Genomic DNA, 576716 nt, shown 5'->3' with positions numbered 1-576716 from the left:
GGCAAAGAGTGCCTTAACAGTACACTCATTCACCATCAATCCAAAATCCCACAGACTAATTGTGATAATGTTAAATGTATATTTTTTTATAATTATATATATATATATATATATATATAAAATGTTTTTAATATTTTATTTCTCAATTACTTAAATATATATATGAAAAAATAATATATATATATATATGTTATTTTTTGAATTAAACATTTAATTGTTATATGGTTGTGATTACAATTTGTTTTATAACTTTATGAAAATTATTAATGTTGGCCCTTTTTCTAAATTTGTACTTCAAACTACATAGTTAGGTGACAATTTTTTTTAAATCTTGTATTCGATTTTCCTTTTTTCTAAATTTGTACTTCAAACTACATAGTTAGGTTACAATTTTTTTTTTAATCTTGTATTCGATTTTGTGTTTATAATGTTTATAAAATTATATATTTCTATATTATAATTGTTTTGTATTTCTACATTACAAATTTGTTAAAAGAATTACTTTTAGTTGATGTTAAGGTAATGCTATATAAGGTTTTGGTTTAGGATTTAGATTTAAGATTTAATTTATTTTCTCAGAACTAAAATGTTTTTAAAAAATAAAAAATTTATTTTATAGACGTCTATATTTAAAAAAAAAATGAATTTTTTTATTTGATTAATAAAAGAAAACATATTCGTCAAGATATGATTTCAATAATTAATTTGCCATTTAAAGATTCAATTTATATATATATATATATAAAATTTAATTAAATGTTTTTGTAATTATTTAGTACCAATAATTAGTCATATCTTTTTGCATATTTATATCGCAGTAACTAAGCTGCCAGCACTTGTTATGAAAAAGTGATAACATAACCTGAAATGATGTGTTGTTTCTTTGGAAAAGGCTTAATCTACCAGTTAGATTATTTTGGAGATGACGTGATATCCCTATCTATATTATACATATCCATTTAAATTACTATTGAGATTTTTTATTTTTTACTACGAGATTTTTCTTTCTTTTCTAGTTTCTGTTGAGCTGAAAGTTCCTTGGCGTGGACCTCACATTTTTAGGTTAAGATATCTGTGGGCTCTTTTTAAAAATGTTTTAGATAAATTTGCATATGGTATATAGGTTTTTGAAGTAGAAATCTAAAATTATTTATAGTTTTTTTAATTAAATTATATTTATATGAAATTTGGTTATCGGGGTAAAGGTAATAAATTAAATGGAAAATAATTAAAATATATAAAATATAATATTATTAATAATTTTAAATTTGTGTTGTTTATGGGGTGTTGATAGATAATGATAAGGTGGGTTGTTAAGGTATTTGGTGTTATTTTTAGACATGCTTATGATGTAGTCTCGAAATTTACAAAAAAAACTTAATTTGTTTTTTCTTTAAATTTTTTAGAATTGACAATTTTAGGAATAGAGTGATCTAATTATTGATGCAATTGTAACTTTTCATTACTTTAAAATAAAAATGAGCAGTCTCATATTTATAATTCCAATTTTATTTTTTTAAATTTTAAATGAAAATGATAATAATCATAAACTATTAAAACATAACAAAATAAATTATGTAAATTAAATAATTTTTAAAAAGTGAAATTTATTAAATAATAAAAAAAATATTAAATAATAGTAATTATAAGCATGTCTATTTTCGAATTGAAGTTTCAAATTTTTAATTTAATTATCAATGATTATTATTAGATGGATGATAAATATTTAACCTCCATAGAATACTCTAAAATATTTTAGTAATATACATAAATCAAAAGTTGAGAATTATTCCCAAAGTAGTCATGTTTTTCCCCTTTTAATTAAATTTATTAATTAAAAATGTTATATGAACAAGTTACTGGCATGGTGTTTGTCACGATCCCATCCTAACTCATACCATAAAAAAAAATTTTAATGTTACCTAACACCTAGAGGTCATCATGGTATATGTTATAATATATATATATATGCGCAGATAACTTGTTTTAACATTGTAATATATGGTTTATGGTTTACCCCTTGCACGTTGATTTTCATGCGTTGTAATTACATTTCACCAACCCGCACTAACACTATGCAACAGTCTTAATGAATTGAGTACTGGCTTATTAAATCACGGTGCCACATGGTGAGCGGGTGTTAATCCAACTCACCCGTTCCGTGGCCAGGTGGCTAAGAGCCATGTGAAGCCATGTGAATAAGCAGAGGGTTGTACATTGTGGTTTGCGTGCCCACACTCCCGCTCAAACGAACGATGGTGATCACTCCTTCAGATCGGATGGCGCAGATTGGTTTGAGGGTTTGGTTGACATTATATGATCCACCGGGTTCTTCGGTCTCGGTTCATTTGCGTCCAGGGCATCCGCAGCTCATCCGACATCTCCCTCCACCACACCAGTTCTGCCATTCGCACAGGTATGAAACCACATCGTCCATGGCAATTTTAAAAGGTTTACAGTCTTGCTCTTGACAGTTTATTATCAGTTCTTGGTTTGCTCGTTTTACCACTGATGCAGTTGATAACGATGGCGATTCTGTGCAGGAGGGTTTGGACTCAACGTCTTCTGCTATCCGAAGGAGGTTTTGCAGATCCGCGTTCTATCCAGGTGAGTCTTCGATGCTGTTATGCATTGCCATGTAGGGTTAACTATTATGAAAGAATGGTGGTCTTCGATGGGCCAGAACGAGACTCATGTATGGTTATTCATGTGTCTCAGGTCTGGTTACCCCTTATTCAATCCCTGGTGTGATTTACAGGCGGCCTTCTCATACCGAACCTGTATTCCATGAAACCCTGAGGGTTAGATAATTTCTTGTTTACGGCTACAGGCCATTTGAGGGTTTAATGTTTGACTATGTTATTACACCGTCGGCTATGTATAATATGTTCTGTTATTGATGTTACAGTTCAATGTTCTGTTCTCATTCGCATGCAGTTAATATTCTACGGGGTTTACCCAACAGTAATCACCCCGCTCTGACTGTTACTACAGTTTAACATTGTTAATCTTATGGATTTTACCCTACGGGGCTTACTACAGTAATGAATACATTTTGTTCTGTTCTTGACATATTTGTCGACTCCCTTTGATTGAAGTTATTATATGTATTGCGTGCTTCCTCCAGTCTTATGGAACCATAATCAACTTGATTCAATATTCATAGATACTACACAAATTATGTTGCTTTGTTGCGGTCTCAGGGTTACGGCTTGCTTTTGGAATAATGAAGGCAAGTCAAACCCTCCTCGCATACACGGATATTGGTTTGCATGATAGTTTTTAACCGAGTCTGATAAATGGTAAATGCATCTTATTCAGTTTCTCAAGTTCTAACAATGTTAGTCTCTGGTTATTGGCCTGCGAGTAGCGTTAACGCTCCATTCGCTCGGGCATATGATGTTCTTTACAGTTTAAATGATAGAGTGAGGTTTATCTGTGAATAAATCCCTCACTGCTACTCCTAATGTGATCTCTGTTACTCCAGCTTACACGGCATCATTGTTTATTAAAGGCCTCGGCTCTTCAATAATGTTTTCTTTATAAATCTTTTCGTTTTACTCATTAACGTCTCGGTTCTGAGCACGATACCACGACTGTATGTTAATAAGATTTGTAACTTATTGAAACTGGTTATTTTCTTTGGATATGTTTCGTAACCTATGGTTCTGTGTACGCACTACTGCATATCTATTTCTTGTTGTATTCTACGGTTTATTAATCACTTCAGATTTAACTCTGTTTTGGCATTTCCTTACTAAGCACCTGAGTCTGTACTTAGTAAATTTAATCACCGAGAACTGCCCTGCAGACGGGGTTGTGTGCTTAACCTTGATAACAGCTACGGTTGTCTTTCGTTTTCTGCCTAAGGAATGTTTTCATATATAACTGTATCTTTTATTATCTCAATAAAAGAATCACAGTCAATATATATAACTGTAGCTTTCATTCTCTCATTAAAGGAAAACACAGACAACTGCTTATATAACTGTATTTCATTAACTCACTAAAAGAAACACAAACCACTGCATATATGTATAAATGTATTTCCTTAATTTAATACAAGAAACACAGACCACTGCATCATTCTATATGCTACCATTACCTGTTCCTCAATTTAAACTATTTAAGGATGCATACCTGGCAGTCTGCTACTGTCGTTCCTATTCCAAGAGTTCACCTGCAACGATTTTGCTCTTAACCTCCCAACCTTGAGATCCACTTCGTTGGATTCTCCCCCCGAGCCGTCTTGCAGGCCTACAGCCTTCGACAAGACTCTTGCACCTCTGTGCTAGGTTATCTGGTCCTTACCAGACTTAACCTTTTCTTTTACTATCCAGGTTATCTGGTCATTACCAGACTTAACCTCTTTTCTTTCTCTGCTCTCTCAGGAATTTCTCTCTCTCTGCTTGTTCCTCAACAACCCAGAGACTTTTCCTTCCCAGGACTTTTCCTTGGGTGAGAAGCAGTTGCATCAGTTTTAAAACTGATTCACTAAAAATAGAAATCCTCCTTCAGGAAGTTGCCAGCATTTTCAAGAACATACACATGTAACATAATTCAATAATCAACTTTTCATTAATAATGTCATTCAAACAATGAGTAACCACTTCACAGTTTTTACTACAGTAATATCCAGATTTACGAATTACCAGGGTCATTACATCTTCCCCCCCTGAGATTGGACATCGTCCCGATGTCTTCTCTCATTAAATAAATGTGGGTAAGTTTTTCTAATGAGTTCCTCGTCTTCCCATGTGGCTTCCTCAGGCCCATAGTGCTGCCACAGCACTCTAACTTGGGTAATAACCCGTTTCCGCAGCCGCACTTCTCTCCGGTCGAGAATGCTCTGCGGTTCGACCAGGACCTCGCCTTCCGGTTCGACCTGCAAACCACCAATACCATTAATCAGTTTCTTACAAAATATAGCTGTTTAATCAAACACCCTGATTAATTCTTACCCGCACATCTTGCCATCGAATAACATGTTTAGAGTCATATACATATTTCTTTAGGACAGACACATGGAATACATTGTGAATCTTAATGTGACTTGGCATGGCAAGTTGGTAGGCCACTGGCCCCACTCTAGCCAAGATCTGGAAAGGTCCAAAGTATCGTGGAGCCAGCTTGGCGCATCCGCTCCACTGCAGGGCGCTCCTTCTGGTTTGTATCCTCACAAACACATGGTCACCAACATTGTATTCCGTGAATCTTCTTTTCCTGTCCACAAAGCTTTTCTGTCTATCTTGTGCAGCTTTTAAGTTTGCACGCACCCTTCTTACCATGTCTTCCATGTCTTTAAGCATTTCCGGACCCAAGTTCAGCTTGTCTTCCGGTCCACCCCAACTTGAGGGTGTACGACACTTTCGTCCATATAGGACCTCAAAGGGACTTAACTGAGTCGAAGTGTGATATCCATTATTATACGCAAATTCGACCAGATGTAAATATTCTTCCCATTGACCTGGTTTCAGCATTACATATGCTCTCAACATATCTTCCAGCACCTGATTCACTCGCTCGGTCTGACCATCAGTCTGCGGGTGATAAGCTGTGCTGAAGTTCAGCTGAGTACCCAACTCGGCAAACAATGTCCTCCAAAAGGTAGAGGTGAATTTCACGTCGCGATCTGATATAATTACTTTTGGTAACCCATGCAACCGGAACACATGTTTCATGAAAAGATGAGCAATCTGCACCGCCTTGTAGGTGGACTGCACAGGAATAAAGTGCGCTGCTTTACTTAACTTATCAACCACTACCATAATAGAGTCGTTGCCTTTCTTTGTTCGGGGCAACCCTGTTATGAAATCCATGGAAATGGTTTCCCATTTCCACTCCGGAATGGGCAACGGCTGTAGCAGTCCAGCGGGATGCTGATGTTCTGCCTTTATTTGCTGGCATTCCAAACATCGTGCCAAGTACTCCACCACTTGTTTCTTCATTCCTGGCCAATAGTAGTCCTTCTTAAGTGCAGTGATCATCTTTTGGTACCCCGGGTGACCAGAGTAATGGCTGATATGGAACTCATCCAGGACCAGCCTTCTAAGATCTTTTACATCAGGTACATATATTTTCTTATTAAAACACAACAATCCAGCACTATTTAACGTATATCCTAGCTGTAATTTTTCCTTATCAGATTGCTGTACTTGTTGTTTCAAATGCTGATATTCAGCGTCAAGACCAGCTGCTGTTTTTATTTGCTCAATTAGTGAATTCTGCCATTTGCTGGCTGAAAGTTCACACAAACAGTGAGCCTTCCGACTTAATGCATCAGCCACTCTGTTTTCTTTGCCCTTTAAATGTTTTATTTCGAAATCAAACCCACTTAGGAAATCTGCCCACCGGCCTTGCCTTGCATTCAGGGTAGGTTGGCTGAAATAATGTGTCAAGCTGTGGTGATCTGTTAACAGCAGAAATTTCCTCCCTAGGAGGTAATGCCTCCACATTTTCAGCGCATGAATAACAGCTGTTAATTCCAAATCATAAGCAGAATATTTCTGTTCATGTTCCTTTAGTTTCCTTGACTCATACGCTATTACCTTTCCTTCCTGCGTTAGAACCCCTCCCACACCCTCCTTGCTTGCATCGGTGCATACCACATAATCCTTGTTAGGATCAGCTATACTCAAAATGGGTGCCGTGGTAAGTAGATGCTTCAGGCGGTCAAAACTCTGCTGACATTCTGATGTCCACCTAAATACCTTCCCCTTTTTCTGTAAGGAGGTAATAGGATAGGCTATCCTAGAGAAACCTTCCACAAACCTCCGGTAATATCCAGCTAATCCCATAAAGGATCTGATATCAGCAACATCCTTGGGTATGGGCCATTCCATAATGGTTTTTATCTTCTCCGGGTCTACAGCAATTCCTTCCTTAGTAATCACGTGTCCCAAATACTGAATTTCCTCCTTGAAGAAATCACATTTGCTGAATTTAGCGTACAGCTGATGTTCTCGAAGGGTCTGCAACACCAACCTAAGGTGTTCTTCATGTTCCTGCTGGGAGCGAGAGTATATCAGAATATCGTCAATAAATATCAGCACAAATTTATCTAAAAACCGATGAAACACGCTGTTCATCATACACATGAAGGTGGCAGGTGCATTGGTCAAACCAAAAGGTAGCACTACAAATTCGTAGTGCCCATAGCGTGTCCGGAAAGCAGTTTTGGCAATGTCCTCATCTTTGATTCTGATCTGATGATAACCAGATCGCAGATCAATCTTAGAAAACACTTTTGCCCCTTTCACTTGATCAAAGAGTTCATCTATCCTGGGTAAGGGGTACTTGTTTTTGACCGTGAGCTTATTCAGCTGCCGGTAATCTATGCACATGCGAAGGGTCCCATCCTTCTTCTTCACAAATAATACCGGAGCTCCCCAGGGTGATACACTGGGACGTATGTATTGTTTATCCAACAATTCTTGAAGTTGCATTTTCAACTCTGTTAACTCTGGTACGCTCATTCGGTAGGGTGCCCGCGAGACGGGTGCTGCCCCCGGTATCAGCTCTATAGTGAAGTCTATGTCCCTCCTTGGAGGCAGCCCCGGTACCTCTTCGGGAAAAACATCTGTAAATTCCTGTACCACTGGAATATCGTCTAATGCAGACATCTTATCTTTCTGGTTTGCATAGCCAACTTGTATGGCATAGATCTGACATTTCTTTCTAATACATTTAGCTAACTGAGTTGCAGTGATAGGTCGAATCTGAACAGGATGTTTAATTCCCTGCAATTCCTGCTGCTGCCCCAAATCATCTTTGTAATATATGGTCTTGGTTTTGCAATTCACCAACGACCAGTGCTTTTCCAGCCAATCCATACCAATAAGAATGTCATAAGAGCCTAACGGAAGTACATTCAGGTCTGCCGTTACGGGCTGTCCAGCTATACTGAAAGAACAGTTATTAACTTTAGCTAAAACCCGCCTTTTGGCTCCCGTAGCTAACTGGACCAACCATGGGTTTTTGAACTTTTCTGGTGGTAGCTTACAGTGTTCCACTACTTTTGGACTAACATAACTTAAAGTAGCTCCTGGATCAATAAGTACAGCTACAGAAAGGTTTGAAATCTTACCTTCGAATTCCACCATGGAAGGTTGGTATTCCGCTTGCCGGTCCTCTAAGGCTGCATTGATCCTTGGTACGCTGCGCGCCACATCCCCAACAGTTGAGGCTTCATGGACTTGAGATATTTGATCAGCTCTTTTACGCTGTGGACAATTTCTAGCGTAGTGCGGTCCTTCACACACCCAGCACTGAACTGGAGGTCTGGTTCCCTCAACCTCTGATCTAGCAGGTGGTTCGCTGATCCTGCTCTCGCTTGGCTTAGCCCGGAAGGTGCCCTTGGTTGTGCTTCTGTTAAACTGCCCCTTTCCAGCTCCTTTACTACCATTTCCACGGCTGCCTTTATTGTTTCCAGCAATTCTGCTACCTTTTCTTTCATTCCATTTCTTGTTTGGAATTTCTCCTTTTTGTTTGTTCTGCTGGTAACAAATTCTAGCCTTCCGAATTGCCTCATCCATAGTTCGGGGATTGTCAAACTCAATCCATTCCCTTATATAAGCTGGTAGGCTACTCACGAACCTCTGCACCTTGGCCTTCTCCTCTTTTATGTATGGTACATAACGAAGCAGAGAAGTGAAGCGATTTATGAATTCGTCCATGGACTGCTGTCCTAGCCATAAGTCATGGAATTCTCGCGCCTTCTCATCATAAAAGCGCTCAGTTAAATACCTCTCCTTAAAATATTTCTGAAATTTTTCCCAGGTTATGCTTTGCTCACTTACTCCCTTCACAATTTTAATCTCTTCCCACCACAAGGTGGCTTTGCCCTGCAACTGGAAAATAGCCAGCCGTGCCTTCAGATTTTGGTCATATTCATAAAGTTGAAAATATTTATTAATATTAATCAACCAGGCTTCTGCTGCTTCTTCCTGCTCTCCATCGAAAAGTGGAGGTTTGATTTTTCGGAATTCTCCCTGTAATTCCACTTTCTGTCGCTTGGAGGTTTGCTGCTCTTGCACATTATCAGAATGGTCTTCCTGTTCTTCTGAAAGCTCAGGTGCGTAATCCCGTTCCTCAGTGCCCCTTTGCTGTTCTGCACTAGGGCTGGCTAAGGGTGGATTTTGTTTATCTGACAAGCTTTTCAGTATTCTTTCTTGTTCCATTGTTAATCGCGCATTGTCCTCTCGTAGACGCGCCATCTCACCTTTCAGCTCCTGAACAGTTTGCAGTATCGCCAGATTGGTACTGCGTGTCTCAGCACCAAGCTGTACCCACAGCTCAGCATTTTCTTGAGGGATGCCGCCAGCTCCCGGCATTTCCTCCATCTTACTATTAACTGCTAGCAGGTAGCTGTCTCTGTATGGTTCTCCTGGTGGTACACAAGAAAGGCAATTAGTTGCATTGTTTCTATATATACATTATAAGATGATCTTTGCTGTTCCAGAGGCCACAGTTTTGAAACCTCTGCTCTGATACCACATTGTCACGATCCCATCCTAACTTATACCATAAATTTTTTTTTTAATGTTACCTAACACCTAGAGGTCATCATGGTATATGTTATAATATATATATATGCGCAGATAACTTGTTTTAACATTGTGATATATGGTTTATGGTTTACCCCTTGCACGTTTCTTTTATGCGATGAAATTACATTTCACCAACCCGCACAACACTATGTGACAGTCTTAATAATTGATTAATGGCTTATTAACTCATGGTGCCACATGGTGAGCGGGTGTTAATCCAACTCACCGTTCCGTGGCCAGGTGGCTACGAGCCATGTGAAGCCATGTGAATAAACAGAGGGTTGTACATTGTGGTTTGCGTGCCCACACTCCCGCTCAAACGAACGATGGTGATCACTCCTTCAGATCGGATGGCGCAGATTGGTTTGAGGGTTTGGTTGACATTATATGACCCACCGGGTTCTTCGGTCTCGGTTCATTTGCGTCCAATGCATCCGCAGCTCATCCGACATCTTCCTCCACCACACCAGTTCTGCCATTCGCACAGGTATGAAACCACATCGTCCATGGCAATTTTAAAAGGTTTACAGTCTTGCTCTTGACAGCTTATTATCAGTTCTTGTTTTGCTCGTTTTACCACTGATACAGTTGATAACGATGGCGATTCTGTGCAGGAGGGTTTGGACTCAACGTCTTCTGCTATCCGAAGGAGGTTTTGTAGATCCGTGTTCTATCCGGGTAAGTCTTCGATGCTGTATGCATTGTCATGTAGGGTTAACTATTATGAAAGAATGGCGGTCTTCAATGGGCCAGAACGAGACTCATGTATGGTTATTCATGTGTCTCAGGTCTGGTTGCCCCTTATTCAATCCCTGGTGTGGTTTACAGGCGGCATTCTCATACCGAATCTGTATTCCATGAAACCCTGAGGGTTAGATAATTTCTTGTTTACGGCTACAGGCCATTTGAGGGTTTAATGTTTGACTATGATATTACACCGTCGGCTATGTATAATAAGTTCTGTTATGGATGTTACAGTTCAATGTTCTGTTCTCATTCGCATGCAGTTAATATTCTACGGGGTTTACCCAACAGTAATAACCCCGCTCTGACTGTTACTACAGTTTAATATTGTTATTCTTATGGAATTTTACCCTACGGGGCTTACTACAGTAATGAATACGTTTTGTTCAGTTCTTGACATGTTTGTCGACTCCTTTAGATTGAAGTTATTATATCTATTGCGTGATTCTCCAGTCTTTTATGGAGCTATAGTTAACTTGTTTCAATATTCGTAGATACTACACAATTTATGTTATTTTGTTGCGGTCTCAGGGTTTACGGCTTGCTTTCGAAATAATGAAGGCAAGTCAAACCCTCCTCGCATACACGGATATTGGTTTGCATGTTAGTATTGTCTGAGCCTGATAAATGGTAAATGCATCTTATTCAGTTTTCTCAAGTTCTAATAATGTTAGTCTCTGGTTATTGACCTGCGAGTAGCGTTAACGCTCCATTCGCACGGCCATATGATGTTCTTTACGGTTTAAATGATAGAGTGAGGTTTAACTGTGAACAAATCCCTCACTGCTACTCCTAATATGATCTCTTTTACTCCAGCTTACACGGCATCATTGTTTATTAAAGGCCTCGGCTCTTCAATAATGTTTTCTTTATAAATCTTTTCGTGTTACTTGTTAACGTCTCGGTGCTGAGCACGATATCATGACTGCATGTTAATAAGAGTTGTAACTTATTGAAACTGGTTAATTTTCTTTGGATATGTTTCGTAACCTATGGTTCTGTGTACGCACTACTGCATATCTATTTCTTGTTGTATTCTGCGGTTTATTAATCGCTTCAGATTTAACTCTGTTTTGGCATTTCCTTACTAAGCACCTGAGTCTGTACATAGTGAATTTAATCACCGAGAACTACCCTGCAGACGAGGTTGTGTGCTTAATCTTGGTAACAGCTACGGTTATCTTCCGTTTTCTGCCTAATGAATGATTTCATATATAACTGTATCTTTTATTAACTCAATAAAAGAATCACAGTCAAATATATATATAACTGTAGCTTTCATTCACTCATTAAAGGAAAACACAGACAACTGCATATATAACTGTATTTCATTAACTCATTAAAAGAAACACAGACAACTGCATATATATAACTGTATTTCCTTAATTCATTAAAAGAAACACAGACCACTGCATCTGTCTGTATGCTACCATTACCTGTTCCTCAATTTAAACTATTTAAGGATGCATACCTGGCAGTCTGCTACTGTCGTTCCTATTCCAAGAGTTCACCTGCAACGATTTTGCTCTTAACCTCCCAACCTTGAGATCCACTTCGTTGGATTCTCCCCCCGAGCCGTCTTGCAGGCCTACAGCCTTCGACAAGACTCTTGCACCTCTGTGCTAGGTTATCTGGTCCTTACCAGACTTAACCTTTGCTTTTCCTCTCCAGGTTATTTGGTCATTACCAGACTTAACCTCTTTTCTTTCTCTGCTCTCTCAGGAATTTCTCTCTCTCTGCTTGTTCCTCAACAACCCAGAGACTTTTTCCTTCCCAGGACTTTTCCTTGGGTGAGAAGCAGTTGCATCAGTTTTAAAACTGATTCACTAAAAATAGAAATCCTCCTTCAGGAGGTTGCCAGCATTTTCAATAACATACACATGTAACATAATTCAATAATCAATTTTTCATTAATAATGTCATTCAAACAATGAGTAACCACTTCACAGTTTTACTACAGTAATATCCAGATTTACGAATTACCAGGGTCATTACAGTGTTGAATAATAAAGCAAAGATTTGAAAGCAAACATACTTGCAATAACAATGAATTAGTCCATAGAAAAATCACCCACATGCAAGCACACATACACATATAATGGAAACACCTGATAGCCATCATAACCACCATGGAAGTGCATGGGAATCAATGCTGAAAGAAGAAAAAATCTTATTAATATTGTTGCAAATACAAGTACATGTCTTGCACTTCATCAAAGCCCAACAATGGAACATGGGTTGCTCATACCATTTCCCAAAGCAAAACTCTAGCCTCACCACAACTCACCCTACTAGCTACCAATAGCCAAGTGCCTCTAGCTTTTCAAGCATAGATCAACTATGTAGTGCTAGTCCTAGCTCAAGTGCTAAAATTCCCTTTCAAATGAGGCACGAGGGTATATTTATAGAGGTGAAGTGATAGTTCACCTACCATGAATTTTTTCCTACCCCCATGACTCTTGAGCTTCGTCACTACTTTATCAGGCCAAATGACTATTACATGCCCAATTGATATTTGTGTAGCTATCGGCAACATGATAATAAATATTTTCATATCCATAGATGAGAGATTATGAGGAGAATAGATACGGTTCTTTTGAAACCCTAGAATGCGTATTTTCATTGCTGCAATGATATGGAGATTTGCACAGGCTCATGAACTACTACACCTGCCATTATGGTTGACATAATGCCTCATGCAACCACATGGAGCTAGTTCGCTTTTTTATTGAAACCCTAGTTGTGTAACCTCTATACGGAACCCCAACTTCCTTCATCTAGGTCAACACTCTCATTCCCTCTCTTCTGTCTGCAAGCAAATTACAATAATTACCCACATTTGCATAATATTAGAAACAAGACAAATTGACTGAAAGAAAAATATCAATTTGGACCCCTATAGAGTCCTTTTCTGCACCACAATATTGTCAGAGCATGCATGGGCTATACAAGATCATTCAAAGCTTCCCCAATCATATTTTGAAAGATTTTCATAGCCAATATTATAGCATATGGAAGTAAGGGAAAGTTCCAAAAGAACTACCAATATTCCTCCTTGCTTGAAAATTAATAGTGTTCCCGAGGTAGCTGTAGGATCTAGGATTTCACTTGTTATTGCACCTGCACTTTGCTGACATGGTATTAACCTAACTTTGCACACATAATGTGCAACCATGTGTAATTTTCTTACAATACCCCGTTTTAGGAAAAACCTTGCTATTTGTTTCTTATGCATTGCCAAAAGAATCCCATTGCCAAAAGAAGAAGCAATCTGTTATTGAGCATGTGTTGTTGCGATCTAAGTAAACTTGCCTTTACATGATTATATTAAGTAATAAATTTATCTTCCAGACTCGATAATGATGCAATTAGATATGTTATTTCAACCTCTACTTCTTTATCACCTTTTGTATTAACTCCATTCAAACTTGAATCCTCCCAAATAAGTTGGTATTTTGTAGAAGCCAATATTACTGAGGACCATGAGTAGATTTTTTTGTTGACTTGTAATTTCTAGAACTGGATAGAGATCATTGAATTTACTTCTTAATACTTGTGAGTGCCTCTTTTCTTAGTCGGTATCATTATTCCTGCCTCTGATTCATGAGATAATGCAACTACAAATTACTTTAGAGATCATGCAAACTCTAGAAAAAAATTAAATAGGGAAATCACATGGAATCTGATTTTACTAAACTCCCACATTCATATCATGGGCCTTATGCGAATCAGGACTCAAATGGAATGATCACGTAGGTACCTTTGGGCTTGATTGCAAGTTTGGCTTGTAAGGAAATCACAATTGAAATTTCTAGTGCAAATCACATTTTCATATCGCAGTATCGATGGGGTTCAAAATCCATATCATCTCCAGAATAACATTATATATATATATATATATATATATATATATATATATATATATATATATATATATATATATATATATATATTTTACATATTGATTTTTAAATTCTGGTTTCATTCACCTTTTTCCATGAGAAAAACAAAAAGGAATGACTGAAAATGTGCATTCTCCACAATGTCCTTGAAAATAAATACTTTGGATCCAGAACTAGTGGGCTGAGTAACTTGTGTTCTTAGTTAGACTTGTATAGATTCAACATCTTTATCATCATCGTCATCAATTTCATTTGGGATATCATAGGAGACATTTTTTTCTTCCTTCAGAGCTCCGCACTTGTTGTAGCGGCTACAACCACCCTCCAAAATTTCCTTCGCTTTGTTTTGGGGAATCCCTCCTCGAAATCTTAGCATCCATCTTATACTGCTCAGGTACTTGTATTTCATTTGATTTTATCTTTCGCTTAACAGATTGTGTTCACTTACTTTTTCTTTCGACTAACCACAAGTTGACTCGACACTTGGCTCACATCTGGTCTTTGTGTTGTCTGGGGTAATTACACAATCCTAGAGGGTAGTCTGTCTTGCACTCGGGAATTGCATAGAACAACCCAACAGCTGCCTTGCACTCAGAAATTGCGCAGAGTAGGAAACTAGCCTTGCTCTGGAAAATTTCGTAGAGGAGATTAGCAGCCTTGCTCCCAAAAATTGCACAAAGCAAGCAGCCAAGCATTGCTTTGGAAAACAATGCAAATCATTCCTATAGTGAGCTAAGACTAAAAAATGTGCTGACCTAGAAGGTAGTCAACCTTGCTCTGGGAAATTGCGCAGAACTTATGAGACAGTCGGGGCCACTCAACGCAGAAGCTTCCCTTCAGTGACTGTCTGTTTCATGTGCTAGTATGTTGCCTGGTTCCCTCCAAAACAACACAATTCTTCCTTGTATGCATGGAAACTTTTCCCAATATGAGCTTCATTGTTTTTTCTTTTTACTGGTTTCTTCACTTGCTTAGATTGCATGCATGTGTATTCACTTAGAAATGCACCATATTTACACACTCATTTAGTCCTTCTCCTTTTCAAGTTTCCCTTCGGCAGATCTGGGCTACCTTGGCCCAGATCTTGCTTCTCCTGGCATGCACTACGCATTACCGAAATTCAAGGCTCTGCCTTGCCTCTAGGAATTTTGCAGAGGCTACCTGAAACTAGCTATCAGCTATGCTCTACACAATTCTAGGAGGCAATGCCCAATCCTGCCCACTAGGATTGCACAATACGTAGTTCCAGCCAACAACCCAGCTAGTATGAAATGCTTATTGCACAGTTCTAGTCCACAGTCAGCCTCTTTGTATTGCACTTTGCACAGTTCTAGTCAGCAGTAAGCCTCACTGGCAGCTAGGATTGTGCAATGCGCAGTTCCAGCTGACAGTCTCCCAGCCTCTCACAATCAAGCTTGTGCAATATTGCCCAACAATCACCCATTTTACCGCATGATTGATTCTCGAGTTGCCTTATGTTTTCCAGCTGGCATTGGCTTGGCATGAGTGTCTTCTCTATCTCCAGGTACAACACGTGTTGAGCAGCTTCTCAGTAATACATGTAACATGGCCTCCAAGAGAGCTGGATCAAAGGACACAGTTGAAAGTAGTAATGGAGATGTGGTTTAATAGGCATAGTATTGTAGATGTGGTTTAATAGGTATCTATGAGCTTACTCGTTTATGCAGATACACATATGTTCATTGAGAAAGACATCAAGATCACATGGCAAGACATCAACACTATATTTGCAGGCAATTTTGAGGAGAATCTGGAGGACCATCATGTCTATGTCAACATTCATAAGTTAGGATTGTACAAGGTTGCATGCAGGTATCCCACCTTCCCATGCGCATACATGATCCACTGGATTGTCTCACACACTGATCCTGAGACGATGATACTTAGCAATTTCCGTGGAGTAGAGCTTGCTACCTTTAGGGCATAGGATTATCAACAGATGTATCATTTTTCCACAGTTGGTGAATAGGATGGATGCACTGTTCTACACTCCCAACAGCAGCATGAACACAAGATACATCTTGAAGCATTAGGTAAGGGAGTGTGAAGTAGGTAATGTTCCCTCTGCAGACAGAGGCAAACCCTCTAGCCCTAGAGTGGGTCTAGTCACAGCAAGTGATCCAGGTGGATCTTCAGATACAATTGCATGGAAAACCTCAGAAATAAAAGTGCTCAAAATGAAGTCAACTTAGAACCAGAGCGTATATCTCATCACCCTGATTCCAACGGCGTAAATGGTACTTCAATCCGAGTCCGGATGATGAAGTTATCGCGAAAAGAAGGTTTCTTTGTTCCTTAAGAAAATGAGGATTTTTCCTCTAAAAATGGGTTTAAGCCTTAAAAGGAAAAAATCGCAATTGGAGGATTCATGGAGGCAGACTTAAGAAAGGCGCAAAGAAAACCTTGATCGTCGATCTCTGATTAAATCGGATCGGCGGATCGGAGGGCAATCGGGTCGAAGGAATATATATATGTTGGCGATGGCAGGGGCCGACTTGCGATGTGATTGACGATAAAGCATCGAGCCGATATGTGAGCGGGATGCCGATGCAATCAACCGACGTCAATATTGGCGATCAGCGATCGGCGGTTGGCCATCCCTGATTAACAGGACTATTGCACCTCGATATGTCGATTGCGATGTTGGGCCTAGACCCCATAAGGAATATACGCCCAATTGGATAAATTTGAGGTCCGAGTAAATGAGTTTTTGCCGTATTTTAGTGTCTTTTAAGGATTTCTGGGTATTTATCTCTTCAACGATGAAGAGGCTATCTTAAGGGTCGGTTGTGCCTACCGATCCTTCTACTCTACCAGCCTCTATTTTGAACCAGGACAGCCCCGATTTAAGTGGGATTTGTCCGAAAAAACCCATGATAAAAGCACTATGGTTGGAAAAGCACAGGGAGGGGAATTTGTAGCACGTTGTTTCAGTTGATAGGAGGTTGATAGTGCACTTCATCTGTTTTGGACAAGTTGTAGATGTTTTTAGCCCCTTTCAGCGCCACGGGCACTTTGATGTTGCCCACTTCTCCATCTAAGGTCTCCATTTCACAGCCATCTTTCATAATGGAGGTATAAGCCTCTTGTATGTAGTTTATGATTGTAATTCTCTTATTTTCATGCCAATTAATATAAAGGCCTCCCCATTGTTTGAGGTGGGCCCAAAGATGTAGTTCGAATTGGACGAATTCCGTTATCAAGCTTTGGTGTCTTCCTATTGTGCCTTTTATGTGCTATCTTCTTCTTTTCTTGTGTGTGCATTAAATTTCTGTGTCAAGCTGCAAATTTTAAATGTGATTCTTTTCATACATCTATAAGCGAAAGTATCCTGGATCAAGTGGTATCATAGCAGGGCTTTTTAGATGTGAATTGCATGTTTGTATGCTAACAAGAAACAGGCTTCAAAGAGGCGAAGGGGAACTAGAACCTTTCGATCCTGAAGCAGGCGTGCACCTCGAAGGAGAAACATGGCAGAAGATGAAGCTCATCTTGAAGAGGAGCATAATTTCAGAAAGACCTTCTATTCAATGGTAGAGAATATTAGTCAGCTGGTTTTAAGGTTGGAGAAAGCAGAAGAGAGGAACCGAGAAGGACAAGGTTCAGCACATGGGAATGGTGGAGAAGAACCCCCTCCTTCTCCTTCTGGGAGTGAAGGTTCTCCTTCCTCTCACCACCATAATCGTAGAAATTCAAAGGATGCATCTAAGAAACCCTTCCTTAAATTAGATGTTAAATTTGATCTTCCTATGTTTAGTGGTGAAAGTAACGTAGAGAAACTTAATAATTGGATTAGGCAGATTGAGGTCTACTGCAGGATTCAACAAATCATGGAGGACGAGGCAAAGATCCAGCTAGCCTCTCTACGACTGATCAGCACTGCTCTCGTTTGGTGGGAGAGAAAATTGTAGAGCAGTGAGAATGTGGGTAAGCTCTTTTCCTCATGGCCTAATTTTGTTTATGCGTTAAAGGAACAATTTTATACCTTAGGATACAAGAAAAAATCTTTGATGAATTGGCAGTATTTAAGGCAAGCTAAAGGGCAGGATGTTTAGAGTTTTATAGAAGAATTTAGGAAGAAAGCACTAAATTTGGGTATTGTACTTGATACACCTGAAGTTGTAACTAAGTATATTGGCTCATTGCATAGTTATATTAGACATTCATTGTTGTTGTTTGGACCAACCACTATTGATTCGGCCAACATAAATGCAATTCATATTGAGAACATGGGCAAAAATGAAAGAGATGGTCAGTCCAGAAATCCACCGTCCCAACCTTCCAATAGAAAATCCAAAGTGAAATGGAAAGGGAAGGAGAAGAAAACAACAACAGCTAAAGAAGGAGAGCAACCTTATTGCAATCACTGCAAGAAGGAAGGCCACAATGACGATCATTGTTGGAAGAAGCACCCAGAAAAGCATCCAAAGAAGTATGGAGGAAAACGGAAGCAGAAGACAGTGGCAACGACGTAGCAAGACCTTGGATCAGATTTGGTAGATGAAGTGTTGATCACAACAGCAGGAACAAAAGGTACTCTTACACCTCATGTTAATTCTGAATCGCATGAAATCACTAGTTTTGTAAATGAGTCCCTTTGGAATGACCGAAAAAGAATTGAATTATTTCATATCAGAGTTGTTGTAAATCATGCCAAAGTTGAATCTCTATTTGATACTGGATCCTAAGAAAACTTAATTGTAGAATCCCTAGTAAAGAAACTCGGCTTAGAGACAAAACCACACCCGAAGCCTTACCCTCTGGGATGGATACATGATAAAGCAAAATTTAATGTAACCCAGCAATGTAAAGTCAAATTTGTGATCGCTTCTAAGCTCGTAGATGAAGTAGAGTTGGATGTAATACCATTGGATATCTATGGCATGGTGTTAGGGAACCCATACCTGTATGATAGAAAGGCAGTATTTTTCCATCAAGAAAACAAATATCAAATCACCAAGGATGGGGTAGAAGATATAGTGAGGGCTCATCAAAATGAAATTAATGTCAGCCTTGTAAGCGCTGGACAAATGAAAAGACTGGTGAATTCTAGTAAAGGATGCATGCTTATGGTTGTAAGGGAAAAGGAGGCAGAATTCGCTGATGCTTTCCAGGGTTGCGATCGGGAGCATAAACAGGAATTATCGGAATTGATTTCTAATTATGATGAGCTATTTCAGGAACCAAAGGGATTACCTCCGAAGAGGGAAATCCAACATGAAATCCATCTACATCATGATGCCCCCTGCGAAATATTGGCATGTACAAGATGTCGGCTATTGAGATGGAGGAAATCAAGAGACAAGTGCAGGAATTGCTGGACCAAGGCGTCATCAGGCCGAGCACCTCTCCGTGTGGTTCGCCGATTATTTTAGTGCCAAAGAAAGATGACACCTGGAGGATGTGCGTGGATTACCGCGCGCTCAACAAGATCATGGTGAAAAATCGCTATCCCCTTCCACACATAGATGATTTATTAGACCAATTAAAGAGTGTTGTTTATTTCACAAAGTTGGATTTGCGCAGTGGCTATCACCAGGTTAGAATTACGGAGTAGTACATGTGGAAAACCGCCTTCAAGACCAAGCAGGGCCTGTTCGAATGGATGGTGATGCCATTCAGACTTTGCAACACTCCAACCACTTTTATGTGGGTTATGAATGATATATTTCAGCCTTTCATTGATGATTTTGTTCTTGTATATTTAGATGATATACTTGTCTTTAGTAAGAGTTGGTTTGAACATGTGTGTCATGTAAAGAAAGTGCTTGATGTACTAAAAAAAGAAAACTCTTTGTAAAATTGTCAAAGTGTGAGTTTGGGAAAACCTCTTTGGGTTATCTAGGTCATATTGTTGGTCATGGTCAGTTAAAGATTGATCCCTCAAAAGTTGAAGCAATTGTAAATTGGCCTAAGCCTACTAGTGTAACGGAGGTCCGTAGCTTTTTAGGTGCAATCCAATATTGGAGAAGATTTATTGCTAATTTCTTTGTTATTGCAGCACCTTTGCACACATTGAAAAGTGTGAAACAGGTCTTCCAATGGGGAGGAAGATAGTAGAATTCCTTCGAAACATTGAAGGAAAAGATCAGCACCGAGCCAGTCTTAGCCTTACTCAATCTCCAACAACCATTCGAGATTGAAACCGGTGCCAACGGTTATGCCATGGGAGCTACACTCATTCAACAAAAGAAGCTGATTTGTTACCATTCTGAGAATTTTTCTCAAGCTGTGATAAACTATCCCAATTATGACAAGGAGCTTTATGCCTTGGTGCAGAGTGTGAAAAAGTGGAAACACTACCTGAAGTTGTAACTAAGTATATTGGCTCACTGCATAGTTATATTAGACATTCATTGTTGTTGTTTGGACCAACCACTATTGATTCGGCCAACATAAATGCAATTCATATTGAGAACATGGGCAAAAATGAAAGAGATGGTCAGTCCAGAAATCCACCATCCCAACCTTCCAATAGCAAATCCAAAGTGAAATGGAAAGGGAAGGAGAAGAAAACAACAACAGCTAAAGAAGGAGAGCGACCTTATTGCAATCACTGCAAGAAGGAAGGCCACAATGACGATCATTGTTGGAAGAAGCACCCAGAAAAGCGTCCAAAGAAGTATGGAGGAAAATGGAAGCAGAAGACAGTGGCAACGACGTAGCAAGACCTTGGATCAGATTCGGTAGATGAAGTGTTGATCACAACAGCAGGAACAAAAGGTACTCTTACACCTCATGTTAATTCTGAATCGCATGAAAGCACTAGTTCTGTAAATGAGTCCCTTTGGAATGACCGAAAAAGAATTGAATTATTTCATATCAGAGTTGTTGTAAATCATGCCAAAGTTGAAACTCTATTTGATACTGGGTCCGAAGCAAACTTAATTGTAGAATCCCTAGTAAAGAAACTCGGCTTAGAGACAAAACCACACCCGAAGCCTTACCCTCTGGGATGGATACATGATAAAGCAAAATTTAATGTAACCCAGCAATGTAAAGTCAAATTTGTGATCGCTTCTAAGCTCGTAGATGAAGTAGAGTTGGATGTAATACCATTGGATATCTATGGCATGGTGTTAGGGAACCCATACCTGTATGATAGAAAGGCAGTATTTTTCCATCAAGAAAACAAATATCAAATCACCAAGGATGGGGTAGAAGATATAGTGAGGGCTCATCAAAATGAAATTAATGTCAGCCTTGTAAGCGCTGGACAAATGAAAAGACTGGTGAATTCTAGTAAAGGATGCATGCTTATGGTTGTAAGGGAAAAAGAGGCAGAATTCGCTGATGCTTTCCAGGGTTGCGATCGGGAGCATAAACAGGAATTATCTGAATTGATTTCTAATTATGATGAGCTATTTCAGGAACCAAAGGGATTACCTCCGAAGAGGGAAATCCAACATGAAATCCATCTACATCATGATGCCCCCTGCGAAATATTGGCATGTACAAGATGTCGGCTATTGAGATGGAGGAAATCAAGAGACAAGTGCAGGAATTGCTGGACCAAGGCGTCATCAGGCCGAGCACCTCTCCGTGTGGTTCGCCGATTGTTTTAGTGCCAAAGAAAGATGACACCTGGAGGATGTGCGTGGATTACCGCGCGCTCAACAAGATCATGGTGAAAAATCGCTATCCCCTTCCACACATAGATGATTTATTAGACCAATTAAAGAGTGTTGTTTATTTCACAAAGTTGGATTTGCGCAGTGGCTATCACCAGGTTAGAATTACGGAGTAGTACATGTGGAAAACCGCCTTCAAGACCAAGCAGGGGCTGTTCGAATGGATGGTGATGCCATTCAGACTTTGCAACGCTCCAGCCACTTTTATGTGGGTTATGAATGATATATTTCAGCCTTTCATTGATGATTTTGTTCTTGTATATTTAGATGATATACTTGTCTTTAGTAAGAGTTGGTTTGAACATGTGTGTCATGTAAAGAAAGTGCTTGATGTACTAAAAAAAGAAAACTCTTTGTAAAATTGTCAAAGTGTGAGTTTGGGAAAACCTCTTTGGGTTATCTAGGTCATATTGTTGGTCATGGTCAGTTAAAGATTGATCCCTCAAAAGTTGAAGCAATTGTAAATTGGCCTAAGCCTACTAGTGTAACCGAGGTCCGTAGCTTTTTAGGTGCAATCCAATATTGGAGAAGATTTATTGCTAATTTCTCTGTTATTGCAGCACCTTTGCACACATTGAAAAGTGTGAAACAGGTCTTCCAATGGGGAGGAAGATAGTAGAATTCCTTCGAAACATTGAAGGAAAAGATCAGCGCCGAGCCAGTCTTAGCCTTACTCAATCTCCAACAACCATTCGAGATCGAAACCGGTGCCAACGGTTATGCCATGGGAGCTATACTCATTCAACAAAAGAAGCTGATTTGTTACCATTCTGAGAATTTTTCTCAAGCTGTGATAAACTATCCCAATTATGACAAGGAGCTTTATGCCTTGGTGCAGAGTGTGAAAAAGTGGAAACACTACCTGATCGGCAAGGAGACCATCATCCATACAAATCATCAGCCCTTGAAGCACCTTCAGTCACAAACCAAGTTGCAGCAATCTTGTCATTTCAAGTGGATGGTCTTTCTTCAATAGTTTCATCTGGTAATAAAGTATAATAAGGGCACTAGCAATAAAGTGTTCGATATGCTATCTCGGCCTCCTATTTCTACTTCTGGTATTTTGCATAATTCTTCGTTATCTTTTGACAGTTATGTTGAACAATATGCTAACGATGATGACTTTAAGGAGATTTATGCAAAACTAACCCATGGATCACAGTTGGACAACTATCACTTGCAGGGGAAATTGTTATATCACCTTGGTAAATTGTGTATTCCCACAGGGGAAAGAGTACATCTAATTCGAGAGGCCCACACCTCTCTTGTGTCTGGACACTTTGGTGTCGAAAAGACTTTATGTCATGTACAAAGATTTTGTTTTTTGCCTCATGAAAAACATTGTGACTCACTATGCAAAGGGTTGTGTGATATGTTTTGTTTCAAAGCCCTCTAATAGAAAACCTAGGCTCTACACACCACTCCCTATTCCGAGTGGCCCATGGGAAAGTGTGTCAATGGACTTTGTAGGAGGTTTACCTTTGTCTAGGAAGAGTCACAACTATTTGTATGTCATCGTTAACCGTTTTAGCAAGATGTGTATTCTTATGCCTTGTAAAAAGTAGATTACTGCAAAGTAGCCTACTTCTCTTTTCTTTCAGCATGTTTGGGTCCACTTTGGATTACCCACATCAATTGTGTCAGATCGGGACTCTCGCTTTCTTGGAGAGTTTTGGACCAACTTGTGGAGGATGATGGACACCAAATTGAAAAGAAGCACGACATTTCACCCACAGACTGAAGAACAGACAAAGATTGTAAACCATACCGTGGTACACTTATTACTGGGCTATTGTGGGAAACATACCAAGTTGTGGGATGAACATCTCCCATATGTAAAGCATTCCTAAAACTGAGCAGTGCATTCATCTACGCAGCGTTCACCATTTGAGACATGTTTTGGTTACCTACCAAAGGACCCATTTGATATGGTCTTTGGAAGGGAAGATGGCTCCAATGGACGTAATGATAGGGATAAAGCTCAGCAGTTCATTCAGTGAACCCAATTGATTCACCAAGTAGTGCAAAAGCAATTGGAGAAAAGTCAAGCCCGTTACAAGGCTCAACATGATAAACACCAAGTCGACCATCAATTCCAAGTAGGTGACAAAGTGTGATTCCACAACAGCAAAGACAAGATGAAGGGGGAAGGAAAGAAGCTGCGACCAACCCGATATGGACCATTCACCATTTTGGAGAAGATTGGGAACAATGCCTTTCATCTTGACTTGCCGGTATAGATGCAGATGTACTCAGTAGTGAATGTGGAGAACCTAAAGTTGTATGAACCACCTTTGATCATGAACACTGATGAGGTGGGCACAATTCCTATAGTGGATGATTTTGCACCAGAATATCTCGATGAGTTTCCCAAAGACATCATCCTCGACAGAAGAAATAGGAATTCATGACGAGGAGATGTAGAATACCTTCGAGTTGGTTTCAAAGGAATGCACCCCAGCAAGGCTAGATGTCTGGAGACAGAGAAAGTGAGGGAATAATTCCCTCACTTTCCAATTGACTAATGAAAAGATTTTGGTGGTCCAAAAGCTCCTCAATGGGGAGGATTGATCCAAGTGGATCTTCAAGTACAATAGCATGGAAAAGCTTAGAAATAAAAGTGCTCAGAATGAAGTCAACTCAAGACCAGAATGTAGATCTCGTCATCCTAATTCCAACGGTGGAAATGGTACTTGAATCCAAGTCCGGACGATGAAGTTATCGCGAAAAGAAGCTTGCTTTGTTCCTTAAGAAAATAAGGATTTTTCCTTTAAAAATGGGTTTACACCTTAAAAGGCAAAAATCGCAATCGAAGGATTCATGGAGGTGGACTTAAGAAGGGCGCAGAGAAAACCCTGATCGGTGATCTCTGATTAAATTGGATTGGCGGATAGGAGGGCAGTCGGGTCAGAGGAAGGCCATATATATATATATATATATATATATATATATATATATATATATATATATATCATTTATGGCAAGGGCCGACTTGCGATGCGATCAGCTATAAAGCACCGGGCCGATATGTGAGCGGGATGCTAATGCGGTTGGCGATCGAACATCCCCGATTAACAGGACTGTTGCACCCCAATATGCCGATTGCGATGTCGGGCCCGAAACTGATAAGGAATATACACCCAATTGGATAAATTTGAAGTCTGAGTAAATGGGTTTTTGCCGGATTTTAGTGTTTTTTCGGGATTTCTTGGTATTTATCTCTTCAACAATAAAGAGGCTATCTTAAGGGTCAGTTGGGCTTGTCAATCCGTCTACTCCACCGGCCTCTATTTTGAACCAAGACAGCCCCGATTTAAGCGGGATTTATCCGAAAAAACCCATGATAAAAGCACGGGGAGGGGAATTTGCAGCACGTTGTTTCGTTTGGCAGGAGGCCGATAGTGCACTTCATCTATTTTAGACAAGTTGTAGATGTTTTTATCCCCTTTCAGTGCCACGGATGCTTTGATGTTTCCCACTTCTCCATTTGAGGTCTCCATTTCATAGCCATATTTCAGAATGGAGATATAAACCTTTTGTATGCAGTTGATAATTGTAATTATCTTCTTTTCATGCCATTTAATATAAAGGCCTCCCCATTGCTTGAGCTGAACCCGGAGACATAGTCTGAATTGGACAAATTCCGTTATCAGGTTGTGGTGTCTTTTTTTTGTGCCTTTTATGTGCTATCTTCTTCTGTTCATGTGCGCACATTAAATTTCTGTGTTAAGCTACAAATTTTACATGTGATTCTTTTCATACATCTATAAGCGAAAGTATCCGGGATCAGCAAGAAAAATACAATAGCTAATTCCTTAAATAGTCATTGTTGAAAGAGCCTACCTTATTCCGGTGTTCGATGTAGTCTTCCTTACGTTGCTGCAACTATTGTTTTCTTCTCCTTGATGAGTGATTCACCTGAAACAACACAAGGACAATGAAACACATAATAGAGCACAACAATGAAATATTCACTTACAGAGTCAAGGAACCATAAGCTATCAAATATATTTCATACACGATATAGGAAATAACCATTGATTGTATTAGATATGAGCAAAAGTAAAGCTTACAACCATGCCTTGACGTCGCAAGCTTCCTTGAAGGGTCCAGTCAGTATGTCTCCACAAGCATTCACTCTTAAAAGGTCTCCTAGAAAGGCTAATGACTCTCTCTCTCACCCAAAAGCACTAATACAAGGCTAAGGCAATCCACAACCAATTGCTAGACTATCAGCAATTCACACTACAAACTATCAATCTCACACCAAAACTAGCTAATTTGCTCAGTACCAAAAACTAGCTAATCATAGTCATAGATGATGCTTTTATAAGAGGAGGAGCCTCCAAAAAAGAAGGATAGGAAGCTTATCTTCATGGGAGGTTACTCCAAAGGCAGAACCACCATCTCAAATGAGGAAAGGAAAACTTCCTTGACCCAACAACCAGTTCCAGAACCACCCAGAAGCATTCTATTTGAACTAATTCGCCATATATGGGTCGTCACGAATCAAACAGTAAGACTCAGAGGCGACATCACGAGGCAACAGTGTATTCAAATCTATCGTCGCAAGCAGGATAATGATGACTTGCGACAATCCCTAAAATCTGACCATCGCAAAGAACAGATGTACTGTTGCGACGATGTCATGAGGTTCTAGTTCACTTTGATCCATCATCATAGATAGGATATTGATGTCCTGCGACGATCTTGAAACATAGGTCAAAAGGGTCAACTTCAGGATTAATGAGCATGGTTGATCTTATTGAGTGATATGGAAGATGTGGACACATATTTTGATGTATGACACAGAACAGATGCCATTCAGGGATCGACTCTACCCAGGATCAGGGGATGCGAGGTCGGTGAGAAAATATTGTGTAATAGATGCCCCCTAAAGCATGAAGGCCGAGATAGTGGGAGGGGTGAAATTCTTTACGAAACCATAACTGAAATGGAACACCATCGTAGAGAACCTGCAGACACAAGTACAATTGATATCTTTGATAATGAAAGAAATACTTGTAGTTGAGGTATGGGTGCAACCATCCAAAAGAAAAATAGAACTGGTTGTGGTATGGATGCAGCCATCCAATCGAAAAGACCATATGAAAACACAGGTATGGTCACAGCCATCCAATCAAAGAGTCATGTATGCAATCACGAACCAATCCACGCAACCCAAAATTATGTAATCTAAGTCCGGGGTCTTGAAACCAACCCGATCATAGTACAATTTATAATATGCGAATAAATGTGTCAAAGTCGAACATACTAGAAAATCACTTGATTACCGGCCAATGACGTGAACTGTTAATAAGCGCGAGAGAGACCACTAGTAATGTCAATGGTTCTCAAGGTACTGATAGTACAATCCATAAAGTGTGAAGAATGATCTAGAGTCGAACACTTATAGGATCACCCTATCGAAAACTAATTATGTAAGTCTGTCGTCGAATGCGAAGAACTTGCCATTAGGGCATGCAAGCTCTAAGGTACCCGAAAGGATTCTTTAGATAAACTTCCTAGATAATGAGTTGATGTCGACAAGAAGCGATTCGTCGTAGGAGGGCCATAATGTTTTCCACATCAACTACGCGAGACAAAGGAACAAGATGTAGATGTATGAAACAAAGAATATGAGGAGGATGTAAGGGTGTAAACTACAAAAGGATTAAACTCTTGAACATATCGGTGACACGACTCCAGAATGTCGCAGCACTTTGGTACCAAGGGATTGACGGTCATGCGAGGACAACAGGGATCGAATGGAATGAGGAAAAGTGAAGAACTTGAATTCTGGAAGGCTAATGATGAAGTGAGGATGTCCCAAACCCAGCGAGAGGCAAAAGTGTCGATGTTCAAGAGCGACAAGTTTCCATAGGTAACCAACAGAATATCTCCAAAATTTCCCCCACCATTGTTGGTGAGTACCCCAATTATTTTTGAAAAACAAGCTTGAAGGGGATAGCATATACCTACAATATAAGTTCGTCCTTCGGACAAATCCAACCCATTGAAATTTTAACGAGCCCTAGGGAGGAGAATCTCGAGTCTCATCATGGCGACGAGTCCAATGTCATCAGGTTTTAATGAGTTCGACATAGGTAAAACTCAGAGTCTTTTTCATGTTTAGAGAGTTTGAAAAAGACACGAAAAGAAAAATCCAGATGGGCCCTTTTCGTAAGTTGGTGTCTCTCGATCCCGAAAAGGTAGAAAACGATACTTGAGAGAACCGCTTGACCATTTCAGTCAAGGAGTACTTTATGTAAATAGTACCCCTAATCCGAAAAAGTAAAAAACTTATTGGGGACACGATGTTTGGTAACCATTAATGAACTCGATCATCACCGACGCTTAAAACACATGTCACTGCACAAGGAAATTCAAGCATAAGACCTGTTTCACAAAAATACACAAGTAACGCTCAAAACCCTAATTGAAAACCCTAGAAAACCCTGAATTTTGAACAAAAAGGCTATAAAAGAGACATTAGGGAAAAAAAACAATTCACTTTGTGTTTTTCACTATGGTAAAAAAAAATCAAACCTCCCGTACCTGTGAAACTAAACGATCAATTCCGGGAAACTCAACGGTCCATTGCTTCTCGTGCTTCCTCTAGGTAAATACCCCATCCCTATCTTTGTTTTTCCACCAAATTTAGATGAAATTTCATGTTTTAGGCCGACATTTGAAGAGGTTTTTTGGTAAAAAAAAATTTCCTCGGTCGTCACAGGTTTCCCCACGAGGTTGCAATGACCAAGAAATTTGCAAAGGGAAAAAACAAGATCGTCGCAGGAAAGTGATGTACACCTGTGACGACCTGAGAATTTGTGAATTGTGCAAATCAACCCGTAACAGCTGCGACGAGCGTCGGAACAAAAAAAAACTTCATTTTTATACAGTTTTAAAAGATGAAAAATGGTTGAATGGATTTAATAAAAGGATGTTGGTGCATGTAGGGGCACAAAATGGCTTTCTCTTGGCAAGAACGCACTCACGTTGATGATGATGAGATGGGGGTAGCCGATCCTCATTGCCAAAATATCCTACGGAATTGTGGGCTATTAAAATTCTTCTTAACACCACCGTTGAGAACTCAACTGGATCTCTTGGAGTACCTTATCCGAGTGTGGAATCCAACGGAGGGAAAATTTACCATCCGTGGACAAGAAATCGAATTTTATGCCACAGACATCTATGTTTTGACCGGATTGTCACGGCGAGAGGAGAGACCTCGCACGATGGGTACTCGAGTTACTGGATACTCGCTAGACACTCTTATTGCAAGAGTGTACCCAGGGGCACGAAAATCATCTATCAGTGGGAAATTGCAGATTACCTCGGTGAATGATTTGTCATTACGAGTTTTTCTATTCACTATCACTAGGGCAGCTAGCTCCCAAGCCCAGAACGAGGCAACTAAAACTCAAGTGCGGTTAGCCTTATACTGTCTAAATCCCACTATGTTTGACTGGGCAGAGGTTGTGACTCTTAACATGAAGAGACAATTTCCCAAATGCCATAATGGTGAGACAAAACAGTTTGGTTATGGCTCGATCTTGGTACCGCTCATGCTGGAGCGAGTACTGATCCTTCAACCACAAGACATGAGGGTGGGGTGGCCAAGACCATGAGAGACTCGAATTACTCGGTGGGCTCTTGTGATGCTGCGAGGAGGCGGTGGCTGGCCAGTGTCATAGGGTCTTGAATTTATCGAGTGGATAAAGTGTCAGCAGGTCGTAGTCGAGGATTGGCCATATGCTGGGATGGACTTCAAAGGCGACCCAGACATGCTGTTTCCTCCTGGAGAATAGTGGGATGAGAGAGGTAAAATACTCAGTTTGACCGACAAACTTTTTGTAATTTTTTTTTGTTGTTTTTGGATTTTAAATATACATGCCCTGATTATTATGTTCAATTCTTTGCAGATGTTGGACCTGAGAGACCTGTAGGTCTCGCTCCTACTACCTGGGGGGCTGCCAAAGAGGTTGATTTACCACCTCCATGTGGAGATGCTGAGGAGGAGATAGCCAAGAACCTAGAGGGCTTGACTGAGGCGATCCCAGATCACAGAGGATTCGAGGAGATCCCCAAACAGTACCAATGACACACCGCGGGTATGTCGAATAGGATACATCGACTGCTTAGATGAGTGGTCCGAGCAGTAGTCTGTTATAGGGAGCATCATCCATAGTATTCTTCTAAGTTTTGTTTTCTGCAAATTTTGAGAGACATGTGTCTCACGATGTAACTTGAACACACATATTTTTTGGACATATACATATATTTTTTGAGTGCCATGGTGCACAACACACGATATACACCTATCTATGTTTTACTGCATCTACTTATTGTGTTTGAATACTTGTTTATGATTTTTATAAATTGCGTAAATGTCTATCTAATACATGGTTTGCTAATGCATCAGTTAACGTATTTAGCCTTTTAGAAATGTGTTGATATGTGATATAATCAAAATTTCTTTCCAGTAAGCGAACACGTAAATACAACCTTAAAATTTGATGGTTTCTGACGAAATAATGCCCGTTAAATTGAAGAACAACAAGCTGAGAGTCCAGATTCACAATCAATGCACGAATATTGAGGTCAATAGCCTCAGCCAGTAATTCAATGACGGCGCTATATTCAGCGACATTGTTTGTGGTACACCTTAGACAAACACCTTGAAGGTCTACTAACTCAGCGTGAGGATCGTAGATCACCCATGCCGCAGAGGAGATATTTTGAGTATTGTGACAAGCACCATCAGCGAAACCGGTATAAAGTGCAACAGACATCCGCATAAGAAGTAAAAAGACACAATAAGCGGCAAATGCTTACACACCAAGCCAAACATGTACAAAATGAAAAGCACACTTATGTACACAGCAGATGCACAAAAGACTCATGCATAGTATTTTTTAAGATAAATCCCATTCATGGGCTTATCCAAAGGATTTCCTTCATAGTCGATTAGCTCATAGGTCCCTTTTTGAAAAACGTGTTTCACAATATAGGGCACCCGCCACATAAGTTCGAATGTGCCTACCCCCAGCTTATCATTTGCTTGATCTTATAATAGGACTAAATCCCCCTTCGTAAAAGAACGAGGGTTATTAGTTTGATCAAAGTGAGTTTTCACTCTCTCTTCTGTGCTTCAATGACTAAAGAAGCAAGTCAATGGGTCTCGTCTAGCCGCTCTAGATAAAGAAGTTGTTCTTCCACGGGAGTAGTGTTCGGGAGTAATTCGACAACTAACTTGAGAGAAGGTATTTCGCATTCAATCAGAAGGGTAGCTTCCAGACCATAAACCAGTTGAAATGGTGTGAATCTGGTTGCATCCTTCACTGAGGTACGGTAGGCCCATAAGGTGGAAAACAACATCAAGTGCCAGTTGGACTTGTGCATTCCAATGGTACGTTGAAGCATTGTAACCAACACTTTGTTGACGGCTTTGACTTGGCCATTGGCCTGAGGGTAATAAGGCATCGAACTATCGTGACGCAAGCCTAACTGGGTTGTTAACTCAGTCATCATATAACCACGGAAATGAGAACCATGATCAGTGACAATAGCCTGAGGGACTCCGAATCGAGTGATCACATGATTGAATAGGAATTGCATAGATGTCTTACCATCATTAGACAATGTAGGCATCCCTTCGGCCCATTTTGTAAAATAATCGACAGAAGCGATGATATACCCATGCCCCTCGGTCGAGTGAGGGTTACAGGTCATAAAATCAATGCCCCATTTAGAAAAAGGGCCCACGGTAATGACAGGATGTAAAAGGGAAGGCGGTGCACGCATCTTCCACTGGTAAATATGACACGCGTGACAGGAACGGACAATGAGAACGCAATCCTTAAAAATGGAGGGCCAGAAATAACTAGCAAGAAGGATTTTTTGGGCAGTAGCATAACCAGACATATGACCACCACATGCGCCAGAGTGGCAGTCATTCAAGACCCTTTCAGCTTCCTCTAAAATCAAACAATGACGGAGAACTGAATCAACACAGAGACGGTATATAGTGTCTCCAACAATACAATAAGGCTGAGAATGGTGACGAATACATCGCCGAGCATCCTTAGACAAATCAGGACGGAAGGAAGACGTCTGGAGGTAGACAATAATGTCACCGTAACAGGGATCAAGGGTACTGATAAAAAAAAGAGTATCTTTCGGAATGCGATCCTTTATCCGAGAGGGAGTGGTAGCAGATGGTAACGAGCAAAGTGACTCAGCAAAGATGAGTGACTTCTTAGACTTGGTAGTAGTAAACTCCAAATCGAACTCTTGAAGGATGACAATCCATTTGAAGTACTTGCCCCCCAGCAATTGACGTGAAAAAATGTATGTCATTGAGTTGCAATCTGAAATCACAGTCGTCGTACACAACAAAATATAATGACGAAAATGTTGCACAACTTGGACAGCTGCCAAGGCGAGCTTCTCGACATAATCATATCGAGTCTCGATGTCAAGAGCGTTGTGGCTAAGATAATAGATAATGTGCTTGGAACCATCGTCGTCGTCTTGAACCAAAACCATACCAATAGTACTATCGGCAGCAACGAGGTAAAGTGAATAGTCACGATGATAGTCGAGCAGACGCAAAAAAGGAGCAGAAACAAGAAGTGTCTTGAGATGCTCGAATGACCATTGGTCGATCTCATCCCAAACAAAGGGAGTGTCACGTTTAAGGAGACGCTGTAACCTTTAGCAATCTCGACATAGTTAGGGATAAAAAGATGTAGGAAATTGGCTTTTCCCTACAAACTCTGCAACTAATGCAAAGAAGCAAGAGGTGGGAGATTTAGTATAGCTTCAACCTTGAGGGGATCGAGACAAATGCCCTCTTTAGAAATGAAAAACCGAAGGAGCCTACCGGATTCGACGCAAAAGACACACTTATGCGGATTGAGATGAATACGGTAAAGCCTACAGCGAAGAAAAATCTTGCAGAGGTGGTTTGGATGGTCAAAGCGTTTAGTTGAATGAGCCGAAAGGTCATCCAGATACGATTGAACAATGTGATGGATGTCATGAAACGCGTAGGAAATTGCTCGCTGGAAAGTGGCACCAACATTCTTTAGGCCGAAAGGAAGATTTTTGTAAGAAAAGGTACCCCACGAGCAGATGAAGGTGGGTTTGTGTTGATCGGTGGGTGAAATATTAATCTGGTTGTAACCAGAGAAGCCGTCCATAAACACGAAAATCTCACTCCCAGCACAATAATCAATGAGCTTGTCAATAAAGGGAGTAGGATAGTTATCTTTCGAACACGCACGATTGATGTCGCGATAATCAACACAAACCCTAATAGTGCCCTACTTTTTTGTCACAGGGACAATATTAGAGACCTCGTCAGTCATTGGGATAGGGTAAATAAACCTTGCTTTGAGAAGTTTCTCAACTTCTCCTTCGATTTCTGCGGCTTTTCTCGGGTGCATGGGGCATAAACGTTGTCGAACTGGCTTTGCACCAAGGTACATAGGTATCTCGTGGACCACGATACTTGGATCAATACTGGGCATCTCTTCATATGACCAAGCGAACACGTTGCAAAATTCTCTGAAAAGTTCGATGTAAAGCAGAATCTCCTTAGGATAACATGTGAATATTTTCAACAATCCCTGGTTTGACAGAGATGTTGATGGGCGTGGTTTGCGTGATATTCCCCATATTTCCTTAAAAAAAAACTTCATGAATTAGGATAGGCATTTGAAGTGGCTGAGAGGGAATACAGGAAGCAAACTTCTCTAGACATGTAGTCATGGCCACATGGCTTGGGAGAAACGAGGAACGATGGTGATGATTGAACCAAGGGGAATCCTCAAAATACATAGTCTCAAGAATTGCTTCATCAAATGGAAATGTCTCTTGTAACGAATACAAGGAAACAATGTCACCAAGCCAAGGGGATTGCACATACATGTCGAGAGATCTGCTCAAAGGAGCATATTCAGAAGATGAAACCGAAGTTGAAACAATTTCAACATAGTTGATCTCGGTAAGGCTCAACGACATAACCTTGCCCCATGAACCTACCTGATCGATGGGGGGAATCACCAAAGGATTAGAACAAATAGAAATCATGTTAATAGAAGCGACATTGGGAGGTGGGAGTGAAAAAAAACTCATAAGGGTAGGATACTTAAAAAGTCCAGCACCTAGACTCTCATATGGAATACTGGTATGCTCCACAAATGGAAAATTTCCATTCGAAGAACAAGAAGCGAAGAAGGACAACTAATCTACTGTGACAATTTTCCCTTGATGAGGAAACTGGAGTACACGGAATAAAGATGAAGCCACCGCACGCATGTCATAAGTCTAACTTCGGCCTAACAAGAGGTTATAAGTCAAATTCGTGTCAACAACTTCGACTTCGACCTCAACTGTCTTCCCTTCTAGGGTGATAGGCAAGTGCCAAAGGATACCAAATGGACGAGAATCTCTTCCATCAAAGGCTTCCAAAGTATTAGGAGATTGACTCAAAGACGGGGAGCCGATGACCTTCCAACAAGCAATAGACATGATGCAAGTGGAGACGCCCTCAACAATAATAGTGCGATGAATATTCTTCAAGTTAATGATGACTTGAATGAGGAAACCAATTTTATGAGGCAATCGCGGCACATGGTTCTCAATATCGAATGTAATTAATTCTAAATCGGCCGGGTCAATGCCACCAATGGCAAATAGTAGAGACTTCCGTTGGGGGGGGGACAACTCTAGTGAACTTCTAAAGCGGACATAGCCGAAGGAGCTTGGCCTAAGTCCTCAACAATATTATATTGCTGCGAAGCACGAGCATTGGGGTTATAAGAAGATTTCAGGAGGACTCCCTTAGTAGGAGGTCGAATGACAGACTTAGTGCCAGGTTGTTCAATATGAAGAGGGCTAGAACTGGACGAAGGAATGCTTGAAGGGACTTCAGGTTCGTTACTGGAAGACGAAGGATATTCTTTCGCTCGAGTACTCACATGGATAGGGATAGTCCCAGCCATAAAAACTTAGGAGCCAAAAGTGGAAGAGGATTGAGGTTGATTGACCACCATTTGAGTTTGTTGAGAGGGAAAAGGCTCTTTAAGTACAGTAGGAGTTCCTGGAGTCCCCTTAAACAAACGACTAACTTCAGACCATCTGGATAGTCTTTGGTGTAGTGATCCTCGTCACAGATAAGGATACTTAGGTTTGTGTTTAGCGCCATCATCAGTCGGAGGCTTAGGAGGGTCCTGCTTTAGTGGATCGGCCTTATTTTTTCCTTTCCCATTTTTCTTCCCTTTTGAAGCTTTGTCTGCCATGGTGTACTGGACAGAATTGACTTCAAAGGTTTTACCAGTATTAGATGTGGTCTGAGAAGCATTTTCACTAGGAGTAGTAGATTTTTGCTTCGCAGGATTCGTGGAAGACTTTCGAGAAGATTGAGCAACAGAACCAATAACACCATCGACGAAGGGCATCGACGGGGCTTTAGAAGTTCCAAGATGCGGAGCATCAGGCAAGAGATCATAAAGTGTGCCAGACTGGGAGTTAACCAAATCGAGATACTAAGCACGTGTGATAGCTTGCTCTTCAGTAATACATGCCCCCATAGCAATATCACGGGCTATAAGACCGATAAAAGAGGTGGTGAACCAGTCAGTCAGAAGTTGATCAGGGATCCAAAAATTAATCAAACGATGTCGCCTTCTCCATTCATGAATATGATCGGAGATGTGTGTTGTCGTGTCCTGTTTCAGAGAAGTAAGGAGGTGTGTGCCTGTTTCATAACGAATCGGTAACTAAAAATGAGTAAGAAATGCCATTGCAAGCGAATTGAAGTCTTGGAAAGTTCCACGAGCGAGTTCAATATACCATTTCGCGGTGGAACCAGTGAGAGTCTGTTGAAAAAGACATAGGCGGATAGAATCATCAAGCCATGAGTTAGATGAGCACTAGAGGTGATAAGTCATGACATGCGCTTGGGGGTCCTCTCTAGATTTACCATCAAATTTAGGACAATCACCAGGAATTTTGGTCGGAACTGGTGGCCAATATGGATTATGAAGGATTGGACCATTCATCGGCTTGGACACATCAGGCAGTTCCAAGGTTGCCAGAAAAGGTAATTGACGGTTGAAGGACATCATAGGCCTCTGATAAAGGCCAGCGTTATGGTTCCATCAAGATCCTTGTTGCCCCCATGGATTTTGTCTATAAGGATTTTTCCCATAAGGGTTATAATTAGGCGAGTTAATGCCATAACTTGGTTTTTGTCCCAGATTTTTAACACCAGCAACCCATTGGTTACCAGCTTGACCAACAGGGGTAGCATAGGGCTGCTGAAAATTTTGATAAGGATTGACTTGTGGTTGCTGATAATTTTTATATGGAGCACCCTGAGGTTGCTGAAGTACTTGGAGACCGTATTGCGGCTGAGCTCCAAACTGCGCCTGAGGCCCAAACTGCATTTGATAAATAGGTTGGGTTGAAATCCAACTTGAGTTTGGAGACCGGGTTGAGTCTGGAGTCTAGCCTGAGTCTAGAAATTGGGTGGGGCTTGAGAAACAGCTATCACTTGAACGCCCAGTTGACCAAGAGATGGATTGATTTGATCGGACTGATGTCCTTTTTGAAACTTGGGTTGTCCCAACTAGCCAGAAGGTTGGCCTTATTGGTACTGAGGTTGATCTATTTACCCAGAAGGTTGAACTTGCTGGGTAATATGTTGACCTTGTTGAAATTAAGGTTGGCCCATTTGATAAGAGGGTTGACCTAGCTGGACAGTAGGTTGGCCTTGCTGGATCTGAGGTTGGCCCACTTGACCAGAAGGTTGACCTTGCTAGACAGTGGGCTAACCTTGCGGGATCTGAGGTTCTCCTACTTGACCAGAGGGTTGACTTGGTTGGATAACAGGTTGCCCTGGCTGGAAGGAAGGTTGACCTAGCTGCCCAAAGGGTTGATCTTGTTGAGCAACAGGTTGGCCTGGCTAGAATTGAGGCTAACCTGGTTGACCAAAAGGTTGCTCTAGATAAACAAAAGAGGAACTGGTAAGGGTTGAAGGTTGTCCCTATAAGGTTTGTCCTTATAGGCCGGAAGGTTTCCCTTGATACGGTTTCCCTTGATATGGCTTCCCTTGAAAATCGAAAGGCTGCCCTTGTAAAGGTTGGCCTTGCGAACCATGGTAGGTAGTATGAGACCAAGCAACTGATAGTGGAATGGAAATTTCAACCGTAGGTTTGGGAGGTAGGGATCTAGTATGATAAATATGAGCCCCTTGAGAATCATAATAGTGCAACAAGTTATGCGGATAAGATGACGGTTGGGAGCCCAGAGGCATATAATTCGGGTTTTGGAGAGTAAACATGTATTGCTCATATGACCATCTCGCCGAAATGTAACCGGAAGAAAGCGGCAAGTTACCCATAGGGTTAACGACTCTGGACGCTGAGGATGAAGGACCACCGCTAGCATGTTCAAAAGAGGGCTCGATAATAGTGGTAACCACTGAGGATGCAATAACGACACTAACAGCAGGAGCAGTAGAGGCCACACAAACAGTGGTCATCGACGGAACAGGCGTGACTGAGATATCGTGAATCTGAGGTATGAAAGGCCCTAAAGTCGAAGCTATTGTACGAGACCACACGGAACTCCGATGTAGAGACGTGGAACTCATGATGTTAGACAAGGCACAATAACACAATGGTAATGACATGCCAAGAGGAGTGCTAAAAGGCAGACCTTCTGATGGAAGAGGAATTTCTCCGCTTGACAAAAGCTTCTCTTCACTGCTAACGGGACTCGTCTCATCCATGTCGAAAGAAGACATTGCAAATGAAACACTGGGAGGAGTAGACAGGAAGTCTTCTTCTGAAGGCTCCCAAAGAGGATTTCAATTGATATAAAAAGGATCCTCTCCTGTAGCTCGAGAGTCAAGAAGCTGAACACTCAAGACAATGGGAAGGGTACCACCAACAGTCAATACCTCAGAAGAGACAGGGGATGCAGGATCTCCATCACTTGGTAAAGAGGACGGGATTGGTGAGTCCGCCAGGATGACCTAAACTCAAAATCTGAGAAAAAGAGATAATCGAGTAGGGTTGAAACTTTGCGTAAACCAAGAACAAGGCCAAGATTAACAGGTAAAATGTAGGCGTGGACAAATAATTTTTATGACATAGGAACAAAACTTGACCTTTTCATATTTAAAGAGTCAAGAAAGAGGAAAAAAGATGACTCTAGTCGCCTTCGAATGTTTAATGAGCCTGAAAGGACAAGTTTTCAGATGATCGTTTTACTTTTAAAGAGCCGAAAAGGAACGAAAGTGACTGCTCTGGAGTACTAGACAAGAGGTTTACCAGACAAATTGCAAAACTGCATATACACCTTAGTGATCAAATGAAAGAGAAATGACCAAGGACCTTCCGTACGACAGTCAATCTTCCTGAATGTTGTGTTCAGTGCGTTACGATTCGTAAGGAGGCAGACTCGACTTCCTATGGATAATAAGATGATAACCTAGTGGGGTCTCCCAATATATACTCGACAGTACGGGGAGCACAAATCCATACTAGTACCTATTGAATCACAAAAGGAGGAATCACCCAACCTTAGTGAAAACAATAGCAATTAGTTTTAACGATGCCAGAACAAGTCTCTAGCCTAGACCTCTAGATATGTGTGCATTAAGTTCCAATGCATTTTTAAGTTCATTCAATAAATTTTAACAGTTAATCTTGAATTAAGTCTTGATTTCGAGGCCCTACCGAATCAAAAATTTCTAGGATGCAACTACAATGAGTAAAATACCATTCTTTTCGATGAACGACTACCTAAATGAGGGTAAGGAGTTCATTTCAAAGCGAACGAAAACAAAAAAAAAAAATGCAATAACATCAGTGCATGCAATCAATCCAATCACTAGGAAACACAATGCATCAATTTCGCTTATCTTGCAAATACTATGACAAAAAAATGAAAGATGCAAATTTCGCTTTTCAATTCGTAATCATGAAGAATATACTAATGCAAAATGCTTTCACTTTCGCATACTAAATGAGTGCAATGTTTTTGATTTTTGGGATTTAATAACAAACAAGCAAATGAAAACCTGACTGATTGAAACAAATGTAATCTATGTTTCAATAGTGAACGGAAATCAAATCAACACATCAAACTGGTTCGATGACCAATCAATATAGACCAATCAGAAAGAATCGACAAGCAGTAAGGGAAAAGCTTCAAGCAAGTCAATAAGATGGTGGTGGACGTAATTTAGAATCTTAGAAGGACAAGCAACCCAAAACAAGTGACTTCTTGACGAAACCTCAAAAGACTTAGGTCACAGAGCCCAAAAACCCAAAACTCAAACAAACAGAACCAAGAAGGATATACCTTATCAAACACAATCAAAACAAACTTGATAAGATGTAAGAGATAGCAGAGGACAAGAAAAACTGGCCTATTCAAGAGGCAGGGCTGTGAAAAGAAACCATACAGGAATCGTCACAGCTATTAGACTAGCACCTTGAGACGAAAGCCAAATCGTCGCAGGAACGATGTTGGCAATTGTGCGATGTCGTCGCAAGAGTACACCCGTCTTCAGTGACCGTTCGATTTCAGGAATCTTTGCAGCTGTATGACAGGATATCGCGACGTACAACTTGGTCAAAGAGGACAGGGGTGATTCGTCATAGTTGTTAAGAGCTAAACAACAATGATCTTAATTAAGAGGCAAAACAAGGCAAAGGCAGCTGAAAGACACCAGGCTTATCACTTAGACAGTGAGGTGGACTACCAGATCTACTCAAGTGATCCAGAACACTGATAACTCAGTCCCAAAACCAAGAGACACTATGTAATTCAATCAAAAACAAATCAAGAGAAAAACAAAGAGACAACACACAAAGGACTCCCCAGCGGAGTCGCCAACTTGTGAAGTAGGTAAAGTTCCCTCTGCGGACAGAGGCAACCCCTCTAGCCCTAGAGTGGGTCTAGTCACAACAAGATAAATACAAAAACTAATTCCTCAAATAGTCACTATTAAAAGAGCCTACCTTATTCCGGTGTTCGGTGCAGTCTTTGTTACACTGCTCTAGCTATCGTTTTCTTCTCCTTGATGAGTGATTCACCTTAAACAACACAAGAGGACAATGAAACACATAATAGAGAACAACAATGAACTATTCTCTTACAGAGTCAAGGAACCATAAGCTATCAAATATATTTCATACACGATATAGGAAATAACCATTGATTGTATTATATATGAGCAAAAGTAAAGCTTACAACCATGCCTTGACGTCGCAAGCTTCCTCGAAGGGTCTAGTCAGTATGTCTCCACAAGCATTCACTCTCAAAAGGTCTCCCAGAAAGGTTGATGACTCTATCTCTCACCCAAAAGAAATAATACATGGCTAAGGCAATCCATAACCAATTTCTAGACTATCAGCAATTCGCACTGCAAACTATCAATCTCACACCAAAACTAGTTAATTTGCTCACTACTAAAAACTAGTTGATCATAGTCATAGAGGATGCTTTTATAAGAGGAGGAGCCTCCCAAAAGGGAGAGGAAACTTATCTTCATGGGAGGTTACTCCAAAGGCAGAACCACCATCTCAAATGAGGAAAGGCGAACTTCCTTGACCCAACAACCAATTCCAGGACCACCCAAAAGCATTATGTTTGAACTAATTCGCCATATTTGGGTCGTCGCGAGTCAAACACTAAGACTCAGAGGAGACATCACGAAGAAACAATGTATTCAAAGCTATCATCGAAAGTAGGATACTAATGAATTGTGATGATCCCTAAAATTCGACCATCGCAGAGAACAGACGTACTCTTGCGACGATGTCACGAGGTTCTAGTTCACTTTGGTCCATAGTCGTAGACAGGATATTGATGTCCTGCAGCGATCTTGAAACATAGGTAAAAAGGGTCAACTTCAGGATTAATGATCATGGTTTATCTTCTTGAGTGATATGGAGGATGTGGACACATATTTTGATGTATGACACAGAATAGAGGCCATTCAGGGACTGACTCTACCCGGGATCAGGGGATGCGGGGTTGGTGAGAAAATATTGTGTAACAAGGAGCCATCAAAGTTCAGGATGACACCCAACCAAATCTACAAGACAAAGACACTCCGAAGGCTTACCAACTCTTGGTCATCTGTGCATGTCACTTGTATGGCCAAGAGAGTACGGAGAACTTCCCACAGATTTGGGTTGTTATGTTGGATCAACTGGCAAGTGAAGGAAAGCCATTCAAAGGATCTAACGTGTTGGCTCTTTAGCTGAAATTGCATGTATCAAATTCCCCGAGTCCTCCCAACAATCAACAAGCAATATTTTTCATGTCCTCCTACCTGCTCGACGTAATCTATGCTCTTCAACGACTTCCTGGCATGGGTTGGGCATGGACACCTTCAAGGAATGTTGTGAACATATATTCAAAGTTGCTCTCAGAGGGCAACTACCGAGGATTCATATCTAGACTATCTAACCACTTTGTTGCCCTTTGTACACGATGATATTTGTAAGAGATCCTCCTTGCATGTCCCAGTCAGCAATGGAGGCGTTGATGAACATTGCAGATTGGTACGCCTCACCCGATGGAACCTTCATCAAGATGTACAATGCGGAGAATGCTCCACATTTGTTGCCGAAAAAAAGAAGATATAAGAAAATATTGGAAGAGATGGAGAGGAAGTTGCAAGAAGTAGAGAAAAATCTCAAAGAAGAACAAGAGTTGTGTAGAAAAGAGTAGGAAGCCCAGCAGGGACAAGAACAAGAATAGGAACAAGAGGAAGTGCAAAGCACTCAGATGACACAAACTACGCTGATACAAGTTGAAGACTCAGATCCACCAGCAGCAGATGATGAACAGGGTGAGCGGACACAGGAATGTGAACTTACTCAGCCAGATGAACGGATAGTAGAACCAATGGACACATAGATGGTATAGCCAGAACAGGACCAGGACAGTTACCTCATGCCAAAAGCAACCGAGATCACCCACAGGCTTCACTAGCTCTAGCAACAGAGCAAGTCCCAAGTGAACAAGGGGATACCGTACTCCTTGAGGATGATCCAGGAACAAATGTCTACGACATAGCCTTTCATGAATCACAACACAGAGTTGTAAAGGCACACAGAGTGCACATCCTGGATGAGCATGCATCACGTGCGAACTTTGAAGAACGAGTGATTGTGTCAGATGTGTGAAGACATCCAACTTCCTTGGTCGATGCTACGAAGGCTTATGCCAAAGCCATGGGCTCAAGTGTGAATTTCTTGATAGAATAAAATGAGTGCATGGCTAAGGAATTGCAAGCAACCAGGTAGAGAGAGGAACAATCAATAGGATCTATCAGAGAAGAGATGGAGAAAGTGATGCTTGTTGAAGTGTTGGATCTTGAGATAGCCATGTGGAGACTGTATGAAAGGTTCGTCACCGTGCACAAGGCAGTTGTCCATGTACATGGTCATAAAAAGCTCTGCATCAAGATAGCGCACACACTCACACACATAAATGACGTTGTTGATCATGTACAGACATGGAAAATGAGGTACAAGGGAGCCCCACTTCACTTGTGTTAGCACTCAAAAATTTTCTGAGGTTGTAGACTAAAATCACCAAGGTAACCACAAACCAACTTTGGAATATGGGATCTAGTCGTGCTAGCTTCAGAGAGCGATCTCTCTGTAAGATTTAACTTTGTTTGATTGAATATTAGGCTAGCTATGAAGTTAGGGGTTTGATTTGTATTTAAATGGTTGGTTGATAACTAGTTATCATTCGGCTATGGAGTCTATTACATGAAATACAGATTGACTGCAGTGTCTACAAATAGATCTCACAGGGCAGGGTAGCCAAACTGAATGGATTCTTTAAGGTCTGTGAAATGGAGAAGAAGAACATATTTAAGGATCGCTTTAAATATAGAGAATTGTTCCCTGAATTCTATATTTAAAGATCATAATAAAAAATTAAAATTATTCGTAGTCGGGTGCAGAGTGTAGATTTAAACAAATTATGCCCTTTACTTATCTATTGAACAATTCATATTTGGAAACAAATATGTGCTATAAACAGAGAAATATAAACACATAAGACAAATAGATGCACTTCACCAACAACTTGACACAAGAATCCTGTGAAAGAGCTTATGTATTACTGGTAATCTGTTGATGCTTCAGAAAATATACAATAATGTTCTTTCTACAAAAACCAACCCTTGATACTTTTGAAGATGAAGTATTTATAACTAATTTACAAAAAATATCGTGTCAAAATGACTAGGATGTATCTACAAAATAATAAAATTGAATCAAGCTAACTTATTACAATGATATCAAGGAAATTCGAACCATCTGAAGTGGTGGCAATGAAATGGTAAAATAGCTGGTTTTCTAGCGCTCAAATTCCGCATGTGTTGTAATGATGACTTGTGCCTCCGAAACTACCTTTTCCTCCAATAACTCACTAATTTTATCCCAGTGTTGTTCATTCGGGATATTCATCTTCATCAACTTTATGTACACTTCGTCGACTTCAGTATATTTGGAAAATGTAGGTCGGGTGATGAATAGATTTGGAATTTCATATTGAATGTTGAGATCGTATGATAAAGCTTCCAGAAAAGCCTTTCCTGTCATACTGAGTCCTTCGGATGTAATCTTTGAACTATCTCTTGCCTTGGTCATAATTTGCTCAATGTAATATGACCACGTGCTCAGATTATCGTTAATCACTAACAAGTTTGGAAGTCCTTTCTTGTAGAGAGACTCCAGCTTAGCGAAGAATTTTTGTATACTTGTGTTCATAATTCGACCCTTCTCTTCAAGTTGTCTCATAAGATTTATTTTAGTCAACACTTTCCTAACTTCCAAAATCATTTCAGTCCTCTCTTCAATTTCCAACTCTTCCAATTCCTAACTGTTCTTGGAGTTTATAAATTTGATAAGCTCAGTGGCTTCATTGGGTTTATCTCCTAGTTGCTTTCTGACTTGCTCGACGGCTTCATTGGATCATTTAATCAGCTCTTGTTGCTCAAAATAATTTGGATTGAAGGCCAAATGTCTTCCATGTCTTCATTAATCCTTTTCCAAATATTCTCTTTTACATGTGCTAATGTATTGCCTATGGCACAGTCTTTCTCCATCTTCTACAATCTATGGGACAATGTTTGGGACTTCTGTGTTTCAGTCATGTAAGCATTTTCAAACCTTGTACTCTGTTCTTGTAGAATCCTTACCTCCAGCTTCATCTTCTTTAGCTATTCTCCTTGTATAAACATGTTTTCCATAGATTGAGCTAACTTAACTGAGTCATCAACAACTGATGTGGGAAGCATGGTAGAAGATGATGCTGCTACTGTCATGGTTGTTGTAGGGACACCTATTTGAAGTAGAGATGCAATGGGAACTGCATCAAGAGGAACCACTGCAAGTTGTGAACTATGTTCCTTTTAATTTATCAGCTTGTCCATTTATGCTTCCATTGCTTTGATCTGTGCACCTTGATCCACTAGAAGCTTCAGCATCTCTTCCTTTTTTAGCTTCGTCTCTCTAATTTCCTTAGCTTGGGGACCTCTATTGCTGGAATCTTCAATTGCTTCTTTAAGGCTGCTATGTCGGCATTTTTATTTCTGATTATCTCCTCCGTGGATTTCGAATTGTCTGGATCAAAGCCTACTTTGACCACCATTTCCTCCAAGTATTTGATTATGGTATCTTTGGAAAGTGAGGAGACTTTCTCCAATTTCAGTTGAGACTGCACATTATTCAAAGTAAGTTGTAGTTTAGAGGTAGTGATAGCAGTTTGTGTGAAAGTAGAATATACCATCTCTTTTACATGCTTATGCATATATATTTGATCTAAAGGATGGACATCCTTTGCCTCAAATTCAAAAGTAGTTATTTTGAAAGCTGACTTTGGTTAAGGGACCCGGGCTTGCAAGAATTCCATATGCATCCTTCCCCTCTTTGTATCATATGTTGAGATGAGTTGTGTTATATGGAGGAAGATTGCTTCCTGAATGGAGAAGATATATTATCATGAATGGCTTCATTCCTCTACTTAATATCCTTATATCTCTGAAAAATGTCCAACTGCGTATGCTTTGTGGATGATTTTGGTGTCTGAGTTACAGTAGCTAGAATCTCCTTACTAGTCGAGGATGATGGAGACTTTGTGGCACCATTGTCTAACTTAAAATTCTACAAACCTGAGAGTACAATAGTGCCTTGTGTGTCCTCCAGTGATGGGAAGTCTATTTTAGAGCCTATTTTAATCTTCTTTGTGTATCTGTTGAACTCTTTGGCTGAGACTTCTGTCATTGATGGAGAGTCATCCTCTCTTGGTCTCTTATCTGTCTTTTCTCTAGGTATGAGAGTCTCTGAAGTTGTCCTGGAAAGTATCTACTCCTCGGCCTCCTGCAATGTATTTTCTACCCAAGTGTGTTGGTTCATATATTTCTCTATTTTTGGCCTCTGAGTATGCACATACGGTGTATCTTTTTGTTCCACTCTTAACTTTGAAATTACCCCAAAGGGGTCATAAGACCAAGTGAAACTAAGAGGGAAGTTCATTTGCTTCAGCAAGAGGTATGCTTCCTCTCTTGTTGCTCTATTGTTGCAGATGAAAGGCCCTATCTGTGTTTTGATCCAGAACTGAGATTTATTCATGGCTACCACGAAATGGATGTTATCAGAATGAATTAGTTTCCTGATGTATTCCAAGGAAAATATTCCCATTCATAAATACTTAGGTAGTTTGTATGGTGTAACTTTGAACCATACACTCTAATTTCTGTGAATGACTGGTAAAGGTACCAATCCCCTGTTTTTACTTGTTCATTGAACTATAAAATTTTCTAAATGTCTTCACTAATACTTTGAACCTGCTGGCCACTCAACAAACAAGTTGTTGGATACACAAACTAGTCTATGAACTCTAAGAAGTTGAATTCATGTGATTTTCTTCTGACTAAGGAAGTCCTGAAGGCAACAGACTGAGGCTCTCCTTTTTTATCAAGCTTCTGCACTACGAATGGAAACTTATCTGTTTGAAAGAAAATAAACATGTATATGAGAATTGAAGAATAATTGAACATTCATTCAGTTAAAAACTGAAGGAATTGTTCATGAATTACATTTTCTAAGAAGTGGCCATAGTCAAAGGTGACTAATAGTCCTTCTGAAGAATGGGTGGATAGAAAGCCTAGAATAGGATCATCTACCAATTCATCTTAATAATAACCAAGAATGGATGAAAAGACAAAGATAATATGTCATGTCCTTTGAGGGAACGTAGAAGAGGGATATGGGGGATTTTTTTTAGGGAGCTGAGAGTCTTCGGGGAGGAAAATTTCAAAAATGGCAGCTCTTTGGGGGAAGGTTAATTTATGATAAATTTCTTTGGGAGCTTCAAGGGAGAAAGGGGAGAGGGAATCACTGTGGGGAACTTGCAGCATTTGATTTATGCTTTTAGCTGTGATGGTGAAGAGAATTTCACCATTTAGGGAAATAATTACCCTCTTGCTTGAAAGATAAGAGGCTTGGCATCTTAGAAAGAATTCGGGAAAATAATAGGATTGGGGGACAACAAACAGAGGAATTTTGGATTTCCATAGGTGTATCTCATCAGATTGATCAAGGAAATTATCCTGAATCCAACAGCATAATTCGAAGAGGTCGAATTCACACTATGTTTCGAAAATCTTGTAGTCTTTGTCTGCGAGTGGAATATGGTCTAAGTTGACAGGGGGAGTGAGCATAGGATTTACTACAGGGACAACTTTGGGTGCCATTGTAGTTGCAAAATGAATACAAGAAGAATGTAACAGCAAGAAATCGCAGTGTGTTCAATAAGTGAGAGGAACTCGGTGTGACATACCTCTGTACTTTTATCAATTACAAGTAAAGGAAATGTTGCTAAGAGATAATGGAGCAACAGAGGCAGGAATGATGTTCATGAAGCGAGGAAGGAAAGGTGTAATCACAGGGGAAAATTCAATTTTTATTAGTCGCAAACCGGGCTTCACACAGGATTAACAGTCTTATTATGGCATTAACTTATGTAATTGGCGTGGGTAAATGAAACAAAAAAAAAAAAAAATTAATGGCAGGTGCAACGGTCGCAAACGTGGCAGTTGAGGATTGGTGGGTGAGTGGCGCAGGATTGTTGACGGGAGGAGGGGCATGTGGTGAGATGGGAGTGGGAGCTGAGACAGGACATGGAGGCGACAGTTTGTGTAAAATTGGGTTGCGGCGGGATGGCGAAACAACTTTCGGAGGGGGTGCAGGTGGTATCCAGTAAATGGAAGGGGGTTGGTCTAAAATCCCATGGTACCAACACATAGGGGGCAATAAACGGCTTTTCAACCCCCCCCCCCGGTCGTTAAACATTATCACTGTGGGGGGGTCCGAAAACTTTCATGGGCTGTCGGATCAATGCAATGGATGATCGGGAATTTTGAAATGGGGGAGGTTTAAAACCGGTGGGCCTACACCATTCCACACACATGTATTATAACCAAAAGTCCAAAACTTTGGGCAACAAATCACTTTAGACTGTTACGTCAAAAACCTTATTTTCTTATCCTAATGTACTTTTAAAGAAAATGAGGGTGCATTTAAACGTGAAAACCATTTCAATCCTTTCATTCTAAGAGATAAAGAATATTTATTTCAAACACTAAACTAATCTACTCAACTACAGTAATCGAGATTAAAATGTTGCACTAACTTTACTCACCTATTCTACCTATCTAATCTTAGCCAAGATTACACTGTTTGGCTAAGTTATTCACTCTAATCTAATTAACATAAATTGAAAGCAGCTTGAACATGATTAAACTATATGTTTCAAGAAAAAAGGGATTGTGGCATTTTAAACAACTTGCACACAATTTCATGAATTTATTCTTGCAAAGCCAGAAGGCTAGTAGTGGCACTTAAGCTAGCATCACTTTCACATTTATTCATTTTTTGTGGGGTTCATTTATCATTTCTTTTCTTTTTCCTTCTTTTTTATTTTTTGTATTTATACTCTCTTTTCATTTTTTATTTTCAATTTTCTGTCTTTTCTTCTTTTGGAAATCATTTGCAGAAAGCAATATCATTTACAATCTGGAATACAGAAAGAAATTATTCAATGATTGATTAATCCTATAAATTATAGGACCCTAACAACTTGCACAATATTATGAAGCCACAAATAGAGTTGGATAAAGAACGCATCTTGATTCTGATCCAGAGCTATGAGGAACTCTCGCCACTCATCACCAATGTTGAGGCTTCGTATGCACGATTGTTCAGGAGTTTGGATGTTGTAGTGATAAATTATGATACCCCATCAATTGGAACACTCATCAAAGCCAAAGAGAAGAACCAAGTCCAATTGGAGCTCGACTTTGATCAGTTTATCAGTTGATGCACATGGCCACTAGCGCAGATTTGTAGATCAGTGAAGAGAACATGCAAAGATATGTCATCGGTCTAGCCGTGCTCAAGACTATGCTATGGATGTTAAAGGACGAATTTGACAAAGGTTCCAGATTAGTATACCCGGAAGCGATGGAGGCACAAGTTCATTTCCAAAAAGACATCATCAAACAGTACTTAGATACCATTGCGCAATACCAAGCCTGGGATCAGTTCGTCAACGAAGATCACGGAGCGGATGTTGACGAGTTAGTCTTTCCACAACCATCCAAGTCTTAGAACAGCCTTATCTAGATGACTCAAGCCTATTTTGTCCCACATGGGTATATGTGGAAAATTTATTATTATTTTAAACATGATGTAAAGTGAAATTCCAAGTGTCATTAGTGGAATGCAAACAATCATATGTAATGTAAAGAGTTATATGTAATGAAGTTGAAGAGTCACGAGGGTAGTCCAAGAGTCACAAAGGGGAATGTCAAAGGTCGCCCCATCCTTTGTTATAAATATAACCTAATAATTCATAGAAAAAGCTTTTGGGGGCCAAGATTTTGGCTAGGCATAGCTTAGAGAAGGCTTGGAGAGTATTGTGACGAGCCTTGACTTCTCCACAATGTAGACTGAGTACATCTCTTTAAACGAGCAAGCAGTGTAGACTGTAATGTTCCACTATTGGGGCTAGTGGCTGTCAATGGTGTGTGTATGGATGGAACTTTCACTTTATATAATATAACAACGCCAACACGTCTTCATGCATATGTTGTTATTGTAGTTCGACTATTTTGATTACTTTAGCAATGTATGTTGTTTAACTTACGCATATGTGTATGATCTATTTTGCATATGATTGTATGAATCTTGTTGAAGTTGTGTTGTTGGTTTAACTGGTCAGTTTGGATTGTGGACTATTCTTTTTTCCAGCTTGTGATGTCATTCAGATCGTGTGTTCCTTTTAGGTTGCATACTATTACAGGCTTCTAAGGGACACATTTCCTTTCCCCCCTTCATGTGTTAGAACACCCATGCATGTCACTTGACTCACTGCAAGGTCACACAATTACTTTCGAAAAATATATCACACTTACCTCTGCGCGTTATCGCAGTCAAGGGATTGCTTTACTACCAACTGCTAAGACTCCTACTCCAAACGGTCTAAGGTCTAGTTGGGAATTCTCACCGGGGAGATCCCCTGACATGTTGGCCGGTCCAGACTGTCAACACTTATGGCGCTAGAAGGAGGGCCATTTGACAAGATGAGTCATCGAAGTCTATTTTGAATCTCTACACATCTGTCATGACTTACGCTACAGTCAATCCTCGGAGATGTTTGTGTTATGGAAATGATTTTGAAGTATCGGAGGAGCTTTTGAATGACTTGTCATGTAACACATATGATGGTGAAGGAAGAGCGGCTTCGCTTAGACACAAAGTTTCCTTCACTAGCTTCTATAAGAGGAATGAAATCCATGACGAGTGCATTGCCTGCTTGTTGTTCATGTATGCACTTCGTGGGCACGCACTGATGTGGTGTGTCACACTGCCTGATGCCTCTATTCACTCTTTCGACCAATTGGTTGGAGAGTTGACATGTGCTTTCTATTAGTATGATCGTAAAACACTCAATAAGGAAATTCTAGAATTACGGAAAGCACCTGATGAATCCCTTGTGCAATTTTGGGAAGGCTTTCGTAACCTCGCATATCAAATCCCTTGAGATGAAATTGATTATAAATTTCTTCGTGAATGATTTCAGTATCTTCTTCACATATTTAAAAATCCGCATATCTTAGAATAATTCAAACCCCTCCTAGCATACCTCGGTGTTAGACCTGCAAAATCTAAGATGGAAAAGGTTTTTGTCACAAGTGACCCTCCGTCTGCTTCTCATCAAACAACTCTAGCTCTGCAGTGCGAAGTGAGAGAAGGTGCACGCACATCCATTGAACTAACACGTCCTCGCACCCCACCTGCTCTAGATATCTGTGCAGATTTGGCTTGCAAGCCTGTTGGTTGTCACGATGTCTCGTTTTTCAACCTTTTTCCTCTTGTTCTGATGATCCTCCTGATTTTACTATGCTATGTTCTTATGTTCTGGACTCCACAATTATTGTTCACGAGGATCAAGTTTTCGATGGATTTGGTGTTGAGAATCCAACCTGCACTGTCATTTATGATGAATATCTGTGGGAATCTAAAGAAGAACCTGCGTTGATCTTTCTAAGCCACCCGCCTTTGATGATCTACCTACTGATGAAGTGGAAACCCCGCAAGTTGTCAACGCACTTCAGCTAGAGTTGATGGTTATGTTAGGTCCTCGCTGTCTTGAGGTTGATTCCACTTCAGATTAGAAATTTGTTGAAATACCCAAGGATCCTCATCACACTCCAATTTACATTGAAGATCAATCTAGTTCACAGATTTCACATCCTCCACCTAAATCACATGATCCTATCACTCATGCATTAGAGGAATCATACACAATGAGCACTCTTGTGAAATGTAAGTTGTCTTTCTTTTTCATGTTTTCTCATTTGTCACGTCAAAAGAGTGTGCATGCTTATCACCATGATATGTATGCAAAATGCTTATATTGTGCTTTTACTCATTTCTTTTATGTGGATTCTTTTGAACTCGGAGCCTATTGGTATTCACTGTTTTATCTTTCTTGTTTGCTGGTTTGCATGCTTATCTTTCTTATTAACTAGGCCTTCACTAACAAGGGTCAACCAATGCATCAGTGGCTATAATGGAAATATCACTTTACGTGAGTGGGCCCATGCATTTTTTAGTTTAGGAGTAGGAGTAGTGTTTGATTTTGTTTTTCTTTGTTTGAATGTTTGCTTTGCTTTCTTGTTTGCATTGTTTGCTTGCTTGTTTACTTGGTTTTCTTTCTTTTACCTCTACTCATTGCTTGTTTTCTTACTTCTTATGCACCCATAGGTTTAGTTTCTCATGAAACCATGTGTGGCTCTCGAGACAAGCAAGGTGAAGTACAAGAGGACTTGTATAGCTATCAACACTTGGTTATTTGTTGTCCCCTCTCTTTACGGAGAGCTTGTTTTCTTCAATTGATGATACCTTGATGGAAAATATGTTATGTTCAGAGTGAGTCTTAGTCAAAACAAAACGCTTGCACTTTTAACTAGTACCACCTACTCTAATTGGTTTTTTTGGGTTGACCCTTCTCAGCTCAGTCAAGTAGAGTAAGGTGAGGGGGGAAACATTAAAATGTATGTTAGAGGTATATATAACATACTTCTCTGAAGGAAAAACCTCTTCTACTCTCAATAAGTCGGGATCCCTCTTCCTCCTCTGAAATAAATAAGTGCATATGCACAGTGCTTTGAAAATTAAAAATGAAAAAGAAAAAACAAATAAGGTGAAAGAAGAAAAAGGCTTCCTGCACAAAGAGGTGATGCAAGTAACTTCGTCGGGGTACTAACCAGGCTCGCTGGCAGCGGAGTGATGCTTGTGTTCCTGTGTGACTTTTCCAGGGTACTATTCAGGCATGCTAGTAGGGGAGCAACACCAGAGATGAAACTAAGACTAACGTTTATATTACTTGTGCACCAATACACCGCAAATCCCCAATTGAAACAACTCAGTTGACTTAGCTTGGTATGTGTGTTCACAGATCAAGAGAATGACAAGAACTATATCTTTAACTCAAGCTTAATGTTGAAGCCATGACGATCAAAGAATCGAACAATACTTCCATAGAAGTTAGACTCGCTTTACATGAAACAAGGTCCATACATACAGTTGGAGTTCTACCAGTGTGTCAAAAATTTTTCCTCTGCTTTATTTTGGAGCCTCCCTCCTCTAAATCTTTGCACCCATCTTATACTTCTTAGGTACTTGTATTTTATTTGATTTTATCTTTCACTTAACATCTTTTGTTCACTTACTTGTTCTGTCAACTAACCAAAAGTTGACCCAGCACTTGGTTCACATCCGGTATTTGTGTTTTCTGGGGAAACTGCGCAATCCTGGAGGGTAGTCTATCTTGCACTCAAGAATTTCACAGAACAACCCAACATCTACATTGCACTCAAAAATTGGACAAAGCAAGCAACCAACCTTGCTATGGAAAATTATGCAAAGCAGGCCAACAACCTTGCTCCCAGAAATTGCGCAAAGCAGGCAGCCCAGCCTTGCTTAGGAGAATAGCGCAGACCATCCTAGGAGTGAGTTGAGACTCAAAATTGCGCTAACCCAACAGGAATCCAACCTTGCTCTGGGAAATTACACAGAAATTGTGAGACGGTCAGGGCCACTTAGCCCAGAAACAACACATAATCTTCCCTTTAGTGTTTCTCTGTTGCATGTGCCGGTAGGTTGCCCGATTCCCTCCAAAACAACGTAATTCTTCCTTGCATGCATGGCAACTTTTCCTTGAAAAGGAAAAAATCAAAAAGAGAGAAGGAATCCCTAGATTTTAGGGATCTATTTTTAGCACTAGGAGTTACATGCAAAATTGATTTTAGAGACTTCCCATTGATGGGGTGTTCCAATTGGTGAGTGTACAACATATCCTTTGATGAGTCACAACACAGAGTTATACAGGAACACAAAGCGCACAACCCGGATGAGCATGCATCACCTGTGCACTTTGAAGAACAAGTGATTGTGTTAGATGTGTGAAGACATCCAACTGCCTTAGCCAATGCTACGAAGGCTTATGATGAATTCATGAGCTCAAGTGTGAAGTTATTTATAGAAGAAAATGAGTGCATGGCTAAGGAATTGCAAGCAACCAAGAAAAGAGAGCAACAATCAACAAGATCCGCCAAAGCAGAGATGAAGAAAGAGATAATTGTTGAAGTGTCAGCTCTCGAGATAGTCATGCAAAGACTGTATGACAGGTTCGTCACTATGAAAAATGTAGTTTCATCTACATGGTAATTAGTAGAGCTACATCAAGATAGCACAAACACTCACAGACATACATGCCGCTTTTTATCATGTACATACATGGAAAATGAGGTACAATGAAGCCCCTCTTCACTTGCACAAGATGATGAAGCCACAGGTAGAGTTGGAAAAAGCATACATCCAGAGTCTGATCTGGAACTATGAGGAACTCTCGCTGCTCATCACGAATGTTGAGGCTTCGTACACACAGTTGTTCAGGAGTTTGTATGTCGTAGTGAGAAAGTACAACACCCCATCAATTGGAACACTCACTGAAGCCAAAGAGAACAACCAACTCCGACTAGAGCTCAAGACGTACTTTGATCAGTTGATGCACATGGCCACCAGCGCAAATTTGTAGATCAACGCAGATAATATCCAGAAAAATGTCGTCGGTCTAGTTGTGCTCAAGACTAAGTTGTGCATGTTACATTACGAGTTGGAAAGAGGTTCCAGATCAATATGCCCGGAAGCAATGGAGGTAAGAGTTCATTTCTGGAAAGACATCATCAAACCATACTCGGACACCATTTCGCAATACCAAGATTGGTATCAATTCGTCACCGAAGATCACGAAGAGGATGTTGACGATTTGGTCTTTGCATAGCCATCTAAGTCTTAGTGTTGTCTTATTTGGTCGACTCAAGCCTATTTTGTCCCACATCGGTATATGTGGAAAATGTATTGTTATTGTAAACATGATGTAACTTGAAGTTCCAAGTGTCATTAGTGGAATGAAAACAATCATATGTAATGAAAAGAGTTATATGTAATGAAGTTGAAGAGTCATGAGGGTAGTCCAAGAGTCACAAAGGCGAATGTCAAGGATCACCCCACCCTTTGTTATAAATAAAACCTAATAACTCATAGAACATGATTTTGGGAGCCAAACTTTTGTCTAGGCATAGCTTAGAGAATTCTTGGAGAGTATTGTGACAAGCCTTGGCTTCTCCACAATGTCAAGCGAGTACGTCTCTTTGGAGGAGTGAGCAGTGTTGACTATAGTGTTCCACTATTGGGGCTAGTGGCAGTCAATGGTGTATGTATGGATGGAACTTTCAATTTATATAATATAACAAAGCCAACATGTCTTCATGCATATGTTATTATTGTAGTTTAACTATTCTGGTTACTTTAGCAATGTATGTTGTTTAACTTACACATTTGTGTATGAACTATTTTGTATATGATTGTATGAATCTTGTTGAATATGTGTTGTTGGTTTAACCCGTCACTTTGGATTGTGGACTATTCTACTTTCCGAATTGTGATGTAATTCATCATCGTGTGTTCCTTTCAGGTTGTGTACTATTACAAGCTTCTAAGGGACACACTTCATTTTTCCCCTTTGTGTGTTAGAACCCCCATGCATCTCACTTGAATCATTGCAAGGTCATGCACTTACTTTCGAAAAAGATATTACACTTACCTCCGCGTGCTATGGCAGTCAAGGAATTGATTTATTACCCACTGCTGGTACTCCTACTCCAAACGATCTAAGGTCTAGTTGGGACTTCTTTGTTATGCTCTTAACCTGCAAAAAGATACCCAAATACAGAATATGCGAAGAAAGATACCTAGAACATAGAATAGTGAGAGACAACAACAAATATTTTATTATTCAGAGAGCAATGTTCACTGGCCTCTTCGAGGGGGCAACCTCCAATAGAGCAGAGCTCGATACAAAACTAAGACACAATGCTCCTCGCAGGGAGTCTCTATCCTTTATATATGACTCATACATGCAATACCAAGGATCAATACCATGGGTTTTATTAATACCATCTATCTAATACTACGGCCCATTTGCAACTAACTGTGGTCCCGTCATTAATTGCGGGTTAACCACTTACAATTATTAATATGGGCTTTATTGACTCTTGATTATGACTTGATCCCATTACATAAATAAGGGGGTTAGGGTGGGACCCTAACATGCCCTCCCCCTTAAGACTAGCCTTGTCCTCAAGGTTGAAGCTGCGGGAATTGCTGAAGAATAGTGGTTGGTTCCCAAGTTTCATCTTCCGGAGAGGTGTCTTTCCACTTGACGAGGACTTCCCTAATCATGCGGCCCCGCAGGTGCCTGTCTCTTGTGTCTAGGACCTGTTCAGGTTGGAGCCAGATTAACCCTTCTTCGTCCAATTCAGGTAGACTGGTTTGAATTCTGAAATTGTTCCCAATCACTTTCTTGAGGCATGAGACATGGAAAACTGGATGGATTTTTGCAGTAGGTGGCAAAGCCAACTTGTAAGCCACTTCTCCAATGTGCTGAAGTACTTGATATGGTCCGTAGAATTTTGGAGATAGTTTAAACAACCCTTGTCTTTGAGTGTTGTTTTCTTATATGGTTGCAGCCTCAAAAAGACCTGATCCCCTTCTTGAAATTGGCGCTCTGAGCGATGCTAGTCTACTTGTTGCTTCATGTGGTTTTGAGCTTGATGAAGATTCTCTCTAAGATGGGCGAGCATGGTTGCGTGGTGTTGTAGGAGTTGATCCACTGCTTGTACCTTTGAGCACCCCTTGATATAAGAATTAGGGGAAGGAGGGAGTTGACCATATACTGCTTCATAGGGAGTCATTTTGGTGGTGGCATGATAGTTGGTGTTATACCACCATTCAGCCAGAGGTAACCACTGTACCCAAATATGTTGCTTCTCTGAAGTGAAACACCTACGGTAGGTTTCTAGACATTTGTCGACGGCTTCAGTTTGACCATCCGTTTGTGGATGATAGGAAGTACTGAGTTTTAGTTGAGTGCCTTGTAGCCTGAAGAGTTCCTGCCAAAAATTACTGGTGAAGATTGGGTCGCGATCGATCACAATAGAAGTGGGCATGCCATGCAATTTGAAGATCTGATCCATGAAAGATTGAGCGACCAAATTCGGTGTAAATGGGTGGGGTAGGGCGTAGAAATGAGCATACTTCAAAAGTCTGTCCACAACCACCATGATGACTGACTTGTTTCTTGACTTTGGAAGACCTATAATGAAATCCATAGAAACCTCCGTCCATATTGATGTCGGGATGGGTAACGGTTGTAATGTGCCTGGTGTGTTAACGGTCTCCCCTTTGTGGCGTTGACAGACATCGCATTCTGCTACGAAAGTAAGGATGTCCTTTTTCATGCCTGTCCAAAAAAATGATCTTCTGGTGCGAGAATATGTCTTCTGAAAGCCTGAATGTCCTGCAATGGGGGATGAGTGCAATTCTGCCAAAATGCAACTTTTGAGGGTGGATTTTGGTGAGATTACGACTCTGTCCCTCTAGTGAAGAATCTCATCCTGCCACAAGTAGCCCTTGGTGGAATTTGGATCCACCTGCAATTGAGAAATGAGTTGGGAGAGCCTGGGATGTGAAAACCATTCCCTGCGAGCCTCTTCAATCCATTCTGGAATGGGGAGGGAAATTGCTAGCAGAGTACTTTCCTCCTCAAATTGGCAAGATAATGCATCTGCTACACTATTGTCTTGCCCTTTCTTGTAAATGATCTCATAATCATATCCCATCATTTTGGCGAGCCATTTATTTTGTTGTGGGGAGGATAGGCATTTCTCCAAAAAATATTTAAGACTGTGATGGTCTGTGCGGATTTGGAAACGTCGCCCCAATAAGTAAGGTCGCCAGGTCTCTACTGCATGTAAGATGGCCATCATTTCCTTCTCGTAGGTAGATTGGCCCAGATTCTTCCCACTTAGTTGTTGGCTTGTGAAGGTCAAAGGTCGCCCTTCTTGCATTAAGACCGCCCCAATACCCGTACCCAAAGCATCACATTCAATGACAAAAGATTTGGTGAAGTCAAGTAATGCTAAGACTGGAGTGGAACACATGGCATTTTTGAGAGTTGTAAAATCCTGTTGTGCGTCCTCATTCCAGAAGAATGAATTTTTCTTCAGGAGTTGAGTGAGGGGCTTCGTTATGCGACCATAGTTGCAGAAAAATTTACGATAATAGCCTGTGAGACCCAAAAATCCTCTCAAGCTCTTCAAGGTCTTAGGTTGAGGCTAATCCTGCATTGCCTGGATCTTTTTGGGGTCCACCTTGACACCTTCACGCCCCACAATGTGGCCCAAATACTCAACTTCTTCCATGCCAAATGAACATTTGGACATCTTGAAAAATAATTTATGCTTGTGGAGCAGTTGCAAGAGTAGATCTACATGTTAAAGATCTGCTGCCCAAGTGCAACTATAGATGAGGATGTCATCGAAGAAGACAAGGACAAATTTCCTAAGATATGGTTTGAGAAGGTGGTTCATAAGGCTCTGAAAAGTAGAGGGGGCATTACAAAGACCGAATGGCATGACCAGGAACTCATAATGGCCTTCATGAGTTCTGAAAGCAGTCTTTGGAATGTCGACTTCCTTCATGCGAATTTGGTGGTAGCCCAAGCGAAGATCCAGCTTAGTGAAGAATTGAGCCCCATTGAGTTCATCCAGCAAATCGTCAACCACCGGGATGGGAAATTTATCTTTGACTGTCAACTTATTGAGGTCCCTAAAGTCTGGACACATCCGCCACTCCCCATATTTCTTGAGCACAGGACTAATGTTGGGATGAATGACACCTGCTTCCAAAAGTTCCTTGATTATTTTTTCTATTTCATTCTTTTGGGTGAACGGATATCTGTATGGTTGCACATTTGGGGGTTGGGCCCCTGAAACCAAGGTGATGCTATGATCATGTTCCCCTCTCGAGGGAGGAAGCTCATGAGGCTTGTCAAATACCGACAAATGGTTATTTAAAATCTGTTGCATCTTAGGATGAATCGGCAGAGACTTGATTTCAACTGCTGGATGGCATTAAATTGAGCTATAACTCCATGATGGCCCTCTTTTAGCAATTTTTCCATCCTATGCGAGCTGATGATAGAGGGAGCTCCTGCCTGGAGTCCACGGAGGGTATGTGTGGAGTTGTTCTACTTAAAACTCATATATAACTCCTGGAAATCCATTGTGATTGGCCCAAGAGTGCGAAGCCATTCAGCACCGAGGATAATGTCGCACCCTCCCATGTGTATGGAAAACATGTGGGTCTTGAACTGATAATCCCCCATTTGAAGTTTGACATTTTCACAGCGGCCTTCACATTTCATTTTGCACCCATCCGCAATTTGGACTTGGAAGTTAGAAACTTCTCGTACAAAACAATGCACTACTTCCGCGACTTTTTGATGGATGAAATTATGTGTACTTCCACTATCAATCAAGACTACTACTGGGCGATGTTTAATAAAACCTCTGATTTTGAGAGTTTGAGGTGAAGAAATACCTGCCAAAGCATGCAGCGAAATAAATGGTTCGTCAGGGACATTATCCTTTTGGTTTTCCTCTTCTACCGCCTCATGTTCCTCTAGTGGTGGATCTTCCTCCGATGAGCTGTAATCAGTGGCATCAATTTGAAAAAAATTGGGCTCCTGGCATTTATTACCTGGGGAGTATTTTTCATCACAGTAGTAACATAATCCTTGCTTTCTTCTTTCAGCCATTTCTGCAGGTGATACCTTTTGAACCTTAAGTGTTTGAGTCGTGTTGTGAGCCTGTGGGGGGCAACCTTTAGCGGTGAAATTGGGTGACTGGATTGGGCTGCTAACGCACGCTCCACGTTACGAGCTACCTTACAAGACTCCGTCCATGTGGGAGGGTGGTGTAGTAAGACGTGGGCTTTTATGGCTTCTTTAAGACCGTTGATAAAACATTCTATGTAGAACACATCTGAGAGACCCCTAGTGCGGAAGGCTAAGGCTTCAAAGGCTGTAATATATTCATCCACTGTGCCAGTTTGTCGGAGCTTAGTAAAACGACCCAAAAAGGAAGATTCCTGGTCAAAGCGTTCTATAAGAGCTTTTTTGAAGGAGTTCCAAGTCCTAAAAGGTCCATTGCAACGTTGATGCCATTCCCACCATTGCCACCTTTCATTGTCCAAGTACATGCTCCCCACCATAAGCTCAGTCTCATTATCTAAGATGTTATTCAAATTGAAATACTGCTCCATTTGTGCTATCCATGCTGCCGGGTGAGAACCATCAAATTTATGCATATCCAACTTGGGAGGTCGCGGACGGGATTGTTGGTGGGGGCCCCCGAGGTGAAGAGAGTGGCTAGACTCACCCTCACTGTGTCCATTGCCAATATACGCCTCCTCATGGGCTTCCTCCTTTCCCATCGGGATTATGCTCGGGATCATGCTATTTAGTCGGTTAAGCTGAATTTGGAGGGATTGCAAGGATTGTTCAAGTTTGTCCATCCTTTCATTGGCCATAGCTTGAGCTCTAGTTTCTACCATGCACCAACCTGATGTTCTTGAAAATTGGGACCGCCTATTTTTTTTTTCACTAAGAATTGAATGGTACCACCGTGCTCAGCTCGTCGTCCTGATTCTGATGGGATAGATCACCAATAAGTGCCCCGGGAGATCTCAGATGGAGTTTTACTCCCTTGTGAATACTACAATCACCAAATCCTCAAAATGTCAATGCTGCCAAAAGTCCTGCGAAAATTATACCCTGGTATAGGAACCCCACACAACTACTCAGATCTGGTGGATCTGAGAGATCTGAATGGCGGATCGGATAACTCTGGGCGGCAGAACAGACTGCTGCTGCGGATCTGATGGATCTAATAGATCGGAATGACTCGGAACTGCTGCTGCTACACCTCTTTGCTCGCTGATCTGGCAGAGATGATGTGTGATCCCCAGATAGAAAAGGGAACTATGGTCTTGAGGAGTGCCAGGTGCTACAAATCGCAATATACATAAGGGTCTGACAGTAGTACTTGGCCCAATGTTTCAGGGCTCTAACTAAGGAGGATCAATCATACCCTTAGCCGTACAACCCGACTACCTTATCGTACGAGCGAGTAATCTCTCCAAGTGCTGTTCTCGATGTACTATAGCAGCAAGACGGCCGATGGTTTATCTATGGCGAGGTTGCAGAGGAGCTAAGGGGCTTCCGATATACCCAGAAGGTACTTGGAAGATAGTCCGTACGCGGTTCTGTCTAATGCGCTAATACTCGAAGGGGTACCCACAGGGGTGACAAGGGAGTCCAACAAGCGTGACCACCTCTTGTATTTCCTGCGTGCATGCCTCCCCAAATCCACAGGTTTATGCGCTCAACGACAGATCCCGTGGTTTAAAGACGCCGGAACACATCTCTAGCCAAAAAAACAAATTGCTAAGAAATGGAGATCCCACTGGCCATGGAAAGTGCTCTGATACCACTTGTTATGCTCTTAACCTGCAAAAAGATACCCAAATACATAATATGCGAAGAAAGATGCCCAGAACATATAATAGTGAGAGAAAACAACAAATATTTTATTATTCAAAGAGCAATGTTCACTAGCCTCTTCGAGGGGGCAACCTCCAATAGAGCAGAGCTCGATACAAAAATAAGACACGATGCTCCTCGCAGGGAGTCTCTATCCTTTATATATGACTCATACATGCAATACCAAGGATCAATACCATGGGTTTTATTAATACCATCTATCTAATACTACGGCCCATTTGCAACTAACTGTGGTCCCGTCATTAATTGCGGGTTAACCACTTAAAATTATTAATATGGGCTTTATTGACTCTTGACTATGACTCGGTCCCATTACATAAATAAGGGGGTTAGGGTGGGACCCTAACATTCTTACCAGGGAGATCCCATGACATGTTGGCAGGTCCAGCACCGTTAATAGTACTCTGGTTGTAAACACCATTTACATAGAATTTAAATTTTTATTTGCATGGAACTTATTCCCTTGCTAAACCCATTTGAGAACTTGAATGGGTTGTTAGTCCTCACAAGAACATCCTTTTCTATTAAATCCTTCAACTCTTTGCACAATTTTCATTGAAATCAAAAGGAAGATTTTTCATATACTTATCTTTGATGGTATTTCTTATTGTGTGCTACATTATTGAGTTAATTGCTTATATTATTATCTCATTATAAGGTATAAGATTGTTCATAAAATTTGAATGTATTTTCTTTGCCTCACTCCTATTTTTTCTCTTCCTTACAAACACGCATCCACCAATTAAAGCAGTTTCTTATGACTATGATATTTTAATATTCACAAGACTAGTCGCACTTTTCATGTATAGTGCCATTTCCAATCACATATTGTGGTACGTTGTGAATTTGAAAGAGTAGTGGAAATCACACTCTAGAATCAAAATGCTAGTTTCATATCAATAGGGCAGTTGTTAATTGGGGTGGCTTGCGAATGCAACTTGTCGCACTCTACCTCTTTGTCGTAGGTTACATTCATAGTGGAAAGCGTTATCGATTGAGAGTACGATTTGTGACCTCCACCAAGTCACACTCCACATTGTGGCTTCAGTTGTGATTTGCGGCCTACATCCTTGTTAAATCCAATAGATGATCTCCTTCCCAGAACAAGCTCATCCAAATTTTCATGCCAAGGTAACGTATTTTAATATGGCAAGTAAATTTCTGCAGATGCAAATTGATGATTTGGAGAGTAAATATATGAATGTAAAGATGGTTGAGAACGTTCCTTGGGAGGATTTTATCTCTCCACAACAATAGTATTCTCAATATCAGCGTGGTCTGCAATCAATTTTCTTAGATACAAGAGTGCCTTTTGTACCACATCATCCCCGAGGCATTCCTCCAAATCATAAATAAATTCTATCTTTACCATATGTTGTTGCAGCGATAATGACTCTCCAAATTTTTTTCCTTATTCAATTTTTGAGCCTACATGATCTGTCATTTCAATCTAAATTGTGTCATCTTGTTATTTGTTCACGTTTTCCTAAGTGTTGACTATCCTTTCATATTCCTATGTGTCAATTTTCCTCCTAGGTCAAATTTTCCTAAATGTCGTCTTCTTATCTTTGAAATTTCTTGTGTCTTCTTTCTAAAGATAAGAAAGATCTAGATTTTCTTTGACTTAGTGTTAGTTTTCTTCACTTGACATGAAAATCACACAAAAGAAAGAAAGCCCAATCTTTTCTCCTAGAGAAAGCGCACTTGCCCAACTTAACAATCACAAAAGAATTGATAGAGGAAACTTCACCCTCCCAAGCATGAGTGCACTTCAAACTCTCAGTGGCGAACACTTCATTCCCTCAGTCAAGCACACTTCTTGTCCACAAGGAGAGCACACTCCTTGTTATCAGTGACTGCCCCTCCTTATCTTCAACAAGTGGTGAGCATGAATGAACTTGATTTGCATGTGAATTATTTATAAGTTGTGCAACTCATCATTCATTCTCATAATCACTATTTAATCTTGGTTGAGTGCATTTTCTCATCATAAGGATTTTTACTTCAATATTGATTTCAAGTGCATGGATTCTCGGTAATTTTTTCAAAGTATAATTGTTGATTTCTTTTATCATTTTTAGTGGTGCTTTTGTTTTCCTTAGTGGCGTTTTAATATGATTTCACTTATTGAGTGTCGTTTTCATCCATTCTTCTTCTTACAAGTGTTTTCTTACAATCACAAGTGGCGTTTCTAGATATTCTTCACATTCCATGACCCATTTACCTTCCAGTCGTGATTGAGACAAAACTTATATACACTTGTAGATCTTTTCCTTGATTCTTAATGTGTCCTGAACATGTTGTTCGCCTTTACTTAGCTATTTTGATACCATCTAAGAGCAGAGCGTACTTCTAGAAAACAGGCACCCTTTGTCCACCAAAATTGTGCCCAACAAGAAAGTAGCTCCTCTTGATAGTGCATAGTGCACTGTTAAGCCACAATGAGCCATCCTTGTCCACTATTACTATGCCATGCACCTTCACTAGATTTTCCAGAGCATACAACGTACTCTCAAGGATCAATGTTCCCCCTCCTAGTCTCTTGTGACTGCACCCTGTAGCCAAGCACTCTCTCTCTCTCTCTCTCTCTCTCTCTCTCTCTCTGTTTGAGTTCATAATGCATTCTCAAGCCCCAGTCAGGCCTTATCTGTCCATTGTTGTCCCATCATGTTCCCTATTCTTTGTAATGGCAGAGTGCACACTTCCAGTGGCTAGTCTAGTCACCCTGTCCCACCCATAATAAACTTTTTCTCCCGTCTTGCCCATATCTTCCTTTGTCACTATATTTTGAGTAGTTTGAATGTGATAATTAGGGAATTTATTGACACTAATTGTTGTTCTCCATCAGTGAATTCCACTTGTAGGTGACACACATACAACATATATCACTCTCTCATCATTTTCTTAGACGATGCCTCCTAGCACTCGTCAAGCTACATTAAAAGAAGTTTTAGAATCTAGTACTGAGGAGGAAATGGAAATCACTAAGCCAATTATCCCTATTCTTTCAAACACACAGTGCTTCATAGATAAATCCTTGAAAGTCTCATGGAAGGACATCAAAGATGTTTTCATGGAAAAGAAATTCCCATAAGACTTGGAAGACATGGAAGTTTACATAAACATCAAGAGGTCTAGGATACACATAGTTTCGTGCAAATTCCTAGTGATGCATTGTGCAGAAGACATTAAATGGACCTTATTACACATGAATAGTAATAATTTGGTCCTTAGAAGTGAAAACATGAATGCAATTTACACTTACCATATGCATGACATACATTCTTATTACAAGATGGTAAGACCAAGGGAGTATGCGAACATGAAATTTTAGGCAACTTGGGAAAATATCAATACCAAGGAAGTTAACAAATCCTGGTGCCAAGATCCCACAAGATTCTGCCAGACACCAAGTTCAATTTACCAGACCAAATCCTTGAGAAAGGTTTATCAGTATTTCATGGAAAAGTGTTGTAGCCTACATAGATGGAAGAATGTATAATTTTTTGAGATTTGGATTTACTTAATCAACATGGTTGTCTCCAAAGGTAAGGTTTTCAATTGGGAAGAAACCCTCTCTCGTGAACTTAAACTTCATATACAGTAGGCCAAGACAATATTACAAGTCAAACATGCACCATAGTTTTACATGTTTGCTTATCTGTTGGATGGCATATGCACCCGTTGTGATTTCATCGAGATAAAGTGGAACTGGACCCCTCAGGAGAAGTTACATGTCTACTTTCATTGCAAACTATTATCAGAAGTTACTTTTCAAGGAGTTTATGACAAACTAGTTGAACACTTCTTTGCAGTGTTGTACATGATGATATTTGGGAAAAAACCTCCTTGAATTATAGATCGAGTGAAGGACACACTCTATGAGATTTTTTATTGGTTTTCTTCATCGTAGAGCACATACATCAAATGTTTTGAGTTTCAGACAACCCCTCACCTTATGTTGCAGTATGTGACCGATAAGGTGGCATTGTAGGAGGTGGTCTGTCAGTTTAATAATGGATTGTCTATAAAACTCCATAGGAGGAAAAAGGTTCCTTGCCCACTCTTCCTTTACGAATTGGACTTTATGAGCTAAAGAGTCGTAACGTGACTGATGCTGAAATTGAAGAACTCAACCTCCTTCACTTCAAAACAATGAGCTTTCACAAATACAATCCTAGGAAAATTTGCAGGAAACATTATGAAAAAATACAATACAACTGGTCATATGGACCTATAACATACTTGAAGATGAGAAAATCAAAAATTGGTGTGATGTGCTAAGGAAGGATCGACCAAGAGATGAGGTAGGGTCCTCCTAGGTTTCACAGGTACTATATGTGCAGATGGATGAGATTCGAATTGAAGCAACTTCCCAAGTAGACACTGTAGCACCCATGAAGAGGCTAAATCATGATGCAATGACTAAAAGAAACAGAAAATTCAAAGCTAATCCAATGCGCATAGGTGCAATTGAGGCAGAGAAGCATAGGAAACAAAGGGAGGAGGGGGGAAGAAGGTTAGAAGTAGAGAAGAAGCAAGAAGAAGAGCACAAATGAGACAATGAGCACTTACAAAAATAATAAGAAGAAAAGAGGAAGGAAGATAACTTGCTAAAGCAGAAAGAAGAGGAGGAAAGGAGAATGAAAAAAAAAAGAGAACCAACATTTGTGGTTTCAAAAATATTAAATGAATAACTTACAAATCCACACAAATAATGCAGGAAGAGCAAACGGTATGTGAATTAGAAGTAGAGTTGGAGTAGGAAGATGTCACTGAAACAATTCCAGATGAACCAGACATGCAGCCCGAGCCTCCTCTCACCGGCATCCATCTCCCATTTAGTGAATTGATAATTGTTCCTCCACCCCATGATAGGGTTATGGATGTATCTAGTTTTACCTTTGACTAACCAAAGAAGAGGATTGTGCAAGACAAGGAAAGATACTTTCCCAATGATCTTGCTAATCTAGTCTCCATATCCATAGAGAAGGTGATAACATCTAATACCAAGGGAAATCTCAAAGTAGTCATGGCGAGGAATGTAATTTTGCGACAACAACCCAAGATAATACAAAGTATCTTATGAGTGAAAATGCACTGCTAAGAAAAGAGCCAGCTACCACAAAATAACAATTTGATCACCTTGTCACAAAGAATCAACGGTTTTCTTCTACTAGTATCAATGTTAGGTCCCTATAATACTAATGTAGCCCCTTTATTTTTATCTTTAGTGCAACCCCCTACTGTTATTTTTGTGCCCATGTCTCCCCCATACTATTGTTGTTATGCCCCATAGAATCCCACTATTGTTATTGTTGTGTGCTTACATTATTATTGTTATGTAGGCTCTAATTATATTGTGACCCCTTAGAGTCCTATATATAGAAAGGAGGTCTAATAGTTTGTATCATTCAAGAATTTTTCATTTATTTGAAGTAAAGGAGGCTTCCCCCTCGAAGATCCTAATTTTGAAGATGTTGATCTATCTCTTTTGTGATCTGGTTGTTGGACATTGGATAAACCAACGCTCCTCATGTGTTTCATGACATGTTCTTAATCGCCTCTCATGGATCCATTAACTCTGGCGATGCGTCCGTTTACTAACACCTGTGGGTTTTGGTGTAACGAAAATCGTGATTCCAACAAGTGGTATCAGATCTAAAGCTCTCGAGTTCGAATCACACCAGACTCGCACTAAGTGTTGAGCCTCCAAAATGTCTTCAGCATGACATCCACTTTCACCTTTATCACCACCATTTCACTCACATGTCGCAACTCCATAACCATATAACCTTTCATTAGCCACCATTTTCATAAATATATGGTTTAGGATCCTTATTTACCAAAGTTATTTATTTTATGTGTTTAAAGTGAATTTATGATTAAAAACTAGGAAATTAACATGGTTTCATGTATCTATATATGTGGCTTGAGTTTCATGACATGTGTAGGTCATTTGGAAGCTTTCAAGGCACTCTTATGTGGCCTCCAATGCTCAAATTCGAATTCCCTTCAAAGGAGATTTGGATAAAGGTCAAAGAAGGATATGTGTCCTATTTGTATTGTAACTCTATGAGGTGTCTCATCATTTCTTATTTGGATTAGAACTCTATGAGACACGTAGGGGATATGTGTCTCATTATGAGCTATTTGGTTGTAACTATATGATATTTTAGTGGATCTTCATTAAATAGGGTAGTTAATTATGTACTTGTATATATAGGGGAGCCTCTCCTCTAAAAACTAGTGTTTAAAGTTGGAGAAATGCTCATGCTTTAAATAGAGAATTTGCAGCTTATACTTGGAGATTTGAATATTTAGTTTTGCTTGCATATGGAGCTTCTTCACTTTCCATCCTCATACACCATTGGAATGGCCATCTAATGATTGTGAGATTGTATTTATTTCATAGATTAATATTTATTGCTTTCATAGCTTAGATTTATGAATGCTTTCTGGGTTTGATTTTGGTTTAATGAATATCTAATAGACCTGACTACTTGCTCATATGAAAGGTTCACCTTTTCCACGATTGATTAACATTGGGATGTTAGAGAACGACATTAAACTTTAGTTGCTTTTAATTTGCTTTAATAGATTTGATTTTGGTTTAATGAATATATAATATACCTCACTACTTGCTCATATGAAAGGTTCACCTTTTCCACGATTGAGTAACATTGGGATGTTAGAGAAAGGTATTAAAATTTAGTTGCTTTTACTTTTCTTTGATAGAATTGATTTTGGTTTAATGAATATCTAATAGACCTGACTACTTGCTCATATGAAATGTTTCACCTTTTCTACGATTGAATAACATTGGGATATTAGGGAATGGCATTAGACCTTAGTCATTGTATTTGTTTTCTACCCCATTTACGCTTTCCTAGATTAGATTTATCTTTCGAAATTAAAATTAATCTCTAGCACATATACTGCAAGTATGCCTCGCAAGTCCACGGACCCCCAGCTTGATAATTTATGTTAGTAATCTAATGGAAATTATTTTGCTCAACATTAGGGGGAGATTATTTAACATTGGATAAACCAGCACTCCCTGTGTGTTTCGTGACATGTGCTTAACCAACTCTCCTGGATCTGTTAACTTTGGCGATGCGTACGTTTACTAACACCCACGAGTTTTGGTGTAAAGAAAATCGTGATTCGAACACTAGTTACGTAAAATTTAGTATCAGAGCGTTGAGGACAACACGTTTTTTAAGGAGGGGCATGTTAGGTCCCTATAATACTAGTGTATCCCCTTTATTGTTATTGTTAGTGTAGCCCCCTATTGTTATTGTTGTGCCCATGTAGCCCCCATATTGTTATTTTTATGCGCCATAGAAGACAACTATTGTTATTGTTGTATCCTTACATTATTATTTTTATGTAGGCTTTAATTATATTGTGACCCCTGAGACTCCTATATATAGCAAGGAGGTCTAGTCATTTGTATAATTCAACAATTGTTCATTTATGTAATGTAAATTAGGTTCCCCCTAGAAGAGGCTAATTTTGAATTCATTGATCTATCTTTTTTGGGATATAGTTATAAAACAATCAACATGGCGGAGTTACGGTCAACTATATATGAAGAATTGAACCCAATGGAAGACACCATGATGAAACTATATAATGAGATGATTCTCTTGCACGAGGTGGTGGCACCCCTAGTCCAAATTCAGAAGAAATCTCAAGATATCCAAAAGCTTCTAAAGGTTACAAGAAGAGCTATAGATTTGATACATGATTGGGGTGTCAAGTATTTGGATATTCCTTGGTGAGACTTGGTATTGCAACAAGAATGTTGCAACTCCCAAGGGCTCCACAACTTAAACTATCAACCCGAGGTTTGTAAAAACTTCGATGTGACAGAGCTATATTCACAGCAGATAAGGTTCTACTCATGCCACCCTTAGTTATGATATTAGATCAAAAAGGGCTCAAACACCCTTCCTTATATTGAATTAGAATGAAGGCTTGATAAAGGAAAAATTGGAAATTGCTTCTAAGCATGGGAATAGAAATGCCATTGACTCAACTTGTAAAACCCTAATTACTCAATTCATGAAAAGATAAAGGCTAATCTACTTACAGAAATGAAGCTATGTTATCTTGCAGAATTCATCACACGACCTCATCTACTTCCCAAAAATAAACTAATCTATCTTTCATAATTCATCAAACTACCAATCAAAATCATAGGTACAATATACCTAGTTCATACTTACTCATAAATCAAAAACCTAATTGCATGACAAAGAAACTAACTCTACTTTGTATTTACAGTGAAGACAAGAAAGGTTTGGAGTGGCCTAGGAGATTTTCCTGATCATATCATCACAATTGGAGGTCATTATGCATCTATTCTAGGTCAAAGTTGCAATGTGGGTCGAAACTGGTGAAGAAAAAGGCTGCTACAGTTTTGCTACAGGTGATTTCTACAAGTAGGCCTATAATGCTATAGGAAGTCCTGTAATGTTACAAGAGGGCATCCAATAAGGTTTAAGAGGTGAAAATGATGGTTTAAGGGTATGGGAAGGTGGATGGAGGTTGAGGTAAATAAGTGAAGGGTGGCCAAATCCCCTAGCCAAGCTCAGAGCCTTTTGAAGGCCTATTTTGCACTAGGAGGGATGCTCTCGGTGACCCTAGGAAATTAATCTCATGAAACTGAATTTTTGGGAAAAAATATGGGGTTCACAAGAGAAGGTGAGGGATTCCAAGATGGAGGTGGTGAAGCTTCCCTTTTTTGCAGATTCAAATAGTCATGCAATCATTACATCCATTTGTTATTGACAAGATGAAACAACTAGTAGTGGAAAAGATAAGTTGAATTTAAAGGCTATCTAATCTATGAGAGAACTCTGATATAATCAATAAACCAACTCCTAAGCTAAAACAAGCACATTAAAATTAAGATTAATAACAAAAATATTCTTCCAATAAATCATAAACATAATTCTTTTGGGCTGTGGTTGTAAATCCTTCTATTCATGCTCCCATGAGAGAGATGGCGTAGAGGCTGCAATCAAAGATTTTGATAGATTATTCTCTATTGAAATGAAAGAAACTAAGCAATACTCTGAAACTTAAAAGAGATGAAAGTACAAAAGATGGACCTAAGCTACTGGGTTGGGCCCAAACCCAAAAGCCTCAGCCCTTTGGAACTAACTCAGTGATGAATCGACAAGAAACTTCTCATTATAATTGAATCAATTTCTAATACATCAAATAATAGTGCAAAGTTCCTGAGCTTAATAGCTACCTAGCTGAAAACAAAACTTGAATCCTAATGAGCTCTTCTACATGATTATTTATACAAGAGGGTAGATACTATGATCTCCCTAGAAATATGAATATTTGTCTCCTACAACTCGAGAATGGTGGATCTTGTTCCTCATTAATTTCACTTGCTTGGATGCCAATGACCTCATGCTGATGAGAGAGAGTGTAGTGATCTTGGGCTAATTGAGGGAGTTAAGGAGGTGGACAACCCCATAGATTCTCTCCTTGGGCTAATTGAGGGATTTAAGGAGGTGGACAACCCCATAGATTCTCTCCTTGCTGCCTAATTTGAGCCCCTACATAGAAATCGTCTCAAAAATTTCTCCATATCCTGCAATTAAGACATATTAGCCTACATGACATGAAAAACATCTTTTATCCTTCTCACTAGCATAATATAACAAAAAATGTAAATAAATGTGAGAAATAGATAGTTCTAACGCTGGAGGATGGCATGATGACCCTTTATAATGTACTTATTGATGATCCTCATCATTCCTGAGAAGTTGTTTAAGAAGGACATGATAGATGTGGAGGTGGATATAGTATAGTTGGGGTTACATACTCAAAACTACACCCACCTTAGTGAAAAAGCGACCAACACTATCGCTGCTTATGTTCTGCTACATAGTGGTTTAGAGTCCCTTGCACAGAAACATAAAATTCCTTCTATTGGTTACTTGGAGAGATAAGAGGTGAGGATGTCATCATGCAAGAGACAAAAGAATTTATTGAACAAATCAAACAAGAAACAAATCAAGAAGGCTTGGATTTCACCAAGAGTATTATTCTATAGTATGTAATTGTGCCAACTAAAGTTCACATGAAATTATCCTGGCCATCGAATAGCATACAATCAAGATCCAAATCCATATTATCAAATTCTTTGGAGGTGATGATGCAATATGTTCGATATCTTCCAATCAAAGTTAAAGTTATCACGACAGATTTCAGAGCATGGCAATCCTATATCACAAATGAACTCCATGTTCAAGATAGTGATTTTCCTTTTTCTCCTTCATGATGAAATTTTTGTCTTATTATATTTTTGTCCTATATAGCGACCATTTTGATGTAATTTTGCCTTTTTGGAATAAATGTAATGTAAAATAAGTCCAAGAGACATATGTGGAATATGAAGAGACATATGTAGAATATGAAGAGTTACGTAGAAGACCATAAGTTATGGAAGTCAAAGAGTCATGAGGAAACTCAAGAGTCATTGTAATTTGTTATAATTAAGCCCTCATAACTCAAGAAAAGGGCTTGGACCTTTAGATATTTGGGCTTGGCTTCTTTACTTTTTCATAAGGGAGAAGATCATTCTTTTTGAGAAGAAAATTGTAGCTTCACGTTCAACTATTGGAGGTAGTGTTTCATCAATGTAATAGTGTATTTGAGTCTTTAATTAATTATCCGAAGCTCTTGGAGCCAATGCTATTTCATGCATATATCGTAAATGTTGTAAGACTATTATTTGAATGTTTGTGATATATGTATTGTTATGCATACTAAAGATAATGAACTATTTCGTTTCTTATCTCTCTCGTGTGGAAGCTCCTTTTACACCTTACACTTGAAGCCTCACAAAGATTACATACTTGCTACCCAAATGTTACGTGTATGATCTCTTGTGTATGTTTTGGAACCAAGGAATTATTTTATGATCACTTACAATGTTGGCCAGACCTCATATCCGGATGGGGCTCCTACACCAAAAGGTGTGAGGTATAATCAGGTCTTCACATCAGGGAGACCCCATGTATATTGGCGGCATCCAACACCGTCAACATCCTGGAACTAGAAGGAGGGATGGAAGACAAGGTGCTAATGTAAAGTTTGTTTGAACCTTTTATCTTCAATGGCTAAATCCAAAATCATAATCCCAAGGTTCTTTTCAAAAACTTTGGATCTTTCAATCCTTGTGGACTTCTAACATAATTTGTCACATTTTAAGTATGATGGAAAGGGTTCAAAAATTGTTCTTGATTATGTGATTGAATTTGCTCAATTATGTTTTTCAATCAGGGTTTATTCTAAAGATATTATTTCTCAGTTGTTCACCCTTACATTAAATGGTCGTGCCAAGCAATGGTGTTATTCCTTACTGGTGCTTCTATCCATTCTTTCAAACAACTGGATAATGCACTTTGTCAAGTATAATTATTAGGATGTTTGCAATATAATTGATCAACTTAGGATGAAATCAAATGAATCTTTAAAAAAATTCACCAATAAATTTCTTCACCTTTGCTATGAATTTCCTAATGAAGATGTCGATTGGGAATCTTTGGATGAAAAATTTCTGTTCTTGGTAAGGATTTCAAGGAAATTTTTTCAGTCAGATCCACTAGATGGTCCTTTCCAAGAAGAACCCCAATCTTCTGAGGTGGAATATACAACTCTTTTTGTTCCTTATCCTCTCCCTTTTCATGTACCTTGCATTCTTCCTATTCAAATTCGAAAATCAAAAAATAAAATCCATGCATCTGATTTGAAAACCAATCCTAATATTGAGGATTCCATTGATGAGGAGCCACCTTTCCTTTATACTCTTTCTCAAGATGATAATTCCTCTTGTTCCATTGATCATTCATCTCATAGTCTTTATAATCAACCCATCGACCTTGAATCTTTTAATCAAGTTGAATCCTTGGACAAACATTGTCCTGATCTTCTTGTTTCTATGCATCTGAATGGTTGTCTAAGTTTTATGGATGAATCTTTATTTTCACAGGAAGAATTAGGTTTACATAAATTTCAAGTGGAGTCAGATCTGATCATTAAGGAATTTCTTTCACAAATATCTATCCCCACTCAAGAAAATGAATTTTCAATGATCGAATATTTTTGTTAATGTCTTGATTAACTATTCCATGAATCTTTTGATTCAGACAACTCTGATGTAGTCCCTTTGGTTAATTCAAATGATGGAAGTTATTTAGATACAGAACTAACTGTGTGTTGAAAGTTTGAATTATCATATTTTGAAAGTTCTAAGTCTTGTTAGGAAGTCGAGGCACTTTGGTTTACAGTGATGGTTATGCTAGGCCCTCATTATCCTGATGAGGCTTTCAAATTTGGTGAGATTAAAGTTTTCTCATGAAACTCCATTCTTATCTTTTTTTACATGAGAGGGGATTCAATCTCAAGGGATTTTTGGTATATTCATGTTGAATTCTTTAACCCTCAAGGTAGAATCTATTATCATACAAATGAACTCCAACTGATATATCCTCCTTTATGCAAATCTTTGATCTTGAACTTGGAAACAAAGAGTGTGCTTCCCAGATTGTCAAATTTTTCGATCAAACACCCATCCTACTTAATCCATCATAAATATTGACCCACACACCAACATTGTTTGTTTCCAATTTTCATATGATTCAAATTATGATCTCAATCTTGCATTTGAAGCCGATATGTTTATTCTCAACTTGCCTTTACAAGGCTTTCAAGATGGTTGTTTTTACGACCCAATCGTAGATTGGTTAGAGAAGTCACATTTGATGAGTTCAATGGCTCATAGTAAATAACTTCATGCACTCAATCAAGTTTTGTATGGATATGAGTCAAAGAAGTGTTGTTGTGGTGTCTTTTTTCAGATAAAGCAGTCATGTACATTAAACTTATTTGCTTGCACTTCGCACCTTTGTGCTTGTGTGTAGATGTTTTGGTTGTCTACCTCGGTTACTGCAAATTATGTTTTATTTCTTTTAGTTGATGATATATTTTGACTTAAGGGTCAAGAGCAACTTTTATGGCTCCATTCGAAATTCCATTTCACTTAGTCTCGATCCTTCAACCATTAGTTTAGGTTAGGTTAGGTTGAATTTAGTTAGCTTGCATTCCATTGTTTGCTTTTCATTTTCATCTGCCATGTTTTCTTATCTTGTGTTCCTAGTTCTTGTCTTGTTTTCAATAAGAATATGCATGGAAGTTATTTAATGAGCTTCAAGATGATGTGGCTAAACTTTGGGAAAGGAAAATTGTAGTGACATGAAACCCTTGGCTAGTTTGTTACTTTTCTTCTTTGTGTGGGCATGTACATATTTCATACTTAATGATGTCTCAATGAAAAATACAATCCATTTCAACCATAAAACCATAAGTAGAACCATGATGCCAAAATCCATTTAGGATCTTCATTCTTAAACTCCATTTATTAATTGATTTTTTTTCTCTTGTCAATTCAATCAAGTAGTAAAAGGGAAAGGGGAAAACTAATAGCAAGAAAATCAATATCAGAGGTATATATAAACTTCTCTCAAGGAACAACCTCTCTTGCTCTAAATAATTTAGGATCCCACTTCCACCCCTGCAAAATAAATGTGTGCTTAAGCATATGTGAAATTATAAAAGGAAATAAAGGGTGAGAAGAGAAAGACTTCCTGTGCAAAGAGGTAAAGCAAGCAACTTCGTCAGGGTACTGAATAGGCTCATTGGTAGCGAAGTGATACCTATGTTCTTGTAGTGACTCTACCGGGGTACTTTAAAGGATTTTTGGTAGCGAAGAAACACTAGAGAAGAACATATGCCCCATCTGAGGCACAAGGAAAACTCCCTCATCAATCAAGAACTCTTGTCCCAACATTAAGTCATAATCAATTAAATCAAGTTGCGTTATCACAAGGTCCACCTCACCCTACCAATCTCCCATGCAGATACGTACATCGTCAATTGAAACATTCACTCGCACATCTCTAGAGTTGATAGCATTAAAGGAGGCCTTCTCAGGCTTGGATCTTTTCTTGAGAATTATTCGGTCAAAAAGTTGTGGGTAGCTCCATTATCAAGCATCGTTGTCACCTAGATGATTCCAAGTTCTACCTTAACAGAGTCTAATTAGGTTCTTTCCTTAACCTTGTCTTCTAACTTCTTCCTATAAGAATATATTATTCCTAGTACCCACAACATCCCAATTTTAACTTGCTCTTTCTACTCCAAATCAATCACTTTGTGATCAATTGGGAAATTTATTTCCAAGTGATCCTCTCCACATTTCAAACAATATATACGCTTTTTTTCTTTGCCTCAACCTGTTGGCTTTCCTTCTTTGGAAGTCTTCTCCTTGTACTGTTATTTCTTATTCTTCTTTCACTTATCATTTTTCTCTTCCTCCTTATTCTTCCGATCTACCTAGTAATCAAGGAGTTTCTCTCTTGTGTCGATGGCTACTACAAGAGTCTAGACTCCTTGCTTCATGACTTCTATTTTATCCCATGGTTGGAGATTGTTGGAAAAAGCATACATTCTTCCATTATCATGCACATCCCTAAGCTCCAACATAAGACCTGATAACTCCTTAATATAGGTCTATATCTTTCTTGCGTGCTTCATCTCCCTCAAACGATCCCTTGCTACCCATTCTTGATTCCCCATTCTAAAATTTGGATACAAATCCTTTTTTAGATCTATCTAAGTCTTAATATTGTTTGTGATGTCAAACCATTTGTTAAATCCTCAACTTGAATTCTCCACCAATTTTTTTCTATTCCTATGAGATACATGGATGTTTCATTGAATTTCATCTCTTTATAAAAAACCTTCATATGTTCTAACATTTTTTCATGTCCCAACAAAAAATTCCAAGCACCTTAACACTTCTAGTCCCATCATACATCTCTAGTTCTTTCAGCTTCACCTTCATATATGAACTACCTAAAATTTTCTCTATGTTTTGCTTCAATAATTCTATGGTATCAAAGTTGTCCCTTATGAATGCCACAGGTGACTTCACCTAAAATTCCAAGTCTTTCATGTGATCCTCTTGATTTTGGGCTTGTCTCATTGCATAATCAAGGGAATAGGAACTTGCATCAAGGGCTCTCTTAATTTCTTGAATTCTTGCTTGGAGTTCCTCAAGCTCCTTTCCATGAAATTTTATATAATAAAACATCTATGTCAAGGTTAATTCAATATATCGAACCTTCTAGAATACTGCCACCTCATCCTAGTCCACCGAGTTATACCTAGTGTTCACCACCATGACCTACTTCTTCTGGATGTGACATTGTCAGGCTCACTTCAACTTCCCCCACTACAACCTATACCAAGAACCAGTAGAAAAACCCCTTTTCCCACCTAGTAATCGATTACTGAATCCCATCCCCCAAATAACCTACAAACATAAAGGAAATTGTCTCCAAAACATTCCTTCAAATCTTGCTTCTTCCAGTACCACCTACTTTAGAACCAACAATATATGTATCAACTCTAATACAACCTTCATGTGGTACAACTCTTCACCACCTACACTGGTATCTCCTCTGCCTATATATAGAGTGGTATTCTCTGATATCACCCATCATGATTCCAGGGTCTCCTACATTTATGAGGCACATTTTGTGCACACCACGATCCCTCAAGCATGCAACACTGATGTGATTCATCTTTTCCTCATGGAGAACAAAGTTATTCCACTTAAACTATGCCTCATAATAAGTTCACTTATATAGTCTTTATATTATCAGTTACATAGAAAAATATCATAACTCTTCAATATAATGCAAGAAATATTACTTTATCTTCTTCTTTAATTCGATTTCGATTCATAAAGATATGAGCATTATATTTAAAATATCAATTTACCATTAACATCGTCATACAAATGCACAATATTTCATAAAGGAATGGCCCTCTGAACTTCTTATTTTAATAATACAACACAATTGCAAGATATCCCCAAGACAATGGTTCGCTAAACAAGAATACATATCCAAAATTACAAAGGAATTACTATAGAACCTTACTTCACCCATTGTCACACTACCAGGTCAAATTGGCGCCATATTGGGCCCTTCCACACCCTAGTGTCCCTCCTTGACACCATGTGAGATCCCTACCACCCTTCACATCCTACTACGGTTCAAATTCATGGTTCACTTTGTTCTGCATGATTGTAGGCAACGAGTCCCTTCCTCGGATCCATATTTTTTCATTTCCTTTTGCATCATTCCAAGTCTTTTCATTTTTTCATTTTATATGAAGAATCCCCCTCTACTCCTATTGTTTCACTCCTCCATATGAGAGTTCAGTTCTCATTCATTCTTTGAGTGCTTTAGGTCGAGAAATCCTTGCCCTTCTACATGCCCACAATTCCACCTAGTTGACACCATTACGTCGTGCCACCCTGTTCGAATGACATACCTTTAGTTGCTCAGACCAACATTTGGCCATTTCTTGGCCCATTTTAACATGATCTCATCTACTCGTTTGGGCACTTATCCCATCACTCTTTTCACCTCGATGCCCTCCTCTCTGTGCAATATGCCTCAATCCAATTTTCCTTATTCGATCAAAATCTATTTTTAGGGTGTCTTGGCTTATGCCTAGGGGCACTCATGTTTCCTTCCATGGATTCATGTTGGTTCTTTTGCTAATTTGTTGACCAAGTCAAGCACTTATGACTTATTCCCATCGTTCTACCAAGCTACCCACATGCGAAAGCCTAAGTGTTGATTTTTGATACCTCATATTGGCACACCCTTGCCCAAAATCCACTTTCATCACGTTTAATGTGATATATTCATCACAAATCATGTGATGGAGATGTCTCCCATGGTGTGTGCCTTGGTTAAAGGTGCGCCCAATGCTAGGGCTTGAAAATGTGTTACCTCTTAAGAGGTCATATGTCATAAGGGGGTGGGGGTTTGTTAGTGTATGTACACCTCTAAATTTTAGTCAATATTTTACAAAAAAGGGTTCCTTATCCCACAAACATAGGGGTCTCATACATCAATTTGGAGTTTGGCTAAACCTAGACTTTAAAATTCGATTATTTTTATAATTATTAGCCATACATACCTATGTATTAGTTTGATTTTCTTTTTTTATAGGTTTATAGAGCATACAATGAGATATAGATTTATGTTTTTCTGGATAATTATAAAGACAAAGAGACCTTCCCTTGGGCCTCATGGAAGAAAATTGTAATTCTTGTAGCCTTAGGTTGTTGGTGTATCAAAATCATCAATGTTTTTTCAAAATATTTTGTAGCTAATACTATTGTTGGCCTGAGGGGTCCTGACCCAGGTTTAGAGTTAGTTGTGCCAACCAACAAAGCCCTAAACTACTGGCCCTTTCGGCAACAAACGGCGTAGCGCAAGCTGCAGTCACACCCGAAGCAGTAGTGGGGGATGATAAAATTAGGCTTCTGCATCCAGAGGTCTGTGTCATGTGTTTTTGTTGCTTCTAGGGCTTTATCTAGACCTTCGCAAACCCTAACCCTTAAAATGCAGAAATCACAGTAATTTATAGAAAACATAATCTAACCCTTCGCAGAATGCTTTAAACATTCATAATAGCAATTAAACAAGTAGATCTACCACTTTTGTGCATCACTTAAGTATTTCTTCAGATAAATTCAGAAAATAGAGCGAATACACATAAATTGCATAAGTAAATATAAAGGCACAATTACACAATTATTTCTCCAAAATAGTCTTTATTAGATATAATATTTCTGTTACAGACTCTTCCTCCTTGCAAACACAGCTATACGGGCCCATGCACTCAGCTTGCGGACTTACCAAGGTCTTCGTGCACACAGCTACAAGAGCCTTCCCCTTCGCCCAAGTACAAAAAACTGACTTTTCTGCCTCAGACTACTTGTGCATACAATGATCTTCTATTCTTAACTGACCTCCTATGACTCACTATGACTTATTTCTATAGCTTCTTTCATTACAATTCCATGGTTCGCGAACCATGGGCGGGTCAAAAAACATCCTATATTCTAACAAACTAAGGGACTAAAGTCCCTTTGACTCCTATGACCTTCGCGCTCTACTCCTCAAAATGTAGATACTTTACATAATTAACAAAAATGATTACAAAATTTACCCCAAGGCACCCTATCCCAACGGGCCCCCAACATAATTTCATGACTCATCCTCGAGTCACTTTATTGGTGGCACCTCGATCATCGCCTGTAGTTCACTGAACTCAATCCTTAACACTTGCAGGTCCGTTGTTCCCTGTGTAGCATCCTGGCGCACTTACTCAACTAGTTTTTCAGTGCTTGGGCCTTCAACTACAAGGCCCATTTTCCTTTGTGTCTATTGCATCCCTTTGAGCTTGCATCCTATAAACTAGTGAACCTTTTCACTGGTGCTAAGGTTTGCACGGTCGACCTGATTTCATCAAATTGTCTCTGCTTTTATATGATGTCCACACCAATCTTTTGTAGCGTTGGATCCTCCTGCAGAGAGGTCCTAACTTCATGACTTGCTCAAATAGCTCAGTGCAGCCCTTGACTTCATCTTCCAAGGTGGCCATTCCTTCTTTAATAGAAGCTCTGTGTTGCTCTCTGACTTCTAGAGGAGTAGTGGGCTGCAACTTTAGTTGTAACTCTGAGATTTGCAGTTGTAGCTCAAACCTGACTTAGTCGATTTTGTCCTTAGATTCTTTAACTGCAGCGGCAAACTTTTGAATTTTCTCTGCGGAGGCTACTTCTACTCGGATCTTGAGCTCTGGAAACTTATTGCAGGCCTGTGCAATAGCGGCTTCCAACTGCTGGTTTCGCGTTGTTACCTCCTCTTTTTCTTTGAGGGCCTGCACCTTCTCCTCAAAGATCTAATGGTTATTAGTCTTTACCTCATTGATGACCAGCAGTGTGTTTCTCCCTTATCCGAAGTTCGTCTAACACCCCTTGGTGCAACTCGTGCAGAGTCTGAATCGGAACCGCTGCGAGATTTAGACTCAATTTCTTCATATGTAGTAGGTGTGCCTTCTCTTCGGCTGAGTCATTGTGCAGGGGCCCTTTTGGAAACTGTACTGTGCAGAGAGCCATGGTCATTTCTACATCCAAAACTGACCCGATCGCTTGATTCAGGCCCACTTTCTTCATGCTTCCCTGTCCCATGCTCGCTTGAATGAGACCTGTTTGGACCTAAAAATCTCGCATACCCTATTGTACCTTCCCTAATGTTTGTTGGTACTTCGCTTCGAAGTGGCTCATCATATCCGTCGTTGCATCGTAGTAAACATCCCCAATTTCATCTAGGTCCCCTTCTGTGAGGACTAAAGGCATCGCGCCCACTGACTTATTGCACTTTTTCTTCTTGCGCGGCCCAATGGAAGTCCTATTCTTCCGCTTCTTGACAATGAAGGGGGACCCCAACTCTGCGCCCCCTTCTTCTTCCACCTCTGTTTCTTCCTTCCCATGTGTTTTCTCAGTGTCTGACTCGTCGACATCAATGGTAGCCTGTGACATATTATTTTCCCGCTACTTATTTTTCCTTGGTCACCGCTTCTTTCTCCCTTGCATCAAATTCTTTCTTCTACAAAACCCTTTCCGAGTGGAAGCCCGCTATGCTTCCTTCTTTTTTTTCTGTTGTCATGGTTTGGACTGCTGAGCCTTCAGCAGCCTAACTGGCACCTACGCCGACATCAGAAGTGGTGAGCCAGTCACTTGGCCACTTGCTGACAACCCCTAGTATATCCTCTTTGGCCACCAAGTGAGGAAAATTGTGCCATATGCCCATGGCATCCTTTTTTGCACAAATGTGTAGATTATAGAAATATGCCTTAAATTCAGCAACATTTTCGTATTGTGCATACAAAGTGGGTGACAACCTTGGCTGATAGTTTATCAACATCCTTAGTTCGATCTCGAACAAAACACAAAATATCTTTGTCTCCATTATGTGTATGAGCTCTTTAGTATCCCATAGAAAAGCGAACATTGTAGCCTCCAGTAGATCCAAGTCCTATTAAGGAAATTGGTTCTCTTCAGGCGTCCTCCAGGCCACTAAAGTGATCAACAACAACAACCAGGCGTAGTGGAATGCCTTTCCCTCATCCTGGGCCTCCCTGCAATCCTCCAGAAAATCTTTACATAAATATTGAGCTCAATTATACTGGACTCCTTTCACGCACTCCGCAGCCAAAGAAACAATGGATGTTGGTACTTCATCTACGTGACACTTTCTCATGATCTTACCAGCTAAGATCTGTGCAACAAGATGCACCGCACCATCTGATATGGCCTGAATGGAGTACCCACGTGACTTCTTCACTAGACCAAATTGACCCCTCATTTGGTCCGCCAACTTCTCCTTCAATTTACCTACAAATGCCTCTGTCGAGTCCACTCCTTGGTATGGCAGCAATTTTATTCTATGGATCAACATATTTGTGATCAGGATGGGTTCTCCCAGCCAGAGACACCCATCGTGTACCAGCGTCAACAGTTGGCGCACACATATGGTGTTAATATTGGTGTGACTGAAGTGCAGCACCCACAACATATTGAGGAGTCCCGCGACCACAACACTAGTCACCTATTTTATTGGTTCCAGTCGTGTAACGTTCGATTCTTTATAGAATAACTTTGACAGGTACTTTTTCGGTGTCAATTGGGGAAATTTCTCATGGTCCTCTAGGTCCCAATCCTCCATTTTCAGAGTCGGTATACAACCCAACAAATTTCCCTCAAACAACACACTCTCTGGCAATAATGGTGTGGAAACCATAAACTTCACATTAACTAGATCTTTTAGCACTTTAGTGGTGGCTTTACAGGGTGGGATATACTTCAACAATCGAGTTATCGGCTCAACCTCCTCTACATCAATCTCCTCTATGCCCTCATGCAGTTCTTCCTCATCTAGATCCAAGGGTTCTGTTAGTTTTTTGGAATGATACATCTTCCCTTTCTGGTGGATTTCAGTCGGGTTTTTCTAAGGTGATTGTCGCACCGAGACTTGTTGAGGCTTTTTCTACTTCTTATCTCCCATCGTGGAAGCACATGGCTTAGGCCTTGGTGACCTAGGCGCAGTCGGTATAGGTTGGGATTGCTCCATCTCAGAGTGAGTTGTAGTCATCCTCTCAAGGAAGATCTTACGGCTCCAATCAGGCAAGTTTGCGAATTGCAGCCATGAAAGAAGCTCCTCCCAATCCTTCTCAGACATATATCACTTTACTTGGTGCAAAGCAAGGCGAAAATCTTAAGGAAAACTCTCAGAAAGAAAAGTGTTTGAATGCGAAGCGAGATTCCATATTTACATATCAATTTGAATCCAAATCCAACCGTTCCCTCCAATTCCTGGTCATTAATGCACATTTCGCCGCTGCAAATTTACAAAGATATGCTCCATAAATGCTTTTTCCTCACTCCTTCCAATAGAAAAAATCACCATCAAATCAGCGATAGTGAATCCAACGATCATTTTTCAGCCATGCTACACAGGACCCATCCACCTAGCATAGCTCCTTCGATGAAGCTCCCCTCAGCGCCATCCTTCGACTTGTCGCGCAGCCCCTTTGCTATGCCTTTTTAACTTTTGGGCAATGTAATTCATAGTCTCGTACTTCTTTGCAGCTACTTGGAGTACTGAGACTATCCCGCAATCATCTAGTCATTGTGCAAGGGCGGGATCACCCCTATACAACTTCAATCGACTCCCATCGACTTTTCTTGGAAATAATTCTCCATTCATCTTCGTAAGTTGAAATACGCCTCCATGTGTAATTTCTGTCACAAGATATGGCCCCAACCAATGCATCTGAAATTTTCCGAGGAACTTTGTGAACTTACTGTCATTTAGCAACACTAAAGCTTCAATATTAAAGGTGCATTGTTTGATATGGTGATCATGCCACGCCTTTTCATGATCCTTTTTCACCTGCTGATGAAATCCAGCCAAGAAGCGATCCTCCTCCAACTCAACGAGTTGCATGAGTCGTTATTCCATGGTATCGCGGTCAGCCATGCCCGTAACTGTTGCAATACGTAAGCTTGGCACTATGTATTCTATGGGAATTACAGCCTCCTGCCCATATACTAGTCTGAATGGTGTTTGTCCTGTCAACTTTTTGCCGGTAGTCTTGTACACCCACAAGATCGTTGGTATGTGTACAACCCAGTCATTTCGCTTCGCATTGCAAATATTTGTCAAAGTGCTTTCCAGAATTTTGTTGAAGGCTTCTATTGTGTCATTCAATTGAGGGTGATAAGGTGTACTCTTCTGATGATATATCTGGAATTCCTCAAGAAATGTAACAATTGTCTCATTCAAGAAGTGTGTGCCCCTATCACTCATCAAAATCTTAGGGCAGCCAAACCGAGACAAGATATATTCAAAAATAAGCTTCACAGTGGTAGCAACGCTACAATATTTTACGAGTTGTGCCTCTAACCACTTAGTTAAGTATTCAATCGCAATAATGATATATCTGGCCCATGCCTTCTTCCCTAGTGGTTGTACTGGTCCCATAAAGCCTATTGACCACTTATCAAACACCTGCAACATCTCTTGCAGATTCAGTGGAAATTTATCTCTTTGCGATGGTCTCCCTATCCTTTGATAGACATCACATGTCCTGCAATATATCTTGGAGTCTGTATGCACAGTTGCCCATCAAATTCCTACACATAGGATCTTCTACGCAGTTTCTCTTCCTGCATAATGTCCTCCCACTATTCCTCCATGCGCTTCTGCAAGGATACTTTGCCTCTCATACTCTAGAACATACATACGCAATATTTCATCAGAGCCCATTTTGTATAAGTGTCTGGCGATAACAGATAAATCTGTAGCTCGAACCACTAGTTCTTTCTTTTGTTGTGTTAAATACCCTTCAGAAGCGGTGCTTGTAGATAGGAATTGAATTATATTTGTGAAATGATCATTTGCGATGCGAACAATGAAGAGTTGAGCATTAGGCAACCCTTCCTCCTGATTCGTATGCTCATCACCATTCTCAATTCGTGATAGGTGATCTAGACCAGCGTTCAAGCACCATGGCTTCACAATTACCTAGAAATCATATTCGTGGAAGAGCAGCAACCATCTCCAAATCTTCCCCACAAACACACGCTTGTTGAGCAAGTATTTCAGAGCAGAATGATATGTATACCTCTGGAACTGCACACCCAACAGATAGTGCCTGAATTTCTATAGCGCATACACCATTGCTAAACCTTCACACTTTGTGGTTGAATAGTTCTTTTTCACCTTTCACAACTTTCTACTTGCAAATGTTATTGGATGGTCGATATCTCGTTCCCTTGGTTGGGTCAACATAGCTCCTAGCGCGATGCAAGAAGCATCTACATGAACATAGAACTCCTTCTTCCAGTCGGGGAACAATAAAATGGGCATGGTGACCATTTTCTCATTTAAGACATCCAAACATTTCTGGAAATCCTCGTCCCAACAAAATGTCGCATCCTTCTTCAATAATTTTTTTATAGGCGCATTAATTTACGCATACGCTTTGATGAACTTCCTATAATATCCTGTATGGCCCAACGTTGTGTGTAGTTGTTTAACATTCTTCGGGGCTTCCAAATTGATGATTACTGCAATTTTGGCAGGGTCTACCATCAATCCCTGCTTGCAAACAACATGGCCCAAGAGTATCCCATAGGGTACACAGAATATGCATTTCTTAAAATTAAGGGCTATCTGATGCTTTCGACAAGTATCCAACATGAGGCATAGACTAGAAACATGTTGCTTTACTAACTCGAACATTGTCCAGTCATCGAAGTAGACCTCCATAAACTTATGGATAAATTCCTTGAAATTTGCAACTACTACTCTAGAGAAAATTGCAAGGGCTTTCTTGAGCCTGAAAGGAATCACTGTATACTGAAAATAACCCCATTCAGTCGCGAAGGGGGTTTTACTCTGGTCCTCCAATACGATCTTGATATGATGGTACCCTGAGAATTCATCCATGAATGAATAAAATTCTTGTCCACTAACATTCTCCATTACCTCATCCGTGAATGGTGTAGGGAATGGATCGTGGACACATGCATCATTCAACTTCCTTAATTCTATGCATATCTGAATTTCGCCCTGTGTTTTATTTTCTTGAACCACCATGTGACAAACCCAGTCTGATTCCTTGACAGGTTCAATGATTCCGGCTTCAAGCATTTTATCTAATTCCTTGCACACATTTTCCTTATACTTAGCATTTAATTGGTAGGGGCATTGTTTCACTAGCTTTTCATCTAGCTTCAAAGTGATCTTCATGACTCCCAGATCCCCTACTATCCCTTTTATATCAAATAACTTGGTGGGAAACAAATCCTGATACTCTCATAATAGCTTTGTGACCTTATCTACTATATCTTCGTCCCAATAGTTACGTATGTTTGCAAACTTCGGTTGCGCTTCCGATCTAGTATTCACCTGCCTGGTCTTTAAGGGCTCTGATATATCAAGGATTTATGTCTTAGGTCCCTCGACTTCACCCTGTCCTTTAGACTCAAGAACGTGGACGTTCCTGGGATCTTCCTCGCCATCCTTCATGGTCACATTGTAGCATTCAAGTGCATGGCGCAACTGCGTACCCCAATCTAGTTGTACCCATTCAGCCAGTTCTTTAGGGATTTTGAATATTTCATCTTTAATCTCCTGTAATGCTTCATCAACACATTCAAATCCATCTTCAAAGCTAAAAGTTAGAAGAAATATTTCTTTCAAAACATCCCATTCTACAGTCTCGTGTCGCAGCTTCGTTTCCAGATACCAGTTCATCGGGATTGTATCCAAAGTGTGGCAGAAGATATGAACCCACTCCAGTTGTGCTTCTTCTCCCCATTCTTTTTTCCAATGCGCTAAGTGCTCACATGGATTGTCCTTCCCTATGTATTTCTCCATAATGTAGGTATTAGCGTACCCAAACCTCAACTTCATCATTCTTCGATACTCCTTCCAATCTGCAAAATTGTTCTTATGTGTGCCCCACCAACGAGTAGGCGTAGCTTGCAACACAATGTCTAACGCTTGGAACCGATGTTCCTCCAGTACATCCCTTTCAAATTTATCCAGAAATAAATTGACATCCTCTAAACCATCATAATACGGTAAATTGCGTACCTCGGTGGATATACATCGTAACGATTTGGTAATCCTGTTGCAGCGCAACGATGATACTTCATGCAATTGGTTTTGTTAGTGTTCAAGCTCCTCATCTGAATCTGAATTACAGGATTTTTCCTTATCCCACATGATTCGCCCATCCACCATAGGGTTGATCCAATCTTCATCCCACACAGTCAGCTTATAGATCTGCTCAATGTCATCATCTTAATCATAATCGTGGATTGGTTCAGTATAATGCGTAGCTTTGGCTGGATCCAACGGCATAATCTCCCTTAGTTATTTCTTTACAAATGCCATGATGCGCTTCTTCAGGTTGATGATCGCGTTTATATCAAATGCCCAATCAAATTAGGGTAATGTTTGATATGGGTTACTGTCATCCACTATTTCGATCACGTCAAAGTCGTTTATAGCACACACCCCTTCAATATCCACAGTCACTCCATGTAGGCACCCCATAGGAATAATCTTCTACTGATTGACCATTCTCCACTGGATCAAGGACCACTGTAGCGCTAGTCTTCCCATTCCTTCCAAGGTTTGTTTCAGCAAAACATTTGCATGAGACCCTAAATCAAGAATTACCTGGTCCATTTCGTATTCTCCAAGCTAGGCAGTTAATCTCATTTCGCGACGAGTTATATTCTTACTTTTTCCCACCTTATGTACTATGCGTTGTTCTGGTATAGGTTTATTCTTATCAGTGCAATTATTTATCAATTCTTGCAGTCCTTCTAATGCCTTCTTATCCCTTAGGATTTTCATATAGGCCTTTAAAAATGATGTTAATAATGACGGTTCTCTCTCCTGCACATAACTGGTCTCTTCAGACTTTCGCATATTTTGAGTGCCTAATGTAGAATCTCCTTCATCCGCGAAGCTCCTCTTTGCTTCCATAAATGTTTCCCTCACCTTATTTACCTCAAATCTCGTATCCTTATCAGCATCCTTGTGAACCCACACATTGGCTTCTGTTTGTTCCCCCTTATCTTCTCCAGTAGATACACCGCTTCGCGTAACAATATTGACACTGGGCCCATCTTTGCGAGTCTCTGACCTCATCATATGGATGTTCTGCGTAGGTTGTTGGGTCTGAGTCTTCTTTTCTTGCATATTTGCGATAAACATTGGGAAATATTCTATAACATGGTCAAGTTGTCGACAATATTAACAGAAGGGTGTGCTGGATTCTGGAAATCACGTGCAAAATGACTTGCTTCCCCACAGTTGTAACAGATGATCTGACCACGACCCCTTCCAACTCCTCCTCCTCTCCCTCTTCCTCAGCCTTGGAATCCTCTACGCCCTGAAATTGCACCCTGATCTTGTTGAGGGCGAGTCCTTGTCTGCATTCTATATGTAGGTTTTCTATCCATCATCAATTCATAGCTTCGACAATGGTGCTCATCATGACCTACAGATTTGCAGAAATTGCAAAACAACTGCTAGGCGGTCTATACAAACTTTTGTAGTAAATGAAAAATATCTGTCGCATGTTAGCCTGTAACCTAACAAATAGAGCACCATGGTTCTACTCCCATGCTCAGCCCAACGGTATTTTTTGGCCAGGGGGAAAGGGCCTCCCCCAATAAGAAAATTCTGATAGACCGAGAAATGGTCTTTATCATGACCACGACCTTTGCATTTCAAGCACCAAACTTCTGCGCAAACCTCAGTCTGGACTTCCTTCCCCTTTTTGAGGCTCTGTAACTCCATATGTAAGCTAGCCAACTGCGACTGAATCTTTTGCACCCCCAAATTTGTATCCTGAATGGGTGAAGCTTCCAATCTCGTAGCAATCTCTAATCCTTCATCCTGCATGCCAATTTTCTGTTGTGAAAACAACAACCTTAGATGGGGTAACAACGAAGAAATGTACCAATCCCTATGTTGATCATCCATGATCTGCATATTAGCCTACTTGAATAGACACTTCAGTCTCTAATCAAAGTCCCATGAAGACTCATTTGCCTTCTACTAGATCTCTTTGACCTCTGCCACTGACTGGGGTTGCGACTTAGGCTTATAGAATTCATTAGAGTGCCTTCTTTGTTTCGTATAGTGTTACATTTGGATGATTCGAACAATACTTAATATACCAGCTTAGCGCTCTATCCTGCAGTGTTGTAACCACCTATGCTTTCTTCAAATCATCATCTATAACCTGTTGTGACTTCCACACAACATCAGTGACAAACCAAAATTTTTCAGGGTCTTCTATCCCCACCCCTCTGAATATGAGCATCTTAATAGCGTTGCCCATATTGAATAGTGGAGGTGGAGGTGAAGGTGGAGGTGTTGGTGTATGTGTGTGAGATGGAGGTGATGGTGGAGGCGAATTGGATGTATTTGGTATCCCCACAATAGCATGCTTTACCATCTGTAGCGCACCTAGAGGTGTCCTGAGAACACTAATTTCTTCGTCACTATCAGATTCTCCCAACATAGGACAATACTAACACCTGAATCTATAATTCCTTTGAATGTTTTTCCACTTCGCGTAGCTCTCATCAAATCTCTTCTAAACATTAATTTAATGGCATAACCATTTTCTCACACAATAGCATTTTAATCCATGTCTTCAGGGATTTTCGATACTTACCTCTAGATCCTTTAAAGAATCATCGTTCAGCATCGCTATAACTTACAGTTGTATCGATCGTGAACTCAGTGATGAACCAGCACAAAATGTTATCGATCCAGTAGTCGACAACCCTCGCAATATTGTTTTTTGAAGCTTCTAGAAGCCTTACCAACTCTGGAGTCCACACAATAGGGTTGTCCAACTTCCACGTACCTTGATCATCTGCCAATTTAGAAAACCGCAGGTGTAATTGGCACGAAAAATAGTAGAGGAAAATTGCATGCTCGTTTGTATATAGCTATCTATTCAACCATTCCTCCTTTGACAGATGTGGATTCCTATTTTCCTAGGCTGCAAATTCGTGCAGCTTCTGATCTATCCACTTCTCGATTTCTTTCTTAGTTGGGAAACATTTATTCGACATCACGCATTCCTCAGACAGATCTCGGTCCAGACAACGAAACCATTTGTTGGCATGAGGGGTCCTAACACAGGTTCAGAGTTAGTTGTGCCAACCAACAAATCCCTAAACTACTGGTCCTTTTGGCAACAACCCACGTAGCATAGGTTGCATTCTAACCCGAAGCAGCAGTGGGGGATGACAAAACCAGGTTTTTGCATCTAGAGGTTTGTATGATGGGTTTCTATTGCTTCTAGGCTTTATCCCGACCTTAGAGAACCTTAACCCTTAAAATGAAAAAATCACAGTAATTTACAGAAAACAGAATCTAACCCTTTGAGGAATACTTTAAACATTCAAAATAGCAAGTAAACACGTATATATACCACTTTCGTGCATCACTTAAATGTTTCTTCAGATAAATGCAGAAAACAAAGTGAATACACATAAATTGCATAAGTAAATATCAAGGCACATATACACAGTTATTGCTCCAAAATAGTTTTTATTAGATATAATCTTTCTATTACAGACTCTTCCTCCCTACGCACATAGTTGTAGGGGCCCACACACTCAGCTTGCAGACTTACCAAGGTCTCCACGTACACGGCTGTAGGAGCCTTCCCCTTGGACTAAGTACAGAAAATAGAATTTTTTGCCTCAGACTACTTGCCCATACAATAATCTTCTATTCTTAATTGACGTCCTATGACCCGCTATGACTTCTTTATATAGCTTCTTTCATTAAAATTCCATGGCTTGTGAACCATGGGCGAGTCAAAAAACATCCTATCTTCTAACAAACTAAGGCACTAAAGTCCCTTTGACTCCAACGACCTTCACGCTTCGCTCCTCAAAATGCAGAGACTTTACATAATTAACAAAAATGATTACAAAATTTACCCCAGTGGACCCTGTCCCAACAACTATTTGGAGGATTATTGAAAGGAATACCTTATGGTATAATATGGTATTCAAAAATATATTGAGTGTTTAAGTGTGGAAGAATGGATCATATCTTTTTTCAAACCTATCCACAATGTTTTCGTTATATGGAATTTTATTGTCTTGGCATTTTCTTTCATAGGGACTTGGTTAGTTTGGAAGGTTAGGGATGTGGATAAAATTAGGATAGGCGTGGTACAAAATTCTATCATCTTTGAAAAATGTTGATTTCCCCTAGATATAGAGGGCCATTCTTATCTCAAGTTGTTGATCCTGTTTCTACTATTATATGTAGCCATGAATGGATTTTGACTCATAAGCTTAGTTTTATTAGTATAGAAGGTCAAATTTGGGAAGAATTTGGAACTGTTGTAAGGAACAATCATGTTCATATAAAATATCAAGCAAATGACTTAGTTGTTGGAAGAAATTTCCATTGATGTCAAAGGTAGAAAGGGCCATTGATACGATTTACTTGTTTGATGACATGTGTAAAAAATTTAGTGATTTGGGTGAAAGACCACTTTAGGTTGATAGCCCTCATCGTGGCATTTCACTTGATAGGTTGCATGCCTTGTGGGTATTTTTGGATGGAGAGATACTCAAGTTTCAAACTTTTTTAAAATCTGCCCCAAGTGGAATGATTTTGACCCCACATAAAATGCATGACACAAATAAGTTCAATACAGTCAAAACCCCAATCATGGTGGTCCATGAAAATTAAGAAGTCATCCTCCATTGCAGAAAAGAAAGATTTCATGTTTAAATTCAAAATAATTAATTTATGCCAAATCAACTTTAAGTCAGATCCAAAAATAGATGTGTCCTTCAAAAAGGAAATTTTTCATATTTTAGGATCAACTTGGACCTTAAATAGGCCTCCCTCCAAATGTAGAAATAACAATAATCGTAGGAATTTTAAGGAAGCAATTTAGAGCATCTATCTAGGCATATAACATCTTTGAACTCACTAGAGTAGACTGAGGCAAAAAGAAGAAGAAATTGTGTGACATGAAGAGCAATGATCAAGGCTAAAAAGACACAGTGTTTTCTAATCTTTAGTAGACTGAGATCTCTATTGAGTTAGTTTTATCAGGCTATAAGTGTTGGGCATACTTTTCTTTTGATTTATGAGGATGAGTTTAAGGAGGAAAGGCTCACTGACAAGGATTGTTAAAATCCAAAAAATTTCCATAGACAAAGTCGTGTTTAGGCTCAATCCAACTATAGAGGAAGGATCTAAAGTTGGGGTTCTTTTTGAGATTTAGTTCATGGGTATTGCTTTGTTAAATCATCTACTCTAGGAAATTCTCTGAGGTTATTCATGGTTTTGATTATGTATTTCTTGTTGGAGAAAATACCTCAGATCCAAGCCTTAGACTTGATACTAGACCAGGCTCTCTATTGTGCACATCTTTATAAGAATACATTTTCATTACAGGTTGAATTTATCCCCCTTATTGTAGGCCAAAGTCATTGTTATTGCAAACCACAAAGGCCGAATTAAAGGACATAATTTGAGATTGAAAGGAGTTGAGTTAAAGAGTTGTGACCTTGCTGAGGAAGGCCACTGATAGAAAAGTGAGAAATGGAGTACTTGGTTGAGCATGGAAAATGGAATTTCAAGATGACTTGTTCAACGTTTGAAGCATACCAAACAAAAGTTGGAGCTTGATCCAAAGAGGGTTGTAATCTCCTTACTCTTGGTGCAAGAGAACTAAAGAGAGTTTGTGATCCCTGTCAGTTGTTGTTGACAAAATCCTAGGGGGTTGTAGCCTCCATTCATTTAGAGCTCATAAATATTGGATATTTTTATCTCATCATGAATATATGAATTTATGAACTTATCCTCATTATTGAGTTTTATGTATGATTGTTACAATTTTGTTAATGATCTCTCGTACACTAGTTTATTGACTTATAATAATGTAAAAGTTTTTGAAAGGGCTCAATAATGATTTATCCCCCTCTCGACATTGTTGATATTTCCAAAAATTGGTATCAAAGAAGGCCGACCCTCAAAACAATCTAATCACTAGAGGGAAGAAGGTGAAAAACATGAATAAAGTGGAAAACGTCTCTTCAAGAACAATTCAAGTATTTGATGGAAATGACTATGGCTTATGGAGCAGTAACATCAAAACCTACTTGAAGGCTTTAGGAGTGGATGTTTGTCTCTCCATTGTTAATGCATACAAAAATCCAAAAAATCCTCCAACTGATCATGATGAAAGGAAATTATTTAGCTTTAATTCAAAGGCTCATCATGCCATCATAAGTGGATCATCAAGAACTGTTAAGACCAACATGATAATGCACATCATAGCTAATAGGTCTCAGATACACATAAAAGTATTTATAAAGGTGATGATAAATCCAAACAAGTCAAACTTCAATGGCATAGAGCACAATTTGAAAATCTAAAAATGGATGAAATATAAAATATTGCATCATATTTACTCAGAGTAGGTGAAGTTGTCAACACCATCAGAGAATTAGGAGAAGAAGTCAAAGAATCCTTGATCGTATGAAAGTTGTTAAGATCGCTTCCCTTGAGATATGATATTGAGGTATCTTCCATAGACGAAACTAGGAATTTGAACAAAATGACAATGGATGAATTACATGGCACCCTCGCAACATACAAAATGAGAAAAAATACATAAGCTAGAGAGTCAAACAGAGAAGCAAATTTTAAAGCTACATAGAATATAAGAAACAAATAACTAAAGGTAAAGGAACACAACACAATGAATCATATGAAGAAGAAGCAAATTTCGTCAAAAAGATCAAGAGGGGAATCCTAAACATAAAGGTAATTTACCCTTTAAATGTTTCAATTATGGAAGAATAGGTCATTATGCTAAGAGATGTCCTTTTGGGGAAAAGAAAAGTGTCCACAAGAAAATTATTTATTCTAAAGAAGAAAATAACTCTTTAGATGAAAGTGATACTAAAGAAGGAGATGCAAGAGAAGTTCTCTTCATAACCCAAGAAACCCAAAATAATGATCATGATGAAAAAGTCGTTGATTCAAATGAAGAAACAAGATAATCAAACATGAATATAGATTATTTTTGGGGACTCATAAATGATTAAGAAACTAAACAAGAAGATGAAGATCTTAAAGAAAAATTGAAGAACAATGAAAAAAAAGATGGCAAGCTTAGAAACAAAAATAGAGAATTGATTACTTGAAAAATGTGGTGAATAAAACATCTCTTTAAAGGTCCACCTTGAAGAAGAAAAAAGATTTGAGGAAGTAATGAATATCCAAATGAAGAAGAAAGAAGAATATTGTAAGAAGCTTGAAGCGAATTAGAGAAATTTTGAGGTCTAAAATGGGCCTCCTAAGAATATTATAAAAGAATAGTGGAAATAATAAAATAAGATTATATTAAGTCATCAAGTTCTGGAGGAAAAAAAAAAACTACTTTTTCAACTTGTATGTTCAACTTATCTCCCTACAATTTTACTCAAATTTCTAGTGGAACCACTCATTGGATGCATAGTTTAATTTTTCATCCAAGGAGTACCCATGTTGCACACTTTTGGTGGGCCTTACTATGCAAAAAATGTGAAATGCATGGAAAAACGTAATTGCAATCACGTTTTTTCATGTATTTCACATTTTTCATGTAGTAGGGCCCATCGAAAGTATGCATCATGGATATTACTTGAATGCAAAATTAAATTTTGCATCCAACGAGTGATCCCACTCAAAGTTTGAGTAAAATCATATGGAGATAAGTTGAAAATACGAGTTGAAAAAATAATTTTTTTGTTTTTACCTTTTTACTTCAAAAATGGTGAATCATCCCCCATGGTTGACATCATCATATTAAATCCTATTGGTTCTCATAAATTTGATTTGTTGTACATTTTTGTTTTGAGGCTCATTGTTGACCTCAAAGTTTCTCTAATGGGAAGTTGTTTCATTGAGGGTTGAAGTTGATAAGCTCAATAAGAACTTGAACAAATCACTAGTGTTGGATAACTTTCTCAACTGCAAAATATCACTAAGTGATAAATAGGTCTTGTCTATGCAAGTGCATCTCTAAGCAAAGAGGACACAAGCTCCAAGCCTCCAATGGAAGAAACTAAAAAGGGGTTAAGAAATTATGTTGATATTTCCAACATCCATCACAGAGAAGACAACATTGAAATCAAGGACAAGTATCAACAATGGATTGGACCACCTCCAAGGTACAATAACTTCAGAAGATATTTTTCTTGGTCATTTTTACCCTTGCAGAAATTTCAGGCGTGGATAAATTCATTATAAAATCAATACAAGATGCAATTATGTAAGAAGTAAGAATGATTATGTATTTGCAAGAAATGACCATGGATCACGAAATGTTCATGTATCTACTAACAAAAACTCCATTCGATTTGAACCACTAATGAATCAAAACATTGTATGATACAAGTGCAATAATCTTGGTCACAAGGCAAAAAATTGCAGGTTTGTAAAGAAAATGCTCCATTCATAAAGATAGAGAATCCAACTATGATATGGGGAAAGAAAAAGAAGAAGATTGTAATCTAGCATAGATTGTTGAAGATAGGAAAGATGAATGGTCCATAGAAAATGAATGCTCGACACGTAGGATGGTATATCAAAGCAAATTTGTCAACCTAAAAGGAAAAGTAGTAGTGTTGAGTTTGGTGATAACTCCTCTGTCAAAATACTTGGAAAAAGTGTAGTAAATCTTGCAAGTGAACATTTAAAAGAAGAAAAAAAAATTATGATTGAGGATTTCAAGCACAATCTTCTCAATGTCAAAACAATGTGTGATCAACGGTATAATATCTTTTTTGATTCCTGGAATGCAAAATCATAGAAGAATACTAGGAAGAATGGTTGCAACAACTACAAGAATACCAAACAACATATACGTTCTAGACCAAGCAAAGAAAAACAATATTATATCCAAGTACAAGAGCATTAGGGACAACAAATAAAGAGCATTAGGGACAACAAATAAGGGAAGGGTAGGAAGAAAAAGGTTTTGTTGAGTGCCATATGTTCAATAGGAGCAAACCCAAAGAAACAAGTCACCCTTCACCATTGATGTCAAAGGGGGAGAGAAAGGAAGTGAAGCATGAATACAAGGGGAGCATGAGTATTGACATCAATGAAAAAGGAGGAGATCGTTGGAAGCAAATTTCATTGATGTCAAACGCTGAATGGATCGTTGATATGATGTACTTGTTTAATATTATGCGTACAAAATTTAGTGATTTGGGTGCAAGACCACTCTATATTGGTATCCCTCATCACACTATTTCACTTGATAGGTTTCATGCCTTGTGGGTCTTTTTGGTTGGAGAGATACTCAAGTTTTAAACTTGTTCATAACCTGCCCCAATTTGTGTTCAGAAATCTAGGGAAACATGTTAGGCCTTCTCATTAATTTTATTTCTCTTTTACTTGAAAATTTCTTGTGATTAGTTATTTATTCTTCTTCTTTGTTATGGAATTATTATCATCAAGGAAATTGCCAAAAATTCAAAGACAACAAGGAAACACAAGATATAGGTGCTTAGCTAGGGAAAAACCCCTATGAAGGGGAAAGCCTAGTCAAACTCTTCCATTAGCATATTCAAATTATATTGATACATTCCTGACTTTTGATCAAAAACAAAAAATCACCAAGTCATCCCTTAACACAAGTAGTACCCTAGATCCTTGTCTTCTTCTTCCTGCAACTTCTGCAATTCAATCTCTTAATCTCGACCACTATAACCAACTTCAATATCACATGTATGACCTCAAAATTTAGTTCTCCATAGCTTGAAAAATTCCCTTCTTGTATTCTTTACTTGACTCTTCCTTTTCTAGGTCTCCACATTACCTTTCTTTAGCTGAAAATGCAAATCGAATATCCGAGTGTGAGTGTCTATCAATAGGTTGAGTTGCTTCAATATATATAGTAGAATGAGGCTCCATTGAGGATAACTTGTAGGAGAGTTAGACCAACATGTAGGATAGGGGTTGACATTGTGTTGGAGTCCATTTTGACATAGAAATATTTTTCTTCCTCGACTAAAGGTGCCCATGAAGGGTCTTTTACATCATGAATATGACCTTAACTCGGGATATAAACCCTAGAGCACACAATTGGTGCTTTGACTTATTGGCCATTGACCTAAGCATGAAACCCATGCTTTAATAAGTTAATATTTCTTTAATTAAAAATATTTTTCTTTACTTTTGATTAATACAACTATGAAGACTAACACTAGTTACATTCTTCAACACTCCCTCTTAACTAGGGAGGTATTCATAATTTACATATATACAGAGGTACATGGAAGATCTCAAAAGCATAAGTTCTACGAATAGTCACAACACACATAGTGCTATAGATTAGATACATGCCCAAGGTATTCTAATCAAGTAGGACTAAGGTGTGTTCCAAGATTTAGCCACTCTAGGTACCATCATTCTTTATCTCTAACGCCAACTCAAGTATCTAAGTGTGTATCCAAGGTCAAAGCTCCAAAACCACAGGATCTAGACATCATCACAGATCGGCCAAATATCCTCCCAAGCATCTTGTCACCTAAATATGCATCATCTCTCCTTATCAACTAATCCAAATATATCCACCAATCCAAGCATGCTTCAAATGTTCAACATTCTTATGGAGAGATCATGCACAATCACAACCCTAGTCAATAATAAACTTTATCTATATGTATATATAGAGAGAGAGAGAGAGACAAAAAGAACAAACCTTTGAGGCATTGAGTAATTCTAATGTTTCTTAAATCATCATCATATTATCCAAATACACCTCGCGGAAACCTTCCTTCCTTAATAACAATGTAAACTTTGAAACGGGAACTGACAATGTTACTCGTTTCGTAGAGATAGCAAAAGAGTGACCCGATTTTGAAAAGGGGGGATGCAAAACACACATTTTTTTAGAGCATAGTTTTTTGCACTTTATATTTTTTTATGTACATTACGTTTTAGAATGTTAGTAATATGTATGCTGATTTAAAAAAAGTGGTGATTCTACATCAGACCTTTTTTTGAAAAGACTTATTTTTTGACTTTAAATTAAAAAAAAATAAAAACAAAAAAAAAAACCAAATATAAAAATATATATATCAAAAAAAAAAAAGACAAAAAAAACATAAAATATATATGTGTGTGTGTGTGTAAACCATAAAAAAAGTTGGCAAAAAGAAAAAATAAAATTAAAACTATAAAATTAAGTAACTAAAAATAGAAAAATCTAAAAAACTATTAAAATCAAGATTAAAAACATTAACAACCAAAAAACAATTAAAATTTAATATATATATATATATATATATATATATATATATTATATATATATATATATATATATATATATATATATATATGATTTTAAAAAAACCATTCAAAAAAAAACATATATTTTCAGTTTTTAAAAAATAAAAAACATTTAAAACTTTAAAAAACATATCTTTATGATTAAAACTTTAAGAAATATATCTGCACACAGCTCTGCCACCTAGAGCCACGCCCCCACAAGCGGTGGCCATTCGATTCCGAGAATTGGATAGTCACCCCCATGGGCGGTCAGGCAGTGGCTATCTGATTCTCGGAATTGGATAACCACCGCCCAACTGCCCGTGGGGGTGGCTATCTGATTATCGAAATCGGATAGCCACTACCCAGCCACCCGTTGGGTGGCCAAGCGATGGCCATCTGATTCTAAGAATCAGATAGCCATCGTCTGGCCACCCCAATGGGTGGCTGGGCAATGGCTATCCGATTCCGAGAATTGGATAGCCACCTCCATGCAAAACTGGGCGATGGCTATTCGATTCCGAGAATTGGATAGCCACCCCCACAGGCATCCGAGCGATGGCTATTCAATTCCGAGAATCGGATAGCCACCCCCATGGGCGGTCGGGCGATGGCTATTTGATTCCAAGAATCGGATAACCACCCCCACCGGTAGTCAGGCGGTGGCTATCTGATTCTCGGAATCAGATAACCACCCCCTGACCGCCCTTGAGGTGGATATCCGATTCTCAAAATCGGATAGCCACTGCTCAGCCGCCTGTGGGGTGGCCGAGCGGTGGCTATCCGATTCTGAGAATCAGATAACCACCACCCGGCCACCCCCACAAGCCGCTGAGTGGTGGCTATCCGATTCCGAGAATCGGATAGCCACTGCCCAACCACCCATGGGGGTGGCCAGGAAGTGGCTATTCGATTCTCGGAATCAAATAGCCACCGTCCAGCCGCTTGTGGGGGCAGAATCGGATAGCCACTACCCAACCACCCATGGGGGTGGCCAGGAAGTGGCTATTCGATTCTCGGAATCAAATAGCCACCGTCCAGCCGCTTGTGGGGGCGGTGGCTAATAAAATTGTTTATTTTAATAAAAAATAAATTTTTTTGTTTTTAATACAATAAACATATTTAATAAAATTTATTTTTTATTTAAAAAAACAATTTTATCGGCCACCGCCTCCACGAGCAGCCTGACAGTGTCTATTTGATTCTGAGAATCGAATAGCCACTTCCTGACCACCCCCACGAGCGGTTGGGCGGTGGCTATCCGATTCTCGGAATCGGATAGCCACCACTCAGCTGCCTGTGGGGGTGGTCGGGTGGTAGTTATCTGATTCTCAGAATCCGATAGCCACCAAGGGCGGCCGAGCGGTGGCTATCCGATTCTAAGAATCAGATAACCACCACGGGCAGCCGAGTGGTGGCTATCCAATTCTGAGAATCAAATAACCACCACCCGGCCACCCCCCACAGGCAGTTGAGTGGTGGCTATTCGATTCCGAGAATCGGATAGCCACCGCCCAACCACTCGTGAGGGTGGCCGGGAAGTGACTAATCGATTCTCGGAATCAAATAGCCACCTCCCGGTCACTCGTGAGGGCGGTGGCCAATAAAATTGTTTTTTTTTAAATAAAAAATAAATTTTGTTAAATATGTTTATTGTATTTAAAAAAAAACAAAATTTATTTTTTATTTAAAAAAAACAATTTTATCGGCCACTGCCACCAGCAACAGCTAGGCGGTGGCTATTTGATTCCGAGAATCGAATAGCCACCCCCACGGGTGGTTGGGCGGTGGTTATCCGATTCCGAGAATCGGATAACCACCGTCCAACCGCCCGTGGGGGTGGCTGGGAAGTGGCTATTCGATTCTCGGAATCAAATAGCCACCGCCCAACCGCCCGTGGGGGTGGCCGGGAAGTGGCTATTCGATTCTCGGAATCAAATAGCCACCGTCAGGCCACCCATGGGGTGGTGGCCGATAAAATTGTTTCTTTTAAATAAAAAATAAATTTTGTTAAATATGTTTATTGTATTTAAAAAAAAAAACAAAATTTATTTTTTATTTAAAAGAAACAATTTTATCGGCCACTGCCCCCATGAGCGGTCGGGCGGTGGCTATTTGATTCCGAGAATCGAATAACTACTTCCTGGCCACCCCCACGGGCGGTTGGGCGGTGGCTATCCGATTCCGAGAATTGGATAGCCACCACTCAGCCGCGTGTGGGGGTGGCCGGGTGGTGGTTATCAGATTCTCAAAATCGAATAGCCACCGCTCGGCCACACCCATGGGGCGGCTGAGCGATGGCTATCCGATTCTTAGAATCTGATAACCACGAGCGGTGGTTATCCGATTCTGAGAATCAGAGGACCACCACTAGGGGCAGCCAAACAGTGGCTATCCGATTCTGAGAATCAGATAACCACCAGTAGGGGCAGCCGAACGATGGCTATCCACTTCTGAGAATCAGATAACCACCACCCGGCCACCCGTGGGGATTGCCGAGAAGTTGTTATTCGATTCTAGGAATCAAATAGCGACCGTCCGACCGCTCGTGAGAGCAATGGCCGATAAAATTGTTTTTTTAAATAAAAACTAACTTTCATATATATATATATATATATATATATATATATATATATATATCTTAAATGTTTTTTTTAATTTTATATATATTTGTAAAATATATATATATATATATATATATATATATATATATATATTAAATATTTTAAATGTTATTTTAAAAAATATCAAAAACATATTTAGCTTTTTTTAATTTTAATGTGTTTTTTTTAAATCCAAATTTTAAATTATTGTCATATTCAAATTTTAAATTTTTTAATACAAAATTTGAAATGTTTTTTTTTTAATCAAAATATATTGTTTTTTTTTAATAATTTTAAATGTTTTTATTTTATTTTTTAATTTGAAAATATGTATTTTTTAATTTTAATTGTTTTTCGGGTTTTTATTTTATTTTATTTTTAATTTCAGCATATTTTTGTTTTTTAGGGTTTTTTGAAAATGTTTTTAATCTTATTTTTTGTAGTTTTTAAATTTCTTTTTTTTTTTCGATTTTTTTATTATTTCTCTATTCTTTTTAATCTAGTTTGTTTTTATTTTTATTTTTTTTTAGTTTTTCTTAATGCTTTTTCAAAATTTCCTATTTTTACTTAATTTTATAGTATTTTTATTTTTATTTTTCTCTCCGAATTTTTTTATGGTTTACCACATTAAAAAAAAATGTTATTTTTTTGAAAATATGTTTTTCTTATTATTTATTTCTTTAAATTTTTTTAGTTTTTTAATTCTTACATTTTATAGGTTAATTTTGTTTTTTTTTTACATTTTTATGATTGATTCTTTTTTTTTTTAATTTTATGTTTTGTTTTTTATATATATTTTTATTTACATTTTGGTATTTCTTTTAACTTTTTTTTTTGTGTTTTTTCGTTGTTTTTATTTTTAATTTTATATTTTCATTATTTTTTTGAAATTTTAATGTTTTTCGAAGTCATAACAAAATCTTTTACACCATTATTTCAAAATGTTGAAAATTTACCCAAAAAAAAAAAAAGTGTTATTCCAACATCAACACTTTTCGTATTGTGCATACAAAGTGGCTGATAACCTTGGCTGATAGTTGATCAACATCCTTAGTTCGGTCTCGAACAAAACCCAAAATATCTTTGTCTCCATTATGTGTACGGGCTCTTTAGTAGCCCATAGAAAAACGAACATTGTAGCCTCCAGTAAATCCAAGTCCTATTAAGGAAATTGGTTCTCTTCAGGCGTCCTCCAGGCCACTAAAGTGATCAACAACAACAACTAGACGTAGTGGAATGCCTTTCCCTCATCTTGGGCCTCCCTGCAGTCCTCCAGAAACTCTTTACATAAATATTGAGCTCAGTTATACTGGACTCCTTTCACGCACTCCGCAGCCAAAGAAACAATGGATGCTAGTACTTCATCTACGTGACATTTTCTCATGATCTTACCAGCTAAGATCTGTGCAACAAGCTGCACCACACCATCTGATATGGCCTGAATGGAGTACCCACATGACTTGATCACTAGACCAAATTGACCCCTCATTTGGTCTGCCAACTTCTCCTACAATTTACCTACAAATGCCTCTGTCGGGTCCACTCCTTGGTATGGCAGCAATGTTATTCTATGGATCAACATATTCGTGATCAAGATGGGTTCTCCCAACTAGAGACACCCATCGTGTACCAGCGTCAACAGTTGGCGCATACATATGGTGTTAATATTGGTGTGACTGAAGTGTAGCACCCACAACATATTGAGGAGCCCCGCGACCCCAACACTAGTCACCTATTTTATTGGTTCCAGCCGTGTAACGTTCGATTCTTTATAGAATACCTTTGACAGGTACTTTTTCGATGACAATTGAGGAAATTTCTCATGGTCCTCTAGGTCCCAATCCTCCATTTTCAGAGTTGGTATACAACCCAACAAATTTCCCTGAAACAACACACTCTCTGGCAATAATGGTGTGGAAACCATAAACTTCACATTATCTAGATCTTTTGGCGCTTTAGTGGTGGCTTTACAGGGTGGGATATACTTCGGCAACCGAGTTATCGGCTCAACCTCCTCTGCATCAATCTCCTCTATGCCCTCATGCAGTTTTTCCTCATCTAGATCCAAGGGCTCTGTCATTTTTTGGACTGATACATCTTCCCTTTCTGGCGGATTTCAGTCGGGTTTTTCTGAGGTGATTGTCGCACCGATACCTGTTGAGGCTTTTTCTACTTCTTATCTCTCATCGTGGAAGCAGATGGCTTAGGCCTTGGTGACCTAGGCGCAGTCAGTATAGGTTGGGCTTGCTCCATCTCGGAGTGAGTTGTAGTCATCCTCTCAAGGAAGATCTTACGGTTCCAATCAGGCAAGTTTGCGAATTGCAGCCATGAAAGAAGTTCCTCCCAATCCTTCTCAGACATATATCACTTTACTTGGTGCAAAGCAAGGCGAAAATCTTAAGGAAAACTCTCAGAAAGAAAAGTGTTTGAATGCGGAGTGAGATGCCATATTTACATATCAATTTGAATTCAAATCCAACTGTTCCCTCCAATTCCTGGTCATTAATGCACATTTGTCTGCAAATTTCGAAATATATGCTCCATAAATGCTTTTTCCTCACTCCTTCCAACAGAAAAAATCACCATCAAATCAGCGACAGTGAATCCAACGATCATTTTTTGGCCATGCTACACGGGACCCATCCACCTAGCATAGCTCCTTCGATGCAACTCCCCTCGGCGCCATCCTTCGACTTGTCGCGCAGCCCCTTTATTGTGCCTTTTTAACTTTTGGGCAATGTAGTTCATAGTCTCGTACTTCTTTGCAGCTACTTGGAGTACTGAGACTATCCCGCAATCATCTAGTCATTGTGCAAGGGCGGGATCACCCCTATACAAATTCAATCGACTCCCGTTGACTTTTCTTGGAAATAATTCTCCATTCATCTTCGTAAGTTGAAATACGCCTCCATGTGTAATTTATGTCACAAGATATGGCCCCAACCAATGCATCTGAAATTTTCCCAGGAACTTTGTGAACTTACTGTCATTTAGCAACACTAAAGCTTCAATATTAAAGGTGCATTGTTTGATATGGTGATCATGCCACGCCTTTTCATGATCCTTTTGCACCTACTGATGAAATCCAACCGAGAAGCGATCCTCCTCCAACTCAACGAGTTGCATGAGTCGTTCTTCCATGGTATCGCGGTCAGCCATGTCCGTAACTGTTGCAATCCGTAAACTTGGCACTATGTATTTTATGGGAATTACAGCCTCCTGCCCATATACTAGTCTGAATAGTGTTTCTCCTGTCAACTTTTTGCAGGCAGTCATGTACACCCACAAGATCGCTGGTATGTGTACAGCCCGATCATTTCGCTTCGCATTCCAAATATTTGTCAAAGTGTTTTCTAGAATTTTGTTGAAGGCTTCTATTGTGTCATTCAATTGAGGGTGATAAGGTGTACTCTTCTGATGATATAGCTGGAATTCCTCAAGCAATGTAGCAATTGTCTCATTCAAGAAGTGTGTGCCCTTATCACTCATCAAAATCTTAGGGCAGCCGAACCGAGACAAGATATATTCAAAAATAAGCTTCGCAGTGGTAGCAATGCTACAATATTTTACAAGTTGTGCCTCTAACCACTTAGTTAAGTATTCAATCGCAATAATGATATATCTGGCCCATGCCTTCTTCCCTAGTGGTTGTACTGGTCCCATAAAGCCTATTGACCACTTATCAAACACCTGCAACATCTCTTGCAGATTCAGTGGAAATTTATCTCTTCGCAATGGTCTCCCTATCCTCTGATAGACATCACATGACCTGCAATATATCTTGGAGTCTGTATGCACAGTCGGCCATCAAATTCCTACACATAGGATCTCCTACGCAGTTTCTCTTCCTGCATAATTTCCTCCCACTATTCCTCCAGCGCTTCTGCAAGGATACTTTGCCTTTCATACTCTGGAACATACATACGTAATATTTCATCAGAGCCCATTTTGTATAAGTGTTTGGTGAATAGAGAAATTTGTAGCCTGAACCACTAGTTATTTCTTTTGTTGCGTTAAATACCCTTCAGAAGCGGTGCTTGTAGATAGGAATTGAATTATATTTGTGAAATGATCATTTGCGATGCGAACAATGAAGAGTTGAGCATTAGGCAACCCTTCCTCCTGATTCGTATGCTCATCCCCATTCTAAATTCGCGATAGGTGATCTAGACCAGCATTCAAGCACCATGGCTTCACAATTACCTAGAAATCATATTCGTGGAAGAGCAGCAACCGTCTCCAAATCTTCCCCACCAACACACGCTTGCTGAGCAAGTATTTCAGAGCAAAATGATTTGTATACATCTGGAATTTCACACCCAACAGATAGTGCCTAAATTTCTATAGCGCATACACCATTGCTAAACCTTCACGCTTTGTGGTTGAATAGTTCTTTTTCTCCTTTCACAACTTTCTACTTGCAAATGTTATTGGATGGTCGATATCTCCTTCACTTGGTTGGGTCAACATAGCTCCTAGCGCGATGCAAGAAGCATCTACATGAACATAGAACTCCTTCTTCCAGTGTGGGAACAATAAAATGGGCACGGTGACCATTTTCTCATTTAAGACATCCAAACATTTCTGGAAATCCTCGTCCCAACAAAATGTCGCATCCTTCTTCACTAATTTTTCTATAGGTGCATTGATTTACGCATACGCTTTGACGAACTTCGTATAATATCCTGTATGGCCCAACATTGTGCGCAGTTGTTTAACATCCTTCGGGGCTTCCAAATTGACGATTAATGCAATTTTGGCAGGGTCTACCATCAATCCCTGCTAGTAAACAACATGGCCCAAGAGTATCCCATAGGGTACACAGAATATGCATTTCTTAAAATTAAGGGCTATCTGATGTTTTCGACAAGTATCCAACATGACGCACAGACAAGAAACATGTTGCTTTACTAACTCGAACATTGTCCAGTCATCAAAGTAGACCTCCAAAAACTTATGGATAAATTCCTTGAAATTCGCAATTACTACCCTAGTGAAAATTGCAAGGGCTTTCTTAAGCCTGAAAGGAATCAATGTATACTGAAAATAACCCCATTCAGTCGCGAAGGGGGTTTTACTCTGGTCCTCCAATATGATCTTGATCTGATGGTACCCTGAGAATTCATCCATGAATGAATAGGATTCTTGTCCACTAACATTCTTCATTACCTCAGCCGTGAATGGCGTAGGGAATGGATCGTGGACACATGCGTCATTCAACTTCCTTAAGTCTACACATATCCGAATTTCGCCCTGTGTTTTATTTTCTTGAACCACCATGTGACAAACCCAGTCTGATTCCTTGACAGGTTCAATGATCCCGGCTTCAAGCATTTTATCTAATTCCTTGCGCACATTTTCCTTATACTTAGCATTTAATCGGTAGGGGTGTTGTTTCACTAGCTTTTCATCTAGCTTCAAAGTGATCTTCATGACTCCCAGATCCCCTACTATCCCTTTTATATCGGATAACTTGGTGGAAATGAATCCTGATACTCTCATAATAGCTTTGCGGCCTTATCTACTATATCTTCGTCCCAATAGTTACCTATGTTTGCAAACTTCCGTTGCGCTTCCAATCAAGTATTCACCTGCTTGGTCTTTAAGGGCTCTGATATATCAAGGATTTATGTCTCAGGTCCCTCGACTTCACCCACAGTTGTAACAGATGATCTGACCACAACCCCTTCCAACTCCTCCTCCTCTCCCTCTTCCTCAGCCTTGGAATCCTCTACGCCTTGCAATTGCACCCTGATCTTGTTGAGGGTGAGTCCTTTTCTGCATTCTATACGTAGGGTTTCTATCCATCATCAATTCATAGCTAAAACAATGGCGCTCATCATGACCTACAGATTTGCAGAAATTACAAAACAACTGCTAGGGGGTCTGTACAAACTTCTGTAGTAAATGACAATTATCTGTCGCATGTTAGCCTGTAACCTAACAAAAAGAGCACCATGGTTCTAGTCCCGTGCTCAGCCCAACGGTATTTTTTGGCTTCAGGGGGACAGGGCCTCCCCCAATAAGAAAATTCTGATAGACCGAGATATGGTCCTTATCATGACCACGACCTTTGCATTTCAAGCACCAAACTTCTACGCAAACCTCAGTCTAGACTTCCTTCCCCTTTTTGAGGCTCTGTAACTCCATATGTAAGCTAGCCAACTACGACTAAATCTGTTGCACCCCCAAATTTGTATCCTGAATGGGTGAAGCTTCCAATCTCGTAGCAATCTCTAATGCTTCATCCTGCATGCCAATTTTCTATTGTGAAAACAACAACCTTAGATGGGGTAACAACGAAGAAATGTACCAATCCCTATGTTGATCATCCATGATCTGCATATTAGCCTACTTGAGTAGACACTTCAGTCTCTAATCAAAGTCCCATGAAGACTCATTTGCCTTCTGCTAGATCTCTTTGACCTCTGCCACTGACTGGGGTTGCGACTTAGGCTTATAGAATTCATTAGAGTGCTTTCTTTGTTTCGTCTAGTGTTACATTTGGATGAGTCAAACAATACTTAATATACTAGCTTAGCGCTCTATCCTGCAGTGTTGTAAATAACTATGCTTTCTTCAAATCATCATCTGTAACCTGTTGTTACTTCCACACAACATCAGTGACAAACCAAAATTGTTCAGGGTCTTTTGTCCGCACCCCTCTGAATATGGGCATCTTAATAGCGTTTTCCATATTGAATAGTGGAGGTGGAGGTGAAGGTGGAGGTGTTGGCGTATGTGTGTGAGATGGAGGTGATGGTGGAGGCGGATCATATGTATTTGGTATCCCCACAATAGCATGCTTTACCATCTGTAGCGCACCTAGAGGTGTTCTGAGAACACTAATTTCTTCGTCACTATTAGATTCTCCCAACATAGGACAATACTAACACCTGAATCTATATTTCCTTTGAATGTTTTTCCACTTCGCGTAGCTCTCATCAAATCTCTTCTAAACATTAATTTAATGGCATAACCATTTTCTCACACAATAGCATTTTAATCCAAGTCTTCAGGGATTTTCGATACTTACCTCTAGATCCTTTAAAGAATCATCGTTCAGCATTGCTATAACTTACAGATGTATCGATCGTGAACTTAGTGATGAACCAGCACAAAATGTTATCGATCCAGTAGTCGACAACCCTCGCAATATTGTTTTTTGAAGCTTCCAGATGCCTTACCAACTCTAGACTCCACACAATAGGGTTGTCCAACTTCCACGTACCTTGATCGTCTGCGAATTTAGAAAATCACTGGTGTAATTGGCACGAAAAATAGTAGAGGAAAATTGTGTGCTCGTTTGTATATAGCTATCTATTCAACAATTCCTCCTTCGACAGGCGCGGATTCCTGTTTTCCTAGGCTGAAAATTCGTGCAGCTTCTGATCTATCCACTTCTCGATTTATTTCTTAGTTGGGAAACATTTATTCGACATCACGCATTCCTTAGACAGATCTCGGTCTAGACAATGAAACCATTTGTTGGCATGAGGGGTCCTAACACAGGTTCAGAGTTAGTTGTGCCAACCAACAAATCCCTAAACTACTGGCCCTTTTGGCAATAACCCAAGTAGCATAGGTTGCAGTCTAACCCGAAGCAGCAGTGGGGGATGACAAAACCAGGTTTTTGCATCTAGAGGTTTGTATGATGGGTTTCTATTGCTTCTAGGGCTTTATCCCGACCTTAGCGAACCTTAACCCTTAAAATTCAAAAATCACAGTAATTTACAGAAAACAGAATCTAACCCTTCGAGGAATACTTTAAACATTCATAATAGCAAGTAAACACGTATATCTACCATTCTCATGCATCACTTAAATGTTTCTTCAGATAAATGCAGAAAACAAAGTGAATACACATAAATTGCATAAGTAAATATCACGGCACATATACACAATTATTGCTCCAAAATAGTTTTTATTAGATATAATCTTTCTATTACAGACTCTTCCTCCTTGCGCACATAGTTGTAGGGTCCCACGCACTCAGCTTGCAGACTTACCAAGGTCTCCGCGTACACGGCTGTAGGAGCCTTCCCCTTGGACTAAGTACAGAAAATAGAATTTTCTGCGTCAGACTACTTGCCCATACAATAATCTTCTATTCTTAACTGACGTCCTATGACTCACTATGACTTCTTTATATAGCTTCTTTCATTAAAATTCCATGGCTTGTGAACCATGGGCGAGTCACAAAACATCCTATCTTCTAACAAAGTAAGGCACTAAAGTCCCTTTGACTCCAACGACCTTCACGCTTCGCTCCTCAAAATTCAGAGACTTTACATAATTAACAAAAATGATTACAAAATTTACCCCAGTGGACCCTGTCCCAACAACTATTTGGAGGATTATTGAAAGGAATACCTTATGGTATAATATGGTATTCAAAAATATATTGAGTGTTTAAGTGTGGAAGAATGGATCATATCTTTTTTCAAACCTATCCAAAATGTTTTCGTTATTTGGAATTTTATTGTCTTGGCATTTTCTTTCATAGGGACTTGGTTAGTTTGGAAGGTTAGGGATGTGGATAAAATTAGGATAGGCGTGGTACAAAACTCTGTCATCTTAGAAAAATGGTGATTTCCCTTAGATATAGAGGGCCATTCTTATCTCAAGTTGTTGATCTTGTTTCTACTATTATATGTAGCCATGAATGGATTTTGACTCATAAGCTTAGTTTTATTAGTATATAAGGTCAAATTTGGGAAGAATTTGGAACTGTTGTAAAGAACAATCATGTTCATATAAAATATCAAGCAAATGACTTAGTTGTTGGAAGAAATTTCCATTGATGTCAAAGGTAGAATGGGCCATTGATACGATTTACTTGTTTGATGACATGTGTACAAAATTTAGTGATTTGGGTGAAAGACCACTTTAGATTGATAGCCCTCATCATGGCATTTCACTTGATAGGTTGCATGCCTTGTGGGTATCTTTGGATGGAGAGATACTCAAGTTTAAAACTTTTTTAAAATCTGCCCCAAGTTGAATGATTTTGACCCCACATAAAATGCATGACACAAATAAGTTCAATACGGTCAAAACCCCAATCATGGTGGTCCATGAAAATTAAGAAGTCGTCCTCCATTGCAGAAAAGAAAGCTTTCATGTTTAAATTCAAAATATAATTTATGCCAAATCAACTTTAAGTCAGATCCAAAATAGATGTGTCCTTCAAAAAGGAAATTTTTCATATTTTAGGATCAACTTGGCCCTTAAATAGGCCTCCCTCCAAAATGTAGAAATAACAATAATCGTAGGAATTTTAAGGAAGCAATTTAGAGCATCTATCTAGGCATATAACATCTTTGAACTCACTAGAGTAGATTTAGGCCAAAAGAAGAAGAAATTGTGTGAGATTGTTTTAAGATTAGACCCTTAAAACAATCTAATCACTAGAGGGAAGAATGTGAAAAACATGGATAAAGTGGAAAACATCTCTTCAAGAACAATTCAAGTATTTGATGGAAATGACTATGGATTATGGAGCAGTAGCATCGAAACCTACTTGAAGGCTTTAGGAGTGGATGTTTGTCTCTCCACTGTTAATGCATACAAAAATCCAAAAAATCCTCCAACTGATCATGATGAAAGGAAATTATTTAGCTTTAATTCAAAGGCTCATCATGCCATCATAAGTGGATCATCAAGAATTGTTAAGACCAACATGATAATGCACATCATAGCTAAATAGGTCTCAGATACACATAAAAGTATTTATAAAGGTGATGATAAATCCAAACAAGTCAAACTTCAATGGCATAGAGCACAATTTGAAAATCTAGAAATGGATGAAATATAAAATATCGCATTCTATTTACTCAAAGTAGGTGAAGTTGTCAACACCATCAGAGAATTAGGAGTAGTCAAAGAATCCTTGATCGTACGAAATCTGTTAAGATCGCTTCCCTTGAGATATGATATTGAGGTATCTTCCATAGAAGAAACTAGGAATTTGAACAAAATGACAATGGATGAATTACATGGCACCCTCGCAACATACAAAATGAGAAAAAATACATAAGCTAGAGAGTCAAACAGAGAAGCGAATTTCAAAGCTACATAGAAGATAAGAAACAAATAACTAAAGGTAAAAGGAACGCAAGACAATGAATCATATGAAGAAGAAGCAAATTTCGTCAAAAAGATCAAGAGGGGAATCCTAAACATAAAGGTAATTTACCCTTTAAATGTTTCAATTATGGATGAATAGGTCAGTATGCTAAGAGATGTCCTTTTGGGAAAATAAAAGTGTCCACAAGAAAATTATTTATTCTAAAGAAAAAAATAACTCTTTAGATGAAAGTGATACCAAAGAAGGAGATGCAAGAGAAGTTCTCTTCATAACCCAAGAAACCCAAAATAATGATCATGATGAAAAAGTCGTTGATTCAAATGAAGAAACAAGATAATCAAACATGAATATAGATTATTTTTGGGGACTCATAAATGATTAAGAAACTAAACAAGAAGATGAAGATCTTAAAGAAAAATTGAAGAATAATGAAAAAAAAGATGGCAAGCTTAGAAACAAAAATAGAGAATTGATTACTTGAAAAATGTGGTGAATAAAACATCTCTTTAAAGGTCCACCTTGAAGAAGAAAAAATATTTGAGGAAGTAATGAATATCCAAATGAAGAAGAAAGAACACTGTAAGAAGCTTGAAGCGAATTAGAGAAATTTTGAGGTCTAAAATGGGCCTCCTAAGAATATTATAAAAGAATAGTGGAAATAATAAAATAAGATTATATTAAGTCATCAAGTTTTGGAGGAAAAAAAAGAAAAAACTACTTTTTCAACTTGTATTTTCAACTTATCTCCCTACAATTTTACTCAAATTTCTAGTGGAACCACTCATTGGATGCATAGTTTAATTTTTCATCCAAGGAGTACCCATGTTGCACACTTTCGGTGGGCCTTACTACGCAAAAAATGTGAAATGCATGGAAAAACGTAATTGCAATCACGTTTTTTCATGTATTTCACATTTTTCATGTAGGGCCCATTCAAAGTATGCATCATGGATATTACTTGAATGCAAAATTAAATTTTGCATCCAACGAGTGATCCCACTCAAAGTTTGAGTAAAATCATATGGAGATAAGTTGAAAATACGAGTTGAAAAAATAATTTTTTTGTTTTTACTTTTTTACTTCAAAAATGGTGAATCATCCCCCATGTTTGACATCATCATATTAAATCCTATTGGTTCTCATAAATTTGATTTGTTGTACATTTTTGTTTTGAGGCTCATTGTTTACCTCAAAGTTTCTCTAATGGAAAGTTGTTTCATTGAGGGTTGAAGTTGATAATCTCAATAAGAACTTGAACAAATCGCTAGTGTTGGATAACTTTCTCAACTGCCAAATATCATTAAGTGATAAATAGGTCTTGTCTATGCAAGTGCATATCTAAGCAAAAAGGACACAAGCTCCAAGCCTCCAATGGAAGAAACTAAAAGGGGGTTAAGAAATTATGTTGATATTTCCAACATCAATCACAGAGAAGACAACATTGAAATCAAGGACAAGTATCAACAATGGATTGGACCACCTCCAAGGTAGAATAACTTTAGAAGATATTTTTCTTGGTCATTTTTACCCTTGCGGAAATTTCAGGCGTAGATAAATTCATTATAAAAACAATACAAGATGCAATTATGTAAGAAGTAAGAATGATTATGTATTTGCAAGAAATGACCATGGATCACAAAATGTTCATGTATCTACTAACAAAAACTCCATTCGATTTGAACCACTAATGAATCAAAACATTGTATGCTACAAGTGCAATAATATTGGTCACACGGAAAAAAATTGCAGGCTTGTAAAGAAAATGCTCCATTCATAAAGAGAGAGAATCTAACTATGATATGGGGAAAGAAAAAGAAGAAGATTGTAATCTAGCATATATTTTTGAAGATAGGAAAGATGAATGGTCCATAGACAATGAGTGCTCAACACGTATGATGGTATATCAAAGCAAATTTGTCAACCTAAAAGGAAAGGTAGTAGTGTTGAGTTTGGTGATAACTCCTCTGTCAAAATACTTGGAAAAAGTGTAGTAAATCTTGAAAGTGAACATTTAAAAGAAGAAAAAAAAATTATGATTGAGGATTTCAAGCACAATCTTCTCAATGTCAAAACAATGTGTGATCAACGGTATAATATCTTTTTTGATTCCTGGAATGCAAAATCATAGAAGAAGACTAGGAAGATCGGTTGCAACAAATACAAAAATACCAAACAACATAGACGTTCTAGACCAAGCAAAGAAAAACAATATTATATCCAAGTACAAGAGCATTAGGGACAACAAATAAGGGAAGGGTAGGAAGACAAAGGTTTTGTTGAGTGCCATATGTTCAATAGGAGCAAACCCAAAGAAACAAGTCACCCTTCACCATTGATGTCAAAGGGGGAGAGAAAGGAAGTGAAGCATGAATACAGGGGGAGCATGAGTATTGACATCAATGAAAAAGGAGGAGATCACTGGAAGCAAATTTCATTGATGTCAAAGGCTGAATGGATCATTGATATGATGTACTTGTTTAATATTATGCATACAAAATTTAGTGATTTGGGTGCAAGACCACTCTATATTGGTATCCCTCATCACACCATTTCACTTGATAGGTTTCATGTCTTGTGGGTCTTTTTGGTTGGAGAGATACTCAAGTTTTAAACTTGTTCATAACCTGCCCCAAGTTGTGTTCAGAAATCTAGGCAAACATGCTAGGCCTTCTCATTAATTTTATTTCTCTTTTACTTGAAAATTTCTTGTGATTAGTTATTTATTCTTCTTCTTTGTTATGGAATTATTATCATCAAGGCAATTGCCAAAAATTCAAAGACAACAAGGGAACACAAGATATAGGTGCTTAGCTAGGGAAAAACCCCTATGAAGGGGAAAGCCTAGTCAAACTCTTCCATTAGCATATTCAAATTATATTGATACATTCTTGACCTTTGATCAAAGACAAAAAATCACTCCATCCACCAAGTCATCCCTTAACACAAGTAGTACTCTAGATCCTTGTCTTCTTCTTCCCTGCAACTTCTGCAATTCAATCTCTTAATCTCGACCACTATAACCAACTTCAATATCACATGTACGACATCAAAATTTAGTTCTCCATAGCTTGAAAAATTCCCTTCTTGTATTCTTTACTTGACTCTTCCTTTTCTAGGTCTCCACATTACCTTTCTTTAGCTGAAATGCAAATCGAATATACGAGTGTGAGTGTCTATCAATAGGTCGAGTTGCTTCAATATATATAGTAGAATGAGGCTCCATTGAGGATAACTTGTAGGAGAGTTAGACCAACATGTAGGATAGGGGTTGACATTGTGGAGGAGTCCCTTTTGACATAGAAATATTTTTCTTCCTCGACTAAAGGTGCCCATGAAGGGTCTTTTACATCATGAATATGACCTTAACTCGAGATATAAACCATAGAGCGCACAATTGGTGCTTTGACTTATTAGCCATTGACCTAAGCATGAAACCCATGCTTTAATAGGTTAATATTTCTTTAATTAAAGATATTTTTCTTTACTTTTGATTAATACAATTATGAAGACTAACACTAGTTACATTCTTCAACACTCCCTCTTAACTAGGGAGGTATTCATAATTTACATATATACAGAGGTGCATGGAAGATCTCAAAAGCTAAGTTCTACGAATAGTCACAACACACATAGTGCTATAGATTAGATACATGCCCAAGGTATTCTAATCAAGTAGGACTAAGGTGTGTTCCAAGATTTAGCCACTCTAGGTACCATCATTCTTTATCTCTAACGCCAACCCAAGTATCTAAGTGTGTATCCAAGGTCAGAGCTCCAAGACCACAGGATCTAGACATCATCACAGATCGGCCAAATATCCTCCCAAGCATCTTGTCGCCTAAAGATGCATCATCTCTCCTTATCAACTAATCCAAATATATCCACCAATCCAAGAATGCTTCAAATGTTCAACATTCTTATGGAGAGATCATGCACAATCACAACCCTAGTCAATAATAAACTTTATCTATATGTATATATATAGAGAGAGAGAGAGACAAAAAGAACAAACCTTTGAGGCATTGAGTAATTCTAATGTTTCTTAAATCATCATCATATTATCCAAATACACCTCGCAGAAACCTTCCTTCTTTAATAACAATGTAAACTTTGAAAGGGGAGTGATACTGTTACCCGTTTCGTAGAGATAGCAAAAGAGTGACACGATTTTGAAAAGGGGGATGCAGAACACACATTTTTTTAGAGCATAGTTTTTTGCACTTTATATTTTTTTATGTACATTACGTTTTAGAATGTTAGTAATATGTATGCTGATTTAAAAAAGTGGTGATTCTACATCAGGCCTTTTTTTGAAAAGACCTATTTTTTGACTTTAAATTTTTTATGTCAAATTTTATATTAAAAAAAAAAAAAAAAAACAAATATAAAAATATACATAAAAAAAAAAAGACAAAAAAACATAATATATATATGTGTGTGTGTGTGTGTGTGTGTTTGTAAACCATAAAAAAAGTTGGCAAAAAAATAAATAAATAAACTATAAAATTAAGTAATTAAAAATAGAAAAATCTAAAAACTATTAAAATCAAGAATATATATATAGATATATATATATATATATATATATATATATATAAAAACATTTTATAAAAATATATATATATATATATATATATATATATATATATATATATATATATGATTTTAAAAAAACTATTTAAAAAAAAAAACATATATTTTCAATTTTTAAAAAATAAAAAACATTTAAAACTTTAAAAAACATATATTTACGATTAAAACTTTAAAAAATATATCTGCACACAGCTCCGCCACCTAGGGCCACGCCCCCACGAGCGGCCGAGCGGTAGCCATCCGATTATGAGAATCGGATAGTTACCCCCATGGGCGGTCAGTCAGTGGCTATCCGATTCTCGGAATCGGATAACCACCGCCTGATTGCCCGTGGGGGTGGCTATCCGATTATCGAAATCGGATAGCCACCGCCCATCCACCCGTTGGGCGGCCGAGTGGTGGCCAGCTGATTCTGAGAATCTAATAGCCATCGCCTGGCCACCCTAATGGGTGGCTAGGCGGTGGCTATCTGATTTCGAGAATTGGATAGCCACCCCCATGGGAAACCGGGCGATCGCTATTCCATTCTGAGAATTGGATAGCCACCCCCACAGGCATCCGGTCGATGGCTATTCAATTCCGAGAATCGCATAGCCACCCCCATGGGCGGTCGGGCGATGGCTATTTGATTCCAAGAATCGGATAACCACCCCCACCGGCAATCAGGCAGTGGCTATCTGATTCTCGGAATCAGATAACCACCCCTTTACTGCCCTTGAGGTGGATATCCGATTCTCAGAATCAAATAGCCACTGCTCAACCACCTATGGGGTGGCCGAGCGGTGGCTATCTGATTCTGAGAATCAGATAACCACCACACGGCCACCCCCACAAGCCGCTGAGTGGGGGCTATCCGATTCCGAGAATCGGATAGCCACTGCCCAACAACCCATGGGGGTGGTCGGGAAGTGGCTATTTGATTCTTGGAATCAAATAGCCACCGTCCGGCCGCTTGTGGGGGCGGTGGCTAATAAAATTGTTTTTTTTTTAATAAAAAATAAATTTTGTTTTTTAAATACAATAAACATATTTAATAAAATTTATTTTTTATTTAAAAAAAAAACAATTTTATCAGCCACCGCCCCCACGAGCGGCTTGGCGGTGTCTATTTGATTCTGAGAATCGAATAGTTACTTCCCGACCACCCCCACGGGCGGTTGGGCGGTGGCTATCCGATTCACGGAATCGGATAGCCACCACTCAGCTGCCTGTGGGGGTGGTCGGGTGGTGGTTATATGATTCTCAGAATCCGATAGCCACCAAGGGCAGCCGAGCGGTGGCTATCCGATTCTAAGAATCAAATAACCACCACAGGCAGTCGAGCGATGACTATCCAATTCTGAGAATCAAATAACCACCACCCAGCCACCCCCCACAGGCAGCTGAGTGGTGGCTATCTGATTCTGAGGATTGGATAGCCACCGCCCAACCGCTCGTGGGGGTGGTCGGGAAGTGGCTATTCGATTCTCTGTATCAAATAGCCACCTCCCGGTCGCTCGTGAGGGTAGTGGCCGATAAAATTGTTTCTTTTAAATAAAAAATAAATTTTGAAAAACAAAATTTATTTTTTATTTAAAAGAAACAATTTTATCGGCCACCGCCCCCATGAGCGGTCGGGCGGTGGCTATTTGGTTCCGAGAATCGAATAGCCACTTCCCGGCCATCCCCACAGGTGGTTGGGCATTAGTTATCCGATTCCGTGAATTGGATAGCCACCACTCAGCCGCACGTGCGGGTGGCCGGGTGGTGGTTATCTGATTCTCAGAATCAGATAGCCACCGAGCGGTGGCTATCGAATTCTGAGAATCAGATAACCACCGAATGATGGCTATCCGATTCTGAGAATCATAGAACCACCACTAGGGGCAGCCGAACGGTGGCTATCCGTTTCTGAGAATCAGATAACCACCAGTAGGGGCAGTCGAACGGTGGCTATCCGATTCTGAGAATTATATAACCACCACCCGGCCACCCATGGGGGTGGCCGAGAAGTGGCTATTCAATTCTTGGAATCAAATAGCGACCGTCCGGCCGCTCGTGGGGGCGATGGCCGATAAAATTGTTTTTTTAAATAAAAACTAACTTTTGTTTTATATCTATATCTATATCTATATCTATATCTATATCTATATATATATATATATATATATATATATATATATATATATATATATATATATATATATATATATTTCCACTGGAAAAATCGTAATCTTTCATTAACTTTGAAAAATTACATATTGTAGATGCATTTTGCATATGCTGTAAGTTCTTCTGCCACATGAGGGTATAGCTATATGTCTATTCTATATGTTCAAAAGCAAAAATCATCACGCAGGATGTTCCTTGTTGATCTGTTATATATATACATATTGCCACGCAGGGCTTCTAGTGAGTAATATTATCAGCTATGTACAAAAAGTTCAAAAAGTATCATTTTTCATATCTGTATCTCTTTGGTTGGTTGCCCTGTGATAGTGTGCATCTATGTACGGACGATGGTAGTAGTGGTATGCATTTGTTCCTCGTTGCTTCGGAATCATCCACTCTCCTCTGGGAAGTGTCATGGCCTCCTTGGATAGTTGGTCGGCACTGCTGTTGCGTTCCCTGTAGATATGATGACAAGTGATGTCAATAAATTGTGCCTTCAGTAAATTAATATCATCCAAAATGTTGCTGAGTGTGTGTGTGGAAAACTTTAATATTGTTAAACCAATCAATGACAATCTTCAAATCTCCATATATATGAATATGCATGCAGTTTTTCCCCAATACAAAATGCAAGAGGTGACACAGGGTGATAATCTCAGCAAAATTATTTGTGTCAGTTCCCAACCCCAGTTTTACTTTGAAGAAATGTTGTTCATTGATGAATAATTGGAAGCCTCCCCCATAGCCTTGTTGTTGAGCTGCGCCATCGAAGAATGCCCATGGAGTGCTATGTTCTATTTGCGGAGGGTCACGTGGTCTTCTAGATCTAGGCTGCGGCGGCTCAGGCAGCTCATTATAGGCCGATATGATGAGGGCAGTAAGATGCGGCCAGTTCACAGGTTTATCTTCGAAGATCGTTCGATTTCGTGCAAGCCATAGGTACCAGCAAATAATGATAGGCAGGCTTTGTAGCTTGGAGTTTTTGTGATTGTAAAACCAAGTTTCCCAGGTTCGAATTATATCATCTCCCTCCCATTTGCCTGTGTGTTGAATAGAGGATGATACAGATTGCCATAAAGACGTTAATGAAGAGCAGTTTATGAACAAATGAACGCTCGATTCGGAGGTAAGTTTGCACAGGGTGCACCAGGTCGGTCCATAGACTGCACGACGCATGAGATATTCCCCAGTGGGGACAACTCCTTTTAAGATACACCAGAAGAATAGTTTCTGCCTGGGGGGAGCGGTGAGTTTCCAAACTGAGTTCCACCAAAATGAGATTGTATCCGGAACCTTGTGCGATATCAGAGTGAGATAGCCAGACTTAGGAGTGTATACTCCGTTCTCCGAGTGATACCAGATGAGCTCGTCCTGTCCTTGTTTGATCCTGATATGCGATTCTGATAATGCATTGATATATGCAGACCAATCCTGGTGCCAGAGGGGTGGGATATTGATCTGTATTGCAGATTTCCAACGCTGGTCAAATATGGAAGAGTTTTGTGGATCAGCAATGTCAGCCAGAACTTTAATCTCTTGTGAGTGAAGATGCCAGATGAGTGCTTCAGGTAGAATATGCCTACCGCCACTTCCATTCCATGGGTCCAGACCAATACGAGCCAGTGTTTCGTCATTGATTTTCCATACCAGATTATCCCTGATAAGTGGCATAGAGTTAAGAAGTGCTTTCCATACAGGTGATATGCCAGATTTAGGCCAGGTAGGAAGGCGAATCCAATCCAAGATGTGGAGAGGCCAGATATATTTGTGATATGTAATGTTGGTCCAGAGATTGTTGCCAGTGAGTAAGGTCCACCCCATTTTTGCCGCGAGGGCTTGAGCGAATGTAGGGAGATCTTTTAGACCCCACCCTCCCCATTTTTTTGGAGTTGCGATCTTCTTCCATCCGACCCAAGCATATATGCGCTTATCCTGATTCCCATTCCACAGGTACCTATTGCAAGTTTGTTGTAGCCTAGCCAGGATGCTATGCGGGATCCAGGCTAGTGCCATCCAAAAGACCGGGGTAGCTTCCAGGACAGATTTAACCAGTACGAGTCTACCTTCTCTAGAGAGATATCGATGGCTCCAGATATTGAGGCGTTTCTCCAATTTTGCCACTAGCCAGACCCAGTCCGTGATCTTTGAGCTGATAGGCTTGATCCGGAAACCCAAATATTTGAGGCCATGGTCTAAGGGATGGATGCTATAAGGAAACAGATGTTGGGCCAGGTGGGATTCTTGGATAGAAGTTCTGGAGAGAATAATGGAGGATTTAGTATGGTTGGCAAGCATCCCTGTGGCGGATGAGAAAAGAGTGATAATGTTCGAGAAAGAGCGGGAATCTCGGATGCTGCCATCAAGGAAGATCATAACGTCATCCACAAAAAGAAGGTGGGTGAGGAAGCAATCATCTGTTATCTTGAGACCACTAAAATCCCCATTTCTCTTTGCAGAGTCAATAAGGCGGCTCAGGCCATCCATGACGATCAGGAATAGAAGGGGAGACAGAGGATAGCCCTGTCTAAGACCACGTTCAAACTGAAAAAACTGGGATGCAGATCCATTTATCAGTACACTGAAGGTGGGAGTGGTGATACAAGCCATAATCCAAGTGATGAAGTTATTAGGGAACCCCAGATGGATGAGAAGCATCTTGAGGTAGAGCCAACTGACTCGGTCAAAAGCCTTGGCTAAATCAATCTTTAAGATAATGGCTTTGTGATGCTTGGTCCAGATAGTGTGAAGGGCTTCTTGGGCTGCTCCAATGGCTTCATGAATCTGACAGTGTTCCAGGAAAGCAAATTGTTGTGGAGCGATATGACGAGACAGTATAGGACGGATGCGATTTGCTATGATTTTGGAGATGATCTTGTAGAGCACGTTGCAGAGGGAGATGGGGCGATAATCGTCAAAGGAGGAAGGGGAATCAGATTTGGGGATCAGAGCTATGAAAGTTGAGTTGATGGCATTGTACAGAGACCCGGATACCCTGCATTCCTCTACAACCCTCAGTAATCATTGTTAATAAGCTCATAGAAAGTAATGTAAAACTCAATGGTCCATCCGTCCGGCCCTAAGCTTCGATCCTTTTTGAACCACTTTATGGTGTTTTCAAGTTCCTCAGGTGTCACTAGATCTAGAAGATTCTCCGCTTCTTCCTCATTTACAAACCTGGGGAAGTGACCAGCGATGTTGATGATATCTGCTATAGTTGAACCCGGGGGTTGCTTGTAGAGGTTCTTGAAGTGGGTTGATCCCAGCTGTGAGAGCTTGGAGGCAGTACCTTCCTGCCTTTTGCATAATTGTGAAAGAAGCGGGTATTGTCATCTACGGCTTTTAGCCATGTTGCTCTACTGCGCAGTCGAATTGATTCTTCTCGCTCCCTTAAGATTTTTTGCTTCTGATTTTCAAGTTCTACTAGGTGGGCTTTGTCTTCAGCTGTAGTAAAGCCCAGGCCTCTTTCATCTGAAAGTGAGGATAGTTCAGATTCTATGAGCATAAGAGTTGAGTTCTCCTTTTGGTATTTTTCTCTGGCCCATTTGATAGTATGGTGTTGAGCTGCGATAGGTACGAGGGCGCAGGTTATAGTTGTGTCTAGATCCCCGGGATGATGAGGGAGAGGAAGATGGCGAGGGGTGCATATGAGATGGGGGTGTGGAAGGAGCAAAAATTGGGGAGAAGGGTAATGAGCAGAATGCAGCAGACAATGAGGGAGAGTGCAAAGAGGGAACAGTAGAGTAAATAGACAAAGGAGGGAAGAGTGATGTACCCGGAGCGGATGTAGTATATATATATATATGTGTGTGTGTGTGTGTGTGTGTGTGTTAAATGTTTTTTTTTTTTTTTTTATATATATTTGTAAAATATATTATATTTTATATTTTAAATGTTATTTTAAAAAATATCAAAAATATATTTAGCTTCTCTTAATTTTAATGTTTTTTATTTTTTAAATCCAAATTTTAAATTATTGTCAAATCCAAATTTTAAATTTTAAATTTTTTAATATAAAATTTGAAATGTTTTTTTTTTTAATCAATATATATATATATATATATATATATATATATATATATATATATATATATAATTTTAATTTTATTTTATTTTATTTTTTAAATTTGAAAATATGTATTTTTTTTAATTTTAATGGTTTTTCGGGTTTTTATTTTATTTTATTTTTAATTTCAGCATATTTTTGTTTTTTAGGATTTTTTGAAAATGTTTTTAATCTTAATTTTTGTAGTTTTTAAATTTTTATTTTTTTTTTCTGTTTTTTTGTTATTCCTCTATTCTTTTTAATCTAGTTTGTTTTTATTTTTATTTTTATTTAGTTTTTCCTAATGTTTTTTTTAAATGTCCTATTTTTACTTAATTTTATAGTATTTTTATTTTTATTTTTTTTTCCGAATTTTTTTATGGTTTACCACATTAAAAAAAAATGTTATTTTTTTGAAAATATGTTTTTCTTATTATTTATTTCTTTAAATTTTTTTAATTTTTTAATTCTTATATTTTATAGGTTAATTTTGTTTTTTTTTCACATTTTTATGATTGATTCTTTTTTATTTTATTTTATGTTTTGTTTTTTATATATATTTTTATTTACGTTTTGGTATTTCTTTTAACTTTTTTTTTGTGTTTTTCATTGTTTTTATTTTTAATTTTTAATTTTCATTATTTTTTTGAAATTTTAATGTTTTTCGAAGTCATAACAAAATCTTTTACACCATTATTTCAAAATGTTGAAAATTTACCCAAAAAAAAAAGTGTTATTCCAACATCAACACTTTTCGTTTTGAGGGTGTTTTTTGCACAATTTTTGCACATAAAAATTCGATTTTACTAGCATTTTTTTAAAATGTTGTAAATTGACATTAAAAGAAAATACATCGTTCCATTATTAGCACTTTTCATTTTCAGGTTGTTTTTTGCACAATTTTTACACAAAAAATTCGTTCTCACTGCGATTTTTAAAACATGTTCAAAATTGACCCTAAAAAAAAACCATCATTCTAGTATACACGCTTTTCGTTTTTAGCACTGTTTTTCATGTTTTTTCGGGGTTTTTTGGGCAGAGTTCTCGTTTTGAGTTTATAGTTCCCGTTTCAAAGTTTACATTGTTTAATTTTCTAGCAGCACCAAACTCAACGTCAACACTTTTCAATGTAACTAAGTTTTTGTTTGCAAATTCATCAATTTTGAACAACCTATTTGTAGTGCTTTAGCTATTCTCAAATAGAAATCATCATTTTGATCTCCATATCAGGTTATCAGATGAAAGAGATTAAATTTTTAACCAAGTTCCCTCTCAACTAGGGAAATATAATTTTTATTTTATCCAAGTTTCTTCTTAACTAGGTAATAATTCCATCAACAATTTTTATTCTTTTAGCCACATAAAATATTTCTTTTGCATCATCATTGCATCAGACAACTTCAATCTTTCAAAGCTTCATTCCTTTAGGAACATCGTCCTTTCAAGATCATATATTTCATTTGTAATGTCGTAATATTTCTTACAACTCCCTCTTTCCATCATGCTCTTCATTGTTATCAAGTCATCTTCAATTATGAGATAAATGAAAGTTTCAACATTATGTACCGTCATATCTTCAACAAGTAAAAATAGATACAAATGAAGTTAACTACATCAAGATATGGTTGGAAAATTATCATCATGAGAACATTTAACCTTTTAGACATGTAAAACTTAAACCTAGTTAGGTGCATAATCAACAAAAGTTACTTTCATATCCTAGAATTCAAAAACTTTACTAGGGTTTTGTCACAAACCCTAGATTTCATGATCAAGACTTGGAGTCTTAAAAAAATAAAGTTATTAATCTAATCATAGCATTGTACATCTAGGGTTTCAACAATATTCTCTTAGAATTTTATGTCAAACTCTACTAGGGTTTTTGTTAGGAACCCTAGATTTCGTCAATAAGACTAAATCATGATTATAAATAATCAAGTTAGCATTCTAATTACAATGAAATCATTTTATATTATCATGCTCCAAAAATCTCACATTTATATCTACTAGGGTTTTTTATGTAAACCCTAGATACAAACATCAAGACATCAAAGTTAGATATACAATAATTTTGATCAAGATAGGGATTCGATCATACAAAAGAACATACACCTAGGGTTTCATCCTTAGGATCTTACTTTAATTAATGCAAGGGTTTTTTTCATAAACCATATTCCACCAAACCCAAAAAAATCTAGGGTTTCATTATACATGTTTTGAAGATTAATAACAAACCATGACGAATAGGCTTTTACTTATAACACAATCAAGATTTTAAACATCAAGATAGTAAGATTTCATAATGAGTTATATTATCAAACCCTAAGTAGGCTAGGATTGTAATGTCAACATACCCTAGGCAACAAGAGGACAAGGTTTTACCGTGAACCCTAAAGGTTAGAGTTTCAACAAATTAGAAAAAAAATAGAGAGTATGACAAGGGTAGATTGAATCTAAAGATCAATCACCCTAAAAAAGAATCTTGATGATTCATATACCTAGAAATGAGAGAGTTAGTATTATAGAGCAAATTCAAAATTGAACATACCTTTTTAAATGAAGAAGACTAGTTACGAATCATGTGGATTTGAACATTCCTTGAGATGGTTCTAATAGAAACCTTGTAGGAGTTCCTAAGTATTCCATTTGAAGACTCCCTCTGAATTATGATAACATCTTCATGGTCATATGATTGAACTTTTATTCAAGGATCCAACTTGATTTACCAAGTCATCATTCTTGATATATACCTTAAATATTCATTTGAAAAGCACAACCAAAATATACAAGAACAATAGAATAATGATTATCTAGGGGTTCTAAGAGGGAATAAGTGAATGGGTTGTACATATATCTAGGGTTTAAAATTCCTATATATAAAGAGAGCTTACAAACACTAGGATCATACAAACAATAAAAACCTAAGATATACCTCAAAAATTACATACCTTTGTCTTCTATTGAATTACTCCTTGAAATTTGAAGAAATATTGTTAGATTTGAGATAAAACAATACTTACTTGATGACTTCAAGTTCATCTTCTTTCTCTTGAATATCAATATAGCTTTTCTTTTGTAACTAGGATCATTCCAAAAAACCTCAATGATTGGTATCTAAATTTGATCCTCCAAATTGGGTTATTGATCATGCACTTCTTGGATAGTCCCTTTTATTTTATTGATGTGCTCAACATTTCTCAATGTGTGATGCAAGAGAACTGCTATAGGTGCATACCCTTTCCTTAGAATGATAACCTTCGTAGGAGAAGAGCTTGTTATAGAAATCAACAACAATTGTTGTATCCATTTGTTTATCAAATACTGAGAAGACCTTTAAAGTCTACTTCCTATTCCATTGTTCAAGCTCAGACTATATGTGTGTGTGTGTGTGTGTGTATGTGTACCATAGGAGTGTTTCCTTCACTTCAAGTATCTCATCTTTTATGTAGTGACTTTCTAGAAAGAGATTTACAAAGTTCAGTCTTAGTATTTTCTATGTATAGGTCTGCAATAGGAGTCTTGGTTCCTTCTCTATGTGATAGAGACTTCAACTAGTTCAATCTTGTGTTATTAAGAGACATTTTTGCTGGCTTGAAATGAATTTTTACAATTATACATTTTACATGGTGTGGACACCCACAAGTATGTGTATACTTTTGGAAATTTAGTTTCCTGAAATGAAACAAGGGTAAAATTATTTTAGTTTTCTAGAATGACACAAGGCACAAAACTTCACTTTTCTTATTAAGAGTCTCGACTTGGTTTAGGCTAGTGGATTAGACTCGCAATCTTTTGGAACAGAGCCTCTAGTTTCCTCAAAATGATTTGATCTCCTATTTCAAACCTAGGACCTTGTCACTTATAAATGTGCCTAGAATTCATTCTTCTTTCCTATAGGATTTCGGTCTTCTATAACTCACTTATCTCCCTTGTCTTGAAGCCTTCTATTTCTTGTTGTGACTTCTTATCTACCCTTATGGCAATGGACCAAGCTCTGATACCATGTTGAGAAATCTAGGGCAACATTTTAGGGCTTCTAATTAATTTTATTTCTCTTTTATGTAACAATTTCTTGTGATTAGTTATTTCTTCTTCTTCTTTGTTATTACATTATTATCATCAAGACAGTTTCCAAAAATTCAAAGGCAACAAGAGAATTCAAGATATAGGCGCTCAGCCAGGGAAAAATCCCTATAAAGGGGAAAACCCAGTCAAACTCTACCACTAATAGATTCAAATTTGAAACATTCCTAACCTTTCCCTTAAGACACAGACTCGCCCCATTCACCAAGTCAGCCCTTAACACAAGTAGTTGTCTAGATTCTTGTCTTCTTCATCCCTGCAACTTCTGCAACTCAATCTCTTAATCTCGACCCTTGTAACCAACTTCAAGATCACATGTATGACATCAAAATTTTGGTTCTCCATAGCTTGATAGACTTCCATTCTTCTTTTCTTGAATTGACTCTTCCTTTCCTAGGTCTTCACATTACCTTGCTTGAGACGAAACTGCAGATCGAATATATGAGTGTGAGTGTCTCTCAATAGTTCGAGTTGCTTGAGTATATGAATGTATATCCTTTGAGGCCGACTTGTAGGAGAGGTAGGCCAACATGTATGAGAGGGATTGACTTGGTGGAGGAGTCCCTTTTGACATAGAAATATTTGATCGTCTTTGATTAATGGTGCCCATTAAGGGTCTTTTACAACATGACTATGAACTTAACTCAAGATATAAACCCTAGAGAACACAATGGGTTCTTTGGCTTATTGACCATCGACCCAAGAATGAAACCCATGTTGTAATAAGTTAATCTTTCTTTAATAAAAATATTATTTTTCTTTTCTTTTGACAAATACAATTATGAAGACAGACACTAATTATATTCTTCAACAAGTTGAATGGGTTTCAACCCACACAAAACGCATGACACACACAAGTTCAATATGCTCAAAATCCTAATCATGGTGGTCCATTAAAGTAAAAATAATTAATTTATACCCAATCAACTTTAAGTGAGCTCCAGCAATAGACATGTACTTTAAAAATAAATTTTTTCATATTTTAGGATTAGTCCAACCCTAAAATATGGCTCCTCCAAAATGAATAAATAACAATAGTTGTGAATATTTTAAGGAAGCAATTTCGAGCATCTAAATAAGCATATAACATCTTTGAACTCATTAGAGCAGACTGAGGCCAAAAGGAGAAATTTTGGGACATGAAGAGCAGTGATCAAGGCTAAAAAGACTGAGTGTTTTATGATCTTTAGTAGTAGGCCGAGATCTCCGTAGAAGTAGTTCTTTGAGGCTATAAGTGTTGGGCATACTTTTATTTTTCTTTCTAAGGATGATTTTAAGGAGGAAAGGGTCACTGACTAGGACTGTTAAACGGCCAAAATTTGCGACAAATAGAGGCCATTTTTTGGCCTGATCTAGCAGCAAGGGAAGGATTTCTTGAGGATCAAGCTGGGACACTTTTTTAGATTGAGTTTGTTGGTATTTATTGGTTAAATCAACATGACATTCTCTAAGGTTATTTTTCGGTTCCGATGTTGTGTTTCTTGTTGGAGAAGAGACAATCTATGTCCTGAGACTAGACTGAGCTTTCTATTGTGCACATGTTTCTAAGAAGAAGCTTTGATTTCAAGCTGACATCATCTCCCTTGTTGCAGGCCAACGTCACTGTTATTGCAGACCATGGAGGTCTAATTAAAGGAGACAATATGAGGTTGAAAGGAGCCAAGTTAAAGTGTTGTGACCTTGCTAAGGAAGACGCTGAGAGACAAGTGAGAAAAGGAGTACTTAGTTTAGCATGGACAATGGAATTTGAAGACGACTTGCTGAATGTTTGAATCATACCAAACACAAGTTGGAGCTTGAGCCAAAGGGGGTTGTAGCATCCTTTCTATTCGTGTAGGAAAACTAAAGGGAGTTGGTGCTCCCTGCAAGTTGCCGCTGACAAAATCCTAGGGGGTTGTAGCCCCCATTGATTTGGAGCTCATAATTCTTGGAGATTTTTATTTCCTCATGAATATATGAATTTATATTTTATTCTCATTATTGAGTTTTATGTATGATTGATGCAATCTCATTAATGATCTCTTGTACACTAGTTTATTGACGTCTAATAATGTAAAAAAATTTAAATGGCTCAATACTAATTCACCGCACCTTCTCACTATTGTTGATATTTCCAATATTAGTTTGGTTTCAAAATCCTATTGGAGGAAAGTATACCCTAAAACCGGGGTATAATTTTTTGAGAGGGGATGTTGACTAGAATATGGAATGGTATTCTAAAAAGGTATAGAAATTTAATTGCCTCTTCAAATCCAAAGTATTTATGTGGCTAATTTTCAGAGACAATTCCTACACAGGCCTTCATACAAAAAAAATGGTATGACCTTAACAGGTGCACTCTTAATAATGTTTGTGATGATTCTCACTTTCATTTATTTATTTATTTCATAGATTAACTCAATTTACATGGAAATTAAAAATAATCTAAATATGAGGCATATATATATTATAAAGGTTAGTGAAAGACTCCAAATATATTTATGTTTTAAAGTACATTTAAACATTAAATAATAATAATAATCAAATTAATATTTTCAATTTATAAAAATAATAAATAAATAAAGTATTTCAATATTTTAATTTTAATTTTTTAAATATGCTTCAATATTTTCCTAGTATAAAAAACTATAATATAAAAGGGTACTCTACTCCAAAGATCAAAATGCAAGTTTCCTAAACACGACCCTGCGACATTCCCTGAATACATAGTTATGAGGGAAAATGTTCATCATATTGTTGCTAATAAAATAAAATAAGGGATAATTGTGAAGTAGCCAGTCCCTATCTCAATAAACACAATTTGATATGTCAATTGATATTTTTTATCTATTTCATAATTCCAAATTTATTAATTCATTGGATAGATAAAATCGGATAATGCATTTCATCCATATTTAAACAGGAATGCAACAAATTACACATATAACCATAAATACGGAGATGCAGCAAAAATAACACTTCATTTCATTAATATCAAATACATAAATATGCTTGCAAACATAATGGAAATAAGGCTATCTCGGGCGATGGCAGCTCATCTCTGAGAAGAGATGTGGTGGCTACATGCCTCTAAACTTTGTTAGAATGAGGCTCAGAGGATTATTTATTATTGAGAAACAATGGAAAACCCTAAACATCCAAAAACCTAACCCTAGGAGATGAAGAGCCAAACTATGGGCCCCGTTTGGGTAAACTGGTACATCAACTTCCCAAGGTCATAACTTTGGCATATGATCTCTGTTTCACACGCACAATAGCTCGTTAGAAAGATATTTTTGAGGACTACAACTTTTAAACGATCAACATAAATATAAAACCCATTTTGGCCCCATTTTTCCCAAAAAAACATCGTTTAAGGCCTCAAAACGGCTCTGAAAGTTCAAGACTTGAAAAACGGTTAAAAATAGTAAATTGTGCTACAAATAAAGAAACTGGAAAATTGAAAGAAACAATGGTGGGGGTATAAGTGGAATAGGACGGTGGACACCAATATCCACCAAGATCATTCCTACCCCCTTAGGAAGCAATGGTCTCCATTGCATTGAGTTCCTCCATAAGATGAGGAAACTTCTGTTGAACTTGGTCCCTAGTGAGCCGCTTGCCCTGGTGAAGTAGTTGGCCTGCTTTGACAACTCAATATAGTTGGATCCTTTGTTTTCAGGTGTTCTTGATCTGCGTGTCCATGATCCGATCAATTGTGTCTTATTCCATGCAGTCTGGATTTAACTATGTAGGTGTGAGTTGTTCTACAATGTCTGATGTGTCCAACAATGGTGGGAAGTATGGTCGAAGGCAATACACATTGAATACTGGGTGCAGGCCAAGAAATGGGGGAATGTTGAGCTCAAATGCATTGTCTCCCACAACCTGGTACTGGTGTAAGGACCATATCAGAATGGTCTGAGTTTCCGATAGGCTCCAGTAAGGCGTTCCTTCTGCACATGCAACTAGAGTTTGTCGTCCACATGAAACTTGTTTGGCACCCGATGTTGATCATGTAGTTGCTTGTACTTGGAATTTGATTTCTCTAGAATGTCGTGGACCTGCTAGCGGATGTGTTGGATGTGCTCAATGAAGTTGTTTTCCTTATCGGCTTTAGACAGGGCATGAGATGAATCTGCTTGAGTAGCTGCAAATGGTACGGCCAAATCAATGGGACATAGTGGCTGGAATCCCAAGCCCACCTGAAAGGGGTTGTGGCCACTCGAGCTATGGAGAGCCTAGTTATAGTTGTGTTGGACATAGGGGAGGCTCCCATCCGATGTGCATGGATGCATTGAGTTGGACATGCACAAAATGTGTACGATCATCCTATTGACGACCTTTGTCTGGCCATCAGTTTGGGGATGGAAAGTTGTGGAATTAGTGAGCTTGGTGTACAGCATCGACCAAAGACTCAACCAAAATGTATTGAGGAACCTGTTGTCCCAATCTGACATGATAGACTGTGGGATCCCAAAGTGTACCCACACTCGTTCAAAGAAGAGTTTAGTAGTGGCTTCTGTTGTGATATTATTCTTACAGGATGCCATAACGGCCATCTTCGAGAATCTATAGACGACCACAAAAACACAATCATTTCCATGCTCAGTAGAAGTTAGGCTCGACAGGTAATCCATGGAGATGGATTCCCAAGGTTGACTAAGGGTAGGCAGAGGAGTATAGAGACCTTGCTTCTTGATCGTTGGTTTGGCAATGGCACAGGTAGTGTAGGATCTGGTTTACTTCCTGACATCCAGTCGAAGATTCGGCCAATAAAAACACTTATGCAGTACTACCACCATTTTATCGACCCCGAAATGCCCAACGGCTTGGCTATAGTGCGCTTCCCAAATCATCTTGGCATGCTCGCTTGAAGGAACACAAAAGTGTCTCAGGGGACATAACAAGGCACCCTGAAGGTGAAAATCTGGAACTTGCTGACCCTCCAAGAGTGTCTGGTATGTGTGGCCAAATTCTGGGTCGCTTTTGTAGAGAAGTGGACAATCAGAAGTCTTGTTCCCACAAGAGTTGAGCATGGTGGCTAATTCCATGATAAGTGGTCGGCTGAGGCAGTATGCAACATTATTTGTGATTCCCTTCTTGTACTTGATGTTCAAATGGAATTGTTGCAGGTATGTGGACCAGTTCTGATGGCGATCATTCTACAACTTACCTTGTGTCCGTATGAACTGCAGGGGTCGGTGGTCTGTGTGGATGACTATTTCCTTCCCCAAACTGTAATGCTTCCATTATCGGTAGGCCTGTACAATGGAATACATTTCTTTGTCATAAGTGGGATACTTCCAGACTGTGTCTGAAAGTGTCTCACTGTGATATGTCATTGGATGCCCCTGTTGAGTAAGCATTGCCCCAATAGCATAGTCATAGGCATCTGTCTCGATCTCATATGGTTGTTGTAAGTTTGGTAATGTGAGCATTGGTGCAAAGCGGAGACAATATTTCAATTCTGTGAATGCCTTCTGTTGAGATTCAGACCAAAATAATTTTTCTTTCGCTCCTCCCTTAGTCACTTGACTCAAGGGCCAAGTGCTATGAGACAAACCCAACACGAACTTGCGGTAGATATTGGAAAGACCCAAAAAATTGCGGAGCTCTGTTAGAGTGGTTGGGGCTCGCCAATCCCGAATGACTTAGATCTTGGTTGGATCCACATGCATCCCCCGTTCATCAATAATGTATCCCAGATACTAAACCTAGGTCATGCCAAAAGTGAATTTCTCCAAATTGGCACACAGCTTGTGTTGTCGTAGTGTTTGGAGAACCTGTCGGATGTGGTGCAGGTGCTCTTCCAAACTCTAGATGAAGATCAGGATGTCATCCAAGTACACCACTACAAATGAGTTGGTGAATGGTCGCAAGTTGTCATCCATCAGCCTCATGAAGGTTGCAGGAGCATTCGTTAACCTGAAAAACATAACCAACCATTCGAAAAGGCCCTCCTTGGCTTTGAAGGTACCTAGTGATATTCGGACTTCAAGTCAATCTTGCTTAAATATTTCCCCCCCTTGAGTTGGTCTAGAAGGTCATCAATCTGTGGGATCGAGTACCTATTCCGGACAGTGATCTTGTTCAATGCCCGATAGTCAATACAGAGTCCCCAAGTCCCATCCTTCTTCTGTACCAACGCGATCGGGCTCCCACAGGGTGATGAACTCGGTCAGATGTGACCTTTCTACAACAGCTCCTAAATCTACCGCTTGATTTGGTCGTTCTCCAAAATTGAGTGTCGATAGGTTGGTCCATTTGGCAACGACACACCTGGGGTCAGGTCGATGGAGTGCTTGACCTGACAGTGTAGAGGCACCCTTGTGGGGGAGGTGAAGATGTCCCCGTACTCCTCCACGACCTTTTCCATCTGTTGTTGTCGTGCAGAGGGGCTCTCTCTGGAGGTCATGGCCATCGTCTTCTTCTTTCCCTAAGGGTGTATCATCAACAACACAAATTCCCAGTTTTGGAGATGAGCCTACTGTATTGCTTTGCAGTAACCAAAGAGATGGCTTTGGGTAAATTGGTACATCAACGTCATAGGGTCATAAGTTTCGCATACGATCTCTGTTTGACGTGCACAATACCTCATTAGAAATATATATCCGAGGAATACAACTTTTGAAAGGCTAATATTGGGCTATGACCCATGTTAGCACTAATTTTCCCAAAAAACGTCGTTTAGGGCCTCAAAATGGCTCCAGAAGTTCAGGACCCAAAAAACTGCCAGAAATAGTAAATTGTGGTACAAATAAGGAAACTGGAAAACTGAAAGAAACAATGGTGGGGGTCCAAGAGGAATAGGGGGTTGGACACCAGTATCCACCCAGATCAGCATTACCTAACTTCATATTGTGACATCTCTTAGTTGCGGGGATAATTCATAGTATTATTTTTTTTACTGTAGTAAAAGACTCATTGGAAATTATGAATGTTATGTATATAAATAAATAAATATATTTTTGAGAAATGTTTTAGGAAGGGTTTTCCTACAATATTACGGAATGGATGGATGTGAGACAAGATTTCATGCTCAAACAGTTAAGACAGTTAAGGGTTGGAAGTTAGTTGCCTGATTCCTCTCTCTAGGGAAAGGTAATCCAGAGAGGCCAAGAGGGTATTAGGGAGCCTGAGGTAGGGAGAGGAAAAGAAGAGGGAATTGTTATTTTCGTTTTGTAAATTCTGACAAGACATGAAGAAGCAATCCAAATTTTATTTCCCGAGCTGGGTAGCCAGTGGATCTCAGTAATTGTCCGAGACCGAAGTTGGTTGGGACCAGGTGGTCAAGAGATAAGTTAGTCTGATTGTTTTGAGCACGAAATTGGCTCAGGGGGAGTACCAAGTGTGAATCTAGTTCTCGTAGATTGGGAGGATAATTCTCAGTTCCGTAATATTCTGGTGGACCGTTTCGAGAACAGATAAGTGTTTATAATTCGGTACTTCTGCTAATAAATTTAAGAACAATGGAATTTATATAAAAAAAGAAAAGAAATTGTGTTAATTTCCTATAGGAATTGACATGATTGTGTTATTTTTTGTAAGAATTAATAGCAGGATATTATTTATGAAAAGAAAGTGCATGACTATGTCAAACTTGGTAAAGCAATCATGCATGATGTGTCACAGAATTTAGAATGCTAAGTTGTGTAACACAATATATATATTAAACAAGTTAACAACAGAAGAGATAGTACACTCTATTAGGGTTTGGGTTAGTTCTAGGCTAGTTGTTAAATGACATCCATGGAACAATCCCTATTCCCAGAGGCATATAATAAGGAATACTAATCTTTACAGCAACATCTATAAACCAAAAATTTGTGTTTAGGTGCAGAAGTTGAAGAACCAAGGGGTTTGTGAACCTTCTATAAGAACGGATATTGTATGTGTACAACCATAACTAAGTTATCATAAAGAAAATGTAATTAAGCAAATAACATAAACAGAGTCACAAAGCTACTTTACGAATAACCATATTTCTGAGTACATGTAACGAACAAAATATATATAAATAATGTAAAATAATTGTAAACAATAATAATCATAAATAATGATTAGTTAAACTAGTAATTAGGTTGAAGAGGCATGCCTAAATGAGACATGACTCTTCGTGAAGAGACACTTGCCTGATATAAAAGCAATTCTCTTGTTCTCGTTGTAAATTATCATTCTTATTCACACATTTAATATATAATATTTGTATCCTCAAGGATATCTTTATATTCCAAGTCTTTTGGAGTAATTAATTTGTAGAAGGAACTTTGTTTTTTTCATTTGGTATCAGAGCCACGTTTGGCTGATCACCAGGCCTTTGGCCATCAACCTATCGTTAACTGTGTTGTCGTCGTTATTCCAGAATTCGCTACTAGTTTTGGAGTTTCTCCAATTCACCAAATTTGTCGCTAGGCCTTTGGCCATTTAAAAGATTTAAAAAAAAAAGAGTCAAAAAAGAAAAAACAAAACAAAACAACAAGATACCACAACCTAACCACTCACCTAGGCCTTACATCAAGCATCCCGACGCAATCTCTACTATACGCATTCTCTTGCTCCCTTCTTCTGTCAATTATTGCACACCATTCCACGCCTTGCGCTCCACGGACACGTTGCCTCCGCAGTTGTACGCGTAGATACTTGCAGTGGGCTTCCACTGTCCGCTGCCTTCCACGCGATTGCCTGTGTCTACATGTTGTCTGTACACCCAAACCACATCGATCAATCACTACGCCCCCGTGTTGTCTGTTCTACCTTCCTAATTCCGCCTGTCCGTTTCTATGCCGCTGTGTCTGTCACCACTGCCACTCCTTATCCCGTCCTAACAGCCACCACCAGCCACTCCTTATCCCGTCCTAACAGCCACCATCAACTTGCTCCACTATTATTCTCAATTATCTTATCGCCTATCACACGGTCCTACCTCTGTTAACCTCACTTGTCCACCCTACACGAACTCCACTATTATATGAAAGTCAACCACAAACAGACGCTTCATCTCTTTCGCAATGGTCGCAACTCTTCACGTTTAATCCATCACCATATTTTCGGTTAAATGCCACACTTAATGTAGACACATCCATACGGTTAGTTTATGGTAATTTGTAAGTTGGAAAAAAAAAATTATTAGTACAAATAAAAGCATATTAAGATCTCAAGGAACATAACAAGTGTGAATATAAAGAATATATGAAAAAAATATAAATATAAAATAAAAGTCACTACCGAAAAGAAAATATATATATATATATGAGTGTTAATTGACACTATATAAATATAAGAGTATAAAAGGTTATTAAAAGGAAAAGGAATTGAAATTGTATTTTATATTTTAAAGAGAAACTTATTAAGAAAGGGAAAGAGAATAAGAAAAAGTGAATATTAAAAGGTATATAGTTTAAAAGTGGCACCCTATATACGTATATTTACAAAGAAAATATTGATTGAAGGTGAAAAGTTCATAAATCTATTGTCGTGACTTTAGTTTAAATAAAATAAAAGTAAAATCGAAAGTCATAAATATTATCACTTGAATATTTTACGAAAGGAGTATATTAAAAGGATAATTATAAAAAAAAGTCATATATATGAGAAAAGAATTATCAAATGTTTAAATAAATAAATATATATATATATATATATATAGATATTTTGAGAAAAAGAAAATCTATATATATATATATTTATATATTTAAAAAAAAAAAATTATTTGAAATATATATAAAAAAAGGGAGATAAAAGAAGTGAAAAAAAAATATGGAATCTCTAAGTAATAAACAAAAACAACTCTAAAAAAAATGATTCCAAAGAGATGTGAAACAAGTAATCACAATATTTGAACGACAATACGCTAAGAAGAAAAAGAGAAGGGAATCCCTATTCCATTCCCTACATCCATCATCACTCCCACAGAATGATGTAATCCAGTGTACCGAGAAAGTGCAAAATCAAGAGAATGGCAAAATAGTCAAAATCCAACAAAATAAGAAAGCGTTAAAACACGAACATAAAGATCTTGTAGATATGCATTACAAAGAAATAATGGAAAAGGACGAAGAAATTTCTCATCTCAAGGACCACGTCGAAAAATTACTGGCATAAGTGAAGAAGACTAAGGTCACAAAAAAAGAACTCAAGAAGCACTTATCAAAACAAGAAGAGGAAACTTTGTGTTTAAATAACCTTAATAAAAATTTATTAGAACAAATCAGAGATCTAAAAGATGAAAAGCTTAAATTTTAAAACACTCAAAATAAAATCGATAAATCGGAAACCAAAGAACTTTTACGTCTGAAAAACCATAATCAAAGTTTACTCACTCAAATTAAGAAACTTAAGGATGATAAGAAAGCATCAAAATATAAGTTGGAACAATTCACTCAAGAAGAAGTATCGAAATCTCCAGTCACAAGAATTCAAATTGAAAATAAGGGAACGAATATCGATCCAATGAATATAACAACTCAAGAAGACCAGTCAGTTGAAGAAACAACACACTTAGATGTTGCAGTTCAGACAATGAACATCCCCAGTGAGTGTTTCATAACCAACTCTACAACATCTTCACCAGAAGAAAAAATAAAAATTGTTGCATGCCCAATAAGGGAAAATCAAATCAGAAAAGTTCTCTATCGGCATTCGAATCATGAGAATAGACAAATCAACCACGCTACGTATCTGGACCATTCAAAACCAAATCAACAAACTGATGTTCCAAATAATAGTGATGTAATTTCAATCCAGTCGTATGCTAACAAGTCGTTACAAAATTCCAGTGATTGGAATATTCCACATAAGATTAATTTAGGATGGTCTGATCCCTTCTCAGTGCGACAATTTTGTTTGTCACTTAGAAGATCATATCAGCTTGTATCAACAAAGATGACTATTCCGAGACAAAAAAACATTCAAAGCCGAAAAAGAGATCAAGCCTTTTTCATTAACAAACTTTGAGGACAAAGCTTTTTGAGGAAGAAGGCAATGTAATGAATAAAATATATATAAATAATGTAAAATAATTGTAAACAATAATAATCATAAATAATGATTAGTTAAACTAATAACTAGGTTGAAGAGGCATGTCTAAATGAGACATGACTCTTCGTGAAGAGACACTTGCTTGATATAAAAGCAAGTCTCTCGTTCTCGTTGTAAATTATCCTTTTTATTCACACATTTAATATATAATATTTGTATCCTCATGGATATCTTTATATTCCAAGTTTTTTGGAGCAATTAATTTGTAGAAGGAACTTTGTTCGCTTCAGTACAAATAATATAATAAAAAAAAGAAACACAATAGTGAAATTTGCAATTAAACAATTTGAAAAAGAGACTATGGTGAGGGCCGACACTACTTCCCACAATAGACGAAAATCCAGACCAAAGGAATCGTAATGGTTCCTCTAAAGAGTCTAATAAATAAGAATAAATTTACATAATTCCAGTAGACGAAAGCATGCCTTAAAAGACTATTTTGTGACTCAGAAACCTGGAACAAGACTGTCGAAGTTCCATTCATAAAGAAATATGTTTAAACTCGGAAACTTGGAAAAAGACTGACAGACTTTCATTAACAACGAAATACCATTTTTACATATGTCAATCGCTTTTATTAAGTCCAAATAACTTTACAGGAGTTTTATAAAACACAATATAAACCCCAATTCGAAAACCCTCATCAAGTAGTCGCGAGAATAACCACACCTGGGAATCTATGAAGAGAAGGGTGGAGTGTTGGGGTAGCAACCATTTCATACTCGTCTCGGCCCACTGTTATCGATGAGAAAACTCCACCTGCACAGAGATGCATCAAGCTGGTTAAATAAAAGAACCTTGATTGTAAAAAAAGAAAATGGCAATGTTGTTATGGCAAAGACCCCACCTGTACAAACCGTTGTGAGTGAAAGATGGCAAATGAAAATGGCAAGAAGCTCACTGTCAGCAAAACACTAGTCTTTTTATCTGCTCCGTCACATAAAATCCAAGGTGTTACACCTCAAAGAGAACAAATGTTCCAACCTATGCAGGAATGCGATAAGGAACATAGAGAAATGGAGTTTACCGATGGATAAGGGTTTGAAATTAGTTGCTATGGACGCCAACGCATTTCTCTCCAAAGATACGAGCTGTAGAGGTAAGATGGAGTGACATGGGATTGAAATCATGAGGGGAAACTTCCAAAACTTTCAGAACTTGCAAAGCAGCGTTCGGCGATGGTAGAGGTTGAGAATGAGGGTTTCAGTGATCTGTGAGGGGAGGGTGGTTACCCTCTAACACCCTACCCCACATCTCCACCGTCCAAACATTCACCATGTATCATGACGATCGATTCGACAACAATCCCAAAGTCTTGCTCTGTTGTGGATCTTTCCAGTATCCCAAGACGTGCAAATGTCGTGTGGTGTGAGGAGAAGTGAGTTCTGGAGGGTTCGTAAGAACTGGGTTAACAACCCACCATCCACCATAGTTCATTGCCTAGATAATGAGATTAGAGATTGATTGATATGCAAATCAAAATCCTTATTTTAACTTTATGAACAAAGACATGATGTATGCTAACATAAATCCTTACTTTATATAAAACCATACAAGGTTGTCCAAACTAAATACCTTGATATATACGATGTTATATAATGTATACGTGGAAAGGGGCCACAACTAATAATTCATCAGTAAGTAAGGATTAATTAGATAGATGAGTAAATAACTATTAATTAGATGAATGGAAAAATTTTATGTGGGGACGTTACATGTAGTATTAGAGCTTAAGGTTCTACACTAAGGACCAGATTGGATGCAACAAAATTGTGTTGTGTGTGTTCACAGAGACAAAGAAAGGAAGATCACTATGAGGAGAAGAGGTGGATCTGCTTCCACACCATCAACAAGACCCAATGTTGAGCATGATTCAATATAGGTAGAAGGAGCTAATCCTAAGCTATGGATTCAGTTGGAGAATGAATCTCGTAACAAGACTGCCGCAATGATGGAAATAATTCAGCAACTCTAGTCGGAAATGGCGTCCCTTCGGATTGAAAATGAACATTTGGCACGTGAACAAGAATGCGTTACAAAAAGCTTTACAAATAGACAAAACCATCGGAATTCGAAACCAAGTTCTGATAATGGTAACCAAGCATAATCTCACAAAACGAGAGAGGACACTATACCAGAAGGAAGTCAGATGTAAGGAAAAGAGTCTGGAGACACATCAAATAGTGACGGACACAAAAAGACAAAGAAAAGGAAAGTGGAATTGCAAGGTGAATTCAAGACGATCCAACCGCCAATTTATGATGGTGAGACTAGAGAATCAGTGGAGTCTTGGTTAATGAATATCACCAAGTACTTTCAAATCTATGATTATGATGAAAATTTAATGGCCTAGCTAGATGTTTATCAGTTAGGAGGAAAGGCTACCCTATGGTGGGAGGAAATAAAATCGGTTCACGTTGTTGATGAGAAATCGATTACTTGGGAGCGATTCCAAAAATATTTCAGGAATAAATCCCTAACAAAACGGTTTTATGATGATAAAGCTAAAGAATTTCATGAGTTAAGGTTTGGGCAGATGACTATGAATGAATATGTGGCCAAATCTACCTTTTTACTACAATATGTACTATCTTTATGATAGGAACAACCTAAAGTGCAAAGGTTTGTTAGCAGTTTGTCAATGCATATGAAGGAACAACTTGAGTTTGATTATCCTAAAACTATGCATGATGTTGTAAGCAAAGCAAAAATCTTTTATCAATAGATGCAGAAAAAGGATAATAGTAAAGGTTGGACCAGTAAGAAGGGACAAAGAACTGCACAAAACAGTAGCAATAACAGATAAAGTAATCCTAGAAACACTTCTAGGGGACATCAAGGCAAAAATATGGAGAAAAATCAACAGAAATTTCGATTTACAAATAAGACCAGACCTGTGGAACCATCTACGAATTTTGAGGGTAATCAAGAATAAAAACCAACATGCAATGATGGGGTTGTGGACAACCGCACTACATTTAGAATTGTCCTCATCATGGGAAATTGGAACCAATAGAAAACCTACAGGAGGTGTTGGTATCATCCCAAGACCCTTTTTCCTTCCCAAAAACATGTCATTTATCCATACATTTTCATCATATATCCCTCAAAATCCTTGAATATTGATTATTAATCGTTTTATAGTTATTAAATTGCATAGAAATTAATTTAGGGGTTTTATGTTCAAGAATTGGAAGTTTTTGATGACTTGGTTACAGGAAGTACCTACATCCTGTAATGAGCTTATCGTTTGACATGTGGCGCAGCAAATGAGCTAGAACGAAAGGCATGGGCGAAAAGCAGAATGTCCAAGCATGGACAAACACCTCTCTCCCAGCCAAATCGAGCCTCCTATGTATGCGGTCAACTCAAGTCAAAGCAGGGCACTCTGACAGACAAAAGCAGAAACAACATCGTTCCATTTTCATTTTAGTCTTTTTGTTCTTTTTGAAACACTTGGCATGGAAACATTTTGAAAAGGCTTATGTGATAAAATCGGCAACAGCCGAATGTACATTCATTGTATCGATGACATGGCTCTGCGTACGCATATGTAAATACAGTCAGGGTTATGTTTAGAGTTTAGTTGTTGAATTGTTGAATCGTATTTCTCAGAACAGAGTTTTTAAGTTAATACACAGACCTATTCACAGTCCCGACGTGTGCATACTTCTTGCGTTGATTTGATAGCTGATTAGTTATAACCAGTATACCCTTAGGCGCAGACGGGCCCTGCGTTCTTCGATTGGTATACTGTTCACTTGTTTTGTTACATTTCAGTGATCACATGTTCGCACAGTATTTACATAGCTTTTGATTTATATCGCATATGGTTTGCATCACAGTACGATTACATAGCTTTCGATTTATACAGTTCACGGGTTGCATAGCAGTTACATAGTTTTTTATTTCAATAGCCTTTGATTTTCATTGCATGTCCAAGGTGTGCGCTTATGAATGGTTTATGGTTATGTTGAATGGTCAACGCTAGGATCTGGAAGGGAGTCTTGTAAGGGATTCGATCCCTGTGTGACTCATAGAGACATTATATCATAAACTTTGTTTTGCTTCACAGTTCATTTATGCTTTCTTTATATAGTTTGATAGTGTAAATATCTTTGCATGCTGTGTGTGTTTACCAAACAAGGGTTTTCTGAGTGATATCTCTGTAAGGAGGTTAAAATCATTGTTATAGTCATACACAGTACTTAGGTTCATGGTTTGATTTGATAGATGCATCTCATAACAAGCACTGTAATCAAGCATATCAGTAGGGTAATCTAGGTGTGTGAATGATAGGATACATATTCTGGTCTTCCGTAAAGAAGCCTTGTATCCTACATCCTACTCACTTGGCCAGAGATTCTTTATGTCTATATATTTTAGACCACGCCTCTAAGCTTACACACCTCGGTCGATATTAAATATAGAGTCTAGTCTAGTACCCTAGCTAGAAACACTACATTTTGGCGTCGTTGCCGGGGAGGCGTACGTAAAGGATTCAAACAAAAAGAAAAAAAAAAATTCAATATACAAAAACACAGTTAGAAATCATGTTCATTTATGCCTAGACTTAGGGACAATCAAGGGAGATTTGTAAGAACCCCCCACCATCTTAAAACTAACCCATCATCATCAGGAGCAGACTCTCCAGGGAATACAACACCATCTGAGGAGGATATTCAAACATTGGCAGAAAGATTCTATTCAGGACAGCACATTACTCTTGCTGAGAGGGAAACTCTATTTGCATATACATCACAGCAGCAACACTTTCCTAAATCTTCAACACAAGGGAAAAGTAGTACCATTATCAAGCAATCTTTCTTTCTCTCTTTTCCACCAAGAGACACCAAGAGACCAATTAGAATGGCTGAGGAGGGATCTGGATCAGTTCCCCATCAAGAGGAGGAGGAATCAACTTTTAAATTCCCTATACAAGAACCACAGGAGGATGAGGAGATTAAAATGAAAAATATACCCCCATCCGTGCTACCCAATTTCTATGGTATGGCTTCAGAGGATCCGGACTCGTTCTTATTCGAGTTTGACATTGTATGTCGAACTTACGGCTATACGGATGATGCTCATAGACTCAGATTGTTTCCAGCCACATTAAAGGCAGCAGCCTTGAAATGGTTTATGGGGCTAGGTGAACATGCCATAGTAGATTGGGATGGCATGAGGAGGATATTTCTGAGGAAATATCAGCCTTATTGCAGATCCAAAGACTCTAAAGATGACATCTTTAGAATGAGTCAGCAGGAGGATGAAACCTTAGCAGAATACCTAGAACGGTTTGTCTATAACTTGCAAAAATCTAAACACCGAACAATGCCTCCTGATCTAGTCCGCACAATATTCTTGAAAGGTATTCGGGAAGAATACATGGATGATCTCAACTTAATGGGCAAAGGTGACATCTCTGCCTTACCCTTTGAAGAAATAGCTGAACTGCGTGAAAAATATTCAAGAAGTAAAGCTAAAATGGGAAAGAGAACCTTGTCATCTAGGGTCACAAAAACTGCCTCTGCTAGTGTCCCCCGGGCTGAAATTGGTAATCTTTTAGAAGAGTTCAAAACAAATTTGTTGAGCACTCTAGGAAACCAAATTGATACCTTAAAAGCCAAAAAGAAACAGGAGGAAGAAGACAATATCATGGCTATTTTCTGCCCCAAGTGTCGCAAGAAACATGCATTAAAAGACTGCCCTCTAGAGAATATCCAAGTATGTGCTTTCTGTACTGAGCATCATGACATGTTTAACTGTCCTAAAGTTAAAATTTTACAGAACTGTAACATGGCAGCCAGCACAGAGATGGAGAACGTGTACTACATGGGTGCAAAGCGACCATGGCAGCCAAGGCAAACACCCCAAGGTATGTTTCCTAATCAAAATATGCAATTTCCTATGAATGATCAGATGTATGCACAAAACTCATGGAATATACCTATGCCATGGCAGCATGGAAACCAACAACAAAATCAATGGAGACCGTCTCAATAGTATTCCCAATCCTACCATCCATATCCTCAATCATACCCACCTTACCCACAGTCATATCAGCAGTACCAACAGCCATATCCATCACACTCACAGCCATATCAGCAGCACCCTCAGCAAGTTGTTTATCAGCCCCAACCCTCTCAACAGACCTTGCATGCTCCTCCACAAATAAATGTACCACAACTTCAATTTCCAACTAACCCACAACCTCCCAGACCCACAGAAATACCTGCTCAAACTGTCCCGAATCCGAACAATAGAGCAGACAGGCCAGCTTATAATGTAGAGGAAGGAACCTCCTACTCCACACTGCCTTTGCAAAACATTAATCTGAGGTCTGGTAGGGTGCTTCAGAAAGATTCTCTAATAACAGATCAGCAAGAAGAAAACTTAGAAAAGAAAATGAAATGACCACTCAAACAAAACCAAGCAGTGAAACCAAGGACAAACAGATGCAATCACTGCAACCACCTTTTCCGGACCGTTTGGTTCAAGTAAAACCACCACTGCCTTCACCACAATTTGATGTCTTGGACGAACTTAAAAATGTCTACATAAAAATCCCTTTGCTGCAAGCTATAAAGGACATTCCTATCTACACCAAAGCCATCAAAGACATGTGTCTCAAGAAACCTGCTAGGAAGAGGATTGATCCTCAGACCATTCATGTTTTAGGAAATTTAGCAGGCCTTATGACCAATACCATCTCCATGGAGAAGTATGTTGATCCGGGCATTCCAAAAGTGACCACCATCATTAACAACATACGGATTCCAAACACTTTGATAGATCTAGGAGCCGCAATCAATGTCATGACCCTTGAAACCATGAGAACACTCTAGCTTATGAATTTGGAACATACCACGATTGTTCTTGAACTAGCTGACAGGTCCAAAGTCATTCCTGAGGGGATTTTGGAAGATATCATTGTCTCACTGGACTCTTGGGAGTATCCAGTGGATTTCCTAGTCCTTCAACCCAAATCCAATCTAGGAGGACATCCTATCATTCTAGGTAGACCATGGTTAGCGACTGTTGATGCATTTATTGGATGCTGATCAGGTAACATGATTATCTCTAGAGGGACCGAAAGGAAACAACTCACCCTCTATCCATCGGCACAATCACCTGCAGTAACACATAACTTGTGGCTTGATGATAAATTTAATGAAAAAGAGGAAGTACAATCTGTTTTTAGCATTGACTAGATCTATGATTTCCACGAAGACAATAATGATTTGGTAGAACTATTTCTTTCTCAACCTGATGTATCTAAAAATTTGAGAAATGAACAATATAATGCTGCAGATGTACTTCTGGCTCAAAACTTTCAAGAAACATGCACTATCCACTCCTTGCAATCTACATTTCATGACATCTTTCCAGTTCAATCCATCACCAATACACAGAGTCAAGTCATAGAGATCAGTCCAGGGAAAACTTTGAACATAGGCAACCACCTAGACTCATCTCAACAAGACAAATTGATTAGACTCTTGACGAAGTACCAAAAAGCCTTCGCTTGGGATTACACTGATATGCATGGGATTCACCCCGACACATGCACTCACCACATCTACACAGATAGCACCATTAAACCGGTGAGGCAACCGCAAAGAAGAATGAACCCCATGCTCCAAGACATTGTTAGAGAAGAGTTGCAAAAACTTTTGAGAGTCAACTTTATATATCCTATTTCTGACAGTCAATGGGTATCCCCATTGGTTATTGTGCCCAAGAAAAATGGCAAGTGGCGTATCTGTGTTGATTACAGACAGCTGAATAAAGCAACGCTCAAAGACTACTTCCCACTGCCATTCATTGATCAAGTGTTAGACACCCTAGCCGGCAAATCATCATTTTCCTTTCTTGACGGTTTCAGTGGCTACAACCAGATCCGGATTGCCTCTGAAGACCAGGACAAAACCACCTTCACCTGTCCTTGGGGTACCTATGCCTACAATGTTTTGCCATTTGGACTTTGTAACGCTCCAGCTACATTTCAGCGAGTTGTGTTAGCTATTTTTGCTGATTTGATTCATGACTGTGTTGAAGTGTATATGGATGATTTTTCAGTATATGGCAATTCTTTTGAACATGCATTAGAAAATCTAGAGAGAGTTTTGAAAAGGTGTATTGAAGCTAACCTGTCCCTCAGCAACGAAAAGTGCTTCATGATGTTAAATGAAGGGATAGTGTTGGGCCATTATATCTCTTTTCAAGGCATCCAGGTTGACCCAGCCAAGATCCAGATTATTGCCGATTTGCCTATTCCACAGAATCAGAGAGAGGTAAGAAGTTTTCTTGGCTATGCTAGTTATTACCGCAGATTCATTGAGCATTTTAGCAAGATAGCCTTACCTTTGTTTAAACTTTTAGCCAAAGATGTACTTTTCAATTGGACTGAGAGCTGCCAACATGCATTTGAACAACTCAAAAAGAAACTATCCACCGCACCAGTCCTGAGGGGGCCTAATTGGAGTTTACCATTTCATATTTTTACCGATGCATCTGACACTGCCATAGGTGCATCCTTAGGCCAAAAAGAAGAATCTTGTACATATGCAATTTATTTCATTAGTAAAAATCTCACACCTGCCGAGCTAAACTATACAGTTACAGAAAAGGAAACACTTGCCATCATTTATGCTGTGAATAAATTCCGCCATTACATAACTGGTTATGAAGTCTTTGTACATACTAATCATTATGCCATTCAACATCTTATGAATAAACCAATAACTAGTGGCAGAGTTACTAGATGGTTACTATTGTTACAGGAATTTAACATCACAGTGTTAGATAGACCAGGCAAAGAAAACCAGGTGGCAGATTTCCTGTCTAGACTGCAAAATCCAGGTGAGATTGTTCTTGTTGAGGATTCTTTTCCGGATGAGCACTTATTTGCAATTTCCATAGTAACTCCTTGGTTTGCTGATTTAGCTAATTACTTGTCTACAGGTAGAACACCTCCACATTTCACTGCAAAGGAGAGGAAAAGACTAATCAAACAAAGTGCTAGATATTCATGGCTTAATGGCGATCTCTTTTACACTGGTTTTGATATGATCATTAGGAGATGTGTACGAAATGATGAGGTAATTGACATTTTAAAATCTTGCCATGATGAACCTTGTGGTGGGAATTTTGCAGCGAAGCGGACAGCCTTCAAAGTTCTTACTCTTGGATACTATTGGCCATCCATTTTCAAGGATGCCAAGAAGTATGTAAAGAGTTGTGACAGCTGCCAAAGAATGGGCAGACCAACAGCTACCTATCAGATGCCCCTTCAGCCCCAAGTCCACTTGGAACCATTTGATAAGTGGGCTCTGGACTTCATAGGACCTATCAACCCAGCCTCTAATGGTAAGTAGTACATCCTAGTATGTACTGATTACGTCACCAAGTGGGCAGAAGCAAAAGCACTGGTAAGAGCAACCGAACACACAGTAGTCAATTTCCTTTTTGAAGAGATCTTTGTGAGGTATGGAGTGCCAAGAGAAATTGTCACTGATCAAGGTACTCAATTCACCTCCAAGCTCATGAAAGACATCATAGACAAGTACTAAATAAATCATAGGAAAAGTACCCCCTACCATCCACAGGCCAATGGGCAGGTGGAATCAACCAACAAGACTTTGGAGGGGGTCATTACCAAAACTGTTGCAACAAACCGGAAAAACTGGGAGGAAAAGCTCAAAGAGGCACTCTGGGCTTACCGGATTACTTGGAAAGATACCACCAGATTTACACCATACCAATTGGTGTATGGTAAGGATGTCATGCTTCCTATTGAATTCCAAATTCACACTTTTAAATTAGCTATAGATTTACTAATTGATTTGGATCAAGCACAAAAAGAGAGAATCCAGCAGTTTAACCAGCTGGATGAGATGAGGCAGCAAGCAGAACAAACCACCATCCTCATGCAACAGCACAGGAAGCAATGGCATGATTCACACATTAAGAAGAAGCACTTCAAGGAAGGTGACTGGGCTCTGCTTTTTGATTCAAAATTCAAGGATCATAAAGCTAAGTTCACCACCCATTGGATGGGCCCCTATGAAATTGTTCAGGCTTATGACAATGGTTCAGTAAAACTCCAAACTATTGATGGCAAAGGTCATTCCTTCACAGTCAACGGTCATCGCCTGAAGCTGTACAACAAGCCCATCAGCAAGCAAGATTTTCTCCATACACTATCTCAGCAAGAAGAGGTTGAGATACTGCAGCCCTCAACTGCAGTATCACTGCGTTAATTTCATTTCCTTTCAATTTCAAAATCAAAAAGAAAAATAAAAAAAAAAAAAAAAAAAAAAAAAAAAAAAACTAAAAAAATAATAATGGGTTAGATGTGAAAACCAGTATCTGGCACAATCTAACCCCGAATTCCTACCTGAAAACCAATTTATTGGCGGGTATGAATTTTGTTTCTCTTGTTCATTGTTTCATTTCTCAGTTGCATCATGACTTGAGGACAAGTCAACCTTTAAGTCGGGGAGAGAGGTATCTGTTCTGTTACTTTTATCTCTCCCTTGTACATTCTTCAGATTTCTTATTCTATATTTCACTGTAAATTTCCAACAGCAGCTTGTTACCAGCAGTAATTCCAAACTTTAACAAATAAGTTGTTCTGTCATGATTTTATTTCAGAGGGACCTGGTTATAAATATTTTGCAGGGGGACCTGTTCTGTTCAGACATCTATGCTACCAACACCAGTAGTCCAACACCAGCAGTCATGGGACCTGTTTCAGCAATTGACACCTGTTAAGACATTCCAACCAGCAGTAATGGGACCTGTTTAAAACATTCAGTTGGGACCTGTTAAAACAAAGTTTTTGACATCAAAGGCTACTTCAACAGACTTCCACCAAGCTTCTACAAGGATTTGGGCACCAACACTTCAGCAAATGGCAAGCTCAGTGAACCTGTAACAATACAAAGAGCTGCATGAACATCTTCAGTTTTCTCAAAGGACCTGTTACATTCAGTTTTCTTAAGGGACTGTTGATGCCCCGAAAATCGTTGCAACAACATTGGGGAAACCACCCGGTCCGGACCTTAGTGCAGCTCCTTTTCCGTTTGGAATAGTGGTTCCGACTGGGGATAATGGGACCAATTTCCCAAGAATTATAAGTAAACGGGATGGATGAGTGACTTATGACATAAGACGGTAATAAGCGAACAGCTAAACTATAAGCGAAATGTAATAACTATAATCTAATCCCGGGACTTATCACTTGGTAAAGCGTAGCGTTTGATGATCTATGCTTTAAGGCAGGCATATAGATGACTCTAACACTTTAAGCATAGATGTTTAAACCATTTAAACATTGCTCTGCATAATTAGTTATGCAGAACGATTATAGCGAATTACTACACTTAATCATTTATATCATTGATACATGCATGGGTGAAAGAGATAACAAATCACCAAAACATTCAATAGTGAAACGAAATGAAGATTCGTTGTTATATCGCATACATGCATTCAACAATAGCAAAGATAATAACACAGTAATTGATATAATAAGAAAGAACACAGATACAGATAATAGTACCATGTAAGCTGCTCGATCAATCCAGTATATTAATCACTATGTCGCAGTCCTTCCTTCAAATCAGAAAGCATTCCAAACAACAGACAGTTGTGCGCAACTGTGTAAAACAGCGTTCTAATCAAAATTAAGAACCGTTGGTCGAGTTTCACAAAAGAATATAGACTGAAGCACAATAGTGCAAACTTCAGCCTTTAAGTCTATTACAAAATTTTACGACCCTTTCCAAAACAATGAAAGGGTCTATAAATACTATACTAATCTAAATATCTAAACAACTGAAAAGCTATTAAATTGGCATCAATAAATGTTTTTCCATCTTTCTTGGCGATCTGGCAGTTGGCGGCAATGCTTCATTCGGTGGGTTCTTTGCCTTTACTCCTTAGCTGACATATCGCCAGCATTGGCTCTACTTCTGGTGGAGTGTTGAGACGCGAAGTTAGCTGGGCATCATATGTAGCATCCCGAATGTCGGGGATCAGGCATCCGAGGGCATCTGTTAAGCACTTGAGAGCAGACCTTTGAGTATGTGGCTTGACTAGAAAGAGCCAATATGCTTCAGAGGTTAAAGTATTTACTCCGGTAATTAACTTCCTCTGTTCCTCCAAGCCATGATAACTTGTTTGTTCAAGCATATCTGTTGTTGTTATGCTTCCAGGTGTGCACTTGGAGATCATGTTTGCCAAATAAAGTGTATCATTGACTAGGTCGATCATATTGCTGGCAATTATTTTACACCTGGAAGCCGCCCTTTCTGCTTTCATTACCTGAGTGTTCCATTCCGTGAAGAGTATGTCCTTGTACGCTTCATGGATTCGGGGCAAATTCTCCGCTTTCCCTTCTTCAGTGTCTTGCCACTCAAGATAATCGGATATGGCATCTTCGGCCTGATCTAGCTCATTTCTGGCCTTCTCTATTTGCTCACACACTGTTGTAGATATTTCGCATAATGGCTCAGCCTTAGCAAGTTGTTGACATAGAAGTCTGATCTGAGACAGTAATGCGCTATTTATTTGAGTTGCCTCTGCTCTGAAATTTTTCACATTCTGTGTGCTCTTGATACCTTCGAGCTGTGCTGATAGTTGAGCTATTCGCTCATCTTTCGATTTCATCATCAGCTCATTTGATGCTTTCAACTGTGATAATGCCTCCGACAATTCTTTTGCCTTTTGCGTTTCACTTTGGTTTATCCTTTGTCTTTCAATTTGCAGTTGCTGGGTTAACAAATTGTTTTCCTGCTGTTGAGCCAGCAACTGCTCTTCCACCTGTGCTGCTTTGTTTTTCGCTTCAATTACCTCTGCCTGTAATGCATATATTTCATGGTCCTTAGTCTTCAACAGAAGACTTACCTCTGATGCTTTGTCGATAGTTGCTGCAGAATAAGCTCGCGCGAATTGAGACAGTTTTGTTAGATCATCGGAAGGATCCAAATCCTCCTTCCAGACCATATTGCCCGTGACTGTTTGCTCAGGAAAGATAGAAGGTTGATCAAGCCTTCGTCTTTTCTTAGAGCGCTTAATAACGGCTCTATGCTTTGGGCTGTAGAAAATATCCAGGGGAGGAATTTCTTCCACCTGGAGAACAATTTGATCGGAAGGGTCCTTATTGATTACCTCGACATCCTGTGAAATGGGCGGGCCGCTGGTTCCTCCTAGAACCTGAGAAGAAGTGGTATTGGGCACATCGCTTGTTTTAGAGGCGTCTATGTCTTTGGAGCCTTCCTTACCACTGATAATGGAATCGAATTGGTTCCATTGTTTAATCAATTCAAGATCGGTGGAGGTTTGCTTATGTTGCTCTGTATGGGCTTTGCTCCGTTCTTTTTCTTGTTCTAACTTCTGCTGTTCTTCAAGTGCTTTTCGTTGTTGCTCCTCTTGTGTTTTCCGCTGCTGCTCCTCCAATTCCTTTTTCTGCCTATCTGCTAGTTCTTTCTTTAGTTTTTCTTCTTCCTTCTTCTTCCTCTGCTCTTCTTCCTTCTGTGCCTTTTGCTGCCTTTCTATCTGCTCCTTTTTCTGCCTCTCTGCTTGCTCTTTTCTTTGCTTCTCAGCCTGCAGCTTCTTCTGCCTTTCCTCCTGTTGTTTATCCTGTTCTTTAGTTGTAACAGGAGGTGGATGTATCTGTTGCCGACCAGGCTCGCTTGAGGAAGACGCTGGGGTTGTGGATAATAAATCTAGAGGCAGAGTTTGCAACCTCTGCTCCCTAAGTTTATTAAACTCAGTCAACGCCTCATCATTGTATTTCATTCTGGCAAGCTATTTGGTTTGGCTTATTGTATCGGCACCTGCGAACAGGTCATCAAACATATCCTCTTGATGATCAACTTTTGTTAATTTTGCTTTTTCTAGGGCAGTGTAGGCAGTTTGCTTTGGATCATAGAGTCTGTTTGGGATAGTGGCCAGGGATAAAGTTTGGAGTTTTGTCGCTTCTTTTTCTGCATGCTTGTAATTAAGCAGAGTAAAAACCCCAATTCTTAAAGGAAAAGAGGGCCAACCTTTCTTCTTCTCCTCTTTGAGAGTTTGTGTGACACTCTCGGCCATAATCTGGTAGCAGATTTCCCGGGCTAACAGCTTGTCTGGGATATATAAAGGGAGGACATGTGGCCTAGCCTTACTCCCAAAAACTCTGATATAGGTGAAATGCTCTTCCCCGAACCAACTCGCTACGGCTGGTAAGTCAAAAGAAGCTTCATAGGAAATTCTGGAAATGGGTTTGTCATAAATAGAATAGTAAATGGGCACCATGAAACCATTACAAATTTGGTACAAATGGTCCTTGTAAGAGGACTTCCACAATTTCTGATGGTATAAATGAATGGGTGTTGGATCTTGGGTGGTCCATCTCCAACCGAGGACAGGAAACTCAGAATTAAAACACAGAGTATCCATAATGTAAGCAGTATAATAAAATGGCGGGATTTTCCTTTCGGTGACTATAGTTTTGGCTCTAAATTCACGAACAGCTACGACCAACTTATCAGAAAGAATAGTGGCCCAATCCATAATTATACTATTGACAGTCGCTTCCATTAGGGGAACCATGTCAATATTGATATTAACGGAGTCATGTAATCCCCACAATCTACACACCATAATCCCCGCATAGCAATAGGGAGAAGCCAAAGAAACGTTGGAGTACTTACCCGAACTTTCATGCTTGTGTTTGGCTGGGTTTTGCCTCCAATCTCGGAGGGGTTCGAATGGTGATTCATTTTCTTTTGCGAATTTCTCCACGAAGGCTTTGTTATAGACTAGCTCCGGTTCAGGTAGATGATACATTCGCCTCAGGTCATCAGGCTTGAATGAACCAAAAATCCTTCCATCCCTTGTATGAAAAGTTCTATCAGTGATGGGGATTTCTTCAATTGCCCAGCGCACCACATCTGTGTAAGGGAGAACCTGCTCTCTGGCCGCTATTCTGTGTAAAAAGGAGTCGGCCAAGTCTTTGAGAGTTGCATCAGACTTCCTTAGTACATCTACACTAGCCTTTCTCACTGTCACTTTTGGTTGCTCGGCCTCCAACAGATTATATGTGCCCTGCCATGTGGTCCTAGCAAGACCAGTGCACGTAGTGTCCGAGATTAGGCCTTTCTTCGAAATTGTAGCAGCTTGACCTGCAACAGGTGTTGCAGTGGAACCAGAAGTCCTCTTATTTTTCTTCCCCATCATGTTCAGGCTTTTCTCAACAAACGAACTCTACACAAATGCAAGAGAAATCGTAACACGAGAAATAATGAAGACAAAGCATCATGGGAAAGATATATATCCCTTGAAGCGTGGCGATATTAATTCTCAAAAAGTGGCTGCAGATCCAATCACTGGTAAGAAATCGCATATGCATTAATGGTGTTTTTAAGGCCTGCTACCCATTAAATGACCTTTACACTGTTATTCAGTTGAATGACCTCCTAACGCGTGCAACAGATATGATAATGCTTTAGACGCAAGTATTCGTTAATCGAAGGGGCAAAGTTATTAAATACGCATGCATTACCTTATCCCTGCATTTAACGGCATTTTGAAATCTGCGCTTTATCAACCGGATTTAAATATAACTTTAAGGCTTAAAGCAATCACTTTTTGAAAATGCCGATTACCGATGAACAATATCGCATCGCATCGGGGGAAAGAGTTACACTATCGTTTGAAAGTAGTCCTGGCGAACGCCGATTGCGATATCGCATCGGACTAGCGTGTGAACACATTACCAGATGCATATTAAGTGATTTGCCGACTTCCGATAGCGATATCGCATCGCATCGGGGAAAGACCTGAGCGCCTTATGAGAGTGCATGGGATACCGCCGACGGCCGATAGCGATATCGCATCGGGTCGGGGTTTATAACTTAAAGCGTTTTCCCACAAGAGGCAGTGCCGATAGCCGATCGCCGATATAGCGTCGCATCGGGGTATAAGATATGTGCTCTTTTTGTGTATGCATTGAATACCGCCGATCGCCGATAGCGATATCGCATCAGTAAAGACCGAAGTGCCGTTTAAATGCGTCTCTGTTGTTATTGCGATATGCGATCTTGCGATTGCTTTATCACAATAACAAAAGATTGTTTTGTTTTGGGAACATTGTTATTCGAAAAAGGCTTCAATTCACAAAGACATTTGATTATCATACCTTTTCGAACAAATTCATTAATACCAATTAATTTTTTTAAAAGGGACCCATTTCATATGTTGATTGTTTATAAATACAGATGATATGAAATGGGGGGTTGTTGTAGGGCACAACAGGGACCTATTACATCTTCAGTTCTCTAAGGGACCTGTACATTCAAATCTTTCAAAGGGACCTGTTATATCTTCAAAAATTTTCTCAAAAGACCTGTGACCTGTGCATTCAACCTTCCTCAGAGGACCTGCCAAAAAGAACAGTCAAAAAGAATTAGCAACTCAGCATGTCAAATGATCAACAAAGGAGTAATGTATTTCTGTTCTTAAGCATTTAATTTCCTAGATTGGTTTTTAATGTAACTTTAGTGACTATAAGCTGTTGTAATTGATTTCAAGGACACCCATATACATCAATCCATCACCCTTATCCCACCAATTCTTATCATTCCCCTACATTAACCTATCCATACCCCAAAAACCCATTACCATTACCAACACATCTACCTTGTCATATACCCTACAGGCATACCAACATTCTCTATGTGACCGAATGCTAATTGAAGAGGGCACGTGGTGAGCTGTGTATTTTTTTAATACAAATGATGAGATAGATGTGGAAGCGGCCTATATACAGTCAAATCATAATAAGCGGCTTATATATATTTTACTCCACACACACAGCCGAATCATAATTTCGCCACCCAGCATTATAGCCCAGCACTATGGGTACGCTCTCACCGTTCTTGTGATAACATGCATGCAAGCGTACAACACTCTGTTTTTAAATGAATGATTATATGGTGAAGTGAGTACAGGGTTATTTCATCACCCTTTCCACCCTCGATTCCCATAACTTCCAAGGTGAGAATCAAAAGTAAGGAGCGCGAGGAGATTATTATCATTTGGGTGGAGTTGGTGAGAATCAAAAGCAAGGAGCGCGAGGAGATTATTATCATTTGGTGGAGTTACAAAGTGAAAATCTGAAGTAAGGAGCGCCGAGGAGAGTATCACCGTTTGGGGTCGGTTTACACAGTGAAACCAGTGAGCGCCGAAAAGGGACAGCATCACCATTCTATTTCTAACTCCCATCACAATCATATCGACCGGCCAAGCACCATATTGAAGGCTGAAAGAAGCGATATATATACCAGGTAACCAACTTGGCATTTCTGTGTTTAAATTTTAAAGAGTATAGACAGAGAAGGGTTAGAGGCACAACCCTCTGCCATCACCATGACTAATAGGGTCGAACCCAGTACATTTGACAGCTCACAATACCATAAGGATTGCATTGAGATTCTTAGAGAAGCACAGTGGTTACCTTTTCTGGAAAAATTCCATGGGAGTAATGAGGAAATCACCAAACAATTTGCCTTCACCTTTAATGGAGAAAAGGCCCTAATAGGCACCTTCTCCTTCAGAATCTCAGAGGATACTATAGCTCAGGCAATTGGACTCAGTCCTGAGGGAGAGAAGTACTTTAAAACCAAACAATTTAAGGAGAAATCATGGACACAGTTCATGTCCAGATCTAGAGTTTCCTCAGTAAACTGGAAGAAGGGTGTTCCAAGAAGCTGGTTAGTTCATCCTTGGGATGAAATGGTTTACATTATTCAAAAGTTCATAACCTGTGAAGGTAGGTATAGTATTGTTTATCTATACCACATCAAGCTACTCCTCCATTTAAAGAAACAATGTGTAATCAGAGTGCCATATTTTCTGCTGCAAAGTTTAACAAAGATGGCCAAAACTATCCAGAAGCAAAAAGGGAATGAAGATAAAAGCCTGTACCATTTTGGCCTAATTAAAATCCTCATTGAACATGAGTTGCAGAAGCGAGGGAAGCCATGGAAAGAATTCTTAGCTGTCAATCAAATCAGAGATGAGGAGGAAAAAGAGGAAGTGCAAGAAGATTCAGGGTTTATGAAGGACATTGATGAGGAACTTCCAGTGTCCAAAACCAGCAGAGCACCTCTACCTGTGGGCAGCATAAGGACCAAGAACATGCAAAAAGAGGATGCCAAGAGAGCTGAGAAAGACAAAATTTTTACCACCTACTCACGAAGAACAAGGAGGACACCAAAAACTCAGCTGCAAGAAGACCAGTTTGAATCTCATGCACCTGCACAAATGGATGCTGAGAGTGGTGACCATTCACTACCAGCACCAGAAGTTGACATGGAGGTAGAAAGCCATAACAAACAGGAGAAATGTTCACCACCTCCCACCAGAAGACAAAAGAAATTAGAAAAACAAAATGAAGAGTTGAAGGAAGAGCTCATGGAAGCTAACATGTTGGAAAAAGTTATTAAAAGGGAAAATGAAATGCTCAGGGCGCAAAGCAAAGAAACACAGAAAACAAATGAAAAGCTAAAGGAAAGAATCAGTGAGTTGGAGACTGAGCAAGCTGAGATTTCCAACTGGGCCACTAAGTGGTACAATCAGAAGAAGGCTCTTAAAGAAAAATATAAAAGTTAAAGTAGGAGCTCAAGGGACAGAAAGATCACCAGGTGCAGAAGAATGTAGATACCTTGCTCAAGGCAGCAGAGATCCATGCACGGACAGAGTTCAAGGGGAGTACTTCTGGGGTAGCATGAGGACATGCTAAGTCTTTAAGTCGGGGAGAGATGTTGGTATCATCCCAAGACCCTTTTTCCTTCCCAAAAACATGTCATTTATCCATACATTTTCATCATATATCCCTCAAAATCCTTGAATATTGATTATTAATCGTTTTATAGTTATTAAATTGCATAGAAATTAATTTAGGGGTTTTATGTTCAAGAATTGGAAGTTTTTGATGACTTGGTTACAGGAAGTACCTACATCCTGTAATGAGCTTATCGTTTGACATGTGGCGCAGCAAATGAGCTAGAACGAAAGGCATGGGCAAAAAGCAGAATGTCCAAGCATGGACAAACACCTCTCTCCCAGCCAAATCGAGCCTCCTATGTATGCGGTCAACTCAAGTCAAAGCAGGGCACTCTGACAGACAAAAGCAGAAACAGCATCGTTCCATTTTCATTTTAGTCTTTTTCTTCTTTTTGAAACACTTGGCATGGAAACATTTTGAAAAGGCTTATGTGATAAAAGCGGCAACAGCCGAATGTACATTCATTGTATCGATGACATGGCTCTGCGTACGCATATGTAAATACAGTCAGGGTTATGTTTAGAGTTTAGTTGTTGAATTGTTGAATCGTATTTCTCATAACAGAGTTTTTAAGTTAATACACAGACCTATTCACAATTCCGACGTGTGCATACTTCTTGCGTTGATTTGATAGCTGATTAGTTATAACCAGTATACCCTTAGGCGCGGACGGGCCCTGCGTTCTTCGATTGGTATACTGTTCACTTGTTTTGTTACATTTCAGTTATCACATGTTCGCATAGTATTTACATAGCTTTTGATTTATATCGCATATGGTTTTCATCACAGTACGATTACATAGGTTTCGATTTATACAGTTCACGGGTTGCATAGCAGTTACATAGTTTTTTATTTCAATAGCCTTTGATTTTCATTGCTTATCCAAGGTGTGCGCTTATGAATGGTTTATGGTTATGTTGAATGGTCAGCGCTAGGATCTGGAAGGGAGTCTTGTAAGGGATTCGATCCCTGTGTGACTCATAGAGACATTATATCATAAACTTTGTTTTGCTTCACAGTTCATTTATGCTTTCTTTATATAGTTTGATAGTGTAAATATCTTTGCATGCTGTGTGTGTTTACCAAACAAGGGTTTTCTGAGTGATATCTCTGTAAGGAGGTTAAAATCATTGTTACAGTCATACACAGTACTTAGGTTCATGGTTTGATTTGATAGATGCATCTCATAACAAGCACTGTAATCAAGCATATCAGTAGGGTAATCTAGGTGTGTGAATGATAGGATACATATTCCGGTCTTCCGTAAAGAAGCCTTGTATCCTACATCCTACTCACTTGGCCAGAGATTCTTTATGTTTGTATATTTTAGACCACGCCTCTAAGCTTACGCACTTCGGTCGATATTAAATATAGAGTCTAGTCTAGTACCCTAGCTAGAAACACTACAGGAGGCTTCAACAATGGGTGATGTAGCAAGAGGGAAGATTTCTCTATTGAATTTGCAGACCAAACCATTAAGGTGAACCTAAATGTCTTGCCTTTGGGATCTTACGATATCCTAATAGGGATGGATTGGCTATAGGTTCAATGGTCTTTGGTAAATTGAAAAGAAAAGACTGTTCATTATTTGAATGAGGGAGGTATTAGAAGTGAGGTTCAAGGAATTAAAAGACCTATACAATTGAGTCCAATTACTTTCTCTCAATTAGGAAAATGTTTGTGGAAAGGTTTTCGTATCTATGCAGTGAAAGTGGGTGATGATAACGCTGATAGGGCAACTGCTGAACCAAAGGACCTATCGATAATCCAAGAACTTGCAGATGTGTTCCCTGAGAAAATATTGGGGTTACCACCAAAATGGGATATATACTTCATTGAGTTAGTTCCAGGGGTTGCTCCATTTCAAAAGAACCTTATAGAATGAGTATACCTAAGCTCACATAACTAAAAATATAGCTTCAAGAATTGTTAGACAAAAACTACATACGCCCCAGTGTATCTCGATGGGGAGCTCTAGTGCTATTTGTTAAAAAGAAAGATGGCACCCCAAGACTGTGAATTGACTATCGATAGTTAATAAACTAACTGTTAAAAATAAAAATCCACTCCCCATAATTGATAATATGTTCGATCAAGTCAAGGGCGCCAACGTATTCTCGAAAATTCATTTAAGATCAGGGTACCATCAAATCAGAATAAAGGAGGATATAGGCAAGACTACATTCATACCTGCTATGGGCATCATGAGTTTGTAGTTTTTCCCATCGGGCTGACTAATGCCCCAACTACATTCACAAGTCTCATGAATGGGATATTACATCCATATCTTGATAAATTTGTATTTTATCGATGATATTTTAATTTACTCTAAAATCTTATAAGAGCATCATCAACACTTACAAATTGTGTTGCAAACCTTGAGAGAATAGCAGTTGTATGTGAAATACAGTAAATGTGAATTCTATAAGGAAGAGATACAATATCTAGGGCATATAATCACACAAGAAGGCATAGCAATCGACCCAGAGAAAATTAAAATGATCATGGAGTGGCTTGTTCCCAAGAATGTAGCAGATATCCGTCTTTCTTAGGATTGGTTGGGTATTACCACCACTTTATAGAGGGATTTTCTAAGGTGGCCTACCCCCTAACATCTTTGCAGAAAAAGGGGAAAGTTTTTAAGTGGACTCAGCACTGCCAACAAAGCTTTGAACAACTAAGGCATCTATTAACTACAATGTCGATTCTCAAGATAGAAGATCCGAGCAAGGAGTTCCTTTTTTGTACCAATGTGTGCCAAAATGGAATCAGAGGTGTATTAATATAGGATGGTCGTGTGGTGGCATATGAGTCACGGAAATTGGAGCATGAACAACACTACTCAGCCTATGATTTAGGGCTCACCTTAACAGTTCATGTGTTGAAATTTTGGCAGCGTTATTTTTTGGGAAAGAAGTTAATCTTAAGACAAATCATAACAGCCTGAAAAACTTCTTCCATCAACCAAAATTAAATGCCCGTCAAGCGTGATGGACCGCATTTCTAACCAAAATTGATTTCGACATTAAGCATCTGAAGGGCAAAGAAAATTGAGTAGTTGAAGCCTTGAGTCAAAGGCTGAATTGTATCTATGAAATTTATTTTAGTAGAATGAAATTTGACTTTTCAGACCAGATAAAAGAGGCTTCTCTAAAAGATCTAAAGTACCAATTTTTATGGCAGCAGGCAAAGCAAGGGGACAATGTTGAAAAGAAGTTAGGCTATGATGTTGATACTGAAGGGATGATGATATACATAAATCATATTTACATACCGAATCAGCAGCCTATAAGGTGATTTGTTTTGGACAAATATCACAGAAATCCATATATTGCGCACCCAAGATATCAAAAAGTAATCACAACATTAAGGAATGACTACTTCTGGCCAAGTATGAAGGTAGAAACAACCCGGTATCTGGCATAGTGCCTAGAATGCCAACAATTGAAATTGGAACATGAACATCCAGCTAGCATGCTTCATCCTCTACCCATTCCTGAATGGAAATGGGAGATTGTGACCTTAGACTTTATTACTGGACTGCCGAAATAAAAAAATAAGAATGACTCGATAATTGTGGTAGTAGACAAGTTGAGAAAAGTTTCTCATTTTATTTTGGTCCAATCAAGTTATAAGGTTGCCCAAATCACTGACATATTCAAGAGGGAAATTTTCAGAATTCACAGGATTCCCAAGATGGTTATCTCAGACATAAATGTGAATTTTAGCTTTGCTTTTTGGAAGGCCCTATTCACTGGCTTGGGCATGTAGGTACAATTTAGTATTTCCTACCATCCAAAAATGAATGGACAAACTGAGCGGGTAAACCAGGTGTTAGAGGATATGCTTAGAATGTATGTAATGCAAAAACCCACGAAATGGGACGAATACATACACTTGGTGGAATTTGTGTTCAATAATGCTTACCACGCATCATTGAAAATGAGTCCATTCGAAGTGTTGTATGGGAGGAAGTGTCGAGTACCAATCAATTGGAATAGTCTGGAGGATAAACTATTGTTAGGGCCTCGCATGCTTAAGCACATAGAAGCTACAATGAAGAAAGTACGATCCAATTTACAATATGCCCAGGATCGCCGAACAAATTATGTTGATCAACAAAGATCATATCGAGAGTTTCAAGTGGGGGTTCACATATATTTAAGAGTGAAGCCCAGTTGAAGTACCTTAAGGTGGAATGGTTGTTCTAAACTAGCCCCATGATTCTGTGGTCCCTTTTAGGTTGTTGCACAAGTTGGTCCAATAGCTTATCAATTAGCTCTACCTGGCCATATTCGTGTTCATAGCGTATTCCATGTGTCTTTACTCAAAAAATACATACATGATCCTAGACACATAATTCAGTGGCAAGATGTTTAGGTCAAACTTGATGGGGAGTTCATGGTTGAACCCCTACGTATTCTTGATCGGATAGAAACAGTATTGTGGAAACAAGTTATCCCCCAAGTTAAGGTGCAATCGCAACACTTTAGCCCAGAAGAGGCCACTTGGGAGGATGAACAAGTTATGCAGGAAGCTTATCCAAGCCTGTTACGAAGGAAATTAACACTAAGGACGGTGTTCTGCTTGAGGGGGAGAAGATGTGACATCCCTCAGTTGCAGGGATAATACATAGTATTATTTTTTTTACTGCAACGAAAGACTCATTGGAAATTATCAATGCTATGTCATTAAATAAATAGATATATTTTTGAGAAATGTTTTAGGAAGCGTTTGTACAAAATGACCCCATGGCTCTGTTGAAGAAAGTGTAACTAGGTTTGGTCTTCATAAATGTAATTTTGATATTTGTATTTATAAAAGAAAAGAAATATTATTTTTTTATTTATATCAATGAGTTTCTTGCTCATTGAACAGGTCTATCACGCATTAAAGTGTTACAGCGAAGTCAAAGAGTTAAAAGAAATGATGAAGACCCTTAAGGGCATGTTACACCATGTATATACTTGTATTAGAGTCAAAACAATACCTCCAAGAAAAGTCACAAGTTTCCTCCATGCAACAACATCACTAAAAGAAGCTATCCAAATTATATATGACAAGTCGACCTCAGGTCAGCCTAAAGAAGGGAAAAACCTCTATATATAAGAGGTTGTCCACTCCTCCAATGAAAATGAATCTACCTCTGAAATCAGCAAAGTAAAGGGACAAGGAAAGGGTGAAAAAGAGATGAAGAATGGAGCCTCTAGTGCAACGAAGAAGGAAGGAAGAACATTAAGCTTTAGAGGATTGTTCTAAGGTCAACTGCAGTCACACATGCAAAGGAAAAGAGTGTCTCTCTGTTGTCGTAGCTTCTCTCCACCACAGTCATACTTATCTCATTGTTTGGGCTAGAAAATTAGGCTTATAAGGCCTCTCACTCAAGCGAAGAAGGAAAGAGGACTTACACATAAGGTTTTTGAAGGAATCCCCTCATATGTGCGAAGAAACAGTGATACATTGTTGTCATATCAGACCTGCAACTATATCTCAAGAAATAGCTCGGTTGGAGGAAGGATAAAGTATTCTTCATATGTGATGGAATCTACCAAGGATCAAAGAGGAATATCTCTTATAAAAGAATCATAACAAAGACTACTATCAGCTGCCAGAAGAAGGACGAAGTGCCAAAGGAAGGAGGATGAAGTGTCGAAAGAAGAAGGACAAAGACTTGACTTGTTGTTGGAGGATATTATTGTCAAGGGTCTAGGGTTTGGCATTTATCAATAGAGGCTTCAATAAGAAAAATTTTAAGAAGGGTTTTCTTCTCTAAAAGAGAGAGACTTTTCCCTAGCAGAGAGCCAACATCTTGAGTTCTTGTCTTTTGTATTTTGATAGCAGTTTGATGAAATAAAAGAACATGCACTAATAATAAGTAGAAGATCAAGCTAATAGGAGAAGATAAAAGTGCTTCACAAATTGTTATCAAGTCTAGAAGAATCTTATCTTAACGATGATGCCATAGATTATTCAACATGGTATCAGAGTTAAGGCGACACATCAAGGAAAGGCCATCTCAAGAACACTCATAAGGTGACACATCAAGGAAGGACATCTCAAGAACATCTACAAGGTTGAAGCATCAAGCCAAGAAGTCTCAAATACATCATGTACAAGAAGCTCTACCATCTACTATCCATCAAGGAAGACTACAAAGCAAGAAGAGAAGCCTTTCATATAAAGGCACCTACAAGAAGTTCCAATCAAAGAAGGACCTACATCAAGCTACACCATCTTCAAGGGAAAAATCACTACAAGTCAAGTCCTTCTCTCCAAGCAAATCTCATCATCAAGCAAGTCTATTTGAAGGAAAAAATTTGAAGATCATCAAGATCCATGAAGGCAATCCATCTAGTCTTCAAGAAGAATGAAAGACTACTACATCACAAACTCTATCAAGTAAGTGTATATATGTCCCCTCTTGAACATACCTCAATGTCCTTTTGCAAGGAAAGCAACAAATTGTTTGGGACCACTAACTTCCTTGCATGGAAGAAGAGGATTGATTTACTTCTCAAGGAGAATGAACTTCTAGACCTCATCAAAGGGAATATCACTATCTCTGCTAAGCAACAAAATCAAGCCTTAGAAAATTACAATAAGGATGAGATGAGCTCAAAGGATTCTAATATAATCTATCAAGGACTCTCTAATTCCTCATGTCTCCAAATTTGAAACATCAAAAGAAATCTATCATAAACTAATAGAGTTATTCTCGGTAACCACAACTAGAGAAGTGATATCTCTACGTAATGATTTGCACAAGATGAAGATATCAAAGGAAGGAATATCTCCCTATTTCATGAAGATCTCTGAGATAAGATATGAACTTCAAGAACTAGGACAAGTCGTGTCTGACAAAGAAATGACAATTGTAGTACTCAATGTTCTACCTAAGGATTGGGGCAACTTCACATCAAGCATATCTGCCAAGAAGGAAGCTACCTCACTAAGTGAACTTTGGTCTCTATGAAAATTGAGGAGACTAGACTCAAAGCCAAGGATGATGTGGGATCAAGAGAGCAATCATTTTCTACCACGGCCAAGGGAAAAGGAAAATTTGCCAAATTTGGTCAACGAAGAACAAGCAACAGAGATATGTCCAAAGTCCAATGCTTTGACAGCCAAGAATATGGACACTACAAAAGGGACTATCCCAAGCTTAAGAATGACAACAACAGAGAAAGAGAAGAAACTCACATAACTCGAGAAGTGAAAGAAGAAGAAAAGACACAGAAGAAGGAAGATCCTCCAGATCTCTACTATGACTAAGTCAACTTCTTTACGTAAGTCTTCTTTCAATGTTTTGAGTATGATAGGAGCATATAGAAATAGGATAGAATGCATGGTTTAAATATATCCTCTAGAATATAGGAGAATGATGTAGATATAGCTGAAGATATTCATGTAGAAAGAAGATACCTATTAAAGGACCTCATCCATGATTAAAGAAAATTGATCATGATTAAATCTTAGAAAGACTCCATCATCAAAAACAAGGAAGCATTTGCACGATGAAGGTCTTCAAGATCCTCTGACAGAATCTTCAAAAGAAGGTTCATAAATAAGTGCATATGTCTCAATATGATGACATGCAGGTGAGAAAAGATGAAGCAAAAAATTTGAGGCAATCTCAATCAAGAAGGACCAACAAAAGAAGTTGAGATGATCAAAAGAAGAATCAAGATGATGTATGTATGCATCAATATTTAGACATGTCGTCATATGTATTATTGAATCATGGGAATAGTTCTAAACATGATAAAGTATAAAAGGATCCCTTTCACCAATAACATGCTCGAAAGCATGGATTACAAACCAATGAAGGTCAACATGAAGAAGTACCCTCATAAGGAGTATGAGATGGTTAACTAAAAAATCGATGAAGAAGCATATGAAGAAAGAGATCAAAGATATAATGAGACCATGGTCACAAAGAATCATTATCTGACAAGATCCATCAAAGACACATCTCTCGAAAGAATCATTATCTGACAAAGAAAAAGATGAAAGGATCCTTGACACTCATGAAGGCCTTGGAGATATTAAGATGCGGATAATTGATTCAAGTCTACGAAGATGTGATGATGGAAGGCCATCCAACAAATGACTATTTGATGAAGTAATATCAAGATTAAGTCAAGAAGGGATACTAAATCGAAGTATTTGAAAAGACATGGATAACTAAGCATCCATGTGATACACATTCTAAAATATAGTCCAATAACAAAGGAGTAGCCAGATGACGAAAAATGTTGACATATCTCAAGAAGACCACTTTCCACAAAGGAAGAAATTACACAAACAAGGAAGGAAAGTGATCGATCGTTGATGCCCTACAAAGAAGAAGCTCAACAAAACTTCATGACATCAACGGAAGAAGGAGATCCAGCAGTTGAAAGACCCATGGAGAAGAATTTGTTGATGAATGGACAAGTCCCTAGCTAAGAGGGAGTTCCAAAAAGTTCCTAATTACAAAGGAACTTGAGCAAGTTCCTTGTCAGAGGAAACATGGGCATACCTTCACCAATTAAGAGAAAGAGATAGACACAACATTCTTGTCTTCACTTTGGAAGAAAGAATGGAGGATTGGGTAATCATCTGGAATCTTATGCTCTTTGAGTATGTGTAGGGCATCCAAGATAAGAGTAGTAAAGAGGGTCAATATTCTTTGAGGGTTAGGAACCCAAGACAAGAATAGTCCTAGAAGGTCATACCCAGTGAACACCCGGGTGGGTATGTACCTTGAGAGACAATGATAAAGGTGTCTATAAATCATTGGTCTCACCAGCATTGTGATATGATCTTATGAGGTAGAGCTATTAGTAAAGGACTTGCTATAAAAAAATAATCAATGAATGTATGAATTGATTTACAATGAGCAATGAAGCTCAATAAATAATACAGATGTATTTACATAAATAGAAACAGCAAGTTTCTACCAGAAAATAGAAACAGCAAGTTTCTTCTAAGAAACTGCTAATAAGATCACAGAAGATCTTATCCAGATGAGCATTAAACACTAAAATAGCATCATTATAATACCCTCCCTTAATGCTCAATCTATTCACAACACCTATAGACCCTCTGAATTTTACAAGCTTATCAAGACCAAGGGGCTTGGTGAAGATGTCTATTGGCTGCTCCGTTGTGGGAACATACGGCGATAGAACGGATCCGTCTTCAACAAGCTGTCGAATGTAGTGACAATGAGTTTCCACATGCTTTGTTCGTTCATGGAAGACTGGATTCTTGGCAAGTTTGATCACTCCCTAATTATCACAGAACAAGGGAGTAGGCCCTGCCTAGGAAACATGCATATCCATAAGCATACGTCGAAGCCAAACTGCCTCACAAGATGCCTTAACTGCTCCCCGATATTCTATTTATGTCGAGGAGAGAGCTACTACCTGCTGCTTCTTACTCGTCCAGGTGACAGCACCAGATCCCAGACTAAACACATACCCAGCTGTAGATTTACGGTCATCAACCGAACCGACCCAGTCAGAATTTGTGTAACCACTGAGCGTGAGATCAGAACTCCAAGTGTACAGAAGTCCATAATCAGGAGTGCTACGCACATAACGTAGCACACGCTTCGCAGCTATCCAATGATCAGCTTTAGGAGCTAACATGAAGCGTGAAATGTAGCTCAGTGCAAAACTGATGTCAAGTCTAGTGGCAGTAAGGTAGATGAGGTTGCCCACTAATTGTCCGAATAAAGTTTCATCCACAAGTGGTGAGGATGATTGTGTTGAAAGTTTCAGTCCTGGTTCCATAGGAGGCATGGCAGGTTTGCAATCCTGTATTCTGAACCTATCCACAAGATCTCTGGCATACTTCGACTAAGAGAGAAAAATGTTGTTCTCAGTCTGCCAGACTTCAACCCCCAAACAGTAATGAAGAAGTCCCAAATCTGTCATATCAAAAGTATTGCACAAATCCTGTTTGATCCTATGGATCAAATGTGCTGAGCTACCAGTAATGATAAGGTCATCCACATAGACAACCACAAACAGAATATCATCACCAATATGCTTGATATACAGGTTTGCATTAGATGGACTCTGCTGAAAACCATGGTCTGTTAGGCACTGATCAATTTTCATCTACCAAGCCCTAGGAGCTTGTTTCAGACCATAGATTGCTTTGACTAATCTACAGACTTTCTGTTCTTGACCGGCAACATTGAATCCTGGAGGCTGCGTCATGTAGACTTCTCCCTGTAAGTCACCATTTAGAAAAGCACTCTTTACATCCATCTGATGGACTTTCCAGTTGAATTGAGTTGTTAGGACAAGGACAAGCCGTATGGTACTCATCTTGGCTATAGGAGCAAAGGTCTCCTCATAGTCGATGCCTTCCTTCTGCGAGAGCCCTCAAGCAACAAGGCGAGCTTTATACTTTTCTATGGTTATGTCAGCGTTCTATTTCACTTTATACACCCATTTGCAACTAATGGGCTTTTTCCCTGTAGGAAGATCAGAAAGGGTCCAAGTGTGATTCTTCTGAAGACTCTGGAATTCAGCGTCCATAACCTGTTCCCACTCAGGTGTACCCTTAGCCTCTGAATAGGTTTGATGCTCAAAAATACTGTGTAGGTTAGCCATAAGAGCAAAAATTATTGTACACTGTTGTTTGTTCTTATGTCTAGAAGTTCTACCTTCAAGGAGCTCATTATCTCGGAGATCACCAAAGATTTTATCCCACCATTTAGGTCAGAGAGTAGAGGAACCAATATCAGGAGGAGGTGAAGAAGGCTCGGGAACAATAGGAGCAGCAAGAGGAGGGTTATTTTCTAGAGGAAGCTCAGATAGGGCATCATCAAATACTGATGTTGCATCATCCCTCCCATCAGGTGGACCTACCGAAAGAAGAACACTGTGAGGCTAATCCTCAAAACACTGCTCAGAAGGAGGAGACTGAAAGAATCCTCTGTCTTCATCAAATACTACATCCCGACTGAAGCTAAGACGACCAGTGGCTATATCTATCAACCTCTAGGCCTTGTGATGATCACTGTACCCTGTCATCATGAGTTTCTCGCTTTTGGAATCCAACTTAGAGTGCTTAGCAGCTGGAATCCAAACATATGCAACCGAGCCAAATACTTTGAGGTGACTGATCTTAGGCTTACGGCCAAACCAAACCTCTTCGGGAGTCTTCCCCTAACAGCCTGAGTAGGTGATCGGTTAAGAACATAGACAGCAGTAAATACTACTTCAACCCAGAATTTGTTCGGAACACTCGTGTTGTAACATGGAACGAGCCATTTCAACAACCGTACGGTTGCGACGTTCGACAACACTGTTATGCTGAGCAGTGTAGGCTGTAGTTAACTGGCGTTTGATGCCATGAGTATCACAAAAGTTGGAGAAAGCAGAAGAAAAAAATTCCCCCCTGTTATCTATCCTAAGAGTTATGATATTACAGCTAGACTCTGTTTCAACTAAGGATTTAAACTTCTAAAAGATATTAAATACATCAGATTTATATTTTAGAAAATACACCCACATCTTTCTACTAAAATCATCTACAATAAGCAAACAATATTTGCAACCAGTAATAGGTGTATTCATAGGACCACAAATATCACCATGAATTAACTAGAGTACCTTAGATGCGCGCCAAGATTCTCCATCCTTGAATAAATACCAATGTTGCTTGCTAGCTTGACAGGCGCCGCATACTCCCAACTGCTCACTCTGAATATCAGGTAACCCTGACACAAGTCCCTCCCAAGAGAGCTAAGAGAGATACTGCATGTTTAGATGCCCATATCACTAATGCCACAGAGTGCTGATGGGAGCAACACGGGCTGCTAGAGCCACTTATGGAGAATCACCAGTGTCAAGAAGCCTGTATATACCATGATCCTCTAGGCCAACAATAACCGTAAAACTAGTCTCCCTATCGATAATGGAGCACTTGTGCGCACTGAACACTACATCAAGCTAAGGAGAGTTCCTCATAATATGACTAATAGACAGCATATTAATTTCCATACCAAGAACATAGTACACATTCAGGAAGATGAGTGTGCGCCAACCAGACTGGATCTGAATTGTACCTTTTCCAACCACTGTGTACTCTTCACCTCCGCCGAATACCATGGAATCACTGAAAGGTGAGAAGTCAATAAACTAGTCACGCATGTGAGAGAAATGGCGTGATGCACCAGAGTCAATGTACCAGGCAGAAGATGGCACATGATCTGAAGACCTTTTAGCCATAAAGGCGTAAAAGGCAAATTCTATCTGCTCAGAATGTTCTGCAACATTCGCTATCTGATGAGACCCTCCTTGTTTCTTCTGTTCAGAAGCAATCCTCTATCGGCAATCTTTCTTCATGTGCCCAAACTTGTGATAGTAATTACACTGCACATTTTTCTTTTTAGCGAGATCAAAAGGCTGAGAAGAACCTTTCTGTTGAAAAGACTGAGAGGATTGATATTTGGCAGTAAAAGCATTTTCTGAGGAGGCTGATGAAGCACCACTACCAAACTGTTGTTTCCATCGATCCTGCTACATGAGTTTGCTCCATAACTCCGGAAACCTCAGATCAACATTAGTGGAGGTAATGTTGAGTGTTTCTATGAAGTGCTCATAAGATTTTTGTAGACTTTTTAGAATGATGACTACCATATCTTCTTCCTCCATGGTCCGACCAATGGCTTTGAGCTAATCTCGAATGTCTTTAATCTTGTTAACATGTTCCTGTAAAGACATATGTTCGTCCATCATGATGGAGAACAACTGATTCTTGAGAAAGAAAGCTCTTCTCTTGTTGGATGTCTCGTGCAATTCCTTTAAATGTTGCCAAATCTCGGCAGCTATCTTGCCAGAAGGAATCTGTGGTAACTGATCATCAGTCACAGAGAGCTTGAGAAGCATAACGGCCTCTTGATTTCGATCATCAAACTTATCCTGATCGGTGCCAGTTGTACCAGGACAGAGATCTTTGTTCAAAACGAGTTGGTCAAGACGCCTATATTCAAAAATGGTCAACATTCTTTGTTTCCAGATGTTATAATTTGTGCCATTAAAGCGTTGGCAGCCTTCCAACATTATATTAGTTAGTGAGGCCATCTGCAGGTTTCCCAAGAAAGCAATAAAGGAGATTTCGCTGATCTAGACAGAATCTAACAAATGCAAATTCGAAATGAAGCACAAAATTTTTCACACAAATGAAGAATTATTTCGAAAAAATACGTGCTCTGATACCATAATCAATGAATGTATTGTATTGATTTACAATGTGCAATGAAGCTCAATAAATAATATAGATGTATTTACATAAATAGAAATAGCAAGTTTCTACTAGAAAATAGAAACAACAAGTTTCTTCTATGAAACTGCTAATAAGATCACAGACAATCTTATCCGGATGAGCATTAAACACTAAAATAGCATTATTCTAATAAAAAATGTTGGTTACTATGATGCTATAACAGATGGATTTCCAATCCAGTTTCTCTTATGTGAATTCTTCAAAATTGAAAAAATAACAAAACACCTTATAATGATTTATGAGTACCTCCCTAGTTAAGGGGAAGTGTTGAAGAAAGTGTAACTAGGTCCGGTCTTCATAAATGTAATTTTGATATTTGTATTTGTAAAAGAAAACAAATATTCTTTTTGTTATTTATATCAACGATTTTCTTGCTCATTGAATAGGTCTAGCACATGTTTAAGTCATATAGGGAAGCCAAAGAGTCAAAAGAAATGATGAAGACCCTTAAGGGCATGTTACACCATGTATATACTTGTATTAGAGTCAAAACAATACCTCCACGAAAATTCACAAGTCTCCTCCACGCAATGACATCACTAAAAGAAGTTATCCGAATTATATATGACAAGTCGGCCTCATCTCTACAAGTTGGCCTCAAGTCAGCCTAAAGAAGGGAGATACATCTATATACAAGAGGATGTCCACTCCTCCAATGACAATGAATCTACGTCAGAAATCAGCAAAGTAAAGGGCCTAGGAAAGGGTGAAAACGAGATGAAGAAGGGACCCTCTAGTGCATCGAAGAAGGAAGGAAGAACATTGAGCCTTGGAGGGTAGTTCTAAGGTCAACTGCAGCCACATGTGCTGTCATAGAAGCCCTCCACCACAGTCATACTTATCTCATCGTTTGGGCTAGAAAGGTAGGCCTATAAGGCCTCTCATTCAAGAGAAGAAGAAGCTCACTCAAGCGAAGAAGGAAAGAGGACTTACACATAAGGTTTTTGAAGGAATCCCCTCACATGCGAAGAAACAATGATACACTGTTGTCATATCAGAACTGCACCTATATCTCAAGAAAGACCTCGGTTGGACGAGGAATAAAGTTCTCTTCATATGTGAAGGAATCTACCAAGGATCAAAGAGGAATATCTCTTATAGAAGAAGTATAACAAGGAATACTATCAGTTGCCGAAAGAAGGACGAAGTGTCGGAGGAAGAAGGACAAAGTGTCGAAAGAAGAAGGACAAAGACTTGACTTGTGCTTGGAGGATATTATTGTTAAGGGTCTAGGATTTGGAATTTATCAATAGAAGCCTCAATAAGAGAAATTTGAAGAAGGGTTTTCCTCTCTAAGAAAGAGAGGTTTTTCCTTGGCAGAGAGTCAACATCTTGTGTTCTTGTCTTTTGTATTTTGATAGCAGTTTGATGAAGTAAAAGGACATACACTAATAATAAAAAGAAGATCAAGCTAACAAGAAAAGGTAAAAGTGCTTCACAAATTGGCATCAAGTCTAGAAGAATCTTATCTTATTCAACAGGCTATCCATGTGAATCGAAAAGACCTGTAGATCCTTTGTAATGATCCAAGTGGTAGAACGAATGATGCTATGGCTTTGTAGAAGTCCTGGGACACTTGCTAAGATGTGGGGCTCATGTGCGGGCCCATTGGATATAATGTACCAAGCATATCACCATCATCCCAAAAGTGGATCGCTAGTAGTCTCTGAGCATCGATGAAGGCCCATGGAGTGATGTATGTTGTTGTGGGGGCCAATGGCTCTCTATGCACACCCTATATTGGCCAATGAAGACTTTTGCGAGTTACGATCTCATATAGGAAGACCAAACCCAAATGGAAACCACCTGTAATCCTACATAAGATCCAATGTGTCCCATAGGCTTCCAGTACAACCAATCATTAAAATAATTAGGTAAAAGAGCTTACAAATCATGGATAACAACGTGGGCACTTCATAATGGCATGCCCTTCCGTAGTGGGCTTTGGCATGTGCTAATGTCTCCAAGCTCTGAAGGCGGTTAGCCAACTACCCTATTAGGTGGTTTCAGCCCTTAAAGGGGATATTATGGGCAAGGCACGTCCCTCTAATGGGGGTAACAAGTGACAAATAAGTGGAATGGAATAGGGAATATCCTAATTTAGCGGGCTACAGATCACAACAAAAATAGAACAATTTTTTTTAGTATAAATGCCATCATATAACCAAACATACAATTGCCATTAGCATGATAGTTTGGGGCTCTTTGACCAAATTCCATGGCTTCAACATTGAACAACCACATCTCCTCAACTGTGAGTTATGTGGTGTGCCCCTACCATTGGAATCAGCACGGCAAGCTCTATCAATTGATGATGGTCTTGCTTGAAATGCCACTGATATTTTTAACCAAAATATTTATCAAAAGTGGGGTAACATGACCATGCCATATGAGCTTCTCATCCTTCCAAGTCTTCTTGTTCATTGGAGCTTCCAATCATAGCTTCCTTGTATGAATATTAAGAGCATTCATGGCTTGATTTTGGCATAAATTACAACACCATTCAACATAAGTCTCATAATCTCAAAATGAAAATTAGCCCATAAAATTGATTCCCTAATATGTAACAATTAATCCAACAAACCTAGAACACACGAAAGATTAAAAAATTCCTTATTGTTGTTAGTCTAGCGATAGGAACAAAGGTTTCTTCAAAGTCGAGGATGAAATCCTACCATAATTAGTTATTTTGTTTCTCTTAAAATCCTAGAGCCCGCTAATATGGAAAAGGGAAGTCTTCACTGTTGATTTGTAGTAGCATCGGATGTGCTCTAGCCATGCAAATTGGTGGAGAGGCTAAAGCACATGAAATCTCCAAGACCAAGAAATGGTTTGGGGAAATTCCACCTGGTTAAAGAGATATTAAAATAATTAATAATTTTTTATGGGGTCCTAAGTCTAAACTTAGGAAAAATTAAATATTAATGGGTATTATTATAAAACTAGGAGAGAAGGTTCTAAATGACATGGATCAAGTTAAATCTAATATTAGTCATTGATTAAAGACTTAATCTCGATCGTTGAAGACTCAATAGAAAAAGCATAAGAGGAGGCTTGAGGGCCAATGGCAGACACACCAAGATTGATCGGTTAGTTCGATTTTCTAGAGCGAGGTTTGGTGAGAAAATTAGAACAAGTGATCTAAGTTGCAGTGAGGGGCATTGAGTACATAGCAGAGAGGCAGAGATAGCGCCAGAGGGCTAGCATAATGATTGAGGAGGCTACGCAAAGGCAGCAGGACACTGCACAAAGGCTGAGGGGCCTACCTAGGTGACGCAGAAGGTCAGAGCGCTGATGTAGAGAGGCAGAAGGCTGACACAAGGGGTTCCAAAGCTACGCAAAGGCTAGCAGGGCTGACGTAGAGCCTTACTCAGCTACGCAAAGGCTAGCAGGGCTGACGTAGTTGTACTCAAGAAATCTGCATAATAATAAAACACTCAAAACTGTTGCACCGATTTTCTTGCATTGGGTTTTCTGACGTGTCAGACTTAGAAATTTCAACATGGTATCAAAATATTTCAGATCACATGAGAACTGAAGGCACCAGCATAATCAGAATTATTTGCCACAGTAATAGTTTTCCCGAGAGACAAAGCTGCTCCTAAGCAGAAAGCAGCAGAGAAGGAGTGATGCAGAGGGCCTATGTCATCATTTCGAGCCAAAGAGAGGGTCAGCATAGAGGCAAAGAGAGGCAAAAGAGGCTCACGAAGAGCCACATCATCCTACTCAGTCAGGGAGGCTTGACGCAGTTGGCCAGAGGAGTGATTCACCATTTGTCGGGATTGCGCAGAGATGGAAGGCTCAGTTTCTTCAGTTGCTAGGGCATAGGGAGCTGTGGGCAGGTTGTGGATTAGGAATTTGGTGGGGTGTTGTTGTTGTCAAAGAAGAACAATACCTAATGGGACAGAACCAAGGTAAAGGTAGTCGTTGCCTTGACGGATTTCTAGACAAGAAATCCAAATCTGAGTTGTAATTGCAAAGAGGATTAGAGAGAAGCGGATCGACAGTTGGCGAGAAGATTTCCAGTAGGGAAATTAGGACTTACAGGGAGATTTCTAGGAGGGAAGTCGAATCTCAAAGGGAGTCCAAAAGGAGCGGAGATGGCAGTGAACGGACTAAGGGATCAGGACAGGTTGGATGGGGCTTCCAACGTTGTCATCTGGAAGGCCAAGATCCTGTCAGTGGTGGATAGACATCGCATCAAGGGCTTCGCCTTGAGAACCGTGGCAATCCCAGTCGACCCAACTGATAATGAGAACTATGAGGATGCAATGGCGAAGGCAAAGAGCATAATCCTTATGGGGTAAAGGATCATGTCGTACCTCATATTGTCGAGAAGGACACGACAAAGGAGATGTGGGATACTTTAACGACATTGTATCAAGGCACTTCTGTGCAGCGGAAGATCTTATTAGGGAATCAGTTGTGGTAATATCAAATGCAGAAGGGGGAGCAGTTAGATCTATACCTCCTCAAATCACAAGAGATTCAGGACCAACTTACTTCCGTAGTGGCCACGCTAAATCAAGAGTTCATGGTGAGGACCACCCTGAATGCAGTCTCCGACGAATGGGAGACATTTGTCCAAAGCATTTTGGGCAGAGCTAATCTTCCAAGATGGGAAGAGATGTGGGCATCGTTTCGCCAAAAAGAGATCAGATGGTCGACCAAGGTGGCGAGTAGCAGCAAAGGGGGTCGAATCAACAAAGAGGAGGAAGAGGATGCGGCTTTGGTATCTGCGGGACAACAGGGGAAGACGAAGAAAAAACATCTCCAAGGTGAAGTGCTTCCATTGTGGGGAGTTGGATCATTATGCAACCCAGTGTCCCAGGAAGAAGAATAAGGGAGAGCCTTCTGACTCCAAGGCGGCTCCGACTAAGGTGGAGAAAGAAGTCGAGACCGATGACGACTGTGCCATGAGTGCTTATGCACCTCTAGAGAAGAGTTGGGGTGACATCGAGCTATATCCAGGAGGACTACAGAAGATGTAGGGGCGGGATCCTTGAGGTACCCAAACTCTTGGATCATATCCAGCTACAGGAGCCCCGAATGACAGTAGCAAGATAACAAATGTCAGTAGAAGCAAGATGTGGTGAAGCGACAAGGCATTCCTAGAGTGTCGAGGTCTGTAGCAGCGCAGTGGGGTTTGCAGCAGTGCCCCTTATGTGTTTGTCTAGTCTTTCAGTCACTGATCTATATGAGTTAAGGTTGCATTTGTGTTTATTATCAGTGTTTATGTGAATAAATAACTTGTTAAGGAATAAACAAGTAGGTGAAATAAACTAGATAATGCAGTAGGAATTTCTGACGTGTCAGACTTAGAAATTTCAACATCAACCTACAGAAAAAGGGAGAACCTCAACCTGAAAAGGGAGGTCTCAACCTCTGACGGTTTAAGGAAGGCCACTAACCAAAAGCAAGCTTAGGCGCTTTTGTGTCTCTGGCTACAACTCTAAATCTGGGTATGGTTGTCATTGGTTGTAGGCTCAGGCAACAAGTTCAGATTGTGGCTCAAGCTCGCTCAATTTATCATTGAAGCTTTTAGATGATCATCAATTCCCCCCTTGTTAGATACAAGGTGAGAAGATGAAGTAATCTCAACTACAAGACCTTTCAAAACTTGAGAACAAATTATGTGAAATGAGTGAAATATCTTCTTGGTTTTTGAAGCCCATTGCCAAGAAGCAATCCATCCAAGGTGAATATTTATTCTTGTAGGAGGCTTGTTTCTAAAGCATCTGTTTGACTGATCAGTTTGTTGACCACAATGCTCACATGGATGAAGATCAAAACAATGATCATTCATAAGGCCAACTTTGTCACAATGTTGGGATCTAAAAGCCAGTTGTGGAAGAGAAGCAAGATCTAGAACATGTGAATATGAACCATCTTGAAAAAACCCAGCACTCTGAAACTTGATAGACTTGGAATAGTTTGAAATATAAAAGGCATGTCCTTGTCATATCTACGACTAGCTTTGTGCTTGTAGCTGACAAGCTCTTCCCAAGGTCTAATGATGGACTTGGGAAGTGCACGCTGAATTTCTACATCTGCATACAAATCTGCTCTTGCATTGGGCAATGAATGTGAAACAACCTTAACTTTACTAATTTGATTAGTTTCTGGCAGCTGAAGGGAGTTTGTCTTAAGCCCAAACATTGTTTTGAACAAAAACAAGTTAAGAATGATGTCTTCTCTATTGTAACTCATCTTGTCGTAGTTGTGATTCGAGCTACAGAAAATCAAATTTTCCATATGCATTCTTTTGACATATTCTAATGTTAGCAAGAGAGGCTTCACTGACTTTTACCATACCTTCAACAATGGAGAGTATCAAAGTATTTACTAACTCTAATACTTCATCAAATTTGGCCATTGTGTTAGCAAAAAATAAATGCCTCTCCTTGAGCAAAAGCTTCCCACAACAAACTTAATATAGAAGCAAAGAAATGTGGTTCTTAAAATCGTTTGGTAGAGAAAGAGGTGTAGCAATGGAACTAAGACTTTTAAACAAGTATACAAAGGACCCACTGATTTTTCCAAAATCAAAACAGGATAATTGAGGAATTTTATACCATTAGTCCCCTCTCCATGGTCTCAAATTTAAGTCCTATGAACTTTGGCATACTTTGCACAAAATTAAATCTCTGACTTGACTTGTAACAACCTCCAATCTACAACATATTCAAATGAACAACAAGAATATGGAAGACCTTGTAGTTGAATAAGAAATTGAAAAGTTATAAAGGAAATAGCACCAAAGGGGAAGCCTAATCAAAATATCGCTTCTCAATTGGAAAATAATGACCTCAATTCCCTGAAGATGGAGATTGCAGTCGTTGTCAAATGGTCTGATTTGTTGCAGCACCCTTTTGATTCGATTGTTGAGGACAAAGTTGTTGTAAAGCATGGTGAAGCGAACAAAGTTCCTTCTATAAATTAATTACTCCAGAATACTTGGAATATGAAATTATCCACTGAGGATATAAATATTATATTAAAATGAATAAGAATGAGAATGAATGATTTACAAATGAGAACGAGAGACTTGCTTATATACCAAGCAAGTGTCTCTTCATGAAGAGTCATGTCCTATTAGACATGCCTCTTCAACCTCATTACTAGCTTAACTAACTATTATTTATAATTATTATCTTTTACATTATATTTATATTATTTATATATTTTATTCGTTACATTGCCTTCTTCCTCAAAAAGCTTTGTCCTCAAAGCTTGTCGATAAAAAATGCTTGATCTCTTTTTCTGCTTCGAAAGTCTTTATGTCTCTGAACAGTCATCTTCATCGATACAAGCTGATATGATCTTCTTAGTGAAAAACAAAATTGTCGCACTGAGAAGGGATCAGACCATCCTAGATTAATCTTCTGTATAGTATTCTGATCACTGGAATTTTGTAACGACTTGTTAGCATAACATTGGATTAAGGTTACATAACAATTATTTGGAACATCAATTTTTTGTTTTCGGTTTAAATGGTCTTGATACGTAGCTTGGTTGATTTGTCTACTCTCACGATTCGGATGCCGATACAAAGTTCTTAGATTTTCTTCTGGCGAAGATGTTGTTGAATTGGTTATGGAACATTCACTTTGGATGTCTATTGTCTGAACTGCAACATCTACGTGTGTCGTTTCTTCAACTGACTTGTCTTCTAGAGTTGTCATATTCACTGGATCAGTATTCGTTCCCTTATTTTCAACTTGAACTGTTGTCGTTGGAGATTTCGATACTTCTTCTTGAGTGACTTGTTCCAACTTATCTTTTAATGCTTTCTTATCCTCCTTAAGTTTCTTAGTTTGATTGAACAGACTTTGATTATGGTTTCTCGGACGTAAAAGTTCTTTGGTTTTTGATTCATCAACCTTATTTTCAGTGTTTTGAATTTTATTTTTTTCATCTTTTAGATCTCTGATTTGTTCTAATAAATTTTTATTAAGGTTCTTTAAACGTAAATTTTCCTCTTCTTGTTCTAATAAATGTTGCTTGAGCTCTTTCTTTCAGACTTTAGTCTTCTTCACTTGTGCCAGTAATTTTTCGACGTGGTCCTTGAGACGGAAATTTCTTCGTCATTTTCCATTATTTCTTTGTAATGTATATCCACAAGATTTTTATGTTCGCATTCTAACACTTCCTTGCTTTGTTGAATTTTGGCTATTTTGTCATTCTCTTGATCTTTTAATTGCATTTCCTCGGTACATTGGATAACATCATTCTATGGAAGTGATAATGATGTAGAGAATCGCAGAAGGAATCCATTCTCTTTCTCTTCTCAACCTGTCGCTCAATTATTGTAATTAATTGTTCTATATCTCTTGCGATTGATTGTCTTTGTTCCTTACTCAGGAGTTCCATATTTTTTCTTTTTCTTCACTTCTTTTAACTTTGTATGGAATTTTTTTTTTTTTTTAATATATGTATTTCCAATATTCTCCCTTAATGTGGACTGTTAAAAACTTGAATACCCTTTTATTAAAAAAAAATACTCCTTTATATTGTTGCCCTCTATATATGTATGTATTTCTTTATATTAAGAAGCAGTGGTAAAGAACCTTCAAACTCGCCAGAAAATATACAACAAATTATTTTGTTGAGAGGGTAGTCAACTGCCAAATTTCCAGAACAAAGGAGCGGGCAGGCAGGCGGGACCCTATATCTCTGACCAAATTGGACAGTATACAGAGGAGGGGACGACTGTGAGGAACAATGTAATATGCCTTTTTATTTTTTAATGAACAACAATGGTGTATGCCCGCATACCGACCGATCTGATAGCTTGCAAGTAGAAGGCTTATAGGTCGTAAACAATTTCTCTCAGCCCTTTACATTCTGGTCAATCCCCTTGACAAGTATGAGCAAATTAAAAAATGGCTCCTTAGGTACAAATTTCCCTATAGAGTCTGCCATGTCAAGAGTCTGGCTGACAACATGATACATCATCTAGCTTAATGAACACGTAAGAGAACACAATACCACACAATGTTTAACAATACATCATAGTAAAAATTACCATTCCAACACAAGTTCCAACTTCAACACACAATCTTGGGTATAATTGAATGTACTCAGTGCAACAAAACTAGACCAAGCTCAATGCACAGTACAGGAGACTACATTCCAACGAATGCACAAAAAAGAATACACCAACACATACCAGGGGTTCATACCATTAAGCACAAACTCAATGGTTCACAGTTCATTGCAAACACGCCAATGAATGGCCAAGAGTCAACGCTCTATCCTTTAGGGCAGCAAGGAGCACAGCATTAAACGGACATATAAGTGGCTCAATTCAGTGCATCATATCAGCCCATCAAGCTCTTAGCGCACAGAGATCGACAAGCTGCCAGTGGTATGTTATTTGGAAAGTATTCAACGCAAATATAGCAAAGGTTGAACACACATCAATTTAGTACAACACCTCAAAATGCAAAAAAATGAACACTTGTATTCCAGGATTGGCATTCATAACAGAGTTTGAATGATATGACTCACAGCACAGAGAATAGTAGTGATGCTCCCGACCAATGTATTGGTTACAATGCACTGAGAATAGACTTTAGATGCATAGAATCCAACAGAGCAGATGGCCAGAGAGACAATCATAGATAGAGGAGTCACAAGGGACAAAAAAATTCTAAATTAAGACCTGCAGACCTGGGTATGAGGAAAAACGTCAGTTTCTAACAAAGGGCAGAGGTGCAAGACTGACAAAGGCCACAAAAAAACAGTGGCTCAAATTGGAGCAGGGCCAGAATTCATCTGCTCTGATACTATGTTAAACACACATAATACAAAAGATATGAAGGATATTTTGTTAGTTGCATTTCTATTCACAACAATATACATTTATAATACATTCTTATGACCATTGGTTTCATATTCCAAGGTCTCTTGGACTCCCTTTGGCTGTTCACATTCCACACCCAAAACCCTTAGCGGATTAGGTGTCCAACATATCTTTATCACATTCCCCTCTCGCACACATACACGAATAAGAATATAGGGAAGTCTGGGAAAATGTGATTTTATTTCAGGGTGACCATTATATATGTGTGTAAATTATTTGATCTTTATTCCTAGACGCTAAAACAAATCTCACTTAATGATTATGACTTGCTACTAATGAGACATGGTACATGTCACAGACTTTTACCTCCATCCAAATCAAAATTATAACACATCTTATCCTCAAAACATGAAAAGAATACAACTAAATGATAATGCTAAATGCCATAATCATGAAGGTTTATCAGACAACTTTGTCCCAATTCCACTCCATTCAACATACCAACTTGAAAATGCAATTCAAAAGGTGTGAAGTTACTTTAAACTCATCGAAAAAACCTACGATCCATGCCCAAATTCTTAAGAATATTCTAGTTCCCTGTGATCACATTTTTTACATGCCCATGTCTGTAGCCCAATAAAGCCGTTAGTAAATGCACCATGCAGCAAGCATAGAACTGACATAAACACCTTAAATACAGACATTCTAAATAGAAACATGTGTCAGTAACTGCAAAACCAGATTGTGATAACTTTTCTGTAAGGTAGATGTCTTCCACCCTGCCTGTCAGATTTCATAAAGTAGGGCACATTTCCAGCCTCTAGCACACGTGCTACAGGTATAGCGCACTTTCGTCCTTTTCCTCAAGAACAGAAGTTTGAACGTGATTTCAGGTTCATCCACAACATAATATGAGACAGCTTTTTTTGCCTATCATGCTTTACTGCAATGATATGAGTTTTCATAGAATCAACAGGATTTTGAATTCTCCACTTGAAGAAATTCCTAGAATGATAAATTCAAGTTACAATACAAAATTTTGAAAACGCAACCCCAAACAGTATTTTCAGCAAAAAATGGTCCTACCATCTCCATCAAACCTGGCCTTTATGGTATTGCCTTAAGAAGCAGACAACATGAAAGTAATGCCAATGGATTGCTGCTTACAAATTATTTTGTGAGACCAGGATCTAATCCAGTTAATGGGTTTACTACTTAACAGCCAATCGTACATTACAATTTAATAATTTACAACCACAGTTGCAATGGATGTTAGTACATTACAGGGAGAACTACGGAGAAATGATATACGCAATAACAAACATGTGCAAACTAGAGTCCTCGCTTCTAAATCTATGCAAAGATGGACTCCAGTTTGGATATTCAACCAATATGAAAAATCATCTCCCATGGATTAGTCCACTAAAAACTTGACTATTACCAGCAAGAGCTGCTTCCCATTCTACTGAAGACAACAGGATCTGTGAGAGAGTGAGTACAACTTGTTTCATGTCTGGACGCAAGACGGGATCTTCTTCCACACATTGCTTTGCCAAGGTGGCCATCTTAATATATAAAGAAAAAGTGGGAGAAGCAATTAAAGGTTACGAATAAAAGTATGTTAAAATACAAAAGCTGAAAACTACCACACTACATTTTAGATATAATTCAACTAGCAACAAATAGAGATAAAAATATACAAACCTTGTATACACAATCAGGTGGATAAAGATCCATCATATTTCGGTCTATGCGCTGCTTCAAACTGTTCATATTTATTGAACTGGAGGAATCTCGAAGTGCAGCTAACATCTGGGCCATCAGATAGTAGTCAAAACTTGGATGCTTCTCTTATATCTCTCTCCTATCCATTCACTCACCAAAAGAGATGAGAAAAAGTAAAGGAAAACAAAACAGAAATAAAAGAGACTTTGAAAGTCATAAAGCTGCATAAATCTTTACCTATTTCTCTAAGTTTCTGTTTCTGAAGAGAATAGGATCTAGACACAAAAACCAGGTTGGCACAACCTCAGACAGAATGTTGTGGGCAGTTGAAGGGCATCCATAAAGGTTGCAATTCATGACATGGAAAGCTATGATAGCTTTCTCTCTCAATGCATTACGGTCTTGCAGCCCCAACATTACATGGAGGTCTGTATGTCTGGTTCTGAACAAAGAAAATAAATGAAGACAAAGCACAAAATCTCTTGACTCTGAACTTGTGAAATCTACAGGATATACTTTTAACTTTAAAACGAGCAAATAAATTTTTAAAGTGAATACAGGTCATGAACAGGAAAATCCAGTTCAATCAGAAAGACTAATAGCAGAAGTAAGAAAATCCTCATGTCTTCACGTCGCTACATTTGGCATCATTAGCGAAGTTGTGATGTAGATTGCATTACTAAATTGTTTGGACATATGCCACTGCTAACAAGGAAAGTAACCACTAAGAAATGTTCAATAAAAATGCTGCAAATGAATCATGAAAATATGTGCGCCTATAAACCGGAAGTTCTGGGAACAGATCATAAAAGATGTATCAAGATGCTTTGGAAACAGAAAATAAAGGAAAACCAATTAATGCAGAACTGATAAAACTTATCTCAAAAGAAACAAAAAATAGACAATTGAGATATGGAAGCCAATCACCTTGCTTAATTTCTCCTAGAAGGCACTAGCCATAATCTTATTTAACATTATCAAAAGCACATTTGCAAGAATTGCTCAGCCTCTAAACAAATGGGATTTCCGAATTGATGCTTCTGTGATTTAAATTGAGTTGAGTTTCTTCTTCCAGATCCATCGCATTGAAATTTTGTGCGCCAATGTTTTAAACCTACAAGTGTGCTTCATCTTTAGGATGAACGAATAATGAAATCTGATCATATTGGGGAATAAATAGGGGAAGAACCCTAAACTTTATGGGTCACATAACCGTTAGTTAAAAGTGAACAACAGTAGAAAGTGAACGTTAGTCAAGGAAGGGATAAAGTAAGATAATCCCAATGTTCCACCAAGACTCCGGTGCGGGGAGACGCGGGTGCGGGGAGACGCACAAGGGGGACGTGTGGGAGTACCCTCAAATTTTAGGGAAATTTCGGGGGTGCGGGGAGTCGTCGAGGTATATATATATATATAATTCAAGTTCATATTCATTGTTCACTGTTCAATAATGAAAGCATAAAAATACTAAATAGACAATTGAAATTTGAATCATTGATCCATCCTCATCATTCATTTTGATACATACATCATTCATATGACATACTCAAGTGACAAGTCTCATTATTGAATTAATTATTATTCATACATACCATGAGATTTGAAAAGCAAAAATAAAAATCAATAATAAAATATTCAAATACATTGATCGATATCATTCATCATTCAATGGTTCATCATTCTACAATCTACATTGATTTAAAAACTAAATTCATCATTCATCATTCTAGAATCTAAATTGAAAGCAAAACATACTAGTATATTTTCAAAGTTTGAACACTAAATCTATATAACTCAAAGTTTCAAAGTTCAAACTCAAAAATAGTTAAGAGTGAAATGGAAATGACTTTGGGTTGAAATGGAATGAGCTTTTAACTTTAAGGTTTAGGCTTTTAAGTTTTAGTTATTTAGTTTTAATTTTAAATTTTTTTTAGACTTTTAAGTTTTAGTTATTTAGTTTTAATTTTAGTTAAAAAAAAAAATTAATGGTTTTGATTTTTGAATTTTTGATTTTGAATTTTTAATTTTTAAGTCTTATTAGACAAATTTAAAGGGGGACGCCCAGGCGCACCCTTTTTGGGGAGTCTAGACTCCCACACTCAAGGGGGACGCCCAGAAGCACCCTTTTTGGGGAGTCTTGGGGAGCCTAGACTCCCACACTGGGGAAACGCACCCCCTTGCGTCTCCCCAAGACTCCCCAAAAAGGGTGCGTGGGGAAACGCACCCCCAAGAGACTCCCCGTCCCGGGTGCGTGGGGTGCGAGGGGTGCGCGCACCCTACCCTGGGGGACGCGTCCCCGTGGAACACTGGATAATCCTTCATATAATAATATTACTAGTGCTAATAAGGAAACATAGACGAGAATTGATATTAATAGTATTGAAAAATTAGGAATCTAAAAGATTAAAATACCAAAACTACAATGAATTTCTTTTTATATTAAAATATATTAAAGTTAATATTCTTAATATATAATATTAAGGAATAGTAAAATTAATATTAATAATGAATCAATAAAAATAAAAATTAATATTAAAATTAAATATTAATATCAATGATAAGGGTGTAAAAATAATAAGGTAGAACGTGTTAATACCAATTATTCGCATTGATATTAATAATATTGATAATAATATTTATTATTAGTACTAATATAGTAACATAGGGTAGAGAACTAATGTAGATTAATACTAATAAAGTAATCCAATTCTTTAGTCATTAAATAATTCTTACTAATTAATAAGAAGAACTATAAAAATATCATAGTATAAAATAAACATCTGTTAATTTTAGATAACAATGGTCTGTTCTATGCTTTAGAGCAATTTACTTCATTTCTTCTTATTAGCCCAATATCAATTTCCAGATTAGCAATCACATTAACATTGATAGTAAATGCAGATAGAACATACACAATAAGCAGAAGACAAGCCCAAACAAGAGGACACAATATTTGGCGGATACTAGGGAAAAACCCCAATGTGGGAAAACGCTTTGGTCAAATCTTCTTATTATTCTTCAAAAGTTCAGCAGCGAGAGAATACATCATACAGAATATACTTGCCCAATCACAGTCAAAACCATCCAGTCAAACAGCAGTCAACAAGATGCCCTAACCAGAAAGTCAATGCTGGTCACACTAGCAGAAATGTCCTCCAAATGAGCTCAGTCAACCCCAATCAACTAGACCTCCAAAGGCAAACAGAAGCAGCCCAAAATAGTCCTGAAATATTCGGTCAAACTTAGTCAACGTTGCAGTCAATGCAGGTCAAAGTACTGCAATTTCCTCAATTTCTTTGCCAGGAGATGTGGCCTCGAGAGATCAGATTTTCTGCCTAAAAACGTAGTCAAAGGAGAACGTTTGACCTTTGCTCAACGCTGGTCAACATCCCTGCAATTGGCACAAAACAGATCTGCGATTTTCTCCCAGTAATTCCAGTCAACCCAAGTCAAAGCATGAAGAAGAGCGATGCTCCTCTTTGATGTACGAACCAATGAGAAAAAGAGACAGATGTGTTGATGGTGTGTCCAAATGAGGAAAAGGCCTCTTCTAATGATACACAACGTTGAGGGTGAAGAGACGCAATTGTTGGGCTTCATGAGCCTACATTAGACTTCTGGCCAACCTTGACAATTTGTCCATAGAAGAAATAAATTCATAATTCCATTTCTGCTTGTCAAAATGAGATGATCTTTAGATCAATCTTGCACCTCTCGGAAAGAGGAATCCAATAAAAATATCATCTCCATTATATGAGTTGTCCAAGGTGAAGTTTGGCCCTAGTTGCCAATTTTAACACTCCCTCTCAACTAGGCAGAAATCCACCTGCCAAATCATCTGTCAATCTGTACCATCTTTGTCTCCTCTGCGCTGTTGAACCATGCATCCATCGGTAGTACTAAGGTCTCTATCCTCATTTCCCAACTCATTGGCCAAACGAGACGTACTTCCCATGAGTCCCAAACTGCATGGATAGGATGTATCAGCAAGAGAAGGTGAACCACTCATCTTGCTCATATGATATAGGAGAAGGTTAACCACTCATCTTATGCATATATCAACCATCATGGGGTATCACAGGAGAAGGTGAACCACTCACCCTGTACACAGCGCACCACTAGGCAAGGTGAACCACTCACCCTATGGTCACTCATAGCTCCAAGTACTCCAAGCCCCCAGGAACTCCTAGAGCTCAATATCCAACTCAAACGGGACCCTCATAAGAGAGTCTTTCCACGACTCCAACTCGTTCACAAAAGGTTAAGAATTTGACCTTCCCTGTGGGCTTTGTCAGAATATCAACGACCTGTTCACCAATCCCAATGTGATGGAGCCTTATTGCTCCCCGTTGTACCATATCACAGATAAAGTGGTACCTGCTATCAATATGCTTGGAGCAGTCATGAAACATGGGATTCTCTAAAAGACAAAGCCATGAGGGTCTCCTTTTTAAGGAGGGGGGCTCATGGGGAGGTGGATCAATTGGATCCATTGGTCCTTTAGCATTAGGCATCGGCTCATCCTTCGATTAATCCTGCTTTCCTGTATCTTCTTCTTTGTCCTTCCCAAGGGCAGTATCTTCATCAAAGGTGACATCATGACTTATTTCCACTTCTCTTTCACCAAGCACATATATTCTATATGCCTTTGAAGTTTCATTGTAGCCCACAAATGTTCCTTTCTTCCCAGATGCATCTAATTTACTTTTCTTTTCTTTTAGTACATGAAAATATACAAGGCTATCAAAAATTCTAAAATGAGAAACATTAAGTTTCTTACCAGTGAAAACTTCTTCGGAAATTTTGAAGTCCAATGCTTGATGAGGGCATCTATTTTGAACATACATGGCAGTGTTGGCAGCTTCTCCCCATAGGAACTTCGGAAGGCCTCGATCATGAAGCATGGCACGAGTGACTTCTATAAACGATTCCTTCTTTTAGCAACTCCATTTTGCTCTGGAGTATGTGTAATAGTAGTCTCCCTCTTAATGCCAGCTTCTCTACAATAGTCATTGAACTCATTTGATTCATATTCGATTCCATTACTGGTCCTCAATATTTTGATCTTCTTCCCAGTTTGATTTTCAAACAAGGCTTTGAAAGAGACGAAACATTGGAACGTTTCATCCTTCTTCAAGAAATAAATCCAAGTTTTGCGAGAGAAGTCATCCACAAAGGTAGCATAATACATATATCCTCCCAAAGATGTCACGGGCAACATACCAGATAGATCATAATGAACCAATTGCAAAATGTCGGTAGTCTTGCTATCACTTGAGGGGAATGGTCCCCTTATATGTTTTCCTTCTGCACATCCCTGACAAACACCTTCATGTTCTACTTTAAATCCAAGCATACCTGTCAACATCTTTCTTGCATCGAGTAAAGCCTTATAATGAAGATGAGCAAACCATCGGTGCCATAATTCGGATTCAAGAGACGTGTCGCAAGACATAGCTCCTAGTGGACTTCCTCCAACTTGATATAGGTTATCAACCCTCAATCCAAGAGTGAATGCTTCTTTGAAATTTCTTTTCCAAACAAGTACCTTCACACAAATGAATGCCTCCTTGAATCCTTTGTCCTCCATCACTGAGATAAATACCAAGTTCTTCTTTAGATCGGGTAGATATAGTACATCTTGTAGATGAATGATGTTACCATGATTCAATTGAAGAGTAACATTCCCAATCCCTTTCACCGGGATAAGTGGCATTGTCTCTAAGACTGATTTCCAGATTTGTATCATTTTCTATCAAATTTGAAAGAGCTTCTTTATACCCAGTGAAGTGCCTTGAGGCACCACTATCAATTAAGCAATTACCCAAGGTATCTGGCAGAGAGGCAATGGACAGGGCAGATATAAGATAAAATTATTTTTTATTGCTATCTACAACATTAGATTCATCATATCCGGAGTTTCTAGATCTTTTGGGAGGTCAACCATTTCCATATTTAACGGGAGCATTCCTTTTTCCTCTGTTGTTGAACCTACCATTCCTTTGATTGTTGTTGCCCCTAAAATTGTTGTGGTTGTTGTTGTTGTTATCATCATCCTAAGGTGTATCCCTTTTATTAGAACACTCCCTAGCATGGTGGCCAAACATGTTACAAATGAAGCATCTTCCCTTTCTTCCACCTTTGAATCTTTGTCTTCCTTGACCTTCTTTCCTTGAACCAGCATTGTTCTTCTTTTTAGCATGACCGGAGAATGCAGTAGGATCATTCCGAGTTCAAGCCTTCAAAAGGCTGTCACAAAGTCAAAGACTGCAGCAAGTCTAAGTTTATAACTTTTGCCAGTTATGTCTCAAAGTCGAGCTACTGTAGGTGACCAATCCAAATTTTAATAAGTCTGAACCTCCTGCAAGGCTGTCAAAAGAGTGATCCGAGGTATAGAGGGGTAAGAGTAATCCACAGAAACTACAGCAATTCGTGTTTACTGGTCCAAGATGTTAGTCATCACAGGTTGTTGCCTTTGAACTTCTCCAATAGGTGGTTGTCACAAGAATTATTTCAGGAAACTTACCACAGTTGAGTTTTTAAGCCTCCTGCCCCTATCCGCAATTTTTGAGGCGTAACCGAGCTGCAATATATTACTCCACAGGTAGCCAAGCAAAAAAGACCCAAACTGAAATATTCCTTGTTCTCCACAACCTCCTTGCTGTCTTGTGTTTTTATCTCTGAAATGACCACTGAATTCTGTGCTTTTCACCAAAATTTGATGGTTAAAATGACGTCTGAAATCCTTATATATAGTGTTTTTCGCACAGCAAAACGAAAAGATGCGTCCCTGTTTGGAGGCCGACCTGTGTTGACTGCAAAGGTCGGCTCCATGTCCAAATTTAATAATTAACTTCAAAAATTCATAACTTTCAAACCACTTGGAGTTTTGGGCTGTGTAATAGCTCATTGGAAAGGCAAAATTATTTTCTAAAAGATGGTCTAGGAATCACATTGAGAGGCTGCCTCTAAGGTAGTGAAAATTAATTTTCTTTCCGACTGTCCTTAAATTTCTGTGCATGGGATATTTGGAACAGTTTTGGGACAGCATGGCGTCTCCATTATTTTGCACCAATAATATCATCATGATAGTATCCAGCATCATGTATTCAATGATAGTGCAGTAATACGTCATAGTGTAGCCTTCATTAATTTGTCAAAGACACCAAAGTAGTCTTCCAATTATGTCAAAGTGTGGTCATTCTTTAAAGGGTATCACATCATCAAGTGTATGACTCCATATGTCATCAAGGGTTAAGGTCTAGATCATCAAGCCACATGCACATCATAGTTAGTTCAAGGGCTCCTTAAGACTTCTTCATTAATGGTTTGACATCTTCGTGGCTTGACATCTTCATTAATGGTATCCTTATCAAACAAGAGTCCTAACATCATCATCTGGGACCAGGCATCTCAAGAATATTGACATCTCGGTCAATGCCATATTGACATCAATGACAACCTTGATTAACAAAAGGCAGTGGACAGCACGGTGGTCAAGGAGACTACCAAGTAAGAGGTCGAGGTGTTGGAGTTGGTCGAGTACGTGGACAGGTTACTTGCTATAACTGTGGCCAGGCAAGTCATTTTGTGAGACACTGTCAGAACCCTACTACGACATGTAAGTATTGTAAATCTTTTGACCATGTAATTGAAGAATGTCTTGTACTTATGGTAAAGATGCAAGAAATAATAAATCATCAGCCGATACAAAATATTCAAATGATTGTTGTTGAAACGAGCACCGATGAACCTCGAATTAGTATTGTTACTAGAAGTGGAGCTACTACCGGAAGTGATAAATCAGATGAGAAGAAAGAATCTGAAAGTACATGGGTTAGAAAATTTGTTGAGAAGGCACTTGTTTTTTATATTCAAAAGGAAAAAGAAGTATTTATGGAAGCAAAGCGAAGCTTTATGGATGATGGAGCTTCGACCTCCAGTGCGCAGCCAAAGCAGAAAACTAGTTGCAACGTGTCAACAGCTTCGACGTAGAACCAAGCTTCGACACAGAATCAAGCTTCGACGTAGAACTAAGCTTTGACACAGAATCAAGCTTCGACGCAAAACCGAGTGTCGACACAGAATCAAGCTTTGACGCAGAACCGAGCTTCAACACAAAACCAAGCTTCGACGCTTAATCGAGCTTTGAAACAAAATCAAGTTTCAACACAGAATCGAGATCCCACACAGGATCAAACTACAACATAAGACCAAGGATCAACAAATCAAGGAGGTACTTTAAAGTCTTTTTTGTCAACTTGTATGAAATTATTAAGAGATCAAAAAGCTATAGAAGGGTTTCAGCAACTGATAGATTCCTGTGCATCCAAAGTTAACTGCGAACTGAGATGTGTGCAGTCAATAATTTGAATCGGCAGAAGAGAAATGAGGCTTAGCGCGCAGATAGGAGAATACCAGATGGATCAAGTTATTCTAGATCTAGGATTTGATGCTAATGTTCTAACAAAGCAGACATGGGAATTAATGGGTAAGCCGAAGCTACAGTGGTCGCCTATTCAGTTAAGGATGGCAAATCAGAAAAAGATACCCCCCTTAGGAAGACTACTAGGTGTAACAATGAATATTCAAGGAGTTCGCACTACTGTTGACTTTGAAGTAACAGAGATCGTTGATGACAATAACCCTTATCTTGCATTGCTTGGACTTCACTGGGTATTTGATAATACGGTCATAATTAATCTGAATAAGAGACAGATGATATTTGAAGCAAGAAATATGAGAGTAATTGTTCCCTTGGATTCAGCAAGAAATACAGAACCAGTCAAAGAAGAGTATTGTGCAGCTGATATAGATAATATCTATCAAATGACAGCAAAGGAACAGGATTTTGTAGCGCTACTACAGAGGGCAAGCTAACTTGGGAGCATGATTGTTCTTAAGCATCAGACTCAGAAGAAGAATTGGAGAATTGGAAGAGCAGGCTACATGAAGTATTTACAAGATGTTGTGCAAGAATTTCTAGATTAGTTCGTTGCATGACATCGAGGTATGTAACTTGCTTTCTTATGACCGCTTAGGTAATATAAATACTTTTCTTGATGAATATGAGGAACAGGTTCCAGAAAGTCAAAGATTGTCAGCCTCGGATATAGCCTTGAAAGCTACCCCTGCTAGATAGTGGGGTACACACAAGAAGAATATCTAAGGTTGGCAAGAATGTCGAAGATTGATGTGGATAAAGTTTGGATAGATAGATACAGAAATAGAGACAAAATATGATCGTGAAACTAATCCTAGGTAGCATATCCAGTTATGTACTACAGCATGGAAGGAGATTCCACAGCAAGAATGGGTACATGGATTCATTCATACAATAGAGACAATGCCTAAGCACTGGTACGTAGAAACAGAGCTTCGACGTGGTACAATAAAATGGGTAGACATGGTTGATGGCTTCATATTAGCATTCAACTTTGAGGATGATTGCCCATACATAGATTTGGCTCTTCAGACAGTTAAGAATAAGATCTTTAAAAATGCAACCCCACTGACATGGCAGCAACCTGATTGCGTTGCGCATATAGAAAATGCACTAGAATATTATAACCTTGCTGCATTAGAGGAGGAAGATGCTCGCAACATCAACATAGCAAAATCATAAGGATTCCATGAAGTAAATGGACCTGAGCTAGAGAAAGCAGATATAACGAAGCCACTGAAGACTAAGAAGGTGAACATCGGATTAGAGAAGGAGCCCAAGTTTGCAACAATAGGACATTATTGGGATGAAGAGACAGTTAGCAAAGTTACAAAATTGCTTCATGAATATCAGGAAATGTTTCCCATTAAGTTTTCAAAAATGAAGGGTATAATAGGAGATCTAGGAGTCATGAAAATTCCCCTTAAGCCTTATGCGAAGCCTGTCAAGCAAAGACCTTATAGATTGAACCCAAAGTATAAGAAGAAAGTGAAGATAGAGTTTGATAAGATGACAGCAGCAGGAATTATTGAACTAGTGGAAGAATCATAATGGGTGGGTCCTATGGTGGTGCAAGAAAAGAAGACTTGAGGAGCAATCAGGATTTGTGTTGATTTGAGAAAGTAAATGATGCATGTTTACATGATCCCTTCCATACCCCTTTCATAGATGAAGTGCTACATAATGTAGAATGTCAAGAAGCTTACTCATTTACAAATGGATTTTCAAGATATCATTAGATTAGGTTTGCGTCAGAAGATCGACATAAGACCACATTTGCTACAGAATGGGGCTTGTATCAATACACAGTGATGCCTTTTGGACTAAAAAAGGCCCCTGATATATTTTTTAAGGTGGTGGTTGTTGAAAAAAGTGTAACTAGGTCCGTTTTTCATAAATGTAATTTTGATCTTTTTATCTATAAAAGAAAAGCAATATTATTTTACTTATCTATATCAATGAGTTTCTTGCTCATTACATAGGTCTAGCACATGTCAAAGTGCTATAGGGAAGTCAAAGAGTCAAAAGAAATGTTGAAGACCGTTAAGGGCATGTTACACCATGTATATTTATGTATGAGAGTCCAAGAAATACCTCCAAGCCTAGTCACAAGCCTCCTCCATGCAACGACATCACAAAAGGAAGCAATCTAAAGCCTAGAAGTCAAGTCAGCCTCAAGTCATCAAGTCAGACTCAAGTCGGCCTAAAGAAGGAGCAGACCTCTAAATATAAGGGTCATTCCACCCCTCCAAAGCAACGCAATTCACCACTGAAATCACCAAAGGAACAGGACAAGTATAGGGTACGAAAAATGACAAAGGAGTATCTTGTGTAACGAAGAAGGAAGGAAGAAAACCAAAGTTAACAGGGTTGTATTAGGGCCTACTACAGTCACACGTGCAAAGAAAAGAAGGCTCTCTCTGTTGTCATAACAACCCTCCTATTATAGTCATAAAAGTTTGTTTGTTGGGCGAAGAAAGGAGTGCCTATTAGGCCTCTCACTCAAACAAAGAAGAAGACCACACAAGCGAAGCAAGGAGAGCAATCTAGCATCAGTTTCTTGAAGGAATCAACTCACACGTGCAAAGAAATAAGGCCACTGTTGTTACATCATACCTACATGTTGATTTTTGGGTAGCATCGGATGTACTCTACCACCGAAACTTTATGGAGGGGTTAGAACACATCAGATCGCCAAGACCCAGAAATCGTTTGGTGCAATTCCACCTGGATTGTAGTTTATTAAAATAATTAATATTTTTTATGGGGTTCCTAAGTCTAAACTTAGGAAAATTAAAATATTAATGGGTATTAATGAAAATATGGGTGAGAAGCTTCTAAGAGATGAGGATCAAATCTAATTTAATCTCAATCGTTGATTAGAGACTTAATCGCGACTGTTGATTTCTCAACAGGAAAAGTATAAATGGACGCTTGGGGCTAGTTGAAGGAGACACACACAGAGATTGAGGATATTGATTTTCTAAGGTGAGAAGTTCTCTGGAGGGAAATCCAGTGGGGAGATCTTGCATCTGAGGGGCAGTGATAGTTTGGGAATACTGACAGAGAGGTGGAGAGAATCTTGTGGAGGCAACGCAGTAGCCAGGAAAGCTGATGTTGGGCCTATCTGGGCCCACGCAACCTTGACGTAAAGCCAAAAGGGCCAGCGCAGAGGACGAAACTTGCCTTCCACGCAGAGTGTTGGAACTGCTGGAACAGCCGGGACAGCTGACGAAGTGGGCAAAAGAGTTGACGTAGAGCCTCAAAGAGCTTCACGCAAGGCCACGCAGTTACTATGAAGGGGCAACGCAGTTGTAGCCGAGTCCAGCCAATTTTGTCCCCGATCAGCCGGAATCTGCTGCGTGAAGTGATCTAAAACTCACTCAGGTTTTCCGCCATTGTATTTCTTTGTCACTGGTTTCCTAGTAGGGCAACCAGCAGTTGTATTCAAAACTTCTACTTAATACTAGAAAACCCTCGGAGCTGTTGCACTAGTTTTACCGCATTGGGTTTTTCTGGGGACGTTTAGTCCAAAAAAAAGTGTCCTTTGTGTGATTGTCTCATTTATTTTTCAGTACTTGATCTGTATACGACTGTAGGTTGCAGTCTCTTTACATTAATATTTTCCAAATATTTCTGAAAATAACTTGTTAAATGAAGAACACAAGTAGGTAATGCAAATTAGTGTATGCAGTAGGATTTCTAAGTTGTTCCATTCAGAAATTTTCACATGGTATCAGAGTGATTGCAGATCAAGGTGGACTGAAGCCATCAGCGAAAGGACGGAGAGAAAATTTGTGTGTGAAGATAGTTGTCCCAAAAGACAACACAGTTTCTAGCCGAGAGAGCAAAAGAGGGGTGACACAATGACCAAAGGAGGCTCATGCAGAGCCTGTGTGAGCTTGATTGGGTGACGATCTTGCTGCAGAGGGCAGTGCAGTGATTGTTGGGCTAGCACAGAGACAGTTGAGTCTCGATTTTTCTGGTTGTCGTGGCTAGAGGTGTAGCATAGACTTCATCTGGAGTGGTTGGTGCTAATTCTGTTGGTGCAGCACAGTACCTAGTGGGGCAGAAGCAAATTAGAGGGAATCAGTTCCTCAGAAGATTTCTTGCCAATAAATCTAGATCCAGTGTTGAGCAGCAACAAAGAGAGATCAGAGAGGAGTCGTTCGACAGAGGTTGGCAAAAGGATTTCCATGAAGGAAATCGAAATTCAGAGGGAGCTTGTTCCTTAGAGGATTTCTAGCGCCAAAGAAATCCAGATCCGAGTTTCGTTGGGGCGGCAACAAAAGAGGGAGAAGAGAACCAGTTCGACATTCATTTGAGCAGAGATGGCAATTAACGAACTGAGGGATTAGGACAGGTTGGATGGAGCATCCAACTTTGTGATCTGGAAGGCCAAGATCCTGGCAATTTTTGGACAAAAATCGCATCAAGGATTATGCCTTGAAGACAGTTGTAGTTCCAGTTGATGTTGATCCTCTCAAGAAGTACGAGGAAGTACATGATCTTGGATGGGGTCAAGGATCATGTGATCCCACATATTGTTGAGAAAGACACAACAAGGGAAATGTGGGGGGCCTTGACCACTTTGTACGAGGGAACTTTCGTTCAACAGAAGATGTTGCTTGAGAGTCAGCGAAGACAATTTTAGACGCAGAAGATAGAAGAAATCAATCCCTTCTTTCTCAAGTTGCAAGGGATCCGTGACCAGCTAACTTTCGTAGGGGCTACACCAGATCCTGACGGTCAGGACTGCCTTGAATGCAGTCACTGAAGACAGGGAAACCTTTGTTCAAGGCATCTTGAGCAGGGCTTTTCTTCCCAGTTGGGAGGAGATGTGGCTAGCTCCGCGACAGGAAGCGATCAGACAATTAACCAAGGCAGGAAGCAGCAGCAAAGGGATCAGGGTCAAGAATGAGGAAGACAAGGATGCAGCTCTCTCATCAACGAGGCAGCAAGGGCAACAGAAGACAAAGAAGAACATATCCAAAATTAGATGCTTCAGATGTGGAGAAATGGGTCATTTCACCACACAATGCCTTCGAAAGATGGGCAAAGAAGAGAGGCTTGGCTCAAAGGCTTGCTCCAGCGCAAGCTGATAGAGACGACAATGATGATGATTGCGCCATGGGTGCTCATGCACCTCTAGAGAAGAGGCGGGGCGATATTGAGGTGTAGTCGAGAGGACTACAGAAAAGGAGACAGGATCTTTGAGGTGCCCAACCTCTTGGATCACATACGACTACGAGAGCCCTTAATGACAGTAACAAAATGACGAGAACCAGTTGGTGCGAGGGATGATAAAGCAACAGTGGCAGAGCTAGAGTGCCAAAGTCTAAAGCAGCACAGTGGAGTCTTGCAGCAGTGCTGGAGGCACAAAGCAAATACAACAATTGCGTAGTAGCATCACAAGGTCAGCACAGATTAGCAGCAGAGGTAGCTTGAGCATCACGGGATATCCAGACTGACCAGCATACCAGCTTTTGGGTGGCTTTTCAGTTGCTTACTTCTCCGCAACTGAGTTGTAGTCCAGCAGTTAGCAGTGGCAGTCTTACGGGCAGCATGATGTGGCATATTGAGAGGGAGTTGCAGTACAAATGTAGCAGTGACATTGGTAGTGTCATGGGCAGCAATACAGATTGCAGAAACGCATAGGACGAAGGACAGCAAGCCGAGCATCAGCAGCGTAGAGGACCGATGTCGTGGATCAATGTGATACTTCTGTTGGGTAGTATTGTTAGACCACATTACTCGCTAAGAGGGAGTGTTTACTTTTGGGTAGCATCAAATGTGCTCTAGCTCCAAAATTTTGTGGAGGGGCTAGAACACATGACATCTCGAAGACCCAGAAATCGTTTGGTGAAATTCCACTCGAATTGTATTTTATTAAAATAATTAATATTTTTAATGGGGTTCCTAAGTCTAAACTTAGGAAAATTAAAATATTAATGGGTATTAATGAAAATATGGATGAGAAGCTTCTAAGAGACGAGGAACAAGTCTAATTTAATCTTACCTGTTGATTAGAGAGTTAATCTCAGCCATTGATTTCTCAATAGGAAAACTATAAATGGAGGCTTGGGGTTAGTTGGAAGAGACACACAGAGAGATTAAGGAAATCCATTTTCTGAGGTGAGAAGTTCTCAGGAGGGAAATCGATTAGGGAGATCTTGTAGCTAAGGAGTAGTTATAGTTCGGGAATACAGACATAGAGGCGGAGAGAAGCTTGTGGAGGCAGCGCAGTAGCTAGAAGAGATGATGTTGGGCAAGTCTAGGACCACGCAGCCTTGACGCAAAGCCAAAAGGTCTAGCGCAGAGGGAGAAAGCAACCTTCCACACAGAGAGTCGGAACTATCGGGCACTGCCTGAACAGCCTGGAAAGCTGACGCAATGGGCAGAAGAGCTAACGCAGAGCCTCAAAGAGCTCCACGCAGTTACTGCAAAGGGGAAACGCAATTGTAGCTGGGGCCAGCAAGTTTTGTTGTCGGATCAGCTGGAATCTCCTGGGTCAAGTGAGGTAAAATTCACTCGGTTTTTTCGGAATTGTATTTCTTTGTCACTGGTTTGTTGGGAGGGAAACCAGCAGTTCTATTCATAATTTCTGCTTAATAACAGAAAACCCTCAGAGTTGTTGAACCGGTTTTCCCGCATTGAGTTTTTCAAAGGACGTTTAGTCCAAAAATAAGTGTGTCCTTTTTGTTATTGTATCATTTACTTTTCAGTACTTGATCTGCATATTAGTGTAGGCCACAGTGTATTTACATTAATATTTTCCAAATATTTATGGAAATAACTTTTTAAATTAAGAACACAAGTAGGTAATGCAAATCATTGTACGGCAATAGGATTTATGACTTGTTCAATTCAGAAATTTTCTCACTGCAACTATATCTCAAGGAAGAGCTCGATTGTAAGAGGCATAAGGTACTCTTCATAAGGGAAGGAGTGTACTAAGTAACAAAAAAAGATATCTCTTCTAGTGCAAGCATAACTAGGGCTGCTATCAATTGCCAGGAGAAGAACGATGTGCCAGGAGGAGGATGAAGTGCCGGAAAAAGGACAAAGGCTTGACTTGTGCTTGGAGGATCTTCCTGTCAAGGGTCTAGGGTTTGGCATTTATCAATAAGGGCTTCAATAAAACAAATTTCAAGAAGGGTTTTCCTCTCTAAGAGAGAGGTTTTGCCCTGGCTGAGAGCCAACATCTTGTGTTCTTGTCTCTTGTATTTCGGTAACTATTTGATGAAGTAAGAGAACATACACTAATAATAAGAAGAAGAAGATTGTGTTAGCAAGAAAAGTTAAAGCACTTCACAAATTGTTATCATTGCTAGAAGAATCTCATTATAACTCAGGTGCCCTAGATTCTTCAACAGTGGTCGCAGCTTTTAAGGAATATATCCACAAATTTTTAGTGATATATTTTAATGATTGGACAGCATTTGGGTTGTTAAGCAAGCATGTTGGAAGTTTAAGACTTATGCTTGACAAATGGAGACAATATCAAATCACTTTGAACCTAAAGAAGTGCATATTTGTGTACCTTTTGGCATATTGTTGGGACATATTGTTTGTTAGCAAGGACTAATGGTGAACAATGCTAAGATTGCTATCATTGTGAATTTACCTCCACCTAAGACAGTAAGACAACTTCGCACTACATTGGGCCATACTAGATATTACAGGAAGTCAGAAAAGCCTCGATATATTGAAAGAAAGAATGGTAGTTGTGCCTATATTAGTGTTCCCTAATTGGAATAAGGAATTCCATGTCCATGTGGATGTTTCTTGTATAGCTTTGGGAGTGGTACTAACACAACCTGCTGAAGGAGAAATTGATCATCCTATAGCTTTTGCAAGTAGAAAGTTGTCCAACACAGAAAAGAATTACACAACTATAGAAAGGGAAAGATTGGCTATAGTGTATGCTTTGCAGAAGTTTAGACATTATATCTTGGGGTCACACTTTAAAATGTTTACAGATCACTCTGCCCTAAAGTATTTGGTTAATAACCCTGTTTTAGGAGAAAAGATTTGCAGATGGTTACTATTTGCTCAAGAATATGACTTTGAGATCATTGTTAAACCAAGAAGACTGAATGCAGGACTTGACCATCTATCAAGATTGGAAACAGGGGAAGAACCAACCAGTATAGAGCATAATCTCCCTGACGCGCAGTTATTTACAATCAGAGTTGCAGATGACCATTTTGCAAATCTTATTCAGTTGTTGAACATAGGAATGGCTCTTCCAGAATATACTACGCAACAGAAGAAAGAATTAGTGGTCAAGGTAGTCGATTTCTCATTGATATCAAGATAGTTATATAAGATGGGACCAAATGAGATGTTGCGCAAGTATGTCTCTGAACATGAAAGACTGATGATTCTAGCAAAGCCTCATGAAGGTGCAGTTGGTGGACACTATGCAGGGAAAGCTACTGTGCAAAAGATTTTGAGAGCAGGATTGTGGTGGCCTACAATACATAAAGATGCAAAGGAATATTGCAGAGCATGTGATATGTGTCAAAGAACAAGAAAGTCTTCATGAAGAGATGAAATGCCTTTGGTACCACAAGTTACATTAAAGGATTTTTATAAGTGGGCTACTGATTTTGTTCGACCCATCAACCCACCTAGGAAGAGGACTGGTGCGAGGTACATAATCACAGCGACTAACTATTTGACAAGATCGCCTGAAGCACAACGAGTAAGGGACTACAGCACGGAGACTACCATGAAATTTATTTTTGAATATATATTGTCTAGATTTGGATGTCCAAAGATTTTGATGAGTGACCTAGGTTCACACTTCCTAAATAAAACAATTGAAGCATTGACTGAGGAATTCCAAGTCTATCATCAAAAGAGTACCCCTTATCATCCTCAGGCCAATGGGACAGTGACAGCATTTAACAAGATTCTAGAGAATGCACTTACTAAGGTATGCAATGTGAATAGAGATGACTGGGATCTCAGAATTCCAGCAGTTTTATGGGTTTACAGGACCACATGTAAGAAGTTGAGAGGTCAAACACCATTCAGGTTAGTTTATGGGCAAAAAGTTGTGACTCCCATGGAATATATCGTCCCTAGCTTGAGGATTGCATCTTTTACAGATACGGCAGACCCTGATATAATCAACGAAAGCATGGTGCAGTTGATTGCTTTGCAAGAAGAAAGATTTATAGCAAGATTACATCAGCAGGTACCGAAAGCAAGAGAAAGGGCTTGGAAGGACTGGCATATTAAGCAAAAGAAGTTTCCAGTAGGAGACCTGGTTCTCCTCTATGACAATGAGTTTGTAAAATTTCCAGGAAAATTCAAGATGCATTTGTTGGGACCCTACATTATCAAGCATATTACTAATGGAGGCACAGTTCAATTAGTTAAGTTGAATGGAGAAGTGATTCAGGGGAGAGTAAATGGCAACAGGTTGAAGTTGTACAAAGACAACCTTGTCCCTACAACCTCGCTCTAAAGAAAGGAGAAAAGTCTTAGTGCCACCTGCAGTTGAAAGTGGGCACTGGACTATAAACTACGTTGCAAAGAGCTTTGACGTAAGGAGGTACCTCGCTACAGTCTAGATTATGTCGAAATACATAGAAGTTGTGACGTAACATGGATGTTCACTACACTATGGGATGCGTCGAAGTTCTCCTGAAAAATATGACCATTAGAAGACCAAATTAACATTAAAATACGTGGAAAATTGCATTTACGAGGACAGGTTAGCGAGATCTAAGGATAGATATGCAATTAATGAACACAATCTGAACGCAATCTGGACAAAATCCAATCTAATGATGGGGTTTGAATTTCACACTTGTTTCAAATTTGGAACTTTGCTAAATTGAGAACTCGAGTATTGATAGTGCCAAGAAATTGCAAAGAATTTTCGCATGAACATCCTGTCAACTGAAGAATTTGTGTGTATATTCAACAAGAGAGGCTTAAAAGGAGTCATGGAAGCAGTGGCCACAGCAACCGTTTATATGCCCGCAGCATCAGCTCAGATGCCTGCAGTAGCTGAGCAGCATCAGCACAGAAACAAAGGAGATCGTCGGGGAAGAAACAGACCAAGGAAGAGATAACCAAGAAGAAACAAGATAAGAACCCTGCCAAGCCTCAACAACAACCTAAGCAAGTCATAGATAATGAAGGAGAAATGGAGGAGGTGCATATGGAAATAGACAACGCAGCATTTTCACCTCTACCTCCATTCATTCCACCGAGGAAACCAAATGCTAAACCAGTCAAAGACACGAAGGATGCAAAGTTCGGCACCTTCACACCCGTACTGCCAAAGAAAGTACCATTTTCTTGGATGATTGCCGCAAAGTCTAAGAGAAAGGTACCCCATTCCATTATGCATGGTTAATTTTGAGTATTGCAATGTTTGCATGGAGAGAGTTGGAGTATTCACAGTTTCCCCCCGTAGCATCAGATGTTTGTGAGGTCGCGCAGTATGCCTCACTATGGTTTACCACCCAACTGTCGCGAGCAATGCAAAACAAGATGTTCTTCGTATTGTATCATATGGATTGGCATATGTTAGTGAAACAGCACCCTCGCCTGTCACCAAGCCTATACGAACAATATAGCATTGTTGTGACGTTCAAGGCAGATTTTCATAAAGTGTACATAAAGGCGCGCAGGGATACAAAGAAGGATCAAGATACAGAAATGGCTCGCAGAATGGATGATTGCGTTGGAGGCAGAAGAAGGACACAGTGTGACAGAAGAAGAGGAGGGCACTATGTAGCACGACGAAGCAAGTGGAAATGACAAGGAAAATGACAATGATGAGCATGAATCAGTGGAAGAGGAGCAACATGATGAGGGTCTCCAAGTTCCTCCTAAGGGAGATACGTAGAATAAGGAGGCTAAAAAGGCAGAAACAGAACAAGTTGTCCTAGAAAATAGAAAACCACGAGGCAAAGCTGCCACAAAGATCAAGAAAAAGCAAAAGGCAGATAAAACGAAGGATATCACGCCAACAGTCCTTACTGAATGGGACTTAGATCAAATTGGGGACAAGATACAGGAAGCAACAACAAAATCTTGGATCAGGTTAGAAGATCGTTGCAGCACACTTCAGACCGATGTCGAAGAGTCGATCGCAAAATTGAAGATATTGGCGCAGACACTCAAACAACCAGCACAGATAGAGGAAAGGGTTGGAGTAGAAAGGCAAATAGAGCCTACGCTTGCAGCGAGGTTAGTGTGAAAATTCCTTAAACCTAGGAATTCCTACTACAGCACTAATGATATTTCTTCTACTTGTTAGATTTACATGAACAAGTTATTTGTAGTTTCCTACGGCAAACATTGAAATACATACAATGCAGCCTACACCATTTAAATAATATGTCGAAACAAGAAACTAAACGATAGAGAAAGATGCACACAAATGACAGTTGTTTTTGGACAAACATCCCCAGAAAAACCCAATGTGAGAAAACCAGTGCAACAGATTTTAGGGTTTTTATTACTACGCTGAAGTGTTTCTGAATACAACTACTGGAAACATTCCCGGCAATCCAGTTATAGAGAATATCACTTAGCAGAAGAAATTAGTGAGATTACCTCACTCTACATTGCAATTCTCAGTTGATCCAACAGCTAAACCAACGACTTCCCCGGCTACTTCTGTGTTGCCCCTGCATCAGCCTCTAAGGCCCTACATCACCTTTATTGGAGATCGCTTTGCTTCTAAGGAGTTGATTCAGGTCATCCCGACTCAAAAAGTCAGCCTGCCAGCAAATCTTGGACTTCTACGCGAAGGAGCTTCTGCGTTGCTCTGTGTGGGGCCTACGTGAGCCCTTCCTGGCTCTGCGTCCCCCACTCTAGCATCTGTGTTGCCTCCTCAGTGTGTCTCTCTGCCTCTTCGTTGAGTACTCTTGGCTCCAGAGAAAATCCTCCAGCCAAAACTCTGTCTACCCCTCTGCGTGATCACTACAAATCATTGCACTGCCTCTAGCTTCAGCAATTCGATTTGACTGAACAACTCTCTGTGTATTTTTCAAATGGCCCTCAAGCCTCCTTAAATTATCTTCTCGTTGACATTCAACAGCCCAAATTAGAAGCTAATCAATGGCTAAGATCATTTTTGCTTGATCCTCGTCTTCTTCTAGAAGTTTCACCCACAGCTTAGATTAATACCCATTAATAATTTTAATTTCCTAACTTTAGATTTAGGGACCCATTAAAAGTTTGAACGACACGGACACGTCGAACAGGCGCTATACCTTTTGTGAAAAAATGGGGTGTACTGCTACGGGTCATTCACACGTAGTGGTCAACACTACTATACTACACAAAATTTTGAAAGACGACTTTAAGTAAAGAGCTTGACATAGTCATAGTTGAGATCTAGAGGATCTCCCTTCTTCTGCTTCTTGTCTTCTTCTTTCACTTCTTGAGTTACATGAGCTTCTTCCCTTTTTCTCTTCTTGTTGTTGTCCTTCTTAAGTTTAGGACAATCCCTTTTGTAGTGTCCATATTCTTGGCATCCAAAGCATTGGACTTTGGACATATATCTACTGCTTGTTCTTCGTAGACCAAATTTGCCAAATTTTTCTTTTGTCTTGGCCATGATAGCAAATGCTTGCTCCTTTGATCCCACATCATATTTTGCTTTGAATTTAGTTTCCTCTATCTTGCATAGATACCAGAATTCACTTACAGGGATAGCGTCCGTCTTGGCATATATCCTTGATGTGAAGTTGCCCCAATCCTCAAGTAGAACATTGAGTACCACAGTTGTCATTTATCTATCAAAGATGACTTCTCCTAGCTCTTGAAGTTGATCCCTCATCTCAGAGATCTTCATGAAGTAGGGAGCAATTCCTCCTTTGATATCTTCATCTTGTTCAAATCATTTCATAGAGATATCACTTTTCCAGTTGTGCTTACCGAGAATAGCTCTATTAGTTTATCATAGATTTCTTTTGAAGTTTCAAATTTGGAGACAAATATAAAGAGAGAGTATTTGATATGTTCTAAGAGAATCCTTTGAGCTCTTGTCTCATCCTTATTGTACTTGGCTAAGGCTTGACTTTGTTCCTCAGCGGGGACAATGACATTCCCTTTGATGAGTTCTAGGAGTTAATTCTCCTTAGGAAGTAAGTCAGTGCTCTTATTCCATGCAAGGAAGTTAGTGGTCCCAACCAATTTGTTGCTTTCCTTGCAAAAAGACATTGAGGTATATTCAAGAGGGGATATATACTTACTTGATAGTGTTTTAGATGTAGTGGACTTGCTTTCTTCTTGAAGACTTGATCGCTTGCCTTCTTAGATGCTCTTCAAGTTGCCTTCTTCAAATAGACTTGTTTGGTGATGAGATTTGCTTGATAACTTGACTTGTAGTGCTTCTCTCCTTGAAGATGGTGTAGCTGGATGTATGTGCCTTTTGTCTTGCTCTTCTTGTAGGTTCCTTTATACAACAGGCTTCGCCTCTTGCTTTGTAGATGGTCGACTTTCCCTGTCCTTGATGTGTTTGAGATTTCTTGGCTTGATGCTTCAACCTTGTAGTTGCTCTTGAGATGTTCTTCCTTGATGAGTTACCTTATGAGTGTTCTTGAGATGCCCTTTCCTTAATGTGTCACCTTACGTCTGATAGCATGTTGAAGAATCTAGGGCAATGGGGTATAGTAGGATTCGTCTAGACTTGATAACAATTTGGGAATCACTTTTACAATTTATCTTGTTAGCTTAATCTTCTTCTCTTCTTATTAGCGTACGTGTGTTTATTTCATAAAACCGCTATCAAAACACAAGAAACAAGAACACAAGATATTGGCTCTCTGCCGGGGCAAAGCCTCACTCTCTTAGACAAGAAAACCATTTCGTAAATTTCTCTTATTGAAGCTTTATTCATCAATGCTAAACCCTAGACCCTTGACAAGAATATCCTCCAAGCACAAGTCAAGTCCTTCCTCCTTCCTACACTTCGTTCCCCGACACTTCGTCCTCCTTTCGGCACTTGGTTCTTCTTACAACTGTTGATAGTCCTTGTTGCACTTGCTCTAGAAAAGACACTTATCCTTGATCTTTAGTGAGAACCTTTACTTGTGATGGTCCCTTCCTTATTCTTTACCAACCAAGCTCCTTCTTCCAAGTGTAGTTGCAGACTTGATATGACTGTCCTGCACCCCTAAATTCACGCACATTTGGGAGGTTTCCTTGAGTATTTGGTTCCTTTCTTCTTCGATTGACAGAGTCTCTTCTTTGCTCTAGTGGGAGACTTTATAGGCCTAAGTTTCAAGCCCAAACAATGAGAAGTACAAGACAGTTACGTCGTTGTTGTTGTTGTTGATGTTATGACCGTAGAGATGCCTCCTTTTCTCGCACGTGTGACTGTGTTTTACCCTAGAAATAGTCCTCCAACCTTCGGTGATGACTTCTCCTTCTTCACTGCACTAGAGGCTCCTTATACTCATCCTTTTTCACCCTTTTCTTGGTCTTCCTTGCTCGCTAATTTCAGAGGTGGATTGCTTGTCGTTTGAGGGAGTGGACATCCTCTATATATAGAGGATTGTCCCTCCTTTAGGCCGACTTGAGGCCTACATGATGACTATAGGTTGAATTGAGTTTCCTTCATCATTTTTTCTCCTTTGATGATGTCGTTGCATGGAGAGGACTTGTCTTTGCTTGGAGGGATATTCATTGACTCTTATACAAATATTATGTACATGGTGTAACATGCCCTTAAGCGTCTTCAAACTTTCTTTTGACTCTTTGACTTACCTATAGCACTTTAACATGTACTATACTTATTTCAATAAGCAAGAAACTCATTGATAAATATAAGAAAAATAATATTTCTTTTCTTGAATAAATACAAATATCAAAAGAACACTTATGAAGACTGAACCTAGTTACACTTTCTTCAACAACTTTACGTGAGACTGCGATATGCTTGCAGGTCATTGCCGAAAGGGCCACTGATTCAGGGTTTTGTTGGTTCACAGTATAGATTGATCCTGGGTCAGCCCAATCTAAGCCAGCAGCAAGAGAGGTACTTCTAAGACTAGGAAGTAACTCATCATCATCATCACTACTCGCAACACTCACCCAACTCTTGGCGCTCACCACTGCAACAATCCTTCAAGCATGAACTAGTCCTCTCTCAGAAGTGTCAATGTCACTAAAAGCATCCTGCTTCTTCTCCTGAAATGTCTTCCATTCCTTACATGATTCCTTCTTGGCAATTGTAGAAGCACCCTTGCTTCCCACTGACCGAGCGTTCTTCTTGTGCTGCAAAGATTCCCTCTGAATTTGCAAGCTCCCGCAACACTCGACTCCCTCTGAGCCTCTAGAACCTGGACCTTCGTCTCAAGAACCTATAACTGTACCTGCTTCTTCCCATGATCCATAGGCTTGCTCATCAGCCTGTATAGACCATGCACTCTAATTCCAAGCACAATCCCATCAGAGCTAGAGCCTCTAGGCCTGAGTCCTGCCTTCCTATCAAGGAACAAGACATGAAACCCCATCTTCTCGATCATCGACACAGATATCACGCTATATCTAAGTCTTGGTACAAACAGTACATCCTGGACCCGCATCACTCGTCCTATCTCCATTCTAAATGGCACAACTCCCGATCCTCGGATCTCCTTCTAACTTTTTTCGCCCAACACCATGTGCAACTTCAATTCCCATTCAGCTAGAGTTTCAAAAACCTCTTGTGACTCTGTCATATGTTTCGTCGCACCACTGTCCATGTACCATCCATCCTCATCGATAGTACCTTGCGAGAAATGAGAGATTATGGCAAAGTCTTACTCCTCCAATCTCCTGGTGAGAGCATCTATCTAAGAAGAAGTGGTAACAACGGCAACCTGCTTTCCTTTCTTCTTCTCATTATCTCCCTTCTACTTCATCAGACATCTCGAAGAAAAATGACCCATCTCGCCACTGTTGGAACACTTGAATTTACTCAAGTCCTTCTTTTGCTTACCCTTCATTCGTGATGCAAGTGCCATGTCATCCTCTGAAACCCTCTTCCTCAAATGAAGATCCTCGTCTCGCAACTCCTCTTCAATGAAGTTGTCCCACAACCTATTTCAGTCTGGCAACCTCTCTCTAGCAATGATCCCTTTGATGAAGGGCTTCCATTCCTCGGTGAACCCTTTCAAGGTGATCCTCACCATATCATTCTCTAAAATAGTCACACAGACGACAGTTAGCTCATCTTTGACCTAAGACAATCTCGTCAAATACGAAGTGACTCCTCCACCCTGTATCATCTTGGTGGACTTCAACTTATCCTCCAATACCAGTACCTGATTCTCATTCTTATTCTGCAATAAATTTTGAAGAGCCATCCACATCTCATGTGCAATGTTTTTCCTGCACAAATGGGGTATTAGGGGACCTTTCACACCATCAGCGATGATCAATCTCACCCTCGTATCCAAATCCTCACACACTTCTAGCTCCTTTGGGTCAATTGGTTTCTTTATGGCTTTCTCGGTGAACTCCCAGCCCCTGTTGACCTGCAAGACCAACTTGATCCTTTCCTTCCATGGACAGTAGTTGGGCAACCCCTCCAACATGTCCTCATACCAGATGCCAGCTTGCAACTTCGACATTGTCACCTACAATGTGACCAACTCCCTCTTAAGTTGAACTTCGTCGTGCACAACTCTGATTCACTAACCTCCAAAGTAGCTCAGACACACTTTGATACCATGTTGAATTTCCACGATCTTGAGTCTAGGATAGAATCTTAAAATATCTTACACTACCAAACCAAGAATCTCAACAAGAACTACCTTGCACAGCAGAAAATATAAAGCAGTAAATCACATATGCATAGGTATACACAATTTTTAACAATACTGTACAACAATGTACAACCCAATATTTGTTATATTAAACCAATATGAATAATACAACAGTGTATGGAATACAAGATACAATGATAACCATGTTGCAGACTCTATGTCGTATCTTGTCTTATCGTCCTTCGCTCCTATCCTGCTATCTAGTTACCCCTTAGTCCATCAAAGGATAGCACATAGAATCTCCAAAGAGGGTTGCCTCCTATCACTGTTGCAAGTCACGTCTACTACAATGAACACAAGTTGATCCAGTCTCCTCTCTAGGTTAGCCAACACCTGAGCTCCAATCCGTCAATCTAGCAATCACTTGTGTCCATCAAAGTGTTGCACATTAGGCTCCAAACTTCACCCTCACTTCAGTTGTCACACCTCCTTTACGTCTACTAGTCACAACCTACTTTGGGTAGCCAACATGCTGCCCTCCACCAATCTAATGGCTCCCAACACTCCACTATAGGATTTGCTCCTAAAAAGACTTCTGATCACCAAATCAAGCCTTCAAATTGGCTCCGACGGGCTTCAATAACTCAGATCCAAAACTGATCCAAAATCACAGATCCAGCACAAGTCACTAACGGAGAAAGCACATACCTTTGTACTTTTGTTCATGAGCAGAGTTCTGGTCACTCGTTCGGGCTTCTCTTGTAGCCTACAGCAACCCACCAAACATACCAAAACTAACCTTAACTTATGCGGTCATCTTCCCTTCACAAGGTTAGTGACCTCGTTGTTTGAGGAGCCACCTATAGCTCCCTGTTTAGGGCTACTTAACCCTCAAATCAACACCTACAGGCCTGCTGCCTAATCATCTCAGCAAGGTCCCTTTCTTAGCCTATTTCACAGAGGATTCTCCTTGATTTTCTTGCCCAAAACAGTCTTCTTTTGGTGCAGCCTTCAAACAGACCTTGTTACCCCTTCAAATAGTCACCAAGGAGCTAACCCAAGCTCCTTTCCTTTGTGGCCTTGCAACAAGGTACCTCGCACTCCAAAATACCCACAAGGGTGACCCTAACATCACCTCTCCTTTGCTGAAGTAGCCTCTGTTCTACGCCCTACACAGAATTGTTATTCTCCTCCTCTACGAGCTGCATGTCCTTGTGTTGCTCACTTGGATGTGTTGAAATGATCCTCACACACCTCATATTTATACACAAACATGAGGTCTATATGTGGTGTCAACAAGTATAATTTGGAGACAAGCCGACCTGCTCTTTTCTCCCAAATTAATCCACAACCACATTTATTAACTTTAAAAATTGATAACTCCATTTCTACAACTAGGAATCGGACGATTTTTTATGCGTCGGATTCGTCTCGACAAGTACTATCATCCTCATCCATCACATCTCGAATTGTGTCCATGGTTTTGGCCCAAATCACTATGGGTGCAAAACCCCAACCTTGGGTTCTAAGCCCACAAGTGACTCATGTGGCGCTTTGCCCTCCAAACCCTGAACCCTAGGGCTTGAAGTACCTCCCAAGCTACTCAAAAAATCAACACATGGCATCCCCGATATAAAAGAAGATCATGAAGGAGTTTGCAAGGGATGCCCTTTGGGAAAACATACAAGAAAACCATTTTCAAATAGTGAAACAAGGTCTTAAGAAATATTAGACATCATACATTCTATTGTGTGCGGGCCCATGTCTAACAAATCACGTGGAGGTCATCCATACTATGTAACATTTATTGATGATCACTTTAGAAAGACATGGCTCTACCATCTCAAGAAAAAGGATGAAGAATTTGAGAAATTCAAAGAGTTTACATTTCAAGTGGAAACCCTAACCGAAAGAAAAATAAAGACTTTGAGATCTGACAATGGTGGGGAATACACTTTTAAAGAATTGATTGCATATTGTAAATAAGCAGGAATTAAGAGGGAGCTTATTGTTCCCTAATATCCTGAAGAAAATGGAGTGGCTGAAAGAAAGAATAGGACAATTGAAGAAGGTGTACGAACAATGCTCCTTGATCAAGACTTACCAAAATTTGTATGGGGAGAAGTAGCAATGAAAACCGCATATATTCAAAATAGAAGCCCTCATAGAATTCTTGAGAATATGACAACCGAGGAAGCATTCACAGGGAAGAAGCCAAGTGTGGACCATCTCCTTATCTTTGGGAGTCCTACCTACATCCACATTCCAAAGGACAAATAGAAGAAGCTAGATTCTATAAGCATTAAAGGGATCTTCATTCGCTATAGTCTCTCCTCAAAGGCATATAGAATTTACATCAAGGAAAGTAGACACATTGAAGTAGGCAGTGACGTTATATTTTATGAGAATCAAGCCGACAAAAGATCGAAGGATATTCCTATTGATTCCGATGAGAAAGATCTATCTATATTTGAAGAAGAAGCAAGACCAAGTGAGCCTATTCAACCTGTGATCATACCAAACACAAGGAAGAGGCCAAATTGGTTAAAAGCTACTCTTGAAAATGCTGAAGCGCATGGAGCTGCGAAAGGCACCTTTAGACAAACCAAAACGCCAAAGAGATATTTTGGATATGCTACATATATGACAAGACTAATTGAAGCAGAACCATCTACATTTGAAGAAGCTACTCATCAAGAAGTATGGAAGAAAGTTATGCAGGAAGATTATCAATCAATCATGAAGAATGGAGTTTGGGAAATCGTTCCTAGACCTAGTCACAAATCAATTGTAACCTCAAAAAGGATCTACAAGATCAAACACGATGTTAATGGAAGTATAGATAAATAAAAATCCAGGTTTGTTGCAAGGGGTTTCTCTCAAAAAGAAGTTGAGGAGCTCTGGCTCAAGTCTCGTGGATCCTACCTCCTATCGTCAGTTGGTGGGTTCTCTACATCGCTGCCTAAAGTACAATAGCAAGGAAGTCAAGTTGATTGGCTTCACAAACTCTGATTGGGGTGGCAATGAGACCGATAGAAGAAGCTACGAAAAACTCCGAAGGTGAAGAAGGAGGCTAAAAGGAGTGTGAGTTTGGTCAAGAAGGAAGAGAAGGACAAAATCGAAGTTTTGGTCTCTCTCTCTCTCTCTCTCTCTCTCTCTCTCTCTCTCTCTCGTGTGGGCTAGTTTTGGAGATCGAAGTCTCCTTGTCAAAGTCGAAGTTGGTGTTGATGCCGGAAGCTACCAAGTCAAAGTTAATATGGTCAAAGTGTTGATGCTATTAGGTCGAAGGTTTGATCAAAGAAGGAAAGACTAGCTTGGTGTGGAGGAGGTCAGTGTCTAGGTTGAAGAGTCTCAAGAAAAATTATTGAAGGAAGAGATTTCGACTTAGGCTTTCAAATACAGAGGGGTTTTTCCCTCGCAGAGTGCCTACATCTTGTGTCTTGTGTTTTTGTGATCTTCATATTCATGCACACAAAATTTGGTAATTGCTTGATGAAAGATAATATAACAAATAACTAAAAGAAGTCAACAAAATTCACAAGTAATTATCAAGAAAGAGAAATCTAACCCTAATAATACTAGTATTGATTTCTCCCCATGTAAGAGTATTATATAGCTAAATTGTTATGTTGAAGTACATAGAAGATCTCCATTATATAGCAATGGAGGAAGCCCAGTGTCGGATAAGGATAACTACGATAATTGGGTAAATACAAGTTCCTATGTGAGTTTACAACTCACCATACTTAGCTCATAGGGAAATGAAGTGTTGGAAAAAATGAACTCCAACACTACTCTCACATTCACCATCTACTTTGGTCTTATGAAGCTCTCTAATGCTATAGTTCATCTCACCTTCTAAACCACCTCCACTTCTTTGTCCAACATGTTGATCTTAATTATTATCAAATTTCCCCTCTATGGTATCTTACACCTATTGATAACATACTAATTAGAGATTTCTACTATCATTATATCCAAAATTTTAAAACGTACTAGCGCCAAAACCAGCGTTGGAGTAGAATTCTACTTGTCCATATCTATGTTCAGTATTTTCAGTATCTGTGAAGGGGTATAAACCATTTCATCATAAGACATGTCATTAGATGGCAAATGATTTTTTATTTAAACTTATCGTATTAATAGCCACTGCCCTAACCATGGCCAAGCTACCAAAACTAAATGTCATCACTTAAGAACCAAAATACATGATCATTATTGTCTGTGTGGGGCACATGGTGTGTTAATTCCATTTTGTTATCCCTCAATCAAAGGCTATGAATTGTGAAAAGGAAGGCCAGCAAACCTTATGTTTAGCTCTCCATTCACTTTCTATCTCGCCTTAGTCCTCAAAACCAACTAAATTCAAACTTTATTTATATGGATGATGATGGTCATGATAATTCTGATGAAAAGAATGGAAGCTAGGACAGATTCTTCGATGTCGTAGGAAAGAAGTTGAACTCCCTAGGTTAAGAGGGAGCTTGGGTATATTCCTTGTATAAAAATGATTAGATCCTCCCTAGTTAAGAGGGAGTGATGGATATGGTTCTCTACTTCATGTGTCATGCACTAAACCAGGACTAACAGTCGTAATTCTTAGTGAGGGCCATGAGTGAGAGAAGGACACATCACTCTTGTCTTCACGGAATCAAGTCCCTAGTTAAGAGGGAGGCATAATATACTCAGGATGGACACCTTGAAAGAAAAAAATTGGAGAATGCATTTTATAAGTAAAGCGAGATCTATTTGTAGAATATGTTGTTGCATGTGAAGTAGGAAAGGAAGATGTAAGATTAAGGAATCCTCTGTCAAGATTCGTTTGGAAGTCCTACTATGATAAATTAAGAAGCAACATCAAGTTTTCTGGAAAACCCCGGAGGTTTGTGTCTATTTATGTACATTTGAAACTTTGCTACTGATTGGAGTTGTGTTTGTACAGGGAAATCTCTCAGAGATTTGATGGCATATTGGTTACACGAGAGAGATTTGTAACCGCTCTATTTGATCGGAGAGGATTTGTTACCAATTGAAATAATCGAGAGAGTTGGGGCTTTGTGTGTGAGACACATTGCCTGGGAGGACATCTAGCCGACACTTTGTGTTTACATCTCCCCATCACAAAAAAAAAAACAAAAGAAGTGTCTTTCATTTTTTTCATATGTTAGAAAATCCAGTGATGCGGGGGAGCGCCCCCCCCCCCCCCCCTTCGAACCCGCTCCCGAAGCGCGCTCCGGGCGGGAGCGGCTCGGGAGCGCGCTCCCCAAATCGCTCCCGGACGGGAGCGATTTTCGGGAGCGCGCTCCCGTAAAAAAAATTGCGCTCCCTGGTCTGTGAGGGAGCGAGGGAGCGATCGCTCCCGCGCTCCCGGAGCGCTTTTTAATGCCCGGGAGCGATCGGGGAGCGATCGCTCCCCGATCGCTCCCGGGCATTAAAAAACGCTCCGGGAGCGAATTTTAAAATTCCGAGAGCGATTCGGCGGAAAAAAATTCCGCGGACCCGAAAAAAACAAAAAATTAAACTAATTTTTTTGGGTTTATAAGCCCAATGGGCCAAAACAAAATCATTTCAATGAGATTGAGCTTGAGTTTGAGAGCAAAGGAGCAAGGAGCAAGAGCTGAGGAGCAAGGAGCCAGAGCTGAGGAGCGAGGAGCAAGTGCCAAGGAGCGAGGAGCAAGCTTGCAGATGTAAGTAACTTAATCATTTAGTTAGTTTAGCTGGTTAGGTAGTTAATTTGGTTAGTTTCATTTACCTGTTTGAGTTTAAAGATCATTAATTTAAATTAAATTAATAAATTAAATGAATTAATCCCAATAAACTAAATTAATTTGCAGATTCAAGACTCAAACCCTACAAACATCAAACACGATGGACCTGAGCATTTTTATTGGCATTTTCCTCTTCCTGGTCCCCTTTCTGGTTATTATGGTGGTGGAGAGTAGGAAACGGAGGGGGCCTGAAACTGAAGAGGTGGATGAAGAAGCCGGAGGAAGTCAAATAGGTGAAAACCCCAGTGAGGAGGATGTGGAGGGTGAACATGAGGGTCAAAAAACTAAACAAGACCAAACTCCATTGTGGAAATATGTTCAGAGGCCTGAAACAGGGAGAGGGGGTGGAACCACTAAATTTCATTGCCCCCATTGCAACACTGATTTCACAGGCTCATACACCCGTTTGAGAAGACACCTTTGCGGGAAAAGGGCATGGGATGGAGAGAAACAAATAGGAATCAGAACTTGCGACGCAGTGTCAACAGCAGATAAAGCCAAATACATAAAGGAAGAGGAGGACGCCCAATACAAAGCAAAAAGATCAAGGGGTTTCTTTGAAAGCTCACAAAGAACTCCTTCAGCATCCTCCCAAGGCAGTGGATATGGACATGGAGGCTCAGGGTCATCATCTTTACGCCGTAGAACCATATTAGATTTCCTTGATGAGGGGTGTAGGAATGATGTGGATTCAAAAATTTACAGGTTCCTCTATGCAAATGGGATACCATTCAATGTTCTACGCTCACCTTATTGGCACGAAATGGTTTCTGCCATAAATGATGCCCCTAAAGGATACAAGAGCCCTGGGTATGACAAGGCAAGAACAGTTGGCCTTGATCATGAAAAAGCAAAAATATCACATTCTTTGAATAAAATGACAAGTTCTTGGACTGACAATGGGGTGTCCATTGTATCTGATGGATGAACAAATGTAAAAGGCAAGCCATTGATAAGTGTTCTTGCTGTGTCCCGAAGTGGTCCCATTTTTCTAGCTGCACATGATTACTCAGACAAGTTCAAGACCGCTATCAACATTGCAGAAGCATTGCTTGAAACAATTGAGCGTATTGGCCCATACAATGTCATCCAAGTCATCACTGATAATGCTCCTAATTGTAAGGCAGCGGGAGCAATTATTGAGGATAGATACCCGAACATATTTTGGTCTGGATGTTTGGTTCACACATTGAACCTTCTGTTGCATGATATTGTCAAAAACAAAAATGAACAATACCAATGGATTGGGGATTTGTACAAGAGAGGAAAAAAAATGATAAAATTTATTACAAATCATAGCAATACCCATGGCCTTTTCCGCAGTCACTCGAGATTGGAGTTGCTGAAGATTGCGAGGACTAGATTTGGTAGCTATTACCTCACCTTCAGGCGCCTTTTGAAGGTAAGAGAGGGTTTAGCTAGCATGGTATCAAGTCCAAATTGGCAGGTGTTAAAGGAAAGGGCTACAAATGTAGCTGACATTGCAGGTTTTGAAACGGTGGAGGAGGCCGCTCTTGATGGGCAGTTTTGGACAGCTGTGAGACAGGTATTGGATTTCACCAAGCCAATTTATAACATGATTCGGTTTGCAGATACAGACAAACCAGTGATTGGCGAGGTGTATGAGCAAATGGATACCATGTTGGGGGAAATAAAAGACATTGTTAATAACAGAGATCCCGACTTGTACAATCTGATTCACGATTGTGTGTGTGAACGGTGGAAAAGGCTTAACCTTCCACTACATTGCTTGGCGTATATCCTTACGCCAAAATACTACTCAGATTCTTGGTTGGGCAAACCTGCAGCAGGGGGTGGTGTTAGGACCAAACCCCATTTAGATCGAGAGGTAACTAAAGGATATCTGGATGCATTAGAAAAGTTGGTGCCTGACAGGGAGGAATGTGCAGCTGTGCGCCTTGAAATAGGCAGATACTTCACTGGCAGTGGTTTGTATGGTAACTTCCATGCAATGGACAACAAAGATAAATTTGATTCTCTCACATGGTGGGAAACATATGGCGGCGACGGACTTTTGCGAAAATTGGCATTGAAAGTTCTTGCACAGGTTGTAAATTCTTCTTCTGCAGAGAGGTGTTGGAGCACCTACAGTTATATACATAATGTGAAAAGAAACAGGCTCAACGAAAACCGAGCAGAAAGCTTGGTTTATGTGCACTACAATTTGAGGTTGTTGAGCCATTACTGTGATCGGGCTAATGAAGATCCCACATATAAAATTTGGGACAATCACCCTGAGGACGACAATTTAGAGGATGGCATTGTACATATGGAAGAACTAGAAGATGAGCTTGTACGGGATGAAGCTGAAGCAGCTGCAGCAGCCATGCCACCTCCACCTCCACCATCCAGTAGCAATTCTCGGGGCCCGAGTCTTGTTCCATTGCTGTCGCCACCTCCATCGACACCCTCGCGTGGAGGCTCTAGTTCTGGTCGTCGGTCTGGGCGGGAGACTCCTAGAAGACCGCCAAGACCTACTTATACTCCTGGAGACTCTCGTGGCAAGGGCCACTTGTAGATTTACAGTTTACTTGTCTTTTTTAGTTTCTATTAGACTTGTCACTTTAGTTTTCATAACTGTTCAGTGTTGAGTTTTGAGTCCTTGACTCTTGACTCTTGACTCTTTCATATCATTATGACATTATGATATTTTTTGTAAACATTATATCACTGTGACAATGAAAATTTGAAGTTTGAAGTTGGGCCTTGGCAATTATAACTCATTGGTAATGATTGTGAATTATGAATATGATGCTTTGTGAAAGACTAAAGTTGTTTCATTTCATCTCATTATTCATGTTTCATTTTATAAATTTTTAACATTTCATATCATGTTAACAGTTAGAAGTTAGGACTTAGAAATATCTTCGATATTACTTCTTGTAATGGTTAAACTTGGCTTACAAGTACAACTTGTTACTTTGGTGATCAATGATGATAAATGTTATTGAATTGAATGTTATTTTAATTTATTATTTTACTAAGGTTGATGACGATTATAATTTCTAGATGATTGATGTGATATGGTTCAATGATCAATTTATGTTTTTTTATGTTTTTTATGTCTATTTCATCATTCTACATGTTTTTGTTGACATATATGTATCAAAAATTAAAAAATATAAAAAATATATATATTTTTAAAAAATCGCTCCGGGATTCGCTCCCAAACCGGGAGCTTCTGAAAATGGTCGCTCCCGCTCCCGCTTCCGCTCCCGCTCCCCGCTCCCGCTCCCGCTCCCAAGTAACACTGAGAAAATCAAAAAGGCAGAAAGATTTTCTTATATAGATAATTAAAATATTTCTCATCAAAATGTCTTTTCCGTATGTTAGAAAAACAGAAACGTAGAAAGATTCTCTTATATAGATAATTACTTGTGATTCTTTTATCTTTATGTTCTTTTAACTTTTAGTTCATGAAGCAATTACCAAAACAATAAAACAAGGACAATAGATGTTGGCGTACAGACAGGGCAAAACCCCTATCTAAGGGAAAACCTAGTCAACAATTCTTCCTTCAATAGTTTCTCGAGATAATCCAAGACTCATGACCTAGACAAAGACTTCCTCCACACCAAGTCAGCCCTCATTCCTTCTTGCAGATGATAATGCTTCAAAAGCAACTTCAACCTAGCAGAATCAGCAACAGCTTCGACCCAGTAGTAGCAGCAACAGCAGTGTTAATTTTAGATAACAATGGTATGCTCTATTATTTAGCACAATTTACTTCAATGTCCCTTATTAACACAATGACAATTTCCAGTTACATCCAGTAGTAATCACATTAACTTAAACACATTGACAATAAATGCAGATAGAACAAAAATACATGTGTAGAAGACAAGCCAAGACAACAAGACACATGATGTGGTAGATCCCATAATCAAACCCCAATCTGGGGAAAACCTTTGATCATATCTTCTTATTATTCTTCAATAGTTCAGCAAAGAGAGAGACAGTACAAATATCAAATTAACATGCCAAAATAGTCTTGTCAAATCAGTAGTGAACTGCGGCCCCGACACGAAAGCCAACAGTGGTCAAAGCAACGCCAAAATGTCCTCCAAGCAGCTCGGTCAAGAACAGAAGAATTCGCCCTTCCAACAGGGTCCAAGTTAACCAAAAAACAATTCGATCACCCCAATGAAATGTTGTAATTTTTGCAGTCAACGTTGAAGTCACACTATCCCATTCACCTCGAAAACAGTGCCAATCAATGTAGTCTTCAGAAAATGAAACCTTGCCCACAAGAATGAAGTCAACTCAAGTCAAAGTCACCCAAGTCAACATTGGTCAACATTGTCCTGTTTTCTGAAATTCTCGACCTCCAAAACACTTCTAAAATTTCGTGCTCTTCCAGATGTGCGAAGTAGAGAAGCCTCCAAGCAGTTTGAACCAATCAAGAGAGGAGAGAGAAGATCATGCGATGACTTGATGATGTCCAAATGAGAGAAGGGTCACTTGTATTTATACACTTCGTTGAGAGTGAGGAGACACATCCATTGGGCTTCATGAGCCTACATTTGATTGAGGCCGACCTTGACAATTTGTCCATGAGAAAGAATAAATTCAAAATTCAATTTTTGTTTGTCAGAATGAAATGATCTTTATATCAAAATTGGACCTCTCGAAAAGAGGAATCCAATTTAATAATCATCTCCATCATATGAGTTGTCCTAAGGTGGAAGTTGGCCCGAGTTGCCAATTTTAACAATCCCTCTCAACTAGGGAGAATTCCACCTACGAATCCATCTGTCATCATGGCATCTTGTAATCCTGTATCATCCCTGTCATCACTGCCCTGCTCTGCTCTGCTATGTTGAACCATGAAGTAATAATGAAGACGAGTGACCGCGTGCGAGTCATAAGATCATACCACTCTCCATCGACTAAAGTCAGTCTTTGATCCCAGATCAAGTTGTTCAACACCATGCATCCTAGTCATGAGGAGTACGATAATACACGATGCGTCCATCAATAGTGCTATGGTCCCTAACCATCTTCTCCCAACTCATTGGCCAGATGAGAGGTACTTACCATGAGTACTGAACTCTATGGGTAGGATGTGTGTCGGGGCATCAGCAGGAAAAGGTGAACCATTCATCTTGCTCATATGCCATAGGAGTGTTGATTTGTGTAGCTTGGGAGGTACTCCAAGCCCTAGGGAGGGTTTGGAGGACAAAGCGCCATAAGGGCAGATTGTGGACTCAGAACACAAGTATGGGGTTTTCACACCAATCGTGTTCTAGGGCAAAACCATGATAGATTCGTTGCATGTGATGGATGAGGATGATAGTGCTCGGAAAGACGATTCCAACGCATCGAAAATCATCCGAATCCGAGTTGTCGTTAGAGAGATATTAAGTTTTGAAGTTGACTAGTAATTATTGGTTGTCAAGTAGGCCAACTTGAGAGCCAATGGATGTGTCACTTCAAATGTGGCATTGAGCCCTTCTTTATGTTATATATACAAGGAAATATGAGGGTGATAAAAACATCCAATCTTGTGCAACACATACCTTAGAAAGAGAACTCGTTGGAGAGAAGAATTATGTGCCCTCGCTGCAGCAAAAGATGATCTGGCACAGTGTGGGTCAAGGTTTGTTCAAGGGTATGATTTTCAGGACATAACTATTGGTGGGAGGGTCGAAGCCCTATTCTTGTACGTTGCAGCCAAGGCACGAGTAGCGAGTTAGTTTGGAGGCTGTGTGATGGGTGGACAGTCCTCATAAGAGGTTGCCACAGGTCTATCCATACTTATGTAATATGGCACTGACTTTTAGGAGGATAACTCTGTGTTCAAGGGTTTGAATCTGCCCTAAAAGAGCAGCCTGGAGGGGCAGCCACCCATTGAAGGACAAAAGCATTTCATAAGGGCAATTTTGGGCCAGATTTGTGCACGGTAAGGGACTATGTTGTGTGCCCTAAACTGTCCAAAAAATTGAGCGGTGCAGGAGTCACAAACAATAGTGTTTTGGTATGTGTTGGGTCAAAGGAGTTGACCAGTTTTGGGTTGGTTTATCTAGCAACCTGTTGGAGAAAACTGGAGGACATTTTGAGGTGGCGTAATGTCTTCCTAGGAGAAAATTTACAGTGAAGTATTCGATGTCATAGAGCTGGTTAGAGGGGAGCAAGTTGGCTACCCAAAGTAGCCCTAAACGAGTTATCTTGAAGGACGAAGAGCAGGTGAAGGTTGGGTGAAGGACGGTGCCGAAGTGCAACATTTTGATAGAATAAAGTTGTTGCTAGCCTAGTAGATTAGAGCTCGAGATTTGGTCCTACCCAGAGAGCAGTGGATGAGCCCATGTTCATTGCAGCAGATGTGACTTGCAGCAGTGATAGGTGGCAGCCCTCCTGGAGTCTCGATGTATAGTGGCCTTGATGGACTAAGGCACTACTAGTGAGCAGTACAGGTGCAACGAACTGGCAGGACAAGATACAACATAGAAGTGTTGCAACCAATTTTGTCATTGTATCTTGTAACCATAGACTATTGTATTTATCAGATTTGGATTCATATAACGACGATTGGTGATTGTACATTATTATACAATCTTGTTTAAAACTATGTATATCACGCATATGTGATTTACTGCTTTATATTTCCGTTGTTCAAACTAGTTTATGGTTGAGATTCTTGGTTTGTTAGCGTCAGTGATTTTAAGACTCTAACCTAGACCCAAGGTCGTGGAAATTCAACATGGTATTAGAGGGTGTCTGAGCTACTTTGGAAGTAAGTAAATCAGAGTTGTGCACAACGAAGTACAACGTAAGAGGGAGTTGGTCACATTGTGAATGAAGGGTTCACTACAATGTCGAAGTTGCAGGCAGGTATCCGATATGAGGAGAGATTGGACGAGTTTTCCAACTATAGTCCATGGAAGGAAAGGATCAAGTTGATCTTGCAAGTCAACAGTATCTGGAATTTCACCGAGAAAGAGATCAAGAATCCAACCGACCCTAAGAAGCTGGAAATATGGGAATTTTGGATGCGGGGTGAGATTGATCATCCTTGATGGTGTGAGGGATGCCCTAATACCTCATTTGTCCGGGGAGAGCTTCGCACATGAGATGTGGGTGTCTCTTCAAATTTGTCCGAGAATAAGAACGAGAACTGGGTATTGGTATTGGAGGATAAGTTGAAATCCACCAAGACATTAAAAGGTGAAAGCGTGACCTCGTATCTGACGAGATTGTCTCAGGTCAAAGATGAGCTTGTTTCCATTGATGTGATTGTCTCAGATGGAGATATGGTAAGGATTGCCTTGAAACGGTTCACCGAGGAATGGAAGCCCTTCATCAAAGGAATCGTTGCAAGGGAGGAGTTGCCAAACTGGGATAGGCTGTGGGATGACTTCATTCAGGAAGAGTTGCGAGACGAGGATCTTTAACCGCAGTAGAAAGCTTCAGATGATGACGTGACACTTGAATCACGAATGAAGGTCAAAGATGAGCTTGTTGCCATTGATGTGACTGTCTCAGATGGAGATATGGTAAGGATTGCCTTGAAACGGTTCACCGAGGAATGGAAGCCCTTCATCAAAGGAATCGTTGCAAGGGAGGAGTTGCCAAACTGGGATAGGCTGTGGGATGACTTCATTCAAGAAGAGTTGCGAGACGAGGATCTTTAACCGCAGTAGAAAGCTTCAGATGATGACGTGACACTTGAATCACGAATGAAGGGTAAGCACAAGGACTTGAGTAAAGTCAAGTGTTTCAACTGTGGCAAGATGGGTCATTTTTTGTAGAAATGTCCGAAGAAAAAGGGAGATGATGAGAAAAGAAAGGGGAAGCACGTTGCCCTTATTGCCAATAACGCAAAGAAGGATGAGCTCGCTAGAAGATTGGAAGACGAAGAGGAGGATTTTGCTATGATTTCTCATTTCTCACAGAGTACTATCAAAGAGGATGGATGGTACATGGAAACTAGTGTGACGAAGCATATGACAAGGTCACAGGATATTTTTGAGACTCTACTTGGATGGGACTCGAAGTTGCAAATGGTGTTGCGCGACAAAAGTTAGTTGGAGATTCGAGGATCGAGTGGATCGGGTGTTGTGCCATTCAGAATAGATACAAGACGTATCATACAAGTCCGGGAAGTACTGTTTGTACCAGGACTCAGATGTAGCATGATTTCCGTCTCAATGATCGAGACAAAAGGGTTTGAGGTCTTGTTCTAGGATGGGAAGGCAAGACTCAGGCTCAGAGGCTCTAAGTCCGATGGGATTGTACTCAAAATTAGAGAGTATAGTCTCTACAGGTTGACGGGCAAGCCTGTGGATCATGTAAAGAAGTAGGCAGAGCAGGTGCAAGTTCCAAAGAAGTAGGTATAGGTGTAGGCTTTAGAGGCCGGAGGCATAGGTTCCCGAGGAGAAGGTATACTTTCCCGAGAAGGTCCAGATTCGAGAGAATCAGAACGAGTCTAGCTCGAGAGGGAGCTTGCAGATTCATTGGGAGACTCTACAACCCACGACGAGCGCGTGGTCAATGGTAAGAAAGGGTGCTCCTACAACTGCCAAGAAGGAATCATGGAAAGAGTGGAAGAGGTTACAGGATAAGAAGAAGAAGCAAGTTGCTTCCAATAGTGACAGCGACAATAATGAGAAGGGTGTAGTTCATCGTATAGGGATTGTTGCGATTGTGAGCACCAAGAGTTGGGCAAGCGCTGCGAGCAGTGATGATGACGACGAGATACTTCTAGTCTTGGAAGTACCTCCCTCGTTAAGAGGGAGTGTTGATTTGTGTAGCTTGGGAGGTACTCCAAGCCTTGGGGTTCAAGGCTTGGAGGACAAAGCGCCACAAGGGTAGCTTGTGGGCTTGGAACCCAAGTATGGGGTTTTGACACCCATCAGGTTTTGGGGTAAAACTATGATGGATTCACAGCATGTGATGGATGAGGATAATAGTGCTCGAAAAGACGATTCCAACGCATCGAAAATCGTTCCAATCTGAGTTATCATTAGACAGATATGAATTTTTGAAGTTGCCTGGTAATTATTTGTTGTCAAGTAGGCCGACTTGAGAGCCAATGGACGTGACGTGTCACTTCAAATGTGACATTGAGCCCTTCTTTATGGTATATATAGAAGGCGATATGAGGGTGATAAAGGCATCCAATCTTGTCCAACACATACCCTAGAAAGAGAACTCGTTGGAGAGAATAATTTTGTGCCCTAGCTACAGCAAAAGAGGATCTGAAACAACATGGTTTAAGGTTTGTTCAGGGGACTGTTTTTAGGACAGAACTATTGGTGGGAGGGCCAAAGCCCTATTCTTGTAGGCCACAAACAAGGCAGGGATAGCGAGTTAGTTTGGAGGTTGCTTGGTGGGTGGAGAGTCCTCATAAGAGGTTGCCACAAGTCTGTTTATACACATGTAGGATGTCGCTATCTTTTGGGAGGATAAGTCTGTGTTTAAGGGCTTGAATCTTCCCTAAAAGAGCAGCGTGGAGGGGTAGCCTCCCATTCTGGGCCAGATTTGAGGACAGTTAGGGACTATGTTGTGTGCCCTAAGCAGCCCAAATATTGCAGCAGTGCAGCAATCAAAAACAACAATGTTTTGGTATGTGTTGGGTCAAAGGATTTGACCAATTTTGGGTCAATTTATCTAGCAACCTGTTGGAGCCAATTAGAGTACATTCTAAGGTGGTGTAATGTCTTCCTAGGAGCAGATTCAGCAGTGAAGTATTGGGTGTCATAACATTGGTTGGAGGGCAGCAAGTTGGCCACTCAAAGTAGCCATAGACGAGTTATCTTGAAGGACGAAGAGAAGTTGAAGGTTGGGTGAAGGGCGGTGCTAAAGTGAAACATTTTGGTGCACTAAAGTTCTTGCTAGCCTGACAGATTGGAGTTCGGGAATTAGGCCTACCCAGAGAGCAATTGATGAGCCAGTGTTCATTGTAGCAGACGTGACTTGCAGCAGTGATAAGAGGCAGCCCTCCCGGAATAGCGATGTGTAGTAGCCTTCATGGACTAAGGCACTACTAGTGAGCAATACGGGTGCGACAGACCGGCAGGACAAGATACGACACAAAAGTTTTGCAAGTAAGTTTGTCATTGTATCTTGTAGCCATAGATTGTTGTATTTATCATATTAGAATTAATATAACAAAGATTGGTGATTGTACATTATTGTACAATTTTGTTTAAAACTGTGTATATTGTGCATATGTGATTTACTGCTTTATATTTCCGTTGTGCAAAGTAGTTTATGGTTGACATTCTTGGTTTGCTAGCGTCAGTGATTTAAGACTCTAACCTAGACCCAAGGTCGTGGAAATTCAACAAGGAGAAGATGAACCACTCATCCTATGCATATGTCAATCGTAGGGGAAATTGAACTGCTCAACCTACATGCATGTTTCTGGGTAGGGGAAGGTGAACCACTCACCCTACACACATGTCAACCATAAAGGGGTTTCAAAAGGGAAAGTGAACCCCTCACCCTGTATCCAGCACACCACTAGCAGAAGGTGAACTACTCACACCATAGTCACTCATAGCTCCAAGAAGTACCCCAAGCCCCTAGGAGCTCCCAGATCTCTGTGTCCAATTCATATGGGACCCTTACAGGGGGCTTGTTCCACAACTCCAAGTCTCTCTCAGAAGGTTAAGAATTTGACCTTCCCCAAAGGCTTCCTGAGAATGTTTACAACCTGCTCATTTGTCATGATGTGTTGGAGCCTTACTGCTCCCTGTTGTACAATATCCCGAATAAAGTGCTACTCGATATCAATGTGCATGGAGTGGTCATGGAACACGGGATTCTCTAATAGAGGAATCCAACTCTGGTTGTCACAGAAGATCACGGTGGTATCTAGCATGTGCTCAAATAGTTCACTGAAGAGCTTCTTCAACCAAACTGCTTCACAACAGGCCATACTCGCAGCAATGTATTCAGCCTCGGTGGTACTTAGTGCAACTAATTTATGCTTCCTGCTCAGCTAAGCTATTGAATCAAACCCTAAAGAGAAGCAGCACCCAGACGTTCTCTTACGATCCCCCATACTACCAACCCAATTAGCATTTTTATATCCATGTAGCTACAAATTCCCCGTAGTGTATCTCAGACCATAGTGGATTGTGCCCGGGAGATATCTCAAGAGATTCTTAGCAGCAATCCAATGAATGTGAAGAGGCTCAACCATATATTGACTCAACATATTCACAGCGAAGCATATGTCAAGACAAGAGTTGACCAAAAACATCAGGGCCCCCACAAGTTCACGATAATCGTTAGGGTTTACTAATTTGGGCCAAGCAGCACTTCCACATACCTTCTCAAAGTTGAGTTGCATCGAAGAAGTCACGGACTTGCAATCCACCATCCCACATCTCTCAAGTAGCTTCACAAAGTATTTTCCTTGAGAAAGGAAAAGCTCAACTGGATTTTGCTACACCTGTAGCCCTAGGAAATAATGCATCAAACCTAGGTCCTTCATCTCGAACTCGGAAGCCAACTCCCTATTGCATTGATGAATGAGAGGGTCATCACCTATCAAAAAGATATCATACACATAAACGACCGAAATGAGAGGTCTGTCCTTTTCAAGCTTGAAGTATAAGCTTGGGTCAGCATCACTCCTTGTAAATAACAGCTTCATAAGATAGCTATGGATCCTCTCATAGCAAGCCCTAGAGGGCTTTCTTCAACCTTCATCCATGTGTCTCACGATCTTTAACCTTGAACCCCTCGGATTGTTCCACATAGACTTCCTCCTTAAGCGAACCATGCAAGAAGGCATTTTTGACATCCATCTCGTGTAGGCTCCATCCTTGCGAGGCAGCAAGGGCTATAATCGAACGGATGGTGGTATATCAGGAAACCGATGCAAATATCTCATCATAGTCTGCTTCTTCCTTTTGAGAGAAGCCTCAAGCAACAAATTTGCCCTTGAACTTTTCAGCACTCCCATCAGCTCCATGTTTGATCTTGTAGAGCCATTTTGAAGTGACCACAGACTTGTCCTTGGGTCTAGGAAACACGTCCCAGACATCATTCTTCATGATCGAGTCATACTCCTCATTCATCGCATCCTTCCAAACTTGTTGCTTCACGACTTCTACGAATGTGCAAGGCTTAGATTCTACAATGGTGCTGATGGTAGTGAACTACCCTTGGTACCTATTCAGCTTCTTAGGTTCACGAAATGTCCCCCTCGATATAATATGTTTCTCAACATCTTCAAGAGTATCTTTGAGCCACAAAGGACTTTTTCTTGAATTAAAGTGCTCAGTAGGAGGTGGATCAATGGGATCCATCGAACCTTTAACATAGGGCATCGGTTCATCAAACGGAAGTTCATCATGCTTTTCTGCATCAGCATCACCATTGTCCTTCCTAGGCATAGCAAGGTCTCGGATTTTTCTAAGAGCAAAATCTTAATCGAAAGTGACATCATGACTTAATTCCACTGCCCTTTGACCAAGCACATTCATTTTATATACCTTCGAAGTTTCATTGTAGCCCACAAACGTTCATTTCTTCCCAGATGCATCTAATTTGTTTCTTTTCTCTTTCGGCACATGAAAATATATGGGACAACCAAAAATTCTAAAATGAGAAACATCAGGTTTCTTACCGATGACTACTTCTTCGAGTGTCTTCAAGTCCAAAGCTTGATGCGCGCATCGGTTTTGGACATACACAATGCTGTTGGCAACTTCTCCCCATAAGAACTTTGGTAGACCTTGATCATGAAGCATAGGATGAGTAGATTCTATGATAGTATGATTCTTCCTTTCCGCAACACCATTTTGTTCAGGAGTATATACAATAGTGGTCTCCCTCTTAATGCCAGCTTCTATACAATAGTCTTTCTTTCATTTTATTCATTTGGTGCCATTATCCGTCCTTAATATTTTGATCTTCTTCCCTATTAAATAATCGACCAAGTCTTTGAAAGGGCAGAGCCATTTAAATAACTCATCCTTCTCCTTTAAGAAATAGATCCATGTTTTACGAGAGAACTCATCCACAAAAATAGCATAGTACAAATATCCACCCAAAGATGTCACAAAAAACATACTTGATAGATCAGAATGGACCAATCAAAGAACATCAATGGCTTGAGTCTCACTTGAGGGGAATGGTCCCCTTGTATGTTTTCCAGCTTCACATCCCTAACAAATACCTTCCTGATTTAAATTGAATTCAGGCATACTTGTGACCATCTTCCCTACATCCGGTAAGGATTTCAAATGAAGGTGAGCAAATCTCCGATGTCGTAATTCGGATTGAAGAGAAGTATCACAATTCCTTGCTCCCAACAGACTTCCTCCAACCTGATAGAGACCTTCAACCCTAAATCCAAGAGTGAATGCATCTCTTGAGTTCCTTTTCCAAACACAAACCTTCCCATCAATAAATGTCACCTCAAAACCATAGTCTTCCATCACAGAAATACAAACCAAGTTCTTTTTCAGATCAAGTACATATAGCACTTCTTGTAAGTGGAGGTGTTGTCGCACAGATTGTCACAACAATGCTCAGACCGGGGGCCGTCACCCTGATCCTCGATCTCTCCGTTTAAGCCATCTCCCAAGGCTAAGGGGGTAGACCCTATGGGATAAAGGAAGACCAACTGTGAACCAGTTGGGTTGGGAGACACAGCACCTAATTGATTTAATGTACCAGTGCCTTACGGAGTTAATGATTAAATGATTATTTATTCAATGTTGCAGAAATATGAACCTTGTAAAACAACCATTTATCATCAAATAACCCAAGCAAATATTAATCAATAAATGCACAATGCTTTAATAATGATCCAGCGATTAAATTTTCTAAAGATTAAATGCTTTAAACAACCATACAATTTAAATGCTAACCAATTACCACTTTCATATAGCTAACTTTAAATAAACATCTAAGTGCATTTAACTATAGAAAAGTGGAACATAGATACCATGAAAGACACCAACAATGAATTTTCAATTTTTTAGTTAACCCTGTTCAAAATTTTTAATTTTTATATATTTTTATATATTTTTTTATAAAATTTTAAGTCTAAAAATAAAACAAAACTAAAATCCTAATAAAAATAAAGTAAATGAAACTTAAAACTATTCAAAACTAAACTAAACTAAACTAAATGAAACTTAAAATTATTAAAATTAAATCCTAAAATCAAATAAATCTAAAATAAATCAAAACAAAATATGAACCCATTAAAATTTAAAACTTTTTTATGATTTAAAATTTTTAATTTAAAATGAAACAAAACTTAAAATCTAAATAAAATCTAATTTAAAACAAATGAAAATCGATTTTTATATTTTTTATAAAGATCAAAATTTAAAATAAAAATAAAACTAAAATCTAAAACTAACAATAATCTAATTCTAGAAATTAAAATCTAAATTAAAAGAAAGCCTAACCTAAAACTAACCAACACATATATAAAAAAGAGAACAAAGAAGAACTTACGCATATCGAATTTTTTTTTTGTTTTCGCTGGTGTAATATGCAAGTTTGCGTGAGAGCTGGACGTATTTGAATAATCCTATTTATTATTTAAGTATTTAATGCTCATTCTTTTTGTTGTTGCTAATTTCTATTCTTTTAGCAGTTTCTTAGATGAAACTGTTTGTTTCCATTATCTAAATAGAAACTTGATGTTTCTATTTTCTGTAAATATCTCTGTATTATTATTGAGCTTGTGCTTGCTCATTGATTAATGAATTTCATTGAAATCTACATGCGTGTTTCGCACTGTTTTATGGTATCAGAACAGGTATTCTTCGAAATAATTTTTCATAGCTTGAAAAATTTCATGGCTCATTTCGAAATTGCTCTTGGAATCTGAAGGTTGCTTTGGCTATTCCCATGCTACAAAATCAATCCTATTTAGGAGACTGATAGTGAATTCGCTAATAATCTTCGACGTCGAGCAGTTCAAAAGTTTTTCATACGCCTGTGGATCTTAGAATCCATCTGCATTTAGCCTTCTTTGAAGCTCTCACCTCGATACTCGCACGGCTAAAACTCGAGCTCGAACCCGGATTTGAAGCCGAGCTCTGTCGCACCAGCCAGGCCTTCAGAACAGTGCAGGATCCAACGCGATCGGGCATTGCGCATATAAAAACGGGATTGCAGCTTCAAATCCCACAGATCTCCCAGCACATCCATCTCCGAGGCGGCAGCAGATCCAATTAAAGCCACGGACAGCAGAGCGGAGAACAACGGAAAATAAACCTCGGGAGATTCGAATCCGCGACGTCTGAATTCACCGTCGACAGTGGGCACAATCGGATGTGTGGCAGCGTGAAGGGCCCGACAGGAGGTTGTGCGGATTCACGCCTAAGAGATGATATAGTTTTCGCGGTGTGAACAAGTTCCTCGGCATACGATCCGGCCCTGATCAGACTGCCCAGTCAATTGAGGAATGCCCAATTTCACACCGGTCTTGAGAACAGAGGCTGCCATTGCTGCTACCGAAACTTTCAAACAGAAAATCTCCGAGATTTTAAATCAATTGACACCCGGATTCAGAGACGCGGGAAAACAGAGGTAATTTTTCTTTTCGGGTTTCGTTTTTTTTTCTTTCGCGGGCTTTGCTACTATACTTCAACGGTCTGCCAAGGTATCTATTGGTTGAAATCGGGGAGGTGTGCTGGACTAGCAGAGCGGCCAACCTGGGCAGCATATGGGACAGCGTGTTATAACTGCGGTTCAAAACAGCGTATGTATTGAACAGCGTATTTAATTCTGGGAATTTTTTTTATCAAAGGCTGAAACGAATTGCTGAAGGTCTTTTTTTTTCACTCTTTCAGGTGGATACTAAGACAGTGAAGTTGATTTCAGTTTTTCTGTCTTCGGCAGTCAGTTTAGTATTTCTTGGATAACGAATCTGCCAGATTTTGTCCAGATCAGTGAACATCTGCATTGAAATCTGTGCCCTTCTTTATTATTTTTTGTGTCTTGGGAAACGTGCAAATGGCTTCGCTAACCAATCTGATGTTGGAAGGCAATCAATGCTTTAATGGCAGCAATTATAACATCTGGAAACAAAGAATGTTGACCATTTTTTAATACAGACGTCTTGATCAGCTTGTTTTGGGCAAAGAGCTTCGTCCAGGTACAGCGGGTACCGATCAAGATAAGCTTGATGATTGAAATCGAGAGGCTGTTATGCTTCTCAAGCTCTCTGTAGCTAATGATCAGTTACCGCAGATTCCTTCTGGCAAGACAGCTGCCGAGATTTGGCAACAGTTGAAAGAACTACACGAGACATCTGACAAGAGCAGAGCTTTCTTTCTCAAAAATCAGTTGTTCTCCATCATGATGGACGAACATATGTCTTTACAGGAACATCTCAACAAGATTAAAGACATTCGAGACCAGCTCGAAGCCATTGGCCGCACCATGGAGGAAGAAGATATGGTAGTCATCACTCTAAAAAGTCTACCAAAATCTTATGAGCACTTCATAGAAACACTCAACATTACCGCCACTAATGTTGCTCTGAAGTTTCCAGAGTTATGCACCAAACTCACGCAGCAGTATCGTTGGAAACAACAATTTGGGAGTGGTACAGCATCAGCCTCCACAGAAAATGCTTTCGCTGCCAAATATCAATCCTCTCAGTCCTTTCAGCAAAAAGTTTCTTCTCAGCCTTTTGATCCTACTAGGAAGAAAAATGTGCAGTGTAATTACTGTCACAAGTTTGGCCACATAAAGAAAGATTGTCGACAGAGGATTGCCTCTGAACAGAAGAAACAGGGAGGGCTTCATCAGACAGCAAATGTTGCAGAACATTCCGAACATACAGATTCTGCCTTTTACGCCTTTATGGCTAAAAGGTCTTCAGATCATGTTTCGTCCTCTGCCTGGTATATTGATTCTGGTGCATCACGCCATTTTTCTCACAGGCGTGACTGGTTTATTGACTTCTCACTTTTCAGTGATTCCGTGGTATTTGGCGGAGGTGAAAAGTACACAGTAGTTGGCAGAGGTACAGTTCAAATCCAGTCTGGTGGGCGCACACTCATCTTTCTGAATGTATACTATGTTCCTAGTATGGAAATTAATCTGTTGTCTGTCAGCCAGATTATGAGAAATTCTCCTCAGCTTGGTGTAGTGTTCAGTGCGCACAAGTGCTCCATTGTTGACAGGGAGACTAGTCTTACAGTTGTTGTTGGCCTAGAGGACCATGGTCTATACAGGCTACTTGACACCGGTGACTCTTCAGAAGTGGCTCTAGCAGCGCGTGTCTCTTCCATCAGCACTCTATGGCATCAGCGATATGGGCATCTAAATATGCAGTATCTCTCTCAGCTCTCTCGGGAGGGACTTGTGTCAGGATTACCTGATATTCAGACTCAGCAGTTGGGGGTATGCGGCGCCTGTCAAGCGGGAAAGCAACATCGGTCTTCATTCAAGGATGGAGAATCTTGGCGCGCATCTAAGGTACTCCAGTTACTTCATGCTGATATTTGTGGTCCTATGAATATAGCTTCTATCACTGCTTGCAAATATTTTTTACTTCTTGTAGATGATTTCAGTAGAAAGATGTGGGTGTATTTTCTAAAAAATAAATCGATGCTCTTAGTACTTTTCAGAAGTTTAAAACCTTAGTTGAAAAAGAGTCTGGCTGTAACATCATGACTCTTAGGACCGACAACGGGGGGAAATTTTGTTCTTTAGCTTTTGCCAACTTCTGTGATATTCATGGCATCAAACGTCAGTTAACCACCCCCTACACTCCTCAGCAGAACAGTGTCGTCGAGTGTCGCAACCGCACGGTTGTTGAAATGGCTCGTTCCATGTTACGACACAGGAGTGTTCCAAACAAATTCTGGGCTGAAGCAGTATTTATTGTTGTTTATCTTCTTAACCGATCACCCACTCAGGCTGTTAAATGGAAGACTCCCGAAGAGGTTTAGTCTGGCCGTAAGCCTAAGATCAGTCACCTCAAAGTATTTGGCTCAGTTGCATATGTTTGGATTCCAGCTGCTAAGCGCTCTAAGTTGGATTCCAAAAGCCAGAAACTCATGATGACAGGGTATAGTGATCATCACAAAGCTTATAGGCTGATAGATATAGCCACTGGTCGTCTTAGCTTCAGTCGGGATGTAGTATTTGATGAAGGCAGAGGATTCTTTCAGTCCTCTTCTTCTGAGCAGTGTTCTGAGGATCAGCCTCACAGTGTTCTTCTTCCGATCGGTCCACCTGATGGGAGGGATGATGTAGCATCAGTATTTGATAATACTCTCTCTGAGCTTCCTCCAGAAAATAACCCTCCTCTTGCTGCCCCTATTGCTCTTGAGTCTTCTCCACCTCCTCCTGATATTGGTTCCTCTACTCTTCGGCCTAAATGGTGGGCTAAAACCATTGGTGATCTCCGGGATGATGAGCTCCTTGAAGGTAGAACTTCTAGACATAAGAAAAAACAACAGTCAACAGTCAATTTTGCTCTTATGGCTAACCTACACAGTATTTTTGAGCCTCAAACCTATTCAGAGGCTAAGGGTACATCTGAGTGGGAACAGGCTATGGAAGCCGAATTCCAGAGTCTTCAGAAGAATCACACATGGACCCTTTCTGATCTTCCTACAGAAAAAAAAAACCCATAGGCTGCAAATGGGTGTATAAAGTGAAATACAAAGCTGATGGAACCATAGACAAGTATAAAGCTCGTCTTGTGGCTCGAGGGTTCTCACAGAAGGAAGGCATCGACTATGAAGAGACTTTTGCTCCTACAGCCAAGATGAGTACCATAAGGCTTGTCCTTGCCCTAGCAGCTCAGTTCAATTGGAAAGTTCATCAGATGGATGTAAAGAGTGCTTTCCTAAATGGGGATCTCCAAGAAGAAGTCTACATGACACAGCCTCCAGGATTCAAGGTTGTTGGTCAAGAACAAAAAGTGTCTCGATTAGCTAAAGCACTCCATGGATATAAACAAGCTCCTCGGGCTTGGTACATGAAAATTGATCAATACCTGATAGATCAGGGTTTTCAGCGAAGCCCATCTGATGCAAACCTGTATATCAAGCATACTGGTGATGATATCTTGTTTGTGGTTGTCTATGTGGATGACCTTATCATTACTGGCAGCTCTGCACATCTGATCCATGGGATCAAACAAGATTTATGCAGAACCTTTGAGATGACAGACTTGGGACTTCTTCATTACTGTCTGGGGGTTGAAGTTTGGCAGACTGAAAATCATATCTTTCTCTCTCAAACCAAGTATGCCAAAAATCTTGTGGACAGGTTCAGAATGCAGGATTGCAAACCAGCCACGACTCCTATGGAACCAGGGCTCAAACCTTTAGCACAGTCATCCTCTCCCCTTGTGGATGAAACTTTATTCAGGCAATTAGTGGGCAGTCTCATCTATCTTACTGCCACCAGACCTGACATCAGTTTTGCAGTAAGCTACATTTCCCGCTTCATGTCAGTTCCTAAAGCTAATCATTGGATAGCCGCAAAGCGTGTGCTACGATATGTGCGTGGCACCTCTGATTATGGACTCCTCTACACTCGCAGTTCTGATCCTATACTCAGTGGTTACACAGATTCTGACTGGGCTGGTTCGGTCGATGACCGTAAATCTACAGCTGGGTATGTGTTTAGTCTAGGATCCGGTGTTGTTACTTGGACTAGTAAGAAGCAACAGGCAGTGGCTCTCTCCTCAAAAGAAGCTGAGTATCGGGGAGCAGTTAAGGCATCCTGTGAGGCAGTTTGGCTTCGACGTATGCTTGCAGATATGCATGTTTCCCAGACAGGGCCTACTTCTTTGTTTTGTGATAATCAGGGAGTGCTCAAACTTGCCAAGAATCCAGTCTTTCATGAACGAACAAAGCATGTGGAAACTCATTGCCACTACATTCGCCAGCTTGTTGAAGACGGATCAGTTCAGTTGCAATATGTTCCCACAACAGAGCAGCCCGCAGACATCTTCACCAAACCTCATGGTCCTGATAAATTTGTAAAATTCAGAGGGTCTATTGGTGTTGTAAATAGATTGAGCATTAAGGGAGGGTATTAGAATAATCCTATTTAGTATTTAAGTATTTAATGCTCATTCTTTTTGTTGTTGCTAATTTCTATTCTTTTAGCAGTTTCTTAGATGAAACTGTTTGTTTCCATTATCTAAATAGAAACTTGATGTTTCTATCTTCTGTAAATATCTCTGTAGGACGGCGGGCAAGGAGGGTTTGTAGCTGAAGACTGAGGCAGCAAGGGAAGAGAAAACGCAGGTAGAACTACATGGAAGAGGGAATGGAAGAGTTGCTTACAGGTTTCAATTTAGCTGCAAGTGGATAATAATGAAAGATGACATGCGGAGGAAGAGCAGGACGGCAGCTGAGAGACGTCGACAGGGTTGTGAATGGCAGTCCGGGAGGAGAAACTGCGATGGAGTATGACAAGGTAGCAATAAATTGGTTTTGACGATAGCGCTGACAGAGCTGCAGCGTAGGATGGAGGAATCGCATATCAATGGCAACAAAGGATGAATGTGGGTTAGTATATTTATATCTGCGATTTTGATGCAAGACGTGTGGAGGGAGGGATGTAAACTCAAGCAGCGTGAAGCCAGTGAGGCAGCGATAGAGGGGAAGAAGCGCAGAAATGGAGCTGCGTGATGGGCTTAATAAGCCACAGAGAGATGGGAGAGCAGCTATGAGGGTTTGGACAGCTGTGGGAGAAGGGGATTTGATTTGCAGCAGGGTGAGAGGAGCTGAAAATTCTAGAAAACCCTAGGACAGCATACACAAATCAGAATTTTCTGCTAGAAAAATGACCTCAGGCAACAGAAAGACTGAAAACCCAAGAAGCAGACAAGAGAACTTCCACCAGAACCTCTAAATATTTTCCAGAAATCTTAATAAAATTTTTAACTCGCTCTCTTTCAGATTTCTTGAAACCCTCATTAAAAAATTTTAGATCTGAAAATGAATGATTTTAAAACCCTTGGACTGCAAGATTGCTGGTTGATATTCCTGGAAAGCAATTTTAAATGAAACCCCAGCAGACAGATAGCTTGGAGAGTCTCGAATTTCTTCATGGAAAAAACCTGCAAGAACTGATCCTGAGGCCATATCTTACCCTCCAGGGCCTAGATCTGGCTTCAAAAAAAACTTCTCCTCAGACCTATAACCTGCAACCTGTTCCTGAAAACAAACATTTTGAACTTGAAAATGCAAAAAAATAAATGAAACCCTAAAAACCTAAGAACCAGCTAAATAATTACAGTACTTACAAACTGAAGGCTCTAGGTAGCCAGATTTATCAATATGCCACAGAAATATTTTCAAAATTTTAAATTTAATGTGAGGTGCTTCATAAAACCCTTCATGCATCTGCAACAAAAATTCTAATGATAAGCCCGGGATTAAATCTGGCTGGGCTCTTTCAAAAAACGCAATCTGAGAGTTGGATGGTTCAGCCGAGAACTTTCCCTAACGCCAGATAAACTCAAAATTAAAGATATCCTGCACAGCTTAAATCAACCATTAACATAGAAGGAGAAAACAACAGCGAAATTCAGATCAAATGGAGATACTTGCCATTATATTTAGAAATTGAACTATCATTCAAACCCCAAAGATCAAACAAGATACCTGTGCCTAAATCAATCTTCATATTAATGGCTGAAAATAAAATTATGCAGAAAAATAAAACATCTTACAGCATTTCCAGAAGAGTAACACCAGCATGATTTTCAACCCCAAAGTCTTTCTTTATTGCACAAAAAATGACTACAAGAGAGATTTCTTTAGCATGCGACTCTAAGATCGAATGATCTCAAATGACCCCTGACACCCCATTTAAAGGAAAAACTCCCAACGGCTACTTCGAGTGATCCATGTCAAAATGATCTCAACCGTCGATGAGGATCAAAATCCCTTTCAATCTCATCCGTCGAAATTTTAAATGCATTTTAATATATTAAAAATTAAAATTTTCCATTTATTTTCTGACTTATTATTATTTTATTATTTTATTTTATTTTATTTTTTAATTTAATAATTTTCATTTTATTATTTTTTATTATTTTTACCTTTTATTATTTTTATATTTTTAAATTTTTATTTTTTTATTATTTTTTATTATTTATATCTTTTATTTTTGGATCCTCGAACTTAGCGTTTGGAAAAATCACCTAGGACCTAGGACTTAGGACTTATGAGGGGATTAAATCATTTTATAACCCTCCAGACACTTTACATCATGACTTTTACAATTTTACATCTCAAGGGGGAAAACCTATTTGACATAGACCCTCATAAACTACCCAGTTCTGCGACACAAACATAATCTAGCAGATCAAGCAATTTGTAATAACCTAACCAAATAGTTAGAATTATCTCCAAATTACTTTTACATAAACTCCACCTAACACACTAGGATTCCCCTAAGATTCGAATGACAAAATCCATTTTGGCTTTGGGGTTAGGCTGAAGGAAAACTCTGCCGATCATGGATCGGTGAGACAAAAATCCTTTCGGAACGTAGATTATCACTAGGAAATTAGGTTTGCCTAGGCAGTTTACATACATGACTCAGATCTGCTAAGATTATTCACAATTTACACATGCAGGCTAGGTTTACAAAACAATATGATCGGGCTGATGACGGCAGTCGAATGGCACGGACATATCGATCAAGCACTATCCCTTTTGCGAAAAAAGCGGGTGTACAGCTATGGGTAGTTGACACGTAGTGGTCAACAAGAGGTTTTGACCTTGATTTAAGTGAAGAGTAACAGTATGAATTCCTTTCACGAGATAAGCAGAGTATCCCAAATAATAATCTCCATATTCGTCTTCTTTTCAACCATGTTTGAGAGGGCTTCCTTGTACCCATTGAAGTGCCTTGAGGCACCACTATCAATCAACCAATGGCCCAATGTATCCGGAGGAGAGGCGATGGAGAGGGCAGAGACAAGATAAAATTATTTTTTCTTTACAAAATTAATTTCTTCATACCTAGATTTTCTCAACTTCTTGGGAGGAAGACCATTTCCATTTTCAGTAGTGGGAGGATTCCTCTTTCCTTTGTTATCGATCCTATTGTTCCTTTGATTTCAATTCCCCTTCAAGTTGTTGTTATTGTTGTCATCATCTCTTGGAGTATCCTTCTTGTGAAGACACTCTCTAGCGAAGTGGCCAAACCTGTTACAATTGAAGCATCTTCCTTTTCTTCCTTCTTTGAATCCTGGCTTGAACCGTTGTCCTTGATTCCTAGGACCAGCATTGTTCCTTTTCCTACAATGAGCAGAGAAGGTAGTAGGATTGTTTCCATTCGAGGGCTTGTCTCTTTCATCATTCTTATTTCTTCTTGAGTGCATCTAGCCAATAATTCATCAAATCCCGAAATCCTAACATTGTTGAGGATGGTAGTGTTGAACACATCTCAACCTCTTGTAAGGCCTCCAAGTACAATAAGAGTAAGCTCCTTATCACCAATGACTTCTCCAATAGATAGGAGATCATTCTTGATCTTGGTATTCCTCATGAAGTAGGATTGGATGGATTCTCCTCTATCCATCTTGATGTCTTTCAACTTGTTCTTGAGAAAGAGAACTTGATTTGCATTATTTACATTGGGCATCCCAACCAGCTTGTCATACATCTTCTTAGATGTTTCCAAATAAGATATATAGGCAACCAAAGGCTTGTGAAAAGAATCAACAATAATTTTCTTAGTTTTAACCTCACCTTTCTTGTACTTTGTTTGTGCAGCAGCAGATGCATTTGAAGTAGGCTCCGCTACTCTTCCTTTGACATAGTTCATCACATCATTTTCTTCCATGTCAAATCTAGAGTCATCTTCCACGCATGATAGTCAGATTTGTAGTTAAGCTTGTCCTCAGATTTGAAGAAAGATGTAGTCGTCATTGGGATTAGTTCCAAGTCCTTGTCCAACAGCTTCCCTTAGTAATTGCTTTCCTCCACTTTTTCTTCGGCTTTGTCTTCACCTAAGCTCCAATACAATGTTAATTTTAGATAACAATGGAATGTTCTATGCTTTAGCACAATTTACACATTGGCAGTAAATGCAGATAGAGCATAAATGAATGTGCAGAAGACAAGCCAAGACAAGAGGACACCAGATGTGGCGAAAGCCAGGGACCAGTGTTACTTGGGAGCGGGAGCGGGAGCGACCATTTTCAGAAGCTCCTGGTTTGGGAGCAAATCTGGGAGCGTTTTTAAAATATATATATATATATATATATATATATATATATATATATATATATTTTTATATTTTTAATTTTTGATACATATGTCAACAAAAACATGTAGAATGATGAATTAGATATAAAAAACATAGATTGATCATTGAACCATATCACATCAATCATCTAGATTCTAGAAATTATAATTTTCATCAACCATGTCCACAAGCTAGTAAAATACATATTACAACTGCAACATAATGAGTCTCGTGAATCATGATTCATCAAATTCAATCTTAAAGTTTCAACTTCAAGCTTTCAAAATTGAAAATTCAATATATAACATTTATCATCATTGATCACCAAAGTTGTACTTGTAAGCTAAGTTTAACGATTCACCATTACAAGAAGTAATATCTTAGATATTTCTAAGTCCTAACTTCTAACTGTTAACATGAAATGAAATGTTATAAAATGAAACATGAATAATGAAATGAAATGAAACAACTTTAGTCTTTCACAAAGCATCATATTCATAATTCACAATCATTACCAATGAGTTATAATTGCCAACTTCAAACTTCAAATTTTCATTGTCACAGTCATATATTGTTTACAAAAAATACCATTATGATATGAAAGAGTCAAGAGTCAAGAGTCAAGGACCCAAAACTCAACAGTTATGAAAACTAAAGTCTAATAGAAACTAGAAAAGACAAGTAAACTGTAAATCTACATGTGGCCCTTGCCAGGAGAATCTCCAGGAGTAGAAGCAGGTCGTGGTGGTCTTCTAGGAGTCTCCCGCACAGACCGACGACCAGAACTAGAACCTCCACATGAGGGTGTAGATGGAGGTGGCGACAGCAAAGGAACAAGACTCGAACCTCGAGAACTGCTACTGGATGGTGGAGGTGGAGGTGGCATGGCAGCTGCAGCCGCTTCATCTTCATCCCTTATAAGTTCCTCTTCCAGTTCTTCAAGACGCACTATACCATCCTCCAAATTGTCATCCTCTGGGTGATTGTCCCAAATTCTATATGTGGGATCCTCATAAGCCCGATCACAGTAATGACTCAACAACCTCAAGTTGTAGTGCACATAAACCAAGCTTTCTTCTCGGTTTTCATTGAGTCTTTTTCTTTTCACATTGTGTATGAAGTCGTAGGTGCTCCAACACCTCTCTGTAGAAGAAGTATTCACAACCTGTGATAGAACTTTTTTTGCCAATTTTGGCAAAATTCCATGGCCGCCACATGTTTCCCACCATGTGAGAGCACCAAATCTGTCTCTGTCTTCCATTGCATGGACGGTACCAAACAAACCAGTGCCACTGAAGTATCTGCCTATTTCAAAGAGCACAACTGCACATTCCTCCCTGTCAGGTATCAGCTTTTCCAATGCTTGCAAATATCCACTAGTTATCTCTGCATCTAAATGGGGTTTGGTACTAATCCCACCCCCTGGTGCAGGGTGGCCCAACCAAGATGTAGAGTAGTATTTTGGCATAAGGATATACGCCAAGCAATGTAGTGGAAGATTAAGTTTATTCCACCGTACACACACAAAATCATGAATCATTTTGTACAAGTCGGGATCTCTGGCATGAACAATATCTTTTATTTGCCCCAACATGGTATCCATCTTCTAATACACCTCGCCAATCACTGGTTTGTCTGTATTTGCAAACCGAATCATGTGATAAATGGGCTTGGTGAAATCCAACACTTGCCTCACACTTGTCCAAAACTGACCATCAAGAGTGGCCTCCTCCACCAGTTCAAAACCTTCCCTGTCAGCTGCATTTGTAGCCCTTTCCTTTAATACCTGCCAATGTGGACTTGATACCATGCTAGCCAATGACTCTCTTACCTTCAAAAGGCGCCTGAAGGTGAGGTAATAGCTACCAAATCTGGTCTTTCCAATCTTCAACAACTCCAATCTCGAGTGACTGCGGAAAAGGCCATGTGTATTGCTATGATTTGTAATAAATTTTATCATTTGTTTGCCTTTCTTGTACAAATCACCAATCCATTGGTATTGTGCATTTTGGTTCTTAATAACATCATGCATCAGAAGGTTCAATGTGTGAACCAAACATCCAGACCAAAATATGTTGGGGTATTTATCCTCAATAATTGCTCCCGCTACCTTACAATTAGGAGCATTATCAGAGATGACTTAGATGACATTGTATGGCCCAATACGGTCAATTGTTTCAAGTAGTGCTTCTGCAATGTTGATGTCGGTCCTGAACTTGTCTGAGTAATCATGTGCAGTTAGAAAGATGGCACCACTAACAAACACAGCAAGAACACTTATCAATGGCTTGCCTTTTACATTTGTCCATCCATCAGATACAATGGACACCCCATGGTCAGTCCAAGAACTTGTCATTCTATTCAAAGAATGTGATATTTTTGCTTTTTCATGATCAAGTCCAACGGTTCTTGCCTTGTCATACCCAGGGCTCTTGTATCCTTTAGGGGCGTCATTTATGGCAGAAACCATTTCGTGCCAATAAGGTGAGCGAAGAACATTGAATGGTATCCCACATGCATAGAGAAACCTGTAAACCTTAGAATCCACATCATTCCTACACCTCTCATCAAGGAAATATGATATGGTTCTACGCCTTAAACCTGATGACCCTGTGCCTCCATATCCACTGCCTTGGGAGGATGCTGAAGGAGTTCTTTGTGCTTGTGATTGTGAGCTTGGTTCAAAGAAACCCCTTGATTTTTTTTATTTGTATTGGGCTTCCTCCTCTTCCCTTATGTATTTGGCTCTATCCACTTCTGACACCGTTGAACAAGTTTTGATTCCTATTTGTTTGTCTCCATCCCATGGCCTTTTCCCGCAGAGGTGTTTTCTGGCACGGGTGTATGAACCTGTGTAATCATTGTTGCAATGGGGGCAATGAAATTTAGTGGTTCCACCCCCTTTCCCTGCTTCAGGCCTGTTAACATATTTCCACAATGGGGTTTGGTCTTGTTTAGTTTTATGAGAGTCATGTTCACCCTCCTCCAGCTCCTCCTCACTGGGGTTTTCATCAAATCCACTTTCTCCAGCTTCTTCATCCCCCCCTTCATTTTGGCCCCTTTGTTTCCTACTCTCTAGCACCATAATAACCATAAAAGGGACCAAGAAAAGGAAAATCCCAAGAAATATAGCCAACTCCATGATGTTTGATATTTGTAGGGTTTTGAATCTGCAAATTAATTTAGTTTATTTAGATTAATTAATTTAATAATTTTAATCTATTAATTTATTATAGATTCATAAGTTCTTTACTAAATATAGTTAATAAACTAAATTAGACTACCTAAATTACTACCTAACTAAATTAAACTAAGTAAACTAACTAAATTACTAAGTTACTTACCTCTCTGCAGGTTTGCTCCTCGCTTCTCCTCCCTCCTTTGCTCTTGCTCTCCTTGCTCTGGCTCTCATACAAGTGACAATGAACTCTTTGTTTGCCCCATTGGACTTTTAAAACAATTTCTTTTTAAAAAATTGGAAAAAAAATTCGTGTCCGCGGATTTTCTTTCGCCCGGATTGCTCCCGGCGTCGGGCGATTCGCTCCCGGAGCGATTTTTTAACGTTCGGGAGCGATCGCGATCGTTCGCTCCTCAATCGCTCTCGAGCGTTAAAATTTGCTCCAGGAGCGACGGGAGCGAACACTCCCGATGTCGCTCCCTAAATTGGCAGGGAGCGCAAATTTTTTATCGGGAGCGCGCTCCCGCCCGAAGCACTGATTGGGAGCGAGAGCGAGGGGGGGTGGGGAGCGCTCCCCCGCAACACTGCCAAGGACAAACCCCAATGTGGGGAAACCCTTTGACCAAATCTTCTTATTATTCTTCAATAGTTCAGCAAAGAGAGAGAGTACGAATATCAAATTAACTTGCCCAAAACAATCTTGTCAAATCAGCGGTCAACCGCGGGCCTAAACAAAAAGTCAGCAATGGTCAAAGCAACTCCAAAATGTCCTCCAAGCAGTTCTGTCAACAACAAAAGAATCTGACCTTCCAAGAGGGTCAAAGTCAGCCAAAAAAAAAGTTTGATCAACCCAATCAAATGCTACTGTAATTTCTGCTATCAAAGGTTGAAGTCAATGTTGAAGTCAAACCAATCAAACTATCCCAATCACCTCGAAAACAGTGTCAATCAATGTGACCTTCAGACAACAAAATTTTGCCTACAAGAACGAAGTCAGAACAAGTCAAAGTTACCCAAATCAATGTTGGTCGGCCTCCAAAACACTCTTGAAATTTCGTCCTCTCCCACATGTGCGAAGTAAAGAAGCGTCCAAGCAGTACGAACCAATCAAGAGAGGAGAGAGAAGAAGATGTGATGAGTTGATGATGTCTAAATGAGAGAAGGGTCACTTCTATTTATACACTTTGTTGAGGGTGAGGAGATGCATCCATTGGGCTTCATGAGCCTACATTTGACTAAGGCCAACCTTGACAATTTGTCTATACGAAAGAATAATTTTGAAAGAATAATTCAAAATTCCATTTCTGCTTGTCAGAATGAGATCATCTTTATATCAAAATTGGACCTCTCGAAAAGAGGAATTCAATTCAATAATCATCTCCATCATATGAGTTCTCCTAAGGTGGAAGTTCTCACTAGTTGCCAATTTTAACATGCATCCTCGACTATACTAGAAAAACCTTGATCTCCCTTGATACACCTCATAAGTGAGTGAGTGTTGTCCCAAAATTTCGATCTTGGGGTCTTCTATCTTCCTCCATAAACTCACACTTCTTTCTAACTCCTTTTCTACCCCTTTACCAACTTCGCACTTCCAACTTCCAGGTTGAGATATCAAACTATGAGTGAGAGAGTGAGATGCCCCAAATGAATTCGAACTTCCTTGTATCTATAGCCTTCAAGGGAGGTCGAATTACTCTACTTGAAGCCGATTTGATCTTCTTGACCCCGACTTGGTGTGGAGAAGACTAAATTCATTTTTGACTCAAAAATAATTATTTTTACATGATTCGAAAGCCCAAGAAGCGTCTCTTTTAATGTACAATGACTCTAATGACTCAGACTAAACCCTAGATGTCCTCAATGGGGACTTTGACCTAAACCATGATGACCCAAGCATAAAACCCATGCTTTAATAAGTCATAATAATAATAATATTTTTCTTCCTTTTAATTGTATGTCTTAGTCCTAAAACCCAACAAAACCTAGCCCACTCTTTCCACTGAATCCCCCCATTAATCCATGCCCAAAAGTGTCCATTATAAGCAAACTACAATACTCAATTACCAAATGATAAGGCATTCCTTTAGGTTTAGGAGGCTCACCTTCAAACATACGATCATGACAAATGGGTGAAGATCCACATGGCTGGCTCAGGTGGTGGAGAAATAGCACAACGAGCCAGTTGGTGTCTGCAAGGGACTGCTAGCTGTCGACTGAGAACTATTTTGGAGAAAATTTTCTCCTAGGGATATCACCCACAAAATGGTGGGTAACAAGGCCCTCGTAGCAAGGTGCACTCCTCAAGGACCCTACCCAAATTTGTACCTCTCTAGGGCTACAACTGCAAGTCACCGCACCTCACCCTTGGAGGTAAGGTTGCCAATATCACAAAGTCCTCCAGCCTAGTGGACAGTTTATCAATCTCAACTGACACTACTTGTTGGTCATTCTTCTCCTATTTATCCTTCTTCCTGAGAGGACATTGTGTGTTGTAGTGACCGCACTCACCACATCTAAAGCACTTGACTTTTGACAGGTACCTCTTCTTCTGTCTTTGTTCCCCCTAACTGGGAACCTTTGATGCGTGGGCCACATTTTCCTTCGCGTTCACCACCTTTGATCTGCTGCCATTGATTGAGCTCTTTAACAGAGCTCGCCTCACCTCCTCTTGTTGCAAGTGTAACCACATCCTATCCCATTCTGGTAGCTTGTCTCTCCCCAATATACTTTGGACAAAATCTTGCCACTCCCCGTAGACATTATTCAATGCCAATCTCACTCGCTTTGTTAGTTGAGGCGTTGCCCCAACAACTGCAAGTTGGTCTCGAACCTCCTGAATCCTAGTGAGGAAGGGATCTATGCCTTCCCCCCTTCTGCATCCTGATGCATCCCAGCTTTTCTTCCAGGAACATCTTTCACTGATCTGAAGTGCCTTCATATAGCGTAGAAAGAGCATCCCACATCTCTTTGGCAATATCCTTGCCAGCAATGTGTGAGACTATATGGTCCCGGACTCCATCCAGGATCAACCTCTTCGCCTTCACCATTTCCTTCATGTATTCTTTTCGTTGATCCGCATCCTAGGGCACTGCCACAACACTGTCTATGTAGAGCTTCAGGCCATATTCATCCAACAAGAAGGACATTCTAGCCTTCCAAATGACACAGTTGGAGGAACCCTTCAACCTATCCTGATCTCAAACCCCTGTTGTGGCCATCTCAAAAATTGTCGAAAACCCCCTCTTTCCTTCATTCTGGCTGCTGCTCCGCTACTCGCAATCCCTTCTGGACTGCGTAGATCTGCTAACTACTACCAATCTGCTTAGAAAAATCGAACTTCTGAGACTCGAAGTTCCTCTGGAGAAATTTCCCTCTGTTGTGTGTGCTTTTCGCTTCCACGTAACGTTGCTTCTAAGGCTATAAAACCTTCTGCGTCCAACCAAAAATCTGCGCAGCGAAAATTTGAGCTATATCTACTCCCTTTGGCAGTTGGAATCACAATCTCGGGCAATTCGACTTTTTAGCAACCCTGCAACTGGAAATCGAATTCTTGCCCCAGGAACTCAGCTTACCTATCAAGGAACTACACTACCTCAAGAATTTTGGCCCTCTTCTAAGCTTCCCAATTGATCAATCACGCTCTGATACCATGTGAAATTTCCAAATCTAGAATCTTATTGCACAATTGTAATTTAATTCTCTAATTGTTAATTATTTTAACAATTTATCTACTACGACATATATCAAATAAATCACACTGCATTCTTCACATATAAAATACTATGGAAATAATATTGCTGGAAACTGAGAAAATTAGAGCACACACACAATAAAAATGACGCCATTATTTTTTGACAAATGTCCCCGTAAAAACCCAACTTGGGAAAACCGATGCAACAGTTAAGGGTTTCATTATTATGCAGCAATGAGAAAATTTGAGTACAATAATCTGGATGTCAAATATGGCAATCCTATAGAGAAAACTACAAAGTATCTGCCATGCTTAGCCTGAATTAGTTGCTCCTGTAGCTGTATTGTCAGCCACTGGCTGAAAAATGTTTCCTTGGAGAGTTCGATTTTCCAAAAAGCTAGTAGTGTTGGAAGAGTTCGAGCTTTAGTAGGGAAGCAAAGACAAAGAAGGACAAAGACAGTGAGGCCGGAGGAAGTTTTCCAAATTCGGTGAAGTACATTGCAGAGAGGCAGAAGAACCACACTGAGGCTGACACAGGGGCTGTGCAAAACCATCAAGAGGGCAATTTGATTATGCTGGGAGAAGTCGAGTTTCAGTTCCAAAGGCCAGTAGTGTTGGAAGAGTTTAAGCTTTAGTAGGGAAGCAAAGACAGAGAAGGGCAGAGACAATGAGGCTGAAGGAAGTTTTCCAAATCCGATGAAGTACATTGCAGAGAGGCAAAGAAACCACAGTGAGGTTGATGCAGGGACTCTGCAAAAGCCTCAAGAGGGCAATTTGATTATTCTAGGGAAAGCCGAGTTTCAGTTCCAGAGGTCGGAAAGAAGTTCCAAAGGCCAGGAGAGATGTTCTCATAGTCAACAGCAGACTAGATGGCTTGAGGGGCAGTTGATTTAGGCCATGAGTGGAAGGGGTTGCGCTAGGGTGATGCAAGTATGCGCAGAGACAGTTTGGACGGCTCACCCAAACTGTCTCACTTGGAGCTGGCAGTTAGAGCTCGGATTGCTTGTGGGGTGAGGAAAATTCCTCAGTAGACTTTTGCCAGTATTTTTCTCTATAGGATTGCCAAAATTCGGCATCCAAATTGTACTTAGAATTTGTCACTGTTGCATAATAATACAAACCCTCAGTTGTTGCACTGGTTTTCTAGCATTGGGTTCTTCCAGGGACATTTGCCCATTGTCAATATTTTGGGTGTTAGAATTTTCTCAGTTTCCAGCACCATTTTCTTCCACAATTTATTTGTGAAGGTTGCAGTGAGATTAATTTGGTATTTGTCATAGAAAATAAATTGATAAATTAATTAACAATTAGAAGAATTAATTCCAGTTGCTGCAATAGGATTTTAGTGGTGAAATTTTCACAGATCTCACATCATTGATTCCCCTACACTTCCTTTGTGCTGCTATTATCACTGCAATAGTGAGTCTCGATCTCTCATTGATCTCTCTGCTACTTTAATACTTGGGCTCTCGTAGAAAAGGTAATGGTCCAACTAATGAATCATATATAGCAATTGGATCAGAACTACTAATCAAGCCCTCCATGGCTATGATCGAAATCTACTTGTTGCTCCTTCCTCCGGCCCTACAAGATTTGGAATACTAGCATGTCATACTTCTCTTAAGGATATTGTTGCTACAAGTGTGAATTCATCCTCCAACCTGGAAGACAAATCATCAATATTTGTTGAAGTAGTTGTATTTTCCTCTTCTTGTCCTTCTTCCAATAAGGACATTGGCTGACATAGTGACCAAGTTCACCACAGCGAAAACACTTGGCCTTCGACAGGTCCTTTTCTCCTTTCGAGTCTTTTCCCTTGCGGAGACCCTTCTTTGCTTTACCTTGTCCTGCAAGAGCAACATTTTTTTCTTCTTCCTTCACCTTGGGTCCTTTGCCACTGCTACTGGTAGTGCCTTCGACCATGCCGAGCCTCAGCTCGTCTTGAGTGAAATCACTCCATAGGCCATCCCAATCTGGAACCTTGTCACACTCAGAGACCACCTGGACGAATGTACGCCATACTTTAGTAAACCCATTGAGTGTTATACGCACTAGCTTGTCATCAGTTGGCTTTCCTCCTACTACAACGAGTTCATCTCTGAAAAACTGAATCCTGGTGAGATAGGAGGTTACATCTTTGCCCTTGTTCACTTGATGGTTCTGAGCCTTTCCTTGAGGATCATTTTATGATTTTTCAGACAGAACCTGGTACAATTTGACAATGGCATCCCACACCTTCTTCGTTGTTCACTTCTCTGCAATGTGTGGAACAATATGATCTCTCATTCAATCGAGGATCATCCTCCTAGCCTTGGCTTTGTCCCTCCTGTATTCGTGGAACTATGGGATATGTTGGTACAATAATAACTTCTTTAGCACATTCCTTTAGACCATGCTCGTCCAATAGAAACAACATCCTGGCCTTCCAGATGCCAATGTTGGAGGCTCCATCCAACCTGTCTCATTTCTCAATCCTACTACGGTCATCTCTAGAAAATCTACTAACTCAAATACATTGGAGAAATTAATAAATTGGGTTATAAAATCCCATGTGCTTTCTCTTCCAAGCTCTACATTGACCTACTCCTGCAAAACCCTCTGCGCTAAATCAGCTCTAATACCATGTGAAATTTTCACGAATGCCGTAACTGGATATTTATCTCCTAACTTGTGCAATTTAATTGTCTTCTGAAATTACGGTAAATAACAAAAATTCACTACTACAATTCTTCACAAAATTAAATACTAGAACTAAGAAAATAATGCACACATAAAAGTGGGCACCAACATTTTTTGGACAATCATCCTTGGAATTTTTATTAATCTTCAGCGATTTGAAAGTACAATGATATCCTTGCTTGAAGGTGGCAAAGCTCTAGCAGATAATAATCTCCACTGGCAAATTAGTCTAGAGACACAAAGTCTCCTTTGTATATAAAACTGGCCTCTCCAGCAAACTCGCACTCTTCCCGAGTACTTGCACTGCTGCCTAGAAATGTGCACTGCCTACTCTAGAAAATTTGCATAGCCTCTAGGAATGACTCCCTAAAAGTAAAATTGCCTCCTGAAGCTATTTGCACCTCCTCCGGCAATTCTTCCAACAACTAGAAGTGGAAATACTACCCTTTCTACACACACTAGGTAAACTGGCCACTCGCACTAGCTGAATATGGCCTCCCTTTCCCGTCACTTGAACACTGCAAAAACTATGGAATCCTCCTCCCAAATCTCTAATGAAACCTCACTACTCGATGTCTCCCTCTAATTCAACTGCACCCTTGCTGAATCACTGCAATTGGGTAAGTCGAACTGGTTGAACTTCTTGCGTATCTTCTCCAAACCCCAACGACTTGCTCTTATAATCTTTTGTTGGGCAACCAACGACCATGATCTAATCACAATCGATGGCTAAAATCAACTTGACTCCATCAATTCACTTTTCCAGTAGTCTCTAGAGAAAAATCAATTTCCCTCAACTAATCTGATTTAATTAACCAATTTTCCTAAGTTCGACTTATGGAAATTTTTAATTATGGTCAATTAATCTAATTGAGGTGTTTCAGGCGTTTCTTGCAAAACCTTTTCTGGGTTTTGGATATCTTGTGTTCCTTAGCCTCTTAGACACCATAGAGACTAGAACACTTGTCTGCTGCTACCAAAAACTAACAAACTATATTTTTATCAGTGGTCTATTAAATCAACAAATACTTCATCAGTCTCAAAAGTAAATTGCATTGTTATGTTTGTAACTTTGTAGCGGTGTTGCACTTATCACCAATATGATGGAATTATCACAATAATGTCAAGAAAACCAAAAGTTGGCAATATTATCACCATTAATTATCACAATAATTTGCCCGTTCGAAATTATTACAATGTGAACTAATTATCAGCCTGCTGTTTTAAGACATGGTTTAGAGCACTGGTTCAGGGTTTTCAAGTTCATTTGGTGAATTTTGTTAAGGGGGATTAAGCTCTGAAGCTACTGTGACCATTTTTCATCAAGCAAACAAGGGGAAACCTATAATTTTCAATACCATCAACTAAGCATTTGTGTTGCAGGGATCTACTCCAATCTACCATGTCCATATTCCCAACTAGATTTTCCTTCATTTTCTTTGGTTTTGGAGATTTACTATAGGTTGTGCAATGTCCATTAGATATACTTCTTCTTGCCCTTTTTGAATGGGGAATTTAACACTTCTGTAACTAGGGTATGTTAATTGTATTATTCTTGAAATTTTTATGGATTTGGATTCTAAATTTCTCCCTTCTTTGTCCCAAAGATTTAAATTTAATCAGATGTCTCTAGTATACTATTCCCATGTGTAGAAAATTAGCACTCAAATTTAACATATATGTGATTTAATTTGTAGCATGAGTCCCACATTACTTTAGGAAAAGGTTGGCACTTGTAAAAATCAATAACAGAAGACTCGAAACTTGATAAGCAGCTAAAGAGAGACGAAGAAAACAAAAATGCACAAGATGGGGAACAGAAATATAAATATCCCATATGTAGGTTTGTCACACGTAAGAATTCAGTAATATTTCCAATTAGGCACATTTCCCTTGGGCCTTGAAAGAGAATTGGTTTTCACCGAGAGAATTATTATTTGTAATGAACTGTCAAGGCAAAGAATTAAAACCTTGCAATAGATACTTACAATAGAAACTAGTGTACGGCTTTCTGGTGTATTGGGCACTACACCTTTACTTCTCGTTACAGCCTCTCTTGCTGATATAAGTTCAAACAGCACCACACCAAAGGCATATACATCACTTTTGGTTGTTGCCTGACCATCATGTAAATATCTGCCAACCAATAGGCCAGCATTACATGTGAGCTGTCTCAGATTCTAACTCCTATCAACACATTAGTGATAGCTTAAACTATATGTGTGAATCACATAGAAAGGCAGTCAGTCAGTTTAGATTACGCTTACTCTGGAGCCAAATAACCAAATGTTCCAACAACTCGAGCAACTGATGATTCCCCTTCACCGGATTTTCCAACAAGTTTTGCTAATCCAAAATCTGAGATCTAAAGAGCGAATGAGAGGAATGCTTGAGATTAAATTTAATCAACAATTCCATTTTCTATTGAATATAAAAATTTAGCCACATAAATTGAAAACCTCAAAAGCATATTAAAATTTAGGAATATAAAAATCAAGCAGGTGGTCGCTAACTTATAATTTAAAAATTTCCAAGTACCTACAAATCGCAGAAGTGCCAAAAATTTAGAAATATATTGTTACATGATGTAATTGTTTAACTCACAAGGACTTACTCCACCCATACCTTTAAATCATCGGAGACCATTACCATAGGAACACAAGTTAATATGGGGCTTATCAAACTGATTCTCAAAAGTTCAAATAAGATTAATTTGTAGGGTGGAGCCCAATGTCTTTCAAAAAATGATCAAGAAAAGGGGCAAGACCTTCAAATAAATACCAAAGATCTACAGTTTTCAATAGAGTTTTATGACTAAACACATGAATAAACAGCAAATGAAGGATGCTGTCAACCTTAAATTGGAGTGTTCAACATGCATTTATATGATTTCCTACTTTATGAGCTTTGAAACACCAAATATAATTTACTTTTTAGCAATTTTCCACATAAAACACCGAATATATAGGAAACAGAAAGCAACAGGAGAAATTTAAAAATAAGGAGGTTCATCATCATATTAATGATTAATGCCTTGTCCTAAATGGGCTTGATGGGGTCTTCTACAGCTAAATTCAATGAGAATAGCCTTGTTGGAGTAAGGGGGATCACTAGGGTATCAATTTTAAAACCCTAGTGATTTTCATTGTGAGGAGAGAATTTAATTTTAAGGCAGGCACACTCAGAGTTTCCTTGAAGGTTTTGTTGGCCACCAAGTGTCAACTACCGTATAGCAGAGTACATCTATTTCAAGGCATTCCATCATGATCAAGCAAACAGACATTCAGAAATCATCATCATACTTCAGCAGTTTTGTCAAAGTCATCTAATCCAAATTCTACATCTCTATGTGTCATTATAAAAGTGGTTCTAGTATGTGTACGAAGTCATGTAACACATCTGGCTAAGCTTAAGATTTTTGCTAAAGAGTTCCACTCTAGGGAGTTGTTTTTCCTCAGCTAATTATCTGTGCTTTTTAACTACAATCTAGAAATAATTGCTTGTGTTTTTCTTGTTAGGATATTCCGAAACATAGCAAATAATTAAGCATAACTTGCTCGAGTCTATAGTTAAGTAAAGTGTGTTTCTTTAGTATGTACTTTTTGTAACTTACAATCCGACGGTGACGATATGTTCTAGACATGAAGTGATCCGGCGGTTCATTCTCTCCTTGGTATTACTGATACTTCATCCGTGGCTTAACACCCGATTGGTCCATGATCTCTATTTGAAGAGCATGGAGGGTCATTTGTCTGATACCGTTTATGAAAGAAGCTTATGTAAATTTTCTTTCTTTTTATTAATAATATTCCCTGAAGTGGCCGCGTTGGCTCAGGTCATGGACTGTTTCCCACTTTGAGGGTTTTAACTACGTCAAGAATACTGGTGTACTAATCTGTGATCTGTTGTGAGCGGTGTCTTTTGGTGCTCAATATAAGGAACATACCCTATAAATTCCTACATGGTATCAGAGCCAATGAGTTTACAGCACCAAGTTTGGACCATATGGAAAAGTTGATAAACAGAAATCTCGTCTTGTTGCTAAGGGTTTTTCACAAGTTGTCCCTAAGTCTAAACTTAAGGAAAACAAAATATTAATGTGAATTAATATAAAACTATGTTAAAAAGGTCCAAAAGTCATGGATCAAGCAAGGTCTAATCTTAGTCGCTGATTAGGGACTTAATCTCGGTCGTTGATTTGTCAATGCGAAAAGTATAAGAGGAGGCTTGAGGGTCACTTGGAGAACAAACCAAGATATCAATATTTCAACTTTCTGGGGCTAGGTTTGCTAAGAAAGTTGAGAGAGTGATCAAAGTTGCAGCTGAGGGGTAGTGAATACAGAAGCAGAGAGGCAAAGATAGCAACGGGAGGATCAACGCAGTCGTTGGAGAGAGGGAGGCAGAAGCAGCCAAGGGTTCACGCAGAGCCAACCAGGAGCTGCGCAGTGCCTCAGAGGGCCAGCGTGGGTGACACAAAGGGCCAGAGGACTGACGCAGTGCCTCCAGAGGCTGACACGGGCCAACACAAAGTGACTATGGGCTAACGTTGAGCCAGAGAGAGGCTGACGCAACTCCTAGAGGCTTACGCTAGGGTTTCATGGGGCAGGTTGGATCTATACAGCTGCATGAGGGTTTATCAAGGGTTTTGGTCGGAATATCTACTTCCGAGCAGAGAGGTACTACTGTCGAGATTTTTCTCTGTTGGGTGAGCCATATTTGATACCCAGATCGTATTTTGAAACTACTTAATAAATCAAACATTCAGATAGTTGCACCAGCTTTCCCGCATTGGGTTTTTCTAGGGACATTAGTCCAAAAACAATGGTGTCACTTGTGTGCTTGTTTCTACTTCTTTCAGTTGATAATTTGTAATGTGTTAAGCATGTACTTGTATTTCTTTCCAGTATTCACATAGTAAATAACTTGTTAATTAACAGAACAAGTAGGTAGGAAAAATCAGTAAAGTACATGAAGGGTTTCTAACGTGTCAGACCTAGAAATTCCAACAAATGATCTCTATTTAAAGAGAATGGAGGGTCATTTGTCTGAGACCATTTATGAGAGAAGCTTATGTAAATTTTCTTTCTTTTACTAATAATATTGCCTAAAGTGGTCGCGTTGGCTAAGGTCGTGGACTGTTTCCCTCTTTGAGGGATTTAACCACGTCAAGAATACTGGTGTACTGATGTTTATGAGCGGTGTCGTTTGGTGTTCAATCTAAGGAACTTACCCTATAAAATCCTACATTTCTCCCAAATATACCCCAAAGCTAGAGTGGGGCTTGATGGTGAGGTCTTAAGTCCTAAGTGTATAGAGCCAATGTCAATTATCATACTAGATCATATCTAAAGTTTCACAAAATTTGGTTGAGTCTAGAGGTCAATTTTTAATTGTCAAAATTCCTATTTCTAAACAAGATTTTCATATAATATTTGATGTCAAGATGTAACGAGTATTGTCTATAGGAGTTATAGGTGGTATGAGTAATGAAAATTAGACCTCATAACCTAGAATTCCATTTAGACACACTTGGAAGGGGGGGAATGTGTTTAAACCCCTCTAGAGTCATATTTTTTTATTTTCCAGCCAAAAAAGAAAAATAATTAGTTGTAATTGGTCAAAAAATCAAATTGAGAGAAAAATAAAATTCTCTCCAAGTGAAAAGTATTAAAAAAGGTTGCGCACTTTCCTGAGGAACGAATCAAGGAAAAAAGTTGGATAATCTCCCTGATTTAAGCAAGGAAAAATCCCACATAAAATTCAATTGGTCCAAAGGGAATTTATTCCCAAGAAAAATCAAGTTTTTGAGGAAAATTGAATTCGTGGACCAAAGTTATTAAGCGAATGGGGGTTTTTCGAGCAGAAAATTTCTGAAAAAAAATATCTTTTGGACCAAAATCTAAGCCATTTTCAGAGGAATTCGAATTTCCTCCTACGGGTCAAGGGACGAGATTATTTTAGCATGGATCAAGCATTCAACTAGACGGGATCAAGTCAAATTTGTGCAACTAGCCGTTTTCACTTGGAGAGGGATCTAGAACTTTCATTTTTCTATATAAGGAAGCTTTTAGCTCCTCATTTGTAACTTTGATCTTTGGATCAAAAGGAAAGATCTTGGCTAACGAAGCTCTATGTATTTTTTTATTTTTGAGCAATAAAGTAAAAGTCTTTCGAGGTGAAAGCTATGGTGTCATTCTTCAATATTTTATGGTAATATTTTTCCAAATACTATTCCTAATGCTCTACTGATTAAATTTAAACAGTTGTTATTTCATAATCCAGTTGTGGATTAACTATTTGCATAGGCATCTCGCATTAGTCATTGGGTTTAGAACGGAATTTTAAATTCGATTGATCTAGAAATTATATCTAGATCATTAGATTTATTGTGTTATCTAAGCTCTATTAATCTAACAACTTGATCTTAAATGTTTACAGATCTCTCTAATATTCTGATCTTGGGTGTAAGGGGAAGTGTTTGGTTGGACCAGCCAACTCCCAAGATATAGAAGTTGAAGAACCCATAGTGTGTGGGTAAAAGATTGATCTAATGATATTTGTTTTGCAAGGGCTTCTTAGTCATTGCTTGGAAAAAAATCATTAATATTCATCAATTCTCTTCCTAGTGCCTTAATTTAATAGATCTGCTAATATAGAGCATGTTATTGGCTTATCAATGAATGTAGTTGTACTCATATTCCTTGATCTAGATATTGTAAATTATTTGTAAATATTTTATAAATTATCTAACCCGTTTTTATCTAACTTCTTTTCTTGCATATATTTTTCGACTTTAATTCTTACGAAACTAAATTGTTTTTGTTGCAGGTGGATTGGCTTGAAGAAAGTTGAAATTTTCCTTAGCCTTATCCATCCTTTGTCTATGATTTAAAACCCCCATCTTTGTACCTCTCTGGACTAGGGTTTGGAGGTTAATAAATTCAATTATTGTCTGATTTGTCAGCTTGTGGCATAAAGAATTAAATTTTCAAACCCATTTGGAGAGTCGTGAGCCTATTCAAGCCCTACCTACTAGGTTTTTGTGGCTGCCTAATGTGGGTTTTGCAAGGATCTGATAATTGTGGCTTGCAAATTAACATTCAATTTTTTTTGTTTTTTGCTGGAGAGTGGCAAGCCTATTGAGCCTATTTTCTTGAGATTGAGAGCCTAGGAGGGCCATTTCTTCACCTTATACAAAATCTTCTTCCATATCTTAACTTATTGAATCAAAAAGTCACTTTTTTTGTAATATTCTACTTAGAGAAATACAGTGAATACCAAGAAAATGAACTAAGCCATAGCAAATAAACGGAATATGCAACTGAAAATTTCATACATGCAACGACAGATTATAACACCATTGAGCACGAACAACAATTCTGCACCATTTTATTGCAAATTGTAAGTCAATCTGTGTACAATAGGAGACGGAATGAGTGCACCTAGGCTTGTTACAGCAAGCATGCAAAACCCAGGTGAATATGAGGAAATATCCACGCTGAAATCGGCACTTTGGTTGTTCGCTCCGCTCAGAGATTGATTGTTGTTGTCGCTTGAGGCAAACAGTTATTCGAGGTCTCACATATGCTCCAAAAATTCCACAAAATTAAGACTGGGCTCCTCAAACCCCAACCAACCAAACCTAGAAACGTTTTGGGCTAGTTCTGACTACCCGAAATTGCCCAATTTTGTGTGAATTTCCTAGATGCCTGGCTCTACATCCCACCCAGCAACACTACTATACTTCAACTCTAAGTACACCATCAAATGCTTTGAAAATTCTTAGCAAATTATCTATGTGGATGTATGTAAATTTCCTGCCCCACTCTGGCACAAATCACACTCCAATTCTACTCTGTAATTTCACCTAGAAAACCCTTGTGCAAGACCTAGAAGCAAAAAATTTAGCCTATTGACCACTCCATGTCAACTACCCCATAGTTGTACATTTTTTCACGCATGGATTACCATCATGTTCGAACAAAGATGATCCACAGATTCATCATTATCAACTATATGTACACTGGAGTTTTGCAAACCCATTCCGCATTTTTTAATTTAAATGGTCCTGGTAAGACAAATGTATGTAACAACCTAGGAAAAGAACAAAATCTGATGATGATTTCTATCCTAGGAGGTTTCTAGTCTCACTAATTCATGTGTGTTTCTAAACACATACGATCAACAGATGTTTTCACTCCAACCTCACCCCAAAGCTAGGCTGGATTTTGTCACCGGGATTTTCAATGAATCCTAATGTTATCTATCAAGTCTCTGTAAAAGTCAATTGGGAATAATTCTAACTATTTCGTTAAATTATTTTATTACAAATCACTTGATCTACTATATCATATTTTGTGGCACAGAAATGGGTAATTATTGAGGGTCTATAACAAACGATTGCTCCCCCTGCATGGGTTAGAAATGTAATATTTCATGTAAATAATATTTTAGCTTTAATGCTAACATATTAGAGGGTCATAAAAATTAATAATCCCTCGTCAGTCAATTAAATAAATTTTCTGGCTAAAATAATTTAAAATGTTAAAGCCAGAAATTTAATTAATTTAGGTCCTAGGAAAAATTAAATTCTCCAACATCTAAAATTCGTGGATTTTAAAGTTTTTAATTTTTGCAGGTCCCCGACCAAGAGAATATTGTAAATTTCAAGATATTTTGAACCCTTGGGCCATAGTAGTTAAGTCAAAGTCAATTTTTTGTCGCAATTAACTCAAAATAATCATTTTTGAATTAATTAAAAGGGAATTAAAAGTGAAATCCAAATTTCCTCAAAATGTAACTTTATTTCAATAGTGATGATTAAAAGATCATTTGATCTTCATCAACAGTTGAGATTGCTTTGACAAGGATCAAGCCAATTAGCCGTTGGAGAATTTTTCTATAAATCAGATGCCTCTCTTCATTATTTGAATCCGATTTCTGAATCATGTACTTGCTCTGAGAAAGCTCTTGTAACTTTCTTCCTAGTTAATAAAATGCAAACACTTTAGGGTTTGAGACAATGGTGTTCCTCTTTCGGACTTATGTGGTAATATTGCTCTTAAAACTCTGTCTTTTTTATTTGTATTTGCTAGATAATAGCCTTTCAGGATTGATCTGTGTACAGGTATCTTGCATAGATTTATGGGTTTCTAAAATATCATTTTTATTTGATAGAAGTAGCAAGTATCTCTATTTCTTGATCAATTTTCAATCTCTATTAATCTAACAACCAGATCTAAGTGTGCAGAAGTTATCATTCAGGATTTGGGCATTTGAGGAAGTCCTCAGCTGGACCACTGACTCTCAGTTTATATAATTTAAAGATCCCAATGTCTTTTTTAATTTCTGAAGTTATCTTATAAAATATTGTATTTGCAGGGTTGTACTTCAGCTTGTGCCTCTTTAAAATTTCAAATTATTTCTAGATTTGTGCAAAATTTGTTTAAATCTAGCTAGCAGATCTACTAGATTTGTAAAATATTATTGTAGATTTGTAAAAATCAAATTTCTAATTCATTGGGGTTTTGGGTATTTCATATTTTTGTATATACATGCTTTGGGGATTTCTATTTTTCGCTTGTGCGGGAACATATCTAAAGATTCTAGGTGATTTTCGTGGATTCTGGAGAGAAATCTAACCCTTGGATGGCATCTCGATTTTGTTTGCAGGTTGAAGAGAAATTGCAAAAAGATCATGGGAAAATATTTTAGGGCCTTGGGGCCCTACATTGGCCCTCTCCAGCCTCCTTCTCGGCCTCCCTTCTTCATTCTCAGCCTCCTCTTTTTCGACCCCTCCTTCTTCCTCGACCTGCGTTCTCTTCTTACAACCTCCCTCCTTGCTCTTGGCCTTCCCCTCCTTTTCTGGGCATCCTGACCTCCTCAGATTGAGAATGACCAAGTATCATTATGAATACCTCCCTAGTTAAATGGAAGTGTTGAAAAGTGTAACTAGGCTTGGTATTCATAATGACATCTGTAATTCTGATTCTATGTAATTGATGAAAAGAAGAAAATAAAATTATTTTTGTAGTACTTGAATCATAGGTTTCATGAACAAGGAATTTTATTTTAGTTGAGGTTCCCATTGTGAACCTTAGGTTATGTCATTGAGTCATAAAAGTCAAATTGAGTCAATGTCATGTATGAAGGACCCTTCTTGGGCATGTTACATTTTTGTATGTCATTAAATGAATAAGAAGGCCCTCCAGGACCAAGCAAAGACTCTCCTTCAAGTCAGCTTCAAGATGGAATAATGAAATTGCATCAAAGGACATGTCAGCTCACCCTCAACTCATGTTGGCTTATTTGATGGGCAAATGTTAATTTTAGGACAAACCCCAATGTGGGTAAACCCTTGATCAATTCTTCTTATATGTTCTTCAATAGTTCAACAGAGAGAGAGAGAGAGAGAGAGAGAGACAGTACATTTACAATAGAAGTCAACATTTTGACTTATCTAGGTAAGAGCATAGATCATCTCTAAGAAGATGATACATGAGATCAGTTGAAGATATGTGACTTCAACTGATTCTCCAAGTTGACTCCTTCACCTATCATTGTGTTGCATCTCGTCATCATGCAGCACCTTACCGTGCTGCACCATGTTGCACCCATCATCACAGTGCTAGACCTCATGACCATACTATACACATCATACTGTTCCACCTTATGATGCACTGCTATCCCATGTGCCATTGTTGCACCATGCTAGCTACTACTGTCCTATGTGGCATATTGTTCTCCCACTATTAGTCACATAGCCATTCCATGTTAGCTTGTTGTCCCATTGTTTTCGTTGTTGTCCCATCATAATATGTTGTTGTCCCATCATAGTATGTTTTTGTCCCATCAATGTCATTGTTGTCCCATGATAGTATGTTGTTGTCCCATCATAGTATGTTGTTGTCCCATCAATGTCATTGTTGTCCCATCATGATATGTTGTTGTCCCACCATAGTACACTGTTGTCCCATCAATGTCATTGTTGTTCCATCATAGTATGTTGTTGTCCTGTCATAGTCATTGTTGTCCCAATTGCTATTGCAACACCATGTCTTGTTGCTATCCCAATTGCTATTGCAGCACCATGTCTTGTTGCTATCCCAATTGCTATTGTAGCACCATGTCTTGTTGTTGTCCCAATTATTAGCATTGTTGTCATGGGCATGTTTGAGTCCTCAAACTCTCATGATGTCCCTATTTTGAGGGTCACCTACAGTCCACCTTTTCAACCGTATTAGACCTGCATCTAGGGCACCATAGCTTAGCGTTAGGGCTCCCTTTAGACTGCATTAGGGTTGCCTTTAGATAGCATTTAGGGTTTCCCTTTAGACTTCGTTTAGGGCTTCTCTTAAATTGCTCATAGGGCTGCCTTTTGGACAGCGTTTAGGGCTGCTCTTATATTACGTCTAGGGTTGCCTTTTGGACAACATTAGGGCCTCTCTTAGACTGCATCTAGGGTTGCCTTTTGGACAGCGTTAGGGCCTCTCTTAGTTGTGATAAGATTCCTGCAAGACTGCGGCTAGGGCATGTTTTCTTGACAACGTTTTTGACTTATTCTTTGACAGCGTCTAGGGCTAGGGCATCTCCTCTATGGCAATTCCCTTAGTATTCTTTCCTCCAACGTTTAGGACTTCCACTCCTAGATTTCCCTTCCACTAAAACCTAAGACAAGTGGAGGGAAATCAAGATAGAAGTGTGTGTGAGAAATGACTCTCAAGTCATCTCCTTTTATACTAAAACGTTGAGCACCTGTGGGGTTTATTTGTTTTTTGGCCGACCTTGACGAATTGTCTTATAACACAAATAAATTCATATCTCCATGAATACTTATCGAAATCGGATGATCTTTAGATCAATCCTACACCTCTCGATGAGAGGGATCCAAGAAAAATATCAACTGCCATAAATAAGATGACCCACACGGAGTTTGTCCCTAGTTGCCAATTTAACACTCCCTCTCAACTAGAGAGAACTCCATCCGCTAATCCATCTGTCTGACTGTACTATCTATGCCATCAGTGCCTTGCACTGCTCAGCTCTGCTCTACTCTGCTCTGATGAGCTCCACGAAGCGGTCTCGATGTCACAGAAGTTGTTTCTAACAGAGTAGCAACAAGGGAAGGGTGATGCAGTGACTGCATCATCAAAGGTGAGTTGGGAAGAGGTAGCGAAGAAGCGAAGGAAGGCAAAGGGAGCATCAAGCAGAGCCACATAGTAGATGGGAAGGCTGACGCAGTTGGCTGAGGAGGTTGGGTTGTCGGTGCTTGGATTGCGCAAAGCCTAGGAGCTCTCACCTTCAGGTTGCTCGGGTTTAGAAGGCTGTGGGAATATTGCATCGTTGAGGTACCGTAGTCAGAACAGTACCCGACAAAGCAAGGTCAGAGGAGTTGCTACCGAGGGTTTCTAGCCGAGGAACCCGCATCAATGGCGCGGTCGCACAAGACAATCAGAGTAGGGAGCATTTAGACAGCGGCAGAAGGATTTCCAAGAGGGAAATCAGGACTCAGAGGGAGTCCAAAAGAGAACTTCCAGACAGGAAGTAGAGACTCAGAGGAGTCGAACAGAGAACTTCCAAGAGGGAAGTAGAGGAGCATCACGGCACTACATGGAATAAGAGACCACAATAGACTTGACAGAGAGTTGAACTTCGCAGTCTGGAAGGACAGAATCTTATACGTACTTGACAGGGATCGTGTCAAGAACTTCGTCTTAAATGTAATAGCTATCCCAATCAACCCCAATGATAATGACAAGCACGAGGAGGCGATGGCAGAGGCTAAGAACATTATCCTTGACGGAGTCAAGGACCATGTAGTACCACACATTGCCGAGAAGGAAACGGCATATGAGATGTGGGAGGTCCTCAAGAAGTTGTACCAACATACTTCTGTGCAGAGAAGAATGTTACTTGAGAATCAGTTGAGGTCGTATCAGATGAAGAAGGGAGAACCGATCGACACCATCCTCGGAGAACTAAACGAGATTCAAGATCATTTGACTGCTATAGAAGCCATGCCGGATCAGGAGTTGATGGTGAGGACACCCCTGAATGCAGTCTCAGAAGACTGGGAGGTATTTGTCCACAATATACTGGGCAGAGCGACACTTCCCCCTTGGGATGAGATGTGGGCGGCTCTTCACAAGGAAGAGATCAGACGACGGTAGAAGACAGGTAGCAGCAGCAAGGGTATCAAAGTCAAGCAAGAGGAGTAAGATGTTGCCCTAGCATCTGAGGGAAAGCAGGAAAAGACGAAGAAGAAGGATCTCTCCAAGATCAAGTGCTTCCACTGTGGGGAGTTGGGTCATTATGCGACCCAATGTCCGAGGAAGAGGAGTAAGGGAGAGTCTTCCAAGACTAAGGCAGCGCCAGCACGAGCAGCGAAGGAAGTTTTGGCTGACGATGACTGTGCCATGAGTACACATGCACCACTTGAGCGGAAGTGGGGAGACATCGAGTTGTAGTCAAGCGGACTACAGGCGATGAGGGGCAGGATCCTCGAGGCACCCAGCCTCTTGGATTAGACCTTGCTACAAGAGCCCAGAAGAGGAGTAGCAGGACTGGCTGAGTCGAGTAGAGACGGATGCGGATGAAGCGACAGAGACAGCTACAGTGCAGGAGTCTGGAGACAGAGTGAGGCTAGCAAGCCGCAGCAGTGCGAGAGGCACAGGAGTGTTCCACCAGTGCAGGATGGCACAGAGAGGTGTGCAACGGTGCGAGATGCAGGGACTTGTTGCAGCAGCGCAGAGGTCAGAGAGGGAGCACTTATCAGCAGCAGAGGGAGCTTCAACATTAGGAGGGTCTTCAGCCCAACAGGGAGGTCAAGTTGAGAGATCATTTACTTACTTCTCAGAAACAAAGTTGCAGTGCAGCAGTGGGCAACACAATGCAGCATGATGAGAGGAGGTGCAGTGCGGATGAAGTGTTGGGACAAAGGACGAGCAGCAGCACAGATACAGAGGGAGTTATCGTACAGATGCAGCAGTGGTAGTGGCAAAACCATGGGCAGCAGTACAGGATGCAACAGCGTAGAGGATGTTGGGCATTAAGGCCTAGCATCAGCATAGGTATCGATGCTGGTGAGGAGTATTGTTAGAGCACAATCCTCACTAAGAGGGAGTGTTGACTTGATGTAGCATCGAATGTGCTCTAGCCACGAAATTTGGTGGAGAGGTTGGGGCACATCATATCTCCAATACCCAGAAAGGGTTTGGGCAAATTCTAAACAATTCAGGAGATATTAAGATAATTAATATTTTAATGGAGTCCCTAAGTCTAAACTTAGGGAAAACAAAATATTAATTGGAATTAATATGAAACTGTGTTAGAATGGTCCAAAGGACATGCATCAAGCCAGAGCTAATCTTAGTCGTTGATTAGGGACTTAATCTCGGTTGTTGATATGTCAACAGGAAAAGTATAAGAGAAGGCTTGAGGGTGACTTGGAGAACACACTAGAGTGATCAGTCATTCTATTCTCTAGAGCGGGGTTTGCTAAGAGAGATAGAATTAGTGATCGGGAGATGCAGCAATGGGGCGTTTGAGTACAGAGAGATAGAGAGGTAGAGATAATATCGGGAGAGAAGCGCAGTAGCCAAGGAGAGTGACGCAGAGCCAACCAGGGCTCACGCAGGGCCACGCAGAGGTAGTTGGGAGCTACGTAGAGCCTCAAAGAGGCCAGCGTTGCTGACATAAAGGGCCAGAGGGCTAACGCAGGGCCTCCTAGGGCTAACGCAGACCTATCCGGAATGACGCAGGGCCAGTGTGACGCAGAGAGGGGCTGACACAGTCTAGAGAGAGGCTGACGCTAGGGTTTCTAGGGCAGATTTGTGCTGAGTAGCTGCTGGAAGGATTATCCGGGGTTTCAGCGAAAATATTTGTTAGAAACTGAGATGTATTACTACCAAGGAAACTCTCTGTTCGATAGGCCAGTTTCAGCACCTACATTGTACTCTAATATTGCTTAATAAGAAAACCCTCAGATAGCTGCACCAATTTTCCCACATTGGGTTTTTTCGAGGCCATTGATCCAAAAATAATGGTGTCATATGGTGTGTATGTTTCTGTTTCCTTTAGTTGTTGATTTGTAATATTTTGAGCATGCACTAGTGTTTATTTTCAGTATTTTCATTGTAAATAACTTGTTAAGAAAAATAACAAGTAGGTAGGAATAAATTAGATAAAGTGCATGGAGGGTTTCTAACTAAGTGAACTTAGAAACTTCAACAGGTAACCCATCTGTTTTAGCATCATATCAACCAACATTGTCACATTGCAAGGCCTTGACTAACATTTCTATCTCTCCACAAGATCTAAGCTCAATGCTAGTGAGACCAATGATGTATAGACACCCTCATCATTGTCTCTCTCGGAACATACCCCACCCGGGTTCCTAGGGTGTGTTCCATCAAGACTATCCTTATCTTGGATTCCCAATCCTCAAAAAATATCAGTCCTCTACGACTACTCTTATCTTGGATGCCCTAACTCATCCTCAAAGAGCATCAGATGCCAAATGTTTACCCAATCCTCCTTTTGTCTTCCAAAGTGAAGACAAGAATGACGTGTTTATCTCTCCCTATTAATTAGGGAGGACAAACCTATTCCAATGAAGGAATGTACTCATTCCTACAAAAGGAATATACCTAAGCTCCCTCTTGGCTTAGGAATTTTGCTTCCAAGTTTCTACCAAGTAAGAAACATGTTTCCAGACTCCTCCTTAATTAGGGACCTACAGCAGCTCCTCAGATGGAGATAATGGGACAAACAGAGGCTTGAAGAACTCCTCCTCACGATGTCATGAACTTATTTTCGTTATTCATGAGTCTTCACATTTGGGACTTCTTCATAGCGCACAGACCATCCATCACTTTCATCCATGAGTTAGTCATGTCATCATCGGAAAGTGATCAATCAATCCATATCTGGCCTTCCTTCTTGTCATCTTGTCTGCTTGCATGCCATGTTTCCTGAAGGAACTTCCTTCCTGCTACATGGTCAATAGTTGTGGAATACATCCATAGCTCTTCCCTTGGCAACCTTGCATAAGCCCATCAAGATATTTGTTCAAAACTAAGAAATGAACACTTGAATCAAAATTACCTTTGTGATGGTCTTTCATCAGGAAATCTTCTAGTTTGCATCAGCACCCTGCATATGCGTTGACACTTCTCCAAAAGATATATATTGTCAAGGGTCTTTCCTTTTTGGACTTCATCAAAGTCTTCATATCTCCCATGGAGATATCCTAGTCAAATCTTCTCGTTCTTGGATGTTGATTTCCTTTTCCATGGTTGCATATTCCACGATCTCCTCCTTCCTTTCTTCACACATTTCATTCCCTGGAATTCCAATCAAAGTTCTTCCAGTGATTGTCAACCACCTCATATTACATATGAGGACATATTATATTGATTTCATCTAGTTAATGTGTGACCCATGCCTTCCTGCAAATTTTCGAATGAGGAGACCCTTTCTTTTGATTATGCTCTCAAGATAGAGCATTGATCCATGTTCCCTACAACCATATGACATGACTTCTACAATATCGAGTGAAAGCATACATACCACAGTTTTCTTTATGTCATCCAGACTTCCCTCAGCAGCTTCCTTTAGTGAAAAGAGCTTCAATCCCTTGATCTGCTTCACTTGCTCCCACATCAGATTTGGCCTTTAGTCTAGATTCTTCAATCTTGCACAGTGACCATAGATCTTGGAATCGAGTAGCTTCTTTCTTCCCTAAATACTTGAAGTAAAGTTACTCCACTCCTTTGATAGTGCATTTATTACAATTGTAGTCATTTTTCTATCGGACAGCACTTCTCCCAAATCTTAAAGTTGATCCCTAATTTCAGATATCCTCATAAAGTATGAGGCTATTCCATCTTCCCTTAACATCTTCATCTTGTAGAGTTCTTGCCTTAATGAGATGACTTCTCCAGTAGTGCTTACAGAATACAACTCTACTAGTTTGTCATAGATTTCTTTTGAAGTTTTGAGTTTACATAGATATGGGATGAGGGCATCCTTGATGGATTCTATGAGAATCCTTTGAGTCCTAAATTCCCCTTTCATATATTTTGCAAGAGCTTGAGCATCTACCTTTCCTAGTTTAGTGATAGATCCTTTGACATGTTCCATAACCTCATTTTCAATGACATTCAGATATGTCCATTTCTTCCATGCGAGATAGTTTGAAGCCACGACAAATTTATTGCTTTCCTTGCAAAAAGACATTTTGACCGATTCAAATGTGGACATAAATATACTTCCTTGATAGGATGCTCCTTCTTGTTGATTCCTTGATGATGATATAGACAACAAAATGCTTCTCCTTGATGAAGATACTTTTCTTCAATAACGATCCTTGATCACACAAAGAGGGAGATAGTTTTGGTGGAGGAGACTTTGTTGATGAAGATCAATGACGACTTCTTGATGATGTCTTCAATGGTAAGGATCTTGCTTCAATGAGAGAGAGATCTCCTTCGAATCTTGATGACAATGTTCTTGGTCTTGCTTGATGTAAAAGTCCTTTAGCTTGATTAGGGTCTTTAAGGTCTTGAGATGAATTGAGGATTCCAGGACTTCTTGTTGGTGTAGACTTCCTTTGATCTAGGGTTTTGATACTTCCTTTGGAGATCTTGACTTCAAGATGATCTTCTAGATTCGCTTTGATGCCTTCCTCGGGATTTGATCCTTAAGTGTCCCTTGATAAGGTGCCCTTCCTTGACTTAGTTACCTTAGCTCTGATACCATGTTGAAAAATCAAGGGCATCAAGATTAAGTGATTTCTCTTCGTTAGATATGTTGAAGAATCTAGGGCAATGAGATGTAGAGTGATTCTTTGGGACTAGATAACAATTTGTGAATTCCTTTTACAATTTTTCTTTGATAGCTTAATCTTCTTCTTCTCTTATTAATGCATGTGTCTGTAGTTCATCAAATTGCTATAAAAAACATAAAACAAGAACACAAGATGTTGGCTTTCTGCCAAGGCAAAAACCTCCCTTCTCTTGAGAGGAAAACCCTTGGGTAAGTTTTCTCTTATTGAAGCTTCTTTCTTGATCAATGCCAAACCCTAGACCCTTGACTAGAAGATCCTCCAAGCACAAGTCAAGTCCTTCCTTTTCTCTGCACTATGTTTCCTCGGCACTTTGCCCACCTCCTTCCAACACTTCGTTCCCCGGCATTTCATCCTTCTTCCGGCACTTTGTTCTTTCTTCCACTATTAGAAGACCTTCTAGAAGAGATACTTATCTTTTGTACTTATTGATATCCTTCACCTAAGGATACTCCTTGCTTCTCTTGATGAACTGAGTCCCTTCTTGATGTATAGTTGTAGGCTTAGTGTGGCAGCACTACAGCCCTAATTATTGCACGTGTGAGAGTTCTTGTTGATGTTCCTCTTTCCTTTGCTTGAGGTCCTTCCCTCTTCGCTTGGATAGGAAGCCTAGTAGACCTAGTTTGTAGCCCAAATGATGACATATGATGAGAGGTGACTTGCTGCTGTCCTAACCACACATAGCCCTTCCTTCTCTTAGTATGTGTGGTTGGTATTGGCCCCAAAACAGTGCCAAAACCTTTGCTCTTCCTTCTTGCTTCTTCGTTGCATTAGAGGCTGCTTCTTCATCCCTTTCTCGGCTTCTTTTTCGGTCTTCTACCTTTACTGATTTTAGAGTGAGTTGCTTTTCGTTTGAGGGAGTCGACAACCTCTATATAGAGAGGATTGTCCCTCCTTTAGGCTGACTTGTAGGCCGACTTGCTACCTTTGCTTCAAAGGGTGCTTTTAATGGTGCCAGTGCTTCTTTTAATGGTGTCTTTGCTAGGTGGAGACTTGACATTGCTTGGAGGTGTCTCCTTTGACTCTTATACATAAATATACATAATGTAACATACCCTTAATGTCTTCAACATAGTTCTTTTGACTCTTTGACTCACCTATATCACTTTAACAAGCGTTGGACCTACTCGAATGAGAAAGAAACTCATTGATAGATATTATAAAATTAATATTTCTTTTCTTGAATAAATACAAATATCAAAAGTAAATTTATGAAGACACAACCTAGATACATTTCCTTCAACAAGATAACTGCTTGTGAATGATTTTTACTTTCTTAGATTAGGATCTTATTTTATTTGGTTATTATGGTGTTGTTCTTCATCAAACAGCTACCAATGCCTAGACACAGAATATAGCCTATCAGCCAGGCCCAAAACCTCTCCCAATTGAGAGGAAAAACCCAAACGAATTCTTCTTCTTATCGAGACTTCAATTGACGAATACCAACCAAGACCCTTGACCTATTTGCCACTCCAAGACCAAGACACAAAGCTTCCTTGATGAGATCCTTTTTGCCTTAGTCAACAATAGTCAAACATCTACTCCTTCCTCCTTCTCAGCTACCCTTTAACTTCGGCTTCCTTCTGCGTCAGACTTGCACCTTATTTCGGCCTCCTTGGAAATATTAGTTGCATCACATGAGAGGGATATACGATGATTCAATCCCTTAACCTTCTTCACTTGGACTGAATGGCTTCCTTCTCCAACTCGGCTTAATGAATTGACTCAAATACTTCTTGGTTCAGCTCCTAGCATAGCAAGACAGACTTTCGCCTTTTCAACGGTAGTGATAGTGCTTTTCTTCGCACGTGTGAGTGGAGATCAACCCTAAAACAGTCCCAAACAAACTTGCTCTTCCTTTCACTAGCAATAAGACTCCTTTCTAAGGGTTTTTCGCAAACCTAATTGCAGACTTGCTTGCCCGAAAATCTTTGCCTCAAATGGAAGTCGAGCTTCCCTATTTATAGTGATTTCCCCATCAATTAGGCCAACTTAAGTAAGGGTGAGCTGACATGTCTTTTGGAGAAGATCATTTACACCATCTTGCAGCCGACATGAGGCAGATGCTTTTGCTTGGTCTTGGAGGGCCTTCTTATTCATTTAATGACTTATCCAAAAATGTAGCATGCCCAAGAAGGATCCTACATACATGACATTGACTCAATTTGACTTTTATGACTTGATGACAAAACCTAAAGGTTCACAATGGGAACCTTAACTAAAATAAAATTCCTTGATCATGAAACCCATGATGCAAGTGCTACCAAAAAAAAATATCTTCTTTTCATCAATTACATAAAATCACAATTGCACATGTCATTATGAAGATCAAACCTAGTTACACTTCTTTTATCTTTATTTCATCAAGTAATCATCAAAACAAAACATGAAGATCAACGACACCAGATGTAGACACTCAACCAAGGCTAAAACCCCTCTCTAGAGCAAAACCCAGTCAAACTCTTCCACTGATCAAATTGAGATAGACCATGACATTAGACCTGACTAAAAGACCAACCTACTCCACCAAGTCAGCCTTCCAAGACGATTCAGCAAACTTCAATAGCCTCTTCTTGTCCAGTAGCTTCAACCCAGCTGTAATCCAAAATTTTAGCCCTTCCAGCTTCAAATTTTGACCCTACTTCAACTCAGCAACTTCGACCTCCCCAACAGCTTCAAAATTTTGCACATGTGAGAGTACAGATAGAAAATTTGACTTATTTTTCCTTGACAAAGACTTCCTTGAACTTCGCACCATTTCTCTGCCTCCAACTATTGCAGATCGACCTTCTTGTGGATGTGCTCCAAATGAGTCGAGTTGTTGCACTTTTATAGTGGTTTCTGCCTCTCCAATTAGGCCGACTTGTCCATGTTGAGGCCAACTTGGTAGAGGAGGCCTAAATGACATATTTTACATAAAAATAAATTTGTTTCTTCATTGATAATGCCCAAGAAGGGCTTGTTACATTATGACATGGACAAGGGAACATGACATAAACCCTAGAAGCCTACAATGGAGGCTTTGACCTAAAAGAATTGACCCAAGCATGAAACTCATGCTTTAATAAGTCAATTTCTTTTATAATAAAAATTCTTTTTTCTTTCTTTTCACAAATACATTACATCATGACTCAAATAAAATTATGAAGACTGACACTAGTTATATTTTTCAACATTCTTGGCATCTCATTTTGTCATCATTAAATCATTGTTAGCAATCTCATTTGTGTTCATTTCTATCAGTTCTTGTTATCATCATCTATTGTGCTTCACTTGCTTATGATCTAAACGATAGATTGCTCTATTGGTTCTTGTGCATAATTGTTGATCATGAGAGGAATTAATTAACATATTAACAAGCTCTAATAAACTCTCAAGGTAATTGAAATTGCTAATTTTTTTCATTAGAATTGTCTCTATTATTTCATTGGGATAACAAATAATTGCTCTAAGTGCTTCATTTACTTGCTATCGTTATCTTGTGTTGAATATCATTTTGGATCTCAAGTGAATCTCCTTGTTGAAGCACTTAATTCGGTTAATAATCTCATTGAAGTAATCACTCACATCTTGCATACTCATTCTAGCATAGAAGTGCATTTCTAAAATATACCTCCAAGCATAAACTTGGTTGTAAGAAGATAGGACCACCTTCTTCAAACAATTTGAAGACTCTAAACCCTCATTCGCAGTTAACATAGGTCACCTTGTAGTTCTCTTGCGGGCAATCCCTTGTAGTAGCAAAGTCACCTAGGTGGTTAGAACCCCTTAGGATGTATTGTTAATGAGGCCATAGCCTCCTTCCTTTGGGCTTCTCTCTACAACTTGCGTTCGAGAATAGTTCCAAAAGATTTGAGAAGAAGCATTAACTCAGATAGGGCATCTAACTAAAATTTACCAACAGCTTACATCTCACATAGCTTTAGGTTTTGCACTTCATATAGGATACGATTTGCATATCGCAGCAACTGTTCATCCAATAACTTGGAACATTAATTCATATTCTGCAAGTAATTGACTCTAAAGGCATTGGTCTCTAACTTATAATTCTAAAAATATAATCAAATTGTGCTTGATAATCATACTTGCCTCTTAATTTCAGCCAAGTTGTTAAGCCATTCAATTGTGTCTCCTTAACTTGTTGGTTTCCAACAAGTTGTTTAACATATTATCTATAGGGGCTACCTGCCCTCCCCCCGAGTCTGCAGTTAGGAGACAGCTTAAACGAAGAGGGCAAGGATCAGAGTGACAACTCCTGTTGTGAGCGTTGTCGCAATTTTATCTACAATTTGAGAGACAACAAGTAGAATATCATCCAAAACCTTTTCTCTTGACTATCTTGACCCTAAATGAACTCTTACCTTGTCAAATATCTCAACCCCAAGTCTCGTATAGCATTTCCTTCAAGGGGTTTTTTGTGGAAAGTCTTACTTGCTTCTCCCAAAGCTCACACTTCAGTTGAACCTTTCCATTGAATGAGCCATCCTTGCCTCACTTTGAATCCTATTATAGACATATTAATCATAAGTGAGGGATACTGGGACTCCTCTTGTCGGTGCAAATATGAGAAGAGAAGGGGACATAGGTTGTCGTGACAGTGGGCCTTTGTCCAAAATTGTTGTTGTGCCCTCTACTTTTAGTCTCTTCACTAGGCCTACTAGTTTGTGCAGCAATAGCCCTGTAAGTTGATTCCTCCACTTTTTCCACTCTGAAAGCATTGAGATGGATCACAAACAATATAATGATCCAATATGGATCAAAGTCAACCTCCAGGTTTAGGTGGGGAGAAGCACTCAATAGATTCCTCCAAGTTTGTCAAGAAGGTCTCTTCATATGAGATCACCTTACCAAAGGTTCAAGAGCAGAAGGCTTCCAGGAACCCAATCAAGGGGAGCAAGACTTCAAGCATATTTCCAGACCAAGTGACAAGGCTTTCAGTTCAAAGGGAGCAACCAAAGCAATGGCTACAGTTCCAAGGTCGAAGTTAGTTCAAAGTAGCAGAAGTAAGAGGGAGAGTTGATGTTTGTAGCTCGGGCAGGAAATTCTACATAGGCCTAAGTGTCTAGACATGTAGAAGTCAACCATAGATCTCCTTATAACACTTGCTCAAGTGTGAGCACGTTGCTTTTGCAACTTAGCCTAAGTTTTAACTTAGGAAAAGCACATAATTATTATGTCGGCTAATTAGGCTAAAGTAAACTGAGGAAAAGTGAAATAATTACTTTGAAGATTATATTTTAATCGCAACCCTTGATCTCAAGTAAGGCAAGATCTAATCTCCACCATCAATCACTTTGTAGATTAGAGTGAGGAATTTAACTCAATGTAAAGTTATAAAAGCAAGACAAAGGAGAGGGAGAAGACACTTCATACATTAGCACAAGACACATCTCAGTGACGAGTGTGATACTCTAGTATGTCCGGTCCGAAGAAGTGCAAAAGGGAAACTTGGAGATCCATATCAACCAAAGGGATCGAGCACTGATCTAGGGCCTAATCCTCTAGATTAGATCCAAGGTATATTGTAGTCTATAATTTTCTTAGTTTAGACATTATATCGGAAGAGGAGCACAAGTAAATGTTGATTTGTGGTAGCATCGAATGTGCTCTAACCATGAAAATTGGTGGAGAGGCTAAGGCACATAAGATCTCCAAGACCTGGAAATGGTTTGGGGAAATTTCCTTCAGGTTGGAGAGATATTAAAATAATTAATTATTTTTATGGGGTTCCTAAGTTTGAACTTAGGAAAATTAAAATATTAATGGGCATTAATATAAAACTAGGTGAGAATGTTCTAAATGACATGGATCAAGCCAAATCTAATCTTAGTCATTGATTAGGGACTTAATCTCGGTCGTTGAAGACTCAACACGAAAAGTATAAGAAGAGGCTTGAGGGTTAGTTGGAGGCACACCATATTCATCATTTAGTTCGATTTTCTGGAGCGGGGTCTGCTGAAAGAATCGAACAAGTGATCTGTTGCAGCGAGGGGCAGTTCGGCACGAGGCCGAGAATACTTAGAAGAGAGATAAAGAGAGCACCAAAGAGACAGCGCAGAGCTTGGAGAGGCTGACGCAGAGGCAGCTGGGATCTACGCAGAGGCTGAAGAGGCCAGCGTGGGTGGTGCAAAGGGTCTGAGAGCGACGCAGAGAGCCAAGGGTCTGACACAAAGGCTTCAATAGCTGCGCAGAGGCTAGCAGAGTTGATGCAGGGCCAAGGGGCAGCGCCGGGAGAATTTTCATGGGGAAGACTGAGTGTTGGTGAGACGGGAAGGGTGACACAGTCCTTGCAGAGTGACGAAGAGTAGCAAAGAAGCTTAGAGCAGCTTTCGTTGTCCAGCTAAGGAGCTGCCATTGTTGCTGTGTGATCGTTCATCCGGTGATCGATCAGCCGAAATATCTATCTCCGAGGAGAGGTACTACTGCTGAGGGCATTCTTTCTTGGGTGAGCCATTTTTGGCACCCTAGATGTATTCAGAAACTGCATAAAAATAAAACCCTGATATCTGCTACACCGTTTTCCCGCATTGGGTTTTTCCGGGCACGATTGTCCAAGAATAACGGTGTCCCTTGTGTGTTTGTCTCAATTATCTTAGTTGTTGATTTGTATATGAGTTAAGGCTGCATATGTGTTTATTTCAATGTTTACATTTATAAATAACTTGTTAATGGAATAAACAAGTAGGAGAAATTAAACCAAATAATGCAATAGGGGTTTCTAATGTGTCAGACTTAGAAAATTCAACAGTAAATCCCTAATGTTAATGCAAAGTTGTGATGAAGAATCTAGCATTGTCATATTAAGGTGATTCTTCTTTCACATGATAACAATTTGTGAAGCATTTATACAATTTATATTAGCTTAATGTTTCATTCATTATTAGTACGTGTGTATGCTAACTTCATCAAACCGCTATCAAAAACAAAAGAGACAAGAACACAAATGTTTGTCTTTCTGCCAGGGCCAAAACCTCTCCCTGTTGGAGAGGAAAACCCATGCATAAATTCTTCTTATATAAATTTCCTTGATGAATACTAAGACCATGACCCTTGACATATCTTGTCTCTCCAATACAACCCATGCATAAATTCTTCTTATATAAATTTCCTTGATGAATACTAAGACCATGACCCTTGACATATCTTGTCTCTCCAATACCAAGCCATCAATCCTCTTCTTGTCACTGCAGAGATCATTATCTTTGCTGCACCACCAAGGTCATCACTGCTGCACCATCCTGATCTTTATTACTGCTGCAACAACCATTGCTGCACCTTCACTGAGATCCTCATCATGACAATGAGATCTTCATATGCATGACTGAGAGCTATAGTTAGATCCACTGAAACAATGATTGTTTCTCAATAGATGCACTGAGATCATAGTTCAGGTTGCTTCAAAGATCATTGAGACTGTGGTTCTCTCATCCACTATGATCTTTATTGAGACAGTGAATGTGTTCTCCATGCTCCGAGACCTTTCATTCTAATTTCCAATGAAACAGTGACTGTGATGTTATCCCTCCACTGAGATCAGCATCATCAAGCTATCATCGAGGTTACAAGGTATCTGAGATCCCATACATATCCGAAGTTGCAAGGATGCTTGTCTTCTTGTAACGTGGATCTTAGACCCAGATCCATCAGAGAGTTGATTCATAGGCATGTCGAGATAATTCTATCTGTCGTTGTGACATATCTACACAGAGCTGTATACCAAAACAGAGATGTCGAGGTTGTAATCACAGAAGTATACATGTTGTGTCTCTATCCACGATATTACCCATCCGAGGGCTTCTCCTTCCAATCATAGGTATGCCAAGATTGTCCAAAACCCAGGCTAGTCCTTACATGAGATTATTCTGCTTCATTTAGCCGAGGTTATGACTGCACCTAAACCCCAAATGAGGTGTAGTCAAACCCTATCTGCGGCTCTGCTTCTCCACATGAAATTTCAGAGCAATCCGAAAATTTTCTTACATGATTTTCGTTGACCCTTCATGGGTATTTATAGTGGTTAGCCTCCTATATTGAGCTGACATACATTCATGAACCGACGTGTCCTTTTATCAAGCCAACATAGCTTTCATTTATGTATTTAATTCATATTTGGAGCCGACATGAAGTATTCTTCCTTGTTTTCGCCTGCAGACTTTGGTAGGTTTGTTTTTGAGGCATTGATCTTTGTCTTGGAGGGCTGTTACACAACTTTGAAGACTTGTACATATTTACATGAACTCATAAAGAGTTTCTATACACATGACATGACTCTTTGACATTTATAATAAATCCCGAAGACATCAAGAAGTCTTTTACCTAGAGACACTTCTTGCTCATGAAACCCATGTAGCAAGATTACAAAAATAAATTATTTCCTTCTATTACATCAAATACAAAGATCATGTCATTATGAAGACCGAACCTAGTTACACTTTCTTCAACAAGCTGTTGATTGGGTAGAATCTGTTTGTGTCATTGTGGTTGAGATTGGTCAATGTGAAATTTGCTTCAACTAATTAAGCTAAGAATCTAGCTATGCTTTCATTCAGTAAATCTGTAATATGCTAGGCCAATGAAGTGTCAGGTGCTAGGTTCGTAGGAAAATTAACAAGGGCAGATCTACCACAGTAAATCTGCAGCAACTGAAGTGACTTTAGATATGGCATATGCTTGGAAAAGTGTGGCCTAAGAACTGAAACTTCTTGGCATATGTTTGGCAAAAACTCTTGAATTGCCTTGTGGATTGGAGTTGAAGTGAATTGAACTATTGTCCACTATTTTTGTCTGTGATTTATATTTCAGATCAGCCCTATGGCTCAATATTCATAGGGTTTGGATATGGGAAACTCCTGGTGTGAAGAGAGAATTCAGAATTGCATTAAAATTCCGAATTCTAGATTTTCTACACTAAGGAACCATATATGACACCTAAATCTTATTCCAATGGCTTGTTTGTTGGATCTGTGGATCAAGCGGAGGCATGAGTCAGTAAGATAAATGAGGCAGTTCACCTTATATAACAACATCACCATCAAATACAATATTACACAAGTCTACCTACGTGTACTGCATATACCCTTCTGTACAAGCACTTTGCATCTGACAGGCATGACACTGTGATTGGGAATAGTGCACCCAACAAAAATAGCACATCCATAGAAACAGTTACAATTCTTTTATTTAACACGGCTATGTTATGGCAAGACAAATAATGAAGCTAATCAAACATAGAAAATGAAACAGTATAGCATCATGAAAAATTGGCAGAAAACTCTGGGCTGAATATCAGCTTTGAATTCTCATTCAGATATACGTATGTACAACAATGATATGAACAAACTAAAGATTGATACCAATAGCTATCCATCCACAAGTTATGGTATGATGCTATGAAGCTCTACAAGAAAGTGAGACCAACTTTTTGAACAACAAATAAACTAAAGAGAATGTGGGATCTCCAAGATTTTGAAATTTGATGACTAAAAAGATTTCAAACAACTGGGAGTATGAGTTGCCTTCAAATTTCATGTCTTAAGATGGATGTTTCTTAAACATAGTTTGGTGTAAAAGCACATTTACATTCCTTGGGGACAACAAAGGCTTATGTGTTATATGTAGCTGAGGGGATACAATTAATCTGACCTCAATTATGTTCCTTAAACATAGTTTGCAGCAAAAGCACAATTACATTCCTCAGGGACAACAAAGGGCTTATGTCCTATATGTAGATGAGGGGAATGTAAGGTGGCTCCTTATTTTTAGGCTGACCTCAACCAATTATTCAACTCTCTTTGTTGGCTCACTCTAATAGAAGCGTCTGATTTTGGGAGTTGGATAATTCAATGGCATGGAAGAATACTATGGGGAATTGCTCACCTAACAACCTTATCTTTCATATAGAAAGGTGATCTGCCACCTTCAAAACCATTTCAAAGTCTCTACATCCAGGGGAAATTCAAGATTGTAGTGTTTACATTAGCTTCCCCAAATTAGTACTAGATTGAGTAACTTCAAGAAAGAGGTGAACTATATAGAGCTTGGGACTCAAGCTAACAAGATGCCTTTCTCACCAAATGGCATGTAATAGCATTTCATCTATGGGCTTGTACCTATTCTTGTAAATCGATGTATTCTTTATAACATCCTAATGCAATGAATATATGTACATACATATGTATATAAGAAAAACTCACCTTAGCCCGAAAATAGTTATCAAGCAAAATGTTATTTGTTTTAATATCTCGATGAACATAATGAGCTTTTGTGTGCTCATGTATATATTCAAGACCTCTAGCAGCATCTAAAGCAATTTGAACTCGAGCATTCCATGACAAAGGTGTGTAGCCTGAAAGATGCAAAGAGTTAGTATGAAATCGTCTAGTTGGGACCAAAAACTAGGTTTGTTAAAGAAGCTAGCATTCATAGAGAAGAAAGCGAAAAATAAATTCATATCATGCTTATTGTTATGCAAAATGTTGGCCAACGTACCAATACAACTTCTTGCAAAACCACACTACAATAGAAATGTCACTCAATTAAAATGATGTAATAGATGATGATAGTGACAAAATATATTTTTTTCAAGATATATGCTAATCCACCAAAAGTCATACGAAATAAAATATTAAAATATTAGTTGCATGGGAGCCACTCCTAGGAATTTGGAAAGCCATTTCCCCACTTTTGGGAACTTGGAAACTGGAACAAAACATTCCATAATCAAACGGAGCATTCCAAGAGATATGGAAACTTCTCAAGGGCTTTGAGGTGAGACCTGCCCCACTCCCAAGAGCATTCACAAGCCATTCTAGCACTTGGGAACCTCTAGGCGCTGCTGGCAAATTGGAACCCCTACGTGTCCTTGACTGTGTGAAGCCAAACAAGCATGTTTTAAGTGTTGCTTCAGTGTCACAACATTGTTGTTGGATATAAGTTAATAATCATCAACAACTGCCAATATCAAACCTCCAAGAAAGATGCATGAGATGGAACAGATAGATCTCAAGAGTAAGTAAACAAGTGTCATAAACATCTCCTTGACAAAGGCACCCTCATCTGCCCATAATAACCCATGAAATGTAATAAAGACGACCTCTAGGTAGCACATTCTCTCTGTGCCAAAGATAGATGTTCTCAAAAAAGGAAGGATAAGGCTCAAAATTCCTAGCGTTCTATTCATGAATTAGATATTACGTGAAAATATAATATATGACACTTATTTTACTTAGATCCAAGGCAGAAATTAGATGTCACAAGTAAAATGGGCTTCCCGGGTGAGGTGATCCTCCTTTGAGCAAGAATAGAAAGTATGCAACACAGAAAAATCAACAAAAGCAAGATTCCCAGCTAGGGCACACCACACATATGAATGGGTCAAGATATATGCTAATCCACCAAAAGTCATACAAAATAAAATATTAAAATATTAGTTGCATGGGAGCCACTCCTAGGGATTTGGAAAGCCATTTCCCCATTTTTGGGAACTTGGAAACTGGAACAAAACATTCCATAATCAAACGGAGCATTCCAAGAGATATGGAAACTTCTCAAGGGCTTTGAGGTGAGACCTGCCCCACTCCCAAGAGCATTCACAAGCCATTCTAGCACTTGGGAACCTCTAGGCGCTGCTGTCAAATTGGAACCCCTACGTGTCCTTGACTGTGTGAAGCCAAACAAGCATGTTTTAAGTGTTGCTTCAGTGTCACAACATTGTTGTTGGATATAAGTTAATAATCATCAACAACTGCCAATATCAAACCTCCAAGAAAGATGCATGATATGGAACAGATAGATCTCAAGAGTAAGTAAACAAGTGTCATAAACATCTCCTTGACAAAGGCACCCTCATCTGCCCATAATAACCCATGAAATGTAATAAAGACGACCTCTAGGTAGCACATTCTCTCTGTGCCAAAGATAGATGTTCTCAAAAAAGGAAGGATAAGGCTCAAAATTCCTAGCGTTCTATTCATGAATTAGATATTACGTGAAAATATAATATATGACACTTATTTTACTTAGATCCAAGGCAGAAATTAGATGTCACAAGTAAAAATGGGCTTCCCGAGTGAGGTGATCCTCCTTTGAGCAAGAATAGAAAGTATGCAACACAGAAAAATCAACAAAAGCAAGATTCCCAGCTAGGGCACACCACACATATGAATGGGTCAAGCGTCCAGCAAACAAAATTAAGCAACAAGAAGCTTCTAGAAGTAGAGCACTCCTCTCCAAAGTAGTAACAGCATGTGCATGAATAGATCTAAAGTGAACTGATGACTACTCAACTGAACTGAACTCCAACTGAAGACCATTGTTATTGGAACTGGATTGAAACCAGCTAATTGGTTGGAGGAGCAGTGTTGGGGGTTTCCTGGGCAGAGCCAGTCCCTCAAAACAGAAACGACCACTTTTGTTCTAAACCAAATAGAAACTGGTTCAGAACCGTCAAAACCAGCCATGTTTAACAGTTTGTACCAGTGCACACCCTCCACCCAAAATAACCTAAAAATTTTAATGAGTATGCATTTGATTCGATTGTAGACTATAGTAATGATTATTTTTTGGACTCTGCAAGCCATTTAGACCCTCAATGTAGTTATATTTTGGTTCAGAAATGTATTGCAATCAGTGCCATTTTCTTATACTCACCCTTACAATGCTATATACTATATAGATTATACATGATAAAACTTTTCATATTTATATCTAATGGCTTCGATTTGAATGGATATACCTGAATATAAATATTTTTAATCAAAACTTTAAGGCTTTATATATTTCTTGGTGACTGGTTTTTGTGTCCTGTATTTTCCTAGTTCTGGTTTTTGGGGTCAACATGATTCGTCACGTCCAGTTCTAGCAACATTGTTGAACACAAGTCAACTAAACTAAAGATAAATTGTTTTTAACTTTGGTCAAAACACTGAACTCCTCTTCAAGTAGTTCATGTAGCTCCAGCCACCAGGTGGCATCCAAATCTCAGGGGAATGAGATCTCCTCAATTGAACAAATTACTCATATGGTCAACATAACCAGGAACCAATAATCAATAATGCACAAGTAACTAGGTCGAAACATCAACATGTAAATATGACATATTGTATCCTAGATTAAGTGTTGCTTCGAAGAGTGACAGAAACCTTATTTTGACTTGAGCATCAAGGTTGTCATGATGACTTTAGACTTGACACCAATGTTGCTCACCACAATGGATACCTAACAATATCGTCAAATCTAGAAAAAGCCAAGCCTTAATTTCAACATAATGTCCAAAGTGTTTGATTGCTAACAAACTTTACCCACATGTTGTACTCAATGCTAGGTATCCAAAAAATTGATTATCTCTAAATGCAAAAACATTTTATTTTAAACCTAGGCTTGATCAGTTTTAAACAAGGCACTATGCCTTGGAATTTCACAAAAATGCATTTCCATATTCATCTCCCAAAAGGATATCCAGATCTACTACAAGATTTCTAAAAATAGAAAAACTTTCAAGACTATGAATCCTAAAATCCTGAAAGGGCCCATTAGGAGAAATATCAAGTGGGTACCTAGGATCACCTTTTGTTGCTGAAAATGATGAACTTTCTAAAAATATGAACTTCTTAAAATAGCCAAATAGACAATCTAAAAGCTCTAATTTAACTACCCTCATCCCCCCATTCATCCCCCCAAAATCTAAATATCAATCTCATACAGTGAAAAAAAATCGCTAAACTAGATCTGCGAAGCGGCAAAAAATAGCATCGTATTTTAGGTGTTGATTAGTTTGAAAGTGCACCTAACTAGGAGAGTGTTGTTGATTTTCTAGTAGCAAACAAGACTAGTACAATTTTTCAAACTGATAACTGCTTCCAATGATACAATTTGACTTCTTTAGAGCATTTCAATCATTAAGCAGTTGCACATGAAAATTTTCAACCATTAACTTTAATACAGCAATGGAGATCACAGTAAAGACAATGAACAAGAGACACCAAAATTTCTTGGGAGAAAAACCCCACAAGGGGGAAAACCTGGTAAAGTTTCCTTATGAGAATGAGTTCAATTCATCAAAGTGTACATCAGAAAATTCCAATCAAAATGCCCATCTCTGACCTCAATAGTTGCCAAGACAAAACCAGTCAAAGGAGAGAGAAATTGTCAATGCCGGTCCACAGTCAAAGTCTGCATAAGAGGGCCGAATTTCAGCCTAAAGTCTCTGGTAAAGAAGCAAAAATTCGGCCTGAGGTTCCTCAGTCAAAGTCTCGGACAAATAACAGAAGTTGACCTGCGGTCAACCCTCAGTCAATTGCCCAAAACAAAGATAAACTTCAGTCAAACACAGTCAACGAATCACATAGAAACTCAGTCTCCAAATTGTGTCAAAAGCTCAATCAAACAGCAGCAAGAAAACAGAAACAAGATGTTGATTTGGGGTAACATCAGATGTGCTCTAGCCACGAAATTTGGTGGAGAGGTTGGGGCACATGAGATCTTCAATACCCAAAAAGGGTTTGGGCAGATTCTAAACAGATCAGGAGGTATTAAAATAATTAATATTTTTAATGGAGTCCCTAAGTCTAAACTTAGAGAAAATAAAATATTAATGTGTATTAATATGAATTTGTGTTAGACTGGTCCAAAAGACATGGATCCAGCCAGATATAATCTTAGCCGTCGATTACGGACTTAGTCTCGGCCATTCAGATGTCAACAAACAAAGTATAAGAGAAGGCTTGAAGGGCAGTTGGAGGAAACATTGAGGGAGACCAATCAGTTCAACATCTGGAGCGGGGTTTGCTGAGACATTGAACCAGTGGTTTGGGGAGCAGTCAGGAGGTAGCAAGTACGAAACAGAGAGACGGGAGATCAGCGCAGAAGAGGCAGACGCAAAGCTAGAGGAAGCCACACAGAGGCAGCAGAGACTGCGCAGAGCCAAAAGGGCCTGCGTCATCCATGCAGAGGCTGCAGGAGTGACGCAGAAGCCCAAAGAGGATGTGGAAAGCCTCAATAGGCTGACGCAGAGGGTTTCAGGTTGACGCAAGGGGTTTCAGGCTATAGCAAAGGTCAATAGGGCCTACGCTGGGTTTAGAAAAGTGCTGAAAGTTTGTCTATCTGTAGGTAAGCCAGTTTAGCACCCTGTTGTACAAGAAAATTGTTGAATAATAAAATCCTCCCTTGCTGCACCGGTTTTCCCACATTGGGTTTTTCCGGGGACATTAGTCCAAAATAACTGTGTCAACGTGTGCATATGTTTGTTTCTGTATTACGGTGTGTTATCTGCAGTCGTATTTATTTTAATGTTTGTTGAAGTAATCTCATGAATAACTTATCATGAAATAAGTAGGAAAAATAAATCAGTTGTTGCAGTGATAGAACTTTCACACAAGAGAGGTCAATCTTCGCTGCAAAATTTGTCTTCTTTCGCCTTCGCACCTATGAACAAAACTGCTTGTTTCAGATTGAATGGATGAGTTGATGGATGCCAAATGAGGTTAATCAAATGCTAATATATATGTGTGCTAGGAGATGGGTTTTGACCTGGGGGTCAAACCCCTTCAAGTGTTGAGGTCGACTTGTCCATTTGAGGCTGACTTGGACAATTTCAAAATTCATAATTTCTCCAACAAGTGCATGATGTGATGTGGAAGGAGCTACCATTTTTCAACAAGTACACCATGTGATGTGGAAGGCTTGTATTCCCTAGAACCTTTGCCTTATTTTGGTTGACTTACCTTTAGAGAACTTAGTGTGAATAAACCTACCTTGGGATCAATGCTAGGGAGGCAAAGTTCTTGATGTCATAATTGAAACACGTCCCAGTTTGACAAATTTCTACAAGGATGCAGTTGTTGAGTAGGATGGTGCTATATATATTAAATAAATAATAAATAAATAGTGAAACTAACCAATAATAATAATAGTAATAATAATTGAATATAATAAATACTAATTAAAAGGACATGTCTAAATGGTCATGAGTCATGACTATTCTAAGGGTACCTTAGGCTATATTAAGTTGGGATCCACTCATTATAACACTATTCTCCTTCATTATATTCATCCATTCGTTTATAAATCAATATATGTCATTGAACACTAAAAGACTATGTGCACCATCTAGTATTAGAGCCTGTGATTTCAAAACCACATGCTATTTACGCATGGTATTGGAAAGATAGGCTTTAAAGGAAAGAAAAAAGAAGAGAAAATTTTGATTTTCCCATTGATTCAAAACACATGATATTGGAAAGATAGTGTTGTCGCACAAAGTGTCTAAGCACGGCGACAACGCTCAGATCGTGGGTTGTCACCCTGATCCTCGATCTCTCCGTTTAAGTTGTCTCCCTATAGCAAGCTAAGGGGAGTAGACCCTATGGAAAAGAAGAACTAGTTGAGAACCAACCAGTTCGGGAGACACAGCGAGGCGATCAAATACTTATTTAAGACCTAGCAAGACTTAAGATTTGATTAGACATTAAATGATTAATACCAGTGCCTTAAGGAGTTAGTGATCTCGCTAGATAAAATGAAAACCAAGTAATTGATTAGTTGTCGCTGCTTAGGAAATAGAGATATAATTCCACGATAAAACTCTTTAACAATCGCTTGCAAATATTTGCAAGCGTGTAATGAACATTAAATGGTTCAAGCAATGACGATAAATTTCATGGACGCACAATGTCTTAGCAATTTGATTTCAAGAGATACAAATACCTTAATCAACCACGAAATTTAAAAGCTAACCAGTTTCAAAAAATGATTCACCACTTTAAAATAGTTAATCTTCAGATATAAAAAATTTAAGCATACTTAAATATAGAGAAATGACAAATACCACATAAATTGTCTTTCTAGATTCTTACCTTAGCACACAAGACACCAAGAAGGAGCTTTAAATTCACAAATTTAGGAAAAACTTTTTCAGTGTGCTAAGTTAGATTTAATGCGGTAAGGATTAGTCGAGATCTTTTTCATGTGACCCACATAAAAAACTTTAAAAAATCTTTAAATGCTAAAAATGCTTTTGATTTAAATGTCCCAAAGTCACATAAAAATAAAAATGAAGACCCTTCCTTTTTTTTATAGTTTTTATTTTAAATGTTTTTTTAAATGATTTACCAACAAAACCAAATTCATAAACTATATATATATAAAACCTAACTAAGAAAAATAAAATGAAAATCGAAATCTATCTAAACCCTAAACTAAATGAAAATGGAAATAAAAATAAAAAGGGAGAACTAAACGTAAACCAAACACCATAAGCTAAAATCGAAAACGAGTTTGTTCTTGTCTGCAGGTTTATGGGAGTTCGACGGCAGAGAGGGTTCGACGCAGGTGGATAAGGGAGTTCAATGCGGATGGAGGAAGGAGCTGAGCAGCGTTGGGAAATCCGCGGGGAACGACGAGGAAAGCCACAGGCCAGGGAAAAGATGAGGACAGCGTGGGCAACGGAGCAGAAAATGAGGAGGCCGAAGATGGAAAGGAAAGTGTGGGAAGGGGTTAGATAAGCAGTGTGGAATAAATGGTTGCGTTGAGGGAGTTTTGCGAGAGAGAGAGACTTTGCGTACAAGAAGGCGGACGGTGTTGCAGAAGTGAGGAACGCAGAGGCGCTTCAAGGTATGACAGCGGAAGGGAAAGGGCAACGTGCAGGATCTGAGGAGATATGTTGGTTGGGTAGCATAGAAGAGATGAGCGAGTATTCCAGCCTCAAAAAAAAAATTCGAAATTTTTCAGAGAAATGAAACACTAGGCAGAAGACAGAAATTCAAAACGATTTCGAAAAAAGCCTTGGAGGACAGCCCAACAAAACCTAGAAATTTCCAGATTAAGATGTTATGTGCTGCTTCAGAGTTATTAATTGAAACCCCTGTGAAACAGTTTTCAAATTTAAAATATTTTAAAATCCTTGGACCGCAGAAACAATACCCCTGCAAGAGCTGGTTCTGAGGCCAGATCTTACCCTCCAGGGCCTACATCTTGCTTCAAATAAAACTTCACCTTCAAATCTGCAACCTGTTCCTGAAAACAAACACCCAAAATCCCGAAATACCAAAAAATTGGAAACCCTAAGTCAGAAAAATAAAAAAAAAAAACCTAAAGATCTATGCCCAGGAGTAGCAGATGTACCAGATCTGGCGAGTGTGAGTCCAACTCCACTCCCAGGTCTGATAATCTGAGGCTCTTAAAAGCTAGATTTATCAATTTAGCACAGAAAATTTTCGAAAATTTTAAATTTAAACAGAGGTGCTTCACCTAAAGCCCTTCATCCATCAACAATAAAACTTCTTATGATAAGTCGGGGATTTAATCAAGCTGGGCTCTTCAGAAAATACTAATCGGGAGTTGGCTGGTCCAACTGAAAACTTCCCCGAACGCCCGATGATCTCAGAATCAAAAATTCCCAGCACAACTCAGTTCAACCATTAATGTAGAGCGAGAAAACGATAATAAAATTCAGATCTAATAGAGATACCTACCATTATATCTAGAACTTAAATTACCATTTAAACCCCAGTGATCAAGCAAGATACATGTGCTTAAAGCACTCTTCAGAGAGCTATTATCAATGGCTGAAAAGGAAATCTATGCAGGAAAATAACACATCTTACAACATTTCCACGAAGAGTAACACCAGCAGAAATTAACTCCAAAGTCTTTATTTATTACTCAAAAAAAAGATTACAAGAGAGAGCTTTCACTTAGCACACGACTCAAAGATCGAATGATCTCAATTGACAACTGACCCCCCATTTAAAGATAAATTTCCCAACGGCTAGTTCGAGTGATCCTTGTCAAAGTGATCTCGACCATTGATGAGGATCAAAGTTTCTTTTAATCTCATTTGTCGAAATTTTAAATATTGAGAAAATTTCGAATTTTTCAAATAAATGCATTTTAATAAATTGAAAAATTAAAATTTTGCATTTATTTCCTCAAAACTTTGACTTTGACTTAACCCCAAGGACCTAAGACATAAAATTTAGCAAAATAATCAACTAACTTTAGTCCCTGGACCAGTTAAGATTTAATTTTTTAAAGGAATCCCCAAATTTAACCTCTGGAAAAATTTAAATTTACCTAGGACCTATGAGGGGATAAATTATTTTTCTAACCCTCAAGACATTTTATATCATGATTTTTTACATTTTTATTTTTTTACATCTCAAGGAGGAAAACCCATTTGAACAAGACCCTCACAGACTACCCATTTCTGCGACACAAATATAATCTAGCAAATCAAGCAATTTGCAATAACCTAACCAAATAGTTAGGATTATTCCCAAATCACCTTTACATAGACTTGATCTAGCACACTAGGACTCCCCTAACATTCTGGTGACAAAATCTATTCCGGCTTTGGGGTAAGGCTTAAGGAAAACTCTGTCGATCATGGATCGGTGAGACAAAAAACCTTCTGAAATGTAGATCGTCATCAAAAAATTAGGTTTACCTAGGCAACTACATACACAACACGAATCTGCTGAGATTATTTACGATTTACACATGCAGAAAGGGTTTACAATATAACATGATCGGGCTGATGATGATAGTCGAACAGCACGGACACGCTAATCAAGCGCTATCCCTTTTGCGAAAAAAAGGGGTGTACTGCTATGGGGTCGTTGACACATAGTGGTCAACAGATAGCATTTAAACAAAAATAAAAAATAAAAAAAGGAAGAGCAGATTTTGACATTACCATTGGTGGTTCATAGGCCCCTGGTTTTGGCAAACCATTAGCCCATGGTATTTCCTACCATATTAAAAAAATTACAAAGATAATATTTTTTTACAATGGTAAATGTTACCCACCATGATATGGGTAATATCCCTAGCAAAAAAAAATTCTCCAAGATGGTCCTCAGCCGGCAGCAAACAGCCCCTTGCAGCCACCAGCTAGCTCATTGTGCCATTTTCTCCGCCACCAAAGCCAACCATGTGGTCCCTCGCACATCTGCTATGATCGTATGTTTCAAGGTGGGCCTCCCGAATCTAAAGATATGCCTTGTCATTTAGAAATTGAGTATTGTAAGTTGTTTATCCTGGACACTTCTGTACATTGATTAATGGGGAATTCGGCAGAAAGAATGGGCTAGATCTGTGCTTTTGTCCCCTAGATCCCTTTTAGGAATTAACCTTGGATTCTAGTCACGTGGGATCTCTTTTATTGACCATTTGGTTCTAAGGATGGTATTTCATGGGAAACCCCGATATTGATTGCGTGGTCCCACTCCCTTATCTACTTATATTACCCTCTTTTCATTCATTATTACCCTATCACCACATTCAGTAAGAAAATGTACCACAAAATGCAAAAGATGGTCATGACAAGCACATTTAGCACGTGGGCAAAAGCCAATACATGAGCTCTACCCCATTATCACGGCTATCACGCTGGCTCCTACAAGTTCTATGAGCCTTGCTCATAAGATAGGAACCAATGATTGTCCCAACCCCTGGTGGGCAATGAACCGTCTCACCTTAAAGCGGGATATTCACTGATATATCTTATACATCATGCTCTTATCCCTTTAGTTGTGTTGGAGAGGGTTTCATCCGATAGATTTTCTGAATATTTGCTTCATAATAGAGAGGTATTATTGTAGGTTTTTTTCTCTGTCGGGTAAGTCAATTTGGCACCCAATTGTACTCAAGGATAGACTTCATAATAAAATAAACCCTCGGAATTGTTGCACCAGATTTCCGAAGTTGGGTTTTTCCAGGGACGAGTTGTCCAAAAATAACAATGTCACTTGTGTGTTTGTTATTTCTTTCAGTTGTTGATTTGTAGATGGTTGAGAAGGTATTGTGTTTATTGCGTTGTATACATGTTTAAATAACTTGTTTGTAATTAAGAAGTAGGAGAAATAAACCAGAAGAATACAGATAAAATTTCTAACGATTAGACTTAGAAATTTCAACATGGTATCAGAGCGTCGTTGCAGATCACATGAGAGCTGAAGGCACCAGCTAAAGGAAAGCATTTGCAACAGAAACAGTTGTCCCAAGTGACAGAATTTGTTCCTAACAGAAAGCAGCAGAGAAGGGTTGACGCAAAGGGACTGCGTCATCAGTCTAAGGTAGGGAAATGCCAGCACAGAGGCCGGGGAGGGCAGAAACGGCTCACGGATAACCACCGAGAGACTAGGAGGGTTGACACAATTGGCTAGGGGAGCATTTTAGCCAGTGTTGAGATCGTGCAAATCCTAAAGGCTCAGTCCTTCGATTGTTGGGGTTTAGAAAGTTGTGAGCAATTTGCAAGGAGTGAAGTTGCTGGGGTGTTGTGGGCAGAACTGTACTAACGGGGCAAAACCAAGGTAGAGGGAGTCGCTACCAAGGGGGATTTCTAGCCAAGGAAACTAGATCAGTGTTGCAGGTGCACAAGAAATCGAAGAGGTGCGACTCGATAGATGGCAAGCAGATTTCCAAGAGGGAAATCAAGACTCAGATGGAGTCTAGTAGAGAACTTCCAGACAGGAAGTAGTGACTCAGAGGGAATCGAAGAGAGAACTTCCAGAGGGAAGTAGAGACTTGAAGGAGTCGAACGAAAGACCAAAGAGATGTCCATGAATGGGCTGAGGGATCAAGACAGGCAGGACAAGGCGTGCAATTTTGTGGTCTGGAAGGCCAGGATCCTATCCAATCTAGATACACATTGCATCAAGGCCTTCGCCTTGAGAACAGTGGCTATCACAGTTGACCCGACTGATAATGATAAGTACGAGGAGGCAATGGCCAAGGCAAAATGCATAATCCTTGATGGGGTCAAGGATCAGTGGTCCAACATATTGCCAAGAAGGAGACGGAAAAGGAAATGTGGGACAACTTGAAGCCGTTGTACCAGCATACTTCCGTGTAGAGGAAGATGTTACTTGAGAATCAGTTGCGGTTATACCAGATGCAAAAGGGGGAGCAGATAGATCACTTCCTCGGTCAGTTGTAGGATATCTGGGACCAACTGACTTCCATAGGGGCACTGCAACCCCTTCTCATCATCTTGCATCGTGCTACTGCTAACCGCTACTACACTACAACTCAGTTACTAAGAAGTAAGTAACTTATCGACCCAACTACTGACATCCCTGTCAGGCTAGAAACACTCCCGATCTTGAAGCTCTCTCTGCCACTATCAACTACTCCCTTTACTGCCTCTGCTCTGCTGCAGCAACTCCTTGCCTCTCGCACTACTGCAAACCTCTTTATGCCATCCTGTACTGTTGCAACCTTCTTTACGCCTCTCACATTGTTGCAGCCTGCTAGCACTTTGTTGCTCAGGAATCCTGCACTATAGCACTCTTCACCGCTTAATCACATCCGTTTCTACCAACATTCGCCAGTCTTGCTACTCTCTCTTCGGGGCTCTCGTAGCAAGGTATAATCCACGAGTTTGGGTAACTCAAGGATCCTACCCATCGTCGCCTATAGTCCTCCTCACTACAGATCGATGTCTCCCCTCCTCTTCTCTAGAGGTACATGAACACTTATGGCACAATCGTCATCCTCCTCTACCTCCTTTTTTGCCTTCGCAGGCACTGCCTTGGAGTCAGACACCTCACCCTTGTTCTTCTTCCTCGGACATTGGTTTGCATAATGACCTAGTTCCCCACAGTTAAAGCACTTAACCTTGGAGAGGTAATTTTTCTTCCTCTTCTCCTGCTTCCCCGCGGATGCCAGAGCTGCATCCTGTTCCTCTTCCTTCTTGATACGGACAACTCTGTTGCTACTTCGCGTCTTACTCAGTCGTCTGATCTCTTCTTGGCGAAGAGCCTCCCACAATTCTTCCCAATCTAGAAGATTCGCCCTACCCAATATGCCATGGACAAATGTCTCCCACTCCTTGGAGACTGTGTTTAGTGTGGTCCTCATCATCAACTCCTGATCCGTCGTAGCCCCTATGGAAGTCGGTACCAGATCTCCTTCAACTAACCGAGGAAGTGATCTATCTGCTCCCCCTTTTGCATCTGGTATAACCGCAGCGGATTCTCAAGTAACATCTTCCTCTGCACGGAAGTATGCTGGTACAACGGCTTCAAATTGTCCCACATTTCCTTTTCCGTCTCCTTCTTGGCAATATGTTGGACCACTGATCCTTGACCCCATCAAGGATTATGCATTTCGCCTTGGCCATTGCCTCCTCGTACTTCTCATTATCAGTCGGGTCAACTGTGATAGCCACTGTTCTCAAGGCGAAGGCCTTGATGCAATGTGTATCTAGAATGGACAGGATCCTGGCCTTCCAGACCACAAAGTTGCACGCCTTGTCCTGCTTGTCTTGATCCCTCAGCCCATTCATGGACATCTCTTTGGTCCTTCGTTCGACTCCTCCGAGTCTCTACTTCCCTCTGGAAGTTCTCTCTTTGACTCCCTCTGAGTTGCTACTTCCAGTGTGGAAGTTCTCTGCTAGACTCCATCTGAGTCTCGATTTTCCTCTTGGAAATCTGCCTGCCAACTATCGAGTTGCACCTCTCCAATCTCTTGTGCACCTACAACACTGATCTAGTTTCCTTCGCTAGAAATCCACCTCGATAGCGACTCCCCTACCTTGGTTTTGCCCCATTAGGTATTGTTCTGCCCACAACACCCCACCAACTTCACTCCTTGCAAACTGCCCACAGCTTTCTAAACCCAGCATTCGAAGCACTGAGCCTGTAGGCTTTGCGCAATCTCAACAATGGCTGAAATGCTCCCCTAGCTAATTGTGTCAACCCTCCAGGTCTCTGGGTGGTTATCCGTGAGGCTTTTTTGCTCTCCTCGGCCTCTATGATGGCCTTTCTCTACCTCAGACTGATGACGCAATCCCTCTGCGTCAACCCTTCTCCACTGCTTTATGCTAGTAACAACTTCTGTCACTCGGGACAACTGTTTCTACTGCAAATTCTCTGCTTTCGCTGGTGCCTTCAGCTCTCCTGTGATCTGCAACCATGCTCTGATACCATGTTGAAATTTCTAAGTCTAATCGTTAGAAATTTTATCTGTATTCTTCTAGTTTATTTCTCCTACTTGTTAATTACAAACAAGTTATTTAAACATGTAAACATCGCAATAAACACAATACAGTCTCAACCATCTACAAATCAACAATTGAAAGAAATAACAAACACACAAGTGACACTATTATTTTTGGACAACTCATCCCCGGAAAAACCCAACTTGGGAAAACTGGTGCAACAATTCAGAGGGTTTATTTTATTATGAAGTCTATCCTTGAGTACAATTGGGTGCCAAACTGGCTCACCCGACAGAGAAAAATAACCGACAGTAATACCTCTCTATTCGAAAGCAGATATTCAGAAAAACTACCTGAAGAAACCCTCTCCAACACAACTGAAGCACTGCGTTAGTATTCTCTCCATCCCAGATCTCTTTCAACTACGTTAGTATTCTATAATATATATACCCTTGACCAAATATTCTGTCTCGGTTGAAGTATCGAGACCTTCTTCTTTGAAATCCAAACTGCCATTTCTGTGATTAGCCCTAGACAAAACTTTGTTGTCCCTTCATCTCTTTCTCGTTGACACTCAGGAAAACAGGGTTATGCAGGGATGTGAATTTTGAGGAGCAGAGGGATCTCAAGAGAGCTTACAGCATAGATTACTCTACAGTGGAGGTTTAGGAGCAGGATACGCTGAAGACAAAAACAGTACAAGCAATTTAGGATACCTTGAAACATAGCCATGAGAAAAATGAGAAGTAGGAGGAATAGGACAAGGAGTAGAGGGTTCCTCTCTCTCAGACTCAAACTTTTAGCACTGAGCAGGAAGGCTAAGTGAGCATAGTGGATACTAAGAGACAATCGAGAGTAAGTGGGTACTCCTAGATTTTCAGTCAAACAGAGCAGGCCTTCCTCAATGGTGTGGTTGAGGAAGAGATTTACATTGAGCAGCCATAGGGTTTTGAGGTGCATGGGAGGGATTCCCATGTGTACAAGATCTCGTACCCACCAAACTTGGTATGGTGAATGTTGGGCCAAGATCTCGTACCCATCAAACTTGGTATGGTGAATGCTCATGTGGGGGACCAAAAGCAAAATCGCATGTATAAGAGCAAGGTTTCATGGCTTGCATGTGAGGAAATTTGGTGATGTTTGACTTTGTTATGAGAATGCCTAAGCCTAAAACAACGTCAAGCTTGTTGCGAATCTTTTGCTAAATGTCAAGGTAGTTCTACATTGCCGCACTTCCTCAATACTTTGTAATGTCATTCTAGAAATCATTGTCAATAACTCTATTTAGTATTGATAAATATAGCTCAAACAAGAACCTCAGCACAAGTTCAGTGCAAATGTGCCAAAAGTTGTTCAAGACATTTTCAAAAACATATTCGATTTTCAAAAAGTAATTCTATATTCTAATTCACTTTAGAAAAAATTGAAAAGTCTTATATTTAGCTATTAAATATAAAAAAGTGTATTTCATGCAGTGTTGCGAAAATCGCGATAATATCGGAAAATTGTGATTTTCTGAGTTTGGCGATATTATCGCCCGATTTTTACATTCATATTTTTTTTTGCAAAAAATCGCAATAACTTGAAATAATCGCGATTTTTACGAAAGAAACTTGATTAAAATATATATATATATTTGTCGATTTTGATGAGGAGGAGGAAGTGACACAACCTACCCAAGCTACCCCTGTCACCAGTGAAGGATGTGGTCTACCTCCTGTTGCTCCTAGTTCTTCAGCTTCTAGAGCACAGTAGAGTCCACTGCCAACTCCACCGGCATCTACATCTAGAGGGAAAGCTATTGCATTTTCTCGCAAGTGGGGCAAAGGAAATCAGTGATATAAGTTATTTGGTTCATTTCATTGTATATGACATTATGACTCATGATATGAGATACATTATTATATTTTTTGTTGATATTTTGAGGCTGAGTTGGGACTCAGGAGTCAGGATTGACTATTCAAGACACGATTCACTATTATGTGTGATGTAGCACTAGAAATGATATTACACATCTTATATATTAGTTCTTTTATCATATTTATGTGTCAATGTATGTATTTTATGATGTAGATGCTTTAGATATTAAAAAAATTGAAGAAAAATAATGAATATTTTTGTATTTTACGATTCTTTCCTGATTATTTCTCTATTTTTACGATTTTTTCCCTCACCAATATTATCCTGATAATGATTACTACAACATTGATTTCATGCACACATGACTTAAACTAGGAATAATCTCAAACATTAATTAGGATTTGTTGATGTTGATAGCTCTGTCAGGTGCTTGTGCATAGGTTAGGTGTCAAGCATGCAGAAGATGTCCAAAAGCCTCTTTATGTACTTGCTTATGTTGAGAAAGTGACTTTTATGATTTCTTTCCTAAGTTTAAATTAGGAAAAGCACATTAGTTAAAAAAATAATTAATGTTGACTATTAAGCTAAGGATTCTAATGAATAATGAATTTAATTCATATTATAGAATTAGATCTAATCTCTATCGAGAGATGTATTAAATAAACCTCGAGAATACCATAAAAGTGACATGTATGTTGATATTTCTATTGAATAAAAGGAAGACAGAAAGGGAGGGGAGGCATAAGGATGTTTGAGGCGGTCTACACCTATGTTTTTCCTGCATCCCCGAAGACTCAAACCCTAGTCTAGTTTTATCTCAGCGCTTTCCATTTTATGTGGCGGTTTTTGGCGACAGATTTGCAGGGGCAATTCTTATCAGGCTCTTTTCGAAACTTTCCCGAGGACAGGGGGCACCTTTCCATTTTTTTTTGCGAAAGGACATGTTAGAAAATATAACTATGTTTAGTCTTCAATAATGTACATGAGTCATTATGTAATGTACTTCTCAAAAGAATAAAGAAAAGAATTTTTATTACTGTAACAATGACTTACTAAAGCATGGGTTTCATGCTTGGGTCATTATTATATTACTCAAAGTCCCCATTGTGGACTCCTAGGATTAATACTGAGTTTATAGAGTCATCGTACATTCAAAGAGACCCTTCTTGGGCTTTTGAATCATGTAAAATGGTTTTGGATCAAGTCAAATATGAATTATGTACCCTAAGGACCCTCATTATACCCACAAGAAGCCTCTATATACAAGGAGGTCAAATTCATTTGGAGCATTCACTCTCAAGCAAGTTCGATATCTCAAGAAGATTTGGAGAAGTGCAAAGTTTCTTGTCGGGAGGTCGAAAGAAGTGCGAGTTTGGGGAAGTCTATAGAGAGGAAGAAAATCGAGATTTTAGTGCCTCTCTCTCTGTTTCGTGGTCTAGGCTGGGAGATCAAAGTCTCCTAAGATTTCGTTGTTGCCAAAAGTTGCATGTTGCCGAAAGCTAATGCCCAGTCGAAGTTACTAGAAGGGGTTGAGGATTTGGGAGGCTAACATGGTGTGGAAGGAAAGTTTGGTCTTGGTCTAGGGTAAAGAGTCTCAAAAAATACTATTGAAAGGAAGAATTATCTTGACTGGGTTTTCCCCTCAAGAAGGGTTTTGACCTCGCATGTGCCTATATCTTGTGTCACTTCTTTTGTGATCTTCATACACACATACTATAGTAATTGCTTGATGAAAGATAAGATAATAAAGAAGTAAAAGAAGCCAACACACTCGGAAGTAATTATCAGGAAACAAGAATCAAACCCTAATATAATTATTTTGATTTTCCCACAGGAAAACACCATGGAGTTGGACGTCGTCAACTACCAACTATAGATAGTTCGGTTCCACGTGGCATCCTTACAAAAGTCAGGAGGAGTTATTGCATGATAGCAAGAAGTTGTTGAATTATGACCCGATGCCTATGATCAATTCACACATTTCAAAGAATTTTAATGCGGAGGTTTGGCACAATTAACAGGGATGAGGTTGTTCTCAAAGTGCCAAAAGTTGACTACTCTTCTACACCTTTTCCCCCTAATGCATCAAAGTTTGATTCTGCTTCTAATTAGTGACAAAAGGAACCATTTCAGTCCCATAAAATTCCAGCTATGGCGGTGGGGAAAAATTTAGGGCTTGATGTTGTTACGAAGACGATGGATTGTGCTCTAGTTTGAAGGTTTGCCAGAAAAATTGTTAGCCCGCAAGCATTGGAAAAATGGATTGACAGTTTTTGGAAGCCAAAACTTGAATATAGCCTTGTTTTTCATGTCTTGTCCCAAGGTTGTTTGGTCGCAATCTTCAGAACAAAGCAAGACTTGGAGGTTATTATGGGCAGAGAATAATTGTGGGGGAAATCGGGTTTATCTTTGCACCATTGGAAATTAAATTTTGATTCAACAAAAAATCCAATGCGTGCCCAAAAGATATGGGCATTGCTTCTTTTTTTTCCACAATCCTGGTGTCTAGGATAGAATCTTAGATGACAGACGCTACCAAACCAACCACAACGAAGTTACTTTGCACAGTGGAATATAAACAGTAGTAAATCTACTAGTGCATAAAATATACACAACTTTTTACATAAATTATGTAGAAACCAACCTCGTTATACTAATCAACGTGAATAATACAACAGTCTAGGGATCACGTACTAGGCATAATGGCCCTCAAATATCCACAAGTACAAGAATACAAAGCTAGGGCTTGGTGTTAGCCCATCGACAACCAATCTAACCTCCACAAGATACTCTGACCATCTGGCTGATGTAGCATGCAATCACAACTCCACTCGGTCCAAACCTGTACCTGCTCAGTCCTTCAGCTCCCGATTTGCAACATTGCCTCTATCAATGATCCAAGTCTATCTAGCCACTAAACGTTAGCTATCCAATTTGCTCACTAGTTCTGCCTTAGTCCATCAAGGGCACAACACATCAAGGCACCTATTGAGTTGTTCACAACTCTATTTATGAACAAATCCCAACTGCCCACTGCTGCTCCTCAGCTATTAAGGGACTTCAACCCACTATAGTCTTCCTGCGCTACTCTAATAAAGACTAACTTAGGGCCGGAAGGGGCTACCACCTATCACTGCAAGATGCTCGTCTCTCACAATGAACACAGGCTAGGAGGATTGTCAAACTTTTGTTGTAGATGTCCTCCACACAACAATTCTAGGGCTACTCAAACTGCTCCTAGTTGATCAGACCCTTGAGCTCTACTTCTGCCACTCTAGCAACCACCTTAGTCCATAAACATGGCGCACACCAGGATCCAACTTGGGCACTATTACTCTGTCCTCCATCAGACCATAAATGCCCAATCCATTGTCCACGCTTGGTCCACTCTCACACTACCCTCCAACAGACCACAAATGACCAATCGTTGTTGTAGCATTTGCACTCTAGTTAGGGCATCCAAACACTAGGATCACCCTTCCTCATGGTTGCGTCCAGGCTCCTCAAACTGTCCTTCCCTAGGACACTCATCCTCTAGCATCCAATCATCAAACAAGATGACATCTGCAACTCCATGTTGCTACTACCTTGACTTGGGATCTGTGTAATCTCAAAGGTTTGTTTAGGGCATCACAACAACCCTAGTTCTGCTCAAATTCACTACGGATCCCTTTCCTAACTAGGCTGCTCTTGTTGTCCTTCTTGGCATCCTTATGCATTGATGTAGGCCTTGGAACCTCCACAAACCACCCAACAATGTACAAACCTGCTACAACAGCTTCCTTCTTCATGCCATGTTTCCTTAATGATCTTTCATCCTACTACATGTTCATCGGTGGTGGAAGATAGTCATAGATCTTCCCTTGGCAGCCCTGCATAAGCCCATCCAGATATTTGTTCAAAAATATTAAATCAAAATTACCTTTGTGATGGTCTTTCATCATGACATCTTCTAGTTTGCATTAGCATCCTGCATACATGTCAACACATCTCCCAAGGATATATATTGTCAAGGGTCTCTTTCTTTTTCAGAGTTCATCAAAGTCAATCTATCTTTCCTGTAGATATCCTAGTCAGATCTCTTGGTTTTTTGAATGTTGATTGCCTTTTCCATGGTTGCATCTTCCAAGATCTCTTCCTTCCTTTCTTTTACACATTTCCTTCCCAGGAACTTCTAATGAGAGTCCCTCCAAATAATGTCAACCACCTCATATTACATATGAAGACATATTATGTTGATTTCATCTAGTGAATGTGTGACCCATGCATTCTTGCATCACTTCGAAGGAGGAGATCCTTCGTTTTGATTATGCTCTCAAGATAGACATTGATCCATGTTACCTGCAAGGCTACAACCATATGTCATGACTTTACAATATCAAAAGTAAGCATACATACCTCATTTTACTTTATGTCATCCAAACTTTCTTCAACAGCTTCCTTGATTGAAATAACTTCAATCCTTTGTTTTGCTTCATCTCTTTTGTCATCATAATATCATCCCATGAATTCCACATGTTTGGAATTCTTGATGAAACATTTGCCTCCCCTCTTGATCGGTGAACTTTTCAATGAAGATTCCATCAGAGAACCTTGAGGATCTAGAGTATCCCCATCTAGCAGATGTTTCCTTTTGACTGATGTATGATGAGCTTTGTCTTGGACGACTTTTTCCTTTACATAAGTGCCACTTATGTTTCCAATCAGTTTCCCAAGAGCTATATTCTTCATAGTTGGCTGCCATAGATTTCAATTTCAACCATCTTTCATGCTTCTCTATGATGATGTCACGAGCTCTTGCTTTCAATGCTTATATGATGCCATAAGGCATCCCATCATTTTTCTTAATGAATCCTGACAGACATATCTTACAATAGAAGACTTAGGAACTTGAAAAGAACTTAGGTGAGGGAGACTATCTCCGTCATAGTAGAGATCTCTTACTTCCTCTTTCTTGGACTTCTTCTTTTCATCTTCCTCCACTTCTTCAGTGATATCGGCGTCTTCTCTTCCTCTTTTGTTATTGTCCTTCTTGATCTTAGGACAATCTCTCTTGTAATGCCCATATTCTTGACACCCATAGCATTGAATCTTAGCCATGTTTTCTTGAGAACTATGCTTCCCAAACTTCCCTTTCCTTTTAGTAAATGTTTGACCCCTTTCACTTGGTCCTTCATCACTTTTTGCCTTCAACCTGTCTTCTTCTATCTTGCATAGAAACCACAAGTTGTTGAATGGGATAGCATTCTTCTCCTTACGAGCATTTGATACAAGGTTACCTTGTTCATCAGTTAATGCATTTAGAACAATGGAGACCATTTCTTTATCAAATATCATCTCTCCTAGATCTTGCAGTTGAGTTCTTATTTGAGATGCTTTTGAGAGATATGTAGATATCCCTTCATCCTTTGATACCTTCAATTTGAATAGATCAAATCTAAGTGATATGACCTTTCTTATCACACCTTCAGAGAATAGTTCTACTAGCGTATCATATATCCCGTTTGAAGTCTCTTGCTTTGCTATATAGGGAATGAGGGGATCTTTGATAGACTCCATAAAAATATCTTGAGCCCTTTAATCCCTTTCCATGTATTCAGATAGTGCTTGTCCTTCGGATGGTTTGGAGACCTTTCCATTGACATGATCAATGACTTCATTTTCTTTGAGGATTATGTCTATCCTCCTTTTCCATGCAAGGGAGTTCGATGACCCAACTAGCATATAGATCTCCTTGCAAACTGAAGTCATTTTACTATATTAGCTTATACAAGAAAAGATACTTACTTCTCAGGTGAAGATGAAATCTTCAACTTGATCCCCTTGATGATGATGATTGATGAAGATGTATTAATGCCTTTTCAATGATCTTCTTCCAAACGAAATCCTTGCTTCAATAAAAGGAGATTTCCCTTTTGATGATGACAACGCCTTTTGATCTAGCTTCCTTTGGATAAATAGTCTTCAAGATACTTCAACTTCAAAATGATTGAGAGCGGATCCACGGAATGCTTCTTTGATTGAGCTAGGGTTTTTACTTTCTTCAAGATGATGTGATCTTGATCTTAAATTGCTTCTTTGGGATGAATAAACTTCACGCTATCTTGATTCTTAGATCTCTTCAGCTTGAGTAGATGTAGGGTCTTGGCCTTCTTTTCTTGATGATGATCCCAAGACATCTTTTGGTGTAGATTTCTTTTTCGATCTAGGGTTTTGACACTTCTTCGTAGATATTGACTTCAAGATGATCTTCTAGATTCGCTTTGATTTCTTCCTCGAGATTTGATCCTTGAGTGTCCCTTAATAACATGCCCTTCCTCGACTTTGTCACCTTAGCTCTGATACCATGTTGAGAAATCTAGGGCATAACTATTAGATGATTTCTCTTGTTTAGATAGTTGCTTGTGAATGTTTTTTACCTCTTAAATTAGGATCTCCTTTTACTTATGTTATTATAGTGTTATTCTTCATCAAACATCGACCAATGCATAAACCATAAAGAGACAAGAGACACGGAATATAGGCTATTAGTCAGGGCCAAAACCTCTCCCACTTGAGATGAAAACCTGAACAAATTCTTCTTATAGAGACTTCAATTGACAAATACCAAGACCATGACCCTTGACCTATTTGCCTCTCCAAGACCACGACACAAGTTCCCTTTCATTACTTCTCTTCCATGCCCAAGTGAACACTTGGTCCAAATGCTTGCCTTCCTTATACTTCCGATTTCGGCTTCCTTTTAGATCTGCAACTTCTTGGCTTCCTTCAGAAACCCTAGCACGTGTGAAGTATCAGCTTTGGAACCTTGATTCCCTTCGCTTTAGGTGGAGACTACTTACTTGACAACTCAGCTTGATATCTTTCTTGTTCTTCACCCAAAATACTCTCTTATGATGATTGTAATATTTCGGCCTTCTTCCTGCAATAGACAAGTTTGTAATCTCACACATGTGGAGCTTACTTGGCCCAAGAACAATTCCAAAACAATCCCAAAGACTTCGACCTTCCTTCCCTTCTCCTTGTTGGTTATAAGGCTTCTTCTTGATGACCTTCGCACTTCTTTATGGCCTCAGATCTGCACCAAAAATCTCTCTGAAATAAGGTCGAGCTGCTCTATTTATAGTTGTTGGAGCCTCCATAATAAGCTGACTTGAACAGTGGGTGAGCCGACATGTCTATTGGAGCAAATTCATTATTTCATTTAAGGCCGACTTGAAGTAGACGCTTGAGCTTGGTCTTGGACGGCTATTTGACATTTTCATTGACCTACATACAAGTGTAACATGTCGAAGAAGGGTCCTTCATGCATGACATTGACTCTCCTTGTCTTTATGACCAATCCTAAGGGCTCGCAATGGGAGCCATTACTAAAAATAAAATTCCTTGCTCATGAAACCCATGAGACAATCATTACAAAAATAATTTTATTTTTCTTCTTTACATCAATTACATAAAATCACAATTACACATGTCATTCCGAAGACCAAACCTAGTTACACTTTTCAACATAATCTACTAAGGCAACCTGTAAATCTTTAACCACACTAAGGACTTCAACCTTCCTAGAGTCCATTGGAAAAACGTTATGATATGGTCTAGAGATTCTTAACTTTAATTGCTACGTGACTTTCTTGGTCATAACATTCTTAGATGCACCAGAATCTAGCATGCAATTATGAAGCAATCTGTCATTTATGTCAAAATTGAGAAGAACAGCCCATGGTTTTCATTAGTCATATAACAGTTATTGTCTTTTAACTTAATTTCTTCGTCTTGATGATTAATTATGGCATCCCTTTGTTGAAGCATACCCAAAGACCACGCACCTTGTTTTGAAAAATGACATACCCATCCCTGTCCCAGTCCCTGTACCAGTCCCCGAACCCACGTTTCCTGGCAACATAGGATTTGACCCTTTGAGGTACTAGCCTTGGGGATGCCAGGGCAGAATTTTATTCCAAAGCTATGGCTTAGCTTTTCTCCCAACTCCATCGTCGGATTGGTCTCAAAATTCGAGAAGAGGTTGAGGAAAGACCAGCACAAGAGACCCTAGGGATTGAACTTTTTGGAGGGCTAGCTTGTCGGGAAATTGATGCCATAGGTACCTCAACTTAGCTAGCCCTAGAAGGAGGTGAAAGAATGTGATTTTTGGTGACCACATTTTGCTAGATCAATGCCTTGATCAATAATCCTATTACGCGGTTTTTACTTCTAAAGGGGATAATATAGTCAAGGTACATCCTCCAAAAGGTGGTGGCACGTGACAAATAGGTGAATGAAATAGGGGATGAAATGGGGCAACCTTGGGTCACATGCTGGAGTACAAGGATAGCTAATAAGAGGGAAGCCCACACTTCGGTTTATAATGTGTAAGAGGGAGCAATCATGGTACATGAGATGTCTCGGCCCTGATTTTTCCACCCTTCTTTATATGTCTTATATCTTTTTATGATTTTCTTTGATTAACTGCTCGAGGCCCAAGGGGTAAGAGCATGATGTATAAGATATAGCAGTGAATATCCCCCTTTTAAGGTGGGGCGGTTCATTGACCACCATGGCTTGGGATAATCATGGCTTCCTATATGATGAAGGAGGCTCATAAAACCTGTAGGAACCAGGCTGATGACCATGATGATGGGGTAGAGCTCATGTATTGCCTTTTGCCCACGTGCTAGATGTGTTTGTCCCGACCATCTTTTGTATTTTGTGGTACATTTTCCTATTGAATATCTTTCTTTTTAGCTGCATCAACCTCCAGGCTTCATTCCAGGCCATGACCCAAGGTGTGGGAAAGGGGAAGGGGCATGCTAACCCTATGTGGACCCAATGGGGCAATGTGGACCCAAGTGGGCGAAATGATGAATGGGGTAGTAATGAATGGAAAGAGGGTAATATCAACAGATAAGCGAGCGGGATCACACAGTTAAAATCGAGGTGTCCCATGAAATACCATCCCTAGAGCCAAAGGTTAATAAAGAGATCTCACAGAACTAGAATCCAAGGTTAATACCTAATAGGGGTCTAGGGGACAAGAGCAGAGAACTAGCCCATTCTTTCTGCTAAATCCCCCCATTAATCTAAGCCCATAAGCGTCCATGCTAAGCAAACTACACTTACTCAATTTCCAAATGACAAGGCATACCTTTAGGTTCAGAGACCCACCTTCAAACATACAATCATGGCAGATGGGCGAGGAACCACATGGTTGGCTCAAGTGGTGGAGAAATGGCACAATGAGCTAGTTAGTCGTTGCAAGGGGCTGTTGACTGTTGGTTGAGAGCCATCTTGGAGAAAAAAAAAAAAAAAAATCTCGTAAGGATATTTACCCACACACTGGTGGGTAACAAGGCCCATAGGAACGAAGGTGATGGCCATGGATAACAGGTAGAGTTCATGTTTGGCTTTTGCTCACGTGCTAAATTTGTGTGTCTCAACCATCTTTTGCATTTTGCAGCACATTTCTTGTTGAGAGTGGCCAAATTATGCTTTTTATTTTCTTTTTAGTTGCATCAACCTTCAGGGCATCATTCCAGGCCCGACCCAAGATGTGGACAAGGGGAGGGGCAGGCTAACCCTATGTGGACCCAGTGGACACATGTGGACCCAGATGGGAAAAATGATGAATGGGGCTAGAATGAGCGGGCTAGTTGGTCTTTGCAAAGGGTTGTTGGTTGTGGGTTGAGAGCCATCTTGGAGAAAAAAAATCTCTTAAGGATATTTAACCACAAAATGGTGGGTAACAAAGCCCATAGGAGCCAAGGTGATGGCCATGGATAAGTGGTAGAGTTGATGTTTGGCTTTTGCTCAGGTGCTAAATTTGTGTGTCCCAGCCATCTTTTGCATTTTGTGGTACATTTCTTGTTGAGAGTGGCCAAATTATGCTTTTTATTTTCTTTTTAGCTGCAACAACCTCCAAGGCATCATTCCAAGCCTGACCCAAGATGTGGACAAGGGGAGGGGGAGACTAACCCTATGTGGACCCAGTGGACACATGTGAACCCAAATGGGAAAAATGATGAACAGGGCTAGAATGAGCAGAAGGAAGTGATGTATATGGTGTCAGGAAGCAATGTATATGTTGTTGGGAAGCGGAGCCACACAACCAAAATCAGGGTTTCCATGTAGTGCCAGCCCTAAAGCTAATGGCCAGTAAAAGAGATCCCATGGGACTAAGATACAAGGAAGATCACGAAATCGAGCAATGGAGACAAGAATACAGACCCAATCCACTCCTTTTGCCGAATACCCCCACCAATCCATGCCCAAAAGTGCCCATGAAAAGTGAACAAAATTACTCGACCAAACCAATGAAAAGTCATATCCGTGGGGTTGAGAGGCCCACCTTCAAACATACATCCATAGCAGATGGGCGAGGGACCACATGGATGGCTCAAGTGGCGGAGAAGATGGCACATCGAGCTATTTGGGGTCTGCAAGGGGCTACTAGTTGTCAGTTGAGGACCATCTAGGAGAAAAAATTTATCCGATGCATACTACACACAGGTGCTAGGTAACAGGGCCTTTGAAGCCCTTTTCTATAGCTATAATAGAGTCCCACATAGCTTGGTAATAAGGTGAGCAAGCAGCATTAAATGGGATATCTGCATCATACTACCATCTACCAATGTATTGAAAAGAAGATTCTTTGCATTGTTTTTCCCAATGTTCATCCAAAGTGGGTTGACAACTTGGCTAGGAAGAAGTGGGATTAACAGAGGCAGAGGTGGTAGGGGATGAGAAATAACTCTAGATGTTCGACCTCTTTGTTCCTTTAGATCATTGGCCTTGATCATAAGACCCAAGAGCAAGAGGAACATAGTGAAAGGGATCATTGGTGGAAGGGATAAAAGAGGAACATAGTGAAAGGGGTCATTGGTGGAAGGGATAAAAGAGGAGTCTTGAATCTCAAAATCATCATACGCACTCTCTTTCATGGCTTATAAAATTTCATTCCTCCTTGCAATTTCTTCTTGGATAGCCTTATCCCTAGCCTTATTCTCCATAAACTTCTCAAACTTGGCAAGGTATTCTGCCCTAACAGGACCTATCACTTCCTTTGGTGCATCACATGGCTTTAGTTGGCCTCTTATCCCAGCTAAGTGTTGTTTCAAACTAAGAATATCCCTACCTCCAATAGACTTATTGCAAAATTTGCATATCATTTTTCCATCAATCACATCACAATGAGCCCATGCACTATCCTTGGCTTTTGGAGGATGGTGGCTAGAAATATTTGAAATTTGCAAAAAAATTTGGCATTAAAAGAAAATTGCAACTAAGAAAAATGGAAAACCTAAGATAAATTTGGGGAAAGAAAGGGTATATTTAGCCTACAAAATTTGATAGCAAAGAACTAGAGATTTGATAACAATGCAGCATTGATGTGATAATGAGATATTAAACAATTATTAAAGTATTACGGACTCATGTGCGTGGATTTGCCTATGTTACTTTATGCAATGGATCGATAAGATTGTGAAATACATAGACCATGAAGCAGTAAAAGAACATAATAGATAAACACGTATAAACACAACAAGTTTAATAAGGATTTCAACCAACACTCCTGGGCTACATCTCCTGGTCCAGCGTTCATTGGTGACCTCCCTTTTATGTCTTCAAAACAGAGTTGTACAACAGTGAGCTCAATCTGAGCCTCACACAACAGATATAAAACAATAAGGCTTTATTTGGATCCCCCAAGTCTCTTCTGAGTACACAGACTCTCCTCATTGACTCTCTGTCTCTGTTTCTTTGTCTCAGCAATGCCTGTCCTGTTTTCTGTCAATCTGTGGTTTTAAAGCCAATCTGCGTTGTCTATTCATTTCATCTTCTCGGGCTCTCTAGCTTCCCGACCTTCGTCCGCTCAGATCCCCCTCTAAGCATTAGCAACCATTGCTAAACGCTTTCACGGTTGGTGGCCACCTGTATTGTAACGGAATGGGTCATCGAGCCTTTGAAATCCTTCGAAATCGTTGTTCTCTGTTTACACAGAGAAATACGTTCAAACACAAGAAAGCTCCGCCAAACACAGTCTATCAGACTTCAAATATCCATAAATCCGCCTTATACTCCTATCAAGTCCGCCTGTATACCAACATCGCATCTCCACCGTTGATCTGGGAGACCCAGTCCAACAGTTGTGGTTCATTTCGGCGGCCCTTTCGTACAGGGGTTAACCGCCTAATGAGGGTGGTTATCTCTCTCCTCAGCCTGAACACGTGGCAGCCATTATATGGGATCGGGCGGAGCCCGGCCCAAACCATTTACCGCCCTTGGCCCGCCCGAAATCTCGCTCATATCGTGATTTCCCTTTGTATTAAAAATACATTAACAACATTGAAAAACCTCGTAAAATGCCTTTCGGACTTATAATCATATATAACCACATTAATAAACCCTTTCGGGTCCATAATATCGCATCGGCACTTTATCCTTTGTATTTCGTTTTATTAACGAAAATGCGATTTACAAAGGCAAACCATGTTTTCTGGATCTCAAATTATATCAAACATCATTCATAATCTTTATCGAGTCCGCCTATCGCAGTCATAGTTATTATCGGCCCCGATCCTTTGCACAGTTCCAATGCGATATTGCGATCGCAATCACATATCGCACATACCCCGAGCCGATTATAATCATTCCACTGTGGTTTGTCGACGTGATATTGCAATGCAACGTGGGCCGTCGATCTGCGCGCTCGATCGACGGTCCTCGTTGACCCCGTTGATCGTTGTCGCGTATTTCTTGTGGTTTCCACCAATAGCCTCCCTTTGCTACCACCGATAGCGATTCGTCGATCGAAACTAGACCGTTGATCGGCCAGATGCGACGACTCTGATTCAAAGTTGCTTTAACTTGTCGATACTCTGTTTTTCAATGTTTCTCTCTATGTTTTTGCCTCCCGATAGTGTTATCTGCCTCCTTTAAAGGTTTTTCTTAGGCGACAGTTTTGAATGTTTAGAAGATTTTGAAGACTTACAGGTTTTCTAAGATCCATTTGGATCAAGCATAGAACACATAAAAAAATTAAATACATGGACATCAGTAAAGTATGGATTCTTTCAAATGAAAATCCTTACCTACAAATGCAAACTAGCTTCCTTAGCCTCCTCTTGAAGATGTCAAGTCTACCAACAACTCCAAACTATCTCCAAAATAACTCCAACTCCAACTCCAAGCCTCCACGATGACTACTTGTAGAGCCTCGTGAATGCTTCATCATGACACTCGTGACCATTATTTTTGACTTGATAGTCATCAATTCGCAAGATTTTGACATAGGTAAGGTACTAATTATCCTTTTTTTCATATGTCAAAAATGTTCCTTATTATTAAGTTAAATTTTACATTGGCTACCTTTTCGTGCAATTCTACAGCCAACTACATTGATGAACAGGATCCGAGGTGCCAATCAAGGAAAGAAAGATATGGGCAGAAAGAGGTTGATCCCCTCCTATTTATCTGCACCAAATCATTAGAAGAAAGCTCAAATCGTGTGGTAAATGACAAAAGTCATCATGTAGCTAGAGCATGTGACGAAGAGTCCGAGATGAAAACGCCTCACGATTTGCTTTGTCGAATACCAAATCGGGAGCGAATCGTTATCTATTAGAAGCTAAAATTAGGAATCTCAATTTGATAGTTTTAATTAGAACTCTATTAGCCGAAAGTAGGCACGAAAGCCTCAAACGTTTATTAAATGGCTTTTATAAATACCGTAAGGCAGGACATAACAGAGAATGGCAGTGAATAAATATTTTGTGACTGTAATCATTTTGAAACTTTGTGTTTTTATTTAATGGAAGCGCCTTTGAAGACTTGATGCGCAGTTAACTATTTGTTGAAGCTTGAGACCGCCTGTTTGTGGAGGGCCCTTGCAAACAGTGAGGTTTTTTAACTTGTAGATTTTCCTTTTTGTTATTATTTGTTGTAGCATTTTCATGTATCTTCATTATCTTTTTATGCTAGCTTTACAACTCTCTTTTATAGTTTCTGAAGCTGAACTGAATTATCAAAATACCAGTGATTTCCTTGTGATTTTTTTGGAATTTCACTAAAAAGCATTGAACTTCATAGCAAAAGATGTTTCTCTATAGATTTGGATATATAGATTTCTTTCAGCTTTATGTTCAAAGCATTTTTATTCAAAAGGTTTTCATAGTTTAATTTCAAAAGAAGAGTGGTTTGTTTGCAGTTACTTTCTTGAACTTTCAATTTTGAAGCAAGTGTGAGTTAATATAGTTTTCATTCTGCAAGTGTGAGTTTATTATTACAAGTGTGAGTTAATATAGTTTACATTCTGCAAGTGTGACTTCTCTATGGTTTAATTTTTCAAGTAAGAAATATAGCTTTAAATTCACAATCATTTTTTTTTCACTAGATACCAATGTTAATTTCATTTTGGAATAAGAATACAAAACTTGAAGACACATTTCCCATAACTCAGTCAATTAATAAATCCAACTTAATAAAAAAGGCTTCTAGCATATATTGTGCACTTGCACTTCACAAGTTTACCAACTCCAATCGATAATTTATGTAATCAATTTAAGACAATTAAGTTCACAAACACTACTCCAACAACAACTCAACACTCTCCAAACTGCCAATGAAACCCACAAAAACTCCAAATGGGATGTGTGAGACAAATGATAGAGGAGACCTCTTTTTATTGGCTTGGAGGGGCATGTTTTTGGACGAAAACAACCCTTAGTTTCCCTCCAAACCACTTTAGAAGCCACAAAAAAGCCTCCCGGTGGGTCCGTGGTCGATGTGGCAATGAACCAGTTGGTTTATGACAGAACCAAACGGTTTACCCATAAACTAGTTAGTTATGTCATAAATCGGCCAGTTAGGCCCGTCTTTTGTCAAAAATCGGCAAAGTTGCCCCTTTGGCTGGGTTTTTTGCCTGATCCAACTAGTTTAGCTAGTGAACCAGTCGGTTTAGCCGGTTTTCTGTTCAGACCAGATGGTTTTTAAAACTACGACGTCCGGAGATGTGGGACTACATCGATACACCAATGTCGACTGGGCTGGAAACATTATTAACGGGAAGAGCGCATCAGAGTGTTGCTTTAGCTTGGGATCTGCCATGATATCTTGGTCCTTGGATGAGCAGGAAACAAAAATCAATGGCTTTGAGTACCGCAAAAGTAGAGTATATTACTACTAGCATGGCTAACTATGAGGTAGTTTGGTTGAGAAATCTCCTTGAAGAATTGTTTGAGCAGGTCTTAGATACGACGGTGAATTATTGTGAAAACAAGAGTGGAATCCAATTGGCAAAGAATCACATGTTTCATGACAAGTCCAAGCACATTGAGATTAGATATCATTACATATGTGACATGGTGCAGAGAGGACTTGTGAGACTATAATATTTCGACCCATAAGCAGATTGCAGACATTCTAACCAAGGCTTTGCCGAAAGGTAAGTTCTTGATCTTCAGAGAGTAGCTTGGACTAATGGATGTGAACCTCCCAAGTAAGGCTCTCGGCTGATCAAGGACACTAATCAATGCTCTTCCCCCTGTCTGAGCTCACAGGGTGAGGAATGGAGCCGAAGAGCTCCTAGGGTTGAGGGAACTCATGGACAATAGGTGTGCATGATCCTTACCTCATAGTAAGTGTGCATCTCCCTTATTGTTATCTTAGGCCGTGTTTGATCCTTACCTCACGGTAAGTGTGTATCTCCCCCTGCCGAGTATACCCCAGTATGCATCCTTCTCACAAGTTGGGCTTGTTGGAATTTTCTAATTTTAGATAATAACGGTATTTTCTATGCTTAAGCACAATTTACTTCAATGTTCCTTCAGTAGCACAATGACAATTTCCAATTATATCCAGTAGCAATCGCATTAACTTATAAACATTGACAGTAAATGCAGATAGAACATAAATCATATGCAGAAGACAGAGGACACAAGATGTGGCAGATGCCAAGGATAAACCCCAATGTGGAGAAACCCTTTGATCCAATATTCTTATTATTCTTCAATAGTTCAACAAAGAGAGAGAGAGTATAAACCGCAGTAGAATTTATTTTGATATTTGTCGTAAGAATACTGTGAATAACTTATTTCTAACTTAATGAGTAGAAGAAATAATTTAATCACTACAGTTGGATTTCTATTTAGAAATTCTCACATGGTATCAGAGTTGAGATAAAGCAAGAAGGAAAGGGTCGAAAGACCCAGTGTTGAAGGAAGAAAGGAATTCGAAATTCATGCAGAGGCAGTAATTTGAATCCCCAGGGGGTTTGTGTAGTTCAATCCAGGAGGCCTCAATTTTCGTGGTAAAGCTCTCTCTAAGTGAGTCGACAGAGAGGTAATATTTCCAGATTGAAATCTGACAGCGGTAGAAGGAACAACGCAGCGAAAGATTCAGCGAAGAGAGGTTTCTCAAGTGGCACACAGTTTCTCCTGCAGCAGTTGCTGGGGCAGGATAGCGTCAAAGAGCAGTTGAAAATAGCAAAGATGGATACTCAAAGTGTCTCAGAGTTGTCTAGCAGATTAGAAGAAGAATTTGCATGCCTAGCAAATTCAGCGTCAGCAGATGTTTGGTACATTGATAGTGGGGCTTCAACTCATATGACTGGAGTACGAGAACATTTCTCGACCTATGAAGAAGAACAAATGGACTTCCAAATTACTATGGGAAACAAAATGAAATGTACTCCAATAGGGAGAGGCACCATAGCATTTCAAACGGAAGCAAGGTCCAGCATCCGAGCCACCAATGTTCTGCATGTACTAGTATTAGGAATGAATTTGATTTCAGTGTCCCAATTACAGGACAAGGGATACGATGTATACTTCATAGCAAACAAAGTATACGTCAAGCATCCATGCTGGAAGAAGAAGAGATAAATTGGGGCTCGAAGCAACAAATTGTATAGGTTGCAGCTTGAGTCTCCAATGGCACTGATAGGCAGTAACTATAATGGTGAAAAGGAACGAAATGAATTATGGCACAAGCGAATGGGACACTTACACCATGCAGCACTGAGGATGCTCAAAGAGACTCTTACAGGAGTACCAACCCTTAGTAATGAGCATGATGACTTATGCCGAGGATGCGTGCTAGGGAAGTATGCTAAAGCAACTTTTTCCAGAAGTAACAATAGAGCATAATGTGTATTGGGATTGATACACTCAGATATTTGTGGTCCAATGTCCACAAGAGCTCCTAGCGGTGGCAAATACTTCGTCACTTTTATTGATGATTTCTCTAGATAAAACCTGGATCTATTTCTGAAAGACCAAGGATGAGCTCTTTGGTCGATTCAAAGAGTTCAAGGCTCTCGTTGAAAATGTGACAAGGAAAAATATAAAGTTATTGCGTTCAGATAATGGTGTAGAATATACGAACTGAGACTTCACTGATTTCTGCACAAAGGAGGGCATCAAAAGAGAGTGGACAGTTCCATATAATCCGGAGCAAAATGCAGTAGTAGAGAGGAAGAATACAACTATTGTTGAGGCAGCCAAAGCTATGTTCTATGATCAAGATCTACCTAAGTTTTTATGGGCAGAAGCTTGCAACACAACAGTGTATATCCAGAATATAACTCCTCATAGAGCATTGGGGAAGAAAACACCCAAAGGAGTCTTCCCAGGGAAGAAGCCAGAAGTCAGTGATCTCAAGATATTCGGAAGCGTGGCATATTGTCACATTCGAGACGAGAAGCGTGGTAAACTATAACAAACTACAGAAAAGGGGTATCTCTTAGGATATAGTGAGACCTCAAAGGCATACAGAATCTACATTCCTAGCAGCAGCAAGATTGTAGTGAGACGGGATGCAAAGTTCATGGAGGATAGAGATTTTAGAAAATCCCAAGAGATACTAGCAGAAGGTCAATCAATAGATGGTCCACTAATCGAGGAGCAGCAAGGGCAGCAAGGAGGACAGGCAGGAGGACAGACACCAGGATCGAGTACACTGACCAGTACCAGTGTTTCCTCAGAAGGAGGAAATCCAGATAGTTCTCAACAGATGGAACGAGGGGATCAAGAGGAGGAGTTGATTAAGCCTCCCACCACTAGTGGTAGAAGCAGCAGAGAAGTACGTCAGACACTGAGGGACACAGAGGAGTTTGTTGGAGCTCCTAGAACCGAGAAAAGGCAGCGAAGCAACCTGACAGATACCAAGCATTGGTAGCTCAGGTGGAAGAACCCTCTAGCCTTCAGGGAGCTGTTCAACACCAAGTTTGGGTGGATGCCATGGTAGAAGAGTACAACTCTATCATGACGAATGATCTCTGGGAATTAGTACCTAGACTAGAGGATAGATCAGTTGTAGGATCACAAGATCAAGTATGCTGCAGATGGCAGTATAGAGAAGTACAAGGCTAGATTCGTGGCAACAAGGTATGCACAGAAAGAAGGAATAGACTATGAAGAGACCTTCGTCCCAGTTGCTCATTACACATCTATCAAATCTGCTATATCCCTAGCAGCTCAAATGGGATGGGGGATTCAGCAAATCGATGTCAAGACAACATTATTGAACAAGGTGACAGAAGAAGTGTATATAGAACAAACCGAAGGCTTCGAAACTCATGAGAAGAGAACTCAGGTTTGCAAATTAAAGAATAACCTGTATGGGCTCAAGAAAGCACCCAGAGCATGGTATGGTCGTGTTGATAGTTACTTGCAGCAGTTGGGATTTGTCAAAAGTGATGTTGATCCCAATCTCTATTATTTGATGGTAGAGAATGAGCCACTTATTCTGGTATTATATGTGGATGACTTGTTTCTAACAGAGTCATCCAAGCTCATACAGGATTGCAAGAAGAATCTTGAAGCTGAATTCGACATGAAGGATATGGGGTTGATGCAATATTTTCTAGGGTTTGAAGTTGGGCAGAATAATGGGGAGATCTTCCTTGGGCAAGGAACATATGCTAAAGAGATTCTGAAGAGATTCAAAATGCAAGATTGTCGACCCATGACTACTCCCATGATCACCAACTGGAAGAAAATAAATGCATCAAGAGACAAGAAAATGGACCCAACCTTTTACAAACAGCGCATTGGGTCACTCATGTATTTGGTCAACACTAGGCCAGACATTTGCTTTGTTGTCAACACTCTTAGTCAGTTCATGGTGGAACCAAAAAGGGTGCATTGGGCGGCAGCTAAACACATTCTTAGGCATCTATGTGGAACAATCGAATATGGATTGAAATACTCCCGAGGGGAGGATGTCAATTTGAATGGGTTCACATATGCAAATTGGGCAAGTAGTTCAGTAAACCGAAAAAAGTACCTCTGGGTACTACTTCAGTGTTGGATCAAGGATGATATCTTGGTGCAGCAGGAAGCAGAAGTCAGTAGCTCTGAGCTCAACAGAAGTACAATATATGGCAGCCAAAACAGTTATGTGCGAAGATATATGGATTACAAAATTGCTTGTGAGTTTGTTCAGGAAAAGGATGGAAACGACCAAGGTTTACTATGATAATCAGAGTTGTATGAAACTCTCTAAGAATCTAGTATTTCATGATCAGTCGAAACACATTGATATCAGATGTCACTTTATCAAAACTGTGTTCAGCGTGGGGCGGTACAACAACAGTATGTCCCCACAGGAGATCAGGTAGCAGACATACTCAATAAGGCTCTAGGAAGAGCTAAGTTAACTCAGTTGAGAGAGCAGATGGGTATGGAGGGAATCCATTTTAGTAGCAGAAATAGGTGATTTCTCAGTTGCAGTCGCAGAGGGAGTTGCAGTCCGGACGCAGGTTCACAAGTGGTAGAGTCAACAACAGTACAAATGAAGCATTTGCGCAGTAGTCGGTGGGCAGGATGTCAGACATCAGCAAGCACAGAGGGAGATGTTACAAAACAGGGTGATGCTTTAGCAAGTTGCATTACTAGAGCACATTCCTCGCTAAGAGGGAGTGTTGATTTTTGGTAGCATAGGAATGCTCTATGTCTCAAATTTTGCAGGGAGGCCTACACACATGTATTCTCCAATATCCAGAAATCGTTTTAGGAAATTCAACGCGGACAGTATAATTAAAATAAGTAATTTTCTTAATGGGACCCTAAGTCTAAACTTAGGAAATTAAAATAATTAAAGGGTATTAATATAAATTGCGGATGAGACTTCCAGAAGGCAGAGATCAAGTCAATATGACCCTAGCCATTGATTAAGATCTAATTTGGACCGTTGATTGATCAACGAAAGGATTATAAGAGGAGGCTTGATGGGCACTCGAAGAACACACCAGAGGTAGATACTCAGTTGCCCGAGTAAGATCGATTTTCTCACTAGTCGAACTTCAGCAAGAGAAAATCGAATCAGAGCGAGAGTTGCAAGTGGACAAGAGAGTGAGGGTAATGAACTTCAGTCGGGAGAGCAAGGGAAGAAGACACAGAGCGAAGGGAGGACAGCGCAGAAGTTGTAACGCAAGGAGAGACAGCGTAGGAGTAATTGACGTTGTCACTGCGTGGGGTAGTTTTGAGGCTGGGACAGCGTGGGAAAGTTTACGCTCAGACACAGTCAGACGCAAGGAGAAGAGGAGCACTTCTTCTAGATCAGAAACTTGTCAGAAACCGTCTATAAATTTTCTCACAAATAATCCTATTCTATTTTGCTGACTGTAACTTGTACATGAGATTTTGGTTGAAGAATAATAAAGAAACCCTCATTTCTTGCACCGGTTTTCCCACATTGGGTTTTTCCGGGGACGATTGTCCAAAAATAACTGTCATTATGGTTGTATTTGTGCCAGTTTTTTTCTTTGCATTTACTTTCCGCAGTATTTTAATTGTGAAGTTTGCAGTAGAATTTATTTCGATATTTGTCATAAGAACATTGTCAATAACTTATTTATGAGTTAATCAATAGAAGAAATAATATTAATCATTGCAGTTGGATATCTATTTAGAAATTCTCACATCCATTTGGCTTCATGAGCGTACATTTGATTGAGGCCGACCTTGACAATTTGTCCATGAGAAAGAATAAATTCAAAATTTTGTTTTTGCTTGTCATAATGAGATGATCTTTCTGTCAAAATTGTACCTCTTTGAAAGAGGAATCCAATGCAATAATCATCTTCATCATATGAGTTTTCCTAAGGTGGAAGTTGGCCCTAGTTGCCAATTTTAACACACCCTCTCAACTAGGGAGAAATCCACCTGCCAATCCATCATCATGTCGACTTGTCATCTTGTACCATCCCTGTTATCATTGACATGTATTGCTCTGCTCTGTAGGACCATGAAGAAATAATGAAGAAGTGAACGAGAGTGTATCATACCACTCTCCACTGACTAAAGTCAGTCCTTGATCCCAGATCAAGTTGTTGAACACCATGCATCCTAGCCATAGGGAGTACAACAGTACACGATGCGTGCATCAGTAGTGCTATGGTCCCTAACCAGCTTTTCCCAACTCATTGGCAAGATTAGAGGTACTACCCACAAGTCCTGGAATCTATGGGTAGGATGTGTGTTCGAGCATCAGCAAGAGAAGGCGAACCACTCATCCTGCTCATATGCCATAATAGAAGGTGAACCACTCACCCTACATACATGTGTCCGGGTAGGGGAAGGTGAACCACTCACCCTACACACATGTCAACCATAATGGGGTATCGCAAGGGAAGGTGAACCACTCACACTGTGTCTAGTACACCACGAGGGGAAGGTGAACCACTCACCCTATGGTCGCTCATAGCTAGCTCCAAGAAGTACCACAAGCCCCCAGGAGCTCCCAAAGCTTTGTGTTCAACTAATACGAGACCCTCATAAGAAGGTCGTTCCACAACTCCAAGTCTCTCTTGGAAGGTTAAGAATTTGACCTTCTCGAGAGGCTTCGTGAGAATGTCTACAACTTGCTCATCTGTCTTGATGTGTTGGAGCCTAACTTCTCCCCGTTGTACCATATCCCGAATAAAGTGGTACCTGATATCAATGTGCTTGTAGCAGTCATGGAACACAGGATTCTCTAATAAAGGAATCCCACTCTGGTTGTCGCAGAAGATCATGGTGGTATCTAGTACGCGCTCAAATACCTCACTGAAGCGCTTCCTCAACCAAAATGCTTCACAACAAGCCATACTCGCAGCAATGTATTCGGCCTCGGCGACGCTTAGTGCAACAGATTTTTGCGTCCTAGTCATCCAAGATATAGAGGCAAATCCCAGGGAGAAGCAGCACCCAGACGTGCTCTTATGATCCATCACACTACCAGCCCAGTCAGCATCTGTGTATCCATGTAGTCTCAAATCCCCAGCAATGTATCTCAATCCATAGTGGATTGTGCAACAGAGATATCTCAAGAGATTCTTGGCAGCAACCCAATGAATGTGATGAGGCTCAACCATATATCGACTCAACGTGTTCCCAGCGAAGCATATGTCAGGACAGGAGTTGACCAAGAACATCAGTGCCCCCAAAAGTTGACGATACTCAATAGGGTTTGCCAATCCGAGCCAATCAACACGTCCACATAGCTTCTTAGAGTTGAGCTCCATCTGAGTAGTCACGGATTTGAAGTCCACCATCCCACATCCCTCGAGTAGCTTCGCAATATATTTTCCTTGATAAAGGAAAATCTCACCTAGCTTTTTCCAAACCTCTAACCCTAGGAAATAATGCATCAGTGCTAGGTCCTTCATCTCGAACTCAGAAGCCAACTCCCTCTTGCATTGATGAATGAGAGGGTCATCACCTGTCAGAAAGAGATCATCCACATAAAGGAACAAAATGAGAGGTATGTCCTTTCCATCCTTAAAGTATAGGTTTGGGTCAGCATCGCTTCTCGTAAATCCCAGCGTCATAAGATAGTTATCGATCCTCTCATACCAAGCCCTAGGAGCTTGCTTCAACCCATAGAGGGCTTTCTTCAACCTGCATACATGTGTCTAACGATCTTGAACCTCAAACCCTTTAGGTTGTTCCACATACACTTCCTACTTAAGCGAACTATGCAAGAAGTCAGTGTTGACATCCATCTGGTGTAGGTTCCTTCCTTGCGACACTGCAAGGGCTACGATCGAACGAATGGTGGTGTATCGGGCAACTAATGCAAATATCTCATCGTAGTCTACACCTTCCTTTTGAGAGAAGCCTCAAGCTACAAATCTAGCCTTGAATTTCCTTGCACTCCCATCAACTCCATGTTTGATCTTGTAGAGCCATTTTGAAATGACCATAGACTTGTCCTTGGGTCTAGGAACCACATCCAAAACATCATTCTTCATGATCGATTCATACTCCTCGTTCATCTCATCCTTTCAAACTTGTTGCTTCATGGCTTCTTTGAATGTACAAAGTTCAGATTGTACAATGGTACTCATGGAAGCTAAGTACCCTTGGTACCTATTCGGCTTCTTTCTCTCACGAAATATCACCCTCGGTGCAATGTGTTTCTCGGCATCTTCAAGAGTATCTTTGAGCCATAAAGGCTTTTTTCTTGAAGTAGAATGCTCACTAGGAGGTGGATCAGTGGTATCCATCAGACCTTCAACATCGGACAGAGGTTCATCCCGCTTTTATTCATCAGCATCATCATTGGCCTTCCTAGGAATAGGAAGATCTTGAATCTTTCTAAGAGCAAAATCTTCATTGAAAGTGACATCATGACTTAATTCTACTTCAATTTGACGAGGAACATAGATTTTATATGCCTTCGAAGTTTTAATGTAGCCCACAAATGTTACTTTCTTCCCAGATGCATCTAGTTTGATTCTTTTCTCTTTCGGCACATGAAAGTATACAGGACAACCAAAAATTCTAAAATGAGAAGCATCAGATTTCTTACGATGAATACTTCATCTTGAAGTCCAAATATTGATGTGGGCATCGGTTTCGACATGCACAGCAGTGTTGGCAGCTTCTCCCCATAAGAACTTTGGAGGATCTTGATCATGAAGCATAGCTCGGGTGACTTCAATGATAGTACAATTCTTCCTTTTGGCAACATCATTTTGTTCAGGAGTATATGTTGTTGTAGTCTACCTCTTAATGCCAACTTCTATACAATAGTATTTGAATTCATTTGACCCATATTCGGTCCCATTATCGGTCCTCATAATTTTCATCTTCTTCCCTGTTTGATTCTTGACCAAGGCTTTGAAGGAGCGGAACCATTTGAATACTTCATCCTTCTTCTTTAAGAAGTAGATCCATGTTTTGCGAGAGAAGTCATCCACAAAAATAACATAATACAAATATCCACCCAAAGATGTCATGGGCAACATACCTAATAGATTAGAATGGACCAACTGAAGAATATCAGTTATTTGAGTCTCACTTGAGGGGAATAGTCCCCTTGTATGCTTTCCAGCTTCACAACCCTAACAAACACTTTCATGATTTAAGTTGAATTCAGGCATCCCTGTGACCATCTTCCTTACGTCGGGTAAGGCTTTGAAATGAAGGTGAGAAAATTTTTGGTGCCATAATTCGAATTGAAGAAAAGTGTCACAAGTCATTGCTCCCAACGGACTTCCTCCAACCTGATAGAGACCTTCAACCTCGAATCCAAGAGTAAATGCATCTCTTGGATTCCTTTGCCAAAGACAAACCTTCCCATCAATGAATGACACCTTAAAGCCTTTGTCTTCCATCGCAAAAATAGAAAAGTTTTTTTTGAAGTAAGCTACATATAGCACTTCATGCAGGTGAAGGGTTTGACCTTGATTCAAGTAGAGACTAACGGTCCCAATTCCCTTCACGGGATAACTGGCATTATCCCCAGGTTTAATCTCCATATTTCTCTTCTTTTCAACAAAGTTTGAGAGAGCTTCCTTGTACCCAGTGAAGTGCCTTGAGGCACCACTATCAATCAACCAATGGTCCAATGTATCCAGAGGAGAGACAGTGGAGAGGGCGGCAATAAGATAAAATTATTTTTGCTTTACAACATTAACTTCAGCATACCTAGAGTTTATTGACTTCTTGGGAGGACGACCACCTGTATTTTGAGCAATAGGAGCATTCCTCTTTTCTTTGTTATTGACCATATTGTTCCTTTGATTGCCATTGCACTTGAAGTTGTTGTTATTATTGTCATCATCCCTTCGAGTATCCTTCTTGTCAACACACTCTCTAGCGAAGTGGCCAAACCTATTACAATCGAGGCCTTCCTTTTCTTCCTTCTTTGAATCCCGACTTGAACCCTTGTCCTTGATTCCTTGGACCGGCATTGTTCCTTCTGTTAGAATGGCTGGAGAAGGCATTAGGATTGCTTCCGTATGAGGGCTTGTCTCTTTCCATCATCCTTATTTCTTCTTGAGTACATCTAGCCAATAGTTCATCAAATCCTAGAATCTTATCATTATTGAGAATGGTAGTATTGAACACATCCCAAACTCTTGTAAGGCCCCCAAGTGCAATAAGGGAGAGTTCCCGGTCACCATTGATTTCGCCAATAGATAGGAGATCATTCTTGATCTCGGTAATCCTCATGAAGTAGGATTGGATGGATTCTCCTCTATCCATCTTGATATCTTTCAGCTTGTTCTTGAGAAAGAGAATTTGATTTGCATTGTTTACTTTGAACATCCCAGCTAGCATTTCATACATCTCCTTAGATGTTTCCAAATCAGAGATATAGGCAACCAAAGGCTTATGAATGGAATCAACAATAATCTTCTTAGCTTTTACCTCACCTTTCTTGTACTTGCTTTGTGCAATAGCGAATGCCTTTGAAGGAGGCTCTGCTATTCTTCCTTTGACATAGTCCGTGCATCATTCTCTTCCAAAGTGAAATCCAAAGTCATCTTCCATGCATGATAGTCGGACTTGTCCTTAAGCTTGTCCTCGGATTTAAAGAAACATGTAGTCATCATTGGGACTAGTTCCAAGCCCTTGTCCAACAGCTTCCTTTGGTGATTGCTTTGCTTCACTCTTGCTTGGGCTTTGTCTTCACCTGAGCTCTGGTTCCTTGTTAATTTTCGATAACAATGGTATGTTCTATGCTTAAGAACAATTTACTTCAATGCTCCTTCAGTAGCCCAATGACAATTTCCAATTATATCCAATAGCAATCACATTAACTTATAAACATTGACAGTAAATGCAGATAGAATATAAAATCATATACAGAAGACAAGCCAAGACAAGAGGACACAAGATGTGGCGGATGCCAAGGACAAACCCCAATGTGGGGAAACCCTTTGATCAAATCTTTTTTTTATTCTACAATAGTTCAGCACACACAGAGAGTACAAATATCATAAGTACAAGCCCAAAACAGATCTACCAAATCAGCAATCAATGCAGTTGTAACCAGAAAGTCAACGATGGTCAAAGCTGCCCCAAATCAACCTGTAATCAGCTCGGCCAACAGCAGAATAATACAACCTCAAAAAGAGGGTCAAAGTCAACCCAAACAATGTTGCTTGTAATTTCTGCAGTCAATCAAAAATTCAACACTGTAGTGAAAGTACCCAAGTCAATGATGATAGCACTGCCCTAATCACATAAAATTTCGGCCTCCAAAAACAGTCTTCCTTACACATGCGAAGATAAAAGAGCCTCCAAGTTGTACGAACCAATCAAAAGAGCAGAGAGAAGATGATGTGATGAGATGAGTGTCCAAATGAGAGTAGGGTCACTCCTATTTATACAATTCTTTGAGGGTCAGGACACCCATCCATTGGGCATTATGAGCCTACATTTGATTGAGGCTGACCTTGACAATTTATCTATGAGAAAGAATAAATTCAAAATTCCATTTCTTCTTGCCAGAAGGCGATGATCTTTATGTCAAAATTGTACCTCTCTGAAAGAGGAATCCAATGCAATAATCATCTCCATCATATGAGCTTTCCTAAGGTAGAAGTTGGCCCTAATTGCCAAATTTAACAGAATTGCTCCTCCTCTTTGGCCAATGGGTTGAGAAGATGACTTGGGTGTGTCTGATCCTTACCTTGCAAGGTAAGTGTGTATCTCCCAAGTGCCTTGGGTTGTGTCTGAACCTTACCTTGTAGGGTAAGTGTGTATCTCCTCCCAAGGTCGTAGATGCAGGTGTTCTACCACTTGACTCTTGAGGGTCCTGATGGGAAGATCAATAGACAATAGGATAGTCGTGATCCTTACCTACCATGGTAAGTCGTGTCCTACCTATTTTCCGAGGGTTGATATGGGCTCCACAGTGATGTGGGTTGAGTTGGAACTCCCTGTGACAATTGTTGGATAGAGGGTGGTACTTTGAGCTCCCCTCCGATGTCAAATTCTTCTTTTAGATTCGAGAGTGTTCAGCATATGAGCAGAGATGATATTGAAGATGGGGCACATATTACAGTCGGTAATTTCTCCCTAGCTGAGAGGGAGTGTTAATTTGGCAGCGCAGGGACAAATTCCCTCCTTTAGACAGCCTTCTTCATCAAGAAAGACCCCTCCTAGCCCTTGGAAGAATTTAATTTGGATAAGAAAAAATGTATTCTTAATATGAAAACCCTCATGCGCACAAAAGTCCAGGTCGACCTCAAGACAAATTGGGTCTCCAAGGAAGCATATAAATTCAAGTCCAGTTAGCCTCGTTCAGTCATCATCATCAAGCGTCTTCTTCTCTCTCTTCTTTGTCTTGTCTCGCACAGGTTTGAGATTGGCTCACAAAGATTGGTTCATACAGGTCTAAAATTGCAGGGTGCAAGCTCGCATGTGTGGAAAGAAGTTTTTGTCTATAGCCACTAGCTTGGTTCAAGGAAATCTCGATTATAGCCACATGCTTTATAGGGTTCTCCATGCTACTGGAAAGCTTCAACCACAATTACTACACAGGGTTTGTGCGACTGTACTCTTGACCTAAAATTATGTTGACAGTTGACAACAAACTTTGAAGATTTTGACTTTGATCTGATTTATCTACTAGGATCATCTTTTGAATATTGTTCGTCTGGTTTGTTCGATAGTCTGTTGATTAGATATTTGGAAAAATGTACTCTCTCTTTGCTGAACATTTTATGACAATCTAATAAGAAGAAGAATTCGAAAGGGTTTTCCTGCTTATGGGGATTTTCACTGGTCTCAAACCAAATCCTTGTGTCTCTTGTTATTGTTCTTGATTGTCTATAGTCTATTGCATTTACTGTTCCATCTACAATTGCTCTTGATAATTGGAAGACTAGATTGTGTTGAAAGTTTGCTAATTGAAGAAAAGAATTGGGCTAAAGTGATTGTAAGTTGTAACACATATAACAGTGGAAAATTAGAATATCTTCTATGATCCAAGGTTGACCCTAGGAGGCCTAATGTGATCAACGTTGAAAGACTTGTGTCTCATTATAATTGTACATTGTATCTCAGTTGAACATTTGATGAATATCTAAGAAGAAGAAGAATTGATTTTGGATTTTTCCCCTTGTGGGGTTTTTCCCCGGTCTTTGACCAAAAAACGTCGTGTCTCTATTGTTTATGCTTTTCTTCTAATGTTTCGCTGCATTGATAATGTGAATGTTCGCCCTATATAATTGCTTATAATAATATGGGGTGAATGTAATGTGAAAAGTTTGAAAATGTTTAAAAATGCAATTATCTACAGCAAAGAACTAGTTACCCCTTAGAACTTAAACAAGAGTCCTACACACAAGGACCATGGTGTTGAAGAATATAACTAGGTTTGGTCTTCATAAATGCATTTGAGTCATTATGTAATGTACTTATGAAAAAGAATGAAACAAAAATTTTATTATTATTATTATGACTTATTAAAGCATGGGTTTCATGCTTGGGTCATCATGTTTTAGGTCAAAGTCCCCATTGAGTACTTCAAGGATTTATGTTGAGTCACTAGAGTCATTATACATTTAATAAGAGCCTTCATGGGCTTTTGAATCATGTAAAAGGAATTATTTTTGAGTCAAAAATGAATTTTGTCACCTTCACACCAAGTCGACCTCAAGAAGGGTAATTCGACCTCACCAGAAGCCTATATATTGAAGCAGTTCGATTCATTTGGAGGACAATCACTCACACAAGTTCGATCTCCTAGAAGAAGCCGTGAAAAAGTGTGAAGTCGCAGTGGAAGAAGCAAAATTGCAAGATCAAAGGTTTTGGGTTATCTCCCTCTTTCAAATGTGTGATTTTCTGGGCTACAGCATCAAGGTCAAAGTTTTGTTACGGCATCAAGAAGTTTTGTTACGACACCAAGAAGTTATGTTACGGCATCAAGGTCGAAGAACGGTGTCAAGGTCAAAGTACCGCATCAAGGTCAAAGTATGACATCAAGGTCGAAGTGTTGCTTCAAGGTTGAAGTTGTTGCATTAAGATCGAAGTTGCTAGGTCGAAGATACTGTTCCATCGAACTACTACTATTGCATCTAGGTCGAAGACAGTACTGGTAAGTGATCATATGCTGAAAAAGGAAAAGGTTGACTTGTTGTGGAGGAAGTCTGTGTCTAAGTCAAGAGTCTTGGATTATCTCAGGAAAACTATTGAAGGAAGAGTTGTTGATTGGGTTTTCCCCAAGATTGGGGTTTTTCCCTTGCTGTCTGCCTACATCTAGAATCCTTGATCTTCGTGCTATTGTTTTGGTAATTGCTTGATGAACTAAGATAAAGAAGAACATAAGAAAGTTAATAAGAACACAAGAATCTCACAAGTAATTATCAAGTATAAGAAAATCTTTCTGCCTTTCCGATTTTCTAACACATAGCACAGGATGGGGGTGGCATTTCAACAAGATCATCATGATCATCCATAAAGTATACTCCAATTGCTTTAGAGGTTGTTACCCACCAAAAAGTGGGTACAACTAGAAAAACTTTTCTCCTATTCATCTTATTCCAACTAGCAACCAGCAGCCCCTAACAACCCGTTTGTAGTTGATGCCATGTGCCACTTTATCTTCGCCACCTGCATCAGTCATATGTTTCCTCACCCATTTGTCAAGAGCACATGTTAGAAGGTGGGAAATCTAACCCAAAAGGTATGCTTTTCATTGTGCAATCGAGTGCTTATGCTTGTTTTTCATTTGGGCATTTTGGGCATGGATTATTGGGTGACTTGGAAGAAGGAATGGCTTTGACCGTGGTTTTGTTCCCTCACCTTAAATGGGGGGTTAATCCTCAATCCTAGTCCTGTGGGATCTCCCCTATTGGTCTATGGCTTTAGGAAGGGCACTACTTGGGAAACCTCGATTTTGGTAGCGTGGTCCCATTTTCCCATACGATATTTATCGCTTCCCTCCGCACATTACAAGCCTTATTCACTATTTCCCTTCTTCGAGTCCACATGACAATTGGGTCTACAAAACACTAGCATGCCGCCTCCCCTTGTCCACATATTTGGGTCGAGCCTAGAAATCTTGCCCCGAAGGTTGATGCAACTAAAAGAAATTTAAAAGTGTATCATGGCCACAACCAAGAAACATAAGAAAAAGGAAAATCATAAAACGCAAAAGATAGTCGAGACATTAAATAATAGCATGTGGCCAAAATCCAAGCATGACCTCTACCCCTTATCATTATGGCCATCACCCTAGTTACTAGGGCCCATGATTGCCCCATCACATCATAAAAGGAACCCATGCACGTCCCAACCCCTGGTGGGCGATGAACTACCCCACAATTAAGCGGGTAATAATTGTCATACTTACTCACAGCATGCTCTCATGTCCTAGAGCTTCAAACAGTAATACAAAGAAAAATCAAAAGGAAAATAAAGAGGTGTGCAAAAACAAAGGTTGGGATAACTCATGTAACCACTATTGCTCCCTCCTCACATCTTTACACCCAATATGTGGACTTCTAAATATTGTTACCCTTATACCCATGGCATTTGGCCCTGAGACCCCTTCATCCCCATCCATTTCATCATTATTCATATGCCACCTATTGATTGAAGGATGTACCAAGTGTTAATTTGGGGCAGCATCGGATGTGCTCTAGCCACGAAAGTTGGGGGAGAGGCTAAAGTGCATGAGATCTCCAATACCCAGAAATGGTTTGGGCAGATTCTAAACAGCTTGGGAGATATTAAAATAATTAATATTTTTAATGGAGTCTCTAAGTCTAAACTTAGGGAAAACAAAATATTAATGTGAATTAATAGAAAATTGTGTTAGAAGGGTCCAAAAGTCATGGATCAAACCAGAGTTAATCTTAGCCATTGATTAGGGACTTAATCTCGACTGTTGATTTGTCTACGGGAAAAGTATAAGAGGAGGCTTGAGGGTCACTTGGAGAACACACTAAGTGAGACCAGTCAGTTCAATTTCTGGAGCGAGGTTAAATGAGAAATTCGAACTAGTGGTCTAGTGAGCAGTCAAGAGGCAATAAGTACGAAACAGAGAGACAAGATCAAGCACTGGAGACCAATGCTAAGGCAGGAGAGGCAGACGCAGGGCATTTCAGGCAGACGCAGAGGCAGCAAGAGACAACGCAGTCACTAGAGGGCTTGTGTGGGTGATACAAACAGGCCCAGGGCTGACGCAGAGTGTCTGGGAGACACGTAGAGGTCAGCCAAGCTGACGCTGGGGCTGGGAGAAGTACTGGAGAATTTTTTCTCTCTATGCGTCAGTTTGGCACCCTGTTGCACTGAAGAATTGCTGAATAAAAAAATCCTCCCTTGTTGCACCGGTTTTCCTACATTGCGTTTTTCTGGGGACTGTTGTCCAAAATATCTGTGTCAATGTGTTGATTCTTGTACATGTGTTTGTTTCTGTATTACGGTGTGATATCTGCAGCAAAATTTATTTTAATGTTTATTGAAGGAATTTCATAAATAACTTATAGAAGAATAAGTATCAAAAGTAAATCAGATGTTGCAGTGACAGAATTTTAATACCAAGGACATGTCTTTCCCATTATGGGCTAGGAACACCTAATAGGATTGTTTAATAGCCAATCCTACCTAGGGACGTAACACTATTACATGATCAAAGCCCTTAAATTGAAAGAGAAGTCGCCTATGAAGTTTCAATTTTCCCTTGATTAACAAGCTTGGTTCACTTAGATGCACTAACGAATAATTGCACCTAACAGTTAAGATACAACACTAGACATTGTGTGTTGTTGGCAGGTGGTTTCCATTATGGGTTGCGCAGCTTAATTGGGGCCCAAGTCCACTAGAGGAGTATTATGACACCCTACAATTGAAGAATTGAGATGTTGGTTTTCAATAGCACCAGATGTGCTCTAGCCATGAAATTGGTGGAGAGACTAAGGCACATGGGATCTCCAAGACCCAAAAATTGTTTCGAGAAATTCCATCTGAATGAAGAGATATTAAAATAATTAATATTTTTAATGGGTTCCTAAGTCTAAACTTAGGAAAATAAAAATATTGTGTATTAATATAAAATGGGTGACGAAGTTCTAAGTGACGCGGATCAAGCCAGTTCTAATCTTAGCCATTAATTAGGGACATAATCTCGACCATTGAATCGTCAAGAAAACTATAAGAGGAGGCTTGAGCGTCAGTTGGAGACACACCAAGAGAGATCAAAAATTCGATTTTTTGGGCAAGGTTTGCTGAAGAAATCGAGTTAGTGATCAGAGTTGCAGCGAGGGGCAGTTCAGCAAGGGATCTTCATCTGAGGCTGAAGAATACATAAAATAGACGCAACGCAGTGCCGGGAGAGACAGCGCAGGCCCTAGAAGGGCTTACGCAGAGGCCATAGACGTTGACGCAGGCAGTGCAGAGGTTGACGTTGGGCCTCAAAGGCAGTGCTGGGGAGATTTTGTAGGGCAAACTGAGAGCAGAACAACAGACTCTGAGCCGGGAGACGGTGAAGAAGCTCCTGGAGGAGTGACGCGGTTCCTGAGCAGTGCTTGGAGCAGCTTTCGCTGTCCAGCATAGGGAACAACCGAGTCACTATGGGGTTTGATCATCCGGTTGCTGATTTGTCGGAATATTTGTCTACGGATAGAGGTACTACTGTCGAGGATATTCTCTGTTGGGTGAGCCATTTCTGGCACCCTAGTTGTATTCACGAAATCTACTTAATAATAAAACCCTCATATTTGTTGCACCGGTTTTCCCGCATTGGGTTTTCCCGCATTGGGTTTTTCCGGGCACAATTGTCCAAAAATAACAGTGTCCCTTGTGTTATCGTCTCATTTTATTTCAGTGCATCATCTGTATATTGGTGAAGGCTGCAACAGTGTTTACTTCAATGTTTATGCAATTAAATAACTTGTTAATGTAAAGAACAAGTAGGAGATAGTAAACCAGTAATTGCAGTAGGGGTTTTTGATGTGTTAGATTCAGGAATTTTCACATGGTATAAGAGGGATTGCAGATCATAGGCGACTGAAGACACCAGCCGAGAAATCTGAGAATTTGCAGCAAAGAAGCAATGTTGTTCCAAAGTTGAAGAGGCAAGAGGAGAAGCGACGCAGTGCAAAGAGGGTGACGCAGAGGCTCACGCAGTGCAAAGAGTGTGACGCAGAGGCTCACGAAGTGCCTGTGTCAGCATAATGAGCTGGGAGAGGAAGACGTAGTAGCTGGGAGGAGTCCACGCAGTAGCTATGTCAGCCATCAGGGCCAACGCAAAGGCAAAGGAGGGTAGATCAGGCCAAGAAGGATTGACGTAGTTGGTTGGAAGGTGCAGATTCAACCCACGCAGAGATTGAACAGAGCCTGAAGGGCTCAAATTCTTCGAGTTGTCGGGACTAAGGGAGTTGTGCAGATTTTGATTTGAGGAGCTCGTGGGATGTTGTGTCTGTCAGTGCAGAACAATGTCTAAGGAGACTGAACCAAGGTAGACCGAAGCACTACCTGAACAGATTTCTAGCCAAGAAATCTAGATCCGGGTTGCGACAACAAAGGAGGATTGGAGAGGAGTGATTCGACAGTTGGCCGAAGGATTCCCAAGAGAGACATTAGGATTCACGGGTAGTCTGGAGAAGAGGAGCAAAGACGGCAACAGACAGATTGAGGGATCTGGACAGAATGGACGGGGCTTCAAATTTTGTCATTTGGAAGGCCAAGATCCTGGCAATCCTAGATAAACATCGCATCAAGGACTATGCCTTGAGAATAGTAGTTGTCCCAGTTGACCCTGATGCAAATGAGAAGTATGAGGAGATCCAAGCGAAAGCCAAATGCATGATCCTAGACGGGGTCAAAGATCATGTAACACCACATATTGCTGAGAAGAACACAACAAGGGACATGTGGCAGACCCTGGCCACCTTATACTAGGGCTCTTCCATGCAGCGGAAGATGCTACTAGAAAATCAGCTAAGGTAATATTAGATGCAGAAAGGAGAGGAGATAGATCCCTTCCTTCTCAAGTTTCAAGGGATTCGAGACTAGATTACTTCCGTGGGGTCTACACCGGATCAAGAGTTCATCGTTAAGACTGCCTTGAATGCAGTCTCCAAGGAGTGGGAGACATTTGTCCAAAGCATTTTGGGCAGAGTGACTCTCCCCAGTTGGGAGGAGATGTGGGTAGCTCTTCGACAGAAAGAGCTCAAGAGATTGACCAAGGCGGGGAGTTTCGATAAGGGAGTTCGAATCAAGAAGGAGGAGGATGCAGCTCTCGCATCAGTAGGATAGCAGGGGGTACAGAAGAGTAAGAAGAAAGACATCTCCAAGGTCAAGTGCTTCAATTGTGGGGAGCTGGGACATTATGCCTCTCATTGCCCGAGGAAGAAAAGGTAAGGGAGAATTTTCTGACTCAAAGCTTGATCTAGCAAAGGCGGAGAAGGATGTCGAGATGGATGACAATTGTGCCATGAGTTCTCATGTGCCTCTAGAGAAGAGGTGGGGAAATATAGAGCTGTAGTCAAAAAGACTACAAATGCAGGGCAAGATCCTTCAAGTACCCAAACTCTTGGATCACAACCAGTTATGGGAGCCCTTAAAGATAGTAGCATGATGACAGGTGTCGGGTGGAGCAAGTTGTGATAGAGCGACAAAGCAATGCTAGAGTGCAGAAGTCTGTAGCAACGCAGTGGAGGTTGCAGTAGTGTGAGAGGCATAGAAGAGGTTGCAGCAGCGCAATGGCAGCAGAGGGAGCACAAGATAGCAGCAAAGGTAGCTTCAGCATCACGAGGCTTCGAGACTTTGGGTGAAGTCAATTACTTACTTCTCAGCAACTGAGTTGCAGTGTAGCAGTTAACAGTGGTAGTGCTATAGGAAACATGAGGCAGCATTTTGAGAGGGAGTTGCAGTACAAATGTAGCAGTGGCAGTGTCATGGGCAGCAGTACAGGAAGCAGCAGTGTAATAGATGTGGGGCAACAGGCCAAGCATCAGCATAGAGGACCGATGCAGAGGACTAGTGTGATTCTTCTATGGTGAGGCATTACCAGAGCACATTCCTCGCTAAGAGGAAGTGTTGATTTTGGGTAGCATCGGATCTGATCTAGCCATGAAATTGGTGGAGAGGCTAAGGCACATGAGATCTCCAAGACCCAGAAATCGTTTAGAGAAATTCCACCCGGATGAAGAAATATTAAAATAATTAATATGTTTAATGGGTTCCTAAATCTAAAGTTAGGAAGATAAAAATATTAATGCATATTAATATAAAATGGGTGAGGAAGTTCTAAGTCACGAGGATCAAGCCAATTCTAATCTTAACCATTGATTAGGGACTTAATTTTAGTCGTTGAATCGTCAACAGGAAAAGTATAAGAGGATGCTTGAATGTCAGTTGGAGACACAGCAAGAGAGATCAAGAATTCGATTTTCTGGGGCAGGGTTTGCTAAGGAAATCGAGTTAGTGATCAGAGTTGCAGCGAGGGCAAGGGATTTTCATCTGAGGTTGAAGAATACATAGCAGAGAGGCAGTGCATTGCCGGGAGAGACACCTCAAGCCCTAGAAGGGCTGACGCAAAGGCTGTAGAGGCTGACGTAGAGAACGCAGAGGCTGACGCAAGTAGCGCAGAAGCCGCAAAGGTTGACGCTGGGCCTCAGACGCTGCGCTGGGGAGATTTTGTGGGGCGGACTGAGAGAAAATCAGGATTCAGAAGACTCTGAACCGACAAAGGGTGATGCAGCTACTCAGCAGTGCTTGGAGCAGCTTTCGTTGTCCAGAATAGGGAACAATCGAAGTCACTGTGGGGTTTGATCATCCAGTTGTTGATTTGCCAGAATATCTATCTCCAAATAGAGGTAATACTGCCGAGGATATTCTCTGTTGGGTGAGCCATTTCTTATACCCTTGTTCTATTCATGAAATCTCCTTAATAATAAAACCCTCATATCTACTGCACCGGTTTTCCCACATTGGGTTTTTTCAGCAACGATTGTCCAAACATAACGGTGTCCCTTGTGTTATTGTCTCAGTTTATTTCAGTGCATGATCTATATATTGGTGAAGGCTGCAATAGTCTTTACTTCGATGTTTATGCAATTAAATAACTTGTTAATGTAAAGAACAAGTAGGAGATAGTAAACCAATAATTGCAATAGGGGTTTCTGATGTGTTAGATTCAAGAATTTTCACATGAGATCCATGGAACTTTTATCAAATGTAGAGTATCATTCCATTTCACGAGCACCTACAGCACATTATTCATGAGATGATGTACTTGGACCAGCATGCCCCCAGCTAACTTAGCAATACATATAGGTTGTGACAGCTGATATGAGGCACGGATGAGGTTTGTCTCACCCTTGAGAGATGGGAGGGCTAGCACCATCCTCTAAGCCCTCAACCTTGGAGCAAAACCAACCCATTGTATCACCAAGATACCCATGAGACCCACTTTGTGCCCCAAACACAAAACTGGGGTCCACAAGATGATTTGCATTGAGATTTGGGGACCAACCCCTAGATCTGGAATTTTGGAGCCCTGTACACTCGACTTGGCACTGAAAGAGCCCAACACATGCGCTAAAAGGGCCTACGTAGCCATCAAATCAGCATTTCGACCATTTTTGTTGGCTAATTTTTATGTTTCGCGTTGGCTATGAGGTTAGCTTGTAACCTCACATAGTATCAAGCCTATTATTTTACAATTTGAGGGGCTCCTAAGCTAAATTAGAGATCATTAGACATGTATAAATAAGAGAAAGGTCATTTCACTCTCTCCTCATCATCACTTGGAGAATTCAGACCTCATTAGAGAATTCACACTTGTTTCCTTCTTGGCTATTGGAGTATTCTTGGATGCATTTCGATGTTTGGAAGCTATTTTGGATTGTCTTTGGAGCTATTTCTTTGGTGAATGGATGGATATACTACATGTTATCTTGTAAGTGCCTATTGTTGATGAATTTTATCTTGAAATTGTCTAATGTATGGAATTGTTGCTTCTAGATTATGCTAATTTGTGCCCTAATTTGTTGAAAATTAATTTTAAAGGCTATCTAGTTGAGAATTGCATATGTTACTCATTGTATAACATGTAATGAATGTTCCTAGTGGAGGAATTCTTATAACTTGCCATCAAATTACATTTTCCTTAGAAGTGGGTAAATGCTTGAAATGGATACATACCTAGGGCATCAATTTTTAGCCTCCTTAGAAACGATTTAGCTTTTCTTAAGCATCATTGACTCCATATGCCCCAAGGACAAGGTAGTAGACCAAGTCTTTGGTGATCAACATAAAATTTTCTACATAAATTTCTCTCCTCAAATTCGGTCCTTTTAAAGTTAGGCCGAAATTCTAGGGTTTCGAGTGAAATTTTAGGAAAGGGGCTTTTTGGCAATCTAAGAGCCCAAACATCAAGAGATAGGTCTAGGATACCTAACCTATCAATTGGGTAGGCATCCACGCAAATTTCGTCCATAAAATCTCTTGCCCTAGGTGTTGCTCTAAGAGGGAAACCCTAGTTTCTTCTCACTCAGCTTGAGGATTTTCTTGAGGGTTTCATGAGCCCTGGATTAGTTGAATATCATTGTAAGAAACCCTTTCCCTCGGGCCTCAACCTTGTGAATACCTATTATCATCGAAAACCTCCAAACCCTAGGTCTTCAGCCTTGATATCTAGGCCTTTTCTTTAAGAGCAATTTGCTTCTTTGAAGCCTTGTACCTTGGTTGTGCCTCCCTTGAAATAGCTCTAGTGGGTTCACTTTGTACCTTATCATTAGCATATCCAGTTTAAGTGATTCCTCCTTTACAAAGACTCTTCCCATCGAGGAAAGCCGTAAAGAGTAGGGTTTTGGCCATTGGGCCTCTACCCCAGTGTGGTACTTGTTCTAGCTTCTTGCCTTATAGGGTTTCCCTCTCCAAGGCCTACTAGATTTTGTGGTAATAGATTCAATACTCCATCACTAAAATTATCCTCCTCTAGATTGTTGCCCCAATCCTTCGAGTCTTTATTTATCTTTCCCTCCTTCTAGTAATGGAACGACAATTGCAAGTTGTGAACATACCAACCTCTTTTATCAATTTACATTCAACCTATTTCCTCTAAAATTATGGATAAAACTATAGGTGCTTCAACACCTTTTTGAGGAATAAGTGTTTACCACCTATGAAAGCACTCGTCTTGCCAAATGTTGTAGTTGTAGGGTAGCACCACTTTGCATGTTTTGTGACTCATGAGTAGACAACTTCCCTTGATCTTTGATTGCAAGGTTGGTCCCAAAGGCCCCATTGCAAATGATGTAGTGACTAAACTATCTCCATATGGTGTCGCACTCCTCATCAGGGACTAATTTGTCTAGTGCTTTCATATAACAAGCTTGAACTTCTAGATCCTCGTATGGTTTCTTTTGGTCTCCCACTAGGTGTTATTGATGAAAGCCATGATACATGATAGTATTTAGGTGTAAGAACATATGCCAAGGTATGTAGTGGAATGTGTAGCATTTCCTATCATTTTTCCACCTTTACGTGACTATGATTATACAAGTTGGCATCTCTAGGCTTAACAATGTCTTTAATCTACCCTGACATGATATCCATTTGCTCATCTGAATCTGCAACTTGATCATGTAATAAATTGTTTTGTCAGCTGCAAAACATATATAACCTATGACCAAACATGACTGTCAAGAAAAATCTCCTTCACTACATTAGCACCATCTCTATCATTGTTCATTTCATCCCATGCACCACTCATCACCATAGCACACAAAGTTTGTCTTACCTTCAATAGGTGCCTAAAGGTGAGGTTATTAGCAAGTCTATCTTTTACAATCTTAAGCAGCTACAACCTAGAGTATGTCGTAAAAGTAATTGACCTTTGTATGCCCTACGACAAATTTGATGAGTCGCTTCCTTCTCTTCTACAAGCCATCAATCCATCCATATTCTTTATGCTTGAAAATATCATGCATCAAAAGGTTCAAAATCTGCACCAAGGATCCGGACCAAAAGATGTGTGGATGAACCCGCTCAATGAAGCTTTCTTGCCCCCTTACAATTTGCTACATTATTAATGATTACTTGAACCACATTAGCAGCATGAACCTTATTAATTGTTTTTAATAGGAAATCTACAATGTTTTCAGATGCAGTGACCGAGAAGGAGCCCTTCATTGTAAGAAACATTGCACCACTAGTAGAAATGCCAAGAATATTTAGATCATATTGATTTCTAACATTTGTCCAACCATCTGATAGAATGAATACCTCGAAGTCACTCCACTCAATTGTAAACCATGTTAAAGCCCTTTGAATTTTTGCTTTTTCTCTATCTAATAACATAGTTCTAGCTTTCTCATAGTTGGGGCATTTGAATCCTCTAAGGGCTTCATTGATGGTCTTAACCACATCATGCCAATAGAGGTAGTGACACAGATTGAATAGTATACTGCACCAATAGAGAATCGCACCAATTTTGCATCCACCTCATCCCTCCCACCAATATTAAGGAAATTTGCTATTGTTCTTGTAGATATATAGGTTCCATAAGTTCCACGAAGAGATGGGGATGTGTGGCCACTAAATCTAGATGTTGCATCAGATTGAAGCTTTTATCTTTTACCATATTTCTATGTGCAACCTGCTCTACTTTGATGTATTTCTGCCTTTGTTCCTTTGATATCTTAGGGAAAATTGAGATCCCAATGGCACCCTTATTGTCATCACTCTTTGTTACCACACAAAGATGCCTCCTCACACAGGTATATGAACCAGTAAAAGTTGACCTCGATGAAAATCATGAGGGCATAGAAATTTAGTGGTTCTCAAGATCTGTAACATATCTCCACAATTGTGTCACTAAACCTTTTCCACCTTCATTGCCCTCATCATCCCCTTCCCCTCCAAACCCTTCCACACATCTTCAGACATTGCGTCAGTATGAGTGTGACCACTATCCTCTTCTTCCATTGCTTCCCTTTGATTCCAGTTCCCCACCAACACAATGAGAACCAAAAATGAAATGATAAACCATAAGAACACCATTTTTCTTAAATCGTAGATAAACAACTTGCAATAAAATGACAAACAAGAAGGAATAGGAAAGAATAGGAGAAGAGGGAAAAACCCAAACAAATAATAAAAGGAAAGGAGGGTGTTGGAGTTTTCACTTACCTCTTTATCTCTTGAGAAGTTGAGATAGATGGCAGTCCTTGTTATCTCTCAAGCTCTTTGTTGCTCTCTCCTCCAAGCTCTCACAAATTTTCCCTCAAAAATTTATTCTCTTCTTTTCTCTCCAATTTGCTCTCTCCTCCAAGGTCAAGCAAACAAGATGAAAGAATGAGGAAAAGAGAGGGGGAAGTGTTGTTTTATCACATCCTCAATTTCGGCACAACCTTAAACCTACCAAAGGTCCTACCCCGGCTCAAAAATTAGAAAAAAAATACTTATTTGAGGTCCACATGGGACAGTCCAGCAAGCTGAGGAAGCACGTAGGGAGCATGGCTTGAGCGTCTCTAGAGCATGGTTCCAACATGTGCGAGTTTCCATTGCTGTTCCCAATTGGCAAGGAGCATGCTAAACAAGGCCAGAGCGCACTCGGGATTTTGGCAGCACTTTCCCAGAGGTGCTCCTTAAGTGCACCTGCTCAGAGTGCAATTCCAGGGCCAGAGGGGGAGTTGTGTTTCAGGAAATCTTGTAGCCAATTTCCTCCTCAGATGGCCCTCTATTATCACTTCCAAAGGTCTTTTGTTTGAATCTATCACTAGCGGCGAGCACCATAACAAAACCCAGATCAAGAACCACCAATGGATTCACGTGCCTCAAGAAGTTTTGCTAGTTGTGTTCTTGCTGCAACAGATGTCACAGGCAATCTAATCACTTCCCACATACATTAAACCTCTACAAAAGTATAGATAATGAACTCAATGGAATACCTTGATACCATGTGATAAAGCCCAACAGACAAGAAACTTGTTGGAATAAATGCCAATATTAGCCCAATAAATAAATGCGCAGCACATCTATGGATGCCAGGATTAGAGTTGATAAAACACCCCAAAGGGGTAAAAAGTCCACTTTCGAACTGTCATAGCATTCCAGTTGTAATAAATTTTACATTGGACTATTTTTATGATGTGAGACAGATTGTTTCAGTCCTCATTCAGAGAGGATACCAAGAGACATCATAACTGCAATTCCCTCACATCAACCATAATGAGTAGGTGTTATCTTTAACACATTCTAGATATCATCGCCAGGAAAAGATTTTGATTGTTGTCATATTTCTTGAGGTACTAAGTCATTGAATCCTTGGTGTGTCAATGTGTGAAAAGAAATATGAACAATACTACCATCAACTTTTCATGTTCATCCACTTATATGTGAGAACTGGATGATGTTCATCTAACTGATTTTGGAAATCTATTTGAAACACAGCTAGTGGCATTTCTTAAGTCCTTATGGAGTGCCATAAGTAAACCATGGGCCACTATTATGATCGTTGGACCAAGAATCTACCAATATCTGTTTCTATTTTCATGCCATTTGATGGCAGAAGCAAGGTCTTTTCATTGACATTTTTGTGGTCCAAACCGTGCCTTCAGAAATCATTTTAAAATCATACATTACTTGTGACATAAATTTCAAAAGTTGGGCACTGATAAATGATTATTTATCAATCATTAAAATGATGAAAGGCTTTTGAGAGTTCTTTTTAAATCTCCATTAGCTTCACTAGATGATACCGAACAATTCATATCAACTAGTTTAATTTGATTCCAGTCAACCTGCAGAACAATATTATATGCAGTTTCAAAAATGTAAAACTAAACGTGAGCGTAATCATACAAGCGGTGGAAAATTTAGATAAGTTTTTCATATATCAAGAAGCTTCATTGTTTGGTCCTGATAAATTCAAATCCAAGATCAAATTAACTCTTCTTAACCTACGGAGCCATATTACCTACAGTTTCACGCTTTCAAATAAAAACACTAAAATTAACAATGGGCATGAGGAATCATCAGTCTCCGCAGTAAAAAGTTCATATAGATGTTCAAATGAGAACTGAAACCCTCATGACGCATCTGTATAAATGTTTTGTCAGTAGAAAACAAAATACAGTCTAATAACTGACACGAACTAGAATCAAGCCTGTAGAATGCAATATTAAAATCCGGTTGAGTGAATGCAGCAAAACTCCCATGCCTTCATTAATCAACAATGCTGTTCAGTCTCCCTATTACTAATCAATAGATATCTCAAAAGGGATGCATTTAGTAGTTAATCAAACTGAAATTACTAGGAAGAGGACTAATATACAGCGGCCAGCCAATTATTCATATACCATAATATGTCAGCTTTCATAGTCACCCCTCGGGAACTGCTAAACTGAACAAAAGCTTATATATGTGGTAAATATTGACATAATTAAGGTCTACCTCTATTCTCTAAATTTTTCCTTTTAGGCTTTAAATGTTTAAATTTTACGTGGTGCATTTGCCTAGAGAAAACTGTAAATGTTAACTTTATTTCTAATGCAGAAAAGAACAGATTGAGGTAATACCCTTGCTCAGAGGATCATGGAGGCGACTACTAACTGAGCTTTTATGCGCATATTCATAGACAAGGAACAGCTCATCCTCAGTTGCTGCATAGCCAATTAGCTCTACCTTGTGACATAAAATATCTAAGAATCAATAATGATGACCCAATCATCTACCTGAATCAGAAATAAACTCAATTATCCCCTTGGGAGAGATACGGATGAATTACCAAATTTGTGTGATGAACTCTGCAGAGGACTTTCATTTCCGCCAGAAATTCTTTAGTTTTGGTAGCAGTCATCCGCTTGATTGCCACTTCCTGTTTGCAACTTTGCATATGCAAGAAAATTCACAGATGAATTAGAGGCATACAAGAATCATGGCTCTTCCACTTCCGGCAATGTTCTCAGAAAATTCATCTGCTTTTATTACATAAAAAGTTATACATCATAACACAAATGGAATCACCTGATCCCGCAATATACCATAATAAACCAAACCAAATGCTCCATGTCCAAGTATATTTGAATCGTTAAAACTTTCAGTAGAAGCTAAAATTTCTTCATATGTAAATACTATTGGCTTTTCCAGGTCAAATGCTCCAGCCATCACATCTGCATTGAAAATAATACGCAATAATGAACAACTTTAATATGAAGTGCCATTAAAAGTAACTTTTCCAAGAAACATAGTGCCAGAAAGAGAAGCAAGGAAATGCACCCATATTGTATGTTATGCCCCCAAACAACTATGAGAACCACTCTGACGCGAGTTATCATTATACACTATGAAACCGGATTCACTAGAAATGGGCTACATGTCCGAATCCCACGAATCGGACACAATTCGGTGGTGATTCGAATCCTAGAACATGACACGATCGAATCCCGCATGTGTCATGTTAGGACACAACATGTCACGATTTTGGGATTCGAATCGCAAAAAAGGGAAACCCACGGGCATAAAAATGCGTTGTTCTATCAGTCAGTTATCATTTCTCTCTTTCAGTTTTGCATACATTGAGCTGTGGGCAAGGAGCTAAGGGTTTGGAGCAAGGAGCTAAAGGTGTGGGGCATTCGGCAAGGAGATTCAAGCACCAGGTAAGTGCATTTCATCTCCATTTTTTTGCATTTCTATTACAGCAGTTTGTACATGAATTTTTTTTACAAATTTGTGCATGTTTTGTTTTTTTTTTTTTACAGTATTCATGGCTCAATCAAGGGCAGCAGTTAGGGGGCAAAGGAAGGGGAAAAATGTCTCCATTGGAGATGCCCCTCCTCCCCCAATATCATCAGAGTCTGCTGGAAATGTTGAGGGAAGAGGAGGACCTAAAGCCAGCATTGAGAAATATCCCTTGTGGAAATATGTCACAAGAGAGGATGGGACAAGCACCAAGGGGAAGGGAGGAGGCAATGTGCAATGGAGATGCAAATTTTGCCACATTTCTTTCAAAAGCACATATTACCATGTGAAAATCCATTTGTTGGCTTTACCGGGTTGTGGAATTGGAGATTGTAAAGCTGTTCCTTTACAAAAGAAGAAAAAAATGGAAAAGGAGTTCATTGTTGGTATGGCAAATGTGGCTGCAAAATCAAGAAAATCCAAAAATGAAGACCCCCTTCCATTTTTGAGGAAAGGCACCACCAAATTTCCATTTGAGAGTTCTATTGGGGGACAAGTAGCAAAAAGAAGAGCAATTTCACTTGGTCCAGTGGACAAGATTTTTCAAAAAGAGAAACAGGAAGAGCTTGATCTCACCATCGCCTTTTTTTCTATCAACACTTCATATCATTTAATGTTGCACGCTCACCTCTATTTATTGAGATGTGTCGAGCTCTAACTCATGGATCTCCATCATGGTATGTGCCTCCTAGTTCAGAGAAGCTTAGAACCACATTGTTGACGAAGGCAAAAAAAGAGGTGCAAAAAATGCTTGAGCCTATTAAAGCATCATGGCCAACATCTGGGGTTCGCGTTGTTTCTGATGGATGGACAGATCTAGCACAACACCCAATCATCAACTTCATGGTGTCTTCCTTGAATGGTCCAGTTTTCTTGAAAGCAGTGGATACACTTGGAGAATACAAAGATGCACAATTTATGGGTGAGTTATTTATTAAAGTTATTGAAGATGTAGGTGTTGATTCTTGTGTGCAAATCATTATAGATAATGCACCTGTTTGCAAGGTTGCTGGCATGATTCTGGAAGCTAAATATCCACAAGTGTTTTGGACACCTTGCATTGTCCATTCATTGAACTTAGCACTGAAATCCATTGCTTCTTATGTGCTTTGGATTGGTAACATTATTGAGGATGCACGACATATCTGTAACTTTGTGCAAAATCATACAAATGCCCTCACTATCTAAAAGGAGTACAGCAATCTATAATTGTTGAAGATTGTTGATACACGGTTTGCCTCTTCATTCATGATGTTGAAGAGGTTGAGGGAGGTCAAGACCGCTCTTGGGGCCATGGTTATTTCTGAGTTTTGGTCTTTTTGGAGAAAGACAGATCAAGTAGCCTCTAAAAGGGTGAAGGACACAGTGCTAGATGATGCTTGGTGGGAGAGGGTAGATCTAATTATTCAGATCATGGACCCTATCATTTCTTTGTTTCGATTTGCAGATACAGACAAACCCATCCTAGGAGAGGATTATGAGGGATGGGATTCCATGATTGAATCTGTGAGGAGCATTATTCTACAGAGTGAGTGCCCCGAGTATGAGACATCACCAGAGGCCTTCTGTGGTACTATTCAGGAGATTTTTGTCAGCAAATGGAACAAGAATTGCACACCTTTACATTGTTTGACTCACCCACTGAACCCAAAATACTACAGCCATGAGTGGTTGAATGGTGGACCTTCCCGCAGATTCCTTCCCACATGGATGGTGAAATCTCACAGGGGAGGAAAGATGCATTCATGCGGGTTTTTCAGGATAGAGCATTGCTTGATGAGGTGGAGGATGCCTTTGCAGAGTTTTCCACTAGCACTGGTCGATTTGTTCGATATGATGTGATTAGAGACAGGGGGGCTAAGAAACCCTATTCTTGGTGGGCAAATCATGGGGAAATAATCCCTCCTCATCAGCAATTAGCCATGAGGCTCCTCTCTCAGGTGACTTCATCCTCTTCTTGCGAGAGGAATTAGAGCACATATGGGAATTTGTATAGTGTGAAGAAGAGAAGGCTTGATCAGTCCAAGGCAGAGACAATGGTGTATGTGCACACCAACCTTCGTCTTATTTACAGGCAGAGGGAAGAGTGGTTGAGGGGAAAGACAAAGATGTGGGATGTCTTTCCTGATGATATAGGTCTGGACAGCAGCGTTGAGTTGGCATTGGCCAACATGGATCTCAATGATCTAGTGCTAGAGCTTGTTAGATTTGATGACGATGATATTTTAGAGGGGTCATCCTCCACACCAGCAGATGCAGAGGCGACTATGGATACAAGGAGGAGGAGGATGCAGAGGAGAGCAGTGTTGAGTCTGGTGACCATGATCATAAGAAACATTGATGTTGATTATGATGATGACTATGAGGATTGTTGACTCATGAATCATGGGCTACCTATTTCCTTGAGGCTTGTATACTTGTAGTTCTTTTATATTTTCTATTTCTATTTGCCATTGGCATTGCACTACCTATGTAACACATTTTGATTTGATGATTTAATGAGAAAACTACAATTCTCAATGTCTTTATCTTACTATCCTGTAAATTGTCTTTCATTTATGAATCATGATTTATGTGACAACTGACATGTTTTTGAATTTTGTTTGTACTATGCATGCTATAATGTTACTAACTTAGTTTGTAAACAGTAAAACTAACATCTAGATGAAGATCTATGTTTGAAATCAATGAATTTGTATCATTAATGAGAATTTGTGTAAGAAATATCTAATTTTTAATATATATATATATATATATATATATATATATATAATTAATAAAATATTAAAAATAATATATAACAAATCCTATGTGTCCTGTTCCGGGGGGTCACGTGTCCGAATTCGATTCTCGAATCACCGTATCCTACGAATCTTGAATCCTCGTGTCAGGTGACTTAGATTATACATCATTAATAAGCAAAAGAATAGCTTTCATTCACAAACAAGAAAGGTCCTTTAATTAAAAAAATTGGGGCAACATGAGTACAATAGAATGGCTCAATATAAGATAAGAACAGATAATTTTATGAATGGCCAAAACGATTGGTCAATGGGACTAAAAAGTAATTTTTTTGATAAACACCAGTAGAAGTGCACTAGGCTACTCCGAAAGCATAAAGTTCAAAAAGCTAACAACAACTATTAAAAGTACATGCAAAATAAACCTGTACTATAAAGCTAACAAGTAGGAAACATAAAGGTAGAGAAAGAAAGTTATACTGAATATCTCCCTATCATGATGAATAATTAGGAACAGCAGAAGACAAGGTGGTATCTCGATCAACATTAACCACAAAGAAAGTGTCAATGTGTTGCTTGATGAATTCAGCTACGGAAAGCCTAGGACTGAGTGGATCTAGCAAAGGCCAGGATGACCCAATCAAAAACTATCCTAACATCCAAGGCTGAAGGGAAGAATCTAGTGATAGAAGCCTAGTTCTGAAAGGCCTGTTGCTGCACAAACTACCAAGCCTAGTAAATACAATAAAACTAGAGGGCACAATAGCAACTTGGGACAGAGGCCCACTATCACCATAGCCTATGTCCCCTTCTCTTCTCGGATTTTCACTAACAGGGAGGAGTCCCAGTATCTGTCACTTATGATTAATATGTCTATAATAGGATTCAAAGTGAGGCAAGGATGGCTCCTTCAGTTGAAGTGTGAGATTTTGGAAAAGCTAGTAAGATTTTCCATGACCAACCCCTTGAAGGAAATACTTTACTAGACCTGGGGTTGAGATATTTGACAAGGTAAGAGTTCATCCAAGGTCAAGATAGTCAAGATAAAAGGTTTTGAATGATATGTGCTATTAAAGTGCAAACCTTCAAGAAATCCCTAAGTTGAAGGATGGCACCCAGGGTTCCCACTCAACACAATAGTGCATCAATTATATTGGGATTTGACCGTGAAAATTACCCCAAATTAGGAGGAGAGCTAGAGGAAACACCAGTGTAGAAGACTGTCGAGACAATTTTGGGAAAGTCATTCCCTAATGAGAATTGTACCAAGCCCTAGGGAGCCCTCCTTATCCTTAAAGGGACGAAGAAAGGAGGGAAGAAAAGGAGGTGAAAAGAATCATCTTTTGATGAGTTAATGTGATCACCAAGGATCTAGGACCAGTGCCCTGCAATTGGGAGGATTGGAGTCAACAATGATCTTGACTTAGTAACTTTGCTCTTCAAGGATGCCTAAAGAAGCAGTTTCACTACCTATGGACACAGCTACATGGCAACTTTAGACTTTTATACTTCAATGGAAATTGTTATGGAGTTTCAAGGATGCAAATTATCCTCTAGGAACATCCATTCAATCATCATCTTATGAGTAACACGTGCAAAATTTTCCGATAATATCAACGCCATAAACAATTTTTTTAAGAATTAGGGCAAAATAATAACCATAAGAATAAAATTCCATGCATTAGACATTCATTATTTCAGAAATATAGCATTAAAAGGCACTTACAAGACAACGAAGAGTATATCCATCAACAAGAATGCCAAAAAGAAGCTCCAAGATAGAAAACAAACTTTTCCAAATATGAAAATGCATTAGCTCCATCCAAATCTCTCCACAAAAATTACGGGCCGAAAATATCTAATGAGAGGGCCAAAAATCACAAGTGCGATAAAATATAAATGAGGCTCTCCCTTATTGCGCCAAGAGGCACTCTACAGCCTAGTATAGGGGTAATGTGTAGATGTAATGTAAGAAAGTTTGTAAACATTTTACATGTCGGCTTAATATGTTGAATTTATATTAATATATATCCAATTATTAATACGTAAATTGGTAAACATTTACATGTCGGTTAAAATTAATATAGAGCCCAAGGGAGATGTTGTAGTGTCCGTAAAAAGTTAAAAGTAATCAAAATAATAAAATTCAAATTTGTTACATTGTAATTTTGTTTTTATTAATAAAATTACGAATAGATTTTTAGATTTAAAAGAAATCATAGCATACATATTACATTAAAATATATAAGTAGCAACAGTAAGCTTAGATCCATTTTACCTTATAAAATAGAATAATGATTATGTAACCATATTTAAATTTAATTAATAAGCACATAAACTTACAATATAACAATATGTTTAACCATGGATATTCACGTCCACTTTGCCATAGATATTATTAACTTGTAAATAGGCTTTGTTGCAATACCATGGATTATCACTACAACATGCCCAAAACCCATGTCTCATTTCTATTGAAGGTTCTAAGTTTACATAATTTAGAAACCCTTCATGCACTTTTCCTGATTTATTCCTACCTACTTGTTAATTTTTCTTTAGCAAGTTTTTTACAAGGTAAATACTGAAAATAAACACCAGTGCATGCTCAACATATTACAGATCAGCAACTAAAAGAAACAAGAACAAACACACCAAATGACACCATTATTTTTGGACCAATGTCCCCAGAAAAACCCAATGCGGGAAAACCGGTGCAGTTATCTAAGGGTTTTCTTATTAAGCAATATCAAAGTACAATTTGGGTGTCGAAACTGACCTACCCAATAGAGAATTTCCTTAGCAGCTATACCTCACAGTTTGAGAGAAATCCACTGGCTAAAACCCCGGAAATCCCTTCCGGCAGCTCCTCAGCACAAAACAGCTCCTGCAACCCTAGCGTCTGCCTAATTTGGACTGCATCAGCCCCTCTCTGTCTCACGCTGGCCCTGTGTTAGCCTTTCTTAGCTTGCGTCAACCCCAGGAGGCCCTGCGTCAGCTCCAGGAGCCTCTGCGTCAGCTACGTTGGCCCCTCTGGTGCTCTGCGCAGCGATTGGCTGCCTTTGCATGCCCCTGCTGGATCTGCGTCACCCTCCTTGGCTGTTGCGCTGCTCTCCAACCACAACCTCTACCTTCTCTATTCCAATGCACTCAATGCCCTTCAGCTGCTCTCCCAATCACTGATTCTATCTCTATTAGCAAACCTCACTCTAGAGAATAGAATGATTGATCATCTGGTGTATTCTCCAAGTGACCCTCAAGCCTCCTCTTATACATTACCTGTTGACGATTCAACGGCCGAGATTAAGTCCCTAATCAACGGCTAAGAGTAGATCTGGCTTGATCCATGTCTTTTGGGCCACTCTAACACAAATTCATATTAATACTCATTGTTATTTTATTTTCCCTAAGTTTAAACTTAGGGACTCCATTAGAAATATTAATTATTTTAATATCTCCTGATCTGTTTAGAATCTGCCCAAACTCTTTCTGGGTTTTGGAGTCTCATGTGCCCCAACCTCTCCACCAAATTCCGTGGCTAGAGCACATCTGATGCTACCCCAAATCAACACTCCCTCTTCCCGAGCACTGTGTTCTAGCAATACTCCTCACTGAGTATTACTCTGAATTTTGATCATCCGGCATCGGTACCTGTGTTGATGCTAGGCCTTCTTGCCCAACATCCTCTACACTCCTGCCTCTTGTACTATTGCCCATGGTTTTGCCACTGCCACTGCTGCATCTGTACGACAGCTCCCTCTACATCTATGTTGTTGCTGGTCCTTTCTCCCAGCACTATATCCGCATTGTACCTCCTCTCATCACGCTGCATCGTGCTGCTCAATGCTGCACTGCAACTCAGTTATGAAGAAGTAAGTAAATGATCTCCCAACTGACCTCCCTGTTGGGCTAGAAACACCCACTAATGCTGAAGTTCCCTCCGCTGCTGACAAGTGCTCCCTCTCTCTGACCTCTACGCTGCTGCAACAACTCCTTGCATCTCGCACCGTTGCACACCTTGTTATGCCTTCCTACACTGGTGCAACACTCCTGTGCCTCTCGCACTACTGCAGCCTACTAGCTCTCCATTGTCTTGGGACTCCTGCACTATAGCTCTCTCTGCCACTCCATCCGCACCCGTCTCTACCCACTCAGCCAGTCTTGCTACACCTCGTCGAGGCTCCCGTAGCAAGGTCTAATCCAAGAGGCTAGGTACCTCGAGGATCTTGCCCCTCATTGCTTGTAGTCCACCTACTACAGCTCGATGTCTCCCCACTTCCGCTCAACTGGAATGTTGCACTCATGGCACAATCATCGTCTGTCAAAACTTCCTTCTCTGCCCGTGCTAGCACTGCCTTAGTCTCGAAAGACTCTCCCTTACTCTTCTTGCTTGGGCACTAGGTCGCATAATGACCCATCTCCCCATAGTGGAAGCACTTGATCTTGGAGAGATCTTTCTTCTTTCGCTTCTCCTGCTTTCCCTCAGATGCTAGGGCCACATCCTCCTCCTCTTGCTTGACCTTGATCTCTTTGCTGCTTCTAACTGTCTTTGACTGCCGTCTGATCTCTTCCTGGCGAAGAGCTGCCCACATCTCGTCCCAAGGTAGGAGAGTCCCTCTGCCCAAGATGCTCTGGACAAACACTTCCCACTCTTTTGAGACAGCATTCAGGGTTGTCCTCACCATAAGCTCCTGATCCGGTGTCACTCCTATAGCAGTCAACTGATCTCGAATCTCATTTAGTCCTCCAAGGAAAGAGTCAATCATTTGACCCTTCTTCATCTAATACGACCTCATCTGGTTCTCGAGCAGCATTCTTCTATGCACAGAAATATGCTGGTACAGGTTCTTGAGAGCTTCCCACATCTCAACTACCGTTTTCTTCTCGACTATATGTGGTACCACATGATCCTTGACCCCGTCAAGGATAATGCACTTGGCCCTCGCCATCGCCTCCTCGTACTTGTCATTATCATTGGGGTCGACTAGGATAGCTATAACCTTCAAGGCGAAGTTCTTCACACAATTTCCTATCAAGCACTGATAAGATTCTAGCCTTCCAAACTACGAAGTTCGATGCTCCGTCCAGTCTATCCTGATATCTTACCCCGTGTAGTGCCATGACACTCCTCTACTTCCCTCCTGGAAGTTCTCTGTTCGACTCCTCTGAGTCTCTGCTTCTCGTCTGGAAGTTCTCTTCTAGACTCCCTCTAAGTCCCGATTTCCCTCTTGGAAATCCTTTTGCCGCTTATCGAGATGCCTCCTACTATGATCGTCTTGTGCAACTGCACTGTTGATCCGGCTTCCTCAGCTAGAAACCCTCGGTAACAACTCCTCTGGCCTGCTCTGTCAAGTATTGTTCTAACTACATTACCTCACCAGCTCCACTCTGCAATATTCCTGCAGCCTTCTAGACCCCAGCAACTGCCTCTCCATTAACTACATCAACCCCTCTCTGCGTCACGTTGCATCTATGTCACCTTGGATGGGTTTGCGTTAGCCCTGCGATGCCCTGCGTCACCGTCTGCCCTCTGCGTCAACAATGTTGGCCCCTCTAAGGCTCTGCGCAGTTCCCGACTTCTTCTGGCTGGCTCTGGCTGGCTCTTCGTCACACTTCCTTGGCTTCTGCGTTACTAGAAAAAACTTTTGTCACCTCGGGACAACTATTTTCTGTTGTTATTGCTCCACTCAACTAATGTCTCTTAGTCCTCCTTTGATCTGCAATCACGCTCTGATACTATGTTGAAGTTTCTTAGTTTACTTAATTTAGAAACCCTTCATGCACTTTTCCTAATTTATTCCTACCTACTTGTTAATTTTTCTTTAACAAGTTATTTACAAAGTAAATACTGAAAATAAACACCAGTGCATGCTCAACATATTACAGATCAGCAACTAAAAGAAACAAGAACAAACACACCACATGACACCATTATTTTTGGACCAATGTCCCCGGAAAAACCCAATGCGGGAAAACCAGTGCAGCTATCTGAGGGTTTTCTTATTAAGCAATATCAGAGTACAAACTAGGTGCCAAAACTGGCCTACCCAACAGAGAATTACCTTAGCAGCAAGACCTCACAGTTTGTGAGAAATCTCCTGGTTGAAACCCCGAAAAACCCTTCTAACAGCTCCTCAACACAAAACTACTCCTGCAACCCCAGCGTCTACCCAATCTGGATTGCATCAGCCCCTCTCTGTCTCACACTGGCCCTGCGTCAGCCTTTCTTGGCATGCGTCAGCCCCAGGAGACCCTTCGTCAACTCTGGGAGCCTCTGTGTTAGCTACGCTGCCCCTCTGGTGCTCTGCCCAACACTTGGCTGCCTCTGTGTGGTCCTGTGTGAGCCCCTGCTGGCTCTGCGTCACCCTCCTTGGTTGTTGTGCTGCTCTCCCGGCACAATCTCTGCCTTCTTTGTTCCTCTATACGCAATGCCCCTTAGCTACTCTTCCGATCACTGATTCTATCTCTCTTCGCAAACCCCGCTCTAGAGAATAGAATGACTGATCATCTGGTGTATTCTCCAAGTAACCCTCAAGCCTCCTCTTATATTTTTCCTGTCGACGATTCAACGGTCGAGATTAAGTCCCTAATCAACAGCTAAGATTAGATATGGCTTGATCAGGTCTTTTGGACCACTCTAACACACATTCATATTAATACTCATTAATATTTTATTTTCCCTGGACTCCATTAAAAATATTAATTATTTTAATATCTCCCGATTTGTTTAGAATCTACCCAAACCCTTTCTGGGTATTGGAGATCTCATGTGCCCCAACCTCTCCACCAAATTTCGTGGCTAGAGAACTTCCGATGCTACCCCAAATCAACAATTTCACACTCAAAATCTTTTATTTGAATTTAATTTTATAACATTTTTTTATTGAATTTAAAAATATACATATCATATAATTACTTTTGAGATATATCTACACCTCTATCACATGAAAATATATAAGATATAAATAGTAGCTATAAATTAAGATCCATTTCACCATATAAATTAAAATAATAATTTTGTAACCATATTTAAATTTCATTAATAAGCACAAAAAAACTTAATACTTACAATATAACAAGATTTTTAACCATGGATATTCACCACCACTTTACCATGGATATTATTAACCATACCATACCATGGGTCAATACTATGGCTCATCAATACCACATGCCCGAAAACCATCCCTCATTTCACAATCAAAATAATACTTACAATTAACAAGACTTTTAACCATGGATACTCACCCCACTTTACCATGGATATTATTAACCATACCATACCATGGGCCAATACCATGGCTCATCAATACCACATGCCCAAAATCCATTCTCATTTCACAATCAAAATATTTTATACATATTTTTTTAATTTAATTTTATTACATTTTCGCGCCAAGAGACACTCTCCATCTCAGTGTGGAAGAGTTGGTGTAATGTTATCTAAACATTTTGACTCGTTGAATAAACTTAATAATTAAACCAACCTAGATCCATCTTAACTCTGGATCTATCAAGCCCCGAGAGGGACCAAATTTCTTGAGGTGCAAACCTTTTTTCAAGTTTTGCACTCAGAAAAGAGGGTTGCACCTTGAAAGATTTGATCCCTCTTAATGCTTGATAGATTTGGAATTAAGATGGATCTAGGTTGGTCTATATGAGCCTATACAAGTTCAAATTAGCCTAGTGAGCCCTGTTGTCCCTCAAATTGTACATCGTATTACAGCAATGCTTAGGGCAGGGTTTGTCACTATGATCCTTTTCCTGTCCGTTTAAGTTGTCTCCTACTACAGGCTAAGGGGGTTAGTCTCTGTCGATTGGATGATGAACAACTTGTTGGGAACCAACAAGTTAAGGGGACACAATTGGAAGATCTGGCAACTTGGTTGAGATTAAGCGACAAGTAGGATTATTAAGCATGATTTGATTAGATTTCTTAGGGTTATAAGTTAGAGAGAAGTGCCTTCAAAATTTAATCACTTGCACAAAATGAATTCAATTCCAAGAAATTTGGATAAACAGTTGTTGCAGTATGCAAATCTATCATAAATGAAGTGTGGGACCTAAATCTAGGTGAGATGCAAGTTCCTGGTAAATTTTAATTATATGCCTAACAGATGCATCATTTCACTCAATTTTTTTGAAGCTAGTCTTGAATGCAAATTGTAGAGAGAAGTCCAAAGGAAGGAGGCCAAGGCCTCATTAACAATACCTCCTGTGGAGTTCTAACCACCTAGGTGTCTTCGTTCCTACAAGGGATTGCCCACAAGAGAACTACAATGTCACCTATGTTAATTGTGAATGAGGATATAGACGTTCCAAATTGTGTGAGAAAGGTGGTCCTATCTTTCTTACAACCAAGCTTATGCTTGGAGGTATATTTTAGAGAGGTACTTCTAACTTAGAGAGAATATGCAAGATGCGAGTCATTGCTTCAATGAGATTATAGATTAATGCTCCAATGTAACAATATTAAATTACATGAAATGAAAGTGCTCACAACGCAAGATTACAAGAGCAATATAAATGGCACACTTAAAGAGCAATTAGAGATTATCCCAATGAAACAAGATTAGCAACTTCAATTATTCAAGAGCTTACTAGAGTGCTAAGATCTTATTTAAGCCTTGTTACCCACCATTTTGTGGGTAATATCCCTAGGAGAATTTTGTCTCAAAGATGGTCCTCAACCGACAACAAGCAGCCCCTTGCAGCCACCAGCCAGCTCATTGGGCCATCTTCTCCGCCACCTGAGCCAACCATGTGGTCCCTCGCCCATCTGTCATGATCATATGTTTGAAGGTGGGCCTCTCGAATCTAAAGGTATGCCTTATCATTCGGAAATTGACTATTGTAGTTTGCTTATCATGGACACTTATGGGCATGGATTAATGGGGGGATTTGGCGAAAAGAATAGGCTAGGTCTGTGCTTCTATCCCCTAGACCCCTCTTAGGAATTAACCTTGGATTCTATTTGGTTCCAGGGATGGTATTTCACGAGAAACCCATATTTTGGTTGCGTGGTCACGCTCCCTTATCTGCTTATATTACCCCCTTTTCATTCATTATTACCCATTCATCATTTCTCCCACCAAGTTCCACACTCCTCCATTGGGTCCACATAGGGTTAGCTGGCCCCATCCCCTTGCCCACGCCTTAGGTCATGGCCTGGAATGAAGTCCGGAGGTTGATGCAGCTAAAAAGAAAGTTAAAAGCATATATGGCCACATTCAACAAGAAAATGTACCACAAAATGCAAAAGATGGTCGGGACAAATGCATTTCGCACTTGAGCAAAAGCTAATACATGAGCTCTACCTCATCATCATGGTCATCGCCCTCGTTCCTACAAGTTCTACGAACCTTCTTCATCATATAGGAACCCATGATTGTCCCAATCCTTGGTGGGCGATGAACCGCCCCACCTCAAAAGGGGGAATTCATTGCTATATCTTATACATCATGCTCTAGCTCCTTTAAGCCCCAAGTGGTTAATCAAAGAAAATCATAAAAACGGAAAAGGCATATAAAGAAGGGTGGAAAAATCAAGGTCGGGGCACCTCATGTACCACAATTGCTCCCTCCTACACATTATAAACCCAAGTATGGGCTTCCCTCCTATTAGCTACCCTTGTACCCTAGCATGTGGTTCAAGGCTACGCCTTTTCATTCCCTACTTCATTCACCTATCTGTCACATGCCTCAACCTTTTAAAGGACGTATCTTGACTGTATTATCCCCTTTAGAAGTAGAAACCACTTAATAAGGTTATTGGTTAACCCTATGTCACACAAAACTTCTACGAACCCGACATTTCACGACGTACCCATACCCGAAACTCCGAAACTTGACCGAAACTCGACCATTACATAGTCACCTATGGGAGTTAATATAGACTTGGTTTTCCTACTAAATTGTCATATATGGGTTTTCTTCCCTTTTTTCTTGCAAGATAATGTGTTATTTACTTATATATAAGTTTATTTTTCTATATATAAACATATATGACGTTTCAGCCAACGTTTCAGCCGACGTTTCCAATTTTGGGAGGTGACGTTTCTCAACATACCCATTTCGGAAACCCCGAAACATTTCGATGCTTCGTGCAACTTAGGGTTAACCCCATTTGGAGTTTAGGAGACAATGGCACATACCGAAGCCCATTATGGAAGGGCAGGCCATTATGAAGACCCCACCTGTGGTCCATGATTAGGTAAGCTCATTTACTAGAATTTTCTAATGACTTGTTGTACTGCAAGACTAGAGGACGCATTAGATCTTATGCAAGATTGCAGATGGTTTCCATCTCTGGTTTGGTCTCCATATACGGGGTCCTAAACCTCCAAAGGGCTACATTGGCACATGTAGGGTGAGCATTGAGAGCCATGGGTCACAATGGCAGAGTTCACTCCATGGATCACCACAGCCATCCAGAGATTGTTTGTAATTCACTTATTGGACAAGGAAAATGCACATCATCCATCATGCCCAGTTGGCCCCAGACCTACACCATACACTTGACAAGAAGATCCAGGACTTGCACGATGATGTGGCATCACCTACACGATCATCCTAGCCCTTGCAGGCAATCTACAGGCATCTTTGATTTGTTTGGAGACCCATGAGGACACTTGTGTGCCCCCACATGTCATTAGTGTTGATTTGTGGTAGCATCAGATGTGCTCTGGTCATGAAAATTGGTGGACAGGCTAAGGCACATAAGATCTCCAAGACCCAAAAATGGTTTGGGGAAATTCCACCCAGTTGGAGAGATATTAAAATATTAATGGGTATTAATATAAAACTGGGTGAGAATGTTCTAAATAACATGGATCAAGCCAAATCTAATCTTAGTCGTTGATTAGGGACTTAATCTCGACCGTTGAAGACTCAACAAGAAAAATATAAAAGGAGGCTTGAGGGTCAATTGGAGATACACCAAGTTGATGAGTCAGTTCGATTTTCTAGAGCGGTGTTTGCTAAGAGATTGAGCTAGTGATCTGTTGCAACAAGGGGCAGTTCGGCACGAGGCCGAGAATACATAGCAAAGAGGCAGAGATAGTGCTAGAGAGACAGCACAACCTGGAGAGGCTGACGCAGAGGCAGTTGGGTTTAACGCAAAGGCAGTTGGGAGCTACGTAGAGGTTGAAGAGGCCAACGTGGGTGACGCCGAGGGTCTGAGGGCTACCACAAAGGCTTCAGTAGTTGCGCAGAGGCTAGCAAAGCTGATGCAGGGCCAAGAGGCAACAACGAAAGAATTTTTGTGGGGCACACTGAGTGCTGGTGAGCCGGGAAGGGTGATGCAGTCCCTACAGAGTGATGCAGAGCAGCAGAGAAGCATGGAGCATCTTTCATTGTCTAGCTAAGGAGCTGCCATTGTTGTTGTGGGATCGTTCATCCGATGATTGATCAGCCGAAATATATGTCTCCAAGGAGGGGTACTATTGCCAAGGATATTCTCTGTTGGGTGAGCCATTTTTGGCACCCAAGTTGTATTCAGAAACTGCATAATAATAAAACCCTCATATCTGTCGCACTGGTTTTCCCGCATTGGGTTCTTCTAACGGCGATTGTCCAAAAATAACTGTGTCGCTTATGTGTTCGTCTCAGTGATTTTAGTTGTTGATCTGTATATGTGTGAAAGCTGCATTTGAGTTTATTTCGATATTTATATTCATAAATAAATTGTTAATTGAATGAACAAGTAGGAGATAATAAACCAGATAATGCAGTAGGGATTTCTAACGTGTCAGACTTAGAAATTTCCACAATTTGGAGCACCACATGTTATTACAACGGGCCAACCCCTTGTCCACTACTTTTGAGGGTCCTATTCTTCATTGTGGTACCCATGGACCTCATTAGGCCTCTCAGAGGCCCCTATGACATGCATAGATTATTATTTGACCTCTTGAGAGGCTTACTTTTTCATTTATGAGCTAGTTTGGTGGGCTTGTCACCAAAAGTTGAATTACTAGAACATTATTTTATTTTTGGGGCTTATGTAGGCCAAGGAGGCTAATTTGAACTCCTAAGTTGTGTATAAATACAAGTGAGATGAGCTCATTTACTCATCATCACTTTGGTTTTGATCATTTATCTCTCTTGAGATTTTCGCAATTTTTCTAGAGGATGAATTGGAGCTTTATGGAAGAGTATTGATGTGTGGATATTGGTCTATCTTCTCTTGGAGCTTCTCTCTTGTCAATTGTGAATGGTTGCATATACTTTGTTACATGTAAGTACACGCTTTTGATGTTATTCTTGTTTACTTTTGTCATATGCGTTGGATTGGGATTTTCGTTGTTCTAGGGCAAAATGTTGCATGCATTTATTGCTTAAAATTGTGGAATTGTCTCTATTATAGCATCTCTCAATGTATGGGCCATGTAATGTGAGCGAAATCTCCTAGGGGTAATTATATGAACGAATTTGACCTTCATAAGCCATTTCCTTTACACATCAAAGTATAAAAGCTACAAGGTTGCTTCTTCTTGACTTAGAAAGCTAGCGAAGTGATCTTGAGGCCTTCTTCACTTAGAAAGCTAGCGAAGTGATCTTGAGGCCTCCTTGACTAGGAACCAACAAATCCTACTCATATTCATCATAGACTCTATTCTCCCAAAGATTAAGGCACTAGTCTACCAAGGGTGGTCACCTAAAGTCACATTCTTTCACCTCCTTCCATGTCTAACCAAGTTGCGGTACCTAAGGCATCAATTTCCCAATAAGCTAGCCATAAAAAAAAATCGAACTCTTTGGGTCTCCTGCATTGGCCTTTCCTCAAGCTCTACTCCAATGGTGGAGTAGGGAGAAAAGCCAAGCCCTAGCTCCGGGTTCAAAACTTGCCTTGCAATCCCCAAGACTAGTACCTCATAGGGTCAAAACAACATCTTCAAGTAAAAATACTTTCTTTGATCCTTTCCTCACCTCGCCTAAGGTAAGAATATCATTGTTCGCTACATTCTTTCCTCATACCCTACACTGGGTCCACTTGGCCCCATAGTCCCACTCCTTTGAAAGACCATCCTTCAAGAACTATCCGAGATACCAATTTTAACAAGGATTTTAGGGATTGGAGAACTCCTTCACAAGTTTTATCCCATAAACCTAACCCTCTAATCCTCTCATTCCTCTCCTAGAAGACATTGTACCTTGCTTAGAAAGCAAGCAAGCTTTATCCTTCAACCTCTTCTGGAAAGGGAATCATTTGGGTCACTCCACACCCACTCATTGATTTATCCTTCATTAGTGACTCCATAATATACTGGGTCTCCTCCCATCTGTGAAAGTTCATAAATAGTAGGAAGCCTTAGCTGAGGTGATAGTGGGCTAAGTCTCCATTTGTTTCCCTTGGCCTAGCATTTGCCCTTTAGGGATCCCCTTTAGGTCCCCTGCAAGTTTGAGTGGTAACAAGCCTTCTTATGATGAAGTGATTTAACAATTAGGCACAAGAAAAATCTTATAGCACTTATCACTTAGATCACAAGTCAGTGAAGCATATTAGATGATCTCAAACACAAAATTGACAAGCTCAATAAGAGATTGCTAACAGTGATTTCTAATAAGACTAATGCAACTGCACAAATGAGATTCTAAGAATGCCAAGATATACCATGCAAAGTGCAATGATATTGCAACGATGCAATATGCCAAATGCAACGAGCACTTTGATAATTTGAAATGAGAGAGATCCTTCAATGCCAATGCAGTGTTGTGCGATGATGCAAGAAAAATGTAAGAGATGCAATGGAAGGCTATCGTCCAAACACCAATGTAACTTAGGATACTTCAAGAGCTCTTCTTGTTATAGATCAGTCCACAAATTGCACGATAGCACTCCCAAAATCCACTTGAAAACAATCACTATTTCAATGGAAAAACTTTAGACAATTATGGAATGACCTTTAGGCTTATAAAACTTATTAGAGTTAGGTCCTAAGCAATTATTTCAAATCTGATCAGACCTTGTTTACAATGATATTCATCCAATATTTTAATTGCAAACAAGGTAAAACAGTGATCAATTTACTCCTACGTTCTTTAGTGAATCACTTTTTAGGGTCTTAATGATTATATGCCACCACTTGGGTCACTTATGCCATTGTGGTTAATACTTCAGATCTGATATAAATTTCCAACAAGGAAAGGAGAGAGATGGGGTTTAGGAGATGCAAACCCTTAGTGACCAATTTTGGGGACACGCAGGAGAGAAATCACTCCTCCAATGCCTGCACTCACAAATATTTGCTTGAAACACAACGAACAAACCTCTTAGACCACTACAACAACAAATTGTTGGCCCAAACACGTGCAAATAAAGGATCAGACTTGTACAACACTAGCTAACAAGACTAGGTCTTGGAATTTTGACGTCATGACCTTGTAACCCTTCAAAGAGAACCTACAACACCAATGGATCAGCCTTAAATCAAATATGAATGATGCATCTAGCCCTCCAAAGGCTTCAGCTAGGCTTAGGAGGCTTAATGAGGCTTGCGGCCTAGTAGGAAAGAGGCCCTAGGCCTCACGACTAGGGCTTTTAGCCCTCCTTATGCTAGCAGATAGGCCTCCAAGGGGTTGGATGATTAAATAAGTGATCTTTGATCCCTCGAAACCCTTCTTCAATGAATAATAAGACTGCAAAACCAAGATTAGTCCACAACTTGACAAGAATACAATGATAAACCCTTCAAACCCTTGCCAAAAAATTTCTCTAAGCCTGAAAAACAAATTATTAGCCCTTCAAATCACTTGCAAAAGTGAATTTAGGCCCTTCTAGGGTTGTGGCTAAGTCTCCAAGGCCTAATTAGGCTTGTGGCTTTCTTGTGGCGGCCAAAATGGGGTTGCGACTAGGGCTTTTAGCCCTCAAACCCTTGCAGCTAGGCCAAACAAGCCTCAAAATGTTGAGAGGGTGCCCAAAAAATGATTATGACCTAGAAAAACTACCTACAAAACCACTTCAAAAAATAATTACTCAAGAAAACCCCAGCTGCAACAGTAAATAGGCCAACTAGGGCTATCAGCTTTCTCAAAGAGGTTGGATGTTGGCTTTCTAGCACTTGGGTCTTGAAGCTTTGGGCTTCTAGACCACCAATCAACCCCCTGTGGCTGAAAAACTTCTTCCTTCAAGCTGGACGGCTCCTACTAAGGCTAAAAATCCCCTCAAACCCTTGTCATTTAGGCTACGTGAGGGCTAGGATCTTCACACTTGAGTGGTTCATTGAAAATTTGATCCTTTGCCACTTGTAAGCTAAATAAATAGAGCCCAAGACACAAGATCTAGATAATTCTAAATTAAAAACCCAAAACAAGTGAGAAAAGTAATATACAAGGGTTAGAATAATTTACAGAATATTCTACAAATTATTTACACTATTCACAATTGAAAATAAGCTCTATTTAGCAAATAAATCCTTTTAGCCTAAATGAAAAGTGATGGCAATAATTTGTTTTTTGATGTACCAATCCAAACCCTGCAAAATAAATCTTTAGATAAGCTCAACGTCCAAACAAGGTGTGGTCACCTCAAAGTCCATGAACATGTGCTTTCCCAAGGGCTGAATCACCTGAGAGATCTCTACACACTTGAAAAATAGATCATTAGCTTCATAGGGGTTTGATTCACACAAATAGAACAATGGTATAGAAATACCTGCTAGATCCACCAGCTTCAATGTGTTTACTCTAGCCCAAAACCTAACGCAGGATACTTGTGCTAATAGATAGTCCAACCACTGGCTATGAAACAATAATCTTCAGTTAAAGCATAAAATTAGAGCATTAAACCCATTCAGCACATACCATGAATCATTAAGCGAGAGACACCTTAAATTGAAACCCCAAATAATTTTAATTAATGCAGAAATTCCAGTGGAGCTTAGCTCAGTACAAAAAATTTCAACCAAGTTGAAGTTACCATCAAGTGCTTGAGAGCTTCCTTATATAGAAAAATGAGAGGGAATAACACCTCTAAGTGGAAATAACGGCTAGTTGCATTGGTCCATGGCTTGATCCTGGAAGAAAAAATTTGATCCCTTGATTTACTGGCATAAATTGCCAAAAACAATCAGCCTTCCTTTTTCACTGTGCTGGAGGGTCAAACTTTGACTTTTGGACCATGGAGGACTTCCAAAAAATAGAATTTCGTTACTTGTGCAAAATAATCATCTACTCGACACAAAAGAATCGATTTGTTGGAGAAAATAATCTTCTAGGTCCAACGAATTTCTGGATTGGGTCCTTCTGCCTTGGAAATGAGGCATTTAATCTTTGACTTGAATTATTTTCCTTTGAAAATAGCCTCATATTTTTTGATGAATTTTCCACTTGGAGGGTAATTAATTTTCCCTTAATTTTATTTTTTGGATAATTTCTAGCTAATTTAATTTTTATTTTTGCCAGAAATTAAATTAAATGATTCAAGAGGGGATTAATTATTTTTCCACCCTCTAAGTGTATTTAAAAATATTTTGGTAATGGTGTTCTAATTATGAGGAACCATTCACCAAAAATATTTCTAAACACACTTTTACATCAAAATAATAATTCAACCCTTAGAAGGGGAATACACATAGACATAGACCACTTGAGACTCAACCAAATTTTGCGACAAGACACATGATCTAGTATGAAAAATACATAGACTCGATAAACACTAGGACTCACCTAAGACTTCATCAATGAATTTTACCCTAGCTTTGGGGTATATCTAGGAGAAAAATTCTGCAAATTATCCGTGTTTCTAAACACAGATAATTTCGGGAGGTTAAAAAGCTCCCTAGAGTGAAATCCTCTAATAAAAATCATAGGTTTACCTAGGTGTTGTTACATAACTTAATAGTCACACTAGAATCATTTTACAATATAAAGGCAGAATCTAGGATTACAATGATGACATTGACTAAAAATTTGTGTCCACACCTCTGTACTTTGTCTCTTGGAACTGTTCACATGTACATGGTCAGCAAGCCCTTAAAAATAATTTAATGTACAAATAACATGTCTTTTGGTGACAAGCCCACCAATTAGCTCATAAATGAAAGATAAGCCATCCAAAGCTAGCCGAAATGGTAAAATAATGTGCAAAAAGGTTGTCAGAAGACTGGAATGAAGCCACAAAGTGCCATGATGAAGAAGAGGGATCCATGAATGATGATCAAGGGGGTGGCCCCTTGATTTCCAAGCAAAACATCATAAGCAATGATATCATGGGTTTCAAAATGGCTCAAGATCATGTCATTGCTCCATCAATGAGGTTTGGAAGATGACACATGCCCTCCCATGTCTCTCCTGATGAGACATATCCTCCTTGGGCCTTGGATCGGCTACCAAGTGTCGGGTGCAAACATGTGGCCTGTTGGGAAACGTGGTAATTATAAAAGAAGATAACGATAATCACAAGTAATTATCAAGATAAGAAAATCTTTCTGCCTTTCTGATTTTCTAACATCCCTAATAGTAGAAGGCCCTAGCCCTGCACCTAATGTCAAATGATGACTACTGGGTATGGAGTTGTGCTCTCCTATATCTGTAGCAGATGGTGTTATCGCCAACGCTCCCATAGTCTCCTCCTCCTCCCGCTCCTCCTCCTCCTCCTGTTGCACCTGCCCTAAGTCCTCCTCTTCTTTCTGCTGTTGTATTAATGGTTCCTTCTCTAACCATGTAGGTGACTCCTCCATGATGGGAACCTCAGACTCCACACTCCACTTAGACAACACATCAATATTGTCTAAGGAAATGGCATCCACATCCAATGGTTTCTCTATTTGCTTCACTTGTAGACAAAGATTATAATGCACATACACCCAGTCATTGAGGCGTGAGAACTCCAATACGTAAGAGTGTCATAAAAAAATTAATGAGTCTTGACACTTGAGGGTCATAAATTAGTAAATTACAATAATGTAATTACTCAATTAAAGGTTGAAGCTCAGAGTTATAAAATGTTGCGCTTCCTTGAGTGTATTTTCTCAAATACACTCCAATTGCGCTCGCACCCTAAAGAGCTACAGGTCTGACTCGACATTCTAATGGCCAATTTCCACAATTTTGGTGCCCTTACACCATAGCTTCACCTCCAAACATCTACAACAAAATAAAGAAAACTTTAAAGTTAAAAACTTAAAACATAATTAAACTTTCAAATAAAGCATAATTGAATTTAGAAAATCTAGAATTATAAATTAGTAAATTGAAAATTCTAATGAGTCATGATTTGTCACTTATGTGCCATGAAGAGGGTCCTTTCATGAATAGCATCATCAAATCCAAATAGGCCAATGTATGAGAAATTTGTATCTCACGATTGATTTTGCTGCGAAGCTCAAGATCAGGTACCATCTTATGAATACAGGAATACAGGTATGGAGCCCTTCCATCACCTCACCATCAAAATCAAAGCTACATTTGTATGAAAATGTGAAGTTGAGGAAAAGTGCTACTACATGAATGGGTCGATGAAGCATCCTTCTCCACCAACTATCAATCACATCCCATAGCATCATTTGTCTATTAAACCCAGCAAAACCCTTGTCTGCATAATAAGCACGAATGGTCTCCTTGCCCTTATCCATGGCCTCATACGAATAAGCCATTGTAGGCTTATCCCCATCTACCAATCTCAAAACCTTTACTATGTGCTCACTAACTGAGCACACTTCTTCTACTCCTTGCCAAAATGTGTCAGTGTACACCATTTTTACAATGGCTCTCCCATCTTGTCTCCTATTGTATCTACAATCACTCCACTCATCAAAAACAAACATTTGCTTCAACTCAAATTGGCTTCGAAGCAAAGAATAAAGAGTAATAAAGTAGGTGGCAAAACATGTGATTGCAGGATGCTGCAACTCCCTGTTTCTGGTGTATCTACTATCTCCTCATCAGGCTAAGAACAAAAGCATGCTTATATATAAACTTGGGGATCCTCCTAGCCATATCAATCACCTCCTTGATGAAGGAGAGTTTCCCCATATCCTCAAGCAACAAATTGATACAATGTGCTGCACATGGAGTCCAGAACAATGTGCAGTGCCTGTCCATAAGTATCCTGCCAGCAGTCACATAATTAGTTGCATTATCTGTTACGACTTCCACCATATTCTACACACCAATCTCCCGAATGAACCCATCTAACAACTCGCATATCAATGTTGCATCTTTTATATGTGTTGATGCATCCACTAATTTAATAAACGGGGTACCTTTAGGACAATGTACCAAGAAATGTAAAAGGGTTCTACCCTTCCTATCTGTCTAGCCATCAGACATCACTGTGCATCCAAACACCTACCATGTCTACTTCAACTCCGCCAATCTAAAGTTGATGTCCTGCTTTTCTACTTGAAGGATTGGCCCCCACAACTCCTCATATATAGCACTTTTGTACCCTGCGCCCACAATAGCAATAGCATCACACATTGGCTGCCAAAATGGATTGTTTTTGGTGATGTTGAGAGATAAGTCACTCCAGAAAAGGCACCTCCCCACTAGCTTTGTTTGCTTCTTGCTTCTCCTTTTCTTTAACAATTGACTTTATGGAAGGTTATGCTCCATGTCCGGTTCGTGGAACAAAAAATGATGACCTCCCACTCTCAGTAACATCAGCAGGTTACGATGTGGAGCACCTTCCACTACCCTCAAGCTCAATCTCAGAAGCAGATATCCTTGAAGATTTTCTTACACATTCAGCCTTATTTATAGTTGCCTCTTCTTTAGTTTTGTCTTTTTCATGAATTGCTTTAAGTGCAGCTCTTATAAGCTCCACGCTAGAATTCTTACAAAGCCCAACATCATGTCCAGGGAGTCCAGCCAAGATGTTATTTCAATTGCGTAACCCCTCCTGTCATCTTGTCCCCACACAATTTGCATTTGATATGCCCGATTTGTTCCACCATCAAGTTCCCCATTCTACCAAAATGGGTCCAAGGGCTTTGGCATATTTGTAGTGGATTAATGGACAACGTCAAAATTCAAACCTAGGGCACCAAAAAGACAAAAATTTGGCATTAAACCTCCACACACAAAAAATAGCAGTCGCCTAAAAAATTACTACATTATTTGCAATGAAAATTGCCAATAAGAGGGTGCATAAGAAAGTTCGAGAAAAAAAATGAAGCTTGTTGTCCAAATATTTAGAAAACCCTTGCAACGGTTCATGGGCATGAAAATAAGAGCAAATGACAAAAAAACAAAGAAGCAAAATGTTGGTATGTAAAGAGGCAAGCAAGCATAGCCTAAATCTATGAAAAAAAATCATTAACATAGGGGTTTTAAAGAACATACATGTTAATGGAAGGAATGAAGTTTGTCTCGCTAATCTTGAACATTTGATCTACAAAAAAAAATTGGTTGGTGATGATAATAGATGTTTGATCCTCAACCCCTCCTTGAAAACCACCACATAACTCTTCCCCTTCCTTCTCCAAGACCAACAAAGCAAAATGACCAAATAAAACCAAAAAAATCACTTTTGTAGTCGTGGCCCCGCACGCTTGGTGATATTTACCATCACACACGAGATTTCGTTGATATTTTGTAAATATCACAATATTTACCTACCAATATATCGTTTGCTTGAAAATTGCGTGATATTTCACGAAATATCGTTGATGTTATCAACACTGAAAATCACTTTTAATTCAGGAAAATGGTACATCGCCCACCATACTTTTTCTGGACGCTAGAAGTCACTTCTCATCGTCCCATCTTATAGATTTTCTCGTTTTGGTACCAACGAACTATTACACTAAGGTGTTCCATCAAATATTCCTCTCGGAATGCGACCTTAAGCGTAACTAATTTAGGCTCAATAATAACCATGTTTTACGAGAATTAATGGAATGCAATGGAACTAAAAGTAAGTTAAGTGACCCTCATGATGGAATATGCCAAGCAAACGTCGTCAGACTCCATAAAACTCCTCAAAACCCCTTTGGGACCTTTGAAGACGTAATCCTACTCCTATGACCTAGCCATCACATACCTTGGAAATCCATCCTAGCTATATTATAGAGGAAATTGAAAATGGGGACATTACAACATGCACACAAATGCATAATTGTACCTGCAAAACATAGTTTGTTATATGAGTGACAAGACCCTGCCTTGCAATTGCTCAATTTATTCCCGAAAGAGGCCATCTAAAAGGTTGCCTTTCTGATTCATATTAGACCTAAAATGTCAGCTCCAGGCCACATATACAAGTCCGAGATATTCATGATTAGGCCATCTTAATTCATTTGTGAGGTCAACCTAAGCATCCAAGTCATATTTCATTTAAAAGTCATGTACAAGTTGGCCTTATTTCTAAACCAAGTATTTATGTATGTATGGATGTATGTATATTGTTGGAAAATGAGGAGACTTAAGTATTATAAATGATTTTCCTTAGCTTGATAATTACATGCGATATGTGTTGGCCTTTTATTACTTTATTAGATCTTGTTCATCAAGCAATTACCAAAACAATGAAGATCACAAGACAAAGTACACAAGATATACAGTCCAAGCCAGGGCAAAACCCCTCCAAGGGGAAAACCCAAAAAATGCTTCTCTTCTTCTTTAGAATCCACTTACAACGAGACTTCCAAGACCCAAAGAACAAAACCAACAACCCCACCAAGCACAAAGTCAACCCCTACCAAGATCTTCCTCAAGGCAGCTTCCAAAACTTCAAAACTGCAACTTCGCTACCACAACTTTGACCCCTGCAACTGCTTCACAAATTTTCCGCCCTGCCACTGGCAAGTTCACAAGCCCTAATAGCAATACAAGAAAAGGTAATCTTCAAACTTTGATTTCGACTCTGCTTCTTTGTCCTCCTAGCTACTCTTTTTCTCCTTTGCTATTGCAGATCGAACTTGTGATTATTGTGCGTACTAAATGGCTTGAGCTCCTCTCCTTTTATAGCCTTTCTTGAGGGTCGAATTCCCTCCATAAGGCCGACTTGATCTACTCCTTGGGCCGACTTGGTCTTGGGCTTATAAGTGGATTTTTCTTGACAAAATAAATATTTTCCTTTATTACAATGAGTCCAAATGGGACTATGACACATGACCAATATTATTCTTTATCCTAGAACACCTAAAAGCATGAATAGCATGCTTTCTTTATAAAGAATATACAATTTCATGATTATAATTAGGTCTTTATGAAGACCAAACCTAGTTACAATTTTCAACACTCCCTCTTAACTAGGGAGGTAGTATTCATATGGTACAAGTTATCTCAATCTTGAAGCATTCTCATAAGTGTCGGATTGATAAGCCATCTTTGTCAAGCATCTTTATCACAACCAGCACTTTCCTTGAAGGCCTTAACTAGACAAGTTCATCCTTATTCGAGAGCACTATGTTAGGAGGCTTTACATGACCTGCCATGCTACCTCTAAGGCATATACCCCATCTGAATGTTCACCGGGCATGTCCTTTTAGGACTATTCTTATCTTGGATTTCTAATCCTGAATCCTTAAAAAATATCAATCCTCTTCAACTACTCCTATCTTGGATACCCTACCTCATCCCCAAAGAGTATTGGTCAACAACTTCTTTTTCCTAGACTCTCTAATCCATAAGAAGTTCCAATCTTCAGATGCTTATCCAATCCTTCGGACTCCATTCTTTCTTTATGGCCTTCACAAAGACTTATGGCTGCTAGTCCTAGTCTAGTGCCTAACCCATAAAGACAAAAACTAGCCAATATCACTCCCTCTCAATTAGGGAAGAGATATCCACCAAACCAATCTTACCACTCAAGTACTCAAGCTTCTTGTTTGGCAACACTTTAGTAAAAATATCTACTACTTGTTCATCTATAGGTAGATAGTGCAGCTCCACAAGCCCATCTCGTACCAAGCTTCTGACATAGAGGTACTTGTTGTTTATATGCTTCGTCCTAGCATGAAACATTGTGTCTTTTGTTGATCTTATGCAACTTTCAATATCACAATGTATCTATGTAGGGCTAAGTAGTCCTTCAAACAAATCTGATAATAACTTTATGAGCCAAATTGCTTCCCAATAGACTTCGCTTGCATCAACATAGTCAACTTCAGCACTACTCAAAGCAATTGTATCCTACTTTCTAGTCATCCATGAGACCACGAAAGACCCTAGGTTGAAGCATCCACTGGTTGTGCTTCTTCCATCTACCTCACTGCCACCCCAATCTAAATTTGTATATCCAATGAGTTGGATCTCATCACCAGTATATCGAAGGTTGTAATGTATGGTTCCACGCAAGTATCTTAGGTTATGCTTGACTGCAATCCAATGATAATGTTTTGGTTCCATCTGAAACCGACTAAGGACATTCACTGCAAAATAAACGTTTGGTCTCGTATTTACCAGATACATCAAGGTCCCAATCAACTATTTGTAGCAAGTAGGATCCACCACACTAGATTCTGAACTCCTCAACTTCTTTAGATTAGTAATCATAGGAGTCATCATAGGATTGCTATCCATCATGCCGAACTTTTGAAGTATCTTGATCACATATTTACCTCGACCAAGGTATATCCCACCTAGCTTCTGCCAAACTACTAGTCTCAAGTAATAATGCATAATCCCAAGATCCTTCATATCAAACTCGGTTGCTAATTGCTTCTTGCATTCCTGAATCCGATGCTCTACAGTTTTGACTAGTAGATCATCCACATACAAGAGTATGATGACTAGTCCACCTTGGACCACCTTGATGTATAGGTTAGGATCTTCAGAACTCTTGGAAAAACCAAGTCTCAAGAGGTATGCATCCATTCTTGCATACCATGCTCTAAGTGCTTGCTTTTAGCCATATAAAGATTTCTTCAATCTACAGACACGAGTCTTCCTCTGATTTATTTCAAATCCTTGAGGTCGCTCAATGTAAACCTCCTCATCAATGGTCCCATTCAGGAAAGCTAGCTTGACATCGATTTGATGGATGCTCCATCCCATAGTAGCAATCAACGAAACAAGTGATCTTATTGTTGTATATCTAACTGTAGGAGCAAAGGTTTATCCCTTCTTTCTATGAGAAGCCTCTTGCTACAAACCTTGCTTTGTATTTATCAATGCTCCCATCTACAGCGTGCTTTATCTTGTAAATCCACTTTGAAGTGACTATAGACTTGTCACTTGGCCTAGGGACAATTTCCCAAACATCGTTCTTCATTATAGACTGGTATTCTTCCTACATTGCATTCCTCCACTCTTGATGTTTATCTACATCTTCAGAGGAGGAGGGTCCCGCTTCAATAAGCTATGTCATATATGTCGCATACCCAAAATAGCTCTCTAGTCTTTTACTTTCCCTAAAGGTCCCCAATGTCATATGTCCTTCTGCTTCTTGTAGAGTAGTTCTCAACCAAGCATGCCTCTTTCAATTTTCTGGTAAATACTTGTTGTATAGGCTCACTAGGACCTCCAAAATCTTCTTGAGTAGATGTCTGATCTTGACCATCATTGTTCCTTGAGATATCCTCAAAGATAGGTATCTCTTCTTCATCAGAGTCAACCAAAACATCCTTTGATTTCTTGTAATCTATAATTTCATCAAAGATGACATCCCTGTTTACTTCAACTTGACAATCCTCCTTAACATAGATTCTATATGCTCTTGATGAAGCACTATACCCAAAAAGATTCCCTTTAGACTTGCAGGATCTTGTCCTTGGGTATAAGAATATACACAAGACACCCAAATATTCGAAGATGATCCACACTAGGCTTCTTCCCTGTAAATGCTTCTTTCGGAGTCACATTGTTGAGAATCCTGCGAGGACTTCGGTTCTATAAGTAAACAGTTGTCATACATGCCTCTCCCCATAGGAATTGAGGGAGATCTTGATCATGTAGCATGGCCCTGACACATTCTTCAATAGTTATATTCTTCCTTTCAGCCACGCCATTCTGTTCAAGATTATAAGGAACGATAAGCTCCCTCTTGATCCCTGCTTCCTTGTAGAAAGCTATCAGTTCTTTGGAGGTGTATTCTCCACCATTGTCTGACCTCAGAGTCTTGATATTTCTCTCGGTTAGGTTCTCCACTTCATTCTTGAACTCCTGAAACTTTTCGAATACCTCATCCTTGTTCTTGAGAAGGTATAACCAAGTCTTCCTTAAGAAATCATCAATGAAGGTTACATAATATTGATGCCCACCAAGAAACTTAACTGCCATAGGTCTGCATACATATTAATGTATGAGATCTCAGACTTCTTTAGATCGGGTATCACTTCCTGCAAATGGCTTCTCCATGTTCTTACCTAGAGCACGTGCCTTACAGGTCCCTTCATGTTCTTCCTTCAATTTGGAGATGTCATTGACCATTTGACTTAGAGATGGCAAAATATTATAATGAAGGTGTCCATACCCTCTATACCATAGTTCAGAAGGATTCACATCCAAGTGGACTAGGGCATGAAATAGAGGTGTAAACAGTCTATATAATGTCCCCTCACAAATCTCAATCACCCTAGCACCATCAAGACTAGAGCCCTTACCCCAAACCAAAACCTTGCCATAAACAAAAGCAACTCTATCACCCTTGTCCTCTAGACAAGAAATAGAAAGTAAGTCTTTCTTCAAACCTGGAACATATAAAATATTGTTGAGGTGAATGCTTCCACCAGAATCGAGCTCCAACAAAGTAGATCCAATCCCTTTCACTAGATAGCTCTTCTTATCTCCAAGTTTGATTGAATGAGAGGAATTTCCTTTAGATAGAGTTTGAAGTTGACTACATTCTCCCGCCATATGTCTGGAGGCACCATTGTCAATAACCATACATTCTCGTCCTTGAAAGTGTTGAATGAAGCGGTGAACAAACTTCCATCTACTAATTTCTTTGTGAGCTTGGAGATGATCTTCAATAGCCAATTCTTGATAGATGTAGCGAGATTTCCAAGAAACTTGAAACCCTTCCTTATAGCCCTTGCCATAGTGCCAACTTAGATATGATCTTCAATCTCATTCGTACACCGTAGCTTTGAAAGCATGTTGGAAAATCAGGAGACACTTGTAAAGAGAGGGTTCAGATTTACCACAATGGCATGTCAACCCGAACCCTCTCTCTACAAAAGAAAACCACAGGGAGTTTAAAATCTAATCAGGAGACTTAAGTATTATAGATGATTTTCCTTACCTTATAATTACTTGTGATATGTGTTGGCATTTTATTACTTTATTAGATCTTGTTCATCAAGCAATTACCAAAACAATGAAGATCACAACAAGACAAAGTACACAAGATATAGGCTCCAAACCAGGGCAAAATCCCTCCAAGGGGAAAACCCAAAAATGCTTCTCTTCTTCTTTAGAATCCACTTACAAAGAGACTTCCAAGACCCAAAGACCAAAGCCAGCAACCCTACCAAGCACAAAGTCATCCCCCAGCAATATATTCCTCAAGGCAGCTTCCAGAACTTCGATATTGTAACTTCACTACTGCAACTTCGGCCCTTGCAACTGCTTCACAGATTTTCGACCCTGCAACTTCGACCTCCTGCAACTGGCAACTTCACTAACCCTAATAGCAAGACAAGAAAAGATAATCTTACAACTTCGATTTCTACTCTTCTTATTTGTCCTCCAACTACTCTTCTTCTCCTTCACTATTGCAGATCAAACTTGTGCTTGTTTTGTGTACTAAATGGCTCAAGCAACTCTCCTTTTATAGCCTTTCTTGAGGGTCGAATTCCCTCCATAACGCCAACTTTATCTGCTCCTTGGGCTAACTTGGTCTTGGGCTTATAAGTGATTTTTTCTTGACAATAAATATTTTTCTTTATTACAATGAGTCCAAATGGGACTATGACAATGATCGATATTATTCTTTATCCTAGAAGGACCTAGAAACCCTAAAAGCACGAAGAACATGCTTTTGACTCAAACTTGAGTATGAAACCCGTACTCCAAAATAAAATAAAATTTCTCTTTCTTTCCTTTTCTTTCTTTATAAAGAATATACAATGTCATGATTACAATTAGGTCTTTACGAAGACCGAACCTGCTTATAATTTTCAACATATATAACGACAAATTTGCATCTTTAAACCTTGGTCTGTTGGACTAAAGATTCGCTACCTTCGACTTCTTTCCCAGGCCTCCACATCAATGCTCATTTGCAACGAACAAAGTTCGTATACTTCAACGGTATGCTATGATACCAATGTAAAGAACAAAGTTCGTATATGCAACGGAGTAATCTTCAGAAGACTTCAAAGACAAAGACATCCATTGTACGACAAGTAATTGTATATTGAATATTATATAAAAGAATTGATGCGATGATTACAATGACGGTGTGGACCTGCTTATATACCTAGGCAGGATGTAAGTAATTAGGTTGGTATCTTGTAACGTCTCAACCTTATATAAAGTCGATTGAACACACTGTGATAGCATCACTTCCATGACTTTTCCATACTTGGTTAACTAATATGATGTTTTAGTGCAGCAAAAGATCAATACTCCAAAACGTCTGGAAAAGTCACACCGTATTGGTTTGTCCCCTGCTATTAACAATAACAACAAACAAAAAGACGACGTGGACTACCGCTTCAGTGATGTGGTTAATGAAAAGACAATTCTATATAGTAGAGAATCTTTCGATTTGTAATAGGCAACAACATCTGCAACAATGGACTCGTGGTCGATGGCAGGATGGTTGACTTGTGTAACAGACAGACAACAGCTATGATGGCTGCAAGAGTTTAGCACGACGGTAGCAAGGCATGCGACTGGTGACGTAGGGAGGATGGTGGAATAGCAGGTCGCACAATGGCAGGCTTGTTACGACCACCGCAGCGGAAAAACAATCAAATAAGAAGAACTCCTTATCGATATAAATCATAAGAGCATACTTTCAATCAATCTCTGTACCAGTATCACCCAAAACATAAACAACTTATGTTCCAAGGAAAACTGAAGTGTGCAAAATCCAGTCCTATGATAACAACTCATTACAAAACGGAAATTACTACACACATGTTAAAGAAGGTCAAATAAAAAGAACTCCTTATCGACATCTGAATCATAAGAGCAGACTTTTCAATCAATCTACATACCAGTATCACCCATAACATAAACAACAAACTTATGTTCCAAGGATTACTGAAGTTTGCAGAATATAGTCCTATGATAACCATTCATTACAAATTTCTAGTGATCTGAAGATTCCACAGAAGATTAATCTAGGATGGTTAGATCCATTCTCGGTTCGACAATTTTGTTTATCACTCAGAGAATCATATCATCTTGTATCAACGAAGATGAAAGTATTGAGAGGAGAAGATATTCGAAACAAGAAAAGAGATCAAGCCCCTTCATCAAAAGCTTTGAGGAAAAAGCTTTTTGAAGAGGAAGGCAATCTTATGAATAATATATATATATATATATAATAATACAAATAATGTAAACAATAATAATAATAAATAATGATTGATTAATTAGTCACTAGTTAACGAAGAGGTTTGTCCCTAAGGACATGACTATTGGTAAAGAGGTACCTGCCTAGGTATATGAGCAGGCCCTCACCCTCATTGTAATCATCGCATCAAATCTTTTATATAATATTCAATATACAATCACTTGTCTTACAATGGATGTCTTTGTCTTCGAAGTCTTCTGAAGATTAATCCACTGCGTATACGAACTTTGTTCGTTACATTGGTATCAGAGCATACCGTTGAAATATACAAACTTTGTTCGTTGCATCATCACTCCAAGTATGAGTTCGCTGGTTACACACAGTCCATTACAGGTTGCATTGCATCTGCCTCAGACGCTGCGCCTGAGGTCATTTCTAAGCAATTCAAATGCCATGGCATTGCATCCTATTCTGCAAGGTGCAATTTGAATGGCAAATACACCTTTCCTTTGGCTGAGATCACCCACTACCAATCAATTTTGGGAAGACCTAGCAGGTTGTATTAATCAGTGATTATAGCAGAGCATATACAGCATTAACTTCATCTTCTGTGAGGCATCACAAGTCACTGTCATACATTTGAATGGTAACTGTCTAGCTTTATCTTGTGTTCATATCCCTTTCAGCCTGCTATCCAATTCTGCTGATCCTGTACTGTAAGTTTGGTATAACAGCAATCTGGTTTGGAATATTCCTGTGCTACCATCCACTTTTACTTACACTGTTGGGTTCAAATAAAACACTTTCTCATGCTTAGATATACAAGATATTCTCAGCTTAGAGCCCACCACTGAATAAATTTACCATAGCCATATCTGAATTGACATTTTCAGCTCCTTATCAGCTCAAGATTCATTCGTCAAGCCAACAATGATGACAGCAGCAAGCATGTCCACCAATGGGGTAAACATGCACACAAATGCATAACAGCGCCTCCAAAACATAGTTTGGTAGATGAGTGACAAGACCATGCCTTGCAATTGTTCAATTTATTCCCCAAAGAGGCACTTCAAGGATTCCCATCTTCAGTACCCACAAAATGGTGGCTAATGTTGGAAAATGTAACTAGGTTTGGTCTTCATAATGTCTTATGTAATCTTGATTTTTGTCTTTGATGTAAAAGAGAAAAGAAAATTTATTATTATTATTTTAGCATTGGTTTCATGCTCTAAGTTAATTTATTTATAAGTCAAGCACCCATTGTGTGCTTCTAGGGCTTTGTCAAAGAGTCAAAGAAGTCAAAGAATCATTGTAATATGTAAAAGACCCTATTAGGCATCATGTATCAAGTCAAAAGTATTTAATTGAGTCAAAGTCATGTCTAAAGACCCTCCAAGATCAAGTCGGCCCAGCAGTCAACAAGTTGGCCTACAAGAGAGAAGTCAACCTCATTAGAGCTGTTTGAACCTCACCAAGAAGCTTATATATACAAGGCACTCGACCACACTTGAAGAGCATCCATCCAAGTTCCATTACAATGGAAAAATAAGCCTTATAGCCGGCGAAGTAGAGGAGAACATAAAAGAAGAGAGACTGAAGTTTTAAGGACTGTTTTAGGGCCACATTCTCCCACACGTGCGAAGGGTCTAGGGCATCATTTGCTAAAGAAAATTAGTCATCAAAGGAGCCGAAATCAGGTGTCAAAAGGATCAAGTTTGCAGGGTGAATTGTCAAGGAAGAATAAGTTCTCCAAGTGAAGCAAGAAATAGACATATTTCACCATCTTTTCTCACACATGCAAAGTTAGGGTTTCTGCAGTTAGGCCGAAATTGTAGTCAAGGAATTGCAGATCTGAATTTTTGAAGTTGAAGCAGTTCTGAATCAGGTTGACTTGGGTTGACTTTGATAAGAAGAAAATTTATCTAAGGAGAGGTTGACTTGCTCTTGGAAGGGTATTTGTCTTGGGTCTTGGGTCTTGGAATTTGTCATTTGAAGATTCTATAAGAGGAGAAAACATTTTGTGGGATTTCCTCTCAAGAGGAGAGGTTTTGGCCCTGGCTAGCAAACTATATTTTGTGTCATCTTGTCTCATTGATCTTCATAGTTTGGTAGCTGTTTGATGATAAGAACACAATAATAATCAAATAAAAGAAGAATCTAACTTCAAGTACATCAAGTTAAGTAAAAGAACATCACAAGAAGTTATCAAAGTAAGAGAACTCACCCTAATCTAGCTGCCCTAGATTTCTCAAGAGCTAACAGGGAGCTACGTACTTCCTCACCTTCATTGATGGTTTTTCCCACTTCCTTTGGATATAAACCATTCAATCCAAGGATGAAGCCTTTGGGAAATTCAAAGATGTCATACCACTAGTGGAAAATCAACGCAGGAAAAGCATTGAGTGTAATAAAACTAACAGTAAAGGAGAATATACTAGCAATGGTTTGAAAACATTTTTCATTTCTCATGGAGTTTCTTGGCAGATCACTATTCCCTACACTCCACAGCAGAATGGAGTAGATAAACACAAGAACAGAGCTATTAGAGAGTTGCTCAATGCCTGCTTCACTTGGAGCAAATGGATCTTAAATTGTGGGGAGAAGAAATTTTCTATGGCGCCAACATCATATATTGAATAGCTACTTGTTGAAGGTATCACTCCGTATAAGAAATGGTATGGAAACAAACCATCAGGTTCAAATTTCAGAATTTCTGGATCAAGTGCATGAGCCCATATTCCTAGTGAAAAAGGAAACAAATAAAACCTAAAATCACAACCACATTCCAGTGGGCTATAGCAAAGTTTCCAAGGTATATCACCTCTATGATCCTTCCACTCACAATGTGATTTAACATAAAGATGATATCTTTGATGAAGTTGCTACACATGGTCCGCCAAGATCTTCCCCCCTACTTCTTACAAATGATCCTCCTGTAGATGATTCTCAACATGCTTTACTGGATCTTTCTCCCTCAATCATGATGTTGGTCCTCCTTTTAACCCTACGAGTGTTTCCTCAAGCATTCTTCCATATGGATTCCTTTTATATCATCCTATTTATTTTGGATATTTTTTAAATAAACCAGATTGATTCATTACAAAGAGAAAGAGAGACTCAATATTATTCAATATGCATAAATGTGAATACATATCAGTGACTCCTGAGAGACACATAGGTTATGAAATTCTTAGTCAACTATAAAGTGATATGTGACTAATTAACTTTTAAATTCCTTTATTATATCACCATTTTATTAACCTAAAGAGAAGCGCCGAAACATTTCGGATTTTCCGAAACGGGTACTTTTAGAAACGTCATCACCCAAAAATGGAAACGCCAGCCAAAACGTAGTCTGAAACGTCATATATGTTTATATATAATAAAAAAATTATAAATAAGTGAATAACATAATATTTTGCAAGAAAAAAGGGAATAAGACCCATATATAACAATTTAGATGGAAAACCAAGTCTATATTAACTCTCATAGATGATTACATTATGGTCGAGTTTCGGAGTTCCGCGTATGGGTACGTCCCGAAACGTCAGGTTCCTAGAAGTTTAGCCTAAAGTCCTAATCATAACTTAAGTCCTAAAATATGTTATATATGATATGACTATTATTAATTATTGAATACATATTCCAAATATCCATCACCAAACTATGCAATACATGATATCACCATTAGTAAATACATACTCTGTTGAGGTGACCATTAAGGGTAGTTTTAGAGTGGTTAATGACCACTCATTGACAATGGTATGTGTCAATTTTACTGTATCCTCATAATATGTATGTTATAGAGTTATGACTCAATCCATGGTTTTGTAACGATGTTATGATGTAGATCATGGCTTTGTATGAGGTGTTTTCTATAATCTTTTACCTATTTATAGAGACCATGTGCACTGTGTTCAACATGACAACTAATAACACAGCTACTTAAAGAGTGTTTTACTACTCTAGTTAACGTTTATTAATAGTTCACTAATACCTGGATGAACCTATAGGCGGGGGATTAGATCTGGCATATTGGATTAAAGGTCATTTGGAGGGGCGTCCAGGGTATGTTGTTGTAGAAAATCAAGGAAATATTGTGTTGACTTATGGAACAACTGCCATGTAATTACCCTACCATTCATCATCTTTGTGAAAAAATTGATACATATTAATTTGGTCATATGCTTCCAAATCTTCCATAAGATCTATTTGATTAAAATTAACCATGACACTGAGAGGCATGTATTGTCTTTATGAAATATAATCCATGCAACTAAATATCTAATAAAGTTGATCCATTTAAAATTAAGACATAGTTACCAAGAAAGAAAAGTCCAAATTGTAACAACTTTGAAAATGTGGCTAAACACAGCAGATGCATTTTTTTATATTGCAGTTAGATGATAGATGGTTTCTATACCAGTAGAGAGAGTTAGTTGCCGATTGCTGGAATCATTGGGATCACTGTCTTGACCCTTCCAGCAAGGAGGACCTCTCAAAGGCAGACAATAGGATGTTCTACCAAGGATCTCAAGTTCTTTTGTGACTTTGCCATCCCCAGTCTTTGCATGGACATCTTTAGTCTGGTGATAACATACCAACCTATGCCTCAAAATCCACAACACCAGAACAACAAGAATGAAAAGGAATACAATTCCAATTATACCAAAGATCCACCCCAATGAGAAGCTACTAGAGACGTTGTCTGGAACTTCTGCAAAACTAAACAGTACTAAATCAGAATTTTAGTACTTCTTAGGCATCATAACCATGTCAGAAAACATTAACTTTATCATGCATATAGGTATTTGCCTGTGTGTCTTGATCAATTACTTAGCAACAAGAAGCATATATTGAGACAACAAGAGGAAGTAAAACCTAAAAGGAAATATTATTGTTGCATTTTCAAAGTCAGCATTAATGGACAGACTATATCTATCTTAAAGAAATGCATATTTGCATTATTATAGTACTTTACTAAAACATTGTAAACAAGAATATCATTTAATGCTATTACATAAAATCCTTCTTAATTTCCGAGGCAATGCCTTGATAATTTTACTGAACTATTTGTGGATATGAACATACATCACATAGATACGTTAGATCCAACATAATACACTATGTAAGACGGTGATATCATTGACCTTGAGAAAGCGTGTTATCTAATGATCATAGTGAATGCCAATTTTTGCATGTTACAGTCATGTTGACAACATTCATTAGCCTTACCTGGGAAGCAAGTTCGTAAGACTTCAAAAATCTGAATTCTAGATAAGGAAGTTCTCTTTGTCATTCAGCTAATCTAAACAAAAAGTTGGTTGTAGAAAGTGATAGTTGAAAGTAATGATATACTTGAATCTCAGAATTACTCAGCAACAAGGAGCATGGAGAGTTGGGACGAGGAAAAAAAACACCAAGAGGAATCTTTCACAGAGAGGACATCTAAAGGATGCCATGGCCGATTACATTGATATCATATCCTTGCTCCATCTGGAGCCACACGATGAACAAATATACAATAAAATGTAGCAATGATGCCAAATGCATTTACCAGTTAAATATCATCAAAATGATCAGTGCTATAGCACCATGTTCCTGGGAAATGTAACGTATGTAACGAATAGCTGGCATTTCCTTCACTATGGAACTGTTCAAAAACACTGAATTTCCAATAAATCTAGAAACATAGCTACAACCATCTACTCCCATTCATGTTATAAACTTGAAGCTTTTCAACACTTCAGTTACATTCTAGCTTCTTGTGAAAATATAAAATATTTCACATATGATCTCGTAATTTGATTAATTAATAACCATCGAAATATACATACACACAATAAGTTTCAAAGTCATGTCTAGCACCATGATCTGAAGAAAGGAAGCTTACCTTGATATGGAGCCACAGATGGGGGAGAAATTGGAGCAATGTGTTCTTGAAGAGGGAATGGAACTCCAGGAACTGCAATTGGAGAGAACACAACTTAATACACAATAAAATCTGCCATTCTGTGAAAATTATATAGTCATAACATTTTCTAGAGCACTTGCAGTCTACAATACATGCAGTATGGTATTTATAATGGAATGTCCTAGGCAAGTTACAGTAACCAGAAACAACTCCATATATTACTATGATAACGATTATAGATGGTTTATGTTGGATAAATATAAAAAGACAAACAATGTACAAAGTAGGTTTGGTCAAATAGTGCCACTAGTTTGGTTCCTGTTTGGCAACACTGCTTCCACAAGCAATTATGCGTAAGTGTGCTTAAACGGATCCAAGATTGATGGGATGTGAATTACATTGGTTCTGTTTTACACAGTTGTCACACTAGACTGCTTCCACAAGTAGTTAGCATAAGTTTTCCTTACCAATCTTCTATTCCTAGTCCGCATATGCCATAATATGCTGTAAGTCTTGTATGAGTTGCCTTCTGTACAGAAACTGAAGTATACTTATATAAATTGTTATCCATTTAACACATTTCTGTGTATTATTAATTATAAATATTCTATTTAAACACTATATAGTATATACACACATGTAATATTAAATAATACAATTTAGATTTCACTTAAAGATTCAAAACCCTATAATTCCTCGTAATGGTGATCCTTTAGCAAATGATGTTTAAGCACATAACAGTCTTAGGTTCAACCAGTCATGTTTGCACCTTTCCCACATGTTACACATTAGTCACCTAGCACCGTATTGCCACCAGTGGAATAGTCTTGCTTAGCTGATCATGAAGGATGATCAAACCAGTGACTCTCTTACCTGTAGATGAATGTAAATATCCTATTTAGATATTATGTAAACATATGTAATTTAAATAATACAAAATTGCTTTTACTTCAATATTCAAGGCCTTATAATAATAGCAATCCGTTAGCAATGTTGCTTAGACACATAGCAGTCTTCAGTGCAGCTACTCATGTTTTATACCATTCCCACACCTTACATATTCAGTTACCTAGCAATGCATTGACACCAATGGATTAGAATTGCTCAGCTGTTTATAACCGATGACCCAACCAATGTTTCTTTCTTACGCTGTATATGAATGCCAACAAAACCCAAACACCCCGATAGTGTTGAGGGAGGGCCCACCCCTAGTTATAACACAGTGGTTTCAAAGCAAGTTTGATCCTTGCACATCTTAAAAAGAAAGTGATTAGCACATTCATTCCCTGAGAATCCCTCACACTTAAGAGGGAAAAAGACTGTCTAAATTGTAATACAGCAAATTGTCCAAGGAGCAAATGTAAATAACCTATCAGTCAAATGAGTTAAAAACAACATACGATCGTAGACTCATTGAAAGAGCTTACGGAATATTCAACCTACACATACCTTAACAGATAAGTACTAAATTGACAAGGGAGGGAAACGATGGCGGCAAGAATGGAACTAGGGTTTCAACTGCGCACGAATGCATCTCTGGGTATGGCCGCCTGGCTCTATCCTCTTGCCGGCTTGGAGGGCAGTCATGGCGGCCAGGACACAGGGCGGCATCGGAGAAGTCTTCACCATTCGTCCTTACCGCCCATGCTTGGCCTCTCTGGTTTATATTTAACTTATGGGCCCTCGGTTTTTTGGTTTCGCAGGACAACTGAACGGCAATGGACGACAAGGGGTTTGTTGTTTCTGACAGATTTGGGGGACCGACGGCTGCAGCGGGCTATCCTCCACAGCCTTTTCTGCGCACAGGAAGCGGGTCGAGCAGGCTTTGCGCCCAGCGGCGACTCTGTGACTGTGATGGGGCTTTTGTCTGACCATCGTTTGCTGCAGGGGATTGAGCGGGGATCTCCCAGCGATTTATCGGGTCCAGGGGTGGCCTTGGGGCGGACATTCCTTCTGTGCTGGTCACCTGCCGTCTCGGGCATTGAATATTTCTTCCTGCTGGTAGTTTTGGACATCGGAAATACTGAGGAGGTGATGCTCTGCCTCTTCTTGAAACTGTTTTTATACAGGGTCACCATGAAACAACAGACCGGCGCAATGATATTGGCAATGGAGGTGTGGTCTCAAAATCTTTTGTGTGACATCAACTACTCAGGGTGGCCCTCGGTGACTTATGCTCTCTCCATGGACTCGCGATCTGGGAGGTACATGCGTGAGGTGGGCGCCAGGATCCAGGCTGCTCTTAGCACTGAAATAGAGTGGAGCTCTGCTTCGCCTTCCTGGCTATCATTTGGACAGAGAAAATACAGTAAAATAGTTAGGGGGCAGCCCACTGTGGTTTCTTTTGAGCGGGGAGCCGAGACAGGGGAAGCCACAAATGTGTTGAACAAAAATAGGGAAGCATTGCATATTACACAGAACATACCCAATATGCAGATGCTCCCCCACCATGCGGCTGATCCACACTTCCAGGATGAAAACAGGATTCAAATTTTTATAAAATCAATTGGGGGAGGCCACTGCTGCATGAGACTCCGTAGGGGATCAAACATACAAGAGCTTAAAAAAGAAATACAACATCAACTAGGAATACCATCAAATAACCAGAACCTGATTTGTGCAGGACGCAGTTTACAGGATCACCATACGCTACAGGAATATGGGATCTGTCAAGATACAACCATATTTCTGAATCTCAGGCTGCGTGGTGGATGCAAAGGATCCGGATCAAAGACGCCAGCTTCTTTCCGTGACGCAGTTAAGGGCAAAGGAAAAATGCAGAACAAACCAGAGATACTAACAGAGCTACCAGGTCCTTATATAGTAGATCAAAAGCTGGAATCCCCCATCCTCCAAGTCACCATGCCAGAGGTAACAGATCTACACTCTGTCCTCACCAAAACTGCTTTAATATGTAGATTCAATGGATTCTGGCCTAAATCCGATGCTTTACATCAGTGGATATACTCCAATTGGACTCCAGACTGCGATATACACCTATGTTCAAAAGGCTTCTTCATAGTTAGCTTCCATACAGAAGAAGAAAGGGATAGTATTATTTCTGAGGGGCCTTGGTTTTGGGGTAATGCTGGTCTTTTTGTTACCCCTTGGTTCGCTGATTTTGATGCAAACACTATGAAAATCACAACAATGCCTGTTTGGGTGCGGCTTCATAATCTCCCATTACATTTCTGGCATAATTTAGTTTTAGCTGCCATTGGGAATACCTTAGGGAAATTCATAAAAATGGATGAGGACAGAGTTTGCAGAGGAATCTTTTCCTTCGCCAGAATTTGCGTTGAAGTGGATATGAGTCAGGGGCTGCCTGAACATATCTCACTAAACTTCAACAACTCTCAGTGGCTTCAGTCCCTTGACTATGAAAACACCGCTTTCAGATGTCGCAGTTGCAGGCAAACAGGTCACCTCCAATACTCTTGCCCCCTGGTCAAAAAGAATCCTAAAGGAAACAAGAACAGGAAAAATAAGCCCAATGGTTGGCAGCACACGAATCCGCTGGAAGAAGAGGACACACTGTCTGAGGAGGCAGATAATCAAGTGGAATCCGACACAAATATGGAACAGCAGGGTACACAAAATGATATCTCCCAAGACCCTCATCTGGAAGCTCCACAAAATCTAATTCAGCAACATCCTCAGTTGGATGTTGGTGGCATCAAAAGATCTCATGGGTCGGAAGGCTCGGAATCCGACAAGGAAATTCCAGTGATCACTCCGGAGTCCATGCAGGCTATCATTGTTCCCTCTCCAGACACACAGGGTTGGCGTAGAGTGGAAAAGAAAAAGGGTCGCAAAGCTTAGGCTTGCTACTTATTATGTATATTATTTGTTTTTATTTGGCTCCGTCCTTCTCATGGACAGCTATCTGCATATGCTTTCTAGCATCTACAACATGTAATTTTTTTCATTTTATGAATATAAATTACGCGCTCGTTTTCCCCCGGAAAACAGATAAGTACTAAAGAAAAAGGAGCAACCCTAAGGCATTAAAATACCCTATCTACAGTGTACATGAACACTGAAAACTAAGTGAAAAATTACATGGAGGTAAGGCACACTAGAATAATTCCCAAGGCAGACATGAAACAAAACACAATGCTGGTGATAATCTCGAAAAAATTGCTCAACGGTAAGCACAAATGATACTCTGTCCCTTTGCTCAAAAGCAACTAATGTAGTTACCAGCTAATAAATGTTGTAAACTCCTCAAAACAAGTAAATCACATAAGAATTGAAAAGTATGATTCCGTTTACAACAAAATTAACAGCAGATAGCTCACAGCTTATCTTGCCCTTTATTTTCAGTCACAGTTCCTCAATGATAAACATTTCACACTTGTTTACTCTGACCTTTTTGGTTCCACTGGGTAGCCTTTGTTGCAGTGGACAATTCCTTGTATAGTTTTCATTGAATTCACAAATTCTGGACCATTTTTTAAATGCTAATACAACTAAATTCATTTGTTAATTCCTGTTAGAGCCCTGAGACAGATTGATGCCCTGGAGAGCTTCTATGACCTTTGGCAATTGACAATTGACCTAGGTAAAACCAAGATTATGATCTTCAACAAGTCAAAGAATGCTATGGGGGCAGAGAAGAATGGAGATAACGATGGCCTATACCTATTTGAGGGTCAAATTTGTGGGGCCTTGCTTCAGCATGCATGAACCCCTCCAGCCTTGGCTCAACAAGGGATATAGCTCCCTTGCCCTTCTCAAGTAACAATGCTTCCAAGATCAATTTTAGGACATCTCATCCAATATGCACCTCCTAGATACAACCATCAAGCATGTGGTTCCCCGTGGTTCAAAGATCTAGCGACCAAGTTTATTGCAAATCAACTGGGCCACGATCGGGAGAATCCAAACCCTCCTTGGGCGCATCATCCAATGCCAGCGAACAGTACCCCAACCTATTGCTCAACAAAGTTCAAAGCCCAACCTTTCTGCCTTGAAGTCATCTTTTTGTCTAGTCTTGTTTCTACACAGGGTTTGAACTTTTGGGGACTCCTTCTCCAGGAGAGCTTGATATTAGATACCCCTACTTAGTACTCAGCTCTTGCAAAGTCAATGCCTTGAGCTGACCCCCAAATGTGTGCACATGTTTCACAGGCATCTTAGCTTCTCCAATCAACAGCCATCTCACTAGACCCTTTGTGCCCCTTTAGGGACTCATTAGATGCCTCGAGCCACCTCTAGTCATCTACAATAGGACCTAAACTAGGCCATCTAAGAGGAATCGATGCACAATAATCCAAGCCATTTAGAAAATGCCTTTGAAGTACATTTCCTAGAAGATAGCTTTCTATTTGGAGCACTTTTTGGTGTTGTGAGTTGGCATTGTCGATCCTTCATACATGCGAAGCCACTGGATGCATACACTCAAGAATCGCATGAGTCATTTATAGATGAGCAGCCACAGACTCTTAGTAGAGACTAATCAGCATATTCCATGTATGGGACTTGCCAATTTTGTCACCTATAGGAGCTTGAGATGAAGATGCATTTCAATTTCAAGGGCCCCTTTTACTTTGAGATCAAAGGTCAATATTACTGCCATTTTTGACATTCATGGGGGTCCCTCTACATTTTCATTTGTTGTCCCAACCAAAGATACCTTGTTCTCTTCATGAGAGAAATGCTCAAGCACGAATCTCAGTCTTTGCTTGTCCCATCTCAACATGGGACTCACACTTTTGGAAAATTAAGGTATTTGTAGATTAATGTTGATTCTCCTTACTTGATAATTACTTGTGATATTAGTTGGCATTTTATTATTTTGTTTTACTTCTTCATCAAGAAATTACCAAAACATGAAGATCACAAAACACAAAGAACACAAGATATAGGCTCCACGCCAGGGCAAAACCCCACAACTGGGGAAAACCCAAACAATCCTCTTCTTATAGAATCATATCAAAATGAGACCTCCAAGACCCAAAGACCAAGTCCAAGACCTCCTCAAGCCTCAAGTCAGCCCTCCAAATGATCTCCTCCAACAAGACAAAGACTACTAAAGTCGATTAAGGTCAAACTCTTGAGTCTCCACAAACTGCTACAATCAGAGTCTTGGTACTGCAACTTAGGTTTGCAATTTGGCCTACAACTTTTGGCCCCTGCAACTTGCCCAAAAAAACCCTAACTTCTTGCATGTGTCAGTAGAGATGATTTGATTTTCATGTATTGTTCCTTCGCTCTTGAATTGTCCTTCTTTCCTTGAATTTCGCTCTTGAAAAACCTTCTTGTTTTACTACAAATCAAACCAATTCAAGTGCTACAAATGAGTCGAATTCTCATGCTATATATACACTCTTCAAGTGGTTGAATAAGCCTCTTCTAGGCCAACTTCATCTTGGTAGGGCTGACTTGGTCTTGGGAGTCCAAATTATCTCAAAAATAGTGTTTCTTTCTAAATACAAATTTGCCCAAAAGGGTCTTTTACATATGACAATAATTCTTTTGACTCAAGACAAATATTTATTGACATGACAAACCCTAAGACCGTGAAATGCATGCTTGACCTAGATGACAATTATATGTAGCATGAAACCCATGCTTTTAAAACAATATTTTCTTTCTTCTTTTGCTTGATACATAAAATATACACAATGACATAAGTACAAAGACAATTATGAAGACCAAACCTAGTTATTTTTCCAACACTCCCTCTTAACTATGGAGGTATTCATAATCACTCAACAAGTCTCTCTCAAGTTGAGATATTCTCATAAGAAGGGATCCAGGCTAATAAGCATCAAAGTATCATCACAACCAGCATTGCCACATTACCAAGGCCTTGACAGGTACACTATATCTTTCCACAAGATCAGAACACAATATTGGGAAGCATTCCATGGGACACCACACCGCCTCACCAATGTACATAACCCATCTAGGATACCCAAAGTATTTCCTTCACCGGGCCATTTCCTTCAAGAAAATGTATGTCCATTGGACAAATCTTTATCGAAGTCCATGTACTTGACTTGGGATCTTCATCCTAATCCATCACAGTACATGAATCAAAAATGTTTGTCCAAGATGCTTATCCAATCCACCATTCTCCTTATCTATGTCCATGTACTTGACTTAGGATATCATTCCTAATCTATCCCAGAACCTGACACAAGGAGAAAAATGTTAATTCAAACCATCATTCTCCCTATCTGTGATGCATGCACTAGACTTACGACAGTTAGTTTCTGGCCTAGTACATGACACGTGGAGAGTTAGTGTCGAACCTTACTCCCTCTCAACCTGAGAGGAGAAATCCATGCTCACTCCCTCTCAAACAAGGAGAATTCATCAACAAGCCTAAACTTTTGTCGAAAGTACTCATACTTCCCTTACATCAGCTACCTGTTATAATTGTAGCTTCCTCAACTAGCCCTCTTATCACTGAGTTTGCTCAACTTGCAGCTTCTTGAGCTAGGGCTACATACTCCCTCACAATAATCCATGATTTTGTACTTGAGGTCTTCACCAACTACATCTTGAACTATGTCCAATGCTACTTCCTACACCGCTTACTGCCTTGAAGCCAGTTCATCACACAGTTTCTTTATCTGACTAATTATCACAATACAAGGTTCGTCCAATCCATTGTTCACTCAATTTTGAACACAACTTGGTTGACCTTTCCAATCAGTCTCTATCAGTCAACAAGGCTTCACAAATAATTAACAATTATGCCCTCTAGTTGTTTTTCTTATCTTTCCAAAATAGCCAACTCTCAGGCTCTTCAAATAGCCCTCTAATTGTCCTATTGTTGCTTCAAATTGACAGTCCTTAGGGCACTAATCAAACTACCTTTCAATAGTGACTTAGTTGCTCTAAAATTACTATGATAAGGTTTTCCAAGCACAACCCACTTGATAGTGAATGTTCATTGCTTCACTATCCTTAGGGTTTTTCACAACTTTGCCCTCACAATGGTGAACTAACTCTTGTACTTACTATACAAAGAGTTTCTTCAAGTTTGCTTTCTAAACAATCATATATATGAATCTGCACCATTTGACTCTGTCTAGGGCTTCCTAGTACTTGCAAAACATAACAGAAAACCCCACCAAAGGATCCTTTTCCTACGTAGTTGCCACAGAGAGATGTGACCTTGTTTTGGAAAGCCTATGAGACAACTCATCCTCCAAAACGGGTCCTTCTTTCAACTTGCAAATACACAAAATTTTTGTTCCGTCTTGACTATGAGAATCCTCCTTTTCACAGAACTAGCCCTCTAGACTTTGGCCAAATGTCCTCCAAAGATCAACCCTTAGAGCTTAAAATCCCTGCCTTTCCTAACAGGCTTATAGTTCTCCATTGGTCTACAATTAGGGCTCCTTTGGACACCTACTTGTTGTTGATTTAGGGTAGCATCGGATGTGCTCTAGCCATGAAAACTGGTGGAGAGGCTAAAGCACATGAGATCTCCAAGACCCAAAAATGGTTTGGGCAGATTCTAACCAGTTTGAGAGATATTAAAATAATTAATACTTTTAATGGAGTTCCTAAGTCTAAACTTGGGAAAAATAAAATATTAATGGGTATTAATATAAAATTGGGTTAGAAGGTTCCAAAAGTCATGGATCAAGCCAAATCTAATCTTAGTCGTTGATTAGAGATTTAATCTCGGTCGTTGAAGGACCAACAGGAAAAGTATAACAAGAGGCTTGAGGGTCAGTTAGAGGACACACTGAGGGAGACCAATCAGTTTGATTTCGAGAGTGGGGTTACCTGAGAAAATTGAACTAGTGATCTAGAGAGCAACAAGAGGCAGCAGTACGGAACAGAGAGTCAGGAACAGCACCAAAAGACCAGCGCAGAGGTTGGAGAGGCAAACACAGAGACAGCAGACTACGCAGTCACTAGAGGGCTTGCGTGGGTGACGCAGAGAGGCAGAAGCTGACACAAAGGGTATGGGAGCTGCGTAGAGGCCAACAAGCCTAACGCTGAGACTGGGAGAAGTGATCGAGAATTTTTCTTTGTTGGGTAAGCCAGTGTGGCACCTAGTTGTACTGAAGAATTGTTGAATAATAAAATCCTCCTCTGCTGCACCGGTTTTCCCATATTGGGTTTTTCAGGCGACAACTGTCCAAAATACCTGTGTTGATGTGTTGACTCTTGTGCATGTGTTTGTTTCTGCATTATGGTGTGATATCTGCAACAGAATTTATTGTTGCAGTGATAGAATTTTCACATGGTATCAGAGCAAGTAATCAAAGATAGGAAGGGATAATCAATTATGGGTCGAGACTATGATGCAAAGGCATCTACGTCAAGAGACTCGCACGAATATATGGCCTCGCATGAAGCTGTGCTTGTAGCCATATATTCGGCTCCACCATGAACTGACTGAGGATGTTGACAGCGTAACAAATGTTTGGCCTGGTATTGACCAGATACATCAGGGAGAACCCTATGAGCTGCCTGTATAAGGTGGGATCATCATCCTTGTCTTCTAATGCATCAATTTTCTTCCAGTTGGTGATCATTGGAGTAGCCATGGCGGAATATATGGCTACAAGCACAGCTTCGTGCGAGGCCATATGGCTTAAAAAACTGCTTGTGAATCTATTCAGAAGAAAGATGGAGACGACCAGGATCATGTGTGATAATCAGAGTTGCATCAAGCTCTCTAAGAGTCCAGTGTTTCACAATCGGTCAAAGCATATTGATATCCGGTGTCACTTTGTCAGAGACTGTGTCCAACGAGGTGTTGTACAAATTGAGCTACACTCCTACAAGAGGACAAGTGGCGGACATCCTCACCAAGGCACTTGCAAGAACAAATTTTGATTATTTCAGGGAAAAGATTGGGATGATAAAGAATCCATTTCAGTAGCAGAAATGGGGGTGATGTTGCAGTGCAGTAGCAGTCAGTGGTAGCACGATGCAACATGACGAGAAGAGATTGCAGTGCAGATGCAATGTTGGGAAGAAGGACCAACAGCAGCACAGATGCAGAGGGAGTTGCAGTGCAGATGTAGTGTTGGGAGAAAGGACCAGCAATAGCACAAATGCAGAGGGAGTTGTCGTACAAATGCAGCAGTGGCAGAGCTAGAGCCATGGGTAGCAGTACAAGATGCAGTAGTGCAGAGGATGTTGGGCAGGGAGGCCTAGCATCAGCAAAGGCACTGGTGCTGTATAGTCAGAGTGATGCTCAGTATGGGGTACTACTAGAGCACAATCCTTGCTAAGAGGGAGGGTTGATTTGGGGTAGCATCAGATGTGCTCTAGCCATGAAAATTGGTGGAGAGGCTAAAGCACATGAGATATCCAAGCACGGAAATGGTTTGGGCAGATTCTAACCAGTTTGGGAGATATTAAAATAATTAATATTTTTAATGGAGTTCCTAAGTCTAAACTTAGGAAAAATAAAATATTAATGGGTATTAATATAAAATTGGGTTAGAAGGTTCCAAAAGTCATGGATCAAGCCAAATCTAATCTTAGTCATTGATTAGAGATTTAATCTTGGTCGTTGAAGGACCAACAGGAAAAGTATAAGAAGAGGCTTGAGGGTCAGTTGGAGGACACACTGAGGGAGACCAGTCAGTTCGATTTCTAGAGCGGGGTTAGCTGAGAAATTCGAACTAGTTGTTTGGAGAGGAACAAGAGGCAACAAGTACAGAATAGAGAGTACGGAACAGCACCAAAAGACTAGCGCAGAGGTTGGAGAGGCAGACGCAAAGCCTCTCAGACAGAGGCAAAGGCAGCAGACTACGCAGTCACTAGAGGGCCTGTGTGGGTGACGCAGAGAGGCAAACGCTAACACAAACGGTCTAGGAGTTGCGCAGAGGCCAACAAGCCTAACGCTAACTTTGGGAGAAGTGCTAGAGAATTTTTCTCTGTTGGGTAAGCCAGTGTGGCACCCAATTGTACTGAAGAATTGCCAAATAATAAAATCCTCCTCTACTGCACCGATTTTCCCACATTGGGTTTTTCTGGGGACAATTGTCCAAAATATCTGTGTTGATGTGTTGATTCTTGTGCATGTTTGTTTCTGTATTATGGTGTGATATCTACAGCAGAATTTATTTTAACGTTTACTGAAGGGTTTTCGTAAATAACTTATTGAGATATAAGTAGGTAAAATAAATCAGTTGTTGCAGCGATAGAATTTTCACACTTGTTGACCTCAAAATAGCCTCAAGATGCTCAATCCAACAACTATCCCAAATCTAGACTATCTATCTACTAGCAAAACATCACAACAAGAAGGGTAAACATACCTTGTCTCATAGATTGCTTCTGCCCTCCTTGTACTTTGTTTTGTGCTTGCTCCTCAAGTATTCAGCCCTCAAACTAGGGATTTTACAACATTTTTCACAGCCCCACAAACCTTGTGCCAAAACACCTTCAATGACTGTGGTTGACCTTCTATTTGCAAGCTCCCTCCATCGCTCTACTCCAACACACTTTCCAACATCCTGCTGCTTTTTTCGGTCTTCAAGATAACACCTACAGCAGCTCGGGCTTATGGCTGAGTGATCAGAAGAATCTCAGCCTACTAAATCAGATAATTAGCCCTCCAAACTAGAATCCTATTGTAGGCTGTAGCAACTGATAATATTTCTTCTATTTGTTAAATTAATTAAACAAACTATTTGCAGTTTCCTACGGCAAATATGGAAACATATACACTGCAGCCTTCACAAAACAAATACTACAGAAGAAAAATAAATTTTGGAAAATTAGAGAAATTCTAGCACACACATAAAAATATTGACACAGTTATTTTTGGATATTGTCCTCGGAAAAACCCAATGCGAGAAAACCGGTGCAACAGATGGGGGTTTCTTTATTAATTTTTCAACAGTAATTCAAGTACAAGTATTTGGACAGCAAAACAGAGGAAAAATACTGAGAGAAATTTCTCTCTCTACAGGGACTCCCTAACCCGAGATGGACCCTCTACCCATACGTTGGTGTCTCTGCGCAATGCTCTATTAGACAACGTCTCTCCCATGCTGTCTCTTCCTGAATTTGTCCTGCACTTCCCAGACCACTGCTGATACCTGTTGAAGGAAATGTAACTAGGTTCGGTCTTCATAAATGTACTTTTGATATTTGTATTTATTCAAGAAAAAGAAATATTATTTTTATAATATATGTCAATGAGTTTCTTGCTCATTGAAATAGGTCTAGCACTATTTAAAGTGCTATAGGTGAGTCAAATAGTCAAAAGAAAAAGGTTGAAGACCTTAAGGGCATGTTACACCTTGTATAAATATGTACTAAAGTCAAAGAGAGAACCTCCAAGCAAAGTCAAGTCTCCTCCTATGCTAAAGAAGCTCCTTCAAGCATGCAACTCCACCAAAGAACCATCTGAAGTCTACTCTTCAAGTCGGCCTACAAGCAGTCAATCAAGTCGGCCTAAGAGGAGGGACAGTCCTCTATTTATAGAGGTTGTCCACTCCAATACAACGCACTCACTTCACTCTGAAATCAACGCAGAAAAGAGGCTAACAAAAGGATGAAAAGAAGTCTTCTAGGGCAGCGAAGGAAGGGAGAAAGAAGTCGAGGTAGAAGGGACTGTTTTTCTAGAGTCAACACAGCCACACGTGCGAGAAAGGAAGGGTCTGCCTGCGGTCATTACAGCAGGAAATCACAGTGACATATCTCTCTGTTTTTGGGCTAGTAAACAAGGCCTATAAGGCCTCCCAATCAAGCAAAGAGGAAGGGCACTCAAGTGAAGAAGGAAAGAGGCTACAACAGCAAGTAAACCATCACATGTGCGAGAATTTAGGGTTGCTAGACAGTCACATCCAGTCTACACCTACACTTTGAAGAAGGAGCTCATTTGGTTAAGAAAGTGAAGGAATCATCATATGGAAAGGTTCTCATCAAAGGCTTGTCCTCTAGAGCAAGTATAACAAGACTTACCAACAATTGAAAGAAGAACGAAGTGCCGGAAGAAGGAAGATGAAGTGCCGAAAGAAGTACCAAAAGAAGTGTCAAGGAATAAGGTGCAAAAAGAAGGAAGGACTTGACTTGTGCTTGGAGGATCCTCTTGTCAAGGATCTATGGTTTGGCATTGATCAATAGAAGCTTCAATAAGAGAAATTCACTAAAGGGTTTTCCTCTCAAGAGAAGAGAGTTTTTGGCCCTGGCAGAGAGCCAACATCTGGTGTTCTTGTTTTTATGTTTTGAAAGCAGTTTGATGAAGTACACACATATGCACTAATAAGAAGAAAAAGAAGAAGCTAACAAGAAAGGTAAAAATACTCCACAAATTGTTATCAAGTAACGAAGAATCACACTACACTACTTTGCCCTAGATTCTTCAACAATACGCTCTCTCTCTCCTGCAACTCGCCCTCTGGCTCTATCTGCTCTACTGTACTTCAGCCACTGAGAAAATCGATCTGCCTGGGCAACTAAGTAACTGCACTAGTGTGCTCTCCATCTACCCATCGACTTCTTCTTATAATCTGTTGTTGGAGCACCAACGGCCCAAATTATTTCCATGTCGATCGGTGTGAGTTTCAGAACATTCACACCATGACTTAATTAATTCTGATTAATTAATCATATTTCCTAAGTTTAGACTTAGGAAATATTAAAAATTGATTAATAAATCTAATTAAGTTGTTTCTAGGTGGAATTTCCATAAACGATTTTTGGGTATTGGAGAATACATATATTCTAGCCTCTCCACCAAATCTCGTGGCTAGAACACATTCGATGCTACAAAAACTAACAATCCCTCTTAGCGAGGAAAGTGTTCTAGTGTTGCAATTGCTGCCACAACACACTGTCTTTGCACCATCTCCTGTCACGTTGCTGATGTCTAGCTACTATTTCCCACCAACTACTGTGCAACTCTGATATGTGTTGCATCGATGATGTTGCTAACCCTATTGTACTCTTGTCAACTACCGCATCTGTATTGCAACTCCCTCTCATTTATTGTTGTTGCAACTGAGAATCCATCTGTTTCTGATACTGAAACGGGTTCTCTACCATACCCATATGTTCCCTGAACTAGATGAACTTAGCTCTCCCTAGAGCTTTCGTGAGTATGTCTACTACCTAATCTCCTATGGGGACATACTGCAGCTGGACTGGCCCCCTCTAAACGCAGTCTCTGATGAAATGACATCTGATTATCAATGTGCTTCGACCTATCATGAAATATTGGATTCTGAGAGAGTTTTATGCAACTCTAATTATCACAGTAAACATTGGTCGCTCTCATCTTCTTCCTGAAAAAACTCATGAGCATCTTCCTAAGCCATATAGTTGCGCATATAGTTGTGTTGGCTGCCATATATTCAGCTTTTGCTGAGCCCAATGCTACTAACTTCTACTTCCTGTTGCACCAAGAGACCATCCCTGATCCAACACTAAAGCAGTACTCGAAGGTACTTTTCCTGTCTACTAAACTACATGCCCAATCTGCATCTGTGAATCCGCATAACTTGATGGCATCTCCTCGAGTATATTTCAACCCATATCCAACTGTTCCACGCACATATCTAAGAATCTGCCTAGTTGCTGCCCAATGTACCCTTTTTTGTTCTACCATGAACTGACTAACGGTATTGAAAACAAAACAAATGTTTGGCCTAGTGTTAGCCAGATACATAAGCGACCCAATGGGTCGTCTGTACAAGGTGGGGTCGACTTCCTTGTCCCCTGATGCATCTATCTTCTTCCGATTGGTGATCATGGGCGTTGTCATGGGTTGGCAATCCTACATTCTAAATCTCTTCAAAATATCTGTAGCATATCTCCCTTGCCCAAGGAAGATCTCCCCATTCTTCTGGCATACTTCCAATCCTAGCAAATAGTGCATCGACCCCATATCCTTCATGTCGAATTTTGCTTCAACGTTCATTTTGCAGTCCTTTATGAGCCCGAATGATCCTGTCAAAAACAGGTCATCTACATATAAAACCAGAATGAGAGGCTCATTCTCCACCATCAAATAGTAGAGATTGGGATTTGCATCACTCTTGATGAATCCTAACTGCTGCAAATAACTGTCAATCCGACCATACCACACCCTGGGTGCATGTTTGAGCCCGTATAGGGCTTTCTTCATGCATACATGAGTGTGTTTCTCATGAGGTCTGAAGCCTTCAAGCTGCTCTATATACACCTCTTCTTCTATCACCTCGTTCAAGAATGTTGTCTTGACTCTTGACATCCATCTAATGAATCTACCATCCCAACTGCACTGTTATGGATATAACGGATCTGATAGAGGTATATTTGGCAATTGGGGTGAAGGTTCCCTCATAGTCTATCCCTTCCTTCTATGCATACCCCTCTGCCACGAATCTAGCCTTGTACTTCTCTACACTGACATTTGTAGCGTACTTGATTTTGTATATCCATCTGGAACCTACAACTGATCTGTCTTTTGGTCTAGGCACTACCTCCCAAACATCATTTGTCATGATAGAACTGTATTCTTCTACCATGGCATCCACCCACACCTGATGTTGTGCGGCTTCCTAAAAGTTGGAGGGTTCTGTAACCTGAGCTACCAAAGCTTGATATATGTCAGGCTGCCTATGCTCTCTTTTCTGTCTTAAGAGCTCCGACAAACTCTTTTGCATCCCTCAAGGTCTGACGCACTTCCCTACTGACTCTACCACTGGTGGTGGGAGGTTCAATTAGTTCCTCCTCTTGTTCCTGCTGCTCCATCTGCTGAGAACTCCCTGGATCTCCTACCCCTGAGGAGATATTGGTACTGGTCACCGTACTCGATCCCTGTGACTGTCCTCCTGCTTGTCCCACTTGTTGTGCCTGCTACTGGACTAACAGAACTTATGCTGACTAATCACCTGCCGACATTTCTCGAGATCTTCTGAAAGTTCCGTCTTCCATGAACTTTACATCTCGCCTCACTACAATCTTCCTACTACTAGGAATGTAGATCATGTATGCCTTTGAGGTCTTGCTATACCCTATGAGGAACCCTTTCTCTGCAATCTAATTCAATTTACTACACTTTTCATCTAGTATGTGGCAGTAAGCCACACTCCCAAATATCCTCAAATGACTTACTTCAGGCTTCTTTCCTGTGAAGACCCCCTCTGGCGTTTTCTTCCCCAATGCTCTATGAGGTGTTCTACTTTGAATGTACACTGTTGTGATACATGCCTTTGCCCATAAAATCTAGGCAAATCCTGGTCATACAGCATAGCCTTTGCAGCCCCAACTATTGTTCTGTTCTTTCACTTCACTACTCCATTCTGCTGAGGATTATATGGAGTTGTACATTCTCTTTCGATGCCTTCCTTCGCACAGGAGTCTATGAAGTCTTTATCTGTGTATTCTCCACCATTATCTGAACGTAGCACCTTGATCTTTTTTCCTGTCGCGTTCTCTATGAGAGCCTTGAACTCTCTGAACCGATCAAAGACCTCATCTTTGGTCTTTAAGAAATAGATCCAGGTCTTCCTGGAATGATCATCAATAAAGGTGACAAAATATTTGCCACCACTAAGAGCTCTAGTGATCATAGGGCCGAAAATATCTGAATGTATCAATCTCAACACGCCATTTGCTCTGTTATCACTTCTAGGAAATGTTGTCTTCGCGTACTTCCCAAGTACGCATCCTCTACACACATCATCGTGCTCTATGCTTAGAACTAGAACCCTTGTTATAGTTTCTTTGAGCATCCTAAGTGCTCCATGGTGTAAATGTCCCATCCTCTTATGCCATAGTTCGTTCAGCTCCTTCCCACTACTATTATCATTGCCTATCAATGCCATTGGAGAAACGAGCTACAACCTGTATAACCTGTTGCTCAGAGCTCCAATCTGTCTCACCTTCTTCCATCTAGAGTGTTTGGCATACACTTTCTTCCCCATGAAGTGTACATCATACCCTTTGTCTTGTAACTGGGACACTGAAATTAGGTTCATACCCAATCTTGGCACATGCAGTGCATTAGTAGCACTGGCGTTGGTTCCTCTTTCTGTCTGAAATTCTATGGTGCCTCTCCCTATTGGAGTACATTTAGTTTTGTTGCCCATAGTGATCTGGAAGTCTATCTGCTCCTCCTAATAGCTAAAGAAATATTCTCTAACTCCTGCCATATGAGTTGAAGCTCCACTATCAATATACGAGACACCAAATGATGCCAAACCTGACAAGCACACAAACTCATCCTCCAACCTAGAAGATAATTCTAAGGCTTCCTGACTATTGATTATATCCATGATTTTCTGCGTTATTTCACCTTTCCTTTTGCAAAATACTACATCCCTGCTGGAAATCTACTCTGCAAAAAAAAATATTGTTGCACCATCTACCTCTAGCAATCCTCAATCTAGAAAATCTAATTTCTTTGTCGACTCTCTCAGAGAAATAGACTTTTCCTCAAAAACTAACCCTCCTAGCCAAGGGGACTGCGCAGCCTCTAGGGTTTCAAGCAGCAACTTACACAGTGCTACGAAGCTCCTTCTCCTCTCTGCAACTGAGCTCTCTGGCTTCTATCTGTGCTCTGATACTATGTGAAAATTCCGAAACACAGAATCCTACTGCAGCAACTCATAATATTTCTTCTATTTGTTAAATTAATTAAACAAACTATTTGTAGTTTGCTACAGCAAATATTGAAACATATACACTGCAGCATTCACAAAACAAATACTGCGAAAGAAAAATAAACGCTGGAAAATTAGAGAAATTCTAGCACACACATAAAGATATTGACACAGTTATTTTTGGACAATTGTCCCCGGAAAACCCAATGCATGAAAACCAATGCAGAAGATGAGGGTTTCTTTATTAATTTTTCAGTAGTTATTCAAGTACAGGAATTCGGACAACAAAAAAGAGGAAAAATATTGAGAGAAATTTAGTAACAAATTTCTCACTCTCCACAACAACTCCCTGACCTCGAGATGGACCCTCTGCCCATACGCTAGTGTCACCCTTTGCACAGCCACTACGCAGTGCTCTATTGGACTGCGTCTTCCCGGACCACTGCTGATACCCTTTCTCTCTCTCTTCCAACTCACCCTCTAGCTCTATCTCCTCTGTTGAACTTCAACCACTAAGAAAATCGATCTACCTATGCAATTGAGTAACTGCACTAGTGTGTTCTCCATCTACCAATCGACTTCTTCTTATAATTTTATGTTGCAGCACCAATGGCCAACATTAAAACATAATCGATGGCCCAGATTATTTCCTTATCGATCCATGTGAGTTTCTAGAACATTCACACCATGACTTAATTAATTTTGATTAATTAATCATATTTCTTAAGTTTAGACTTAGGAAATACTAAAAACTTATTAATAAATCTAATTAAATCATCTCTAGGTGGAATTTCCAGAAACGATTTCTGGGTATTGGAGAATACATATATTCTAGCGGTAGCCTCTCCACCAAATCTCGTGGCTAGAACACATCCGATGCTACAAAACTAACAACTGCCACAAAGAGATATCTAGTGATGTTTCACACTTTGGATGTTTCATTGCAGGAACAAGTCCTCCATGAGCATGACTAGGTTTTTAAAATATCAAAACCTAGCTTACTCCTTGAGAACTTGATCCTTCTAAAGTCTTCTAGAAAATTTGTATTAGATCAAATCATGGCCTCCTTCACATGGAATACATTTCAACTTCTTACATCTTCACGGTCTTCTTAAGTGTCTTAAAGATAATTCGTACGTCTGCCAAACCTTCTTTGAATCATAGAATCACTTCATAGCTTATCTATTGTCAACCTTTACTTCAGATATTTTGTCGAATGGGAGATAAACATGATGACTTCATATCACTGTTATTGTCACTTTTTAAAATATATCATTGTCCAAGAGTATCATTAGAGAAATTTTCAGGTCAAAAATGAGCCTCAAAACAATAATGTACAACCAAAATCAACTTTATACAAACCGATATGATTCAAGATGATGATGTCAACCATGGGGGATGATTCACCATTTTTGGAGTAAAAAATTAAGATTAAAAAATAAAAAAACTACTTTTTCAACCCGTATTTTCAACTTATCTCCCTACAATTTTACTCAAATTTCGAGCGAGAGCACTCATTGGATGCAATATTTAATTCCTCATCTAAGTAATTTTTCATGTATTTCTCATTTTTCCTATAGCAAGGTCCATCGAAAATATGCAGCATGTGTACTCCTTGGATGAGGAATTAAATTTTGCATCCAACAAGGGCTCCTGCTCGAAATTTGAGTAAAACCCTAGGGAGGTAAATTGAAAATTCGAATTAAAAAAGTTTTTCTCTTTTACCTCTAAAATTTGATGATGCAATCTAATCTTATTTTATTAACTCCTATTATTTTATAGTATTCTTAAGGAGGCCTAGTTTAGACCTCAAAATTTCTCTAATGATGGCTTTTTGTCATATCTCACAATATTATCTCGGATTAATAGGTTACTTGTATCCACTCAAAGGCTTGCATTATTTGTAACATAACTACTATGACTTTGTAGACCTTACGTATCTTATAACAGTCCTTTATGCTTCAAGATTTTGAACTTACTCGAAATGCTTGTATCACCAGAATTCGATCCAGCATCATAGGTGTTATTCCATAGTAATAATTTGCCTCCATACCTCATAGAATTTTAAAACTTGTGGAAAGACTCGTACTACTCTAGTCAAATTGTTACATTTCTTTACTTCAAAATTCTCATTTTTGTTGCATTACTTGGAAGACGAATACTAGTCGGGACCTGCTGAAGTATGTCATTTCTTCTTCTTGCTATTGATGGAGGAATTATTGTAGAGGTATCTTCCATTATGCCAGCAAGAGCGATCTTCAAACTGCTTCTTTTATTGACCTTAGCTCTGATACCATGTTGGAAAATCAAGGTATTTGTAGATTAATGTTGATTCTCCTTACTTGATAATTACTTGTGATATTAGTTGGCATTTTATTATTTTGTTTTACTTCTTCATCAAGAAATTATCATAACATGAAGATCACAAAACACAAAGAACACAACTAGGGAAAACCCAAACAATCATCTTATTATAGAATCATATCAAAATGAGACTTCCAAGACCCAAAGACCAAGTCCAAGACCTCCTCAAGCCCCAATTCAACCCTCCAAATGATCTCTAACAAGACGAAGTCTACTAAACTCAATAAAGGTCAAACTATTCACAAACTACTCCATTGAAAGTCTCGGTCCTGCAACTTAGGTCTGTAAATCCGCCTACAAATTTCGGCCCTTGTAACTTGCCAGAAAAACCCTAACTTCTCACACGAGTGAGCAAAGATGATTTGATTTTCATGTCTTCTTCCTTTGCTTTTGATTTGTCCTTCTTTCCTTGACATTCGCTCTTGAAAAACCTTCTTGTCTTACTACAGATCGAACAAATTCAAGTGCTCCAAATAAGCCAAATTCTCATGCTATATATACACTCTTCAAGTGGTCGAATAGGCCTCTTCTAGGCCGACTTGGTCTTGGGAGTCCAAGCTGACTCAAAAATAATGTTTCTTTCTAAATACAAATTTGCCCAAAAGGGTCTTTTACATATGACAATAATTATTTTGACTCAAGACAGATATTTATTGACTTGACAAACCCTAGGAGCATGAAATGCATGTTTGACCTAGATGACCATTAAATGGAGCATGAAACCCATGCTTAAAAAACAATATTTTATTTCTTCTTTTGCTTGATACATAAAATATACATAATGACATAAGTATAAAGACAATTATGAAGACCAAACCTAGTTATTTTTCCATCACACAGAAGGATCACTCCATACTTCTAGGATGTCCCAACCAATCTAAAAATAAGTGATAGACAAAGGTTAGGGGTACTTTAGATCCTGGATTGGTAAGGCCTCAAGTCTCTTCTTGTCCTCCCTGCAAGGTGGTTGACCAAGATCTTCAAACATGTGAGACTTCATTTACATCAAAGATCAGGCACATTCCAGATGGTCCCAAAGTTATGCCCCACACAACTATTGAACTAACCCTCAAATTTAGCAGAGCCACCAAGTTTCTCTCGAGAGATTTTTCCCCATAACCTAGGATGGTAAGAGAGCAAGGCTCCCTTAATCTTCTACTCCCTCCCAGAGTCATACAATTGAGTCTCTTCAACCCTGGTCACTCCCTAGAGGAGAATTATCTACCTTTGCATCAACCATTTCATAATGATAAATGACTCATACAGTGAGCATGCATCTTAATCCCCTTTCATGCCCTCGATCCCCAAGTCAAGCAAGCCTTGACATGCTCTCTTTTTCTTGCTCAACACCAAGAACTTGATGCTCAACACTATTACCCACCCAAGTGGGTAAACCCTAAGAGAAAAATCTTCTCCTATTTGATCAACCTTCCATCCAACAATCTTATGGATGATCCACAACTAGCTCTGCCTCAAGCTCTCCACATATGTGCAATCAATGCTTTCTTCTTCACCTATCCTATTTCTTGAAGGAAAGTGTGTCATTTGATACAAGGTACACTAACCATTTTTGTAATCATGTGCTTTCATTTAATATTAAGGGCATTCTAATATGAACCATGAGTCTCGCTGGATGATTGACTGCTCTTGATAGTATCTTTGTTCCCGCACTTCACCTATGAGGTTATTCCTTGCCCCTAGTCTAGCATGACCTTCCCTCAGGCCTTTTATTTCCATTGTTCAAGAGGGGCGCAAATTGATATGGCATGCCCAAGGTAATCCATACCTATCACATTCCATTAGTCCCTTATATCCACCTCCATTCTTTAGGTTGATTATCATTTGTCACTAGCGTCAACACCCTTTATCCTCATCTTTCAGTAAGGGCCCAAAAACTTCGCCCTAAATAGGTTGATGCATCTGAAAGAAAGAAAAGAGCATATATAGCCACAAATGAAAGATAATGTAAAATGCAAAAGATGGTCAAGATAATTAAAGTGTGTGAACAAAAGCCTAGCCTGAGCCCTACACCCCTCATTAGCCATCACCTTGTCCCTAGCATATCATACTCTATCTAAATAAAAGGAACTTATGAATGTCCCAACAACAATGAGCAATAAAACATTACATCTTTAAAGGGTATTGGAAAAGATCAAGCAAGTTGTTTACCAAAACAATGAAAGAAAGAAAAAGGAAATCATGACGTAAAAGGCGCACCAAAGGAGTGGTAAAAATAGGTCGAGGAAAGGGATAACTGAAGCCCCCATGATTGCTCCCTCTTCACATCATTACACTCGAGATGTTGGACCTCATTCAATTGGTATTGTTACCCACCAAAGTGGGTGAACCCGTAGGAGAAAAAATTTCTCGCACACTCTACATCCAGTGAGGCAGCGAGCAGCCCCTAACAACCACCACCAATCGATGACAAACCATTGTTCATCTCCAACACTTGCCTCATTCATATGCTTCTCCCCCATCTCGCATGAGCACATGAACAAAGGTGGCCTTTCCAATCAAAAGGTGCTTTGTTCATTTTGCAATCGGGTGCTTATGGTTATTGGTACTTTAGCCTTTTAGTATGGATTATGGGGCAACCTTGAAGAAGGAAGGGTTTTGACTATGATCATGTTCCCTCACCTTACATGGGGGGTTAATCTTCAACCCTAGTCTAGTGGGGGACCTCCCCTTACGGCCTCATGGGTATAGGAGGGGCACTACTTGGGAAGCCCTGATTTGTTGTTTTTCCACGATATTGGAGTCTAGGTTAAAATTTTACAATCATTGATGCTACCAATCCAAGAATCACAACAAACTACTTTGAACAGCGGAACAATAAATAGCAGTAAATCAACATGTTATAACAACCCAACTTTGTTATATTAATCAAATTGTTAATACAAATGTCTAGGGCTCCCATACGAGGGACAATGGCCCTCATACATCCACTGATACAAAGATATACAAATAGGGCTTGGTGTTGGTCATTTCAACAACCAATCTACCCTGAACAAGATACACTAACCATTTGGATGATGTAATGTGCTCTCTCGGCTCCTCTCAGTTGTACCATGAACACACCTACCCAGTCCTTCGCCTCCCGATCTACAGCAACACTAATCTGCTTCTATTAATGAACTAGCTCCATTAGGTCACTGAACTCAACTTCACCTGCTCACTAGTTGATCGTTAGTACTTCAACACATCAACACATCAAGACTCTTGTCGAGTTGTTCACAACTCCATTTGTGAACAACTCTCAATACCCACTACTGCTCCTCAACTCCTTTGGGACTTCTTACCCAACTAGCTAATCCTTAGTCCTTCAAGGACGCAACTCTTAGGGACTTGATTCCCACTAGTGTATTCCTGTGTTACCTGATGAAACACACTTAGAGCATGGAGGGCCGCCACCTATAATTGCAAGATGTCCTTCTCCCACAATGAACTTGGGCTGATGTGATCTACTCCCTTGACCTCCTTTCTTCATCCTTCAAGAATCAGTCCTGATCTCACCAACTTCTGCCTCTCCTAGCAAACCATTTGTCCTTCAATGACCTACACTTAGGGCTTGGAGCAAGCGATTGCAACCCTCCCAAACAACTATTCTTTTGGCTGCTCCACATTGTCCTTCACTAGGACAACATCCACTAACAACTCACATCAACTCAAGAAGATGACCAACCTGTCCTGCAACCTCCTACTAGTCTTCTTGACATGACACGTGGGCAACTATTGATGTAATCTGCTTCTAGGATGTACCAACTAAATTGTCCAACCACTAGTAACAAAACAACTCGAGAATACCAAATCACATACCTTCTTGGTATTGTTTCTCTGTTGTTGGAACTCGGCCTAGTTAGGGCACACTTGCAATCCACAACAAATCTGCTACAAAAGTTAACTCTACAACTGCAGCATTCCTTCTTCTAGGCTCCTCTTGACTTCGTTGATTGCTAGGGCTATTTCCAACCCTCTCTTTAGACCTTCGGCCCCTCTCAAAAAGCTGAGATATAGGGCTCGATCTTCCCTTCAACTCTTGCACAGGCCTGCGCTAGCTATTTCTGAGATTTGCCCACTAGAATCATGCCAAGTCCCTCAAGTACTCGGCCTTGCAACATATTCGAATCCGCCCAACAACCACAAAAAAAACACCCTAGACAAGGTCTCCTTTTCCTCCTCGAAGAGCTCCAAATCCCTACGACCAATTCAAATGAATCTCCTTTTGTTTGTTGCACATCGAATGTAGAAATGAGGTCACAAAATGTCATATTTATATGTTTCCTTAGGGTGTTTGGCCAGCCCTCCAAAGGACACTTCTAACTTCAAGCTAACTTGACTTTTGTTAACAAATTTACCCACCAAATGTTAACTTTTGTAGCATCAAATGGTGTTCTATTCTCGAAACTTTGTGGAGAGACAAAAACACAGGAGTTCTACAAAACCCAAAAATCGTTTCTAGAAATTCCACCTAGAGATAGCTCAATTAAATTAATTGACCATCAATTAAAATTTTCATAAGTCTGACTTAGCAAAATGGGTTAATTAATAATAATTAATTGACAAAGGTGAGAATTCTCTAGAAACTCACACGGATCGACTTAGAGATGATCTCAGCCATCGATGAAGTTTGACTCTTGGCCATTGGAGTCCCAACTGGGGATTATAAGAAGAGGTTGATGGGTAGATGGAGAGATACACATAATAGTGAGTGAGAGCCAGCAATGCGAGTTCCTTGGGTAGTTCGAGCTAGCCAGTAACAGAGTTCAAGCCAGACGTTGGGCTAGAGAGGGGCAAAGAGTAATCCCAAGTAATATTTTCCAATTCGAGAGAGTAAGAGAGGAAGCCAAATTATTTCTCCAAGAGGTTGCACAAGGACTACACAGTGCCTCAAGAAGGCGGTTCGATTTACCATGAGAGGAGATTGTTTCAATTTCCAGAGGCCAAGAGAATTTTCCAGTATGCACGAGAGACACTTCCCCAATCAGCAGCACGTAGGACGGTTTGATTAGCATCAGTTGTGGGTTGAGCGTGTGGTAGGCTGTGTAGAGGTGACGCAAAGCCTCCGCAAAGGGCTTGGACGGCCCGCTTTTCAGTTGTCAATTTGAGACGGGATTACTTGGAGAAGAGGGTAAATTCCTCAAGTGATTTTGCCAATATTTCTCTCAAGTTGGATAGCCCGTTGGGAATCCAAATTTATTGTACTCTGAATTCATTGCTGCATAATAATAAAAAACCTCATTTGTTGCATTGATTTTCCCACATTTGGTTTTTCTAAGGATATTTGTCCAAAAATAAGTGTCAATTTTTTATGTGTGTGTGCTAGCATTTCACAGTTTCTAACATTTTTATTTTCGCGCCATTTATTTTATTTGGTGAAGAAATTGCAATGTTATTAATTCGATATTAATCGGAAAATTAATAAATTGTTAATCAGTTAAGAGGAATAATTCTAGTTGTTGCATTTCAAAGAATTTTCACATGGTATCAGAGCAAATTTGACAAACAAAAGGCTCAGAGTCAGAAGAGCAAAATTTTGTTGTTCAAAGGAGCAGCATGCCGAAATTTTCTGGGGTTGCGCAGTGCCTAGCCAGGCAACAAGAATTGCTGGACAGGGTTCGATTTTCCGGAGCTAGTAGATAGGAAAGGTCAATTTATCCGGGAAAGCGATTCCAACAGGTAAAGGGAGCAGCAACTCAATATTTTCGCATAGCAGATCTATTGTTTGGTCAAAAAGGGCTTGCAGCGGTTTGCTAGAGAAGATTCAGTACCAAGTGGAAGAGAAATAGCACAAATAATTATACTTGGGATGTCTTCAGTAAATTCTACAGAATTTCCTACTATGGCCATGGACAAATTTGATATTCAGGGAGCTTCAGAATTGTCTTCCAGATTGGAGGACGAATTTGCTTGCTTAAATATCTCAACTTCACAAGGTGTGTGATATAGCGCCAGTGGAGTGTAAGCTCACATGACAAGAGTTAGAGAAAATTTCTCTAGCTACAAGGAAGAGCAGATGGACTTCCAGATTACGATAGGAAACAAGACTAAGTGCACTCTAGTGGGGAGAGGTGGGGAGAGGTACCATCGATTTTCAGAGGGAGTCTGGAGCAAGTACCAGTGCTACAGACATACTGTATGTGACGAGATTGGGTATGAATATGATTTCAGTATCCCAACTACAAGATAAGGGATATGATGTCCACTTTGTAGGGAAGAAGGTGTTTGTCAAACATCCGAGTTGGAAGAGGGTGAAATAAATTGGAGTTCGAAGCAACAGGTTGTACAAGTTGTAGCTTGATTCTCCAATGGCACTTATAAGCAACGACAGTAACAAGGGGAAAGACCTGAATGAGCTTTGGCATAGGAGAATGGGACATTTACACCATGGAGCACTTAGAATGCTCAGGGAGACGGTGACAGTGTTGGTCAAGGTTTTCACTAATGTCAATATGGCATTGTTGGAGATGGCAAGTATTCTTGTAATACATGAATAACCCTTGTTGCCCTAACCTCATGCAAACCCTAGAAAACCCCAAGCATGAAAATGGTGCATCATCCAATGATGAACAATGAAGCCCTAGATGCCCATGATCTATCCTAAATGATCTGTGATGCCTTAAAAAACCCTAGCCCTAATCCTTGATGCAAGCCCTAAAACTAATGCTTGATATGTGATGCCCTGGCCTAGATATGTGAAGAAACCCTCTTCTTGTTGTCATAAACTTGAAGGCCCAATAGATAAAAAAATGGAAGCCCTAATCCTAGTGTTAAGCCTTAAATGAAGGATGCTTACCTTGAATTCCAAAAACATAGACATAGAATCCTAAAGGTTGCCTTAAATGCAATAGTGATTACAGTGTCACAAATAATATTTTATTGATGATAAAATGACCTTATCTAATGGTGGAATTGGCATAGGATTGTAGAGAAGGTCAAGCCCTTTCCAACGAGCTATCACTCATCCTCTAACTCCTAGTGGTTTAAGAGAAAACGATTTTTTAAGATAATAAATCCTATTCGCTACCCTAGCCGACTTAAGCTCAATTATACTAGTCGGCCTCCCTCCAAAGAGTCATGTCCCTTCACTTAAAATCAAAAATTTGTATATATAAGGGTTCATACTCCTTCATTTCTTATCCATCAAATTGGTGTAGATCATTCAGACCACAATGCCGTAAGTGAAGTTCACAACTCGTGAACTAAATGCTGAGGAAAGATTCCAAGTTTAAATATGTTTGGCTAACTTGTGACAAGGACTGTGGCTCGAACCTATGACAAGAATCTGTGATTGCAGGCATGTAATAAGGCTCGAATCTATTGAGTTAAGACCTCATATCTCACAAAATTGGGAGGATAGCTGGCACAGTGACCACCTACAAGACTTTGGATCAGTAATATAAGGGCTCGGACTTGTGGAGTAGCTTCAGAACATGCCTTGGACCTGTGTTAAAGCCTCGGACCAGTGTTAAAAGAGCTCAGACCTGTGGAGTAGTGTCTTGAACCTATGTTATCTTGGAAGACAAGATAACAGGCACACATTGGGACAGCGTTGATATTTCGGACCGTGTCATTTATGCCTTGGACATGTGCAAACATCGAACCTCTATTTTTTATTGCAGATCAGTGACCTTTCCTTAGAGCTCAAATATAACAGTGGCGGATTGATGATTTAATAAATTTGTGGAAGGCTCGGTGAAGGCTTACATAACTGTGGAGAAGTTCGGTTATAATTTTGTGGAGGCTCAGACAGTCAACGCCTGAAGCCTTAAGCTCAAACCTGTGATCATTTTGAAACCAGACACCTGTGGAAGGGTAGTAGTTACACTTTGATGAATTAAACAATCAAGCACTTGGAACCTAGAACACTGTTGAAGTATTACCGAAGGCATTTTAAAGTAGTCGATGAGCTGACATTGAAGATCCTTGAAGTAGAAGTAAGTTGAAGAAGTCTTATCAAAGTATTTGAAGAAGACTTTGATGAAACTCTCTTTGGAGATATTCTTGAGCAGCCTTTGTGACACTTTGAATCGTCTTTGAAGTTTTGGTAAAGCTACAGTGCTTGAACCTTTGAAGAGGTTTAGAGCAGGAAATTGTGAAGCACTTTAAGTTTGGTGCAGAACTTGCACTGCCTATTGAAGACACCTTGAGTTCATTGAAGACAATTGGAAGCATAATACACGTTGACCTTGGAATCTTGTAAAGCAGTTGGAGTTGATCTTGAGCATACCTTGGAGAGTCATCTAGTAGCCTACTGGAGACATTATTGGAGACCATGATGCATTTTTGATGTCATCATGGGGTGACCTTGGAGAATTTGTTTGGGTAACATGAAGAGTTGTGGAGACACTTACATGAGAAGATAAAGTTGTCATTGATGAGCTAAGTGCCTTGGAGATTGTTTGAGGGCAGTGTTGAAGGTGAAGATATTGTCAGGGCTCATTGCAAAAGAAATTGAGAGCCGTGAATTAATCTTATCTTGAAGAATCTATGCAAAGGGTTGGAGCCCTAGAGGATAGGAGTCCTCAAGGGACCAAGTTGGACCTTGTACCAGAGAAGGTGTTGGAGCCCTAGAGGTTGGTACCTCAAAGTGACAAGGTTGGAGCCTTGGGAAGATAACATTGGAGCCCTAGAGGTTCGAGCCTCGTGAAGTCCAAGTCAGTGCTTAGCAAAGTACAAGTTGGAGCTTGGTGGATTGGAGATTGGTGTCTTCATCTAGGGTTGGAGCCCTAATTATCATTGTACTTGATTGATTATAAAGAGGATTGGAATCCTTGTCATTGATTTGAAAAATAAAATTATTATTTTATCATTGTTAATTTTGTGTTCTAATTATAAGTGATCTTAACTGGTAAAAAAAACAACTGAAAAAAATATTGATTCACCCCCCTCAATATTTCCAACAATTGGTATCAGAGCTGTCAAAATTCTTAAACTGGAATCCCTACTGCAGCAAACTGATGTTACCTCTCCTACTCGTTAATCCATAAAAGTTATTTACTGTGTTCTACATTAAATATCAAAGTAAATACTACTACAGCCTTCACTTAATTAAATTATAAGCGGAAATAACATACTGAGCAAGAAGGAAAATACAACACAATAGACATCATTATTTTTGGACAAAAGTCCCCGGAAAAACCCAATGTAGGAAAACTGGTGCAGCAGCTCTGAGGGTTTATTATTATTAAGCAATAGCAAATTCTGAATACATCTTTGAATACCTCACAAGGTTATTTAGTTACAGAGAGAAATATTGGAAGAAAGATTTGGGAGATTACCTCACACAATCACTGAGAAAATCTCGGCTAATCTGGATACTGAATGAATGGCCTCTGGCAAGCCCTACACTGCTCTGCGCGATCCTCACACAGGCTCTGCGTCAACTTCTCTAGGCTCTGCGTCACTCAGTATGTTGATCGATATGTTCCCTGGAGTCTTTGCTCTCAGCCTCCCGGTCTCACACCCCTACTCCCGACTTCTGAAACTGACTCTCCTCGGCAAAACCTTGAACTCTCTCACCCTCTGCGTTGCCTCTATGTGGCCCTTCATGGCCCTGCATCAGCCTCTACGTCAGGGCTACTAGATCACTCTCTACCTCTCTTTTTTGATGATTCTCCGATTGAGAAAATCTCTCTCTAGACACTATCCCTGCCCCTCAACTACAAGAAATCTCCTCAATCGAATTTTCCTCCTGAAAACTTCTCACTTCAGAAAATCGATTTCTTGATCTCTATTGGTGTATTTTCCAAATGACCCTCAAGCCCCTTCTTATATCTTTCTGTTGAACAACCAACGGTCTAGATTAACTCCTAATCAAAGGCTCAGATTGTTTTGACTTGATCTTCATCTTTTTCAATAAGTCACACCCACAATTAGATTAACACCCATTAATATTTTAATTTTCCTAAGTTTAGACTTAGGAACTCCATTAAAAATATTAATTATTTTAATAAAATCGTCTCTGGGTGGAATTTCCCAAAACAGTTTATGGGTTATTTGGAAGGCATCTGCATAGCCTCCCTGCAAAATTTGAGGCCTAAAGCACATCCGATGCTATCTCAAATCAACAAAAGTCAGTACCTTCACTTAAAGCCTAACAGCTTAAAGGTAGACCCTTAGAACACAAATGGCAAAGCCAAGGAAGAAAGTAGAAGATAATCAAGAAGAAGATAAATGCTAATCAAATTGGGAAAGCTCCATTGTTTAATGGAAACTTTGATATATGGAAGTCAAGAATGAAGAATTCCTTGAAGGCTCAAGATTTTGAAGTCTGGGAATTAGTGATTACTGAAAGCGCGATGGAAGGAGAGTTCAAGGAGCATAGTGCAAGAGCAATAAAAGCAATCTTGAGTGGGATACCAGATCCTATCAAGGCCAAAGTGGAGAAATGTTTAGCAGCAAAAGGTAGGTGGGACAAACTTCAAGATCTTCACTCAAAAGGAGCTTTGATCATGACCTATATTCATGAAGATGACGGAAAGAAAGGAGGAAATCTAGAACTCATAAAGAAAGTTGAAAACAAGAATGATGATATCAAGAACAAGTAGGACCTAGAAGATGAAGAAATTGAAGATGATCTCAAAGAACTCACAGAAAAACTTGTAGCTGCCCTAGAAGAGATTAGTTGTTTGAAAAAGGATCTCAAGAAGCAAGCACAAGATAGTGACCATGACCTTGACAAGATAAGGAAGGAAGTTGACCTATTTAAGCTTCAAGTACAAGAAAGAGATGAGGAGCTCACCAAGCTTAAGGAGGAATTTCATCAAAACAAGAAAAGGCATCATGAAGAAGCCATATCCATGACAAATCAATTGGATAAAGCAAAGAAAAGGGAAGACACATTGTCAAGCCACGTTGAACAAAGACACGAGGACTTGAACATACTTGAAGCAAAAATTGGTCAATACAAGGAAGAGGTCTCCTCCCTTAAATATCAACTAGAAGAAGCAAAGAAACAAGCATAAGGAGTTGAAAGGGTAATGGAAGTTTTGACTCTCCTAGAAGGACAAGTCAATGAAGCAGAAAAAGAAAGAAATGCCATGACATGCCAACTAGAAGAAAAGGATGAAGCCATCACCAAATTAAAATCAGAAATCCCCTCACTTAAGACCCAATCATGTGAAGCAACCAAGATGAAGGAATAAATGGAGAATCATATAGCAAAGATGGGTGAAGAATGCAAGATGATGGAAGAAGAAATTAATCTCCTAAGAAAAGAAGTTGATCATCTAAACAAGAGTCTAAAGAGCTCTCAAACCCTAGATGACATCCTAAGGCATCAAAGATCTCTTATTGATAAATCAGGTCTTGGTTATGTAGGTGAACCCTCAAATAAGAATGATGCAAACATTAATGCTTCAACAAGGATGTGGAGAAGCTTGGAAGAAATATTGATGCCCCCAGTCCCAGCAAAAGCAAGGAGAAGAGTCAAATTGACATTGGAAGAAACCATACTCCAACAAGATATGCAGATGGTGTCAAGGATGCAAAAGGAAATGCATATCATCAAAGAATCCCAATGTGAAAATTCCTAAACTGGAATCACTCGACTCCTCTAATCTTCTAATTGAATTCTTTCTAATTCATTTTTGAAAGATCTTCCTCTTCTAGGAAGAAAAAGAGCCATCAACCGGAATGGATCCATATTCTTAGCTCTCAATCTTTGTTGATCTCTTATAGTAATCACATCTTGAGGCAACTGATGATATTTCTCCTACTTGTTAGATTTACTTGAACAAGTTATCTGCAGTTTCCTACGACAAATATTGAAATACATACATTGCAGCCTTCACTTAATTAATTTATATGCGGAAACAAGAGACTGAGCAAGAAAGAAAATACAACACAATAACACTGTTATTTTTGGACAAATGTCCCCGAAAAAACCCAATGTGGGGAAACCAGTGTAGCATATCTGAGGGTTTTATTATTCTACAGTAGTAATCTGAGTACAATTCCTTTGATGCTCAACTAGCAATCCGATACAGAGAGAAACTTGACAAAACCAATAGTGATATGTTCTCACCTTGTCACTGGAAGAATCTGAGTCTTATCACGTTGGACTAGAGCCTCTGTGTCCCCTCTGTGTGGCCTCTACGTAGAACTGCGTAAGCCTCACACTGTCTGTGTGGACCCTACACAGAACTGTGTAAGCCTCACTCAGTCTCTGCGTCACCCCTGTTGGGAATCACCTTGCTCCTCCTTCAGACTCTCTACTGGTTGGAAATTCCGAATTTTTGCCTCCCAGCCTCACACCCCAGCTCCCGGCTTCTAAAACTCGATTTCCTCAACAGGAATTCAATCTCCCTCTAAGGCCTGCGTGGGCCAACATCTGCCTCTCTCTGGATGTCATTTTGCCCTCTTTTCCTTGTACTCTCAAGCCCAGGAAAACTTCCTTCTTTCGAATACTATCTTTGCCCCTCACTACAAAAGATCACTTTGATCACTCCTCTAGCAACTGTTGCGCAACCCTCTCTGAGAAATTCGATCTTCTTGATCTCTCTCGATGTGTTTTCCAAATGACCCTTAAGCTTCCTTAAATAATCTTCTCGTTGACATTCAACGGCCTAGATTAAAAGCTAATCAAACACTAAGATCATTTTATAGCTTGATCCTCGTCTTCTTCTAGAAATTACACCTACAATTAGATTAATACCCATTAATATTTTTATTTTCCTATGTTTAGACTTAGGGGCCTATTAAAAAATATTAATTATTTTAATAAAATTGTTTTTGGGTGGAATTTTCTAAAACGCTTTTTGGGTTCTTTGGAATACATTTGCCCAAGCCTCCCTGTAAAATTTGAGGCCTAGAGCACATCCAATGCTACCCCAAATCAACAACAAAATGACTTTACAAGTACATCAAGGCAATCTCCATCTTCCAGGTACCAAAGTACATTTTTTAGTTATTGCTATTCTTGTACAAACTTTGGCCACATGGCAAAGGATTGTAGGGCATACCACAAGGACAAATATAATGGTCCCCATCAATCCCCTAGAAGAAACTATGCAAGAAGAAATCATGCTTCTTCATTTATGTACAAAATAGAATGCTTCAAATGTCATTATATTGGACATATGGCTTGTGATTATAACTTGACTTGGGTTCCTAACCAAGCTAAAAACATGATTACCAAGCAAGAAAATAAAGTCACACAAGTATGGAGAAGGAAGCAAATTGGATCTGAAAGTTTCTTGAACACTCAAGACATCCACTCATGTCGTTAATATGATGAGTGCATCTTTGGCAGATATGATATTCCAAGTTTTGATGATGAAATTTTGCCAAGAAGAAGACCATGCATATTGTTAGGGGGAGCTTATGATTCTTGACCATTCTTTTAGAAGCTATCCATAAAGAGCCCTATGAAATTCTTGATGAGTCACACATGGACAATCATCTTTTGATAGATCATCTCTTGGGAGCAACTCCATTGAAGAACATGATTCTTTACTCATCTAATGGATCATTATTGAAGATGTCTTCCACTTGATCACAAGGCATAAATCTTTCTTGTCTAGAGCAAAAAGAAGAGCTAGAGGAGTTTATGCAGGCAGGGGGAGTTGGTTGATCATCTACCTCATCCATTTCCATGAAGGAGAAAACCTTAAGCATGAAAATGATGCATGATCCAATGATGAACAATGAAGCCCTAAATGCCCATGATCTATCTTAAACAACCATTAATGCCTTAAAATTCCCTAGCCCCAATCCTTGATGCAAGCCCTAAAACTAATGCTTGATATGTGATGCCCTAGCCTAGATATGTGAAGAGACCCTCTTCTTGTTGTCATAAACTTGAATGCCTAATAGATAAAAAAGGGAAGCCCTAATCCTAATGTCAAGCCTTAAATGAAGGAGCCTTACCTTGAATGCCAAAATCATAGACAAAATCCTAAATGTTGCCTTAAATGAAATAATGATTACAGTTTCACAAATATTAATTTATTAATGATAAAATGACCTTATCTAAGGGTGGAATTGGCATAGGATTGTAGAGGAGGTCAAGCCCTTTCCAACGAGGTATCACTCATCCTCTAACTCCCAGTAGTTTAAGAGAACGATTTTTTAAGATAATAAATCCTATTCGCTACCCTAGCCGACCAAAGCTCAGTTATACTAGTCGACCTCCCTCCAAAGAGTCATGTCCCTTCACTTAAAATCAAAAATTTGTATATATAAGGGTTCGTACTCCTTCATTTCATATCCATCGAATTGGTGTAGATCATTCAGAGCATAATGCAGTAAGTGAAGTTCAAAACTCCTGAACTAAAGGTCGAGGAGGAAAGAGTCCAAGGATAAATCTGTTTAGGTAACCTGTGACAAGGACTGTGGCTCAGACTAGAGGACAGATAGCTCGGACCTATGACAAGAATCTATGATTGCAGGTTTGTACTACGGCTCGGATCTATTGAATGAAGACCTCGAATCCCACACAGTTGGGAGTATAGCTAGCACAGTGACCACCTACAAGAATTTGGATCAGTAATATAAGGGCTCAGAAATGTGGAGTAGCTTCAAAACATGCCTCGGACCTGTGTTAAAGCCTTGGACTAGTGTTAAAGGAGCTCAGACCTGTGGAGTAGTGTCTTGAAACTATGTTATCTTGGAAGCTCGAATAGTAAGCACACATTGAGACGACTTTGATATTTCGGACTGTCATTTATGCCTTGGACATGTGCAGACATTAGACCTCTATTTTTTATTACAGACCAATGACCTTTCCTTCGAGCTCAGATAGAATAGTGGAGGATTGATGATATAATAAACTTGTGGAAGGCTCGGTGAAGACTTACATAACTGTGGAGAAGTTCGGTTATAATTATGTGGAGGCTCAAACAGTCAAGCCCTGAAGCCTTCAGCTCAAACCTGTGATCATTTTGAAACCAGTCACCTATGGAAGGATAGTAGTTACACTTTCAAGAATTAAACAGTCAAACACTTGGAACCTAGAACATTGTTGAAGTATTATCGAAGGCATTTTGAAGTACTCGTTGAGCTGACATTGAAGACCCTTGAAGCAGAAGTAAGTTGAAGAAGTCTTATCAAATCATTTGAAGAAGACTTTGATGAAACTGTCTTGGAGATATTCTTAAGCAGCCTCTGTGACACTTTGAAGCATCTTTGAAGTTTTGGTAAAGCTACTTGAAACGGATCATTGTAAAGCAGCGCTTAAAACTTTGAAGAGGCTTAGAGAAAGAAATTGTTAAGCACTTGAAGTTTGGTGCAGAACTTGGGCTGCCTATTGAAGACACCTTGAGTTTATTGAAGACAATTGGAAGCATAATAGAAGTTGACCTTGGAATCTTGTAAAGCAGTTGGAGTTGATAATGAGCATAGCTTGGAGAGTCATCTAGTAGCCTACTGAGACATTATTGGAGACCATGATGCATTGTTGATGTCATCATGAGGTGAGGTGACCTTGGAGAATTTGTTTTGGTAACACGAAGAGTTGTGGAGACACCTTCATAAGAAGACAAAGTTGTCATTGATCACAGCTAAGTGCCTTGGAGATTGTTTGAGGGAAGTGCTAAAGGTGAAGATATTGTCAAGGCTCGTTGCAGAAGAAATTGGGAGCCGTGAAGAATCGTTAATCTTATCTTGAAGAATCGAAGCAAAGGGTTGGAGCCCTAGAGGATAGGAGTCCTCAAGAGACCAGATTGGAGCCTGTACTAGAGATAGGGTTAGAGCCCTTGAGGTTGGTGCCTCAAAGTGACAAGGTTGGAGCCTTGGGAAGATACGGTTGGATCCCTAGCGTTTGGTGTTGAAATTTGGTACCAGAGGACAGGTGGTTCCCTAAGTCTTTGATCTTTGGCCTAGGGAAAAGTGTCCAAAAGAATTTAATTTTTCTCCTAAAGTGACTTTATAATTTTTATAAAGTCAAATCTAATTTAAAAGTGACTTTAAGTGATAAAGTTACTAAAGTCTAATTTTAAAGTGACTTTAATCAAGTCAATGTAAAATTAGAAAGGAAAAGCGATTTTGGAAATAAATGACTAAGTGGGTCTTTATTAAAGTGGGGTGAATTAAAAAAATAGAAAGTGAGATTTAAATGAACATTTAAACTCAGCCCTAGATCTCAATCTATTTCAGCCATTGGATTTAGGGATTCCCCAAAACTCACTTAGGGTTAGATTAAAGGAGGAAAAGGTCATTCATTCTTTCATGAGTAGATTGAGAGAGGGAGAGCAAGAGAGCAAGGGAGATTTCTGGACAGCGAGGAGAAGGAGGCAGCAGCTTGGCACACATTCCAAGGCAGCATTCCAGCAAGTCCGTATAGCTGAGTTAGCACACAATGAAAGGCAGGTTTTGGGCACGATTTTCTAGAAAGGCCATACAACAATTTTGGCTCAGATTCCAAGGAGGTCGTACAGCAAGTTAGCACAGAAATCGAGGAGCAAAAAGTCTAAAGTTTGTTGGCACGTTTTTCTAGCGAGGCTGTACAGCAAGTGGATGTACCTTGGCACACTTTTCTAGGCAGAAATCCGTACAGTCGCATTGTTGTTTTTCTGCACAGAAATCGAGGAAATCATACAGCAACATTTATGGCAGCTTGCATGCTTTTCTAGGCAGGCCGTACAGCAGCATTTAACGCTGAAATTTGGCACAAAAATCGAGGAGGTCGTGCAGCATTTATTGATGTTCTGTTTTACTATTTGCAAGTTTTTCTAGTTGGTTGTGAGGCACGGAAAACGAGATAAGTTGTAAAAGTTTGCTTGCTGATTTTTTGTTGAATATTTCTTTCACTGTAAAAGAATTTTCCAGAAATAAGAAAGAGCTTTCGAACTGGTTTTCCCCAAGAGTTGTAGGGGGTTTTCCAGGGTCACCTTGACCAAAAATGACTGTGTTTAAATGTGTTGAATCGCTGTTTGTATGTGCTGATATTTATTTCTGCATTTTCCAGCATTCTGTAATTTTTCCAGAATTTGTGTTTTCAGCAAAATTTATTTTTCAGTTGTTGAATGTATGGATATGGGAAAGGGCATTTAACTATTTTGGAGAAATAAAGTGAAACTGAAAACCGAGGTGGGAAATGAGAAATTTTTACATGGTATCAGAGCTTGAGTGCTGAAGTGCAGTTTGGGACAGCAAGGAGGAAAATTACAACCTGCTGATTTTTCACTCAGAAAATTCCAACAAGTTGATTTTTCACAAACAGCAGTTTTACCCTTACTACAGCAGTGCTATTTTTCAGTTTTAGGACAGCAGGATGTCATTGGGATTGAGGGTGGAGGATAGGTTGGATGGGCATTCCAATTACAACGTTTGGAAGGAGAGAATGCAGAGTATCTTTGAGGAGGCAGCAGTCTGGGACATTATGGTGCATACCACACAGAACTCCGTTGTTGTGCCTATTGATGCCACTCAGTTGGCTGCTTATAATAGAAAGAACAACAAGGGTAAGAGACTGATTCTAGACGAAGTCAAAAACCATTGCATTCCTCATGTGAGAGAAAAGAAAAATGCCCATGAGATGTGGACAGCATTGTCCAATCTCTACCAGAGTACCAATGAGAACGGAAAATGGTCCTGAAGGAGAAGCTGAAGACCATTAAGATGGGTAATGATAGTGCAGTTGGATATCTCACAAAGATTACTAATGTGAGAGATGAGTTGGCAGCAGTTGGAGAGATCATTCCACCCACTGAGTTAGTGCGGATTGCAGTGAATGGCCTCCCCCGTTCATGGATGAACTTTGCTGATGGGGTTTGTGCACGTGAGACCCTTCCCACATGGGAGAGGTTTTGGGATGATTGCATTCAGACAGAGATCAGGAAAGGTTAGCTTGGGGCAGCCAAGCCAGTTGAGCAGGATGAGGATGTAACACTGTTGGCAGGAGGGCAAGAAAGGCAAAGGGAAGAAGCAGGCTTCCACAAGCAATGGTGGGGGCAAAGGCAAAGGTAAAGGTAAACAAGGTAACACACAGAAGGACTATTCCAAGGTGAAGTGTTGGAATTGTCAAAAGATGGGACATTATGCAGTTGTTTGTCTAGAGAAGAAGAAGAAGAAAGGGAAGAACCAGAGCATGGCAGCTCCAGCAGAGGTTGAGGACTTTGCAGATCGTTTTGACCGGGAGTTTGAGTTCACTGCGTGTAAGTCCTCTAATGCAGGATCACCTGCCACACAGGTTCAGGGGGAGCATGCTCTTCCCTTGATTAGCAGAGCATCTTCGAGTATCTGGTATGTGGACAGTGGGGCTTCACGTCACATGACAAGAGTCCATGAGTACTTCTCAGAGCTTTCAGAGAGTGGCACTGATATAGAGGTAGTACTCGGTGATGACAGAGTTGTTAGAGCAGTCGGTGTGGGGACACTGACATTTCAGAGGGAGTCCAAACCTCCCTTGAAGGTGTCAGATGTTCTTTATGTGCCAGGGATGAGGAAGAACCTCATATCCGTATCAGCTTTGGAGGACAGAGGATATGAGGTATTGTTCAGGGGAGGACAGGTGTTGATGTATCCCAGGGGCACTCTAGCTAATTCAGCTAGAGTGATAGGTGTACGCCATGCAAACGTGTACAAGTTTGCATTCCAGCCCCTTTTGGCATTGAGCAGTAGTACCGACAGCAGAGCTAGCAGTTCTAAGCTGTGTGAGATTTGGCACCGCAGGATGGGGCATATGTATCATGGAGCCTTGAGGACCTTGTGGGAGATCACTACAGGTGTGCCAGATTTCAGTACTGATCACTTTGATACTTGTAGAGGATGTGCGATGGGCAAGTTTGCCAAATCCCCTTTTCCCAGCAGTGACAGCAGAGCGACTGGGATACTTGATTTGATTCATTCCGATGTGAGCGGTCGGATGTCTCATGTTTCCTTGAGCAAATATGAGTACTATGTTTTATTCATTGATGATCACTCCAGGAGGACCTGGATTTATTTCTTGAAGACCAAGAGTGAGGTCTTCAAGCGGTTTCAGGGGTTTAGAGCTCTTGTGGAGACACAGACAGGTCGGAAGATCAAGTCCCTGAGGTCGAACAATGATGGAGAATACACCCTTGGAGAGTTTGTTGACTATTTTGCGGAGGCAGGCATTAGGAGGGAGTTCACTGTTCCTTACAACCCCCAGCAAAACGGGGTTGCAGAGAGGAAGAACAGATCCATCGAAGGGGCTGCCAAAGCCATGTTACATGATCAGGGGTTGCCATTGTTCTTGTGGGCAGAGGCCTGCAACACAGCTATTTATTTGCAGAACAGGAGTCTGCATCATGCCTTGGGGCACATGACTCCAGAGGAGGCTTTTTCTGGGAAGAAGCCTGATATTGATCATCTTCGTATCTTTGGGTGCATTACATACTCCTACATACCCAAGGAGAAGAGGACCAAACTAGAGCCCATCGCAAAGAAGGGTATCTTTGTGGGCTACAGTGAGACCTCAAAGGCCTTTTGGATTTACATTCCTGCACAGAGAAAAGTTATTGTCAGGCGAGATGTGAAGTTCGAGAAGGACAGGGCCTTTAGGAGATCACGAGAGTTATAGTATCTGGATCAGCCAAACCCTCAGCAGCAGTTGAGTCAGTCGCAGGGATCCAGTGGGCAGGGATCAGGAGGATACGGGGGTACATCTATGAGGATGTCAGGTCCGTCAGTGAGCAGTGGCTCGCCGAGCCAAAGGGGTGGTGCTTCGGGCAGCATGCAGAGCAGTCCACATAGCAGTTCACTAGGCAGTCCACTGATGGACAGTTCACACGGTACCTGAGCTTCTACAGGTTCAGGTGCAGGCAGGAGGACAGCAGACAAACAGTCAAGAGTTCAGGCTCCTGATGATGATGAGGAGGAGGAGTTTCATTCTCCAATGGGAGAAGTACGATCAGGGAAGAGGAAGCCCAAGTGGCTTCAGGACACCTTAAGAGATGCCACATCTGTTGCTGAGCCTAAGAGGCCGATCAAAGAGAGTAGACCACCTGAGAGGTTTTGTAGCTATATGGCAATGGCTACCAGCATCCTTGACTCTGAGCCTTCTATCTATGAGGAGGCAGCTAGCCAGCAGGTCTGGAGAGAGGCCATGCAGGAAGAGTATTCTTCTATCATGAAGAATGATGTTTGGGAGGTGGTGCCAAGGCCTGAGGGCAAATCCGTGGTTACTTCCAGATGGCTTTACAAGGTAAAGCATGCTGCAGATGGCAGCATTGAAAAATTCAAAGCGAGGTTTGTGGCTAGAGGGTTCTCCCAGGTAGAGGGAATTGATTATGAGGAGACCTGCGCTCCCGTGGCTCGATATACTTCGATCCGCTCCATTATATCGATAGCAGCAGAGATGGGTTGGAAGATCCACCAGATGGATGTGAAGACTGCATTTCTCAATGGCTTCATACAGGAGGAGGTGTACATTGAGCAGCCATAGGGCTTTGAGGTGCATGGGAAGGAGTCCCATGTGTGCAGACTGAAAAAGGCCCTTTATGGCCTAAAGCAAGCTCCCAGAGCTTGGTACTCCAGGATAGATACATACTTGCAGGGGATGGGTTTCACAAAGAGTGAGGCAGATCCGAACCTTTACTATATTGTGGTAAGTGAGGAGCCTCTCATTTTGGTGTTGTATGTGGATGACTTGGTCATTACAGGTGCAGAGAGACTCATAGAGCACTACAAGAGAGATCTTGTGGCGGAGTTTGAGATGAAGGACATCAGCTTGATGCATTACTTTTTGGGTTTGGAGGTGTGGCAGGAGGAGGGCCATTTCTTCCTGGGGCAAGGGAAGTATGTTGGGGACATCCTTGGCAGATTCCACATGGAGGATTGTAAACCCATGTCGACACCGATGATCACCAACTGGAAGAAGCTTCATGCTTCGGATTCCGAGTTGGTGGATCCCACATTGTACAGGCAGCTGATTGGTTCCTTGATGTATTTGTTCAACACTAGACCTGATATTTGTTTTGCAATCAACACGATGAGTCAGTTTATGTGTGAGCCTAGGAAGGTTCACTAGGTGGCTGCAAAACACATTTTGCGGTACTTGCAGGGGACAGTGGATTATGGTCTGGACTACAGGCAGGGGGATGGAGTGAGATTGGCAAGTTATACTGATTCTAATTGGGAAGGTTGTGCTTCTGATAGGAAGAGCACTTCAGGGTGCTGTTTTGGGTTGGGTTCGGCAGTAATGTCATGGTTCAGCCAGAAGCAGCAGTCAGTAGCATTGAGTTCAGCGGAAGCAGAGTATATGGCAGCCAGTCTAGCTAGTTGTGAGGCCATCTGGATTCGCAAGATGTTGTTTGGCTTATTTGGTCAACCGTTGAGACCTTCAGTGATTTACTGTGATAATCAAAGTTGCATTAAACTCACGGAGAATCCAGTATTTCATGACAGGTTAGAGCATATCGGGATCAAATATCATTTCATCGGAGACTGCTTTCAGAAGGGCATTGTGAAGCTTGAGTATATTCCCACTAATGAACAGGTTGCAGATATTCTTACCAAAGCCTTACCACGGGGCAAGCATGACTACTTCAGAGACAAGATGGGTGTGGTGAGGAACACCTTCCTCGGTAAGAGGGAGTGTTGAAATTTGGTACCAGAGGACAGGTGGTTCCTTAAAGCTTTGATCTTTGGCCTAAGGAAAAGTGTCCAAAAGAATTTAATTTTTCTCCTAAAGTGACTTTATAATTTTTATAAAGTCAAATCTAACTTAAAAGTGACTTTAAGTGATAAAGTTACTAAAGTCTAATTTTAAAGTGACTTTAATAAAGTCAATGTAAAATTAGAAAGGAAAAGTGACTTTGGAAATAAATGACTAAATGGGTCTTTATTAAAGTGGGGTGAATTAAAAAAATTGAAAGTGAGATTTAAATGAACATTTAATCTCAACCCTAGATCTCAATCTATTTCAGCCATTGGATGTAGGAATTCCCCAAAACTCACTTAGGGTTAGATTAAAAGAGGAAAAGGTCATTCATTCTTTCATGAGCAGATTGAGAGAGGGAGAGCAAGAGAGCAAGGGAGATTTCTGGACAGTGAGGAGAAAGAGGCAGCAGCTTGGCACACATTCCAAGGCAGCATTCCAGCAAGTCCGTACAGCTGAGTTAGCACACAGTGAAAGGCAGGTTTTGGGCACGATTTTCTAGAAAGGCCGTACAGCAATTTTGGCTCAGATTCCAAGGAGGTCGTACAGCAAGTTAGCACAGAAACCAAGGAGCAAAAAGTCTGAAGTTTGCTAGCACATTTTTCCAGGGAGGCCGTACAGCAAGTGGTTGTACCTTGGCATGCTTTTCTAGGCAGAAATCCATACAGTCATACTGTTTTTTTTCTGCACAGAAATCGAGGAAACCGTACAGCAGCATTTATGACAACTTGCACGCTTTTCTAGGCAGGTCGTACAACAGCATTTAAGGCTGAAATTTGGCATAAAAATCGAGGAGGCCGTACAGCATTTATTTCTGTTCTATTTTGCTGTTTGCAAGTTTTTCCAGTTGGTTGTGAGGCACGGAAAACGAGATAAGTTGTAAAATTTTGCTTGCTGATTTTTTGCTGAATATTTCTCTCACTGTAAAAGCATTTTCCAGAAATAAGAAAGAGCTTTCGAACTGGTTTTCCCCAAGAGTTGTAGGGGGTTTTTCCAGGGTCACCTTGACCAAAAATCACTGTGTTTAAATGTGTTGAATGGTTGTTTGTATGTGCTAATATTTATTTCTGCATTTTCCAGCATTCTGTAATTTTTCCAGAATTTGTGTTTTCAGCAAAATTTATTTTTCAGTTGTTAAATGTATGGATATGCGAAAGGGCATTTAACTATTTTGGAGAAATAAGGTGAAACTAAAAACCGAGGTGGGAAATGAGATATTTTTACATTTGGAGCCTCGTGAAGTCCAAGTCGGTGCTTCACAAAGTATAGTTGGAGCCTGGTGGATTAGAGATTGGTGTCTTCATCTAGGGTTGGAGCCCTAATTATTATTGTACATGATTGATCGTAAAGATGATTGGAGTCCTCGTCATTGATTAATAAAATTATTATTTATCATTGTTCATTTTGTGTTCTAATTATAAGTGATCTTAACTGGTAAAAATAACAATTGAAAAGAAATCTTGATTCACCCCCCTCGCAGTATTTCCAACAAATAGGTGTTCCAGAACTTGGCACAAAACACAATGATGTGTGCAGAGGGTGCATGCTTGGGAAACATGCCAAGGCAGCATTCCCAAGAAGTGACAACAAAGCAGATGGCATGTTGGGACTTAGGTACCCAAAGACGAACCTCATGTTGGATGTTATCTTTTAAAGTCCCTATGAAGACATCAATCAGATGCCCTTCTAGAATATCAATTACCTGGATATTCAATCTTTGGAAGTCCTCAATGTGCTCCCCAACTAAACCCTTTTGTTTGAGATTTATCATTCACTAAAGAAGGTATTGTTCTTTGTATCCTCATAATGTGTTGTCAATTCCTTTGTAAAATTCGTCCAAGTGACTAGTGCTTTATGAGAACAAAGTCATTAATACAATATAGATTGATTGGGTTCTAAATATAAATATGCAATGCGTACCTTTAGTTTGTGTTGCGCATCGTGTAGATCAAAGAACTGTTCCATTGTAGTATCCATGTTACCATATCCTTGACATCAAACTTCCTCAAATCAATCTTTGAAATGTGGTTGGTCATCAACCCAATGTTAGAGTCTCTAAAATAATGATTCACATTCATTTTGTTCTCATCATGAGTTTCATGGAACACTGTGTCACCATCAGGAAGCATTTCTTGTAGCAACTTTGCCAAACCTTCCTTCAAACCTTTCATTTCTGCTTTTAAACCATCCTTCAAACCTTTCATTTCTACTTTTAAACCATCCTTCAAACCTTCTATGTCCTTTTTTATTTTTGCTTCTAAACCATCCATGTCCCCTTTTAAACCATCCATCTTATTGTTACTCTTTGCGAGAGCAAAATTTGTTGCACTTGGTCTCGTAATTTTGATATATCATGTTACATTTCTTCCCCTTCTTCATGCGTTATACTAGAGCTTTTTGTCGACTTACTTGTATCCATTTTTTTGTTTCAAGTCATTTTAGAACCAAATACTGATATCTATGCTTCATTATGCCCTTTCAATCACTTCAAACTGATATTTCAAACAAAAGTTATGAATTTAAAAAAATACACACCTTTTTCTTACTTTTAGGAGCTCGATCTCAAAACTATTGTATCTTTGTAATTTTAGCCTCCCAAGGTCTGAAACTTCGTCTGAGGTAGTTTTTTATGTCTTCTTTCCAACCCCAGAAGTTATAACGAAATTGGATTCTTCAAGATAAAGTTATACCAAGTCTCCATGATAACCTGATTATGGACTAGTTCAATATAGCGAACTTGTACGAACTGCCATGTGTCACTGTTTCGACCTTCAGCCCTGAAATTCGTCCCCAAGAAACTACAATCCATGCACTTTCAGGAACTTTTTACAAAATTCAAATTCGATGCTCGAAGAGAAAATTATGACGATTTTCCCTAGGTCACATGTTTGAGACTGAATTATAGAGCATGCAAAAACCCTAAATTCCTTGGACCATATCTCCAAAAATATAGCTAACCAAGAACTGAATTTTTTACACGAAGTTCACCAAGATATCGACTCCACGTGATAAAATTTTCAACTTCTAAAGCCTCACAAAATAAAAATTAAAATATATATATATATATATATATATAACGAAAATACCAAGATGACCTATTTGAAGCAGCAAAACCCTAGGATCCAAATCCCTAATACCAAATGTTATAACACCAAATCATAAAAAGAGAAAAAAAGATAGATCAACGACTTGAAAATAAGCCTCTTTGAAGAGGAAACCTCCTTTTACATCACATAAATGAACAATTTCTTGATGATTCAAATGACAAGACCTCCTTGGTATATATAGGAGTCTAAAGGGTCAAAATATAATTAGAACCTACATAACAATAATAATGCATACATAACAATAATAATGCAAGGGTTCAACAATAACAATAGTGTGTTTCTATGGGGTACAACAATAACAATAGTGGGTCTTAATGGGGCACAACAACAACTATAGGGACCTAACAAAAGATTGTAGAAGTGGAGCACCTCCATGCATGTTCCACTACTCAAGAGAAGACAAATTCTCTTGATTTTTAATTGCATGATTGGTCCCAAATGGATCAGTGCCAAGCGTATAGTTGCTCAATTGTATTCGTAACATGGCACACTCCTCATCGGGGACTAATTTATCCAATGCTTTCATATAATCAGATAGAACCTTTGGATCTAGGTGTGGTTTTCTCTTGCTCCCCTCGCCAAGTGTTGGTGTTGAAAGCCATGATGGATGATAGTATTTAGGTGTTGGAACATATGCGATGGAATGGTTAGCATTTCCCATCATTTTTCCCTCTGCATGAATATAATTGTACAAAGTGATATATCTAGGCTCATCAATGTCTTTAATCTGCCCCAACACGCTATCCATCTGCTCATACACCTCCCAATTATTGGTCGATTTGAATTTGCAAACTTGATGTAATAAATTGGTTTGTTGAATTGCAAAACATATTTATCTATGACAAAAAGTAATTGTCAAGAATAGTTTCCTTGACTACATTAGCATCATCCCTATCATTGTTCATGTTATCCCATGATTCACATGTCACCATATGAGCTAAAGTTTGTCTCACCTTCAATAGTCGCCTAAAGGTAAGGTAACAGCTTGCCAATCTAGTTTTTGAAAGTTTAAGCAACTACAACTTGGAGTAAGTCCCATAAAAGTAGTTTACCCTTGTATGTCCTATCATATATTTAATGAGTTGCTTCCCTTTCTTGTAAAGCTCATTAATCCATCCACATTCTTTATGCTTCATAATATCATGCATCAAAAGGTTCAATGTGTGCACCAAGCCCTCAAAGCAAAAGATGTGTGGATGAATACGCTCAATGATTTTTCCTACTCCCTTACAATTTGCTATATTATCATTGATCACTTGAACCACATTATTAGGACCAACATCTTTGATTGTTTTCAATAGGAGATTTGCAATGTTTTGGGAAGATGCATTGATGGGGGAGTCATGACTTACAAGAAACACGACACCACTAGCAGAAACACCAAGAACATTTATCAAAGGTTGGTTTCTAACATTTGTCCAACCATCTGATACAATTAGTATCCCACAATCCGCCCACTCATTTGTAAAACGTGTCAAAGCTTTTTGAACCTTTGTTTTTTCTCTTTCTAATAACACAGTTCTAGCTTTCTCATAGTTGGGGCTCTTGTATCATTTTAAGGCTTCATTGATGGCCTCAATCATATCATGCCAATAGGGAGAGTGAAGCGCATTGAATGGTACACCACAAGCACAAAGAAACTGAACCACCTTTCCATCCACAACATCCCTCACAGCAACATTCAGGAAATCTACTATTGTTCTTCTATTTTCAGAGGTTGCAAAAGTATCGTGATGAGATGAGCTACCAAATCTAGAGGTCGCAATTGCACTTGATTCAAAATGAGTTTTTTGTTTCTTGCTTTTCTTTTGTGTAGCCTCCTCTATTTGGATGTATTTTCTTCTTTGTTCCACTAAAACCTTAGGGCAAATTGATATCTCTATGGAACCCTTTTTGTCATCATTGTCCAGCATCCCACAAATATGCCTCCTCGCATGGGTATATGAACCACTATAAGGTTTTCCTCCATGACAATCATGAGGGCACAAAAACTTGTAGCTTCCACCACCTCTTCCCCCCTCAAGTTTTGTCACATAATTCCACAAGGGTGTCAATGCAACTTTTTCCTCTTGCATTTCAATGCCCTCTTCAAACCCTTCCTCCTCATCATACATTGGGTCACTCATATGGGGACCACTATCCTCTTCTTCTTCTTCCCTTCTATTTCTACTCCCCACCACCATCATGAAAACCAAAAGTGGAATGATATATATAAGCCAAAAGAACACCATTTTGGAATATAGCCGGCAATAAAATGAGCAAAAAGAAAGAATGGGAAAGAGTAGGAGAGGTAGAAGAAAAATACAAACAAGAATGACAAAAAAATAAGGGAGTTTGTGGTTTGCACCAGTGTTTTTAAAACCGGAACCGGTGACCGGACCGGTCCACTTAATGAACCGGTTTACCGACCGGAACCAGTCTAACCGGGACTGGTTTGGTCTAAACGAACCGGTTTTTAAAAAATACATTAAATAATTAATTTTTAATGAAACAAAACTATTTTTAAGATGTAAAACCATGATTCCAAGCCAATAGAGACAAAATATGCAAAGTTTGCTCATTTATATACCATGCAAAGGTGAATATATCAAAATGGCACCGAGTGCAATACATATCATCGACAAAATAGCAAAATACATAAGAAATGAGGCTCTAAATGGCCTATAAAGTCCAAAAACAATGCTGCAAGCTATGAGGCCATTGGCCTACTACAAGTCTATAGTGTACCTCCATAAACTACTTTTTTTTAACTACGAGCAACTGTTTATGGTCAAAGAAAAGATTGAGAAGAAGGTATGGTGATGTTACTTTGACCCCCTGAAAGATTGCTTCTATGCAATGAAAAATAGAATGGAAGTTGTTTTTGAAATCTGTTGAAAACTTGAAACCTTTTCCTAAATCTGAGTATGCAAGGTGAGGGGTATATTCATGAGCTGTAGCGATCTTTTTTAATTGGGATTCATCTTCTTATATTGGACCATGTACATTTGGATTCCTCATAACTGCAGTTATGTTGAGTGTGATCTGTTCTGAGAAGTGGGCACCTTTCTCAAGGAGCTAGTAGTTATTTTAGCAAGAAGAAGAGATGGTTTTACTCTTTGTTTTCCCATAGTAGAATACTAGAAACCACCTGCAAGCATTTCCATATGTTGGAATGATAAAACCTGTTCATACTCGACATGAACCTATGATACTCGGATCAAATAGATCAAACTCGGGACAAATCTTTCAAACTAAATCATGAATGGTCAAAAGTGGTTCACGACAGTCCCACAAGGTCAAATTTGGCCACACTCTCCCGCGTTTTCCAATTCTTTTAATGTCATGTAACATGGCGCGTATGCTTTGAGTTTGAAGTCCATAAAGGCACAAGTCAAAAATATAACTAATATAGTAAAATACTAAAGGCCATTTCAGAAATATAACTAATATACTGAAAATTAAAGACTACTTCAAAACCATAACTAATTTAGTAAAAACTCATAGCAGACAGAGTCCTCTTCTGAAATATCAGCAGAAAGAGAATATTTGAGGAAAGAAATGTGATATAATTGTGAACTCTGTACTATATGGAAATATCAGCAGAAAGAAAAATGGTTAAAGGATAAAAACTGTATTATGTAATTGCACTTCAGTTTGTCTATTGCGTGCCAGCTCAGTTGAGGACACCATGATCCCCTTCAAGAAGAATATTGGACTTCTGCCATGGCGCTGAGAGTATAAAAAACAATGATTCTAAATACAATCATTTCAAAGATAGACAACTCCAAACCTCTTACATGCAATCCACAAAGCCACTTCAACATCAATCCAATACAGTCCTGAAAACAGTCCAAACTTCTAATCCCAAAAAACTGGAAAGCAGGCCACTGCTGGACAGAGCATCCAAACAGTTAATAAGACAATCTCCATCCATCAGAAGATGTCCATAGATCAGAAAACATATAACTGTGGGGCTTTGATGACTAATTCAGACTTATCTATCAATTTTTGAAGCATACTCAATTTGGAGACATAAGAAACAATGTTGTCCATAAACCGGCCGGTTTAGGGCAGATAAGAAACAATGTTGTCCATAAACCGGCCGGTTCCGCCCTAAACCGGCCGGTTTTGACCGGTTAGGGCCTGTTTTTGGGCACATAAGGTAATAAACCGGGTTTGTTAGGCCAGTTTGGACCGGCCAGGCCTCCAACCGGCCGGTTAGACAGGTTACCGGTTTTTGTGGCCGGTTTTTAAAACTATGGTTTGCACTTACCTGTTTAGCTCTTGTAGATGGCAGCTTTTCTTTGCTCCTCCAAGCTCCTCATCCTTCATTCCTCCAAGCTCTCCTCAAACCTCACAAATCTGATCTCAAAAGCTAGGTATCTCATCTCTTCTCCAAACTCTCTTCTCCTCTCTTCTCCAAGCTCTTCAAAGATGCAAGAATGAGGAAAAGAGAGGGGTGAAATGTTTTTAACCTCATCCTCTCTTTTCCCTAACTCACCCTCAACTCACCTAAAGCCCCCTAAACCCAAGTTAAATGCAAAAAATAAATAAATAAATGCCTACCACATGGAACTGTCCACCTTTCTCTCAGATCTGCTCGAGACCCATGGTCGATCAACGGTTGATCCATTCGGGAAATGCAAATTGGGGCCCCGAGGATCCATTTTCCAAGAACTGCAACAAAAAGGCAGAATCGCAGATCCAATTTTCGGTTTTGTCTAAGGATTAGAGGTGGATCTAAATGGGACACGAATCTGCCTTCAGATTTGGGGGGCGGATCCTGCAATATTGGGTACAACACATTTAATATGCAAGTCATACAATAGGTAGGCACGATTTTCAAGGGCATACAAGGCACAAATTTCGAGGGTCGTACAACACAAATTTCTAAGCAAGTTGTGCATAACTTCCAAAACAACCTAGGCACAAAAATCGAGGAGATGAGGCAACACAAATTTCTAGGAAACAAATCCTCCTCTTTCATTGGTTTGCCAATAGGGGTTTTCCCAAGGTCATTTGACCAAAAACAGCTACGTCAATTTATTTTGTGCATGCTTGTGTTTTATCTCAACAAAAGTGAAAAAGTAGAAGTAGATTCTATGTGTTTCAATTTGTGAAAATATTCATATTTATGATCGCAGCATATTAAATGTTGGTTGGGTATTAAACTTAATGAGGAATGACTAAACTTGAAACCAGAGTGGGTCTATACACCGAATTTCTACAATTTAGAATGTAAAAAGGCATCTACCTGAGGCAAAATCAAAGATCACATATGAATAGACTACTAGAAGAGTTGAAAAGGAACATTGTGAGAAAGTTGAAGAAGCCTTAAATACAAATGAAGTCAAGTTAGAGAAACAAACAAAAACTGATAGATGAATGAAATTGATAATGAGTATCATACTTCAACTCCAAATCAAGACGACAATATAAAATGTCATTAGAAATACTTGAAGAAATTGAACTCCATTTTGAGGGTGTGAAGGACAACTATGATGGTATTATCTCAAAATTAGAAGCAATTGAATATCCAAAAACAAAAGATAAAGCACATCATTATAACAAAAAAGACAATTGATAATAAGATTATGGAAAATGAACGCAAAACATCAAAGGGCAAACCACATCTACACCCTCACTGCCAAGAAAGACAACACGAAATATGGGAAAGTCCACATCAGCACTACCAAGGACACAGATTGCTTAAACAATGAACGTGACATTGAAGAACAATTATGTAACATGATATTATCAAAGACCAAAAAGTACAACCAATGGTAGAAGTTCCAAAAATAATATGAGACATCAAATAAAACAAAGGAAAGAGTAATATGTGACATCAAATAATCAAGGATTGACACCAACAAGAATCAAATATGAATGGATGGATAATTAACAGTGGCAAAAAGGCAAACACAAATCTAAGGAAATCCTCTCACTTGGTTTCATCACATGCAAATCCCTTGATTACAAAGCTTTGAGAACAAACCTTTTAGAGAGGTCTACTATGTTATGACTCTAATTGGGGAATACATGTGATCAAATGTATAGGTGAATAGTAGTTATGCCTAGTAGTGACCCTACATGGACAATGAGTGAGAATATTGTACCATTGTTTTTTATGTTAATTGATGAATATAATATATGAATTTGCTTAAGTTATTTGTGAGTTCTTCTCCTAATGAATAAGGATTTTTTATGTAACTCATCATAATAATACTTTTGGAATGGTGCTTAGAGCCTATATTTGGTGTACATTGTGTAAGTAGGTTTATCATGTTATTATGTGGACTGGATTCACATGAGTGGATTCAAAGGTTACCTAGACTTGATCCAAATACATCTTTTAGCTTCAATGTATCATGAATAAGAGAGGTGCTTTACATCATGGGGTGGAAGAGATGTTGTGTGTCTCCGTCTTTGTATGTTTGTGTAGATTTTATAAAATAAAACGAAAATCAAAACCAACGTTTTATTATTTTTAATAAGCATAGTGTTAAATAAAAATCAACATATTGAATATTGTATTTGCAATAAACAACTATAAATAAATTAGCATGGATACATCTTAACCTGAAGAAGGAAAGAAAGGTCAAGGGCAAACCATAGTGTTTATTAAATAGTATTAAAGGATGTAAAAACATTAAGGTTTACACCTCAAATTTTTTTGTCTCCCTCAATGTTTATAGTTTGATAGATCAAGGATCGAGATGGATCTATGTTGGTTACCCTATAAAGATAGTTTGGACCAAATGTTAGGGCTTTACTCCTTTTCGTATAAAGAAGGGTTTTCTTTTCTCTATTTATATCAATCTTATCTATCAATAAAATACTACTTTTTTTCTCAACAAAAAGTCACTTGGAGAAGTCCCCTTCCATTCACCCTTTAGATTTGCAAATGTAATCCATCTTTGGATGAGTAGGGAAACCCAAAGTTTTGTTTTTTGGAATTTCTTTATTCATTTGAAATTCATTTCTAACATATTTCCTATTGTTTATTTCAATCCAAATCTATATTTGTAATAACCTAAGTCACCTGACACGGGGATACGAGACACGTGTGACACACAAATACAAGACTCTGACACAAGACACGAAGACCCCCCCGAAACATGACAGGTAGGACACTTTATATATATATATATATATATAGAGAGAGAGAGAGAGAGAAAGAGAGAGAGAGAGAGATTAAAAAAATTAATAGATATTACACAAATTCTCATGATGATACAAATTCAATCATACATGTACATTGTAACATTATGCATACAATCATGATTCATCAATGATACAAGTTTACAACTAGCACTTACTACTACATCAATGACAAATACGATAAATTGACATTGGACAAACACAAGAAATTAACCATAAACTGCAGTTTTCTCATTAAGTCGTCAAAATCAAAATAAATTACATAGTATTGAGTGTTGAGGACCACTGACTAGGAATGCCAATGGCAAATAGCAAATACAAAACAAGGTAGACACTAGAACCCGGAACAATAGAATAGGAAGGAAGAATCTCATAGGTTGCTACCAGCAGGCTATAGGCTATGCCTATAGCTCATCAACATCAAAATCAGCATCAGTACCACCACTTCTCTCTTCTGCATCCTCCTCCTTTGTATCCAATGTAATCTTTGCATCTACTGGTGTGGAGGATGACCCCTCAAGAGTATCACCATCATCAAAAGTGACAAGCTCTAGCATTGGCTCAGTAAGATCCAAGTTGGCCAATGCCAACTCAACACTGTTGCTCAAATCCATATCATCAAGAAACACATTCCACATCTTTGTCTTTCCCTTCAACCACTCCTTCCTCTGCCTGTAAAGAAGACGAAGGTTCATGTGCACATACACAATTCTCTCTACCCTAGACTAGCAGACCCTAATGAAATTGAAAGAGGGGGGGCATTACCAATGGGGACATTCTTCCCCTTTTTCTGCCTGTTTCTTGTTGCCCTTGATTGAGCCATGAATACTATAAATAAAGAAAAAATGTATTGTTGTAAGGCTATGCATGTAAACAAAATGGACAGGTAAACATTTGTAGCAAAACTAGAAAAAAAATGGAAGGGAAATCCACTTACCTGAGCTTGAATCACCTCCAAAACACTCTTATCTCCTTTTTTGGTCATTCCCACAATCCCACAACAGCCAAACAGCGAATGCAAATGGACAAATGTGGCCCAATTCTGGGTTTTATTAAGCATGCAAGTCGCTTTTTTGGCAAACGCATGTCTGAAAATCATGATTCTCTTAAGGAACGAACAGACTCCTTGACATGAATCCCAAAATTCAGACATGCATCAGCAGCAAATCGAACACGACACACTGGATTCGCAACACATGGGGGGGGGGGGACAAATCTGGAGATTTAGGTAATAACAATGTGTCAATTCGCACAAAGAGACATTACAAAGACCACAAGCATGTGAACTCATAGTTATCATCATTGCTATTTTGCAAAATTATATCCCTCTTGCAAAATTTTATATTTAATCACTTTTAAGGCTTATATAAAAGAAGCATGTGGCATGAATCAATATTGAAGAATTGATTCTATATTACCATTCACACATTTTCCAAATTGTAGTTCACCATAGCTTTTGATGCATGCTGAGAATTTGGCTAATATAAGTTAATAATGACTATATAGTGTATTCAACAATTCCTCAAATGTTAGCCCCGAGGGTTAGCTCAATTGGTCGAGTTCCCATCGCTAAAAGCACCTTGCTAATGAGAGGTCAAAGGGTCAATTCTCGTCGATGCCATCAAGGTTAGGCTTTGCTAATAAGCCAACGGGATGTGATCCCTTCAAGTGGATCTGCCCAAATATTTCCTTAAATATTAAAAAAATACAAAAACAAACAAACAAAAAGAAACCTCAAATGTTATACTATAGTTTGTTGTTGAGCGTTGAAGGTGATCAAATGCACTCATTTTGGTCCATTGGTGTAAAATGACTATGAAATCCTATAATTAAAAAGCTTGAACATGGATTAAAATCCAAACAAACATTAGTTGGCTTTCATAAAGGAAACTAAAGTTTGATAATTACAAACCAATTTCATATACTCTAAGGTTTTCAAGTTTTGGAAAATCCGACAGTGTTTAAAACATGGAAAAGTTTAATAAACCAATTTTCGTAAATATTTATCTTCTCAAAATGGAGAGTATAAATATTTGGTTACTATCATAGACCTATAGTTTGCTCAAATTTTCCGTTGCAAACTTGGGTTTTTCCCAAGTCTATTTCAACACCTAAAATCATGTGGCCTTGCATCAAATTCAAAGGCTTGGTCAACTTTTGCATAGTATAGCAAAATTATGCCTCTTCGCTTAAGGGCTTCCCATAACTTCATCTTAAGCTACAAACTTTCAAATGCCCTAACAAAGTTCATTCAAGAGTAGGCACGCATCCAACCATGGCCTATAAAACATCCCCTGTAATACTTAACCAGTGTTTTAATATTTAGCCAATACAAAGCAAAATATCCAACAATCATAGAAAGTCCACAACACACATGTATAGGCAGCATCCAAAGTAGTTGCCTTAACTTTATTTAGATGAAGAATGTTACGGATATATAACAAGGGAGTTGCAACCTTCTACCTTCAACTTGATTACAAATGTAAAATGAGTCTAAGGTAATATTTCCTTCTATCTACTACCCAACCAACTTACACAATCTAACCCCTAAAGTAATCACAAGCTTGCCTCCTACAAGTCAAGTTTTTATCTTCATCTCACTCAACAAATGCAATGTGCCCTACTATGCTTAACCTTGAACTTAGCAAAATCACAAAGCTCCTTTACGCTATAAATGAATGATAACAAATAAAGGATTGATACCCTACCTTTGAGGCATCCACTATTTATACAAGACTTGTCTTGCACTTGCAAGCGCCTCCAAGCCTAAGTGAACCCAAGTGCCCACATTGCCAACTTCAACTATGCTTGACAGCACCTCTACCCCCTTCATGACTTATCTACCGATGTCCAAACTCCAATGGTGCACCCAACATGTGTGCCTAGCGATGCTCGATGGATCCAATAAGTGCACCCAATGTGTTCAATGCATTTGGTTGCCCTTTGTGTTAGATCCTTTAAGCCTAACACTCAAATTAATGTGTTAGTAAATTTTTATACCCATATTTTTATTTCTACTGAAAACCCAGAAAATTTAAATCTGAAACCTACGCACAATTAACACCGCTAAGCTTCTAACATTTTATGCACACCAAAAACAGAAATTCGAGCACTCAATTTTTATATAGCTATTTACCTTGGAAAACCCCAATGTGGGGAAAAACTAGCAAAACGGGATTTTATTATGTTTCAGAAAAATATTAATACAACAGTACCAGAGATTTTACGTCCAATCAACAGCCCCAGAAAATTGGTCCTTCCCTTCTGCTTCGTACAGCCTAAAGCACAGCCTCTTTCCACAGAAACGCACAGCCCCTTTCCACGGCCCAAGACTCAGCCTCTTCAACAGAAAACTCGACCTCTTTTTCTTGTTCACTCATCCTAGAGAATGGCCCCTCTCCTCAACTACTCGACTTTCCTGTTTTTCACCCAAATCAACCCTCTTCTCTCTTATTCAAAGTGATTTCGAAAATAATGTGTCCTTCACTCACTCATTCCATCAATTTATAAGGATAATTCTTCTAAAGCGAAATACCATGGGTCATCATATAGTCTAAGTTTACATTAATTAATTAAATCAATGTACTTTTCCTAAATAAAACTTAGGAATAAATAAAATTGCTAAAACAAGTAATTATTACGTTGTCTTTTGCATACCTAGATGTAAGGCTTATGTAGAGACACCTGTCTGAGCTACAATTTTTAACACTCTATAGCAACCCCTAAGTGTTGAATGCCCGACTCCTTGAGCTACAATTTTTAACACTCTATAGCAATCCCTAAGTGTTGAATGCCCAACTCCTTGAGTTTGCATGGTGCCTAGGCACCCAAAATTATAAAAGCCAGTCAAGTTCTCTATGCCACTTTGTCAAACATCTATAGTGCATGTCTGAAGACAAAGTTGGCCACGGCAACCCTCTTTGCCTTTCCTCACCAAGTTCCCTTCCAAGCTTCTCTTGGTCTGACTAACTAATGCAAGCTGCCAAGGACTGCAATTGACCAAGGCACCAAAATTGATTCTCCTAGACATCAACCTTAAATCCAGTCTATCCATGCCGGTAAGTGACCACCAATGTGATCATGAGGCAAAAGTGCCCAAACCGATCCAAAATTAGGGCCTTACAATTACTCTATCATAAAGAAATAAATGTTCAGTTACTCCATGATCTATCATATATTGCAATTAACTCAAAATTAGGGCCTTACAATTACTCTATCGTAGAGAAATAAATGTTCAGTTACTCCATGATCTATCATATATTGCAATTAACTCCAATACGTTAAACACCTTCCTCCTTCACTAACATTTGAACTTGAATTTTTTAAATGGCAGACCAATTATTTACATAACAGCCTAACGCACTACAGCACGACCCGACAAATATGATGATATCGAATTTAGAGGCAATTCTTGTTTGAAGTGGATAACTCTATTATGATAAATAAAAGGGAATAACCAAAAGCGAATGTTGACCCTGCCTCTGAAGACAAATGGTGGCTCATCAAAAGTTGCATATTCAGCACCAATGAGAAGAAAGGAAAAGAAAAACCCAAGACACCTGAGTTCAGTGGTATATAGTAGACAATCCCAGCAGAAAGAACATTTGGGTCGGCGATATCATTGACAGTCTCGATATCTTTCATGCTCACTCCAAATCTGCTGGAAAGAGAAGAGAGGGTATCTGACGGCTGCAACACGTAACTCAGCATATAATTCCACAGGCTGCTGGAACACCCGCAGAGCAGATGCAAAGACACCACAGCCCCCAAATGCAGTTTTCTCGAAGCGTTATTGGGCATCCAGGCGAGCCCCCCGTAAGACATTTCCAGTATAGAACCCAAGGATCCCACATTCTCTGTCACGGTATATGTTGTATTGCTCAGATATTGCTTGTGAGTCGAAACGCAGGAGCAGTTCTTCTTGATAAAAACATGGCGATCCCCGGCGTCCACGCTCTGGTCTAAAGTTATGTCGTCCACAAGCACGTCGAACAGGCTCTCTACCTCGCCTAGGGATTGCGGTGGCCGAAGAGTGTAAGAGACGAAGGACTCGCAGACGCGGCCAACGTCCGAGCAGTGGAGGGGGGCGGAGAGCTGGGATTGTGATGGAAGGAAGAGGAATGTGCAGAATCCGACCATTAGGATGGGGAGAAAACGAAGAGTGATAAGCGCCATAGGGCTCAGGGGATTTGCAGAGCGTGGATTGAAAAGGGCATAAGGGAGGCAAAGGCAAGAGAACTCCCACTGAGCGAGTGAGCTGTTGTCTTCTCTTAACGGAGAGGGTCTCCTGACACCGGCGGGCCATGCTGTTTGTCGTTGCCCGCGCGATTGATGATTTCATGTGACCGGGAGTAACTAATCTTATGTCCAGAGGATTTGGATTTGCTTTTTAGTTAGAAATTCGGTAGAAACTTTTGGGTTTATGCAAAGACGATACTGCTCTGGATTTTGCAAATTCTGAATCTATCGGGATGGTGATAACAAAAAAAAAATAGAGAAATTATTTGCTACTCCCATGTAACCGTAGCTGTCCAGCACGGAGCGCCTGCTTCGTCCGTTCGTCCATAGCAGCGCAGGTTCGAATCCCAATTATAGGTTTACGATGGCGGGCATTAGAATAAGGTGGCGAACGAATTAAAAACAAATGTGAAGTGGAATCGAGCCACGTGCAGATCCCTGCTGGAGGGCGGAGGAACAGACTTGAACTGAACGTGAGGCGGACTGTTGTCATCGAAAGCATTTTACAGGGAATCGACCGTGCATGATTCCAGGACATTTTTAATGTCAGGTCTTTTAAGGCAAACTGTCTTCTCCCATCCAGAGGCCGGATCGTCTGTTCTTAGTCTTGTCTGAGGCAGGTACTACCATTTCCGCCCACTAGAAGTTTTATAAAATAATTTAAATATAAAAACCATTCCCGCCCACTCGAACTTTTAAAAGGTGAAAAAAAAATTAAAAATAAAATAATTTAAATATAAAAACAACATAAAAGGTGAAAAAATTTAAAAAATAAATAAATAAAAGGGAAAGGTATATTGGGCTTGGAGTATCCCTAAAATTGTTTTTGATTGGCTAAGAGCTTGCCTTTCTTGGACTTAAGGAAACAGCTTAACAGCCTAACAGCCCAAGACCCAGAGGAGATTGTCCCTTTACATACCACCGTCGTACAGGTGGTGTGGTTTTCCTTGAATAAGGGTGATGAGTCTAGCATGCATTCGCGGTTAGCAGTGAGAGACATTTGTCCTCGCCTTTGACAATTGAGTTATGATAGATCTTCTCACCTGTTAAAAAAAAGAGAAAGGTATATAGTCGTGTGGTTTCTTAAGTGCAAAAATTGTGCCAATTTATAGTTATAATTGTAATTATTATGATCATTACCAATCACTGGATTGTTGAAAAAAAGGGAAAGGTATATAGTTGTGTGGTTTCTCAAGTGCAAAAATTGTGCCAATTTGTAGTTGTAATTGTAACTATTATGGTCATTATCAATCACTAGGTTGATCAGGATTCATAAGTGGAGATGATGCATGAATATATGTGAGAGAGCGTGGGAAGAAGTGATCATTATAAACAAATTGATATTAATTCCTGGGAGTCAGTACCAACAACAAAATGTGAAGTGAAGTGAAGGATAGATTTTCTCACCTGTTAAAAAAAAGAGAAAGGTATATAGTTGTGTGGTTTTTCAAGTGCAAAAATTGTGCCAATTTATAGTTGTAATTGTAATTATTATGGTCATTACCAATCAATCACTAGATTGACTGGATTCATAAGTGGAGATGATGCATGAATATATGTGAGAGAGCGTGGGAAGAAGTGATCATTATAAACAAATTGATATTAATTTTGGGAGTTAGTGCCAACAACAAAATGTGAAGTGAAGTGAAGGATATGGTAAATTTCATATATGGGCGAGAGATGTTTACGTGGATATGAGTCAGAAGTTGAAGTAGATGTTCTAGAGTGTCTGTTTATGAATATATGTTATTAAGTTGGAGTAGATGGTGTTGAGGAGCATTTGTGTATGGAAATGTGTTAAAAAATATCTATTAATCTATGAGGTGTAAATTAGTTGGTTTTTGTGAGTTTTATTTCTCATCATGTTTTGGCTTTAAATTTTATGAGGAGAGGTTGAGGGTGATAGTCAATTATGGGGTTACACTAAACTAGGGGGCATTAAGGCTTAATCGAGTCTTGTACAGTCCTCATGACAAAATCTTGTTATTTGGTAGATCATTCTTCCATCCAACATGTAAGCTCACCCTAACCTAAGCACAACCTAGTAATGAAAAAAGAATATGTTAAGAAGTATGCATCATATGCTTGGTTTACCAACAAGGAAATGATAATGGTCTTAGTGGTTTATATCATTTTTCAATGTTGACAACAAGACATACACAACATATCAAACAAAAGGCAAAGGATCAAGCAATTACTCATAAAGTATCAAATGTAACAATTTAAAACCAATGTCAATGTAACGATAGTAGATGCCACCACTACACAAAATTAAATTGAAAAGCTATACATCTTTCCTAAAAAGCATGCCTACAAGGATGTTGTAAAAAATTAGGGAAATAATCAAGTATAAAGCCATGCAAAACATGGCAAAACTTATCCATTCTAGGAAACTCATAATTGACATGGATATACATATGCATTTACAATGATGTCTTCAAAGGTATCACAAAATTTTAAAAATTACTCAGTTATAAGGTCATGTGAGACTTGATTATTATAGGGAACTCTATGAGTTTGATGCAAAAATCCCATTTGAAATGAGCTCCCCCAATCAAATATTTCATTTATGTGTTGCACATGGTTGATAATATAAGCAACATATCTTTGAAATTCAGGATAATTTTTTGTCAAGTCATTTTGTCAAAAATCTAGGCAATCTCTTGATATGGGTTGGTGAGGTCGACAACATTTAAGATATGATTTCTAATGGGCTTCTGCTTCCACTTTTTGATATAATAGTGACTCGTGATTTTCTTTCTAAAGGCGATGATGGATTCATCCTCAAATCCTTTTAGTCTAATCGTCTTCTATATTTGAATATAGTGTGTGCATTTTATGGATGTGATATAAGGTGTTTAGGGGCCTCGCTGTTGTTGAATGGGTAGTGTGCGATTGGTGGTTGAGCCCTCCACTTGTTAGAATGTTAAATCCACCACCCTTCACATGGAGAAATGCATCCACATTTAATACTTTGAACTTTTTCATTAGCTTTGATAACTTGAGTATCATCCTTAATGTTGCTAGTGGCAGGGAACAAGTAATTTGCCTTGTCTTTAATTTGATAGGCAATTATATTGTTGAAAAATGCAGCAAGAAATTCTCAATTTGATTTTTGCTTAATTAAATTAAGAAAAATCGAATTTCCACCTCAGTAGACAACTTGGATACAGTTAACTTCTGTGACATGGCTTGCGACACCTAGTTTGCTCAGTAAATTTGAGTTGGAGGAGCAAGAGTTCAGTTAAGCATGTTTGATTGCTAATTTGCAGCAATCAAAGTTAGTTATCTCAAGTTGTTTTCCGTTAAACTAGTTCCAACTGTTGGAAAAACTAGTGGAAGGTCAATTGTGCAGTGGGACTTCAGTCAAACTCAATGATTATCTAGTTAAATGATCAATCAACCCAAAATAGCTAGTGCATGCAAAGAATTCAAGTTACCTAGTTGAGGTGGAGATTCCAAGGCAGTGTAACATCAATTGTAAGCTATTCTAAAGTTCACAAGTGTTGCATGCAACCTAATGATCAACCTGAGGAATTGTGCAATCCATTTTGGAAAAGTGCCTAAATAATAGGGGCCTAATTTCTCAAGGAATTGCGGAAGGAAATAGGCGCTCAAACATAGGCAAAATTTGATTAAGTTTGGGTCAGAGCTTCTTAGTGATCAGAGGGATAGGTTATGAAGTTGCAGTTTGTGCTCAATTGAGCAAAGCAATTGTAATATATCTTTATTCATCATATTAATGCAAACAAACATTGGGGTTTTTAGCAATTTGTTTTCCCCGAAAAAAAAAAATACTATTTGCATGTGTGTGATTTCTTATTGCATGTCTAAGATTTTTATTCTAAAATGTGAATTAATGTCTGTGGAGTAGTAGAGTAGGTTTGCGTCTTGTGATTTTGATTAAAACTTCATGAGCAGTTGCAAATCTACATTGTAATTTCTACATGGTATCAGAGCAGGATTCACATTAGAGCAGGAATTTCAAAGTTGTTTCTCAAGAGGTTCGAATTTGGAGTTCAGTGTAGCAGGATTTATTTAGAGTTGAGAAAATGGCCTTCAATGGACTAAGGCTAGAGTATGCCTTGGAAGGCACCTCTAATTGTGTTGTATGGAAGGATCCCATGGAGGCAGTATTGGATGACAATGGATTGCTAGAATACATCAAGACAGATATTGCAAATCCACTGAATTCTGAAGCCCAAAACCTTGCTCAGTGGAAGAAATATGTAGCCAAGGCAAGGAGAATAATCTTAGAGGGAGTACGGATCACATTATGTCAATTCTCCACAAAAAAAAACAAAAAACAAAAAAAAAAAACAAAAAAAAAAAACTTTTTTGTAATGTGGAAAGCACTGACAGAATTTTTTGAGAATAATGGTGACCACAGGAAGTTGGCACTGAAGGATAAACTTCGAAGTATCAAAATGCAGAAGAATGACACAATCCTGCAGTATCTGAGCAAGTTTACACAGTGTCGTGGTGAACTTGGCGGGGTCAGTGTTAATGTCCCTAAAGAAGACTTGGTAAGCCTAACCCTTATGGGCCTTTCGAAGAGTTGGCATAGCAATCAAGGTTCGGTGAATGGGAGGGAGAAATTACCGAATTGGGAGCAGTTATTGTCTGATTTGGTACAGGAGGAAATAAAGCGGAATACCAAAGATGGGACTTCATCCAAGGGCGAGAATGAAGAAAAAAATTCATTGGTTGGAAAGGCAAAGAAGGGAAAAGGGAAGAAATCTCAATCGAAACCAGAATCCAGTAAAGCGGGAAAGAAGAAAGATTTGTCCAGAACTAAATGCTTCCATTGTCATGAATTTGGGCACTATGCCACGAAGTGTCTACATAAGAAGGCAAGCAAGAAGACCTCAGGAGGAGCAACAGGTGAAGACTTGGCTTCATAGTTCAAGCTTGACTTTACCCTCATTGCATGCATGGCCAACATAGTGATGGGGAGCGTGTGGTACTTGGACACAGGTGCATCATTCCACATGACAAGGTGTAGAGATTTTTTTAGTGACTTGGAGGAAAAAGACTTGCATATGCACATAGAGATGGGGGACAACGGAAGGTATAACACGACCAAGATTGGTACAGTTAGATTTCAGAGGGAGTTAGGCTCCCCCTTCAGGCTTAAGGATGCCATGTTCATTTTGGGCCTAAAGAAAAATATCGTCTTTGTCGCAGTTTTGGAAGACCGTGATTTGATGTGATCTTTAGCAAAGGAAATGCATTCCTAAGACACATAACCAAGAGACAAGTGAAGAAAAACAGGGTTCGTGTGAAGAACATGTATAAGCTAGATGTGAAAGATTGTGTTGCATTAAGCACAAAGGTAGAGAAGGTGCAAAGTCATGATGTAGATGAACTTTGGCACAAAATACTTGGCCATTTGCAGCATGGCACCCTGAAGATTATGTAGTAAATAACCATAGGCCTCCCCAAAGGAGCACTTGAGCAGCAGGATGTATGAAAAGGATGTACTCTCGGGAAGTACACAAAATCCACATTCCATGATCGGGACAACAAAGCGCATGCAGTCCTTGAAAGGATTCACTATGATGTCTGTGGATCTTTCTCGACAACCTCCACTTTTAGGCACAAATATTTTGTCATTTTTATTGATGACTTCTCACGAAAGTGTTGGATCTTCTTCATGCGGAAGAAAGATGAGACATTCTCCAAGTTCGTAGAATTCAAGGCACTGGTTGAGAAAGAAATCGACAAGAAGGTGAAGGCTCTCAGGAGCGATAATGGAGGTGAGTACGTGTTTAATGAATTTAAAAATTTATGTGCAAAATAAGGCATTCAATGAGAGTTGATAGCACCCCACAACCCACAACAAAATGGGGTGGCTAAGAAAAAGAATTGTAGCATTGTGGGAGCAGCGAGGGTAATGTTGCATGACCAAGGCCTACTTCTGGACTTGTGGGTTGAGGTTTGCAACACAATAGTCTATTTGCAGCACCAGAGTCCTCATCAGATTATGGGCATGATTACACCGGAGGAGGTTTTCTCAGGGAGAAAGTTGGATATGTCGCACTTCAGGATTTTTGGAGCCTATGTTTACAACCATGTCTCCAAAGACACAAGGAAGAAGCTAGAGTTGATAGAAGAATTGGGGGTATTTGTGGGTTAGACAAAAACTCTACATAACTACCATGTGTACTTGTCATCCCTCAGGATGACGGTTGTGTGAAGGGATGTAAAATTTGATGAGGAGAAAGTGATGTAGTTCTTTCTTGAGCAGGAGCTTCATATATCACCAGAAGAGCAGCTTTAAGCTCCAAAGGAGGAACCTCGGGAAGTTGTGGAGCAGCCACAAATTGAGGAGAAGATAATGGAGATAGCCACTCAAGCAGAACTATCTAGAGAAGGCAGGAAAATAACTAGGGAAGCTAAAAGACTTGTGCATGATGTGAGGGAGAATGTGGGTGCTCCTTCAAATTAGTGCAGGTAGATAAGATCACTTGGTCGATACACTAGTTACATGGATCTAATGACTGAGCTTGTAGAGACTGGGCCATCCTCTTTTAAGGAAGCAGTAAAGCAACCTGTATGGGTTGATGCAATGGTGGAGAAATATGAATCCATTGTAAGGAACAGTTTTTTGGAAGTGGTCCCAAGACCAACAAATTAATCAGTTGTGGGCTCGATATGGATCTTTAAGGTGAAGCAGGCAACAAATAGAAGCATATAGAAGTATAAGGCCATATTTGTGGCCAAGGGTACTCTCAAGTTGAGGGGATTGACTATGAGTAGACCTTTGCTCCTACAACAAGGTACTCATCCATTAGATCAATTCTTGCTTTGGCTGCACAAATGGGGTATAAGATCCACTAGATGGATGTAAAAATAACACTCATCAATGGAGTTATTAAGGAGGAGGTGTGCATTGAGAAATGAGAAGGCTTTAAGACTTGATTAAGAGTCTTATATGTGCATACTCAAGCAAGTATTGTACGGTCTCAAACAAGCACCCCGTGCTTAGTACACTAGGATTGATAGCTATCTCACTTGTTTGGACTTCACCAAAAGTGAAGCAGATGCAAACCTCTATCATATCTTGGTGGAAAGTAAATTGCTATTATTGTCTTATATGTTGGTGATTTGATTTTAACTAGTGATTGTTAGTTTTTGTAGCATCGGATGTGTTCTAGCCTTGAAATTTTGTGGAGAGGCTAAAATGCATGAGATCTCCAAAACCTAGAAATCGTTTTTAGAAATTCCGCCTAGAAATGACTTGATTATTAGTCAATTTTTAAATATTTCCTAAGTCTAAACTTAGGGAATGTGACTAAGTAATCATAATTAATTAAGTTAAGGTGTGCATGTTCTTGAAACTCACACAGATCGACTTCAAGTTAATCCTAGTCATCGATTAATATCTAATCTTGATCGGTCAAGTCTCAACAGAGGATTATAAGAAGAAGTTGATGGGGCTTGGAGACAACACTAGAGAGGTTCGATTTCATGAGCATATCGATTTTTAAAGTAGCAGCGGTTAGTTGTTGGAAAGAGAGCTAGTGAGATCGAAGCAGTGAGAGAGGGGCAGGACAATGAAGCCGAAGGAAGGATTCCAGATCCAGTGAGTGCATCTGTGGAGAGGCAGAGGATCCACAAGGAGGTTGACACATAGCAACACAGTAGCCTCTAGAGGCAATTTCGTATCTCAGGAAAGTTGAGTTTCAGTGCCAAAATCTAGAAAGAGGTTTCGGAGGCCACGAGAGACATTTTCCCGGATAGCAGCAAACCAAATGGCTTGAGGAGAAGTTGGTTCGAACTGAGTGCAGAAGTGATTGCGCTAGGGTGACGCAATAGTTGTGCAAAGTCGGTTTCGACGGCTTAATTTGAACTAAGGTTAGAGCCCGGATTTGCCTGTAGAGTGAGGAATTTCTCCTCACTATATTTTCTTGCCAGTATTTCTCTGTAGGATTGCCAGTTTCAGCATCTAGTTGTACTCAGATTGTTTCAATGCTTCTTAATGTTAAAACCCTTAGCTGTTGCATCGGTTTTCCCAAGTTGGGTTTTTCAAAGGGACATTTGTCCAAAAATCACTGTGTAGATTTATGTGTGTGTGATAGTATTTCTTCCAACGTTTATTTCTTCTACAATTTTATTTGTGTAGGTTGCAGTGCGATTGATTCAATATTTGTTGTAGCAAACAGTAAATAAATTGTTAAAAAATAATTAACAATTAGAAGAATTATTTCCAGTTGTTGCAATAGGATTCGGGTTTCCGAATTTTCACATGGTATCAGAGCATAGATGATTAGCCAGAGATCTCAGTAGTGAAGAAAGAAGGAGTTTCGTTGTTCAGTATGGGCAGTAAATCAAAACCCCAGAGGTAGCGCAGTCACCTTGGCCAAGAGGTTGAATTTCTTGAGGAGATTCGATTTTTTCTGAGTGTGAGACAAAAAAATTCGATCTCTCCAGATCGAGGGGTTCCAGGCAGAGGGAGCAACCAATATTTTTGGCAGAGAAAATATATAGTTGGACGCAGTAGTTTTGCAGCAGTTTTCTATAGTAGAACTAGCGTTGGGTGGAAGAAGAGCACACATTGAGGAAACTTTCCTCAGGGAACTTCTAGTCTCAAGAAGTTTGATTTCCCTTGCAGATCAACAGTTGTTGTGTGCAAAGTTTCTCACTCTAGAAGGGAGTGTGAATAGTTGAGTAGCAGTTGAGCAGAAGGGAAGAGGAGATTTTCGACATTTGTTGAGACAGCCACTATTGGGATTCCTGATCAGATTAGGTTGGATGGAGCTTCCAACTATGTCATCTGGAAGGTAAGGATGTCCTTCCTTTTGGATGAATATGGCCTAAAGACATATATATAGATGCAATGGTAGCTATCCCCATGGATGCAGATCAACTGAAGGAGTATAGAAAGGAGAGGGTGCGGGTGAAGAGGTTGATTCTTGAGGGTGTTCAGGATCACATTGTTTCACACATAGCTGATAAAGGGACTACCAGAGAAATGTGGGAGAGTCTCACCATGTTGTACCAGGGCACTTCTGAGCAACAGAAGATGTGCTTAGAGGAGAAGCTGAGATGCACCAGGATGCAGAAGGGGGAAGGCATATACCCCTTCCTCACCAGGATTCAGGAGATCCGGGACCAACTTGCAGTTGTTGGGGCAATGCCTCAACCCACAGAGCTAGTGTGATTGGCACTCAACAGTGTCTTAGAGGAGTGGCAGGTATTTGTCCAAAGTATCTTGGGCAGAGACACTTTTCCGAGGTGGGATAGGATGTGGGTCAATTTACAGCAAGGGGAGTTGAGACGAGCTCCATCAGTGGCAGCAACAGTGGATCGAAGCAGGTGAAGGAGGAGGAGAATGCGGCCTTCACATCTAAGGGACCCAATCAAGGACAGGGGGAACAATGAAAGAAGAAGGACTTGTCAAAGGTCAAGTGCTTCAGATGTGGTGAGATTGGTCATTACAACACTGAGTGACCTCTCAGGAAGAGGGACAAAGAGGAGAAGCAGGATCACCAGGCAGCATCAACAAACATCGATAGGTTGTCCTCCAGGCTGGAGGAAGACTTCGTCATCTTTGCTAATATACCCCCAGGAGTGAAGTGGGGTGACTTGGTGATGTAGCCCTAGAGTGTTACAAATGGGCAGGATCCTTGAGGAGGTCCAACTCTTGAGTTAGTGCCTTGCTACGGGGGCCCACAACATTTCAGTAACATGATGGATCAATGGTAGTACATGTAGTCAGATGTTAGAGTGACAGATGTAGAGTCTAGTTGCAGTCAAATGTTGGGCAACACATTGTAGAATTGGGAGCAGTGCAGTTGGTACAATGTAGAGTCAGTAGCACCACAGATGCCTCTGTGACAACGCAGATACTTGCAGCAATTAGAGACTTGGGTGACAAATGCATCATACTGATCACAATTGATTCAGTATTTAGGGTTATTTTCAGTTGCAATTATAACAACAACATATGGAGAGGGAGTTCAAGTGCAGATGTAGTGTTGGCAGTAGTTCAACAGAGTCAGCAATAGCACAAATGCAACACATATCAGATTTGCACAGTAGTTGGTGGGTATTAACACCCATGCATTAGTAGCATGACAGGAGATGATGCTGAGACAGGGTGATGCTACATGAGGCAAAAACACTAGACACATTCTTAGCTAAGAGGGAGTGTTAGATTTTGAGGTATCATGTGTGTTTTAGCCTTGAAATTTTGCGGAGAAGCTAGAATGCATGAGATCTCCAAAACCCAAAAATCGTTTCTGGAAATTCTCCTAGAAATGATTTAATTAGATTATTAGTTAGTTTTTTAATAATTCATAAGTCTAAACTTAGGGAATATGACTAACTAATGAGAATTAATTAAGTTAAGGTGTGAATGTTCTAGAAACTCACTCGGATCGACTTCAAGTTAATCCTAACCATCGATTAGGATATAATCTTGGCCATTGAAATCTCAACAGAGGATTATAAGAAGAAGTCGATGGTGATTGGAGACAACACTAGAGAGGTTCGATTTCATGAGCAAATTGATTTCTAGAGTAGCAGTAATCAGTTGTCGGAGAGAGAGCTAGTCAGATCGAAGCAGTGAGAGAGGGGCAGGGATAGTGAAGCCAGAGGAATAATTCCAGAGGTCCTGGTGAGTGCATTTGTAGAGAGGTAAAGGAGCCACAGTGAGACTGACGCAAAGCAGCGTAATAGCCTCTAGAGGCAATTTCGTATCTGCTGGGGAAAGCCAAGTTTCAGTGCAAGAAGCTAGACAAAGGTTCCAAAGGCCAGGAGAGACATTTTCCCAGATAACAACAGACCATGCGGCTTAAGGAGAATTTGGTTTGAATTGAGTGCATAAGTGACTATGCCAGGGTGACACAGTAGCTGCGCAAAGTCAATTTAGACGGTTCAATTTGAGCTAAGGTCAGAGCCTGAATTTTCCTGTGGAGTGAGGAATTTCTCCTCACTATATTTTCTTGCCAATATTTATATGTAGGATTGCCAGTTTCAGCATTCAGTTGTACTCATATTATTTCATTGTTGCTTAATATTAAAACCCTCAGTTGTTGCACCGATTTTCCCAAGTTGGGTTTTTCCGTGGACGTTTGTCCAAAAATAACTATGTAGATTTATGTTTGCGTTAGTATTTCTTCTAGCGTTTATTTATTTTGCAATTTTATTTATGTAGGTTGCAATGTTATTGATTCAGTATTTACTATAACAAAGAGTAAGTAAATTGTTAAAAAAATTAACAATTAGGAGAATTATTTCCAGTTGTTGCAATAGGATTTGAGTTTATGAATTTTCACAGTGATGAGCAACTGACCAGATCTTGCAAGGAGGACCTTGCAAGGGAGTTTGAAATGAAAGATATAGGTCTCATGCACTACTTCCTCAGGTATGGAAAGGCGACGGGGAATTGTTTATCTGTCAAGGAAAGTACGCAAATGAGATACTATAGAGGTTCCACATGGATAGTTGCAAACCCATGGAGACACCTCTAGCAACCAATTGGAGCAAAGAGGATGCCACTTCAGGTGAAGAAGTGGATGCTACCATTTATTGACAGCTAGTGGATTCACTCATGTACCTTGTGAACACACAACCAGATGTGTGATATGCAGTCAACCATCTGATCCAAGTTATGGTTAGGCCAACCAAATTAGTTTGGAAGGCAACCAAGCATGTTTTACGGTACCTCAAAGGCACTGCCCAATTTGGACTACGGTATAGACAGACAAAGGAAGTGAAATTGTGTGGCTTCACAGATACAAATTGGACGGGAAGTCCATCAAACCGAAAGAGTACATTAGGTGGAATTTTTAGTGTTGGTTCCGCAGTTGTTTCCTGGTACTGTAGGAAGCAAAGATTTGTGGCGCTTAGCTCGACATAAGTAGAATACATGGTTGCAAGTCAAGCAACAGGTGATTCGATTTGGATGATAAATATACTTGTTGGATTTTTTTGGTCAGGTGATGGATTCAACTGTGATCTACTATAATAATAAGAGTTGCATCAAACTCTCTGAGAATCTTGTTTTTCACTATCAATCCAAGCATATAGATATCTAGTATCACCATTTGTGGGACTGTGTGTAGAGGTGGATAATGTTGTTGCGGTACTTTCTGATAGAGGAATAAGAGGCTGACATTTTGACAAAGGGTTTGTCAAGAGGGAAGTTCAAGTTCCACAGATGTAGGATAGGGGTGGTTGATAATCCATTTCTTGATGAGAGGGGGTGTTGAAAAATGTAACAAGAAATTCTAAATTTGATATTGCCTTGATTAAATTGAGAAAATTATAATTTCCACATCATATCATGACTTGGATGCAGTTAACTTGTGTGACGTGGCTTGTGTCACCTAGTTTACTTGGTAAATTCGAGTTGGAGGAGTTAGAGTTTAAGCATGATTGATTTTTAATTTGTAGCAATCAAAGTCAGATATCTCAAGTTGTTTTTAGTTAAACTAGTTCTAGCTATTGGAGGAACTAGTGGAAGGTCAGTTGTGAAGTGGGACTTCAGTCAAACTCAGTGATCATCCAGTTAACTGAACAATCAACCCAAAATAGCTAGTGCATGCAGAGAATTTGAGTTACCCAGTTGAGGTGGAGATTCCAAAGTAGTGTAACACCAGTTGTAGACTATACCAGAGTGTACATGTGTTGCATGCAACCTGATGATCAACCTAAGGAATTGCGCAATCTATTTTGGAGAAATTCTTGAATAATAGGGGCCTAACTTCTCAAGGAATTGCGCAAGGAAATAGGGGGGTTCAAGTAATGGCATAAATTGACTAAGTTTGTGTTAGGTCCATATAATACTAGTGTAACCCCCTTATTGTTATTGTTAGTGTAGTCCACTTATTGTTATTGTTACGACCATGTAACCCTCATATTGTTATTGTTGTGCCCTTACATTATTATCATTATGTAGGCTCTGATTATATTGTGACCCCTTAGAGTCCTATATATATACACAAAGGAGGTATTGTCATTTGCATCATCCAAGAATTGTTCATTTATGTAATGTAAATGAGGTTTCCCCCTCAAAGAGGATAATTTTTAAGTCATTGATCTATCTATTTGTTGGATGACTGCATAACATTTGGTATCACAGCTTTGGATTCTAGGGTTTCCTTGCTTCAAACAGGTCATCGTGCATTTTCACTATAACTTTTTTTATACGAAGCTTAAGAAGTTGAAATTACGACCACATGGAGCCGAAATATTGGTGAACTTCGTGGCAAAATTTTAGATATTTTTTTCGCTATATTTTCTAAGATATGGTCCAAATAAGTTAGGGTTTTTTCATGCTCCAAAGTTTAATATCAAACAAGTGATCGAGGGAAAATCGTCATAACTTTCTCTTCAAGCATCGAATTGGAATTTCGTAAGAAGTGAAAGAAATAAAACAAACTTTAGTTTCTTGTGTATCAATTTTAGGGTCGAAGGCTGAAACAATGACACATGGCATTACGTACAAGTTCGCTCTATTGAGCCAATCCATAATCAGGTCATTGTGGGATATTTAACATAACATTACCTTGAAGAATCCAATTTTGGTCTAACTTGTGGTGTTAGAAATAAGACTCAGAGGAAATCACAGGAAGTAATTTCAGATATTGGAGATCCAAAATTAAAGAGTTACAACCATTTAAAGATCGAGCTCCTAAAAGCAAGAAAAATGTGTGTATTTTTTTTTAATTGCGTAAGTTTTGTTTGAAAAGTCAGTTTGAAGTGAATCCAAGAGCATCTTGAAGCATATACATTAGTATTGGGTTCTAAAATGCCTCTCAAACAAAAAAATTCTACACTTATTAAGCCCTTAGAAAGCTCTATTATGACGCATGAAGAGGAAGAATTGTAGCGTTATATATCAAAATTACGGAACCAAGTACAACAAATTTCACTCCCACAAAGAGCAACCAAATATGAACTAAAAGGGGACATGGATGGTTTAAAATAAGAAATAAAAGGTAACATGGATGGTATAGAAGGCAACATGGATGTTTTTAAAGTATAAATGGATGTGATGAATGTCAAGTTGGAAGGGTTGACAAATTTGTTGCAAGAAAGGCTTCCTAGTGGTGAAAAGGTAATCCATGAAATCATGATGAGGACAAAAGGAATATGAATTATGATTTTAGATACTCCAATGTGGGGTTTAAGAACCACCACATTCTAAACATAAATATGAGGAAGTTTGATGGCAAGAATCTGGTAACATGGATACTACAGATGGAGCAATATTTTGATCTACAAGATGTGCAACCCTCACAAAAGGTACATAGTGCATCTTTATATTTAGAGCCCAAATAGTTTGTATGGTATAGATGGATATGTTCTTGTAAACCACTTGTCACCTGGTCAATTTTTATCGAGGAAATGATAGCACATTATGAAGATACAAAGAGCAACACATTCTTTATCCAATTGATAAATCTCAAACAAAAGGGTTCAATGGCGGAGCACATTGAAGACTTCCAAAAATTGAATATTAGGGTAACTGATATTCCAGAGGAGCATAGAATTGATGTCTTCATAGGGAATTTGAGATAACATCCAACAAGAGGTTCGCCTTTGAGAACTCGATTCATTAGAGAAGGCATTTAGGGTGGCAAGAAAAGTTGAAAGCAAAATTATGGCAACAAGGAAGTCTACTACTCACAACTATAAAGATGGAAGTGTTGTTGCTCCTAGTCTTCCCAACCTACAAGGTTGACACCACAACAATTGGAGGAAAAAAGAGGAAAAGGGCTTTGTTACAACTATGATAGAAAATACACTAAAGGTCATAAGTGCGATGAGAAGAAATTATTCTACATAATTTGTGAAGAGGAGGAAGAAAAGGAATAAGAAACATCAAAAGAGGAGGATATACACCAGGAACCAACCCCCGAGAAAGAAGAAATGAATCTGACCATATCTTGTAATGCATTGGCAAGAATTACCACTCCTCAAATTCTCAAGATAAAAAGATATATCAAGAAGAAAAAGGTAGCAGTGATGATTAATTAGAGTAGTGGCCACAATTTTATTCATTGTAAGATAACAAAGGAATTGAATAGCTTCCTATATCCAATACCAAAGTGTCAAGTGATTGTTGCAAATGGAGGAACTATAAATTGCTCTGGAAAGTGCCATAATACCAAGCTAACCACGGGGGAATATGTATTTAATAATCCAATGCTTTCCATTCCAATGGGTGGTGTTGATGTTGTACCAAGAGTCCAATGGTTACAATCTTTGGGGATGATAGCTTTCAATTTTCAAGAACTTTTATTGAACTTTTTTTTGGGAAGGAAAGGAAGTTGAATTAAGTGGTATTGTAGGGAAACCAAGAAAGATAATCAACTCTAATGGCATAACAAAGCTTCTAAAGAAATAACAATGGGGTGTAATTGCACAATTATGCTCACTAGAGGTTAAAACATTGAAATAATCTATTTCTCCATGTCTCCAAAAAGTCTTGGATAATCATTCCAAGGTGTTTGAGACTCCCAAAGGAGTCCCACCTATTCGTGATCATGATCATGCTATTCATTTGATTTCAGGAAGTGTTCCTCCAAACATCAGGCCTTACAAATATCCTTATGCCCAAAAGAGTGAAATTGAACGTATGGTTGCAAAAATGCTAGAGGCTGGTATAATTCAACCTAGTCAAAGTTCTTTCTTTGCTCCAATAATATTGGTGCATGAGAAGGATGGATCATGGTGTATGTGTCCAGATTATAGGTAGCTCAACAAGCTCACTATTAAAGATAGATTTCCCATTCATGTCATTGATGAATTGTTGGATGAAGTACATGGAGAAATTCACCTCACCAAGCTGGATCTTTGTTCAGGATATCATCAAATTAGAATGAAGACTAAAGACATTCTGAAAACAACATTCAGAACTCATGAGGGTCATTATGAATTTTTAGTCATGCCTTTTGGCCTTACTAATGCACCTTCCACATTTCAAGGTTTGATGAATTCCATTTTCAAACCCTTCCTTAGAAAATTTGTGTTCGTATTTTTTGATAATATGCTAATCTACAACAAGCCTTGGAAGGATGATGTTCAACATGTTGACAAGGTGCTCAAACTATTGGAAGAGAAACAACTATATGCAAAAACCTCCAAATGTTTCTTTGGAGTACAGGAGGTGGAATATTGGGTTCATATTGTATCTCGTGAGGGTTTTAGGGTAGAACCTAACAAAATTAAAGCCATTAAAGAATGGAAAATCCCCACAACCATAAAGAATCTTCGAGGATTTCTCAGGTTGACAGGGTATTATCGCAAGTTTGTTAAGAAGTATGGGAGAATAACGACACCTCTAACATCATTACTGAATAAAGATGCATTTTCTTAGACTCAAGAAGCAACGAAAGCCTTTGAACATCTTAAAGAGACAATGTGCCAAACATCAGTGTTAGCTATGTCAAACTTCACAAAAACCTTTATTGTGGAATGTGATGCCTCATGAAATGGAATTGGTGTTGTTTTAATGCAAGAAGGAAGACCTATTGCTTTTAAAATTCGTCCAATCAAAGGAAAGTATTTACACAAACCTATTTATGAGAAGGAAATGTTGGCAATACTACATGCACTATAGCAATGACGATCTTACCTAATGGGAAGACACTTCAAGGTAAAAAAATATCATGATAGTTTTAAATACTTTTTGGAACAAATATTATCTTTAGAAGAGAAACAAAAAAGGGTGACAAATATGTTGTGTTATGAATTTGAAATCATATACAAAAAAGGGAAGCAAAATGTTGTTGCAGATGCACTCTCAAGAAAGGATGAGGATGCGGAAGAATTGCTTTGTGCCATTTCTATTATCCAACCTAAGTGGATAACCGAAGCAAGGGATGAATGGAAGAATGATGAAGTGGTGTGGTCACTCATTCAAAAGTTATAGCAAGATCCTAATACATCTTATATATTTACCTGGAAAAATGGTTCATTATGGTACAAAGATCGCTTATATCTTTGTAAGAATTCCCAACTCAAACAAAGTTTCTTTTGGAGTTGCACACCTTTCCCTTAGGAGGGCACTCAAGATTTTTAAAATCTTACCATAGGGTCAAGAAGGAATTTTTTTGGGATGACCTTAAATATGATATTCAGAAGTTTGTGGCAAAATGTTTGGTTTGCCAAAAAAATAAAGTTGAAACAGTTAAGACCCCAAGTATGTTGCAACCTTTAGCCATTCCAAGTCAGCATTGGGAGGAAGTCTCAATGGATTTTATCATAGGTTTACCCAAGTCTGAAGGAAAGAGTGTCATCATGGTGGTAGTTGATAGACTTACCAAGTATGCACACTTTTGTGCATTATCTCATCCTTTTAAAGCCAGTACAATTGCTACTGCATTTATGGAAACAATTCAAAAGCTTCATGGAAACCCAAAGATTATAGTAAGTGACAGAGATCCCATTTTCATTGGAAAATTTTGGATGGAATTATTTTCTTGTCTTGGTACTCAATTAGTTCATAACTCATATTATCATCCTCAACCTGACGGGAAAACTGAGATAGTGAAAAAATGTTTGGAAGGATATCTTCGTTGCTTTGTATCTAATAAACAAACACAATGGGTTAAGTGGTTACCTCTAGCTAAATGGTGGTATAACACTTCCTTCCATACTGCAGCAAAAATGACCCCATTTATGGCACTTTATGGATATCATCCACTATCCATCTCATCATCTTTAAGAGAAAATCCTAAGTTTCAAGTAGTGGAAGATCACATTGAGCAACAACAACAAGTTCTCTAACTCTTAAAGGATAAGCTCACTCTGGGGCATAATCGAATGAAACAACAAGCATATCAGCATCGTAGTGAAATAAGTTTTAATGTAGGTGACTAGGTATTTTTACAGCTACAACCATACAAACAAATGTCTCTTAGGAAAGCTAAGAAGGATAATAAATTGTCACCCAAGTACTACGATCCTTACAAGGTGTTGCAAAATATTGGTGCTATGGCATACAAATTGGAGTTGCTTACATCTTCCTGATTACACCTAGTTTTCCATGTTTCATGCTTAAAGAAGGTTATCGGTGACAAGCTTCCAGTTCAAATAGTGTTGCCATAACTTGACAAAGAAGGAAAATCATATTTGAGCCAGAAGCAGTCATGGAAACAAGAACCCGACAACTACAGAATCGGTAAATTTTAGAGTATCTCATTAAGTGGAAGAACTTACTCGCTGAAAATTCCACATGTGAGGATGAGCATTTTATACAAAAGCATCCATAAATACTCAAGCATGTAGGACAACACTTTTTTGAAGGAGAGGGGCATGTTAGGTCCCTATAATGCTAGTGTAGCCCCCTTATTGTTATTGTTATTGTTATTGTAGCCCCGTTATTGTTATTATTGTGACCATGGAGACCCCATATTGTTATTGTTGTGCCCCATAGAGGACCACTATTGTTATTGTTGTGCCCTTACATTATTATTGTTATGTAGGCTCTGATTATATTGTGACCCCTTAGACTCCTATAAATACCAAGGAGGTATTTTCATTTGTATCATCCAAGAATTTTCCATTTATGTAATTTAAAGGAGGTTTCCCCCTTGAAGAGGATAATTTTTAAGTCGTTGATCTATCTATTTGTGAGTTGGTTGCATAACAGTCTAGGTCAGAGCTTCTTAGTGAGCAAAGAGATAGGTTATGCAGTTGCAGGTTGTGCTTAGTTGAGCAAAGCAATTGTAATACATCTCTATTTATCATAATAATGCAAGCAGAGATTGGGGTTTTTAGCAGTTTCCTTTCGCCGAGAAAAATTCTACATGCATGTGTGTGATTTCTTATTGTATGTTTGAGATTTTTGTTCTAAATTGTGAATTAATGTCCGCAAAGCAGTAGAGTAGGTTTGTGCCTTGTGACTTTGATTAAAAATTCATAAGTAGTTGCAAATGTACATCATAATTTCTACATATATGTCTTCCCCCAATCCTCAAAAAATTCCAAATACTAATAATAAATAATAAACCAATGAAAAGTCAAAGTATTAAAGGTATTACCAAAAAAGAACTCAATTATATTCTTTGGTGCCATCTCTTCAATAAGACTTTGTGTTATGTGTAAATATTTATAAGATATTTTGCCAAATATTTATGAAATTTGAGTGTCATTTGACTAAATTTAAAATATTAGAAAGATTTTATATGTCCCTATGTTGGTGGGATTGTTTACCCCATCTCTCCGGTGTGAAGCCCCAATCAGACCTCACACCATTTGGGATATGAGCCCCATCCAGTATGTGGGCCCAGCTGCCACCATGAATGTTTTGCTCCTAGGCATCAACTACGGAGGAATGAGTGTGAGACCAAGTGTGAGATGCCTGAAGAATGAGGATGAAATTGACTCTTAATTGATAAGTTAGTAAAACGATGTATTAGAACCTAACAACAAAACAATGAGAACATTATGCCTTAAGAGAAACTAGTTAAATAACATCATCTTAAAACATACAAGCGAGAAGATACTAGAGATTAGCTACAAATTAGTTCACAATTAGTTCCTAACATGCATGGAATTAGGAAAGCAAAGACTCAGAAAAAACATATAAGCCATAGTCACGATTTAGTTCATCGACATAAAGTCGACATGAAAGCACACATGCAAACTTGATTGGAGTATCAATTATCTAGTACAACTAACAAATGAATGCATGGGAATATGTGCCAAAATTGAAGAACTTCTCATTGATAGCGTTGCAACTTCAAATACATGCGCCAAAATCCCATCAAAACCATACTATCTACCAAGAGTTGAGTGCCTCTATATCCTTAATCACAAAACGACTCTCTAATGCTAGCCTAGCTCAAGTGCTAAAGTCCCCTACAAATGAGGCATGAGGGTATATTTATAGAAGTGAGGTGATCTTTCACCTACCATGACCTTTCACATACCCTCATGACTCTTGAACTTCCTCATGACTCCTTAATGTCGAATGGATTTTAATAATGACAAAATAATATTCACAACAAAAGGGCGGTTGTGAGGTATCCACATGTGATTTGAGCAAAAATCCTATTTAGAATGTTGTTGAAAACCATGAGACGATTGCCCTTGGTACTGCTAAATGTTCCTAGAAGCTCGTATGGAGCCAATTCGCCTACTTGTTGAGTCACACTATAAATAGGCGAAACCATGGTTGTACAACCCTCTCATGGAATTAAATATCAAACCAATAGGTTAATCTAAGAACTTTGATGCTAGTAGTTTTGAGCTCAAATGCATTAACATTAACTAGAAAAGGAAACACTTGGTATATTCTAAGATGTAGAAAATCCATGAAATTTTGATATGCTAATATGAGCAATTTGAAATATAATTTCTTCTTAAATAAACACATAATTTATCTACTAGATGCAGCAAAATAGGAACAGAAATAAAATCACAATTACATAATTCAACAACACGAAATTGTCTAGGGAACCCAACTGGGAAAATTTTTAATTTTAGGTATGTTCTATGCTAGAGTAATTTATTTCAATTTCTTTTCCACATTAGCAATCACATCAGCATAAAGTAAACTGCAGATAGAACATAAATATAAATCGCAGAAGACAAGCCAAGACAAGAGGACACAAGATGTGGCGCTAGCCGGGGACAAACCCCACAATGTGGGGAAACCCTTGATCAATTCTTCTTTTATGTTCTTCAAAGTTCAACAGAGAAAGTGAGAGAGATAGTACATTTACAATAGAAGTCAATCACTTTGACTTTTTATATCGACATGAGATCAGTCGAAGACATATTGCTTCAATTGATTCTCCAAGGTGACTACTTCACCTATCATAGTGTTGCCTCTCGTTCATATACAACACAACTATGTGACACCACGTTGTACTATCACATGAGTCAAACCTTGATGACTGAGCTGCTCTCATCTTCATGTTGCTCATCATGTTGTGTCTTCTATGGTCTTATTCATCATCAAGCTGCCCATGCTTATGATCTCATTCATCATCATGCTACCCATACATCATGCTGCTCAAGATCTCATACATCATTATGTTGCCCATGATCTCATACATCATGCTGCCCATGATCTCGTACATCATGTTGCTCATGATATCATTATGTTGCCCATGATCTCCTATCATCATGCTGCTCATAATGCTGCCCATACATCATTCTTTAGTTCATATACATATCAGCCTTAGCTACTTACTATGGCTTGCAACCTAGCAAGGCAGCTAGGCTATAGTTCCAGAATCCTCTACACAAACATGTTGTCATCAGCTTCCTTGTACACAGTCCTATCATGCCCAAATAGTCCTTGATATGTCACGTTGTCACCTACAGCAATGTGACATTATGACACCTACTTAGATGACTGTAATAGGTCTCTTTGCTGCTCTTAGATATCTCCATTGATTGTGAATTAGGTGTCTCCATTGACTTGCTTGTACAACGTATATGTTCCTCCATTAATGACTACGTTTAGGGCTATTGACATCATCTTAAACAATATATAAGTGACTGTATTGAGGTCTCCATGAACAACGTATAAATCCCAACGTATAAGGTCTCGATGGATTGTGTATACGTGCCTCCGTTGCTGCATAAAAACCTTTGTTGGTTGTGGCCTAGGGAACCCTTAAATGTAGTGGTTAGGTCTCTCCTTTAGAACTGCGTATGGAGCCTTCTAGGATAGCGGATTAGGGCATTAAATATGTGTCTTGAATCTTTCCTTTACTGTAGAAATACCTCACTCAACTGCGGCTAGGATCCTCTCCTTCATGACTGTAATTTAGGGCTGTGTATATGGCCTTCACCTTCATTGCGTTTAGGGCATCATCCAGCGTATATTTTAGGTGTTTGTCCTTCCCCAAAAACCTAAGGCGTGGAGAGGAGGAGAAAACATGAAGAGGATGTGTGTTACAAATGATTTCAAGCAGGGCTTATGATCCTACTCAAGTTGCTGGTTGGCTTGATAATAATTCCATAATCAAAATTAATTCATAACTTCATAAATACTTATCAGAATCGGATGATCTTTAGATCAATCCTACACCTCTCAATAAGAGGGATCCAATAAAAATATCAGTTGCCATAAATAATATGACCCACATGGAGTTTGGCCCTAGTTTCCAATTTTAACACTCCCTCTCAACTAGGGAGAACTCCATCTGCTGATCCATATGTCCAACCATACTATCTCTGCCATGAGTGCCCTGCACTGCTCTGCTAGCTCTGCTCAGCTCTACCAAACCATGAAGAATAAGAATTGATCGAGAATGTCTCATACCATTCTCCACTGACTCGAAGTTAGTCTTAGAGTGCGTACCACTGGTCCCAGACCAGTCTCAACCAACCCAAAGTCAGTGTCATAGTGGGTACCACTCCTACCACTGGTCCCAGACCAGTATCATCAGTCTCAGAGTGTGCACCATTAGCCCCAGACCAGTATCATCAGTCTCAGAGTGTGTATCATTAGTCCCAGACCAGTCTTAACCGACCCAAAGTTAGCGTCATAGTATGTACCACTGTCACTGTTCCTAGATCAATCCTCCACTGACCCGAAGTCAGTCTCAGAGTATATACCACTGGTCCCAAGCCAGTCTCAACTAACCCGAAGTCAGCATCATAGTAGGTACAACTCCTATAACTGGTCCCAGACCAGTATCATTGATCCCAGATCAATTAAGGTCATCCTAGCATAGGGAGTACGGTAGATACAACGATGCGTCCATCAGTACTACTATGGTCCCTATCCTCATTTCCCTATTCATTGATCAGATGAGAGGTACTTTTCATGAGTTCCAGACTGCATGGGTAGGATGCCTCGACAAGAGAACTTAATCAATCTTGTCCTCATAGGAGAACTAATCATCCTGCTACACAATCGCCATGGAGAACACATCATCCAGGCCTCACAGGAGAGCTAATCATCCTGCTACAAAATCGTCATGGAGAACACATCATCCAGACCTCACAGGAGAACTAATCATCCTGCTACATAGTTGTCATGGAGAACACATCATCCAGACCTCACAGGAGAACCAATCATCCTACTACATAATCGTCATGGAGAACACATCATCCAGACCTCACAGGAGAACTAATCATCCTGGTACATAGTCGTCATGGAGAACACATCATCCAAACCTCACATGAGAACTAATCATCATGCTACATAGTTGTCATGGAGAACACATCATCCAGACCTCATAGGAGAACTAATAATCCTGCTACAAAGTGGTATCCAAACAACACACCGAAGAGCTTTCGTAACGAGACTGCCTCTCAGGTAGTCATGCTAGCAGCAATATACTTTGCCTCAGTAGTGCTCAAAGCCACCGACTTCTCCTTCGTGCTCATCCAAGATATCGAAGCAGATCCCAAGGAGAACCAACACTGAGAAGTGCTCTAGTGATCCTTCACACTGCCTACCCACTCAACATTTGAAATATTCCAGGCAGTGTATCTCAATCCATGAGAGATTGTGCCCTGAAGATATCTCAGAAGATTCTAGGCACCAATCCAATGAAGCTCAACCAAATATGAGCTCACCATGCTAACTGCAACACATATTTCCGGACAGAGGCTCTCTAAGAACATCAACGCGAATGAGTTTATGAAACTCAGAGGCATTTCCCAAATTTGTCCCGACATCACTACCATATAACTTCTTTGAAAGTTAAGATCCTCGAGGTAGTCACAGGCTTGCAGTCTATCTTTCCACATTTGGAATCCAACTCCCTCTGTCTCCTACAAATGAGAGGGTTTGCACCTGTTAGACATAGGTGCCGGTATGAGAGGTCTATCATCCACAACCTTCGAGTAATGGTTTGGATCGATTTCACTCCTAGTGAATCTCAGCTTCATCAGACAGTTGTTGATCCTCTCATACTATGCCCGGGGTGTTTTGCTTCAAGCCATAGAGGGCTTTCTACCACCTGCATACATGAGATTCCCGATCATGAATCTCAAACTCCTCGGGTTGTTCCAAACCTGTGGACTTGTGGCATGAGGGGAATGGTCCCCTTATAAGATTTTCCTTTGGTACATCTCAGACATGTACCTTCATGCTCCTTTGAATTCAGGCATCCCTGTCACCATCTGACTCACAGACCTCCGGTGCTGTGTCAATGGACATGGTTCCCAGTGGACTTCCTGCAACTTGATACAACCCTGAACTCAAAAACATCTTTGAAAAATCTATTTTCAAGCACGTACCTTTCCATCGATGAGTGCCACCCTGTAACCTCTGACTTCCATTGTTGACATGGACACCCGGTTCTTCTTGCGATCAGATACATAAAAGAGATTCTGTAAATGAATCGAGTTACCATCATTCAATTGAGGGATAACATTCCCTGCACCCTTACCAGGATAGGTGGCATCGGCTCCAAGTATAATCCCACGATTGTTTCCATCTCTACCAAATTAGAGAGTGTACCCATCTATCCAATGAAGTGCCTTGAAGCACTACAATCAATAAGCCAGATTCCCAAAGGATCTGAAGGAGAGGGCCAATATAAGATAATGTTTCTTTATCTTATCAGAAACAACATTTTATTCTTCATACCTGGGGTTCCTTGCTTTCTCTGAAGAGTTGGTCGTGTCCTTGATGACCTGCATCTCTGCCATTCGAACACTCCTTCGCATAAGGGCTGAACTTATTATAACCAAGGCATCTGCCTTTCCTTCCACCCTTAGATCCAAACTTCCCAATGAAGTGATCTTTAGGTAGGCCATCAGAAATTCCACTGCACCATTCTGATAATATTCTCTGCTTCGACTTCACCCTTAGTGAATTAGAAGAGGGATGAGGAACCCATTGATCCTTTTGTCCTGTCCCAACTGTCTTCAATGATTGCTCTTTCACTCTTGCTTGGCCATTATCTTCACCTCAGCTCTGATACCATGTTAATTTTAGGTATGTTCTATGCTAGAGCAATTTATTTCAATTTCTTTTCCACGTTAGCAATCACATCAGCATAAAGTAAATTGCAGATAGAACATAAATATAAATCACATAAGACAAGCAAAGACAAGAGGACAGAAGATGTGGCGCTAGCCATGGACAAACCCCACAATGTGGGGAAACCCTTGATCAATTCTTCTTTTATGTTCTTCAAAGTTCAGCAGAGAAAGTGAGAGAGATAGTACATTTACAATAGAAGTCAATCACTTTGACTTTTGATATCGGCATGAGATCAGTTGAAGACATATTGCTTCAATTGATTCTCCAAGGTGTCTGCTTCACCTATCATAGTGCTGCCTCTCATTCATTTGCAACACATAACCATGTGACAACATGTTTTACTGTCACATGTGTTGAACTTTGATGACTGAGCTGCTCTCATCTTCATGCTGCATCGTCTATGGTCTTATTCATCATCAAGCTACCCATGCTCATGATCTCATTCATCATCATGTTGTCCATAATGCTTCCCATACGTCATGCTTCTCATGATCTCATACATCATTATGTTGCACATGATCTCATACATCATGCTGCCCATGATCTCATACATCATGCTGCTCATAATGTTGCCCATACATCATGCTGCTCAAGATATCATTGTGCTACCCATGATCTCTTATCATCATGCTACTCATATGTTGCCCATAGATCATTCTTTAGTTCATATACATATCAGCCTTAGCTGCTTACTATGGCTTGCAGCCTAGCAAGGCAGCTAGGCTATAGTTCCAGAATCCTCTACACAAACATGCTGTCATCAGCTTCCTTGCACACAATCCTATCATGCTCAAATATTCCTTGAATATATGTCACGGCTTCACCTACAGCAATGTGACATTATGACACCTGTTTAGATGACTGTAATAGGTCTCTTTTCTGCTCTTAAATATCTCCATTGAGGTGAATTAGGTGTCTCCATTGACCTGCTTGGATAACGTATATGTTCCTCCATTAATGACTACGTTTAGGGCTATTGACATCATCTTGAACAACCTATAAGTGACTGCGTTTAAATCTCCATGAACAACATATAAATCCCAACGTATAAGGTCTCCATGTATTGTATATACATGCCTCCTTTGATGCATAAAAACCTTTGTTGGATGTGGCCTAGGGCACCCTTAAATGCGCTGGTTAGGTCTCTCCTTTAGGACTGCGTATGGAGCCTTCTAGGACAGCGGATTAGGGCATTCAATCTATGTCTTGAATCTTTCCTTTACTGTGGCAAGATCTCACTCAACTGCAGCTAGGATCCTCTCCTTCATGACTGTAATTTAGGGCTGCGTATATGGCCTTCACCTTCACTGCGTTTAGGGCATCATCCAGCGTATATTTTAGGTGTCCCTCCTTCTCCAAAAACCCAAGACGTGGAGAGGAGGAGAACACATGAAGAGGATGTGTGTTACAAATGATTTCAAGTCCTCTACATTTATACTAAAATTTAGATGATGAATAGACATGACTATTGGGCTTCTGAGCCTACTCAAGTTGTCGGTCGGCTTGATAATAATTCCATAATCAAAATTAATTCATAACTTCATAAATACTTATCAAAATCGGATGATCTTTAGATCAATCCTACACCTCTCAATGAGAGGGATCCAATAAAAATATCAGATGCCATAAATAATATGACCCACATGGAGTTTGGCCCTAGTTTCCAATTTTAACAAAAACCCTTTGCTTGTTATTGAGAATTTTATTGAAGAAAGTTGAACAATGGATCTTTTACAATAGAATAAAGTTTCATTAGAGAACAACCATGTTCTCTTTGTTTACACTAAACTAAAACACCCTTGCTTGCACCTTGATCCCTGCTTCATAACCCAAGGAACTCGTCCTTCTTCAGACTTGTTATCACTATGATATTTCTTTTGAAGTTAATGAAGAAAAAAAAGTCAAAGGTAACCACAAACCACTTTTGGATATCAGGACCTAGCCTTCCTGAAGCTCAGAGAGGGCTCTCTCTTATAATTTAACTTTGTTTTAGTTAAGATGATTTTAGGCTAGTTATTGTTTGCACTTGGGTTTTGGTTTGAAATTGGGTGGTGGGATCACTTTACTTAGATGAAAAGAGGTTTGCTTTTACCATTGGGCTATGGAGTCGAATGTCAAACAAACAAGACTGGATTCAGTTCTAAAAACAGTGTCTATAGGGCAAGATAGATGAGTTACTGCAAATCTCAAAGGATAAAGGGTGAAATGGTTTAAAATCATATCTAGGGAGAAATTAAGGGTTCCCTAGGCCTGATTATGGAATGAATGAAAGAAGTCAACTGGGATGGGAGAGCAATTTAGGGTTCTCAAATCCGGGTATCAAAGGAAAACATGTAAATGACTAATTGTGCAAAACAAAGTGTACACAATTTCTGAGTGATATCTCCAATTAATTCATTCAAATTTAGAACACATTTAAGATTATGAAACACATAACAAGGTAACAAGATCAAACAAAGAAGATACTTCACTGCAAATAGCTCATCTCATGAATCCTGTAGCGAAATGCTTTTATTTCTTGCTCCAATCCATTGACTTGAAAATGGTACAATCACCCTTAGATTTTCAAATCAAAATAACTCTACAAATGTAAGATAATCCACCCATAATATTTCGAATTATGAAGTATTTATACAGAAGGAATTATAAAATATCTCAAACTGCATTGAGAACTAATCTAGGAAAAAGAAATATCTTCATACAAGAAGATAGAGACAACTATTGAACTGTTGCTTGTTGTCCCCGTTATTTAGGTTTTTCTGGCTTACTCTTTGATCTTTTTCCCTTTATGCTACTTGGCTATTTGGTCTTCACGTTGGATGTTCTATTTTACTTTAACCTTTCATCTGATACACTTTAACCTTGCTACCCTGTCAGTATCCTTTTACTTTGTTGTTTTACCTTTTACTGTACATCTATAATTTATTGTGTATTTACTACAATAATTCATTTAGCTTTTCCCATGTCTCCTCATCTGGTAATTGGATATTGAGCATTTTTCTGTATATCTCATCTGTCTTTGTATATTTGGCAAAAGTAGGCTTATTAATAAACAAGTGTTTTACCTCATGCTGGAGGTAAAACAAGTTTTCAAAAGTTTGATACAAAACTTTGCCTGTTGGTAAGCCCTTCATGGATGAAGTGATTACCTATTCTCTGGCCACTTCCCTGATCTTCTTATTATAATCCTCATGTGTCATTAGCTTACCATTTATTACTAAGGGATTAGGTAATCCATTTTCCTTCAAAAGTTCAAACTTAGCCATGAACCTGTCAACCGCTAGTTGCATGTTTTGACACTTATGTTCTAAATTCAATATCAAATTCTTCTTAGTGAGGACTTTTTTGACTTCCAAAATTGTACCTGTCCTATATGGTATCTCCATTTCTTGCAGCTCATATTTATTCTTGGAGTTGAGGAAGTGGATGATTCTTGCTGCTTCCTCTGGCATATCTCCAAGTTCTATTTTAACCCTTTCAATGGCTTCTGTAGCCTTCTTTATTAAATCAATATGCTAAAAAATGACCTGGATTGATGGCCAAATATCATTGACAGAGTCAATGATATTGGCCCACAGTTGCTTTAGCCTTACCTATAGGTTCATTGAGTGTTAGTTATTTCTATAGGGTTTTTATCCTTTCATTCATCCTTGTAGCCTTTTGTTGTTATTCTTTATCCATGATATGGGCAAGTCTGCAATTTGTCTCCAGGATGGTGACTTTCACCTTTAGTTTGTTCATCTCATTGGTCTAAATGGACATCTCTTCCATGCTTTGACCAGCCTGTTTGCTTCATCACTTGTGGAGGTTGTTGTTGTTGATCCTGTTACTAATGTAGTCGGTGCAGATGTCGGTAGTGCAGTGGCCATTGGAGCAATGGGAGTTAATGATGCTGCCAAAGTAGAAGGTACAACTGTGGTTACTTTTGGAATGACAGTTGCAGGAGCATTATCAATACTAGCTTGTTTGAGCTCAATCAAGCTATCCGACTCCTTCTCCATCTCCTTTAACTGGTCATTCAGTTGCAACACTAAGTCCATCATTTCCTCATGATTGGTCTGGCTTTCCAGGACTTCTTTTGTTTGTGGGTGCTGCAAAGGAGGGAACTTGAGCTGTTTCTTAAGGGTTGCTATGTCCTCATTCTTCTTTTTGATCAGTTTCTCTGTGGCCTTAACATCAGTTGGGTCATGGCCCAGTTCAATAACCAAGTCCTCCAAGGACTTTATCCTGGTGTCTTTAGCCTATGAAGAGGCCTTCTCCAACTTGAATTGAGCTGTTACATTGTCCAATGAATCCTACAGCTTGTAAGCATCCATGGCCTTTACTGTGATGGTGGAATAGATCATTTCTCCAGCTTGCTTGTGAAACTCGATCTAATCAATGGGATGAACATCCCTAGCCAATACCCCAAAATTTGTCTTCTTGTAATCTGATGAGGTCTTTGGTTGTTGTACAATGGGCTGCAAGAATGAGACCTGCATTTTTCCTTCTTTGATGTCAAAGGCTGACATCAGTCTAGTTTGGTTTGGTGGTGAGAGCTTGAGGTATTGGGAATATGTCTCTACCTTCAGTCTCTCATTCCTCATCTTTATCTCTTTGAATCTGTCTTTGGTGTCCTTTTCCTTGTCAGCTGGTGTAACATATGAAGAAACCTCCATACTCTTTTGTCTCTCTATCATCTATGTGTTGGAGGTTGATGGTTGTTGTGTTTCCTCTAATGCAATGTTATCCTCCTGTTCAAAGACATGATTCAACTTGGGCCTCTTGCTTGGCTCCATTAGTTCATCATTAGTCTCCATGGTAGAGCTAGATGCCTCATCCCAACTCCTCTTAGGATTCTTCTCTTCATTGGCTGGGGTCTGTATGACAGAAGGAATGTTTATTGGCTCCCCTTGTTCTGGAACCTGCAGGAAAGAGTTGTGATCAAATTGTCTTTCCAAATCAATGAGTGTGTTCTCTACATCCACAACATTGTTAACCATATCAATCGAGGTGTTCTCCACCCACTCATCCTGGTTAGAAAATTGTTCAATGTTAGGTCTTGGGTGGTGGATGTATGCTCCCAACTTCACCCTGAGTCTGAGCTTGTGTATGACCCCGTCAGGGTCATAGTGCCACATGAAACTGTTTCTAAATTTCATTTGTTGAAGTAACCTGTCGGCCTCTATTCCAACCTCTGTGTTGTTGCAAATGAATGGGCCCATTTGGTTTTTTTTATCTTGAACTGGGTTTTCTTCCTATAAGCTAGGAATTGGATCTCATTAGAGTTGATGATTTGTCTAAAGTACTCAAGAGCAAATATCCTCATAAGGAGGTATTTGGGCAACTTATAGGGGGATAGCTCACAGCCATAAATTCTGATCTTACTGTGGTTTTGGTACAAGTACCAATCTCCCACCTTGCTATTCTTGGCCAATTGCATTACTCTCTTGATCTCTGCGTTGATTCTAGGTTGAGTCTTAGAGGTCAGCATGTTCATGACTAGGTATACAAAAGAGTCTATAAAGTCTTTATAGGTGAATGTTGTGGAAAAATTGTGGACCAAGGGTGTCCAGTAGATGACTGATCTCTCCTTTTACTTGGTGTCCAATTTCTGGATCCTCAAAGGGAACTTATCTGTCTAGTAATACAAGAACATATGAAACAACACTAAAGAGTATATGAAAACTCTTTCAGTGGGCAGTCTAGCGAATTGTTCATGCATTCTATCTGCAAAGAATTGGGAATAATCAAACATGATAGCAGGAGGCTTGCCTGGAGTGAAAATGGACAAGAATGCCATGATGACCTCATCCACATGCTCATCTGATGTGTATCCTGGGATGCATGAGAGCATCGTGATTATGTGTCTGCCAGTCTCTGAAAAAATAGTGGCAGCATAGGGTGGAATGCCTGTAGGAGTATGGCATTCCTCAATGATGAAATTCTGGAAGATTTGTTTGATTTTGACTGGGTCTAGTGTGATGTATAGGTCCAACAGATTTCCAATGGACAAAGGGGTCAGGTTTGGACTAGGCTGGATTTGCAGCATCTAGTTGATAGACTGGTGTAATGGTGAATAGAAACTCATGGTTTGGGGCAACAATAGCCCTTTGGCTAGGGATATAACAGGCATGAAAAAAATGTACAATATCTTGGAATGGGTGAACTTCTTGGAATGGATACTTGGGCAAATTGGATTCCCAAAGGTTGATGTCATCAACATGGTTTAGGAACCTATCCTTACTCCAGCAATGGATTTTCAGAAGGTGGCCTGGAGTAGAAGTGTCTTTAATTTGGAAATCCCTGTTTGCTAAGGCTAAATGGTCAATGTCTAGGTGAGGGGTTGAGACAAGTCTGACATCTAGGGAGGTTTGGGCAACCATATTTGTGATAAAATGTGGAAATTGGGCTTATACAGTTCTGTAAATGAAGTCTTGACAACTCTGGTACAGGGATAGGGTAATGACAATTTGCAGGATAAGGGTTTTGGTATTTGAGAGGAAATACTTTCAATTCAAGGGAAATTTATTAAATTCAATTACTTTAATGTTTGAATTTACTCTATACTTTTGAGTTTGAGAGGGTTATTTGTAGTTTGTTGTCAAATACCTGGAATTTGAGGTTCAGACTGCAACTTGGTTTTGATGGCGGCTGCAAAGGGTTCTGTGGCTTGAGTCGTGCACTGGAGGGCTGAACTGGGCTTCTGAAGCATGTTCAGGAGGAAATTGGTAGTCAGAATCAATTGCAGAATCTCGGGGGGCACAGGAAAGCTTAGGATGCTTTCGCAGAGAAAATGAGGAAAGAGAGTGAAACTGGGGGTCTGCAGGCTTTTAACTGGGAGCGCTTAGAAATTGGCGCGGAAACTCATTTAGTGAGTAGTGACGATTTTTTCTTTCAGCGGGAGGCGATTTAGGGAGCCATCGCACTGCTTTTGAGTGATGGGTGGTTTTTTCCTGAGAGCACGCAACTTAACGTGGTGCTTCCACGTAACCTAAGGGGGCTCGAGCAATATCGCCCATATCGTGTGCTCTTGGGCTGGTAAAGTTCGGGAGATGAATGGGCGCGATATGGTCGAGGGTCGTAGGATCTGGGGGTGTAAGATCCAACAACCATCGCATGTTGGAGTTGCACGGCCAGAGATGGGGGCAGATATTAGCGGGGCCCAGGGGTTAATTACACTTAAGTGTAATTAATCAATGGATAATTGTAGGGTTAAAATGTAAAGTGGGTTTATGAAGTGGGGCTAAGGTTTTGTCGGGAAAATGATTTTGTAACGGAGTTAATAAAGCAATGTAGGGGGGAGATAAAACTTAGGATAAGAGGTTTTAATGGTTTTTTTGTGGTTTTTAGGCAAATTAATCAAAGGAAAGTGATTTTTTGCTTGGGAAAGGGTTTCACACTAGGGAAAAAGGGTTCTTGGGTAGGGGAATGAGTTTGGAGGGTATTTTGCTAGGGAATTGTGTGAAACCAAGGGGTAGGAGTCAAAATGAAGGAAAAGGGGCTTGCATAAGAAATGAAGTGGTAAAAGGGGAAATTAGTAAGTATGTAGTGAGGGGTGAGTTGGAATAGGGGAAGTTAACCAAATGAACTTATGAGCATCCTTTTTCTTTCATAACTGCTCCTGCACACTTAAACACATGATTAAACATGATAGATGTGCTTATGCCTCAAATAGCTTGTATTTTTGCAACCTTTCTTGTACTTATCCTAACATTTTTTCTTCACTTTGTTGGGTGCATTTAAGCTAACAAACCCTTTCTTTCCTTTTTCTTTTATGAAACAAACTATCTACTTCTAAACCTATATCTTCCAAGGGCTCATATTCAACTGATTAGCTCCTTTTATTTCTCTACCTATCTACTGATCTGCCAAGATTAAACAGTTTGGCCAGATCTTTATTCTCTAACTATAAACAAGAAATTCAAAGCATGATATAGTCAAGATTAAATAGTTTGACTATCATGGGTTGTGGCATGTATGACAAGCTGCACACAATCATTATTTTAGAAAGTAAAGTAAAGAGTAGTGGCACTTGGACTTGCACACTTCCATGATCTATTTTTGTTTGGGGTTCATATTTCTTCATTTTTTTGATCTTTTCATATTCTTTTTGTCCTTTGATATTTCTTTTAGGACATACCCTCTTCACATTTTTTAATTTTAATATTGAAAATATTTGCAGAAAGTAATGGTATGTACAATATTACAGGACTTAACCTCAACCAATTCAAAATTATGAATCTTATCACTATAGGACCCTAAAAGTGGTTCCACATGGGGATGGCATTTCTTGGTGAAATGTCAAGAACTCTAAAGATCAGGAGCCTTTGAATTGTGACTGTAGTTACCTTGTGAACTGTCCTTCTATGATTTTTCTTTATTGATAGCTATGATAGTAAATTCTTCAAAGCTCAGGGCCTTCTCTCTAGGCTTCAACTTCAAAGGATTACCATCTAATCCAATCTACACTCTATAATGTTATGTACAATGATGCAAAGTAAAGTGAACTATTATTAGTCATTGGAAAAATAATGCTTAAGCATTCTACAATTAACAGGTCCTCCTAGTAGATATGATCCATCTATCTCTCTCAAGAAAAAGGAATTGTTGCCCCTGTAACCATAAATGACATAAGGCCCTTGCCACAAAAAAAAAAAAATCCATGCTTGCCTTTGTCTTCTCTCCTTGAATCCCACTTAAGGACTTTATCTCCTATGTAAAAATCATCTGCTTTAGTCTTTTTATCATTTTTTTTTTTTGTCCTAGATTACTTGTGATTCTACATATACTTCTTCTTTGGTCTACTGCAGGTGTATGTTCTGATTTATTCTTCTCTAAATATCATTTGGTTCCACTTGTAATTCTGGATGATTTTCATCACTGGCACTCCCAAAGATGATGAAAAAACTGCATCCATCCCATAAACCAACTGATAAGGTGATGTTCCAATGGACTCCTTAGTAGTTAGTATGTCTGCCCGTAAGGCATTGACTAACTTCTTGTTCCATGTCTTTTTGTTATCTTCCAACAATTTCTTAATGATATTGACCAGGCTTTTGTTAGATGATTTTGCAAGTCCATTACCTTGAGGGTAATAGGCTGTGGAGTGGTCAAGGGTGATGTGGTATTTGTTATAGAAGTCTATCATTCTCTTGGATTTAAAGGTAGCCGCATTATCAATAATGAGCTTTTGCGGACATCCAAATCTTGACAAGATATTATTCTCTGAAAAGGAGATAAAGAAAGTGTCTGTGGCTTGTCTAGAAAGTATAGCTTCTATCCATTTGGTGAAATAGTCAGTAGCTCTCAGAATCCATTTGTTCTGAGCTAAGGAGGCTGGGTGTATTTCTCCAATGAAGTCTAACCCCCATTGTTGAAATGGCATTTCAGTGGGAATTGGTTTAAGAGGTGTTGTGCCTATCAACAACCCCCTCTTTTATTAGTGTTAGTAATAACATTAATAAATGGGGACCCTTCATAAAAATCAAATCTTAGCATTTAATCATGTCTGTCTTGTTTTTAGAATAAAATAAGATGTCAAAGTGGAACTTGCTAAAACATGGAAATTTACCTTTTCATACTTTAAGTGCATAAAATTTCACAAACGATGAGTTTCTTATAAAAAGTGTTACATGATGAAAAGGCCTAAGAATAGCCTTATAACGGAAAGTCGTGAATATTTATGTAAACCTTGAAAAACCCGCTTTAAAAAATATTATTCTCGCATCACAAAATAGTTACGACGGACCTTCCTTATAAAAGTTACCTCTTGAAAATGCGATCTGCGAAAATGCGAGATCATAAAATCCTATAACCTTATCGCATCGCAGTTTCAAATGCGCAGCGCTACTTGATAAAGCCTAAGCAAATATTGCGAAATGCGATAACATCTTGCAAATCACATATCACAACAACTCATGTAGTGGTGGGTTTTAACGAAAACAAGTTTTGTGATATAGCGATATGCGATATTGCGAAGCAAATCGCAAAATCACTTTTATTGCAATTCGAAAGGGCTCAGGGTTCTAGGAGAGTACTTCCCAAATTTCGATGTGAAGTTATGAACATTAAAGTTAAGCATAACTGTTCATTAGTGGTCATTTATTAAAGAGCAATTAGGATCAGTGTAAAGGACCATTTGTCGCAAGTTGATATCTTTTAATATGATTTAGAATTAAAGACCCTCCGTCACCTTATTTTCGTCCTTCTATTGATTATTTATGCATTCACTATCATTTTTATCATATCTTGCTCTCTGCTTGCAACTTTCAGGAAGAATACATAAAGCACAACACACGAAGAAATGGTGAAGAAAGGCAAGGCTCCCGTGTCTGAGAAGTCAGAAATGTCCCCATTGTTCACAAACACTACTTGTAATCAAGATGTAGGGACATCTACGTGGGAAAATATGTATGAGTTGTTGGAAGAGGAACAACCGAGAATTATGGAAGTAACAGTTACAACGGATGGACACGGATCTTCTGATGCATCCCTAACTAAACTTGCATGCTCATTTCTACACCGCATTGCTGCAAGGCCAAAGATACTCCTTTACATCGACATGGTGAAATGGATTATAGATGACACAGACATATCTGGCAAAGAGTTCAAGACGGCAAGCTAGGAAGTCATGGGGTCATTTACTCCAGAAAACCTGAGGCTCATGTATCACTTACCCAAACCCCAGGCCATCTACAACAAGCAATTTGTCGAGAAGTTCGCCAAGGAGAATGAAGACTTGGCAGAATGCACAAAGAATTGGTTTGCCAATGAGGAAAGACTGAAGAAAGATAAAAACGGTATGTACGCCACTGGTTCTCTTTGTTCCCCTTATTGTTTTTCTACCACAATGTTATGTAGACTGTTTGGTAAACCAGACATCAACAAATTTTCATCAGAATGGTTACCCCTAGTGGATGCAGCTATCAATGCCACAATAATGAATTGGGCCCAAATCTTGTCAGATAATTTAGCCACTGCAATTTTAGAATATAGAATAAAAATAAGCACTGCTTCGAGGGTTTACCCTCCATTTTTTATGAGCGCCTATGTTATGGATGCTATTTGTTTTGTTTCCAAATTTCCTGTCATGGGATGGAAGTGGACTGTTCAAAAGCCACTTCCTATACAAATTTATCACAAAGGAATGTGGGAATAAAATTTTGTGCCATATTTCATCAAAATTTCTCACGGAGTTATATTCCCGATCCATAAAAAGATCTATAACAGAGATGCCCTAAGGTTTTCCAAGAAGCTGAGGTAGATATTCTCCTCGTGGCGAGATGGTTTGGGAAAGAATTGTTCACGTATATCAGAGTGTTTGGCAGCATTGCTTCACCCCATGTGCTACCTTTTTACGTTCCAGACAAACTGATGGCTAGGGAGACAACCTACCAGACCTGCGGTGAGGGAGGAATGAGCAAATTATTGAAAGATTCCAAGAAGCCCATTTGGCCTCAATTTCCTGTAACATGCGGAGCATTTGCGTTGCATGACTTAGGTCATGCTTTCAAAGAAGTTAATAATGTATTATCTTTACAACTACCCAAGTTCCCGGGAAGGCAATATGATCCCTTTGGTGTTGTAAGTGATTTTAACACAATGGTTAAAATAAGAGTTTTTACTCATGAAAAAGATCCCTTTGATGATGCTTTCCTGCAGAAAAGCACCTTCAAAGAGGTTCAACATACAGCACGAATTATTTTTGACCGGGAAGGTCTCCAAACTTTTGACAATTACATAAAACAAAGGTTATCTAAAGTCCCATTGGACCAACTACTCATCGAACCAATAAGAGATCCTACTCCCAGCGTTAGCATAAGTGAAGATTCAAACGAGAAGTCCAAAACAGTTTCTGAAAAAGAATCAGCAGAAAAGTCCGGCAATCAATCCGAGAATGAACACAGTAAAAGCGAGAAGTCAATAAAAGACACAACTCAGTCTACAACAAAGTATGATCAGCAGACTTTGTCTGTAAAACAAGCTGAAACCTCAACTCCCCTTACAAAGCAAACAATGTCGTCCGTAATTGGTCTAGAAGGGGAATGGGAAAATTTTAATAAGATACTTAACACAAAAGAACAAAGCGCAGAGCCACCAACAAATCCAAATGAGGCGACCACGAAAATGGTAATAGAAAGGGTTGTCAACACTCAAGAAACAGAGCACATTCCCGTTGCTCCCTCATTTGAGATTGTATTAAGAATAGAGGAAATTCCTCCTTTAGATGTATTCTACAGCCCTCAACATAAAGCTATCGTTAGAAGGCAAAGAAAGAAAAGAAAGTTGGATTATGTGCTCGCTCCCGAGGATGAACCTCTGGATGTTCTTTGGAAAGACCCCTCTACAGATCCATCGGCAAATCTCACTAGGCTCTCACAGGTCGCAGGTGCATACGCTTCAGCAACTATTGATAAGGCAGCAGAGGTTCAATTGCTACTTAAAGAAAAAGAAGATAGGATTTTGTTTTTGGAACAACAGTTACAACAAGTCAGCATCAACCAACAAGCAGAAACACAGTTGGCAAAACTTCAGCAAGACTTCCAGCAAATGCAATTGGCACATCAAAGCAATTTAGCTAGTAAAGAAGAACAGTTACAGGGTTTAATTGAACTACATAAAGATGATCCCAAAATTGGGCAGTTTGTCACAGAGGCACTTGGTCTCAATTCTCAGCTCTTGCAATAGAAAGAACTACTATGCTAGAAGATTTCACAATGGAATTCCCACTGCGAAATGAGTGATAATATTACAAATCAAATCGTGGAATTATGACTTGAATATGATTCAATTTTTAAGAAGGTCTTAGACTTCTTAAACTGGAAGAAATTCAAAGAAGGGAAAATAATAGACATGCCCAGAATTGATGAATCACACAAAGAGATTTTATTTGCGAAATGGGGTTCTCGGCTAAAGGAAGCAAAACATACAATGGAAGATGCAGCGGCAGCAACGAACAGTGTCATTGAATGCGTAAATGAAAATCTACACAAGGCTAATTTGGTAGCAGAAAATACCCCTGGTTTTCTTTCAAAAGCACAACAGCTCCAAGCAGTATGGAAACAAGCAGTGGAGGAAATGAAAGGGATGAACCTGAAGTGCCTGATGACTTCTGCTGAGAAGATAGTGCCAACTTTGACCAATGCCATATTTGCAGGACAGCTAAAAGCTGAAGTCGGCCAACCGACACTCCTAAAACCGATGCTGGATATTTGTGATCTAAAGAATCAGATGCAGGAATAGTCGTAAACATATTTTATTTTTAATTTAGTTTATTTTTGCTTAAAATGAGGCAGGTCGTTTAAACCTCCTCATCTATTTTTGTAATGTTTATTTTTAGATTTAATAGAATAGTATTTAAACCCCTCTCATGCATTTAGAGAGGGGTCCAGAGTTTTATCAAAGACATTCTTCAGAACGTGCATATTTCCCTCTACTGAGGAGGTTTTGATAAAATTAATTGAACGAGATTTATTTTCTATTTGATTTTAATATCTGCTACTGAAATTGCACTTTTGTACTCTTAGTAGATGTTAAGTGACTTGAAGATAGATCGATATTGCTGCAGCTCATGAGTAGGACATATTACAAATGGTACTTTTATCTCTTAATGCTTTTTACTTGTGTGTCAAGAAATAAATTATTTTCATTTATTTATCTATGAAAGTTTATATGTTTAGTTATCATTATTGCACTTTTGTATGGTGATGACTTATTCTTTATGCTGAATATGTGAATTATTTTTTATGCGATATATTTTTCATATTGTTTCGACTAACTTTTTATACGAAACAATCATTCTTAAATGGATTCTCTTCTTATTGTGATTGAATGATCTTCATTATCAATCGCTTTTAGAAATCATTTTATATCGCATATGTAAACATTACTCTCGGGATAGTTTTAAAATTAGATGTTTTCTTTGATTATGATAGATTGCATATGATAGTTAGAAGATAGATTAGATTTAGAACAAGTATTCACCCCATAAAACTCCAGAAAGAAAAACATCATCCCGTTAGCACAAACATCATAAATAGATTGGGAAACTAGTCCCATCATCCCCAGTCGGAGCCACCATTCCAAATGGAAAAGGAGCTACACTGAGGTCCAGACTAGGTGGTTATCCCCCTTGTTGGAGTCTCGATTTTTCGATCCTTCAACATATATGGCGCTAGAAGGAGGGCCTGATTGTGAATGGCAAGTAAATCTACATCTTCATGCCATCCTAAGAGTAAAACTCCCTCACCATCATCCTCAACTTCTCGTTCGCATTCCAAATCTTCCATCTCTGAACCAGAAGTTGAAAAGAAAAATATTGAGCACATTACTGAAATCCCAAACAAGCTAGATCATTCTTCTTCAGATCCCACTGTGTTAAAGACTTTAATTCATAAGTTATAGGGGATTTCTATATCTCAAGAAGAATCCGAGTTATCCCAAGGTAGTGTCACTTCCCATCTGACCCCATCTCAACGACTGACTAGAGCACAATGCGAAAAGCTAGGAATCCCACAAGTTGAGTTTCCTCTACCAAGTCGTAAGAAATCTAGGAAAACACCAGCAGAATCTCAGAGTGAGGTTCTATCATCATTTTCGTCTTCCATCCCATCCATATCATCACAAGGTCATTCATCCATCCCTCAACTCCAGATCATGGTTCACACAGGTACAGGAGCAACATCCTCCTCTACCCAGCCACCTTCAACTACTACTACACCTCCTCTTACTCATACCCCGACGATGGCAGGAAATCCACCGCCAAGGCCATGGACCAATCCAGGAGCTATAAGAATGCCTGCACCTTTATCTCAATTACCAGCTCATCCTGAGAAATGGTTGCTCAAGTTTAATCTTGACAATGGCCAACTCGTTGAGGAACACATAAATAATTTTATGCTATCTATTAATTTGAACGGAGTAACAGAAGAGGACACACTTGTAAGCTTATTTCCCTATACCTTACAAGGAGCAGCATGATCCTGGTATTTTTACCAGCAGGCTCCATTAATAACCAGGATACATTTCAAGATCAGTTTTTAAAAAATTTGGGGATGATAGGTCAACAAAAACTTTGATAAATGACCTCTCCGATTTAAAAGCCGAACCAAAGGAACCAATTAAGGATTTCAACTCTCGCTTCAATAAGTTGTTGAACAAAATACCAACAGTGTCTAAGCTTAGCGATGAAATCCAAAATGAGTGGTATATTTCTTCTTTACCGTCAAATTTATATATCTTTGTAAATAGCGCTGCCAAGCCAACGCTAGCAGAAAACATGAAAGAGGCAATAACGGTAGAAAAACGTATCCTAGCCGTAAAAAAAGAAAAATGTTGTAGATGAAAGAAATTCTAAGAAAAAGAAAAGAAAAGAAAAGTGTCTTTTAGAGATGATCCTAAGAAAAACAACTGAAGGACCCATTTGACTTGGAAGTGTTACAGAAAGTCTTGAAGACCATGTCAAACAAAATGGTTGATATAAAGAAACAAGTAGCAGAAACCTCTCCCAAGAAACCTTTTAAAACCTTTAAAAGGAATCCTACAACTGATCCTAAACCTCCAAACGCTATAACAAACTCAAAATTAGAAGGGGAAGAGGAAGAAGTTTCAAATGAGGAACAAACCGATGATGATGAAGTCGTAGAGCTACAAGGAATGTGGGACTTCATTCTTCCAGATGAGGAAGATCAAGATGCATTACCTGTCGCTACTAGAAATAGAAATCAACTTGATCCTCCACAACCCAGTGCTAAACAAAAAAACCCAAGTCCGACTCCCAAGAATAAAATCGTAGGTAAGAAGTCCTCACCAAAGTCTACTCAAACAAACCCAGTCCAATCTGATTCACCAACTTCATCTAAAACGCTTATCATCTCTGATGAAATAGAATATAACATTATTGAATATATGAAGAAAACCAGGGCAAACATTACTTTTCACGAGCTCAACAAATTAAAACATCAACAGAAATTACTCTTGAAAGAGTTGAATGCAGTACCTACTACGCCTCTCCCTGCCGCTGTAATTTCACAAGCTACTCATCAAATGGGAAGGCCTCCGACTAGAATTTCAAATAAATTCGATCCAACTGACATTGCTCTGATTGGGGGAAGATGAAAATCCCATACTCTGCCATTTCTCCTTACTTTTGAAGTTTTCAATAAAAATTTGCATAACTTTCTAGTGGATTCCGGTGCATCATCTAACATTTTACCTAAGACAATTTGCGCAAAGTTAAATGTCCAACCTCATAAATCTGCAATACGAATAGTACAACTAGATCGGTCTCAAGAAGAGGTCATCGGTGAACTTAATCAATTGACCATAAGACTTTCGTCAAACCCAAAGGTATGTCAAGTTATTGATATAACTGTCGCAGACATCCCTGAATTTTATGGATTGATCCTCAGTAGGGATTGGTCAGAAAAGCTTCATAGTTACTTTGCGACTGACTGGTCTCATATGTGGCTCCCCTACAATGGAAAACTTAATCAGATCAAGGTTGAACGAGAAAGACATCAAAAGTATATAGTGACAGAGTTAGAAGGAGAAAACGAGCCTGTAGCATATAGCAACAACATAATCAGAAACTATTCTATTGATTCGTTCTTAGGGAATTTCAACGCTCATACTTCACCTTTTTTGGAAAATTTTGTTTTATCTCAGATAGAAAATTTCTCTCAAACAGACACTTCTAGATGCATAAATATTGTAGATATACCTGTAAATAAAACTTTGTTTTGGAAATTATTTTTTGATGGTTCTAAATCCAACGATGGAGCAGGAGCAGGTTGTATATTAGTTAGTCCAAAAGGAGAAAAAACCATGTTAACATGTAGACTCGAGTTCGATTGCACAAACAACACTGTTGAATATGAAGCATTAGTTCAAGGGTTATACAAAGTAATCGGGCTTAATATCAAATACCTGCAAGTATTTGGAGACTCTGAGATTGTTATTAAACAGGTAAGAAATACTATACATTGTCTGTCGGGACACTTTAAACGCTATCAATCTTTAGTACAAAACCTGACCTCACACTTTACAACATTTAATATTTCATCCATTCCGAGACTCCAAAATGCTAGTGCTGATCTCCTTGCTAATGTAGCTTCCAAGCTTATTCCATCAGAGGACTATAGCCTAGACAGATTCTCAATTGAACTAATCTTTAGACCCTCTATTCCTGATAACATTACCAACTAGAGAGTTTTTAACAATGACCCTGATATTGTGAGTTTTCTGACATCATAAGGCTCTTACAATAATCAGATAATTGATGAAGACCAATATGGAAAAAAACTGGAACAAGAAAACAGTGATAACGCTATATCAAAATCCATAGTCAAGTTAGAGGACCTGTATGACTTAAAGGACAGATTTAAACGATCCACCAATTCAAAACTTCAGAGTTCAACTCTGAGATACAAATTAGTAAACCTGGGAATATACATGAAATTGCAGAACATCAACTTAGGTCTTGGCCTAACATACGAGGAAAAATCAGCTTTTTATCGATTGTTGAAGCAATACAAGAGTGTCTTTGCATGGGATTATGATGATCTTAAAACCTATGACACTTCTATTATCCAGCATACAATTCCTATGATTTCCAATGAAAAGCTTGTTCAACAAAAATTGAGGAAAATACATCCTAATTTGGAAGGCCAGATTATTCCAAGATTATTTTTCCTGTCAGACATTCCAGATGGGTCTCCAATCTGGTCCCAGACAGAAATAAAAACGGTGATATTCGGATTTGTATTGACTTTCGAAATCTCAATAAAGCTTGCCAAAAGGATAATTTTCCACTGCCCCCTATGGGACAGATATTACAATCAGTCGCAGGGTTAGAATTAATGTCCTTTTAGATAGATTTTAAGGGTATAATCAAATCTTGGTCCACCCGGATGATCAATTAAAAACTACGTTCAGGATGAAATGGGGCACTTATGCTTATCAAAAGATGCCATTTGGGCTAATCAATGTTGGTGCCATGTTTCAAAGAGCTATGGACATTGCGTTTAAAGGATTAGTAAACAAGTCAGTGGTGATTTACTTAGACGTCATAACAGTATATTCTGAAAAACACAGTAATCATCTCAGAGACTTAAAACAGATCTTTCAATGTTGTCAAAAACACAGAATCTCGTTTAATCCCAATTTTTTTTATTTTATTTTTTTGGCGTTAAGTGAAGGAAAACTTCTTAGATTCATCGTGTCCAAATACGAAATCCATATTGACCCAGATAGGATTAAGGAAATTTATGAGATATCCTTACCCCATAATAAAAAAGCAATGCAACCTTTTCTTGGTCAGATCAATTCTGTTAAGAGATTTGTCCCTGACTTCTCAATAATCATGTCACCTCTCCAAGCCATGATAAAGAAAAACTCTCTCTTCAAATGGGGTCATGTAGAACATGAAGTGTTTAGCTTGATAAAACAAGAAATTATAAATGCCCCATCTCTAGTGACTCCAAACTTTTCTGATCCTTTCACTCTATATACATTCTCCTCCGAGAAATCGTATGCTGCCATACTCATACAAGCGAATCAAGATAAAACCGAGGCCCCAGTTGCCTTCTTCAGTTCAAACTTGCAAGGAGTTGAATTAAATTACTCCGATGTTGAGAAACAGGGTTATGTTGTTTTCAAAGCAATCAAACATTTCAGACCCTTCCTTCTCAAGACTCACACCAAAATAATAGTACCATTTCCAGCGGTAAGAAATATTTTGGTACAAAAAGATGTGGGCGAAAAGAGGGCAAATTGGGTCACAGCCCTACAAGAATATGACGCTGAAATTAAACCAACAAATATTGTAAAAGGTCAAGGTTTTTGCAGGATGTTGGCAAGAGCATCACACATATTAGAAACGCAGTCTCCAGGCAGTGAAGTACAAGTGTATGAGGTAAGCCTAAATGACTTGAATCAAGGTATACTGATATCATGTTCTACTTAAAAAATGGATATGCTCCTCCACATTTGAATCACACAAAGAAAAGGGCCCTGAGGTGGTGGGCTCCAGTATTGTAGCAATAATGCTACAACTCCTGGGGCCTCCTATCTCTAATTTTATCAACCCGGTAGTTCGTACAAACTTGGAAGCGACGGTGCTGTATGCACAAGTACTAGCTCTTGTCGCAGCTGTCACTTTGTCAGCTGGCACAAGTCTGCTAGGGCTCAAGCCAACTTCTATATGCTCTCAGAAGAAGCTTTCTAAATGATGGACGAAGGCTATCTCAAAGGAAATTAATCTATTTTGCAAAAATGAGCTGAAAGCCAACCAAAACATGGAAACCCTAGTAAACCCTAATCTGACTAGCTTAATCTCTATGATGCATTGGTGGGAGTGCAAATGTCTAAGAATGATGCCATTACTGCTAGTGATATGAAATGCATGAACTTAAACTACTCCCATTGAAAAGAACATTGTTTTTGTATTTTTGCTTAAGTGGTTTGGAGTTATTATGATTTTGTTTCTTATTAGGGTTTGACTGTGCAGGGGTAGTTCGAAAGAAAGGAAGCTTGGGAAAGGTGAGGAGGGCTAGGTGAGGTTCCAGAGGATCCAAAACATCTTTCCATAGAAGTCCACAACGTTCAGGTGCTCGGCAACCGAGGTTACAGGTTTCTACAAGATGTCTGCAGGGGATCCTACAGGGAGCTTGGGATTTCTACAGGAAGTCTGCTAACTTCTACGGGATGTGCTGTAGTTGGAGTTTTGGGTGATGGAGGAGTGGAGGAGTGGTATGAGTGGATGGGTAAGGTGAAGGAGGAGTTTGTGGTGGCTCAGGGACAGAGATCTGAGGTGAGGAAAGAGTGAGTACAGTTGGTTGGTGAATAGAAGGGTGGAAGCAAGGAAAAGTTAAAAAGATGGAGCTACGTGAACAGTGGAAGTGTTGGAAGGCTAACGAGCTGAACAGAGGTCGAGCAGGTGGCTTTAGGCGTGGTTGAGAAGAAGAATAACACGATAACGTGATGCTATGCAGTGTAAAAGAAACAAATCCTCTATATCTTGCACAAAACCGAGAATTCCATCAACCTATTCTAACTGTGTTATTAAACCAATGAACAACAAGGTAAAGTGTGGAGAAAAATCGTGCATGGTGTTGGAACGAAGCAGTAGTGCTCAAGAGAAAAATGCATGGATGGATCTACAATTGCAATGACTGTGTGGCGGCTTGCATGAAAGCATAAGACTGCGTTTTTGGTGGTTGGTACAACCCACACCCCCAATCTCTAAACAGAGATGGCAGCGAGTTCACTATCAACCTTTTTTGGAGCTCTAATGAATTACAATCCTCCTACTCTAATCTAAGCAACTGAAAGCACTTGAACTGTAAACTAATCCTGCTCAATCACATAAAAGAAATCAAATCAGCAGACTGTAAATTCTAAATGCATGTCAAAACAGAGGAAATAAAGTGCTGCAAGGAAACAAGTAACAATACAAGGAAGAGGAGGTCTATTGCTCTCAGGTTGGGCCCTAACCTGAGAGCTATAGCTCCCTTAAAAACTCAGAATTGAATCAAAAGCTGCCTGCCTTTATTAAATAATCATGAGTCTAACATCATGCCAAAACTGGCTTACAAAGAGCAAAAACCCAAATTGACTAACTAGCTAACCAAAATGAGGCCCTAAGCCTTCTTATTTATACAAATTGAGGACCCAACAGTCCTCCTAAAATTTAGGGACTTGGCTGCCCAAGACTTGTAGTTAACAGCAATCCTACTTGACTTGCTTGGCTGCCCTTGTGCTCATTGATTTGGTGGCCTTTGAACTCCGAGCTGATGGTGGAGAATTCGAGGTAAGGGCCCATAAATGAGGGGGACACCTTCCTACAAATCCTCTAGCTTGTTCTCCCACGAATTTGGCTGCCAAGTGCTCATTAAGACCTTCAATTTTGTCTCCAAGTGGACCAAAAAGGCTACACAAAGCACCCATTAGACTTGTTGGCATAGTGACTAACCAAATTCACTCTATTAACATAAAAATAATAAAAAACATGCAATAAACCAATGAGAATGGTGGATTAAGTCAACTTAGGAGGTTGAATGAGCCCAAATAATTGCCCATTTTTGGGGCTCATCATGAGGCTAAAATCTAAACAATATCAAATAATCAATGATGTACTTTTTAGAATGAATTATGATTCTGTTCTCCTTAGACGCCTCGAGAAATCTGAAGCAGAAAAAGTATTGCAGGAACTTCATGATGGGCCAACAAGTGGACACTATGCAGGAGATGCAACAACACACAAAATCTTGCGCGCTGTCTACTACTGGCCAACTTTATTTAAATATGCACATAGCTATGTAAGGAAATGTCAGATTTTCTAGACTGCTATCGGAAGACAAAAGAAACCATCGTTGCCATTACAGCCGGTCAACATCGATCAACCATTTGAACAATGGGGATTAGATATAATAGGTGAGATCGTTCCTCATTCTTCTAAACAACATAAATACATCCTTACAGCTATCGACTACTTTACCAAATGGGTAGAAGCAGTTCCACTCAAGACAACCAACTCTAAAAGTATCATCGAATTTATAGATCAATTCATAATCACCAGGTTTGGCTTACCTTCTGCTTTAATGTTTGATAATGCATCATATTTCTCAGGCAATGCTATGACAGAATTTGCTCTCAAAAGAGGTTTTAAACTCAAATATTCTGCTAATTATTATCCACAAGGAAATGGGTTGGCCGAATCAACAAACAAAAACCTTATTAGAATCATTAAACGGACTATTGATCAAAATCATAGAAACTGGCATAAGTCTTTAGTGTATGCTCTCTAGGCAGATCGAATAACTCAAAAAACCTCCATTGGCACTTCTCCTTTTAATTTAGTTTATGGAAAAGAAGTGGTCTTACCAACAAATCTAGCTATTCCTTCTTTAGCCTTAGTTCAATTCATTGAAGAAACCCCTTCCTCATCCTTGCAATTAAGACAATTGCAGATTCTTAAACTTGAAGAGGAACGAGAAAAGGCCAGAATTACTCACGCGCATCATCAACAATTAGTAAAAGCTTTTTTTGATTCAAACTCAATGTCTAGAAAAGATTTTCAACTTGGAGACTTAGTATTAAAATGGGGTAAAGCCCATGAGGAGAAAGGCAAGCATACTAAATTCCAACGGATGTGGCTTGGACCATTCCAGGTTGTTGAACTCATTGGTCCATCAACTTTCATGTTACAAGATTTAGTAGTGAAAAGAGAGTCTTTACCTGTTAATGGACAGATTCTAAAGAAATATTTTCCATAAAAGATGATCTCTTCTATTTTCTGTAGATTATAGTTTTTAGTTAAGTTTTCTTTTGATAATAAAACAGGTTGAGAATGTTCACTTTTGGTTTCACGAAAAGAATAGTGTGTCATTTTAATTTTGTTTTTCGCTTTTATAAGTGGGAATGGTTATGAAAATTAATCTCCATTTTTGAAACATAGGGTCAAGTGCTATTATTTTGAAAATTTTACTTGTTCTTTTGTTTCAACTATCTAAGTTTTGGTTACAATCAACTTTAGGAAGGAGTTTTCCTTACATCAGTCACAAAAGGTATCGATAACAAAACAAAGATTCTTTGCGGAAAAGCTATTTTCAAACTCTACAATTGTCGTCCGGGAGAATTCTTAAGTAACCAATGACTTCCCCCCCACTCAAAGAATTTGCAAGATTCAAGGAGTAATCCAATTATACACCTTAAACTTAAAGAATAAGAGGTCTCATCAAGAGCCGACTTATCATGATCATAAAGATTATAACTAACTGACATTGCCATACTGCATATCAAAACAGGGTAATGGCTGGAGACTGTTTCAATCGAAAGGCAAGGGGTCTTATTAAGAGCTAGCTTGTTCAGTTAAGTTATAAATCAAATGAATGGCACTGTCAATTTTGGCCACCAAACCAAGACATTGTTCTTTAAGAATTAAAAGAGAAATAAGAAAAGAAAGAACAATAAGTGTACATGAGGATTTATCTTTGAACATTGCATGCTTCTCAAGTGGGACATTGGACCATTAAATGGGTAACAGGTAACCATGTCGAGGCTATGAACGCCTGTTGGCAGTAGAGGCTCTACCTACGACAAACAAGTACACCAAAACTGATCTAAAGAGATGTTTTCGTTCTTATCTTTACAACCAAGTAACGACTGATGTGAGTAAAATGACTAACTCTGAGAAGAAGACAATCATAATAAAAATATTTAGAACAAGATGTTATCAATAAATAGCACTATTTACCTTATATTGCATACAATGAAGTTTCATTTTCAAAACCATCTCTATTTTTGAAGTTTTAGAAAATTCAAAAAACCCCTCAGAGATAACTGGTTATTCCAAGTGAATCGCCAATTGTTGTGTCTATCAACAACCCTCCCTTTTATTAGTGTTAGTAATAACATTAATAAATGGGGATTCCAAAAAATCAAATCTTAGCATTTAATCATGCCTTTCTTGTTTTTAGAATAAAATAAGATGTCAAAGTGGAACTTGCTAAAACATGAAGATTTATTTTTTCATACTTTAAGGGCATAAAATTTCAGAAACGATAAGTTTCTTATAAAAAGCGTTACATGATCAAAAGGCCTAAGAATAGCCTTATAACGGAAAGTCGTGAATATTTAAGTAAACATTGAAAAACCCGCTTTAAAAAAGATTATTCTCGCATCGCAAAATAGTTACGATAGACCTCCCTTATAAAAGTTACCTCTTTAAAATGCGATTCGTGAAAATGCGAGGTCATAAAATCATATAACCTTATCGCATCGCAGTTTCAAACGCGCAACGCTACTTGATAAAGCCTAAGCAAAATATTGCGAAATGCGATAGCATCTCACAAATTGCATATCACAACAACTCATGTAGCGGTGGGTTTTAACGAAAACAAGTTTTGTGATATAGCGATTTGCGATATTGTGAAGCAAATCGCAAAATCACTTTTATCGCAATTCGAAGGGATCTAGGTTCTAGTAGAGTACTTCCCGACTTTCAATGTGAAGTTATGAACATTAAAGTTAAGCATAACGGTTCATTAGTGGTCATTTATTAAAAGAGCGATTAGGATCAGTGTAAAGGACCATTTGACGCAAGTTGATATCTTTTGATATGATTTAGAATTAAAGACCCTCCATCACCTTATTTTCATCCTTCTATTGATTATTTATGCATTCACTATCATTTTATCATATCTTGCTCTCTGCTTGCAACTTTCAGGAAGAACACACAAAGCATAACACACGAAGAAATGGTGAAGAAAGGCAAGGCTCCCGTGTCTGAGAAGTCAGAAATGACCCCATTGTTCACAGACACTACCTGTAATCGGGATGCAGGGACATCTACGTGGAAAACTATGTATCAGTTGTTGGAAGAGGAACAATCGAGAATTATGGAAGTAACAATTACGACGGATGGATGTGGCTCTTTTGATGCATCCCTAACTGAACTTGCATGCTCATTTCTACACCGCATTGCTGCAAGGCCAAAGATGCTCCCTTACACCAACATGGTGAAATGGAATATGGATGATGCAGACATATCTGACAGAGAGTTCAAGACGGCAAGCCAGGAAGTCATGGGGTCATTTACTCTAGAAAATCTGAGGCTCATGTATCACTTACCCGAACCTCATGCCATCTACAACATGCAATTTGTCGAGAAGTTCGCCAAGGAGAATGAAGACTTGGAAGAAAGCACAAAGAATTGGTCTGCCAATGAGGAAAGACTGAAGAAAGATAAAAATGGTATGTACGCCACTGGTTCTCTTTGTTCCCCTTACTGTTTTGTCGCTGCAATGTTATGTAGACTGTTTGGTAAACCAGACATCGACAAATTTTCATCAGAATGGTTACCACTAGTGGATGCAACTATCAATGCCACAATAATGAATTGGGCCTAAATCCTGTCAGATAATTTAGCCACTGCAATTTTAGAATATAGAAGAAAAATAAGCATTGCTTCGAGGGTTTACCCTCCATTTTTTATGAGCGCCTATGTTATGGACGCTATTTGTTTTGTTTCCAAATTTCCTATTATGGGATGGAAGTGGACGGTTCAAAATCCACTTCCCATTCAAATTTATCAAAAATGCATGTGGGAATCAAATTTTGTGCCACATTTCTTCAAAATTTGACATAGAGTTATACTCCCGATCCATAAAAAGATCTACAACAGAGATGCCCCAAGGTTTTCCCAAGAAGCTGAGGTAGATATTCTCCCCGTGGCGAGATGGTTTGGGGAAGAATTGTTCACATATATCAGAGTGTTTGGCAGCATTGCTTCACCCCATGTGCTACCTTTTTACGTCCCAGATAAACTGATGGCTAGGGAGATAGCCTATTAGACATGCGGTGAGGGAGGAATGAGCAAAATACTGAAAGATTCCAAGAAGGCCATTTGGCCTCAATTTCCTGTAACATGCGGAGCATTTGCATTGCATGACTTAGGTCATGCTTTCAAAGAAGTTAATAATGTATTATCTTTACAACTACCCAAGTTCCCGGGAAGGAAATATGATCCCTTTGGTGTTGTAAGTGATTTTAACACAATGGTTAAAATAAGAGTTTTTACTCATGAAAAAGATCCCTTTGATGATGTTTTCCTGTAGAAAAACACCTTCAAAGAGGTTCAGCATACAACACGAATTCTTTTTGACCAAGAAGGTCTCCAAACTTTTGACAATTACAGAAAACAGAGGTTATCTAAGGTCCCATTGGACCAATTACTCATCGAACCAATAAGAGATCCTACTCCCAGCGTTAGCATAAGTGAGGATTCAAAAGAGAAGTCCAAAACAAGTTCTGAAAAAGAATCAACAGAAAACAGAAAAGTCTAGCAATCAATCCGAAAATGAACACAGTAAAAGCGAGGAGTCAATAAAAGACACAACTCAGTCTACAACAAATTCTGATCAACAGACTTTGTCTGTAAAACAAGCTGAAACCTCAACTCCCCTTACAAAGCAAACAAAGCCACCCGTAATTGATGTAGAAGGGGAATGGGAAAATTTTAATAAGATACTTAACACAGAAGAAAAAAGCGCAGAGCCACCAACAAATCCAAAAGAGGCGACCACAGAAATGGTAATAGAAAGGGTTGTCAACACTCAGGAAATGGAGCACATTCTCGTTGCTCCCTCATCTGAGATTGTACTAAGAATAGAGGAAAATTCCTCCTCTAGATGTATTCTAGAACGCTCAACATAAAGCTATTGTTAGAAGGCAAAGGAAGAAAAGAAAGTTGGATTCTGTGCTCGCTCCCGAGGATGAACCTCTGGATGTTCTTTGGAAAGAACCCTCTACAGATCCATCAACAAATATCACTAGGCTCTCACAAGTCACAGGTGCATACGCTGCAACAACTATTGAAGGCAATAGAGGTTCAATTGCTACTTAAAGAAAAAGAAGATATGATTTTGTTTTTGGAAGAACAATTATAGCAAGTCAGCATCAACCAACAAGCGGAAACACAGTTAGCAAAACTTCAGCAAGACTTCCAACAAATGCAATTGGCACATCAAAGCAGTTTAGCTAGTAAAGAAGAATAGTTACAGGGTTTAATTGAACTGCATAAAGATGATCCTAAAATTGGGCAATTTGTCATAGAGGCACTTGGTCTCAATTCTCAGCTCTTGCAATAGAAATAACTACTATGCCAGAAGATTTCGCAATGGAATTCCCATTGCGAAATGAGTGATAATATTACAAATCAATTCGTGGAATTACAACTTGAATATGATTCAATTTTTAAGATGGTCTCAGACTTCTTAAACTGGCAGAAATCCAAAGAAGGGAAAAGAGCAGACATGCCCAGAATTGATGAATCGTACAAAGAGATTTTATTTGCGAAATGGGATTCTTGGCTAAAGGAAGCAGAACAGGTAATGGAAGATGCAGCGGCAGCAGTGAACAGTGTCATTGAATGCGTAAATGAAAATCTACACATGGCTAATTTGGTAGCGGAAACTACCCCTGGTTTTCTTCCAAAAGCACAACAGCTCCAAGCAGTATGGAAACAAGCAGCGAAGGAAAGGGAAGAGGCAATTAAATAGGTAAATATATTAAACTGGGCAGCATATTGGCAGTACGTGGTGAAACCACACAGCCAATGGATGACCCTGAAGTGCCGGATGACTTCCGCAGAGAAGATAGTGCCGGCTCTCACCAATGCCGTATTTGCAGGAGAACTAAAAGATGAACTCGGCCAATCAACACTCTTAAAACCGACGCTGGATATTTGCGATCTAAGGAATCAGATGTAGGATTAGTCATAGACATATTTTATTTTTGTTTTAGTTTATTTTTGCTTAAAATGAGCAGGTCGTTTAAACCTCCTCATCTATTTTTGTAATATTTAATTTTAGATTTCATAGAGTAGTATTTAAACCCCTCTCATGCATTTAGAGAGGGGTCCAGAGTTTTATCAAAAACATTCTTCAGAACGTGCATCTTGCCCCCCACTGAGGAGGTTTTGATAAAATTAATGGAACAAGATTTATTTTCTATTTGAGTTTAATATCTGCTACTGAAATTGCACTTTTGTACTCTTAGTGGATGTTAAGTGACTTGAAGATAGATCAATATTGCTGCAGCTCATGAGTAGGGCGTATTACAAATGGTACTTTTATCTCTTAATGCTTTTTACTTGTGTGTCAAGCAATAAATCATTTTCAGTTATTTATGTATGAAAGTTTAAATGTTTAGTTATCATTATTGCACTTTTGTATGGTGATGACTTATTCTTTATGTTGAATATGTGAATGACTCTTTATGCGATATATTTTTCATATTGTTTCGGCTAACTTTTTATATGAAACAATCATTCTTAAATGGATTCTCTTCTTATTGTGATTGAATGATATTCATTATCAATCACTTTTAGAAATCATTTTAGATCGCATATGTAAACATTACTCCCGGGATAGTTTTAAACTTAGATGTTTTCTTTGATTATGATAGATTGCATATGATAGTTAGAAGATAGATTAGATTTAGAACAAGTATTCACCCCATAAAACCCCAAAAAGAAAAACATCATCCCGTTAGCACAAACATCATAAATAGATTGGGAAACTGGTCCCATCATCCCCAGTCGGAGCCACTATTCCAAACGGAAAAGGAGCTGCATTAAGGTTCGGACCAGGTGGTTAACCCCCTTGTTCGAGTCCTGATTTTTTGAGCCTTCAACAAGAGGTAAGGGTAAAAGTTTTCTCTTTCTCTCAAATATCTGACATTTATGACAGGAGGTCACATGTTTCTTAATATCTGCAAACAAAGTAGGCTAGTAAAAACCAGCCCTCAGGATTTTGTCAGCAATAGTCTTCCTGTACAATTGTCCTCGTGTCCTCCACAATCCCCTGCATGAAACTCTTACATGATTTATCATCTTCATTTTTCAATAAACAATTTAAAAGAATACCACTATTGTCTTTCCAAAACATTGCATTATCTATGATACAATACTTTGATGACTTCATCTTTAAAATTCTATCTTTAGTTCTTGTTAAACCATGAGGAGATTGTAAATTTTGTAATACAAATATAATATCTGCATACCAGGGTGAATTAGTAAAGGGTTCACTGATCAGTAAGTCGCCATCTCTTCCTGATTGTCAAGGGCACTAATGAAGTTTATATCAAGGGCCTGACAGTTCGATTCAACGATGAGTTTGGCTAAACCTTGGCCTTTGATAAGCTTAGTTGGCTTAATCTCTATGTCATATTACAATATTGTGGCAATCTGCTTGCCTCTTTTCCCTTCAGGCGCATTTTTTATCAAAATGTCCTTAACTATAGAATTTGGAGCATAAGCAATAATGTGAGAACACAGAATGTATACTTTGAAGTCTTTGATAGCCTTTACTAAAGTTAATGCTTGTTTTTCCATAATATTGTATTTGAGTGTGGCATCTCTTAAGGATTTACTAAAAAATGCAATTGGTTTTTCATATCCTTGGTTGTTCTTTTGTAGCAAGACTGCTGCAATGGTGTGTTTTGAAGCAAAAGAAAAAATTATAAAATCCTTGCTAAAATCAGGACTTATCAAGACTAGAGTTTTGGCTAAGGCTTCCTTGATGGCTTCAAAGGATTGTTTGGCATCCACTATCCATTTAAGTGCTAAGTCCTTTCTTAGCATGATATTTAATTCTCTAATCAGTTCTACTAGATTTGAAATTAATCTCCCAAGAAAGTTTATCTTGCCTAGAAATGACTGTAATTCTCTACTATTTCTAGGATGGGTAATGGTCTAAATGGCCTCTATGCTACCAGGATCTATTCTAATCCCATCTTTAGATATGACGTGTCCCAACAATTTTCCCTCTTCCAGACCAAAGAGTGCCTTTTTGGGATTTAAAGAAATCCCAAATTTTCTACTTTTGATAAATACTCTTCTCAGGGGGTCTAGGTGTTCATTATGAGATTTGGAGAAGACTGTGATGTCATCTTGGTATACTACTAGGAAGTCATGGATCTCCTTGGAAAAAGTTATATCCATAGCTCTTTGAAATGTGGCACCTGCATTCATTAATCCAAAAGGCATCTTCAAATACATGAAGGTACCCCAAGGAGTAGTAAACGTAGTTTTGGCTTGGTCCTTAGGTTGAACTAAGATTTGGTTATACCCAAAGAATCCATCTAACAATGAAATCTTGGATGATCCTACTACCCTCTGCAGTATATGGTCCATTTTTGGTAGAGGATAATTATCTTTTTATGAGACCTTGTTTAAATTTCTAAAATCTACACAAAGTCTAATTTCACTAGTCTTTTTCCTAGTAGTGACTAAGTTTGAAATCCAATTTGAGTATCTAATGGGGGCTATTATTTGGGCATCAAACATTATTTTAACTTCTTTCTCAATAGACGTCATAAGAACTTGGTTTATTCTCCTAAGTTTATATTTGAAAAGTTTATGATCCTATTTTAGAGGTATTTTGTGTTGGATTATGCTGGTGTCATAAGATTTTAAGTCTTCATAACTCCAGGCAAATACATCCTGGAACTCTTTAAACATATTGATGTATTTAACCTTTTCCTCTGGAGGTAAGGCTTTTGATATTTTAATGAGTTTTGGTTTATCCTCAACTCCTATGTTAACCTCTTATATGTCAGCTCTTAGATGTTCCACTTTGGGTTTCCTAGCTACATCATTAGAGTCAAACAAATCTTCTAAAGGAACTAATCCCTTAGGCTTTTTTTTTTTTAGATTAAGAATTTCAGGATCATCATTCATTATTTCTTCAATCTCTACATTCTCTAAACTATCTATTTCTACTCTAGTAAATTAAGTTGGTTTAGATATATCTAAAATATTTACATCTATGTTACTTTCTATATTATTGTCTACTGTATAGTCAGTATCTATCTTACAATTTTGAAACTCACCTTCATTGTTCATGAAATCGTAAATCTGAGAATCCTGGGAGAAAATCTGCCAATACTTCAGGTTGTCTGGTATAACAGGCCTATGTCTGACTTCTGCAGTGTACTGATGGTTGGGTTGAAATGGAAATTTACAGGTACTAGCAAAAGTGGCCAGACTGTGGGCCTGCATGTTTTGTTTTCTAGGAATGGCAACAAAGTTTGTTTCTAGGAGGTCTTTGATTAAGTCTAGAACAGTTTCCCTATATTGACCAAGTCTAGGATTGTTTACAAAGTATTCACCATTAATATGTTTAATAATCAGCTCTGAGTCTCCCATAATGGAAACTCTTTTGGCTCCAAGTTTCCTAACCAATTATAACCCTAGAATTAGGGCTTCATATTTGGCCATATTATTGGTACACTTGAAGTTCAATCTGAAAGCATGTCCCTCAGCATGATTATTCTCCATATTATGGATCCACACTCCTGCACTATCCCCTAACCTATTGACAGACCCATCAAAGTCTAGATGCCATAGTGACTCATGAAAAATGTTCTCGCTGTCAGCTGTTCTGTATTTCAGGTCTTGAGCTGTGATTTCCTTATTGTCATGTTTTGCATTGTACAAGATAAAAGAGTCCATATTTGAATGCATGGAGTATATGGGAAAGTTTTGTGGTTTTTCATCACCGCTCACCATGTATTTCATCAAGGTCTCTCTATATAATTTTCTTGGTTGGCCAAAAATAGATATGGTGGCATAAAACATATCTAACTGCAAGAATCCCTGCAGTTTTTCTCCCCATGAGAGAGATAGCAACATTCCATATTTCGGTGGGATGTCTACAACTACTATGTCCATTAAAATACTCTTTGCAGGGAACTGGACAAGAGTCAAAAGAAAACAAATCCTTATATGGTCTGGTAATGTCTAGGTTTAGTCTCTCCATGATTGCCTTTGGCATCAAATTATGGGATGCCCCTGAGTCCAACATAGCATTATGCAATATTTTGTCATGAATGTTTAGGCTAATGTAGAAAGGAGGAACTCCCCCTTGCTAATGAATACCATTAGCCTCAGGGCCAAACAATAATTCAAGCTGATCATCATTCAAATTAACAACATCCTCTCCCTATCCTATGTTTAAAGTTTCAGTTATTTCTGACTTATAGGATTCATTCTTTACTAGTTTGGTAAGGGGAACTGATATCTTTAATTTTGCTATTTTAGTTTTGATGTTGAAAGGTAGCTGAGCTTTGTTTGTTTGATTTAGATCTTCCTTAACATGTGCAATTTTTGTGTTCTTATCCTGTTTCTCGGTACTAGGAATTTCAGTATGTGTTTCTACTATTTTGCCTTGATTTCTCTTATTTTGATTGTTTTCAGTGATTGTCTCTGTTTGAGTTTCAGTGGAGGTTATATCTACAATTTTAGGGGTAGCTGTAGAAATTTTTTCTACAAATCATCTAGCTCTGATACCATGTGGAAATTTTTTTTTCTACAAATCATCTAGCTCTGATACCATGTAGAAATTTTGAATAATTTAACACATATTCAGTGGAGATTATCCTGATCATGTACTAATGCGGAAAACATACACAATACATAAGCTCCTCTACGTTGATCAAGAATATAGCAGCATCAATAATAATAAAACATCAAGAGCATTCACACATTAACACAGTATGTATCACGGGGAAAGCATCTCGCTAAAAACCCCACACTATCTATATATTAATGATTGAGTCATGTAACATTACACAGCATAATACTTCTCACAAGTATCTCCACCTCTGTTACACACAATACAGCTCAGATCTGATCTCCAAATCTCTTCCACTGCTTGCCTGCCTCCACTGCTCAATACCTGCTCAAGAACTGATGAGAATAGCTTCCCAAACTCGATTTTCACCTGCAAAATAGTCACTCACTCTTTGTGGACGTGAGCAAAGGCTAAAATGCGGGCCAAATACGTGAGCAAACTCATTGGCATACTCAATCCCTTGATTGTGCAAGATCTGGTGCACAACTATAGTCACAACTGATAGCAATCTGATTCTCTACCACCTGTCCCTGTTGAACTGAACATGCACTGACATGCAACTGAGTTAACTGATGTATTCTTTAGTTGTATTATGAGTTAATAATTAGTTTAACAACTCATCATTAGTCTATCTGCAGTTAGACTAACTACAACCAGTTTAACTAAGTTAAACTGAACACAACTCCATCAACTGTACCTCCAGTCCACTAAACTCAACTCACTTGAGTTCTAACTGAAGTCATGCATGCAACAACTCAACTGACTCATAAGAAAAATGAATTTCCTTTTGACAGCTGCATGTGCCACTTCCGTAGCTCAAACTGAAGTGCTCCAAGAGAATAAGATTAAGTTTATAGTCCAAATATTATTGTGAGATAATAATATTTGACTTTTCTATTTTTGACAGCCAGTCTAAAAATAGACTTGATCACTCACACTGTGATCACTCACACTTTCATCAAAAATAGAAGTCCATCTATTTTTTCCAACTTGATCAATCATCCATAAACATAGACATGATCCATATGTCTAAAAATAGACATAGTCTAAAAATAGACTTGCGCCAAAAATAGCCTGCGGGCCCACTTAGTGAAGGCGACTCTTTTCACTAAGCTCCATCATCTTGTTGCAATCTCAACACTCCCTCTCGACAAGATATGGATTATCAGCAACCCCTATCCTGCCTTGGTGGTACTCGAATTTGCTCCTGGTGAGAGCCTTCGTCAGAATATCAGCATCCTGATCCTCCGTTGGAATGTACGAAAGTAACATGATCCTCCGCTGCACACAATCTCTGATATGATGGTACCTGATGTGCTTGGACCCGAAAAACCCGACCAAGATCATCCTCATCCACACAGATCTCTGCTTCCTGCTGTACCAAGAAACTACTGTCGATCCGATACTGAAGACCCCTCCTGATGTGCTCTTTCTGTCCGTTGGGCTCCCTACCCACTCTGCATCCTCCTGCCTGTACCAAGATCCATATCCCGATGTGCCTCTCAAGTGGCTCAATACATGCTTGCCCGCCTTCCAGAAGAGCTTGGTAGGCTTAACCATAGCTTGTGAAAGTTGGTTAACTGCATAGCATATATCAGGTCGTGTATTGACCAAATACATCAGCGACCCCACCAACTGTCGATAAACAGTGGCATCCACTTCTTCTCCCGAAGTGGCATCCTCCTTCCTCCAACCTCCAGGAAGAGGAGTATCAACAGGCTTGCAGCCATGCATGTTGAACTTCTCCAGTATCTCCCGAGCATACTTGCCCTGAGAAACAAACAGTCCACCACTGCGCTGCCATATTTCCAATCCTAGGAAATAGTGAAGGAGGCCCAAATCCTTCATCTCAAACTCTGTAGCAAGATCCTTCTTGCATGACAGTATCAACAGCTCATCACCCGTTAGAATCAAATCATCAACATACAGTACAATGATAAGCAACTTACCCTCCACCACAATCTGGTATAGGTTCGGATCCGCCTCGCTCTTGGAGAATCCAAGTCCTGTGAAATAGCTGTCTATCCGTGTGTACCAAGCACGTGGTGCTTGCTTCAACCCATACAGCGCTCTCTTGAGCCTGCACACATGCGACTCGCTGCTGAAGACTTCAAAGCCTTCGGGTTGCTCAATGTACACCTCCTCCTCAATGACTCCGTTGAGGAACGCAGTCTTCACATCCATCTGATGAATGTGCCATCCCATCTGCGCTGAGAGAGCAAGAATCGTCCGTATGGAAGAATACCTTGCGACAGGTGCAAAGGTCTCCTCATAATCGATCCCCTCAATCTGTGAAAAGCCTCGGGCAACAAATATTGCCTTGTACTTCTCCACACTCCCGTCAGCTGCCTGCTTAACTTTGTAGATCCATCTCGAACCCACCACTGATTTCCCTTCCGGTCTAGGAACAATCTCCCATGCACTGTTTCTGACAATAGAATCATACTCTTCCACCATGGCGTCTACCCATGCGGGTTCCTCCACAGCTTCCTCGAAAGAGGATGGCTCAGTCACAACACACTTGCTCATAAGAGCCATGTATCCAGTGTACCGATCAGGTGACTGTCTCTGCCTGCGTTGGGCTGTAGGTGGTCCTACAACTTTCTCTGCATCTTGAGCCAGTCGCTCAGCTTCTGTCAAGCGCTTTCGCCCTCTGATGGTTGGCGCTGCATGAGTGGTCTCTTCCACTCCATGAACCTCGTCCTGTGGCTGATCCACGTCCTGAAGCTCATCCTTAGGAACTAATAGCTCCTCATCTACATGCAAGTGTAGCTCCCTCTCAAGCGAACACTTCATGGCTTTCTCCTCCTGAAATTTTATATCCCGTCGCACAACAGTTTTACCACTGTCTGGAAAATACACACGATAGTTGTGGGGCGTATCAGTGTACCCCACAAATATCCCAACCTCTGCAGTCGGCTCCAACTTCTTTCTGGCATCCTTCGTCACATGCATGTAAACGTTAGCACCAAAAATCCTCAAATGAGAAAGATCAGGCTTCTTACCAGAATAAGCCTCCTCGGGTGTACTCATGCCAAGTATCCTATGAGGACAACGGTTCTGCACATAAACTGCTGTATTCCATGCTTCCGCCCACAAGTGAAGGGGTAGGCCCTGATCATGCAACATTGCCCGTGCAGCACCCACAATCGTTCTGTTCTTCCGCTCAGCTACCCCGTTCTGCTGTGGGTTATGGGGAGCTATGAGCTCTCTACGAATCCCTTCTGCCTTGCAGAAATCCTTGAACTCGTCCGAGATGTATTCACCACCATTATCGCTCCTAAGAGCCTTCACCTTCTTCCCCGACTCCTTCTCGACCAGTGCTTTGAATTCACAGAACTTTGAATATGTCTCGCTCTTCTTCTGCATGAAGAAGATCCAGCACTTACGAGAGAAATCATCAACAAAAATCACATAATACCTGTGTTTTGCTGTCGAAGCAACTGAGAAAGGTCCACACACGTCTGTGTGAATTCTCTCAAGGATCGTCGTGGCGCGACTATCCTTCTCGTGAAAGGTGGCTTTCACAAACTTCCCCAAAGTACACCCCTTGCACTGATCTGACTGCGCAAGTGTGCCTTTAGGAAGCCCTGTAGTGATCTGCTGCAGTATCTTCAAGGCTCCATGGTGAAGGTGACCCAATCTCCTGTGCCACAACTCGCCATCGTCCCGGCTCACCAATCCTTCTGCCTTGCCTGCCATTGCTGCGCATCCATCTACATGCAACTGATAAAGGTTCCTCACTCGAACCCCTATCTTCCGGGTCTCACCAGTTGTCTTGCTGCGCAGGAAGGCCTTTCCCTCGCTGAAAACAACATCATACCCCTTGTCTTCTAACATCGCCACTGAGATGAGATTCTTCTTCAATCCTGGAACATGCATGACTTCCTTCAATACAAAGGGTTTACCAGACTCCCTCTCAAAGGAAATGGTACCGATACCGGTCGCACTGTATCTACCATCATCGCCCATCTCGATGTGCACTCCAAGATCTTTGTCCTCCAGATCAGAGAACAAATCTCTATCTCCCGTCATGTGAAAAGACGCACCACTGTCCAAGAACCACACTGATCCCATCACACTTGAAACCAAGCATGCGATCAATGAAAAATCAAGCTCAAACTGAGAAGCTAAAGCCTCTCCCCCTGCAGATCCAGCAGCTTGCTTGTTCTTCTTCTTCTGCGGACAATTTGTGGCATAGTGTCCATGCTGGTGACAGTGAAAACACTTCACTTTGGATATATCCTGCTTCTTGCCTTTCGCACCAGACTGAGAAGCTTTCTCGTTCTTCCCCTTGTTTGCTTTGGCAGCCAAAGCACAATTCTCTTCATCAGATACCTTTGATGAAGATCCATTCTCACCTTTATTGTTATTGAGTTTATCCTTGAGCGCCAGGTCGCTCTTGCTTTGGAATAACATTCGCAATCTGTTGAAAGACATTTCAACAACACTGTTGCAAATTCGAATTCCACCAGCAACCAACTCAACTGCTTCCGATCTAGAATTCGTGAGTAAACACTTCCTGAATAGTAGATCTGATGATCAACCCTCTCTTGATATCCTGTAAAAATCTCTTCTACAAATCAAGCTGCTCTGATACCATGTAGAAATTTTTTCTACAAATCATCTAGCTCTGATACCATGTAGAATTTTTTTTTTCTACAAATCATCTAGCTCTGATACCATGTAGAAATTTTGAATAATTTAACACATATTCAATGGAGATTATCCTGATCATGTACTAATGCGGAAAACATACACAATACATAAGCTCCTCTACGTTGATCAAGAATATAGCAGCATCAATAACAATAAAACATCAAGAGCATTCACACATTAACACAGTATGTATCACGGGGAAAACATCTCGCTAAAAACCCCACACTATCTGTATATTAATGATTGAGTCATGTAACATTACACAGCATAATACTTCTCACAAGTATCTCCACCTCTGTTACACACAATACAGCTCAGATCTGATCTCCAAATCTCTTCCACTGCTTGCCTGCCTCCACTGCTCAATACCTGCTCAAGAACTGATGAGAATAGCTTCCCAAACTCGATTTTCACCTGCAAAATAGTCACTCACTCTTTGTGGACGTGAGCAAAGGCTAAAATGCGGGCCAAATACGTGAGCAAACTCATTGGCATACTCAATCCCTTGATTGTGCAAGATCTAGTGCACAACTATAGTCACAACTGATAGCAATCTGATTCTCTACCACCTGTCCCTGTTGAACTGAACATGCACTGACATGCAACTGAGTTAACTGATGTATTCTTTAGTTGTATTATGAGTTAATAATTAGTTTAACAACTCATCATTAGTCTATCTGCAGTTAGACTAACTACAACCAGTTTAACTAAGTTAAACTGAACACAACTCCATCAACTGTACCTCCAGTCCACTAAACTCAACTCACTTGAGTTCTAACTGAAGTCATGCATGCAACAACTCAACTGACTCATAAGAAAAACGAATTTCCTTCTGACAGCTGCATGTGCCACTTCCGTAGCTCAAACTGAAGTGCTCCAAGAGAATAAGATTAAGTTTATAGTCCAAATATTATTGTGAGATAATAATATTTGACTTTTCTATTTTTGACAGCCAGTCTAAAAATAGACTTGATCACTCACACTTTCATCAAAAATAGAAGTCCATCTATTTTTTCCAACTTGATCAATCATCCATAAACATAGACATGATCCATATGTCTAAAAATAGACATAGTCTAAAAATAGACTTGCGCCAAAAATAGCCTGCGGGCCCACTTAGTGAAGGCGACTCTTTTCACTAAGCTCCATCATCTTGTTGCAATCTCAACAAGTCTCTGGTGTTTCCCTAGGGAGGATTTGTAACACTTTGGTAACTGGAGCTTCTTTTATTATCTTAGTTCGGGTCTGGATGGATCTTTTAATGGGAGTCTCATTGTTCTTTTTACTTTATTAAGCTATATTGTTTGTGTACCTCATATATAGCTGACTCATATCCCTGTTTAAAATCAAAGGATTCACTAGATTCTAACTGCAACTGCTGCAACATATATAACTCTTGTTCTTCTTGAGTAAGAAAAACAGTGTCTTCATCTTTGGTCTCTAGTAAGTTTATCTGGCTGTCATCCTCTCCTTCTTAGTTCTGTGAATCCTCAACATAGTTCTCTTGGAAGGGGGGCCTAATCTGTTAATTTGGTGTAGCATTTTTTTCTAGCATTAGGATTCTTCCTAAAATTGGGGTTTCTTATTGGGGGTGGTTGTTTATTTTCCCATTGATTTTTCCTATCCATATTTTCTAATCTATCCATTATTCTCTCTAAACTCTTAGCTAAAATATCTTCCTTTCCATCTGAAGTAGAAGTTTCCTCTTTAAATGCAACTTTCTTTTCATTTCTCATTCGAGCTTTCTTGGCTAATAGGTTGGCCTCTACACTAAGAACATTGCTTTGCATTTGTTCTAGTGTTTCAGGGTTTATTTCCCTTAACTGGTATGACATGTCAGCGTCAAAACCATTAGGGAATTTAATTAATGCTAGGTCAGGTGGAGGCTTAATATTGGTTTGGATTTCATTGTAGATACTATTGAACCTAGTGCAATAGTCCCGAACTGACTCATTAGGAGCTATTCTAATGTTTTCATATTCAGAAAGTATTTGCAATGGGTTTTTCTTTCTCTCCCATCTACCAATGAATAATCTGTGAAAATTAGCTAAGTCTGCAATATGGTTGGCACGAAAGGCTTTGAACCATTTCTTGACTTCCCTAGTTAAAGTTTGGGCAAACAACATCATTTGGACATCTGCTTCATCTATCTCATGTAACTCAAAAAAGTCAGACATCTTGTTTACATGTTGTTGGGCAGTGTACTCACCAGTAGCATCAAACAGGAATATTTTACTCTGATAATTTGCAAGCATGGCATGGAGTTGTGCATGTAAAACTAGAGGTGCATATCGATTTGCCATTGCTGTGATTCTAGCTTGACTTGGGGGTAAAGTTGTGGTGCTTGAGGAAGGACCTGAACTGGATGGAGGTAAACTAGATGATGATGAGGATGGCTGATTAATAACTGGTTTAGGTGATCGGATTGTGGAAGATACAATTGGTGAAGTTGTGGTAAAAGAAGGGGTATTTACAGTGAGTGAAGTTTGTGCAGAAACTTCAGGGGTAGCAGTAGTAAGGGCAGCTATTTCAACAGATTGTTGAATGTAAGAATCACCTATATTACTTATCAATTTAGAGGCCCAAGCTTCTATCTTGTCAAAAGTATCAACGACAAATTTATCTAAATCTGAATGAATAATCCTTTTTTATTCAATGAATTGAACAAACTCAGGGTCTAAGAGTGTTTCATGGATTGCATTCTCAGATTTACTTCTAAATAATGAGAGGTCAAATGACAAATCAAAAGGGATTTCCTCTAAAGTTAATAAATCCTCAGGGAGTGAATTGACTCTAACTAACCAACTACTACTTGCTTGAGTTTCTGTTGTTTTGGTTTTTCTTAAAATTCTCTCCGGGTCATCAACTATAGTTTCAAGGCTTGGATTTGGTTTTGCCCTGATATAGTGAATCTTCTTGGGAGCTAGAATTTTAACTTTTTTTCTAACTGTTTTTTTATGAAATTTTTTCAAGATTAACTTTCAGAACATGACCTTAAGGGGCTTAAGATGAAATTTAAGGTTTCCTTAAAGTTTTATGAGACTGAGGATCGAAGTCCCTAGTATGGTCGCCAGAAATGTTATCACTCTGATATTTCTTTTGAAGTTAATGAAGAAAGAAAAGTCAAAGGTAACCACAAACCACTTTTGGAGATCAGGACCTAGCCTTCCTGATGCTTAGAGAGGGCTCTCTCCTTATAATTTAACTTTGTTTTAATTAAGATGATTTTAGGCTAGTTATTGTTTGCACTTGGGGTTTGGTTTGAAATTTGGTGGTGGGATCACTTAGATGAAAAGAGATTTGCTTCTACCATTGGGCTATGGAGTCGAATGTTAGACAAACAATACTGGATTCAGTTCTAAAAACAGTGTCTACAGGGAAAGATAGATGAGTTACTGCATATATCGAAGGCTAAATGGTGAAATGGTTTCAAATCGGATCCAGGGAGAAATTAAGGGTTCTCTAGGCCGAACTCTGGAAGGAATGAAAGAAGTCAACCGGGATGGGAGAGCAATTAAGGGTTCTCAAATATGGGTATCATAGGAAAACATGTAAATTACTAACTGTGCAAAACAAAGTGTACTTAAACAATTTCTGAGTGATATCTATAGCTAATTCATTCAAATTTAGAACACATTTAAGATTATGAAAAACATAAGAAGGTAACAAGATCAAACAAAGAAGATACTTCACTGAAAATAGCTCATCTCATGAATCATGTAGTGAAATGCTTTTATTGCCTGCTCCAGTCTGTTGACTTGAAAATGGTACAATCACCCTTAGGTTTTCAGATCAAAATAACTCTACAAATGTAAAATAATCCACCCATAATACTTCAAATTATGAAGTATTTATACAAAAGGAATTACAAAATATCTCAAACTACATTGAGAACTAATCTAGGAAAAAGAAATATCTTCATGCAAGAAGATAGAGACAGCTATTGAACTGCTGCTTGTTGTCCCTGTTATTTAGGTTTTGTTGGTTTGCTCTTTGATCTTTTGCCCTTTATGCTGCTTGGTTGTTTGGTCTTCACACTGGATGTTTTGTTTTACTTTAACCTTTCATCTGATACTCTTTCATCTTATACACTTTAACCTTGCTGACTTGTCAATATCCTTTTACTGTGTTGTTTTACTTTTTACTGTACATTTATAATTTATTGTGTATTTACTATAGTAAATCATTTAGTTTTTCCCATCTCTCCTCATCTGGTAATTCGATATTGAGCATTTTTTTGTATATCTCATCTGCCTTTGTATATTTGGCAAAAGTAGGCTTATTAATAAACAAGTGTTTTACCTCATGCTGGAGGTAAAACAAATTTTCAAAAGTTTGATACAACACTTTGCTTATTGGTCATGGATGAAGTGATTACCTGTTCTCTAGCCACTTCCCTGATCTTCTTATCATAATCCTCATGTGTCATTAACTTATCATTTATTACTAAGGGATTAGGTAATCCCTTTTCCTTCAAAAGTTCAAACTTAGCGAGGAACCTGTCAACAACTAGTTGCATGTTTTGACACTTACCTTCTAAATTCAACATCAAATTCCTCTTTGTGAGGAATTTTCTGACTTCCAAAATTGTACCTGTCCTATTAGGTATCTCCATTTCTTACAGCTCATATTTATTCTTGGAGTTGAGGAAGTGGATGATTCTTGCTGCTTCCTCTGGCATATCTCCAAGTTCTATTTTAACCCTTTCAATGGCTTCTATAGCCTGCTTTATTAAATCAATCTGCTCAAAAATGACCTGGATGGATGGCCAAATATCATTGACAGAGTCAATGATATTGGCCCACAGTTGCTCCTTAGCTTTACTTATAGGTTCATTGAGTGTGAGTTCTTTCTCTAGGGTTTTTATCCTTTCATTCATCCTTGTAGCCTTTTGTTGTTCTTCTTTATGCATGATCTGGGCAAGTCTGTAATCTGTCTCCAAGATGGTGACTTTCTCCTTCAGTTTGTTCATCTCATTGGTCTGAATGGACATCTCTTCCATTGCTTTGACCAACCTGTTTTCTTCATCACTTATGGAGGCTGTTGCTGTTGATCCTGTTGCTGATGTAGTTAGTGCAGATGTTGGTAGTGCAATGGCCATTCGAGCAGTGGGAGCTAATGATGCTGCCAAAGTAGAAGGTACAATTGTGGTTACTGTTGGAATGACAGTTGTAGGAGCATTATCAATACTAGCTTGTTTGAGCTGAATTAAGCTATCCAACTCCTTCTCGATCTCCTTTAATTGGTCATTCAGTTGCAACTCTAAGTTCATCATTTCCTCATGATTGGTCTGGCTTTCCAGGACTTATTTTGTTTGTGGGTGCTGCAAAAGAGGCAACTTGAGTTGTTTCTTGAGGGTTGTTATGTCCTCATTCTTCTTTTTGATCAGTTTCTCTATGGCCTTAACATTAGTTGGGTCATGGCCCAGTTCAATAACAAAGTCCTCCAAGGACATTATCCTGGTATCTTTACCCTATGAAGAGGCCTTCTCTAGCTTGAATTGAGTTGTTACATTGTCCAATGAATCCTGCAGCTTGTAAGTAGCCATGGCCTTTGCTGTGAAGGTGGAGTAGATCATTTCTCCAGCCTGCTTGTGAAACTCTATATGATCAATGGGATGAACATCCCTGGCCAAGACCTCAAAATTTTTCTTCTTGTAATCTGCTGAGGTCTTCGATTTCTATACAGTGGGCTGCAAGAATGAGACCTACATTTTTCCTTCTTTGATGTCAAAGGATGACATCAATCTAGTCTGGTTTGGTGGTGTGAGCTTGAGGTATTGGGTATATGTCTCTGCCTTCAGTCTCTCATTCCTCATCTTTATCTCTTTGAATCTGTCTTTGATGTCCTTTTCCTTGTCAGCTGGCCTGACATATGAAGAAACCTCCATACTCGTTTGTCTCCCTATCATCTGTGTGTTGGAGGTTGATGGCGGTTGTGTTTCCTCTAATGCAATGTTCTCCTCATGTTCAAAGACAGGATTCAACTTGGGCCTCTTGCTTGGCTCCATCAGCTCATCAGTAGTCTCCATGGCAGAGCTAGATGCCTCATCCCTTCTCCTCTTAGGATTCTTCTCTTCATTGGCTGGGGTCTGTGTGATAGGAGGAATGTTCATGTTCTGGAACCTGCAGGAAAGAGTTGTGATCAAATTGTCTTTCCAAATCAATGAGTGTGTTCTCTACATCCACAACAGTGTTGTCCATATCAATCAAGGTGTTCTCCACCCACTCATCCTGGTTAGAAAACTGTTCAATGTCAGGTCTTGGGTGGTGGATGTATGCTCCCAACTTGACCCTGAGTCTGAGCTTGTTTATGATCCCATAAGGGTCATAGTGCCACATGAAACTGTTTCTAAATTTCATTTGTTGAAGTAACTTGTTAGCCTCTGGTCTAGCCTCTAGGTTGTTGCAAATGAATGGGCCCATTTGGTTTTTTATCTTGAACTGGGTTTTCTTCCTCTAAGCTAGGAAGTGGATCTCATTAAAGCTGATGATTTGTCTGAAGTACTCAAGAGCAAATATCCTCATAGGGAGGTATTTGGGCAACTTATAGGGGGATAGATCACAACCATAAATTCTGATCCCATTGTGGTTTTGGTATAAGTACCAATCTCCCACCTTGCTATTCTTGGCCAATTTTAGTACTCTCTTGATCTTTGGGGTGATTCTAGGCTGAGTCTTAGAAGTCAACGTGTTCATAACTGGGTGTACAAAAGAGTACATGAAGTATTTGTAGGTGAATGTTGTGGAAAACTTGTGGATCAAGGGTTTCCAGAAGATGATTGATCTCTCCTTTTCCTTGGTGTCCAATTTCTAGATCTTCAAAGGGAACTTATCTGTCTAGTAATACAAGAACATATGAAACAATATTGAAGAGTATTTGAAAACTCTTTCAGTGGGCAGTCTAGTGAATTGTTCACGCATTCTGTCTGCAATGAACTGGGCATAAGCAAACATGATAGCAGGAGGCTTGCCTGGAGTGAAAATGGACAGGAAGGCCATGATGACCTCATCCACATGCTCATCTAATGTGTATCCTAGGATGCATGAGAGCGTGGTGATTATGCGCCTGCCAGTATTTGAAAAAATAGTGGCAACATAGGGTGGAATGTATGTAGGAGTATGGCATTCCTCAATGATGAAATTCTGGAAAATTTGTTTGATTTTGAATGGGTCTAGTGTGATGTATAAGTCCAATAGATTTCCAATGGACAAAGGGGTCAGATTTGGTCTAGGCTAGATTTGCAACATCTGGTTGATAGACTCTGGTGTAATGGTGAATAACAACTCATGGTTTGGGGCAACAATATCTCTTTGGCTAGGAATATAACAAGCATGGCAAAAATGTATAATGTCTGGGAATGGGTGAACTTCTAGGAATGGATACTTGGGCAAATTGGATTCCCAAAGGTTGATTTCATCAACATGGTTTAGGAACCTATCCTTATTCCAACAGTGGATTTTCAGAAGGTGGCTTGGAGTAGAAGTGTCTTTACTTTGGAAATACTTGTCTACTAGGGCCAAATGGTCAATGTCTAGGTGAGGGGTTGAGACAGGTCTGACATCAAGGGAGGTCTGGGCCTCCATCTTTGTGATAAAATGTGGAAATTGGGCTTATACAGTTCTAGAAATGAAGTATTGATAACTTTGGTACAGGGATAGGGTAATGACAATTTGCAGGATAAGGGTTTTGGTATTTGAGGGGAAATACTTTCAATTCAAGGGAAATTTATTAAATTCAATTACTTTAATGTTTGAATTTACTATATACTTTTGAGTTTGAGAGGGTTGTCTATAGTTTGTTGTCAAATACCTGGAGTTTGAGGTTCAGGCTACAAATTGGTTTTGATGGCGGCTGTAGAGGGTTCTGTGGCTTGAGTCGCGCACTAGAGGGTTGAACTGAGCTTCCAGAGCGTGTTCGGGAGGCAATTGGTAGTCATAACCGGTGCAGAAGCTCAAAGGGGGGGGGCAGGAAAGGTTAGGACTTTTTCGTAGAGAAAATGAGCGAAAAGAGTGAAACTTGGGGTCTGTGGGATTTTAACCGGGAGCAATTAGAAATTGGCACGGAAACTTGTTTAGTGAGCAATGACAGTTTTTTCTTTCAGCGGGCAGGTGGTTTAGGGATCCATCGTACCGCTTTTGAGCGATGGATGGTTTTTTCCCGAGAGCACGCGACTTAACGCGGTGCTGCCACGTAACCCAAGGGGGCCCGAGCAATACCGCCCATATCGCGTGCTCTCAGGCCGGTAAAGGTCGGGAATGAATGGGAGCGATATGGTCGAGGGCTGTAGGATCTGGGGGTGTAAGATCCAACAGCCATCGCGTGCCGGAGATGCACGGCCAGAGATGGGGGCGAATATTAGCAGGGCCCAGGGGTTAATTACACTTAAGTGTAATTAATCAATGGATAATTGCAAGGTTAAAATGTAAAGTGGGTTTATGAAGTGGGGCCAAGGTTTTGTCGGGAAAATGATTTTGTAGCGGAGTTAATAAACCAATGCGGGGGGGAGATAAAACTTAGGATAAGAGGTTTTAGTGGGTTTTTAGGAAAATTAATCAAAGAAAAGTGATTTTTTGCATGGGAAAGGGTTTCACACTAGGGAAAAAGGGTTCTTGGGTAGGGGAATGAGTTTGGAGGGTATTTTTCTAGGGAATTGTGTGAAACCAAGGGGTAGGAGTCAAAATGAAGAAAAAGGGGCTTGCATAAGAAATGAAGTGGTAAAAGGGGAAATTAGTAAGTATGTAGTGAGGGGTGAGTTAGAATAGGGGAAGTTAACCAATTGAACTTAAGAGCATTCTTTTTCTTTCATAGCTTCTTCTGCACACTGAAACACATGATTAAACATGATAGATGTGCTTATGCCTCAAATGGCTTGTATTTCTGCAACCTTTCTTCTACTTACCCTAACATTTTCTCTTCACTTTGTTGGGTGCATTTAAGCTAGCATACCTTTTCTTTCATTTTTCTTTTATGAAACAAACTATTTACTTCTAACCTTATATGTTCCAAGGGCTCAGATTAAACTGATAAGCTCCTTTTATTTCTCTACCTATCTACTGATTTGCCAAGATTAAACAGTTTGGTCAGATCTTTATTCTCTAACTATAAACATGAAATTCAAAGCATGAAATAGTAAAGATTAAACAATTTGATTATCATGGGTTGTGGCATGTATGACAAGTTGCACACAACCATTATTTTAGACAGTAAAGTAAAGAGTAGTGGCACTTGGACTTGCACACTTTCATGATCTGTTTTTGTTTGTGGTTCATATTTATTCATTTTTTTGATCTTTTCTTATTCTTTTTGTTCTTTGATAATTCTTTTAGGACATACCCTATTCACATTTTTTAATTTTAATATGGAAAACATTTGCAGAAAGAAAAGGTATGTACAATATTACAAGACTTAACCTCAGCTAATTTAAAATTATGGATCCTATCACTATAGGACCCTAATAAGACTCATACAAGCCTCACCTAGGCTCATTCTCTGTCTCTCACAAGCTCCAAGCACAAAATTGTGCTTTCTATTGCTTGGTATCACCATCTCATGCTCACCAAAAGAATGATTAAACTCGTGCCTTCGTTCCTCCTTTTAAAGGCAATTTGAATGGTTAAAATTAGTGAGTATTATATTAGGCAAGTAAAACTGGTGGTTTACAAGTTAACAAAGGCTTACTGCTAGTGTTAACTCGTCCTTCCTAAATTTTAGGAGGCTGACTCAAACTCTTCATCCTGTTCCCAATACAGGTCATACTAGAAGACAAATAACTCAACCTTTTATTTTAACACATTGGTTATGCTTCATAACTCGTCCTAAACTCCTATTTTTTAGGAGCTCGACCATACCAAAGAAGAAACTCATTATGGCTCCTATTAAGGCACAAATCAAGGAACCCTTTTCTCGCTAATATTTTCAACACTCCCTCTTAGAGAGGAAGGTGTTCCTAAAAGAATCTCATCCATTTGGAGTTGTCCTCAACTCTACCAAGTTCTTCATTGTTGTAGTTGCTCCCTCTGAACTAGAAGACTCCCCAGCTTTCTTCTACAATACTGGCTTTGAAGACCTATTCTTTCCCACCATGCTTTGTGAGTTCACCAATTTAGTCATAAGTGCCATGTACCCTATGTATCTGGGTGTCTTCTTCTTGATTTTAGAGACTTAACTCTCTTATAATCTTCCTTAACCAAATCCTCTGCCGACTTGGCTCGAACTCTCCCTATATTGGAATTCTTTGACTGAGTGGTTGTCTCCACTTGCCTTGGGCTATGGTCCTCACCATCATCATCTTGCTAGTTAGCCCAACTGTCAACTAGCTTAGACTGAAACTGAGATATTGGTTGATTCTCCATCTTGAGAGCTTTATTTTGTTCTTGCTTAACCATCACTTCTCTACTTTGAGTACTACCTGCCTTACTACTCAAGGCTGCACCTGTCTCTACTTGCAACTTGTAGATATTCTTCACCCTCACACCTATCTTCTTCTTACATCCATAAGCTAAGTGCTAGAAGTATATCTTACCTCTGTTGAAGATGATATCATATCCCTTGTCCTCAAGGGTAACTACAGAAACAATATTTTGCTTCAACCTTATAACATAGAGAACATGTATAAGATGAAGAGGATTACCTGACTCCCTCTGAAAACTAACAATACCAACTCCTCTAGTTGCATATTGACCATCATCTCCTAGCTCAATATGAAACTGCATGTCCTAATCCTTCAAGTGGTTGAAACTCTTCTTCTTCCCGGTCATGTGGAAGGATTCTCCTTGAACACATATGGCAAGTTCTTTGCCTCCTCTTATGCTGATCACTGCAGCTTTTGCTACTTCAGAATGCTTGCATCTCCAGCTGTAAAATCTGCCACTATCAATATCTCTTGGATGCTGCAAGAAGACTGAACATAAGCTACTCAAATTGCCCACTATTTGTTCTCCTACTCCTCCAAGATCGCTATCTCCTAGGGACTTCCAAGCTACCCAATAACAATGTTCTTTTCTACTCCAAAGGATGACGTTCTTAGGGTCTTTGTCGAACTGCCCTCTTATCAGTGAGTTGCCTCCCTGCATTCACTAAACTAGGGCTTCACCAAAATTCCCTTTTGTTGTCTCTTGGTTGTTCTAATAATGACAATCCCAGGGCTTGCAAACTTTCCCTTTTACTATGACACATCGACTCATTTGTCTCTCTTCTTAGGCCTCCATCTATACTTAAGATGCCACCATAACTGCCCAAAATGGAATATATCCACTACCAGAACAATATCAACAAAAGGAGACACACCTACCTTATTTTTGCTCCCTTTTTCCTTGGAAATTGTGCACTTTTTATGAGCTATGAAAAACTTGGTTAGGACACACGTTATCCCTAACTCATTGTTTCTACCTTTTGCGTTTACCCTCCAAAACAGGCCTAAAATGCTCCCTCTTCCTTCCTATGTATGCAACCTAGGTTGGACTGCCTCCAAGGCTTCCTGACTTCCTTCAAAACAAATATTTGAACTTGCTGCCACCTCAAAAAGGTCTATGGCCTAGACTAGAACTATAACGTAGCTCAGATGTGCTCCAAACATGCCCAAATCTCACCTCAAATACCCGGCCTCCTGCCTAGGGAACTCGACCCTCCAAACAATCTAGAAAAGTCACCAATTATTACTCCTTTCCACCTTCGCTAGAGTCCTTCAAGTCTGCATCCACTTCAAATATCTTCCTTAATGTGTTTTGAGCTTTGGATGTGCTATCTTTATTCTGATCCAGGCTCTAATGCCATGTAGAAAATCCATGAAATTACAATCTACTAATATGAGCAATCTAAAATATAATTTCTTCTCAAATAAACACATAATTTCTCTACCAGATGCAATGAAATATGAACAAAAATAAAAAGCACAATTACAGAATTCAACAACACAAAATTGTCTAGGGAACCCAACTGGGAAAACCCTTTGCTTGTTATTGAAAATTCTATTGAAGAAGGTTGAACAATGGATTGTTTATAATACAATAAAGTTTCATTAGAGAACAACAACGTTCTCTATGTTTACACTAAACTGAAACACCCTTGCTTGCACCTTGATCCATGCTTCCTAACCCATGGAACTTATCCTTCTTCAAACTCCCACAAGCCTCACCTAGGCTAGTTCTCTTTCTTTCACAAGCTCCATGCAAAAACTTGTGCTTCCTATTGTTTGGTCTCACCAACTTGTGCTTCCTATTGTTTGGTCTCACCGACTTTGTCTCACCAAGTACCTTTCAGAAGAGCTGGTCGTAATATAGTCCAACATTGGAAATTATGTTGTCCTTTCTAATCTTGTTGATTCGCCAAAGGAAGATATTAAATCTAAATACCAAATGTGGCACATGAATTTTGATGGTGCCTTTTCAAAATCAGGTAAACGGGTTAGAATTGTCTTCAATTCACCTCTGGGGCATGTAGTTAAATTTTCCTTCCGTCTAGAGTTCGAGGCTACTAGTAACGTAGCTAAGTATGAAGCCTTGTTACTAGGCTCGGAAATAGCTTGGGACCTTAAAGTAAAATAATTAACTGTAAAGGGTGATTATGATCTGGTTGTCAAATAGGCCAAGGGTATATTCTCATGCAAAATAAATAGACTCACAAAATATAGAAATGCTGCATGAGACACCTTAGAGTTATTCAATGCATTTGGTCTATAAATTATTCCAAGAGAAGAGAATAGTCAAGCTAACGAGCTGGCTATAGCTGCATCCACTTTCCAAATATATGACAATCTAATAAAGGATGAGGCTAGAATGGAAGTCATTTTCAGACCATCAGTTCCAGATAATGTAAAACATTGGCAAGTTTTTGATGATGAATAACAAATTGTCCGTTTCCTAAATCACTAAGAAGAATTTGAAAACTTCTAAGCTTGTTATAAGGAATAAGGATCTAAACTTAGAGAAAAGGATATGGTAAACCCCTCCATTCGAAACATGGTGGCCATGGAACAACCTTTTGATAGGAATGATGCAACCAAAAGGACTGATGAAAATAAGATGGATCCTGGGTAATTCATTGAGGTGAATATCAGTTTTCCTGAGAACTCAAAGATGGTCAAAATTGGTAAAGGAAAATTTGAAGAGGAAAAGGAAAGTTTGACTGATCTGCTTATTGAATATCGTGATGTTTTGGCCTTTTCCTATGATTAACTCAAAGGATACGGAAATATGTTATTCAACATACTATGCCTTTGAAGGATGAATAGGCCAAACCATTCAAGCAAAGTCTCAAGCAAATAACTCCTAAGTTGACCCGTCTGGTTCAGAAAGAATTACAGAAATGCTTGCTACTGGTATCCTTAGACAGACTCGACATTCATCATGGTGCTCGAACCTGGTTATTTTTAGGAAGAAGAATGATACTATTAGACTATATGTGGATTTTTGAAATCTTAACTTAGCCTGTAAAAAAGGTAACTATCTGCTGCCCAACATGGAGAATATGTTGCAAAGGATAACTGTCTGGTATGATGTCATTATTAGAAGGTTTTTCTGGTTATATCCAAGTTTTGGTTAAAGATTAAGATTGTCATAAGACCACTTTCACCACACCCTGGGGTACATTTTGAATATCTCAGAATGCCTTTTGGGTTAATAAATGCAGGGGCTACTTTTAAGAGGGCCATGGATTGTGATTTCAAGGAATTAATTCGAAAAATCATTGATATATCTATCAAGATGACCTTAATGTTTTCTCTAAGGATGGTAAAGATCATATTAATCACCTAAGGCAGGTTTTTGAAAAATGTCATGAATTTGACATATCATTAAACCCGACCAAGTTTGTTTTTGGGGTGACCAAAGGGAAATTGTTGGGACATATCATTTCCAAAGATGGCATCAAGATTGATCCTGAAAGAGTTGAGGCTATTTAGAAAATTTTGTTAATTGTAAGTCCCTTCAGTCTTTCCTCAATAAGACAAATTTTCTCTGGATATTCATTCCAAATAATGCTGAGATTGCTAAGCCTATACAATGCCTCTTAATGAAAGATGAAAATTTATTAGGAAGGAGCAGGGTAAAAAGGGATTTCAGGATATCGAGGACACCATTGCCAAAGCTCCTATCTTGGTTAGCCTATATTATTCAAAAGACTTTATGATCTTTTCATTTTCTTCCGAAGATACTATTGCAGGTGTTATGTTATAGAAGAATAAGGATGGGCGTGAACAACCAATTTCCTTCATTAGTAAGTCATTGCAGAACTCAGAATTAAAGTATAACGTCATGGAAAAGTAGGCTTATGCATTGGCCAAATCTCTTTAGAATTTTAGGACATATGTGGGTTATTAAAAAATTATTGCATTTGTTCCACACTTAACTATCAAAGATATCTGTACTCAAACTGATTGCTTGGGAACTCATGCCAGATGGGTAACTCAGATTCAAGGATGTGAACTTGAAATTAGACCTACCAAGCTTGTCAAAGGTCAAAGATTAGCTCAAATGTTGACAGAAAGTAATGAAAAGCCTTTGAGATGGTTATCCATAATGAGGTTGTTGAGCCTTCTATATCTCCCAAACTTCAGGAGTTGGAAGGGATCGAATGGCATAAGGACATATTCTATTATTTGACAAACTTGACCTATCCTGGCCAGTTGGTAGCCCATAAAAGGAGGGCTCTCAAATTAAATGCATCCAAATATTATATCTTAAAGGATGGAATTGGATGGAGAAATACAAATGGGATAGTACTCAGATGCATTGATAAGGATGAAGCTAAAAAGATCATTGTTGAATTCCATGCAGGATTCTGTGGAGGGAACTTTGCAACGAAAACCATTACCCACAAGATTCTGTGTGTAGGATAATACTGGCCCACCATTTTCTCGTATGTACACAAGTTCGTCAGAAGTTGTCAGGAATGTCAGATTTTCATAGGGAAGCATAAATTAGCAGCCTTGCCTCTCCAACTTGTTATAGCATAAGCCCCTTTTCAGCAATGGGGCCTAAATTTCATTGGAAAATTTAACCAAAATTCTAGCAATGGCTATTCTTGGATTTTGACAGCAACATCTTACTTCACAAAATGGGTTGAGGCCATTCCAACAAACCAATAGGGGATCTAAAGGGTTTCCTAAAAGGACAACTTCTAGGTCAAGGGCAACTATGGAGGCTTAGCCCACAATCACCACAACTAAGTCTTCCTGCTCTTTGTGGACTTTCACCGATGGGAGGAGTCTCGATAGTGTAGGGATTAAATTTTAAAGTATATGTCAATGGATAGGTGAGAAGTGACCCTGAAAACCCTTTCCTAAGGATGGAGTGGAGAATGGAGCTTGCTTTCTCTTTAAGAAAGGAACTTGGTCCACCTGGGATAAGGGGTGAGAATTGGAGGGTTGAGGGAGAAAGGATAGGCTTATGAACAAGTTTCTCAATCCCTGTAATCCTTGGGAAAATTGGATTTCCAAATGGTCCTTGACAAATAGTATTTAATGAGAAGTGGGACCACACGGGCCCAAGTGGACCCAAACTAGGTTTGGGGATGGAATGTAGCAACCAATTATGTTCCTATCTCAAACAAGGTGAGGGGAAAGGACCAAGCAAGAATACTTCCTTCAAAAGGTTGGATTGACCCTATTGAGGTCTAGCCTTGGGGATGTTTAGGCACAATTCGATCCAAAAGATAGGGCTTGAGGTTCCTGGAGATTCCACTGTTAGAATTGCCTCAAATTTGGAGGAGAGGGAGGGGACCCACCATCTCAGTAGCCTATCAGAGATCAAGTTTTTTTACTTGGGTCAATTCTCGAGAAATTGATGCCTTAGGTGACCTAATGGGTCTATACTTTGGGAAAAAGGGGGAAATGGTTAAAATAAGGTTGAAATGATCACCATTTTTGAGGGATCAATGCCCAGTTCACTTGGGGATATGGAGTCAAGGATAATGATGAGTAAGAACTTGGTTTCTTGATTAAGGAGGCCCAAAAAGTCATCTTCATCCAATGTTGAGAGAAAGAAAAGAAAAGTGACCTTCAAGCATTTATATGTCAAAGAAAATGATGTAATATTCTCGAGATAAATAAATCTCTAGGAAATTTCATTCATATAACATTGGCCCGTACATTAAATTAGCTAAAACATGTTCAATTCCACATTTTGATAATGCAACAACTAGCCCTATTTCAGCAGTATGCAACACCAAGAATAATAGCATCAAAATTTACTTACAACATTATAGAGTATATCCAAGCAACATTTCGTTTTCTCAATAAAGCCCCAAGACAAGAGAAATATCCCAAATCCATACATCAAAATTCATCCAAGTGCTTTAATGTCAATGATCCACTTCCCCTTATCTAGATCTGATTCAGAGTTGTAACCTGCATTTGACTCTAAGGCTTTCATCTTGGCCACAAATGACTTCTTTGAGTGACATTCATAAGTGTTATGCACATGGACCTTATGTAACTTGCACCAGTTTCCCGTGTCTTTCTTCATATTCACATTACCCTTCTTTGTTTGTGGCTTAGACAGGTTGTTTTAAGGTGGTCTATCCTAGCTCTGTGATTTGTTCCATGGGCTTGGGATGCCTTTTCCCTACTTTTGTTGTGAGGAATTTACAAATGTCAGGCGAGGAGAGTAACTCCACGAATGAATTGTGTTTTTGCATTAAGAGAAAACATGGATATATACAAGGAGAGGGAGACTATTGGGATTCATCTTCCAATGTCTCTTCATCTTCCAATTTCCTTTATTTTGTTATTTACAATATTTACATGTATTTTCCTAATCCCAAATATTAGGTGTCAACATTCCCCCCCTTATTATGAAGGGATGTTGGTGGGTCTAAGCATAATTTTGAATCTTTCAAACTTTTCTCTTCCAAGCACTTTGGTGAAGATGTCTGCAATATGCTCATTTTTGGAACAATGCCATAGGTGGATTGTCTTGGCCTCAATATGATGTTGAATAATATGATACTTTGTATTAATGTGCTTGGTTTGATCATGAAACTTTGGGTTCTTGGCCAAGTTTATTGCAGAAGTGTTGTCAATCAAAAGAGGACTTGAATGCACTTTTTTTCTCTTGCAAATCTTCCAAAATTTTCCGGAGCCACACAATTTACTTTGTTGCTTCAGCTGCTACCACATATTCTGATCTGTTGTGGAATTTGCTGGAACTAATTGTTTGCATGACCTCTAGGAGACAACTCCCAATCCAAGACTCATAACATAACCTGAAGTAGATACTACGATTTATTTATCTCCATCAAAATCTAAATCATAAGATCCAATCAAGCTGAAGTCATCCACTTGTGTATACTTCAGTCCAAATCCTTGATTTCCCTTCAATTACTTTAGAACTATTTTTGCAACAAACCAATAGCCCTCACAAGGCTTTTGCATAAACCTAGAGATGATTCCAACAACAAATTAAATGTCTGGTATGGTAGTAGTCTGGTAGTTGAGATTTCCTACGAGCTATCTATACTTCGTTGCATCCTCAGATTCTTTTCCTTCAGTGGATGTGAGATTTAAATTTTGTTCCATTGGAGTAGCCAAAGGATTGCACTCATCCATGCCAAATATGTTCAACATATCTCCAGTGTACTTCTTATGTGAAAGGAATATAAACTTCAGATGTTGGGTTGCTTCAATACCAAGATAGTAGTGAACATATCCCAAATTTGTCATTTCAAAACCTTTCCTCAGTTCTTTCTTTATGGATGCAATGTAATTCTCATTATTCCCTATCATCAAAATATCATCTACATACACCACAAGTTGTATAACTAGTTTTCCAAGTTTCTTAACAAACAAAGTTGCATCATCAAGATCATACTGTTTGAGATTGAGTTTCAGAAGATGCTTAGTCAATTTCTTGTACTAGGCTCAAGGTGCTTGTTTGAGGAAATACAAGGATTTGAAAATCTTTCACACTCTCTGTTCTTGACCTTTCACAACAAATCCTTCTAGTTGGGGCATAAAAACATTCCCTTTCATATCTCCATTCAAGAAAGCAATTTTTACATCCATTTGATGGACTTTCCAACAGTTCCAAGCTACCAAGGAAAAGAGTGTTCATATGGTAGCCCATTTTGCTGTGGGGGAAAATGTCTACTCATAATCAATCCCTTCTTTCTATGCAAAACCATTTTCCACAAGCCTGACATTACACTTGTCAAGTGAGCCATCTGCTTTATACTTGTTCTTAAAGACCCACTTGCAGCCTATTGGTTTGATCCAAATGGAGGATCAACCAACTTCCAGGTGCCATTATTTATCAAAGCATCATATTCTTTCTGGATCACTTATTTCCATTTTTTATCACTCTGTAATTTCCCAAGGTTGTGGAGAGAAACCTAGAGGTAACCACAAAACCAATTTTAAAGCTGGGATCTAACCCTTCTAACTTTAGAGAGGGATCACTCTTTCTGATTTAGATTTGTTGTTTTAATATATTAAGCCATTTATTGAGTTTTGAGTTTGGTTTTTTAAAGATTTGGTTGAAAACTACAGGGAAAGTCCATTGGGCATGGATTCATGAGTCTTGGAGTGATCAAATACAAAAATGACATAACATATGTAACAGGGAAAGGTAGGCAAGATTTTGGATATTTAGAGCATTTTTGGAGTGAATGGGATGAAAATATTTAGATTCAATTAAATATAGAGCATGCTAGGATGAATTATATACTTAATATCATAGTGGAAACATAAATATTATTTACAAGCCAGAGAAGAGTGAATTTAAACAAATTCAACCCTTAATATTCTCTAAACAATAGAGATAGAAAAACATTGGAAAACTGGGAAAATAACAATTTCACATGAGAGGAGACATCACCAATTTCCTGAAACAGGAATCTCGGAACAAACTTTTTGCATTGATGAAATTGATCACTTCAGTACATGCACAACTTACGTTAAAAGATTTGCTTTCTTCATACAAGTTTCAACCTTTTCTAAGTCTTATTTATGAATATTTATAGAAAAATATTACATTTCATATAGGATTTCAAAATAAAATATATTTACAAAATTATATCCGTTAACGGCACAAATATTTTAGATATAGAAGAATAAATTTAGGTAAAATCTGCTAAACTTTGCTGCATTATTGAGGCTCTGCAGGAATCTGGTGATGAATGTAGCTATTTTGTTGCAAGTGATGTTTCTCTTATGCTGAAAATGATGTGCTTCAGTTACACTTCACTCGATCAACTCTAGCAATCAGTCCCACCTTTCTTCACTTGGGATAGAAAAGTTAACCATATTTCTGAACCTTTCATCCACCTCAGTGTAAGTGTCAAAAGTTTGCATATTGACAAAAAGGTGGTGGATTTCAAGTTGAATATTCAAATCAAACTATATTCCCTTTATGAATAATTATCCACTAATAACTCCTTTGACCTTTACAAATTTGGAAGTATCAACACCTATGCTATGCAATTGGTCTTGGTAGTTTTCTAATAGGATCAATTTGCCATTATAATTCCTGAGAGTAGGCAAACCCTTTTCTTGCAACACTGTGAATTTTCTGTTGAACCTCCTAACCTGCAACTCAAAATCTTTACATTTGTTCTCTAGCTGTATCATCAATTTCTTTTTTATTAAGACCCTCTTAACCTCCATGACCTCTTGTCTGGAATGTTCATGTCTTCTAATTCCTCCTTGGTCTTGGAATTCAACAACTTGATAATATTTTGTGCCTCTTCTGGTCTATGCTCCAAATTTGCCTTTGTGTTATGTATTATTGTTTTGACTCTTTGCACAAGTTCTTCCTACTCGAAAGTAATATGAATTGAAGGCCACATATCTATTATGTTGGCATTTATACTCTGCTAAATACTATTCTTAGCCTCTGCCAACATCTGAATGACAAAGGACTGGTCTTCCTATTTTTCTATCTATTGGATGAGCTTGTAATTTTTCTACATTTCTAACAAATAGACATTGTCAGTTTTAATCTTATTATCCTCCATCCGAGTTAATGCTGCTGACAATTTCTCTTTCTCGACCTGAAATGATGACAATTCATCTAGAGCTTTGTTAAGCTCTTCTATAAAGTCCGAAGTTGTGTCCTTTGTTGAAGTTTCTACTACCGTACCTGTGCTTGATGTAGATACTCCTACTGCTTCCCATTGTTCTTTTTATTTCAATAATGCTTCCATGCCCCGCTCCATCTTTTGTATCTGTGCATTTTACTCAACCACTATAGTAAATAATTTTTATTTCTCCATTTCTATATTAGCAACCTCTTTAGCTTGAGGATGTTCTGTGGAGGGTAGCTTCAGTTTCTTTCTCAATGCTTGAATGTCTTCCTCCTTGCTCTTTATGAGCTCTTCTGCTGCTTTGATATCCTTACGGTCATGTCCTAGCTTTATGATCAAATATTCTAGAGATTTGATCATGTTGTCCTTAGAAAATGATGACATCTTCTCAATCTTCAGCTGAGAATTCATGTTATTCAAAGATGACTGTAATTTTGAAACAATCATGGTTGAACTGGTAAGTGTTGAGAAAATAAACTCCCCTGTTTTCTTGTGTAAATTGATTTGATTGATTTCATGTATTTTCTTGGTATCAATTGAGAAAATGGAGGCTTTATAGTCTTCAACACTCTTGGGAGATGGTAGTAAAGGTTCCATGAAGGCCATTTGGAACTTTCCTTTCTTTGAATTGAATGCAGAGAGTAATTTGTGCTGGGTTTTAGTTGTCTACCTCCAAAATTCAGAGTCAGTGGAAGCCTTAAAAGCTTCGTTCTTAATTTTTATCTCCCTGAATCTTGAAAAAATACTCTTATGAGTTGAAATTTGGGAACTGGATGATACTGGAGCCTGAACTGTTGTTTTTGTAGTAGGTGATTGTACTGTTTCTTCTATTTGAGTAGAAGGAGTGATAGGAGCTCCTAATAAAATCAATGTGGATATATGCTATGTGACCCTTTCCTCTGAAGTTTCATCTTGGATAGTAATTATTTGAGGCTTAAATTGAAGATTGACCTGAGGATCTGATTTTTGAGCAGAAAGACTGAAGAACATGGTTACTCATGGAAAATTGTCGACCGTGCGCCAGGAAGGCTATTGTTGAAGGCTGACAGTTGGTAATAGTTTGTTCTTTATTTGTAGGATCAATGTCGTGCTAAAAGGGATGGATGCAGGCCTCAAAGTATTTTTTATACCAGGTCAAATTAGTTGTATAACGACAAGATTAACATCTGTGGAGCAGAGGGATTTTATTAACAAAACAGATATACGACAGGAACTTATGAGATAATGTTCATGATAGATTTTGCAACATAATTTGAATGTTAAATGGATATATAATGTGGAGGTGAGGGACGTGATAGGATAGGTGGCAGGAGCAGAGTGGTGGGGGTAATGGTTATGTGGCAGGATATGAGTGGTGAAGGGGGAGACACATGTTGTGAGAGGAGTGGCGGAAGAGACAGATGTCGGGATAGAAATGGCAAAGGGACGAGTTGTTGGCAATATTTAGAATGGGAGAGTGCCGGTAGTAAGCGGTATCGAGAGGGGATCCCCCGAAATGCCCCAGGCGCTGCCACGTTGGCCTAGGGGGTTTCGGTGGAAATTGATTTTCGCCCCCCCCCCCGTGTTAACTGTCGACCCCTCCACCGTAGATCAGTGCGGAGTCGATCACAACCATTGATTCCAACATGACCTTTTTTCATATACAATAGAACAATTTTATCATTTTATTACACAACGGAAAACATAAAAACCAAGGTTTAAAACCTTGTAATTTTACATTTTTGGAATTTTGAAAGTTGCATTTTGATTGGTTCGCTATAGGGGCCCAATTATTTTTTATTTTTTATTTTCTTTCTCTTTTTTCTTTTATTTGTCCACTTTTTTCTTTGAAAATAATTTGCAGAATAAAATCATTATTTACAAAATCTCATAGGAGAAAATCAATAGATAATCATCAATTGATCCTATAAATTATAGGACCCTAACATTGGCTCCAATGGGGATGGAATACTCCCTGTGAGGTGTCAAGAACACTATAGATCAATAGCCTTTGTCCATTGGGCACCCTGTTCTTATTCTGTAACTGAATTGACTAACTGTTGTTATTATAAGTACTAGCAACAACTCATCAGAAGCTTAAGGCCTTCTCCGTGGGCTTCAATTCCTAATGTCAGCCACCCTCACTTGCAGCAGAATGATAACATGATATTTACAATGACATGTATGAAAAACTTATCTATCCTTGAGTGAAATAGTGTTTGAGTAGTCTGCCATTGACATGTCTTCCCAACAGTCCTTCTCTAGTCAAATATGTTAGCAAGAATGCATTGTTACCTCGAAATGATTCAATTTTATAGGGTCCTTTCCATAGATTTTCAACTTTCCCATGCTCACCTTTCTCTTCATTTATGGAGTCCCATATTAGAACAAGATCATTTATTTTAAAGTCATCTGCTTTGGTCCTTCTATCATGAATCTTCTTTATTTTGTCTTCAATTATCTAATTTTATTGTATACCTCCTCCCTGGTATGCCCCAACTGAATCATTTGATTTATCCTTCTTTGTACATCATTTGGCTCCACTTGTGATTCTTGCAATAATTTTAGCACTGGAGTTCCCAGGTAAGTGGGAAAAATTACATCCACTCCATATACTAATTGGAAAGGAGACATTCCAATAGATTTCTTAGTGCTAATTCTGTCAGCCTATAGAGCATTAATCAATTTCTTATGCCAAGATTTCTTATTTTCTTGTAACAATTTATTTATAACGTTGACTAAACTCTTGTTAGAAGACTCAACTAATCCATTCCCTTGAGGATAGTAAGCAACAAAGTGTTAGGATATTCCGACACATAGGAAATAGTTAAGTACAACTTAGTCTAGTATAGAGTTAGGTAAAGTGTGTTTCTTTACTATGTACATTTTGTAACTTACCATCGGACGGTCACGATATGTAGTGATCCGACGGTTCATTCTCTCCTCGGTATTACCGACACTTGATCCGTGGCTTAACACCCGATTGGTCCATGATCTCTATTTAAAGATCATGGAGGGTCATTTGTAGGTTAACCGTTCATGAGAGAAGCTTATGTAAATTTTCATTCTTTTATTAATAAATTTCCTGAAGTGGCCGCGTTGGCTCAGGTCGTGGACTGTTTCCCTCTTTGAGGGTTTTAACCATGTCAAAATTACTGGTGTATTGATTTGCGATCTGTTTGTGAGCGGTGTCCTTTGGTGTTCTGTCTAAGGAACTTACCCTGAAAATTCCTACATGGTATCAGAGCTATTTGAGGGCCGCGTCCGTTGGTGATCCAAATATGAAGCCAATAGAACTACATCCGACTACCGTTTCCTAGATCTACTATTTCTGACTGCTTTCGGGCCGAGAGGACTGCTTTGTGTGTTGGGAGCATCTGTTCTAGTGAGGAACCCCTTTCGTTTCACGTGAAAAGGTTTCCGGTAGCCCTAGCTGCGTCATTTTTAAGATCTGGAGGTATACAGTGTTTATTTGCAGTTTATAGTTATTTTCTCTCTGTTTATTTCGGTTTTCGGTTTATCTAGCTTTGTTTTTATTACCAGATCTATACCTTTCATTTCTGCATATGCTCTTTTCCCTGCGACTCTGTGTGATCTGGGCAAATAAGAAACAGAAAGGAAGGATTTTTCTCATGCGTATGCTCTTTTCCACTGCACCTTAGTGTTGTAGGGACTGGAACTGTTCATCTAGACAATGGTCAATTTAATGATGTATTATGTGTTCCAACCTTATCCTGCAACCTTCTATCTGTATATCAGATAACCCATTCAAGTGAAGGTAAAATCGTTGAATTTTCACCTCACGATGTTGTAATTAAGGACCTAAGAGATCCTAGACAGATTTTAGCTGCTGGCATTGCTGATGATTCTACAAGGTTGTATAAGTTTCACAACTTTGGGTCATCAAATCTTCCCTCAGTATTTGTTGCTCATAATGATGAAGTGAGCAAACTTTGGCATGAGCGATTTGGTCACTTAAACTATCGCTCCCTTCAGAATCTATGTAAAGAAAATATGGTGACAGGTCTTCCAATGGTATCTTGCATAGATGGTGTTTGTTCTGGATGTGTACTCGGAAAATATCATCGGGACAGTTTTGAAAAACATGCCTCTTGGCACCCCTCAGCCCCTTTACAGCTTGTGCATAGTGATTTATGTGGTCCACTTCCAGTTGCTTCATTCTCTGGCTACAAGTATTTCTTAACTTTCATTGATGATTTCTCCAGACACACTTGGGTATACTTCTTAAAACTCAAGAGTGAAGTATTTAACATGTTCTTGGCCTTTAAGGCCTTTGTTGAAAAACAATCTGGACATCAAATTCTTAAGCTAAGATCTGATAATGGCGGAGAATATGTTAAAAACACATTCATCAACTTTTGCACTGAGAATGGAATTCAAATGCAACATATTGTTCCATATACTCCACAACAAAATGGTGTAGCTGAAAGGAAGAATCACACCTTAAAGGAAATGGCTAATTGTATGCTTCAATCTAAAGGACTTAGTCTTAATTATTGGGCAGAAGAAATTAACTGTGCAAATTACATAATAAATCATACTCCTACTAAGGTTTTAAAGAATATCACTCCAGAAGAAGCATGGAGCTCAATCAAACCAGATGTAAGTCACTTTCGTGTTTTTGGAAGTGAAGCATGGGCCCATATTCCAGATGAGAAACATAAAGCGTTAGAACCTAAGAGTGAAAAATGTATTTTTTTTGGATATTCTGAAGATGTCAAAGGATATAGACTTATTCCACTTAAGTCCAAAAATGTTATCATTAGAAGAGATGTAAAGTTTGCTGAAAATATATCGGCTTGCGAGCCTAGTTCGGCGGATGTGCCACCTCTCCCTATCTCTTCTACTTTTGAAAACATTTCTTCTTCAGATGATGAAAGCGAGGATGAAAATCCTCCCCCACCTTCTCAGGATCCTCCTTCAGCTCCTCAGCTTCCAAAATGGGTCCGTACTACTCGGGATGCAGCAGGTGATCTTGCTGGTGATCCTACAGATCAACGACGTACACGTTCTCAGTTCGATAGAGCCTCTTCTTTACTGGCTCAAGCTTCAGTGAATTATGATCCTGACACCTTTGCAGAAGCTTCAGGCCATCCAGATTGGGAAGCAGCTATGCATGAAGAATATCATTCATTATTGGCAAATGATACATGGGATCTTGTTCCTCTACCAAAGGGACGAAAACTTGTTAGATGCAAATGGGTTTACAGAACCAAGTATGGACCAGATGGGAAAGTTGATAAACATAAAGCTCGTCTTGTTGCTAAGGGTATTTTAACAAGTTGAAGGCATTGACTATACTAAAACCTTCTCCCCTGTTGCCAAAATGAACTCTATCCGCCTTGTTCTTTCCCTTGCTGCCTCTTTGAAAATTCCTACACAAAGTGTCCTTACTTTATGTGATACTTGAGACATAAATCAAGTATTTTCTTTGATTTGAAATCAACAACATTGTCAGTAATGATTTTAAGTGGACATCCAGATCTGGAAAGAATATTACCTTCTTAGAAGTGAATTATGATAGAATATGTAGCTTGTTTGGTTGGAATAACTTCAATCCATTTGGTGAAGTAGTCAGTAGTTGTGAGGATACATTTATGTTGAGCTGAAGAGCTTGGATGTATTTCTCTAATAAAATCTAAACCCCATTGTTGAAAAGGAACCTCCACTGAAATGGGCTTTAACAGTAAGGGAATTTTTTTTCTCTTGCTTCAAATATTTGGCTTTGATGGCATGTTGAAACTTTCTTATGAACATCTACAAACAAGGTTGCCCAGTAAAAACCAGCCCTCAGGATTTTGTTGGATGTGGATTTATAGTATAAATGTCCTCCACAACCCCCTTGACGAAAGTATTCCATGATTTTGTCTACTTCATCCTTTAATAAAAAATTTAGCAAAATACCTCCAGTATCCTTCCAATACACAACTTGATCTAAAATGCAAAATTTCATAGCTTTTAACTTGAGGAATCTAGCTTTGGTCTTTGTCAAACTAGGAGGAGCTTGTAAATTTTGTAAAACATAGACAATATCTGCATACCAAGGAGAGGTAGCAAATGCTTATGATACCTGTGGAGTTGCCAACTCTTCCTGTTCATCAAGTGCAACTATAAAATTTATGTCCAGTGCATGGAAATTTGACTCAACCATTAGCTTAGCCAATCCCTGACCTTTGATGAGTTTAGTAGGCCTTATCTCAATGTCATATTCTAAAATTACTGCAATCCATTTGCCTCTTTTCCCATCTGGATCAATCTGAGTGAGGATATCTTTCACTACAACACTTGGAACAAATGCAATTATGTGGGAATGTAGAATGTACACTCTGAAGTCTTTCAGTGCCTTTACTAAAGCAAATACTTATTTTTCCATGATATTGTACTTTAAGGAGGCATCTATTAAAGCTCTACTGAAGAATGCTATAGGTTGTTCATGTCCCTCCTTGTTTTTCTGCAACAAAACTGCTGCAATAGTGTGTTCTGATGCAAAAGAGAAAATCATGAAATCTTTAGTAAAATCAGGGCTAATTAAAACAGGAGCACATGTCAAAGCTACCTTTACTTCACTAAAAGATTTTTTAGCCTCACTATTCCATTTTATCTTAGTATCTTTCTTCATCATGTTTTTTATTGCTCTCAAGCTCTCGACTAAGTTTGGAATGAATCTTCTTAGGAAATTGATCCTGCCAATGAAAGACTCAATTTTTTTTTTGTTCTTGGAAGGATCAATCTTCATTATGGCTTCACTCTGCTGGGTTCTATTCTAATACAATCTTTTGAAATAATATGACCAAGTAGCTTTCCTTCTTCTAAACCAAAAAGAGATTTTTTGGGGTTCAAGGAAATACCATATTTCCTGCATGTTTCAAAAACCTTCCTTAAGTGCAGCGGGTGATCTTGATATGTTTTGGAAAATACAATAATGTCATCCAAATAAATTACAATAAATCTATCCTTCTCATCAGCGAAAGCAATATCCATTGCTCTCTAAAAAGTGGCCCCTACATTCATAAGGCCAAAGGGCATCTTGACATACATAAAGGTCCCCCAAGGTGTTGTGGAAATTGTTTTATGCTGATCATCAGGATGTACCAGAATTTGGTTGTCCTGAAAAACCATCCAACAAAGAAATTATGCTGGAGGCAACTACTTTTTGTAAATTACGATCAATTTTAGGTAGAGGGTAGTTATCCTTGAGAGAAACTTTGTTCAGATTCCTAAAATCCACACAGAGCCTTATTTCTCCCGTCTTCTTCCTTGTTGGCACTACATTTGACACCCATTTTGAAAATCTTAAAGGCACAATGATTTTGGCATCAATTTTTTTTTTTAATTCCTTTTCTATCAAAGGCATCATAACTAGATTTACCCTCCTTAATTTTTGCTTGAAGGGCTTTTGGTCCTCTTTGATGGGGATGGTATGTTGTATTATACTTGTATCATATGCTTTTAGATCGTCATAATTCCAAGCAAACACATCAGAAAAATATTTTAATAGATATTTTTACTTCTGTTTTTCTTTGGGAGGCAAGGAATTGGATAGATTTACCATCTTATGACTTTCCTTAGTACCTATATTACAATCTTCAACCTCATCTCCTATCTTTTTCTTTTTGGCTACATCATTAAAATCAAACAACTCTTCTAATGGCACCAAACCTCTTCGTAACACATTGTCTTTCAATTGTAGAATCTCAAGTTCTTATGGAATGTCATTAGTCTCGTTTAACACTTTGGCTTAAGGGGTCCTAACCCAAGTTTAGATTTGTTCATGCCAACCAACAAAACCCTCAACTGCTGGCCCGTTCGACAACAACCTGCGTAGCGTAGGTTGTAGTCTCACCCGAAGCAGTATTGGGGGATACTAGAACCAAGTTTTTGCATCCAGGGATATGTGATAAGTGGTTTCTAAGTATGCACATCTTCAGATCTGCCTTCGCACAGATCGGTATCTTCCTAAGGCTCGTCACTATAACTAAGTTAAAATGGGTTTTAGACCTTTGCGTGTAGCTTTTAACCTCGTACAGAAAATACCTGCATACGAATTCTAAAACACATAAAATAAACAATGCGAGAGCATAACACATAAAACACATATACACAGAGATTTTCCCTTGGATCCCAAAACCGAGACTACTGGCTTGATTTTTCATTATGTTCCTTTCGATGTTACAATACATATTTATACATGCCGAAGCATCCAATACCATGGACCAAAAACCATTGCGTCCAAAACCATGGACTGAAAACCATCGCGTCCAAAACCATGGACCGAAAACCATTGCATCCAAAACCATGGACCGAAAACCATCACGTCCAAAACCATGTGCAAAAATCACGCACAAAACCATAGGTAGGTCTACCCAACTAACATAGGGTCCAAAACCAAAATTTTCCGAGGCGCTGCCCCGGACCACATAGAGTGGGGTTACTTGCACCCCTCAAAACCCCTATGACTCCCCCCGATACGCAATTAGCGCAATGAAGGGGGGGCTCCACCCCCTTCTAACCCCCTGGTTAACTACGTGGGCTAGTTATGGAAAGAATATCACACAACCCAACATTATCCCACTTGTTGTTTTATTTCCATAAGGGGGACACAAGTAAGCTTAGTCATTTATCCAGCCCTGCAACGCGCATTTTTTCTCTACACCAAGAGAACTTATCAGAGCTCACAGATTTTGTCAATGCATTTGCAATATTATTCAAAGTGTCCACCTTTACCAACAACACCTTTTTGTCTTATATCATATCCCTCACAAAGTGATACTAAACATCAATGTGCTTTGTCTTTCAATGATATGCAGGGTTCTTTGCCAAGAAAACTGCACTTTGGTTGTCACAATCTATCCTTATAGCTCCCTGTACTAACCCCATACTTGAACTCAATCTCTGCAAATTGCTTCCTTGCTTGCATGAATGGTTGCCATGTATTCTACCTCTATAGTTGGTAGTGCCACTACAGATTGTTTCTTACTTATCCAACTGACTGCACCTCCAAATAGGTTAAACACATACCCACTTGTAGATATTCTCTGATCCAGATCTCCAGCCCAGTCCGCATCAACAAAGCCACGAATATAAAACACTCTGTCCAATCCTGGTCTTCCTTGGTAGCACAAACCATAATCAGTAGTGCCACGCAAATACTTGAAAACCCGCTTCATTGTTGTCCAGTGCTCCTTCCCTAGTTTTGACATAAACCTAATCGATACTCCCACTGCATGTGCAATGTCTGGTCTAGTACAGACCATCACATACATCAGGCTACCGACTACACTTGCATATGGAACACCGGACATGTCCTCTTCCTCTTCTTGTGTATTGGGACATTGTTCAGCAAATAACTTTACACCTACAGGAATAGGAACCTTCACTGACTTACTATCCTACATATTAAACCTCTACAATATTGTCTTGACATACTTCCTCTAGTTTAACCAGAGCTTCCTCTTTGTTCGATCTCTTTTAATTTCCATGCCCAAAATATAGTTTGCAGCACCAAGATATTTCATGTCGAATTTGGAGGAAAAATGGGTCTTCAAATCCTGGATAATTTCTTTGTCATTTCCAACCAGCAACATATCATCCACATATAAGACTAGATAATTAACACAATCACCAATTAATTTAAAATACACACAGTGATCTGCTTTGCTTCTGGTGAAGCCAAGTCCCCGTATAAATGTATCAAATTTTTGATACCACATCCTTGGTGATTGCTTTCACCCATACAAATACTTCTTTAACTTGCATACCAATTATTTCTTACCCTTCACTGCAAAGCCTTCAAGTTGCTTCATGTAGATCTCCTCTTCCAGATCCCTATGAAGAAATGTCGTCTTCACATCCATCTGTTCTACCTCAAAATCAAAAGCAAGAGCAAAAAATAAAAGTAATATAATAGAAGTTACCTTGGCAACAGGAGAAAAAATATCACCAAAATCAATTCCCGACACCTAGGAATAACCTTTTGCTACCAACCGAGCTTTGTATTTCTCCACCTTTCCTTATGCATTTGTCTTCTTCTTGAACACCCATTCGCTACCAATGGGTTTCCTTCTAGCCGGCAACTCCACCAGATCCCAAGCCTCATTTTTGTGCAAAGATGCCATTTCATCAATCTTGGCCTCTTTCCAGAGTTTTCCATCATTTGAATCTACTGCTTCCTTAACAGTACTGGGATCATCATCGGTAATAGATAAAGAAAAATTTGAACAGAAGGCAGATGGACTATACCTTTCTGGGTGCCTTCTTTCTCGAACTGATCTTCTCACACCCAGAGTTTGTGGCTCTTCATCTTTTGATTCCTCCTCTGCTGTAGAGTCTGATTCTTCCTCATTTAGCTCAAACTCTATCTTCTCAGGTTCCTTTGGTTGGACTTCATGCTTAATAACATATTTCACCTCTATGAACACCACATCTTGGCTATACACAACCTTCCTTGTTACTGGGATCCAAAGCTTAAAACCCTTTAAACCATCCTTATACCAAACAAAGATGCACTTTTAAAATTTACTATCCAACTTGGTTTGTTTCTCCTCTGGAACATGTACTTATGCATCACATCCAAATACTCTCAGATGTGAAAGAGAGGGTTTCTTACCAGTCCATACCTCTTGTGGAGTCTTATCCTCCAATGCTGATGAAGGTGATTTGTTGACCAGGTAACATGCTGTCTCCACTGCCTCTACCCAGAATTCCTGTCCTAACCTGGCACCATTGAGCATTCTTCTTGCCCTTTCCATCCACATATTATTCATTCTTTCTGCAACTCCATTTTGCTGAGGTGTATATGGAGTAGTCTTCTGCTCTGCTATACCACACTTCTTACATAATTCTTCCAATTCCTTACTGTAAAACTCTCCACAGTTATCTGTCCTCAACACCTTTATCTTCTTCTTTGTCTGGTTTTCCACCAGAGCCTTAAATTCTTTAAACCTGTCAAAGACTTCAGATTTCTTCTTAGGGAAATATATCCATGTATTCCTTGAGAAGTCATCTATAAATGATACATAGTACACATACATACCCAGTGATGGAACCTTCACAGGTCCAAACACATCATTGTGCACAAGCTCTAATTTATGTTTCGCCCTCTTACCACCAGAGAGCAAACTCACCCGATTCTGCTTCCCATATACACAATTTTCACAGAAATCAAAATCCCAAGAGCTATTACTCATACCTTCTACCATACCTTTACCATGAAGTATTCGAAGGCCCTTCTCTCCAATATGTCCAAGCCTTTGATGCCACAGCATGATCTTCTCTCCAAAGACCACTAGATTTTCTGCTCCACTTTCAGGAACCACGGAAGTGTTTCACCCATCAACAACAGTGCTACCTTGCAGCTTGTATAGAGTTCCAATTCGAACTCCCTGCATCAATACAAGTGTCCCCAGAACCATCTTGCAGGTATCCTTCTCAAACACTGTTTTTACACCTGCATCATTCAGCTTGCTTACAGAAATCAGATTTCTAGCTAATGCAGGAATATGCAGAACACCCGGAAGTGTTCTAAACCTTCCACCTTGCAACTTCAACTTTACTTTGCCGCGACCAACGATTCTAATGTTCCTGTCATCCCCCAAGAAGACATCACCACCATCATATTTCTCATACTCGCAGAACCACTCTCTATGGGGAGTGAAGTGAAAGGATGCACCTGAGTCAATCAATCATGCCCCATGATCTACATGTGTACTTGAAGAAGCCAAGTACACATACCCACCTTCATCTAAGGTGGTTTTTGCCTCTACAGAAGGAGCATCATCAGATCCCTTTCCTTTATCTGGAGCTTTAGATTTACCGTCCTTTTTGTAGTGCCCTTCCTTTCTGCATTTCCAGCACACCACCTTTACAGGTTTTCCTGGAGATTTAAATCTCCCACTCGATGACTTATTTTTGTTTCTGTTCTGGGACCGTCCTCGTACAGACAAGCCATCACCATTCTGGCTCTCCATATTTTTCCGTCTCATATCCTCCATCAGCAAGGATGAGACTATTTCATCAAACTGCAAGGCAGTTGCATTGCTACCTATTGCAATAACCAAACTATCCCACAAATCTGGTAGAGAACACAACAAACTGATGCACTAATCTTCATCTAAAATTTTAATATCAACAAATAATAACTGACTTACCACAGTATTAAATGTGTTCAAATGTTCTGTCACCGAGTCTCCATATTTCATCCTCAGGTTATACAACTTTTTCCGTAGGAACAGTTTATTCACTAGAGACTTAGATTGGTACAAAGTCCCTAACTTGTTCCACAAAGCCTTCACTGTAGCTTCCCCTGATACATTCAACAATACGAATCTGAGACACACAATCGTATTGTGGTCTTAGCCTTCTGATCCAACTTCTTCCATTCTTCATCGGACACTCCCGTTGGTTTAATGCCTAGATCTACCGCGACCCATTGATCTTTATCCACCAATAGATCTTCCATTTTGAGTTTCCATAAATTAAAACTCTGACCATTAAATTTCTCTATCTCTATCTTTTCACTGCTCGCCATCTTTTTTCACCACTATAATCGATCCCGTAGATCTCCCACTGAACAAGGTCTACCACAGTCCCGAGCGAAACCCCTCAGCAACAAAGGTGTCCCCTTCAAGCCAAAACAACTCTGATACCAAATGTAAGTTTTAACCTCGTACAGAAATTACCTGCATACGAATTGTAAAACACAACAAATAAACAATGCGAGAGAATAACACATAAAACACATATACATAGAGATTTTCCCCTGGATCGCAAAACTGGGATTACCAGCTTGATTTTTCATTATGTTCCTTTCAATGTTACAATACATATTTATACACGCCAAAGCATCCAATACCATGGATCAAAAATCATCGCGTCCAAAACCATGGACCGAAAACCATCGCGTCCAAAACCATGTGCAAAAATCATGCATGAAACCATAGGTAGGTCTGCCCAACCTAACATAGGGTCCAAAACCAAAATTTTCTAGGGCGCTGCCCCAGACCCCATAGAGTGGGGTTACCTGCACCCCTCAAAACCCCAGTGACTCCCCTCGTACGCAATCAGCGCAGTGAAGGGGGGTGGGGCTCCGCCCCCTTTCTAACCCCCTGGTTAACTACGTGGGCTAGTCGTGGAAAGAATATAACACGACCCAACATTCTCCCACTTGTTGTTTTCTTTCCATAGGGGGCCACAAGTGAGGTTAGTCATTTATCCAACCCTATAACGCCCATTGTTTCTCTACACCAAGAGAAATTCTCAGAGCTCACAGCTTTTGTCAATGCATTTGTAGTATTCTTTAAAGTCTCCACCTTTACCAACAACACCTTTTTGTCTTCTATCATATCCCTCACAAAGTGATACTGAACATCAATGTGCTTTGTCTTTGAATGATATGCAGGGTTCTTTGCCAAGAAAATTGCACTTTGGCTGTCACAATCTATCCTTATAGCTCCCTATACTAACCCCATACTTGAACACAATCTCTACAACCAAACTGCTTCCTTGATTGCATGAGTAGTTGCTATGTATTCTGCCTCTATAGTTGATAGTGCCACTACAAATTATTTCTTACTCATCCAACTGACTCCACCTCCAAATAAGTTAAACACATACTCACTTGTAGATCTTCTTTGATCCAGATCTCCAACCCAGTCTGCATCAAAAAAGACACGAATATCCAACGCTCTATCCAATCCTGGTCTTCCTTGGTAGCACAAACCATAATCACTAGTGCCACGCAAATACCTAAAAACCCGCTTCACTGCTGTCCAGTGATCCTTCCCTGGTTTTGACATAAACCTGCTCAATACTCCCATTGCATGTGCAATGTCTGGTCTAGTACAGACCATCGCATACATTAGGCTACCGACTGCACTTGCATATGGAACACGTGACATGTCCTCTTCCTCTTCTTGTGTCTTGGGACACTATTCAACAGATAAATTTAGACCTACAGGAGTAGGAACCTTCACCGGTTTACTATCCTACATATTAAACTTCTGCAATATTGTCTCGACATACTTCCTCTGGTTTAACCAGAGCTTCCTCTGTTTTCAATCTCTTTAATTTCCATGCCCAAAATATAGTTTGGAGCACCAAGATCTTTCATGTCGATTTTGGAGGACAAATGGGTCTTCAAATCCTGGATAATTTCTTTGTCATTTCCAACCAACAACATATCATCCACATATAAGACCAGATAAATAACACGGTCACCAATTAATTTAAAATACACACAGTGATATGCTTTGCTTCTGGTGAAGCCAAGTCCCCGTATAAATGTATCATATTTCTGATACCACATCCTTGGTGACTGTTTTAACCCATACAGAGACTTCTTTAACTTGCATACCAATTCTTTCTTACCCTTCACCGCAAAGCTTTCAGGTTGCTTCATGTAGATCTCCTCTTCTATATCCTCGTGAAGAAATGTTGTCTTCACATCCATCTGTTCTACCTCAAAATCAAAAGCAGCAACAACAGATAAAAGTAATATAATAGAAGTTACCTTGGCAACAGGAGAAAAAATATCACCAAAATCAATTCCCGACACCTGGGAATAACCTTTTGCTACCAACCGAGCTTTGTATTTCTCCACCTTTCCTTCTACATTTGTCTTCTTCTTGAACGCCCATTTGCTACCAATAGGTTTCCTTCCAGCCGACAACTCCACCAAATCCCAACCCTCATTTTTGTGCAAAGATGCCATTTCCTCAATCATGACCTCTTTCCAAAGTTTTCCATCCTCTGAATCTACTGCTTCCTTCACAGTTCTGGGATCATCATCAGTAATAGACAAAGAAAAATTTGAACAGAAAGCAGATGGACTATACCTTTCTGGCTACCTTCTTTCTCGAACTGATCTTCTCACACCCGGAGTTTGTGGCTCTTCATCTTCTAATTCCTCTGTTGTAGAGTCTGATTCTTCCTCCTTTAGCTCAAACTCTATCTTCTTTGGTTCCTTTGGTTGGACTTCATGTTTAATAACATCTTTCACCTCTCTCAACACCACATCTCGGTTGTACACTACCTTCCTTGTTACTGGGTTCCAAAGCTTATAACCCTTTAAACCATCCTTATAGCCAATAAAGATGCACTTTGCAGATTTACTATCCAACTTGGTTCGTTTCTCCTTTGGAACATGTACATATGCATCACATCCAAATACCCTCAGATGTGAAAGAGAGGGTTTCTTACCAGTCCATACCTATTTTGGAGTCTTATCCTCCAACGCTGATGAAGGTGATCTATTGACCAAGTAACATGCTGTCTCCACCACCTCTGCCCAGAATTCCTGTCCTAACCCAACACCACTGAGCATGCTTCTTGCCCTTTCCATCAACGTCTTGTTCATTCTTTCTGCAACTCCATTTTGCTGAGGTGTATATGGAGTAGTCTTCTGCAGTGCTATACCACACTTCTTACAGAATTCTTCAAATTCCTTACTGCAAAACTCTCCACTGTTATCTGTCCTCAACACCTTTATCTTCTTCTATGTTTGGTTTTCCACCATAGCCTTAAATTATTAAAACCTTTCAAAGACTTCAGATTTCTTCTTAAGGAAATATATCCATTTATTCCTTGAGAAGTCATCTATAAATGATACATAGTACACAGACATACCCAGTGATGGAACCTTCACAGGTCCAAACACATCACTGTTCACAAGCTTTAATATCTATTTCGCCCTCTTACCACCAGAGGGGAAACTCACCCAATTCTGCTTCCCATATACACAATTTTCATAGGAATGAAAATCCAAAGAGCTATTAATCATACCTTCTACCATACCTTTACCATGAAGTATTCGAAGGCCCTTCTCTCCAATATTTCCAAGCCTTTGATGCCATAGCATGGTCTTCTCTCCAGAGACCACTAGATTTTCTGCTCCACTTTCAGGAACCATGAAATTGTTGCACCCATCAACAACAGTTCTACCTTGCAGCTTGTATAGAGTTCCAATTCGAACTCCCCTCATCAATACCAGTGCCCCTCGAACCATCTTGCAGGTATCCTTCTCGAACACTGTTTTTACACCTGCATCATCCAACTTGCTTACAGAAATCATATTTCTAGCTAATGCAAGAATATGCAGAACACCCCGAAGTGTTCTAACCCGCGACCAATGATTCTAGCCTTCTTGTCATCCCCCAAGAAGACATCACCACCATCATATTTCTCATACTCACAGAACAACTCTCTATGGGGAGTGAAGTGAAAGGATGCACCTGAGTCAATCAACCATACCTCATGATCTACATGTGTACTTGAAGAAGCCAAGTACACATACCCACCTTCATCTGAGGTGGTTTTCACCTTTGCAGAAGGAGCATCATCATATCCCTTTCCTTTATTAGGAGCTTTAGATTTACAGTCCCTTTTGTAGTGTCCTTCCTTTCTGCATTTCCAGCACACCACCTTTACAGGTTTTCCTGGACATTTAGATCTCCCTCTATATTTAGATCTCCCACTCGATGACTTATTTTTGTTTCTGTTCTGGGACCGTCCTCGTACAGACAAGGCATCACCATTCTGGCTCTCCATATTTTTCTGTCTCATATCCTCCGTTAGCAAGGATGAGACTATTTCATAAAACTGCAAGGTAGTTGCATTGCTACCTATTGTAATAACCAGACTATCCCACGAATCTGGTAGAGAACACAACAAATTGATGCACTTATCTTCATCTGAAATTTTAATATCAACAGATAATAACTGACTTACCACTGTATTCAATGCGTTTAGATGTTCTGTCACTGAGTCTCCATCTTTCATCCTCAGGTTATACAAATTTTTCCATAGGAATAGTTTATTCACCAGAGGCTTAGATTGGTACAAAGTCCCTAACTTGTCCCACAAATCCTTCACCATAGCTTCCCCTGATACATTCAACAATACTGAATCTGAGACACACAATCGTATTGTGCTCTTAGCCTTCTGATCCAACTTCTTCCATTCTTCATCTGACACTCCCGTTGGTTTGGTACCTGGATATACCACGGCCCACTTGTCTTTATCCACCAACAGATCTTCCATCTTGAGTTTCCATAACTCAAAACTCTGACCATTAAATTTCTCGATCTCTATCTTTCCACTGCTCTCCATCTTTTTTCACCACCAGAATCGATCTCACAGATCTCCCACTGAACAAGGTCTATCACAGGCTCGAGCGAAACCCCTCAGCAATAAAGGCGTCCCCTTGAAGCCAAAACAAATCTGATACCAAATGTAGATTTTAACCCCATACATAAATTACTTGCATACGAATTGTAAAACACAGAAAATAAACAATGCGAGAGCATAACACATAAAACACATATACACAAATATTTTCCCCTGGATCCCAAAACCGGGACTACCATCTTGATTTTTCATTATGTTCCTTTCAATGTTACAATACATATTTATACATGCCAAAGCATCCAATACCATGGACCGAAAACCATCACGTCCAAAACCATGAACTAAAAACCATCACATCCAAAACCATGGATCGAAAACCATCGCGTCCAAAACCATGGTCTGAAAACCATTGCATCCAAAACCATGTGTGAAAATCATGCACAAAACCATAGGTAGGTCAGCCCAACCTAACATTGGGTCCAAAATCAAAATTTTCCAGGGCGTTGCCCCGAACCCCATAGAGTGGGGTTACCTGCACCCCTCAAACCCCCTGTGACTCCGCCCACTACGCAATTGGCGCAACAAGGGGGGGCTCTGCCCCCTTTCTAACCCCATGGTTAACTACGTGGGCTAGTCGTGGAAAGAATATAACACAACCCAACATTGCAAAGGTCTACATTCAGGCTTTGTGGACCTCAACTAGATGATCTATCTATTTTCTCGCATTAATAAACAACTCTAGATCTGAGTTCACGCAGATCGATCCAGTTTGTCATAAAACATAGTCTAATTAACTATTATCTTCACGAAACAAGATAACTACTTAAATTATGCATTAATAAGACAGATCTAGTAACTTCACACAAAATTCATTCATTATTTCATAAAACATATCATTAAGCGACATAATATAACATAAATAGATTCAACAAAAGTGCATAGTAATTCTCCAAATCAATCTTTATTGATCTTCAGTATTTAGATTACAGTATCTTCTACCCTACGCACTCAGCTGCAGGGGTCCGTGCACTCAACTGCGGACTTACCAAGGCCTTCTGTGCACTTAGCTGCAAGAGCCTTCCCCTTCTCGCCTAAGTATAGGAAGCATAGCCTTCCTGCCTTAGCACTTGCCCCAAACAGTTCTATTTTGATTCTTCACTATCTACTTCCCTTTCTAAACTTTCTATGACTTGAATATATAGACTTTTCAATACAATACCATGGTCCTTGGACCATAGGTGAGTCTCAAAACTGACTTAACTATCTATCCAAACAAGGGGCTAAAACCCCTTTGACACCTATCTATCTGTGGGCTCCACATCCATATATCGCAGAGACTTTACTTCTTTTACAAAAACATATATAAAATTTGGGTTAACTAACCCCAAAAATGACCCTAGGGACCCAATCCCAACAACACTATTTCATTTATATCACCATCTACATAGTTATCTATATCAATATGTACATTCTCAAACTCTTCTTTTAATTGCAAAAACTTTTTCTCTGTTCATCACTGCCAAAAACCTGCCAATATCTAACATTATCTGGGACAGATGACCTTTGTTTCACTTCAACCTCATATTTTCTATTGGGATGAAAAGGCATCTTAAAAGTACTGGCTGAAGTAGCCAACGCATCAGCTAAGATTTTTTTACCTCTGGGAATCAGAGACAATTGATATTCTAGGAAACGCTGCAGAAAATCTAAGACTGCATTTCTATAGGCCCTTAGTCTATGGTGTTTAGCCAAGTACTCACCTTTAATTTGGTTAATGATGAGTTCAGAATCACCATGTACAAAAATCCTTTTAGCTCCCAACCTCTTCAAAAGTTGCAGTCCTAAAATCAATGCTTCATATTCAACTATATTGTTTGTACATTGGAAATTTAGCTTGTAAGAATGTCCCTTTGCTATACCTGTTTGTGAGTTTAAGATCCAAACACCTGCCCCTGCTCCTTCCTTGCTCATTTCCCCATCAAAATCCATGTTCCAAAGGGCTTCACCCTCTTTATCTTATTTCCCACCATCTAATTTCGTCTCTTGTGTCTTGCTCAACACAGTGTCTAGGTCAGATACCTCTTTTTCTGCACATATGTCATTATATAGGATGAAGGAATCCATATCTGAATGAACATAATACTTGGGGTAATTATTTGGTTTATCTTGGCTACTAACCATATATTTCATTAATGTTTCCATGCATAACCTTCTATTCTGACCAGAAAAAGAAATGGTAGCATATGTCATGTCCATCTGCAAAGTGCCCTGTAACTTTTCTCCCCATGATCTTGATAGCAACATTGCATACTTGGGAGGTATGTCTACCACTACAATATCCATCACCACACTCTTTGCTAGGATTTAGGTCAGAGTAACACATAAATCTTTGATGAGACTTAAACATCTTACTTTGCTAGAATCAAAAGATTATAAATCTTTGTAGGGTCTTGTTATGTCTAATCCTAGCACCATGATGGCTTTGGGCATAAGATTATGTGAAGCACCAGAATCAAGCATAAAATTGAGTATAATTTTGTCATGAATGTTCAAAATGATATAGAAGGGTGGCACACTACCATCCCAAGTCTTCCCTTCAACTTCAGGCCCAAACAATAATTCGGGTTGGTCATCAGTTAGGTTGACTGTGTTTTTTCCTTCTTCTATCTTCAAAGCCTTAATGACTTGAGATCTATATGCATTCTTGTTAATAAGTTCTGTTAGAGGAATATAAATTTTTACCTTGGCTAATTCATTTTCAATACTGAAAGATGTTTGGGGTTTGTCTATTTCTTTGACATTTACATCTTGTTTTGGAGAAGTTTCCTTTTGAGAATCATCCTTGGCTTGACTGGTAGAAGCGGTGTCACTCTGAATCATCTTGGGAGGATTTCTGACAATATTTTTACTTCTCAAATTGTACTCCTTGTAAACCTCCGTGATATAATTTTGGTAGCCATTTTTATAATCATCTATCTCTACAGGGATGACTTCTAGATGTGATAACAAAAATAGATCTTGCTCCTCCTTAGTTAAGAAAATATTGTCAAATTCTCCTTCTATAAATAAGTTTATTTGATTTTCTTTAGGATCCTCTAGTAACTCATTTTCATTTGCATAATTCTCTTAGAATGGAGGTCTAATTTTTTTGCTGATTAGCTGGGCCTCTTTGTTCTTTCTGTTTGATTTGGGGTGGGTTTCTCCTAAAATTAGGATTTCTAATTTGAGGACCCCCTTGATTTTCCCTTGGAGGAGCCCCGTCAATTATACTTATCCTATTCATCATTCTTTCCATGGTTTAACTAAGGTATCCAACTTAGCATCTGATGAAGAAGAAGCAGGTTCTTCTTTAATAATGACTCTTCTCTCAACCTTTAACCTAGCTCTCTTTGCCAACAAATTGGCTTCCACACTGACTACATTCTTTTGAATTTCCTCTAGGGTAGCAGGATTTCTCTCCCTCAGTTGGTAAGACATATATGCATCAAAACCATCTGGAAATTTGATTAGAGCTAGTCCTGGTGGGGGTTGTATTGCAGCTGGAATAAAATTGTAAATGTTAATGAATCTAGTGCAGTAGTCTTGGACTGTTTCACCAGGGCTCTTTTTTACTCTCATATTCAACCAAGATTTGGAGAGGGTTATTCTTTACTTCCCATCGTGTGAGGAAAGTTTGGTGAAATTGTGTGAGGTTAGGGATACTCGCTGTTGCAATGCTCTGAACCATTTCTTAACTTCTCTTATCAAACTTTGTGCAAATGGTCTCATTTTCACTTCATCTTCATCATCTTCTTGCAAATTTGAAACATCATTCATTCTGTCTATGTGTTGTTGTGTTGTGATTGGCCTTGTGCCATCAAATTGAGGTATTTGGCTATGATAATCCTGTGGCATGGCATTAATTTGTCCAGGCAAGACAAGGGGGCATAAAGAGCTGCCATGACTGGTAAATGGGAATGGGAAGAAGATGAAACTATAATAGATGTGGATCTTGAGGGTATTAAAGAAGGTGGGATTATACTTTGTTGAGTTGGTGTAGTAGTAGTAGTAGGGATGGTAGATAAAACAGGGGCAATGGTATTGAGAGAAACCACTAGAAGGGCTGTAATAATGGAAGGAACCACTGGAGGGGTTGGAGATGAAGCAGAAGAAGAAGAAGAAGAAGAATATTTAGTTGATTGATCAATAAACATTTTTTGCACAACCTGATTTAATTCTGTCACCAAAACTTCAAGCTTGTTAAACTATTTTATAACATCTTCATCATAATCTGGATTGATAGGTTGATGTTTTGGGATGTAAGGTTTCAAAATATTTTCATCAAAAACTATCTCAGGAACAAATATTTTGATTTGGTATGAAAAAGGCTATGCTCAAAAGGTAAAACAAATTCAATATCCTCTATAGTAATGGAACTTTCAGGGAGAGAATTAACTCTAGGTAGTGGATTATTGCTTGCTTGACTCTCAGTTTTTTATTATATTTTTCCTGACAAGTTTCTTAGGATTATCTAAAATTTCAAGTGGTTTAGGATCTTGATTGGCTCTAGTGTAGATCTTTCTAGGAGCGAGATATTCAATAGATTATTTACAGATATGAATATGTACACAATTTTGGGTGGAAAAACAACCTTAATAACATCTATTTCACAACCACACATTGGAAATAGCTTTGAGTTTAGAAAGAAAAATTTACAAGGGAAAAACACAATTTATATAAGATTTGTTCGAGTCCCCAGTATGGTCACCAAAATGTTATCACTCTGTAATTTCCCAAGGTTTTGGAGAGAAACCCAGAGGTAATGACAAAACCACTTTTAAAGCTGGGATATAGCCCTTCTAGCTTCAGAGAGGGATCTCTCTTTTTGATTTAGATTTGTTCTTTTAAGATATTAGGCTAGTTATTGAGTTCTAAGTTTAGTTTTTAAATATTTGGTTGAAAAATGCAAGGAAATTCCATTGGGCATGTAGTCATGAGGCTTGGGGTGATCAAATACAAAAATGACAAAACAGATGTAATAGGGCAAGGTAGGCAAGATTTTGGAACTTTAGAGCATTTGTGGAGTGAATGGGATGAAAAGATTTAGATTCAATTAAATATAGAGCATGCTAGGAGGAAATCTATACTTAATATCAGAGTGAAAACATAGATATTGTTTAAAAGATAGAGCAGAATGTATTTAAACAAATTCAACCCTTTTAATCTTCTTTAAACAATAGAGACAGAAAAACATATGGAAAACTGAGAAAATAAAAATTTCACATGAGAGGAGACATCACCAATTTCTTGACACGGGAATCCTGGAACAAACTTTCTATATTGATGAAATTGATCACTTTAGTACACACACAACTTACATCAATAGGTCTGCTTTCTTCCTAAGAGTTCCAACCTTTTATAAGTCTTATTTCTGAATATTTATAGAAAATTATTATAATTTAGATCATATTTCAAACTAAAATATATTTACAAAATAATATCTGTTAAGCACACATATATTTTAGATATAGAAGAATAAAAATAGGGAAAATCTGCTGAACTTTGTTGCGTTGTTGAGGCTATGTAGGAATATGGTGATGACTGTAGCTATTTCGCTGCAAGTGTTGTTTCTCTGATGCTAAAAATTTTGTGCTTCAGTTACACTTCACTTGATCAACTTTAGCAACCAGTCCCACCTTTCTTCACTTGGGATAGAAATGTTAACCATATTTCTAAACCTTTCATCCACTTCAGTGTAAGTGTCAAAAGTTGGCTTATTGGCAAAAAGGTGGTGGATTTCATGTTGAATATTCAAATCAAACTGTATTCCCCGTATGAATGCTTATCCATTAATAACTACTTTGGAGTTTACAAATTTGGAAGCATCATCACCTATGTTACACAACTTTTCTTGGTAGTTTTCTAATGGGATCAATTTTCCATTACAATTCCTTAGAGTAGTAAACCCTTTCCTTGCAACACTGTGAATTTTCTGTTGAACCTCCTAACCTGCAACTCAAGGTCTTTACATTTTTTCTCAAGTTGTATCATCAAATTCTTTTTTATTAAGACCCTCTCAACCTCCATGACTATTGATGTCCTGTCTGTAATGTTCAGGTCTTCTAGTTCCTCATTGGTCTTGGAATTCAACAACTTGATAATTTTTTGTGCCTCTTCTGGTCTATGATCCAAATCTGCCTTTGTGTTTTGTATTGTTATTTTGACTCTTTGCACAAGTTCTTCCTACTCAAAAGTAATCTGAATTGAAGGCCACATATCTATTATGTTGGAATTTCTATTATGCCAAATATTGTTCTTAGCCTCTTCCAACATCTAAATGACAAAGGACTGGCATTCATATTTCTACATCCTCTTGATGAGCTTGTAAATTTTCTGCAGTTATGACAAATAGGCATTGTCAGTTTTAATCTTATTCTCCTCCATTTGAGTTAATAACACCGACAATTTATCTTTCTTGACCTGCACTGATGACAATTCATCCAGATATCTGGTATGCTCTTTTGTAGACTCTGAAGCTATGGCCTTTGCTGAAGTTTCTGCTATTGTACATGTGCATGTTGTAGATTCTCCTAGTGCTTCCCACTATCATTTTTCTTTCAACAATGCTTCCATGACCTGCACCATCTTTTGTATCTGTGCATTCTACTTAACCACTAGAGTAAATAAATTTTCTTTCTCCATTTCTATATTAGTGACCTCTTTAGCTGAGGATGTTCTGTGGAGGGTAGATTCGTTTGATTTCTCAATGCTTGAATGTCTAACTCCTTGCTATTTATGAGCTCGTTTGCTGCTTTGATATCCTTAGGGTCATGTCCTAGCTTTATGATCAAATATTATAGAGATTTGATCATGTTTTCCTTAGCAAATGATGACATCTTCTCAATCTTCAAATGAGAACTCATGTTACTCAAAGATGACTATAATTTTGAAGCAGTCATGGCTGAATTGGTACTAAAGGTTCCATGAAGGCCATTTGGAATTGTCCTTTCTCTGAATCGAATGCAAAGAGTAATCTGTGCTTGGTTTTATTTGTCTGCTTCCATAATTCAGAGTAGGTGGAAACCTTGAAAGATTCATTCTTCAATTTTATCTCCCTGTATCTTGAAAATATACTCTACTAAGTTGAAATTTGGGAATTGGATGATACTAGAGACTAGACTGTTGTTTATGCAGTAGGTGACTATACTGTTTCTTGTATTTGAGTAGGAGGAGTGATATGAGATCATGATAAAATCACCGTGGATGTTTGCTGTGTGTCCCTTTCCTCTAGAGTTTCATCTTGGATATTAATTATCTGAGGCTTAAACTGAGGATTGACTTGAGGATCTGATTTTTGAGTAGCTTTTGGGTCCTTCTTTTTCCTTTTAAAAACAATAAACTCTGCATATTGATTGTTAGAATCAGTAGGGGACATGGATTCCCTTTCCCTTTTTCCCTCCTTTTCACTGGGAAGAGGTATCTGCATAGATGTTTGACTAACCAGTTGTTCTTCAACTTCCTGTAAAGTACCCTCTGTCCATTCCTTCTAGTTAGCATATTGTTCAATTTCAGGCCTTGGTGTTTGTTCATAGGAGGTACTCTTCTGTTCCAATCTGAGCTTAGAAATGATTCCTTGGGGATCATAGGACCAAGAGAAACTAAGCTTGAATTTCATCTGATTGAAAATAGCATCCACTTCCTTTGTTGCAGCTCTGGTGTTGATAATATAGGGCCCTATATGAGCCTTCAACTTGAACTGTGCTTTCTTCTTATAGGATACAAAATGCAGCTCATCCATGTTTAGCATTTTGCTAGTGTACTCTAATGTAAATATCCTAACTGGTACAAACACTAGAAACATGTAAGGAGGTAATTATGATCCCTAAACTCTAATTCCAGTGTAGTTTTGGTATACATACCAGTCTCCAAATTTGGATTGCTCTAACAAGTGTAAAAATTTCTTTATTTCTGGTGAAATCCTTGGGATCATATCACTGCTAAGCAAACATAGTGAGGTATGTAAAAATTTGTCAACAAAATCAGTATAAGAATACTCTTTTGAGTTATTTTTAACCATAGAATTCCAGTGAATCACTGACCAAGGGTTTCCTTCACTATCTGTCTTCTGTAAAGGGAACTTAAACCTGTCTGACTGATAATATAGCATAAGGTAAACTAGCACTGACAGATACTTAAAGACAACTTCAAATTTGGAATTGACAAACTGGTCATGGATTGAGTTGGAAAAAAATTGACTGTAATTGAAAAGGATTGATGGTTGTTTGCCAACTATAAAAATAGATATAAATCCTAACACTATCTCATCTACCACTGATCACTATGGTACCTGAGCAATCGGGTTACCATAGAAATTACCTCTTTGACATTTCAGGGGAAATTGAGACTGGATATGGGGGATTTGTCTAGGGTAGTTCAACTTTTTTTCTGGAAGGAAACACTAAAAAATTTGGGCTCTATGAGGGCATGTAATTTTTTTTATACAATTCCATTAAAACATCGGTAGAAAAGGGATGATGGGAGGCCTGATATTCACTTTACAGGGCTTGGCATATACTTTCAGGGGAAATGGAGAAAAATACTTCATTATTATGGGAAATAACAACCCTTTGACTTGGAAAATATCAGAGATGGCACCAAATAAAGAATTCAGGGAAAAAGTGAGTTTGTGGGAAGACAAACTGAGGGAGAAGGGATTCCCAAATAGTCAAGTCATCACTTTTGTCCATGATTTTTTATTTTCCTAGTTGTGTAGCTCGTACAGGTAAAATTCAAATTGGGTCTAGACAATCTTATAGTAGGTGTCTATCATAAAAGATTTGTTAAAATCTGGGACTAGAAGAATGAGGGGATTTGAGTCTGTAACTTTTCCTTTCCCTCTTCGGTTTGACATCATGAAAATAGAGAAGGCTAGCGGAAGAATAAGACTGGAGAAAAATCTTGATAGAGGAAGTCAGAAGAACAAGGTTACCCATGGAAAAATGTTGACTATGTGCAGTGTTAGTGTCAGTCTTTCCAGCCTTCCTCCAGTGATCAAATATGCTCTTACAAAGTGATTTTAAAGTGTCAAGGTCAAATTTTGTCATTTCAGTGAGTGTTCAAGCAAAATTTGGTCACTAGGCATTAGGTCTAGGGTTTGCTTTAACTCCTTCTAAAGTTGTCCAAATGCCAATCTATGTCATCATTCAGCTAAGTCTATCATCATTCATAGGGTTTTCATTATCATATCAGTGTCTAGTGAGTCTTTTTACATCTTATTCATGCTTCAGTTGTGCCTAGGCAAGGTCATTTCCCTCTCCTAGGGTTTTGAAGGCAATTTCTCTTGGATGGTCAAATCACAGGCAAAACTTGTTTCCTGATGTTCATACACCTTCCCCTATCCTTAAAGTACCTTATCAAACACTTCCCATCCCTTAGATCCGCCAAATTCCTCATTTTTGCACAAACCCTAGTTTCTAGCTACAACTTGGCAATTTTCTAGGTCGGGCCTGTGTTTTGCCGTTTTGGACCCCTTCCCCTCACTCAATCTCTAAGATTCCACTTTCCCCTGCTTCCTAACATCCCTCCCTACTTCCAAAAATTTCCCCAAGAATTTAGAAGCCCCCTATTCCCTTCATTTCGCTCCATTTCGACAAAATTCCTTGTTTCACACATCGGGACAAGTCGCACTCAAATGATGTTCCAGAGCAATAAAAGATGAATTTTGGAAAACTGAGAGAGGTTTTTGTCCAAAACATGCCAAGGAAGAAAAACCTCCTTCACTTTTTGCACAGGTGTCATGTTTTTAAAGAAATGTCAAAAATACCGACGAGAACGAAGGTGCTCCAAGGACGGTTGGCCAAAGCACAAAAACGAAGGAAAACGCCCGATCCACTCCAAATTTTGGCCAAAGCCTCTTTGACTAAGCATGGTACTTGATTGGGGACTCCAGAAAATTTTGTCATTTGTGAATTTTTTATGCCAAACACAGGTTTTCTCCATTAACGGGTCTCACCCCCCGCGCGACCCTTCATCTTGGCAACTCCATTTTGCAAAAACTCAGCATTTCCAGATTTTTCATGAGAAGTTACATATGCTCATCAATGGACTTGAGATTTTATGAAGTTTTGGGCCTCCAGAAAGTCAAAAAACAAGCAAAAATTGACTTTCTGCCACATTTTTGAGTTGCAGAAAGCAGTCTTGGGAGATTGCAATTTTGGAGGGGTAAATGACCACCAAATTCAGAAATTCTAGTTGGGTTGGAAAGTAGACTCACAAAATTTTCCAACAAGCCTACTCTTGCTCAATTTGGCCACCTGGAAGTGCCCCAAATGTGGTCCCAGAGGCGCGCGACCCGTCAGGCAAACTTCTCCAAATTTCAGTGTACAGCTCAGAAAAACGCAGTTTGACCCTGTTTTACTTTTTGGGGTGGATTATTATCCTCTTTGATGTAATTAATGTACTTTTATGACACTTTTACTCTTATGTATCTCTTCTAGAAGATTCATTCATGAGATAGGTGAAAATTAAATGAATGAATTGGTTTCCTAGCTTATAGAGGCAAGTTGTTTTGATTGCCTAGATTTTAGTGCTCAGTTTAGAATTAGTTGAAACAGCTCCTAGAAGGATGAGCTCGACCCCTAGAGGCAAGGGAAGAGGTTGGATTGCCTATATTATGATTTTTCTTAGTCATTTTCAGGGGTTGGAAGGTATGACTCTTGAGGGATAAGCTATCATTGTATTATTCACTGTATCTCTACAATTTTTGGCTAAGGAAGACCAGGGTTTTGCAGTCCTTTTTGGGATTCTTGTGGTTACATGTATTGATGGTGTGTTTCTCTATGTACCTGTAAGTGTGTTATGTGAATCATTTCCTTTCTTTTCCTTCTGCACATTAAACAAACAAAGTGTTAAAGTAAGAATTCATGACTGTCATGCTCTGCTTTTAAGTTTGTTGAATCTCAAATGTTTTGTACTGTTTAAGGAGAATTCAAAGTTATTGTTTTCTCTCCTTAGCTCCTCACCTGTCATTCCGGACCATCCACCTCTATCAAAGGCATCAATATTGTCTCCTACCTCGCCCCAAAGAACCCCCTGCAGAAACTGTGTCCAATCCCCGCACCCAAAATTGCCATCCCCTCAATTTGCCACCAAAAACCCTAAAAACCCCAAATCAACCTTTTTGATCAGTTTACTAGCCTAAAATCAGTGTTACCCTATTGGTCATCTCATCCATTGAAGATTTCACCGAGATAGACCGGAGAGAGCCCTCTCCAGCCCCGTAGGGCTAGCTACGAGGCTAAGTGGTTTGATGTTGTCTTGAGGTTTGCCTTTCTCAGCCTGAGGTGAAATTTCAAGCGCTAACATATTGGCGACCATACTGGGGAGAACAAACTTGTTTGTGGGTTGATGTGTTTGTTTTATAAGCTACAGACGAAGCCTGAAGTTATGCCAGGTAGCCTTCGAAACGCTTTTGCTTTGCATTAGTGGAAGTAGATAAACGCTGCTTCAGTCAATCTCTGGTCTAGCTTGTAAACGCGACATCTAACTTGTTAATTACCCCAGTACATGTATCAAGTTCAGATCTGATTGTTGATAGTGAACAACGATCAGACACTGACAAGGCTGAAATCATTCACTGGCGACTCCTTCACTGAAAACTCTAGAGATCAATGCTTCATGGTGACTTCACTGCAGAGAGATCAGTAGCTTTGAGCTTTTCAAGATGGATCGGATTGTAAGAAGATACGCTCCCCTGAGTCGAGATCACATCCCCAGTTTTCCAAATAAAATTCCTAAGGTAGATTGGTCAAGGAATTTGCCTACATTTAATGATGATGGTAAGAAGGATGCTGCTCTTCATCTAGTTAGATTTCATATGCATATTCGCAAGTTGAAGGTGAATTTTCCTAAAGATTGCTTGATGAAGATATTCCTGGCGACTTTGGAAGGTGAAGCCCAATCATGGTATTAAAGTTTGTCGTCTGCTTGTATTTACTGTTTAAAGGATTTTCATGCTATGTTCATTGAAAGATATAAGGACTCTTATCCATCATCGAATTTAGTTCAAGACTGTTGCAAGCATGCCTATAGTTTTATTGAAAGCCTTGAGAAGTTTTATGAAGATGATAATTTCATGGATGAAGAAATCATGGAAGCCCTGTATGAAAAGCTGTTTTAGCAGCACATAGAAATCTTAGAGGATACTTGTCAAGATCAGCAGGTTGAAGATGGCCATATGGCTGTAATTGATGAAAGAGAAGAGCTTGTTTCAGATCTGCCCACAGAAGAAGACAGCGTGCAGGGTAGCCAAGATTCAATTTTAGAATGTAATGCAGTCAACTCAGCTATTTCAGATCAAAATTCAGATCATGGTGACCAAGAATACCTTGTGTTGAATCCTACAAAGAAGAACTCGACTGTTGAGATCAGCTGGCATGAAGAAAACGAAGTTACAAATCTAAGTGCTCCCACCTCACCGGAACTAGATCTTCATGAGGAGGTCATTCAGTCAGCTCATGAACAACAAGGTGAGATCTTTGCTCAAGCAAGTGAAAAAGTTTTTCTGCATGAATTTGTGGTAGACGATATAAATGATCATCTTGTGCTTCAAGGACCATCTGAAGTTTCTTCTCTTATGATTGATGAATGTAATAAGGAACATGATAACCTGGCCCTCATGTCATATACAAATGACCTACAACACATTCACACCACAGAAGATCAAAACATTCAGGATTTCCTTTCAGATTCTTCATATGTTTCATGTGCTGAAATGTCTTTCCAAGAAGAGATCTGCTCATCCATTTGTTCAGAGTTTTTTGAAGCCCATGAGCGTACTTTTACTGAAGCACATGATGAAGGGAGATCAAAATTTGAAATAAAGGATTACTTGTTCTTTCAGCAGAAGGTGGCAATGGAAAATCTTCATGTTTTTCATGATCCTATAGCAAGTTTGTTGCAGCCAGCAGTGACAGTGTTTATTGCGATGTTCAGTGATGAAGGAGATCATGGTCAACTATGTTTTTGGATGCCCAGTTACCAGTATCTATTGTTGATCATGAGATCTGATTGGGAGAACCAGTCAAGAAGGCATCTGCTTGATTGGTTACATTGGAATTATGATATAGTTTGATGGTAGGTTGTCTTGTAAGAAACATAGGCGGTTATGTACTGCCATCAAGTTTTAAATTTTAAGTTCAGGTCTTGAGTTAGTTTGTTAGAGTCAAGTTTTTCCATCATTTCAATTTGTCATCGAGTCGGTTTGAGTCAAGTTTCAGTTAAGTTTCAGTCACTTTTTAGTCAAGTTTTCATTCAATAAATGTGTCAAAGGTTTTGTGTTCTTCGTTCAAAATAATGACTCCATTGCCCAATGATTGTAAGGCACTGGTCTGCTCTCCCAGAGGTCTAAGGTTCTTGGCACCTCCAAGGAGCTACCATCCCCATTGGAGCCAATGTTAGTGTCAGTCTTTCCAGCCTTCCTCCAGTGATCAAATATGCTCTTACAAAGTGATTTTAAAGTGTCAAGGTCAAATTTTGTCATTTCAGTGAGTCTTCAAGCAAAATTTGGTCACTAGGCATTAGGTCTAGGGTTTGCTTTAACTCCTTCTAAAGTTATCCAAATGCCAATCTATGTCATCATTCAGCTGAGTCTATCATCATTCATAGGGTTGTCATTATCATCTCAGTGTCTAGTGAGTCTTTTTACATCTTATTCATGCTTCAGTTGTGCCTAGGCAAGGTCATTTCCCTCTCCTAGGGTTTTGAAGGCAATTTCTCTTGGATGGTCAAATCACCGGAAAAACTTGTTTCCTGATGTTCATACACCTTCCCCTATCATTAAAGTACCTTATCAAACACTTCCCATCCCTTAGATCCGCCAAATTCCTCATTTTTGCGCAAACCCTAGTTTCTAGCTACAACCTGGCAATTTTCTAGGTCGGGCCTGTGTTTTGCCCTTTTGGACCCCTTCCCCTCACTCAATCTCTGATATTCCACTTTCCCCTGCTTCCTAACATCCCTCCCTACTTCCAAAAATTTCCCCAAGAATTTAGAAGCCCCCTATTCCCTTCATTTCGCTCCATTTCGACAAAATTCCTTGTTTCACACATCGGGACAAGTCGCACTCAAATGATGTTCCAGAGCAATAAAAGATGAATTTTGGAAAACTGAGAGAGTTTTTTGTCCACAACATGCCAAGGAAGAAAAACCTCCTTCACTTTTGGCACAGGTGTCATGGTTTTAAAGAAATGTCAAAAATATCGGCGAGAACGAAGGTGCTCCAAGGACGGTTGGCCAAAGCACAAAAACGAAGGAAAATGCCCGATCCACTCCAAATTTTGGCCAAAGCCTCTTTGAATGAGCATGGTACTTGATTGGGGACTCCCAGCCCAAATTTCAAGAAATTTGGAGAAAATTTTGTCATTTGTGAATTTTTTATGCCAAACACAGGTTTTCTCCATTAACGGGTCTCACCCCCCGCGCGACCCTTCATCTTGGCAACTCCATTTTGAAAAAACTCAGCATTTCCAGATTTTTCATGAGAAGTTACATATGCTCATCAATGGACTTGAGATTTTATGAAGTTTTGGGCCTCCAGAAAGTCAAAAAACAAGCAAAAATTGACTTTCTGCCACATTTTTTAGTTGCAGAAAGCAGTCTTGGGAGATTGCAATTTTGGAGGAGCAAATGACCACCAAATTTAGAAATTCTAGTTGGGTTGGAAAGTAGACTCACAGACCTTTCCCAAAAGCCTACTTTTTCTCAATTTTGCCACCGGGAAGTTCCCCAAATGTGGTCCCAAAGGCGCGCGACCCGTCAGGCAGAGGCGCGCGACCCGTCAGGCAAACTTCTCCAAATTTTAGTGTACAGCTCAGAAAAACGCATTTTGACCCTGTTTTACTTTTTGGGGTGGATTATTATCCTCTTTGATGTAATGAATGTAATTTTATGACACTTTTACTCTTATGTATCTCTTCTAGAAGATTCATTCATGAGATAGGTGAAAATTAAATGAATGAATTGGTTTCCTAGCTTATAGAGGCAAGTTGTTTTGACTGCCTAGATTTTAGTGCTCAGTTTAGAATTAGTTGAAACAACTCCTATAAGGATGAGCTCGACCCCTAGAGGCAAGGGAAGAGGTTGGATTGCCTATATTATGATTTTTCTTAGTCATTTTCAGGGGTTGGAAGGTTGGACTCTTGAGGGATAAGCTATCATTGTATTATTCACTGTATCTCTACAATTTTTGGCTAAGGAAGACCAGGGTTTTGCAGTCCTTTTTGGGATTCTTGTGGTTACATGTATTGATGGTGTGTTTCTCTATGTACCTGTAAGTGTGTTATGTGAATCATTTCCTTTCTTTTCCTTCTGCACATTAAACAAACGACGTGTTAAAGTAAGAATTCATGACTGTCATGCTCTGCTTTTAAGTTTGTTTAATCTCAAATGTTTTCTACTGTTTAAGGAGAATTCAAAGTTATTTTTTGCTCTCCTTAGCTCCTCACCTGTCATTCCGGACCATCCACCTCTATCAAAGGCATCAATATTGTCTCCTACCTCGCCCCAAAGAACCCCCTGCAGAAACTGTGTCCAATCCCCGCACCCAAAATTGCCATCCCCTCAATTTGCCACCAAAAACCCTAAAAACCCCAAATCAACCTTTTTGATCAGTTTACTAGCCTAAAATCAGTGTTACCCTATTGGTCATCTCATCCATTGAAGATTTCACCGAGATAGACCGGAGAGAGCCCTCTCCAGCCCGTAGGGCTAGCTACGAGGCTAAGTGGTTTGATGTTGCCTTGAGGTTTGCCTTTCTCAGCCTGAGGTGAAATTTCAAGCGCTAACATGCAGGAAAGGTTGTTGTTGAAGGCTGGCAGTTTGTAACAATTTGTTCTTCGTCTGCATTATCATTATTGTGCTAAAAGGAAAGGCCTTGAAGGATTTTTTTATACCAGGTCGAATTGGTTGTATAACGACAAGATTAACATCTGTGGAGTAGAGAGGTTTTATTAACAAAACATATATACGAAAGGAACTTATGAGATAATGTTCATGATAGATTTCGTTACATAATTTGAATGTTAAAGGGATATATGACGTGGAGGGGAGTGACGTTGTAGGACATATGGCGGGAGCAGAGTGGTGGTTGTAACGGTTATGTGGCAGGATATGATTGGTGAAGGGGGAGATACATGGCGTGAGAGGAATGATGGAAGGGGAGACAGATGGTGGGATAGAACTGGCAAAGGGACGAGCCGTTGGTGGGATACAAAGGTGGTATTTTGGGGGGAGGGGGTGAAAACACCCCTCTTTCGTAGATCAGGGCGTAGTCGATCACAACCATTGATTCCAACACGACCTTTATTCATAGAAAACAAAACAATTTTGTCGTTTTATTACATAGCATAAAACATAAAAACCAAATAAATGATAATTACTGAGGTTTAAAGCCTTATAATTTGACATTTTTGGAATTTTGAAAGCGACATTTTGATTGGCTCACTATAGCGGCCCACTTTTTTTATTTTTCTAATTTTTTGTTCATTTCTATTGTTTTTTATCACATATATATCATTTTTTTATATCCCCTATTTTATTTTATTTTTTCTCTCTTTTTTCTTTTATTTTTCCTCTTTCTTCTTTGAAGTTTTGAAAATAATTTGCAGAATAAAATCATTATTTACAACATCTCATAGGAGAAAATCAACAAATAATTATCAATTGATCCTACAAATTATAGGACCCTAACACCATTCATCATGAGAAGCGAATTTTTTGAAGGAAGTTGGTTCATAATCCATAGAAAAATTCAATTCACAATCATAAGAAACATACATATCAATAGGTGAATCAAAATTGTCTACATCACCTCCATTTTGTCTAGTTGAGCTTCTTATTCTTGTCTTTTTAACCTCATCAAGATGGACACTTTCAAGTGTCTTTGTCAGCTATTTTGGAGGACCTTTTTGAGATGACGCAGGCTACTCAGTTGATTGAGATGGGATTGAATAAATATTTAGCCTCCCAATTCTCTTGTTCACATCACTCAAAGTGTCTTCTTAATTAGTGGATAGAGCTTCATGAGGGGGGAGAGTGCGTTAGAAGGTGACTCCATTGTTTGATCCAGTATAGGGATCCCCCCTTCAAGATGTGGAATCTCATTATCAAACTCTTGAAAATACTTTGCATGTCCAAATCTATCCAAGTGATCAAGCTGTCACTCAACAACATTGTCAGTCTTGGAAGATTCAAGAAATATCACATCTCTAGATATTATAAAATTCTTATTTACTTCATCATAGAGACAATATGCTTTGGAGGTATCTGAGTACCCTAAGAAGATACATTTGTGACTCCTTGCATCGAGTTTATTTCTTTTTTCCTTAGGTATCAAGGCATAACAGGTGGAACCAAAAACCCTAAGATGACTCACCAAAGGAATGTGTCCATACCACATTTCATATGGAGTCTTGTTTTTTATATCATGATATGGACACCTATTCTTTATATAGACAACACATAGAACTGCATCATCCCAAAACATCAACTTAACCTTCTTGAAAAACATCATTGTACACCATATTTAATATTGTTCTATTCATTCTTTCAGTGACTCCATTCTATTGGGGATTATAAGGCACAATTGTTTGATGTTTTATCCCATGTTGGTGAAGATAGTTTTCAAATTCATTTGAAGTATATTCTTTTCCATTATCAGTATGAATATAGCCAATATGAGATTGTGCATCATTTGCAATCCATGCATGAAAGTTCTTGAATGTTTCAAAAGATTTATATTTATTCTTCAATAAATAAACCCAACACATTCTTGTGTAATCATCAAATAAATATCATCATATATTTATTACCATTTGTAGAAGGACACATGCATTGGGCCACATAAATAAGATTGAATGAGTTCAAGATTTTTATGTGCTCTAGAATGAGAATCATGAAAAAATTGTTCGTAAAAGTAGAGATGCAAGAACATGAAATGCATGATTAAATCCTATCTTAAACTATCTATCATGTGCCAACAAATACTAAAAAATCATGCAAACTTTCAAATTCAATTGTTGAAAATTAACACTGTAGAACTTGTCATTGGGTTATAGGACAACTAGTGCTATAAAGGTTCTAAGTTACATTCTTTCATGAAAATATATTCATGTAACTTTGTAGGACTAGCTTACTAGTGTCTTGATCCTTCAATGATATTTCGTAGTGGATCTGAATCAACAGCTCTTTTGTGGTTGAAATATTACTAAAAAAAATGCAAGGAATGAAATCATTTAAGACAACACAATTTGGAAATGAGACACAACAAGCTACAAACTCAGAGATCTACTCATAAAGTTCTTTAAAAGTTTGAAATAAAAACACAACGGTAAGTGAACTATCTAGAGGCCACACCATAGAAATATATTGATCAGTAGGTTGTAGTTTACAAGATTTTTTTACAAGCATCAATTACAATCTTTAGCCTTCCAGTGTTCCTGCAATAAACTTTAAAGCAATTATATCCTCCAATCTTCAATGTCTAAATTTTGTCTATGATTATATATAAGACAAAAACTCAACTAAAATAAAATCCTAAACTAAAAATCATATAAAGGAATTAAAACTATATTAAGAGCAAAAGGAATGAGGCAATGCTTTCTAGTTGAAGGACCCTTCTCATTGGTTAAAGCATGCCTGAAGGACAATCAGATCAAGTCACAACAATTGCACAATATCTTCATCGATCGACCAAATCCGTCTATTAAATATCAAACCTTTGGTTACAAAATAGTAGAGCTCAACTCTTTGAATCTCCAATACAACATCACAATCTAGCTACATTCCCCCCTTATCACCAATTTCCCCTGCTGCATTTATACAAAGAGAAAGTTTAAATAGAGAGACTTCAAGGAAGTTGCCAAATCTAGGAGACCAACTAATGGGGGTCCAAAATCCCAAGCATAATAATGTGAGGGAGCAATCATGGTTGCATGAGTTATTGATTTCCTCAACTTGTATTTTCCACTCATCTAGCGCACCTTTTACTTTAATGATCTGCCTTCATTTGGTGCATATATTAAGAGCCCAAGACTAGTTTATGATTTTCCAATACCCCTTTAAGATGTAGCAGTTTCTTGCTTATTAGGGTTAAAACATTCAAGAGTTCCTTTACTTATAAGAAGCATTAAATGTTTGAGGATCTGGGTGATGGTTAATGAGGGGGTTAGAGCTCATGCTAGGTTTTCTCCCAAGCACTAAATATTGTCCCATCCATATTCACATTTTAAATTTTCTTTCATTGTGGCTTTATATGCTTTTAACTTTCTTCCAACTGCATCAACCTCTAAGGTCAAGTTTTCGGGCCCTAAGTCAAGGATGTGGATATAGGGTGCCAACCTAATGACAAATGACTACAAACCCGAAAAATGGAGATGGATAATAAGGAGATATTGAAAGTGGTAAGTATGGATTACCTTGGACACATTAGATCATCTTTTGTCTCCCAATTAGTAACCTTACTAAACCCTAAGGACTTGAAGTAGGTACCACTAGACTAGAGTCAAAGACTAACCTCCCTAGGTGAAGTGTGATAACAAGGATACAATTGAGATTGATCAATCATGTAGTTTTTCTTGTGATCCATATCAATATGTCCATTATATTAAATGAAATAATATTGTTGCAAGAATGGTTAGAGTACCTGCTGAGAGATGACTCACCTTCCTTCAAGAACAATGCCAAAGGGGAGAGAGATCTGACATGAGCAATGGGTGGAGAACTGTGGCATAATTCTATGTGTTGACCATCATGGGGTTGTTGGCTAGCTGGTTTTCCAATGAGGATAAATTCTTTTCCTATGGTTTAGCCACTTTTGGTGGGTAACAAGTCTATCATGGTTTCTTTTGTGTTTGACTACTTCAATGAAATTTTGGATTGACATTTGGTATGATATTTACTTGTTGCTCCATCATTCTATTCTTATGTCAATGAGGATAGTTAAGTAGTATGATAAGTGTTGAATTATTTAGTTTTACTATGGAATTGCACATGACCTTGAATTCTTGATTTTTCCCTAGGTGATTTACATGAACATGCTTAAGTTGTTAGCAAGCCATGTCATGTTTTAATGAATTTTCTCTTGAAGTGTTGGTTTTGGTTTCATTGAAAGATTAGATAGGTTATTTTTCATGAAAATGGCCTCAATAGATTGAGCATTAGTTGATTGGTCTCTTATTATCTTCAGTCATTTATAATTCACAAGTGAAGGTTTATGAGCATGGGAGATATTGTAGGCATTCGTCTTCACTTGGTAGTACGTTATACACATAGATGTAAGCTACTAGTAGAGGGAATTACTCCCCTAGGGCTTTTTGGGTGAAACCCTAGTAGACTGAAAGTTGTCTATTCAAAGGAACATGCATTCATACAACCATTATGCTATTGTAAGCAAATTCTATGATAAGGGTACGTACCTTCGGTCCTACGTTTGAGAAGGCCTTTAGGGTCCAAACCCTTCTTGGAGTTCCCTTCTTCTCTTTTGTCCTGCAAAACAAACAATTCAAAGAACACAACAGTACATGGACAAAAACTTATAAAGAAACTATCTTCATATTATAAAGAAAAGTAGTTAGTTATGAAATCTAAACAACCATTTACTCATGAATTCAAAACATGAACATCATTAACATAAAGAAGATTCATTTCGAGAACCAAGACATGTGTTTCTTTTATTATAGCCAAATAAAGTACATAAAAAGGAATATGTTCACCTGAGTCACCTTCAGCAGGCTCCAAGCAAAGCTTCCTTCCGGATCCGTTCCAGCCTCAAGCCTCTAACAAAACTCCTTCCATGACTCTCTCCATGATGTCATAAATGGTGGATGAACATCAACACACAAGGAAACAAAGGTTTCCTGTAAAAAATGGGGGAAGTGCAGAAGGCATAAGGGACTTCAGACCTGGTCAAGGGAAAAATCTCAGCATAATAACCTTTCTCTCTATTCTCTCCCTTAGGCCTTCCCTTTGAGGTCTTTTTATACCATCTCCAAAGTAGTTTTTTAGTTAGGAGTTGGTTGGGAACAGTTGGGCCACAGGCACTAACAGGTGATCAGCAGGTAAAACCCGCGATCTCCACCCGAAAAGAAGGAATTTTATATTTTTTTAAGTGTTTTAATACAAACACGCGGGTTGGATATACACAGACCCGCGTATACACGCGTTTAACTCAGGGTAATGTCGCGTATAAGGGATAAAACACTGTTTTTTAAATTTTAGGACCAGGTCTGGAAGGAGGGGTTGCCCTGGGCCATGAGTACAACATCACAAAACATAAGAGTGAGATTTGGAGCTATAACAGATGCCCCCTAATATATGAGGTCAGAAGGGGTACATGATGGCCGAAATATATTATGCGAGTACATGGAAAGGAAGTCTGTCAAAAACCGAGGAGGACTTCACCAGAATTCAGCCTGCCAAGCCACCAAAGGAGATCAGAAAGAAACACTGTCTGAGGCAGGCATACCCATGCTCAGAAAAAGTAAAGCATGTCCGCATATCAAGTACAAGCGGATCCACTAAGTATACAAGTATAAATGACTGAAAGATACATAATGGATCGTCTGATCATAATGAACAAGTACATGTCTGAATATCACATATAAGACTGTCAATGATGCTGAAAGATGCAACGGATCACTGATATCAAAAACTGATACCAAAAGGTACCAACTGAACATGATGGAATAGGATGGTACTACACTGCAAACTAAGGTGCCAGCATATAGAATGTCGCCATGACTGACTGCAACATATAAAGTGGAGTGGTATCAACTAGCAGCAACAGGAGCAACTGTCAAGTGAACCAATGAATGCTGATACAACCTGAGGTCTTCACCGACCGCCGTGGTACATTTCTACACCATGGGAATAAATGATCTGAAGTCGACCATGTGAGAAATCGTTTGATTACCGGTCATTGATGTATACCGTTAACAAACGCGAGACTACTCACCGATAATGATAATGAGCGTCAAGGTACCCAGTACAATCTAACAAGTGTGAATAGATGAGCTGGAGTCGAACGCCTGTAAGAATCTATCGATCAGGAGACAATGATGGTTTCCCACTGTCGATAGCGAAGGATCTGCCACTAATGACTGCAAACCCCAAGGTACTGCCAAATGGACTCTAGATCTTTGCCCCAGAGCAATGAGTCGGAGTCGATAGGGAAAGATCTGCTAGAAGGAAGGCATTAAGGCATCCTCCATCAATCTAGTGCGAGTGTAACCCATAGGCCAATAATGTGGAAGGAATCAGACGAAAAAGATGTAGTAACCCAACCGAAGTACGTTTCCTGCGTACAAAAGATGTGGCTAGCGCACGGCAGAAACCCTCTGAACCAACCAATAATGAAAGCTGACACAGAGGCGAGGTATCCACCAATAGGGTCAAATGGAAACCAAGGTACTGCACGAATCCCAATGTGTGATAATGTAAGCTGATGTCGAACACAAGGGAAACCACTCAGTCAAAGACCCATGATAATGATCGATGCTGAGCACAAGGTGACCTATCAATAATGAAAATAGGGCCAGGGTGCGGCTCTAGGCCTGTCCTCAGAGCAAGGTGTCGTCGTCGATAAGGACAAGACCCACCAGCAAGAAGTCAATGGGGACCTTCTCAAACTGGCATGAGTAAAGGACCAATATAACTGATGTGATGATAGACATGACACTGACAACCAGGGATGGCCGACTAAAAAATGAGTCAAGAGACACCGCAGAGAGGCCGACTCAGGCTAACTTCCCTTGAACAAAATCACGACTCAATGTGACTCTGTGGCAGCATATGATGACTCTGTATAAGTTCGCCATGCAGGAGGCAAGAACGAACCCTCCATATGATTGGAAGAGATAACCAATCGGGGGAGAACTGACTCAATAACAAGGTTATGGTGTACCTAAGTCAAACTAAATCCCACCCATGCGGAGGAGACTTTGTTTTGAGTGCTTTGTTCAAGGGCGACACGACTGACTCTAGCTGCCAACAATAAATGGAAATAATATCCCGTTCCCGCTCTTTTTTGGAATATTTAATTTTTTTGTCTTTTTCTGTTAAGCCGGAAAAAGAATAAAAGAATGCTATGGTACAGTGGAAAGAACGAGCGTCGGTGAAACAGATGATCTAGTTCCCGGGAAAGGAACGTTCCTATGCTCAATGCAGGGAGGTGAAAACTGGTCAGTGACACTCAAAGGTATGTTCCTTCCATGGGTCAAGGTGTGTCAAGCTGCAGAAGTCAAAGGTATGCAAGGTTGATTTTGCAGACGTCATGGTCAAAAGTTGGCTTAAACACGAGTCCAAGTGAAGCCGGCTCCAGGCCAAAAGGTGCAAGTGGTCAACATGCAATGCAGTAGTACAACTCAACACAAAGGAGCCTCTAGGGTATAAGGCCAGAACGAAGCGAAGAAGCTAAGAAGAATGAGTCTTCAATGTATAAGTCATGGCAGGACTACAGAGGACTCCTGAGCCTAGGGATAAAAAAACCACATTGGTGCCAAGCAACAAAAAGGTACTAACTAGGGCACCCATGATAAGGTAGGCTCTACCACACAAGTCATGATACTTCTAAGCAATGAGAAGGTTCCACACCATAACTTGGTGGGGTCGATCCTAAGGCAAAATGGAAAAGGAAACTGATAAGTGCACAATGCAGGCGGAAAAACCTAACCTATATGCCAGTTTCGAGAACCAATACCTGTCAGAACGGACCAACCATAAACTTCCAAAGGAGACATCTTCCAAGTTCTGTGAACATAAATAGGAACACTAGACGAGAAGTTAATGCATCCCACATATAAACTTCATATAAGATCTTTGTGTTATAGAATACGAAACTTGAAAATGCGTACCTCATATGTACAATATGGTACAGGGGACCACGCAGCCTTGTGGCTTACGCATAATAGTTCTTCTGGACAAACCCTTTGCAGGGATCGGACCAAGGACTCCTTTGGTAGTGATAACTCATGGCTTCAAAGAGTTCCTCCTGTGAAGGCAAAGCAAGATCTGAGAAATCATGAGAACTACAAGGATTAAAAGAGGGAATTAAAGGGTCCCATTTCCCTATAGGATGAATCTCTCGGTCAACTGCCAGGACCAAGCCCCAAGAAGGAGAATAATAGGTCAAAGGATTCTTCTTAGAAGCGATTGAACATTGAGGATTCAATGCCACATAATTCACCCGTGGCGGGGTAGAGTCTACTTGAACACTTGGAACAAACCAAGGGGCATTCTGCAGGAAAGTCGAATTAGGGTGGTGATTATCAGATGCAAGCTGATCAATAGTGACAATACTCCCGTTATGAGGAAAGCACATTACTCGAAAGAGTGAAGACACCACAGCATTCATAGCATAGACATAATCACGCCCAAGTAGCATATTAAATTCTAAAGGGCTATTAACCACCATCATATCGATTAAGAAAGTATTCCCACCTAAAGTGATAGGCAATTGAGGAAGAACACCCATAGATTTACCAGGTCTTCTATCATAGGCTAACAACTGACTCTGAGCTGTCAACAACTTTGGGGAACCCAAAGCTTTCCAAGTCAAAGAGGATATAATACTTGCAGAGGATCCTTCATCCACCATACATCGATAGACATTTGTGGAATTAACCCTGAACTTTATTTGAAAAGGTGCAGCGGAAGGAAGACGAGGCTCAACAAGACTATCCCAATCAAAGGAAACACTCTTAGCACTTGGAGGGGGAACATTCGAAGTAACCGGAATGCCCCCTATACTAGAAGACTCTGTACTAGAGATCAAACAAACTCTTTTGTTAGGCCCTTCACCCCCCAAAAGAGGAGTGTAATCGGCCAGCGATTGCACTGGCTCTACCACATTATGAACCAATAGTTGATGGGATTGATGAGAAACCATATCAGGTTTAGGAGTAGAAGTACTTTCAGACTTAGACCATATCCTTTGAACCTCTGGAATACCAGGGCATAAATGAGTAAGATGGTATCCCTTGCATATCTTACAAGGAACTTAGGTTTAAAACTTCTATGTCTAGGTGTCTTATCAACCTCCATTCCGCCAACATGACTAGCAGTGGTTTGCGGAGAGTCCTGAACATGACTTGCAGAGGTCGGTGACTCTTTGCTAGTATGAATCGTAGTGACTAGACCTGTGCCCCCAGCATGACTTGCAGCGGCTGAAGACTCATCTTCAACATGACTCGCAGAGGTTGATGATGAAGTGCTAGTGTGACTCGCAGTGACTAGGCCGGTGCCCCCAGCATGACTTGCAGCGGCTGAAGACTCATCTTCAACATGAATCACAGAGGTTGATGATGAAGTGCTAGTGTGACTTGTAGTGACTAGACTTGTGCCCCCAGCATGACTAGCAGTGGCTGAAGGCTCATCTCCAACATGACTCGCAGAGGTTGAAGATGAAATGCTAGTGTGACTCGCAGTGACTAGACTTGTGCCCCCAGCATGACTAGCAGTGGCTAAAGGCTCATCTCCAACATGACTCGCAGAGGTTGAAGATGAAAGGATAGAATTATTCTTCTTCTTTGACTTCCTTTTTCTCCTCTTTTTAGATTTCTTGTGACAAGAAGGAGGAGAAGAAGGAACCCCAGATTTCTCTTTGAAAGAAGATGAACAATGAGCACCCATGTGATGCCCTTGAAATAAAGCATTCAACTAAGAAGCTTCAAGAGCATTTGGAAGATTCAGAGTGGACCACAACCAAACGAGTAGTCCAACATTCAACCCAGGAATATTCAAAGTGGCCATCAAGGGAGTACCAACGTTTCCAAAGAAAGGAAAAACACAAGGATCCCCTTTTGGGAGGGCACCTTGGTTGGTTTCCACAGGAATATTGGCCATATCTAACTATTCCAAAGACCCTTCCCTTACGGGAATATAGAAATAACTTTTCAAGGAATATGGATAAGCAATCAAAACCTTTGCACTTGAGGAGGCAACTCCACAACTTCTGAAAGAACAACCAAAAGCCTTTACAGATCGGTAGAGTGGTAAGCCAGTCACTCAGAACACAAAGTCCAAGCGTGACTAGACAAAAATACCTAAAGCCAACTATATATAAGGAGCAAAGATCACTCACTAAAAAGTCCCTAAAGATATCAGCCAGTCAAACAACTTCCATGTATTTCCGCTCCGGGTGATGAGGACCGGACACCAAAATACAAGAAAGTGGAGTCAGGGGCCTTCCGAAGATAGTCTGGGATAATGACGGCCCAGTCCTATCAGCGAAGGTAAAAGAGGAAGTTACGCTGACCTCCTAACAACAGCCTGCACCGGTGTAAGCCCCAAAGCTTCGCAAGGGTGCCCTCCAGTAGTACCGTTGAGAGTGATGCAACGTCAACCTCAGGTGCCACGGGATTCCCCTCCGCAGCCACCTGTGTAGTTCCCTAGGAGAAGCAACTATGGATACCAACTCATCGCAGAAGCCAGGCGGAACAGTCGTGAGGTAAGTTCGGACAAGTAGGAGAGGGGGTATCTCTCTTTCCTGTCTTTACAGACCCTCGTGCTTAACTCCCAGATCCGGAGCTTTCCTGGTCTTCTTAACGCTATTGGATTTTCTCTCGTTATTCAGACTCCTACGTTTGACGTTTATATGGCCTTGGAGAGTTAACTCTCCACTCGCCTAATCCAAGGCTCTAAAATCCTAATCTTGTTGGTGTAACTGACTAAAACAAAAAGTTCTAGTGAATTTTAGTTAGCGCTTGATTTTATTAGGCTGTTCTTTAAGTCACAAGGTAACGGAAGTGAAACTAGTGTTGTTTTTTGACGCAAAAAAAATTAATAAAAACTTAACTACATGCACATGCACTTTTTCGTTTTTCGATGAAGAGAAATTTCTATAGGGTTCAGAGGTACTTCTAATAAACAAATTTTTCTTTTTCTTTTCAAACTCCACACTCACAAAAGTTAACAAAACTATGGATGCCTAAAAAGATATGCAAATCTATCCTAATGCAACAAATATAAGTTGATGCAACAAAAAATGAAAGTTGCTTGCTTATCAATCTTTATCTTGCCACTTAAAATTCCTAGATGGAATATGAGATGTTACCATCCATTTCGTCTAAACACTAAAAACAAGTACTAAGACAAACATAAAGAACTTTCACTTCACTAAAAGGAAACCAAATGAAAAGCAAGTTCAAGAAAGCAAAACTAAGATTTTCAAAAGATTTTCTTCAAAGCAACAAACAAAAGAGTCTTTTCAAAAGATGCTCTCAACACTGAAACTTGTGATTGAAGAATAGGCAATCAAACACTTTTGCGAATTGACATCACTCAATGGATGAAAACTCAACAAAAATAAATGTGTTTAAAATCGCTCTTAACAATCAAAAGCAGCAATGAAAGCTTTGGCAATGAAAACCAAAAAGATCAAAAAGACAAATTCCAAGAAAGTGTCAAACAACAAATTTCGTGAAACAAAGAAGTGGATGGTCACAAAAAGCGATCTTGTCAAGCAAACAAAAAGTCACCAAAAGCAAGATTAACACAAAGATTGAATTCAATCTCCTTACCCTGATGAAACAGAGCAGCCAAGATTCCTAGCAAGAAATCTTGCGTGCTTTAGCCGAAAACGATGACGCTTGCAATCAACAAAAAACAAGACCAATACTCCTTATAATCAGAGAGAATTCAGAACGAGATGCTCGCTGTAAAACAAATAACTGATACTGGAAAATGACTGTTTCAGACTGACTCAAACCACCAGACAAGCCTTCAGAGACTAAAAAGATTTATAAATCTCGAAAATTGCAATATATACGCGACTGTACTTAAGTACAGATTGCGTGTATACGCTACTGTGTTTGAGGAAACCTGCGTATACGTGGGTTCACTCAAAGAAAAAAGCGTATATACGCCACTGTATCTAAGAAAAATAACGTATATGAAAAGCTTCAAGAAGAATAAAAAAAGACAAACTGAAGAAACTGGCAAAGCTTAAAGTTCAAGAACAGACCAGACAGTAACAGCAAGCAGACAAGGCAGCCGAGCCCTGATTGGCTTGAAAAACACCCAAACTAGGAACAACAAGAGTGTTGTCCCCAATGGAGTCGCCAATTCTGGTAGAGGGAATTACTCCCCTAGGGCTTTTTGGGTGAAACCCTAGCAGACTGAAAGTTGTCTATTCAAAGGAACATGCATTCATACAAACATTATGCTATTGTAAGCAAATTCTATGATAAGGGTACGTACCTTCGGTCCTACGTTTGAGAAGGCCTTTAGGGTCCAAACCATTCTTGGAGTTCCCTTCTTCTCTTTTGTCCTGCAAAACAAACAATTCAAAGACACAGCAGTACATGGACAAAAACTTATAAAGAAACTATCTTCATGTTATAAATAAAGGTAGTTAGTTATGAAATCTAAACAACCATTTACTCATGAATTCAAAACATGAATATCATTAACATAAAGAAGATTCATTTCGGGAACCAAGACATGTGTTTCTTTTATTATAGACAAATAAAGTACATAAAAAGGAATATGTTCACCTGAGTCACCTTCAGCAGGCTCCAAGCAAAGCTTCCTTCCGGATCCGTTCCAGCCTCAAGCCTCTAACAAAACTCCTTCCATGACTCTCTCCATGATGTCATAAATGGTGTATGAACATCAACACACAAGGAAACAAAGGTTTCCTGTACAAAATGGGGGAAGTGCAGAAGGCATAAGGGACTTCAGACCTGGTCAAGGGAAAAATCTCAGCATAATAACCTTTCTCTCTATTCTCTCCCTTAGGCCTTCCCTTTGAGGTCTTTTTATACCATCTCCAAAGTAGTTTTTTAGTTAGGAGTTGGTTGGGAACAGTTGGGCCATGGGCACTAACAGGTGATCAACAGGTAAAACCCGCGATCTCCGCCCGAAAAGAAGGAATTTTATATTTTTTTAAGTGTTTTAATACATACACGCGGGTTGGATATACACAGACCCACGTATACACGCGTTTAACTCAGGGCAATGTCACGTATAAGGGATAAAACACTGTTTTTTGAATTTTAGGACCAGGTCTGGAAGGAGGGGTTGCCCGAGGCCATGAGAACAGCATCACAAACCATAAGAGTGAGATTTGGAGCTATAACAGCTACCCATATTCACTCTCAAGGAACAAACATGTACAATGATGGTGCACCTTGCCTTGATCAACACTCTTGCTAACATTTATATAAAACATGTGAACGTACTTCTTTTAACATCAATACTATGTTTGCACACTATTATTCATGAATTTAGATGTTCAAGTTATATTTTTAGTTTAATTGGATAATATGATTGATGGTGATGATATTTGAAATCCTTTTAATCACCCGTTCCTAGATAAATGTAATTCTTTCTAACATTCTCTTCCATAGACATTACCAAAATCTCTTGACCTAAATTATAGTGTTTTGATGGTAATATTGTCCTTTGCTGATCATGTTTTCTCACCATTACGCATAAGTTGTGAAACTAGTTTTTCCCAAGATACCAAATTCATGGTACCGGTGAAATAATATGATAGATTTATTGGATTAATACTATTTTTGGGATTGCATCTTTAAACTTAATATGAGATCAATAGTTACCAAGCATCCTTACTTAACCTATGAACATGGTGATACAATGAATTCAACATCTTTCCACCTTAAGAAGAGCTTGCAAAGTCCCTTTGTTAAAACATGATAGCTTGATTAAAAACTTCCTTTGCTCGTCAATTATAGAGTGTTGAATGATTTGTATCAATGACATGTTTCATATAATAGGGATATTATAATCATGACTCTAGTTCATAATCAAAGTGTACTTTGACATGCACCATTGCCATGAACTTTGACCTAACCATTTTACGCAAGTGCTAACCAAAAGCTTCATCACTCAACCTTAACACACATAACTTAGATCATTATTGACAATGACAATATAATGCTAATGCTCAACGTCATATGTCATCATGTTTCACGGAATACCACCTAGTATAATCATTAACATTTAAATCTAACCAATGCATTGACTTGTGTGTCACTATTAAGCTACTCACCTTGAATCTAGTTATCAATCAATACAGTAGAAAGAGTCAAGCCCATAATTGAGAAAGTAATATTGGGGAGATTTTTGCAGTGAAAGGGCACAGAAGTAGATTCCTCTTACCAAATTTATGATGCCTACCAATTCAAAGAAATAACCTAGACAAGGAAGAAGGACACCGAGGTTGTCGGCCATGTTCAATTATTCACAAAAATGAGAAAATATCTAAATGATTCAATATTTAAGGAGAGATCGTCATAAACACAAGTGACACCTATAGTTGTTATGAGGATGGCATTATGACCCCTCACTCATAAACTTGGTAGATACTTCAAGCATCCCAATATTAGTGGAATAACAATAGACTACACGATTATTAGTAGGATTGTGAATTAAAGGATTATAGATGACTTCTTGAGATCATCTGATACCTAGACCCAAGGGCTAAGGTTGCCAACATAGCAGGATGACAAGAAAAGGGGGTAAAACTAAAAATATTACGATAACAACAATGGAAAATTTTGTTTAATCTTTGATAACAAGAAGAGCTTCTTACCATCACAAATAACTACTTATGCAAACTTCAAAGCATTCTAGTCAAACTCTTACTGACATTAAAATATGCATCAATTAGTGTCCAAGTAGAAATTGAGCCCAACTTGTTGATTCTTCGTAATGAACGGAGGTGAATTCACTAGTTCAAATCAAAGAATGTATAACAAAGAAGACATTCTAGTGTAAATTTGCCAAGAACACTAAGACAAACTCTACATTAAGACAACACAAAGGCCCGTGAGACCTGTTGATGCAAGAATTAACAATTGAACTAAAATAAATCTTTGGTATTTGAAAGAGGCTAAAGGTTTATGTGGTCTCTAATCATAATGGAACTAATGGAATTTGATTATAAGCCCCAATTGTATGAAAAAAAAGTCACTCACGGAACCATGTGAGTGCTTTCTGGAACCGCAAGGTAACCCTGGTGAAACCATGTCGAAACTGCAGTTTAGCCTGTGGAACCACAAACAAAACCATCACGATTCCTATAGGTTCAAAAACCTCAATTTTTCAGGGGAATGAACAATGTTATCAATTATTGTTGAAGCTAGTGGTAGCTTTAAAAGGTCTTCTGCATAGACTTAGTGTCTAAGCACGTGGAAGATGATTTATTGCCTCTTTAGGTGCTCGCTTGGTGGAGTAAGTGATTTATGTCTTCTTTCCTTAGTCTAACTTAGGAAAATTACAATAATTAAAGTCAATTAATTATTATAGAATATTAAATCATATTCTAAGGATAAATAATTTAATTATTTAAGTGACTTAGAAATAATCTCAACCATTGATCTTCAAGGTCTTCTAGAAGGGAGATTCAGGTTAGGTATTTGGGCTTAATGAATATTATAAAGGAATCCTAGTGAAGAGATGAAGACACAACAACAAGTACTCAAGAGAGTGAGTCATCACATAAAGAATGATTTCTCTAATGTGAGTAGCTTAGTGGAATGAAGCGCAAAGAAGAAGTACGAGAAAATTGAGGGCGAATCTAGGAGGCCGAGTTGAGGAGATTGCAGGGCTGAGTTGTTGGAAGGTCGATTTTATTTGTAGATAGCTAAATTGTTGGGAGGTCGAGTTTTCTTGAGGCGCAATGATAACACGTAGGGAGGGTGCAAGTCGATTTTTATAGATGATCATTTGGGCTGAATTTCGCCAGGATGATTTCATCCAGAGGTTGATTTCTAGGTGGCCAAATTCCTTGTGTCAAATTCATCTTGTGGGGACCGAGTTACAGGTTCCAGTTATTGTATTTTCCTTGTATCTTTGTGGGTCGAAAACCTATTTTTTCTAGATTAATAGATGACGGAGAATTGTTGTGGGTGAATTACTTTTACAATGTATGATTTATCTCTCTAATTTAAATTCAGTGACATATATTCATTTCTAGAAGTTAAAAATACGAGTGATTTTGTTTTCTGGTAATTCATTTTTTTTTGGCTAAATAAATGAATTGTTGGGAACAAATAAATTTTCATGAGAAAATAAATTTGGCTGGTATTCAACAATTTAACATGGTATCAAAACTATATAAAAGACTCTAAGAAGAGAGATATGAGATCATGAGGGTTTTTGTTATGAAACCAGCTCAAGAAAAGATAGATCAACAACTTAGAATTCAGCCTCTTCGAGGGGGCAACCTCCTTTACATTACATAAATGAACAATTCTTCGATGATACAAATGAAAAGACCTCCTTTCTATATATAGGAGTCTAAGGGGTCATAACATAATTAGAGCCGACATAACAATAATAATGTAAGGGCACAATAATAACAATAGTGGGCTTCTATGTGGCATAATAGTAACAATATGGGCACTACATGGGTACATCAATATAATAAGTGGGTTGTACTAATAACAATAAGGGGTTACACTAGTAGTATAGGGGCCTAACATGCCCCTCTCCTTCAAAAAGCGTTGTCCTCAATGCTTGAGTAGTTCTTGATGCTTCTGTATAAAATTATTGTCCTCCCACGTGGAATCTTTAGCGGGTAAGTTCTTCCACTTGATGAGATACTCTAAAATTGATCGATTTCGTAGCTGTTGGGTTTTTGTTTCTATGACTGCTCCAAGTTCCAATATGATTTTTCCTTCTTCTTCAATTTCTGGCAATATTGTTTGAATTGGGATCTTTTGCAACTTTTGAATAAATGGCCATACTTATTCGTCCTACTTCCATTCGTCCCTTGCTTCGTTTATCCAATCTGGTTGGATAATAGAAATAGCAGAAAACAATGCTTCCACATCCTCATCCTTGAAGAGTCTTCCCATTCGGTAAGGTCGCCATTTTTTAAGTGCATGTAGTATTTCCAACATTTCCTTCTCATAAATAGCTTGCTTGAGATGTCACAGTAAAAATACCCAATCACCTACATCAAAACATTTTTCACTACGATGTTGATCTACCTGTTGATCACCTACATCCTTTAAAAGTTGGAGAACTTGTTGTTGATGCTTGATGTGATATTTCTCTGCTTGAACCTTTTTCTTCTTGATATATCCTTCTATCTCTAGATTTTGAGGAGTGGTAATTTCTTCTAATCCTTTACAAGATATGGCCAGATTCATTTCTTGATGCTCGATGTGATCTTTCACTTCTTGAACATTTTTATTCTTGATATGTCCTTCTATCTTGATAGATTGAGGAATGGTAATTTCGACCAATGAATTAAAAGATATGGTTGGATTCATTTCTTCTTTCTTGATGTTATTTTTCACTTATTTCACCTTTTTCTTCTTGATATGTCCTTCTATCTTGATAGTTTGAGGAGTGGTAATTTCGACCAATGAATTACAAGATATGGTTGGGTTCATTTGTTCTTTCTCAATGTGATCTTTCACTCCTTGCACCTTTTTCTTCTTGATATGTCCTTCTATCTTGAGAGTTTGAGGATTGGTAATTCTTGCCAATGCTTTACAGGATATGCTCTGATTCATTTCTTCTTTCTTTGGGGTGGGGTCCTGGCATATATCTTCTTCTTTTGATGTTTCTTGATCCTTTTCTTCCTCCTCTTCATATTCTATGTAAAATAATTTCTTCTCAGCACACTTATGACCTTTAGTGCATTTGCTATCACAATTGTAACAAAACCCTTTTTCTCTCTTTTCTTCCAATTGTTGTGGTGTAACCCTTGTATGTTGTGGAAGGCTAGGAGAAACAACACTTCCATCTTTATAGTTGTGAGGGGTATGCTTCTTGGTTTCCATAATTTTTCTTTCCACTATGTCACAAATCCCTTTTACTCTTTCCAATTGTTGTGGTGTTGCTCTAAAGAAGGTGTTGCTCTTTGTATCCTCATAATGTGCTATCATTTCCTCCGTGAAAACTGACCACGTAACAAGTTTTTTACGAGAACAAAGCTCTTCATACCATAAAAATTGATCCGGTTCTAAATATGAAGATGAAATACATACCTTTTGTAACAGTGGTACACCATGTACATCAAAATATTGCTCCATCTGAAGTATCCAATTTACCGGATCCTTGGCATCAAACTTCCCCATCTCGATTTTTCTTGATTTTAGGAGCTCGATCTTGAAACAACTGTAACTCTGTACTTTTGGATCTTTAAGTTCTGAAATTGAAACCTGTAGTAGCCCTCTATGTCCTCTTTCCAATGCCACCAGTCCGATCCCAATTGGATTCTCCAAGGAAGAGTTATGTCAAATCTCCCACAGTGACCTGATTATAGACTAGTTCAGTAGAGCGAACTTGTACGACATGCCACGTGTCCCTGTTTGGACCTTTGACTCTGAAAAAGATATACAAGAAACTACAGTCCGTCCTCTTTCTGTACCTTCTTACGAAATTTCAATCCAATCCCCAGAGAGAAAGTTATGACTATTTTCCCTAGGTCACCTGTTTGGAATGTAATTCAGGAGTCTGCAAAAAGACCAACTTCCTTAGATCATATCTCCTCAAATATAGCGTGAAAATATTTGAAATTCGGACCCGAGGTTCAGCACATTTTCTTCTCAAATTGGTTTTGTTTGCAACTTCTGAAACATTGCAGAAAAAAGTTATAGCGAAAATGCCACGATGACCTGTTTGGAGCAGCGAAACCCTAGAATCCAAAGCTCTGATACCAAATGTTATGAAACCAGTTCAAGAAAAGATAGAAAAGATAGATCAACGACTTAGAATTCAGCCTCTTCGAGGGGGAAACCTCCTTTACATTACATAAATGAATAATTCTTCGATGATACAAATGAAAAGACCTCCTTTCTATATATAGGAGTCTAAGGGGTCATAACATAATTAGAGCCGACATAACAATAATAATGTAAGGGCACAATAATAACAATAGTGGGCTTCTATGTGACACAATAGTAACAATATGGGCACTACATGGGTACATCAATATAATAAGTGGGTTGTACTAATAACAATAAGGAGTTACACTAGTAGTATAGGGGCCTAACAGTTTTAAACAACGATTTTCCTTTTTATGACAACATAATTATTTTCTTAAAATTTTGCAGCTAGGGCCATGATCGATTTGTGAAGATAGCATATTGTAGTGTGCAATATGAAGATAGGTTGGATGGGGCTGCTAATTACAGTCCCTGGAAGGAGCGAATTACCATGATTTTGAAGATGAATGATCCATGAGATTTTGTAAATAGATGAATTTAGGTTCCTTTATATCCAAACCTTGCAGCAAAGTACAATCTTAAATATATGAAGATAAGGTGTATTAATTTTTGGATGGTGTGAGGGATCACATAATTACTCATATATCAGGGAAGGACACTGAATTTCAGATGTGGGTAGCTCTAACTGGTCTTTACTAGAGTTCAAATGAAAACAAGAAAATTGTGTTGCGGTAGAAATTAAATAACATTAGAATGAACATATATGAGACCGTGAAATCTCACCTCATAAGGATCAAACAGGCTCATGGTGAGTTTGCAGTTGTTGCGAAAAATGTGACTTATTCAGAGCTAGTAAAAGTTTCTCTAAAAGGTTTCATTAAGCACTGGACCACCTTTCTAAATGAGATCCTTTTTAGGAAATAATTTCCTGATTGGAGGTGGTTGTGGTATGACTTCATCCAGAAGGAGATATGGAAGAAATCATTGGATGAAACAATGAAAGGGTACTGAGGAGAAAGATGAGCTTGCTCTTTCTGCACAAGAAAAAAAAGGAAAAGGTGAAGGCCAAGCAGAACCATAGTGGAAAATGATCTTCACATAACAAAAAGGAAAAGGACATGAGAAAACTCAAGTTCTTTTCTTGTCACAAATTCAAGCATTTTTCTAGTAGGTGTCCAAACAAGAAGAAGGGAGAGCAAAAGAAAACTACGACAACCACTGCAAAAACATAAGAGATGGCTGAAAAATTCGAGAAAATATTTTCCTTAATGTCTTGTCAATCTAGAACAGTTACATGAGGTGTTTGGCTTGTGGACAATGGAGCACCTTGTCACATGATGGGATCTCGAGACGTCTTCACCAACATGACCAGGGGTCCTAGAGATGTACATGTGGAGCTTGGTGATAAGGCCAACTATATAGTAGAAGGCATTTGAAATATTGAGTTTCATATGGACACAAGTGGTATCATGTGTCGAAATTCTATAGCATGTGCAATAAAATACAATTTCTCATCTAATAATTACTTCCTAATGATTTTCACACAATATTTATCATGTTGTTTCTATCATTGAATAATTACACATATAAAATATCAATTGTAAATGCAATAGAAATTTTAAAGATCATATAAATACATCCATCCATAATAGACACAATAATTTTTCATTTAAGAAACCAAATTCAGGAGAAAACCCAACAATTTTTCTTGAGGAGAAATTGTCCTTTTAGTAAGGTTTACAAATCATAATTTTTTCTAGAAATTTAAGCCAACATTATAGGTCAAAAAACCATTCAAACTTGGTCAAACAATCGTTAGTCAAATCTAGTAAAACAATTTGAAATATCAACTTTGGTCAATGCTAATCAAACTAGGTCCACAATCAAAATCAACCTGTAGTCAAATTCGACCTACGGTCAACTCGCACATGCGGCTATATGAACTGTAGTGAAACATGACTGGTCAAAAATTAATCAGGATCGACTGGTCAAAACTCATCCAAACTCAGTCAAGGCTCAGTGGTCAAACCTATTCAAACTCTCACACATGCAACCTCCAAGAGAGATAAAATGATGAAGAAAGATGAGAGACGAACAAATTTCTCATAAGCTGAAATTTCTGCTCCACTAGAAAAGATGAATGATCTTGCTATGTTGATGATGGTCTCCTTAGATGCACGTCTATTTATATAGAGCTCTTATGTTGACTAGAGACCTAATAAGAAGCCCCTCATCACAAGAAATCCCTTCACTTATTGAGCCTACATTACAACTCAACATTAAATTAGAATTGTTTATTGCACTGGTGGCTAAAAACCCCAGTAAATAAATAAATAAAACCCACTCTATAAAAAAGAGATCACTCCATCTTGAGCAGGCAATATGATTACCATGTGCCAATCTCCCCGAGCCAGACACCATGGCTAATTGGAGAAAGAATGCCCAGGCCATTCACCCCCAACAAAATCAACATGGCCCTGCGGGACAATTTTGCCCAATTATGCAAATTTCCGAAATCATGGACGTGAATAAGGTGTTACTGTATTGGGTTTGGAGAAGAATGTCCTTTCAATTTCAGCTATGGAACATTGAGGACTAAACGTCCGATTTACAGGAGGTGAATTGAATATTGGGTCGAAAGGAATTGATCCAAGAAAAAAACGAGTGATTGGGAGAAGGGAGAGAGATCTCTATCTGTTGAGAGGACAACATATGAAGGATATCATACATGAGAGTGACATCAAAAGTGAAATATGGCATAGGAGGATGGGAAACCTACACTGCAGAGATCTCCCAATTTTTCAGAAGATGGTTACTAATTTTCCAAAGGACAGGGTGGAGCAGAATGGAGTGTGTAAAGGGTGTGCACTTGGAAAGCAAGTTAAGGCAAGGTAAACTCACAGTGAGACCATGTCTAAGGTAGTGGTAGAATTGGTGCAGTAAGATATTTGTGGTCCTATGTTTGTGACATTGATTACAATGTCCTTATGCTTGTAACATTTGTAGATCATTATTCCAAAAAAACTTGGATCTACTTCCAAAAGACCAAGGATGAGGCCTTCGATTGGTTTCAACAGTTCAAAGATCTTGTGGAGAACTAAACTAGGAAGAATATTAAGGTGCTAAGGTTTGATAATGGGGCAGAGTATACCTCCAATGAGTTCCAACATTTTTGCAGGGAAGTAGGAATTAAGAAGGAGTTCACAAAACCTTACAACCCTCAATAGAATGGGGTTGTTGAGAGGAAGAACACGACCATCATGGAGGCAGCAAGGGAAATTATATATGATCAATAATTTCCTATGTTTTTGTGGGTGAAGTCTTGCAATACAACTTTTTACATGAATAATAGGAGTCCTCACAGGATAATGGAGGACGTGACTCCTGAGGAGTTGTTTATAGGAGTGAAATCCGAAGTGAGCCATTTGCACATCTTTGATAGTCCAATTTATGTTCACATTCCCACAGAGAAGAGGACTAAGTTGAAGCCCTTATTAGAAAAGGGTGTATTTGTTTGCTATAATGATGTCTCAAAGGCCTATCGAGTCTACATTCCAGGACAAAGGAAGGTGATCTTGAGTCAAAATGTAAGATTTGATGAGGGCATGACCCTTAGGAGTGTTGAGAAATCTAGGGAAACATTTAGATTAGGATTATTCAAATGATTTCTCTTAACATGATAAGTCCTTGTGTCATATTCTAATTCTTATTCATTATATTAGTATTCTTTCCGTCATCAAGACAAATACCAAAACAAGTGAAGATCACAAAGACAAGAAAAAGGACACCAAATGTAAGCAGTTAGCCAAGGAAAAAACCCTATGAAGGGGAAAACCTAGTCAAACTCTTCCACTATAGATTCAAATAATATTGAGACAACAAAGACCCTTTTTTACCAAAACATAAATTTCCTCCACCCACCAAGTCAACTTCCATGTACTAGCTTCTTTCCTTTTAGTCAATGTAAGTATTCTCCTTTAAGAAATTCAACCTGCACTACACTTCTGTAGCTAAGTTTATGCCTCCGGACTTGTAATAAGTGGTAGAATATGGGCTCCCAAATATTTCCTTATGATGATAAAACAATTCCTTTCATGTGATAATAAACAACTTCTCCTTGGACACTTTCACACTTGCTATTTTAGATAGACTTCATAAAATCGAATCACTTTCAAAACTGGTAAAGTAACATAGCTATATATATAGTGGTTGTGTCTACATTATAAGGCCAACTTAACAGAGTGATTGAGGCCGACTTGTTAAGAGAGGACGCCAACTTGGTGGAGAATAGATACAACACATAAAAAAAAAATTTCTTTCTTGACTTTGAGGAACCCAAGAACGGTCTCTTACAAATAATGACTTTGACTTTGACTCAAAAAAAATCCTAGAAGCATACAGTGGAAGTTTGAGCTATTGACCATTGACCCAAGCTTGAAACCAATGCTTTAATAAGTCAATAAGTTTTTCCTTTTTATGAATAATTTATCTTTTTCTTTCTTTTGACAAATACATTACTCAAATACAATCATGAAGACCGACACTAGTTACTTTATTCAACACTCCCTCTTAACTAGGGAGGTATTCATAATTACATATACATATAGGTACAAGGAAGATCTCAAAATGATATACTCTATGAAGCATCACAACACACATAGTGCTATAGATTACATACTTGACCAGGTATTTAATCCGGTTGGGACTAAGGTGTGTTCCAAGCTTTAACCACTCTAGATACCATCACACTTCCACTCATTAGAGAAATTTTTAGGTAAAAAATGAGCCTCAAAACAAAGATGTGCAATAAAAATCAACTTTAAAAGAACCAATAGGATTCAAGATGATGATGTCAACCACGGGGGATGATTCACCATTTTTGGAGTAAAAAAGTAAAAAGATTAAAAAATAAAAAAACTACTTCTTCAACTTGTATTTTTAACTTATATCCCTATGCTTTTACTCAAATTTCGAGTGGAATCACTCATTGGACACATAGTTTAATTCCTTATCCAAGGAGTATCCATGTTGCATACTTTCGATGGACAATGCTACATGAAAAATGCGAAATACATGGAAAACATGATTGCAATCACATTTTTCATGTATTTCTAATTTTTCTTGTAGTAGGGTCCATCTAAAGTATGCAACATGGGTACTCCATGGATGATGAACTAAATTCTACATCCAATGAGTACTCCCACTTGAAATTTGAGTAAACTCGTAGGGATATAAGTGAAAATACAAGTTGAAAAAGTGGTTTTTTCTCTTTTCCCTCTAAATTTTTTGATGTAATCCAATATTATTTTATTATTTCAAATATTATTTTATAATATCTCTTAGGAGGCCCATTTTAGACCTCAAAATTTCCCCAAGACCAACACTACCCTCCCTACTTCGAGATGTAGACATCATCACAGGCTAGCGAGATGTCTTACCAAGCATCTTGTTGCCCTAGGATGATTCATCTATCCTTATAGACTAAATGAGATATGTCCATAAGTTCCAACATGCTTCAAAATGTTCAAACCTTTTATGAAGAGATTAACCTGTAAACTCAGAATCCTAGTTAGAAATAAACTTTCAAATATATACAAGTTAACATAAACCTCTAGGATATTCAAATACACTGATGCTTCTTAGGTCATAATCATATCAAACACATTTTGTTGGAATCTTCCTTCTTTAATTTTCCAGCAGCACCAAACAAAGCCTCAACATTTTTCAGTGTAACCAAGTTTTGTTTGCAACTTCATCAATCATGAACAACATGTCTGTAGTGTGTTAGCTATTCTACGATCTCAATCATCCTTATCAACTTGAAGATATTAACTTATCAACCAAGCTACCTCTCAACTATGGAAATATACACTTTTCCTTTATCCAAGTTTCTTCTTAATTAAGAATAAGTCCATCAACAATTTTTTTTTTTCTTTCAGCCACACAAATTCTTTCTTTTGCATTATCATTATATCGTAGAACTTAAATTTTTCGAAGCTTCATTCTTTTTGGAACATCATCCTTTCTATGGTAACAAGATCATCTATTAATTTTTAATGTCATCAACTTCCTCTTTCCATCATGCTCATTATTATTATCAATTCACCTTTAATTATGAATATATTTAACATCTTGAAGATCATGTACCTGCAAAACTTTAACAATAAGTATCACCAAATAAAAATATACAAAAGAATGAAGTAAACTATATCAAAATAATGTCATTACAATGGAAGCGTCAAAATAATCAAGTTTTAGACATCAAATACATAAATCTAGTTAGGTTGATAGTTGATCCAATATCTTTTACTTATGGATTCATCATAATTACATGAAACAGATCTTATTAACCATGGAACTTAATATCACATAAAAAAATGCGGAAATAACATGATAAGAAAGAAACCATGACACAAAGATTTGATTACGAAGTTCATCCAATCTGGACTATGTCTCTGGGCCCTGCTCAATAGTAGGGAGGCCGTCTTTCATTAAGTGGCATAAAAAGAGATAAAGTACAAGCAACATTCATTTACAATCCTTATGCCTCCAAGCTGGAAGATGGATGAAGAACGAAGAGCCCAGCTTCAGAAATAGACAGTACCACTGAAATCTTGGTGAAACATCCTGCAAAATCACCTATCCGAACATTCAATTCGGAGAAATGAAGCTTCTGCACCCTCTCGAAACCTCCCTATTGCGCAAAGCGAGGTTTTGGCCTGCTGCCAGGTCAGGTTACTGTTGCACACAATGTGTTCTAAACTATCGTGCCAGTCTCTTCCTTTTTCCTATGGGGACCATCCCATATATATAACTTGATCGACCGACTCTTCAATTTCAGGCAGTTCCAAACAGATGGAAAATTTTAGCAAGTGGGAATTTCCAATAGATATTCCTGGGCCGTGAATAGTACGCAGGCAACAAAACCTATTTAAACATATAAAAATCGCTTTAACATTGTTTTCACATGAATCAGCATAGTCCCTGAATCTTGATGACTTTATTGACGCTGATAACCCATCAATGCAGAGATTGCAAATTACAATCAGAGTTTCAATTGGCGGACAAACCCAAGCCTTTATAACAAGTGCCCTGCGATAACAATGGACCCGATGTAATATTAAACACAATACATAATATATCAGGTCTGAAAGCCTCATCGTAAATCACAATTGTTGGGAACTGAAGGTTGGTACTCTATGCGACTGCTTCCCTTTGCGAACTACGATTGTGATATCACAAATCACAACCTGACTCTGTGATTGCGATATATCGCATCACAACCTAGCTTGTTCCCGGGGCTGATTCTTTAACTCTTCGACTCCTTGTGCTCTGCAATTGCGATTTATCTCATCGTAACTTAGTAGTGTCGGGGGCTGATTTTTCTTAAGCCGCAAACTCTTCCTTCTGCGATATGCGGGACCAATGGTAGCCTACCACTTGGCGCTTCCCCAGTTGTTGAGAGTTTTTCCATGTCTCTTCCTCCTGCTACCTATGCAAGTCAAACTTTACCTTTGACTTGCTCTAACTTCGTCATATGAACTCAGATTTGAGTGTCGTTCATACCGTCGGAATCAGGATGAAAAACACTTCGATCTGATGCTAAGTTTATAGATTTTATGCCACTTTGAGTTTTGAGCCTTCTTACCATGCCATTGGTACTTTTTAGAGATCCACCTGGATCAATCCTCCCCGCTAAGAGATTTTGGACTGCCAAAAGCCTTTTTAGTCAATTGGAAAGTGAGGAAATTGCTCCCTCACTTTTTCTTTCTCCATCCACCAAACTTTACTCGGATGCATTCCTTTGAAGCCAACACGAAAGTACTCCACATCTGCCTGTCGTGAAGTTATGATATTCCTGTCGAGTATGATATCTTCAGGCAACTTGTCTAGATACTCTGGTGCAAAATTGTCCACTATAGGAATCTGTGCAACCTCTTTGCTATCCATAATCAATGGAGGTTCATAAAGCTTCAGGTTTTCAACGTTTACTACTGAGTACATTTACATATAAGCGGGCAAGTCAAGATGAAAATCATTGTCTCCAATATTTTCCAATATGTTGAAGGGACTATATCGAATGGGTCTCAATTTCTTCCCTTCCCCCTTCATTCTATCCTTGTTGATATGGACCCATACCTTGTCCCCAACTTGAAACTGATGATAAACTCAGTGGTTATTATGTCGAGCTTTATACCGAGCCTGACTCTTCTCCAACTGCTCCTGTACTTCCTAATGAATCACCTGTATCCGCTAAATAAACTTCCATGCTTTGTCCCTATCATCTCATCCATTGCCATCCTCATCTTTCCCAAAGACCATGTCTAAGGGATCCATTGGCAGATAACCAAAACATGTCTCGAACAATGAGCTTTGTGTGGATGAATGTGTTGCTCGATTTTATGCATGTTGCACATAAGGAAGCTTTTCATCCCACAACTTGGGATGTTTTCCACAATAGCCTCGTAACAAGTGTACCATGGTGTGGTTGACGACCTCTATCTGCCCATCGGTTTGTGGATGAAACACTATACTTATTTTCAGCTTAATTTCCATCATTCTCCACAAGTTGGTCCAAAACTCTCCAAGAAAGTGAGAGTCTCGAACTAACACAATAGATGTGGGCAACCCAAAATGGACCCAGACATGCTGAAAGAAAATATAAGCAGTCTGCTCAGCAATGACCTGCTTTTTACAAGGCATTAAAATACAATTTTTTCTAAAATGATCTACAACGACATACAAATAGTCGTGACCTTTCCTAGACATAGGAAAACCACCTAAAAAATCCATGGACACACTTACCCATGGTTGAGTCAGAATAAGGAGTGATGTGTAGAGCCCAAGTTTTCTATTAGAGGGCATTGAAATAGAAAACAACACACAACCTTTTACAAAATGAGTCACAATGTTTTTCATATGAGGCCAAAAACAAAACCTCTATAAATGACAAAGTTTTTTCAACCCCAAAATGACCAGACACAAGAGAGGTATGAGCCTCTCGTATTACATGTACCTTTTCATCAATGGGTATACACAGTTTGTTAAGGTGATACAATAGTTTTCCCTGCAAATAATAATTGTCCACCTGCGATCCACAAGTTAGTTTTGCATAAATCTATTTAAAATCATTATTGTTAGAATATTGTTCAGCATAACTTTCTAACGATAACGAGTCATTTTGAAAAAATACATATTCAGAAATAGGAGGGCGAGAGAACATATCTTCTACTTTGTTTCTAGCGCCCTTCTTGTATTTTATTACTAGATGAAACTATTGGAGGAATCCCATCCATCTGAAATGACAGGCTTGTTGAAGCTTGGTCTGTGACTAAAATAACTGCAAGGGCTCATGATCAGTATGGATGATGGTCTCCTTGCCGATCAGGTATTGTTTCCACTTTTTTACCCTCTGAACCAAGGCGTACAACTCCATGTCATACGTGGGATAATTCACAACATCTTGGGAGAAATTTTGCGAATGGTAACATACAAGATTCCTTTGCTACATCAATACAACACCCATGGCATATCCGTTAGCATCCATTTCAATCTCAAAAGGCTATTGAAGGTTTGGTAAGACTAGCACTAGTGCTGTGCTAGTCTTCTCTTTTAGCGCGTTGAAGGATTTCCATTGCTTTCCTCCCCACTAATCTGAAAATGGGGTTCTTAGGCTTCTTGTCTAGCTTACAAGAACCTCTCCCACTTACAAAGCTTGATTTTTCCCAAGTCTTAATGATTAACCATTGCGGAATTAACTATGCGCTTGAAAGTGTGGGTGTATGCTTGTATTTTTTTAACTAATTATGCCTTAAATTATGTTGTTGTGCTATGAGTTGATGTGCTCAAACTGATATACAAATATACATAACAATAAATAAAGCAGCAGAGACAATGCAACAATAAAGCAGACACATGAACAACAATATTAATTTGGAGTTCACCCACAACCCTTGGGCTACGTCTCCGTGAGCTCTAGTTAATTCAACTAGGCTCTCTGGGATTATGGTATTCGTCTTTTTTACAAGCTCTTGGCCCAACTCCTGCTGTTTTACACAAAAGCAGTGGGTTCAGACAACATGTAATCCCCTGGCTCTTGAAGCTCTAGCTCTTGGCTCTTTGTTCTGGCTCTTGGCTCTGACTCTGGCTCTTTGGCTCTTGGTTATGGCTCTTGTCTCTGACTCTGGCTCTTTGGTCTTAGCTCTTGGCTCTAGCTTCTTTCTACCTTCTATTAGAAAAACAGTCCTCTTGGCCTTTCACTTGGCTTCCAAGTGACCCCGTAGGCTTCTCTCTTTGCTTCTGTGCTGCCTCTTGGCTTATGCACAGCCTCTTGGACTTAGCTTCCTTCTTTGGCTTCAACAACAACTCCCACAATGACCAACAACCCAGCAACAACCAACAGTCTCTTCGTTCTATTGTTCTGTGGATTTTTAAGCCAAATCGGTGCTGCTTATTCATTGTCCCTCTTGGGCTCTCTATCTTCCCGCTTTGGTATGCTCAAATCCCTTCTCTGGGCGTTAGAAATCATTGTTAAATGGTCTCAAGGATGGATGCCACCTATATCGTAACGGAAGGGGCAATCGGTGCTTGCAATCCTTTGAATCAATCATTTTCTGTTAACACAGGAAAACGCTGCAAAACATGGAAAAATCCACAGAATAGTATTCATCTGGACTTGAAACATTCATAACCCCACTTTATATCCCTATCGGGTCTACCTGAAATTGCTCTCGCATATCGCAAATGGCCTTGTTCCTTTGTATTTCGTTAAATAACGAAAGATGCGAAAATACAATGAAAATGGCATTTGGCGGATCTCAAATCTTATGGGATAGCCCCTATATTTCCATCAAATCCGGCTGATCACATCACATATATATAATATATGTGGCCCCACTCCAATGTGTTGTGCTGACGTGATATTGCAATGCGACTTGTCGCCATCGCATATCGCATAAGTCTGAGGCCTTTCCATATTTTATGGTCTATGCCAGCGCCAATTGCGATCCGCTGATATAGGTGATTGCAGTATCGCATCATCCTGGTCCCATCGTGTATTATGCTACTGATATCTGTCGACTGCCACCACTGATCGCGATTGCCGATTAGATCTGGACCGTTGATCGGCCAGATCCGACGGCTCCTGTTCAACCATTGTTTAAGCCTCTGATAGCTTGATATCATGGTTTTTTCCATGTTTTTAGCTTCCGATAGTGTTATCCGGTAAGTCCAAGACTTCTCCTTTTGCAATGGCTCTTCCCTTTTGGGATATTTGGAAGACTTAGAGGGTTTTTAGACCCCTTATTCAAGGGATTTTGCCTCCTTTTCCTTTGAAAAAGGGCAACCTCATTTTATGATAACTTCTGCATCTGAATTCCATTTTCGCCCATTCAAGTTGCGTTGGATTCAGAATGAAGGGATCTCTACAATGAGACTAGTCCCAGGAACTTCCTTGGACTTTCATTTTCCTTTAATTTTACAAAGGATTTGTTCCATTTGGCACCTTCTACCTCTTATATGAAGTCTTTTAGACTTAGAGGTTTATCCAGGATCCATTTTTGAATCACGCCCTCCCACTAAAGAATTTATGGTCTCCAAAAGACTAATATACTGATCTGAATAGTAAATGAGAGTGACTCACCCTCTTCTTTCAGCCTCCCTACACTTGCATTGCATAGTGCCTCTGAACCAAAGTTTCTGACCACTTCCCTTCTTGGATGGGTTGGTCTTCTTGGGAAGAACTATCTTCCTCCTTGCCTTCCTGTAGCACTCCTGCTGAAATGGTTATAAAAGGTAGTTTTGAGCTTCTTTGCCTTGAATATTGATCCAAGGTGGCTCAAAAAATGTGAAGTACATCTGCTCCACAAGCTTTCATTTGTACCTGTTTAACAAGCTGCCAACAACAATTGTTAACAACAACAGGCATACAGACAACAACTTGGATGGCCTAAACTCCTGCTTCAACAAAAGAAACAGATTTCACATCTTGTGAACACCTCCATGTCTTACATCTGCATACAAATGATGGACTAGATACAAGCCCACAAAACATGCCTTTGAATAAATAACCCTTCAAGTCAAGCATGTAGAAAAAGACCATTAGGACTCTTTTTCAAAAGATGAAACACTTCATCATTATCTCCATTTGGAGACCAAGTTAACTTCTTCCAAGTCAACATGGCATCACATGCATGTCAAAGCAATCAACCCTGCAAGTTAATTACACATACATGTTCAAAAACAAGGAAATCATCAACATCCCTGTGTTCATGCATCTCAAGCTCATGCATGCATTTCACCTTTCAACTTTCGCTTAAGCACACTGTACTTTCGAAGCTGTAATGAAATATAATGTAGATGCATCAATAGACATGCAATCTCAATCAGATAAGAACTCTAACCGTTCCTTACCAATCCCTTTCAAAGGTACTACCTTTGTCTGCACATCAACATCATCATGTGAATCATTCTGAGACACATCATTCATGGAATCTTCCCTTCCATTTCTGCCATCTTCTCTTTCCACTTTCTTCAGCTTTTGTGGAAGCATTGTTGGATTCAAAGTCCAACATTTTGCAGCAAGATGTCCTTGCTTATGGCAGTAAGTGCATTGCATGTGCATCCTCTTGATAGCATGATTTGCCTTGTTCAATGGACGTTTGGCTGCTTGCTTTTTTTCCTTCAAAAGTTTCCTGTATGTGGCCATTCTCTTCCAACATCTAGAAACATCATGGTTATCCAAACCACAAAAGGAACATGCAATTATTTTCCCATGCTTATGTGGAAATTTATCATGATTTTCAAAATCAAAAGGAATATGATTAGAATCAGATTTATACCTGCCTCTTTCACCTTTATTGCCTTCATGAGGAGGTGAAGCAAATGAAGTGGCTCCCTTTGGAACGCCATCAATCTCTCCAAGGCTGTTAGAGTCTCCCCAACTCTCTGGTTCAAGTGTGTGCTTCTGAACACTTGCATCCTGCAATTGATGTTTCAAGCTATTGTATTCCTCTTGAATACAACCTTCACACTTCTGAGGTAGAGGACATGAAATGAAACTCCTTCTTGAGATTGTTTCAATGGCCTTCATGGCAGCTTTGTAACTATCTCCATAAGACTGTCCATAGCCAAGACCCAAATACTTAGGCCTTTCCTTAGCCATTATTGGTTCAACAATACCTTGTGCATGCTTTCCCAAGCCCTTTCCTTCATAACCCATCTTGGAAATTAGCTTGGAACCTATGCCTTTAGTATGTTTTTCAAAAGAACCAATACAAGCATTCTCAAAAGAATTTAAAGAAAAACTGGAATGGCTTACCTCTTCTTCAAGCTGATACTTGACTAAGGCTTCTTGGGCAACAAAGAATTGTGTTTCTAACTCATGCATCCTCTTCAGGTTCATATTTGCAATATGAAGTTGCCTCTCCATTTCCTGCAATTTGTCAGCAAGCAACTGCTTCTTTTCCTTCATGGAATTCAGCTGCTTTCTAAGCATGCTCCTCTTCCTTCCATCCTCATAAATTTCTCTCACCATATCCATCATGGTGGACAACTCTTGCTTCATGTCTTCATCAAAGAATCTTGTGAAGAGAGCAGAATTTGAGGACCCACTTGTAGAAGTTGTCATTATGCCAATGAACAAAAAAACTTCAACAAGATAAATAAAGAGCTTATTTAAGTAACCTCTTGCAACAAACCTCTTGTGCTTTGGGTTTCCTTGAGGTCCTTTGGGATAAGAAGAGTGCCTTCAGCCCTTCTCCTTCTTGTCCTTCTTGGACTGAGCTATCAATAGCTTTCCCTTCACCTCTGCAAACTCAGAAAATAGTCAGTCTGCAAAACAAGCATACAATCAGCCTCTTGTTGTTCAAACACCTTTTAGACAAGCAATCTTTGCTCTGTCAATCAAGCATTATGATATAACCTTCCTTGAAGGTGGGGTTAATCAATCTTAAGCTCCAATACCACCTGATCTGAAAATGGGGCTCTTAGGCTTCTTGTCTAGCTTACAAGAACCTTTTCCACTTCCAAAGCTTGAATTTTCCCAAGTCTTAATGATTAACCATTGCGGAATTAACTATGCACTTGAAAGTGTGGGTGTATGATTGTATTTGTTTTTAACTGATTATACCTTAAATTCTGTTGTTGTTCTGTGAGTTGATGTGCTCAAACTGATATACAAATATACATAACAGTAAATAAAGCATCAGAGACAATGCAGCAATAAAGCAGACACATGAACAAAAATATTAATTTGGAGTTCACCCACAACTCTTGGGCTACATCTCTGTGAGCTCTAGTTAATTCAACTAGGCTCTCTGGGATTATGGTATTCATGTTTTTTACAAGATCTTGGCCCAAATCCTGTTGTTTTACACAAAAATAGTGGGTTTAGACACCATTTAATCTCCTAGCTCTTGAAGCTCTGGCTCTTGGCTCTGGCTCTCGTCTCTTGGTTCTGGCTCTTGGCTCTGACTCTGGCTCTTTGTCTCTTGGTTCTGGCTCTTGGCTCTGACTCTGGCTCTTTGGATCTAGCTCTTGGCTCTTGGCTCTAGCTTCTTTCTGCCTTCTATCAGAAAAACAATCCTCTTAGCCTTTCACTTGGCTTCCAAGTGACCCCATAAGCTGCTCCCTTTGCTTCTATGATGCCTCTTGCTTTCTGTGCTACCTATTGGCCTTAGCTTCCTTCTTTGGCTTCAGCAACATCTCCCACAACAACCAACAACCCATCAACAACCAACAATCTCTTCATTCTGTTGTTCTATGGATTTTTAAGCCAAATCAGTGCTGCCTGTTCATTGTCCCTCTCGGGCTCTCTGTCTTCCAACTTTGGTATGCTCAAATCACTTCTCTAAGTTTTAGAAATCATTGCTAAACACTCTCAGGGATGGATGCCACCTATACTGTAACGGAAGGGGCAATCGGCGCTTGCAATCCTTTGAATCAGCCGTTTTCTGTTAACATAGGAAAACACTGCAAAACATAGAAAAATATGCAGAACACTGTTCATCTGGACTTGAAACATTCATAACCACGCTTTATATCCCTATTGGGTCCGCCATAAATTGCTATCGCATATCGCAAATGGCCTTGTTCCTTTGTATTTCGTTAAATAACGAATGCAAAAATACATTGAAAATGGAATTTGGCGGATCTCAAATCTTATGAGATAGCGCCTATATTTCCATCGGGTCCGGTTGATCACATCGCATATATATAACATATGTGGCCCCACTCCAATGTGTTGTGCCGACGTGATATTATGATGCGACTTACCGCCATCACATATCGCATAAGTCTGAGACCTTTCCATATTTTATGGTCTATGCCAATGCTGATTGCGATCCGCTGATATCGGCGATCGCGGTATCGCATCGGCTTGGTCCCATCGCGTATTATGCCACTGATATCTGCCGACTACCACCGCTGATTGCGATTGCCGATCAGATCTGGACCGTTGATCGGCCAGATCCGACAACTTCTGTTCAACCATTTTTTAAGCCTCCGATAGCTCAATCTCATGGTTTTTTCCATGTTTTTAGCCTCCAATAGTGTTACCCGATAAGTCCAAGACTTCTCCTTTTGCGATGGTTTTTCCCTTTTGGGAGATTTGGAAGACTTAGAGGGTTTTTAGACCCATTATTCAAGGGATTTTGCCTCTTTTTCCTTTGAAAAAGGGCAGCCTCATTTTATGATAACTTCTGCATATGAAGTCCATTTTTGCCCATTCAAGTTGCATTGGATTCAGAATGAAGGGATCTCTGCAATGAGACTAGTCCCAGGAACTTCCTTGGACTTTCATTTTCCTCTGATTTACAAAGAATTTGTGCCATTTGGCACCTTTTACCTCTTATATGAAGTCTTTTAGACTTAGAGGTTTATCGAGGATCCATTTTTGGATCACCACTGAAAGGCCTGCTTCACACTTGTTAATGTGTGTAATGGGTTTGCGATAACAGAGAAGTTCGCAATGAACCTTATCCAATACTGTGTTAGTGTCAGTCTTTTCAGCCTTCCTCCAGTGATCAAACATGCTCTTACAAAGTGATTTTAAGGTGTCAAGGTCAAATTTTGTCATTTCAGTGAGTCTTCAAGCAAAATTTGGTCACTAGGTATCAGGTCTAGGGTTTGATTTTAATCCTTCCAAAGTTGTCCAAATGTCGTTACATGTCACCATTCAGTAGAGTCTACCATCATTCAGAGGGTTTTCATTATCATGCCAAGTTCCACTGGGTCATTTTACACCTTGTTCATGCTTTAGTTGCGCCTAGGTAAAGTTCATTTCCCTCTCCTAGGGTTTTGAAGGCAATTTCTCTTGGATGGTCAAATCATCGGAAAAAATTGTATCCTGATGTTCATACACCTTCCCCTATCCTTAAAGTACCTTATTAAACACTTCCCATCACTGAGATCCCCCAAATTCCTCATTTTTCCACAAACCCTAGTTTCTTGCTACAAACCCTATTTTCTAGGCTAGGCCTGTGTTTTGCCCTTTTGGACCCCTTCCCCTCATTAAATTTCTGAGATTCTACTTTCTCCTACTTCCTAACATCCCTCCCTATTTCCAAAAATTTTCTCAAGAATTTAGAAGCTCCTTATCCTCTTCATTTCGCTTCATTTCGACAAATCCCTTGTTCCACACATCAGGATAGGTTTTACTCCAATGATGTTTGTAAGAAAGAAAAGATGAATTTTGGAAAACTGAGAGATATTTTTGTCCACACAAGCCAAGGAAGAAAAACCTCCTTCACTTTTTACACAGGTGTCATGGTTTTATAGAAATGTCAAAAATACAGTTGCCTCGGGAGAATTTATGCACCTTTGAAGTGACCTTGGGAAAATCACATTTTCTCCTAGCTTGGTTGGCCAAATGACTTGCTTGATGAGTCAAATGATAACCAGGCAGAAACATATTTCTAATGAGCTATCATGAGCTCAATTTGGAGTTGAGTAAGGCATTCAAAAGTTGACTGCAACAACACTCTGCCTTTAGGCAACCTCATTTGGCACATTTTTACCAGTATTGGGAGATTTGATTTTTGATAGGGAAAATGAACTCCAAATTGAAAACTTCTAGTTGAGTTGGAAAGTAGACTTAAATACCTTTCCAACGAGATATCTTGCACCAAATTTGGACACCAGAAAGGCCTCCAAACGTCTCATGCTAAAAGCACTACGCATAGGGAAGGCGCGGTGCATTGGGCTGCATTTCTCAATGCAAAAATACACTGGCACGACACATAGGGAAGGTGCAGCGCATTGGGCTAAAAAGCCTGAAATTCATTGAAATATTCCTCCAAATTGCAAATTCTTCATTCCAAAAGTAGGTAGAGCCTCCATTTTTGTGTTTCATCCAAGTTTGTGCTAGGGTAAGGTGGTTGATGGATGGAAATGGTTAAAACAAAAACATCAAACCCTATCTTTTAAAATACCTCAAGGAAACTTGCTGCTAGGGTTTCAAATCATTGTTTGTCACCAAGTTCACTCCCTCATCTCATTTGTCCCTTGTTTTCATTATTCCCTAAGTTCCACTACCCTTTAAATTCATTCATCCCCTATCCCAAGTTCCCTTTCCCAAATTTCCTAATGTCCCCAAACCCTAACCCTATACAAAAATCCTAACCCTATACAAAATTCCCATAACATCCCATACTTCATTAACTAATTCTATCCCAACATTCCCAAATTTCCCACTAGTTTTCCCCTCTCCTAACAGTCCCTTGTTTCACTGTTTTCCCCTTGGTGACACAGATCAAGCACATCATAAAAACAGTATACCACAGTTTGACACATCAACACCTGTTTCTTCAAGCCAATTTGTCTATCAGCACTTATGGCATCTGATCATTCATCTGATTATGAAGTGGAGACCCAAAGTGACTCTCTCACAGATGTACATGCACCTAGGAGGACTCATAGAGGTGGCAAACATATTCGAGAATCGCCAAGCTGCCCAAAGGAGGAGGGTGGAGTTTACTTCACTTGAGCAGGAGATCAATGCCGACTGAGAGTCTTGGCTCGAGAGAGTCAACATCCACTTAGAGGGATTGCTGGAAAAGGCTAACAGAGACAAAG

The 576716-nt window shown here is 39.3% G+C and overlaps 1 protein-coding gene across 3 annotated transcripts; it reads right to left on the bottom strand.

The window, feature by feature from the left end:
• Nucleotides 1-178279: 178279 nt before the first annotated feature.
• LOC149259359 (lysM domain receptor-like kinase 3) lies at nucleotides 178280-425897 on the bottom strand. 3 transcript variants are annotated; one of them, XR_016257464.1, is made up of 12 exons: nucleotides 424662-425897; nucleotides 368372-368443; nucleotides 366902-367195; nucleotides 330671-330816; nucleotides 330432-330521; nucleotides 330223-330328; nucleotides 271864-272015; nucleotides 246090-246187; nucleotides 245811-245958; nucleotides 179370-179574; nucleotides 179112-179219; nucleotides 178890-178972 (listed from the first exon to the last, which is right to left on the bottom strand). XR_016257464.1 is itself a non-coding variant. In XM_089418184.1 (11 exons), the coding sequence occupies exons 1-11, from the start codon at nucleotides 425275-425277 to the stop codon at nucleotides 178808-178810; spliced, it is 1995 nt and encodes a 664-aa protein (XP_089274310.1). In that variant the 5' UTR covers nucleotides 425278-425883; the 3' UTR covers nucleotides 178280-178807. The 3 variants fall into 3 exon arrangements, 2 of the variants coding, with proteins under 2 accessions (XP_089274310.1, XP_089274320.1); XM_089418184.1 differs by lacking the exon at nucleotides 179370-179574 and having other exon boundaries at nucleotides 178280-178972; nucleotides 424662-425883; XM_089418194.1 differs by lacking the exons at nucleotides 179370-179574; nucleotides 366902-367195 and having other exon boundaries at nucleotides 178280-178972; nucleotides 424662-425881.
• Nucleotides 425898-576716: the final 150819 nt, after the last annotated feature.

This window comes from Pinus tabuliformis, chromosome 6, assembly GCF_031772625.1.
Source record: "Pinus tabuliformis cultivar Carrire ecotype Pingquan chromosome 6, CPIR1, whole genome shotgun sequence".
NCBI lineage: Eukaryota > Viridiplantae > Streptophyta > Pinopsida > Pinales > Pinaceae > Pinus > Pinus tabuliformis.
This window is presented reverse-complemented; position numbering and strand designations above follow the sequence as displayed.

What these genes read in the sequence shown, in the direction of transcription:
- LOC149259359 (XM_089418184.1), bottom strand. Translation starts at nt 425,277, where the DNA reads ATGGCGCTTATCACTCTTCGTTTTCTCCCCATCCTAATGGTCGGATTC. An exon ending in ATCTGTGGCTCCATATCAAG is followed by an intron (nt 367,196 to 368,371) that starts GTAAGCTTCCTT and finishes TTAGTTTTGCAG; the next exon opens with AAGTTCCAGACAACGTCTCT. An exon ending in GCAACTAACTCTCTCTACTG is followed by an intron (nt 330,817 to 366,901) that starts GTATAGAAACCA and finishes TTTTCAATGCAG; the next exon opens with ATGTGATGGCTGGAGCATTT.